Source organism: Schistocerca nitens, chromosome 3, assembly GCF_023898315.1.
Source record: "Schistocerca nitens isolate TAMUIC-IGC-003100 chromosome 3, iqSchNite1.1, whole genome shotgun sequence".
Taxonomy (NCBI): Eukaryota; Metazoa; Arthropoda; class Insecta; order Orthoptera; family Acrididae; genus Schistocerca; species Schistocerca nitens.
This window is the reverse complement of record NC_064616.1, coordinates 576810051-577386766: the sequence shown is the minus strand read 5'-3', so window position 1 is coordinate 577386766 and position 576716 is coordinate 576810051. Positions and strand designations below refer to the sequence as shown.

General features: G+C 41.3%; 2 protein-coding genes, 1 non-coding gene and 1 pseudogene across 3 annotated transcripts; 1 reads left to right on the top strand and 3 right to left on the bottom strand.

The window, feature by feature from the left end:
* The first annotated feature begins 174127 nt into the window (after positions 1-174127).
* On the top strand, positions 174128-189336 carry LOC126249665 (neugrin). Its single transcript, XM_049951346.1, has 4 exons — positions 174128-174494; positions 174977-175169; positions 178301-178475; positions 188854-189336. The coding sequence occupies exons 1-4, from the start codon at positions 174256-174258 to the stop codon at positions 189084-189086; spliced, it is 840 nt and encodes a 279-aa protein (XP_049807303.1). The 5' UTR covers positions 174128-174255; the 3' UTR covers positions 189087-189336.
* A 39446-nt stretch (positions 189337-228782) lies between these two features.
* LOC126248488 (dedicator of cytokinesis protein 7) lies at positions 228783-491710 on the bottom strand. The gene is made up of 39 exons (XM_049949513.1): positions 491670-491710; positions 470809-470896; positions 462808-462986; positions 448220-448436; positions 440302-440484; positions 439897-440018; positions 431534-431813; positions 430682-430850; positions 422767-422960; positions 416438-416618; positions 412346-412471; positions 408649-408787; positions 408395-408536; positions 398302-398490; positions 384454-384554; positions 368586-368754; positions 365088-365272; positions 364877-364974; positions 363140-363269; positions 359125-359293; positions 357301-357459; positions 346215-346471; positions 342736-342917; positions 334796-334929; positions 331526-331702; positions 323896-324022; positions 323273-323466; positions 313130-313264; positions 308646-308798; positions 304714-304872; positions 293139-293315; positions 292009-292269; positions 290632-290726; positions 287526-287697; positions 260407-260587; positions 247222-247367; positions 246537-246663; positions 233646-233772; positions 228783-233493 (listed from the first exon to the last, which is right to left on the bottom strand). The coding sequence occupies exons 1-39, from the start codon at positions 491708-491710 to the stop codon at positions 233337-233339; spliced, it is 6222 nt and encodes a 2073-aa protein (XP_049805470.1). The 3' UTR covers positions 228783-233336.
* LOC126250471 (U6 spliceosomal RNA) lies at positions 363869-363971 on the bottom strand. Its single transcript, XR_007545702.1, has one exon. It is a non-coding gene; the product is annotated as a U6 spliceosomal RNA (small nuclear RNA).
* LOC126250320 (5S ribosomal RNA) lies at positions 375759-375877 on the bottom strand (annotated as a pseudogene).
* Positions 491711-576716: the final 85006 nt, after the last annotated feature.

Here is a 576716-nt window from a genome sequence, read left to right as displayed (position 1 = left end):
GGATGGAGTGAGGAGACTGCGCGACTCAAGGACCCAACACAAACGCCGCCCCACCATACGTTCGAGCAATTTGCACAAAACGTTGGTGAGGGTAATGGGACGATAGCTGTCCACCGCCAGCGGGTCAGCACCGGGCTTCAAGATGGGGACAATAACACCCTCTCGCCATTGCGATGGGAACACGCCTTCGCTCCAAATGCGGTTAAAAATCGCGAGAATGTGTCGCTGGCAGACCCTGGAGAGATGCTTCAGCATCTGCGCGTGGATGGAGTCTTGTCCTGGTGCTGTATCAGGGCAATCGGCGAGGGCAGCGAGGAATTACCTCTCGCTGAAAGGAGCATTGTATTTTTCAGAACGACGCGTGTGGAATGAGAAAGGCGTCCGCTCGGCTCGCTCCTTTAGAGAGCGAAAGGCGGAGGGATAAGATGCAGTCGCAGAGCTCTTAGCAAAGTGCGCGGCAAGCCGTTCAGCAATGGCGGCAGCGTCCGTGCAGACAGCGCCGTCCAAGGAGAGCCCAGGGACACCCAGAGGGGTCTGGTATCCATAAATCCTCCGGATCCGAGACCACACCAGCGAGGGGGAGACATGGGAGCCCAAGGATGAGACATACCTCTCCCAGCACTCCTGCTTACGCTGTGCAATAAGACGATGGGCCAAGGCACGGAGCCTCTTAAAGGCGATGAGGGTCTCTATAGACGGGTGCCGCCTATGACGCTGGAGAGCCCGCCGACGGTCGCGAATAGCCTCAGCAATCTCCAGCGACCACCAGGGTACAGCCTTCCTCCGAGGGAGGCCAGAAGAACGGGGGATGGCAGCCTCAGCCGCTGAAATGATTGACGTGGTTAAGACATGGACCACTTCGTCAATGTCACCCTGTGGGGGAGACTCAATGGATGCAGCGGAAGTAAAAGCCGGCCAGTCAGCCCTGTGGAGAGCCCAGCGGGGCAGGCGCCCAGAAGAATGACACTGGGGCAGTGACAAATAGATGGGAAAATGGTCACTACCACACAGGTCAGGATGCACTCTCCAGTGGAGGGATGGGACAAGCCCAGGGCTGCAAAGAGAGAGATCGATGGCCGAGAACGATCCATGGGCCACACTGAAATGCGTGGGAGCACCGGTGTTCAAGAGGCTAAGGTCGAGCTGAGCCAACACATGCTCCACGGCCCGACCGCGGTCATCGGAGACAGTCCCACCCCAGAGAGGGTTGTGGGCATTGAAATCGCCCAGAAGCAGCAAAGGTGGCGGGAGTTGAGCCAGCAGCGCAGCCAAGACATGGCGGGGGAGCTCCCCATCCGGAGGAATGTAAACAGAGCAAACAGTAATAGCCGGCGAGAGCTCAACCCTGGCAGCGACTGCCTCTAAAGGCGTCAGAAGGGGGACTGGCGAGCTACAGACTGAGTGGTGAACAAAAAGGCAAACCCCACCCGACGCTCGTTGACAGGCAGCGCGATTCTTATAGTATCCCCGATAACCGCGAAGGGCGGGGGCCCGCATTGCCGGAAACCAAGTTTCCTGCAGAGCAATGCAGAGAACAGGGGAAACACCCAGAAGCATCCGGAGCTCAGGCAGGTGGCGGAAATAACCGCCGCAGTTCCACTGGAGAACGGAAGCAGGAAGGGACTGGGAGGGCGTGAATGCGACTAAGAGGCAGACAGCGCCTCAGAGCCAACTGCCGCCACCGGGGGAGAGTCAGCTGAGTCCATAGGAAATGCCCCCAAGGGTTCTGTGAGGGCGAGATCCGCGGCAGAGGCGAGGATCTCCACCTCATCCCCGGAGCCAGGACTATGTACAGCAGGCGGTACGGAAACCGCCGGAACGTCCTTCTTCTTGGACACATTCCGTTCCTTCTTCTCACGACGGCCCTTAGGGTGAGAGGGCTGGAAGAGCTTCTCAGAAGGTGCGTCGGAGGCTGACGACGACGCAGAAGCCCTACGACCAGCAGGTGGCGGAACCTTCAGCCACTGGCTGACATCCGGCGGGGTAGGAGAAGAAACGGAGGAAGGGAGAGCCCCGAGGGACCCCTTCCGCGAGAGAGGAACCGGCAGAGGCAACGCCGGTGGAGAAGGAGGGGGAGTGATCGAGGCCCCCGGTTGTGGAGGAGATGTCACTCCCGAAGTAAGTGTGGGGGGAGCGACAGAAGAGGGTTTACCCCCAACGGCTAAGGGGGCAACAGAGGAAGGCTTGCCCCCAGACATGAGGGGGGCAGACAGAGATGCACGTCCCCGAGGGCCCACTGAAGGCGGCACAGAGGAGGCGACAACCGTCGCTCGCGTGGGCGACGATAACGTGGCTGCAGCATAAGATGTTCATATTTCAGTTTAGCCTCTCGATAAGTAAGCCGGTCCAGGGTCTTAAATTCCATGATCTTCCGCTCCTTATGAAGAACGGGGCAATCCGGCGAGCATGGAGAGTGGTGCTCCCCACAGTTGACACATACAGGCGGAGGCGCACATGGAGAATTGGGATGAGAGGGGCGTCCGCAATCTCGACATGTAGCACTGGACGGGCAACGGGACGACATATGCCCAAACTTCCAGCACTGGAAGCACTGCATTGGGGGAGGGACGTATGGCTTGACGTCGCAACGGTAAACCATCACCTTGACCTTCTCGGGCTAGACATCACCCTCGAAGGCCAAGATAAAGGCACCGGTGGCCACCCTGTTAGTCTTGGGTCCTCGATGGACACGACGGACAAAATGCACTCCACGTCGTTCTAAGTCGGCTCTCAGCTCGTCATCGGATTGTAACAATAGGTCACGATGGTAAATAATCCCCTGGACCATATTTAAGCTACTGTGGGGAGTGACGGTTACAGGGACGTCACCCAGCTTATCACACAAGAGCAACGCTCGTGACTGGGCTGGGGAGGACGTCTTGAGGAGGATGGACCCATTCCTCATTTTAGACAACCCCGCCACTTCCCCAAACTTATCCTCCAGGTGTTCCACAAAAAACAGAGGCTTCGTCATAAGAAAGGAGTCACCATCAGTCCTGCTGCAGACAAGGTATTGCGGTACGTAAGGCTCCCGCTTGGCACTAGATCTACGTCCCTCCCATGGCGCAGCCAACAAGGGGAACGACTGAGGGTCATATTGCGCAGCATCAAAGTCTACTCTACCTCGCTTAGAGACGCTGGTGGCCGTGCGACCACCAGCTTGGTGTGATTTATTGCGCTTCATTGCGCCACATCCGCCCAGATGCCACCAACTCCGAACGAGGGCTCTCCCCAAGGGCGTCACCCAGCCAAAGCAACGGGTACCTGGCCGATATCCCCTTGCCCGGAGTCCCTGTGCCCCAGACAAGATGGGCACATACTCCTTGGCATGCATGGGGAGGAAACAGCTCTGGCATCTGTAGTGCGATCCCTGCGTGGTCAGGGGGCTACCACCAAGAGGGTACATGACGACCCCACCACAACGGACTGGCTACCGTGCTGGATTTTAGGTGTCTAAAGAGTCCACAGGTGTCGTGGGCGCTAAGAAGAAGATTGCGCACAAGACGAGGAGACAACCCAGATGATGTTGGGTGTAGTCCCCCCCACACGACAATAGGTAACATGCAAGATGGTGGTGCATGATGGACCAATAGAAAAACACCACGTAAGGTGTCCTTCCCCAAATGGCACGCACTAACAACGGAAATTTGGAAAAAAGGAGGTCAAACCCAAGAGGGGACCATCACAGAAGGCCGAAACGTTTGAGACTCCTTTTAGTCGCCTCTTACGACAGGCAGGAATACCGCGGGCCTATTCTTACCCCCGAACCCGCAGGGGGTATTCCCTGTGTAATGTCGTCGTTCTGGAAGACGCACGCAGTTGATCAACACAAATCTACATCTATTCTAGAGGACCATATACAACCCTACTTGCAATTTATTTTTCCTCGGCATGATGACATCTACCAGTATCAGAACGTCACGTGTCACACAGCTTACACTTTACATGCGTGGTCTAAAGAGCACCATAACGAGTTTACCGTACTCCCTTGGCCACCAAACTCCCCAGATTTAAACCAAATCGGGGATCTGTGGGACCAACTCAATCGGACTATTGGCGCCATGAAACGTAGTGCAGCTGGCCATGGCATTTGAGACAGCATGGCTCGACATCCCTTTCGGTACCTCCCAGTGAGTTCTCAGTACACCGTTACGCGGCCCTGCGTCGTCGGGTCCGCTCCGCTTATCATACTCTCCCCGAACCCTGTGGAGGGGTGGGGGGCAGGGGGGCGAGCAGGATAATGCTTCACCGTGAAGCTTGCGTTGTTGCACTGACACTACAGCAGATCAGCCTCCAGCGGTCCGCCACCAGACCTATTGGATAGCAACTATCAACACCAACAACATCAATTCACGGATAAAAATTCATTTTAAGTGGTAAATGTTCTGGGCTTCTGATATTGTTCTGTCCTCCTGCAAGACGTTCATGGCCAATCTCTCGGATATAAATGGATATACTGCCCACCCCTCCACAGGTGATCCCATGGGGCATGGAGTGGCCATCTACGTCTGCAAAGGAATTCCTATCACCTATGTTACCTTCCTTCCATCAGCTAGGGGCATGACACTCACAGCATGAGGACACTCTTTATTAATGTCTAGGTCTCATCAGGCACCACCTAAAGACATGAAGGAGCCTGGTTTTATTATGAAGATATCGCCCCGTGTTTTTTTTTCTTTTTTTTCTTTTTTTGGGAAGTACTAACACTGCCTGATGGCAGGTGATTTTAACGGCAGTCTGCACCCAAAGATCAGACTCCCCACTACACTGCATGCCCAGAACTACGTTTAGTGGTGAACTTCCTGCTTCGCGATACCTGAGAAGTCAGACATGGCGACCATTCTGGAAATACGTATCTTACAAGCGTTTCTGCAAATCGTCCAGACAGGATACATGTCTCGCATGATCTTACGTCTGTGGTACAGGATGCTGAACGCTGGTTACTGGTCTTTTCTGACCATTGCACATAGACCCGCTTGGTCCTGATCTGTATGGCATAGTCGTGCGCCTTCGAAACCGAATACTTCTTGTCTACATAACCGAGATTGTCGCCAGCGAGTCACTGCGGCATGGGCAGCTTGCAAGCGACACCTTGCCAGATACTGTTCGACGTTGATGTGATGGATCGACTGCGCCAAACCAGCAATCCGGAGGGTACTGATGAGATAGAGAAAGGACTTGACCGATTGACATTGCCACTCTGTCAACTTTTACTATGCTACCCTCCGAGATCTGGACTACCAGATGCCTACCCCAGACGGCCAGATGGAACGTCACAGAATTAAGGAGAGGATAATTGCGCTAGTACGCCGTTAATTGCAGTGTGCGATGATACGGACGCAACGCCACGACCAGGAGTGACAGGAAATTCCGTCCATGCATCAAATTGTGTCTGACGAACCATGGCATCGTGGCGAACATGACTTGTGGGTGACCAAATGAGACCGACATCATTTACGTGTTCGTCAAGGACTATAGACTCTATTACAGGGAAGATGATGCCAACGCCAATACGGACGACTTCATCTTGCAATAAGCCAGGCGCAGCCTCTACATCTACATCTATATCTACATTTATACTCCGCAAGCCACCCAACGGTGTGTGGCGGAGGGCACTTTACGTGCCACTGTCATTACCTCCCTTTTCTGTTCCAGTCGCGTATGGTTCGCGGGAAGAACGACTGTCTGAAAGCCTCCGTGCGCGCTCGAATCTCTCTAATTTTACATTTGTGATCTCCTCGGGAGGTATAAGTAAGGGGGAACAATATATTCGATACCTCATCCAGAAATGCACCCTCTCGAAACCTGGACAGCAAGCTACACTGCGATGCAGAGCGCCTCTCTTGCAGAGTCTGCCACTTGAGTTTGCTAAACATCTCCGTAACGCTATCACGGTTACCAAATAACCCTGTGACGAAACGCGCCGCTCTTCTTTGGATCTTCTCTATCTCCTTCGTCAACCCGATCTGGTACAGATCCCACACTCATGAGCAATACTCAAGTATAGGTCGAATGAGTGTTTTGTAAGCCACCTCCTTTGTTGATGGACTACATTTTCTAAGGTCTCTCCCAATGAATCTCAACCTCGTACCCGCCTTACCAACAATTAATTTTATATGATCATTCCACTTCAAATCGTTCCGCACGCATACTCCCAGATATTTTACAGAAGTAACTGCTACCAGTGTTTGTTCCGCTATCATATAATCATACAATATAGGATCCTTCTTTCTATGTATTCACAATACATTACATTTGTCTATGTTAAGGGTCAGTTGCCACTCCCTGCACCAAGTGCCTATCCGCTGCAGATCTTCCTGCATTTCGCTACAATTTTCTAATGCTGCAACTTCTCTGTATACTACAGCATCATCCGCGAAAAGCCGCATGGAAGTTCCGACACTATCTACTAGGTCACCCATATACAGGCGGGTACTTTAACAGCGGCAGTCACATGAGGCGAAGTCAACGATGCAGTCGATAAGGGTGCAGTCAACAGATCGAAAGGTATCGATGGCTTACTGACTGAGTTTTACTGAGTCTTCCAGTGGTTCATGGCAACCGGAGGACGACTATGTTCCAGAGACTGATGACATCTGACCTATAAGTCCCGCCTGCCTTCGCTGACGACGTCATCAATCCGACCTACAAACCATTCCACATTTTGACATTCACAAACTATCGACCACCTACCCTTCTCAATGCAGATTACAAGATCTTCGCCCACGTACTGGCACTGTGTCTCTGAATTGCTACTCCCTGGCATCCTTTCCCCAGAGCAGACGACGCCTGGGGGACAGGTTCATACAAACTGCCATAGACGAATGCCGCAACTTAATTGCGATGGCGGCAACCTTCAGACTCCTCATAGCGGCCATTACTATAGATTTCGATGGTGCCTTCGATAAAGTGTGTCACCATTTTCTGTTTTTGGTGGCAGTCCTCATGGGCGTCCCACCTCCCTTCATCAACACCCTCTAGCGCCTTTACGGTAGTGCCAGTTCCCAAATCCAAGTCAACAGACATTTGACAAGACCGGTATCTATTCGCCACTGAATTCGGAAAGGGTGTCCCTTCTCTACCCTTCTGCATGCTGTTGTCCTGGAGGCCCTCATTAGGGACCTGTCGATCGAGCTCTCCGAACTTACCCTTCGCCAACGCACCTTGCTAGGCATACGCTGACGCCCTTCTACTCCTCTTCTGCTATGCTCTGAGAGTCAAGCAGTCCTCGAATTGATTACGCATTATAGGGCTGCCAAAGGCAGTGTCATGAACGTGGCCAAATCGTCGGCAATGTACGTCGCACCAGGCCTCCAGGAAGGTGGAGTGGCACCCATCCACTAGTGTGGACTTTCTGGTACCTGTGCGTTACCTTTATCCTCACGGTAACACTCACAGCCTCGACGAATTTCCGTCTCCTGTCACATGTCATCCGCAACGACGTCTGCCAGACCATCCTGCACCACCAGGACACCCTTCAATGCATCGAGTTCCCTAATTGTTATGTGGCACCGAAATTGGACGACATCGTGCAAGTGCCCCCTCTACCGAAGGCGATTGGCTGCAGCCTTCAGGTGGCCCTTGGCTGTTATCATACGGCTGGTTCCATGTTTAAAGTCATATGAGAGTCTTACTCTGCACCAGAGGATGGTGGCCTCGGACTCGTCAACATTCGGATGTGAGCTGCAGCCTTGTATATGAGCACTATGAGGTAACAATGAACCAAACGAGTCACGTCCCTAACACGCAGCTTGCTTGACGTCCTCTTGCGTGCATCTACCTCATCAAAAATTGTTCAAATGGCTCTGAGCACTATGGGACTTAGCTTCTGAGGTCATCAGTCCCCTAGAACTGAGAACTACTTAAACATAACTAACCTAAGGACATCACACACATCCATGCCCGAGGCAGGATTCGAACCTGCGACCGTAGGGTCCAGACTGTATCGCCTAGAACCGCTCGGCCACTCCGGCCGGCTCTACCTCATCACCGGTGTCTGTCAGCCACATCGCATCTCACCTGCCTCGCATTCCAGTCTTCTTCATCGACAACAGTTACGCACATGTTAGTCTCCCAGACAGGCGTCCACGCAAGGCCAAGGATGTTTATACTCTACTATTGCGCCGTGTTCCCCGTGATGTACTGGAGACCTAATATCCCTCAATCTGGTGGCTCACAGTGCAGAGAACCATCCACCAGCCCTTCCTCTCTACCAACGTCCAGGAGATGTGATATCATATAGTCAACAGGAAATTTGCCACAAAACAGTGACTACACAAAATCAGTTTGTCAGATTCCCTTCTATGTCTCCTTTGCCAGCATCTCAGTACTGATAACCACCGTCCGACTATGCCTTTTCACACGTCTCCATATTCGTGCAGCAAATGACTGCCTGCTACATCCGAGCTCTACCTGATGCGATCGAGCCGCAAATATTTCTATACCCGGAGGTCACACATTTTCCCGCCTCCAAATATCATGCCATCACGTGGATGTAGGAGTGGACAGTCAATTACCTGTTCAGTGAGGGAGCAAAATCCCACCTCTACTTCTGGGACTACTTAAAAAGATCCCATGCAGCTCTCGAACAACACCACTTTACCGACTTTTATTTGACCACTACCTTCGCGGGGTCTTTGTTACACCACCACTTAGTGGGTACGGGATCTGAGAGCACCTACCTCCCTTCCGTCAGTGTCTGAGTTTCAGGCGCATATGATCTATCCTAGACGTCCTCGGATGTGAGAGCGCGCCTTAAGTGCGTCTTTCTTTCCAGTCTTCTGTTTTTATTTTCGTCTACATAGGTGACTTATGATCCTCACAGTTCCATAATAACAGAAAAAAATAGATAAACAAAAAATAGATAAAAAAGCTTTGCTCGTTTTGTATTATTGCGAAATAGGGGAGGGAGTGTGACGGATATGATAAGAGAGTTGGAATGGCAAACATTAAAACAAAGTCAGCAGCTGAGGTTTTCAGTTAGTCATCATTTACTCTAGGGAAAAGCTGCACGGTCATCAACAGTAACGGTTCTTTCGAGAACAAGTTTCTGTCTTCGTGTATACAGTTAAAGGCTACCCAGCCATTGACCTTCGTCTGTGCGAATGCGCATAGGTTGCCCAAACTCTTACGGGAATCGCCAAAGCGTGCGCGAGTAATGAGTGAATGGGCAAATGTCTATAATGTACATTACATTTGTAGAATTGTGGACAGTTGGGAATGTGTATCCCACGGGAAGCGTGCAAGAGATAAGTCCCTGCAGTCGCGCTATTCATCTGTGTAGATGGATAGAGCGTCTGCCATGTAAGCAGGAGATCCGGGGTTCGAGTCCCGGTCGGGGCACACATTTTCAGCTGTCCACATCGAGGTATATCAACAATATCTGTCAGCAGCTGACAAGGGAACCTCCCCATCGCATCCCCCTCAGATTTAGTTATAAGTTGGCACAGTGGACAGGCCTTGAAAAACTGAACACAGATCAATCGAGAAAACAGGAAGAAGTTGTGTGGAACCATGAAAAAAACAAGCAAAATATACAAACTGAGTAGTCAATGCGCTATATAGTCAGCATCTTGGACAACGGGGGCTCAGGAGCGTCGTGGTCACGTGGTTAGCGTGAGCAGCAGCGGATCGGAAGGTCCTAGGTTCAACTCTTCCCTCGGGTGAAAAGTTTAATTTTTTATTTTCAGACAATTCATTTGTTGCAGTTTATGTGACAAACTCTTATGTTTTCATCACTTTTTGGGAGTGATTATCACATCCACAAGAAAACCTAAATCGGGCAAGGTAGAAGAATCTTTTTACCCATTCGCCAAGTGTACAAGTTAGGTGGGTCGACAACATATTCCTGTCATGTGACGCACATGCCGTATAGAATATATCAGACGTGTTTTCCTGTGGAGGAATCGGTTGACCTATGACCTTGCGATCAAATGTTTTCGGTTCCCATTGGAGAGGCACGTCCTTTCGTCTACTAATCGCACGGTTTTGCGGTGCGGTCGCAAAACACAGACACTAAACTTATTACAGTGAACAGAGACGTCAATGAACGAACTGACAGATCATAACTTTGCGAAAATAAAGAAAGTAAACTTTTCACTCGAGGGAAGAATTGAACCAAGGACTTTTAGATCCGCAGCTGCTCACGCTAACCACGGGACCACGGTGCTCCTGAGCCCACATTGTCCTTGATGCTGCCTATATTGGGCATGAACTACTCAGTTTGTATATTTTGATAATTTTATTCATAGTTACAACTTCTTCCTGTTTTTTCGATTGATCTGTGTTCAGTTTTTCAAGGCCTATCCACTGTGGCAACTTATAACTAAATCTGAGGGGGGTGCGATGGGGAGGTTCCCTTGTGAGGTATTCAGTTAGTCACCATTTATTCCAGGGAAAATCTGCACGGTCATCAACAGTAACTGTTCTTTCGAGAACAAGTTTCTGTCTTCGTGTATATAGTCTTTTTCATTGCGGCGAGACATTTTCACGAAATTTCAATCACCAACTGTCTCCTCTCAATGTCAAAATATTTTATTGTTGTCGAACTACATAGGAAGAAACGATCATCATAATAAAATAAGAGAAACCAGAGCCAGTACGAAAAGACTAAAGTGTTCATTATCCCTACTTACTGTTAGAGAGTGGAACTGTACAGAAATAGTTTGCATGTGGTTCGAAGAACCATCCGCCAGGCACTTAAGTTTGAACTGCAGAGGTAATCATTTAGATGAAGATTTAGGTGCACTGGATAGATATGTACACTGTAGAATAGTTCGTAAGGCGAGGCACCGTCCATGGTGCGCAGTCACAGTAAAGAAACTTCTAAAGAGACAGAGACTACTGCCTAATAGATGTAAAGCGAAGCATAGGGCTGTAGAGAGAGAGATGCTAAATAAAGCGCATTTGTCTCTCAAGAGAGCAATGCATGAAGCCTTCAGTGACTACCGTAGCAGCATTTTTTCAAACGACCTGTCACAAAACTTAAAGAAATTATGGTCGTATGTAAAAGCTGTTAGTGGGACCAAAATTAGCGCCCTGTCACTTCCGGATGAGAAAGGAACTGAAATTCAGGATGGCAAAGCAAATGTTCCTTTACAAAGAAAAACCCAGTTTAATCCTTGTATCACTGAAAAGATGAGTGAAATAAGTCTCAGTGTCAGTAGTGTTTAGAACTAACTGAAATCGTTAAAGCTGAACAAAGCTCCACTGCCAGATGTAATCTCTACCAGATCGTACACTGAATCTGCGGCTGAGTTAGCCCCTCCTTTACACATAATCATTCGTAGATCTACTACCTTCCAATATCCCTGACATCGATTTGTTGTAGAATCTTAGAACATATTTTAAACTCAAACATAATGAGACATCTCGAACAGAATGACCTCCTCCATGCCAATCAGCATGGTTTCCGAAAACATAGTTCTCGTGAAGCCCAACCCTCACTTTTCTCACATGACACACTGAAAGCTTTGGATGAAGGCAGTCAGCCAGGTGCAGTATTTCTTGATTTCCGAAAAGCATTTAGCTCAGTATCACATCTACTCTTATTATGGAAAGCACGATCGTATGGGGTATCAAGCAAATTTGTGACAGATTGAGGATTTTTTGAAAGGAGGGCTCAGCAAGTTATCATGGATGGGGAATCATCGACAGATGTAGAAATAATTTCAGGTGTACCAAACGGAAGTGTGTTGTGACCCTTGCTGTTCAAGTTGTATATTAATAACCATCAGGACAATTTTGATAGTAACCTCAGACTCTTTGCAGATGTTGCAGTTACCTGTAATGAAATACAATCCGAAAATTTTTTGGAAATTTGTGGTAAGGTCTTATGAGACCAAACTGCTGAGATCATCGGTCCCTAAGCCTACACACTACTTAATCTAACTTAAACTAACTTACGCTATGGGCGACACACACACCCATGCCCGAGGGAGGACTCGAACCACCGACGGGGCGAGCCGCACGGTCCGTGACAAGGAGCCCGAGACCGCGCGGCTACCCCGTGGGGCTACTGTCTGAAAGAAGCCGCATAAACATTGAGTCAGATCTTGATATAATTGTTGCAAATATTAGCAAATTACTTTAAATGTTCATAAATGTAAAATTATCCACTTCAAAAAACTAAAGAACCTAGTATACTGTGACTATAATATCAGTGAGTCACAATAGGAATCGGTCAACCCATACAAATTTCTGGGTGCAACACTTCGTAGACGTATGAAATGGAATGATCACATAGGCTCAGTTATGGGTAAAGCAAGTGTAGACTATTGGGAAAATGCACTCAGTATAAAAAGAAGATTGTTTTCAAATCACTCTTGCGACCCATCCAAGAATATTGCTCAAGTGTGCGAGACCTGTACACAGTAGGAATAATAGGAGCTATCGAAGGTATACAAGAAGGGCAGCACGAATGTTCACAGGTTTGTCTGACCCGTGCGAGAATGTCACAGGGATGCTGAAGAACCTGAAACTGGCAAATACTAAAATGTAGACGTAAGCGATACCGGGAAAGCCTGCTTACACAGTATCAATAACCGGCTTTAAATGATGACTCTAGGAACATACTACAGCCCCTACGTAGCGCTTCTATAGTGATTGTGAGGACAAGATTAGATTAATTGCAGCCCGCTTGGAGGCATTTAAACAATCATTCTTCCCGCGCCCCATACGTGAATGGAACGGGAAAAACCTAATAATTGTCTCATTGGTACGTACCCTCTGCTATGCACTTCACAGTGGTTTGCAGAGAATAGGTGTAGATGTTGATATTGAGAACCTATATCCGATTGACTGAAGACGTAATTGGCGGCTGATCTCGTTCAGCCACTGGGGCTGTCATATACAGAGTGTTCCACTTCGGACGCAAGCACTACATCCGTAAAATATCCCCGAAGGCAGGAATCTTTTGCGGTATGACGCTCCAGCCCAGCTCGGACAGCGTGGTAGGTGGCGTATTGGTTTCGTCTAGACGAGTCAAGAGCCGACTTGGAAACGAAGTCGGAGAAAATCGTTGTGCCGTTTAACACTTCAACTGAGAATCTACTTGACTGATAAGTAGCGGCTCCGGTCTAGTAAACTGACAGACGGCTGAGAGATCGGTGTGCTGACCACATGCCCCTCCATATCCGCATCCAGTGACGCGTTTGGGCTCAGGATGACACGGCGTCAGGTCGGTACCATTGGGCCTTCATGGCCCGTTCGGGAGAAGGTTTAGTTTTAGTTTTTATTTAACACTTCAAACAGAAACCATAGAAAGTAATAGTATGGCATCGACTGGCCACTTCAGACAATGTTTCTCCACATGGCTATGACAGGACAGTTAGCTATCTGAATTTTCAGCTTTGACCTTGCAGTAGATAAGTGTTGACCACTTGAAACACCTAAAGGTGATGCACAGACCTTCCATTACTTTACACAAGATCATTCAAGTTGCTTTAGTATAAAATCACTACTTCATCTACAATAATAATTAAAAACCCTGAAGACACAATATATATTATGAAATGGACATTGGTTTGAGTTCCTAGGTAATTAATCGAATGTTGTTTTCTTAATTATTATTTTATTTATTTTCTCCGTCTCTGTGGGTAATCTAAGCCAAAGTTACTCTTTCATGGTATGACTAATCACATACACAACTTATAGAACGCTAGTTAAAAGACCACGAAATACAAGAGATTTGACACAGTATATACACATGACTACAATAGCCCAACGAAAAGCTCTAAATTACTTCCAGAATATTCCGTACAGAAGAAAAGAAATGGGCAACAAGGAAGCTTTACAACATAGATCTGAAACTCCTACCTTTATAACTCAGTTCCTTTTGTATCCCTCCTGGAAGCCCATACAAAGGTCAATCTACAGATTTTTTAAGATTTTTCTGTGCCTTTTTGACAGAGGTGTTGTTGTCTTGAGTCCAAAGATTTGACGGATGCAAGCGTCTTCATCTCTGCACCAATACTGCAACCTGCACCACTTGAGCCTGCTTGCGGTAGTAAAGCCTTGGTCTCTCCCAACAACTTTTGCCCTCCGATCTTCCCTTTATTGCCAAACTGCCTATCGGTTGATGCCTCAGGACGTGTCCTATCAATTGATTCCTTCCATTATTCCAGTTGTACCATTAACTGTTTTTATCCCCTATTCGATGTAGTATCTCCTCGTTAGTTATCGACCTACCCATCCAGTGTTCATCATTTTTCTGTCAGTTCTTAGGAACATCACCTATACATTTTTTGAGTCTTATTTCCTAATCTAATTCCCTCATCATTGCATTCCATTATCCTTGTTTCACTTTTGTTGATGTTCATCTATTAGAATCTTTTCAAGTCACTATCCATTCCGTTCAACTGCTCTTCCAAGTCCTTTACCAACTCTGACAGAAATGCAATGTCATTCGCAAACCTTAAAACTTTTCATTCTTTTCTCTGAACCTAAATCCCCTTTCCAGATTTCTCCTTGGACTCTTACACAGCTTGCTCAGTGTTAGAATTAAATAACATCAGGCAAACTCATCTCACTTCCTTCTCAACTGCTGCTGCCTTTTGGTGCCTTTCGACTCCTGTAAGAGCATTCTGGTGTCTGTACAAGTTATAGATAATCTTTCGCTCCCTGTACTTTATCTCTCCCTCCCCCCCCCCCCCCCATGAACCATGGACCTTGCCGTTGGTGGGGAGGCTTGCGGGCCTCAGCGATACAGATAGCCGTACCGTAGGTACGACCACAACGGAGGGGTATCTGTTTAGAGGCCAGACAAACGTGTGGTTCCTGAAGAGGGGCAGCAGCCTTTTCAGTAGTTGCAAGGGCAACAGTCTGGATGATTGACTGATCTGGCCTTGTAACAATAACCAAAACGGCCTTGCTGTGCTGGTACTGCGAACGGCTGAAAGCAAGGGGAAACTACGGCCGTAATTTTTCCCGAGGGCATGCAGCTTTACTGTATGATTAAATGATGATGGCGTCCTCTTGGGTAAAATATTCCGGAGGTAAAATAGTCCCCCATTCGGATCTCCGGGCGGGGACTACTCAAGAGGATGTCGTTATCAGGAGAAAGAAAACTGGCGTTCTACGGATCGGAGCGTGGAATGTCAGGTCCCTTAATCGGGCAGGTAGGGTAGAAAATTTGAAAAAGGAAATGGATAGGTTAAAGTTAGATATAGTGGGAATTAGTGAAGTTCGGTGGCAGGAGGAACAAGACTTCTGGTCAGGTGACTACAGGGTTATAAACACAAAGTCAAATAGGAGTAATGCAGGAGTAGGTTTAATAATGAATAGGAAAATAGGAATGCGGGTAAGCTACTATAAACAGCATAGTGAACGCATTATTGTGGTCAAGATAGATACGAAGCCCACACCTACTACAGTAGTACAAGTTTATATGCCAACTAGCTCTGCAGATGACGAAGAAATTGAAGAAATGTATGAGGAAATAAAAGAAATTATTCAGATAGTGAAGGGAGATGAAAATTTAATAGTCATGGGTGACTGGAATTCGAGTGTAGGACAAAGGAGAGAAGGATACGTAGTAGGTGAATATGGAGTGGGGGGAAGATATGAAAGACGAAGCCGCCTGGTAGAATTTTGCACAGAGCACAACTTAATCATAGCTAACACTTGGTTTAAGAATCATGATAGAAGGTTGTATACGTGGAAGAACCCTGGAGATACTAAAAGGTATCAGATAGATTATATAATGGTAAGACAGAGATTTAGGAACCAGGTTTTAAATTGTAAGACATTTCCAGGGGCAGATGTGGACTCTGACCACAATCTATTGGTTATGACCTGTAGATTAAAACTGAAGAAACTGCAAAAAGGTGGGAATTTAAGGAGATGGGACCTGGATAAACTGAAAGAACCAGAGGTTGTAGAGAGTTTCAGGGAGAGCATAAGGGAACAATTGACAGGAATGGGGGAAAGAAATACAGTAGAAGAAGAATGGGTAGCTTTGAGGGATGAAGTAGTGAAGGCAGCAGAGGATAAAGTAGGTAAAAAGACGAGGGCTAGTAGAAATCCTTGGGTAACAGAAGAAATATTGAATTTAATTGATGAAAGGAGAAAATATAAAACTGCAGTAAATGAAGCAGGCAAAAAGGAATACAAATGTCTCAAAAATGAGATCGACAGGAAGTGCAAAATGGCTAAGCAGGGATGGCTAGAGGACAAATGTAAGGATGTAGAGGCTTATCTCACCATGGGTAAGATAGATACTGCCTACAGGAAAATTAAAGAGACCTTTGGAGATAAGAGAACCACTGTATGAACATCAAGAGTTCAGATGGAAACCCAGTTCTAAGCAAAGAAGGGAAAGCAGAAAGGTGGGAGGAGTATATAGAGGGTCTATACAAGGGCGATGTACTAGAGGACAATATTATGGAAATGGAAGAGGATGTAGATGAAGATGAAATGGGAGATACGATACAGAGTGAAGAGTTTGACAAAGCACTGAAAGACCTGAGTCGAAACAAGGCCCCCGGAGTAGACAACATTCCACTGGAACTACTGACGGCCTTGGGAGAGCCAGTCCTGACAAAACTCTACCATCTGGTGAGCAAGATGTATGAAACAGGCGAAATACCCTCAGACTTCAAGAAGAATATAATAATTCCAATCCCAAAGAAAGCAGGTGTTGACAGATGTGAGAATTACCGAACAATCAGTTTAATAAGCCACAGCTGCAAAACACTAACACGAATTCTTTACAGACGAATGGAAAAACTAGTAGAAGCCGACCTCGGGGAAGATCAGTTTGGATTCCGTAGAAATACTGGAACACGTGAGGCAATACTGACCTTACGACTTATCTTAGAAGAAAGATTAAGGAAATGCAAACCTACGTTTCTAGCATTTGTGGACTTAGAGAAAGCTTATGACAATGTTGACTGGAATACTCTCTTTCAAATTCTAAAGGTGGCAGGGGTAAAATACAGGGAGCGAAAGGCTATTTACAATTTGTACAGAAACCAGATGGCAGTTATAAGAGTCGAGGGACATGAAAGGGAAGCAGTGGTTGGGAAGGGAGTAAGACAGGGTTGTAGCCTCTCCCCGATGTTATTCAATCTGTATATTGACCAAGCAGTAAAGGAAACAAAAGAAAAATTCGGAGTAGGTATTAAAATCCATGGAGAAGAAATAAAAACTTTGAGGTTCGCCGATGACATTGTAATTCTGTCAGAGACAGCAAAGGACTTGGAAGAGCAGTTGAACGGAATGGATGGTGTCTTGAAGGGAGGATATAAGACGAACATCAACAAAAGCAAAACGAGGATAATGGAATGTAGTCGAATTAAGTCGGGTGATGTTGAGGGTATTAGATTAGGAAATGAGACACTTAAAGTAGTAAAGGAGTTTTGCTATTTGGGGAGCAAAATAACTGATGATGGTCGAAGTAGAGAGGATATAAAATGTAGACTGACAATGGCAAGGAAAGCGTTTCTGAAGAAGAGAAATTTGTTAACATCGAGTATAGATTGAAGTGTCAGGAAGTCATTTCTGAAAGTATTTGTATGGAGTGTAGCCATGTATGGAAGTGAAACATGGACGGTAAATAGTTTGGACAAGAAGAGAATAGAAGCTTTCGAAATGTGGTGATACAGAAGAATGCTGAAGATTAGATGGGTAGATCACATAACTAATGAGGAGGTACTGAATAGGATTGGGAAGAAGAGAAGTTTGTGGCACAACTTGACCAGAAGAAGGGATCGGTTGGTAGGACATGTTCTGAGGCATCAATGGATCACCAATTTAGTATTGGAGGGCAGCGTGGAGGGTAAAAATCGTGGAGGGAGACCAAGAGATGAATACACTAAGCAGATTCAGAAGGATGTAGGTTGCAGTAGGTACTGGGAGATGAAGAAGCTTGCACAGGATAGAGTAGCATGGAGAGCTGCATCAAACCAGTTTCAGGACTGAAGACCACAACAACAACAACACTTTATCTCTGCTACCTGCAGAATTTCAAAGGGTGTTTTCCAGTCAACATTGTCAAACCCAGAACAGTCAACAGAAATGTCATCGAAGAGGAAATTTTAAATGATTCCATGATACCTGCTATAAATCCCACGAGTTCGTAACTAAGAATATCTATTGGGTATAATGTTAAAATTCCTAACCTCTGAACATTTTTTTTTACAATAGTTTTGATGAACTTACACAGAGAATCGATCAGATAGCTCCTTTTGTGCGCTGTACGGAATTACTCCAAAATGGCTGTTTCAGATCCAGGCATGGAGTTTTTTCGTCATCAATGTACTTTACATCCCTTTTCACTCTATATTACTATTGTTTGTACACTGATCACACAGAAAATGATGACTACCGACCTCCTATCGATATAAACCCGTCCAAGCGGTAGCAGCGTCATCTGGCGAGGAATGACTGCTAGTCAGACACACAGACAGTGAGCGTGCTGTCCGCGTGTAGATTGGGGAACGTGCACCATCTATCTGAGTTTGACCGAGCAAGATTGTGATGGCTCGGAGGCTTGGCACGGGCATTGCGGGCATTGCACGACTTGTCGGGTGTTGGAGTAGTGCTGTGGTGAGTGTCTTCAACATGTGGCGAAACCAAGGTGAAACCACGTCCAGACGTCGTGGGTTGGGCGGCCACCCCTCATTACAGATGTCGGATGTCGTAGGTTGGGCAGAATGGTAAAACGGGACAGGCGGCAAAGTCTGGTGGAACTAACATCAGACTTTAACGCTGGACAGAGTACAAGAGGACCTGAACACACAGTGCACCGATCACTCCTAACGGTGGGCCTCTGCAGCTGACGACGTATGCATGTGCCATTGTCAGAGCCATGGCATCAGCAGCTACAACTTAAATGGGCACGTGACGATTGGTAGTGGACGTTGGCGCAGTGGCAGTGCTTTGCAAGGTGTGATGAATCCCGATACCTCTTTCATTACGCCAGTGGGAGGTTGCGAACCCGCAGTCTTCCAGGGGAACAGCTCCTTGGCACCTGTATTGTGGGACGGTGACAAGCTGGCAGTGGCTCCATTATGCTCTGGGGAACACTCATGTGAGTATGCGCGGATCCAGTGGAGTTCGCGCAAGGAGCTATGACGACCGAGAAGCGTCATACACTGGTAGCAGACCACGTACACCCTTCCATGACGATCCTGTTTCCCAAAGGCACTGGCATTTTTCAGCAAAATAAAGTACCGTATCACAGGGCCAGGAATGTGATGGAGTGGTTTGAGGAACACTGTGGCGAGTTTCAGTTGGTATTCTGGCCCCCTAACTCGATAGATGTGAACCCGATCGAACACATCTGGGATGTGATGGAACGTGGCGTCTGAGCTCATTGCCATCCTTCCCGAAATTTATGGGAATTACATGACTTGTGTGTGCGGATGTGGTGCCAACTCCCTCCAGTGACTTATCAAGGCCTCATTGCTTCCATGCTAGGACGCGTCGTCGCTGTTATCAGAGCCAAAGGTGGACATAACGGCTATTAGGTTGATCAGTGTAATTTCATACAGTCGTAGTTTAGCATGCTCAGAACACTTTACCGGTGTATGCCAACTTATCTACAGTTATGTGTTATTAGTAACAAACGCAACGAACCTCTGTGAGCTCTACATACGATGAGGCTTTTCTAGCATAATACCTTGTTCGATGATCGAGAGCAGTTACCTCAAGAAACGTATTTCATCCCATGTAATAAACCTCTATACGATCATCAGCTTAAAACTTTTTAACACATTCGAAGACTGCCGATGGCACACGAATAATCTGATTGCGCTACCATTTCCACAACTGAATGATCAAATTGCTAGTTGAGTGAGTCGCTTCTAACCTCTATGCACGCAGACCTGCGATGATGAGGGGTAGCTCTTTTACACAATAGCAAGGATGAAGTCCCAGAAGATGAGACTGGCACGAATTGTTGACATTTAACTCAGAATACTGCACTCAGCTTTGGCTCGTTTATGTACTGGTGGCATTCCGTTTAGTTCACACGTTGCTGTCTAGGTCTCTTGACTCTGATTGTAACAGATTTGCCTAACTCTAGGTACTTAAAAGTCCTCAGAAAAGTAGCCATGAAACTACCATTTTCAGAATGAATTCGAAGGTGCTGCACAGACGATCTGGTCTCCAACATATGTAACATTGCATTTTGCCCATGGTGTGCTCAACTACCACTCAGATTGCGAGTATAAAATCTGACGACAACGCAGGTTCGTGCTCCGCTGAACTATTCCATCCATCGAATTGACAGCAATACATCGTCACGGCAACTACCCTTGACTTACAGGGTGATAATTATTGAACTATATGAAATAAAATCGTCATAACTTCTGAACGGTTTGTGTTAGGACGTTCAAACGGCACGGTTGACCACCGAGCATGATGGAATTAGCTTCCTTGCTTTGGTTTAGCGACGAAGCCTACTTTCATTTGAACTGGTTCGTCAATAAGCAAAATTGGCGCATTCGAGGGGCTGAGAATCCGCATTCAGCGATCGAGAAATCTCTTCATCCTCAACGTTTGACTGTGCGGTGTGCAATGTCCAGTCACGGAATAATCGGTACGATATTTCTTGATGGCACGGTGACTACCGAACTGTATGTGAAGGTTTTGGATGATGATTTCACCCGAATTATCCAAAGTGACCCTGATTTCAACAAGATGTGGTTCATTCCAGACGGAGCTCAACCCCATTGAAGCAGGTGAGTCCTGGAGGGGCACTTTGGGGTCCCCATTCTAGCTCTGGGGTACCCAGAGGCCACTGGCATGGGTCTCGACTGGCCGCGATATTCTCTAGCATGCGACATTTCAGCGGGTCATGCAGAATTTCTCTATTCGTCTGCGCCACATCATTGCCAATGATGGCAGGCATATCGAACATGTCATAACCTAAATCCGAATATCTGTAAGCGACGTTTATATGTTGAATAAGGTGTGGGCACGTCGTAGTTTGTAACTAATTTACGTTTTTTTCACATAGTTCAGTAATTGTCACCCAGTACATGCTCATCGCTGTACTTCGTGAGGGGAGCCAGTTGAACGTATAATTATGTGCGGGGTGGCAGTTCAACGCACTATTTTAACGCTGGCTTACTTCATTTTCCGCTGAATTGATATTAGTGCAGCACAGTGACTGGAATTTACTCTTCACTTAGTTATTCGAGACCGCTGTCTGTTAAACATTTTTTTTTTCCTTCTGTAGAGATATATGATGCTGGAGTGGAAGTGCTGCCGTTCCACACCCCCTGTAATATGGCAAATTTTAGAGTTGTTTGCTTGGCTATTTCTCTATAGTTATCACACTGTAAAAATAGTTAAAAAGTGAATTAAAACTACGTTATTACTTTCGAAACCCCATACAGTATATCGACTGGATCGCGGGCTTTGGGTTTTACCATAGTTAAAATACGCCTAACCTCCTCTGCTCGCCCAGATGCACTCATTAGTTACCTGCTAAATGTTTTATTTATTTAACACCCTTATGTACTGTTCTAGATTCTTCATTTCCCTTTAGTCTTTGAATACTTCTTTCATCGCTCGTATCAACTTATATTCCTTCGAACCTCCAGTGATTTCATACTCACTACAATATTATTTTTATCATTCTGTCTACGGTGCCTAACGGTATAATGCTTTAAAAAGATTGAGTATCTCTTCTTTATAGTCTTGTCATTCCTTAACGCTAACTTGCCACAATTCAGAATCAATAACATAATTAATTTTTCATTGGGATTATCACCCACTCAAACAAAAGACACTCAACAAAGATGCTGCTGAAATTCAACTTAAATGTACGTGATGGTGTGTATGTGTGATAAGATAACTTTTTGTAACAAATCGTTATGTGTTACCTTTATAGTTAAGCAAAATTTTATACACAGAGCTCTTTAGTCATGGTGACAATGATGCTAAGTATTGAAAAACAATGAATGACAATCGTTCACTATCGCTGTTGGGCAAAAAATATTTGAGAAATAAGTTACAGGATTAACTCCTGATAGTAACGAGTACACACACCCACAATAGAAAATAAGAATGGAGTGGTGGGCCACAAATGTTTATAGGTACATTTAGCTCCCTCAGTACAGAGCCCAGGACACACATATACACAGCAATAAAATTAAAATCATATAATGGTGATTCTTAATTCCATTCCAAAAGGGTATAAAATAAATATACAGGTGTCAGTCGTAAAAAGTAAGACATGAGTAAAAGAACTACGTAACAAGATACTGACTTGGGATTTCGGATCGTCACACGAGATTTAATCACTGGACTACACTCCTGACTCATGAGGATAAAATAACAGAAACAAGTAAGGACCACTGGGGCGAATTCCTTCTAACAGTACTTAGAGGATGGCATGAGGGAAATGGTAAGTCTGACAAAATGAGCTGCCGGCTGGGGTGGCCGAGCGGGTCTAGGCGCTACAGTTTGGAACCGCGCGACCGCTACGGTCGCAGGTTGGAACCCTGCCTCGGGCATGGATGTGTGTGATGTCCTTAGGTTAGTTAGGTTTAAGTAGTTCTAAGTTATAGGGGACTGATGATCTCAGACGTTGAGTCCCATAGTGCTCAGAGCCATTTGAACCATTTGACAAAATGAGCTGGACTGTAGTCTCTTGAATTCGTCTTCGCTACCGGCGCAATCAACTCTTTGAGCACTGTCTCTCCTCTGTTAAACACAGACTCTTTAGTTCGTCTGCCCCAGACGTTGATGACTCTCTCAACTTAGCGACAACTTGCAAGGCTGGCTCTAAGCACTATGGGACTTAACATCTGTGGTCATCAGTCCCCTAGAACTTAGAACAACTTAAACCTAACTAACCTAAGGACATCACACACATCCATGCCCGAGGCAGGATTCGAACCTGCGACCGTAGCGGTCACGTGGTTCCAGACTGAAGCGCCTAGAGCCGCACGGCCACACCGGCCGGCCAACTTGCAAGATAACCCTCCACAGTCTCAACCTTCTTTATTTAACCGATAACTGTGATAACTGGATGCGTTACCGCTAGTAGGCTTCATGGCTCTGAAGAATGTAAAAAGTACATGAATGGTTGCTAGCAACCCAATTTGTAGAAAGTGGCCTCTCACGTGCTTGTGCTGAGTATCATTTTTATAATATTTAATAGAGCGATGCAGTTACCACGTTGTTGTACACAGAGCAAAGTTCAGGATAAGATCTTAAAATGGGTCACTGTAGTGTGGATCCTTCCGCAAAATTACGGAATATGGCTACTTTTTACTTGTGATTAAGAGTGATTTGAAAATGACATGGAATACAGATGTTTCAAATGCGCTTGAGAATGACGCTTAGTCGAAATTAGCTGATCGCACGACTAAATGAACATCGCGTTAGAGCCTACTACGGACCATGTTTACGTTTATTAAGCATCTGGAAGCTGTTGATCCCTACAAATACAAAATTTTAACACACAGTTATTTTTTACTTTAATACCCAAATAAGAGTCGCTACACTTGTGGCATTCTCAGTGAGTTTTTCTTTTATTTTTCCTGACATATATACATACATTTTATTTATAGTGAGAAATATGTTACATCGGATTTGGTTGTTATTTAAAACTTTACGCACTTTACCATTTATTTAAATCGTGTGTGTCCTGTGGCAGCAAACATAAATCTGTCAAAGGTCTAAAGCAATACACCATGTCATCAGCCAACGCAATGGATGTTATGGTATTGACTGCACTGAATTTTCGCGAACAACGACATTAAGGCTTAATCGGCATGATTATGTATCAAGTAGTACCGGAAAGTCGTTATGGGTGAATGTGGAGCCTGATTTACCAGCCGTACCGTAGGTGCAACCACTCCCTGAGCATTGTCTTGCAAAATGATGGTCAGGTCCTGCAGAAAGTGTCATCACTTCTGTCTCTATGCTGTTCATTTTTGGAACAGAACCTCCGTTGTGGTTGCACCTACGGTACGGCTATCTGTATCGCTGAGGCATGCAAGCCGCCCCACCAACGGCAAGGTCCATCATTCATCGTGTCTCGTGGGGAATTTATTTCTATTGTTCAAAAATGGTACAGTTGATTACTATGTTTTATGATCTGGAGGTCTGTTTCTATGCCACTGGGGTGTTGATTCTTTTCGATGAAGTGGTCTGTAAATGTGAAGACTGTGCTGTCACTTTTCAGTGGTCTCAAATGTTCTGAGTATTTTATCCTGAAATTTCTAGATGTCTGTCCGACATGTACTCAGTCACAGTCTCTGCAAGTTAGTTGGTATATACCTGGTTTGTCGTATTTATCTATGGTGGTGTTGGATATCTTTAATATTTTCTGCAAAGTATTGTCTGTTCTATGCGACACATTTATACCCTGTTTTCTCACAATGCTTCCTATTTTGTTGTCAGATTTCACTGTGTGCCATGTTTTCCTGTTGACTACAATTTCTTCATCTTGCGTTCTTTGTGTGTTCTCTGTTGGTGGTTGTTACTGGTATGTTGTGCTGTAATACTGTTGTGTGTTTGGTATCAGTTGTGCTCGTATGTTATAGTTAAGTTTGTCAATAACGTTTATTTTGCAACAATTTTTGTGGCAATCTGATTATGTACAGTTCTTTCACATTGATGTCTTTGTCCATTGGTATTCTGTTCAGTCTGTGTATGAAGTTTCTGAGGCCGATCTTTTTGTGGGCTGTCAGGTAGATTGACCTGTTGTGAATAATTATACTGGTTGATGTGGGTTTTCTGCATATTGAAAACCGGTGTTTTTAGTTTTCGCTCTCTATTGTGATTGCTAGGAAATTATTTTTTTTTGTCCGTTTCAGTTGCAAGTTTGAAGTGGACTTTTGTGTGGGCGGTACTGATGTCTCTGTGCAGCTGTAGTATCCGGTCCTGTGGGACAGTGTTGTAGCCTGTCCCCGATGTTAGTCAATTTGTATATCGAACAAGCAGTAAAGGAAACCAAAGACAAATTTGTAGTAGGAATTAAAGTCTATGGAGACGAAATAAAAACTTTCAGGTTTGCCGATGACACTGAAATTCTGTAAGAGACAGCAAAGCACCTGCAAGAGCAGTTGAACGGAACTGGCAGTGTCTTGAAAGGAGGTTGTAAGATGAACATCAACAAAAGCAAAATCGAGGATAATGAAAAGTAGTCGAATTAAATCAGGTAATTCTGAGGGAATTAGATTAACAAATGAGACGCTTTGGAACAGAACCTACGACCAGCTTAGAGACAGAAGTGATGACACCTTCTGCAGGACCTGACCATCATTTTGCAGGACAATGCTCAAGCTCATACAGTGCAAGCTGTTATTGATTTGATTGACTGATGGGACTGCTAAGTGCTATACCACCTACTGCACTCCTCTGACTTAAGCCCTCGTAAGTTCAACTCGATTTCTAAACTGAAGGAAACACTTCACGACATTCGCTTCATAACTGCTACAAATTTGTCGGGCAATAGACCGCGCTGCCCGAACTGTCATCACAACTGGCACTGCTAAGAGTATCCTACGACTTTCACATCTCTGGCAACGGGTTATACACAATGCTGGTGACTACTTTGAAGGTCAGTAAAACTTTGAAACGCGTATCTATTTTGTACGAGCTGTAAATAAATAGTTACCACTAGTAAAGTTCTAACCCTCGTATTTTTCAACACAATACTGTCAAACATCACACACACACACACACACACACACACACACACACACACACACACACACGCAGCCGCACACACACACACACACACACACACACACACACACTTACAGGAGAACCGCACACGGACGGAACAAATTCAGATTTTGCGGCCTTCAATCCAAAATTAAATAGTAAAACAAACGACTGTCAAAGGCGCATCAAAAATCATTAATCGTGCAATCAAATGTGTGTCTAAGCCACAGCAACGTAACAAGACACACAATACATCAATGAACAACAAAAAACTTGAGTAAACGGTGCTACAATACGGAAATAAAACCATATCAAAAACGTTCCCCATACCAAATCCGCAAAAAAATAAATAAAAAAGGATTACCGATATCCACATGCCTTTCTAAACACACAAACAATAACAAAAACACAGTTGGTGGAAAGATAAAAACCAGACACAGCACAGGAAAGCCAAATACATCAATGGTAAGGCTAAAGAGGTGCGTATGTCACAATTGTACCGGAATATGTATTTAAAGTATATGTTTCTAAACTAAAACTCAATGCAGACGATACCACAACATTCCTTATGTTTGCTGGTAACATGGTGTATGAACTAAACCTGTGGAAGATTTCAGTATGTGGGCACAGGACACACACAATGTACGTAAAAGGTAAAGTGCGGAAGTTCTTTAAGTGACTACAAAATCAGATGTAACGTATTTCTTACCCTAAATAAAATATATGTATGTACACTCCCGGAAATTGAAAAAAGAACACATTGACACCGGTGTGTCAGACCCACCATACTTGCTCCGGACACTGCGAGAGGGCTGTACAAGCAATGATCTCACGCACGGCACAGCGGACACACCAGGAACCGCGGTGTTGGCCGTCGAATGGCGCTAGCTGCGCAGCATTTGTGCACCGCCGCCGTCAGTGTCAGCCAGTTTGCCGTGGCATACGGAGCTCCATCGCAGTCTTTAACACTGGTAGCATGCCGCGACAGCGTGGACGTGAACCGTATGTGCAGTTGACGGACTTTGAGCGAGGGCGTATAGTGGGCATGCGGGAGGCCGGGTGGACGTACCGCCGAATTGCTCAACACGTGGGGCGTGAGGTCTCAACAGTATATCGATGTTGTCGCCAGTGGTCGGCGGAAGGTGCACGTGCCCGTCGACCTGGGACCGGACCGCAGCGACGCACGGATGCACGCCAAGACCGTAGGATCCTACGCAGTGCCGTAGGGGACCGCACCGCCACTTCCCAGCAAATTAGGGACACTGTTGCTCCTGGGGTATCGGCGAGGACCATTCGCAACCGTCTCCATGAAGCTGGGCTACGGTCCCGCACACCGTTAGGCCGTCTTCCGCTCACGCCCCAACATCGTGCAGCCCGCCTCCAGTGGTGTCGCGACAGGCGTGAATGGAGGGACGAATGGAGACGTGTCGTCTTCAGCGATGAGAGTCGCTTCTGCCTTGGTGCCAATGATGGTCGTATGCGTGTTTGGCGCCGTGCAGGTGAGCGCCACAATCAGGACTGCATACGACCGAGGCACACAGGGCCAACACCCGGCATCATGGTGTGGGGAGCGATCTCCTACACTGGCCGTACACCACTGGTGATCGTCGAGGGGACACTGAATAGTGCACGGTACATCCAAACCGTCATCGAACCCATCGTTCTACCATTCCTAGACCGGCAAGGGAACTTGCTGTTCCAACAGGACAATGCACGTCCGCATGTATCCCGTGCCACCCAACGTGCTCTAGAAGGTGTAAGTCAACTACCCTGGCCAGCAAGATCTCCGGATCTGTCCCCCATTGAGCATGTTTGGGACTGGATGAAGCGTCGTCTCACGCGGTCTGCACGTCCAGCACGAACGCTGGTCCAACTGAGGCGCCAGGTGGAAATGGCATGGCAAGCCGTTCCACAGGACTACATCCAGCATCTCTACGATCGTCTCCATGGGAGAATAGCAGCCTGCATTGATGCGAAAGGTGGATATACACTGTACTAGTGCCGACATTGTGCATGCTCTGTTGCCTGTGTCTATGTGCCTGTGGTTCTGTCAGTGTGATCATGTGATGTATCTGACCCCAGGAATGTGTCAATAAAGTTTCCCCTTCCTGGGACAATGAATTCACGGTGTTCTTATTTCAATTTCCAGGAGTGTATTTCAAGATAAATAAAAGAAAAACCCCAATGAGGATGCAACAGCTTCGGCAAAATATGCTTGGGTATTAAAGCAAACAGGCGCACCCATCTTTTATTTTTCCGTAAGCAAAGGAACAGAGCTTACAATTCCAGTATGATATAAGAGAAACGTTTCAAAGGAATGCCCATCTCAGTTTATCCGGACCTCAAGGAAAATAAAGGTCGTGTCCCGGTACAAGTCCTTAATAACATCATCACTAAAGACATGTCAAAGAAAATCAATTTTCAAAACAGTGTGCATTCTAGATCATCCGTCATCAGCCGGCCGCGGTGGTCTCGCGGTTCTAGGCGCGCAGTCCGGAACCGTGCGACTGCTACGGTCGCAGGTTCGAATCCTGCCTCGGGCATGGATGTGTGTGATGTCCTTAGGTTGGTTAGGTTTAAGTAGTTCTAAGTTCTAGGGGACTGATGACCACAGCAGTTGAGTCCCATAGTGTTCAGAGCCATTTGACCCATTTCATCCGTCATCCACGCGCCGACATTGTGCGACAATACGCAAACAAGTAGACACAGGTAGCGTGTAGCGATTCTCATTTTGTCGTCCTATGGACAGGAAAAACGGCAGCTTCCAGCCTGTCCCCACCACAGCAGGTAGTAAGGATCCGGTTAAGCAACGCCTGGACGCAAGTATCCTGTGCATTCTCGTGTTGCTGGGCAGGCAGGGGTCGCCCTTGGGATTGCCGCACGGCTGCTACGGACGTCATTCAGTCAACTGATACATGGTTGCCAGAGGCAGGTGTGAGAGGCAACGCTATCAGCTGGTCACTCAAAATAAGATCCACGGCGAGAGTCAGGCGGTCGCTGGGTTGCGTGCCGGAAAGTGAACGCCCATTTCGCGCCAGCTTTTTTACTCCGCTCGTCGCTAATCTGGGTCCCGTGGCATCGCAGGAAGGTCGTCTCAGGTGACAGCCTGTTGTGTAACCAGCTCTCAGGCTCTCTATCTCTCAGCTCCTTAGACTCAACGTCATTACGTGAAACAACTTATTCCTATTTGACACTCTGGCGTGGTTCTTTACAAAAACATGAGAGTGAGATTCAAAATACATCAAATCAGAAATGAAGCTGTAAACCTTATGTATACGCCTAATCGAAAAGTTATTTACTTTACAAAGCTTGGTACAATAACACTGAGTTATAACATCTCTAACAAACATATGCTCTCCACAGATAGGATGAGACTCACAACAGTGTCTGTACATACAGATAAAGCCAAATCTAAGTAGTGTCATGTACTAATCAGTACGTCTCTCCTCAGAAAGAAGGTAAATGGTATGGGAGAGTTAGGAGAGATTTTGGTCCGCTACTGTTTACTCACTTTCGTGCCACTAACTGATCCCCGTGCATCTAGTCACATGCTACCATATGTCCGCTGACACAGGCATGGGCATCCCGATTCAATAGATACATGTCCACAACTGATCTCTGCTAATCAAACAAGGCTACCACAATTACGACAACAATCAATATACATCGTTCTACAGTGGGGCTCCCAGGCTACACTAACCACATCATACCACCTTCCTTTTTCTCGTCTTGACACGATTTTTTCGTCGACGTCTTTGGTGAGACTCCTCAAAACGTCTCCAGGAAACCACCTTAACAGAATCTCGTAATATCACCTGCAAATTACCGCATCATTCAGGGTCTATTCAGTTGTTGTTAATTGGCCTCCTGTAACATAATAACATCCACATTATAGCTGTTGAAAGAAAATTATCATTAGACTGATCCCTAGGAATAACATTCATTAATACATCTCACCATTCTTCCTAACATTCAATAAAACATGTCCTTACCCAACATGATAACACGGGATTGGCTACTCTTGCTACAACCTGACATCTCTCGTCTTTGTCATTCCTTGTGGCAACCTGGGCTTTAGTTTAATGACCATCTTCACTTCTATTGTTAGCCATCTCTAGTCGTGGTTGATACCCTCATCTCATATCGCAACTTTATTACTCACTGTTGACGGGGATTTTCTCCATGACATTTATTCTGCTACTGACAAGAAATCATCAAACATTTCCGAACAGACACAAAGCCTCAGCACAAGACTCAAAAACCGCAAAGATCCTAATACGCACCTATACACTCGTCTCAGGAGGTACGTTCCTCTGCTCAAAAATTAATCTGCTTCTCCACCAGTACATAGCATACCTAGCAACTGGTAACGGAGTTATTGAACGCAGTTTTCCGAAATTCCTTCACCAGGGAAGATGAATGGAATATTCCAGAATTTGAAACACGAACAGCTGCTAGCATGAGTTTCTTAGAAGTAGATACCTTAGGGGTTGCGAAACAACTCAAATCGCTTGATACGGGCAAGTCTTCAGGTCCAGATTGTACACCGCTTAGGTTCCTTTCAGATTACGCTGATACAATAGCTCCCTACTTAGCACTCATATACAACCGCTCGCTCACCGATAGATCTGTACCTACAGACTGGAAAATTGCGCAGGTCGCACCAGTGTTTAATAAGGGTAGTAGGAGTAATCCATCTAGGTGTGTGTGTGTGTGTTTGAGGTTTACGGGCGCTAAACAGCGGGGTCATCAGCGCCCAAACGCATAATCCATCTAACTACAGACCTATATCATTGACGTCGGTTTGCAGTAGGGTTTTGGAGCATATACTGTATTCAAACATTATGAATCACCTCGAAGGGAACGATCTATTGATACGTAATCAGCATGGTTTCAGAAAACATCGTTCTTGTGCAACGCAGCTAGCTCTTTATTCGCACGAAGTAATGGCCGCTATCGACAGGGGATCTCAGGTTGATTCCGTATTTCTAGATTTCCGGAACGCTTTTGACACCGTTCCTCACAAGCGACTTCTAATCAAGTTGCGGGCCTATGGGGTATCGCTTCAGTTGTGCGACTGGATTCGTGATTTCCTGTCAGGAGCGTCGCAGTTCGTAGTAATAGACGGCAAATCATCGAGTAAAACTGAAGTGATATCAGGCTAAAATGGTTCAAATGGCTCTGAGCACTATGGGACTTAACATCTTAGGTCATCAGTCCCCTAGAACTTAGAACTAGTTAAACCTAACTAACCTAAGGACATCACACACATCCATGCCCGAGGCAGGATTCGAACCTGCGACCGTAGCTGATATCACGTGTTCCCCAGGGAAGCGTCCTGGGACCTCTGCTGTTCCTGATCTATATAAATGACCTGGGTGACAATCTGAGCAGTTCTCTTAGGTTGTTCGCAGATGGTGCTGTAATTTACCGTCTAGTAAGGTCATCCGAAGACCAGTATCAGTTGCAAAGCGATTTAGAAAAGATTGCTGTATGGTGTGGCAGGTGGCAGTTGACGCTAAATAACGAAAAGTTTGAGGTGATCCACATGAGTTCCAAAAGAAATCCGTTGGAATTCGATTACTCGATAAATAGTACAATTCTCAAGGCTGTCAATTCAACTAAGTACCTGGGTGTTAAAATTACGAACAACTTCAGGTGGAAAGACCACATTGATAATATTGTGGGGAAGGCGAGCCAAAGGTTGCGTTTCATTGGCAGGACACTTAGAAAATGCAACAAGTAGACTAAAGAGACAGATTACACTACACTCGTTCGTCCTCTGTTAGAATATTGCTGCGCGGTGTGGGATCCTTACCAGGTGGGATTGACGGAGGACATCGAAAGGATGCAAAAAAGGGCAGCTCGTTTTGTATTATCACGTAGTAGGGGAGAGAGTGTGGCAGATATGATACGCGAATTGGGATGGAAGTCATTACAGCAAAGACGTTTTTCGTCGCGGCGAGATCTATTTACGAAATTTCAGTCACCAACTTTCTCTTCCGAATGCGAAAATATTTTGTTGAGCCCAACCTACATAGGTAGGAATTATCATCTAAATAAAATAAGAGAAATCAGAGCTCGAACAGAAAGGTTTAGGTGTTCGTTTTTCCCGCGCGCTGTTCGGGAGTGGAATGGTAGAGAGATAGTATGATTGTGGTTCGATGAACCCTCTGCCAAGTACTTAAATGTGAATTGCAGAGTAGTCATGTAGATGTAGATGTAGATGTAATACCCCACTCTCACAGCTCGTTTCAGTCTCTGTGGCGTCAAAACTTAAATCTGTCTTTACACGGTATTCATACTTCATAATCTCTCTCGCTCTTCTTGTCCTGTAGTTACTCTGATACCATATCCTTTCATGTTTCTGCTAATTCACATCAGTAAAGGAAAAGGATCTTTTTTAAAAACTGGCTTTCTGTAAAAATGGCCAAAATGAGTTTTTTACGGTATTTCCTATTTGAGACATCCGCCTTTCTTATTCACATAACAGTTTTTCAGAACCCAATTACTTTCGTGGTTAGTAGCTGCGAAATGTCCCCCATTATGAAAAATCTCGTGTTCTACCATGGAACTGATACAGCAGAACTCGCTTTCTGCTGCTGGTTTTTGTAGGGAGACTACTATTTTGATTTTAATAATGCCCTTTTCAATGTTCGTGTTGGTCCTTCGTGAACTGCACTGCACAGCGACGAGTCCTTCACTGAGGATGTTGGTCCGCTTGAAATTTTGCCTGTCGATGTAATCTCTGGTGCCATAACGCACATCCCACTCGTAAATGATAATAATTTCACGATATTCTCCAATATTTTCCATGGTTTTTTCCGAAAATTGAATTATTCATTAACTTGTAAAGATATTGTTCTAAGCGGCACGTTGCACGTTGCGAGAGCCCTATTTTCTGTGGTTACATCAATGTATTTTGTCAACTAGCAAAGCTGGTGGAAGGAAATGTTGCGGGTGACACTAACATGTTCCATCCCTAACCTGTGACATTACTGGAGGCTTCTGTAGTGCAGAACACATGCTGCTTATTCTCCAGCTTTGTCAACACCGCGGTGGAAGCATTTAGCAGGACTAGGAACTTTGGACACAGCGACGAGTTGCAATTGGTCCTGTATATGAATGCATCCAATGCATGGAGGTCAGCAGCCCCGCAAGAAAAAAGGATGTCTCTGGAGCTAGTAAGACCAACAATGTATCCACAAAGTACTTTATGAATCACTGTGACGGCAGATGCGTATACTTCTGCGCAAAATCATTTCAAACTATCACAAGAGCATCACGAATAGGCTTTCTCGTACTGCGCGATACTTTCTAATAAATAGAAAAAACTCTGGAGGGAATCGCAGCGGTTCCCGAGTAACAACAGAGAGAATGGAAGCTACACAAGCAGTTATAAATCACGTAAAGAAGTCCGGACACTATCATTACAGTCGCAAGAAGTGCACACGGAGCATACCTGCCGGCAGGTCTTAACTGAAATAACATACACTTTCAGTTCAGCCAAGAGAGAACATTGCAAAGAAAGCATGAATGTTCATTGCCAAAGAGCAAGCAAATTTTCTGTAAAAAATTCAGTTTGGGTTTTGGGAATCCTCACTCTGATATATGCCCCACATGCCAAGAATATTTGCCAAAAATTAAGGACCCCAAAAAACAATGAAATCTGTAGAAAAAGGTAAGAATTGAATACATGCTACACAAATTAAGTGCTATCATTTTTTTTTTAATTTTGAAGGAAACAAATTAGACTAACACTGATAATGATATTTGACATGCAGCAAAACCACCCCCTTCCTAAGGTTTCAGTAGGAGAAGTATTTTATGTGAGGTAGTCATGGTTGTACAATTTGTGTATCAAGACCAATGAAACGCCAGTGGATAAGGCCAAAATAATCTTTTACACATGGGTGAAAGCACAAATAGTACGTGTAGCTAATGAATTTGCCACTGGAGAGAAGGACTACTTTGAACGCCTGGAAAACAATCTTCGAAGGGAAGGGGTGCAAAATAGATTTCTAAGACTTTTCTCTAATTAATGCATTTCACAAAACAAGACCAGTATTTTAATGGTAACTTTATTAAGAGTCCTTGAAACGTCATTACTTCCCAATTCGGGGAACAGTTATTTGGATCCTGAAGGGGTGTTCGGTAATATGGGAAAAATACATTGAGAAAGAATAAATTGTATCACCTAAGCAGTATCACGACATCCTCAGAAACCATGGTGCCGTCAAAGCATTACAAAATAACAGGAATATGTATAATCTCAGACAGAAGTCTAGCAGTATTTTAAAGTCCACATTGCCTTTCAGCATTGCCAAAGCCCGAGTTATTCAGTACAAAAAGCATTGCAACTTCAAGGTTGAGATTTCTGTTAGATACACACATTGTGGGGAGTGAACTGTAGGAGGGATCCTCAAAAAGGAACAAAAATCATTTAGAACCATGGGCGCGGCCCAAAAAATGAAAGCGATGAATCAAGTCTGCAAATAAAAGAGTCTAGATGTAGCAAAGCTTATGAGGTTCACTGAAATACACGATGAGTTCTATGAAAATATATTTAGGTCGAACAGTGCTGTGGATAGTGCAAATAAAAGTGGTGTGATGGAAAAATGTAGATGTTGGGGAAACAATGTTAGACACTGGACTATAAACATATTAATTGGATTGACTTAAATTACTTAAATATTTGTCTCAATGTAATTACTGCATTCTACATCAGTAATGCTTAAAAATATATGTGTAATATACTTGTTTACCGTGTTGCCTTGCCTGATAATGAAAGTTGTACATCAATATGTTGTGTAGAAAGCAAGTTTTGCAATAATTTGGCATGTTCCTGGTTTTAAAATATACGTATGCAGGTTGTTCTTCTGATTTATGGGAGTATCAATTGCTGTCTGTAAATTAATACATAATGTATAAAGTTTGGAAAATTTTCATCCATATACAAACCCTAAACAGTCTTTCGCGTTTCCTGAAAAATAACAGATTTACAGAAAGCGAGTTTTGAAAACACATAACAAGAGTCTTCACCGTGCAATATTCTCAAAGAAAATGAAATCATGGCAAAATCGACTGGAATTGCCGCCTGTACCAGGGAACAATCACACAATTACAGACAGTAGTTCACTACAACACTTCATATAGAAAGTCAAGTCATTATCCGTCTGGACATACACTTAATTTCATTCCCTATGCTTTTTAACGTTGGAAATTGATGCCGATCCTTCTATCTCTTAGATCTAACCATTACGATTTCAACGACGAGACCATGAATTATTTTCTTTACGCAGAACGTTCCGCAGTGACGACATGTACAATTATCTTAACATTTACAACATAATTCCAGACGAAAAGTTTCAGGTTCTTCCTCCTCAGCATCCCTAGCTGGAGTAACATAGTTAACAGATGACCATCTCCACTTCCTCAGCACATAATGTTATCAATGCATGAACAAGCCAAAAGGAAAGTGTTCCTCATGTCAAAATCCTACAACTAACACAATAAAAATTGCTTCACGATCATGTAATCTAGAACTGTTACATACACAGGACAAATGGTTCCCACTTATATAATTTACAATAAACGTGACAAGAAAGGGATTCCCACGAACAGATAAGAACGACGCAGAGTAGGGTCATGATCATGACAAGTAAAGGAAGGCCCCTTAACTGTCATCAAAAACAGCTCCATTATCGAATCATTCCATCTTAAACAGAGAAATGCACAGATAACTGTGAATGAAGCAGGCCATCCTGTTACAAAGGAAGAAACACTATCGTGCAAATATCATTAGAGGCACTCATCATCACACCGCTGGACAGCAAAACACTCACATACTCATAGACTGGCGTTCTGGTTTTCATCGTCTCATACGCACATCAACCACACAACACTCTTCCTCTGAAGGAGGAAATCGCTGAAGACATGTAAGAGAATTGGTTATTCTTCGTGTTTTACTGTCTCCGTTAATTCACATCGATAAAGCAAATGACGCATTGGACTAATTTGGGACTGCTCTATCGGATGGGCATGTAAAATTCAATTTTACAAATAATTTTGTTGGCAACTGGAGACAAACCATCGCTTCCCGTCGACACTGGGCGTCGCATGAAGGACGTCGTGAGCAACATTCGCTAAGGCAAACTACTGCTACGCATTGCAAAAACGAAACTGCAAAATATCTGCCGAAATATCATAGCCAAAACGTTATGACCACTGTCCAGCGCGAAGTTGTATGCTTCCTCGTGGCGCTGACGGCACGTGATGCGGTAAGAGAAGTAATGAGCGTAGGAATGGGGAATCATTCTAACGACGACAAGTGGTGCAAATGCGGAAATCCGCCGTCTCAAGCGACTTTGACAAAAGCCAGATTGCTGTGGCCCGGGGTCTGGGAGCGAGCATCTCGAAAACGACAAAGCTGGAAGACTGTTCGCGTGCTATTGTCGTGAGCGCATATGGAAAGTGGCTGAAGAATGCTGAAATCAAGATTAGGCGACAAGAAGTTGGACGTCTATACCACATCACAGAACGTAGGGATCGGAGACTTGCCCTCTCTCTAAAGCAGGGTAGGCGGCGATCTGTGCCAGATCTGACTACGGAGCACGGTGCTGGCTCAGGCAGAACTGTTTTGGAGCACACCGTTCAGCACACAGTGCTGAACATGGTGTTCCGCAGCATAGCACCTCTAAGTGTTCCCATTTTGATCCAATAACATACTATATTATGATTACAGTGGGGACGGGATAATCGAGATTGGACCGCGGATCAATGAAATCGTGTCGCCTGATCGGATGAATCACGTTTATTGTTAAACTAGGTCGATGGTCGTGTCCAGTCACGCTGCCATCCAGGCGATTGACTGCTCGAAACATTTAGTGCGCCACGGACGCAGGCCGGTGGGGCAGTAGTATGTTATGAGGGACATTCACCTGGGCTCCCATGGGACCTGCAGTCGTAATCAAATGCACCATGGCAGCTGTCGACTATGTGAACATTATTAAGGACCACCTGTAACCTCTAATGCTCGATGTCTTCCTCAACAGCGATGGCATCTTCCAGCAGGATAACTGTCCGAGTCACAATGCCAGAATCGTGCTGCAATGGTTTGAGGAGGATGACAGTGAAATCACGTTGATGTCTTGGCCATAAAATTCGGCTTATCTGAACCCGATGATGTCCAACTGGGACGCTATCGGGCGCCAGCTCCGTATCCTCAAACCAACCTCTCGCAAATTACGGGAAGTGTATGACCTGTGCGTAGGCATCTAGTGCCACAAAACTCTGGAAACCTATCAAGTACTTGTCGAGAGTATGGGGCGCATAATCATTGCCGAATTGCGTTCCTGAAGTGGACCAACACACTTTTAAGTAGCTCGTCACAAAGATTTGACTTATCAATGTATAAGGGGCGTTCAAAAAGAAACGAGCCAGAGCCATAATTACAGAAACCAGTACCTGTTTGTAGAAATATTGACCCTGGCTGTTAAGACACTTGTCCCACTGTGACACAAGGCGGTGAATGGCTGTCTCATAAAATTCCCGGGGCTGCGATGTTAACCAGTCCCACACGTACAGCTGGACGCCGTCCTCAACACGAGTGCAGGAAAGGCTATGCTGACGTTGTTCTTTGACCAAGATGGCTCCCTTCTGATTCACTTCTTGCAGCACGGGAATGCCCAGCGTTACTCGCAAACCTTGACCATCCTTTTCCAAGCGATCAAATCAAAACGACCAGGCAATCTCACCCGTGGCCCCATTCTGCTCCACGACAATGCAAAACCTCATACGGCCAACACAGTCGCGGCACTCCTGCAGAAATTCAAATGGGAGGTTCTCGGCCGCCCTGCCGGCCGCGGTGGTCTAGCGGTTCAGGCGCTCAGGCCGGAACCGCGGGACTGCTACGGTCGCAGGTTCGAATCCTGCCTCGGGCATGGATGTGTGTGATGTCCTTAGGTTAGTTAGGTTTAAGTAGTTCTAAGTTCTAGGGGACTGATGACCACAGATGTTAAGTCCCATAGTGCTCAGAGCCATTTTTTTCGGCCGCCCTCCATACAATCCGAATCTCTCTCCCTGTGATTATGCCATTTTTAGTCCCCTTAAAAAGGCTCTGAGGGGCAAACGATTCCCCGCGGACGACGGGTTCTGGCAACTCGACTGAAGTGTGTGGGAGCTCGATAACAAACCACATACGTCCACGGACTGCAAGTGGCACCTCCTCCAGTAATTCCGTCTGCACTTCCCGGATGAACGTCGTATGCTGTCATCTGTGAGGTGAGAGGGAAGCATGTAGGGGTCAATTAAGTAATCGTGGACCATTCCGGCCCATTTATTGATGGTGAATTTTTCCTCATGACCTCGTTCGCGGATGGCGTGGAAGTTCGCCTCCGCCCACACATGGAAATTGTGGGTGTTGAAAACACCCTAACGGTTTAAGGAGACCTCTTCCGTGAACAACACACACGCTATGTAATGCAGCTACCCGGCGAGACGCTGCACGGACAACTGCTCGAACTCTACACGCGGAGCAAAATCATGGGCCAACAGTGTGTTTGTCTTCTGAAGATGTGATCGATACCTTCTTTCCTCATACAGCTCCCACCAAGCTTAGTGGGCGCTTTTCATTCCGTGTGCCACAGCGTGGGTGCTTGCGGATCGGTCTGCGTCGAACCTGTCTAGTACATCCTCCGCAAATCGTAGCAAGCGTACGCTTCGTGCGTGACCTCAGTCATATCGACGATCTGTGATGCCACCTATTTCACCCAGACGCCGATGGATGGCCACAAACGTAGAATTGTGCAGTTGACGCCTATTGGGATATCGTTGCCCATAGATACGTTACGCTGTGCGCCCATTGCCTCTCGCCTCACTACATGCAAAATACATATCGCACTGCTCGGCGCAGCTGAAAGTCTGAGTGATGCGCCACGTTCTCCCCGTCGGAGGCTCGAGTCCTCCCTCGGGCATGGGTGTATATGTTGTCCGTAGCGTAAGTTAGTTTAAGTTAGATTAAGTAGTGTGTAAGCTTAGGGACCGATGACCTAAACAGTTTGACCCCATAAGAAAAAAATAAAAAATTAAAAAAAATACAAATAAAAAATGATGCGGCACACCAGCACGCGACAAACTATCATTGAGCGCTGTGTTTCTACTACATAGTCTGTTGGTCCCCTCTGCCGTTACCGTACAGTGCTGGTGTGACAGTCGCGGCCACATTCAGCACCACCTAACGTCCAGACTGCTGTCAGGTAGACTGCTAGGCGCTCTGCTCGCGGTGTGTTCGCGTACAGTCACGTCTGCTGTCGAGGGGGAGGCGTAGATTAAGTAGTGTGTAAGCTTAGGGACCGATGACCTAATCAGTTTGACCCCATAAGAAAAAAATAAAAAATTAAAAAAAATACAAATAAAAAATGATGCGGCACACCAGCACGCGACAAACTATCATTGAGCGCTGTGTTTCTACTACATAGTCTGTTGGTCCCCTCTGCCGTTACCGTACAGTGCTGGTGTGACAGTTGCGGCCACATTCAGCACCACCTAACGTCCAGACTGCTGTCAGGTAGACTGCTAGGCGCTCTGCTCGCGGTGTGTTCGCGTACAGTCACGTCTGCTGTCGAGGGGGAGGCGTAGATTAAGTAGTGTGTAAGCTTAGGGACCGATGACCTAATCAGTTTGACCTCATAAGAAAAAAATAAAAAATAAAAAAATACAAATAAAAAATGATGCGGCACACCAGCACACGACAAACTATCATTGCGCGCTGTGTTTCTACTACATAGTCTGTTGGTTCCCTCTGCCGTCACCATACAGTGCTGGTGTGACAGTCGCGGCCACATTCAGCACCACCTAACGTCCAGACTGCTGTCAGGTAGACTGCTAGGCGCTCTGCTCGCGGTGTGTTCGCGTACAGTCACGTCTGCTGTCGAGGGGGAGGCGTAGATTAAGTAGTGTGTAAGCTTAGGGACCGATGACCTAATCAGTTTAACCCCATAAGAAAGAAATAAAAAATAAAAAAATACAAATAAAAAATGATGCGGCACACCAGCACCACCTAACGTCCAGACTGCTGTCAGGTAGACTGCTAGGCGCTCTGCTCGCGGTGTGTTCGCGTACAGTCACGTCTGCTGTCGAGGGGGAGGCGTAGATTAAGTAGTGTGTAAGCTTAGGGACCGATGACCTAATCAGTTTGACCTCATAAGAAAAAAATAAAAAATAAAAAAATACAAATAAAAAATGATGCGGCACACCAGCACACGACAAACTATCATTGCGCGCTGTGTTTCTACTACATAGTCTGTTGGCCCCTCTGCCGTCACCATACAGTGCTGGTGTGACAGTCGCGGCCACATTCAGCACCACCTAACGTCCAGACTGTTGTCAGGTAGACTGCTAGGCGCTCTGCTCGCGGTGTGTTCGCGTACAGTCACGTCTGCTGTCGAGGGGGAGGCGTAGATTAAGTAGTGTGTAAGCTTAGGGACCGATGACCTAATCAGTTTAACCCCATAAGAAAAAAATAAAAAATAAAAAAAATACAAATAAAAAATGATGCGGCACACCAGCACGCGACAAACTATCATTGAGCGCTGTGTTTCTACTACATAGTCTGTTGATCCCCTCTGCCGTTACCGTACAGTGCTGGTGTGACAGTCGCGGCCACATTCAGCACCACCTAACGTCCAGACTGCTGTCAGGTAGACTGCTAGGCGCTCTGCTCGCGGTGTGTTCGCGTACAGTCACGTCTGCTGTCGAGGGGGAGGCGTAGATTAAGTAGTGTGTAAGCTTAGGGACCGATGACCTAATCAGTTTAACCCCATAAGAAAAAAATAAAAAATAAAAAAAATACAAATAAAAAATGATGCGGCACACCAGCACGCGACAAACTATCATTGAGCGCTGTGTTTCTACTACATAGTCTGTTGGTCCCCTCTGCCGTTACCGTACAGTGCTGGTGTGACAGTCGCGGCCACATTCAGCACCACCTAACGTCCAGACTGCTGTCAGGTAGACTGCTAGGCGCTCTGCTCGCGGTGTGTTCGCATACAGTCACGTCTGCTGTCGAGGGGGAGGCGTAGATTAAGTAGTGTGTAAGCTTAGGGACCGGTGTCCTAATCAGTTTAACCCCATAAGAAAAAAATAAAAAATAAAAAAAATACAAATAAAAAATGATGCGGCACACCAGCACGCGACAAACTATCATTGAGCACTGTGTTTCTACTACATAGTCTGTTGGTCCCCTCTGCCGTTACCGTACAGTGCTGGTGTCACAGTCGCGGCCACATTCAGCACCACCTAACGTCCAGACTGCTGTCAGGTAGACTGCTAGGTGCTCTGCTCGCGGTGTGTTCGCGTACAGTCACGTCTGCTGTTGAGGGGGAGGCGTAGACTAAGTAGTGTGTAAGCTTAGGGACCGATGACCTAACCAGTTTAACCCCATAAGAAAAAAATAAAAAATAAAAAAGATACAAATAAAAATGATGCGGCACACCAGCACGCGACAAACTATCATTGAGCGCTGTGTTTCTACTACGTAGTCTGTTGGTCCCCTCTGCCGTTACCGTACAGTGCTGGTGTGACAGTTGTGGCCACATTCAGCACCACCTAACGTCCAGACTGCTGTCAGGTAGACTGCTAGGCGCTCTGCTCGCGGTGTGTTCGCGTATAGTCACGTCTGCTGTCGAGGGGGAGGCGTAGATTAAGTAGTGTGTAAGCTTAGGGACCGATGACCTAATCAGATTGACCCCATAAGAAAAAAATAAAAAATAAAAAAAAATACAAATAAAAAATGATGCGGCACACCAGCACGCGACAAACTATCATTGAGCGCTGTGTTTCTACTACATAGTCTGTTGGTCCCCTCTGCCGTTACCGTACAGTGCTGGTGTGACAGTCGCGGCCACATTCAGCACCACCTAACGTCCAGACTGCTGTCAGGTAGACTGCTAGGCGCTCTGCTCGCGGTGTGTTCGCGTACAGTCACGTCTGCTGTCGAGGGGGAGGCGTAGATTAAGTAGTGTGTAAGCTTAGGGACCGATGACCTAATCAGTTTGACCCCATAAGAAAAAAATAAAAAGTAAAAAAAAATACAAATAATAAATGATGCGGCACACCAGCACGCGACAAACTATCATAGAGCGCTGTGTTTCTACTACATTGTCTGTTGGTCCCCTCTGCCGTTACTGTACAGTGCTGGTGTGACAGTCGCGGCCACATTCAGCACCACCTAACGTCCAGACTGCTGTCAGGTAGACTGCTAGGTGCTCTGCTCGCGGTGTGTTCGCGTACAGTCACGTCTGCTGTCGAGGGGGAGGCGAAGACTAAGTAGTGTGTAAGCTTAGGGACTGATGACCTAATCAGTTTAACCCCATAAGAAAAAAATAAAAAATAAAAAAAATACAAATAAAAATGATGCGGCACACCAGCACGCGACAAACTATCATTGAGCGCTGTGTTTCTACTACATAGTCTGTTGGTCCCCTCTGCCGTTACCGTACAGTGCTGGTGTGACAGTCGCGGCCACATTCAGCACCATCTAACGTCCAGACTGCTGTCAGGTAGACTGCTAGGCGCTCTGCTCGCGGTGTGTTCGCGTACAGTCACGTCTGCTGTCGAGGGGGAGGCGTAGATTAAGTAGTGTGTAAGCTTAGGGACCGGTGACCTAATCAGTTTGACCCCATAAGAAAAAAATAAAAAATAAAAAAAAATACAAATAAAAAATGATGCGGCACACCAGCACGCGACAAACTATCATTGAGCGCTGTGTTTCTACTACATAGTCTGTTGGACCCCTCTGCCGTTACCGTACAGTGCTGGTGTGACAGACGCGGCCACATTCAGCACCACCTAACGTCCAGACTGCTGTCAGGTAGACTGCTAGGCGCTCTGCTTGCGGTGTGTTCGCGTACAGTCACGTCTGCTGTCGAGGGGAAGGCGTAGATAAAGTAGTGTGTAAGCTTAGGGACCGATGACCTAATCAGTTTAACCCCATAAGAAAAAAATAAAAAATAAAAAAAATACAAATAAAAAATGATGCGGCACACCAGCACGCGACAAACTATCATTGAGCGCTGTGTTTCTACTACATAGTCTGTTGATCCCCTCTGCCGTTACCGTACAGTGCTGGTGTGACAGTCGCGGCCACATTCAGCACCACCTAACGTCCAGACTGCTGTCAGGTAGACTGCTAGGCGCTCTGCTCGCGGTGTGTTCGCGTACAGTCACGTCTGCTGTCGAGGGGGAGGCGTAGATTAAGTAGTGTGTAAGCTTAGGGACCGGTGTCCTAATCAGTTTAACCCAATAAGAAAGAAATAAAAAATAAAAAAAATACAAATAAAAAATGATGCGGCACACCAGCACGCGACAAACTATCATTGAGCACTGTGTTTCTACTACATAGTCTGTTGGTCCCTTCTGCCATTACCGTACAGTGCTGGTGTCACAGTCGCGGCCACATTCAGCACCACCTAACGTCCAGACTGCTGTCAGGTAGACTGCTAGGTGCTCTGCTCGCGCTGTGTTCGCGTACAGTCACGTCTGCTGTTGAGGGGGAGGCGTAGACTAAGTAGTGTGTAAGCTTAGGGACCGATGACCTAATAAGTTTAACCCCATAAGAAAAAAATAAAAAATAAAAGAAATACAAATAAAAATGATGCGGCACACCAGCACGCGACAAACTATCATTGAGCGCTGTGTTTCTACTACGTAGTCTGTTGGTCCCCTCCGCCGTTACCGTACCGTGCTGGTGTGACAGTTGCGGCCACATTCAGCACCACCTAACAACCAGACTGCTGTCAGGTAGACTGCTAGGCGCTCTGCTCGCGGTGTGTTCGCGTATAGTCACGTCTGCTGTCGAAGGGGAGGCGTAGATTAAGTAGTGTGTAAGCTTAGGGACCGATGACCTAATCAGTTTAACCCTATAAGAAAAAAATGAAAAATAAAAAAAATACAAATAAAAAATGATGCGGCACACCAGCACGCGACAAACTATCATTGAGCGCTGTGTTTCTACTACATAGTCTGTTGGTCCCCTCTGCCGTTACCGTACAGTGCTGGTGTGACAGTCGCGGCCACATTCAGCACCACCTAACGTCCAGACTGCTGTCAGGTAGACTGCTAGGTGCTCTGCTCGCGGTGTGTTCGCGTACAGTCACGTCTGCTGTCGAGGGGGAGGCGTAGATTAAGTAGTGTGTAAGCTTAGGGACCGGTGACCTAATCAGTTTGACCCCATAAGAAAAAAATAAAAAATAAAAAAAAATACAAATAAAAAATGATGCGGCACACCAGCACGCGACAAACTATCATTGAGCGCTGTGTTTCTACTACATAGTCTGTTGATCCCCTCTGCCGTTACCGTACAGTGCTGGTGTGACAGTCGCGGCCACATTCAGCACCATCTAACGTCCAGACTGCTGTCAGGTAGACTGCTAGGCGCTCTGCTCGCGGTGTGTTCGCGTACAGTCACGTGTGCTGTCGAGGGGGAGGCGTAGATTAAGTAGTGTGTAAGCTTAGGGACCGATGACCTAATCAGTTTGACCTCATAAGAAAAAAATAAAAAAAAAATACAAAAAAAATTAATGGCACACCAGCACGCGACAAACTATCATTGCGCGCTGTGTTTCGACTACATAGTGTGTTGGTCCCCTCTGCCGTCACCATACAGTGCTGGTGTGACAGTCGCGGCCACATTCAGCACCACCTAACGTCCAGACTGCTGTCAGGTAGACTGCTAGGCGCTCTGCTCGCGGTGTGTTCGCGTACAGTCACGTCTGCTGTCGAGGGGGAGGCGTAGATTAAGTAGTGTGTAAGCTTAGGGACCGATGACCTAATCAGTTTAACCCCATAAGAAAAAAATAAAAAATAAAAAAAATACAAATAAAAAATGATGCGGCACGCCAGCACGCGACAAACTATCATTGAGCGCTGTGTTTCTACTACATAGTCTGTTGATCCCCTCTGCCGTTACCGTACAGTGCTGGTGTGACAGTCGCGGCCACATTCAGCACCACCTAACGTCCAGACTGCTGTCAGGTAGACTGCTAGGCGCTCTGCTCGCGGTGTGTTCGCGTACAGTCACGTGTGCTGTCGAGGGGGAGGCGTAGATTAAGTAGTGTGTAAGCTTAGGGACCGATGACCTAATCAGTCTGACCTCATAAGAAAAAAATAGAAAAAAAAAAATACAAATAAAAAATGATGCGGCACATCAGCACGCGACAAACTATCATTGAGCGCTGTGTTTCTACTACATAGTCTGTTGGTCCCCTCTGCCGTTACCGTACAGTGCTGGTGTGACAGTCGCGGCCACATTCAGCACCACCTAACGTCCAGACTGCTGTCAGGTAGACTGCTAGGCGCTCTGCTCGCGGTTTGTTCGCGTACAGTCACGTGTGCTGTCGAGGGGGAGGCGTAGATTAAGTAGTGTGTAAGCTTAGGGACCGATGACCTAATCAGTTTGACCTCATAAGAAAAAAATAAAAAATAAAAAAAAATACAAATAAAAAATGATGCGGCACACCAGCACGCGACAAACTATCATTGCGCGCTGTGTTTCTACTACATAGTCTGTTGGTCCCCTCTGCCGTCACCATACAGTGCTGGTGTGACAGTCGCGGCCACATTCAGCACCACCTAACGTCCAGACTGCTGTCAGGTAGACTGCTAGGCGCTCTGCTCGCGGTGTGTTCGCGTACAGTCACGTCTGCTGTCGAGGGGGAGGCGTAGATTAAGTAGTGTGTAAGCTTAGGGACCGATGACCTAATCAGTTTAACCCCATAAGAAAAAAATAAAAAATAAAAAAAAAATACAAAAAAAATTATGCGGCACACCAGCACGCGACAAACTATCATTGAGCGCTGTGTTTCTACTACATAGTCTGTTGGTCCCCTCTGCCGTTACCGTACAGTGCTGGTGTGACAGTCGCGGCCACATTCAGCACCACCTAACGTCCAGACTGCTGTCAGGTAGACTGCTAGGCGCTCTGCTCGCGGTGTGTTCGCGTACAGTCACGTCTGCTGTCGAGGGGGAGGCGTAGATTAAGTAGTGTGTAAGCTTAGGGACCGATGACCTAATCAGTTTAACCCTATAAGAAAAAAATAAAAAATAAAAAAAATACAAATAAAAAATGATGCGGCACACCAGCACGCGACAAACTATCATTGAGCGCTGTGTTTCTACTACATAGTCTGTTGGTCCCCTCTGCCGTTACCGTACAGTGCTGGTGTGACAGTCGCGGCCACATTCAGCACCACCTAACGTCCAGACTGCTGTCAGGTAGACTGCTAGGCGCTCTGCTCGCGGTGTGTTCGCGTACAGTCACGTCTGCTGTCGAGGGGGAGGCGTAGATTAAGTAGTGTGTAAGCTTAGGGACCGATGTCCTAATCAGTTTAACCCCACAAGAAAAAAATAAAAAATAAAAAAAATACAAATAAAAAATGATGCGGCACACCAGCACGCGACAAACTATCATTGAGCGCTGTGTTTCTACTACATAGTCTGTTGATCCCCTCTGCCGTTACCGTACAGTGCTGGTGTGACAGTCGCGGCCACATTCAGCACCACCTAACGTCCAGACTGCTGTCAGGTAGACTGCTAGGCGCTCTGCTCGCGGTTTGTTCGCGTACAGTCACGTGTGCTGTCGAGGGGGAGGCGTAGATTAAGTAGTGTGTAAGCTTAGGGACCGATGACCTAATCAGTTTGACCTCATAAGAAAAAAATAAAAAATAAAAAAAAATACAAATAAAAAATGATGCGGCACACCAGCACGCGACAAACTATCATTGCGCGCTGTGTTTCTACTACATAGTCTGTTGGTCCCCTCTGCCGTCACCATACAGTGCTGGTGTGACAGTCGCGGCCACATTCAGCACCACCTAACGTCCAGACTGCTGTCAGGTAGACTGCTAGGTGCTCTGCTCGCGGTGTGTTCGCGTACAGTCACGTCTGCTGTCGAGGTGGAGTCGTAGATTAAGTAGTGTGTAAGCTTAGGGACCGATGACCTAATCAGTTTAACCCCATAAGAAAAAAATAAAAAATAAAAAAAAATACAAAAAAAATTATGCGGCACACCAGCACGCGACAAACTATCATTGCGCGCTGTGTTTCTACTACATAGTCTGTTGGTCCCCTCTGCCGTTACCGTACAGTGCTGGTGTGACAGTCGCGGCCACATTCAGCACCACCTAACGTCCAGACTGCTGTCAGGTAGACTGCTAGGCGCTCTGCTCGCGGTGTGTTCGCGTACAGTCACGTCTGCTGTCGAGGGGGAGGCGTAGATTAAGTAGTGTGTAAGCTTAGGGACCGATGACCTAATCAGTTTAACCCTATAAGAAAAAAATAAAAAATAAAAAAAATACAAATAAAAAATGATGCGGCACACCAGCACGCGACAAACTATCATTGAGTGCTGTGTTTCTACTACATAGTCTGTTGGTCCCCTCTGCCGTTACCGTACAGTGCTGGTGTGACAGTCGCGGCCACATTCAGCACCACCTAACGTCCAGACTGCTGTCAGGTAGACTGCTAGGTGCTCTGCTCGCGGTGTGTTCGCGTACAGTCACGTCTGCTGTCGAGGGGGAGGCGTAGACTAAGTAGTGTGTAAGCTTAGGGACCGATGACCTAATCAGTTTAACCCCATAAGAAAAAAATAAAAAATAAAAAAAATACAAATAAAAATGATGCGGCACACCAGCACGCGACAAACTATCATTGAGCGCTGTGTTTCTACTACATAGTCTGTTGCTCCCCTCTGCCGTTACCGTACAGTGCTGGTGTGACAGTCGCGGCCACATTCAGCACCATCTAACGTCCAGACTGCTGTCAGGTAGACTGCTAGGCGCTCTGCTCGCGGTGTGTTCGCGTACAGTCACGTCTGCTGTCGAGGGGGAGGCGTAGATTAAGTAGTGTGTAAGCTTAGGGACCGGTGACCTAATCAGTTTGACCCCATAAGAAAAAAATAAAAAATAAAAAAAATACAAATAAAAAATGATGCGGCACACCAGCACGCGACAAACTATCATTGAGCGCTGTGTTTCTACTACATAGTCTGTTGGTCCCCTCTGCCGTTACCGTACAGTGCTGGTGTGACAGTCGCGGCCACATTCAGCACCACCTAACGTCCAGACTGCTGTCAGGTAGACTGCTAGGCGCTCTGCTCGCGGTGTGTTCGCGTACAGTCACGTCTGCTGTCGAGGGGGAGGCGTAGATAAAGTAGTGTGTAAGCTTAGGGACCGATGACCTAATCAGTTTAACCCCATAAGAAAAAAATAAAAATTAAAAAAATACAAATAAAAAATGATGCGGCACACCAGCACGCGACAAACTATCATTGAGCGCTGTGTTTCTACTACATAGTCTGTTGGTCCCCTCTGCCGTTACCGTACAGTGCTGGTGTGACAGTCGCGGCCACATTCAGCACCACCTAACGTCCAGACTGCTGTCAGGTAGACTGCTAGGCGCTCTGCTCGCGGTGTGTTCACGTACAGTCACGTCTGCTGTCGAGGGGGAGGCGTAGATTAGGTAGTGTGTAAGCTTAGGGACCGATGTCCTAATCAGTTTAACCCCATAAGAAAAAAATAAAAAATAAAAAAAATACAAATAAAAAATGATGCGGCACACCAGCACGCGACAAACTATCATTGAGCGCTGTGTTTCTACTACATAGTCTGTTGATCCCCTCTGCCGTTACCGTACAGTGCTGGTGTGACAGTCGCGGCCACATTCAGCACCATCTAACGTCCAGACTGCTGTCAGGTAGACTGCTAGGCGCTCTGCTCGCGGTGTGTTCGCGTACAGTCACGTGTGCTGTCGAGGGGGAGGCGTAGATTAAGTAGTGTGTAAGCTTAGGGACCGATGACCTAATCAGTTTGACCTCATAAGAAAAAAATAAAAATAAAAAAATACAAAAAAAATTATGCGGCACACCAGCACGCGACAAACTATCATTGCGCGCTGTGTTTCTACTACATAGTCTGTTGGTCCCCTCTGCCGTCACCATACAGTGCTGGTGTGACAGTCGCGGCCACATTCAGCACCACCTAACGTCCAGACTGCTGTCAGGTAGACTGCTAGGCGCTCTGCTCGCGGTGTGTTCGCGTACAGTCACGTCTGCTGTCGAGGGGGAGGCGTAGATTAAGTAGTGTGTAAGCTTAGGGACCGATGACCTAATCAGTTTAACCCCATAAGAAAAAAATAAAAAATAAAAAAAATACAAATAAAAAATGATGCGGCACACCAGCACGCGACAAACTATCATTGAGCGCTGTGTTTCTACTACATAGTCTGTTGGTCCCCTCAGCCGTCACCATACAGTGCTGGTGTGACAGTCGCGGCCACATTCAGCACCACCTAACATCTAGACTGCTGTCAGGTAGACTGCTAGGCGCTCTGCTCGCGGTGTGTTCACGTACAGTCACGTGTGCTGTCGAAGGGGAGGCGTAGATTAAGTAGTGTGTAAGCTTAGGGTCCGATGACCTAATCAGTTTGACCTCATAAAAACAAAATAAAAAGTAAAAAAAAATACAAATAAAGAATGATGCGGCACACCAGCACGCGACAAACTATCATTGCGCGCTGTGTTTCTACTACATAGTCTGTTGGTCCCCTCTGCCGTTACCGTACAGTGCTGGTGTGACAGTCGCGGCCACATTCAGCACCATCTAACGTCCAGACTGCTGTCAGGTAGACTGCTAGGCGCTCTGCTCGCGGTGTGTTCGTGTACAGTCACGTCTGCTGTCGAGGGGGAGGCGTAGATTAAGTAGTGTGTAAGCTTAGGGACCGATGACCTAATCAGTTTGACCTCATAAGAAAAAAATAAAAAATAAAAAAAATACAAATAAAAAATGATGCGGCACACCAGCACGCGACAAACTATCATTGCGCGCTGTGTTTCTACTACATAGTCTGTTGGTCCCCTCTGCCGTTACCGTACAGTGCTGGTGTGACAGTCGCGACCACATTCAGCACCATCTAACGTCCAGACTGCTGTCAGGTAGACTGCTAGGCGCTCTGCTCGCGGTGTGTTCGCGTACAGTCACGTCTGCTGTCGAGGGGGAGGCGTAGATTAAGTAGTGTGTAAGCTTAGGGACCGATGACCTAATCAGTTTGACCTCATAAGAAAAAAATAAAAAATAAAAAAAATACAAATAAAAAATGATGCGGCACACCAGCACGCGACAAACTATCATTGCGCGCTGTGTTTCTACTACATAGTCTGTTGGTCCCCTCTGCCGTTACCGTACAGTGCTGGTGTGACAGTCGCGGCCACATTCAGCATCATCTAACGTCCAGACTGCTGTCAGGTAGACTGCTAGGCGCTCTGCTCGCGGTGTGTTCGCGTACAGTCACGTCTGCTGTCGAGGGGGAGGCGTAGATTAAGTAGTGTGTAAGCTTAGGGACCGATGACCTAATCAGTTTGACCTCATAAGAAAAAAATAAAAAATAAAAAAAAATACAAATAAAAAATGATGCGGCACACCAGCACGCGACAAACTATCATTGCGCGCTGTGTTTCTACTACATAGTCTGTTGGTCCCCTCTGCCGTCACCATACAGTGCTGGTGTGACAGTCGCGGCCACATTCAGCACCACCTAACGTCCAGACTGCTGTCAGGTAGACTGCTAGGCGCTCTGCTCGCGGTGTGTTCGCGTACAGTCACGTCTGCTGTCGAGGGGGAGGCGTAGATTAAGTAGTGTGTAAGCTTAGGGACCGATGACCTAATCAGTTTGACCTCATAAGAAAAAAATAATAAGTAAAAAAAAATACAAATAAAAAATGATGCGGCACACCAGCACGCGACAAACTATCATTGCGCGCTGTGTTTCTACTACATAGTCTGTTGGTCCCCTCTGCCGTTACCGTACAGTGCTGGTGTGACAGTCGCGGCCACATTCAGCACCACCTAACGTCCAGACTGCTGTCAGGTAGACTGCTAGGCGCTCTGCTCGCGGTGTGTTCGCGTACAGTCACGTCTGCTGTCGAGGGGGAGGCGTAGATTAAGTAGTGTGTAAGCTTAGGGACCGATGACCTAATCAGTTTGACCTCATAAGAGAAAAATAAAAAATAAAAAAAAATACAAATAAAAAATGATGCGGCACACCAGCACGCGACAAACTATCATTGCGCGCTGTGTTTCTACTACATAGTCTGTTGGTCCCCTCTGCCGTCACCAGTGCTGGTGTGACAGTCGCGGCCACATTCAGCACCACCTAACGTCCAGACTGCTGTCAGGTAGACTGCTAGGCGCTCTGCTCGCGGTGTGTTCGCGTACAGTCACGTCTGCTGTCGAGGGGGAGGCGTAGATTAAGTAGTGTGTAAGCTTAGGGACCGATGACCTAATCAGTTTGACCTCATAAGAAAAAAATAAAAAATAAAAAAAAATACAAATAAAAAATGATGCGGCACACCAGCACGCGACAAACTATCATTGCGCGCTGTGTTTCTACTACATAGTCTGTTGGTCCCCTCTGCCGTTACCGTACAGTGCTGGTGTGACAGTCGCGGCCACATTCAGCACCATCTAACGTCCAGACTGGTGTCAGGTAGACTGCTAGGCGCTCTGCTCGCGGTGTGTTCGCGTACAGTCACGTGTGCTGTCGAGGGGGAGGCGTAGATTAAGTAGTGTGTAAGCTTAGGGACCGATGACCTAATCAGTTTGACCTCATAAGAAAAAAATAAAAAATAAAAAAAATACAAATAAAAAATGATGCGGCACACCAGCACGCGACAAACTATCATTGCGCGCTGTGTTTCTACTACATAGTCTGTTGGTCCCCTCTGCCGTTACCGTACAGTGCTGGTGTGACAGTCGCGGCCACTTTCAGCACCATCTAACGTCCAGACTGCTGTCAGGTAGACTGCTAGGCGCTCTGCTCGCGGTGTGTTCGCTTACAGTCGCGTCTGCTGTCGAAGGGGAGGCGTAGCGGGAGCCGCCGGCGTCTCTTAACTTCGACGTCCTGTAGCGTCTTTAAAATGGTTCAAATGGCTCTGAGCACTATGGGACTTAACATCTATGGCCACCAGTCCCCCAGAACTTAGAACTACTTAAACCTAACTAAACTAAGGACAGCACACAACACCCAGCCATCACGAGGCAGAGAAAATCCCTGACCCCGCCGGGAATCGAACCCGGGAACCCGGGCGTTGGAAGCGCGAACGCTACCGCACGACCACGAGATGCGGGCTGTAGCGTCTTTAGATACCACTTCCGGACACTGGTTCCTATCCTCATTTTGTTCCCCAAGACATCTTCTAAATCTCTTCGATTTTCGTCGGCTTAATTTTGAAACACCCTGGATATACAGGGTCCTGGAATGCGTCAACTTCGAATCTTAAAATGCGAACTCCCCCATTTTTGTTGCATTTTCGGATTCTCCGCCAAAAAAATACATACGGTTTGCTCAACTCATTGTTTTCCACTCGTGGTAAATAGTGCTGTAATCGACACTTTTTAAGTGCGCCTATTTTTGCAGTTAAGAACCGACGCATTTCATTCCACATTTAATTTACGACGTAAATGTAAACTTTCTTGTTCTACGGTTGATATTAACGTTCGATATTTTCTTTAGTCTAGCAAATTTGACTGCACAGTACAATATGGTTAGTTATTTCAATTCCCAGTCAGAAACTATGCTTAGTGTGATCCAGGAACAACTATGTGGACGTAATAGTTTCCCGTTCCCATCGGGATGTTTAATATTGGTGAGTAACCTTGCATCTCGCGATTGGGTGCTTGCTTTCGCTGAGTATCCATGTCAGATGCGCCTGTCACTATCACTTCATGGGCATTTTGCCTTGTTACAATGGTTGTGGTTTGTAACCTACCAGTAGCCACATAGCGGCCAGCGAGAGAATTACGGCGTTTGGATAGAAACATACAACGAAATTAGTCACCCTGTTGGCGTGGTTCGAGGGCGGCCACCGAAATCAAGTATTCCAGTGGTTTGGGGACTCATCACAATCAACCCCGTGAGGAAAAGATAACTACATTACCATACAGGGAGCTTTCCTACCAGAAAAACCAATGTCTAGAAATATTATTTGTACGCGACTGTCACATTTTTAACACTCAAGTAACGTTTGAACATCAGTATCAACCGTTAGAATACAAAGATTTACATTTACATCGAAAATGAAATGAAAAGCCAGATGTATCGGTTATTAGTTGCAAAAACAGGCACACTTGATATTTTTTGATTACAGCGCTAGCTACCACGAATAGATAACAATGGTTTGAGTAAACTGTACGCATTTTTAGCGTAGAATCCGAAAATGCAATAAAATGGGGCGTTCTCATTTGAAAATATAAAAATGACCCCTCCCTCGCAGGGAGTGCGGGTATCAGGTAGCCAATTGCAGCGCAGATGGATGTCCCATTTACCAGCATTAACCTTTCACTTAGAACACGTTTTTCGTACGATGCCTCGTTTTGGAGACAGTTGTCTCAGGTTAGAGCAAGCTAGATCATTTTGTTTATTAAGGGGAATTTTGAAACTGTCACAGGCCCTTTCCGCAAGTGATACACGAGCCCTGAAATATCTAGTTGCATTTCATGCTGCATAAAACCTCGAGAATCGCTAATAAAATAAAAGTTTCAGAGTATTAGCAGCTCACTAACATTCCCACATCCCAATAAAAGTGAAATGTAGTCAGTCAAAACTGTGTTGAGTTAGTATCTTCATACGAATTTCTGGTAACTCGTAATTAATTAAAGTGTATATGTGTAAATAATTAACACAATTGGTCACAGAAGTATTCTGACCCAACAAATCAACTGAAATATTTTCTTTCACTTCACTTACATTCATCTCAGACATGCCTCCACAAAGGTACACAAAAGCCTAATGATGTGTTTTTTTTTTTACAAAAACAGTATTTGCAGGTTCACTTGGACGTGCAACTAGTTTATTACATCAAAAAGTGATTTATATCACTTCACAGATACTACAGACCAAAAAATAATATTCGGAATTGAACTGACTTCTGTATATAGCTAGAATTATCCAAACACTGAATATAACTTCCAGTGTGAGCGCGCGCGCTCGCGCGCGCCTTTGTGTGTCTGTGTGTGTGTGTGTGTGTGTGTGTGTGTGTGTGCGTGTGTGTGTCGTGAACAAAGACACGAACAGCTGGTCGCTCTAGAAGTATCCGCAACATTCAGGAAATTGCATCACATATCAGAGGTGTTGGTAGCTTCATGTAGATTCTCCAACACTAGCGCTGTAAAACAGTTAACCGCGCTTTTACTTGCTTCACTTCGGTACAATGCGAGTTAGCTACACCCGGCATTAAGGGGTTCAAACATAAAATGAAGCCGTGGACCTGCAACAGTGGACAAGTCAAGGACCACAATATGAATACATCCAGGAGAACTGTGGGTCTGAGATCTGTTGATTGGGGCACACCTTTTATAAATGAAACAATTAATTACAGGTAATTCATTAATTACGAAAAACCGATTCATGCATTACTGGAATAAGGACAAACGCCTAAGTGAATCAGTTTGGTTTTGTGGTAGAAGTACAGAATCAGACAGGGTAGAATTCACAAAAATTGTGTGTTACAGTCGTATTTTTAAATCTTTCCAAGACTTTTGACGCTTTGACCGTCAGATTCTACTAAATGAGGCAGAAGTGTTAGGAATAAGAGGCGTAGCTAATGACAGGTGCCGATCATACCTTGCAGATAGGGTACTAATAGTCAGATAACACATACCTCAAATAGGTCTAGGCTTTAGTAAAACACTTGTCACAACCAAAATACATTAATCTACCTCGAGGTTGCATGTTAGGGCGAACACTGCTCCTGATACACATCAATGACTTTCCCAAAAGTGTTGGTCATTGGGAAAAAAATCTCTTTGGCGATGACAGCAATACTGCAGTCAAGGAGAAAACAAGAGTACCCTTGTAGAGAAAGCAAATGAAACCCTCAAGGAAGTACACAGTTGATCAATATGCGATGAAGTGACTTTCAACGTAAGGAAAACAAATGCCATTAATTTCAGTATGAAGAGGGGAAAATGACACTGTTAAATTAAAAGAAGATAGCACTTCTATAGATTGTGTAACAAACACAATTTTTCTAGGAATGGAACTATCACATAGTCTTAGTCGTGGGTAATGCAGGCAGCAGACTTCGATTTACTGTTAGAATACTAGGGGAATGCAACCATTTCACAAAGGAGATTACTTACAAATCACTCGTGCGACCCATCCTAGAATAGTGCTCAAGTGTGTGGGTTCCGTATCAAATAGGGCTAACAAGGGACTGTCACAGAGATGTTGAAAGAATTGAACTGGTAGGCTCTTGAAGATACACAGAACATAACACCAGAAAGTCTGTTAAAAAGTTTCAAGAACCGGCTTTAAATGATGATTCTAGGAATTACTGCAAACCCCTACATTTACCTCCCATAGGAATCATGAGGACTAGATTAGATTAAGTGCAGCACACACAGAGACATTTAAACATCATCTTTCCCGCGCTCCATATGTGAATGGACAGGGGAAAGTCCTAATAAGTGGTACAATAGGACGTATCCACTGCCATTCGCCGCATAGTGGTTTGCAGAGTGTAGATACAGAGGTAGAGGTACATGTAAAATGAACATAGATTCTCAACTGAAGTGGTGTGAACACAAAGGTACTTGCAGACAGTATGTCATCAGCATGTTATGCCCTTAGAGTCATGTGATCAGTATATAACAAGCAGCATCTTTTAGTTACGTGCTGTTCATATGTACACTCAATTCTTAGCTGCGGAATTCGTTTCTGAGGAACAAATGCACAAAATATGAACACAGTTTTCAAACTACTGAAAAAAAATGGTTCAAATGACTCTGAGCACTATGGGACTCAACTGCTGAGGTCATTAGTCCCCTAGAACTTAGAACTAGTTAAACCTAACTAACCTAAGGACATCACAAACATCCATGCCCGAGGCAGGTTCAAAAATGGCTCTGAGCACTATGGGACTTAACATCTATGGTCATCAGTCCCCTAGAACTTAGAACTACTTAAACCTAACTAACCTAAGTACAGCACACAACACCCAGCCATCACGAGGCAGAGAAAATCCCTGACCCCGCCGGGAATCGAACCCGGGAACCCGAGCGTGGGAAGCGAGAACGCTACCACACGACCACGAGATGCATGCTGAGGCAGGATTCGAACCTGCGACCGTAGCGGACTTGCGGTTCCAGACTGCAGCGCCTTTAACCGCACGGCCACTTCGGCCGGCAAACTACTGAAAAGAACCATAAGGATAATAGCGGAAAATAGTAACAGAGCTCATTGTAAAGATTAGTAAAGATTACTTCAAAACACTGGGGATTTTGACTACGCGATGTGAGCGCGTTTATCAATTAGCTGTACTCAACAAAAATAACTTTGATAATTACTGCATAAACCTCTCCGCCCATGACCATGGACCAAGAGCTAGACTGAAATAATATTTAACAAGAAATAATAAACATAAAACTCAAAACAGCGTTTTCTACCAAATAACAAAACTGTAGAATAAATTGCCCAAGGAGATTAGAGACCACTAAAACAAACTTCATAAAAAAGGCAGTTATAATACCTGTTAAGCAATACACTTTGTGCATTGAAGCATTACTTAGATAACACGGGGTAGGTATTTGGTAAACATTGTAGCAAATAAACGATGATAAAACATATATCATTTCACACAACACTTTCACACTGTGTTTTTTCCTCCTTTTTTTCCTTTTCTGGAAAAACTTGCTCTTAAGCCCAATCGTTTTATAATACTGACACCTTACCTTCTTTCTAACCTCAACAACTCACTCGCTATAGAGGGATCCTGACTCAGTTTTTGAAGTCAGCAGATGGGAAGCTGCGGTACACAGAAAGAAGGCTAGACATCTTCGCTGTGGTCGTGACATCAGCTGACAGTGCAAGTAGTGTCACATAATGAAACAATGTGTGTATAGTGTGTTTAGCGGGTACATTGTCTGGAAGCGAGAAAAAAATGAAGAGTGTAGCACTAGCATTTCTCTGTATAACGGTATTGTACACTAGGTAACCTAATGAGGAAGCAATATTTTAAACAGACTGGCCTTATATTCGGAAGGGTGCAGGCTCCAATTTTCATCCGGCCATCCTGATTCAGGTTTTCTATGATTTCCCTAAATTACTTGAAGCAAATGCCGGGATGGTTTCTACTATAAGGCCAACTACCTGTCCCATCCCTGTCAAACTATACTTGTAAGTATGTAAATGGCTGTCTATATGAATTGCGTTATTTTTGTTGTTCTTAAATTGTAATACCAAGACATGTCTTGCATCCTTGTAAAAGTGGTGTACGGATGAATAAAACTACTACCACTCTTGCTACTACTACGACTAGATCTCACTACCAAAATGTAACGTAAACATTTTACGTTCTTGTTATGATGAAAGGTTGCGTAACAAAACAGCCATCTTTCACACCTTAGGTAGTGAAGTGACGGCAGAAGATTTCGCGGGCAAAGAGACCGAACCTGTTCCATCCATCAAACGTTCGTGAAGACATGTCTCTAGACGACCTGTAACCGAATGTTTGGTGATATATGTTTAAGCGGATGTTCATACACATCCACGTGAAACGATTAACTGCGTAAATTTAAAGAAATGACAGATGCTTGCTTTTGTTCTTATTTCAGTCCTGACCTACAAGATCCCAAGCTGGAGCAAAAAGGACTCGTCTGTTACATGAACATCTTCAACAGCAACCAGAGGTGTGAAGTGGCTATCTCATTTCCCAGTCCGAAACCAACAGAGCGCGACTGAAACGCTCTCAGGAGCGTTGCCGCTCGCAGTCTTTTATCTCCAGTCCATTGCCACTCTGAAGACAGCTTTCTGAGAAGAGTAACTTTCGCTTCCAATGGAGCTCATAGGCACCATCATCGATAGTATCATATATTACTGTAAGTCAAGTAATGCAGAGAGAACTAATCTCTCTTTGAACTGGTGTCACTTTTGAAATAAAAATGTAACTCATTAGTTCCTTGCGTTTCAAGCGTGAATTACGCATAGTCGAGATTCCCTAGTTTTGAATATATGACCTTGGGCCTCTTATAAAACCCACTGGAATACGACCATGTTATACAGATAAGCAATTTTTAATTATAGTTCTATACAATCCTCTTGTCGAAACATTAAGTGTTTATTGTGTTTGTTTTAATTAAATCATGACACTACTGCATTCATTTATGCGATTGCAGCAGTGAAATATTGTAATTGTCAGTTTCATTTTTCATTTCATTTTGTGCTTATGATGTCTATTTCCATGAGTTTTCTTTGGAAAGAATATGTTAAGAGCAAACATGTGGCTGTCATCAGTAAGTTATATTTCTGCTGAATCTGTACCATTTCAGCTGTAATACCCAAAATTTCCTACTGAAGAATCATCATTTTGTTATTCTCTTACTTTTTGATTCAACTATATCGATATCTTCATGTAGAGACATTCGTCATTACTTACCAGTTTCTGTATCTCTTTGCAGAGGTTTTCTACCTCATCATCAGAACTGCTTAAGACAGAGACACCCATTCTAGAGGAGTTTCGCTAAATCAGGTGCCTGAGATTTTCTCATAAAAAAACACGGCTCATTTCTAGCCCCACTTTCGTCCATTCTGAGATAATCACCTAGTCGTCAACAGGCAAATCTTCTTTCCTTGGCCATGCGGGATTAGCCGAGCGGTCGGGGGCGCTGCAGTCATGGACTGTGCGGCTGGTCCCGGCGGAGGTTCGAGTCCTCCCTTGGGCATGGGTGTGTGTGTTTGTCCTTAGGATAATTTAGATTAAGTAGTGTGTAAGCTTAGGGACTGATGACCTTAGTAGTTAAGTCCCATAAGATTTCACACACCTTTCAACATTTTCCTTCCTTGTCCCTTCTAAGTTTCAACACTAATTCTGCATTCTCGTTTTTTTTTTTTATTTATACTGTGTTATATGTTCCACAGTTAGGCCAAGTTTCATCCGCTTCAGTGTATAATTTTAAAGCTGTAATATTCGTGTATGACGATATGGAGGAGAAACTGATCGAAAAATAGTAACAGTGACTCAAGTTTTCCAAAGTCAGAGTCATGGACGAGCTGTTGTCAGCCGATGTGGCGATCAGTGGTTAACAAAGGAAATAAAAGTCAGTTATTCTGTATGAGAGTATGACGTTCATATTTACCAAACATGTCACAGTTGTATCTAGTACGGGAATATTAAATGTCTTACACCTAATAGTTTTCATTTTCATTTTACATTTTGCAGCTCTTATTGTGGAAATACGCTCGCGAGTAATCGGAGAGAAATTAGTTCAAATGGCTCTGAGCACTATGGGACTTAACTTCTGAGGTCATCAGTCCCCTAGACGTAGAACTACTTAAACCTAACTAACCTAAGGACATCACACACATCCATGCCCTAGGCAGGATTCGAACCTGCGACCGTAGCAGCAGCGAGGTTCCGGACTGAAGCGCCTAAACCCGCTCGACCACAACAGTCGGCAATCGGAGAGAGACTGAGTTCCTGTCACCATGATAAATAGAAGAGTTAGCTATGTATTCCGTCACTCACGGATAACGGCATGTTTTCCACCACAGAAGATATCGACGTTATCGCGTCAAAGACGTTGCGGGCGTGGCAGTTCATGGAAGATGGCGCTCCCGGTGAATCACCAGGTTTCGCCACCTAGACGCCAGAATATCTTTACAAGCTGTAACTGGGAGTTCCACAGTCAGTTCGTTCACCGAGTGAAGACTGCAGACGTCATCCTCATAACACGCAATTTGAATCTGGCTACTTGCTATGGATTGAACAACGGATTCGTATAGGGACTATTTATTGCTGTGATGATAACACTTTTGCTAGGTCTTACGGACTTTCTGGTATCATCCTTCCACCATAAAGATTTCTCCTCACGTCAGCCCAGCTCTTTCAGGTTTTTCTGAATTATAAGTTGTACTTCAGTTTTTTAAATTTTATATTAATAAAATCCATAACGTTGATACACAGGAGTCGAACAAGTGTGTACAAAAGTGTGTCTCATGACTGTAATGTCGTCAGGCCTTACACTGATCGCTGGCGAACGCAATAAGGGTAAACTGCGCAATTTCAGTGCGTTTGAGCGCCGACGAGCTGTGGTTACCCAATGCATGGCACACTCCATTTCTGAAGACATTCACGCGTTTGGCTCTTCTCGTGCCATCGTGTCTGTACCATCAGTACAGCAATTTGGAGAAAACCCCCACCGCAGACATACCACACTGAACCACCCTCTCGCCACCGGGTACAGAAGCCAGTCCCCCACAAGAATACCTCTGCTCTCAGCGCGTCACGGCACTTAAACGGCATGGACACAGGAACACTACCGATGGATGCTCAAAGCATAGAAAAACATTTGATGTATTGATTTCGATATCGTTAGTATTCGCTGCTAACAGTAATAAAATATGATTATACAAAAAATCAGTCCAGCTGTGTAATTGGATTGAAGAGTTCTTAGCAAACAGAATTCCGTGGGTAGGTCTTGCGCCTACGTAGCCGGCAACCAACATTACATGTGAGTGCAGCGGTCACAAAGCTCCTAGGTGCCAGCTTTCCCGCAGACAGTCGTAACTCTGCCACGGTCCGCCCGGGCACCAGACTTCATCCCAGGCGTTGACACAAACACATCCTGCGAGACCTCACTTTAGTGAAAACTAACACTTACGCAAAGATGGCAGTAGACCTTTTGTGTTGGCCATCATGCCTGTGTGGGCGTGGAGGGGTTAAAAAAAAAGAAAAAGAAAGGCGTTGACAGACGTCGTGGGCCCCACAGATCCATTTTCTCCCGCGGACCAGGTGACTGAAAGCAATACCTACAGTATCTTGGCGCCTGGGCTGTATATAGGCCAGCGCTCGAGCCACGACGAGAGTGTGTGCAGTGCGTCGAAGATCATCGTCAGTGTGTTCTGTGCAGTGTTTCTCCGTTCCAGTGCAATTGTGTCTCTTCAGTGTCCTCCATCGTTCGACAGTATACTCATTGTGCCTTCGTGTACGTTTGCACTTGCTTATGCAATTCAGTGTCTTCAGTTCGAACGTCTTCGTTTTTATCATTATGTGTGTCACCTGTTGTTTCATATTCATATTTTTTCTATATCTGTCTACATCTTATGTGTTATTTGGTTTTCTGTGGCCGAAGAGCGGCGTAGATAGGCCGCTGCCAGCCTACCTTTTGTACAAGGTACTAAAATAACAATAAAGGAAAAAAAACCGCGACGAGCAGTTCACTCCGAGTGGGCTTCCTGGGCCAGGCGCTGAATGCAGTCACATTCCATCAGTCACGAACTTATTTTGGAGCGCCGCAACTACAACGCCGTGCTTCATGACAGTCATCAGCTAGTGGCCTTGTAAGATTTCTTGTCTTTGTATCTACCCCGGACTTGACTGTTTTATCATACTGGACTGTTCTTCTGCGACTTTAACCCGTACTAAGTTTTAAGAGCACAAAACTTTGACTGTGAACTGTCCCACTAGGACTTGCATTTTAGCTAGTGTAATGCACTGTGTATTTACTAGTTAGTGATAATTGCTAGCGGTATTTTATTTTCTTCCTAAAGGCTTCAGACAATATTAATGTTTATTAGTTCTTCCACAAGCAGTGACAGTTACGTTCAGGTCTTCGGCCTCTATATAAATACATTGACGGAAAAAAATTTGCAGCACTAAAAAGTAATTAATGTAGAATAATTAAATTTCGGGAATTTGTGACCCTGTGACAGTTCTGCCAATGCAATGCCATTTTATATCTGGTGTACGCGATACTACCGCCGCCACCGGCCGAGATGGCTGAGCGGTTCTAGGCGCTTGAGTCTGGAACCGCGCGACCGCTACGGTCGTAGGTTCGAATCCTGCCTCGGGCATGGATGTGTGTGATGTTCTTAGATTAGTTAGGTTTAAGTAGTTCTAAGTTCTAGGGGACTGATGACCTCAGAAGTTAAGTCCCATATAGTGCTCAGAGCCATCTGAACCATTTATGATACTACCGCCATATGTATACGAGCATATCGCTATTCCACGACTTTTGTCACCTCAATATAACATGTCTACATGTTCTGACATGCCTGCCCCCTCGGAGTGAACTCTGCAACTACGCCACCGCACGTATTACGAATCGAAACTTCGACAGATTCTCTGTCTCCTTACATGGGTCATTTTTTGTACGTTTTGTGGTTTTCACGCGGTTGTCTTCTGGAACGTCAGAGGTACTTACGAAGAACGTGTACATAAATGACCTAGTGGATAACTTCGGATGTTTCATGAGGCCTTTCACTGATGATGCTGTTGTATACAGAGAAATCGCAACTATAGAAAATTGTAGCGAAAAGTAGGAAGACATGCAGAGGATCTTCGCCTGGCGCAGGGAATGGTAGTGGGCTGCAACATAAACAAATGTAATGTCTTGCACATAAATTGAAACAAGAGCTCATTATATTACGATCACACGTTTGCAGAACAATCACTGGAAGCTGTCACAGTCATTAAATATCTAGAAGTATGCTTACTGGGCTATTTAAAGAGGACAGACTAGACAAAATTAGGTGCAAGTAACGCAGATGCCAAACAGAGATTCATTGGAAGAATACGCAGAAAATGTAGTTCACCCACAAAGGAAGCAGCTTAAAAACACACGTTCGACTAATAATACAATATTGCTCGTCAGTATGGGATGTGCACTATGCAAGATTCATAGAGGAAATAGAGTAGATCCAAAGAAGAGCAGCGCGTTTCGTTACAAATTTATTTAGTAAGCGCGAAAACGTCACGAAAATGCTCAGACAACCCCAATGGCAGACCCTACAAGAGAGGCGTCGTGCGTCACACTCCTAGAGAGTATGTTTCCAGAAGAGTCTACCAGTATAACGCTTCCTCCTGCGTATATCTCATAAAATAAATATGAAGGTAGAATTAGAGAGTTTTGAACTTATACTTTCTACCCAAGGACAATTCGCCACAGGAAGGGGAATCGGGTAAGTAACAATGGTACACAAATATCGTCCACCACGCACCATGAGTTGGCTGGTTGTGTATATATGTTGATGTAGCAATGAAACCGACATGATACAATGTATCTCGTTTGTCAACAGAGCAGAGTTGAGGCAGGTATTTGAGGTATTCCCGTGTGGGGGAGGAAATAGAGCCACTGATATATCTGCTATCGTCTCTCCCCGGCGAAGTTCCTGGCCGCTCATGTGCATCCATTTGTTTCCCTACTGAACAGTGAAGTCGACCCGCAACTTCAGTAAAATAATCCCCCACCTAGCCAATCCCGAACTGTGTCCGAATGGGTTGAGGAATGCTGCACGGAACTGAAAATATGTATGCTGTCCACGTGGCAAGCTGTCTTCAGTCCTGCTAAAGACATCGGGGACGCCACTGAGCGAGATCTAAGGACTTTGAACCCAGCTGCGACATATTTCCATGATAGGGTGGTAGCGGTTGAATGGTCATGGATCAGGACAGCTCCCCAACACATTCGGTGTTTTATGGAATCAGGACGAAAGGGGTTACTAAATCCTACTAAATCGGTTTCTAATCCAGTTAATCGCAAGAGTAGTTGTTTGATAGATGTACACACCTCAAACCCAGCTGCAAACAATGTCCGTGAGTTGTGCCAGCGGTTGAACGAACATGTATCAGGATAACTCCCCACCATGGTTCAGGATGACTCGCCAACATAATCGATGTTTCATGGAGTTTCATATAGTCACACCGACAGGGAGTACTAAAAGCCACTACATCAGTGTCTAATTCAGTTATTTGCGAGAGTAATTGTTTTGTGAGATTTGGTAGCGTAAGTAAGAAAGAATGCTCTAGGTTAGATGCGCAGATTGAATAACGAAGACGTATCACTGCCAATGGCCTTACCACTTTGGATACACCGCTTCCCCTCCCGTCACCGAAGTTATGTAACTTCGGGCCTAGTTGGTACTTGAATAGGTGACAGTCTGGGGAACACCAAATGCAATTGACTGAGGGCCACGTAAGATACCGAAGTGGCATCCACTTGAGGGACATGCACCAGGCCGTTGAGCCTCGTGGCGTTACTATTAGCTACTGAATCTAACTTAGCAGAAAATAAATTTATTGCACAACATAATTAAAGAGGTGACTGTTTGATAGAATACATACTGAGGCATCGGGGATAGTCAGTTTCACAACTGGAAGAGGGGGGGGGGGGAGAAATATAGGTTAAAAAAATGGTTTAGGGAGGCAAAGTATAGATTACAGTGAACAGGTGCAAATGGATGTGGGTTGCAACCTTGCACAGAGTAGACTAGCATGGAGATGTGCATCAAACTAGGCTTCAGACTGAATATCACAACAACAATAACAAAAGTACATAATTATAAGGTTCAATCAAATACAACCATATTACCGGTAAGAAAAAAACCTGTAGGTAACTCAAGCTGCTCTTGGGATTGACCTGAAACGACAATCAGATCTCCTCCAGCAGCTAGAAATTATAGTCAACCACTTATTGGTAAACTATATATGTATCGTACATCTTCATTTTCTAACTAATCAGGTTAATAAGAGAATAGTTAATCAACAGCAATGACTTTCTGTTGTTAGTACCACAACAATAACAACGAGTAATTTTGAATTATCTCTCTATTGCAGCGATAACTTGTTAACAAATAAACATGCGAAACCGTTTTTAAAATGTGTGTATTGTGAACACGACTGTCAAAAATTTGATGAATAATTTTTGATTAATGGAAACTAGAGTATACAACGTCAGTCCAAAAATTTCATAGACTGATTTTATTTCTGGTGTATAAGCGGCGTCAGCGCAGTAACTGCGGTAGCAACTTGAAACAACAGATGTGCAATCGAGCAGTCAGTTGCGAGCAGGCGATGTTAAATAGTGGACGTGCGATTGTAGAGTGTCAGAATTGTTCTGTCGCAAATAGCAACACCTCTAAATCAAGTGTGCACCCCAGAACGATTTGAAGAAGAGAAAAGTGCGAGCAAAGTTGGACCTACACTCCTTGACTCCAAAACAAAAACGACACGTGGACGCCTGCGCGCTACATAATTGAAATGAAACATGTGGACGGTTCTTTCCTGGAAAAAATTCGTTATGGCTAACGAGACTTAATGTTAGCAGCACCAACATAATACAAAACAGCCGGCCCTAGTTGGCCGTGCGGTTCTAGGCGCTACAGTCTGGAACCGGGCGACCGCTACGGTCGCAGGTTCGAATCCTACCTCGGGCATGGATGTGTGTGATGTCCTTAGGTTAGTTAGGTTTAATTAGTTCTAAGTTCTAGGCGACTGATGACCTCAGAAGTTAAGTCGCATAGTGCTCAGAACCATTTGAACCATAAGACAAAACAAGGTGCAGAAATTCGTATAACGGATCTCTGCTTTGGCGACATTACCGACATTCAAGTGAACGTGAGGCGCGAGTGGAACATCCCAAAGACGGTTTCTCATGGCTGTATGAACGTATGTACTCAAATGGGGGAAGAATACGTAAAACAAGTGAAGCCTTACAACCTCCACTCCAACGTTTCCGTCTTTCTTATTAATCTTGTCTAGAAACTTTATGGGCTGACAGGGTAGACCATAAAAAGTAATGGCCCTTTTATATTTCCCTGGTGCAGACACAAGGTGAGACCTATGTGTGGTTATGACATGCCGTCCCATCGGTGGCACGTGGCAAGAAGTGAGGGAAGTGCGGACAGAGGACAGCGAGACGTCAGCGGCAGGACACACCACGCCAGCGAGGCGGGCGGCCGCGCCACGGCACAGCCGCCCCGGTCGATATTGCAGATTCAGACCGACCCTGCGTTCGAAGCCGGTCTGGCGCTGACAACTGCGGCAGCGCCGATACCGTCTGGATAGCCCGCCGGCACCATCCACTCGCGCAGTGCACACATGCTGAGCACACTCGGAGAGCCGTCTACCGATATATTCTTCCACCTGGCGGTGCAACGCCGTCTTCTTGGGTCAGAAATAAACATACGTGTGTCCACCCTATCTAACTCTTCCGGAATGAGAAGATGCCATCCCGGAAGTGCAGTTCTGGCAGGCTGCAAAGGATCCACTCACGCCTTTTGTAAACTCTTCACTAGACTCACAACGATTTCCAGTTACAACTTTCTTTTTCCATAAATCGAGTGTGCGGGATAAAGTGCCAGTCTACGAGAGGTAGTCATAAAATATTAATTATCACCTTCAGAAAGTAAAGATACGTAATTAATTTTTTTATTGTTCGCAGGTACGTGTCTATCCTCCTGGTACACATTGGATTCCCCACGGCACAGTACTAGAGGAGCCGAAAACAAAATGGAGCAGCCCACCAAAACTTTATCAGCTAGTTCCACAACTTAGGTTTTTCTTCTCTAGTGTCCTGCTACGGTACTGTGGAGTGGGAATTTCAAAATGTATCAGTAGTACCATCACCTACAAATGTACAAAAAATTGATGACTAACTTTATTTCTCAAAGTGATAAATCAAATTTTATGATTATCCTGGTAGTGAGTAGGGTAAATGTTCCAAGAAGTCGTTATTTCAGGTCCCTCAGTTTTCTTTCAAAGAAACCGTCCCTAATGACCTCGTTGTCGACGGGACATTAAACAGTAGTCTTCCTCCTTCCTATCAATAAAACACCATTAGTGATAATTAGCTGTTCGTGTTCATTTCTGTTGCAAACAAGGCATGGTTCAAATGGCTCTGAGCACTATGGGACTTAACAGCTATGGTCATCAGTCCCCTAGAACTTAGAACTACTTAAACCTAACTAACCTAAGGACAGCACACAACACCCAGCCATCACGAGGCAGAGAAAATCCCTGACCCCGCCGGGAATCGAACCCGGGAACCCGGGCGTGGGAAGCGAGAACGCTACCGCACGACCACGAGATGAGGGCAAACAAGGCATCGTCTCGTGCAATTTCATCCAGCGGGACCAGAGGACTTACATAGTATTTGCCACGTATTAGTTCATTCTTTGAAAGACAACCAGTAGGAAGAATCCCCACCGCATCTTAGAAAACAGGGGCCATAATCTTTAAGGCGGATGAAATCTATTTCGCCATTATTTCGAAGCGTCGGCAACGGCCTTGCCGCCGAGGATACACCGGTTCCCGTCAGATCACCAAAGTTAAGCGCTGTCGGGTGTGGCCGGCATTTGGATGGGTGACCATCCGGGCCGCCATGTGCTGTTGCCATTTTTCGGGGTGCACTCAGCCTCGTGATGCCAGTTGAGGAGCTAGTCGACCGAATAATAGCGGCTCCGGTCAAAGAAAGTGGTGTGCTGACCACACGGCCCTCCTATCCGCATCCTCAGCTGAGGATGATATGGCGGTTGGATGGTCCCGATGGGCCACTTGTGGCCTGAAGACGGAGTGCTTTATTATTTCGATGCAATCGACTCCTCCCCGCTGTCGTTGTTGCTGTTTCATTTGTGGTATAAGTGGTGAACTATCGCGTCATCCACAGCAACAGCTTTGCGTACAAAATTAGTTGGATTCTTCAAACATTGCTGATCGATTAATTTATAAATGCGACACACACCTTGCACACTGCTTTCACTTAGGTGACTGGTCGTGTAAAAAATACCTTCTCGTATGCTTATGATGTCAGCGACTTCATACACTTTTAACTGCAGATCATCCAAGCCAATATCGCGCGCTTTCTCGAGGTTTTCATCTACGGTTATAGTATTAGAGAGCTCTTTACGTGTATCATCTTCAAGAGAAGTGCAATCGATTTTAATGCAGCCACTAATTTCATTTAAAAGACAACAGTGGCAGAGAAAAACAAACTATACTACTCTCTGCTTTAGAGCGAAGTACACCTATTGTAAGACTCTGTCCACAAAAATGACATGTCTGGCAGACGGAAGTAGAATTTTGAAATGCAAAATAAGGTTCTCACACTGAAAACTTTAGTATGATACAGAAATTCTTGAACTAAAATAAACGGTCAACTACAGATCTGCAAACGGCCAATGTATAGGGAAATACTTATATCTGTTTAAAGAAACGTGTGAAACTGTTCTTTCGTTAACGCACAGCCGGCCGTTGTGACAGAGCGGTTCTAGGCGCTTCAGTCCGGAACCGCGCTGCTGCTACGGTCACAGGTTCGAATCCTGCCTCGGGCATGGATGTGTGTGATGTCCTTAGGTTAGTTAGGTTTAAGTAGTTCTACGTCTAAGGGACTGATGAACTCAGATGTTAAGTCCCATAGTGCTTAGAGCCATCTGAACCATTTTTACGTTAAAGCACTCTGCCTCATAACGTTTAAAGTGCATATTACTCATTGAAAAAGGAACTAATTAACTAAGTGGACTGTCATAGCACGCTTATTGGACCTACATTTTTTGTTCCGTAAGTTCCAAAACTTGGTTAATTACATCAGCCGTCCGTGGCCAAATTATCAGCCCAAAAAAATTCATTGCTAATCGCTCATGACCAAATGAGTATCCTTAACGTATTGCGCTAATAATACAGCAGTTTACGATTACGTTAGATTAACTACCCTTACTGAACAAAACAGATGTCTCCCGGGGCCTTTAATTTCATCTGGTAGCAACTGCTATATCTAGTTGTGCAAGTTTCAAAAATGGTTCAAATGGCTCTGAGCACTATGGGACTCAACTGCTGAGGTCATTAGTCCCCTAGAACTTAGAACTAGTTAAACCTAACTAACCTAAGGACATCACAAACATCCATGCCCGAGGCAGGATTCGAACCTGCGACCGTAGCGGTCTTGCGGTTCCAGACTGCAGCGCCTTGTGCAAGTTTCTTATGGTATTATGGATTTAATGGGGTCCAACACGAATTTAAAATTTACAGTCATAAAACAGTAGTGCAGCTCTTTTCTTAATAATCGTTTACCCAATGAATAACATGCAAGAATGAAACAAACTTATTACATTAATCTACGTAAATAATGTTACATTTATCATCAAATTTTGTCTTACATGCTCAGTCAAGTCCTGTTTTTATTGTAGTATGCGATTTATGTGTAAATTTTGCCACTTATAGTTGTAACCCGACCTCTGGGACCACAGTAATTCAACGGCCTTAATTAACAAGTGCATATTTCTCACAAGAAAAATTAATTACGTAAAACTGCCTGTACTGCCATGCGCGAAAAATTCAGAGTGTTTCACAGTTCCTATAGGAGATTCTGGAGTTTGTGAAGGGGACTTAGAAGATGCAATGTTAACATAGAACCCTTGTCCGTAAATGTACCGTTTGGCTGTAAAATATGTTTGAAGATCAGATTACTTTCCAATCTCCCGCGTCACGGTACGCCCACAGCAGTGACAATGAGATCTGACTTGTGCGCCCTTTAGGAGACCATGACATTTGCAATGTTTCGGGTACTCGTCGTCGGGTTCTCTTCTGTGTGACGAAGGACGTCCTCTTCAAAGTCGAGAGTGTGTCGCGTCCGTTATGCATCACAGTCGACCGCCATAGTTAACAAACGTACCAGTTTCTCGTAACCGTTCTCGTAGTCGGACGACAATGGCAGGTGATATCATACTTAAAACAGCGAATGACTGTAGCGCTCTCTTCTTAGTTTTGTGCGCACCGTGAGGCACGTAACGCAATCTAAATTCACGTACAGTATTTTTCATACCTTATTATTTATACGAGAAATTGCTCATGCCAACAATACGCTTGTTTCAGGGGAAGCCATGCGACATATCTGAATGAACATACGCAATGCAGTAATTGTTAGTAGTTTTAAAGTGATCATTAATCGTGATATTGTAAGGGACGCATCTAAGGTTTAATAGTTTTCAATCAGTAAAATAAATATAGATATGAACAGGTTCCACTTTGGGTTTTCCTCTCAGCGGGCAAGGTGGCCTTGCGACGCCGAGCCCTTTGCAAAGCAATGGAAAAGACAGGCAGAGGGAGAGTCGATATCTGTCCTCACTATAGTAATGTTGAGAATTCTGAATTACTGCAGCCAGTACTAATATTCAAAAGTGACAGGGGCAGATGTATGGAAAAATTCGTCTCTATTGTTTAAGTTGAAGAATGCAAGAGCTTACGAACTGAAATTGTTGACAACGTTGGGTGCACATAGCAAGAGTATAATGGCGTCAACGGGTACAGTGGCTTGTTACAATTTTACAATAATAGACAACGATACTGAGACGTGAAGACATCAGTTACCTACCACTTCATCTCTAACAGCCGCAACTCGGAATCTACTTATTCAAGGCAAGAAAGTTATTACGTTTATTAACCGTTTTCAGAATTGTCAGAGAGCTCAGTCAACATTTCAAAATATGTACTGCAGTTTTGGAAAATAGAGGAGGTTAAAGTAATTACTTTAAATTGTTATTCACCTTAGAAAGACCTGTTTCCTCTATTTGAGTAAATTTAACTAATAACAAATGTTTTTACGACGTTCAGGATTATGATAAAAACTTGTAGTCATAAACATCGTCAGAACACGATATCGCACGCTCCCTCAGAGCTAAACAATAGTTACTACATTCAAGATCGCTTTTCTTATTTAAATTTGAAAGAATTTTCTAAAGTGACTAGTAATGTGACAATCTTTTTTGGTCACACAGCACGTCAGAATTTGCGTTAATAGCATGTGTACTACAATTACATTAAAGACAGCTTATCCATCTCATGTTTGAGTTTTCAGAAAGATTAATGTAGAATACATAATTATTTCAGTTAAAAGTACAGTTTTATTAAAACAAAGAATTCAGATAAATATAAATTTAAAAATTTAATTACATTCGCGTTTCCATTAGAAAAGTAGAGTGACAGTTGCTCCATAAGACCTGACGACCAATCTCCGCAATTGCCATTCGATTTTCAGGGGAATTCTTAGGGTAAGTTACCATAGCTCTCGTCGAGCTAACTGCTGTTGCAGAAACTGATTGGAACCACAAACGCACAGATCTGTGCGTAAGGTAGACAATGAATTTTTTCGAGTGACTATTAAGGCTTTGTTCTATCTTGGATCAAACCACCCAATCCACTCTGCCCTCTGGTGATAAAGTACGATAGTATAATGTGCCTTTTCAAATTAGGAAAATACATTTGGAATATCGGTCAAGAGTTCAATAAATATTTGATGACCTAGAAGGCGAGAAATATTTTGTTTTGTTAAGTGTAGAAATACGCATAGCCTCAACTGGAAGAAGACAGGTGGAAGCCACAGGGCAGTGACATGGAGAAGGCAGGGCAGGAGGCTATTTCTATGGTCGCGTGGCTGGCCTCAGAGGCATAAAAACGCCGGACGTGCCGGCAACGTTTGCAGTGTCAGACTACAGATCCTGTTAAATCCCTCCAAGGCAGAGAAAAATTCTTCACTTAATACAGTCCTATCAATGAACCATGCTGTAAGTGCACTGGCACGTAAGGCACAGTCGTTTCGTAGTGAGAAAGAGAAATAGTACTACGAAAGGAAAAAGGTGGTTCGCACTCTTTTGAACTTGAGACTGTTAACTCTTCAGGTATGAGTTCACGTACGATTGATAGGTATGTGTGTATTCGACAACATGTGGCATCACAGTTGTAAAGTTGCGATGAACAGTTCGATTTCTCGTGATATTGCATGAAAGGACTTAGTCAAATTTTGAATTAAGTAACCTTCAGTGTCGTAAATTTGGCCTTGTAAACTGGATACCAAAATTTGTAAGTTCACGGCGACAACCTGTAAAACAGTAGATAATGGACCAATTACAACAGTTAAGCAATTAATACTTGACTGTGTGAAAATCTTAGTTAGGCACGAATGAGAGCAGTGCAGAATGGCGTCAGGTAATATTGAACAAGATGAGACTTTAATCATGGATCACAAGATGGTTGACGTTAAAATAGGACAGAATGACACCTTAGGAGACAGTTCCAGTGGGCTTCGACATGCACTGGAAATGGAGAACATGTCTTTAATAGTAAATATACAGTGGCTTAGAGAATCCGTTGAGCGAATCTAACCCAGTTCGAAATGTGGAGCAAGATATGCTTCGGCTATAAACTAAAACTGGATCGAATCTAACAATGGAGGCAGTACAACTGGAAACTGTTGCCGATTTAGTGAGTTACCACTCAGATGGAAACCAAAATGAAACAGTTGGAAACCGATAGCGAAGCAAGGAATCTGAAATTGAGAAAATGGAGTCAAGAATCAGATGAAGACTGAACATACAAAGCTTTCTCGAAAAATTGATGCGAATTTAGCCAATTTGACTACGCAAACACAGAGATAAGTAAATCAATAGGTAACATGGAAACTGAAATAACCAAAATTCAGACAAGGGTTTCCAAACTTGAGGAAAGGTTCGACTCTGAAATTAAGAGGGTAGAGGATACAGTAGAACCTCTAATTGATAGGAAATACTAGGTACCTGTAGTTAAGATAGAACTTTCGTAAGAAACTACTGTCCAATTTGAAGAGCTGTACATCACTGTGATGAGTGTGCAATAAATAGTAGGTTCTTGCGTACAGAAACAAGAAGCAACGAGACTTCGTAAATAGATCAAACTGTTACAAGTCCAGATTCATACACATAATAGCACTTGAGTAAAGAGCATAAATTTCATAATCAGAACAAATAAGGAAATTGGCATCCATTCGACTACATAAAAATGCTAAGCGTTGGGGACTGAACTTGGATATATACACTCCTGGAAATTGAAATAAGAACACCGTGAATTCATTGTCCCAGGAAGGGGAAACTTTATTGACACATTCCTGGGGTCAGATACATCACATGATCACACTGACAGAACCACAGGCACATAGACACAGGCAACAGAGCATGCACAATGTCGGCACTAGTACAGTGTATATCCACCTTTCGCAGCAATGCAGGCTGCTATTCTCCCATGGAGACGATCGTAGAGATGCCGGATGTAGTCCTGTGGAACGGCTTGCCATGCCATTTCCACCTGGCGCCTCAGTTGGACCAGCGTTCGTGCCGGACGTGCAGACCGCGTGAGACGACGCTTCATCCAGTCCCAAACATGCTCAATGGGGGACAGATCCGGAGATCTTGCTGGCCAGGGTAGTTGACTTACACCTTCTAGAGCACGTTGGGTGGCACGGGATACATGCGGACGTGCATTGTCCTGTTGGAACAGCAAGTTCCCTTGCCGGTCTAGGAATGGTAGAACGATGGGTTCGATGACGGTTTGGATGTACCGTGCACTATTCAGTGTCCCCTCGACGATCACCAGTGGTGTACGGCCAGTGTAGGAGATCGCTCCCCACACCATGATGCCGGGTGTTGGCCCTGTGTGCCTCGGTCGTATGCAGTCCTGATTGTGGCGCTCACCTGCACGGCGCCAAACACGCATACGACCATCATTGGCACCAAGGCAGAAGCGACTCTCATCGCTGAAGACGACACGTCTCCATTCGTCCCTCCATTCACGCCTGTCGCGACACCACTGGAGGCGGGCTGCACGATGTTGGGGCGTGAGCGGAAGACGGCCTAACGGTGTGCGGGACCGTAGCCCAGCTTCATGGAGACGGTTGCGAATGGTCCTCGCCGATACCCCAGGAGCAACAGTGTCCCTAATTTGCTGGGAAGTGGCGGTGCGGTCCCCTACGGCACTGCGTAGGATCCTACGGTCTTGGCGTGCATCCGTGCGTCGCTGCGGTCCGGTCCCAGGTCGACGGGCACGTGCACCTTCCGCCGACCACTGGCGACAACATCGATGTACTGTGGAGACCTCACGCCCCACGTGTTGAGCAATTCGGCGGTACGTCCACCCGGCCTCCCGCATGCCCACTATACGCCCTCGCTCAAAGTCCGTCAACTGCACATACGGTTCACGTCCACGCTGTCGCGGCATGCTACCAGTGTTAAAGACTGCGATGGAGCTCCGTATGCCACGGCAAACTGGCTGACACTGACGGCGGCGGTGCACAAATGCTGCGCAGCTAGCGCCATTCGACGGCCAACACCGCGGTTCCTGGTGTGTCCGCTGTGCCGTGCGTGTGATCATTGCTTGTACAGCCCTCTCGCAGTGTCCGGAGCAAGTATGGTGGGTCTGACACACCGGTGTCAATGTGTTCTTTTTTCCATTTCCAGGAGTGTAGAACAAAATTTTCGGATTTAAGAATACATTTCTGGAAGAGTTTTGGTCTATCCAGAAGTAGGGCAGCTTGTGGTGCGAATTTGTCGTTGAAAGAATGCCAGAACATGAACACAGATCCATGAAAGAGTATTGCGACTTGTGCTTCAAGAGGCTGGAGTATTTGAAGAGTAGGAGGTCTGAGTCAGATATCGTATGAGAGCTTTGGAGAAAGCTGCCCGATGATTCTAAATGATACATACAGAGTAATCATCATACTTTTGATGCATTTTTGGAAAAAGTAGAGGATGAGGATAGATCTAAATCTATAGGGATACTCTGCAAATCACATTTGAGTGCCTGGCAGAGGGTTCATTGAACCACCTTCACAGTTCTCTATTATTCCAATCTCGTATAGCACGCGGATTTCCCTTATTTTATCATGGTGATCGTTTCTTCCTATGTACGTCGGCATCAACAAAATATTTTCGCATTCGAAGGAGAAATTTGGTGATTGTAATTTAGCGAGAAAAAAAATTTCAAATGTGTGTGAAATCTTATGGGACTTAACTGCTAAGGTCATCAGTACCTAAGCTTACACACTACTTAACCTAAATTATCCTAAAGACAAACACACACACCCATGCCCGAGGGAGGACTCTAACCTCCGCCGGGACCAGCCGCATAGTCCATGACTGCAGCGCCTTAGACAGCTCGGCTAATCCTGCGCGGCATTTCGCTAGAAGATTCCTCCGCAACGAAGCGGATTTGAAGAAGATGGAGCGAAACCCGCAAGCAAAGAGGGATCAGTAACCAAAACGGACTTGAACGAGGTGAAAGAGGGAGCATAGATTAATATGACAAGATGAAGAGGCCGAGAAGGTTATTCTTATCAGGGTAACAGGCTACAAGAAGAAGCAGAAAACAAAGTGCCAAGCGGGTCAAGGACCTGACACACGCAGGAAAGAAGAAATGGACCAGAAACATAATAGACACTATACCAAGTACTGGGAAAGAGGAAATAGGGGCGATAATATCAAGCGTTGTTTGCATGAAGAGCAGTTTCGAAACCGAATCTATAAAAGCATTAACTTCGAGATGCAGACGGTGGAAAGAGAAGAAGAAACAATCGCTAGTGAAGGGGATGAAATAGAAGTGAACACAGGCTAGATGTAGAGGAGCTGAGAGATTCTAGGTCAGCAAGTGGAATTAGAGGAGGTGCCAGTCATGGTGCATGTGATTATAAATGACGTCAACAGAGAACACAAACAGGGGAAGGAAGCGAGTTATGTTGAGAAGAGTAAAGAATTCGATCAAAAAGTCGAATTGCGACGAGGAGGAATCATAGGGTTAGAGAAAGTTAGTAAAAAGGTGCACGGTGCAGAGATGCATGCATATTCAGAGATATATTCGCACAATATAATCATCATCTCCAGAATCAACTTGCTCAGAAACAGGAGGCTTTCGACACAGAGATAGCGGAACAAACACTGGTAGCAGTTACTTCTGTAAAATATCTGGGAGTATGCGTACGGAACGATTTGAAGTGGAATCTTCATATAAAATTAGTTGTTGATAAGGCGGGTGCCAGGTTGAGATTCATTGGGAGAGTCCTTAGAAAATGTAGTCCATCAACAATGGAGGTGGCTTACAAAACACTCGTTCGACCTATACTTGAGTATTGCTCTTCAGTGTGGGATCCGTACCAGGTCGGGTTGACAGAGGAGATAGAGAAGATCCAAAGAAGAGCGGCACGTTTCGTCACAGGGTTATTTGGTAAGCATGATAGCGTTACGGAGATTTTTAGCAAACTCAAGTGACAGACTCTGCAAGAGAGGCGCTCTGCATCGCGGTATAGCTTGCTGTCCAGGTTTCGAGAGGGTGCGTTTCTGGATGAGGTATCGAATATATTGCTTCCCCCTACTTACACCTCCCGAGGAGATCATGAATGTAAAATTAGATAGATTCGAGCGCGCATGAAGGCTTTCCGGCAGTCGTTCTTCCCGCGAACCATACGACTGGAACAGGAAAGGGAGGTAATGACAGTGGCACGTAAAGTGCCCTCCGCCACACATCGTTGGGTGGCTTGCCGAGTATAAATGTAGATGTAGATGTAGACATTAATTCTAACCTGGCCACGAAGTTAGTAGGACCCATGATGATCTCAATAAATACTAGATGATAGCAGTAGTACACAGTCACGGAAGTGAATCATGTAATAGAATGGAAGACGAAGTATCCGATATTGTAGAAACTTATAAGCTCGACAGTACTTTCTTAGACGTCTTGTTCAAATTATAACATCCACAGGAAGACAAGGAAGAAGAAAGCAGCAGTGAGAATGAGTTAATTTTTCTAGATAAAGAAGTAGACGGGACTGATTTTAATCTACGTGAGTTATTTAAAGAATAGGTGAGGCAAGAACAAGTAGCAGATGAGCAAGCATCATTATCATCAGAGAGAACCACTAAAATAGTAGGAGAGGTAGAAATTTCCGAGACCGTGGCAGAGAGGCATAACCTGACGGATAAAGCAGAGGAGGATGTGACAGTAGTAAATGTAGAATAGTTCTACGAGAAAAAGTCGGTCAAGATGTTAAGATGAAGAGGAGAAAAGACCTCTGGATAAGACGTTCCGTGCAAAGATCAGACAGATATGAAGCCAATACCATGCAGTCGAAAAGGGAATGTTTAGTGTACGAAGAAGAAGTGAATTCGTGTTTAGGATCTAGGCATGAATGGTATCCACTGAGGACTGGAAGAGGAACGAAAAGAGTCAGATCTACGAATAATGGCAGATCGGACAGTTTGTCGAATACCCAAAAAGGGAAATAGCATCAAAGGCAGTGTATGAAAAGATGGTGAGACATATGCGGGAAATAAGCCGTCTATTTACGATCTATTGTCACAGAAACTGTAAGAAATAGGGCATTTACGAAAATTATTGTGAATAAATTATGTATTTATTAACAAAGGAGCGGCCGGCTGTTGTGGCCGAGCGGTTCTAGGCGCTTTAGTCCGGAACCGCGCTGCTGCTACGGTCGCAGGATCGAATCCTGCCTCGGGCATGGATGTGTGTGATGTCTTTAGGTTAGTTAGGTTTAAGTACTTCTAAGTTTAGGAGACTGATAACTTCAGATGTTAAGTCCCATAGTGCTTAGAGCCATTGGAACCGTTTTTTTTTAACAAAGGAGCGCACTGGTTTCATTCCAGGAGAGGTCCTAAACGAAAGACGAACTAAGACATTATTTAAGCAGTTACTTGAGTTTCCTCCGCGGGATGAATTAGACATCAGTGTTAAAAAATCGATGCTCAAAGACAAGATGAAAAAGCAAGCTGAAGCTAAAATTTATCACAACCACGAAACAACTAGGACGCCCAAATGTAAAATAGGTGATCTCGTACACGTATCAAGTTTTAGCAGAAAATATATACTGTGTGTATGTATTCAGTTCGTTTTCTCGGAAGTACCATTCATTTAAACATCGCACCCTAAAAGATTTCTCTAAGTTACAGAAAATGTCAAAACCAAATTTGTGCACGTCAGTGTGAGAAACTGTGCTTCACGATAAGCCCTTTAGACATACCGTGTAAAATACATAGTGCAATGGAAAGAGTAAGCAGAAGAAACGCTAGAAAGCAGTAAAAGTAATATGAAAAGAGAAGGACATGCATAAAGGTGAAAAGACACTCATAAAGTATGTCGCCTTCCCAGAAAGTTCAACGATGAGTTGATGGCATTAGAGTATAAAGTGTTTTTGTATATGTGTGTAAAAATATGTGATTGAATTAAAGAGATTGAATTTCATACAAATATGTCACAGAAGGGGGAAAATTTCTGTTTACAAATTATTATATAAGAACTTTTATACAAGGTACACTTACGTAAATGTATAGAATAAGAAGATATTACTGGTTTTAGTATACAATTGTGGGAAATTTTTTTAGGGTGTGTTATCCTGCTAGAAGACGCCAACTTATAAGTGTTGAGCTTATGATGGAAAGAGGGTAAGTTATGAAGAATACTTCTTGCTGAATCATCCCATAACAAATTTCATCAAGAAATGGCGCGTAAGTGACGTAATCTAAATTTCTGTGAATAAGTTTTCACAACAGTTCGTAATTTGTGTAAGAAATTTCTCATACCAACAATACGGTTGTTTCAGGGGAAAATATGGCACCTAGAAAGTGAAGTCATGCAACATTTCTGAATAAAAATATGCAATGCAATAACTGTTAGTAATTTTAAGTTGATCATTAATTTATGTTTTGTATCTCTGGTTTGATAGTTTTCTATCAGCAAAATAAATGCAGTTACGAAGAGGATCCACTTTGGGTCTTCCTTCCAGCAGACAAAGTGGCTTTGCAACGCCGGTCCATTTGCAAAGCGGTGAAAAATACAGTTGCTGAAAGACAGCCAGAGGCAGCGAACGCGAGTATTGCTCCGTCCATACCGTAATGATTTTGAGAACTTTGAATTAGTACAACCAGTGCTAACATTCAGCAGTGGTCATGGCAGATGGTTCAAATGGTTCAAATGGCTCTGAGCACTATGGGACTCAACTGCTGTGGTCATAAGTCCCCTAGAACTTAGAACTACTTAAACCTAACTAACCTAAGGACATCACACACATCCATGCCCGAGGCAGGATTCGAACCTGCGACCGTAGCGGTCGTGCGGTTCCAGACTGAAGCGCCTTTAACCGCGCGGCCACTCCGGCCGGCCATGGCAGATGATTGGGAAATACGTCTCTATTGTTTAAGTTGCGTAATGAAAGACTTTATCAACTAAAATAGTTGACAATGTTGGGCACAGCTACGAAGGATACAATGGTATCAGCAAGCACAGTGGCTTGTTGCAGTAATAGCACCATAATGAGATGTGAAGACGATCAGTCTCCCGCCACCTCATCTCAATAGTCCCAACTTACAAGGGAAGGTCACGGCCTATTCTTACATAGCGCAGTTAATACAGCAATAAAATATACGTACACCACTGCTATGGAGTAGCAGAACAGGAGGTATCAATCGTCAAAGCCACGATGAAAATACCGTAAGTGTGGATGATTTATTACACAAATGGATTATTTGAGACGAATAGTCAATAATATAACATGGAACACTCTATAACAGTGTTTAATTACGTGACTGTACTATCGGGCGCAAAAACATTTAAGTCAGCTGTAACAGCATCGTCAATCCATAGACAGTTCTCGCAGTGAGCATACTGGATGAAAGCAGGCTGGTCACAGTTCTCATGGAATCACTCTTCCGTTAACCCTTCTTCGAAACCATACTCCAACGGTGTTTGAAATATATCAGGAAAGTCTTTGGTGTAGCCGTGCTGAAAAAATGCAAATTTGATTAAGTTGGGGAATCGTGCCGCCGAGGACTGGAAGTACACAGACGACTGAAGGCGTAATACGTGGTCACAACGCCGTATGTTAATATCATCGTCAGACGATACCATAATTGTATCTGCGATAAATTTTGCAAAATTTTTGTATGGACAAAAGCAGAAAACGTCGGCAAGTTGCACAATGCCTGTGCACTTTGCTGCAATCACCTTCATGAGCTGTAGAGTTATACTGTTTGTATATCTGGCCACATTACTCGTTCTAGGAAGACTTTTACGTCTCTCTTCGTCATATTAGCAGATTTGCTAGCAAACGCCTTAATGTCCGGTAAATTTATATTCATATTTGCAGGACAGTACGAGTAATGTAACTGATGATGATAGAAAGAAGGCCGAAATTCTAAACCTAGCTTTCAAAAACTCGTTTTTCGGTAGAGGACTTCAGCGCCATTCCCCCTTTCAATTATTGAACAAAGGAAAGGATGGCTCACATAGTGTTTAGTGTATCTGGGATTGTAAAACAGTTAAGATCCTTAGACGCCAGGAAGGCATCTGGCCCAGACGGTATTCCCGTAAGATTTTTTGTTGACTATGCTACAAATATGGTTCAAATGGCTCTGAGCACTATGGGACTTAACTGCTGTGGTCATCGGTCCCCTAGAACTTAGAACTACTTAAACCTAACTAACCTAAGGACATCACACACATCCATGCCCGAGGCAGGATTCGAACCTGCAACCGTAGCGGTCGCGCGGTTCCAGACTGAAGCGCCTTTAACCGCTTGGACACACCGACCGGCTATGCTACAAATATAGCACCATTCTTATCCATCATCTATCAGAGATCATTGGAACAGCGGGAAGTTCCACGGGACTGGAAGAAGGCCCAGGTCATAGCAATCTATAAAAGGGGGTAGAAAATCGGATGCACAAAATTACCGGCCAATTTCACTGACATCGATTTGTTGTAGAATCATGGAACATATTTTGTGTTCACACATAATGACCTTTCCAGACTCTGAGAAGCTCATCTGCAGAAACCAGCACGGTTTTAGGAAACAGCGGTCATGCGAGACACAGCTGGCCCTCTTTGTGCATGATACCGGCTCCCAGGTTGATGCCATATTTCTCGACTTTCGAAAGGCGTTCGACTCAGTTCCGCACTGTCGCTTGCTACAGAAAGTGCGCGCTTACGGTCTATCCGATGACATATGCGGTTGGATGGAAAGTTTTCTAACAGACAGGGAGCAGGACGTCGTCCTGAACGGGGTAACTTCAACAGAACCAAGAGTAACTTCAGGTGTGCTCCATAGCAACGTAATAGGTCCGCTGCTTTTTACGATTTACATAAACTATCTGGTTGATGGTATTGACAGCGGCATTAGACTGTTTGCCGATGATGCTGTAGTCTACAGGAAAGTAGTATCACACGAAAGTTGTGGACAAATCAGTGAGGATTTGCAGAAAATAAATGCGTGGTGTAATCACTGGCAGTTATCTCTCAATATTAGTAAGTGTATCCTACTGCGTATAAGAAGGCGAAAATACCCATTCATGTACGAGTACAAAATAAATGCCCAGTCTTTGGAAGCGGTAACGTCCGTCAAGTATCTAGGTGTGACTATTCGAAATGATCTCAAATGGAATGATCAGATTACACAAGTAACGGGTAAGGTGAACTCTAGATTGCGGTTTATTGGTAGAATCCTGAAGCGATGCAGTCCTTCAACAAAGGAAATACCTTACAGCACGTTAGTTCGTCCAGTCTTGGAGAATTGTTCGTCTGTATGAGACCCTTACCAGTTGGGTCTGATTCGAGAGATTGAGAAGGTCCAAAGAAGAGCGGCAAGATGCGAGACTGGTACATTTAGCCACCGCGAGAGCGTTACAAATCTCATAGAAAGTTTGTAGTGGGACACACTTGCAGATAGACGGCGCGCTAAACGGAAGAGGATACTCACTAAATTCCGAAATCCGATCTTCACCGAGGATGTAGAGCATATATTATTACCACCAACTTTCAAATCGCACAATGATCACCATTCAAAGATAAGGGAAATTAGACCTCGTACTGAGGCGTTCAGACAGTCGCTTTTCCCTCGCGCGAGTGGAAGAGAGGGGAGGGAGGGGGGGAAATATGACTTTGGCGCGGATTGTGCCCTCCGCCACACACCGCTTGGTGGCTAGCGGAGTATATACAGGGTGTTTCAAAAATGACCGGTATATTTGAAACGGCAATAAAAACTAAACGAGCAGCGATAGAAATACACCGTTTGTTGCAATATGCTTGGGACAACAGTACATTTTCAGGCGGACAAACTTTCGAAATTACAGTAGTTACAATTTTCAACAACAGATGGCGCTGCAAGTGATGTGAAAGATATAGAAGACAACGCAGTCTGTGGGTGCGCCATTCTGTACGTCGTCTTTCTGCTGTAAGCGTGTGCTGTTCACAACGTGCAAGTGTGCTGTGGACAACATGGTTTATTCCTTAGAACAGAGGATTTTTCTGGTGTTGGAATTCCACCGCCTAGAACAGAGTGTTGTTGCAACAAGACGAAGTTTTCAACGGAGGTTTAATGTAACCAAAGGACCGAAAAGCGATACAATAAAGGATCTGTTTGACAAATTTCAACGGAGTGGGAACGTGACGGATGAACGTGCTGGAAAGGTAGGGCGACCGCGTACGGCAACCACAGAGGGCAACGCGCAGCTAGTGCAGCAGGTGATCCAACAGCGGCCTCGGGTTTCCGTTCGCCGTGTTGCAGCTGCTGTCCAAATGACGCCAACGTCCACGTATCGTCTCATGCGACAGAGTTTACACCTCCATCCATACAAAATTCAAACGCGGCAACCCCTCAGCGCCGCTACCATTGCTGCACGAGAGACATTCGCTAACGATATAGTGCACAGGATTGATGACGGCGATATGCATGTGGGCAGCATTTGGTTTACCGACGAAGCTTATTTTTACCCGGACGGCTTCGTCAATAAACAGAACTGGCGCATATGGGGAACCGAAAAGCCCCATGTTGCAGTCCCATCGTCCCTGCATCCTCAAAAAGTACTGGTCTGGGCCGCCATTTCTTCCAAAGGAATCATTGGCCCATTTTTCAGATCCGAAACGATTACTGCATCTCGCTATCTGGACATTCTTCGTGAATTTGTGGCGGTACAAACTGCCTTAGACGACACTGCGAACACCTCGTGGTTTATGCAAGATGGTGCCCGGCCACATCGCACGGCCGACGTCTTTAATTTCCTGAATGAATATTTCGATGATCGTGTGATTGCTTTGGGCTATCCGAAACATACAGGAGGCGGCGTGGATTGGCCTCCCTATTCGCCAGACATGAACCCCTGTGACTTCTTTCTGTGGGGACACGTGAAAGACCAGGTGTACCGCCAGAATCCAGAAACAATTGAACAGCTGAAGCAGTACATCTCATCTGCATGTGAAGCCATTCCGCCAGACACGTTGTCAAAGGTTTCGGGTAATTTAATTCAGAGACTACGCCATATTATTGCTACGCATGGTGGATATGTTGAAAATATCGTACTATAGAGTTTCCCAGACCGCAGCGCCATCTGTTGTTGACAATTGTAACTACTGTAATTTCGAAAGTTTGTCTGCCTGAAAATGTACTGTTGTCCCAAGCATATTGCAACAAACGGTGTATTTCTATCGCTGCTCGTTTAGTTTGTATTGCCGTTTCAAATATACCGGTCATTTTTGAAACACCCTGTATGTAGATGTAGAAAGTGGCCGGTGGGCTCCGGTACAAGGACATACAATTGTTGCAGTAGCGTACCATCCATCACAGTCCCAGACACTATCTGTAAGAGTGTGTGGTTGCCTCCATGGATCCAATCGCACCAAAGACATTCCCTTCTCTGCGAGAATCCGTCCAAATCGTAGATCTTTATCATATCTTTATTGGTCGGCATTAATTACTTGATCTGGTGACAGACGTTTTTCCTCAGTGAGATGTCTGATATCTCTCACGAAATGATAAGCTTTTTGTTTAATATCGGCATCCCCTTCAACCAACCACTTGATGACTTTGTGGGTTATTTTGCGACAGACAGTCTTATTCTTGCATTAAATTTCTTTACCAATGTGTTTGAAGTTGTGAACTGCAGTGAATTGTGAGGATCAATTCTTTTCTTTATTTTCAGGGCCCCATGTCTTAATGTGCGGTCAAGTATTGTACAAAATGATAACGTGCAGAATTACTGGATTTGACGTATGACGTTGTATTAGCCTATTTTCAAAGATTAGTAACACAATCTCGCTCTTTATTTTCCTTTTCTGTGCCAACACTGCTGTAATATTCAGGTTCGGTGTCATGTCAGCTGCTAACCCAGGACGACACAGGTGGGGAAGATCGACATTTCCATCTTTTTTTCCCTTGGTTGTTTTGACCATATCTTGTACCATAGGCCTTCTGGAAACTTTGTTCGTTTTCTTGGAGGTGATGACTGATAAGACGAACCGCTGCTTCCCTGGAAATCCCCCCCCCCCTCTGTTGACGTCGCCTCATCCCTCAGAGCCATGGCACTATCATTTTCTTCATTTGATGTCTTTTCACCTGATGCCTCTCGATCTCTTAAAAGTATAGTAACCTCTGCTATTACAGCATCCTCTTCTGTCAGCTGATGCTTTATTTGCTCATAAATAACACCCTCTTCTCTTGTAGGTATATTTTCTGTAACACCAAAATACTCCAGCAACAGTTTCACAGTTACTACTCGTCTCATTGTCTAGTGTGAAACACTTAATAACACTAAATACACACGTCCACACCACGGAGATAATATGATCTACGCTAACAGCAAATACAAACCCATCTGGCGTATTGTGACCACTTCTCCGCTTGCAGTGCGATACGTAAATTAGGGGGGGGGGGGCTTTAGTAGAGAGGGGAAACCTATTACCGCCCGACCTATTCCTCCCGATCTTGTCAATACAGTTGCAACGTAGGAGCCAAAAATTTAGAAAGAGTTTTTCTTTCTAGCCAGTAACAAAACAACAGTTTTGTTCTTTTCTTCGAGATGACTACCCTGACCTTCCCTTGTCAGCATCTACGTATAAACTGTTATTTGCCTTAAAAAGTTATGTTACTTCTATTTAAGTAAATTTAAGGAATAATTTTGAGTGTATAAATATTTTTCTGAAGTTTAATATTACCAGAAAAACTTGTCATCATAGACATTGTTAGAACACAATGATGAACTCTCTCTCAGGCCTAAGGAATTGTTAATACATTAAGGGGTCGTTTAGTTAAATTCTCTGAGAGAAAATTTCAGTTAAAGTAAAGATCCTTGACAGAATTTTCTAAAGTGACTATTAACACGATAAATTTCTTTGGTCACGTTGCACATTAAAATTTACTCTAGTAGCAAGTGTGCTACAATTACTTTAGTCAGCTTATCCATCTTTTACTCCTGTTTGAGGGACGTTTAACGTAAAATACGTCATTATTTCAGTTAAGGGGCTCCGGAACGCCCTATACTTGCAATGTTAAAATAACGCTTATAAATTACATCTTTCCTCACAAAGTATTTGAGGTAGGAAGTTGAACTTTTTACAGATTATTTATTGGAATATGGCCTACAACTTAACACAGGGATTTTACAAAATTTTAGTTCAGTTATTAAAGATGATTTTTTTTAATTGTAATAAAAATTCACAACATTTTTTGCAATTTTTTATTTATATATTCAAAAATATACATTTTTTTGGAAAAAGGCTGTGTTAAATTATGCAGAAGGTACTGTGTAACATTTACTGAAAGTTTGAAACAAATATGTTTGGAAGATCCTTAGAAAACATGTAATTAGTATGAGAAAATAAAAGTTTTGGGAATCGAGCGACAAAGATTGGATTAACTTTTTAGTGCATTCCAGGTCCATAGGATGGATTATCTTCATCCTCTGCAAACTCCTCCTCCAGCTTCCTCTTGTTCCTCCTCCTGTTTACTCTTGCTTGTATTTCTAGACTCTTTACAGCCCTGTCTGCAGCCCGAAGGCGTTCCTTGTCTAAAGCAAGCATCGCTCGTACCATGTTAGAACCTATCTTCATTCCCATATTTCTAAATACCTTGCACCTTACAATGTTGCCATCATTGAAAGTCGCAACAGCATCATACACACCAAAGTGAAGTGTTTCTATTCCAACAGATACAGTCTTGGGGATTCTCGACCATATAACACTATTTACACTTTCATTGGGGTTTTGAGTTTTTCCGTGAATACACTTTTTCAACAGTTCAGGTGCTGCTAAGTCTCTGAAAATAGATTTTATCACCTCCATTATTGCATGAGGCAGACTATGCTTATAAGTGTACACTTCACCAGTTAGCAATCCTTTGTTATATTTACACCAACTGTCTTCTTCTTTGGGACACAAGCTATGTTGGGGATTTTCATCGTCTTTATTGTTTACAGTAATAGCACATACCTTTGGCTTTCCAACATTTCTCCTTTTCTTAAAAGCCTTCAGAGGATTTCTAATAACTTTACTTTTACTCATTATTATACTTCAACAAAACAGAGACTCAAGAAACAGAATTAATTACGAATATTTTCGAGATAACGACAGAGTAAATAAACATGAAACAATCGACAATCACACCAGCGACATATATTGAACCATCACAGGTTAGCCACAACACATACTTTATCTCACATCACTAAAATGTACCTGATGAACACGGACGTTAATAATAACACCATTTGACAGCAGTTTAACAGCGCCACAGTGGGTCACGCCCATGTAGAACACATTTCAAAAAAAATTTAAAAATAGTTGTAGTCTTCGGAATTGAATAAATTATATATCTATTAAAAGGTAATAGTCTGCAGATTCAGAAAACGCAAAAAAGTAAAAATTGAACTTTTCATGATTTTGAGCCTTTCCGGAGCCCCTTAAAAGAAGTCATTTGACTTAAACAAAGAATTCAGATAAAGATAAGTTTAAAAATTGAATTACGTTTACGTTTCCTTTAGAAACGTTGAATGAAACTTGCTCCATCAGAACCGGCGACCAGCATTCATAGATTTTGTTCTATTTTCAAGGGAATCCTTACGGCCAAGTTACCACAGCTCTCGTCGAGTCTCGCTGAGGCTAACTGCTGTTGTGGAAGCTGATTGGAACCACAAACTCACTGAAGCTGTGGGTAAGGTAGGCAATGAATTATTTTGTGAAAAGATTAAAGCATTGTTCTACCAGGGGTAGAACTATACAATCAACTCTGCGCTTTGATGATAGAGTTCTGTAATATAAAGTGCCTTATTAAATTAGAAAAATACATTAGGAACATCGGCCAAAAGTTCAATAAATATTTGGTGGCGTAAAAGTCGAGAAAGATTTAGTTTTATGAAGTGTGGAAATACGTTATGCTCAAGTGGGCGAAGACAGGTGGAAGCCATGGGACAGTGACATGGAGAAGGCAGGGCAGGCGGCTATTTTTTGTGACTAATAGTCGCGGAGCTGGCCTCAGCGGCATAAAAACGCCGGACGTACAGTGTGAGGCCACAGATTCTGTTAACTTCCTTCAAGGTGGAGAAAAATTCTTCGTTAGTACAATCCCATCAATGAATGTGGCAATAAGTGCGCACAGGCATGTAAGCTACTGTCTTTTCGTAGTTAGAAAGAAAAGCAGTACTACGAAAGAAAACACCGAGTTGCAGTTCCGTGAAAATAAAAACACTAACCCTTCAGGTACGAGTTCACGTGGGATTTGTAGGCATGTGTGTATCCAGTTACATGTGGCATTATAGTCGTAGAGTAGCAATGAACGTTTCGGTTACAAGCGCGAGCAAAATAAATTTTATATAGAAACTGTACATTTCTTGAGACGTATTCCTTACTAGGAATTAGAAACACCCTGCATAACCGCAAGATCTGAATTTCTAGCTGCCCGATTTCTATGCAACTCACACCCGAAAGTTTCCATATGGGTTTTCGAACCTCTTCATCGTACAATTGTGTAACTGCGCAGAATTAGTACCACAAAACACCACCAGGGAACACTGCATTACATGGCAGTCGATGGATATGTGGATCAATACTACCACAGTCTAATATACACAGTCTAATATATACAGTCGTGATACTCTTGCTATACACAGTCTAATATATACAGTCGTGATACTCTTGCTGATTTTTGTTATACACCGCGACAACAGCGCCCAAGCGGTGAAGAAGCTACGCTGCTGAATACGGTATTCAGTAAATGTAAGCCGGCCGGTGTGGCCGTGCGGTTAAAGGCGCTTCAGTCTGGAACCGCGTGACCGCTACGGTCGCAGGTTCGAATCCTGCTTCGGGCATGGATGTGTGTGATGTCCTTAGGTTAGTTAGGTTTAAGTAGTTCTAAGTTCTAGGGGACTGATGACCACAGAAGTTAAGTCCCATAGTGCTCAGAGCCATTTGAACCAGCAAGTAAATGTAAACAGTATCGTTTATATTCATTTTTAAGATGGTTTATACGAAGGGCAGCGTATGTAGCGCAATCAATTGCAGTGATAATAGGAAGAAGACACCACATTTGTCATTCTTCAGGTTTCCTAAGTACCCTGAGAGGTATGAAACGTCACATTAGAGCGCTCTTTATTTACGATTTTTTTCTAAACTGTATCGAATTACTGAATTTGTTTTTCTTTTTTGGGAGCAAGAAATGGTTTATAATAGTAGAAGACAGGACCTGCTGCAAAAAGATGTCCTTTATTTGCACAATAAGTATTGTGCGTTACATTTCGAGTCAAACCAGGTCATGAGCGCGGAAAAGAAGGCATTTGTATGGAATGCAGTTCCTACGTTATTTGACGTGCCGAATAAGCCACAACTAGTGATAATGAAGGGAAAATTTCCATACAAACGTGAAAGTGTTACCGCAAAAACAATAAAACACCCTTCTGACACAGAAGAAACAGCTACCACAAGTGTTACTACACGAGAGACACACATAAAATCACTAATAACGGAATCTGCAACACAGACATCTTTTGAAGATGAAATGCTTAGATTACGTGAAATTATTCGCGTGTTGGAAAATCGTGTGAAATGTAAAAACGTGCAAATCATTAGACGTCGTACAAAATTACTACGTGACAAGGAAAGTGCCCGTCGTAAGACTAAACTGCAACCACAACGTCACAGGACACAAGTAGAAAAGGACAAGCTCATTTTAAAAAGTATTGGTTCCAAGTACTTCAAAGAAGATGCTCTCGATTTCTTGGTAAGCCAAATCAGTATACCATTGATTGGAAATCATGGTGCGAGATGGAAAGATGAAACTAAGTTATTTTCACTTGTTGTTGTTGTGGTCTTCAGTCCTGAGACTGGTTTGATGCAGCTCTCCATGATACTCTATCCTGTGCAAGCTTCTTCATCTCCCAGTAACTACTGCAACCTACATCCTTCTGAATCTGCTTAGTGTATTCATCTCTTGGTCTCCCTCTACGATTTTCACCCTCCACGCTGCCCTCCAGTACTAAATTGGTGATCCCTTGATGCCTCAGAACATGTCCTACCAACCGATCCCTTCTTCTAGTCAAGTTGTGCCACAAACTTCTCTTCTCCCCAATCCTATTCAATACCTCCTCATTAGTTATGTGATCTACCCAACTAATATTCAGCATTCTTCTGTAGCACCACATTTCAAAAGCTTCTATTCTCTTCTTGTCCAAACTATTTATCGTCCATGTTTCACTTCCATACATGGCTACACTCCATACAAATACTTTCAGAAACGACTTCCTGACACTTAAATCTATACTCGATGTTAACAAATTTCTCTTCTTCAGAAACGCTTTCCTTGTCATTGCCAGTCTACATTTTATATCCTCTCTACCTCGACCATCATCAGTTATTTTACTCCCCAGATAGCAGAACTCCGTTACTACTTTAAGTGTCTCATTTCCTAATCTAATTCCCTCAGCATCACCCGATTTAATTCGACTACATCCCATTATCCTCGTTTTGCTTTTGTTGATGTTCATCTTATATCCTCCTTTCAAGACACTGTCCATTCCGTTCAACTGCTCTTCCAAGTCCTTTGCTGTCTCTGACAGAATTACAATGTCATCGGCAAACATCAAAGTTTTTATTTCTCCTCCATGGATTTTAATACCTACTCCGAATTTTTCTTTTGTTTCCTTCACTGCTTGCTCAATATACAGATTGAGTAACATCGGAGACAGGCTACAACCCTGTCTCACTCCCTTCGCAACCACTGCTTCCCTTTCGTGTCCCTCGACTCTTATAACTGCCATCTGGTTTCTGTACAAACTGTAAATAGCCTTTCACTACCTGTATTTTACCCCTGCCACCTTCAGAATTTGAAAGAGAGTATTCCAGTCAACATTGTCAAAAGCTTTCTCTAAGTCTACAAATGCTAGAAACGTAGGTTTGCCTTTCTTTAATCTAGCTTCTAAGATAAGTCGTAGGGTCAGTATTTCCTCACGTGTTCCAATATTTCTACGGAATCCAAACTGATCTTCCCCGAGGTCGGTTTCTACTAGTTATTCCGTTCGTCTGTAAAGAATTCGCGTTAGTATTTTGCAGCCGTGAGTTATTAAACTGATCGTTCGGTAAGTTTCACATCTGTCAACACTTGCTTTCTTTGGGATTGGAATTATTATATTCTTCTTGAAGTCTGAGGGTATTTCGCCTGTCTCATATATCTTGCTCACCAGATGGTAGAGTTTTGTCTGGACTGGCTCTACCAAGGCTGTCAGTAGTTCTAATGGAATGTTGTCTACTCCCGGGGCCTTGTTTCGACTTAGGTCTTTCAGTGCTCTGGCAAACTCTTTACGCAGTATCATATCTCCCATTTCATCTACATCTACATCCTCTTCCATTTCCATAATATTTTCCTCAAGTACATCGCCCTTGTATAGACCCTCTATATACTCCTCCCACCTTTCTGCTTTCCCTTCTTTGCTTAGAACTAGGTTTCCATCTGAGCTCTTGATATTCATGCAAGTGGTTCTCTTTACTCCAAAGGTCTCTTTAATTTTCCTGTAGGCAGTATCTATCTTACCCATGGTGAGATAAGCCTCTACATCCTTACATTTGTCCTCTTGCCATCCCTGCTTAGCCATTTTGCACTTCCTGTCGATGTCATTTTTGAGACGTTTGTATTCCTTTTTGCCTGCTTCATTTACTGCATTTTTATATTTTATCCTTTCATCAATTAAGATCAATATTTCTTGTGTTACCCAAGGATTTCTAGTAGCCCTCGTCGTTTTACCTACTTTATCCTCTGCTGCCTTCACTACTTCGTCCCTCAAAGTTACCCATTCTTCTTCTACTGTATTTCTTTCCACCATTCCTGTCAATTGTTCCCTTATGCTCTCCCTGAAACTCTGTACAACCTCTGGTTTAGTCAGTTTATCCAGGTACCATCTCCTTAAATTCCCACCTTTTTGCAGTTTCTTCAGTTTTAATCTACAGTTCATAACCAACAGATTGTAGTCAGAGTCCACATCTGCCCCTGGAAATGTGTTACAATTTAAAACCTGGTTCCTAAATCTCTGTCTTACCATATATAATCTATCTGAAACCTGTCAGTATCTCCAGGCTTCTTCCATGTATACAACCTTCTTTTATGATTCTTGAACCAAGTGTTAGCTATGATTAAGTTGTGCTCTGTGCAAAATTCTACCAGGCGGCTTCCTCTTTCATTTCTTCCCCCCAGTCCATATTCACCTACTACGTTTCCTTCTCTCCCTTTTCCTACTACCGAATTCCAGAACCCATGACTATTAAATTTTCGTCTCCCTTCACTATCTGAATATTTTTTTTTTTATTTCATCATACATTGCTTCAATTTCTTCATCATCTGCAGAGCTAGTTGGCATAAAAACTTGTACTACTGTAGTAGGCGTGGGCTTCGTGTCTATCTTGGCCACAATAATGCGTTCACTATGCTGTTTGTAGTAGCTTACCCGCACTCCTATTTTTTATTCATTATTAAACCTACTCCTGCATTACCCCTCTTTGATTTTGTATTTATAACACTGTATTCGCGTGAGCAAAAGACTTGTTCCTCCTGCCACCGAACTTCACTAATTCCCACTATATCTAACTTTAACCTATCTATTTCCCTTTTTAAATTTTCTAACCTACCTGTCCGATTAACGGATCTGACATTCCACGCTCCGATCCGTAGAACGCCTGTTTTCGTTCTCCTGATAACGACGTCCTCTTGAGTAGTCCCCGCCCGGAGATCCGAATGGGGGACTATTTTACCTCCGGAATATTTTACCCACGAGGACGCCATCATCATTTAACCAATACAGTAAAGCTGCATGCCCTCGGGAAAAATTACGGCTGTAGTTTCCCCTTGCTTTCAGCCGTTCACAGTACCAGCACAGCAAGGCCGTTTTGGTTAGTGTTACAAGGCCAGATCAATCATCCAGACTGTTGCCCCTGCAACTACTGAAAAGGCTGCTGCCCCTCTTCAGGAACCACACGTTTGTCTGGCCTCTCAACAGATACCCCTCCGTTGTGGTTGCACCTACGGTAAAGCTATCTGTATCGCTGAGGCACGCAAGCCTCCCCACCAACGGCAAGGTCCATGGTTCATGGTTCATTGTTGTATTATAGTACTCAGGCATACAGTTTTTTATCGCACTTTTTTAGCCTTCCATCAATACGTACCTTACAAAGGTATGTGGAAGATATACAATTAAATTGTGCGATAAATAATAACATATTTCATATTTTAAAACAGAAAGTGCAGCAGTTTCCAGAAACTGATATAATTGTTAATTTGTCTATGGATGAGATTTCACTAATGGAAAATTTGATATATGACAGCTCTGGGGATCGTGTTATTGGATTTGAAGACATGGGTTTCATACGTACGTCTGTGGTTGCCAATACTGCATTAGTTATAATGATTAACGGCATCTTCTCAAATGTTAAACAGCCATTAGTATATTATTTCTCCAAAGGACCAGTAGGAGCCACCCATCTGACGCGCATATTTTTTGAAGTTGTCAAAAAACTCACAGAGATTGGTTTGGTTGTAAAAACATGTGTGACTGGCCAAGGCTCGAATTTTGTGGAGTGGAGGCACAGACTGGGTATCACACCAGTTAATCCATGCTTAGTACACGAAGGGTGTAAGATCTACTTTTTTATGACACCCTACACTTGATAAAAAGCATACATAATAATTTATTCAGGTATAACATTATCCACACAACAGATGAAGGATGGATTGGCACTGCTTCATGGAAGGACATTTGTCAGTTGTACTCAAGTCATTGTGAAAGGAAGTACAAGTTGGTCCCCAAGCTCACTAAAAGAGCTGTCCAACTGCCAGTGTTTTCAAAAATGAAGGTGAGCACTGCAGTTCGTGTGTTGAGTCATACAGTAGCAGCAGGCATTGAGACACTTGTTATTTGTGGCACCATATCATCATCTGCTACTGCTACTGCAGATTTTTGCCAAAAAGTAAACGATATTTTTGACATATTTAATGCATATAGTGTTAAAGGACCTGTATCCTAAAAGAACTTGTAACAACAACAACGCTGTACTATTGTACACATAATTTTTTTTCTTCTGATTTTCCATAAATTAGTGTAATCGATAATCTGATTTCATTTCTTTTTTGTTTCATACCATTATGTTAAAGAAAACTGTAAACAATTTTAGTGTGAATATTAATGTTTATGTCAGATTTCAAACAATATTGTAACAGAATTGAAATGTAAGAAACGTTGAATCTGTTGTAAGATGTTAAAGTTGTAATTGTGCGTCTGGTCCATACGTAGGCAATGTATTGGGATATGTAGAATGCAAAACCTCTGGTGAATACCCTGTCTGTAGGGGAGCGGTATAAGGTGGATGGCAGGCGAGCGCGGGAAAATTCACACGGACGCTGCACGGCATAACGGGCTCAGCAGTAGTAGTCGGAGTTGGGCATTGGTCTGAGCCACACGTTCTGAACCGAGGAGGCTGTCCTGGAAGACGTAGTTTCATTGAGCCTCGGATGTGCCATCCCGACGCCTATACACCATGGCAAAATTCCATAGGCACTAAATGGAAAAGAATTGCGACGCCAAGAAGAAGCAAAGTGCCGATACATCAAGAGCCATTGCTGTGATTGTATGTGTGCCCTGTGCCTCGACATCTCGCTGCCTGCCGACCGCAGCATCGATACGAACAGGTTGAAACTTTTAGTGCTGTATTCGTGTGGACCAGTGTTACTTTTGTTCCATACTGTTCAATAACAACTTAAATTTTACCAGAACTGTCTTATCATTTAATTATCCTCACAACTAACCTAGACAGGGTCCTTTCCACATGTTGTGCAATCCGAGTGTCCCGAGATGAAGATTTAAAGTTTATGTTAATAATAATTACTTGCAGACCTAGCTATGTTAGAATGATGTTTAAAGAACTGTTTTATTAATGAATCTATAGGTAAATAACAAAGGTCTGACAAAGTGGGAAGATAATTTTGAAATTGGTTTAGTAATGAAGTTTAATTATTTTGAGGCAGATATAATGGTAATTAAATGAGCAGGAAATAAGCTAAAAAGAGTAGTAACTCATATAGTGGAAATTTTGAGTGCTTAATGATTTCAGTAAGTTAATTGTTTTAATACAGTGATCGTAACAGTTTCAGGGTCCCCCCCCCCTCTTTCTTATTCATTTGAATTCTGATGTGTTCTAAACTGATTAGACCAGCAAAGTTAAAGCCGATACAAAAACAAAAATTTATCAGTCTTTTACATTTATCAAAATTGACATTGTGTGTGTGTTTCGAAAGTTCTATTTCTAGGGTAACCTATGCCCGATTTTAATCAGATCAATAGACAGTACAAAGTTTCGTAGTACACATTATAGTGTAATGTTGTGTATTTATGGTTTATCCATATTGGTACAGAAAGTGAAATTATCAGTTCAGTAGATTTTCTGGTTCTAAAATTTACCATATTATGCAGTGTTACTACGTGTTGTTATGCTCGAACGTACATCAACTTGTACAGGGAAGAAACTCAGTTAATGCCTAATTAGGCTGACGACCATATTATTAACAAATTGGTAACATCTTCTGTGTTGTTTCTTGTCCGTCCTGACGTGTAGTTGCATTTCGGACTTGCTTGACGTATCATTGTTATTACTGAGTGGGTGTATGTCTGATTTGCCTTCATTCAGGTACACGCAGTTAATGTCTATACAAAAATCCTTTCACTTAAGGTGAATCCCGTCAACTTAGTATAGTACAGGCTTTAAGGAGTATCGTGTGCACTAGCGCAGCGTTACAAGTGGCTCCCGGTGACAGGACATCCAGTTGTTGTCGGTCACAAATTAATGCGAATACCGAACAGTGGATGTTCAGTGGCACGAATTGCAATATTATTCAGTAAAATAAATAGCAGTGAACGTCAAGTACGGTAGTGTGGTGTAATTTGCATTCAGTATGGACAGGAACGTAGACACAGTAGATGTGCCGAGCGTAATGGAAAATGCGGCTGGCAATAGCAGGAGTTTACGCGGCCAGATAACAGATGGCGTTAGCGGAAGACAATTGGCGTACATACAATATCACGAACATGTTAACGAACAGATTGAAATGTCGAGATAGCCTCGAACACAGCAAGGAATGAAACACGAAGTAGAGGATGACTTTGTAGATGATAGTGGGTACGTGAACGAATCCACTGACATGTTTGATTCACCACAGGTAAAGAAAGAACCGAAAGAAAATTTTGGTGTAGGATCGGAACACACCGATTTCGTAGAACAAAACAGCGTGAAAATTTTAAGCATGAACGATTTATTTGAACAATTAACCAAACAAATTGCAGGACAGAGTGAGCAGCTCAAAACACAGAATGATCAGCTTAAAACACACGTTGACGAGCAGCCCAAAACACAAGTTGGTGAGCTTAAAGCACAGGTCGAAGAACAAGGAATTAAAATTAGTAAACAAATAGAACAGGTAGAACAAAAAGTGGGTAATTTAAGTTCTGCGGTAAATACTATGAAATTTGAAATTGACACAATTAATAAACTATGGATACTATGCAGGGGAAAATTGACAACATTAACAGTAGGTTTGATGTTGAAATTCTCAACATCCAAGAGAAAGTAGAGCCTCTAGCTGAAACAAAAGTAGACGAAAAAATTTTCGGTCTTAAAACTGAGATCGTAAACGAATGTCAACACGGAATCTCACAGTTGAAAAAGGCAGTTTCACACACTGAAAGAGAATTAGACGAAAAAGTAACCGGATGTGTACAAAAGTGTGAACAAAATACATCGAAAATTCAAGGCAAAATTTTCGATCTCGAGAATAAAATCAAAGATAGGCCTGGTGTTGTCTGTAATGGCACACCACTTACGAAGCTGTTGGAAGGTGAGGAACGCTTCGATCCCGCCAAGAAACATAAGGGATGGCATCCGTTGGATTTCATCAAAAATTGCGAGAGGATGTTTCCTGAACACTTGTCTGGTCAGGGAAAGATAAACGTAGTAATTAGCGCCTTAGCAGGTGAAGCTAAGCGTCGGGGAATTAATTTGAATACCGAACAAATGACGTTCGAAGAATTTAAACAAAAGTTTACGGAAGAATATTGGTCCGAACAAAAACAGGATCATTTGTGGCGCGAATTTATCAGGCCAAGCTTCATGATAACAGGGGCAGGAATTCTTTGAAAGATTTCTGCGAATATTGGTACCGGAAGTTGACGCATTTAAGAGGAAGAAGATCCGATTCAGAAATCATATGGGAGCTATATAAAAAGCTTCCAGAAGATTCAAAGAGATACGTGGGAAGCAATCATCGCAGCTTCCAAGCATTTCTCGAAAGGGTCGAAGACGACCACTGGCGCGAAAGTTGTGCCAATTATCAAAATTTTAGTAACAGGAATAACCGTAATAATGACGAGAGAAATGACGGCGATGGGTTTCGCGTCAACATGATACTGAGAGGTAGAGGCAGAGGAAGAAGAAGAGGGAGTTATCTAGGTCGCGGTAGAGGGTACACCGCGCAAAATAATAACGACGCGGGAAACTGATTTCCGCGAACGTTGCGGGCCAAACGGAAGCGGACAGTACATACCGGCCCCGATTTAAGAAAAGTTACCGGAGTGACAGCAAAATTATGAGACAGGTTAGAGTCAGGCGTGGAACACCGCAACGTGTCGTTGCGGAACAAGCGTCAGGTGCGCACACAGAGTGCTACATGTTAACAGGCGAGTGGAGCATCAGAGGTCAACGGCCCAGCCTAGCAGAACAGCTGTTCAGAGAGAAGCCGCTAGCAATGCGGCAGCATTAGGTACGAACATTGCCGTAAGAGCTGGTGAATACATTACGAGTGGTAATTCCGTGGCGAAGGAAATAATAGATGAAACTGTGGATACACAGAGAGGTGCGGTTAGCAGTATTAGCAATGAAGTAAATGGCGAGAATGAATTAGCGGAAGTAAGTAATTGGCGTGTGCAGATCGACGATCTGTACAAGGGCCTCAAGCAATGTGAGTGGGGGGATTTTAAGAAGGAGTATGAGGCAAGGAGGTTAATTAGTGGAAAAGGAAATAGTAGGGACGTCGATAAGGTGACGTGGCCCAAATTTGAAGAGGAGAGAGTAAAAGTATGCGTGCTGCCGATAGGACAATGATTAAAGATAGGAAGGAATTGGAGGATGACATCCTAAGCATTGACGAGGAAGAAACTTCTGTTAACGATCCGCCAACAGTACACGATGCTACCGAAAGGCACTGTGGGGAAGGGGCAGGTAATTACCTGAAAGTAATTGAAGTCCACGAGGATTACACTAAATACGAAGTAACAGTACATGTGAGTAAAGCTGATAATGAGGCCGTTTTGTCAAAAGAAGATATTGAGTTAAAATCAATGTCTGACGAAAATGCAGAGGAAGAACTTAGTGCCTGTCTCAGGAAAGCTTTCATGTTAGAACCTGAAAGCGATCCAGAATGGTCGGATTCTGACGATAGTTCAGATGACGAATATTTCGGTACTAGTGAAAATAATGGGGATACAGCTAATTGCGATATTTTACCTAATGATGACGAAGTTTCAAAACAAAATCCAGATGTTGAGACTGAACAAAGAAAGAAAGAGCCACCTGACAACTCAGGGCCTATTTTACAAAGAGTTCAAGTAACTAATGAATTTGAACTCCCGGAACCAAAGAAACCGCCAGATATAGGTGATGTGAATGTTAAAAGCATATCTTGGGACGATGTTATCGTCGATCCGGATTTGCTTAGGGAAGACCACAACAATGAAAAGCATTCGACGGTTAAACAAACTGTAATACCAGTTGAAATTTATAATGGGAAATTGCAAGTACTTCTTGATACTGGATCTCAGATAAGCGCAACCTCCCAGTCGTTTTTCGAACACATTTGTGATAAGCCTGGACTAGTAATTATGTCAGTGACGGGTGTAAAAATTGTTGGTGCTACGGGCAAGACTAGCAAGCCGGTAAAGAATCAGATTTTGGTTGAATTTAGTATAAAAGGACAAAAGTTTGAACACGATTTTTTGGTTGTGCCAGACTTGAGTACTGAAATGATTCTGGGAATAGATTGGTTAGATAAAGAAAAGGTTATTATTGATTGTAGCCAGGAAATGATCAAAATTAATAATGCATCTAGGAATTTGGAATTAAAATTTGAGGAAAATGGGAAGGTGGTCGATTCAGAAATTGATTCTTTATTGTTGGAGATCGACCAAGGGAATGATGGTTTGACAAACATGTATGAGGTGTACCATGTCCAGAGGTTAATAGATGGGAGTGACAAGCAGGGGCATAATTTTAAAGAAATTGTGGAAAATTTGAAGGAGATATCTCCTGATCAGAAAACAGAATTGCTTGATATTTTAGAAAGTAATAGCACCGTATTTTCGGATAAACCTGGCCTAGTTAAGAACTTCGAATACCAGATTGAGACAATAGAGCATAAACCTTTCTTTGTAAGACCGTTTTCGGCACCCATATCAAAGAGGCAGGCTGTGCAAGTGGAAATAGATAAAATGATAGAATGGGGTGTAATCGAACGGAGTAGCAGCGAATATAATAGTCCCCTTATCATCGTGAATAAAAGGGATGGGGGGAGTAAGAGTAGTTATTGACGCTGTTCTGCACGAAAAATGGCATTCCGGTCAACAGACAACCACGCCAACGATGACATCAGGGCACCTATGAAACAAGGTAGTGTTTGCTGGGTAGCCCCACATCCACAATCGCTGTGTGTACGATCACAGACGGTGCAGTGTGGCACGTGGCACACAGGAGATGCTTACCACACTCTCTGTGGTGGAGGTCTGCTTCACGTCTGCTGTACAGCGAGCTACCTTAATTTAAGTATTAACTGCATTTTTCTTACTTGTCACTTCTTATTCCGTGTGTTTTCGCTTTTAGGAAGCTTTAATTGTCGAGTGCTATTAATAGTGTTCCATAGATTTCGTGTTTGTTTTGAATACAGTCAGAGAGAGTCCCTTTAGTCAACCATAGTGCCAGTAGTGCTAGTGTTTGCTTTCAATACAGTCCAGAGACAGGTAGTGCTATTTCCATTGTTTTCTACAAGAAGTGGCTAGCAATCACAGTTTAGTCGATAATCAGCCGCCTTTAGTGAATTAGCAGTCTAGTTAAAAGTTGATTAACTCTCTTCAGTAAATTGATTCCTTGGGATGGATAGGATGTGTGACTGCTGTGTACGGACGCAGGAGGAGCTGGCCACTGTTCGCGAACAGCTGAATGTGTTGATGGCCGCGGTCAGCCGTCTTCAGGCTGCTGCCTCGGAGTGTAGCGGCAGTGGGGAGTCTGGTGCGTCGCAAGGTACACCCCAGGTGTTACATGCTTCACCCACTGTCCCTGCTGTCGAGACATCTTCGCGGGTACCGGGCGCGGTTGGGCCACCCTCTCCCCAAGGGGAGTGGCGGGTTCAGCGGCGTTCGCGGCGCACGAGGCGGAGGGTAAATGTGGAGGCTGGCGGTGTGGCATCGTCCGCTCTGCCTGTGAGTGGACATGTGGCTGCTCCTTCAGCAAGGTCCGAGCAGGCACACGGGGGGAGGAGTTTATTAGTTATTGGGAGCTCCAACGTTAGGCGGGTGATGGAGCCCCTTAGGGAAATAGCGGAAAGGTCGGGGAAGAAGGCCAGTGTTGACTCTGTCTGCTTGCCGGGGGGTCTCATCCGAGATATGGAGGAGGCCCTACCGGCAGCGATAGAGAGCACTGGGTGCACCCGACTGCAAATTGTTGCTCATGTCGGCACCAATAACTCCTGCCGTCTGGGTTCAGAGGTCATCCTCAGTTCGTACAGGCGGTTGGCGGAATTGGTGAAGGCGGAAAGCCTCGCTCGCGGTGTGGAATCAGAGCTAACTATTTGTAGTATCGTTCCCAGAACCGATCGCGGTCCTCTGGTTTGGAGCCGAGTGGAAGGCTTAAACCAGAGGCTCAGACGATTCTGCGGAGATCTGGGGTGCAAGTTTCTCGACCTCCGCTATCGGGTGGAGAAATGTAGGGTCCCCCTGAATAGGTCAGGCGTGCACTACACGCCGGAAGCGGCTACAAGGGTAGCGGAGTACGTGTGGAGTGCACATGGGGGTTTTTTAGGTTAGAGAATTCCCTCCCTAGGCCCGACAAGACGCCTCCTGAGACGTGGCAAGGTAGGAGTAGGCAAAATGCAACAGGGAATAACAATAGTAATGTGCTAATAGTAAACTGCAGGAGCGTCTATAGAAAGGTCCCAGAACTGCTCTCATTAATAAACGGTCACAACGCCCATATAGTACTAGGGACAGAAAGTTGGCTGAAACCAGACGTAAACAGTAATGAAATCCTAAACTCAGATTGGAATGTATACCGCAAAGACAGGCTGGACAGTGAAGGGGGAGGCGTGTTTAAAGCGATAAGAAGTGCACTAGTATCGAAGGAAATTGACGGAGATCCGAAATGTGAAATGATTTGGGTGAAGGTCACGGTTAAAGCAGGCTCAGACATGGTAATTGGATGCCTCTATAGGCCCCCTGGCTCAGCAGCTGTTGTGGCTGAGCACCTGAAGGATAATTTCGAAAATATTTCGAGTAGATTTCCCCACCACGTTATAGTTCTGGGTGGAGATTTTAATTTGCCGGATATAGACTGGGAGACTCAAACGTTCATAACGGGTGGCAGGGACAAAGAATCCAGTGAAATTTTTTTAAGTGCATTATCTGAAAACTACTTTGAGCAGTTAAACAGAGAACCGACTCGTGGCGATAACATATTAGACCTTCTGGTGACAAACAGACCCGAACTATTTGAAACAGTTAACGCAGAACAGGGAATCAGCGATCATAAAGCGGTTACGGCGTCAATGATTTCAGCCGTAAATAGAAATATTAAAAGAGGTAGGAAGATTTTTCTGTTTAGCAAAAGTGACAAAAAGAAGATTACAGAGTACCTGACGGCTCAACACAAAAGTTTTGTCTCAAGTATAGATAGTGTTGAGGATCAGTGGGCAAAGTTCAAAACAATCGTACAATATGCGTTCGATGAGTATGTGCCAAGCAAGATCGTAAGAGATGGAAAAGACCCACCGTGGTACAACAACCGAGTTAGAAAACTGCTGCGGAAGCAAAGGGAACTTCACAGCAAACATAAACATAGCCAAAGCGTTGCAGACAAACAAAAATTACGCGAAGCGAAATGTAGTGTGAGGAGAGCTATGCGAGAGGCGTTCAATGAATTCGAAAGTAAAGTTCTATGTACTGACTTGGCAGAAAACCCTAAGAAATTTTGGTCTTATGTCAAAGCGGTAGGTGGATCAAAACAAAATGTCCAGACACTCTTTGACCAAAATGGTACTGAACAGAGGATGACAGACTAAAGGCCGAAATACTAAATGTCTCTTTCCAAAGCTGTTTCACAGAGGAACACTGCACTGTAGTTCCTTCTCTAGATTGTCTCACATGCCGGCCGCGGTGGTCTAGCGGTTCTAGGCGGTCAGTCCGGAACCGCGGGACTCCTACGGTCGCAGGTTCGAATCCTGCCTCGGGCATGGATGTGTGTGATGTCCTTAGGTTAGTTAGGTTTAAGTAGTTCTAAGTTCAAGGGGACTGATGACCACAGATGTTAAGTCCCATAGTGCTCAGAGCCATTTGAACCATTTGAATTGTCGCACAGATGACAAAATGGTAGATATCGAAATAGACGACAGAGGGATAGAGAAACAATTAAAATCGCTCAAAAGAGGAAAGGCCGCTGCACCTGATGGGATACCAGTTCAATTTTACACAGAGTACGCGAAGGAACTTGCCCCCCTTCTTGCAGCGGTGTACCGTAGGTCTCTAGAAGAGCGTAGCGTTCCAAAGGATTGGAAAAGGACACAGGTCATCCCCGTTTTCAAGAAGGGACGTCGAACAGATGTGCTGAACTATAGACCTATATCTCTAACGTCGATCAGTTGTAGAATTTTGGAACACGTATTATGTTCGAGTATAATGACTTTTCTGGAGACTAGAAATCTACTCTGTAGGAATCAGCACGGGTTTCGAAAAAGACGGTCGTGTGAAACCCAGCTCGCGCTATTCGTCCACGAGACTCAGAGGGCCATAGACACTGGTTCACAGGTAGATGCCGTGTTTCTTGACTTCCGCAAGGCGTTCGATACAGTTCCCACAGTCGTTTAATGAAAAAACTAAGAGCATATGGACTATCAGACCAATTGTGGGATTGGATTGAGGAGTTCCTAGATAACAGAACGCAGCATGTCATTCTCAATGGAGAGAAGTCTTCCGAAGTAAGAGTGACTTCAGTTGTGCCGCAGGGGAGTGTCATAGGACCGTTGCTATTCACAATATACATAAATGACCTTGTGGATGACATCGGAAGTTCACTGAGGCATTTTGCAGATGATGCTGTGGTGTATCGAGAGGTTGTAACAATGGAAAATTGTACTGAAATGCAGGAGGATCTGCAACGAATTGACGCATGGTGCAGGGAATGGCAATTCAATCTCAATGTAGACAAGTGTAATGTGCTGCGAATACATAGAAAGATAGATCCCTTATCATTTAGCTACAAATTAGGTCAGCAACAGGAAGCAGTTAATTCCATAAATTATCTGGGAGTACGCATTAGGAGTGATTTAAAATGGAATCATCACATAAAGTTGATCGTCGGTAAGGCAGATGCCAGACTGAGATTCATTGGAAGAATCCTAAGGAAATGCAATCCGAAAACAAAGGAAGTAGGTTACAGTACGCTTGTTCGCCCACTGCTTGAATACTGCTCACTGGTGTGGGATCCGTACCAAATAGGGTTGATAGAAGAGATAGAGAAGATCCAACGGAGAGCAGCGCGCTTCGTTACCGGATCATTTAGTAATCGCGAAAGCGTTACGGAGATGATAGATAAACTCCAGTGGAAGACTCTGCAGGAGAGACGCTCAGCAGCTCGGTATGGGCTTTTGTTAAAGTTTCTAGAACATGCCTTCACCGAAGAGTCAAGCAGTATATTGCTCCCTCCTACGTATATCTCGCGAAGAGACCATGAGGATAAAATCAGAGAGATTAGAGCCCACACAGAAGCATACCGACAATCCTTCTTTCCACGAACAATACGAGACTGGAATAGAAGGGAGAACCGATAGAGGTACTCAAGGTACCCTCCGCCACACACCGTCAGGTGGCTTGCGGAGTATGGATGTAGATGTAGATATAGATGTAGATGTCTTCTGCAAGTACGCCAACCTGTGACCACTCTCCATTAGTGTACAGGATGAACAATAACAAAACCGACAAACTGCAGCGATGTATTTCTAACTGGAAATGGAGGAAAAAAAGATGCTATGAACATGTATTGAAATAGACGGTGAGAGTGCAATGACAACAGCTGACCGAAGTGGCCGAGTGGTTGTAGGCGCTACAGTCTGGAACCGCGCGACCGCTACGGTCGCAGGTTCGAATCCTGCCTCGGGCATGGATGTGTGTGATGTCCTTAGGTTAGATAGGTTTAAGTAGTTCTAAGCTCTAGGGGACTGATGACCTCAGAAGTTAAGTCCCATAGTGCTCAGAGCCATTTGAACCATTTTGCAATGACAACAAATCGTCCTGGAACACAGAACAGAGCAGCATCGCATCCACGTCACAACGATGTTCAAAATAGCCTCCATGGGATTTCAGGTGATAAGGATAGTAGTGGTTGTTATGCAGAACACACATAACCGTACTTTGTCTTACACCACGATGGCGTGGCACTTGCCTGGAGCTTGTGCTGGGGTTCGTCTCAGTATCATGTAGAACTCGGTCCTCCAAATCTGGTGTACGCACAGTCTGCCGCCTCCCAGCACGTTCGTCTGTCTGAAAGGAGCCATAATCAGACGAACGTCTTGTGTGATGTGGTTGGCGTCTGTGATGGTACTGATTTTGGTATAGCCTCTCGACCGTTTCCATCTGCTTGACCGTACACCAACACCATCTAGGCTTTTTCCCGTCATGAATATTGGACCATTCTGCTCCTTACAGCACGCTGCTTCAATCACACAGCGTGCAGCACAAAGACACACACGGCACTTGGTCAGAGGAGCTGTCATTAATCAGCACCGTCTACCGGGCCAACGGTGCATTTCCGGGCACATGTTAATAGGGTCTTTCCTCCTCCAGTTCCAGTCAGGAAACCGTAGCTGCCGTTTAGGTTTAAGTAGTTCTAAGTTCTAGGGGACTGATGACCACAGCAGTTAAGTCCCATAGTACTCAGAGCCATTTGAAACTTGTACTCTGCTTTCTTATCTAGATTTTTTCCATATTATATGTGTAAGTGTATGTGCAAATTAATAAAGATTTTGTACAAGAAAATTTGTATTCTTATTGCATACCCCGCCAAGACTGGGCTGCTTTCTTTACCATCCAACCATGATACAGATTCCCGTCCCAGCCACAGCATCTACCAAGTCTTTCAAGGAGCAATCCCTCCTCTTCTCTCTCCGGATGCCACCCTAGAAACTGCTACACACACAATGTTAATTCCCAGAGCCACCCTCTTATATACATTAAACACCTGGAATGTGTTGGAGTATGTTACAATGTTAGTTACCTTAAATATAGCTTTATGTTTACTGATTCTTGCAAAATCTTGCTCCATGATCCACCAACGGAAGTGGACCCAGTCTCACTTTCTCGTATCTGATCAACTGCAGCTATGATTGCCTCCTACAAACAATGCTTTCCGCAGGTCTTAAGAAAAACAACCACTGTGTTAAACAAATTGAAACCATTCCCTTAAACCATTTCGATTATAGAAAAAAGACACACACATATATATATATATATATATATATATATATATATATATATATATATATATATATATATATATATATATATATATATAATTACAACAGTAGTTTTATATATATATATATATATATATATATATATATATATATATATATATATATATATATATATGTGTGTGTGTGTGTGTGTGTGTGTGTGTGTGTATATTACTACTGTTGTAATTTAATTGACATATAGCAGTACAAAAATTCTCATGAGTCACATATTGCCGCTACTGGTGTGTAGCAGGTGTCTGTATGATTATCATTGATCCTCCTGTGACATATAGCGATAAAAATTAGTTTATATGATACTTTGAACATGAATGGAGATTTAGGATTAGGCAGCCATCATAGTCCTGCTAAAATCTATATCAGTGTCATTCATACCATATAGTGGCCACCACGCTAGAGCAACCTCTGACGTTAACAATTGGCTAGTGTTACCTTGTCTTTTAGTTCAGCTTTTGTATACTAATGGCTGAGTGAATTGTGGTGTTGGCTTGATAGTGTTCTCTCGCTGAAGCTGATACTTTAATAAACATAAGCCGCTAAATCTCCTCCCTAATCAGGTTTTTTGGGTGTAGAGTAACAAAAGATGCAATTTGTTGCATACCTCATCGATCTTATTAAATGCCTCAATACACATAATCCTGACTAAAGAATATGTTATTAAGCTGCTATTAATAACTCCATGGTGGTGCTAGACACTTTTGTACTAATAAATGGTATTTTTCCTACAGTACACCCCATGCCGCCCGCATCTCGTGGTCGTGCGGTAGCGTTCTCGCTTCCCACGCCCGGGTTCCTGGGTTCGATTCCCGGCGGGGTCAGGGATTTTCTCTGCCTCGTGATGGCTGGGTGTTGTGTGCTGTCCTTAGGTTAGTTAGGTTTAAGTAGTTCTAAGTTCTAGGGGACTGATGACCATAGATGTTAAGTCCCATAGTGCTCAGAGCCATTTGAACCATTTACACCCCATGCCACATGCGTATCTATACATGTTAATAAATATACAATGCGATCAACGTTCCTCCATATTGTCATCAAAATCGATATGAATAACAGATTCTTTTACAATTTCTGATAGTATTCTTAGTAGCGGAAAAGCATCCGGACCAGACGAGATACCCTTAAGATTCTACAGTGATTATGCTAAAGAACTTGCCCCCTTTCTATCAGCAATTTATCGTAGATCTCTGGAAGAACGTAAAGTACCTAGCGACTGGAAGAAAGCACAGGTCGTTCCCATTTTCAAGAAGGGTCATAAATCAGATGCGAATAATTATAGGCCTATTTCACTTACGTCAATCTGTTGTAGAATAATGGAACATGTTTTGTGTTCTCGTATTATGACGTTCTTAGATAATACAAATCTCCTTCATCATAACCAACATGGATTCCGCAAACAGAGATCATGTGAAACCCAGCTCGCCCTATTTGCCCAAGAAATTCACAGTGCCGTAGACACTGGCGAGCAGATTGATGCCGTATTCCTGGACTTCAGGAAGGCATTTGATACGGTTCCGCACTTACGTTTAGTGAAAAAAATACGTGCTTACGGAATATCGGACCAGGTTTGTGATTGGATTCAGGATTTCCTAGAAGAAAGAACACAACATGTCATTCTTAACGGTTCAAAATCTGCAGATGTAGAGGTAATTTCGGGAGTACCGCAAGGAAGCGTGATAGGACCTTTATTGTTTACAATATACATAAATGACTTAGTTGACAACATCGGTAGCTCCGTGAGGCTATTTGCAGATGACACGGTTGTCTACAAGAAAGTAGCAACATCAGAAGACTCGTACGTACTCCAGGAAGACCTGCAGAGGATTAATGAATGGTGCGACAGCTGGCAGCTTTCCCTAAACGTAGATAAATGTAATATAATGCGCATACATAGGGGCAGAAATCCATTCCAGTACGATTATGCCATAGGTGGTAAATCATTGGAAGCGGTAACGACCGTAAAATACTTAGGAGTTACTATCCGGAGCGATCTGAAGTGGAATGATCACATAAAACAAATAGTGGGAAAAGCAGGCGCCAGGTTGAGATTCATAGGAAGAATTCTAAGAAAATGTGACTCATCGACGAAAGAAGTAGCTTACAAAACGCTTGTTCGTCCGATTCTTGAGTATTGCTCATCAGTATGGGACCCTTACCAGGTTGGATTAATAGAAGAGATAGACATGATCCAGCGAAAAGCAGCGCGATTCGTCATGGGGACATTTAGTCAGCGCGAGAGCGTTACGGAGATGCTGAACAAGCTCCAGTGGCGGACACTTCAAGAAAGGCGTTACGCAATACGGAGAGGTTTATTATCGAAATTACGAGAGAGCACATTCCGGGAAGAGATGGGCAACATATTACTACCGCCCACATATATCTCGCGTAATGATCACAACGAAAAGATCCGAGAAATTAGAGCAAATACGGAGACTTACAAGCAGTCGTTCTTCCCACGCACAATTCGTGAATGGAACAGGGAAGGGGGGATCAGATAGTGGTACAATAAGTACCCTCCGCCACACACCGTAAGGTGGCTCGCGGAGTATAGATGTAGATGTAGATGTAGATTCTCAGTCACAGATAAGCAAACGGGACTGGCTCAATGTACTCCATGTTACAGCAATATTGTGGCTGCTCCGCCGGCACTAGAATCTTAGTTTGAAGACCTAAGGGGCATGTAGCGGAATAATATACTCGTTACAAATTACAATCATTGTGTCGCTTACTATCATGGAAAATGCATCGCAGTGTTATATGCATGACGGAAAAATAAGTTAGCATCAGCCTCTTGTTTTAAAAAATGATTTCATTGCTGGTTTTATAAGCAAAGAATCATTGTCAGGATGACAATGCTCTATAATTAATAAAGAGGGAAATGGTTCCAAAACACCGATCTGTAACCCCAAAACTCCACACATCACGCCTGCACCCATAACATTTGAGTAAGTACACCAACAAACATACTTAAGAGTTGTGGGTGGGTCACCGTATAAGGTAGATCAAACTGGGAAGCTGAAAACTCAACTGACTAATCTCTTAAGTGCAGAAGAAGAAAAAGTTTCAGGTGAACCACCACAGAGTTTATCCTCAAGCGTCTTGTCAGCCATTCACATTACCAGCACCACATATTAAGCTGGATGATGTTATCATGACGTTGACAGTTCCCTGGGTGAGATGTAATGTTTGTATGTTTGTCTGGGGGTGATACCTCACTTTAAAAAGATACTGAGGCTAATAATTTAATATATATAACCACTTAAATTTTCACCCTAAGTAGATGTAGAATAGTAGTGTGCATACAAAACAGATGCAGATCGATTGTCACAATACACGAGTATGGTCTCAGGTATCTAACCACATATCGTAGTCATCAAAACATTGCAAGTAGATTGTGGGGTTTGCAGTTATGTATCGCTCTGAGACGTTATTCTGTACAGTACCGTCAAATAGCGATATTAGCATTTGGTTCCCACAAATAATGTTAACCTACAGGTCGCATTAAAAAGAGCCATTGTATCAAATGGACTTACACCATTCCCTATTAAAGAAATTGCAGCATTAAGTGCATTTAAGAGATTATGCATATGCAAAAGGAAAGTGAAAATGGAGGAGAGAATGAAAACTGGAGTATATGGGGAAAACAAATACCATAATGGAAGGATGTAAACTGCCACTGGATAAAGAGCAGGCTAGTTATACTAAGCTCTGTATAATTAAAGGTGCAGCAACAAGGTCTGTTTGATCATAGTTCTGGGCAGCTATTAAGATACCTTCCCCTATATTCTCACAATTAACAAATGTTCCAGTACAACTACAGTCTTTGAGAGTTTAGTTTGTCACACACGTTTTTTTAATAGTATTGAGAGGGCTATTACTGCCTAATCGTGTAGGCAAATATGTGGCGGACTGGACATTGTACATCTTCTTATTCCATAGCTTTTGAAAAAAAAAGCGCTTTAAACTGTTACTGTTCCCGCAGATACTATTACTGTGCACAGATCTTAACATATTGTGCTGACAATGGAGACGAAATCCAGTACTCTTCTATTACACTACTGCTGGAAAGAGAAAGAGTCCAGAGTGACCTGAAATGGAATGGATACTTGAAGTGACATGCCTGGCTGAGAGATTCCTTAAGGAACTGCAGTCCATCAACGAAAGAAGTGGTTTAAAAAACGCTACTCAGTTGTTACAGAGGCTGGCTGTAAAGAAAACTAATATACTGTGCATATTTAGAAGAAGATATGAGCACTCTTCTATTACATATTTGCTGGAAACGGTAACTATCCTAGAATACCTAGGAGTAAGCATCTGGAGAGACCCAACGTGGAATGGCTACATAAAGCCGTAGCAGATGCCTGGCTGATGAATGAAATGTAACTCATTCACGAAAAAAATGTGTCACAAAACACTGTTACAGATCAAATCGTATTAGTTCATTATAAATAATACAGTGGACAATTTTGGTAGCTCCAGCCAACACCATCGTATATTTGGTGTAAATCATGAGAATAAGATAAAAGAGGTTGGTGCACATACCATAGAATATAGATAATCATTTTTTCCTCGATCAGTATGTGTGTGGAACAGGGACAAAAATCGATAGTACTGTTAGAATGTAGCCCTCCCTCCCCCACCCTCCATGCAGTGTACAGTGGCTTGCTGAATATGTGTTTAGTTGTAGGCCATTGGCAGACTATGCTTTTTCTAGGAGGACTGCAATACCAATAAGCTGTAGCGATTTGCAGGAAGACCTGCAGGGAATTTGCGATTGGAGCTGAACATAACAAAAGTAACATAATGCATATAAACAGGCATCCGAACCACCCTAGAGTGTAATGCCCACTTGAGACAAATAGTAGGAAAAACGGGAGCCAAGCTGATTGGAATGTTGTCCACGAAAGAAATGGCTTACAAAACACTTGTTCGATCATTTTTTTTTAAATATTCCACGTCAGTCTGCGACCCTTTCCAGGTCAGATGAATAGAAAATGTAGACAAGATCCAACGAAGGGTTATGTGCTTTGTTAACGGAACGTTTTGTCGACGACCGATTCTGAACAAACTACCGTGGCTGTCGCTTTAAGAAACGAGTGTACTGGAGAAGTTTATTGTTGCACAAATCGGAAAAAATATGTTGTGGGTAATATATTATTCCTCCTCCATATGTCTCACGAAATGACAACAATGCATCGTAAAGTGGTGTGCAGGTGTTGCAGACCTCATTTTCTACATAGACATTAGCATTGTCTGGGAGAAATTTTATGGAGCATGGATTGGAGGAAATCTGTGTTAGCTAGGGGTGGACGGGTAAGTCTCTGCGTCCTTCTCTCTAAGGAACCATTATACCACACAGAAGTACTCCAAAAGAGCACCAAGAAGTGTATCATAGGTGATCTCTTTTAAGTACAGACTTGCTGCTGCATTTTCTGTTTCGTAGTCTTTGATTCCGAATCCATATGACCACTGTACAGGGTAATCACCCCATTTCTTTGTACATACAGATGTTAATTAGGACACGAAACACGTTAAGCAATGCATAATTATTACTAACTTAAAATGAGGGAGGTTACTATACAGTACAGTGTTGACGAGAGGATACATTCTTGACGTAACATAAAATCTATGTTACACAAATTACTTTCGATTCAGCCTTGATATACTGCATATGGGAAAGCTGCATGGAGCTTGCAGTGTTATAATATACACATTTTGTTTAGTTAGGAATTCTCATGCGGTTGTGTGGTATCAACTATACCTATGTTGAAAAACAGCTTCTCTTTGCTGGAAATATCATGGAAGATTAACAGGCCCAGTTATAACATTGGAGTGACTTTAAAACGGATTGCCCACTTACTACTTACAGTGCTCAGGTTGGACGCCACCTTCTGGCTAGTAGCCGGCATGTAGAGACAAATGTTATCTGTTCTCCAGCATTGGAGTGGGGGCTTAATTACTTATGCACAAATGGTCACCACAAACAAGGCTGGTTTATGGTTGTTACAGCGAGGGCGTAGCGCTTTGTAGGTGTCCAGACATTTTGATCATACAGTATATTCAGAATGCAGATCACACTAAAATCTGCTACAAGGGAAACAATTCCATGCAATACACTGCTTGAATACGTTTTGTAGTTAGAAATGGCTTTGTTGTACTTTAGTCTGCAAGTATCGCCCTTAATTTAGGTGCTGCCTTGGATGGAGCTGTCGACTAAAACAATGGACTGTCTGTTCTTGCTATTGCTGGGTTGAGTGAGGCGAGATATTTTATTCATGTACTGTGTGTCTGCCAGGAGTGAGTACTCCCATGTGTGAATTTACACTGGCTGTTATATAGTAGTGCTCGTTGTCGAAAACAAGGGCTGCAGCACAGGACTGTCGCGACATTGCGCATTTAGAATATACACTACTGAGCACGGGAGAAACTCTCCCACATTTTTGTTGTTTACAATAAAGGTACTGTTAATCAAATGAAACTATATAGTTTTAGAAATCTTTTCAACTCTCAGACATCTGTAATGTATACATGCAGACTGAAGCGATGAATGAAAATTGGTACCAAGGTGAGGATTCGAACCCAGATCTCCTGATCAGTAGGCTGACGTCATTACTTTAGTCTGCATATATACATTACAGATGTCTGAGACCTGTAAAGGTCTCCGGTACAATATACACTACTGGCCATTAAAATTGCTACACCTGGAAGATGACGTGCTACAGACGCGAAATTTAACCGACAGGAAGAAGATGCTGTGATATGCAAATGATTAGCTTTTCAGAGCATTCACACAAGCTTGGCGCCGATGGCAACACCTACAACATGCTGACATGAGGAAAGTTTCCAACAGATTGGTCATACACAAACAGCAGCTGACCGGCGTTGCCAAGGTGAAACGTTGTTGTGATGCCTCGTGTAAGAAGGAGAAATGCGTACCATCACGTTTCCGACTTTGATAAAGGTCGGATTGTAGCCTATCGCGATTGCAGTTTATTGTATCGCAACATTGGTGCTCACGTTGGTCGAGATCCAATGACTGTTAGCAGAATATGGAATCGGTGGGTTCAGGAGGGTAATACGGAACGCCGTGTTGGATCCCAATGGCCTCGTATCACTAGCAGTCGAGATGACAGGCATCTTATCCGCATGGCTGTAACGGATAGTGCAGCCACGTCTCGATCCCTGAGTCAACAGATGGGGACGTTTGCAAGACAACAACCATCTGCACGAACAGTTCGAGGACGTTTGCAGCAGCATGGACTACCAGCTCGGAAACCATGGCTGCGGTTACTCTTGACGCTGTATCACAGACAGGAGCGCCGGTCGGGGTGGCCGAGCGGTTCTAGGCGCTACAGTCTGGAACCGCGCGACCGCTACGTCGCAGGTTCGAATCCTGCCTCGGGCATGGATGTGTGTGATGTCCTTAGGTTAGCTAGGTCTAAGTAGTTCTAAGTTCTAGGGGACTGATGACCTCAGAAGTTAAGTCCCATAGTGCTCAGAGCCATTTGAATTTTTGAACAGACAGGAGTGCCTGCGATAGTGTACTCAACGACGAACCTGGGTGCACGAATGGCAAAACGTCATTTTGTCGGATGAATCCAGTTTTGTTTACAGCATCATGATGGTCGCATCCGTGTTTGGCGACATCGCGGTGAACGCACATTGGAAGCGTGTATCCGTCATCGCCATACTGGTAGATCATCCGGCGTGATGGTATGGGGTGCCATTGGTTACACGTCCCGGTCACCTTTTGTTCGCATTGACGGCACTTTGAACAATGGACGTTACATTTCAGATGTGTTACGACCTGTGGCTCTACCTTTCATTCGATCCCTGCGAAACCCTACATTTCAGTAGGATAATGCACGATCGCATGTTGCAGGTCCTGTACGGGCCTTTCTGGATACATAAAATGTTCGACTGCTGCCCTGGGCAGCACATTCTCCAGATCTCTCACCAATTGAAAACGTCTGGTCAATGGTGACCGAGCAACTGGCTCGTCACAATACGCCAGTCACTACTCTTGATGAACTGTGGTATCGTGTTGAAGCTGCATGGGCAGCTGTACCAGTATACGCCATCCAAACTCTGTTTGACTCAATGCCTAGGCGTATCAACGCCGTTATTACTGCCAGAGGTGGTTGTTCTGGGTACTGATTTCTCAGGATCTATGCACCCAAATTGCGTGAAAATGTAATCACATGTCCGTTCTAGTATAATATATTGGTCCAATGAATACCCGTTTATCACCTGAATTTCTTCTTGGTGTAGCAGTTTTAATGGCCAGTAGTGTAATTTCATCTAATTAGAGCACCTATGAGTGGGATTCAGGCAGGGCGTTTCGTTCGATACCAAGGTGATATTCCAATACAGTCGGAGAGACTCTGCAGTGCTGTTCTAGTTTAGAGGGAATGCCAAGTAGGCTGAGGCATGAATCGGAATTTGGATTGAGGAGGGAGGCGTGTTATGGTAGTCCACGCAGTTGTGCAACGTCACTGTGCCAGCGTGACCTAGTGGCTAGCACATCTGTCTAGTGAGCAGAAGATCCGGCCCTGGTACAAATTTGTATTCGTCGCTTCGATGTGCATATATACAAGGGTGTTGTTGTTTTTTGTGTCTTATGCCAGTGGTGGTGGTGATGGTGGTGGTGGCGGCGGCGTCGGTGGCAGCATGAATGTGGCAAATTGTTTAAAAAGATGGAATACTAGTGTAATTTTATTTATCAAGAGCGTATTTGTTAAATAACGCACTGTGGTTATTGTTAAGCATTAAATTTCTCGTATTATGTGTGTATTATGTGTGTCTTAGGATGACGATCTTGATAAGTGGGTGTTTGGAAAACTGGCAGGAAATCGTCTAAATTGCAACAAATTGTCCCCAAAAGGGTAACTAAGTGCCCCAAAACTGTAAATATAGAAATGGAAGGTGGTCATTGGTCGGTTTGCTAGAGAAAATCGGCAAAATTGCAATAAATTACCCGTAAACTTTAACTAATAGCCTTAAAACCGTAAATATGGAAACAGAAAGTGGTCGCACATTGGAGTGCCAATGTCAAAGTGCCTGACGTGATTTTTTTGGGTTATAAATTATAACAATCAATATAAGAGTGATGTAAATACAGAGACAGTCTTATTTTCATGGTGGTCATGAATTATATTAATTATAATAAGTGGCATAACATACAGGGTCGTCATTTATAGTATTTAATATAAGGATGATATTAATTACAGCGATAAGGCAATTGGATAATAAATAATAGGTGGTGTACACACTACGCCTCAGTCTGATGGATAACAACCATTTGAATTATGTGGCATTTTTTCAAGTAATGGAAAAAGAGGGGAAGAGAGGGGAGATGGTAGAGGGTAGGGGAGGGGAGGGTGGGGGGGGGGTAGCAAGTTGAAAGAGGATAAACATCTAGGTCTTCAATCAATAAATGATAAGAGCACAAGCGAGCAGTTAGTTTGCTTTAGGGTCATAAATTATATTTCCATAAGCACTGTAGTACTGTCGCTGTTCCCACAGGAAGAACAATCATGTGTAATTTGTTTGCAGAAGGATCTAAGCCAAGTGACGTCGTGGTTTACATTAGAAGAAGAATGGGCCTTTTGTCGTAGAATGTACTCAGCTCCCTTACTTTCGTGTTGTAGGAGAAAGTGGCATATCCCATACAAAAGACATTCTACATATTAGAAATTAACACTTGTCATTCTGTCATCAGGGTACAGAAAGATATCATCTGCGACACAGGAGCACCTCCAAATAGCAACAACGTTCAAGGATGTCTTCGTGAAACTGAACAAACAGCATGTTTGAGCAAATGAAAAAGTACCAGTCGGCCATGTGCATCAGCACAAAACGTTGAAAGATTCGGTCTGACGTACAAAGCCAGTAGGGAGCTACCAATGTTACAAACAACAGTTTGGCATATTATTAAAATGAGACTGAAAATAAAACGGTACATACTTCAAATTTTACAGGAATAGGAAGAAAAAGATTATGTCAAAACATACAAATTCTGTTGCGGCCATACTGAAAGCCTTGAAGGAAAAGACGTTTGCTGCGCATCTCATTTTTAGCAGTGAGGGAACCTTTCACGTAAGTGGAAAGATTAACTGGTACAACATTCGCATACGGGATATAGAAAAGCCCTCACGTGTAACTGAACATCAGGGAGACTCGTCGAAAGTTACTGTCTTCTGTGCAATATCGACACGAACATATTATGGTCCATTTTTCTTCACTGAGCTAAGTGTTTCAACAAATACTTACCGTGACATGCTGGAGCAATAACTGATGCCACAGCTTGATACGTATTCCATGGATTACCATTCACACAGTCAAAGCTGATATTCGCCAGGGCGGCTGACGGGAGCGTCCATAAATAGCAGAAGCCTTTACGGTCACTCTCATCAATCACCGCTTCGAGTGTGAGCCCAGGTGGCTCGAGTAGTATATCTTTCAGCAAGATGGAGTACTCCCACATTGGAGTATGGAGATTTACACCCTTTTTTTTAAATCAACATCTTCCAAACCGTTTGATTGGTGTTACTGGACACGAAGAGGCCCTTTTCTGCTCTTGGTCACCTAGATCTGCACACCTGACTCCTGTGCATATCGTTTTATTGGGTTACGTGAAAGACTTTGCGTATCTTCCGCCTATAAAGAATACAATATTAGAGCTCAAACTGCGCATTCCTATAGGCACGACTTTGATAATGCCACATATACTTCAGACTGTACTTTATGAAGTGGATTATCGCTTACAAGTTTTCCATGTGCGCAAGGAGAGTCATTTACCATAGAACATACATGAACTATTTGAAAAAAATTTGAACTTTGTTTTACAGTCACTGTAATTTTAATCGTTTGTAATCGATATTTTAACTTTGAATTGCTCGGTGGAGAGTACTACGTACCACTGCTAATCGTTTCCTTTCCTATTCCACTCGCAAACGGAGGAATGGAAAAACGACTGCCTATACGCCTCCGCGCAAGCCCTAGTTTCTCTTATAATGTCTTTTCGGCCGTTACAGGAAATGTCTGTTGGTGGCAATAGAATCGTTCTGTAACCAGCAGCAAATGCCTGTTCTCTAAATTTCCTCAAAGATGTTTCACGAAAAGAATATTGTCTTCCCTTCAGGGAGTCTCATTTGAGGTCAAAAAGCATCTTCGAAACTCTCGCGTGTTGCCCGAACCTTCAGTAACAAATATAAGAGCTCAAGAACGGTTAGGTATTTTTGTAATATTGAACCAATTTTGTGTGCTTACTTTGTAGATGTGCATAGTCTGTTACAATGTAGCATCCTAGCTGGAGGATGGGAAGATTTGCAAAACAATCATTTAAATATGAAAGCAAGCGATGAGGATAACGAAAGTTGCTACCAAAAGGGAACCGAATATATACCACCTGACAAGAAAGTGGACGAAACGAAATGAAATCTCGTGATTTCAGAGGGTATGTAATGGTATTTCAGTGATTATAAAATTCAGTCATATTTACAATGAACTTAGCAGCATGCGTACACTTATCAGTATGATATTGCAACCCTTCTGGCCCTGATGCATGCTCTGATTCAGTTGGAAAGGTTGTCATAAAGCTGTTGTATCATCGCCTAAAGCAACTTGGCCCACAGCTGTTGTAACTGGTCCTTTACGGGATTCTAGCAATGCGCTGGACACTTCCCCGCCATTTGGAAGACGGCCAAGGTCCTGATGCTCAGGAAACCGGGCAAAGACCACTCCCTCCCACAAAATTACCGACCCATCAGTCTGCTGAACGCGCTCAGCAAGATCGTTGAGAAGGTAATATTAAAACGACTCACCAGGCACTGTATCACAAACGACACTCTGAGACCGGAGCAATCCGGTTTCAGGTATCACCACTCGACAACACAACAACTCCTCCGCATCGTTGAATACATAACACACGGATACAACACAAACAAAGCAACTGGGGCGGTGTTCCTGGACATCGAAAAGGTTTTCGATCGTCTATGGCACGACGGACCCATACGCAAACTCAGCGACGCAGGATACCCCGACGGACTCGTACGTCTCATACACTCATATCTCACGGACAGGAGTTTCAACACCGACGTGCAGGGCAAACAATCGACACGACATGGTATCCAGACAGGAGTACCCCAAGGAAGCATCCTAGGGCCCTTACTGTTTAACCTCTATATTAACGACCTCCCAGTTACACACAACACGACGGTGGCAATCTACGCGGATGACACTGCCATCCTTGCGCAAGATTGGAAGCCGCCTAACATTAACTCACGACTACAGACTGCACTCAGAGCGGCAGAGCCTTGGCTGGTGAAATGGCGTGTTAAAGTAAACGTCGACAAGTGCGAAGCCGTTCTGTTCACTAGAAGACAGAAACTACTGCGCAAACATCATCACTGCAACCCAGTAACACTACATGCACGCCCAATACCTTTCCGCGAGAAGGTCAGATACCTCGGTGTCTGGCTGGACCGGAAACTACTCTGGGGGGACCACATTCAACACGTGACCAACAAAGTAAACGCGGGGCTCAAGCAACTCTACTCTATGCTTAACAGGCGTAGCACACTGAATAGGAGGGTGTCTAGGTCCATGTACATGACACTTATTCGACCCCTGATGACGTACGCAGCCCCTATCTGGGGATACGCTGCGCCCACACGCCTGCGCCGTCTGCAGCTCATTCAGAACAAAGTACTCAGAATCATAAGCAACGCTCCGCGCTACACACGCACCGCGGACCTTCACCGAGAATACCGGCTAGATACCATCCTGCAGGTATTCCAAAAACTCTCCACACGCCTGTACAATAACACGAGACACTCGCGCAACCCGTTTATCCTTTCTCTGGGTAACTACGACATAGATAGAAACATAATAGACCAAAGACACTATTGGCAAGGAACTAAACATCTGTGGTCCACAGCACACTAACACGGCAGTACTGGCGAGCCCCTGCAACACAACTACTACTGGTAACCCCAGTTGCTCGACCTGCCGAAAAACAGGCAGTCGCAGGGAAACCGTACTCTACACAGCACGCAAACCAGCCACACACACCCCCTACACTGTGAGCCGATCTATGACCGATCGCCCACTAATGTATGACGACCTTGAACTGTTACAGGGACGCAGCAACTGCAGCAAGCCCAAAACGAGCTTACGCAACGACAAAGCTAACGATGCACGACACCTCGCGCTAACATAACCACATCTTGTATGCACTGTTGCAGCTAGCAAGCCGCTACTGCCCATACTACCCGTCCTACTGTCGCAGAGGTTTTTTTCCCTATACGCTTGCCTTGGCACTTTTTTTCCTCTGCCCTTACAACCGCTACCCTTCTATCTCTTTCGTCCACTTTCTATCTCCTGATGGACCATGTTAATGAGTAATCTTACCCAGACGCATGGATAACATCACAGCCCGCATCTTGTGACTCCTGATTCAAAAACTAACATGTTATGGGGAGGTGACAGTAGAACTTTTGGTTTGGACACCACGTTGGTGTGGGCGTGGAGGGGCCCCATCCTATATAAATGGAGTTGTCGTCCGAGCTGGTCCCACACGTGTTCTATTAGGGAACCTGTGATGAACTTGCTGGACACAGGTGTACCACATCATCATGTAGACAGTGCCTAGAGATAAGTACGGACGAGTATAGTCTTGTTGAAATATGGCACCACAAACTGTGGTATGAGAGGTAACACATGAGGACGCAGAACATCTATCATATTCTGTTGTACCGTCAGATGCCGGCCGGGGTGGCCGAGCGGTTCTAGGCGCTACAGTCTGGAACCACGCGACCGCTACGGTCGCAGGTTCATCCTGCCTCGGGCATGGATGTGTGTGATGTCCTTAGGTTAGTTAGGTTTAAGTAGTTCTAAGTTCTAGGGGACTGATGACCTCAGAAGTTAAGTCCCATAGTGCTCAGAGCCATTTTGTACCGTCAGAGTCGTATCAGACACTACCAGCCGTGACCTGATGTCATACCCGATAGCTCGCCGCATCATGACGTCACGAGCAACACGCCATGCCACTCAAAACATTGGATGAATGGAACCTGTCTCCAGGTCGCCGGTATACTCACTGACGGTTGTCATCCGGGGTAGCGCAGAAACATGATTCGTCACTGAACGCAATGTGACGCCATTCATCAGCAGTCCACGCTTCCTGGTTACGACACAACTCCAGATGCAACCGTTTCTGTAGTTGTGTTAACGATAGCCTATGGATGGGGCGGTAATTCCCCAGTCCGGATGCGGCTAGTCTCCGACCAGTGAAGTGCGACGACACGGAACGTTGCAGGAAGTCTAGATCTGTGTCTACGTCTACACTCTGCAAACCGCCGTGAAGTGGATGACCCAGCGTACTTTCCGTTGTACCAGTTATTGGGTCTTTTTCCGGTTCCATTCCCGTGCGTCGTGCGGGAGGAATGATTCCTTAACTGCCTCTGTGCGCGCTGTAATTAGTCTAATTTTGTCTTCGCGATCCCTAAGGAAATGGCATGTAGGAGGTTGTAATATATTCCCAGAATCATCACTTGAGGTAGGTGCTAGAAACTTTTGAAACAGGTCTCCGTGGGATAGTTTGTATCTCTCTTCAAGCGTCTCCAAATTCAATTATTTCGCGACATTCTTCAACAGGTAAAAAACTTGAGACTATTCGTGGTGTCCTTCTTTGTATCTGCACAATATCTCCTGTTAGCCCTATGTGGTACAGGTCACAGACATACGACCAATGTTCTAGGATGGGTCGTATGAGTACTTTGCATTAAGACTCCTTTGTATACTGATTGCCGGCCGGAGTGGCCGAGCGGTTCTAGGCGCTACAGTCTGGAACCGCGCGACCGCTACGGTCGCAGGTTCGAATCCTGCCTCGGGCATGGATGTGTGTGATGTCCTTAGATTAGTTAGGTTTAAGTAGTTCTAAGTTCCAGGGGACTGATGACCTCAGAAGTTAAGTCCCATAGTGCTCAGAGCCATTTGAACCATTTTTGTAGACTGATTGCAGTACCCTAGTTTTCCACAACCGAGCCACAGTCTGCCATCTCCTTTACCTACGATTGAGACAATGTGGTCGTTCCATTTCATAACCCCAAAAGTCGTTACACCCAATTATAGGGTGACAATTATGGAACTATCCAAAAAAACGTAAATTAGTAACAAACTACGGCGTTCCCTCACTTTATTTAACATGTAAACGTCACTACAAATATTCAGATGTAGGTTATGATATGTTCGATATGCCTGCCGTCATTGGCGATGATGTGACGCAGACGAATAGCGAAATTCTTCATGACCCGGTGAAGTGTTCTGTCGATGACCCCCTGAATGGCTGTTTTCAGCTCAGCAGTGGTTTTGGGGTTATTGCTGTACACCTTGTCTTTAATATAGCCCTACAAAAGGAGTCACATGTGTTCATATCTGTAGGATATGGCGGCCAATCGAGTTCCATGCGTAGCCTTTGGGTGCCCCAGAGCCAGAATGCGGTCCCCAAAGTACTTCTCCATGACATCAAAGACTCTCCTGCTTCTATGGGGTCGAGCTCCGTCATGCATGAGCCGTATTTTATCAAAATCAGGGTCACTTTGGATATTAGGGTTGAAATCGTTTTCCAAAACCACGTACCGTTCGGTAGTCACCGTGTCATCAAGGGATATCGCACCGATTATTCCGTGACTGGACATTGCACACCACACATCACCCGTTGAGGGTGAAAGAGACTTCTCGTTCGCTAAATGCGGATTCTCAGTCCCCCAAATGCGCTAATTTTGTTCGTTGACGAACCCATACAAATAAAAGCGGGCTTCGTCGTGAAAGGCCTCTGTTGCATTCCTTTCATGCCATTTTCCTCGTTTTATTGTTGTTTACGTCATACATTTGCACCTATAAATTTACTGTGGTATTTTTAAATTTATCTGGGAGGAGACTGAGCAGTGGAATATGTTACATTGATATATAAACACGAACAACTTGTCATATAACATTTTCAAACGCAGCTGTATATGTAATTCTTACCATACAGTTTCCTATAAAACCCACATCCGCCTCCTTTACATAGTGGCGCCACCGGCGCACGCAGTGACACTGTCTGCGACAGCAGTACGTAATCGCCGACCAATCATAAGCCGACCAATCAGAAGCCGTCCACGGGCTATAAAAAAGGCTACCACAGCAGCAGTGAAATCTCCTGTACACTGCTGATATGCCCAAACCTCCCCCTCCTGTTCATCTTCTCCAGTTCGCTGATGACACCGCCTTCCTAGCCCTTCAACGGTCCCAACGTACCCTCCAAACCCACCTTGACCAATTCACCGCTTGGTGCAACCAGTGGTTCCTCCGTGTTAATCCCTCCAAGACCCAGGCGATCATCATAGGCCGCAACACCCGCTCCTTCCGCCTCCATGATTTCGACCTCACCATTTATGGCCGTCCTCACTCCTACCCTCAAATACCTTGGCCTCACACTCGACCGCCACCTCACCTGGACTCCCCATCTCCTACCCATCCAAACCAAAGCTCACAACCGCGTCCGCCTCCTGAAACTCCTGTCCGGCCGGACGTGGGGTCTGCATCCTTCCACCATCCTTCACACCTACAAATCCTTGATCCGCCCCATCCTCTGTTATGCCAGCGTCGCTTGGATTTCCGCCCCTCCCCGGTTCAATAAAGCCCTCCAAATCCTCGAACGCCATGCGATCCGCCTCGCCTTCCGCATCCGCCTTCCGTCCCCCATGTGCATCCTCTACGACCTCATCCCCTTCCCCCACCTTCTCCTTTTCCTTGAATACATCCGCACACTATATATTGTCCGCCGCCTTGATCCCCCTCACCCCCTGGTGTCTCCCTTCCTCTCCACCCCCAACCAGTTGTCGCGCCTTTACCGTTCTGGTCGGCCAGAGTGACCGAGCGGTTCTAGGCGCTACAGTCTGGAACCGCGAGACCGCTACGGCCGCAGGTTCGAATCCTGCCTCGGTCATGGATGTTTGTGATGTCCTGAGGTTAGTTAGGTTTAAGTAGTTCTAAGTTCTAGGGGACTGATGACCTCAGAAGTTAAGTCCCATAGTGCTCAGCGCCATTTTTTTTACCGTTGTCTCCCACCCTCTCTCCATCTCCACACCCTCCATCTCCTTTCCCAACACAACTTCCACCATCTACCCCTCCCGGATGATGAGCTTCGCCCTGACATCTACTCTTCCTACCAACTCTAACCCCATCTTCCTGCCTCCTCCTCAGGGCTCCCTCTCCTCCCCCTCCCTCCTTCTGAGCGGCTTCCCCCTCCTACTCCCCCACCATCTCTTGTGCCTCCTTACAGTGTCTCTGCGCTCCCTCCTGCCCTGTCTTCCCTCTTCCCCTCCCGCCCCACATGTCTCCTGCCTCTTCGTGAACACACTGATGCCCCTCCTGTCTTCATCCCGCCGCTTCCCCAGCTGCCCCATGCTCTCCCCTCCTTTTCCATCCTCTCTGACCTTTCCCTCGGCAGGTCCCACCTGGTAGCTTTATTCTTCGTCGTGTGTGCTCCAAGTGGGTTTTAAGTGCGTTGTTCCGAAGTGTTTTTAATACTGTGGCCGACCTTTAACCTGTGCGTGCGCATGCAGTGTCTTCTCTGTGTTTTAAGACTCGCCAACTGTGTTTTTTAACTTTCTAGTGACTTTTTTTAACTATCCCCCATGAACGTCTCCATGTCCGTGTATTTTTACCTCCGTTTTCTCCCCTTACTCTGTTTTATGTTCCCCTTTTTTATCTCCTTATGTATGTATCATTTTATTCTTCCAGAATGAGATTTTCACTCTGCAGTGGAGTGTGCGCTGATATGAAACTTCCTGGCAAATTAAAACTGTGTTTCCGACCGAGACTCGAACTCGGGACCTTTGCCTTTCGCGGGCAAGTGCTCTACCATCTGAGCTACCAAAGGACGACTCACGCCCGGTCCTCACAGCTTTACTTCTGCCAGTATCTCGTCTCCTACCTTCCAAACTTTACAGAAGTTCTCCTGCGAACCTAGCAGAACTAGCACTTCTGAAAGAAAGGATACTGCGGAGACATGGCTTAGCCACAGCCTGGGGGATGTTTCCAGAATAAGTTCGCAGGAGAACTTCTGTAAAGTTTGGAAGGTAGGAGACGAGATACTGGCAGAAGTAAAGCTGTGAGTACCGGGCGTGAGTCGTGCTTCGGTAGCTCAGATGGTAGAGCACTTGCCCGCGAAAGGCAAAGGTCCCGAGTTCGAGTCTCGGTCGGGCACACAGTTTTAATCTGCCAAAAAGTTTCACATTTTATTCTTGTTTTAGTTGTCGTGTCACTCGGCTGAAGAGTGGCGGATTGTGCCGCTGACAGCCCTCCCCTGGCCATATGGGGCAGGGGAATGAAATCATAATAAAGAAAAAAAAAAACAGCAGTGAAGTCAGTCACTTGCTTTTGACGATGACGATGTAGGTAATCGTCGAAAGCTCGAGATTTTATCCAGAACTGACGCAGCAAGAATACCGAGAATGTTTTACATAGAATTAGCATGTGTTATATGTTTTATTGAACATCGATGAATTTTAAAATAAATAGCAAAGATTAAACTTACTTTACTTTCCTTTAATTCAATTTTCCTCATCATCTAATTACTTCAAATAATAAAATTATAAAAAAATTAGCTGATAGTGTGGGTGACTGTTTCATAGATTTAAAAATTCATAACAGTAGTAAAAATTTCTCAGTCACCCACGCATACTTTCCACCCTAGGTTTGGAAGGTTTTAAAAGCACTAGGCACATTATACACAGCGACCCTGCTTTTTGATTCCGCTGGACCTTGGTATTGCTTATATGTTGGATTGCGTAGGATGTACTAATCCAATTTTTTTCAGCGCTCAAACAACTTCTGCATTGTTTCTGAGCAAACTTTAAGAAGACTCACGACGTCGGTGAGCAGCGTTGTTGTGTTGTTGTTGTTGTTTTATTATAATCGCATGTCTTATATGTATGTACTTTGCTTGTAAATTGCACTGACTGGATCGGGGATATATATATATATATATATATATATATATATATATAGTGTGTGTGTGACAATTTACGTACTACGTTATGTTAAAAGTGTACATTTGGTGTGACTTGTAATTTTTGGGGGATATATATTTTGCAGTTAGGGTTTCGCGTAGCGGGTGTTAGTAGAGAAAATGGAGAAGCGTAACCAATCTAAGAGTACACGTCGCAACAACTTAAGTAACATGGAACAGGGGGATAATTTAGTTTCTGACATTGACGCGTCGGAAGGACCTGAAAATGCAATGGGGACTACTTCGTATGTTATACAAGCGAACAAACAATTAATAGACCCAGATTTCAGCTGTGCTGCCACGATTCTAAACTTAGAAAGTGAGCATACGGCTCCTTCAGCAGAGACCGAAAATCAAAACATTACCAACGGGGTCACAGCTAAGCCAGAAATTAGTTTTCCTCCAAGCAACCAAACTGATTTGCCAGAGATCATGAAAGCCTCGATGCGAGAACTAGGCTAGAAACTGACGCAGCAGGCAGAAAAAGTAGGTAAGTCATTGCGAGAAAATAAAGAATCTTCCGACAAATCGATGCGAGAACAAGACGAGAAACTGACGCAGCAGACAGAAAAGTAGAAAAGTCGATGCGGAAACTGTCGGATAATGTCTCACAAGAACTAAAAAATCTGACAGTTGAGATAAAAAAGGATATTATGATAGAAATAGGGAGTAAATTCGACCAAATCGATCGGCGTGTGGACGCTTTAGAAGCGGGTAAGCCGAGCCGCGATGAGGACGTGAAAGAGAGACAGCTGCTCGGGAAATTCCACGCGCTAGAAACTGAATACCGACGTGGCTGGCTCTGAGCACTATGCGACTTAACTTCTGAGGTCATCAGTCGCCTAGAACTTAGAACTAATTAAACCTAACTAATCTAAGGACATCACACACATCCATGCCCGAGGCAGGATTCGAACCTGCGACCGTAGCGGTCACGCGGTTCCAGACTGAAGCGCCTTTAACCGCACGGCCACACCGGCCAATACCGACGTGACCATGCACAGGTATTGTCTGGGATAGAGGATGCTGGGAAGCATTGTCCCGATTCCATTAGCAAGGAGGTGACAGACAATAGACAAGCTATTCTCGTCCTTGATCGGGAGATAGAACAACTGAAACACACCGGGGCGGACGAAAATAAGCAAATACTAGATGAGATCGCTAAATTAGCGGATATCGTAGGGACGAATGTGATCGCAGAATGCGATGCCAAGACAACACCGATAGCGGTTGGTATTACACTCGAGACAGATATACACAATTATTATGTTAGAAATGTACAGGGCTGAGAGCCTTGAGGAACTTTTACGTTTCCATGGATAGAGTTTTTGGCAGATCGTCCTGCACCCGTTTTGCAGGTTATACGTGGCATTCCTGTGCTATGGAAATTGTTTCCAATTTCGGCGTCTCCCATTTGGATTGAACGTCTCATCACCTGCTTTTATAAGAGGATTGAACAGCATTCTGCCTGATGATTTAAAGTAGCGAGTGACAATTTACGTGGACGACATCTTAATTGTGGAAAAGTCGTGGTCGGACCATAATGACGTCCTGAACAGACTGATGGATGTTTTCGAGAAGGTAGGTGTAACTGTTAACCTAGAAAAGTCACAGTTCGGAAGCGAGCACACAAAATTTTTAGGGCATATTGTCTCGGCAAATGGAATACAACCTGACCCTGGGAAATTGCGACGAGGGCGGGGTGTGCAATGCCGACAAGTAAGAAACAGTTGAGAGCATTTTTAGGCCTGTGTAATTTTTATAAGTGGTTTATAAATTGTAGTGTACTTGGTACATCTCGTCTATGTGCATTAACAGGGAAGAACGCCTTGTGGGTCTGGGACCAGGAGGCACAGGACGAATGGTGTAAATTGAAAAAGGCATTGGTAGAGGCACGTAGCCTCTTGCATCCCGACCTGACAAATGAATTCTGTTTAATGACGGACAGTTCCTTGTCTGGACTGGGTGCGGTTCTGTTTCAAACTGATGGAGGTGATGACCCTACCTCTTGGAAGACGATCTCGTTTGGGAGCAGGGTACTCTCCCGATGTGAAAACAATTATTCAGTTACTGAGCTCGAGGCACTCGCGATGGTATGGGCATTCACGAAATTTAGGTATTTCCTATTTGGAAGGACCGCCAAGGTGTACACTGACCACTGTGCACTCCAATTTCTTATGAGCACAAAAATTACGCACGGGAGATTAGGACACTGGGCACTATACCTACAGGAAGGTAATTTTACTGTAGAATACATTCCTGGTCAGAAAAATGTAATTGCAGACGCTCTGTCACGCGTTCCTGTAGGCCTGGTTCACACGGATGAAGGGGAACCCGGCGAAAATAATTTCAGCATCTTATACTTACTGAATGTTGCGTTCGAGAACTTTGTTACCGCCTCTCCAGGTAACATAGCGGACGAACAGGATAAGGACGAAATATTGAAAGATATAAAAGAGAAGTGGCATGATAAGGAGAATGTGGCGATACGCCAGTACTACCTGGTGCTGAACAGAATCCTGTTCAAGAAACGAGCCCCGGTCGACTCCAGATGGCTGTTGACGATTCCGGAGGAAGCCATAAATAAAATCATGTGGTATGTACATTTAAGCTATGGGCACTTTGGAGCACAGAAATGTTTTGAGAAGCTGAAGGAGACCTGCTATTTTAACAACATGCTCCGGCGCATTCGTTGTGTACTTAGAGTGTGCGGACCCTGTCAGCGAACAAAGGCGCCCTCGGTGACGTATGTTGCACCATTGCATCCGATCATACCAAACAAACTTCGTGACCTCGGGGCCGTGGATCTATTTGGGCCATTAGTACGGTCTAGAGCAGGATTTGCATGTGTTTTTGTAGCGGTGGACCTAACCTCCAAGTTAGTATGCTTGACCCCATCGAGACGAGCCACAGGAAAGGCAGTTGCAACTGCCTTCTCAAAACAGTTTCTGCATGAAGTTTGGCCTGTGAAAAGAGTTATCTCAGATAATGGACCACAATTTAGATCGCGATACTGGCAGCGGATGCTTCGTGCTTCGGAGGAGGAGAAGAATTATATCAGCTTCTCTGTATATATATATATATATATATATATATATATATATATATATATATATATATATATGTCATTGTACTGACAAACAAGGAGCCCCCAAGCAAACTCAAGGACGTGGTGCCCTGGGCACCAGAACCGAGACCACGGCGTACCGCTATTGTGGACCTTGCATTACGCAACATCAAGAGTGCTGCAGAAACAAGACGTACAAGAAAAACGTGAGGAAGATAGTGTTTCATGTGGGACAAAAGATTCTAATTAGATCATAAAAGTTGTCTAATAAACGGTCAGGTGTGTGTAAGAAATTTTTTAATGTTTTTAACGGTCCATATCGGGTAAGGAGGATCCCCATGAAAATGCAACTGAAGCTGAAACTCTTCGATCAAAGAAATCGAAAGGGCTGCATCATGTGCCAAATGTGAAGCCATACATTGAGTAAGTAGGACCATGATGAGAAAGAATTGTTTAGGTTTAAATTTTTAATATGTAATTAGAATAATATGTTTGTTCCAGTACAGTGATGAAGATGTTTGTTTGTGACTAGTTGAAGCGCTGTTTATGGGTTTTGTGGATTGAACTGAGTCCCTCCTGAGTGGAGGAAGATCTGAGTGTGATTAACTCACATTATAACACTCAGGGGAATGTCCGATCTGTGCTCAGGGGAATGTCCGATCTGTGGATATTATGGGTCTGGCAAACCCAGGTCCCCAGCTGTTAGTAGCCTTGTTTCCGATTTTCTGTTTTCAGTGCTACTATCTACCTATCACTGTTCTCTGTCTGTTGGTATAAATGAGGATCTCTTACTATAGTATGCGTGCTATATGAACGCTGATATGCTAATATTGACGATAGATAAGAATTGTAGTTTGTGTAATTTACGTGGCCTACAATTATTGTTGTGGTAATCAAACGACGAGCAGTTTTCCAGCAAATGAAGACTGAGCAGAAATATGGGTATTTTTGTAGTCTTGATTGATCTTGAGCCATAGCCTGAAAGATTATTCTGCGTTAACTGCTGTCCAAGAAAGCTGACATTTATGTGTTTTGCTGATGTGAGCATTACAGTTTATTGTTTTCGATGGTGCGAGATGCATTGCAGCCTATATGAATTGAATTTAAGAAATTTCCCTCTTGAAGTTAGAGGAGGATTAAATAATTTTGATTATGGGAATTAAGGAAAGTTTGGTTTAATGTATTAAGGGTGAATCAAAACATTTGTCATTCAAACTACAGGAGGATTCAGATCTTTTGTGTCAGTCGTAAGTTCATTAGGATGATAAGATTAAATCGTTTTACAGAATAGAGGAAACCACAATTCAGCCATTAATGATAAAATAATCCAGCATAATCATCACAGGTGTAATAACTGATTTTGAATCGAATGGTAACTTAAAGAAGTCAAACGAAGTGAAAGAAAAACGGGTCATAAAAGGTAGTATATCCTGTATGACGAAAATATTTCTACCTTTCTCAGTCATCTGTGTGATTAACTGTAATAAGGTAATTTTAGGTGAAATTGTCGTACTGTTTTACCTATAAACATATGAGTATGGTAAATGTATAACTGGGAGTCTCTTATCAGGTGTGTCAACTGGTATCAATGTTTTTACGTGTAAATAACCATTGTTCTTTTTACTATGCATGTTTAAGGAAAGTTCCTCCATATTTACACTACTGGCCATTAAAATTGCTACACCAAGAATAAATGCAGGTGATAAACGGGTATTCATTGTACAAATATATTATACTAGAACTGACATGTGATTACATTTTCACGCAATTTGGGTGCGTAGATCCTGAGAAATCAGTACCCAGAACAACCACCTGTGGCCGTAATAACGGCCTTGATACGCCTGGGCATTGAGTCAAACAGAACTTGGATGGCGTGTACAGGTACAGCTGCCCATGCAGCTTCAACACAATACCACAGTTCATCAAGAGTAGTGACTCGCATATTGTGGCGAGCCAGTTGCTCGGCCACCATTGACCAGGCACTTTCAATTGGTGAGAGATCTGGAGAATGTGCTGGTCAGGACAGCAGTCGAACATTTTGTGTATCCAGAAAGGCCCGTACAGAACCTGCAACATGCGGTCGTGCATTATCCTGCTTAAATGTAGGGTTTCGCAGGGATCGAATGAAGGGTAGAGCCACGGGTCGTAACACATCTGAAATGTAACGTCCACTGTTCAAAGTGCCGTCAATGCGAACAAGAGGTGACCGAGACGTGTAACCAATGGCACCCTTCACCATCACGCCGGGTGATACGCCAGTATGGCGATGACGGATACACGCTTCCAATGAGCGTTCACCACGATGTCTCCAAACACGGATGTGACCATCATGATGCTGTAAACGGAACCTGGATTCATCCGAAAAAATGACGTTTTGCCATTCGTGCACCCAGTTTCGTCGTTGAGTACACCATTGCAGGCGCTCCTGCCTGTGATGCAGCGTCAAGGGTAACCGCAGCCATGGTCTCCGAGCTGATAGTCCATGCTGCTGCAAACGTCGTCGAACTGTTCGTGCAAATGGTTGTTGTCTTGCAAACGTCCCCATCTGTTGACTCAGGGATCGAGACGTACCAGCACAATCCGTTACAGCCATGCGGGTAAGATGCCTGTCTTCTCGACTGCTAGTGATACGAGGCCGTTGGGATCCAGCACAGCGTTCCGTATTACCCTCCTGAACCCGCCGATTCCATATTCTGCTAACAGTCATTGGATCCCGACCAACGTAAGCAGCAATGTCGCGATACGATAAACCGCATTCGCGATAGGCTACAATCCGATCTTTATCAAAGTCGGAAACGTGATGGTACTCATTTCTCCTCCTTACACGAGGCATCACAACAACGTTTCACCAGGCAACGCCGGTCAACTGCTGTTTGTGTATGAGAAATCGGTTGGAAACTTTCCTCATGTCAGCACGTTGTAGGTGTCGCCACCGGCGCCAACCTTGTGTGAATGCTCTGAAAAGCTAATCATTTGCATATCACAGCACCTTCTTCCTGTCGGGTAAATTTCACGTCTGTAGCACGTCATCTTTGTGGTGTAGCACTTTTAATGGCCAGTCGTGTATCATGTGACAAGACATATGCCGCGAGCGTCAAGAAGAGGCCGAATTAAGGACAGTGTTGTAGTGTTGTAAAAAAAATAATAACGTTAAAACGCTGTGTTGAACTAGCGTTGAAGTAGCTTGTTGGTTTAACTAGTAGTGGATTGAAGTAAAATTCTGAGTAATTCATGTTTATGGGTAGTTAGTAGAATAGACAATATGTGTGCATGTGTGTGTGTAAATAAAAAATGGTTCAAATGGCTCTGAGCACTATGGGACTCAACTGCTGTGGTCATAAGTCCCCTAGAACTTAGAACTACTTAAACCTAACTAACCTAAGGACAGCACACAACACCCAGCCATCACGAGGCAGAGAAAATCCCTGACCCCGCCGGGAATCGAACCCGGGAACCCGGGCGTGGTAAGCGAGAACGCTACCGCACGACCACGAGATGCGGGCTGTGTGTAAATAACATGTGAACCCTATGCTGTCCTGATCCATCCTTGCGCAAGTCATAATCCTATTTATTTTAGTGAATAAATAATTAGTGTTTCATTTCTTAAAACGGAACTGGAGTGTTTAATTTTGAGTCGCACCACATTAGTGATGTGTATTTACATAATTTTATATTGTCAATTAATTTAACTTTTATTTGCAGAATTTGTCTCACTATTATTCTTAAAAAGTTGTGACAAACAGTACTAAGCCGTATTATGTTTGATATTTTGTAATCACATAACTATGATGAACAATTTCTGTGAATGCAGTTGAGAAGGAGAAGCGAACCAGTTGACCCTTACGAGACAGGGGTTGCAGCCTGACGAGAGATTAGCCGCAAACATACGGTTTTCCCAGCGAGACACGCTGCCAGCCACACCACATCTGGAGCGAGCTCGACAACAAATGGTTCAAATGGCTCTGAGCACTATGGGACTTAACGTCTGAGGTCATCAGTCCCCTAGAACTCAGAACTACTTAAACGTAACTAACCTAAGGACATCACACACATCCATGCCCGAGGCAGAATTCGAACCTGCGACCGTAGCGGTCACATGGTTCCAGACTGAAGCGCCTAGAACCGCTCGGCCGCTCGACAACAAAAGAAGGGTGCCGGGAACAAATTTCCCTTACACCCGCAGCAAATGATCGGCCTCTGTGGGGCTGATGACTTGAGACGGCGAGCAGCAGGCCGTGCAGAAATCCATATGCCGGCAGCGCACCACGCGGACGCCACCATGACAAGGCGGCCGCAGCAGGTGAGCAAAAGATTGGTACCGTCACAGACCGATAATGAGTGGAAAATCGGCCGGGAAGTGCACGCGCACGACTAGGCTAACCGTCAAAGAGCACTCATAACAGCGATGAAACGACAGAAGACTGCTGATAAAGGGGCGTGCAGCCCTTTGACAGGTATCGTCTCCAGGAACTTACAGACGTCAACGGTGACTGTTAACATTTCTGCCGGATGCCTACTGTCAAGCAGCAGTAAACCCTTCGTCGATGTTCTCTGCTTGCTAAGGGTGGCACACAGAAGAACCTGCAAGTGCCATCCTTGCGCAGGAATATCAAAACCGGCGAATCGAAACACGTGATCTTCGTATACCGAAGCACGTGATCTTCGTCTAAACTCCCAATACCAGTTTGTGGTTATCCAATGGGAACACGACTACGTCAGGAGTGTAATTTATTTGCTTAAATAGAATGGATTGGTGATGGTTATTTCTTTTTTTTGTGTGTACCCTTGAACTATCTTTGTGTGCTAGTTTGAATGCAGTATCCCATCCTGTTTCCTATTCTTCGAAAATCACGTTTTATGCTAATTGAACCCCTTCTGAGTAACACTTTTCTTAATTAATTCGCAACAATAAATAAGGCACCAGCTTTGAGACTGACTTAGCACGTGTTATACGTTTTATTGAACATCGATGAATTTTAAAATAAATATCAAAGTTTAAACTTACTTTACTTTTCTTTAACTTAATTTTCCCTATCACCTAAGTACTTAAAATAATAAAATTATGAAAAAATGAGCTGATAGTGAGGGTGACTATTCCATAGATTTAAAAATTCATAACAGTTGTAAAAATTTGTCAGTCACTCACGCATACTTTCCACTCTAGGTTCGGAAGGTTTTAACGCACTACGCTCATTATAGTCGGTAAACTAAACCAAGCATGCGCATACTAAATCCCAACCGAGCGAGGTGGCGCAATGTTTACCACACAGGACTCGCATTCGAGAGGACGACGGTTAAATCCTGCGTCCGGCCATCCTGATTTAGCTTTTCCGTGATTTCCCTAAATCACTTCAGGCAAATGCAGGGATGGTTCCTTTGACAGGGCACGGTCGACTTCCTTCCCCATTCTTCCATAATCCGATGAGACCGATGACCTCGCTGAATGGTCTCTTCCCCAAATCAACCCAACTAATTCCCATCCATGCCCCGTGGCCAACCGTGCAGTTTGAACGTCCTAACGCAAACCGTTCAGAAGTTACGACGATTTTATTTCATATAGTTCAATAGTTGTCACCCTATACATAGGCGGGGAGGGGGGTTCAACAAGTGGACATTCTAATAAAGTGGGCTTGTAACAGAACACAAAATGGCACGAAATATGTACTGGATGTGTCTCGTAAGAATTGTCGGTTGCATTTTCTCTGGTTTTTCGGCAGAGATTTGCTATTACATTTTTGCAATGTATAGCTGGAGTCAGCCCAAAATAAATACCGTTCATCAAGTCTTTCGTGCGAAGCCCCAGTGTCGACAGAAAGTGGTGGTTTGTTTCCCTTTACGAGCAAAATTATTATTGAAGGTGAATTTTATGTGCGCATTCGCTTGAGCGTTCCCAAATCAGTCTAGTGTGATATTTGTTTTATCGATCCATAGCGACAGTAAAACAAGAAAAAGCCCTTATTCCAGCAGCAGTTACTGAGCAGCACAGATGCGTTGTGGTAACAGTCAGCGCTGGCCAGAGTGGTGCCGTTACTGCTGGAGTACTGGTTATTCTTCGTGTTTTACTGTCGCTGTCAATACAGATCGATGAAACAAATATGGCTCTAGTCTAATTTGGGACCGCTCAATCGAATGCGCACGCAATATTTCGATTAAAAAATCATCTTGCTCTTAATGGGAAACAAACCGACGCTTTGAGTATGTGTATTTACACCTAAAATTTAGCTTATAAATTATAACATTCATCATCAAGCAGAAATCAGACAGCAAAATTCTTCTGACGATGGTATCTACATGGAGATGGGTTTTGTATGGCAGTAAACGTTGCTTGGAGATGGCAGTGAACATCTGTGCATACATATCGGCCATCCTCGTCTTTCCAGTAAGTGATATCGTTCCGAACAACAACGAATTGGTGAGCGGGGGAGACAGCACAATGCCCATCAAGAAGAGAGGAGAAGTACACCGAAAAGATTTTCCATCTTCCACAGTTTCCACTTCACAGGCCCATCGATCATCAGCTATAGCAAAAGTAAGAAATAAGCTTAGTGAAACTTCCTGGCAGATTAAAACTGTGTGCCGGACCGAGACTCGAACTCGGGACCTTTGCCTTTCGCGGGCAAGTGCTCTACCAACTGAGCTACGCAAGCACGACTCACGCCCCGTCCTCACAGCTTTACTTCTGCCAGTATCTCGTCTCCTACCTTCCAAACTTTACAGCAGCTCTCCTGCGAACCCTGCAGAACTAGCACTCCTGAAAGAAAGGATATTGCGGAGACATGGCTTAGCCACAGCCTGGGGTATGTTTCCAGAATGAGATTTTCACTCTGCAGCGGAGAGTGAGCTGATATGAAACTTCCTGGCAGATTAAAACTGTGTGCCGGACCGAGACTCGAACTCGAGTTCGAGTTCGAGATCGAGTCTCGGTCCTGCACACAGTTTTAATCTGCCAGGAAGTTATCAGCTCACACTCCGCTGCAGAGTGAAAATCTCATTCTGAAATAAGCTTAGTGTTTTATGTCTTGATAACAGCTGTGGTCATTATTGTCGGAGCTTAGCTCTGATTTTTTTATTATTCGAGGGAAGGAAAGCGGCCGTTCCCTTTTCAATGAACCATTCCGACATTCGGCTAGAGAGAACTGGGAATCACGGAAGACCTAAACCTGGATTGTTAGCTCTGGGGTTGAATCCGGCTTTCCCAAGGAAAGTCTCCACTCCGCTCATTGTTATGGTAGGGATGACAGACGAAATTATAAAGCTTCGTGGCAGCGCAAAATAGGAACGTTAATATTTAAATGTCGTACTTACTAACAGTAATGAAAGCATGTTGTAACAGTGTTAGGCGGCTAAGGTTTGCAATGGCCGTCTACTGCACGAATCGACAATACAAAGGACCACACTCGAAATTGCGTGTCACAGCTATTAGGCGAAGAAAATTAGACTTTCGCCATCCAAAAATTAGTGTAGTTCTGGAAACAATTGAATCACTCAAGTCGGCCTCTCATATGAGTAATCTGAGTTTTCCCCAAATTTCTAGCCGCGCGGTTAGAAGCGTCTTGTCACGATGCGCGCGGCTCCTCCGATCGGAGGTTCGAGTCCTCCCTCGGGCATGGGTGTGTGTCGTCCTTAGCGTAAGTTAGTTTAAGTTAGATTAAGTAGTGTGTAAGCTTAGGGACCGATGACCTTAGTAGTTTGGTCCCATAAGACCTTACCACCAATTTCAAAATTTTCCCCGATTTCTGAGTGGAACTTCAGCCGTGCTGAAGAGAAAACCACCGAAATTTCGGACTTTTGTGGTTTTCTCAGGTTCTTCCGATATTAAGCGTTTAATCGAAAACGTCAAAGTTGGCAAACAGTATAAAATTTTGCACCAAATCATCTATAGCGAGTTTACACGAACATTTCCTTACATATTGTGCTCTAGATTTACTCTTTGAGACAGTATTTAGTTGCGTGTTCGCTTCGAGTTCCTGTGTAAACCACTGTGATAGTCCTTCAGTAAAAGTAAAGAAAACATTTGTTGGACCAATAAAATTTGGGGTAATTTTGCATTGTTTCATGAAAGATAACATTCTTCAAAGCAAATTGGTACTGGATGCAAGAATAGAAGTATTAGTCACGGAAGAATATGCTCCGAATATTTCAGTCCCAAGGTTGTAAGATGGCTATAATTTCGCACCTTACAAGCACTCATCCACATACTTTGCCGTGATCTACAACCACATTAGGTATTATTTGATAGTTAGTACATCGTATATATGAATATTTAAAGTAGACTGACATTGTCACATACGCCTTGTAAATAATTGTTAACTTATTGCATGAAAGGAGACGGAGTGTCTTTATTATCATACTAGTAGAGGCTGGAAAGACAGTGGAAGTGAAACGGCAGACGGAACTCAAACCCTGGGTGGAAGGCCCACATAGGTGTCTTGGCCTCGCTTAAACATAGGAAATAGCAAGACGGACATCGTAGCACCTAAGCGCTAGAGCACAATAGAGCCGCGACCGGCCGACATTGTAGGCGAACCGGAAGGATTGTACTTCGTAAACTACGAAAATCTTGGACGTAGACGAGAGGAACGAAGAAGCGGCACCTCGGAAACCACGCAGGCTGTGTTATTTCCAAGGATTTTTACTCAGAAGCGTACCATTGTACGAATATAGGATTTTCATCGCAAACTTTCCGTGCTGGACGACAGAAGACTAAAAGTGGTTGGTCGGCGTTCGGAAGAATCTGTAGAGAGGGAGAATATTCCGTGGTTTCGGGAATATGATTCGTTTTCGGAATTACGATGGTGAGGAGCCGAGCCTTGTTGGGAGGCCAGCGATGGAGAGAAGAGGTCCTCCGTTGTGAGCGCCCGTGTATGACAGTCGCCCAGTATCAGCTTTGTTGGTACAGGCCGTCTTGCTGTCTTTGCTCTTAGGAATGTTTATAGTTAGAACGGTTAGGCACTGTACTGTTGCGAATCACTACGATTCTGGACCTCACCTCCGGATTGGCAGTCGTCGTTGAGTACGCAGCTTTCAGTAATTGAGAGCACCTCTTCTGCCTATACTTACGTTGAGACGTTATCTGAACTCCGTCCTTGTGGCTGGGAGTTGGCGTTTCTCATCTGTAGAACACAGAGAGGAGAAGACAGTATTAGAGTATATTAGTCAGAGGACCGCCTTCTGCCGTCCTCGTGTTTGAAAGAGTTTATTTGCTGCTGGAGTTCTTCCATCGTCGCAGACGAGTACGAGAACCATCACTTCGACGCACCGGACGCAGTACATACGGTGATATCGCATATTGCTCAGGCGTATTAGGGCTATAAAAGCTAAACAGCTGTGATCACGTTAGTTTATTTCCACGGAGGTTCCACACCACCGTAGATCATCTTTGAAAGTAGTGTCTTCTAGTGTTTGGTACGTAGATGATGTCAGTCATTCCGCGTTATTGATATTAGATCGCACAGTCATAATAAGGGACAGAGTTGGGCAATTGATTAGCAATTTTACTTAGGAAATGTAAACTTTGTAATATAAAGTTTTTTTTAATCTACAATAAATATATAAGCAGGAACAACGTTTATCATTTAGTAATATTAGTTGCATTAATTACTCATTTATGTTTAGGTTGTAATTTATATGTCAAAGTCCATTAAGAGGTCCTAAGATCTGCTTCAGGGGGTAGACAGACAGGGCCAAATCTTCATTTTAGCGTTTATTATTTTCCGTTGCGCACATTCAGTTTACAAAAAAAATGGCTCTGAGCACTATGGGACTCAACTGCTGTGGTTATCAGTCCCCTAGAACTTAGAACTACTTAAACCTAACTAACCTAAGGACATCACACACATCCATGCCCGAGGCAGGATTCGAACCTGCGACCGTAGCAGTCGAACGGTTCCGGACTGCGCGCCTAGAACCGCGAGACCACCGCGGCCGGCTTCAGTTTACACCCATCTGGAGTAGCATCTTGGATATGACGAACCTGCCAGGATCCTACACTGAGTCTTCTGATAGTAGTCATAAAGTAGTTTGAAATCTTAGAAATTTTCAAATGATTTTTTTTTCCACATTTAATGTTTAGGTGATATTGATAGTGATCACAAGTTTCAGTGTATAGTTTGTAGTGGTAAAGTCACGTGATAACATTAAAAATAATATTTGTGTCTTTTAATATATTTCTTTTCAGAGGAGTCGCGCTTCAGCCTGCAGGCTGCAACTTATTGATCTTGTAACGTTATTAATCACTGTATTTTTCTTGTATTGTAACGACACTGCTCGTTCACGACGTTGCCCTTAGTTTAGCTTCTTTGTTGTAGATATTTATCTTACGTGCCGTTACATAATAAATGTAGGTATTGTAAATTGAGTGTATTTTAAGACAGAATTGCTATCAGGGATCAGTCGATGTTAACTAGGGTGAAAGCGAGCTTAGTAGCACAACACAGCATGAGTTGTAACAATATAGAAATGGCAGATACACGCGGTAGTCAAGAGAGCCTATGGGATGAGGAAGAGTTAGCTATGTTAGCGGCACAAGGCACAGGTAAGGAGAATACCGACCCAAGGGAGTTTTTTGAGGATGATAGACACATTCGAGCCCATGGTGGGCAATCTGATAGCGAAGATGAGGAACAGAGACACACGGAGGCAATCGTAAAGATACGGGACTACAATGTACGGAGTCCAAGTGAACGCAGAACAACTAAGAATTGTGGTAGATTACCGTCAGTGACATCGCCACGAGGCAGCATATGAAGGGCACGCGGTAGTGACTTTTAGAATACCAAGAAATGGAAAGGGAAACGGGCAGAAGATCACCTAAGAGTAGAGAAAGTGAAAGCCACAGTAGGAGAGAAGATTTAGATAACGCAGGTGTGTTGGACATCCTTTCATACCTCAAAGAAATGGGAAATAAAATTCAAGGGGTCAGCTCTGAATTGGGAGAGAAAATAAAAAAGGGGAATGATGAAGTACGCCCTGAATTGGCAGATCAAATAAAAGAGGGAATCAGGAAATACGCTCTGAATTGGAAGTACAATTCAAAACGTTAGTGCTGAAATACGAAGTAAAATTCAAAACGTTAGTGCTGAAATGGGAAGTAAAATTCAAAACGTTTGTGCTGAAATGGGAAGTAAAATTCAGAACGTTGGTGTCGAAATTCGGTCAATAAAACATGAAAGGAGGGAAGTGAAAAATGAGGTAGTGACGCTCCGAACCAAGGTAGAACGAGAGATTGAGGAGGTCAGAAGAACCGGAAACGAGGCACGATTACTAGCGAGGGACGCAAAGCGGATTGCTATTGAAACATTAGAGAAGACAGAAAATACAACAAAGGTAGGTAGATGTGCATTAACGAAGTTGCAGAGGCGCGTGAAACAAGTAGGAATAACGCAGCTGCAAAAGACGGAAATTGCACCAAATAAGGCATTGACCGAGGAGCTCTCCCAATTTAAACACAACATAAAGAGCGAAATTAAGCAGTTATCTCAGGAAGTCAGATCGCAACCAAGGCAAAAATCACCTCTCAGAAAAGAAGTAGTAGGCGATTTGGAAACAACAGAAACCGAAAGAGCCAGTTCAAACTCTACACGATCATGTGCAAGCCCAGACGATATTAGAATGTGCTCGACTGTAAGAGTTACTCGTCAACTACAGACTGAAAGCGTATCTGCAGAGTAAGGAAATATCGCTAGAGATATGGTCCCCGCATCTACACACGCCACGACTGGATCGCTAATTGTGAATACGGAGAACAGCAATGAAATATTTCATATGCATAATTGTTATCCGATAATGCGCACAGCGGTACATTTTTGCAGTGAGGAAAACGTGACGGAATAGAAGAGGGGATGCCCAAGGTAACGATAGACAGGGAATGTTAGCGCCAAGTGCGAATGTGATAGGCCGAGCGGGAAGAAACCCTAATGAAATTTTCGATTTTAAGCATTTTATCTCTGTACGAAAATTTCAGCATTACAGCAAAGACGAGGGTAATGTTTTACACCGGAAAACCTTTATTGGTCAATCAGATTTATCATTACCTCCTCACTGGGTTCTGCTATACAAACTGGACTTCGTATGTTCACATATCGAAGGAACGACGGCCGAATGCATGCGGAACATTGCAAAAACGTGCACGTCATACGAAGAGTTTCGTGACGCATTTTTAGACAATTACTGGTTCAAGGAGACACGGGATAGGATCAAGCAGGAAATAATTATGAGTAGAGATTTGGAGAGTTCAGGGTTCCGTAGTCCGGTGAAGTTTTTCGAAAACTTGACCAAGAAGAATCAGTATTTGGACGACCCTTGCACTCCGGCTGAGATCATAAGATTGTGTTACATGAAGTTGCCAATTTCCTACCATCAAACGCTCGTCGGCCGATGTGGAAGTGATGTAGAAGGTTTCAAGGGTATCCTAAGAGAGTTAGAGTTCACTTTCAACGAGCAGCAGGCGCGAGAAAAACGTAGGCAGAGAGACGTGCAAGGTGAAAGAAGGGAGAACAACAGAGGGAATAATAGAGGCCATAATTGGCAAAACAATGTAAATCGTCCGCCTCACCAAAACATGGACCAGAGAGATCGTATCTTGAATAATGGTCAATGCAGGAACTATGGCAGAGAATATAGGCAATGAAATGACCAGAGATGGGAGCCACAAAATAATGGCTCATCATGGGACGACAATAGAGAAACGTTTCAACGGTGTGATCAAGGATAGGGTGGAATGAATAGTAACAGGAATCGAGAACAATCGATTGAAATTAGACCACCTAACCCTGAGAGAGTACGCCAAAATAACATGGAAAATGAACAATGACCGGGCCAGACGACGGGCACTAGAGAAAATGCGCCTGTAAACCATCTCGGAACTAATAATATAAATATTATAGAACATGAGGACATTAGGGAGATATTACTTGATGAAAAGGGAACGTTACCAAAACAGGAAATCTACCCGGTGGTAAAAGCACAAATTGAAGGAATTATGGGTACTGCTGTAATAGATAGTGGAAGTGACCTCTCTGCTATTTCAGATAGGCTGTTTGCTAAATGCAAAGATTCAGTTACTCCACCGGTACTCACAGTACCAAAAAAAAAAAAAAAAAAAAAAAAAAAAAAAAAAAAAAAAAAAAAAAAAAAAAAAAGTACGAGGTGTGTTAGTTGGAAAGGGTATGGAAATATCGCAGAAAACATATATAGACCTTCCAGAATGAGATTTTCACTCTGCAGCGAAGTGTGCGCTGATATGAAACTTCCTGGCAGATTAAAACTGTGTGCCCGACCGAGACTCGAACTCGGGACCTTTGCCTTTCGCGGGCAAGTGCTCTACCATCTGAGCTACCGAAGTACGACTCAGGCCCGGTACTCACAGCTTTACTTCTGCTATATCCTTTCTTTCAGGAGTGCTAGTTTGCAAGGTTCGCAGGAGAGCTTCTGTAAAGTTTGGAAGGTAGGAGACGAGATACTGGCAGAAGTAAAGCTGTGAGTACCGGGCGTGAGTCGTGCTTCGGTAGCTCAGATGGTAGAGCACTTGCCCGCGAAAGGCAAAGGTCCCGAGTTCGAGTCTCGGTCGGGCACACAGTTTTAATCTGCCAGGAAGTTTCATATCAGCGCACACTTCGCTGCAGAGTGAAAATCTCATTCTGGAAACATCCCCCAGGCTGTGGCTAAGCCATGTCTCCGCTATATCCTTTCTTTCAGGAGTGCTAGTTTGCAAGGTTCGCAGGAGAGCTTCTGTAAAGTTTGGAAGGTAGGAGACGAGATACTGGCAGAAGTAAAGCTGTGAGTACCGGGCGTGAGTCGTGCTTCGGTAGCTCAGATGGTAGAGCACTTGCCCGCGAAAGGCAAAGGTCCCGAGTTCGAGTCGCGGTCGGGCACACAGTTTTAATCTGCCAGGAAGTTTCATATATAGACCTTGATTGCCTAGGACACCATATGACTGCAGATCTGTTCATAATACCGAAACTAACAGCTGATATAATAATCGGTGTAGATTTTCTTTCAGCACAGAAAGCTATCAACGATCTAGGAGTGAATCTAGTGAATGAATCTTAAAATTTTGTATTTCATAAATGTTGTGTTGTATATTGTATAGTATTTGTTGTAAATCGGAAACTAATTGTGGGCAATAGTGAGCATAGGATGCGCAAAAAAAAAACTTTGCGAGACACACTGGAAGGAACAACATGGCGTGCGGACGGAACTGGAGGCTAACGGGACGCCTTCTGTAAACCAAAAGCCAAAGCCCGGTCGCAGACGTGGGCTATTCATCTGCTGCCTGAAGGCCTCGGATGGCGACAACAGAGCAGGTAACAAGCGACCATCGATAGCAGTCCTTTTGATCGGGGCAAGATGGGTGTTTAAACGGTCACTAATGACTTGTCTCCACTGTTGTACTACACGATGGAGGCGAGATAAACCAATTGCACACATAATATAGTCAGTTAAGCCTACAGCGGAACTGCTAAGAGCTGAAAGAACTGTGAACTATATTTGCTTTTCTTCTGCAGTCCTCCGCCAGACAGAGGCATAATCTATAGCAGTAAAGAAGCGACATGAAGAACAGAAGAATAGGAACACAAACATAGAAACATGAAGAACTGAAGACTAGGCACAATTACACTTCTCTTAGCCAACGCAGAAGAATTCTAGGTAACCTATAACGATCTTGCCTGACTGTACCTCCCTCATACTGTGTGCAAATTCGACGATAACTTGGCTGTTTCAAATCATACACCCACTTACCTGGCTGTATAATCCAAGGATCCTTCCACATCATCAATTCTGCGAGAGACTGGTAACCTGACAAGATCAACAATCGGCTGAGGGTCTAAAGACTGACTAGTAAAGGCAACAAATCCCATCTCAAATAATCTTCGCGTCCTAAACTTCACGAAAAAAAATTGTAGCTTCCATCCCCATACACAAATGAAGACGAAAGTGTGTTGTGAAATCCGAATCAGTGTGTGACTCTTGATAAAAAAAAAAAGGTGCATAATGTCGTGAAAACTGAACAGCTACACCCAAAAACTAACGGTTTCCGATATCTATCATCGTGTAAACTTTTTGTACTTATTTTTCTGAGTAGTCTTAAGAAAATATTTATGTATGTATTCATGTAAAAATATTGTCTGATATTATCTTTGATAATGATGCAATGTCCTTACCGTTTTTATATATTTGTGTATTTCCACAATTGTATTTGTGTATGTATTTATGTAAAAATTATTGTTTGTCATTTCTTTGTTAATGATGCTATGGGTTTTTAATGTTTATGTATTACATTTAACACACTGTGAACAAACATATTAGTTAAAATTGGTGGTCGATCCGAACTCTTATTACAAATATTAATTGTCACAGTAAATGTAAATGCAGTAGGTCACAGAACGCTTTAGAACATAAGATTTTGGAAATGTTTAATGAGTATACACGAAACTGTAACACTAGACTTGGCCAATCAGTTTGTGAAATTATGTTTTTTTTTTTTTGTGATGTAGGCCAAGAGCAAAAATATGCGCAAGTAAAAATTACGCAGAATGTATTAAAGAATTTTATATATTTGTATAATGAACAATAGATAACCTCTTGAATAATTGATGTAACTGGGACAGATTATAATAAACATGTAATGAGTAAATTTATGGCAGTAAACCCATGAATGAATGCAGAATGACTGTAGAAGAACATATCATGATTGAAGAGTTCCTCTGTCCTTGTGTGTTTGTTAGTTCACTTATACAGACAATTGACAGTCATATGATTTTGTACTGGATGATATAATAATATAAGAATTACCCCATCCTAGTAGAAAATAGTTCGTGGGGGTATTGTAAGGTGGCTATAATTTCGCACCTTACAAGCACTCATCCACATATTTTGCCGTGATCTACAACCACATTGGGTATTATTTGATAGGTAGTACATCGTATATATGAATATTTAAAGGAGATTGACATTGTCACATACGCCTTGTATTTAATTGTTAACGCTTATTGCATGAAAGATGACGGAGTGTCTTTATTATCATACTAGTAGAGGTTGGAACGGCAGTGGAAATGAAACAGCAGTCGGAACTCAAGCCCTGGGTGGAAGGCCCACACAGGTGTGTTGGTCCTGCTTAAACACAGGAAATAGCAAGACGGACATCGTAGCACCTAAGCGCTAGAGCACAATAGAGTCGCGACCAGCCGAAATTGTAGCCGAACTAGAAGGATTGTACTTCGGAAACTACGAAAATCTTGGAGGTAGGTGAGAGGAACGAAGAAGCGGCACCTCGGAAACCACGCAGGCTGTGTTATTTCCAAGGATTTTTACTCAGAAGCGTACCATTGTACGAGTATAGGTTTTTCCTCACAAACTTTCCGCGCTGGACGACAGAAGACTAAAATATGGTTGCTCGGCGTTCGGAAGAATCTGTAGAGAGGGAGAATATTCCGTGGTTTCTGGAATATGATTCGTTTTCGGAATTACGATGGTGAGGAGGCCAGCGGTGGAGAGAAGAGGTCTTCCGTTGTGAGCGCCCGTGTGTGACGGTCGCTCGAAATCAGCTTTTGTTGGTACAGACGGACTTGCTGTCTTTGCTCTCAGTAGAGTATGTAGTTAAAACAGTTAGGCACTGTACTGTTGCGAACCTATACGATTCTGGACTTCACCTCCAGGTTGGAAGTCGTCGTTGAGAACGCAACGTTTAGTAATTGAGAGCACGTCTTCTGCCTATACTTACGTTGAGACGTTATCTGAACTCTGTCCTTGTGGCTGGGAGTTCGCGTTTCTGGTCTGTAGAACACAGAGAGGAGAAAACAGTATTAGAGTATATTAGTCAGACGACCGCCTTCTGCCGTCCTAGTGTTTGAAAGAGTTTATTTGCGGCTGGAATTCTTCCATCGTCGCAGACGAATACGAGAACCACCACTTCGGCGCACCGGACGCAGTACATACGGTGGAGCCGAACTTCCCCGGACGGGGCCTCCCGGTCAATAATGCCACATAACCATTTCATTTAGCGAGTCGTGGAACGTATTTTGGAAAAACAGATTAGAGGCCATAGGAGGGGGAGCGTTAATTGCAGTTGACGAGCATATTTTCTCTATTGAGGTCGAAGCTGAGTGTGACAGTGAAGTCATCTGGTCGCGTATAACAATTGTAGATTAATTGTCGGACGTTTTTATCGGCCGCCCGATTCTACAGTGACAATTCTAGATTCATTCAAAGAAATTCTACGGTCAGTAGTGCGTAAATATCCACATGATCCAGTACTGGTGGGTAATTACCTTCCGAGTATAGATTGGGATGTCTATGGATTCATTGCGGGGAGGGGGGGTACAGACAAACAGTTATGCGAAATACTTCTGAGCACGTTTTCGGAGAATTGTCTTGAGCAGCTATCTCGGCAACCCACACGCAATAGAAATATCTTAGACCCTGTAGCTACGAATAGGCCGGACCTTATCGATAATGTCGGTATAGAAACGGGATTAGCGGTCATGATGTCATTATAGCAACTGTGATTACGAAAGTTAATAGATCAGTCAGTAAGGCTAGGAGAATGTTTGGTGGTCTAGCGGTTCTAGGCGCTCAATCCGGAGCTGCGCGACTGCTACGGTCGCAGCTTCGAATCCTGCCTCGGGCATGGATGTGTGTGATGTCCTTAGGTTAGTTAGGTTTAAGTAGTTCTAAGTTCTAGGGGACTGATGACCACAGATGTTAAGTCCCATAGTGCTCAGAGCCATTTGAACCATTTGAGAATGTTTCTGCTAGATAGAGCAGATAAGCAGGTATTAGCATCTCACTTAGACAGTGAATTGGCATCACTTAGTTCCAGTAAGATGGGTGTAGAGGAATTATGGGCAAAGTTTAAGTAGGTTGTAAATTGTGGTCTAGAGAGTTATGTGCCTAGTAAGTGGATAAAGGCTGGAAACGACCCACCATGGTTTAGCAACGAAATTCGGCGGATACTGAGGAAGCTCAAGCTGTTGCACTCTCGGTTCAAAAGGGAACCCATAAATGACGGCAGGCGAAGGTTAGTAGAGATTCGAGTATCGGTGAAAAGATCTATGCGCGAAGCATACAACTACCACCGTCACACCTAAGCAAAAGATCTAGCAGACAACTCGAGAAAATTCTGGGCCCATGTAAAATCGCTAAGCGGGTCTAAGGCTTCCACTCAGTCCCTTGTTGAACAGTATGATATGGCAGTTGAAGATAGCAAAATGAAAGCCGAAGTTTTAAATTTTACATTCAAGAAATCGTTCACACTGGAAAACGGTACAAACATTCCGTCATTTGACCATCAGACAACTCCCAAATGGACGACGTAGTAATAACCATACCTGGCGTAGAGAAGCAACTGAAGCATTTGAAAGGAAATAAATCATCAGGTCCGGATGGAATCCCAGTTCGATTTTACAGAGAGTACTCTACGACATTGGACCCTTACCTAGCTTGCATTTTGAAGCTGACTGCCGAATTATTCTACTGCCGGCAACATACATTGCGCGTAATGACCACGAAGAAAAGGTACGAGAAAGTAGGGTTCATACGGAGGCATACAGACAGTCGTTTTTCCCTGGCTCTATTTGCGAGTGGAACAGGAAAGGAAATGACAAGTAGTGGTACAGGGTTCCCTCCGCCATGCATCGTATGGTGGCTGGCGAAGTATCTCTGTAGATGTAGATGTAGAAGGAAGGGGTTACCTGAAGTTTCCAGCACTCCGGACAAACCACGTTCCTTCCAGCCTCAATCCATATATTGGTACTAATATTGTCGCCAACGCGAGCTCATTGCTTTCCTTATTCCTGTTGGGTACTACGCTACACCGCCAATACCCATGGTATGTAAAAATTGGAAATTTGTGGTAAGGTATGGAACCAAACTACTGAGGTCATCGGTTCCTAAGCTTACACACTACTTAATCCAACTTAAACTAACTTACTCTAAGAACGACACACACACCCATGCCCGAGGGAGGACTCGAACCTCCGACGGGAGGAGCCGCACGGACCGTGACAAGACGCCAAAGACCGCGCGGCTCCCCCGCGCTACTCCCATGGTATGGAAACAGAAATTTTAAAATAAAGATTAAATTGCAATCGATCTTAAGATCACTTCTCCCTTTTTTTAGCTTCGCCAATATTTCAGGTGAGTTTGAACCCAGATAACTCCCCCTCTGACTACGGCTATGCCCAGATATTTCTATGAGTTGGCCAACTACAACTGTGACTCATTGATATTATAGGATTCCACATTTTTTCGTTTTGTGCAGTGCACAGTTTTTCGTTTCTGAACATTTAGAGCAAGTTTCCAATCTTTGCACCACTTTGAAATCTTATCAAGATCTGATTGAATATTTGTGCAACTTCTCTTAGTTCTTTATTATAGATAACTGCTTCATCTGCAAAAAGTCTTAGGTCGCTATTAATATTGTATGCAAGGTCATTAATGTGCGATATGAATAGCAAGGGTCCTAACATACTTCCGTGGGACACGCCTGAAATTACTTTTACGTCTGTCGATGACTCTACAATCTACATCCAAGATAAATTGGACCGTCCTTCCTACCAAACGATCCTCAATCCAGTTACAAACTTCACTTGATATCCGGTACGATCGTACTTTTGATAATATGTGTTGTTGTGGTACTGAGTGAAACGCTTTCAGGAAATCGAGAAATGCTGCATCTACCTGACTGTGCCGACCGTTGTGACCGAGCGGTTCTAGGCGCTACAGTCCAGAACCGCGCTGCTGCTACGGTCGCAGGTTCGAATCCTGCCTCGGGCATGGATGTGTGTGATGTCCTTAGGTTAGTTAGGTTTAAATAGTTCTAAGTGTAGGGGGCTGATGACCTCAAATGTTAAGTCCCATAGTGCTTCGAGCCATTTGAACTACCAGTTGCCTTGATCTTCGTGTTTCAGTAAGTCAAGTGAGAAAAGTGCGAGTTGGACTTCTCATAATCAATGTTTTCGGAATCACGCTGATTGACACAGAGAAGGTCATTCTGTTCCAGATACCTCACTACGTCTGAGCTCACAGTGTTTTCTAAAATTCTACAGGAGATGAATGCCAAGTATACTGGACGATATTTTTGTGAATCACTTCTGTTGCCCTTCTTGTAGAAGGGTCTGACCTGTCCTTTGTTCCTTCCACTGTGCACAGTTTTTTGTTCGAGGGATCTTTGGTATGTATGGCCAAAAGAAGAGCTAACTCAGTCGCCAATTTTGTATATAATCTGATATAGCCCCAGAGCTTTGTTAAATATTAACGATTTCAGGTGTTTCTCAACACCATTGGCACTAGTAACCATTTCACTCATCTTTACAGTGGTACGAGAATTAAAACTGAGGCAATAATCCTCGACTTTATTGAAAACATTCGACAATATTCTGTTACAGTAATCATGAGGGCTTCACGCATTGTTCTCGTGACAGCCAAAAGCCTTTTCTTCAGTATCTCTCAATCTGTAGCTCTATGATTTGTTCTACAATTTTTATTAATTAGTCTCTATTTCTTTAGACGTTTCCTTACAATGACTATGTATTGTGGAGAGTCCTCTCCCCATCATGAACTGTTTTGCTGAATCCAAATCTAAGCAGCAAGATTTCAGGTGTTTCTCAACACCATCCAGTACCTGTGTAAGCTCAGATAAACATCAGTCGATGCATCTCATTCCACTAATAAGGAAAGGAAAGGAAGACCTTCGGGGGATAAAGTAAGAGGTATTATGTTACACCTGAACCAATTACATTAGTTATCCTCAAGGTCACCCCCATCACTGCTCCAACAGGAATGCTTAGTCTTGCCCACGCACTTGTATGTGTTACATTCAAAGGCACCCACCTCCTCTCCTCTCTTTCTCACTTGATAAATAAAAATTTAGCTGCCTTTCCCCTTCCTCACCCTTTTATTACTATCACAAATGGTAAGCTGCATCATTCGAGGTTTGTGCAACGTAGTGAGAGTATAATGTTTGTTTGGGATCAGGGTGTGAGTACTTGTTGTAAATACACTACTGGCCATTAAAATTGCTACACAACGAAAATGACGTGCTACAGACGCGAAATTTAACCGACAGGAAGAAGATGCTGTGATATGCAAATGATTAGCTTTTCAGAGCATTCACACCTACAACGTGCTGACATGAGGAAAGTTTCCAACCGATTTCTCATACACAAACAGCAGTTGACCGGCGTTGCCTGGTGAAACGTTGTTGTGATGCCTCGTGTAAGGAGGAGAAATGCGTACCATCACGTTTCCGACTTTGATAAAGGTCGGATTGTAGTCTATCGCGATTGCGGTTTATCGTATCGCGACATTGCTGCTCGCGTTGGTCGAGATCCAATGACTGTTAGCAGAATATGGAATCGGTGGGTTCAGGAGTGTAATACGGAACGCCGTGCTGGATCCCAACGGCCTCGTAAAACTAGCAGTCGAGATGACAGGCATCTTATCCGCATGGCTGTGACGGATCGTGTAGCCACGTCTCGATCCCTGAGTCAACAGATGGGGAGTTTGCAAGACAACAACCATTTGCACGAACAGTTCGACGACGTTTGCAGCAGCATGGACTATCAGCTCGGAGACCATGGCTGCGGTTACCCTTGACGCTGCATCACAAACAGGAGCGCCTGCAATGGTGTACTCAACGACGAACCTGGGTGCACGAATGGCAAAACGTCATTTTTTCGGATGAATCCAGGTTCTGTTTACAGCATCATGATGGTCGCATCCGTGTTTAGCAACATCGCAGTGAACGCACATTGGAAGCGTGTATTCATCATCGCCACACTGGCGTATCACTCGATGTGATGGTATGGGGTGCCATTGGTTACACGTCTCGGTCACCTCTTGTTCGCATGGACGGCACTTTGAACAGTGGACGCTACATTTCAGATGTGTTACGACCCGTGGCTCTACCCTTCATTCAATACCTGCGAAACCCTGTATTTCAGCAGGATAATGCACTATCGCATGTTTTAGGTCCTATACGGGCCTTTCTGGATACAGAAAATGTTCGACTGGTGCCCTGGCCATCACATTCTCCAGATCTCTCACCAATTGAAAAGTCTGGTCAATGGTGGCCGAGCAACTGGCTCGTCACAATATGCCAGTCAATACTCTTGATGAATTGTGGTATCGTGTTGAAGCTGCATGGACAGCTGTACCTGTACACGCTGAAACGTCCCCTTTGGAAAATTTATGAATTACAGTGCTGTTAAACCTCTTACATCATTTGATTTGCCAACAGCTCAGCAGAACTGAACGTATTCAGACATTTCTCTCATTACTTATTCTGATCAACACTAAACTGACACACAATATTTTTAGTGCAACGCAATCTGACTTTCAATAATCTCTACAAAAGAATGGCCCTGACTAACAATAACCTATACCTTTCATGAATCACTTACCTCACAAAAATCTTCGTTACTCGAATTACTGCAATACAGCAAGCGCCAATACTGCCAGCTAAATAAAGGATTCTAACTACTGAAGGCACTAACTAACTACTGATAGGCATAGTTAGCAAACGAAAGATTTTGATAGAGAATAAACAATGTATTTACCTTAATAATATTCAAAAGTCATCATATATATATATATATATATATATATATATATATATATATATATCAGTTCATGATATACAGTATTACAAATTTCGTTTTTCTGACGGACACACGACCAGACCGTCCGCTCTCAAAACTCTGCCGTCTCTCTTCCCACATCCACCATTGATCGCGGCTCACCTCCAACTGCGCAACGCTACACGCTTTTCACATCCATCTGCCCAACACTAGAATAGCAAATATTCACACAGCACAGTCAGTGTTTTTCATATAGAGCAGTAGGTGACGTTACCAACATAAAAAATCTAAACAGCCTACTTACATAGCCCCCATGCTCCCCGCAAAAAATTTTACAAATTGTTTTGGGCAGTGGCCAATAATGATTTGATAAAATTTTTCATAATTACAATAACAAAGATATCGAATGCACACACTTATTGATGCAATATTGGTCAAAAGCAAAAATTGATCTCATAAAGACAGTCCTGATAATTCATCACTATAGTAATTACAGTTTTCTTATTTTTCTCAAAGTCTGAGCAGTAAAGGAAAATGCACACGGAAGTAGTGGATTTCCATGCAGTCTTGAAGAAGTAGTGTTGTCCTTCCAACAGAAAGACAGTGCTGTCTCTTGACATGCAGACAGGTAATGGGCCACAACCGAGCAAACCCACAACAGAGTCAATCGAAGTTTTGAAGAATATTGGTAGGTAGGTTATCACAGAGCAGACCCACTGTAGTCCTGGTAGAGAGTATGGTATCGGTGGGCCATCAAAGGTGCAGACCCACTGCAGTCCTTGTAGAGACGGCCAGCAGCCATCTGTTGCAACTGTGCAGGTGCACAATCACCGTCGAAGAGTCTTGCGGACAATATAGCAAGTCCGTAAACCACCACTTGTGCACCCACAAAGTTTTTGGAATTGTCCTTTAAACCAGCAATGCTGTTAACCAGTCCCTCGCTGAATTATCAACACATGTGCGAGCACTAACAGTCCCTTTTTTTTCACATATCGTGCATATACTATGACCAGCAGAAACGTGTGCAGTGAAATGAAACTTAATTTGAAGAACTGGTGTCTACACAATAATAAATTTACAACATAAGAATACAATTACAAAGGTACAAAATACATCATTAAAGAACATAATAATACAGATAACATTTGTAGTAATACGGGCCTTACAAAAGAATCGAAATAACATATACATCAGTGTTCCAGGAATTATGACATAAGTAAATACATAAAAGATCAGAATAACTTTCGAAACACCAACTTCACACATGGGCGTTAAAACAAAACAGAATAAATAATGTCTAAACATCTTTACAAAGTAAATAACATAATATTAGAAAAAGTCTACAACATAACTCGTATCAGATAAACACATAAAGACAGGAAGAACACAAATAAAGGGTACACAAACACGTAGTGGAATAACACAAAAGGAAAGGACAGGGTTTGTTTTACTGCAGTATTTTGCAAACAAAACTTTCTTTACTTCTTGGAGATCTCCCTTCGTTCATCATTATTCCCAAAAAGTCCTATGTATACCTGCTTTCTGCATTCTATTCATATCCTCTTTCAATATAATTATTCTTCATTGTACAGTACACTTTTTACAAACTTTTTTCGTATAACTTCTCAATGCATTTTTTCCAATTCATCGCAACTCGTTCTCTTATATAGCCTACCCCCTCTTAAGCTAACTTAAATCTACTGAGCTAATATGCATAAACTAAGGGTTGAGTCAATGCAGCAGCACACAACAATTAACACAAACAGCTATGACAAAAAAATGCAAATTGGGAAAGCAAGCAGCAGTATATCTAAATTAGCAAAGCAAATGCAATATTACAACTAATATAAGGCAATATGCTGCAAACAAGAAAAATAAATGAGTAGTGAAACTGACTTAACAGAGTAATACAAAGTGAAATTCAGTAGCACTATGCCTGGCAAACAGCAACAGCAAATGCAGTAACTTATATCCAAACATGACAAACCTACAAGCAGAAAAAATAGTACACTAAAGACAACAATGCATATAAGGGAAATGTCTATTCACATCTTAATGTCTATGTCATTAAAGTGGTTCACCACAACAACTTATTCTACAAAAAAAAAATTACCAAGTACTTGAAAAGAGAATTATGTATGCCATTACTGTTATTAGTCCCTTCTTATTGCCCTTTCCTTTCCAAGTGCTCCTTTTCTGAAGAATGTTGATCATAAAATTATTATTTAATATATCTGTTGACAGAAAGTGTTCACATTAGCAAATGCATTTAATTTTGTTTTATAAAACCAATGCTGCATCGCATTCGGGAGGACGACGGTTCAGTCCCGCATCTGGCCATCCCGATTTAGGTTTTCCATGATTTCCCTAAATCGCTCCAGGCAAATGCCGGGATGGTTCCTTTCAAAGGGCACAGCCGACTTCCTTCCCCGTCCTTCCCTAATCCGATGAGACCCATGACCTCGCTGTCTGGTCTCCTTCCCCAAACAAACCAACCAACCAATGCTGCAACACAGCTGGAAACCAGATATCAAATGAAATAAGCAACTATGTACAAAGCAAAGCATAAAAACATCATTCAATAGCCATGTGGCATTTCATAAGTCAGTAGAAATTCTCTCAACTCTCGTAGAAAGACACTTGTCATAATCAGGTGTGCAGATATAAGAATATTTCCCATCAATTCATAAGCATTTCAGTAAGTAGAGCAAAGTACGAGCTCCAAAGTGTAATCATATGTTTCTAAGTAATGAGCGTGTCGTATTTGCGATACTTTCTACAAAGGAATGTCAATAGCGAGGTTAATGGCCTCTTTTTTTCTCCACCTAATGGCTTTTTCTCCAGGCGACTGGCGCAGCTGGGCACCCACAACACATTACGTCAAGGTCACTTAACTTAATTACCGAAACATTTACGACAGCAGCTCCACTACAGTGACAGTTTGATACCAACAAAATTTCACTGGTCGAAAAATTACAGAAGAAATGTGTAGAAACGAAATCTCATGAATAGCAGTGTTGTGATACATCACGCATGTACACACGTTTCACAATTCTTAAAGTACAATTCTTGGTTTCAAACATCCTTTTTCACAAATCAGAGTCCCTAACCACTACTCATTATTCCTAACCTTATTCCACATATACATATTCGTCAACATTTCTTCAATATTTCATCATAATAAATACATAACATAATCAAATTCCTCATATAGCATCAGCTTATTGATCATAAACATACATCAACAGCATAATACGCATCGTCGTCGTAATAATAACATCATAATAGATCAATCACATCTCAAAATCGTCGCAGCTTCTTTCAATAATTACAAAACCTTCAATAAAGTCATCTACCTCAAACGTACTTCAAAAATCATGATCCCTTACCAAATACGACATTCAAAGCTCTCATAGTATCACAATGGTCCTGAAAAAATATGAACAGTTCACAAAGTACAGACAAAATACAATTTCATAAGTGTGAAGTTATCCAACTGTGAAATTGCGTAAACATCTTTCACTGATGTAGAAAAAAAATGTTTGTTTCTCTGTGAAATAATCAGATAGCTGTGGAATTCTGTGTTAGAGAAATATGGTACCGATGTGTAAAGTTGTATAAGCAAATACCATATTAGCTACGGCTCCTAGCGCTCGCCACACGCTTAGCACACCAAGTAGGCGTGTACCCCCTGACGATTAATGTAATTATACCCTCAGGTGTTACAGCTTACATCAATCGAATGAAATGTATAACCAAAAACTTTCTTTGTATCTTTGTGATTCAAAAATCTTTAAAAATAATTTTTTTAAGTACAAAAATTAATCACTCAAATGCGTGTCCTTTAGCGCTAAATGTGCGTCTTGCTGTAAGATAATTCTGTGGAAGTGTCGTACTTATCATCCTCCGTAAGGTAAGTTCTGCAGAAGTCAATGTACTTACCTCATCATAAATAAAAGTGAAATTCTTTGCGTATAGATATCATAGTTATTACGTATGTTACTGTCATCATGAAAGTACTATACTGTAACGTATTGTTGTGCTACGAAAAAGGCTGTCTCATTGTAGCTATACCACAAAAGTTACTACTAAAACATGTTTTACTTTCCAGAAGAATGCAGAAAAACTGTGCAGATATAAAACAGATACACTGCAAAAGCAACAATGTAAATTGTGTCACACATTAGTAGATTCGTGATTTAATTGTGTAGCTATCAAATAAACTAACCACTGTGTCATCTGGTATCTCTCAGAAAGTACTTTAAATCCACAATGTATTTTCAAGTAAACCAAACTGTTGCATTAAAATCTCATTAGCAGTACCAGTATACATTCTAAGTATGTGAGACTTATAGTCGTTACGTAATTGTGCAACTAACAAGGAAGAATGTACACTCAATAACACTGCGTCGTCTGTTCACTACAAAAATGCATTCGAAATTACTGTCTAAATACGTTCCCTAGGTTCTTGCGTGTATAGTTGACTTCAAAACATTGTTGCATGTTAACAATTTCTAAGTGTGACAAAGCATACCAGTAACGTGAAGTGAAAAAGTTTATAGCAAAGATTAAGTAAAAAAGCAGATGATCTTTCAATAAACGGTTGTACATGTGAAATGTGGTGCAATCCTTTCGCCTTTCTAGTGCGCAGAGTTTCAGCTTCAAAGCAATTATCATGTTGTATACGTCGGTAAGGAATGCTAAAATTTCGTCTATGTTATTTTTCTCTGAGCCAGCCGGCGCACGTGGATGCCTGCAGTGCGAATCATTGCCTGTCTCTTTGTTGGCGAGCGTCGTTATTAGGATTAGGAGACCTAACTTCTACAAATTCACCTTGTCGAGGGGGCCCTGCCCTGTTTGAATCCCGCCAGTTCTGATGACATTCGGGTCTGTCGTTATGATTATATCGTCTGTCGTCATGTCGGTAATTTTTTGTAATTTCTATCTTGTCGGTCACGTGGTGGAGAACTTCTCCCAGAGTCGTAACTGCGCAGTTGACCATTGTGTCTGAAGTTATTCTGTCTCCCTTGATAATAATTGTTTTGGTTCCCATATTGTCTGTTTCTATGGTTGTCTCTGTCACATTCATTACTATGGAAATGCGATCTTTCTCTGAAATTATTTTTACTCTGCCAACAGTTGCCATACGGGTGGCGTCTGTTTCGATCACAATTTGAGTTGTAAGAATAGCCTTGTCGTGTCCAGTTATTATTTCTGTCATCGCGGAATTGTGACGAATGTGACCTGTAATGATTGTTTTCCTGTTTCCACGTCCAGCGATTGTCAGTGTAAATTTCCAATTCTTGTAACAGTCCTAAGAAGCTTCAATGTCGTCTTTGCAACGTCCTGCCAAAATAATATGTCGTAAATGTTCAGGCAATTTGATTAAGCAAATGCGGATGAGTTCTAAGGGGCTATATGGGTTTGACAGGTACTGATTCTTGTGCAACATGTCTACAAAATATTTTACAAGACTGGAAAATTCAGATTGTTCAAAGTGTTTCATCATCATGATGCTATGTTTTACGCTATCTTGAGTAGCTTGAGACCAATATGCTGAGAGGAAGGCATGATAAAATTCTCCTTGACTGTGACAATCCTTAATGACCGATCGCATTCTTACAGCTGGTTCATTCTCTAAGTAGCCACACATAAATTCTAATCTGTACTCCAATGACCAGTTGCGAGGTAAACAATGACAGAATTGATGAAGCCACGCTTGTGGATGAATGTCGTTGCCAGAATTCTTAAATACACTCCTGGAAATTGAAATAAGAACACCGTGAATTCATTGTCCCAGGAAGGGGAAACTTTATTGACACATTCCTGGGGTCAGATACATCACATGATCACACTGACAGAAACACAGGCACATAGACACAGGCAACAGGGCATGCACAATGTCGGCACTAGTACAGTGTATATCCACCTTTCGCAGCAATGCAGGCTGCTATTCTCCCATGGAGACGATCGTAGAGATGCTGGATGTAGTCCTGTGGAACGGCTTGCCATGCCATTTCCACCTGGCGCCTCAGTTGGACCAGCGTTCGTGCTGGACGTGCAGACCGCGTGAGACGACGCTTCATCCAGTCCCAAACATGCTCAATGGGGGACAGATCCGGAGATCTTGCTGGCCAGGGTAGTTGACTTACACCTTCTAGAGCACGTTGGGTGGCACGGGATACATGCGGACGTGCATTGTCCTGTTGGAACAGCAAGTTCCCTTGCCGGTCTAGGAATGGTAGAACGATGGGTTCGATGACGGTTTGGATGTACCGTGCACTATTCAGTGTCCACTCGACGATCACCAGTGGTGTACGGCCAGTGTAGGAGATCGCTCCCCACACCATGATGCCGGGTGTTGGCCCTGTGTGCCTCGGTCGTATGCAGTCCTGATTGTGGCGCTCACCTGCACGGCGCCAAACACGCATACGACCATCATTGGCACCAAGGCAGAAGCGACTCTCATCGCTGAAGACGACACGTCTCCATTCGTCCCTCCATTCACGCCTGTCGCGACACCACTGGAGGCGGGCTGCACGATGTTGGGGCGTGAGCGGAAGACGGCCTAACGGTGTGCGGGACCGTAGCCCAGCTTCATGGAGACGGTTGCGAATGGTCCTCGCCGATACCCCAGGAGCAACAGTGTCCCTAATTTGCTGGGAAGTGGCGGTGCGGTCCCCTACAGCACTGCGTAGGATCCTACGGTCTTGGCGTGCATCCGTGCGTCGCTGCGGTCCGGTCCCAGGTCGACGGGCACGTGCACCTTCCGCCGACCACTGGCGACAACATCGATGTACTGTGGAGACCTCACGCCCCACGTGTTGAGCACTTCGGCGGTACGTCCACCCGGCCTCCCGCATGCCCACTATACGCCCTCGCTCAAAGTCCGTCAACTGCACATACGGTTCACGTCCACGCTGTCGCGGCATGCTACCAGTGTTAAAGACTGCGATGGAGCTCCGTATGCCACGGTAAACTGGCTGACACTGACGGCGGCGGTGCACAAATGCTGCGCAGCTAGCGCCATTCGACGGCCAACACCGCGGTTCCTGGTGTGTCCGCTGTGCCGTGCGTGTGATCATTGCTTGTACAGCCCTCTCGCAGTGTCCGGAGCAAGTATGGTGGGTCTGACACACCGGTGTCAATGTGTTCTTTTTTCCATTTCCAGGAGTGTATTTTGAATTTACGTGTAGTAATGAACAGCTTATAATCAAAGTCATTGTGTAGGCGAGTCGCATATCGGTCGGTCATTGTTACGTCGTGTCGGCGGTTCCATCTCAGAATTCGGTGCACCCTTCCAATTTCTTTCATAATTTCCGAAATGCCCTGTGTTATTATTTTGTGGATATTCCGTATTTCTATGTCCCTCTTCCCGTGTTGGAGCGCGGGTGTCCTCTGAAATATGTAATTCTTGTATTACTTGTGCCAACTGATTTTGTACTTCCCAGATTTCTCTTTTGTGTTGCGTATTAATTTGATTCTGGTTTTGTTTGAATTTCCTAATTTGTTCATACTCTTCTTTGTCATTAAAGACTACCGCTCTTGTGTCATTCAGATTATCATCTACCTTCGTAGATAAATTATTTAGCTGATCCGAAAGTTCGACTACTTTTTCTGATAATGAGCTAATTTTCTCCATGTGTCTTTCTGAACCAATATTCAAAATATCTACTGTGTCCTTTAAGTTTTCCTGAGTTTTTGCAAGTTGCGTAACCGAATCGGTAGATGCAACTGAGTCAATTTTAGCCCGCAAGGTGTGATTTTCATGAACAATGGTTTGCAGTTCTTTTATGGCTGCTTCGTGATTCTGTAATGCATTTTCATGCCGCGAAAACTTAGGTTGAAAATGGTCACAAATTTGTGTTTTTACGTCATTACAGACTTTTTGACGTTGCGATTCGATGTCATGTAACTCAGTAGTTAAATCTTCACGTGTCTGTTGAAGTGTTTCTTTAATTTGTTTCTAATTTTGTTCCATTTGTTGCTGTGACTGTTTTTGATTTTGTTCCTTTGCGTCTAATTGTTGCTGTGTTTTTCTCTGGTGTTGTTCCATTGTGTCTAACTTTTGAAGATTTTGTTCCATTGTGTCTAACTTTTGAAGCTTTTGTCCTATTTGTTGCATTAAATTTAATAACAATGCACTGGTGTCTGAAACATGTTCCTCAATGCTATTCGGCAGTGCATTTGAACCGGCAATATTCGCATTTTGAAAAGCAGAAAATGTATCTTGACTTATTTGAGAAAACTGTGAGGACGCAAAACCTGAATCTACAGTATTTGCAAAATTGTGTCCTGTCATTTCAGAATCCTGAGGCGAGCTGTTGCCGACCGACTATCGATAATGCTTCCCTGTTCACTAATTGTTTCACTGTCTACACCATTATTTGCTGCCCGCTCCATTTCCCTCTGCGCAATTACCAAATTACTACTTTGAATGTCTGTTAATTCATTACACGGTGGTGCTGATAAGCTACGCTTGCCGTCACTATCATTTCTCAAATTACTTTGGAGCCTAGTGTTAGGTTTTTCACACGCCATAATTATCAAGTATTTCACACGATAACAAGAAAAGAACAGTTTGAAGAGGAAAAATAAGAAAACACATTAACATAGCACTGAAAATAATATCTAGTTAATTGCAAGCGCAGCTGCGAAATAATTGGTGCAAATCTACATGCATGCCACAACCGTTATACTGTACAACAATGAAAAACTACAACTACAAAGGGAATTCTCTCTACAATTACGCTCTAGAAATAAACAATAGCTCCACTAATTACACAAACTACAAGAAAAAATCAGAAGATTCCAGTGAGGTATCTTCGGCTAAGGGTCGACATATGAAACGTCCCCTTTGGAAAATTTATTAATTACAGTGCTGATAAACCTCTTACGTCATTTGATTTTCAAACAGCTCAGCAGAACTGAACGTACTCAGACATTTCTCCCTTTACTTATTTTGATCAACACTAAACTGACACACAATATTTTTAGCGCAACGCAATCTGACTTTCAATAATCCCTACAGAAGAATGGCCCTGACTAACAATAACCTTTACCTTTCATGAATAACTTACCTCACAAAAATCTTCGTTACTCGAACTACTGCAATACAGCAAGCGCCAATACTGCCAGCTAAATAAAAGATTCTAACTACTGAAGGCACTAACTACTGATAGGCATAGTTAGCAAATGAAAGATTTTTATAGAGAATAAAGAATGTACACTCCTGGAAATTGAAATAAGAACACCGTGAATTCATTGTCCCAGGAAGGGGAAACTTTATTGACACATTCCTGGGGTCAGATACATCACACGATCACACTGACAGAACCACAGGCACATAGACACAGGCAACAGAGCATGCACAATGTCGGCACTAGTACAGTGTATATCCACCTTTCGCAGCAATGCAGGCTGCTATTCTCCCATGGAGACGATCGTAGAGATGCTGGATGTAGTCCTGTGGAACGGCTTGCCATGCCATTTCCACCTGGCGCCTCAGTTGGACTAGCGTTCGTGCTGGACGTGCAGACCGCGTGAGACGACGCTTCATCCAGTCCCAAACATGCTCAATGGGGGACAGATCCGGAGATCTTGCTGGCCAGGGTAGTTGACTTACACCTTCTAGAGCACGTTGGGTGGCACGGGATACATGCGGACGTGCATTGTCCTGTTGGAACAGCAAGTTCCCTTGCCGGTCTAGGAATGGTAGAACGATGGGTTCGATGACGGTTTGGATGTACCGTGCACTATTCAGTGTCCACTCGACGATCACCAGTGGTGTACGGCCAGTGTAGGAGATCGCTCCCCACACCATGATGCCGGGTGTTGGCCCTGTGTGCCTCGGTCGTATGCAGTCCTGATTGTGGCGCTCACCTGCACGGCGCCAAACACGCATACGACCATCATTGGCACCAAGGCAGAAGCGACTCTCATCGCTGAAGACGACACGTCTCCATTCGTCCCTCCATTCACGCCTGTCGCGACACCACTGGAGGCGGGCTGCACGATGTTGGGGCGTGAGCGGAAGACGGCCTAACGGTGTGCGGGACCGTAGCCCAGCTTCATGGAGACGGTTGCGAATGGTCCTCGCCGATACCCCAGGAGCAACAGTGTCCCTAATTTGCTGGGAAGTGGCGGTGCGGTCCCCTACAGCACTGCGTAGGATCCTACGGTCTTGGCGTGCATCCGTGCGTCGCTGCGGTCCGGTCCCAGGTCGACGGGCACGTGCACCTTCCGCCGACCACTGGCGACAACATCGATGTACTGTGGAGACCTCACGCCCCACGTGTTGAGCACTTCGGCGGTACGTCCACCCGGCCTCCCGCATGCCCACTATACGCCCTCGCTCAAAGTCCGTCAACTGCACATACGGTTCACGTCCACGCTGTCGCGGCATGCTACCAGTGTTAAAGACTGCGATGGAGCTCCGTATGCCACGGTAAACTGGCTGACACTGACGGCGGCGGTGCACAAATGCTGCGCAGCTAGCGCCATTCGACGGCCAACACCGCGGTTCCTGGTGTGTCCGCTGTGCCGTGCGTGTGATCATTGCTTGTACAGCCCTCTCGCAGTGTCCGGAGCAAGTATGGTGGGTCTGACACACCGGTGTCAATGTGTTCTTTTTTCCATTTCCAGGAGTGTATTTTGAATTTACGTGTAGTAATGAACAGCTTATAATCAAAGTCATTGTGTAGGCGAGTCGCATATCGGTCGGTCATTGTTACGTCGTGTCGGCGGTTCCATCTCAGAATTCGGTGCACCCTTCCAATTTCTTTCATAATTTCCGAAATGCCCTGTGTTATTATTTTGTGGATATTCCGTATTTCTATGTCCCTCTTCCCGTGTTGGAGCGCGGGTGTCCTCTGAAATATGTAATTCTTGTATTACTTGTGCCAACTGATTTTGTACTTCCCAGATTTCTCTTTTGTGTTGCGTATTAATTTGATTCTGGTTTTGTTTGAATTTCCTAATTTGTTCATACTCTTCTTTGTCATTAAAGACTACCGCTCTTGTGTCATTCAGATTATCATCTACCTTCGTAGATAAATTATTTAGCTGATCCGAAAGTTCGACTACTTTTTCTGATAATGAGCTAATTTTCTCCATGTGTCTTTCTGAACCAATATTCAAAATATCTACTGTGTCCTTTAAGTTTTCCTGAGTTTTTGCAAGTTGCGTAACCGAATCGGTAGATGCAACTGAGTCAATTTTAGCCCGCAAGGTGTGATTTTCATGAACAATGGTTTGCAGTTCTTTTATGGCTGCTTCGTGATTCTGTAATGCATTTTCATGCCGCGAAAACTTAGGTTGAAAATGGTCACAAATTTGTGTTTTTACGTCATTACAGACTTTTTGACGTTGCGATTCGATGTCATGTAACTCAGTAGTTAAATCTTCACGTGTCTGTTGAAGTGTTTCTTTAATTTGTTTCTAATTTTGTTCCATTTGTTGCTGTGACTGTTTTTGATTTTGTTCCTTTGCGTCTAATTGTTGCTGTGTTTTTCTCTGGTGTTGTTCCATTGTGTCTAACTTTTGAAGATTTTGTTCCATTGTGTCTAACTTTTGAAGCTTTTGTCCTATTTGTTGCATTAAATTTAATAACAATGCACTGGTGTCTGAAACATGTTCCTCAATGCTATTCGGCAGTGCATTTGAACCGGCAATATTCGCATTTTGAAAAGCAGAAAATGTATCTTGACTTATTTGAGAAAACTGTGAGGACGCAAAACCTGAATCTACAGTATTTGCAAAATTGTGTCCTGTCATTTCAGAATCCTGAGGCGAGCTGTTGCCGACCGACTATCGATAATGCTTCCCTGTTCACTAATTGTTTCACTGTCTACACCATTATTTGCTGCCCGCTCCATTTCCCTCTGCGCAATTACCAAATTACTACTTTGAATGTCTGTTAATTCATTACACGGTGGTGCTGATAAGCTACGCTTGCCGTCACTATCATTTCTCAAATTACTTTGGAGCCTAGTGTTAGGTTTTTCACACGCCATAATTATCAAGTATTTCACACGATAACAAGAAAAGAACAGTTTGAAGAGGAAAAATAAGAAAACACATTAACATAGCACTGAAAATAATATCTAGTTAATTGCAAGCGCAGCTGCGAAATAATTGGTGCAAATCTACATGCATGCCACAACCGTTATACTGTACAACAATGAAAAACTACAACTACAAAGGGAATTCTCTCTACAATTACGCTCTAGAAATAAACAATAGCTCCACTAATTACACAAACTACAAGAAAAAATCAGAAGATTCCAGTGAGGTATCTTCGGCTAAGGGTCGACATATGAAACGTCCCCTTTGGAAAATTTATTAATTACAGTGCTGATAAACCTCTTACGTCATTTGATTTTCAAACAGCTCAGCAGAACTGAACGTACTCAGACATTTCTCCCTTTACTTATTTTGATCAACACTAAACTGACACACAATATTTTTAGCGCAACGCAATCTGACTTTCAATAATCCCTACAGAAGAATGGCCCTGACTAACAATAACCTTTACCTTTCATGAATAACTTACCTCACAAAAATCTTCGTTACTCGAACTACTGCAATACAGCAAGCGCCAATACTGCCAGCTAAATAAAAGATTCTAACTACTGAAGGCACTAACTACTGATAGGCATAGTTAGCAAATGAAAGATTTTTATAGAGAATAAAGAATGTACACTCCTGGAAATTGAAATAAGAACACCGTGAATTCATTGTCCCAGGAAGGGGAAACTTTATTGACACATTCCTGGGGTCAGATACATCACACGATCACACTGACAGAACCACAGGCACATAGACACAGGCAACAGAGCATGCACAATGTCGGCACTAGTACAGTGTATATCCACCTTTCGCAGCAATGCAGGCTGCTATTCTCCCATGGAGACGATCGTAGAGATGCTGGATGTAGTCCTGTGGAACGGCTTGCCATGCCATTTCCACCTGGCGCCTCAGTTGGACTAGCGTTCGTGCTGGACGTGCAGACCGCGTGAGACGACGCTTCATCCAGTCCCAAACATGCTCAATGGGGGACAGATCCGGAGATCTTGCTGGCCAGGGTAGTTGACTTACACCTTCTAGAGCACGTTGGGTGGCACGGGATACATGCGGACGTGCATTGTCCTGTTGGAACAGCAAGTTCCCTTGCCGGTCTAGGAATGGTAGAACGATGGGTTCGATGACGGTTTGGATGTACCGTGCACTATTCAGTGTCCACTCGACGATCACCAGTGGTGTACGGCCAGTGTAGGAGATCGCTCCCCACACCATGATGCCGGGTGTTGGCCCTGTGTGCCTCGGTCGTATGCAGTCCTGATTGTGGCGCTCACCTGCACGGCGCCAAACACGCATACGACCATCATTGGCACCAAGGCAGAAGCGACTCTCATCGCTGAAGACGACACGTCTCCATTCGTCCTTCCATTCACGCCTGTCGCGACACCACTGGAGGCGGGCTGTACGATGTTGGGGCGTGAGCGGAAGACGGCCTAACGGTGTGCGGGACCGTAGCCCAGCTTCATGGAGACGGTTGCGAATGGTCCTCGCCGATACCCCAGGAGCAACAGTGTCCCTAATTTGCTGGGAAGTGGCGGTGCGGTCCCCTACAGCACTGCGTAGGATCCTACGGTCTTGGCGTGCATCCGTGCGTCGCTGCGGTCCGGTCCCAGGTCGACGGGCACGTGCACCTTCCGCCGACCACTGGCGACAACATCGATGTACTGTGGAGACCTCACGCCCCACGTGTTGAGCACTTCGGCGGTACGTCCACCCGGCCTCCCGCATGCCCACTATACGCCCTCGCTCAAAGTCCGTCAACTGCACATACGGTTCACGTCCACGCTGTCGCGGCATGCTACCAGTGTTAAAGACTGCGATGGAGCTCCGTATGCCACGGTAAACTGGCTGACACTGACGGCGGCGGTGCACAAATGCTGCGCAGCTAGCGCCATTCGACGGCCAACACCGCGGTTCCTGGTGTGTCCGCTGTGCCGTGCGTGTGATCATTGCTTGTACAGCCCTCTCGCAGTGTCCGGAGCAAGTATGGTGGGTCTGACACACCGGTGTCAATGTGTTCTTTTTTCCATTTCCAGGAGTGTATTTATCTTGATAATTTTCAAAAGTCATCATATATATAAGTTCGTGATATACAGTATTACAAATTTCGTTTTTCTGACGGACACACGTCCAGACCGTCCGCTCTCAAAACTCTGCCATCTCTCTTCCCACATGCACCACTGCTCGCGGCTCACCTCCAACTGCGTAACGCTACGCGCTGTTCACATCCAACTGCCCAACACTACAATAGCAAATATTCCAACAATTCAAACCAGCCACAGACTTCACACAGCAGTCAGTGATTTTTATATAGAGCGCTGCGTGACGTTACCAACATAAAAACCTAAACAGCCTACTTACAACGCCATCCAACCTCTTTTTGACTCAATGCCCAGGCGTATCAAGGCCGTTATTATGGCCAGGGGTGGTAGTTCTGGGTACTGATTTCTCAGAATCTATGCACCCAAATTGCGTGAAAATGTAATCAAAATGGTTCAAATGGCTCTGAGCACTATGGGACTTAACAGCGGAGGTCATCAGTCCCCTAAAACTTAGATCTACTTAAACCTAACTAACCTAAGGACATCACACACATCCATGCCCGACGCAGGATTCGAACCTGCGACCGTAGCTGTCTCGCGGTCCCAGACTGAAGCGCCTAGAACCGCTCGGCCACTCCGTCCGGCTTTAGTTCACAGCCTTTCCCTCTTGGCAGCATCGGGCACATACATTAGAGCTTCTGAACATACCATATAGGAAATCCTTCGATAAAGTCAGCCATCAATACCTAATGGGTGTTAACAGCATTTTCAGATTTCAACAAGCAACAATCAAGTTAACAATCAGTACTCTCGCTCTGAATTTATCGACTTCAGCGTCAAGGATTACAGCCTTGTGCGTCTTTGGAATGCTGAGGGAGAATCGACAATACTGTAAATAGTTGTAGAGTGATGCGATCATTTGCCAGTTTGCTTGCTGATGGTACAGGCTAGAGTGTATTGGTTGTTAAGTAATCCATTGCGGAAATTGTTCAACTGGGGAGCAATAAAAGCTTATAAGATGGTCGTGTGTCCATGGGGTCACTTTCGGTGATGAATCCTTAAATTAGAATACATGATGACACTACTAATAAAATCACATTGTGTGATTCGCTGGTTTGTGATGTTTCCTTTGCATGTTATGTGCTCCCGCCCAATCGCTCTAACGCTACAAACACAAAAGTATACGTGGAAATGTGTTACAGTTCCACCAAGATACACTAATGTCAGTAAGCTGTCGAAAAAATACCTACGATTTCCATAAATATTAAGGACGAGAGAGAAAACAAATGCAAGGCTGCAGACGCTTACATAAGTAGAGGGAAGACAGGTGCTGCCTACAAGAAAATCACAGAGGTGTTTGGAGAAAACTGAAGCAACTGTATGAACATCAAGAGCTCAAATAGCATATCAGTGCTACGCAAGTGATTGAAGGTGGTAGACTGAACAACATTACATCAGTAGTTACTTCATTTGTACACTAATAATTACACTATTGCAAGTCGTATGTTGTTAGGTTGTTTAGTACCTCCAAGAACATAAGGCAGGAACAAGTCATTAATGCTTATTTTCCTGTGAGTAGCAGGTCAGGTGTTGAACTGTGAACGCGTGGACGCAAAAGGGTTAGTGTGTACTGACAGGCATAACCCACTTACAAGGGAACACTCCAAGTGTCAATAAACGATCTTGAAGAAACTAGGTGGGTGTGTAGTGGAGGCAAAATAGTTCAATATGTATTTTTCTGTTTGTGCCCAATGTCACTTGTAAGAGGTAGAACACACCCCGAAAGGTAATTTGTCATTTTAGGCTCAGAGCGAATATCTCCAAAACGATGATACGTAAAAAAATGTTATTTATATGAAAGTTGAGATGTAATTAATGTTCCTGAAATCTGTATAATCAGCCTTTGTAATAATCTGAATTTCCTGTCATGATTAATCTATAATTATTTGTCATTTTCATAACACGTTATGGAAAATAATTCGGATTTTCAGGTGTGTGTTTCGTGGAGTGTTACTTAAAAATATGTAAGATTATGGTAATTGCTCGCTAGCCGAAGACCCTTACCAGAATTTATTGATAGATGTGGGATATTCGTGAAGTCACTTTCACCTGTATATCGGAACCCTTGATACTCTCACGATGAAAACACAACACATTTAGATCAGCAAAGAAAGGATTCGAGGTAAATCTTGACGTCCAGCACTTTAAACCTGATGATTTTGTTATAGCAGAGGAAGAGCGCAAGGAATGACAATAAAAGCATCGTTATGTTTCAAAACGGTCCATCCCTTGTTACAAATTACCTGTCTAATACACAGAACAGTATGTGTTACAGACCACCACGTCACACTACTGGTAATAAGCTACCGTAAATATATGTAAGTTTACCCACCTGGACCGATCTAAAAACTCGACTTATACGTCACAGACATGGCCTGTTTCAGGACAAGATTCCGATTTTCAATCGCGTTTTGTCGATATGTTACGCAAAATATACAGTGGGTTACGAGAGAGTAAGCGCACTCAAAAATGATTGCTTAATAATCTACACCCTCGATGTCGACAGGAAGTTACACCCAATAATCCCTGCAACTGGAATTGTAAGCCTACTACTAGTTACAAAGGTACGTGTGCATTAGGTTTTTTAACGATTTTCTCAAATTCTAACATTACGTAAAACTCACTGCTGGGTGCCAGGCCTACGCTTACTGTGGAATTTTAATAACACTTCATTTCTGGAAAGTATCAAATGGTTCAAATGGCTCGGAGCACTATTGGACTTAACATCTGAGGTCATCAGTCCCCTAGAACTTAGAACTACTTGAACCTAAGTAACCTAAGGACATCACATACACCCATGCAGGAGGCAGGATTCTAACCTGCGACCGTAGTGGTGGAAAGTATCCCCGAGAATTAGGGAGACTTGTAATTTTAAAAAATCAGAGTGTTTAATACAGCTTGTTTTCTACTCTATCGTTGGATGACTCGACTGATGGCATCCTGTGTGCCCTAACAAGCCTCTGTTTTCGATGGTTAGTGTCTGGTCTGCGATCACTGTTAATACCAACACGTGGGCGCTCCTCGCATTCTCCCAGCTACTGCATCGTTTTGACGCTCCCAGAACGAGCTCTGTCTGTTCTGGGCACTGCCTGTTGTGACCAGACTCTCATAGGTGGGAGGGACGTAGCAGAGTGCTTTACAGCGCGGCATTCTGTCTCCAGCTAGGTCGCCCGAGCATTTCCTCTCTGGAGATCACTGCAAAGCGCCATGATACGGTGAGATTTGCGCACACTGCAGCAAAATTCGGGTTGTTGCCGTTTGGTCTTTGAACCTCAGACGTCCGTTGTTACGTTATATGTCGGGCGGAGATTCTTATGTGGGTGGAAGGCACATGTTGCAGTCCCACTACGTCATTGGTAATAAGCTGCTGGAAACGCTAGGAGCAGTTATTTATCACTTGCATGACACGTTTCTAGAGATTATTTCAATTTTCAAGTACGTTTTTTCGGTGTGTTAGGTGCTGTCGACACCATATATCAGAGTCCTTTGTGATTTTGCGGCGACAAGTTCCTTGTAGCAATAGTTTTATCAGTTTCCTATTTACGATGATCTACGTTAACAAGTTTTGGATGGGAGGGGAAGTGGGTAGTTGGTTAACAAATACTAAACAGCAATTCGTATGAACGTCAAAGCGTATCCGACATTCCACCTCCATACTCAACGATAAATGTCTGTAACAAAAGAGATTCACAGCGGGCTGTCTGCTCCACGTGCGTAGGACATGTGAGATGGGAATCAGTGATACAATGTTATAACAATTTAGCATATGTCCCAGAACGTATTTTAGTACAGTTAACTTAGATTCAAAAGAACGCCAGATCTCTCACCCACTGAGAACGTATGAATCATTGTGGGCAGAGCCCTTTACCCATTTCGGGATTTTCACCATGTAATGCGCTAATTGGACAGAATTTCCCAGGATATCCCTCAGGAGGGCATTTAACAATTCCGTCAATCATTGACAAGCCGAACAACTAACTGCTTGGACGAGGGCGAGTGGAACCAATGCCTTATCGACTTGCCCAATTTGTGAAGCTCTTTCTTTTGAATAAATGATCCAATTATTCTGAAATTGTAATCATTTGTTTGTCTGTACATGGACAATACGTCTATCGATTTTCGTCGCATTCGGATAATTCCCTCGCGGCGCATCGGTTCTTTTTTGTCTTACAGTCTGCCACAACTTCAGCTTAATGCTTGTAGTGAGGGCAGTTGTTTTTACAATGTCATTTCAGCATTGTCGTGTCTGGATTTCTTCCTATTTATTTATAAGTCTACTATGGACCACTCTTGCAATGATATCACACAGTAATAATACAGCGATTGTTACTCGTTGCAACAGTTTGCCGCGCGGGATTAGCCGAGCGGTCTGGGCGCTGCAGTCATGGACTGTGCGGCTGGTCCCGGCGGAGGTTCTAGTCCTCCTTCGGGCATGGGTGTGTGTATTTGTCCTTAGTATAACTTAGGTTAAGTAGTGTGTAAGCTTAGTGACTGATGACCTTAGCAGTTAAGTCCTATAGGATTTCACACACATTTGAACATTTTTTGCAACAGTTTATTTGTTGTACAGTGGTAGTTGCTCAGTCTCTCACTTACGGTGGCTATATGGGGAAAAATCTACTTACATTATAGCATATTACAATGGGAGGTGGGTTGCTTACGAATTTGCCCAATACTTCGATGCTAATTGTGCAAATTAAGCTACAAGTCTTGAAGGCATAATTTTGGACTAGTGATTATGCCAATATCGGCTACCAGTTATTAAGTAGGGTAGCGGCCTGTAACACACAGCTCGCCAGAGAGGTGGATTGACTAATATTTTCTGCCATTTTGCGGAATATGCCTTGAAATAAAAAAATAGTAATCCAGCCACACACTGCAATGTCAAAGTATCCTACGTCATAAATTACGTTGACATTAAGCGTCATTTTGCAGAATACACCATGACATTATTAATTTGTAAACACACTATAATGTCAAAGTGTCTTACTTCGTAAAGTACGGTAATATTTGCTTCCATTTTTTAAGTGGGATATCGCTGCCAGCCGCTGGTGGCCGAGCGGTTCTAGGCGCTTCAGCCTGGAGCCGCGCGACCGCTACGGTCGCAGGTTCGAATCCTGCCTCGGGCATGGATGTGTGTGATGTCCTTAGGTTAGTTAGGTTTAAGTAGTTCTAAGTTCTAGGGGACTGATGACCTCAGATGTTAAGTCCCATAGTGCTCAGAGCCATTTTTTTGGGATATCACTACTGATTCTTATGGTCCTCTCACTAAACTGTAAAGTCCTCGAATGAAACAACTTACGTAATTGGAATAATATTAAAATTCTTTTATTATTACACTACTGGCCATTAAAATTGCTACACTAAGAAGAAATGCAGATGATAAACGGGTATTCATTGGACAAATATTTTATACTAGAACTGACATGTGATTACACTTTCGCCGGCCTGCGTGGCCGAGGGGTTCTAGGCGCTTCAGTCCGGGACCGCGCGACCGCTACGGTCGCAGGTTCGAATCCTGCGTCGGGCATGGATGTGTGTGATGTCCTTAGGTTAGTTAGGTTTAAGTAGTTCTAAGATCTAGGGGACCGGTGACCTCCGCTGTTAAGTCCCATAGTGCTCAGAGCCATTTGAACCATTTTGATTAGATTTTTACGCAATTTGGGTGCATAGATTCTGAGAAATCAGAACCAAGAAAAACCACCTCTGGCCGTAATAACGGCCTTGATACGCCTGGGCATTGAGTCAAATAGAGCTTGGATGGCGTTGTAAGTAGGCTGTTTAGGTTTTTATGTTGGTAACATCACGTAGCGCTCTATATGAAAATCACTGACTGTGCTGTGTGAAAGAAGCAAATGATAACCAGACAAGACTTAGTAGAAATGCTTCGATAATGTAAGAGATACTGAATTTAATTGATGAAAAGAGAAAAATACTGTATAAATATGCAGCAAATGAATCGGGTGAAAGGGAATACAGACGTCTAGAAATTAAGATTAACAGAAAGTACATAAATATTAAGGACGAGAGAGGCAACAAATGCAAGGCTGCAGACGCTTACATAAGTAGAGGGAAGACAGGTGCTGCCTACAAGAAAATCACAGAGGTGTTTGAAGAAAAGTGAAGCAACTGTATGAACATCAAGAGCTCAAACAGCATATCAGTGCTACGCAAGTGATTGAAGGTGGTAGACTGAACAACATTACATCAGTAGTTACTTCATTTGCACACTAATAATTACACTATTACAAGTCGTATGTTGTTAGGTTGTTTAGTACCTCCAAGAACATAAGGCAGGAACAAGTCATTAATGCTTATTTTCCTGTGAGTAGCAGGTCAGGTGTTGAACTGTGAACGCGTGGACGCAAAAGGGTTAGTGTGTACTGACAGGCATAACCCACTTACAAGGAAACACTCCAAGTGTCAATAAACGATCTTGAAGAAACTAGGTGGGTGTGTAGTGGAGACAAAATAGTGCAATATGAATTTTTTTGTTTGCGCCCAATGTCACTTTTAAGAGGTAGAACACACCACGAAAGGTAATTTGTCATTTTACGTTTAGAGGGAATATCTCCAAAACGATGATATGTAAAAAAATGTTATTTATATAAAAGTTGAGATGTAATTAATGTTCTTGGAATCTGTATAATCAGCCTTTGTAATAAAATGAAATTTTGCAGGATATCCCTCTACCATTGATTCATTTGGAAAAATGAAAGCATAAATTAAAGAAGCTTTCAAGCCACATACAACCCTATGAAATAAAGCTGGTCCCAAAACATAATTTTTGAAAAACAAACAGTACACAATGTGCTGTCCGGATATTTGCAGCATACCTAATTAAAATACATAAACATTCGATACTGTTCTAATTATTTACTTTACTTTTATTGGTTTTATGTTTTTATTGTTATTTTACGTTTTATATTCATCGTTTTTATTGTTTTTTTGATTTATCACGACACATATGTCTATTTTTTAATTGAAAATCATACATAACCCATTATTACGATAGAAAGTAATTACAAGAATGAAAATCTGCAAGGAAATGCTTAAAATATAAAGTTTCTTTTTTTACACCATACACATAATTTGAACGAAATTTCCTCACGTAATATATACAACAGAGAAAACAGTATAAAATAAAATTCAGCAGCATTTAAAATTGTCCTGGGTAATCCTCTAAATACATTAAATACATTGGTAAGCCTCAGTGAAGAGAATTGATTATGTAGTAGTGACTGCAGGTTGATTGTATTGTTTCTCTAGTGGATACTGACATCATAATCATCCAGCAGAATTAGATTTCAAAATCTTCTCACAAAATTCTTCCAACATCGAAAGCCACGGCTGTACCTGTGTCATTGAAACGCAGATGGCAGGCAATACAGAAAACATGAAGACAGGTTCTGAAATGAGATGCTGTAGAAGAGTGTTGAATATTAGATGGGTAGATCGAATAACAAATGAAGAGTTACTGTATCAAATGGGAAAAACAAGAAGTGGCATATGCTGAGGCATCAAGGAACTGCCAGTTTGCTAATATAAGTGTGTGTGGGGGGGAAGGACGGACGTGGGGATGGAGGGGACGGTAAAATCTGTAGAGCGAGACTGAAGGTTGAATATAGCAAGCAGTTTCAAGGTAGTATCCCATATCAAACTGTTCGTCTCAACTTGCTACCTCAATATGCTACCTCAAATTGGCCTACAAAAACTACGTAAGCTACAGCGCATGCGTGTCGAATGAGGTTTTCAACATTCTCGCACAAACCATTAATTCTAGAGAAAAAAATGAATAGAACCTTTTTTGTAGGAAACTTGATATAGTTTAATTTTGTACTGCGACACGTTTTCGCTGGAGGGTGCGGTTTTCGAGTTATTCAAGAAACACATACAAAAGTGATATTAAATGTGTTCTATCGCGGAAACCATTCAGGATAGGGCGTATGTCCATATTAAGTTTTTTGCTCAGAATCACTGATACTATCACCTCTCAAAGCAAGTACCTTGTATGACTGTTGTGAATAAATTACAAATTGTGTAAGCTTTCACTGCTTGTCATTGAAGTCAAATTTAGCAGCTGTGACGTATTCTATCGACAAGATAGCTATATTAGAGAGTCCACTAGACTATCGGTAGTTTTTATCAACTTTAATTTGCTAAAACTGCTTTGATAAGATGCTGCACTCACTGGAATTATCATAAATATACTCAAAATTATTTCGATGTTCGGATAAGCATATCAAACTCATACGTTACAAAAAAAATCCAAATCGAATAGGAAGCTGCATCAGTGTTCTTCATCGCCACTCTCTAATGGAAATTGAAAACCGCTATTTCGTTAACTACTCAGCTGTATTGATATTTCTGCTATATTAGACACTAAATCGTGCTACATATTTTTCAAAATAAGAAAGAGAGCTCTCATTTTAGACGTTTCTGTCAGTAAAATAAAGTGAGGTGAAATTGTGGGTTGTATGTGAAATATGTTTCACATTTCAGTTATTATTATATCAAATAATTTGATGCATTCTGGCTTAAACAGTTTCACTCCATTCCTCAGTTGGCAGAAATCGACAAAAATCGTAAGTCTTCACTGAAATAGCATATCTGATTCAGTATTCAATCGCCAATCCGAGTTAATGTTTTCCTAGCTCTATGAACCAGGTGCACTGTTGGTACGTGATCCATGTGACTCCTGTTAGGTAGTAGTTTCTTTGTGATACTTCCTGGAAGGAATAGCATTGTGACAACAGCATTCGTTCAGTCTCGGACTGATAGGAAGTCTTCTTCTGACAGGTAGAAGCTAGGAAAATTTGTGCCAGATGAACTGCCTTACCTCTTCCAGTTAATTCCTAAACCGTATTATGAGGTTCTTTTATTTTATTTTATTTTTTTTATTCATCGCCCTCTCCCGTTGTGCCTGCGCCCTTGGCTGCAGCCAACTTCGCCATGGCCTCGGTACAGCTTGGTTTATGATGATGATGATGATGAGATCCCATACTTCGAGGAGTGTAGGGGACGATGCGGGACACCCGCATCGCCGACTAGGCAAGGTCCTAGCGGAGTATGATTTGCCATTGCCTTCCTCCAACCGTAATGGAGATGAATGAATGATGATGATGAAGATGACACAACACCCATTCATCTCGAGACAGGGAAAAATCCCTGACCCTGCTAGGAATCGAACCCAGGACCCAGTGCGCGGGAAGCGAAAACGCTACCGCAAGACCACAAGCTGCGAACTGGTAACAAGGAGTTTAATCTGCTGGATGACACCTGTGAATAACAATTTAGCGTATGCTGCAAACAAAGGTTTGGCAAAATGTCATGTTTCTGGTCCTGTTTTAGCTGATAATGCCAAGCAGATACGTCGAAGATCAATTTTGATGGAGGGGGAGGGGGGGGGGTCGTGTATCAGCTTACATTGTAATCTTGAATATACCACACACAATTGCCCAAGAGGTGTGTGTGGTGACATTGAGATAAGATAGTTCTCTGAGCTAGAACTTGTACTGATATACTACTAATCCGAGTTAATGTTTTCATATTCGGTAGTAAAGGTGACTAAGACAAATAATTTTTTTTTTAGTTTGGGCCTCCGAAGCTGCGGAGGTCGATGTTCGCCGATATTCAATTGAATGTGACTCCTAATTGGCTACTTAATTTGCGTTCATTTTATCACACATAGCGCTAGCTGCACTCTAGTATTGGTGCATACATACACACATTAACACGTAGCAACAAAGAATATTTATCAGTTGAAACTTCGTGGTACATTAAAAATGTGTAGTGGACCAATACTCAAACTCGGGACTTTACCATTTTCAGCCAACTGCTCTATCAACTGAACTACTCAAGCACGACTCAACGACAGCTTTACTTAGGCCAATACCTCCTCTCGAACCTCCCAAACTTTCTGGCGTTTATTAGTTCTTGACCTCCGAACTTAACGCGGAAATTGAGAATGAAGCAATATCGCCGATATTCATTTGAATTTATTGGACTCCTATGTTTTCGTCATTTTTTCACATGTGACAGCAGAAACCTACTAGCATTGATGGACCAAGTGCCAAGTGGCAATGAAGAAAATTTATGTACTTACTAACTCCCGATCTCAGTGCGGAATCTGCAGTGGGAACACTTTCGTCAATATCCAATTGACTGTGTCTCCCAGTCGCCACATAGGTCAGCATTCATTTTTTTTGTTTTTGTTTTGTAAGGGAGCATTTTAGCCGGCATTGAATAGACTAACTCTTCTAGTTGGTTCATCAATTTGCATTATTTCTATCACACATAATACCAGATGTCCACTAGTACTGGTGGACCAAATGGCATGTGGAGACAGGGATATTTATTGAGTTATGGTTCTCCGAACTTAACGCGGTTACTACGAACCACTGCGAACTTTATATGTAATGTGCAGTTTCGCTTGTATGACTCCAGATGTCTTCCCATGAATTTCGTACATGTAATTCGATAGTGATTTTATATAAATGACGACAATCCTCCGTTGTTTATTAACTATAGATCTCACCGTATTTCTCAGCATCAAGAAGCCGCGCTTATTATTATATATGTTTTTCTACCGTTGGCACTAAGCTCATTGCGCTTGCCTATGCCCTGTTATCGTCGGGAAATTGAAGCAAACTCTAAGCCTGTAGAAAGACAATCCTTTTCCATCTGCATCTAATTTCTCTGTTCTTTCAATCAAAATGTAGTCAGTAGTAAATATTTACTTTCAGTTGCGTTGCACGCCGCGTATGATCGCTGAATTTCACAAGGCTCGCTGTAGTTCTGCTCGCTTCGTTACCGGAGTCGGGAATTTCTAGAATGTAGTGTGATGTTGGTCGCCCTGAATAAACAGCAGTGAGTTGAATCATAATATTTTTGTTATGGTTGCGTCAGGCGTGATGTCTCAGTTACATACTACATGTGATTTCGTTAAAGAGTTCCAGACCTGAAACGGTATAAACAAGAGTAAAATAACTCTGATATGGCTCGCTTTTTGCAGTTAAAACTGTGGAAAAATATTTCGACAACTACTGTGCACATGGCAAAGAAAAAACACTTTCGTGAACTCAGAGAGTCGACGCCAAACAATCCTGGAGTGAATTTGAGACTACGGGCAATTTCGCAGGAAGAAAAGGGCCTACCGACGAATTTTGAAGATGATATTGATGATTTCGAGTTAGACGTAATGAATGCTGACAAAGCCTTTGATGACCATGAAAGGTTAGTTTATGTTATGAAACTTTGAACGTCCATCTCAGTTGTAATAGTAACATTTGTAACTAGTAACATACGCCACCCGGTGTAGAGTGGCATACGGAGTCCATAGTGTGCGCAAATGTTGAGTGGAAACTTGGTGCTTAAGAATAGTGTGTTTTCATTTGCATTGTGTCGGTTAGTTGACAAAGTTAATTTACATTTAGGTACATTCTCCACGTCAGTTTTAAGACTATATATACCGCACCGATTTTCCTTGTTAGAAATTAAGCAAAATGTTTTTAGAGTTTACAAAACAGGGTTGCCTTAGAATTGTAAAACGTGTAGTTATTCTTAGCATTCAGTATTATTATGTTGTTGATGCTAACCTGATAAGTGGACAAAGCGTTACTCGTAAAGTTTATTGAATTTTTAATGTAAGAATGTATGTGTACCTATAAATTTTTAATACTCTACATTGTTTATTAATTGTATTTTTCTTATTTCAGAGAGATCAAAAGACAGAAACATGTGCAGGCAATGAAAATTGTTGAAAGGAAGTATTTCAAGAAAGCCAAGGAACCAAATATGGTGTTCTGGGAAGAAAAAGAACAGATGCGATATCTTCATAACAACAACCCAGAAGAGTGGGATGTTGCTAGACTCTCAGAAAGCTTTCCAGTTTCACAGACTGCTGTAAAGGTATGCTTGCAGTAGATTATATGTGGATCTAGTGTATGATAAGAGACAGTGTGAGAATAGTACATGCCAGTTGCCATGAGACAGACTATTTGAGACTTCTATCCTGTGAAATTAAAAATTAATTTTAGGGTTGTCAGTGTGAATGATTGATGTCTTGTTATTGTGTATTGCCTATAAATATTCTTTTAATTAATACCAGATGTAGCCCAACCCCTGAAATAACCATCCAAGCCCTAACAGCACAAAATATTTGTTATTCTCCCCATTGGCGCAGTTACCATTGTGTCAACTTTTATTTTTTATGTACATATGTATTTATATTGTTGCCTTCCATGATGCAGCAGCAGCAAAAAGCTTTTTGGTAGTGTAAAGACTTTATTCTCATTGCTCTCTCAGGACTAAATGGGAAGCTTAGAGTAGTAGATATTGATGTGGCAAAACCATTACATTGTGTGTAAACTATTTTATTCCCACGTAAATTTGGAACATAGGGAATTGAGAGTATGACTATACACAAGACTTTGAGAACTGGAAATCAGCATGAAGCAGAGGTGGAGTATATCTCCATTGTCAACAAAAAGGCAACTTGAATCTGTAATAGTGTAATGCGGGCGGTAGGTTGGGCTGGGCAGGCTACTGTAGGGTTCTGTTACCAGTGTTTTTCCTGATTTGTACAATAATGTGTTGCCACTAACACTGACAAATAAAAGTTTAATAAAAAACCTTCTAGTTAAATATGGCAAAATCATTGTTATGGAAGATGTGAAATTTTATGTAAATCATATGCTAAACATGAAAATCAACAGGGGAAAAAAAATCAAGTTTAAAATTTTAATTCCTTGGTGGAAACCTTTGCTTTGTTCACCAGATTACTTATTTCTGTTAATGCTACTGCAAGAAGGAAGTGTGCTTACTTTCATTCTGGTATATGCTATGATAGAACTACTCAAAATTATGAGTTGATATGATATGAAAAGCATCAATAAACAGAGAACTAGAGTCTTATATCATATATCTCTGAACTAGTTGTATGTTGGTTGTCCATAGTCTACGATTTAAGTTTGCGACTTTGATAACACTGTGCTAACATGGGAGAGCCAAAAACACCACACCATTTTTGGAACTGTTGTCAGTTTTTTCTTTCTATAATTTCTTCTCTTTGCATTCTGTGACAAAAATAATTTCAACTTCTCTTCTAGGGCATTAAATTTCCTTCGGTTTACACTAGCTATACATGTTTTTATATCGCATACTTACCAAGATACAGAGCTTTAAAGAATGAGAAAATTTCTCAAATTATGTAAAGGACTGCAAAAGTGAAGATTTTAGCATCATAACTTTACTTTCGCAACTTTTTTAGAAGCCTAATCATACATACTTCCAATTGTCAGCATTTACCAATCCCTAGAAGCAACCCCTCTCCCCACCACTACCTATCAGTGGGATGTATTTCTGCTTACAAGGAAAACTCTCCATCACTCCTCCCTCAGATTTAGTGGTAAGAGGGCCAAGCAGACAGTTCATCAAAAACTGAACACAAATCAAGCATGAAAACAGGAAGTGTACTGAATTGTGAAAAAAAGCAGAATAGAAACAGTGAACGATTCAAGGACAGGAAGTGCAATATAGAGCAGCCTAAAACAGCGATGGTGTTGTGGTTCAGTGGCCACAGTGTTGGACTGTCAAGCAGGTGAGCTGTGTTCAAACCTCCATCCCTGCTGTTCACTGAATTCATTTTTGTGTCTGTGTTGTGGTGCAACATTCATTCGCAACTGTGAGGTGTAAGGAAGGGACCTATTATGACAGTTGATTCTGCACAAATATTCTATTGACAGCCAAAAGGAAGTGGCCTTCAAATAGGAACTGCAAACATTTGATGACAAGGCAGTAAGTCAACCAAATCCTCCACTGGAAAGCACATCTGGTGTGTTATACATGGCATTAGTGAAAGTACGTGTGTTATATGATATAAGAAAACCTTATAGACTTCACTAATTTGTGCGCCTGGTAAGTGAGTGTGGTGTGCCTCCTTGCCCGATATAGGTGTCCGTATGAATGTGAATATGCTCTCTCTCAAGGAAGTGATAAAAATATAATAGTTTGTCACATAAGTTTCAACAAATAAACGCAACAGTTTCTCTGTACCCTGTCATAATGTATGTTTTTAACGTTTTTGAAATTTTGTGCCATTTTGGAAGTTTTTACCATTGAATTCCTTTGGTATAACATAGTTCACACCCATTTATTTGTTGTTTTCATTTCTGTGAGACATCTGTGTGGTATCTCATGTGCTCTCACTATTCATCACATTTACTTGTGACAGTAATGTATGTTCTATAACCTATCTATAGTATGACAACTGCCAAAATTGCAGAAAGATACAAAAACATTTCAATGACAGGACAGACACTTCAGAACGTTGTGGGAAAAAAAAAAAAAAAAAAAAAAAAAAACCATGAGTTAGTTTCGAAGTTGGCTCGCCCACTTTACACTCTACCACCGTAACCACTTAACCACAATGATCCTCCTCTTTCAGGCTGCTCCGTGTTACATTTCTGTCCTGTTTCTATTCTGCTTTTTCTTCTCCCGCAGTTCAGTACATCGTCTTCCTGTTTTTATGCTTGATCTGTCTTTAGTCTTTGACTGGCTATCCACTGGCCATCTTACCACTAAATCTGTGGGGGGTGCAATGGGTAGTTTCCCTTGTTACCTGAGAGAGTTGGCAGGTGGACTGATGTCTGTGCAATTTTTTTTATTTTTTATTATTGTACTGAGAGCTGTGCGTTATTTTGTGTGTCCTGTTTCAAATATTCTTCTGGCATATGTGAGAGCTGTACATAGTAAATCTCAGTTTTTTTTCATATCTAAACTGTGAGGTTTCTTTTGTTGCACTTTTTTTTTTTTTTAATTTATATTAAGAGTTGTTCACCTAGAATCATTTACTGTAAGTTGAAGTACTCGTGTATATACTGTGATATGACCTAGTACAAAGCAATCAGCTGTAAGAAATTTGAAGAAGAAATGCACTGACTGGTGAGCAAATGCTTCATGTACTCAGTAAGGCCAGATGAAGGTGTTCATATTCTTGACTAGTTTGGCCACTTTATAATTTTGATTTTCTTTTTCAGTAGAAAATTCTAAAGGCAAATTGGAGTCCACAAGATAGAGAGAGAATACTGAAGTACAATGAAAGTGTAAAAAGAAACTGGAAGCTGTTGGGAGACGGGAAACTAGATATAGATGAAAAACTGAAAACCCATTTAATGAAATTTATGTCGAGGGAAAAAGCTCAGCTTCCATCTTCTGGTAAGTTAGTGTGAATTACTGGAAAATATGCTCTTGTTTTATGTCTTTTTTGGTTAGTTCAAGGAGCAACATATTGTTATAAAAACAAATTGGTGGCACACACCAATATTAATAATAATAACTACTGACTTCGACCTTAAGAAAAGTCCTATTGATCAGTGTAACTTCAGTAATTACCTTGACTGAAACTAGTGTTCCATAAGACTGACTCATTAGCTCAGTTAATTGATTGTATGAACAGCAGTATGAACTTCAGACTTGGTGGTGTCTGTTTAGGTTATAGTATTTACCTGTCAAATATCAGTAATGCTTCAGTCGTAGAGCAGTGAGGAGCAGTAGTAGCACTACCTAGTTTGTTTGCATCATGTAGTTTACTTGTTTTCTTACATGCCGCCAAGAAGTGAATTGTAACTGTTTATTTAGCCGTTTCTATAAGTTTTTAATTTTATTGTAAAAGTTAACATATTTTGCAATTGTTAGTGCAGAGTGAGCTAACTTAGTTGTGTAGTTACATGCCACCACAATTGCAAGTGTTCCCTGATATTAATAATTATAATATCAATATCCAGCAACCTTTAATAACATTGAGTACTGCCTCAGGTACTGTGCAGTCACTACTTACTCTTATGACAGCAGCTTGATTTTGATCTTGGTTTAGTCTTCATGTAAGTGCAACCTTGTCTTACACTTAATTCCCCTAATTTTTGTCTTTGAAAGGGCTAAGTACATATGAGGATATGGCTAGGGATTGCGGCCATTGTGAGATCGTAATGCGGGAGTTGGCTTCTGTTCATGAACAGCTGGAAGCTGCATTGGCCGCCTTTCACTAACATCATATGGCTGCTGTATGTTGCACTCGTGATGGAATGACAGGATAGTCTCCCATTGCGGAAATGTCTCGGAACATACCAGTGTAGCCTTTTGGTGATGTGAACCACAGAGAACCCCAGTCTGATGCCAGCTGGTCATCTGATGGTGGCTGGTGGGACGTAACCAGACATGGCAGTGTTTCATGAGGAAGTTGTATGAGGTTAATGCTGAAAGGCTGTGACCTCCCACTACTTATGAGGCAGAGCCAGCAGGCCATACATCTCTGGCTCATGAGACAGTGGTCTCTTCTCTCTCATGGTCAGGTCATCCACAGACAGGAAAGAAAGTAGTGGTAGGGAGTTTCAATGATAGATGCACAGTGACCCCTCTTAGGGGAAAAGGATCATGGAAGGGAAATAGTCAAAATGCCCACTTGATGTGTACTCTTGTAGGAATTGTTGACCAGGTGGAAGGAGCCGAGCAGTAATTGAGCGTGCAGGTTGCAGTCACCTGGAGGTCACCCTTTACATTAGAACGAAAGATGTCCCTCACCTGAGTTTCGAGACCATTCCCAGTTCTTTCTGGAGACTGGTGACATGGTGAAGACAGCTAGCCTCACTCATGAGGTATCTGCACAGCTTTTGTTTTGCAGCATTGTTCTGAGAACTGACTTGGGCCCTCTGGTCTAGAGAAAAGTCATTAGTGTAAACTAGAAGCTTCACTGGTTCTGTGATGAGATTCGCTGTAGATTCTTTGACCTACGATACACAGTGGATACTTCTGAAGTTGTTCTGGATATGTCAGGTGTACACTATACCCCAGAAACATCCACTCTGGTGGCAAGAAGAAGAAGAAAACCAGCACTGTATAAACTTCTTTCAACAGACCGAATATAAAATGCATTGAGTGAAAGTCTTAGAATATAGAGTATATTCTTAGCTCAAACATTATGACAGTCTGGGAGAAAATCTAGCGTCTCTCAATTAGTATGGATTCAAGAGAAACAACTTGTGTGAAACAAAGCTTGCTGTATTCACACACATCTTGCTAACAAGAGATGCAGGCAAAGAGGTAGATTGTGCCATCTTATATTTTTGAAATGTGTTAGGCATTTACAACATCAACTACTAGCCAAGATATGATCATACGGAGTATCTTCACAAATATGTGACTGACTCGAGGACCGTTTGACTAATAAAATCCAGTATGTTGTACTCAGCTGCAAAAGTTCTATAGCAATGAAAGCATAATAGTACCTGTGATGTTGTCAGTATACATAAATGGTTTATCGTATAGGATCAGCAGACTGTTCATTAATGATGCTGTTGCTCACAAGAAAGTCTCATCATAGTACGATCATAAGGGAATGCAGGAAGACTTGGACAGAGTTACAACTGGGTGTAATGATTGGCAACTCTTGAACCGTGGATAAATACAAGATACCGCCTGTAAATGAAGATTAAGAACCTGATAGTATTTGACTACAAGGATAGTGGTGAACATCGTGAGCATGTCACATTGTATAAGTATGTAGTGTTAACTCCAAGGAGAAATTTGAAATGGTACAATCTTGTAAAATCAGTATTAGGGAAGAGAACTGGTGGGGTTGGAAAGGACCTGAGAAAGTGCAGTTCACCTTTAAAGGAAATTACATACAAGACTTTGAATAAACCCAGCCCTGCTCCAGTGCTTGAAGTCCTTATCAAGCAGATGTGATAATAGAAATCAAATAATTTCAGAGGCATGCTGCTACTAATGTAACAGGTTGATGCAGCATATACGAAAATATAACACCAAGTAACTGAAATGGGAATCCGTGGAAGAAAGATGATGCAGTTCTTGCAAAACCCTAGTGGCTAAATATAGAGAACTAGTGTTTCAAGAAGAGTGTGTGACCATTATGCTGTAACAATTGTGTATGTCATTAAGTAAACATTAAAATGAGATAAGAAAGATTAGGGCATGTAAAGATGAATATAGACAGACATTTTTTCACCTCACACACTAAAATAGTGAAATAGGACCTAAAATAGACATCATTGGTATGATGTACCCTCCACCATGCATTGTACAGTGGCTTGTGGAATATACACATACATCAGCCTCACCTAGGGAAAGAATTTGCCATAAAAAGGCTATGTCTTAAAATAGGCAGCTAGTATTGTGGTTTGAATTAAGTGTTAAAATGAGTATTTTTCAGGGTTGTCTTGATGAGTTAGCTCTTAGGTTGGTGGAATACAAGGTGAAAACAAAACTAATAACCACCCTCAGTAGAACGAACCTTCCTTCAGGTTGAGAGTGGGGTGTCACAGTGGTTAATTCACTGGACTCATATTTGGGGCGACAGAAGTTCAAATAACTCCACATCCAGCCATCCAGATTATTTTTTTTATTTTTTTTTATTTTTTTTATTTATTTATTTTTTTTTATTTATTTATTTTTTTTTTTTTTGTTCACCCAAACCACTTAGGTAGGCTAAAGTCAAGATAGTTCCTTTTGAAACGACTTCGCCAATTTCCTGCTCCATCTTTCCTTATTCTGAGCTGCTTCTATGTCGCAAATGACTACTCAACAGGACATTAAATCCTAGTTTTTCCTTCAAGTTGAAGACTACTGTTTTTTGTAATGTGCACAATCACTTTGTGTTGCTTAAGCCTGTTCAACATTGTGGATAATACCCAGCCATTTTATTTAGTCATAATAATTTGTAAATGATGTATATACTTTTATTTTCATCTGGTATTGTCACCCACACACAGTTCATAGTTTAAGTAATGTTTGAATAACTGACTGATTTTGTTGTCAGCAACAGACAGATTTTTTTCCCTGATTCCGCTACTGTACTTCTTTAAAATATTGTGGAAACTATTGTTTATGCACCAACTTTACAAACAGATATTTGAAATCACAAAAACTGTACCAACACTCATGAGCAATACAGTAAACATCTGTTTATCTGAAATAATTGGGATGGTGGCTGGTTCTGATAACAAAAATTTCAGATAAACCAAAGCCCCTCTGTTTTCACACATGAAACACCCTGAATTGCATTAATATCGCCAAATATGTTCATAAAATGTGTGTAGGATATGTAGAATGTTATTGATATGGTTGTGAATAAGCCTGCATGTTTTTGACTGAAAAAATTGTGTTGATGTGTTAAAAAGGTGCCAAAGTATGATTGAAAACTCAGTTTTTAAATGCTGTGTAACAAAGCTTGTTTATTTTGCGTTCTGACACAAAAAATCCATCTTTTTTGGCAGCAGGAAAAAAAGGAGTTTTCATTTTATTACCTACTCTTTTGAATACAAAATAAACTTCTACTCAAAGGAATGAAAAGTTTCTCTAGAGGAACTTTAAAGTAAAAACAACAACAAAAATTTTGCTTATGGACATTGAAGTTCTAGGACACTTCATTGGAATTTATTTTTTGGTAATAAAGCCTGTAATGGTTTTTTTGTTTTTTAGCTTGAGAAACCTTTGTTGCGGCAATATATCTCCAATGTTGGAAACAAACACTTTCGGGATAAGTCTGCTCCTCCTGTTGGCTGATGTACTCCAGGGCGATTTGGATCGCTTCGTAACCAGCTGTGTGAGGAATCTTCTCTGCTTCATCATCAGAGACATATTCTTCTGATGCTTTCTGATTGGTCGGAATTTCAATGATTTCTTCCTCTGTCAAATCAAAAAATGTCATTTTCCATCCACTCCTCAACGTCTTCAAAGTTCGCGTCTTCACAACCCGGTAGCTTCTCCAGCTTCTCTCACAAAAATTGCATCATTTTCATCTGTTTCTGGCATGTCACCTTGAGTTTCGATTTTGCCTTCTTCTTCCCACCACTGATGAGATGCCTTATGACGTAAGAGTTTTTTACAAAACCTAATGAGAGAAATTGCAGGAATTAGATTCCAAGCATCAGCAATCCAATTAATGACTCTTAAAACATCAATTTTTTTAAGAGCTTGCACAAAATCTTCTTCAGCATCAATCACACTGATAAAGTATTCCAGCAGCTTACGTCCATAATGTTTTTTCATCGCCTCAAGAACACCTTGGTCCATCAGTTGCCGCTGTGAATCGGCTCATAAAAAGTCATTGCTTTTTGTCGAAGTAGATGACCTGAAACTGGCACACCTTTGGCTCTTATTTCTTCATGCCACAATAATTGTACTCCTACCAATGTTCAAATCCGCAGTAACTTTTGCGAGTGGCTCACCAGCATCAATTCTCTGCAAAGCTCGAAGCTTTTGTTCCAATGAGATCACATTCTTTTATTTGTTTCGCGCATGTAGTCACATTCAGCATTTTTTTTACTGACACTCGATATATATATATATATATATATATCAATGATTTCCGCTCCCGGGATTGGAATGACTCCTTATCCTCTCCCTTAAAACCCACATCCTTTCGTCTTTCCCTCTCCTTCCCCTCTTTCCTGATGAGGCAACAGTTTGTTGCGAAAGCTTGAATTTTGTGTGTATATTTGTGTTTGTGTGTCTATCGACCTGCCAGCGCTTTTGTTTGGTAAGTCTCATCATCTTTCTTTATATATATATATATATACCCCGCCACTGTTGTCTCTGGACATTTTAAAGCATGTAGCGTAAGCATGAAACATTGAATTGAAAACACACAGACGCACAACTTGACAATACTCGAGATGCAATTTACAAAGCTTTTGACTTTTGAAACCAGGCTGTGGCAGCCATTGAATGAAAACACTCGATACATCTATCTCCTCTCCCCTGTCCTACCCAAGCCCACGTGGTAACACAACAGTGTGTTGTACATTCACTATTAAATTGTTAAACGCTCAGCTTCATCTGATGAATCGACAACAGGCAGAAAGTGTTTGGTGCCCCACTGTCATTGTCGGTTTTGAACAGGGTTGCGCCGCAGTGCATAGAGCAGTACTGTACGTACTGTACTTTCAAGGAGTTCCAATAGATTGCAGTGGCATGAAACCACACAATACGAACAAGAAACACGCTAAAAATTCAACCAACATACACACGAATTGACCACATTCGGACTTTTGACAAGTGCTAGTGCACTGATTAGCAGTAGGCTGCTGAAAAACACCAGTGAATGCATGGCTCCAAGTGCAGACAAGTTGAAACTTGTCAAGTGTCAGTCTAGCTAGCCGAGAGCGTAGCTGTGCTGTGCATCAGACAGCGCCAATGAGAGCTGCGAAAATTGGAAAAATTTGTTCAGGTAAAGCGGATTTTGGATAAGAACAGTTCGGATAAATGGGAGTTCACTGTAGTTCTTTTCGAAAGTAAGGGAAAAAAAAAAAGATCGACACCAAAAGTCTGTTACAAAATTTCAAATAAATTTTATGCACTTGATCTGCAATTTTCTGTTGTAAATACATTTTTTAGAACAAACTTGGAGCCACATGGAGTTTTTGATGTCTAAATTCCAACTCGTGACTTCTTTGCGATTGTTCACTTCATACTGATTTTTTGTCAAAGCCAAGTTACTGGTAATCTGAAGGAGCCATTTTTGAACTGCAAAAGAAACCACACTGATTTCCCAAGCCATACTTCTTACTTTGTTCTGTTATGAAATATGTGTCACTTAAAGATGTACATTATACTACTGAACAATAGCTTAACAGCATCCTTCTTGAGCGGCTTTTTTGCCCTACGTCACAGAAACTCAAAATTCTACCTATGGCTGTTGGTCTGTTTGTGCTAATACATTACTTCATCCTTTCCAAATTTTTGTCCACGATAGTGAACAGGGCCAGTTCGAGATCATTTTTCCACCCTAGTGACTTATCATTTGACACCCCCCTCCTTTCGCTTTACTGTCATGCATTTCTAGCTGTTGTCAGTTTTCACTACTAATGTACACAAATCTTGCACCTAGGTACCCCTTTCAGCTTGGCGCCCCAAGCAGCTGTTAGTTATTGTGGTAAGTCATGTATAGAAATCTTACAGTGTGGTAACTAAGGGGAGTGGCCTGTGAAAGCCTAATATTCAGAGTCAGTATTTCCACTCTCAAAATGTTTTCTCTAGCTCTTTACACTACTTGCATCTATTCAGTGATCACCACTGAACACATTCTGCAGAAACAATAAAGATGTTATGAAAACAGTTTGAGATATTCAGTTATTGTGTACTGTTGAAATGGTATCTAACTGTGTGCCATTACAACATAATGTATAGGGCATACTTTTTTTGTGCAAGTTATTTCACTATAAGTTCATTATGTCAGCAGCAGATGACACCAGGTGCTGGAAACTGGTTAGATGCAATACAATATCATAAGATCTCAGCAGTGGGAAACCCTGCATGAATTAAGAGTTGGGAAGAGTGATTCTCTTTCAAAAATCTCTCTCACAAGGTACTGCTTCAGTTACCTTGCCTGATGGACTTCAGTGAAGTCAAGGAAATCAGTTTGCAAAAGGGTAACCTGCAACAAAACTGAAACCTCACCCTCTGTGTTAGCTGGTATGCTGATATGAACCTGCTTGGAAGTTCAGATGTCAAGATCGTGGACTATTGAGCAGCTTTGCTTATAACTTCAGTCTCAGATTTCTGCCTGTTGTGCACAAGGAATGAGAGCTTCAGGAAAATCACTAATCTTCACTTTACTTTTCAGGAAAAATGGAATGTTCAGCCTCCAAACAAATTATTAACATTGCGGTTCGTAAAAAGTGCCTGATTACATTGATCATGACATCAGTAGGAAGAAAAAGTGTTTTATAGTACATTCATTCTGTCATCTGATAATTGTTTGGAATAAAGCTTAAATGCAGATAATAAGTGGCTTTTTGTAGTGGACAGCAAATTAAAATATTTTTTTTTTTAGGAGGATCATTGATTGCAAAACTCCTTTTATCACCACCTTGCCTTAATGCTTATTCATGATCTGTGTATCTTTTCACTATGTCTGTGATTTCACAGTATTCATTAATTGTTTCCATGTATTGTTGGGTGTCAGTAATTTATTTACCATAGCTCTGAGCCTATTTTATCATAAATTCTCTTTTAATCATCTTCAGAAAAATAGTAGTATACACTTCCATATAATCCATAAAATCCTATTAGAAAGTTTTACAGCACTTATTATCCAGTAAATATGGATGTTTTCACCACATAAAAGCAATGATAATCAGCAGCTTTGGTTTCAGACTACAAGTTGACTATCTTTGGTCTAATTGTACAATAAGTAGGAATGAACTTGATACTGGAAATAAAACCTCTCTGTATTGTGAGTTGAAGAGTTCAACATTACTACAGAATGCCAGTTTGCTGGCCTCAAAATCCTTAATCCAGTTTTAACTGTTACTAATGATTAAAAGGAAAATGCATTTAATTGAAGTGAAAGCTTTTTCATCACAAATAAATTATTTTAAAAGAGCAAACTGCATGGTTTTATGGTTCATACTTATAAAAGGAAATAATTGTAATTTTCAATCGAAGCCAGGCATATTACAGGAAGGGGGGGGGGGGGGGGGGAATAAATAAATGTGAAGCTAACTCAAACTGGTGAGGTATTGGCTTTCTTCTAGGCTTGACCTGAGTGAGTGTGTCAGTGTCACAATAAACATCCAAAAATTTGAGATGCGAGCCCCTTTCAGTGCTCCTTATTGCTTCTTTCTTCTTTGCCAATGATGTGTAAAAGTGGAAAATGCTAAGTTTCGCCATGGGTTCGAGTCTATATGAAACTGTAGGTTCTTCTGTAAGTAGCTAAGTACTCCATTCACATGTTGATTGAGGCCAAGGGTGTGTCACTTCCAAAGAACCATGCATAGTAAAGCACTATAGTGTTCAAACCAGGGATGGCAACTTTTCTTACATGAGAGAAATATCCAAATTCTCAAACCTCGTAAGGCCTCTCAAAGAATGTTGAACTGTGCTGCCCTCTATTGACTGGGTATGCAAATCAATATACTTTAAGAGTAAATACCACTCCCCAGGATTGCAAGTATAGGGTTAAGCCCTGTATAGACTTTACATGTCTCAAACACTAGGTAGCTCAGCCTCAAACATGGCTGTTAAGTGTGGAAAAGAGTCGCATGCGGCAGTTAGGGTTTGGATTTGAAACAGTGGTACACAGCACACTCAACAGTGGCTTGCAGAGTATGGGTGTAGGTGAAAACAGTTCTCTCTTCCACCAGGACAGTCATACTAAGCATACTGCCACAAACAGCTAAATACATTCATTGAAAATTTGAAATACATTGGAGTCTCCTAAAGCAAAAGTGATTATGAAGCCACATCCAGAAGCCTAGGGTAAAATATTGACAATGCAGTCATCAAAATTGATAGAATCTATTTTTGTGTTTTAGGTTTTATGTTCCTGTTTTTTCAAATAAATCATAATGGTAATACTACAATAGTAAATCACCCCAGCACAACATTCATCATCAACTTGCCTTCATGTTAAAATACATTTCTAAATCTTAAGATACATTCAGTTCATGTTAGCCTGAGAAAATGACCATGTTTTTTTTAGTTCCCGAGTGTCTGAATTTTTGGTGTACATCTAAAATTGACAAAGGCATAAAGTTTTATTTCATTTGACATACTACGCATTTTAAATTATTTAGCGTAGTTTGTGTGTAAAGGAAAGACTGCAGCAGCTACTGTCTGCAGCACATGTAGTGTTAACACACTGATGTGTCTTCAAAACCAGCTCCAAATTTGAAAACTCTGTGTCAAAAATACATTTTATACTTAGGTAATTTTGTTTTATCGTAATGTACACTAAGTAAGGAAGTAAATTCAGGCTTATAAATACTATACTTATGGCAACACAAAAGATTTTATTTGTAACAGACATCTTAAAAAAAATTCATCTGCAGAAAATGACAACGTACTGCTATTATTCATACTTGCATTAGTGACCTACAAAGGAAAAGAGTTATGACTGCCTTGAAAGATTTCATTATTCAAATTGTGTATCCTATAAGTTGTATTTCTACTTTCAAAACTAATAGCAGGAACAAATAAGACTGCATTTTCTATGACATCTGGGAAATATTCAGAAGTTCATGATGTCGTCTTTGCTTTCTTCACTACACACTATAGGCATTTGGGGCAATGCTATCCCACTTACCCCAAAGGAATGTCATCAATTTCTATTTTATTTATTTATTTATTTTTCCCCCCTCCAGGATCCACACTTCACAACCACTGTTGGTGATGGGGGCGAAAAAGATGACACTTGTTAAACTACATTTGTTTATCGTGCTGATGCCTTGACTCTGAACATCTTTTTTTCTTAAATTAAGTGTAGAGTTTCTTGCAAGTGTTAGCTGTCCCTTCATTTCACAGCACTACATCTCACCCATGCAGTTAGTTTGAATGTCTCTTCCCTCTCCTTACATTTTGTGATGTGGCCTTGTAACTCAGGTGACTGTTAGAGTATAATTTGATTTTTTGAGACATTTTAGCTGTATTTCTTTATCCTAGCAGTTAAGTGTAATTTTCTCCAGTGCTAATAGTAATTGCATATATCTAGCTCTGTTATGTTCAAGTCAACATTTCACTTTTATTGAAAAGTATGTTTGATCAAAAATACACAAACATTTTGAATTCGTTATTTCAGATTCACTTTCAGCATTGAATCCTGGTACACTTCCACCAAAACAATTATGTCGTGGAGGTGACAAGATTGCAGACACTGGAAGACTGAATGCAACAAAACTGAAGAAGGAGCCACATCAAGACCAACAACACAAAAATAAGAGCGAATTGCCAGGAACATACAAGATAGGTGATTCTCATTACGACAGTGATGATGGGGAGTTTTTGTTCCGTGTACCTGGAATGAATTCTTAGTGCATTAGATGTGTTGATGAACATAACACTGTGGCAGACTGGTACAAAATGAACGTTGAAATGTATAGCTTATTTTTTATAATGCACTGATCCGATTAGAAGCATGATGAACTTTTGAAATACAAATTGCATAGGAACCCTATGGTGGTGATGTTTTTCTTTAATCAGAGAAACAACTTTTTTATTGAAGATATGTGAAGCTCATAAGTATCACCATCAGTCATTGAGTGTATAGAGTAAGTAATAAATTTGTTGTTAAACACTGTATCCAAAGTACATTTGCATATTTTGGTGTAATTTAATCACTTTATGATAACCCCTAAATTACCAAAGGTAATGGCACAGCTTGAAAAGCACTATGATCATTTAATCAAATTCTGTGCCATTTAACAGTAGAAAATCTGGGATGGAATAACAACAATATGAATTAGGATATATTGCTACTCACCACACAGAGGAGACATTGAGTGGCAAATATGCACATTTAAAAGGGGACTAAGCTGTCAGACAGGTTCGTCATTCAGATTTGCAAAATACACACACACTTTTTTTTGGGCCTTGAGGCCCAACAGCAGTGAGTAGCAATTTTGGCTAGGGTTAAGTAGTGGAAGTACAGAAGAAGGATGGGGGAAGATGCTGCAGTGCTGTTCGAAAGGGAAGGGGAAGGGAAGAGACGTGGCAGGGACAAAATGGTGGGCTGCTAGGTGTAGCATTGGGAGGCTATCCTGGAGGGAGAGGGGGAGGGAGGACTTGCAAGTGCACTGAGTTGGCGACAGAAGATGTGTTTTTGTGAGACTGCTGTAGGAGCTGGGAAGGGCATAGAGGCATGTGGAGGCCAGGTGTTACAGGAATGACGTGCTGCAGTGAAAGTTTCCACTTGAATAGTTCAGAAAAGTGGGTTCTGTGGTGGGAAAAATCCAGATGTCATGAACTGTGAAGCAGTTGTTGAAGGCAAGGACACTGCATTGCACAACATGTTTAGCAACTGGCAACTGTGTGGTCTACCTTTCTCTTGGCCACAATTTTACTGTGACCATTCATGCAGACAAACAGCTTGTTAGTGGTCAGTTGTATGCAGAACACCACAGAGTTGCTGCAGCCAAGTTGGTAGACCATATAGCTGTTTTCCCAGATGGTCCTGTCTGTGATAGGGTAGTAGTCCTGCGACATTACTAGAGTTGGTGGTAGTGGAAGGACGTATGGGACTGGAGGAGGACTTTGTCTGATAGCTTAGTCTGTTTTTAAATGTGCCTGTCTCTCACTTAATGCCTCCTCTATGTGGCGAGCAGCAATCTGTTCTGTTTCATTTAAGCTACAATATGTCGTAGACTGTGATAAGACAAATATTGAGTAAAATATATAGTCAGACCCCCAAACTATTTGATTATCAAAAGGAGATGGTTTTGACCAACAAAGCATATTGTAAAGGTTCAACCAGTACTTCTCGGGAAGCACCTCACACTCATCTCGTAGCTGAACGAGGGCTTGGAAGGGAAAGTGTGACAAGATCGAAATATCATGACCGGGTATACACTGGACAGGCCACAGACATTATATCTCCCAGACCTTGGATGGTGATTAGGAATATTCCTCTCTAGATCTCTACACCACAGAAGGAAACCAACGTAGGTCCATAGTAATGGAATATGCTGGTAGACAGAAAAATAATCTAGGGAAAGCAGATACAAGGTACTGTGTCCAAGCAGGGAAGGCCTTCAAAATGAATACGTAAAAGTATCCATGTGCAGTGTAAGGCAGAGTCAGCAGAGAAATTGAAGAGTGCACAAGTAGGCGCAGCACCCAGCAGCATTGAGAGGGTGGTGGCTGCTGCTAATGGGACAAAAAAGACCTTGACTATGAGAAGACTGTGATACTCTGGTGGAAGGAAATTCACCAGTTGGTTAAGTAGAAACCCTACCTTTTCATTGAATAGTACTGAAGAGAGAGAGCCTGTCTCTGTTATTGTGTAGAATTTCATTTGTTAATGGAACAAGTCATAGTTTGGTGCTTATCTCGTGGAAGATAGGACAAGGGTCCATTGATTAATTTGTGAGTTAAACCAATGTGCTAGTGATTCTGAAGTGAACGGAACAACAGCACTTGCTGCTGACAGAGGGCATTAAAACACGGAAACAAGGTTCTAGCTGAGTCTGTAGGCAGTTATATAAAACAGTGTACATAGGTAAGGGGCAAAGGGTTGGACATCTCACATGTCTTTTTTATTAATAGTTCAATAAACTGGCTTAGAGGAGAACTTACGACTTTGGCAGACCAATGATGCCAAATTCCCTCTTGCTTCCATCACCTGGTAAAAATTATTGTGACATGTACCAACACAATGTTAATCTGCCAAGGAGATTCTACACCCTCTCATCTCTGTTATAAAGGTTAATTAAAGTAATCAAATACCCACAGGGTCGTTAATGTCCTGATTGTGCCACAGAGGCCATACCAACCCCATATCAGTGAACTGGACCCGTGCTGGTATGTGACAGTTAATTTTGTGAGTACTCTCTCCCATGCGTTTCTTTATTTTATTTTCATTTTCAGCTGCCCTTAACATATTCCAGAATGATCATAAATTTACAGTAAATCAGTGTTGAATGACTCATACAAAGTTTTATACATTTATCATGTGACTAATTAGTGATTAGTACATAACTAGTACTAGCACTTGGATGGGCGACTGTCCGGGTCTGCTGAGTGCTGTTGGCAAGCAGGGTGCACTCAGCCCTTGTGAGGCAAGTTGAGGAGCTACTTGTTGAGAAGCAGCAGCTCCGGTCTCTTAAACTGACTTCAGCCAAGAATGTGGTGTGCTGACCACATGCCCCTCCATATCAACATCCAGTGATGCCTTAGGGCCAAGGATGATATGGCAGTCAGTTGGTACTGTTGGGCTGTCAAGGCCTGTTCAGGCTGAGTTTAGTATATAATGATACAGGCTGTGAAATGGGTTTAAATGAAGTATATGATACTGCTTTGTCAATTCACAAGCAAACTGTCACCTTTCAATGTAACCAAGAATCAGACTGCACTACAGATCAGTCTGTCACCACTGGAGTCCTGCATGACCTAGTAAGCAAGCACACAATGTGCTATCTGCATCAGTTATTGTGGCAGAGCATGGAAGTTTTGAACATGTCTATCCATGTGCGACTACAGCCAGCACGGGCTGCTGTTTATGTATGTGGTTATGCAGCCTGAGAAAGCAAGTTGCAGTGTAAAATAGGACTGAAACCTATGTGTACTCATTTAAGAAACAGGAGGGTCCAAAAATAGGTGTGTGGAATAAATTTTGGTTGGTTGTAGATGAAAACAGCAAGTCTACTGGGTATGAATAGTGCATTACCTGTTGAACTTTATTATGTTTCTTGTCAGGAATAATTCATGTTAAGAAACACAGTTTGTAAGAAATCTGCACTGACATCTCCTTCAGGAATACAGGTAGCAATACAAGAATTCATTACAGCAAAGTGTGTTGCAATACGTGCTAAAGGTATAAAACTTTAGAATACTGCATATGGTGAATGTTTCAAATAACTATACCAAGTATTAATAGATCTAGGTTCTCACTATGGAGAAGTCAGCTCTACAGATGCAATGCCGCATCCCTCGACTGTAAGTAAACGTGCCAAGAAACAGACTACTGCAATTCGAAACAGCATAATGCCTTCTGTACTACAGGAGTTATAAATAAAGCACAGTTGATACAAGGACTGATTCACAGACTGGTCCAATGTGAATATTGTTTTATTTACCTCTAAATTCTGTGATGTTAAGAAAATCAAAGTGAATATTATGAAAGAAGTAGGACAACAGATGGTGGACTGTAAAATGTTGTCAGACATTTTGCATAATTTTGTTTTGTCATTGGGCTAAGTGTCAATACAACAAAAGCTTTGAAAAATCATGAATGGCTTCCTTGTGCTGCTCATTGAATTACCACTGTACTTAGTCACACTTTTGATGAAAAAACTTATTATTAAATTGTGCCCTGAACATTGCAATAACAATAAATACTGCAAAGTGCATTGTACAGTATGTGAAGAAAATTGGAAGCCATTTAAATCCAAACCACATCAGTGGTCTACTGGTGATCAACATACTTATAAATGTTCTTCTGTTGCAAACAAGTGAATGGCGTGAAATGTTATGACTGTATAATGTTCTTCAAATGTTTTCTTTATGAGAGTAGTCCTATTTGCCTGGTATGGTATTTTTTAAATGTGTACATAGTTTCCTATCACTAACAAGCAGAATTTATCTTCTCTTTGGAAATAATTAATTTTCCCCCCCTGTGATTGTACTGAAACATTTAATTATTTTCCACATAGCCAACAAGAGAGAGAGAGAGAGAGAGAGAGAGAGGCTTGGCCCTCTCTTTAGCAAGAGGTTCCTATCCAGTCAAACATAAAGCAATGAAACTCTCTAGTCACCATAACCTTGATTTTGTTTTCACATTCACTGGCTTCACCGGCTCGCAACCAAACTGTCACCTTCCAGTCCAACTTTGACGTTGGGTTATGCTACAGATCAGTCTGTCACCACAACCTGTATTACAAAAATGAACACAAGAAATGTTGGCAGTATTCTGTTCTTTTTGTATTTGCACACATATGACATCACATGCCACAGCATGATTACGTTATGAGATGAAGTCGATATCTGGTTTTGGTAGGTTCAGTTGATCTGTAAAATGAGCTTATAGCTTTTAGTTGTTGTTGCGCGATCTGCAGTGCAAGTACCACTTTTCCGTATCTCAGCCTAGCAAATTGTTCGTCTTGGGGAAAACTACTGTATTTATAATGTATTTCAGCTCCACTGCATTTGAGAAACACTTGGGCCTTTAATGTGAAAACCATCAAAAAAACTATTTCACCAAAAATTAAAAGTGGTAATACATACCAATTGAAGTTTTTCTATTCAAGTGTCAAAGGTTTTTGAAAACCCTTTTAGTCTACCAGAATCATTCCTTGCCATTTTTACTGTTCTGTTTGTTTCTAGTCACCTAGTATAATCATTACTTCAAACAATTTATCATTTCCTTTATTGTTAACTAGATGTTTTTGTAATTCATCTTTTGAGTTGAACAAACATTGTAAGAAATCTTGAAATGTATTCACAGTTCTTTCTTTTTTATTAGTTATGGCGCCATCAGCCACTAAATGATGAAATGCGGTGTCGATAATTTTTAGTTTGTCCTTTATCATATCTTCTCACATCCTTTTTGAAGACATTTATGAATAGTTTTTTGTACCTATTCAATTTCTAAGCCACTGAAATTAATAGGATATGTCACCCTATTCTTAAGGAAATCGTTATAATCTACATTTCTAATTTCTTGGCTGATGATCCTCATCCTTTCTTTCTTTCTTTCTTTCTACTTTCTACTCTTGGACCTGTTATTACTGTTCATCTTAGGTTTTTACAGTCACTTGACATCCTAAAGTGGATTAAGACTGTCACATCCTTTACAATTACTTGGAAATCAGGACTTTTCCTTTCCATCACATTAAGGGCAGTAGCTTATTTCAGATTCTGTGGTTAGGAAAGTTATCCTTGTTTTGCAGTTCATACAAAGACATCTTGTGAGACCATGATTAGCGTGCCAAACTGAAATAACATGCATTATTTAAATAATTATATTATTAGTAATTATTATTATTACTCTTAGGTATATCCTTTTGTGGGTAACTACTTTCAGTGTGCATTTACAGAAGAAGAGAACAAATGGGATAGATAGCGAGTTATAAGGCAGATCATACATGTTAGACAATTTTTATGAAATTTTTCTGGTACCATTTCTAAGTCATAAGATTAGATATACTTTCCATTCCATAGTGAGGAGATCCTCAGTGATGTGCAGAACATGTAAATATGTTCTGTTTGTTCTAATTTTCTGACAACAACAACAACAAAAAAAGAGAGATACTAAAGTTCCTTCCAAATATCCTAAGTGAATTGATGTTCTTGGATGTGGAATAAATAAAACTCTCAAATATATTGTCATTTTACAAGGAGAGGTCTCCTGGGTTGGTATATACTTTTTGAAACCATCTATACGCTGGTGTAAGTGTAAGTTAGGGCCCCGGGTATCACGACCTGAAGCCATACATCAAAGTGGACTTCATAAGAAAGAATAAAAAAAAAAGCAAGCGAAAAATTTAATATAAACGGACATGACAAAGGATTATAAATAAAATAAACATATTTAAACCAATTAATTAATCAAAATAATGATCAAAGGAATTTAAAAAACATTTAAAAATACAAATTTCAAAGCACCTGAAGGGACTCAAACTCATAACCTTAGCCACATCAGGATTGTACCGTAACCATTACATCATGCCATCACTCGGCATAAACCTATTTATTTCAAGGCTCTAGAGGACCATGTGAAATTCTTATTCATCAATTACTTGCAAACGAGGGGCCCACTTTTTCAGACTCAAGTGGAGACTTGACATACGAAAACACTCACCATGGTTGTCAGGCAGCTTAGATATTCTTCATATGTCTTCAAAAAATGGTAATGTCACCCAGATAGCCAAGACACATTGACAATATAAGGTACTGGAGCAGATTGTCCATCATGTGTGTGGAGGTGCCTGGAATGTTACATAGTCCAAAGTGCATAACTTTGAACTCGTAGAGACCCTCAGGAGTTACGAAGGCAGTCTTGCTGATCAGCCTTTTCAACCTCAATGTGCCAGTAGCCTGTATACATGTCCACAGTAGGGAAATACTTTGGTCCTTTCAGCCAGTCTAGGGTGTTGTCAATCTGCAGCATTGTACAGATGTCTTTTTTCATGATTTGGTTAAGTTGTCAGTAGCTAAGTTGTCAGTAGCCGACGCAGAAACATCATGATCAGCAGTTCCCCAGGGTAGGACCAAGGAGTCTGTGAAGATTCAATGATGTCTTCTTGCAGTATCCTGTCCACTTCCTCTGGTATTATTCATCATTCAGCTGCTGAAACTCTTTATGAGCACTAGCTAATTGGTGAACAGTCCCCAGTGCTGATACAGTATTTTACCATGAGCTACCTAGTCGGTCTTTTCGGCAGTCTTGATTTGAAAGCATCCAAAAATTGTCACAGAATGTGTATTACTTGTGACATTGTTCCTCTGTCAGGTCTTATCCTACAGGCAGTTTGATAGTAGCTTCTTTCCCAGCATTGTCTGTTGTGATGGTGGAGCACAATTTGTTGTCAGTGACACGAACCTGCCCTTCGAGTGGTGGTTTAGCCGTCCTTATGCACATGCCTTTCGAGATGGTGTATGGTTGCTTCTGACGATTAGTGGTCCGAAGTGTTCCTTGGCCATGTGCAGTGCTTGTGATTGTCACTGGCAAGCAGATTTCGTTTGTGAGCCTGAGTAGCTTTTTGCAGTCAACAAAAGCTTCATAGTTTTAGTCATCTTAATTGATGACTGACACTCATGTCAGTGGGATAACCACATCTGGAATGGCAAACAACCACCCAGAGCCATCTTTGTAATATGTGCCTGTTGGAATAACATTGTCAGTATGGAGCTATGATCTTCCACAGTTTGTGACTGCTTGTGATATCTGGAAGATGTCCTGTAACATCATAACTACCTTTGCTCAAAATGATGAATTCAAAGGGCTGTGTTCTGTCATTGATAGTTATTCTTGCAGTACATGTTCCTGTTAGCAGGATGTATTTCCCATTTGTGATATTCAGCACAATCACTTTCATATCACAGATCATAGTCCTCTTGAGCTGGTGACAATAAGCAGTCGACATTACAGAAAAATAAGCCTCTTGAGGGTGATAGCACTGGGACTTCTTGTCTGTTGATGGTGATGACGTCGATGAGATTTCTTGTCATGTTGATAATTATTGTCCGTGGAGGATTCTTGGACTGGCTGGCCATTGATGGTGATGTCGATGAGATTTCTTGTCACATTGATAATTATTGTCCAAGGAGGATTTTCATATTTTCCAGCCTCACTTCCATAGATGGTTGCCTTGCTAAGTTTTCCTGAATTTGGCAATTTTGTGAGTAGTTGATACCTCTGTACAGTGATAGGGAGTGGCTATGGTTTGTTGGGGGGGGGGGGGGGGGGACACCTCGTCCAGGGTATGGTGAAGGCGTCTGCCCACAGGTCGATAAAAAACTCACCTTCTTTCTCTGCAGTAGTGCACAACATCTCCAGGCCATTCATAGTGAAAACAGACTGGCATGTTTCCTCTGTCCTCCAAATGCCTGTTATTATGTGGGGGTGTTTTACTTGGTGGAGGAGTTGATTGTACCTGCGTTTGTCGGACCCTGGATTGCCATTTGACATGGCATGTTCAACAGGTGATGGAGATTGACACAGCTCTTCAACATTATGTATTACCCACTGGGGGAGGGGGGGGGGGTCAACGTTTAAGGCTGATATCTCTTGTGTACTTGCTCTGACAGTTCGGGCTGCCATAAACTACTGTCTGTCTTCCCTTAAAACCTGACTTATGAGAGAAACGATATCATGGCGGTCTTCCACAGCTGCCATAGGGACCGCATTCGAGAGATAATTATAGCTCTTTCATCCAGCTCTTTTCTGTTGCTTTTCCTTGATGCACTGGCACCACTTCATTAATTCTCCTGTTGTTGTGACATCTTCACCAGAAGAGCTTGGTACGTATGTTCTTTGATGCCTTTCATCAAATCTGAGATTTTTTTAGCTTGTGTCATTTTTGGATTCACAATACTGTAGAGGGCCAAAACATTCTTTGTGTGACTTGTTGTTCTGCTAAGTGGACTTGCTGTTGATTGGCACCAAATGTTTTCTTCAGCTCAACCTGTAATTTGTCCCAGCTATTGAACTACTCTTAGTTGTTCTCAAACCATCTCTAGGCTGTACCAACATCTTATGTCATCCCAGTTATGGCATTTGGTGCTTTTATTAAATTCTTTCAGCCATTTCTTTCTGTCCTGAACAGTATATCTGAAAAACACTGAAGGATGCTTGGACGCCTGATGTGCTGATTGGAGCCATAGTGGTGTAGATGTATTGAAGTACTCAGCATATCCACCAAACAATGTCATGTCTAAACCACAATCAAATCTGAGTCTGAAGGCAGGGTCATCAAAGAAATACAACACTTAGCACTGGAAACACGTTTATTATTGACACCTGCATACAGCCAGAACAATTCTGACTTTCTGGTTGTAGAGTGCAGCTATTTATACAAACATTAAATATTATAGAATATACAAACATAACAATCATAAGCTATTTCAAAACCTTCCATATATTATAAGTACAAAATAACAAATAATTGCTGGTGATTGTATTTGAACTGGCAACCCGCTGCACACCAAGCAGAAATGCTAACCACTAAATCACACAGCATTGCAGGCCCCAGTGGCAAATACTGGAACTAGCAGCAGCAACACAATCTGCCAAGAGCCAAGGAGTGGGGAAGTCACATAACCCCATGTGTGCAGGAGCTACAGTCTAATAGCACAGACATTGTTCATGGACACTACAAGCAGTGTAATTTTTTTTTGCTAAGTAGAAAGAATGTACTCACGTGCAGAAGAGAAATGTGAGAGCCTTAGTATTCTATGTAAAGCCTATGCCTATGCGATAAACAGTACAAATTACTATAAGCAGTTGCTGGAATGACATACGTAAAATCTTCCATACTAATGGATTGTTTCATTTCACAATGGTACATATCACACAGTTCAAGAAAAATACACTGTTGTATTGAGAAGAACAGTCTCTTTGACAAAAGACATGGTCAGGCGAGAGCTGTAAGAAATTGTTAAGGCAAATAACTTAAGCCTGGACAGATTAGAGAAGGAAGTGAATTTTTTTGTTCTCTGATTACCTCCCTTCCAACACAGCCTCAATCCAACAAAGTTATTTGGAACATAATTAAATGAAACAGATCAGCAAGAAACATGTAACATTTGTCATTGAAAACTTTGAAACTGTCTAAAAGAAATAACTGTAGGAGACCAAGCAAAAACATCTTTACGCTTTAAAAATATTTTTAAGAGAAACATTGAATTGTGGTGGTTTAATGTAGCAGGGGCTAGAAAAGGTTGTTATACAGGTTGGACTTTGAAATAGTGATGAAGAAAGTGACAGAGACACAGATATTTTCACAGACAGCTGACAACATGTTAAAGACAAGATTTGCTGTGTACAGTATTCACTAAGAAGCATTATTGATAAGTAATACAACTGTTCTGATGGCTTATAAGTATGCAACATGGCCCTAATATTTCCCCGATCTCAATAATCTTTTGAAACAAAGTGTATCTCCAGTTCCTCATCCCTCAGTGGTGGATAACCACAAATCCTAGCACATTTGTTGCGAAGCATGAAAGATATTTCAGATGAGTTACACATTACTCCACGCATTTTTAGTATTTTGATTCATTATGCCCATTCTTTTTGAGTGATTTTATAGTTTATTTATGCTGGTTGTAGTTGCTATTATCAGCTAACCTGTGTGAAAATCTATTATGTGAGAAAATACTCTATGCACAAATATAATATCACCAGCCCGACAATCAGCAAATGGGTTCAAGAGGTTTGAAGCAGCTTTCTTCAGTCCATTATTGTCAAATGAGGGATTTTATAAGATCTGAGGATCCACACTCTTGTCTACTCTGGCTCTTGCAGTGGTACCTCTATTCCACAGAAGTGAAAATACACATATAGTGAGTCATACATTGAATTCCAATATTGTTTGTCAGTTCATGTTAGTTTTCACTAGCCGCACTCATGGAGAAGTGGTGGACAACTGTTCCATCCACACTGGGTAATGTGAACAATATCATACTATATGTTTCAGTGTTATACTTATGTACACTATTTTTAATGTGTGCTATGCTAAATGGTTTTCTAATGTTGCTTGGTTCCATTACAATGATGAATTATTCTGTACCTGTATGCATATCAAAGACAAATTAATGAGTGGGAATTAGTGAAGTTTAGCAGCAGGCAGAACAGAACTTCTAGTCAGATGAGTACAGGGTTGTAAATACAAAATCAGATAGGAGACATACAGTAGTAGGTCTAATAATGAATAACAAAATAGGAATGCGAGTGAAATACTACAAACAGTGTTGATATTCAAGATAGACACAAAGCCAAGACCCAGCACAGTAGTATAAGTGTACAGGTTTTCCAAGAGGAATTTAAATATTCAGGGATATTTGTTTTACAATGTCTGTCTGTTTTCTGAAGGGATAGACATTGTAAAAGAAGTATTTCAAGCCTAGACGGGCAATATGATGATGATAACATTGAACATGTAGTCTCATCTTCTGTACTGGGTGGAATCCAAGTAATGTTGTGAGCATTAGGAGAGTGTGATACATGGAGATTTGGATCAGTCCGGGCAGCATGCACAGATAGCCAAAATGGCTGAGGCAACCACTCGCAATTAGCAGAAAAGCCAGGTTCAAGTCCCAGTTCTGCACAAATTTTCATGTGTTAATAATAGGCAGTATATATTTACCTAATACAGTTGATGTCAAAAAATTCACAATCGGCAAATAAATTTTGTAATATTTAATACAGCTGTGGACTGTCAGCTATATCTGTTCCTTCAAATATGCATGCATATCTGATGGAACAGACATTATAAAACAAGTATTTCTAGTGTAGACGAGCAAAATGATGATAGTAATGTCGGACACGTAGTCTCATTCTCCTTATTGCAGGACTTTAAGTAATGTTGCAAGCATTAGGGAATGTAGACAGTGTTACATATGTAGGTTTGACTTGGTCCGGGCAGCATGCATGAATAGCTGAGTAGTTAAGGCGACTGCTCGTGATAAGCAGGAAATCCGGGTTTGAGTCTCGATCCGGCACAAATTTTCAGGTATCACTAATAGGTAGTATATCTCTACTTAATACAGCTGACATCAAAGAATTCACAATCAGTGAATAAATTCCACAATATTCAGAGATATAACATGAGCGACCACTCAAAGCAAAAAAGTGCATTCATTAAAAGCTATGAGCACCTTTTCAGTAGAAGAAACATGTCTCAAGTTAGCGACGATCAACAAGTACTCATAGCTCTTAAGGTATGTACTTCAGAGACAATATTTACTAGAGTTTTAAATATGCCCGCTTGGTTCAGTGACCGTTTATAAAGTTGAACTAAATAAGCCCTCAGTCACAATTTTTAGTCTTTTCGACCAGGTTTCAACACCTTTAAGAGTGTCTTCATCAGAATTTAAATATTTAAAGTGGCGTGTCACATATAAAATAAATAACAAGCCAGAAGGGCTTTAGTCACAAACATTTTTGAAAAGAAAAGGCGACAGTGTCAAGCTGAGATTTTTTCAGGACTATGTGGCTAGAGACAGTACAGAAATACTCTGATGTTAGGCTAAGGAGGTAAATAGGGTGAAGATAGGGAAATGAGACACTTCTTTGGCTTAAAGGCCTGCTTCTTCACGTGTTGGTAATGAACATGGAGAAGAGCACAGACACTAGTTTATAAATGCAATCAGTGTAAAAGGTAGATTAGGCTTACTGGATTCTCCAAGAAATTACTGGAACAAATAGCCACCCCGGCCTTAGACTTTGTTTATATTTGGATATACACAGTAAAGTATCGTACTAGATACCACACACGATGGACGTGCCAGATCTTGCTCTTAATTGAACCTGTAGGTTCAAGTACTCACCACAGTGAAAGTCACATGTAGACAAATGCACAATGGAGACCAATAACCCCAGTCCAGAGGTACGTACATGCAAGCTTTGCAAGTCCTACTTACTGTACATCTTAACTGAATACAATGGTCACTTATGTAGAATTTGCTATAGGCTAGTGGTCATTGAAGTTTGCTCGATCTGGAAGCCTTCTCAACCTGGAACTCTTGAAGTCTCGAAATCTGCCTTGTTTGGCATTTGAGGTCTTATATATATGGCACTTAGGACTGTTTGGTTATCAATGGGATGTGACTGCATCATTTTTTACCTCATATTTGCAGTGTGAAATCAGTGGTTTCTTAACATGTATGCCCTCTTAATGAACTCATGAGAGCAGCTTGTCCTGTATGTCTCTACCTAAGTCACAAGGCTTACTGCAGATACTCATACTTAAATGATTTTTCTTTTTTCTGGCAGCCTTTAATGATTTGGTCACAACAGCTCCCCTACTGGGAGAAGATTTGTCCTCAAATCTTACACACTAACTTTCCACTTCTGTCTTACAGAAGTTACTCTGGTACATACATAAATTGATGGGTTTCTCTTTTCTTTGTCATATAAACATGAGTAGATTTTTCCACTGCTACAGTTAATACATCCCTGTAACACAATTATGTACAATAAGAAATCACACCATCTCCGTCCATTATCTGCGATCCTGTGATGAAACACTGGGGTTAGGAATAATTTCACTTAGGGGTCGCACTTCTTGTGAGATTTTCCCATGAGCTGGATCACAGTTCACATGCACATGGTCATAACATACACTTCTTTCCACTTCCTGCACTGGCTGCTGCATCTGACATGTCTAAGCTTCTGTTACATTTCTCACTGATATCTTCCTTCTCTGTCCTCTCATTCTGTTTGCTACTGCTGCAAGGGTTAGACGAATAGCGGCAAAGACACTAGAGGGTTGGCCTGTCTCTGAGGACTGATCACAGTGTCTCCCTCACCTGCACATGTTTGCATTACTATACATAAATCTCTCTCGAATCAATTTTAAAGTAGAATTTAGCCTATTCTTTCTCCTTTATATTTCAGAACACATCAACTCCACTTTATCTTAACCTCACTTGCCTAAAGTTAAATAAACTCCTTTAATCTATTCACAAGTACTGTCATGGACATCTTGTTCATTAAATAGAGTACTGTACTACATTTGGTTCACAAGTCCTTACAACACAAAAAGGTCCTCTCCATGGGCTTGTTAATTTCTTTGGCCGCTTTCTTCTCGAAATTGTTTCATGTAATAATACCTTGTGTCCTGCCATGAATTCCTTGGAGTTTGGGGGTGCAATCATAATATTCATTATTGTTCTTCTTACATTCCTGATAAAAACTCCTTGCCATCCAACGCATCTAGTGCATCCCTTCCTTTAGTCTTATTGCACAATCATCATAGTTACATTTTGGATGGATCCCACTGTAGGATGCTGAGTATGTTGCATACTTTCCTGAAAAATAACTCTAATGGAGTGAACCCAGTTGATGGGTGTGGTGTTATAAACAAAAGTGTCAAAATGCATCCATTCAGTCAAGTTTTCCTGCTTCATTCCCACATAATGGTGTAGATATTCTGCTAGCGTTTGATCGATTCTTTCTAGTGCTCCGTTAATTTGCAGATGGTATGCACAACACTGAATCTTCTTGATCTTCATTTAACGATAAATCTTTTTTAGTAGGATGACACTTGTTTACTTTGCTCCTTGGTCACTCAATAATATTGATAGTATTCTGTAAGTGCATATTATTCTCTGTACTAACACTCGCAGTATTGTGTTGGTATCCTATTGTGCTATAGGCTCTGCTACAACAAATTTTGTGAGAATGTAACTGTTACCTTTCTCTGTTATCTGAAGTGGTCCAACTACGTCAGTACTGGTATCATGATCAAATACGTGCTTAAATATTTCTGACAACACTAAGGGCATCTTCAACTTATTCTACATAATCTTGTTCTTCCAGCAACTCTTGCAACTTTGAATGTATTCTTCTGTGTCTTTTCTCATATCTCTTTTATGTTCTGTGCCTTTTAATACAGTCATATGTGTGGTGTCACCGCCAGACACCACACTTGCTAGGTGGTAGCCTTTAAATCGGCCGCGGTCCGTTAGTATACGTCGGACCCGCGTGTCGCCACTGTCAGTGATTGCAGACCGAGCGCCGCCACACGGCAGGTCTAGAGAGACATCCTAGCACTCGCCCCAGTTGTACAGCCGACTTTGCTAGCGATGCTACACTGACAAATACGCTCTCATTTGCCGAGACAATAGTTAGCATAGCCTTCAGCTACGTCATTTGCTACGACCTAGCAAGGCGTCATTACTAGTTTATATTGAGATTGTAATTAATGTATCAACAAGAGCGATGTTCACCAATTATGGATTAAAGTTAAGTATTCCAGAAGCTATGTACTATTTTTGGCTACAATAATTACTTTACCTTGTTCCAGACTTCACGCCAGTCTGCGTGAGCTTAAACGCGTGCCTTTCGGCTTCCTCCAAACCCCGTGAATTGGCTCCTGCCAATTCACAACAATATGTGTGGCCGATTTGTTGGTGTCTACCAATTGGCGAATTGTGAAATTGCTTTAGAACTGCTCATATCTCCTCTTCACTAATTACTGGTTGTTGGTCGTTTTCTTTTTCTTTGTTTAAGTGATCCACTCAAGCCTTTCTTTAATCTGCTAATTTGCGACCTTGTCTCTTTGGTATTCAGTATACTTGTGATGTGTGTGCCTCCTTGCATAGTCACCAAGATTACAGGCAAATACATGCTTATTTACAACTGCTGGTTTCACATTATTCTTTCGGTAAGAGCTGTGTTCTGCACGTTAACCTTGAAATCTTTTCTTCTCTTGGGCCTATGCATATAACTTCACAAGGACACTTTCCCTTCCATCTGCTGCTTATCTTTGTTCCTTGTGTCTCTTTGATGTGGTGTTTTATCACTTCTTATTTCTTCTGCTTCCTCACTCTGGAGGCTTTTCTACTCTCTCGGCTGTAAGTCCAGTCCTACCTTTATTCGTACTGTTAGCTTTGGTGTCACATTTGCCCTTGCAACCTGTTTCTCTTAGCTACCTAATGCCCATTCTATAGGACACTGCTCTTTTTTTCGTGGCTCTATCTCCCACTCCTGCTCTGTCTGTAACCTTACCGATGTGCCCTTAACCCGCTTCATTCCCTATATCTAACTTGTCCTCCGCTATACGAAACTTGTGTTCCACACACACAAACACACCATCTTCTACCCTCAGCATTAACATTGTGGCTCCATGTGTGTCTATTACTTCTTTAGTGTCCTGTTAAGTTTTATTCTTTCGTTGGCGTTACTGACCACCGTATCCTTCACTGCGGATTCCTTTATTATGCAAACTAGAACAGCATTATCTACTATGAAACTTGTGGTTCCTGTGCTTTCCTGGGCATCTTATATTTTCAAAATTGTTTCTGCCTTTGCAGTGTACTGAGCACAACTTTGCCATTCTTTCATTTCCTGGTTTCTGAGTCTTTGTGTTTGCTAGTCAGGCATCAGCATTACACTGTCAGGCTAAGTGTCCTGGTTCTTTACAAATGTAACATATAATGGGTCTCACTTTATCACACGGCCTTTGATGCCCTTGAAGATCACAATGATGACACACCATCAGTTGCATGCCTCCAGTTTCCCCGTGATTACCTCTGCATAGAATTTCCTTTGTCCTTCTCGGCAGTGTTGGAGGATGTGTTGTCTCTTTCTCTGCTCCACCACAATACAGCTGCATGACTTCTATTTCTCTGCCATGTCTCTTCAATTCCTCGCATGATGGCCTCCCGTCTTACATCTGAAACAGTAGTCTCTCGGGTGACTGGATTCACCAAACTTTTCTTTACATGAGATGATAGATGCAAGTTTTGTTAATACTAGATCCACTGGTAGGGCTAGTGTCAGATCCCTTCCCCTTGCTTCCTGATGGTTTTAATCCTCCCATCTTCAATTCCTTGTATGCTGCTTGCACCAGCTTACTATTTACAGCACGGCTTCCCAGAACATCTGATTCCCTCATCACTCCCTGGACAGCCTTTTAAAATTGCGCTGCAATGTGTCAAAGCAACTCGCTCATTCAGCCATACTTTCAGCCCTTTTGTGCCTCCTAGAGAATAATAAACACACATGGTAGGTCAAAGACAGTTTTGACTCATAGTTCTCCAATAAAATTCCCTCTACCTCTGCCCAAGTTTCTGTCCAATTGTGTATGAGTAGTTTACTTCAAGTTGCACCCACAATCCTAGTTTTAACAAATTTTAATAGCACACTGTGACTATGGCTTAGAGTTTGTTCGAATGCTAAAATCACCATCATTTCTATCAAAAACTCTCAGAATTAACTTAAATCCACCAAACACAACTATATGCAAAGTGAGGACCCCACTACCTTCCAGAGTCATATTAGGTGTTTCTGTGCTACATTACGATTCACTCACCATTTTTGTCTGTCAGGCAGCGGTGCAGTATTGGCATTTTGTGCAACTTATTGTTGGAATCAGTGCAGTCAGCACACATGCTGCTGATTCAAGTGTTGGTGGCCCTGACCTTGAGTGTCATAACTGCTGCGAAAGGCATCCTCTCTTGTTTGCTGCTGCAGGTTGCTTATTGCGGTCTCACAATTCTGTGACACAGGATGGTGACTTCCTTTTCTTTTTTGTTTCTCTCCTGCTGTAAACTACAGAAAACTGCTCTGCCTGTTCATTGTACATGATTTACCTCAAAAGCTCAAGCTGATTTGGCCTTAGACAGGCATTGCTAGTTCTAAGAGAAAATTCTGTCTTTCAAACTCTAAGGCACCTTACTAGTATGTAAATATACTCAGTCAGGAATCTAAACCTGTGCTGTATCAGCACTTTTTATCGACAACCACTACATACACAAAAATTAGGTTGACTGATAACCACACACTGAATAATGACAAGGGTTGAGAAACATTAACACAACTATTAGTGGTCTGAGTACAGACTCCCATCACTTGCAACTAAATGCATACTGGTGCAGAGCTGGTCTGACTCAAGAACATTTGCATACAGTGGAGAAGATGCAAGTGGATGAGGCCCCGCTGCAGCAGCCCAACATATTTGTTATTTACCAGCCAGAGGTGCTGGTTGTGAGCAATTGTTGCATACTTGCTTCGCCTGGCCACGCTGGTGCTGGATACAAATGCTGTGGTAGTGGATTGCACAGGCACGCCACCACATCCCTCCCCTCTCCTGCATATGAAAAAGGAAGACATGTCCTCATGGGGATTGGCTGTCTGCTGTCTCTGACCTGGAGGGGTGTATACGCAGAAATAGACAGATGATGGTGCACCGGCCATGGTGATGACCCCGCACATGGAGGCTCTGTGGACCATGCGGCAACAAGAGATGGAGGCAGTGACGACAGGGGAATATCTGCCCAGTGCTCCAATTAGTGTACAGTGTATGGGCAGCCACAGTCAGACACCAGTTAAGGGTCCAGGGCAAGCAGCAGCTCCATCTCGACATCATCAATGCCCACCAGCACATGCAGGAGCCTCCATGATGTCTGACCCCTGGAAGGCAGTAGCGTCTGCAGGGAGGTCCTCTGACAGTGTCTGCTGCAGCTATGGCAGGTTGTTGACCCTCTGAACACGTAACTGATTCAGATGGCAAGATAGTGATGCCCCACCATTTGCTGACTGAAGGTATGCACTCAGATTGGATTGCCCACAGCATATTGTGAAGGGGGTGGCCATGCCACAGGCTGTGGTGGACGATAGAGCAGGTGTGACTGGGATTGTCGGCTGTGTAGAACCACTGCTGGGCTGAAGCTATTCAGTGGGGTGGTCCTGTATGTGCTTAGGAACAGAGGCAACACCATACAGGCAGACAAGTCTGCCAAGCACTTTGCCAATTGCTTCTTAAATGTATGCACCATACATTCTGCCTCACTATTCGATTGGGGGTGAAATGGGGTGGACATGTGATGAGTAATACCATTCCAGATGTAGAAAACACTGTGGGCTATTATCTGTGGCAATCATTCAATTACAAAAATCTGCATTAGTGTCTGCCGAAGTAGAGTGCATGCACATGGTGTAAATAGTGCATTCACCGCTACCAACCACATGGAATGACAAAAAGGACCTGCAAAATCAATGTGGACGTGGTCCCACACCAGATTGTGAGTGGGCTTATGGAGCAAATGTTCATGGACTGCCTCTTGCTTGGCACACTGTCTGCCCCCATGGATAAGCTTCTCAATCACTGAATCAATGCCAGGCCAATAGACAAAATGCCCCACTAGCATTTTCATCCGGATTATGTCCCAGTGGCCACAGTGGAGAAGTGCTAGAATCTGGGACCACAGGACTGGTAATATGACGAAACAGGCTTCATCCAAATCTGTACTAAGGAGGAGTGTTCCAATACCCACTGCCAACTGACTGCAAAGAAGGAAGAAAATCACAGAGTGGGCTAACTCAATAGCAAGCAGCCAATCGGGCCCACCTTGTGACACCTGACAGAGCACTAGATCTTGCTGAGGGTCTTTCTCTATGCAGTTTGCTGTGACTGTGAGCCCAAACAAAACCTGGTGCACATAATCGTCAATTTGGAAACAGACATCTGTTTGTCAAATGCTGGGCCAGGACCAACAGGTAAGCTTAACAGTGCATCTGCATTGGCATGACAAGCAGTGGAACAATAATGAATCTTGTACTGATACGTACTCAAAAATAAAGCCCACTGCTGTAGTCTTTGTGCAGTCCTGTCAGGAAGCCAAGAACGAGGGCGGAACAATGCCATTAGCAGCTTATGGTCAGTGATGAAATGGAAATTGTTTCCATGCCAGAGGTTATTAATATGCATCAACTTCCATGTGAGACAAAACCGTCCAAAGTCTGTGCTGGAATGCATTGTTTCAAGAACCAGCTGTTTACCCATTGTAAAGGTACCAAGACACAGGAAACACATTAGCAATGACTTGATGTGGGCGAATGCCTTGTCACAGTCCATTGACCAAACAAAAGGAACACCTTTCTTCTGCAAGTTGTTAAAGGAATGAATGACATCTGCCACATTGGGAATAAATTTTGAATAATAACTGACCTTTTTTTTTCAAAAATACTTAGAGTTCTTTTAGGTTTTGCAGCTTAGGAAGTTTGGCAGTAGCCAATAGATGATGCTGCATAGGGTGGGCACCATCCTTCAAAAAAAAAAAAAAAAAAAAAAAAAAAAAAAAAAAAAAAAAAAAAAAGAGCCCACGTATTCTAATTCTGCCTGAAAAAACTTTAACTTCTGCAGGTTGCACTTGAGGCCTGCCTCGTACAGTTAAGTGAAGAAGAGTCCAAAGGTTATCAAGATGTTCCTGCCATGAGGACCATGTGACAATAATGTCATCTAGATAGTTTGCACAATAGGGGATGTCACATACTAACTGCTCTAAGAATCTCTGAAAAATAGAAGTGGCACTCACAATGCCAAGAGGCAAGCGTGAGTAACAGTATAACCCAAACAGGGTATTGATAACCATAAACTGTTGAAGTGGAATCCAGAAAAGCTGTAAATACGCCTCTGCCACATCAATTTTTCAGAAAATATTTGTCACCTGCCTGTTTCACAAGGATTTGGTCATCTGCAAAATCAGATAAGAATCCACCAATGACTGAGCATTGATGGTGGATTTAAAATCTCCACCCAAATGAAGTCCCCTGAAGATTTGTGAATGACAGCCATTAACTAAAGGGAACCAGTTAAATGATACCCAGGCTCTGCAACCTGTAAAATTCCTCCTTCATTGCTGATCTCAGGGTGAAGGGAGAGGCTGAACATGTCAAAATTTAAATACAACTGTCAGTTTGAGGGGGATGTATGTTTCAAAATCCTTTTCCACCCCCAGACATGGTGGAAACAATAGACCAAAGTCACAGTATAGGTCATCCAATTCCTGGAACAAAACAGAGTCAGAAACAAGATGGACTGCATCTTGAATTCGAAACCCAAAAGCTGTGACTACATCGAGACCAAAAATGGTTTCCGACGTCGCACTGTCTACTACCAAAAACAGGATTGCCCTCATAACGAGTTGATACTCGGCACCGATCATGAACTCTCTGTGAACAGGTGTGAACTGGTTTCCATAATTGACCAAATGAAGATTTGTGGAGAAGAGTGCAGATAGACCCAGATGTTGATATGTTTCCAGGTTCACAAGGGACACAGGGGACTTTGTGTTGACCACAAAATGGAATGGTTGTTGCTGTTTCAACAGCATAATGTAAATCGTGCTGGGCACGTCAAGCTCACAGCCATGGACTCGTATAATACTATGTACTTCAGTGAACTCCACCTCTGCGTCCAAAACCGGGCTACATGGGGAGCTACAACAGACTACGGCAAGTGGCACACATGGCATGCCTGTGTGGGCAGCAGTTGCGGGAGTGTACATGCAAGCAGTCAGGAAATGATGAGAAACCACAGTGAAAAACAGCAACATCTGACTGTGGCCTGAATAAATTAAAGGAACAAATTGAGGGTGTCTGGGAATGCAGCCAATGTTGTGCCAACAGAAGCACTGATGAAACATCCATGTCAACCTCAAACTGTTTAGACGCATCTTGTGACACTTCAAATGCCTTAGCTGTAGCCAGAACCTCCTCAACTGTTGGATATTCAAAATGTATATCCTCATAACAGACCCCTTGTTTGGAACAGAATGAATGATATCATCATGAATCAGAAAATCAGGGTGAGAGTGTTTGGCAATGAAACCACCATGTGGGTTTGCTTAAGATAATAAGCACTAAGCAAGTCACACATTTAAGAAAATGACAACACTGATGGGTCTATCAATGGGGCAAGTTTCTGAAGCAAATGAAATATTTCGGGCACAATCCATGACAAGAAAAATGCTTTTTGCTATGATGGATCCTCTTCTTGAAATGTTACTGTAGATGCCCCAAGTATGTGTCCCAGTCTTCCTTTGCTTCTGGGAATGGTGGAAAAAGGGGGGCTGTAGCTCCCAGCGTGTTTGTAAATAATGGATGAAAGAAGCCCAACTGCTGCTGTTGTTGCTCAAGCTGTTTCCACTGTTATTGTAGCAATTGAACCAATGCTGGATCCATTTCACTCATGAAAGACATGCCCAGAACAAACTACCTTATTGTGATAACTGCTGTATGCATGCTCTATTGACAACCAATACACACATAAAAATTAAGTCAGCTGATAACTGCAGACCGGATAATGACAAGGTTAGAGAAATATTAACACAACTATTAATGATCCAAGTACAGAGTCCTGTCACTGTCAACTGAATGCACACTGGCATGGAGATGATCTGACTCGAGAACATTTGTGTACGGCGAAGAAGATGCAAATGGACGAGACCTCGCTGGCAGCAGCCCGACATGTTCATATTTGCTAGCCGAGGCACTGGCTACGGGAGACAGCGGCATACTTGCTTCGTGCAGCCACTGCTGGTGCTGGATGGAAATGCTGCAATGGCAGATGGCGTGGGGTTGCTGTCGCCGTGAAGACCCCACCTCTGACAGCAGTTTTATATGTCATAACCTGACATGGATCACAGCATACTTTTATAGATGCTGACACTCAGCGGGATTTGGGGCTGTCCATTTCTTGATACACAAGCAGTTGCAGACAAGAGTCAAATGGCGATGAGGTCAAGCTGAGGTTTTTCAGATCTATGTGGTTGGAGGCAGTACAGAAAGGCTTGGGTGTTAAGCAAAGAAGGTAGATAGGGTGGTGATAGGGAAATGAAACTCAGGGTTTCATGCATTTTACTGTACGGACATTAGTTTGTAACTTAAGTCTGTGTAAAACCTAGATGAGGCTTATTAGATTCTCCAATAAATTACCGGAACAAATGGCCACCCTGGCCGTAGAACATTCCATGGAGGAAAAATATATCTAAAAACAAAGATGATGTGACTTACGAAATGAAAGTGCTGGCAGGTCGACAGACACACAAACAAACACAAACATACACACAAAATTCAAGCTTTCGCAACAAACTGTTGCCTCATCAGGAAAGAGGGGAAGGAGAGGGAAAGACGAAAGGATGTGGGCTTTAAGGGAGAGGGTAAGGAGTCATTCCAATCCCGGGAGCGGAAAGACTTACCTTAGGGGGAAAAAAGGACAGGTATACACTCGCACACACACACATATATTTATTTTATTTTATTTTATTTATTTATTTATTTATTTATTTATTTATTTTTGAGATTTGGGTATACACAGTAACATATGGGACTAGAGAACACAAACCAAGGAGGTATCAGATTCTGTTCTAATTGAACACTTAGGTTCAAGTACTGGTATAATAAAAGTGACATACAAATGTAGGTTCATGTAGAAATATGTACAATGAAAATCAATAACCCTATTCCAGAGGTGCAGGTAAACTTTATAAGGCCTTCTTAGAATACAAGCTTAACTGACGAAAGGCTCACTTACAGGGTGACAATTATTGAACTATATGAAATAAACTTGTCATAACTTCTGAATAGTTTGCATTATGGCGTTCAAACTGCTAGATTGGCCACAGGGCATGATGGGAATTAGCAACAAACCCCACTTTCATTTGGATGGGTTCATCAATAAGCAAAATTGGCCCATTTGGTGGACTGAGAATCTGGATTTTGTAATCAAGAAGTCTCTTTACCCTCAATGGGTGACTGTGTGGTGTGCATTGTCCTGTCATGGAATGATCGGTGTGATATTCCTTGATGGCATGGTGACTACCAAACAGTATGTGAAGGTTTTGGAAGATTATCTCATCTCCATTATCCAAAGTGACTGTGATTTCGACAAGATGTGGTTCATGCAAGACGGAGCTTGACCCCATCAAAGCAGGAGAGTCTTTGATATCCTGGAGGAGCACTTTGGGGACCGCATTCTGGCTCTGGGATACCCAGAGCCCACTGGCATGAGCCTTGATTGGCCGCCATATTCCCTGTATCTAAACACATGTGATTCCTTGTTGTGGGGATATATTAAAGACAATGTGTACAGCAATAACCCCAAAACCATTGCTCAGCTGAAAACAGCCATTCAGTTCATCGACAGCATCAATGTTCCAACACTTCAGCAGATCATGCAGAATTTCTGTATTCGTCTGCTCTACATCATTGCCAATGATGGAAGGCATGTTGAACGTGTCATAACCTATATCCGAATATCTGTAGTGACATTAACATGTTCAATAAAGTGTGTTTACACTGTTGTTTGTAACTAATTTACATTGTTTTTTTTCATGTAGTTCAATAATTTTCACCCTGTGTGTAGGATTTGCCGTAGGCTATTGGTCATCCGAGGCTGCTCAATCTGGAACTCTTGAAATCTGTCTCTGTATATGGCATTTGGGGCTGTTTGCTTACAGATGGGATATGAATTCATTGTTTTTTATCTGCTATTTGTAATCAGCAGTTCATCAGTGCATATGGCCTCTTAATGTATTGATGAATGTAGCTTGCACTGTAGGTTTTCTCCCTAAGTTACAAGGCTTACAGCTAATATTCATACTTTGATGATTTTCTTTTTTTTTTTTTTTTTTCTGGTAACCCTCCAAGATTCAGTCATTACGCTGGTGATGAACACATTTCTCCCAGCGAGAAACCAGTTTGTTGATTCTGTCACTGTAGGATATTTGAGCTTGTTGATGAAGCCACAATCTCACCTCTCCTTGCATCACTTCATCTCCAGCAAAGTAAAGTCCTTGAAGGTATTCTTTAAGTTTTAGAAACAGATAGAAATCACATGTGGCCCAATTGGGACTGTATGAAGGCCGATCGATGATAGCAAATCCAAGGCATCACATTGCTGTAGACGTTGCAGCACTTGTGTCTGGTCTGGCATTGTCCCGCTGAAGAAGAGAGTGCTCCAGGTTGTGGATGAAGTCTTCAAATTTTAAACGCAATTATGGCATGCTGTTTCTCATGCACTGGCATAGTTACATTACACACTGCCATGTTACATGCTACAATTCAGAGCCTGTTAGCAGCAGAGGGCTAGAAATGTGTAGGCATGAAGAATAAATATGTAGAATGTTAATAACATTTGATTTACTCAAAAAGCTTTAACAATTAACATTTTGGGAGGCATTACCTTTCAGTGCATCCCTGTAGCTCCACACATGACATGAGACTGAGATACTGTATGATGAGAGAAAACAAATTAATTAGTTCCTTGATGTAGATAGAAATTTGCTTGTAGAGGAGGATTGGAATTTGGTAATAGGAAAGAGAACAGATGAAAAAATAGTTGTAGACAAAGTATCTTTTTTTCACGAATGCATAGTTTCGCAGAAATATACACAGACAAAATTGCCTTGGGCTTCCAGCCATGTCAAGTGGTCTAAAGTCCATGAGCTTTCAGCCGAGTGCTCCTAGGACGTTGTCAAATGGTGACTGTTGAATGATTGCTGCTGTCATCCTTATGCAGCCGTGCTGCCTTTAGTGACGTCATTGGTGATTACTCCAGTGCCATATATGCTAATGTTTTTGTTGTACACTTGCCCCACCCACTTCAACCTTCGGATTGCTTGTATCCAAGCTGTGCTTAACTGCAGGCCACATTCTTTATTGAGGTGTTATCAGAAATGTTTATCTCAATTGCTTCTTTTATGCTGCTGCCCCAGAAACTATTAGTCCATGAAATAACAGATGTGTTGGCAAATGCAATACAGTGTCCATTTTCTAGAGCATGTTCCACTACCATTGATTTCTCAGGATATGATAAGCAAAAACATCTCTTGTGTTCTACATGGCACTGTTCACTAGTACATACAATCTGTCTGACATAAAGTTGTTTAAACCCACATGGTATTTTATGTACTCCTGGCATTCAGGGGTGTCAATCATCTTTCACGCAGCTCATTAGTTGTTGAATTTTAGGTGGGCCCGTGAAGATCAGATCGATTTTGTGCTTCTTTAGGAGTCAGCTAATCTTTCCTGTTATTGAGCCACAGAACAGCAAAAACACAAGCTTCTTCATGTCCTTCTGCTTAAATTTCTTCAGCAAGATGGCTTGCAAAATCTGGCAGCTGTTGTAGCCATTATTCTTGAATATATTTGCAAGTGGCTCAGTTCCTTCGGAAAAACATTGAGCATCTACGATGGCTTCCACTCGATGTACCAAGGTCCTCAGAACAGAACATTTCTGTGAAGGGTGTTGATAGCTGGTATCATGTGGATATTGATCTGTATGGGTGGGTTTCTGGGAGACACTGTGGCTGAGACCGCATTATCTTTATGGCAGATGAGGACATCAAGAAAGGGCAGGCACCATCTGTTTTTGCCTCCATATCATGAACTTGATGTTGCCATGGATGTTGTTGATGTGATCCAAAGATTCTCCCAGTTCTTCCACATCCATGAGACTAGAAAACAAACATGTCATTGATGTACAGTTAAAAGCAACTAGGCTTTGCAGGAGCCATTTCCATGGCAAGACACATTGACCTAACTTCGCACATCGGAAAGAAGTATCTCATTCGTTGACATCATAAGTGTTGTGGAACAAGCTGTTTGCAAATTTCCCAATGAAACTGCAGAAGAAGTTTGTTGAGAGATGAGCTGCATTGTTTCACAATCCGAGCTGCCACCTTTTAACATGACAAAAACTCTGGGTAATGGTCTTCTCAAGCTGTGAAATGATCCTATCATTGTAGTTCTGCCAGCAAAAAAAAAAAATGGCTCTGAGCACTATGGGACTTAACTTCTGAGGTCATCAGTCCCCTAGAACTTAGAACTACTTAAACCTAACTAACCTAAGGACATCACACACATCCATGCTCAAGGCAGGATTCGAACCTGCGACCGTAGCGTTCTGCCACCAGACAAGGTCAATACAACCATCATTATGAAATGAGCTGACTATGATGTGAAGGTCCAGTTGCTGCTGGAAGAGGAGACACATTGAAAACTATCAAGAGACCTATGCATCCAGAATAATAATAAAGTTGTTGGAACTTTTCAAGCAGTCTTCACTGGAAGAAAATGTTATTAAAAAGCTGCTCCCTCAGACACCTCGACCGCCTACATTGTATGGCCTTCCAAAGGTTCATAAGAACAGCCCACCTCTACATCCCATCATGAGGGCCATTGGATCCTCCAGCTTACTGACTTGCAAAACATCTGGCCAGCCTCCTTACAATAGGTATTGGTCACTGTGTGCACTATGCCAAGAATACAATCGACTTCATTATTCACGTGCATTACTATCAAAAATTCTCTAGATTTTCTTTCCCAGTTATCTTACAACACTGTTGTGTATTTATTTACACACAATTGACATCTTCATATTTTTTCTGTGATGGACAATATTTTAACCAGATGGACGGTGTTGCAATGGTGAGCCCATTAGCTCCAGTTATAGACAACCTGTTTATGGAGTACTTTGAGGACATCGCACTGACCATGGCTCCTGCAAAGCCTAATTTCTTTTATTGTTATGTCAATGACATGTTTACTGTCTGATGTCCTGGACACGAAAAGCTGGGAGAATTATCTTTGAGGAAATTGTAATTCCATCACATCAATAGATCACCTATGGCTCAGAGAATTCTTGGACCACATCAACAGCATCCATGACCTCAAGTTCATGATGGAGGTAGAGACATCTCGTGCCTGACCTTTTCTTGATGTCCTCATCCACCATAAAGGAAATGGGGTTTCAGCCACAATGTTCACCAAAAACCCAGCCACATGGAACGATATCTGCATGCTACCAGCAATCACCACACTCCATAGAAAAGTTCTGTTCTGAGGACCTTGGTACACTGAACGGAAGCCATCTAAAACATTGAAAGCCTTCCAGAGGAACTTTGCCATTAGCAAAAAGTATTCAAGGAAAACGACTACAATAATGGCCAGATTTTGCAAGCCATGTTACCAAAGAAACACAAGCAGAAGGCACCCAAAGAGGACACAAAGAAGATTGGCATTATGTAGGTCAATAACAGGAAAGATAAACTGGCTCCTAAAGAGACATAAAATTGATGCAGTCTTCAGGGCTACAGCTAAAATTTGACAACTAATGAGGCCTGTAAAATACAAAGTACAGCCCAGTATGCCAGGAGTGAATAAAAGACCTTGTGGGTGTGGTAGTTTTGTGTCATATAGATTGTATGTATTACTGAACAGTGCCATATAGAACACTAGAGATGTTTTTGCCTGTGGTATCCTGAGAAATCAGGGGTTGCAGAAAATGCTCTAAAAATAGACACTTCATTACATTTGCAAGACATCCATTATTACATGGTGTAAAAGTTTCTGGGACAGCATCATCGAAGAAATGCTAGAGATAAAAAAATTCTGGCAACACCCTCAAAAAGAAGGTGGCCTGCAGCTAAGCTAACTTGGAACCCAGCCATCAGGAGGTTGAAGTGGGCAAGGCTAGTGTACAATGAAAACATTACCATATATGGCACTGGAGCAAGCACCAGTGACATCACTGAAGGCAGCGCAGTATATAAGGATGGCAGCAGCAATCATTCAACAGTCACCACTTGACAATGGCCTGGGAACACTCGGCTGAAAGCCCATGGATTTTAAACCACTTGACATGGCTGGAAGCTTGAGAGAGTTGTTAAGTACTTTGTTGTTTTTTCAGTAGGGTGCCCACTGAAGTATATTACATATTAGCTATCTCAAATGGGGGTAGTTGCTTTCTGCTTTTACATGTATCAGGACTGTCATTTAGTGAGAGTTTTGGGGCAGGTGTGGGAGCATCTGTGGCCTTTTAATGGGTTTTCAGCAAATAATCACATTCACCTAGTAACAACTGTATGGATGTCAAAACTCGAGGAACAGTATGCACATTGCAATAATTGTAGCGATGCAGAAGAATGCCTAGGAATTATCTGGAGGCAGATAAATATTTTGACAATGACAAATCTGCAGCTGAATGGATTGCTACATCATTATTAGACACAGTGTTTGCTTGGGATATTCAATTCTATACATCATCACTCCATGAGGCAATGTAGTGTTCGTGGTTAAGTGAATATAATATACCAATGTCACGTGTTCCATTTTTATTCCACAAATTATAAATGATAGCCTGTATATGGTTTTAATGAACTAAGATTTATTTCTGCTTTGATATTAATTATCTTTGTAGGGGATGCAGGAAGATGGTGTAGGTTATCTTCAATCAGAAAGATTCCCAACAATTAGTAATAAAATGATATCCATTAAATGTGATGAGATACCGTTACTCAATTTAAATGATGCTTTTTAGACATTGAAACTTGTACGAGTCCTCAAAAATATTTAATTCTGGTCACCGTGCCTCTGAGCAACACCCACGCAGAGTCCAGAGCTGGCCGATGATGCCCACAGAGCCCAAGTCTCGGAGACAACAGCAAACACCGCAGCTTGCAGACTCAGTGGCAGTTGGAGACCACACCCAATGTGGCACACTGAAGAGAACTGTCTGCCGTAGCTCAGTGCTCCAGTATTTAACAAGGAATCGACCAGTTGCTGTCCACACACGTGATGCCCGAGGGCTGGCCAGCAGCAGGGGCTCCTGGCAGACAATGATACAGTTCATAAAGCTGCGACGCTATGAGGGTTTTGAGCATGGCTTATCAAACTGTGATGCAGTACTCTGTTGAGTTGTGAGTAACGTCACCACGGTCTGAATCATCTGACAGGTTCTTTTCTTGGAGCATCACTCTCTGTAGCCTGTTGAACATTTGTGTGACCTCCTCGTGCTGAGTCAATTAAAGAAGAAGAACAGAAATCATAAAACTCTTATCGATAATGCTATGTTTGTTTCGATTGCTGACATTTTTCCCATTGTTCAATAAATTATATTGGATAAGAATTTTAGAAATATAAACAGTACCAAACAATGGGTCAGATGAGTCATTTATCCGAAATTGTCTTTGGTTTCTTCTAGTGAATTTCATTACTGTGTTTATTTTTTCTGACTTCACATTTAATGCTCTATCAGAAACCAGTGGAAACTTTAAGCAGTATTGTCTCACAATGATTGTATATTTATAACCTACAATGCACTCAACAATATACAAAGGCAATTCCCGTAAAAAAGGTATATTTTTTGGAGATGTAAAAACTGATAATATGGTCATTGGTCATACTGTTGTTAGTGGTGCTGCCTATGCTTCCAAATAAGAATGCACATGCTTCGCTCAGGTCCTCAGTCTTGGCTTGACAACCATTCGAAATGGAGCTCTCATTGAATGCTAATGCCAAGTGCAAAGTTCACATAGTTATTTGATTTTTGTATGCAAAAGGTGTTAAACTGGATGAAGTGCATTGCCAGTTCATGAATAGTCATGCATGGTTGTCAAAAATGTTTGCAAGTGTTGTGCAGACATTACAGCCAGTCATTGAAATTCATGACAAAGTTTCAGTTTCCAATGAGGCAGTCGTGAAGATCGAGAAAACCATGTGTAAAGTTTGGAGGATCGTTCTGGATGCTCTCTGTGTTTTGATTCCTGAGGTTTCCTGAAGCATCATCTGCAGGACTGTAATGGGAAAGTTGCAATATGAGACAGCGTGTGCAAGGTGGGTACCATGTTTTCTGACAGAAGACTACAAACAGCTACTGATAGGTAGTGTGAAACACTGAAAAACCTCAGCAGGGCAATTCATAACTGTAGAAAGGTATGTTGGGCAAGGACATAAGCATTCTGTTGTAACCAGATGAAACTATTTTCGTCTGGCCATAACTGTGGGTTCTTTGATTGCTCTGGGAGAAGGCTCATCAAAATAAAACACATGAAATATTAGTTACTTTATTACATTAATGAGTAAAAGATTTCCTTAACTTTGACACAATTCTGTGGCACGGGGGTACTGGATAATTTGCAACTGTCCCTGACTGGCAAAGCATCACTTGTTGCACTTATTAACAAACTGTTCTGTTTAACTGTCACTGTTCTATGCAGTGATGTTCACTGCTGTAGCTGAGGTCTCGGTCTGGGCAGAGTGCTTCTGTGCTCAGCCCTATATTGACCTCTTATGTGAGGGTGCTGCTGTGCTGAGAGAGGAGGTGTGGTTTTCAGGAGTGCCTCCCATACATTGTTGCAGATTGCAGTGAAACCTAGCTAACATCTATAGCATCGATAAGCATAGCCAACTTAGCTGTGGTGTTGCAGTCGCATTCTCCCCCCCCCCTCCCCCCCCCACAAACTCTGCACACTCATAACATATGGCAGATGCACATGACAACGCCAGGGGCAGGACTGAATACAGATGCAGATGAGGAGGGAGGGAAGGTAACTGTGGCAGATGGTGCCCCTCTGCCAGGACCCTAGTATTTACCACAGGGGCGACCAGGAACTCCAGCCAAAAAACCAGTCACTGGGTTCTTGCCCACATCCAGAGACACAGATGCTGAGGTCAGCTGGATGGCAAGGGATCTTCTGGAGGAGTGTGATGACCTTCTGAGGGTGTCTTGTCCCTGGACATTGGTTCGGGCAACTGGTGGAGGCCAGCCCCGGTGGTGTCAGCAGCAGGAGAGCATTCACCTTCGTGGGCACCACAGTGGACGGTGCTGGCAGTGGCTGCCGGACAGCCAGCTGCAATTGCAGGTGTGAACCCCTGCAATATTTTTGGTCTGCTGCAGTACCGACCAGTGACCACAACAACATGTCAGTGTTTAAATGTTGGGCAACAGGCCTGTACAACAACTCATACTGATAATAATACAATCTCACAGTCCAACATTGCAGTTTTTGTGCTGTCTGAGGTGGGACAGACATGGCAGGATTGAACAAGGCTCTCAAAGGCCGATGATATGGCAGCAAATAGAACTCCCAACGCTACAAATACTGGTGGAATATGATAACACCATAGATAATGGCAAGCACTTTTCAAGCCAACTGTAGTTACACTGTGCTTTGTTAAGAGTTTTTTTTAGATCTGTCAGAACAACCAGTCTTACAGGAGAGCATCGCTCCAATCCCAAAAGAAGATGCATCCACAGCTAGTATGATAGGCTTACCTGGGTCAAAGTGAATCGAACCTCTATGATTTAACAAAGCCTCTTTCAATTTCTAAAGTGCATTCTGGCATTTTTTTGACCATGCCAAGAAAACATTCTTCCTGTGCAGCTGGTTAAGCAGAGCAGCAGTTTACACAGCATTAGAATAAATTTTATTCAGTAGGGGTGAGCTTCCCATGACCGACTGGAGCTCCATAATGCTGGATGCCAGCAGACCTCTAATTGCAGCCAACTGTGATGTAGTTGAATGTATACGCTGTGCATTTAGTATGTGACTTGAATAGTTCAGTTCTTCCTGGAAGAAGGAGCACTTTTTCTTGTTGCACCTTAAGCCAGCTGCAGAAAAAACTTGAAATAAACAGTCTAAATTTACTAAATGTTGCACAGATGTACAAATCATGACAACAATATTCTCCAGATAGTACAAGAAAAGGGACCAATGACCGCAGCAGTCTGGTCCCTTTAATCCCACAAACCAACCAACCAAGTACAAGAAAGGACTTACACTGTTAACTGTTCCAGGAACTGTTGAAAAATTGCAGGAGCTGAAGCAGTGTTTGAAACAGAAACAAACATAAGTGACTGTTTATGATAAAGTATTGCTTAGACTCTTCATCCACTTGTAACAATACATATGACTCTTGCAAATCTATTTTTAAAAAACATCTACCATGTCCCAGTCTGTCCATCAATTCCTGTAGAGATGAAAAAGGAAAAGAATCCACTACAGTTTGTTGTTTAACTGTAGCCTTAAGGTCAGCACACATATGTAAACTACCTGAAGGCTTCTTCAGACTGACCAAGGGCAATGCCCATTGCCTTGCAGAAATGGGTTTGATAGCCCCATTATTTTGCCATTTTTGCAATTCCTGAGAAACTCGCTCATGTATTGCATGGGAGGCAGGTTAGGTGAGACAAAATCACAACTGTGTGTCGTCATTCACAGGGCTGTGAGCTTCAACATCTTTTGTCCTTCCTATACATGGTTCAAATATTTCCTTTTACTTACTACACAAGTCAGAAACGTTAGCGTGAGGCACAGAGACTGATTTGCAACACATTGTTCTAAATGCACAAGCTGAAAAAATCAAATAAATCTAATAGAAATATGTTTGCACTGTTTTTGGAATTAAGTACATGATAAGTTACTGGCAAACTAGACATGCCAAGGACTGGAATTTCTTGTCCATTGTAGGCAGGTAAAATAGAAGTAGGCTGTTGTAGCAATGGGCTACTGATTCTCTCATAAATATCTCTGTTTATCAGGGAAACAGAAGGACCAGTAACCAAATGTAACATAACTGCCTTATGTTCCACTTTTAAATGAACAAAAAGTTTGTTCACCTGCCAGCATATTGCAGTGGAAGCTTTTTGTCATGTAGAAGTACTTGCTTCAGCTCGCGCCTGAGTGAGTGGCATCGCCTGCACTGTGAACACTTGTTGACGGCAAAGCTGTGGCCGCCAAGTGCTAGCACGAAGGCAGCTGTTACCCCACCTTGCCTGCTGCATAAACACACAGTGTGAATGTGACCTTCATGTTCATATTGAAAGCCAGGATTACAGCATGGACAATCTTCCCAATGATACCTCAAAAAATTTCGAGGACATGATTTTTTCCCAGAGTTTTGTAACACACATCTACTCTTACTGCTTGAGCTCTATTCTGAACTACGTGAACTATTCTGTACATGAGACTGAGTGTCTGGTGCACTACAAACAACTGAAACACAAGGAGCCTCAAAATCAACCTCTGTTGAGTCCACGATTGTTTGATTCAACAATAAAATTTTTAAAGCAGGGTCTGGCAGTTTGAGAATTGCAGCACGAATGTGTGCATTTGATATATTCTGCATAACAACATCATGCATTATAACTTCACAATAGTTATTGCCACCAAAACACTATCTTGTGATGTGTGGTAAGACCTCAGAGTCCTGCTATCTGCCGTTTGGCTGTCTGAGCCGGCTGCTGCTTCAGATGAAAAAATTTAAACCAAGCAGCTGCTACACAGATTTCACTGTCAGAATAGTCATCTAACAATTGCACAAGGGTATTGTACATAACATTTTGGAAACAGGTGTGACACATAGTTTAACACAGTTTGTAGACTTCAGAACCAATGATTAGCAGAAAGTAAGCATTGAAGCATAGTGCTCTATACTCGTAATTCTGTAGGTGGCAAAGTGCACCTCTAATTGTGCCTTGTAGTCCAACCATTCTTTGTCCTGGCTGTGGTATTGGCAACATTTTGGGGCAGCTACTGGCGACGGTGCTGCTTGTTTGTTCGGTAAGAACATCAGTTGTCTGACAGTGAGGAGCAGGCATTCAGTCTACTGTGTCTGAAACTGTGTGATTTCAATTAAGAGACATTTCCTGTGGTGGCCCAGATATGTTGAAAAATAGTACACAAACAAATACAATTGACGAGAAGCAGAGAAACAAAATTTAGAAGAAAAAGACATGTGCAACAGGCAGGCAGCTAGCATGAATTACAAGCTGGTTAAAGTTTGATCATTGTCACCATTTGTTATGACCAGATGAAACTACTTTCATCCAGCAATAACTGTGGGTTCTTTGCCTGCTCTGGGAGAAGACTCATCAAACTAGAACAAATGAAATATTATTTCACTTTATTCCATCAATGAATAAAATATTTACTTAACTTTGACACACTTTCTTGCTGCAGACATACTGGATAACTTATAAAAGTCACTGACTACTGAAGGATCACATGATGCACATATTAACAAATGGTTCTCTTGCAGTATAAAATGCAACATTTACAAAAGTATTTTTTGTGGTGTCACCGCCAGACACCACACTTGCTAGGTGGTAGCTTAAATCGGCCGCGGTCCATTAGTACATGTCGGACCCGCGTGTCGCCACTGTCAGGATCGCAGATCGAGCGCCACCACACGGCAGGTCTCGAGAGACGGACTAGCACTCGCCCCAGTTGTACGACGACGTTGCTAGCGATTACACTGACGAAGCCTTTCTCTCATTTGCCGAGAGACAGTTAGAATAGCCTTCAGCTAAGTTAATGGCTACGACCTAGCAAGGCGCCATTTGTAACATTGCATGTATCTCAAGATAGTCTCACTTGTATCATCAAGAATGCTGTATACAAATAAGGATTAAAAGTTAAGTATATTCCATAGCTACGTTCTTTTCTTTATTGCATTCATTACGAATCCTGTTCCAGACTTCGCGCCAGTCGGCGTGTGTGTACGTGTGCCCTTTCGGCTACCCGTCACTGTGGACTGGCTGCCCTGTCAGTCCACTACATTTTTCATCAGAAACTTTAACTGTCACTGTCCTACATGATAATGTTCATTGGTGTTAGCTGAGGTCTGGAACTGGACAGAGCACTTCTGTGCTTGGCTCTGTTTTGACCCCCCAGTGCAAGGACGCTGCTGTGCTGAGAGGAGAGGCATGGTCTTCAGGAGCACCTCCCATATGTCACTGCAGACTGCAGCGAGACCTCACTAACATCTGTGGTAGTAATATGTATTGCCCAATTTGGTGTGGCACATGATCTCTGGATGATACACACTTTCTCCACAACACTCTCTCACGTGTCACCCTTTGAACTTTGTCTTCTGCAACAGTTTGGTTGTAATGTCATCATCCTTCCACCACATGGTCTGGACTTGGCACTGAGCGACTATCAACTGTTCCTGAAGTTGAAGGAACATTTGTCTGGATGGCACTTACACTCCAACAACAAGGTGAATGACAAGGTTCAACACTTCCCGAAGGACATGACAGCAAGCTGATATGACGTGGACATTGCAAAACTGCCACGACATCTACAACAATGCATTCACTGAAATGGTGATTACATAGAAAAGTCTAAAAATATAGGCTACCTTACTTTCAGGATTTCCATGGTATTATGTTTTTATCTATTTTTGTGCATTTTGTTGCACTTGCTTATTACTGAATATAAGCCGCTGGTCTTTGTAGAAAGTAGCGTCCATAAAACTGCCTGCATTTCACTTTTTTTTTGTGATACCACGCCTCTGCACAGAACAAAACTGGTGACAAAAATAGTCTCAGAGACACAAGCAGCCTGTAATATATTTATGTACAGTACGGCTAAGCTATGTAACATCATAATGTCTCCAAGTATGCAATGCTCTGTGTTTGATGATGTTTTGTCATTGACTTCTGTCTGCTAGAAAATACTCAAAACAGAAGCATTTCAGGCACAAAGTGTCTTTATAAGAGAACAAAATGGAACTTTCTTGGCTCGGCATATTATTGTTAAAAAAAGCAAAAACTCGTTCTCAGAAATCCATGTTTTACAGGAAACTAAAAAATCTTTCAATTTTTTTTTTTTTTTTTTTTGCACCTTATCTCACATATTAATCAAAATTAATGATTGAAACATCATTTCAAGATTTTTGTCACCAATTATGATGAAAAATACACAAATAGTTTAAAGTTTCCAGAATGAGATTTTCACTCTGCAGCAGAGTGTGCGCTGATATGAAACTTCCTGACAGATTAAAACTGTCTCCTACTTTCCAAACTTCACAGAAGCTCTCCTCTCCTACCTTCCAAACTTTACAGAAGCTATCCTCTTGCAGGAGAGCTTCTGTAAAGGTTGGAAGATAGGAGATGAGATACTGGCAGAAGTAAAGCTGTGAGGGCAGGGCGTAGTCGTGCTTGGGTAGCTCAGATGGTAGAGCACTTGCCCGCGAAAGGCAAAGATCCCGAGTTCGAGTCTCGGTCTGGCACACAGTTTTAATTTCTCAGGAAGTTTCATATCGGCGCACACTTTGCTGCAGAGTGAAAATCTCATTCTAGTCTCACGCATTGTTCTTCAATCAAATCTGTTAAATATTTGTACAAATATGTGTATAAAGCACATGAATGCATGGCTTTAGAACTGCATTCAGATTCTGAAGGTCAACAACAACTCATCATTGATGAAGTGGAGACTTGAGCTGTAGTTGTGAGGCCATCAGAGGCGATGTGGCAATTACACAAACATTGAAATTCCCACTGATCTCATACAATTGAGCAACTGCCTGTCCACTTACAGGAAGAACACATGGTGTACTTTCAGGTCGGATATGACGCTGCTGCTAACCTTCAAAGAGATTCCAAACTCATGTCATTGTTTAAGTTTTGCAATGATAATATTATCATCTGCAAATCATTTTACTATGAAATTCCAGAACATTTTGTGTGATCAAAAGGATAATGGATTATTCACAAGAAAAACAACAAGTGCTTTGAACATATCTATACTGTCAATCCAGCCGACACCATAAGATATTACCTCTGAGTACTACTACTACAAATCAAAGGACAGCAGTCACTTGATGATCTGCACACAGTTGTTGGGATAGTGAGGGACTTTCTCCACACTGAAGAATGACACTGAATGGAAAGAATGCTTAGAGGAGGCTGCCAGACACTAAATGACAATGCAACTGAGATGGCTTTTTGCATCATCCACATATTTTGTTCTCCTGCCAGTACATCCGAGTTGTGGACAACATTTCAAGATATACTTTCAGAAGATTTTCGGAGACAAACATGTTACCTGAAGCCTACAACCTCACACTGCTAGAACTGGAGGATGTTTGTAAATATCATGCCAAATCTTGCCAACAGTTCAACCTGCCGACCCGTGTTGCAATCATCACACAACACACAATAGAAGCTTACAACATAGAAAAAGAATGTATGAAGAGCAAGACAACTTATGAAAAATTTAAATGAGAAACAGAAAGAAGTAGCTGAGGAAGTCTCGCATTCAATAATAAATAAGATTCCCATTTGTTACTTCATCAATGGGGTGGGAGGTTACAGTAAAACATTTGTCCACAATATTTTGTGCCACATTTTATGATGAGAAAACAATATTGTTTTAACAGTTAGATGGAAAGGCATTGCTGCCAACCTCCTACCAGGAGACACACACACACACACACACACACACACACACACACACACACACACACCAGTCAATTTTCAAATGACCTGTACTCATCTTGAACACGTAGGTCTCACCGTTTTGCAGTCTCACCAAGGGTGCACGCTTCCTCCATGCTTCTGATCTCATAATTTAGGACAAGATTTCAGTGGTTCCCAAAGATGCACTAAGTGTTGTTGATTGGCTTTTAGTGGACATAATGAATAATAATCTCCCTTCTGGAGGCAAAATAATTCTGTTTGGTTGAGATTTCCATCAAGTATTACCCATCGTTAGACATACCAATAGAACAGCCATTGTCAAAACTACAGTTAAATGATCACCTTTATGGTCTCTTGTTAAAATTCATAAGCTGACTCAAAATGAGAGGGTGCATGATGATCCCGTTTCTGCTCAATGGTTACTTTAATTGGGTAATAGTGATTTAGAAAATTAAACAGATTACTTCAGTGAAGTGATCAAATCCCCTAAACATTGTTATTGTAATTACCACTTAAATAAGTTTCACCAAACTCCATCTGCTTAGTAATAGGAGGTGAGCAATTGACTACAGACGCTTTTTTTTTGTGCCAGAAAATGTCGTATATGAGGTCATATAATAAAGAAATGGAAATGATGCTGCAAATTTGTGTAGTAGCAAAATATGTTAAATTAGTGATGCTCACCTTGAAAAAAATACCAATTTGAGTCCTCATGTCTGTATTAATTCCTTCTATTGCTCAAAATATTTCTGTAATTTGTTATCATTTAGGCTGTGGAGGAGATCCATTGATCTCGTCTTCTGGCATAGCAGAACAACACATCGGCAGTAAACTGATTGTCCGATTGTCCACTGCCACTGAGTTGAGGAATTTTTGGAGAAACTTAGCACAGCCTAAGAACACAGTTCAAGATTAAAAAAAGAATTTCCCCTACACACCATGACAAATAGTTCCTTAGCAATGTCAGTAGTCTTTTGAGTCAGCTAGTATACTGGAATGAACAGGAATCTTAAAATAAAATTATTTATTTACAGCTAACCACTCAACTGTGTGGTAACAAATAGCTGTAGGCCAATGGTTGGAAAGTTAACACAAGAAGCATGAAAGTGCATCCCACAAACTCCCTACATTTATCCCCACCCTACATTACTGCTTAATGGACTGCAGAAGATACTTTTCAAACAACATTTTTTGAGATCCACATTAAACTATGTCCAACTGTCATTTGAACAGTACCTCCATTAAGTGAAATGCAGGAAGATCTGCAGTGGATAGGCACTTGGTGCAGGAAGTGGCAAATGACCCTTAACATAGACAAATGTAATGTATTGCAAATACATAGAAAGAAGGATCCTTTATTGTATGGTTATATGATAGCAGAACAAACACTGGTATCAGTTACTTCTGTAAAATATCTGGGAGTATGTGTGCGGAACAATTTGAAGTGGAATGATCATATAAAATTAATTGTTGGTAAGGCGGGTGCCAGGTTGAGGTTCAATGGGAGAGTCCTTAGAAAATGTAGTCCATCAACAAAGGAGGTGGCTTACAAAACACTCATTCGACCTATACTTGAATATTGCTCATCAGTGTGGAATCCGTACCAGGTTGGGTTGACAGAGGAGATAGAGAAGATCCAAAGAAGAGTGGCGCGTTTCATCACAGGGTTATTTAGTAAGCATGATAGTGTTGTGGAGATGTTTAGCAAACTCAAGTGGCAGACTCTGCAAGAGAGGTGCTCTGCATCGCAGTGTAGCTTGCTGTCCAGGTTTCGAGAGGGTGCGTTTCTGGAGGAGGTATTGAATATATTGCTTCCCCCTACTTATACCTCCTGCGGAGATCACGAATGTAAAATTAGAGAGATTCGAGTGTGCACAGAGGCTTTCCAGCAGTCATTCTTCCCGCGAACCATACGCGACTGGAACAGGAAAGAGAGGTAATGACAGTGGCACGTAAAGTGCCCTCCCACACACCGTTGGGTGGCTTGCGGAATATAGATGTAGATGTAGAAGTGTCAAACAACCTGAAAGAACATTAAAAAAACGAAAAAAGATAATAATTCTTTATTTGTGTGATTTATGAATTTACAAGAATAATATTTTCAAAAACTTCTGAAATGTCACAATGTTGATGCTGAGTTTTTATTTCCAAATCATATTAAACCATAATTTACAGTTCTAATCAATAAAATTATATTTGTTTTAAAATTGTAACACACATATTATGCTATGCTATGAAATTACTTCACACAATGAATAGATTCTTAAATTATTTAAAAAACCATTATACTGTATTAAAACTGAGCCAGTTCACACTTTTAAAATTGTCAGACAAAATAAGGCACATGAAAAAGAAACCTCTCTGTGTGTACATGTGCGCGTGTGTGCGCCCACATTTGTGCAAATACATCAAGCCCTGATGATGTACGGATAAGACAAGCGAGTTATAAACATTGTAAATACGTGCACATAATTTGCAGTTCACTAAACTAATATGATATGTAAAAAAGCCACAGTCACAAAGTACAGAAATACTATTGAGAAGATATAAGCTTTCACATCTCATTTGCAATTCTATAAGCACAGCCCACGGAAACAAATTTTTATTTTAACTGCTAACAAAATTTAAAATTACATTTAAATGCAAAGAAAAACAGTTTCATTGTGGTCAGCTATCTTACGGTGATGGTTTTGCTGGTTACTAGGTTACTTTTTCATCTGCATATCTGCATACTTATGAAATAATTTTTATGATATAATTTAACCTCAGTTTAGTTTAATTACGTGCACATTCTGCTGAACATATTTGCAGTATCTTGCTGTGATGTAGAGCATCTTTAGAGTTACACATTTTCTGAGATAAATTACTTGATTAGCTACATGATAGGGTTTTACATTAATCTTAATCTACATCTACACAGTCCATTCAGAAATTCATTGACGGAGTGGGAATGATGTAGCAAAGATTTTATTTTTTCCTTGGGTTTCAATATATTTAATTCATAAGGAAATTGTCAAATATTTTTCGTGCCTGGACAATTTGCTCCCTTCATGAAATCAAAAACCACAAATGATTAACAAAATTTTAGATCATAACAATGTCATCAGGATTGCCACACAGAATCCTACAGAAACCACTGTGAAAATTTACTGCATTTTTTTTTATCGGAATATTGGAAGAAATTATCATGAAGGGGAAAAAAATAAACTTTCAGCATCTTTTTGCGGCATGTTACAAATGATAAAACAAAATAAATTACTCTGAAGTCAAAAGAAGCAAGAACAACCATACTGCCACACACTGCTTTCCTTTTTCTAAAAATTTTGATTTATATTCTTGCTTTCAAAATGTTTTCTTAAGATACTTATTGCATGTTACAAGCATTCTGATAAAAAAAGGAAATGCAAGCTCTGATAAAGTGCAACAGAAATCTATTCAGTGTTAACTGTCAACTCATGACTACTTCTGCAGTATCAGCCATTTGTAAATGATATTCCTAGGTTAGACCTATCTTTATCGTTATTTTATTGAACACAGTCATGACAATACTGAAGAAACAACTTTGTTCAAATTCTGCTTACATGTTGACACAAGAAACTTACTGCTAAGTGACAATAGAAAGAGGACATTATAAATAGAGAAAATGAAATTAAAATTGACAGCAAAAGAAATATGTATCTTATAAGAATAAAATTATGATCTATTTCTGAAAAAGATCTTACATCAGAAACAGTTGTATCATGGATTTTGATCTAATTATGTGTTTTTATTAATTTTAACACACACTGTAATTCAAGATAAATGTTGACTTAATGTTTTCAAGTCTTCCCTTTTGAACACTTAATAATTGAGTCATGATAACATGACATTTCTGGATGTAACATGACACGAAGAAAGTTTTGTTTCTTATGACACAAACAAAAAGTGGAAGTGGCGGATTACAGGTATTAGGTATATACAAATCTGTCAGTGTTCTGCAGCTTCCTGGTAGTATTGCCTATATGTTCAATAACTTCTCAGGTGCATACTTTATTTTAAAATTGTTCTGATATAAATTTTAGCTGATAAAATTTACCACAAAACAAAATTAATTACCTCAGACTCACATGGAACAACAGTAAGTGAATGCCACATAACCTAACTAAGGAATAGTTGAAAAGAGATTCACATTTATTGGTGTTGCTGAGCTGCAGGAAATTCATAAACTGCTTGAAAACATAAGAGCACCCCCAAACAATTTTTCTTGACTGACTATAAGAGAGGGTGCGGGGAACATATAAGACAAGTTCTACACCACACACAGATTGCTTTAGTTGGAGGAAATGAGTAAGCTCCATCTCACTAATGAAGTTCTACCAATTAAATATTCCATATAGACAATTATGATCATTTTATAAAGAGGAAGATATGCTTTATGGGTTTTACTGCTTAGAAGATATGCTTTACAGGTTTTACTGCTTATTATAAGCACCTATCTTTACAAAAGATCAGCATTAAAAACGAAAACTGCTCATGTGCTATAACAACGTTAAGCTCCAAAGGTTGGTGATGCAGATATGCTGTTTTGTCAAAGTCATTCAACTTTCCCCAATTGAGAGCTAGGAACCTTGGGTGTTAAGAAAGTGTGTATAGTGTAAGATTGTAATGCTCTACTGGAAATGAGACAGTTCTGACTATGCAATATACTCACTGCACTCAATTTTGGAAAAACATCATGAAGATTAAAAAAATAAATAAATAAATAATTTGGAAATCATACGAAGCACAGCCTGATATATACACCATGTAGATAGACTAGGCCCATAACTACATGAAATTGGAATACATTTATACTATTTTTACCATGGAAACCATAACCATGGGCTGTGGCATTATATGCATCGAAGTCATGAATTGCATAAACAGTAAAAAATGAAGACAATTGATTACTTCAACATTAACAAAGGACTTTAGAAAATGTATCTATCTAATTTCGACTCATGCTGCATATTTTTGTCAGAAAGTGCATCTGAAATTATCCCATTTTCAGTGAGTAGGGACAATAAATACAAACCCATAAAATAAAAATGAAAGATTTAAAAAAATTAATGGACCTGGGATTTTAATTTTTTGCCTCTTCTGTACTGGAAATTAATTAAACCAATATTTAGCATTCACCAGTTGCTTTCTTGGTTGTCACACATCATATACTCACATCTGAAGAATACCAAGTCAACTAATTGGCAGATTCAAGTAAAGCAGAGTAAGGAAAATCTTGTTACAAACCACTGATCTCACCATAAAGATATGTGATATCACCCTAGTCTTTCAGGTTCTGTAACTTTGGTGGAATAATTGTTTCAGAAAATTAAGACTCTGAAGGTAGCTTCAAACATAAAGAACGAAACTTTCTAATGCGTTAAAATTATACACCAGACAAGAACAGTGAATTGTGAGTTATTAGTTGACATACATTACTAAACATTTCAGTCTAATGCAGGAGACCCACAAAAAAAGTGATAAAACTAACGAGCAGAACATCACATATTATCCATCCTTATAGGGGACCAATCATCATATTGAATGCAATTTTGCCTTTTAATACAGTCTAAATTTTTATTTCTATATATTGCACAGTCTGAGCATACAATCTCAGTCAAATCCATTCCTTCAGCTTTCAGAAGCTATGGTCATCCTGGCTAAAATATCTGGTCACAACTTACAGGCAGACTCAAATATTCAGTTTGCAGTACATCTCTCACACTTGATTAACAAAGCATGCCAGAGAATCTCTGTGGAATTTGGAAGGTAAGGGGTTGGTACTGGTGGCAGACCGAGTGATGCCATCTAAAATACCTGGCTAATGCAGTAATAGCACTGTCCATGAAATGCCTGAGCCCAGGTACATGTCCCAGTGTTGTACAACATTTAAGTCTGTTAGGAACTGGCAGTTTCATATATATTGGCATTTCACCAGATCCTTCATGTAGGTAGATAAAGAGCTGTAGGATTTCATACATGGAACTCAAAACATTACTAATTTTGTTCATAACAACAACAAAACTGTCTGTGATATTGATAAAGCATTTTTTAAGGAATGAACAGTCTAATGGCACATCTTAAATCTCCTCTTCATGTAGACATTAAATAAATTAACATTGAGTACCCACATTACAATAATTACTATTATTAAATAATAATATTAAGACAAAACACTCTCTAGCTTACAGCTCAAAACCATCAAGGTGTCAGTCACAAGATTTAATTCTAGCATAATGTTGAGGTCTAATGATACTCCTAACATCACTGTTATTATACGCATGAGCATAAATTAGTTATAAAATAGTAGCTTAATATCACAGATATTCATAGCAACACACTGCTCGTCATAGTATCGAGACGGAGTGAAGCATTTTTAGCTCATTTTATGCTGATTTAATGTCTGTGGTACACTATGAAACCAATCTTTCTGAAAAATAAATTTAAGTTATATAACACAAAAGTCTCACAGATCAGTTCACAGTTTGATTTTTATCACTTACAAAACTGACTGCACTGTACAATGTCCCACAAGAGATAGATAAAAATTTATCAACACAAGTAGAGATGTATAAAAAGTTAAAATTATGGTAACATTCAATTGTCAGTGTTTTTACTTTTTGTTAATCGAGGTTCGATGCGCATTGTTTACAGTAATAAGGGGAAGTAAGCGCTCAGTAAAGCAACTGTAATTTCTTTCAAGTTCACGCTGGTAATCTCTCTGATCTGCACCAATCAAGTTTCTATTCTTCTTCAGAGCATCATTGCACCTGTAGGAAACCAGACATGTTAGTTTATGGAAGCAGTATTTTAGGACTACTATGCTACAAGATCTATGGAACAACAGAAATGAATATGATTCTGTATACAATTAGCTTACATTAGTTATAGTGTTTTCTTTTTACCCATGAAACCGACTTACTTTTTAGAAAAATCCTTGAAACAAAGGCGTAATTTGTTTTGAAGTTTATTTGGAGCTTTCTGTCCACTCAGAAGCTCAGAAAGGAAGACAACAGCTATTTCCATGGGCCCTTGATTTACAGTTGTACCTAAACAAAACAACTTTAATCAGTTACACAATTTATATAAAGGTTCTGGCCTACTACAGTCTGCAAACACACACACACACACACGATGAAGGTTAAATGATAAAATAACATCGTAAAATTATCGATTTGAAGTCTGAAACTTGCAGAAATGCCTTACAGTACACTGAGGAAAATAGTTCTTCAATTTACAGCACCAAAAGTTTTAAATTTTCACAAAAATGGTTTATTTTTGCAATAGATACAATACTGCTTAAGCAAGAGTGCTCAGCCAAATGGTCAGCATTAAGAAATCATCAATGTAAGAAAAGAAGCACAAAGATAAATACTCTATTATCAGTTAGCAGCTTTTCCAAAATTTGTACACAAGGGCCTAGTATAATGATAGATAAAAAATTTCTTACAAGGCAGCACACAGTTCTGGAAGCAAAATAATCATCAGAAAAACATGTCATATATGCATCTGGGAGGTATTACTGCTGTTTACTACATATGACAATAAAGTCTTACACCTTACAAATAATTCTGTCTTTTACTGATCAGTAGTCTCTCACAAGGACCTTTAGGTAATCCGAGATGTGTTACGCTATGAGTACTCGAAAAAAGTTTGACTAACAGAGGAACTGAACTAATAAATGCTATTTAACATCATATCCCCCCCCCCCTCTTTCTCTCTCTCTGTCATAGTCAATGGCTCTCCTCACCATGATGCCAGAAATAACAATGCTGTGTCTCTCGAAAACTTTGGAAGAACAGGGCCTCTCCCAGGTCGCCATTGTACATGGTGATGATGGTCATCTGCAGTAGTGACAACTGTGATTAACTCTTGAACACAACCCAATGCCATTCACCAGCATTCCATACCTCTCAGCCACAGTACCACTCCAAATGCAGCCGTTTCTGTTGTGATGTTAACAGCAGCCTGCTCATGAGACTGTAATTCCATAGTCCAGCTGCTGCTAGTCTAGAACAATGGAGCAAGATGACACAAAATGTTTCATAGAGCCCATTACTTTTAGGCCACTGTCACATCTGAATGCTCCAAAAATCTGGATGTTGCACAATTTGACCAGCTGGCCAAATGAAGATCTCTTTCCAAACTCTGTCAGGTGCTTATAACACTATCCCACATGGGTACATGGCAGACTCTCCATGTCTTTCACAGAGTACACTCAACATCTGAAATTTACTTACTGTACCAGGCCTAGTAACAACACAAAACACAAACAGCACTTATGCAATCTGAAGGGTGTTTCTCTGTCACAGAGAATTGCAACTCAAATACTTTATATACCTGCCAGCAGCGTGAACATGCACAAAGTTACATTGACATCCGACTAGATCTTCTGAGTGCTCCAATTTTTTTGTCACGCAGTGTATTTTAATATTTACTGTATATGTTGATACTGTACTAAATGCGTGCTTGGTGAAGTGCTGGTGGAGCTGTTGTTGTGCCTGTATCACCAAACACCATTTCAGGACAGTATACAAACTCCACAAACATTCTTCCACCATACAGTTTATGTTATGTAGTTTTGTCAACTGTGGGATTTAGTTTTCGGTCTATGGTCACGGGTTATATTTGTCACCATCTGGCTCAGCGTGAAGGGGTATTTAATACAGAGGTTTGAGAAAAATGTGGAAACACCACATGCCTGAACATAAAAGAAGATGCTTGCAAAGTCTGCATAATATATTTGACCATGAACAGCACCTGTGCAACGTCCTCAATATGTTGCATGCATCAGTCGTGGTCAGGACTGTGTTCTATGTAACTGCATTCAGCAAAAGCGGAAAATCATCATTCACTAAGTCACAATATGGACGAACGGGTGTGTTGAGTGAACATGACAAACAGTAACTCAGAAGAATTATGACAAAAAGGAAGAGGATGAAAGCTGCAAAAAGTTACTGCAGAACTGAAACTCGCACTCGTGGACCCTGTCAGCACCAAAACAACACAAAGGGAGCTCTATAAGCAGGAAGCTACAGGAGGCGCTGGAACTTCAAAACTACTCATCAGTAATGCAAATACCCGTAACAGGAAAATGTGATGTCAAAGCCATAAAACCTTGACTATGGAACAATTGAAGAAACTAATTTGTTTGGATGAGCCTTGTTGCACACTTTTTCTAACTTCTGTCAGAGTTTATGTCCCAAGAGTGAAACATGGTGGTGGTTTGGCCATGATTTGGGCAGACATATCGTGGTACTCCATGAACCCCACAGGGATGCTATGTTTCAAGAGAAAAGGGTCGCTGTTCACACAGTTTTCGTCATCCAGGACCACTGGTGTGAGCACAAGAATGAACTGTTGCACCTCTCATGACCACCACAGTCACCAGATCTCAATATCATTGAGACTTTGTAGTCTACTTTGGAGGGAAGGATGCAGGATCCACCGCCATCATTGTTATCTGAACTCGCCACTATTTTGTAGGAAGAATAGTAGCTGTTTTGAATAACAAAAGGTTTCCTATATTGTATTAGGCATGGTAAGGTGTCGGGTTTTTTGGTGTTTCCTTTTTTTGTCCACCCACGGTACCTTTGTTCACAAAGGGGCCACATCATCTCATGCCCAGAGAGTTCGCTAGTTGAGTTAGCTCACATAGCAGTGACATGTTGCCTGAAGGTTACAACAAGAGGCAGATCAGATGCTATCGAAAAGCAATGAATCGTCTGATAGCATTTCCAACAAAAGGGTGTTCTCAGTTTGCTTGCCTAAGTTGAGTGTTCACTGTATCCCCTGCAGTTGTGGCATGTCAAATATTGGTCAAAGCATCAGGACTGTGGAAGACCAATGTATTGGCACTGGTCGTTCTATGGAATATCACAACATACAGATTCTGGCATGCACTTGCAGCTATTGGGATTGGGATGGTGTTATTGGGATAGTGTTATCGAGTACAGATTCAATTAGTAAGTGACCTTACAAATAGAGGTGAAGGTTTTTGCTTATTGGTCACTGTCGGAGATGTCACATGGCCACATTCCCATAAGTTGTTGGAACATTTTATAAGCTGGGAGAAACTCAAGTTACACATTGTTCAGCCTATGTACTTTTAGTGAATCTGCAGTTCCATTTGTAGTGATAAACACCATTTCCAGCACAGGACACAAACTTCACAAACACTCTTCCATCATATTAAATTGTTTAGGTTGTGAAGTGTTGCCAGCTGTGAGATTTAATCTGTGGCCTATAGTCAAAGGTTCTCTCTCTCTCTCTCTCTCTCTCTCTCTCTCTCTCTCTCTCTCTCTCTCTCTCTCTCTCCCTCTCCCCCCCCCCTCCCCCTCTGTCCCCTTCCCATCTCAAGATGACTGGGTGTTTGTGTTGTCCTCATCATTTCATCACCATTCATGCAAGTGGTGAGATTGGACTGAGCAAAGGTTGGGAATTTGTACGAGCGCTGATAACTGCGCAGTGGAGTGCCCCACAATCCAAATCAAACAACATCATCATCATCATCATCATCATCATCATCATCATCATCATCTCCTCTCCCATCTGGTCATTTATCAGTTGATTAGTCTCTAATTTCCAGGAATCAAGCACATACCAATTCAAATGCCACAGCTGCAAAGCACTGTATGTTGGAATGACATGCAGGAATTTTAGCACAAGATATAGAGAACAGATCAGATGTTGGCAGTATGACACTAATTACAACATATTTGTAGAACATTTAAGACAATACAGTGGAAGATTTGAAAATTATAAGAATAAATAATCACAATAAATCTCATCCCAATACAAGAAAACTCTCACACTCACAAAGCCACAGTAGAGAGCAAGCAACTGATAAACGAGCAGCCAGTGTCTTCACCAACAGTTCAGCAAGAGCACATGTAGAATAATATCAACATACACAGTACATAACAAAATATAGTGACCAAAAGGTGCCTAGGTCAGAGCTGTTAGTAACTTACAAATACTTATACAACAGCATAATACAGTACGTAAGCTGAAAGTTCTGTATATGAAATTAAAAGTATTTGTATTTCAGGCCACAGCTGAAGGGCTATTAAACTGAGGCAAAACATACCCGCGAAACCAATATTGCCTTTGTTCAGTTGCAAACAGATGGCCCTAACCTAAAACTCATTAATACAATATTAATAGCAACTGAATACTGATAGATCAACAATATTTAAAAAAATGAAAGATGAAGTTTAGTGACAATGGTTGAAAGACAAGGTTAGTCAGGCTCATCATGCAAAATGATGATAATGTGGGGGAGTAGATTGAGATGTGGTGACAGAACGGAGGAAGGTGAGAATATTGGGAAAACTGTGTATGTCTGTGGGGATTGGGCAGGAACTAATTAATGGAGATTGAGGGCAGAAGGATTGCGAGAACAAAGGAAATGTTAGGATGACAACTCCCATCTATGTAGTTGAGAAACTCTAGTGCTGGGGGAAGCACCCATATAGCACTAGTGGTGTAGCATCCACTAAAATAGAGTATTTTGTGTTCAGCAGCATGTTGTGCCACTGGAGGCCAGCTTTGTTCTTGGGCAAAATTTGGTGGTTACCATTCACTTGGGAGGACAGTTGGCTGGTTGTCACACCTGCATAAACTGGTGTGCAGAAATTGCAGCAAAGCTGCTATATGACATGGCTGCCTTCATAGGTAGCCCTTCCTCTAATGGGATACATTAAGCCTGCGATGGGACTTAAGAGGCTGTGCTGGGTGAGTGAAGTGGAGAGGATTTGCACGTAGGTCTTCTACTGAGACATGGCCCATGTGGCAAGCAGTTGGGAATGGGTGTGCCATAAGAATGGACCAGGATATTGTGTAGGTTGGGTGGGCTGCCGAATACCACTTTAGGATGGGGTGGAAGAAAGTTGGGTAGTATGTCCATCATTTCTAGATAGAAGGATACATAGTTAAAGCCCAGGCGAAGGACGCTGTTCCAGTTGCTCCGGTCTGGGATGGTATATGAGATGTGATCAAAAAATAACAGGAACTTTTTTTTTAATTTCACAGGCTTTATACAGTTAATTTACAAAATTATAATTTATCTTGTTGATGCACAAGTTCCCAATGTATGCTTCCATTTTTAGCTGTTTTTAATATTTTGTTTATTGTTGACAGTTGAAAAGGTTATACGTATTTTCAAGTGCTTGGAAAAAGATGGATCAAAAATTTTGCGTTAAATTTTGCTTTGAAAAATGAAATAAATTGTAACACCACATTCAAAAATCTGCAATGAGTAAGACAAGAGTTTATGAGTTATGTAAACATTTCAAAGAGGGTTGAGGAGACACTGAAGATGATGACCACCCTGAACATCCTAGCACATCAATTACTGATGGGAATGTTGAACAAGTAAAGAAAATTGTTCTGGAAAACTGCTGAATCACCATCAGGGAGGTTGCTGATGATGTCAGCATATCCTCTGGCTCATGCCAAGCAAATGTGTAGCAGCAAAGTTCATTTCAAAATTTTTTAATTTCAACCAAGAATGATGTGCAGAGATCGCTCAGGAATTGCTCAATGAAGTCAACAACAATCCAGAATTTCTAAAGGAGGTTATAACAGGTGACAAAACATGGGTATACAGGTATGACATTGAAATCGAAGACTAATCTTCCCAATAGAAACTGCCTGAAGAAAAATTGGCAAGTTCCATAACATGTGAAGGTTCTTCTTACTGTTTTCTTTGATTACAAGGGGATAGTGCATCATGAATTCCTGTCTTGTGGTATGGTCGTAAAGTCAATAAAGAATATCAGCACACACTCTGCTGCAGAGTGAAAATCTCAATCTGGAAACATACCCCGGGCTGCGGCTAAGCCATGTCTCCGCAATATCCTTTCTTCCAGGAGTGCTAGTTCTGCAAGGTTCGCAGGAGAGCTTCTGTGAAGTTTGAAAGGTAGGAGACAAGATACTGGCAGAAGTAAAGCCGTGAGGATGGGGCATGAGTCATGCTTGGGTAGGTCAGATGGTAGAGCACACAGTTTAAATATCCCAGGAAGTTTCACGAATACTACCTGGAAGCTATGTGCCATTTATGTGAAGTAATCTAAAGAAAACAACCAGAACTGTGACAAAACTACTTTGGAAATTTCATCACAATAATTCTTCCACTCACACCTCAATGCTTTTCTTTTTTTGGCAAAAAACAAAACCGTTAAGTTGCCTCAGCCCCCATATTCACAGGACATCGCCCCCTGTGACTTCTTCCCATTCCTGAGGCTGAAGAGAACCATGAAAGGCCATCATTTTGCCACCATTGATGAAATGAAAACAAAAATGGCTGAAGACCATAATGAAAAGTGAGTTCCAGAAGTGCTTCCAAGAATGGAAAAAATGTTGGCACAAGTGTATTATATCTGAGGGGGAGTACTTTCAAGAGAAGAAAGTTGATGTTGATGAATAAATAAAGATACTTTAAGGAAAAAAAAATTCCTGTTACTTTTTTATCGCACCTCGTATGGTGATGGGGGGATGGCTCCTTTGCAGCGGTTTCTTGGGCAGTGATGAGCGAATTCCAGGAGTGTCAGGATACGACACAGGGAACCTTTTGATGGACCGGGTTTTGGTTATAGTGCCTGTCTGGGAAGGTCTGCACAAGATTTTCACCATACTAGCCCACTCAATGAAGATAAAAAAATGTCAATTATGGGAAAAAGTTGTGTAGTTGGGGGGAGGGGGGAAATGTTTATAGGTCACTTGTTCATATTAGACACTATTTTGATCCAGCAGCCACTATGAATTAAGACACAAAGGAATTGTAGACATTGGCTGTGGGTGGGAATTGATTTAAATCAATGGGGAAAGTTGAAAATTTGTGGTGGACCAGGAGTTGAAGCTGGGTCTCCTGCTTACTAGACACACATCTTCAAATTTCCCCATTGATTTAAATCAATGTCCACTTGCAGCTAATGTCTGCAGTTCCTTTGTGTCTTAACATGCAACAAAATTTCACACTGGAAATCCAAATAATTTGAAATCTTGCTACGTATCTTTTTGAAGAAGACGGGTTTACATTCATTGAAACCACAGAAATGAGCGTACGGCATTGTGTGCCAGGAGTCCCCCATTTGGGGAAGTTCGGCCGCCGAGCGCAAGTTATTGCATTCGATACCACATTGGGCAACTTGCATATCGAAGATGGGGATGAAATGATGATGAGGAAAACACAACATCCAGTCCCTGAGTGGAGAAAATCTCCTGCCCCAGCCGGGAATCGAACCCGGGCCCCTTGGCATGGCATTCCGTCGTGCTGACCACTCAGCTAACAGGGGTGGACTTGAAAACATGGTAAAGGTTGAATAAAACTACCTTTTGTTGCAACTGGTTGGCTATTTGGATTCAGTTACTTACCTCTAACCATTGCTGAAGTGCGGCCATGTTCAAAATATTAAAATTAAACTACATTAAATTTACTACAAAAAAGTTCCTATTCATTTTTTCCCTAGGACTAATAATTTGCACTATATAGGGGATCAAAAAATATCAGATTATTAAAAATATTGTTTTAATGGTATAAAATTAATGTTCATCTTTATTTAAAGTTGTTAAAATACAAATATTAAATGTGTAGACCACATCTAGTGTGTAGAACTGTATTGAGGGACAAATTATGGTCCAGCGGTGTAGCAGGGTGAAGTGAGGGGGGTGGGGGGAGTGGAGTACAAGTGCAAGGGAAGGTAGGTCGCTGGAATGTGTTCATGCATTTCCCTCCATCATAGTCAGTAAACTGAAGATCAAGTGGGTGATTCCCCACTCCATCTACCCCACTACATCACAAGAAGCAACTACAGCATTTCATGTAGTCACACCAACACTCCACAGAGCGCCTTATGAATGACTGGTGACGCAGTGTGCGGACATGCCCAGGGATGTTTATTTTCTACAAAATGTGTAAAAATTACATGGAATGCAGATATGTGTTATTCATAACACTAACACAAGAAATGCATATGGACAGAATATACGTAAATCCCTGCATACTGATCTACACTGCTAGAGGGGAACTCAGTTCTTAGTCACCTTATACAGCAGCTATAGTGTTTTTCCAAGAAAGACAACTTCCTCCACTACATGTCCAGCTCAATATTCAGTTTACAGAAAGACTATACCTTCCCACCATTTCCTGTCCAGTCCTCTTATGTGAATAGACAAAATAACTTCACTGAGCTTGTGTTAATATAGTGGATTTATTTGCAGTTTATTAAGTGAGTACTTATTCACAGTTGTTAAGTGAGCTATTATGCAAAAAAGCTCAACAGCTGGAGCTGTCTACCACAGTGAAGAGACTGTCACAAGTGTACAGTTACCAATTCAATCCCTTTCCAACCAACACTATGAAGGTCACTGACAACACCACACTTACAAATTAAATACATGTCAGCCACAGTTTACAGGAAGGTATTTTACATAAAACCTTATGTAACATCTGCAAAAAGTACTAATTTAATAAACTAAAAATAACTCATCTAAGAGAACTGGACAAGAAATGCTGGGAGGTATAGCCTGTGTGAAACTGAAAAGCGAGCAGTGCTCATAATGGGGGAGTTGCCTTTCCTGGAAGAACACTACAGCTGGTGTACAGGGCGATTAAAAATCAATTTCCCCTCTAGAAGTGTACATCAGTATGCGGAGATTTATGTATATTCTGTCCATATGTGTTTCTTGTGTTAGTGTTAATAGTAAGACATATCTGCTTTCCATGTAGTGTTCACGCACTCAGTGGAAAATAAACAACCCCCAGACAAGTCCACGCCCTGTGTCGCCAGTCATTCATAAAGTGCACTGGGAAGGGTCAGTGTAACTAAGTGAAACATTCTCTAGTTTCTTCTCGTGATATAGTTGTGTAGATGGAGTGGCGAATCACCTGCTAGATCTTCAGTTTGCAGATCTATGATGGAGAGAAATGCATGAACACAATCCACTGATCTACCTTCCCCTGCACTTTTATCCCCACAATTTCCCCTCCCCCTTCTTTCACCCTGATACACCCCTAACACACGATTTATCCCTTAATACAGCTCTACTGTACTTAGACATGGTCCGCACAATTAATATTAATAATGGCTCCATTTAAAGATAAACATGAAATTTTCTACTGTTAAAATAAAATTATTAATAATCAGTGAATTTTACATCCCATGCAAAACAGAAACTTAAGTCATAGACAAAAAAGTGAGTAGGACCTTTTTTGTATGAAATTTAATGTAGTTTAATTTTGTACTGAGAAAAATTATCATTAGAAGCCACTAATTTTGAGTTAATCGAGAAAAACATAAAAAATTGACCCTTAAATGCCCCTTCCCCCTACCCCAACACTCACATTCCACTGGTCATGACTTTTATTTAATGTGTTATTCACGACACTTGCTCCTACCACTGTGCAAAAATCTGCAACTACATGATTTTATTCTCATAATTTCCCTTTCCCATCGATGATTGGACTATACTGGGCAGATACGCATCCATGGGTGCAGACAATATGGGAGCAATTTTCTGGTATGGAAAAGATAAAAGCTGTCAAAATGCAGGTACTTTTGGTGGTCAATGGGCTTGATACAGACAGATGTGTGGATGGAGCCATCAGAGAGGTGAAGCCAATGTCCAAGGAGGTGGCATGTTGAGCTAAGGAAGATCACATGAAGATAATGGGAGAAAAGGTGTTGAGGCTGTGGAGGAATGAGGATAATGTCTCTCCACTTTCGGTTCAGACCATGAAGGTATCACAAATGAACCTGAACCAGATAAGGGTTTTGGGAAGCTATGAAGGTTTCCTTTAGATGGTACACAAACAGATTGGCATAACAGGGTGCCCTGTGGGTGCCCATGGCCAAGCAGTAGAATTGTTTTATGTTTTCCACTTAAAGGAGAAGTCGTCTACTACTACTACTATTACTACTACTGCTACTAGTCCTTGGCACTACTGCTCTTGTAGGGCCTTGGTCTCACGGACAACCTCCGCCCACTCTTCTCTGCTGGCTGCCTTGGCTCTCCATCTTTTCACTCCCATCCTTCTCAAGTCCTCCTCCGGTTGTCTAGCCATCTGGTCCTTGGTCTGCCCCTTATACAACATCCACCAGGTTTTCCTTTGAAAACTTTCTTTACTGTGCTGTTCTCCACCATTCTTTCTACATGTCCCAACCAACATAGTCTATTACTCTTTATTTCAGTCATGATATCTGGTTTGTTGTACAACTCTCTGATCTCCTCATTATTTCTGATTCTCCAAAAACCCCTATCGTTCACTGGCCTGTAGATTTTTCCTAAGTATCTTACTTTCCCATGTCAGCAACAACTCCTCATCATTTTGTGTCATAGTCCAGGTCTCTGAACCATACATCACCACAGTTCTGACTACTGTACGATACACAGTCAGCTTCAGATTCCTAATAAGGCTTCTTGCTTTAAACACTTTAACCAGTGCAAAGTAGCTCCTGTTACCAGCTGCAGTCCTTGCATGTATTTCTTCTCTCATATAATTATTCTCAGTTAACAGTGACCCAAGATATTTAAAGCTTTCACAGCATTCATATTCTTTTCTGTTCAAAGTCATGCTTCTTTCTCCTTCACTATATCTTAAACTAGATGTTAGCATATACTTGGTCTTTGACTGATTAATGGTCAGCCCCATCTCCGCACCATATCTTTCTACTTTTTCAAGCTCTTCTTCTAGGTCCTGTTTCCTCCTGGATAACAAATCAATATCATCTGCATAAGCAAGCTCCTGAGTCATTCTATTAAACAGTGTTCCCCCAGGGTTGTTGCTTTGTGTCTTTCACATTACACTCTCCCAGGCGGCATTAAATAGAATAGCGGAGAGCACATCACCCTGCCGCAGTCCTTTGTTAACATCAAATGCCTTTGATAAAATACCTTCGATCTTTACTTTGCATACTGTTCTTCTCAAAGTCATTTGAAACAATCTTATCAGTTTGTTAGGGACTCTTGTCTCTTGCATTGCCCTCCAAAGTTGATCGCTTTTGATACTATCATAAGCTTGTTTGAAGTCAATGAACAGCTGGGGGACATCAATGTTGTACTCATAACATTTTTCAAGGATCTGTCTGATAGTGAAAATCTGGTCTGTAGTGTATCTATTAGTTCTGAAATCACACTGGTAGTCTCCTAGATACTCTTCTACATATGTTCTTAACCACCCGATAGTGAAAATCTGGTCTGTAGTGTATCTATTAGTTCTGAAATCACACTGGTAGTCTCCTAGATACTCTTCTACATATGTTCTTAACCACCCAGCCATGATTTTTCCTAATAATTCATATACTACACAGAGTAGTGCAATTCCTCTATAATTCCTGGAGTCAGCTTTGTCATGTTTCTTGAGCATAGGGCAGAGTATTGCTGTACCCCACTGTTTCAGCATATTTTCTTTGCGCCATATTTCCACTATAATCTCATGCAACACCCTTACTAGCTTTTCCTCCACCATATTTTATCATTTCTGCTGTGATATTGTCTTCTCCCGGAGCTTTATTGTTTTTAAGAGTCTTGATACTAACTTTAACGCCGGCCAGGGTGGCCGAGCGGTTCTAGGCGCTACAGTCTGGAACCGCGCGGCCGCTGCGGTTGCAGGTTCGAATCCTACCTCGGGCATGGATGTGTGTGATGTCCTTAGGTTAGTTAGGTTTAAGTAGTTCTAAGTTCTATGGGACTGATGACCTCAGAAGTTAAGTCCCATAGTGCTCAGAGCCATTTGAGCCACTAACTTTAACTTCTTCCAGTGTAGGTTCTGCTACTGATCCCTGGTGCTCTTCATCTCTGTTTACTTCCTTCTCTGCCATACCGGCATCAACCCCACCTTCGTTTTCAGATTCTGCATTCAGTAGTTCACTAAAATACTCCACCCATCTGTCTAAAATTTGCTCGTTTCCTCCAGTCAGATTTCCCTCCTTATCTTTACAGAAACTCCTCTGATTTGGAATCCTTTCCTTATATCTTTAACCCTCATATAGAATTTCCTTGTCTCTTCTAACAGATCACTCCACCGTTTTTCAAATTCTCTCTTTTTCCTCCTAGATTCCTTATCTGCTTCCCTTCTCTCCTGGTATTCTTCTACCATAACTCTACTTCTCCTCTGCAGCTTTCTTTTTCTACCTGGTTCTTTCTTTTATCTTCCTCCTACAGGCTTCATCAAACCAGTTCTGCATTCTCGATTGCTTCTTTCTCCTGAGTACAGTTTCAGCTGTCTCATATATTATTCGTTTTACCATTTCCCATCTTTCAATATCCTCTCCTGCCCGCTCTTCATCTTTATTAAGTCTATTTGTCAAGATAGTTTTATACTGCTGAACTGTATTTTCATCATTTTTTAACTTGGTATCATCATACCTTGGAAAAGTCATTATGTGTAATTTGTTAGATGTATAAGCACTGAGGTGGTGGGTTTAGAGTCAGAAGAATGTTGGGTGAGACAGTGTTTGCTAGCATCAAGGCCATGGGCATGGGGGATCTAGATGTATAGGGAGGTGGCAACAACAGTGACACACAGGACTCCAAGTGATAATGGGGGTTGGGATTACTGAGAGTCAGTGAAGGAAGTTGTTCATATCTATAATATGAGAGGCTAAGCTACGAGCAATTGTTTGGAGTTGAAATTCTTTCAGTGGGAGTATAGTAATCAGCTACAATGGGCAATGGGGCAGCCAGGATTGTTAGGTGTGTGTGATATATATATATATATATGACTACCTACCTTTAAAATACTGTTTGAACACCAACACTAAATTTACACTCATATAAATGCATTAATGTTAAAACTATAAAAATAGCTCACCAATACAACCCTGTAGCACCATCTGCAATATCTTTGGATCTGGAGGTTCTTGATGTGTTGACTGTGCAAGTTCCATTGTTTTCTTCTGAATATCTTCAATAGCAACTTCAATAGGAGTTAAAATAATCTAAAAATAAAGAAAATCACATTTATATGGCAGAACATTGACAGTTAAGGTACTTTAAAATATATTCTCCCGCAGTATGCCCATCATTTTCTTTTCTCTTTATTTAAATCTAAGTTTATTGTTACAGCCAAAATATGAATAATATTCACATTTGCAAGTTGCAGATTTGGACCCTGCAGATGTTCACTTTTTAACAATTTAACTGATTCTTCAGGGAGCAAATAGGCTTATTTGTCAAGGCACTATGACTTTCCCTTTTTTTTTTATATCTAGACCAATGTGATATTGACTTCTGCCATACTGACAGGTTTGAGAACATGTATTGCTATCACTGGCAGATTTTTTTTCAACACCACTCCCTCCTATCTCTACAACTATAAAAATTGGTCAGTTATCATAATCAACCCAATATTTTACTATGAGCTGTTATTACACATTTCTGGAAAATTAGTTTTGAGATTAACTATTTGGAATATGCAGGGCACATCACACGAGACTGAATCACCTAAAAGTGTTACTTCTGGTGATTACTAATAGAACACAAATAGTTTGACGTACCTGTTTTCTATCCACTACTTGTATACGAGTTTTAATGTATGGAAAATGGTTTGCGGTAGTTAGTATAGTCTTGCGTTTATACTGCTCATGAAGTTCCCCATGAGCTCTTCCTCGAGGTGTGAATGGAGTTGCGTAGTAAAATCTTTCTAAAATGCAGAAAAAGTACAGGTTATATACGTATTTCCGTATGAATTTTCAGGTAATGTAAAATGTTTCTATGTACAAAAGCCTTTATCAAATGTGTAAAGCATTTACATTTAATTCTGTTCTGAACTCTCAAATATTAACTTCAATTGTGTTGAATAGAGCATAATATATGGTATTTGGAATACCTTAGTGTTGGTATGCCATTCAGGCATTTCATTATCATAACCCCACACATACTTGTATTTGCATATGTCCAGGAAGGGCAGCTTAATGCCGTTGAAGAATCATGCTGTGCTACCACTACAGACAAAGCAGTGGAAGAAGCCACTTTCAAACTGCTGTACTGAATTGGAGTCCTATTTCTTGTTGAAAGACCAAGGGAATTATTATTCTAGTCATAGCTGTGAGATATGGTGAATTCCAGTATAGGGGCAAGTGATGATACCTCACAGGTTTATCTACAAACAAACAAAAGCACGTGCTCACACACACACACACACACACACACACACACACACATGCGCGCGCGCACACACACACACACACACACACACACACACACACACACACTGCAAACCACAAAGAAGTGCATGGCAGAGGGCACTTCCAACTGTACTGGTTATTAGGGCTTTTTCTTGTTCCATAGATATATGGAGTTCAGGGAGAATAATTGTCTAAACACCTCTGTGTGCACTGTAATTAGTCTAATTTTGTTGTCATGATTCTTCTGGATGTGATATGTAAGAGGGTTCTATATATTCCTAGATTCATCTCTTGAAGTTGCTCCTAGTAATTTTCTAAGTAGCTTTTCATGGGATATTTTGCATCTATCTTAATGCACCTCACAGTTCAGTTCTTTCAGCATCCCTATGACACTCTCCCATTAGTCAAAAAAATCTGTGACCAGTTGAACTGCCATACTTCGTATACATTCAATATCTCCTGTTAGTCCAATTTGGTAAAGATCCCACAGACTTTAGCAATATTCTAGGATGGATCACATGAGGGTTTTGTACACAGTCTTCTTTGTAGACTAACTGCATTTCCCTAGTATTCTAACAATGAACCACAGTCAGCTGCCAGCTTTATCTACAGCTGAGCTATGTGATCATTTCATTTAATTTCATTTCATATCCTTACAAATTGTTACACCAAGGTATTTGTACGAGTTGACTCATTCCAGCTGGAGCTCATTGATATTGTACTCATAGGATACTTACTTTCCTTTTGTGAAGTGCAAAATTTTACATTTCTGAACATTTTAAGCAAGTTGCCAATATCTACACCACTTGGAAATCTGCTCAATATTTGACTGAAGATTTGTGCAGATTTTTTCAGACAGTGCTTCACTACAGATAATTGCATCATCTGCAAAAATCTGGCATTACTAATATTATGTGCAAGGGCATTAATATACAACATGAACAGCAAGAGTCCCAATACACTTCCCTGGAGATGTGTCTCCATCCAATGTAACATGCTGTGTCCTCCCCACCCGGAAATCCTCAACCTACACTACTGGCCATTAAAATTGCTGCACCAAGAAGAAATGCAGATGATAAACAGGTATTCATTGGACAAATATATTATACTAGAACTGATATGTGATTACATTTTCATGCAATTTGGGTGCACAGATCCTGAGAAATCAGTACCCACAACAACCACTGCTGGCCGTAATAACGGCCTTGATACGTCTGGGCATTGAGTCAAACAGAGCTTGGATGGCGTGTACAGGTACAGCTGCCCATGCAGCTTCAACACGATACCACAGTTCATCAAGAGTAGTGACTGGCATATTGTGACAAGCCTTGACCAGACGTTTTCAGAGAGATCTAGAGAATGTGCTGGCCAGGGTAGCAGTTGAACATTTTCTGTATCCAGAAAGGCCCGTGCAAGATCTGCAACATGCAGTCATGCATTATCGTGCTGAAATGTAGGGTTTCGCAGGGATCGAATGAAGGGTAGAGCCACAGGTCGTAACACATCTGAAATGTAACGTCCACTGTTCAAAGTATCGTCAATGTGAACAAGAGGTAACCAAGATGTGTAACCAATGGCATCCCATACCATCACACCGTGCGATACGCCAGTATGATGATGACGAATACTCGCTTCCAATGTGCGTTCACCGCGATGTCGCCAAACATGGATGCGAACATCATGATGCTGTAAACAGAACCTGGATTCATCCGAAAAAATGACGTTTTGTCATTCGTGCACCCAGGTTTGTCGTTAAGTACACCATCGCAGGCACTCCTGTCTGTGATGTAGCGTCAAGGGTAACCGCAGCCATGGTCTCTGGGCTGATAATCCATGCTGCTGCAAATGTTGTCGAATTGTTCATGCAGATGGTTGTTGTCTTGCAAACATCCCCATCTGTTGACTCAGGGATCGAGACGTGGCTGCACAATCAGTTACAGCCATGCGGATAAGATGCCTGTCATCTCGACTGCTAGTGATACGAGGCCATTGGGATCCAGCACGGCATTCCATATTAGCCTCCTGAACCCAATGATTCCATTTTCTGCTAACAGTAGTTGGATCTCGACCAACGCGAGCAGCAATGTCGCGATATGATAAACCACAATCGCAATAGGCTACACTCTGACCTGTATCAAAGTCAGAAATGTGATGGTACGCATTTCTCCTCCTTACACGAGGCATCACATCAACGTTTCACCAGGCAACGCCAGTCAACTGCTGTTTGTGTATGAGAAATCGGTTGGCAACTTTCCTCATGTCAGCACGTTGTAGGTGTCGCCACCGGCGCCAACCTTGTGTGAATGCTCTGAAAAGCTGATCATTTGGATATCAGAGCATCTTCTTCCTGTCAGTTAAATTTCGCATCTGTAGCACGTCACCTTCATGGTGTAGCAATTTTAATGGCCGGTAGTGTAGTTACAAATCTAACTTGACATCCCATATGACTGGACTTTTGATAGTAAGGACAGGTGTGGTAATGAGTCAAATGCCTTTCAGAAGTCAATAAATACTGCATCTACCTGACTGCATTGATCCATGGCATTCAGGAAGTCATGTGAGAAAAGTGGGAGTTGCTGTTCAGAGTTTTCCGAATATATGCTGGTTTGCATGGAGGAGGTTGTTCTATTTGCTGCATCTCATTATTAAAAAAAATAATTTTTTAAAATGAAATACAAGATTTATGAGATGATATAAACGTGGATGCATAACTTAACCATTATCAGTATATCCTTCGCATTATTAACATTAAACACGTAATTAATAATAATATAACACAATGATAAAAAGTTCGATTATAGCAGTGAACATTTTTTTTAACAACAGAAATTATTTTTAGTTCTTCTTGCAGAAAATTTTCTTAATGCTATGTAATATTTTGTCTGAACTGCTTTTAGATTTGGATTGGAGAAATTAAACAGCAGAATTCCAACAATAGGTACAGTATTTAAGTTTATTCCTAAAATAAGAAATTCATGTGTATTACAAAAAAATGGACAAGAGATACTTATGTTGATGATATGAATGATTTGTTCAAATTATTTGTAGATGAAAGTGATCTGTTCCAATTTTTTTACTTGAACTGTAGATGGAATTATCAAATTAGACGTTAAGTGCAAAACATATCAGTGCCCTGTGTCACACTTAAAACAATAATATAGCAATAAAGGGGGCGGGAGGTTCTACTTTCTTTGTAATTGATACTGATTTTCCAGTCTTTTTCCATCATGATTATGTTACTGACTAAAGTGCACTCTTAATCTCTCCGAGTTTTTGAGCTCAGTATATGTTCATAGATTGTACAAGAGATGAAAGTCAAGTATAATGAGTGGCAGTTTTGTGGACCACATATGCTGCCCTTCTTGTAGATGAGTATGACCTGTGCTTCCTTCCAACAATGGGCACAGTTTGCTCCCCCCACTCTTCCCCCCCATGGGATCTTTAGTATATTATGGTAAGAAGCGGGGCTAACTCACAAGGGGAGGCCACAACATTTGAAATGCAGATTTACTGTAAACTTTGCGCACTCGTAGTACTCCACGAGGACAACAAAATGTGTAAGCAGTAGCGCGTACTTCTCAAGCGTTACTGAGAAAATCGCAAGATAATTTTGGTCGTCGAATATATATCTGTGCGTGGCCATTTTAACCATGAAGCGGCTGCAGCCAAGTGGTGATGGCACGGTAGCTCATCGTGTTCGGTCAGCGAGTTAGCTTCCCTTTCTAATAAAAAAACTGAGCGAACGGATGTCATCGGACTCCGCCCTGAACAAATTCAGCGATATATATATATATATATATATATATATATATATATATATATATATATATATATAAGATGCTTCGCACACTGCCATGCATAAACACCCACCCACCTCCCCAAGGGTCAGTACCCCTGCAACCCATCGATACATTATAATCAATAAACAATTACATAATAGATGTTAAAGATAAGAATTTTAAGTGAAACGAGAACTAGTCTTTTTTTTAAAAAAAAAAAATCTCACGAGATAGATAAGGATGCTTCGCAACTTTAAACTGATCAATAGAATAAAGACTAAATTTTTAATTATACAAAGAATTATAAACATGAATATATAAACAGAAATAATAAGACAGTGCCCCAGGGAGCATCCCAGAGTGCCCCAGAGAACATTAGACAGTGCCCCAGGGAGCATCCCAGAGTGCCCCAGAGAACATTCCACAGTGACCCACAGACCATCCCAGAGTGCCCCAGTGAGCTAAAACACCAAGAAGAATCGCTTCTCGGCTTTTGGCAAGATCAATGTGTAGTAGTATATAATAGATAAGACCCAGAGACCACAGTGACCCAGAGAGCCATGATAATATACACTAACATCTCCTTGTACTTTAATGTACTTTGTTAGTACACCATCAATCTTAACCCAAATATTAATTCTCTCATTTGCATTAACGCGTCTCCTGTTTCTTGTATACAATGAAACTGGTTTGTCTGTTAATACAACAGCTGTACTGATTGTGCAACATTATTATTTAGATATTGTTGCTTATCGTACCTTTTCTATTGGAGTTAAGGGCGATAGGAATTATGGTACAGCTGTTGTCATAATAGGCCTCCAAACCTTGAAGAGGCTTCTCATTACCTCTAACAATAGCAATTGTCAACCAACTATTACCGGTAACAACTTCCGTAGTTGTACAAGAAAAATTAATCTTGGCTCCAACAAATGTAATTGGGCCCATGAGTAGCTCATCTTGTGCAACATTATTAGGTGGGTGTATAATGAGAAAATGGTTTTTCCGTCGTAACCACACATGTGCATGTGCTCACTGTGGCATGGCTGTGTTGACTTAGCCGCTGCAGCTGTATAAGGCGGGTGACCTTGAATGAGTTTCGCTCGGCCGCCGCTAGGGCTCGCAGGAGCGCGCTATAGTTTTAACTAACGCGCTCCGCTGGAAAAACATGCTTCCGGGCCGCCATTGCGGTTTATTAGCGCTCGACTTCCTGCCGCGCCCAGCTTATCTGTGACGTACATCTGCCATGCAGGCAGCTGCACGCTCATTTCACTAGAGGCAGCTGCACGAAGCACACAGCCATGCCGTACAGGAGGAGGAGATATACAAGAAGATCAAGAATGCCTGTCTACAAGACTGTTGACACTTTTACTATGACACCTAATAATGTTGCACAAGAAGAGCTACTCACGGGCCCAATTACATTTGTTGGAGCCAAGATTAATTTTTCTTGTACAACTACGGAAGTTGTTACCGGTAATAGTTGGTTGACAATTGCTATTGTTAGAGGTAATGAGAAGCCTCTTGAAGGTTTGGAGGCCTATTATGACAGAGATATTGTTGCTTATCGTACCTTTTCTACTGGAGTTAAGGGCGATAGGAATTATGGTACAGCTGTTGTATTAACAGACAAACCATTTTCATTGTATACAAGAAACAGGAGACGTGTTCATGGCTGTGTTGAGTTAGACGCAGCAGCTACATAAGGCGGGTGACCTTGAACGAGGTTCGCCTGGTTGCCACTAGAGCTCGCAGGACTGTGCTATAGTTTTAACTAAGCACGGTCTGCTGGAAAAAGATGTTTCCGGCCGCCATTGCGGTTTATCGGCGCACTACTTCCTGCCGCGCCCAGGCAGCTGCTAGTTATCAGCAGGAAGTGTGACGTATGGTGCTGCTCTTATCAGTACTTGCAGGCAGCTACTGCATGTTACGACGATTTGTAGTAGCTTTATATTACGAGGCTGCTGCATTTAATTTAAGATGAGGCAACTGCATGTTTTACACAGCCATGCAGCGTTCTTATTGATTATTAATGATTATAATTATATGTTTCTCTATTTCTGCAGGAGTTCCGACTCCTGGGGAGGTGGGTGGGTTTTGTTATTTCATATCTACTTCTACACATTGATCTTGCCAAAAGCCGAGAAGCGATTCTTCTTGGTGTTTTAGCTCACTGGGGCACTCTGGGATGCTCTCTGGGGCACTGTCTTATTATTTCTGTTATTTATACTGCCGCGCCCAGTTCTTATCAGTAACAGCATCCGCTACTGAGGCTGCTGCAGGCTCATTCGACTCGAGGCAGCCGCACGATACACACAGCCATGCCGTACAGGAGGAGAATGTATAGAAGAAGGAGCAGAATGCCAGTTTACAAGACAGTAGATACATTTTCAATTACACCGAATGAAACTGGACAACAGGAGCTACTTCAAGGACCTATTACCTTTGTTGGTTGCAAGATTCAATTTTCCTGTACTACGACAGAGGTAGTTAGTGGCAATTCTTGGTTATCTTGGTTATCTTATCTTGGCTGTGTTGACTTAGCTGCTGTAGCTGTCTAAGGCGGGTGACCTTGAACGAGTTTCGCTCGGCCGCCGCTAGGGCTCGCAGGAGCGCGCTATAGTTTTAACTTAGCATGCTCCGCTGAAAAAGATGTTTCCGGCCGCCATTGCGGTTTATCAGGGCGCTACTTCCTGCCACGGCCAGCGAACTTCCTGCTGCGCCCAGCCAGCTTCTAATTATCTGCAGGAAGTGTGACGTATTTTCTTATGTATTATATACTACTACACATTGATCTTGCCCAAAGCCGAGAAGCGATTCTTCTTGGTGTTTTAGCTCTCTGGGGCACACTGGGATGCTCTCTGGGGCACACTGGGGGATATATATATATATATATATATATATATATATATATATATATATATATATATATATATATATAAAACAAAGATGATGTGACTTACCAAACGAAAGCGCTGGCACGTCGATAGACACACAAACATACACACAAAATTCAAGCTTTCGCAACAAACTGTTGCCTCATCAGGAAAGAGGGAAGGAGAGGGAAAGACAAAAACCAATTATCAGTGCCAATTTTTAAGGAAATACTGCGTTATGCATGGTTTCCTTCCGAACTATTGTCTGAAAGAGTGGTTTTTGAAAATGTTAACAAGGTTTGTTTTTCCACAGAAAACGTCAAAAGACCTTGCGTATGCGGTGCCGTTTAACTTTATGTTTTCCATGTTTTTACGAAAAATACCATCCTGCAACTTGTACTCGTAATGTTGAAAGCGACGATTAATTGTACATCTTTCGAAAGCTGTCTGTGCCGGTCAAAACTTGGAGGTAACAAGTCGTCTCGGGCTCCTTCCAGGTATAAGGGATTTCTCAAATCACGGACAAGCATACATTTTCAGTATGACTTTATGCATTTGGTTGTTTACTAGTCGATAGTTATGATTATTACATTATTTGTGATAGTAAAAATTAGTAGACTGCCAAATAACATTGTAACTTTAATAAAATTTCATCCGATTACACGTATTTTCCCCATTATATCAATTGTAATATAAATAATAAAGAAAATGACTGTGTTGAAAATGAAAATAAAAATAAAAACTGATGAACGGAACTCGATCCAGCGCTTGAACGCTAAACACTTAAAAAAAAGTTTTGTTCTATATTGTCCATTGAATTTCTTCAGGGCGGACGTCCGATGACACCCATTCAGTTTGTTCGATTATCTGTTGATCTGTTCGCTCAGTTTTTTTACTATAAAGGGTAACTAACGCTCTGACCGAACATGCTGAGCTACTGTGCCGACACCACCCGGCTGCAGCCGCTTCACGGTTAAATTGGCCATGCACATATATATATTCAACAACCGAAATTATCTTGTGATTTTCTCAATAACACTTGATAAGAATGCGCTACGGCTTACACATTTTGTTGTCCTCATGGAGTACTACGATTGTACGAAGTTTGCAGTAAATCCGCATTCCAAACGTCGTGGCCTCCCCTTGTCAGTAGCAAATCTGGTATAGAATCTGACAGGGACTTCATCGGGCCCAGGAGCTTCATTTAATATTAACAATTCCAGCTGTTTCACAATGCCACTGAATGCAATATCTATTTCACTCATCCTTGCAGTGTTACAAGAATTAAACTGGGCAATAATCCTGATTTTCCTTTGTAAGGTGACATTTTAAAACAGAGTTCAGCATTTCTGCTTCTGGTCTGCCACCCACAATTTCAGTTTCTATCTCATCCATTAATGTATAGACACTAACTTTTGTGCTACTAAAATCCTTTGCATATGGCCAGAATTTCTTCGGATTTTGAGAGAGATCTGTCAATAATATTCTGCTATGGCAGTCACTGAAGGCTTCAAGCACTGCCCTCTTGACAGCCAAATGTTTAATTCAGCATCTCTCTATTTAAAGCTTTATGTTCTTTCTTCACTTAATATTCAGTAGTCTGTCTCTTTAGCATTTTCTTTACAATGACTGTATACCATGGAGGGTACTCTTCATCATGAGCTGTTTTACTGCATACATAACTATACAGTACATGGCCAACTATTCTTTTAAACTTGAGTCATAGTTCCTCGAATGCTGGTGTTCTGAACTAAAAGTTTCAAGTTTCTCACTGAGATACGACACTACAACCTTTTTATCTAGTTAACAGAACATACAAATCTTTCTGCTTGTTTTAGTTGTTCTTTGTCCTTTGTTAGTCATTGTGGCTACAATTACTGAATACCAGTTTCAATGTGAGCATTCTCAAGGATGTCAGGTCTATTTATTGCAATTGGATACAATATATTTTCATCGTGAGTGGGGTTCCCAACTACCTGTGCTACGTAGTTTACAGAGAAGGCATATAATACTGTTATGCAGTATCTCTTTTTATGCTTACCACTAATAGAACTGTAATCATCCCAACTGATCATTGTGTAGCAGCCCAAAGCTCTAGTAGCATGGAAAGCAGCCCAGAACCAAAATCAGTTCACAATCATGGTGTGCCTGCAGGTCGATGCCCCCACAAGCCTGCTTCTGCATTGACCTTTCTCTGGGTGCCAACAAGCTTGGATGTCAGGAAGATTCTGCAGTATGATTCACTGTCACATGACAAATGCCAGACCCTGGTCTTCGGCCTCTGTTCCAGTGATTTCCAGGTGACAAAGAGACACAGCTCTTCTGCAAAGTCAGCGTCAGGCTGCCATATTTAAACTCCCGATTCCAGATTGTCATACTCAGTGCAGCTGGATCCTACTGTGATGTACAGCCCACGCCAACTATTGCCTTACCTACAACACTGCTATGTTTAGCATCTCTAGGTGTGAAGCAGCGACTGCCATCTGACTGACTGGGCCCAGGGCTGAAAGTACCTGCCTGCTACCTCCACAGTCCAGGTCAAGCTGTAAGTTTAGAACAGCCCAGCAACAACTGCTGCCAGTCTCCAGCTTGCAGTTCTTTGTTCATCACCTGGGTGGTCCTGCTATGTTCACCTGCCTAGCCCTGGCTATCAACGAACTCGCCATCGTATGACGTCTAACGCCTACCTACTGCAGACGCACTGATCTATATTCATATACAGTTGTTAGTAAAGAGTTTTAGCAACAGACTGGCTGGCTACATCATCAGCACCTCCATCCACCTGCAGCAGATAACTGATCCCCCACACCTTCCATAACAAGAACCCATTACAGTTGGATGATTAAAGTATGATTGGGGAACTTATATATTAATGAACTGAGGTCTTCTCTAAAGTTTACATCAGGGACTGAGGCTGCTGATCGATAGATGGATCCAATTATAAGTTTGTGCGCACCCCTGATACTGTGCCTCGTCCAAACAATCTTGCACTGCTGTTTCAATTCCTATCTTGCTAGATTTGAGTTTCTTGTCTACTGTGACAAATACACCATCTCCATTTCCCATTAGCCTGGCCTGTTGATATACACTTAAACTTTCCCCAAACATCGCACTGCTGTGAATTTTGAGTTTTAACTTGCTTTCTGCACATAGTATTATGTGAGCTTCACTGTATTTTAGGAGTGTTTCAAAGTATGCACTTTGTTGTGAATTCTTCCAATCTGACTGTAGGGGGAGGGGGGGGGCATATCTTTGGATCTTATATTAATACTTCTGGGTCTCCAACAACTATCATTATGTGGACTGGATGGAGAGTTGTCAAAAAACAACCTTGTGTGCACACCATACACAGTCTGTTACCTGGGTAGCAGCTTCTGATATGTAGTGCACATCTGACCATTTAGGGGGATAGGGGGACCCTACAGTTCTCAACACTACAGCGCAAGTCTAGGAAGTTGCAGCCTAGCTTGCCAAAGAACCCTTGCAGTCTCTGCTTCAAGTTTCCCACTTAACCCAACCACTTAGTATGACCTTGGAGTCCAGATAATCTGCACAGTTTGTCCCAATTTGCACCACAATCGGCAGTTGGTTGCACTCTGGTCCCTCAATGTTTGCTGGAATAGACACTCTAACATGTTGAATTAGGCCTCTAATCACTTGGGCACACTTTTGTATCCATTTCACAGACAGCTTCTGGTTTCATGTCATTTATCTGCCTGAAAACAAAAGATATAATCCTCTTGCCTGTGGAAATAGTAATGACACCCTGTAAAACATTTCTGATGGATTCTTCTGTAATGCTTTTTGAGCATACAATTTGAGCCAAATACTTTGAAAAGATGTGAAGAGAACACACTGAAAAAGCAGGACTTAGCATTACATCTACAAAACTTTCACAGTAACCCTCACAATATTTACTTTATGTTCCGGCCTAATCATTTCTACTCCTTGAAGTCCCTTTCATCAGCAATGTGGCTGATTATTATAATTTGAAGTAATTCACATTTTCCAATATTTGTAAACCACAGCAGAATGAAATGGGAACAACAAGAATGAAAAGGCGTATGAGAATCACATACTTATTGACAAAGTTAGACTCATAGTCAGCAGATGATAAGACGACAAAAATTCTGTATGCCTTGGGTTGATTATTACAATGGATGTTAATCATTCCCTTGTAGCCAGTCTAGAAGACACTGGAAATCTTTCACATAAAGGGGGAAGAAACAGGGAAACATTTGTAGAAGTGACACGACCTGAAAACACTATTTGTCTTAGGACAAGAAGAAATGAAATAATTTACAATTTCTTCCTATAATACAGCTCATTATTCCCAACTGAGTAAACCTTTGTATAACATCTTCAAATAAAATGAAGAAGTCTACATTAGTTACATATAATGACAATCAAAACTAAAAATGAAGCTCAGTAATTTTAAAGATTATGTAAAATTAAACAAAAAATGAGATTCTGAGTGAACAAAAGAACAATAAGTTTTTAAAAGAATCAGAAACTTCACAAAATAACTGATGTGTGACACAAAAATGGGAATATTATCAGGGCACTGAAATATGAGGATAGTCTTACATAGTTAGGATGTCAATATTTAGCACAAACTGTCCTAGATGCACAAAAGACAGATGGAAAATTTAACTGCAACAATGTTGTTAAGATCATGATCTCTAAATTGCACTTACCATATAGCATATGAGACTTATGTTGATAAAACTTGTGATGTATGTCCAAATCTCTTAGAAAATGACTTTTTTCCCTACACATCTGTCTCACTCTTAATATAGACAGCACATTTTAGTAGCAAAATATCAGTTCCTCATTCCAGGCTTGCCAGTTTCTCATCACTGTTGTCATTCCTAAGTACATCAGTTTGTTAAAACAAAGTAGTTAATGAAGATTTCCCTAGTCTTCGCAACATCCTGAGATCTGAGTGACCTGTCCTTTTTCAATCTTCCCAAACCCTTCCATCTCTCCTTCCTAAGGAATAAACTAATGGTTCCAAAAGCTACAGTAATATCATCACCTATATATGCGTCTATCAACAGTACTAAACATTTTGCCTGCTGAAGGATATCAGTTCTGTCTCAGTTTATTAATTTTCCCTACTCTCTGTCACTTGCAAATTAATTTTGCAGAGTTTAAAGAAACAATTCACATTTACTGGAATTTTTCACATTAATGGAACACTATAAATAGCCATGATAACATACATCCTTGCCTCTTATCAGAGGTACTGAAAGTATTGGAGAAGCAGAAATAAGAAACGACAACATTTTTGCCATATGAATGTAATGGGAACAATATCCAATTTATTCTGTAGTCGATTTTGGCATGTTCTGCTATTCTCAAGTGGTTTTATAGTGCTTTGAACATGGCCATAACCTAAAGGTGAACCACAATACACCAAAACATTTGACACCATCAAAGTTCATGACCATGCATTGGCTCATCAAATGGAGCATGTGATATATCTTCACTCACAATGTCGAAAATACTGTTATGAAGGTGAGAAAAACAACATATTGATTAAATTTGTTGTTGTTGTTGGAATGTTTAAGGGGGACTAAACAAATTAAATTTGTAAAAGACTATCACTGAGGACAGAATCACATGCTGTACTTGGTGATCCTAGGTGCAGTTATAAAATATCATGATGTGATGTATTTTGCCACATTGCAGTTTGACTTTGGTTTATGACATGTTCTTGGGCACTTCGAAACCACCTGAGAATGGCATACAAGTCAAAATCATGGTGGAATAAAGTGGCCATCCTGCTTCTTACAACCAGCTGCAAAAATACGATTATTTCATAAAATCAGTGCAAGTATGTTGCCAATCAGAACAAAAACAGAAATGAGCAGATATTGTGCAACTTGTTAGCTACTCACTGATGTTAAAATTTCTGTCGAAGTATGTTACTCGGTATCTCATTTCATAAGACTCAAAATAAGGCTCCACATATGTTATCTGAATGTAAGCTTTTTCTGGGTTCAAACTGCTCAAATCTACAGCTTTTGAGTCTTTTATAATGACAATGTTTTCAGATCCAAATCTTTCAGCATAGAAATTCTGAAACAAAAAGAAATTAAAAACCTATAATAAAATTTATTTCACAAAGGTGCAATAAAAAATCAGAACATGCAGTTTTTGAGATATGGAAATGAGCTGGATTTGGATCAAATCTGCATGCCAGATAAACATGCTTGGCAGACTGAGTGTGGTTTTCGCACAGTTTTTCTGAATCTATTTGGGCAAATACCAAGATGCTCCATCCTACAATTAAAAAAACAACACAAACCATTATAATACATATATTCATAGTACTCATTTGTGGAAACAACAAGGTGGTTCCTACCTATAATCAAAGAAAAAGCAAATTGTTACAATATAAATATGCACAGTACAAAATTATAAAGTTTTACTCCCTTAGAGTAAGTGACAACTGCTCTGTGAGAGGAAGGCCACCTGGCTGCCAACTTTAAATAAATTCCACACACCACCACCATAATTGCCATAACATTGTTGGAATTGTTTTCTACTTTGATAGTACAGTTTTACAGTGAAATTAAAGGGAAGAAATGTGGAAAAGAAGAAATGAACAATTGGAGGATGTAGCTACTAAGAATAAAACATCACTGCATGGATATGTAGACAGGTAGAGCCACATAACAATACTTTACACAGTTATATGATGTTTTGGTATGGTTTACTAGTATTCGTCCATTTCTAATCATACTGAAACTCTAGATATATTTTAGCTTGTGGGGCTCAAAAATTCTTTCCTTTCCATCTAGTGGAATTAATTAGATAAATTCAAAACTTTTTTTTCACCACCACCATTTGCAGTTCAAGGATTAGGCAACATAGCCTGTTGTGAAAAACATTCACAGATAACTGTAATGTAAATTGAGAAAAAACTAAACTAAGTTTACAAGACAAGGCCAGCATAAGTGTGTCAAGTGGGAGCAAGGAATGATTATTTTTGAAAGAAAAATGACACAAGTTGTCAGAGTTTCTTAATGTTATAATTAGCTGTAGATTATGAGACAAGGGTAAACAACAAAAATATAATGCAGGAACTGCATTTTTTATTCAGACAGTTAACTCATGGAGTATACAGGTAATTGGCCACACACTATGTATAATACAGCAAGTTTGGCTGAACTGTTACTAAGTTGAGGACAAGACAGTTTCCATTCCAAAGCAATAAGAGAGAGAAAAAGAGATTAAATTATAAATCAATCTGCATCCAAGTCTGTGTTCTGCAGACCACCATTCAGTACACAATAGAGGATACTCCGCGTAACACAGTCACTCCCCCCCTTCCACAAGCACACCACTTTTTCTTTTCCACTTCTATTTACAGATGGTTCACAGGCAGAAAGATTATCCTAACCTCACACCATATGCCCCAATTCCTTTCATTTTATTCTTTTTTGTCATCACCCGTGTGTGTGTGTGTGTGTGTGTGTGTGTGTGTGTGTGTGTGTGTGTGTGTGAGAGAGAGAGAGAGAGAGAGAGACTTCTTTGTGAATAGTGCCTTCCTTGTAGCATCTTCGATTCATTGGATTTGTTGAATATGTTTGTGATGCTCTTGTGATGACTGAACGAAAATTTAACATATCTCTCAGTTCTTGTTTGCATCCTCTCTCTTTTTCTTAGATTTGACTTTATAAGTGTCTCAAACCAACAACGCATAAGAATTAAGCAAATGAGAATTTTGTAGGTGACACAGTGTGCGAGTAAATTACATGGTCTTCGGATGATTCTGCTAAATTTCAGTCTCATATCTGGATTCCCTACAGCCACATTTATGAAGTCATATCAACTTAATACAGTCTGCATAGAGACTCCTAAGAACCTTGATAATTGGAGTCAATTTCAATGACTGGCCACTAATAATGTAGTGAAACGATATTTATGTGCATTACATATATTTATTTCATGTGTCAATTACCAGCCTTTTCATCAATAATAAGTAGCAAATAATAATAATAATAATAATAATAATAATAATAATAAAAGTATTCACTTTACACAGCTCATCCAGTTCCACAAAAATGTACAAAACTGTTGAAATAAAAATTCTCTAATGAGTAATAAAACTGTTGACATGAATGACTAACACTATGTGCCAAATCCATGTGGCTTAGTGATAAAAAAATAAAAATCTTGGAAGATTTTTGACATCACACAAAATTTTGAAATGTACACGACACTCACCTTGCAAACATTTTTGAAAGAGTACAAGCCTGCTACAGAGTCAAGGGTTGCCTAGTTTTAAAAAACAAAATATAATAAATTAAAATGTTTTATTTGAAAGGTATAACTTCACACAGCTACACACACACACACACACACACACACACACACACACACGCGCGCGCACACGCACACACGCATGCACAAGCGTATGCATGCACCTGTGCCCCTGCTGGCTAGACTCTCAGTGCCAATGTCATTTTATGATAGGCATACTGGTTGTGGTGGGGGTAGTGTCAGGTTGGGTGGGCAGAGGAAGAAGGTAGTGGGAGGCAGGGAGAGGGACGTGGCGACATGAACTGGGAAGGATGACAGGATGGAGGAAAGGGAAACTGTTGGGTGGAGGGTATGGCGACAATGGGTTACCTCAGACTGAGGCCAGGATGATTATGAGAGTGGAGGCTGTGTTGCAAGCATGACTCCCATCTGCACAATTCAGAGAAGCTGGTAAAGGAGGTTCCGATCCAGATGGCTTGAGTTGTGAAGCAGCTACTGAAATTGAGTGTGTTGTATTCAGCTGCATATTGTCCCACGGGGTGTTCCACTTTGTTCTTGCCAACAGATCGGCAGTTGTCATTCATCCCGGTGGACAGCTGCTTGGTGGTCATAACACCACAAAATGCTAAGCAGTGTTTGCAGCAGAGTTGGTATATGACATGGCTGCTTTCACAGCTTGTGATGGATTAGGTGCTGTGGCCACCGACTTAAGACATCATAGAGTCTACTGCATCGGCATCCCACTTTACATCCAACCATCATGGGATGCCTGCATCGCAGGGTGTATACTCACCAGGAAAACCTATGTCGTCTGTGTTGTCAAAATAAATACTTACCGGCGGCCAAAACACAACACAACACCAGGTCACCACCAACAGCCACCAGGGACCACTACCCGTTTGAGGAGCCTGCAGAACAGCTTCACCAGAGGTCGCAGCTAGCCTAGGAACTACTTTGCTATGTCAGGCATGTGGTCGCAAATAGTTCCGGTAGATACATCCGTCAACAGGCTTTATAAGGTGGCGCACTGCCAGCGAAAGGCAGTTCGACGCACCGCTCGGAAGGATACAGAGCTGCAGCCACAGCCAGACGCCTCTTCTAGCTGGCCGATCTCTTGGCATAGTCGACGAACCTCTTGACATTGTAGAATTGTTTGTGGTCACTCCCCATGAAGAGTTGGGTCTTTTCTATTATTATTATTATTATTATTATTATTATTTGTTATTTTGTATTTGTGTTGAGCTGCAGTTGGGATCGAGTCAGCTGACCTTTTGCAGATTGTATTATTGTTTCGTATTGGTGAGTCCAATAAATTGTTTTTGGACTTGTGTTTTCTGCATTTCTATTCTGTTAGTGCAGATACTTAAGTGGCGATGAGTTGGTTTACGAGTTTCCCGCATTTGCTCTGTCGTTGTCCGCTATGGCACAAGGTATTCCAGGTATTGACGAACCCTCAGCACGAGTCATAGCGCTGTTGGAACGTATGCAACAAACGAACGAGCTCATTATTCAGCGTTTACAGGTGATGTCCACGTTCCCTGTTGAGGTGCCTATGCAGGGGTCCCACCCAGCTTCCCCACTTCTGGGCTTCCGTGGCATGCCCCCTGCGTTTCCCAAGTTTGACAAATCCGTTGAGCCTTGAGGCAACTATGTGGCTTGTCTGGAGCAACACTATATTGCTCATGATGTCACTGGAAACTTTCAGCATCGTGCATTTTTCCTCACCTATGTGGGCCTGGAAGCTTATCACCTTTTGCAAGAGGTGCATCCCGATACGGAACCTCATGCTCTATCCTATGAAGTGTTGACTTCTAGCCTATTGGATTATTTTGACTCTCAGGTCCATGTGGCGGCAGGACATCACAAGTTGTTCTGTTGTCAGAAGCTTCCCGCACATTCATACAGAGAATGGATGGCTATGCTGCAAGGTCTGTCCCGTTATTGTCTTTTTTTCTGAGGCAACCCCCATTGTGAGCAGTCTTACGATTCGGCACTCATTCGTGATATGATTCTTCTCCATGCCCCCGATGATACCTTAAGGACTGATCTTCAGAAGCTGAAAGATCCCTCTTTAGACACCTGTTTATCCATTATCCACACTCATGAGCAGTCCTTTCGCTCTGCTTCCATGCTGCAGTTCCTGGCACAGGTCTTCGCATCCCGCGACACCGGTTTCCATCACCGCAGCCGCGTTGGGGGCCCACTCCTGAGGCCGTGCCTGTCCTGCAGAACCAGGGCACCAGTCCCCACCTATGTCAACGGTGGCCGCCACCGCTGCAGCAGCAGCAGCAGCAGCAGCAGAACGGTTGCCCTCCTGTAGTCAATGCTTTGTCACACATCAGAGGCAAGATTGCTGCTTCCGGAGGGTGACCCATTTGGCCTATGGAAAGCAGGGTCACAGAGCCGAGGTCTGTCAGTCATCTTCGGTGATGGCCATGGACCACACTGCTGTCGACGCCTCCAACTCCACGGTGGATTACATGGTGGATTAGATGGACCCGGCGCCACCAATTTCCTTCGCGCAGTCAGTTTTTCTGCACACGACAGCAGCGGTCACTCTGACTGTGCGGTTGAACAGCACTCCTCTCCCTTTTCAGATGGGTACCTGAACCTCAGTGACCATCATCGATGGCGATTCCCACCGTCAGTTGGGTTCACTGCCACTTCATTCGTTGCATGCTTCTCTGAAGAGCTACACCAACAAAGTCATCCGACTACAGGAGTGGTTCTTTGCTTGAGTCCAGTACCTCACTCACAACGTCACAGCCCGGGTTCCAGTCCTCGCTGCCCCCAAGGCCACCAGCTTATTGGGGATGGATCTTTTTCCCTTACTGGGTCTCGAGATACACGACTTGGGCCTGGCCATCCAGTTGTTGTTGGCAGACAATCACTTGCAGCAGCTTCTGGAAGATTTCCCAGACGTATTCTCTGCCACATGTCTGGGGGTCTCCGGGTTCAAAGCCCATATCGAACTCCTCCCGTCAGTGATCCTGAAGTTCCACAAAGCTCGCTGAGTACCATTTGCCCTCTGTGACAAACTACAGGAGAAGTTTTGTCGTTTGGAGGCTGAGGGCATCCTGAGCCTGGTCCACCATAGTCGTTGGGCTGTGCCCATCGTAGTCCTTGAGAAGCCAAACGGACCTCTTCGCATTTGTGGGGATTTTAAGGCCACTGTCAACGCTCAGTCTGTTATTGACTACTCCTATCCCATACCCAAGGTTGATGACACCCTGTCCCGGTTGGCTGTCGGCAAGGTGTTTGCCAAAATTGATCTGCGGAACACCTACCTCCAGTTGCCTTTGGACAAGTCATCGGAAATGATATTGGTAATCAATACTCCTTTTGGGATCTTCCAGTACAACCGCCCTCCGTTTGGGGTCGGCAGTGCTCTGGCCATCTTGCAGCGATATTTGGAAACATTGACAAGAGACATTATGGGGACGGCTAACTACCTTGATGATGGAGTATTGCTGTGTGGTGTGGGATCCGCATCAGATGGGACTGTCGGATGACATCGAAAAAGTACAAAGAAGGGCATCTCGTTTTGTACTATCGTGAAGTAGAGGAGATAGTGCCACAAACATGATAAGTGAATTGGAGTGGCAATCATTAAAACAAAGGCTTTTTTTGTTGCAACAGAATCTTCTCATGAAATTTCAATCACCAGTTTTCTCATCCGATTGCGAAAACATTCTGTTGGCACCCACCTACATAGGGAGTAATGATCATCACAATAAAATAAGAGAAATCAGGGCTTGCACAGAAAAATTTAAGTGCTCGTTTTTCCCACACGCCGTTTGAGAGTGGAACGGTAGAGATACAACTTGAAGGTGGTTCATTGAACCCTCTGCCAAGCACTTTATTGTGAATAGCAGAGTAATCACATAGACATAGAATCACACAGGCATAGACACCTTAGTTACTGGCATCTCCACCCTGGACTTGGCCTGGAACCTCTGGCACCTCTTCCAGGTTCTTCAGGGTGTCGGCTTAAGTTACAACAAGAAGAACTGTCTTATTTTTGTTCCTCATGTGATCTACCTCAGCCATGTTTTGAGCGCTAATGGCATTCGACTGACGCCACACTATGTTGAGGCTATTCCTGGGTCAACTCAATTACTACCATCATTTTATCCCAAATGTTGCGGCTCTGGCGGAACCACTTCACTGCCTCCTCCATAAGAATGTTCCCTGGGACTGGTCGCCAGCTTGTGTAGGGTGTTCCACCATCTGAAATCTTCTCTCCATATGACCCCACCAAGCCTCTCACCTTGGCTGCCAATACATCAGGCTACAGTGTGGGGGGCATATTGTCTCACCTCATCGACGGAGTAGAGTGCCCAGTGGCCTTCGTCTCTAAAACACTATCACTGGCTCAGCATAATTACAGCCAAATTGAGGAGGAGGCCTTGGACATCATCTTTGGGTTTAAGAAATTCCACGATTTCATCTACAGCTGTCACTTCACCTTATACACTGATCACAAGCTTCTGGTCTTGTTCTTTAGCACTACGGCCGCCATTCCCACAAGGGCTGCACACCGTCTCCAGTGCTGGGCATTGTTCCTTGTGGAATATTCCTATGACATCTGTTTTCAGGCCACAGCTCTCCACAACGCCGATCTTCTCTCTCATCTACCAGTGGGCGTTGACCCAGAGTTTGATGCTGACCCAGTTGCTTGTTTCCTCCTGGATGATGCTGCTGCCGAGGCAGTCACTGATTTTCCATTGGATGCCAAGCTAATCGCATGTCACACAGCAGACGACCCGACCCTCCAGGTGCTGATGCACCACGTTCAGCATGGGTCACCGTCAGACTGTCGTCAGCTGTGGCAGCTGGAGGTCCTGGCGTACAGTCACTGCCGCCAGGACCTGTCCGTCAGAGATGGGGTCCTCCTCATATCGGGTGATAATGAGCGTTGGCAGGTGATGCTGCCACCCTCCCTCCATCAGCAGGCTTTGGAGCTCTGCATGTTGGTAGGTTGGTTGGTTTGTTTTGGGGTTTGCTGGGGGCTAAACATAAAGTTCATCAGTCCCCTGTTCCAAACAGACATACTTGTAAAAGGCCAATACAGTAAACACGTAACCTCTGCACCCAGAGGGAGGGAACACCAAGGGTACAGAGCTAAAATGAACACCGCAATAACACAAAATAGAGGACACTTAAAAGGAGCAGAGCAAATAGTTGACTAGAGTAAAACAGGCAACAGAGGTTGATGAATCAGGTAAAAGGTCAACCACTCAACGACAAACGAAGAACCTCCAGCTGGGAAGCGTTGATAGAGGTACCAACAGAACTTGTTACCACAAAAGACACTATTTTGGTATCCACGTCACAATTAAAAGTCGCTGGACTGGGTGTAGCCTGAGAAATCATGTGAGAGCACCCACACTAGAGTGAGTGATAAAACCCAGCTGCACAGATAAAACGTAAAACTAAGTCAGCTATAGAGGCATCATCACCTAGAATTAAAGGAAGTGCAGCTGGTAAATTAAAGGACTGCCGCAAGGGGGCTAAAAGGGGGCAGTCCACCTGAAGCTGGAACACTGTCAGTCCTGCATCACAGCGACACCTGGGCGGTTTCTCATGGCCAAGGAGATAGCTGTGGGTCAACCGCGTATGTCCAATTCGGAGACGGCAGAGAACAACTGAGTCCCTACGCGTGCTCCTCAAAGATTAGTTCCATACGGTCGTAGACGACTTTACCATGCAAAGCTTATTCAGCGTGTTCAAGGCAGGCCATTCAGAGCTCCAGACATCGCGGACCTTGCGATGTAGGGCTGACCAGAGGTCTCTTTCCAAGAGACAAAGCTCCAGGGGTGGCAAAGTGGTGGCCTGCTTGGCCAACCGATCGACACGTTCATTTCCTGGAATGCCGATGTGGCCCAGGGTCCACACAAACGTCGCTGAGCAACCACACTCGGTGAGAGCAAAAACAGCATCTTTAAATCCGTGCACCAAAGGATCCCGAGAAAAACACTGGTCGAGTGCTTGCAATTCACTCAGGGAGTCACTGCATATGACAAATGACTCCCCAGGGCAGGAGGAAAGGTGAGCGAGTGCACGATAAAGAGCAACCAGCTCCACAGTGAAAACACTGCTCCACAAGGCAGGGAATGTTGCTCAAAGTAGTCACCGTGGATGAAAGCAAACCCAGTGTGTCCATCTGCACACTGGTCATTGGGGGATTGTCCTGATGAAATGGCTTGCTCGCCAGTATTTCTATTGGAGGGGGCTGGATGCTGTCATCACCCGAATGGTGGCCTCATGTCCCTCTTGCCAACAGCACCATTCAGCGCCTCTTGCTGCCTGTTCCCGTGGCCGCCTCCACCTCCTCCTCGGTCCTGTTTGCACTTTGATTTCACGGGCCCATTCCTCGGCTCCTCCTGGCTTATGCTTGGAGACACCGGCAATGAGTTTCCTTCTATCTCCTGCATGTCCTCCATGACCTCCGCCCATACCATCCAACCTCTTTCCCACACATTTGCCATTGAGGGCCTTCTGGAGTCATTGGTGACCAACAACAACCCTCAATTTGCATCTGCTCATTTACCTCCTCCTGCATCTGTCAGGGCATCCAGTTGATTCATACTGCTCCCTTTCATCCTACATCTAATGGGTTAGCTGAACAGTTTGTCCAGACATTCGAAGTCCAGATGTCAAAATTGTGTCCCCAACACTCCCTGGACAATGCTCTTACCATCTTTCTTTCCTCCTACCGTTCCACTCTTCAGGATGGATCATCCCCAGCTGAAAAACATCACGGCCGTCCTCATCGGTCCCCCTTATCTCTCCTGTTTCCATCTTCTCCCCATCCAGCTCCTCCGCATTCGAGACGGACCCGTTATTCTTTGCAGGATCCGGTCTGGGCGATGGTGTTTACCTGGCATCGTTCCCAGTGGGTCACCGCCAAGGTCTCGCCGTTCATCAGCCGTGCTATGGCGGCAGTCACCCTCGACAACAGCACAGTGTACCAGAAGCATACCAACCAGCTTCGACTCCGGTGTGGTTCACAGCCGGCTCCTCTGCTGTTTCCAGGGCTGTCAGCCCTCGGGGATGACAGTGCTCCTCTGCCCGACTGCCGCCTCTGCCATTGCCGCCGGTCACACTCCAGGTAGACTCTCCGGCAGAGGGCCCTAAGCCCATGGAGTTGGATCCTGCACATGCCACCGCACCTGGTCTCCTGTTGCCCACAGCTCTGGGGCCCGACAAAATGCTAAGTAGTGTTTGAGCAGAGTAGTTGTATGACATGGCTGATTTCACAGCTTGTGATGGAGTATGTGCTGTGGCCATCCACTTCGAACATCATAGGGCCTACTGCATCGGCATCCCACTTTACGTCCAACCATCATGAGATGCCTGCATCACAGGGTGTATATTCATCAGGAGAACCTTCGTCATCTGTGTTGTCAAAACAAATACTTACCAGCGGCCACAACACAACACAACACAACACCAGGTCGCCACCAATGGCTGCCATGGACCGCTGCCTATTTGTGGAACTTGCAGAACAGCTTCACCTGAGGTTGCAGCTAGCTTAGGAACTACTTCGCTACGCCAGGCATGTGATGGCAAATAGTTCCAGCAGATAAATCTGCCAACGGGCTTTATAATGGGGTGCACTGCTGGCAAAAGGCAGTTCAACGCATGGCTCATAAGGATACAGAGCTGCTGCCCTGGCAGCCATGGCTAGATGCCACTTCTAGCTGGCCGATCTCTTTGGTATAGTTGACGAACCTCTTGGCGTAGTAGAATTGTTTGTGTTTGCTCCCCGTGAAGAGTTGGGTCTTTCCTATTATTATTATTATTATTATTATTATTTCTTTACTTTCTCAGACGTTAAGTCTGGTTGAGAATGGAAAGTGACGCGGACCTTGATCAAGCGTCACTTCCTATTAACTGTACAGTATGTGTTATATTGCATTTAGGAACTTTCGGGTAATTGAACATGTATCAATAATTACGGATTTCTGTAGTTGTATATATGTGTTTGGATGTAGCTGTATTGCATTGATGTACTGGTGGATATTGTGTGGTATGACTCCTGTAGTTGATACTATAATTGGTATGATGTCAACTTTATCCTGATGCCACATGTCTTTGACTTCCTCAGACAGTTGGATGTATTTTTCAATTTTTTCTCCTGTTTTCTTTTGTATATTTGTTGTATTGGGTATGGATATTTCGATTAGTTGTGTTAATTTCTTCTTTTTATTGGTGAGTATGATGTCAGGTTTGTTATGTGGCGTTGTTTTATCTGTTATAATGGTTCTGTTCCAGTATAATTTGTATTCATCATTCTCCAGTACATTTTGTGGTGCATACTTGTATGTAGGAACTTGTTGTTTTAAAAGTTTATGTTGTAAGGCAAGCTGTTGATGTATTATTTTTGCAACATTGTCATGTCTTCTGGGGTATTCTGTATTTGCTAGTATTGTACATCCGCTTGTGATGTGACCTACTGTTTCTATTTGTTGTTTACAAAGTCTGCATTTATCTGTTGTGCTATTGGGATCTTTAATAATATGCTTGCTGTAATACCTGGTGTTTATTGTTTGATCCTGTATTGCAATCATGAATCCTTCTGTCTCACTGTATATATTGCCTTTTCTTAGCCATGTGTTGGATGCGTCTTGATCGATGTGTGGCTGTGTTAGATGATACGGGTGCTTGCCATGAAGTGTTTTCTTTTTCCAATTTACTTTCTTCGTATCTGTTGATGTTATGTGGTCTAAAGGGTTGTAGAGGTGGTTATGAAATTGTAGTGGTGTAGCCGATGTATTTATATGAGTGATTGCTTTGTGTATTTTGCTAGTTTCTGCTCGTTCTATAAAGAATTTTCTTAAATTGTCTACCTGTCCATAATGTAGGTTTTTTATATCGATAAATCCCCTTCCTCCTTCCTTTCTGCTTAATGTGAATCTTTCTGTTGCTGAATGTATGTGATGTATTCTATATTTGTGGCATTGTGATCGTGTAAGTGTATTGAGTGCTTCTAGGTCTGTGTTACTCCATTTCACTACTCCAAATGAGTAGGTCAATATTGGTATGGCATAAGTATTTATAGCTTTGGTCTTGTTTCTTGCTGTCAATTCTGTTTTCAGTATTTTTGTTAGTCTTTGTCTATATTTTTCTTTTAGTTCTTCTTTAATATTTGTATTATCTATTCCTATTTTTTGTCTGTATCCTAGATATTTATAGGCATCCGTTTTTTCCATCGCTTCTATGCAGTCGCTGTGGTTATCCAATATGTAATCTTCTTGTTTAGTGTGTTTTCCCTTGACTATGCTATTTTTCTTACATTTGTCTGTTCCAAAAGCCATACTTATATCATTGCTGAATACTTCTGTTATCTTTAGTAATTGGTTGAGTTGTTGATTTGTTGCTGCCAGTAGTTTTAGATCATCCATGTATAGCAAATGTGTGATTTTGTGTGGGTATGTTCCAGTAATACTGTATCCATAATTTGTATTATTTAGCATGTTGGATAGTGGGTTCAGAGCAAGGCAGAACCAGAAAGGACTTAATGAGTCTCCTTGGTATATTCCACGCTAAATCTGTATTGGCTGTGATGTGATATTATTTGAATTTGTTTGGATATTAAGTGTGGTTTTCCAATTTTTCATTACTATGTTTAGGAACTGTATCAATTTAGGATCTACTTTGTATATTTCCAATATTTGTAGTAACCATGAGTGGGGTACACTATCAAAAGCTTTTTGGTAATCAATGTATGCGTAGTGTAGCGACCTTTGTTTAGTTTTAGCTTGATATGTCATCTCTGCATCTATTATCAGTTGCTCTTTACATCCTCGTGCTCCTTTGCAACAGCCTTTTTGTTCTTCATTTATAATTTTGTTCTGTGTTGTATGTGTCATTAATTTCTGTTTAATGATTGAAGTTAATATTTTGTATATTGTTGGTAGGCATGTTATGGGGCGATATTTAGCTGGGTTCGTTGTGTCTGCTTGATCTTTAGGTTTCAGATAAGTTATTCCATGTGTAAGTGTATCAGGGAATGTGTATGGGTCTGCAATGTAACTGTTAAATAATTTAGTTAGATGTGAATGTGTTGAGGTGAACTTCTTTAACCAGAAATTTGCTATTTTATCATTTCCAGCGGCTTTCCAATTGTAAGTAGAATTAATTGCTTGGGTGACTTCATGTTGCAAAATTATCACTTCAGGCATTTGTGGTATCATCTTGTATGTGTCTGTTTCTGCTTGTATCCACCGTGCATGCCTGTTATGTTGTACCGGGTTAGACCATATGTTGCTCCAGAAGTGTTCCATGTCTGTTATGTTTGGTGGATTGTTTATTTTAATGTGTGTGTTATCTATTGTCTTGTAAAATTTCTTTTGGTTTGTGTTGAATGTTTGGTTTTGTTTCCTTCTATTTTCGCTTTTTTTGTATCTTCTGAGTCGTTTGGCTAATGCTTGTAATTTCTGCTTCTTTTCGTCTAATTGCTCTGTCGCTTCTTGTTGTGAGATTTTACCTAACCTTTTTCGTTTTTTTTCCGAGATTTCATTTCTTATAAATTGTGTTAGCTGTCCGATGTCTTTTCTCAGTTTTTCTATTCTGATCTGTAGCCTGTGTTGCCATGCTGGTTTTGTGGGTTTCTTCTGTGTGTTGGTTGGTTCTAATCTCTGCCTAGTGTGTATATTTAGTGTAGTGAGTGCTCCTATATAAACCAGTAGTTGTAACTCTTCCATAGTTGTGTTTTCATTTATTTTGTTGTGTATGATTGTGTTGATAGTTTTTATTGTTGTTTCGACTTGTGGGTTATTTGGTGATCTATGCAAGAATGGTCTTATGTCTGTATTTGTGTCTTTGTATTCTATGTATGTCAGCTGAAATTTTTCTTCTATATCTAACATGTGTGTCACTTCGTGTTCTATTTGTGCTTGTTCTGGTGGCTGTCTTAAGATTTCGTTTTCCTCTGATTGTTTAATTGGTGCGTGTTGTTCTTTGTTTGTTTGCTCTGGGATGTTTGAGTCCATTACTGTATTTTCTTCTTCTTCTGATTGCACATTATTTTGTTCCAGTATTTGTTGTACTTGTTGTTTGATGTTTTCTAATTCTGACTGGGGTATCCTGTTATTTTTGATTATTACACGGATCTGATCAGCTAGTCGTTGTTCTGTTAAAAATTTTAATTCTGGGTATCTGGTAATAAATGTTGTGTATACTTGTGATCTGTATCCAGTTGTGTTGGTTCCTAGGTTTGTTGCTTCGTAATAACAGAACATGAGGTGTCGATTAACTTCATCTGACCATCTCATCCTCTGTCTTTGTTTTCCTTCTAGGGTGGTTGCAGGAAGCATATCCTGCAAAACACCTCTATTTGGATTTAAATCATTTTCCAGTTGGCTAGCAGTGTCGTTACCATTGTGGGCGGGCATAGGGTTCAAGCGTCGTCCCCGACCATGACGGCGCTTGTCTGAGGCTTCTTTAGTTCTGTCCTGAACCAACTAATCACACTAAAGGGGGGTTAGCCCTATTAGTGGTTTGTTCTTTTCGTCGCCTTTTACGACTGGCAGAACATACCGGAGGCCTATTCTTTTCCCGGGCCTCCACGGGTAGCTTATTATTATTATTATTATTATTATTATTATTATTATTATTATTATTATTATTTCTTTCCTTTCTCAGACGTTATGTCTGGTTGAAAATGGAAAGCGACGCAGACCTTGATCAAGCGTGACTTCCTTTTAAGTGTACGGTATATGTTACATTGCATTTAGGAACTTTCGGGTAACTGAATATGTATCAATAATTACAGATTTCTGTTATTGTAGATATACGTTTGGATGTAGCTGTATTGCGTTGATGTACTGGTGGATATTGTGTGGTATGACTCCTGTAGTCGATAGTATAATTGGTATAATGTCAACTTTATCCTGATGGCACATGTCCTTGACTTCCTCAGACAGTTGGATGTATTTTTCAATTTTTTCCCCCCGTTTTCTTCTGTATATTTGTTGTATTGGGTATGGATATTTTGATTAGTCGTGTTAATTTCTTCCTTTTATTGGTGAGTATGATGTCAGGTTTGTTATGTGGTGTTGTTTTATCTGTTATAACGGTTCTGTTCCAGTATAATTTGTATTCACCATACTCTAGTACATTTTGTGGTGCATACTTGTATGTGGCAACATGTTGTTTTATTAGTTTATGTTGTATGGCAAGTTGTTGATGTATTATTTTTGCTACATTGTCATGTCTTCTGGGGTGTTCTGTACTTGCTAGTATTGTACATCGGCTTGTGATGTGATCTACTGTTTCTATTTGTTGTTTGCAAAGTCTGCATTTATCTGTTGTGGTATTGGAATCTTTAATAATATGCTTGCTCTAATATCTGGTGTTTATTGTTTGATCCTGTATTGCAATCATGAATCCTTCCATCTCACTGATTATATTGCTTTTTCTTAGCCATGTGTTGGATGTGTCTTGATCGGTGTGTGGCTGTGTTAGATGATACGGGTGCTTGCCATGTAGTGTTTTCTTTTTCCAATTTACTATCTTCGTATCTGTTGATGTTATGTGATCTAAAGAGTTGTAGAAGTGGTTACGGAATTGCAATGGTGTAGTCGATGTATTTATATGAGTGATTGCTTTGTGTATTTTGCTAGTTTCTGCTCATTCTAGAAAGAATTTTCTTAAATTGTCTACCTGTCCATAATGTAGGTTTTTTATGTCGATAAATCCCCTTCCTCCTTCCTTTCTGCTTAATGTGCATCTTTCTGTTGCTGAATGTATGTGATTTATTCTATATTTGTGGCATTGTGATCGTGTAAGTCTATTGAGTGCTTCTAGGTCTGTGTTACTCCATTTCACTACTCCAAATGAGTAGGTCAATATTGGTATAGCGTAAGTATTTATAGCTTTTGTCTTATTTCTTGCTGTCAATTTTGTTTTCAGTATTTTTGTTAGTCTTTGTCTGTATTTTTCTTTTAGTTCTTCTTTAATACTTGTATTATCTATTACTATTATTATTATTATTATTTCTTTACTTTCTCAGACGTTAAGTCTGGTTGAGAATGGAAAGTGACGCGGACCTTGATCAAGCGTCACTTCCTATTAACTGTACGGTATGTGTTATATTGCATTTAGGAACTTTCGGGTAATTGAACATGTATCAATAATTACGGATTTCTGTAGTTGTATATATGTGTTTGGATGTAGCTGTATTGCATTGATGTACTGGTGGATATTGTGTGGTATGACTCCTGTAGTTGATACTATAATTGGTATGATGTCAACTTTATCCTGATGCCACATGTCTTTGACTTCCTCAGACAGTTGGATGTATTTTTCAATTTTTTCTCCTGTTTTCTTTTGTATATTTGTTGTATTGGGTATGGATATTTCGATTAGTTGTGTTAATTTCTTCTTTTTATTGGTGAGTATGATGTCAGGTTTGTTATGTGGCGTTGTTTTATCTGTTATAATGGTTCTGTTCCAGTATAATTTGTATTCATCATTCTCCAGTACATTTTGTGGTGCATACTTGTATGTAGGAACTTGTTGTTTTAAAAGTTTATGTTGTAAGGCAAGCTGTTGATGTATTATTTTTGCGACATTGTCATGTCTTCTGGGGTATTCTGTATTTGCTAGTATTGTACATCCGCTTGTGATGTGACCTACTGTTTCTATTTGTTGTTTACAAAGTCTGCATTTATCTGTTGTGCTATTGGGATCTTTAATAATATGCTTGCTGTAATACCTGGTGTTTATTGTTTGATCCTGTATTGCAATCATGAATCCTTCTGTCTCACTGTATATATTGCCTTTTCTTAGCCATGTGTTGGATGCGTCTTGATCGATGTGTGGCTGTGTTAGATGATACGGGTGCTTGCCATGAAGTGTTTTCTTTTTCCAATTTACTTTCTTCGTATCTGTTGATGTTATGTGGTCTAAAGGGTTGTAGAGGTGGTTATGAAATTGTAGTGGTGTAGCCGATGTATTTATATGAGTGATTGCTTTGTGTATTTTGCTAGTTTCTGCTCGTTCTATAAAGAATTTTCTTAAATTGTCTACCCGTCCATAATGTAGGTTTTTTATATCGATAAATCCCCTTCCTCCTTCCTTTCTGCTTAATGTGAATCTTTCTATTGCTGAATGTATGTGATGTATTCTATATTTGTGGCATTGTGATCGTGTAAGTGTATTGAGTGCTTCTAGGTCTGTGTTACTCCATTTCACTACTCCAAATGAGTAGGTCAATATTGGTATGGCATATGTATTTATAGCTTTTGTCTTGTTTCTTGCTGTCAATTCTGTTTTCAGTATTTTTGTTAGTCTTTGTCTATATTTTTCTTTTAGTTCTTCTTTAATATTTGTATTATCTATTCCTATTTTTTGTCTGTATCCTAGATATTTATAGGCATCCGTTTTTTCCATCGCTTCTATGCAGTCGCTGTGGTTATCCAATATGTAATCTTCTTGTTTAGTGTGTTTTCCCTTGACTATGCTATTTTTCTTACATTTGTCTGTTCCAAAAGCCATATTTATATCATTGCTGAATACTTCTGTTATCTTTAGTAATTGGTTGAGTTGTTGATTTGTTGCTGCCAGTAGTTTTAGATCATCCATGTATAGCAAATGTGTGATTTTGTGTGGTTATGTTCCAGTAATATTGTATCCATAATTTGTATTATTTAGCATGTTGGATAGTGGGTTCAGAGCAAGGCAGAACCAGAAAGGACTTAATGAGTCTCCTTGGTATATTCCACGCTAAATCTGTATTGGCTGTGATGTGATATTATTTGAATTTGTTTGGATATTAAGTGTGGTTTTCCAATTTTTCATTACTATGTTTAGGAACTGTATCAATTTAGGATCTACTTTGTATATTTCCAATATTTGTAGTAACCATGAGTGGGGTACACTATCAAAAGCTTTTTGGTAATCAATGTATGCGTAGTGTAGCGACCTTTGTTTAGTTTTAGCTTGATATGTCATCTCTGCATCTATTATCAGTTGCTCTTTACATCCTCGTGCTCCTTTGCAACAGCCTTTTTGTTCTTCATTTATAATTTTGTTCTGTGTTGTATGTGTCATTAATTTCTGTTTAATGATTGAAGTTAATATTTTGTATATTGTTGGTAGGCATGTTATGGGGCGATATTTAGCTGGGTTCGTTGTGTCTGCTTGATCTTTAGGTTTCAGATAAGTTATTCCATGTGTAAGTGTATCAGGGAATGTGTATGGGTCTGCAATGTAACTGTTAAATAATTTAGTTAGATGTGAATGTGTTGAGGTGAACTTCTTTAACCAGAAATTTGCTATTTTATCATTTCCAGCGGCTTTCCAATTGTAAGTAGAATTAATTGCTTGGGTGACTTCATGTTGCAAAATTATCACTTCAGGCATTTGTGGTATCATCTTGTATGTGTCTGTTTCTGCTTGTATCCACCGTGCATGCCTGTTATGTTGTACCGGGTTAGACCATATGTTGCTCCAGAAGTGTTCCATGTCTGTTATGTTTGGTGGATTGTTTATTTTAATGTGTGTGTTATCTATTGTCTTGTAAAATTTCTTTTGGTTTGTGTTGAATGTTTGGTTTTGTTTCCTTCTATTTTCGCTTTTTTTGTATCTTCTGAGTCGTTTGGCTAATGCTTGTAATTTCTGCTTCTTTTCGTCTAATTGCTCTGTCGCTTCTTGTTGTGAGATTTTACCTAACCTTTTTCGTTTTTTTTCCGAGATTTCATTTCTTATAAATTGTGTTAGCTGTCCGATGTCTTTTCTCAGTTTTTCTATTCTGATCTGTAGCCTGTGTTGCCATGCTGGTTTTGTGGGTTTCTTCTGTGTGTTGGTTGGTTCTAATCTCTGCCTAGTGTGTATATTTAGTGTAGTGAGTGCTCCTATATAAACCAGTAGTTGTAACTCTTCCATAGTTGTGTTTTCATTTATTTTGTTGTGTATGATTGTGTTGATAGTTTTTATTGTTGTTTCGACTTGTGGGTTATTTGGTGATCTATGCAAGAATGGTCTTATGTCTGTATTTGTGTCTTTGTATTCTATGTATGTCAGCTGAAATTTTTCTTCTATATCTAACATGTGTGTCACTTCGTGTTCTATTTGTGCTTGTTCTGGTGGCTGTCTTAAGATTTCGTTTTCCTCTGATTGTTTAATTGGTGCGTGTTGTTCTTTGTTTGTTTGCTCTGGGATGTTTGAGTCCATTACTGTATTTTCTTCTTCTTCTGATTGCACATTATTTTGTTCCAGTATTTGTTGTACTTGTTGTTTGATGTTTTCTAATTCTGACTGGGGTATCCTGTTATTTTTGATTATTACACGGATCTGATCAGCTAGTCGTTGTTCTGTTAAAAATTTTAATTCTGGGTATCTGGTAATAAATGTTGTGTATACTTGTGATCTGTATCCAGTTGTGTTGGTTCCTAGGTTTGTTGCTTCGTAATAACAGAACATGAGGTGTCGATTAACTTCATCTGACCATCTCATCCTCTGTCTTTGTTTTCCTTCTAGGGTGGTTGCAGGAAGCATATCCTGCAAAACACCTCTATTTGGATTTAAATCATTTTCCAGTTGGCTAGCAGTGTCGTTACCATTGTGGGCGGGCATAGGGTTCAAGCGTCGTCCCCGACCATGACGGCGCTTGTCTGAGGCTTCTTTAGTTCTGTCCTGAACCAACTAATCACACTAAAGGGGGGTTAGCCCTATTAGTGGTTTGTTCTTTTCGTCGCCTTTTACGACTGGCAGAACATACCGGAGGCCTATTCTTTTCCCGGGCCTCCACGGGTAGCTTATTATTATTATTATTATTATTATTATTATTATTATTATTATTATTATTATTTCTTTCCTTTCTCAGACGTTATGTCTGGTTGAAAATGGAAAGCGACGCAGACCTTGATCAAGCGTGACTTCCTTTTAAGTGTACGGTATATGTTACATTGCATTTAGGAACTTTCGGGTAACTGAATATGTATCAATAATTACAGATTTCTGTTATTGTAGATATACGTTTGGATGTAGCTGTATTGCGTTGATGTACTGGTGGATATTGTGTGGTATGACTCCTGTAGTCGATAGTATAATTGGTATAATGTCAACTTTATCCTGATGGCACATGTCCTTGACTTCCTCAGACAGTTGGATGTATTTTTCAATTTTTTCCCCCCGTTTTCTTCTGTATATTTGTTGTATTGGGTATGGATATTTTGATTAGTCGTGTTAATTTCTTCCTTTTATTGGTGAGTATGATGTCAGGTTTGTTATGTGGTGTTGTTTTATCTGTTATAACGGTTCTGTTCCAGTATAATTTGTATTCACCATACTCTAGTACATTTTGTGGTGCATACTTGTATGTGGCAACATGTTGTTTTATTAGTTTATGTTGTATGGCAAGTTGTTGATGTATTATTTTTGCTACATTGTCATGTCTTCTGGGGTGTTCTGTACTTGCTAGTATTGTACATCGGCTTGTGATGTGATCTACTGTTTCTATTTGTTGTTTGCAAAGTCTGCATTTATCTGTTGTGGTATTGGAATCTTTAATAATATGCTTGCTCTAATATCTGGTGTTTATTGTTTGATCCTGTATTGCAATCATGAATCCTTCCATCTCACTGATTATATTGCTTTTTCTTAGCCATATGTTGGATGTGTCTTGATCGGTGTGTGGCTGTGTTAGATGATACGGGTGCTTGCCATGTAGTGTTTTCTTTTTCCAATTTACTATCTTCGTATCTGTTGATGTTATGTGATCTAAAGAGTTGTAGAAGTGGTTACGGAATTGCAATGGTGTAGTCGATGTATTTATATGAGTGATTGCTTTGTGTATTTTGCTAGTTTCTGCTCATTCTAGAAAGAATTTTCTTAAATTGTCTACCTGTCCATAATGTAGGTTTTTTATGTCGATAAATCCCCTTCCTCCTTCCTTTCTGCTTAATGTGCATCTTTCTGTTGCTGAATGTATGTGATTTATTCTATATTTGTGGCATTGTGATCGTGTAAGTCTATTGAGTGCTTCTAGGTCTGTGTTACTCCATTTCACTACTCCAAATGAGTAGGTCAATATTGGTATAGCGTAAGTATTTATAGCTTTTGTCTTATTTCTTGCTGTCAATTTTGTTTTCAGTATTTTTGTTAGTCTTTGTCTGTATTTTTCTTTTAGTTCTTCTTTAATACTTGTATTATCTATTACTATTATTATTATTATTATTTCTTTACTTTCTCAGACGTTAAGTCTGGTTGAGAATGGAAAGTGACGCGGACCTTGATCAAGCGTCACTTCCTATTAACTGTACGGTATGTGTTATATTGCATTTAGGAACTTTCGGGTAATTGAACATGTATCAATAATTACGGATTTCTGTAGTTGTATATATGTGTTTGGATGTAGCTGTATTGCATTGATGTACTGGTGGATATTGTGTGGTATGACTCCTGTAGTTGATACTATAATTGGTATGATGTCAACTTTATCCTGATGCCACATGTCTTTGACTTCCTCAGACAGTTGGATGTATTTTTCAATTTTTTCTCCTGTTTTCTTTTGTATATTTGTTGTATTGGGTATGGATATTTCGATTAGTTGTGTTAATTTCTTCTTTTTATTGGTGAGTATGATGTCAGGTTTGTTATGTGGCGTTGTTTTATCTGTTATAATGGTTCTGTTCCAGTATAATTTGTATTCATCATTCTCCAGTACATTTTGTGGTGCATACTTGTATGTAGGAACTTGTTGTTTTAAAAGTTTATGTTGTAAGGCAAGCTGTTGATGTATTATTTTTGCGACATTGTCATGTCTTCTGGGGTATTCTGTATTTGCTAGTATTGTACATCCGCTTGTGATGTGACCTACTGTTTCTATTTGTTGTTTACAAAGTCTGCATTTATCTGTTGTGCTATTGGGATCTTTAATAATATGCTTGCTGTAATACCTGGTGTTTATTGTTTGATCCTGTATTGCAATCATGAATCCTTCTGTCTCACTGTATATATTGCCTTTTCTTAGCCATGTATTGGATGCGTCTTGATCGATGTGTGGCTGTGTTAGATGATACGGGTGCTTGCCATGAAGTGTTTTCTTTTTCCAATTTACTTTCTTCGTATCTGTTGATGTTATGTGGTCTAAAGGGTTGTAGAGGTGGTTATGAAATTGTAGTGGTGTAGCCGATGTATTTATATGAGTGATTGCTTTGTGTATTTTGCTAGTTTCTGCTCGTTCTATAAAGAATTTTCTTAAATTGTCTACCCGTCCATAATGTAGGTTTTTTATATCGATAAATCCCCTTCCTCCTTCCTTTCTGCTTAATGTGAATCTTTCTATTGCTGAATGTATGTGATGTATTCTATATTTGTGGCATTGTGATCGTGTAAGTGTATTGAGTGCTTCTAGGTCTGTGTTACTCCATTTCACTACTCCAAATGAGTAGGTCAATATTGGTATGGCATATGTATTTATAGCTTTTGTCTTGTTTCTTGCTGTCAATTCTGTTTTCAGTATTTTTGTTAGTCTTTGTCTATATTTTTCTTTTAGTTCTTCTTTAATATTTGTATTATCTATTCCTATTTTTTGTCTGTATCCTAGATATTTATAGGCATCCGTTTTTTCCATCGCTTCTATGCAGTCGCTGTGGTTATCCAATATGTAATCTTCTTGTTTAGTGTGTTTTCCCTTGACTATGCTATTTTTCTTACATTTGTCTGTTCCAAAAGCCATATTTATATCATTGCTGAATACTTCTGTTATCTTTAGTAATTGGTTGAGTTGTTGATTTGTTGCTGCCAGTAGTTTTAGATCATCCATGTATAGCAAATGTGTGATTTTGTGTGGTTATGTTCCAGTAATATTGTATCCATAATTTGTATTATTTAGCATGTTGGATAGTGGGTTCAGAGCAAGGCAGAACCAGAAAGGACTTAATGAGTCTCCTTGGTATATTCCACGCTAAATCTGTATTGGCTGTGATGTGATATTATTTGAATTTGTTTGGATATTAAGTGTGGTTTTCCAATTTTTCATTACTATGTTTAGGAACTGTATCAATTTAGGATCTACTTTGTATATTTCCAATATTTGTAGTAACCATGAGTGGGGTACACTATCAAAAGCTTTTTGGTAATCAATGTATGCGTAGTGTAGCGACCTTTGTTTAGTTTTAGCTTGATATGTCATCTCTGCATCTATTATCAGTTGCTCTTTACATCCTCGTGCTCCTTTGCAACAGCCTTTTTGTTCTTCATTTATAATTTTGTTCTGTGTTGTATGTGTCATTAATTTCTGTTTAATGATTGAAGTTAATATTTTGTATATTGTTGGTAGGCATGTTATGGGGCGATATTTAGCTGGGTTCGTTGTGTCTGCTTGATCTTTAGGTTTCAGATAAGTTATTCCATGTGTAAGTGTATCAGGGAATGTGTATGGGTCTGCAATGTAACTGTTAAATAATTTAGTTAGATGTGAATGTGTTGAGGTGAACTTCTTTAACCAGAAATTTGCTATTTTATCATTTCCAGGGGCTTTCCAATTGTGAGTAGAATTAATTGCTTGGGTGACTTCATGTTGCAAAATTATCACTTCAGGCATTTGTGGTATCATCTTGTATGTGTCTGTTTCTGTTTGTATCCACCGTGCATGCCTGTTATGTTGTACCGGGTTAGACCATATGTTGCTCCAGAAGTGTTCCATGTCTGTTATGTTTGGTGGACTGTTTATTTTAATGTGTGTGTTATCTATTGTCTGGTAAAATTTCTTTTGGTTTGTGTTGAATGTTTGGTTTTGTTTCCTTCTATTTTCGCTTTTTTTGTATCTTCTGAGTCGTTTGGCTAATGCTTGTAATTTCTGCTTCTTTTCGTCTAATTGCTCTGTCGCTTCTTGTTGTGAGATTTTACCTAACCTTTTTCGTTTTTTTTCCGAGATTTCATTTCTTATAAATTGTGTTAGCTGTCCGATGTCTTTTCTCAGTTTTTCTATTCTGATCTGTAGCCTGTGTTGCCATGCTGGTTTTGTGGGTTTCTTCTGTGTGTTGGTTGGTTCTGATCTCTGTCTAGTGTGTATATTTAGTGTAGTGAGTGCTCCTATATAAACCAGTAGTTGTAACTCTTCCATAGTTGTGTTTTCATTTATTTTGTTGTGTATGATTGTGTTGATAGTTTTTATTGTTGTTTCGACTTGTGGGTTATTTGGTGGTCTATGCAAGAATGGTCTAATGTCTGTATTTGTGTCTTTGTATTCTATATATGTTAGCTGAAATTTTTCTTCTATATCTAGCATCTGTGTCACTTCGTGTTCTATTTGTGCTTGTTCTGGTGGCTGTCTTAAGATTTCGTTTTCCTCTGATTGTTTAATTGGTGCGTGTTGTTCTTTGTTTGTTTGCTCTGGGATGTTTGAGTCCATTACTGTATTTTCTTCTTCTTCTGATTGCACATTATTTTGTTCCAGTATTTGTTGTACTTGTTGTTTGATGTTTTCTAATTCTGACTGGGGTATCCTGTTATTTTTGATTATTACACGGATCTGATCAGCTAGTCGTTGTTCTGTTAAAAATTTTAATTCTGGGTATCTGGTAATAAATGTTGTGTATACTTGTGATCTGTATCCAGTTGTGTTGGTTCCTAGGTTTGTTGCTTCGTAATAACAGAACATGAGGTGTCGATTAACTTCATCTGACCATCTCATCCTCTGTCTTTGTTTTCCTTCTAGGGTGGTTGCAGGAAGCATATCCTGCAAAACACCTCTATTTGGATTTAAATCATTTTCCAGTTGGCTAGCAGTGTCGTTACCATTGTGGGCGGGCATAGGGTTCAAGCGTCGTCCCCGACCATGACGGCGCTTGTCTGAGGCTTCTTTAGTTCTGTCCTGAACCAACTAATCACACTAAAAGGGGGGTTAGCCCTATTAGTGGTTTGTTCTTTTCGTCGCCTTTTACGACTGGCAGAACATACCGGAGGCCTATTCTTTTCCCGGGCCTCCACGGGGATTATTATTATTATTATTATTATTATTATTATTATTATTATTATTTGTTATTTTGTATTTGTGTCAATCCACAGTTGAGACCGAGTTGGTCGTTTTTCGGAGATTGTATTATTGTTTCATTTTGGGGAGTCCAATAAATTGTTTTCGGACTTGCGTTTTCCGCATTTCTATTCTGCTAGCGCAGATACTTCAGTAGGATGTCCCTCATTTCAGGGCAGGATGAGAGATAATCGAAGTCCTGGCAAAGGATATGGTTCAGTTGTTCCAGTCAAAGGTGATACTGGGAAATGAGGGAGACACACCTTTGTAGGGGGGTTCTTTGTGGGTGGTGGGAGGATTGGGGGTGTGTGAGGATACGTCATGGGAAATCTGTTTGTGGACTAGGTTTGGGTGGTAATGCCTGGTGGGAAGGCCTTTGTGAGGCCTTCAGCATACTGGGCTTGTCACTGCAAGTATGTTGTACCCAGTGGCCAGGCTGTATTTTTTGGTGTGGAAGGGATGGCAGCTGTCAATATGTAGGTGCTGTTGGTGGTTAGTGGGTTTAATGTGGACAGAGGCGTGGATGGAGCGATCAGAGGTGTGGATGTGAATGTCCAGGGAGGTGACACACTGGGTGGAGTAGGACCATGTTACGTGGATGAGGAAAGGCGTTGAGGTTGTGGAGGAATGTGGATGTGCCATCTTCGCTTCGAGTCCAGATCATGAAGATGCCATTAATGGACCTAAACCAGGCTAGGGGTTGGGAGTTTTGGGACGCTAAAAAGGTTTCTTCTAGATGGCCCATAAACAGGTTGGCATAGGACGGTGCCCTGCGGGTGTCTGTTGGTGCACTGCAGATTTGTTTGTAAGCCTTCCATTAAAAGGAAATGTGGTTGTGGGTCAGAATACAGATGGCAAGATGTATAACAATGAGGAATTGGGTTTGGAGTCTGAAGGATGTTGGAACAGATAGTATTCGACAGCGACAAGGCCATGGGCATGAGGGATGTCGGTGTATAGGGATGATTGGGTTGGGTTGTTTTGGGGGAGGAGACCAGACAGCAAGGTCATCGGTCTCATCGGACTAGGGAAGGAAATCGGCTGTGCCCTTTGAAAGGAACAACAATGCCATTTACCTGGAGTGATTTAGGGAAATCACGGTATAGAGATGAAGCATCAACAGTGACAAGTAGTGATCTAGGATGTAAAGGGGTGGGGATGATGGAAAGTCCGTGAAGGAAGTGGTTAGTGTCCTTAATATAGGGCCTATGTTTCACACAATTGTTAGAGGTGTTGATCATCAAGAGTGGAAATTCTTTCAGTGAGTGCACAATATCCAGTGGGGCTTACAGGATTTTTGGGTTTGTGGATTTGTGGATTTTCGGGTGCATAAAGAAGGTAGATGTGTGGGGCGTTATTGGGGAGAAGAGGGAGAGGGGCTCAGGTGTGAAGTTCTGGGCTGTGCCTATGGATTTCAGTAGGGACTGTAGGTTACACTGGCCTTCCACAATGGGATCACTGTGGCAGAGCTTTTAGGCAGAGGACTCAGACAATTGGTGGGGGCCTTCCATGAGGTAGTCACTGCAACTCATCACGACAATGGTGGAGCCTTTGTCTGTGAGGAGGAAGATTAGGTCTGGATCTGTTTTCACGTTGTGTGTGGCTGTCTTTTCTCCTGCTGAAAGGTTTGTGCTCTTAGGAAGGGAACTGGGAGGTAAGGAATGCCTGAAAGCTGACTAGGGAGTGCTTAGGGGTGTGTGTGTGTGTGTGGGGGGGGGGGGGGGGGTAGGATCACAGTACAAACTGGGAGAGGCAAGGTTTAATGTTCAGATTCAGTTGGCTTTGATTGGAGGGATTGGTCGCAAAGAAGTGTTTCCACTATAGGGATTGTGAGAAAGAGAGCGGGCCTTTGACAAGTCCAACATGGTTAAACTTGGTGGGGGGAGGGGGGGGGGGTTGGGCTGAAGGTTAGACCTCTGAAAAGGAGTAAAACTTCCGTGCGACTGATGTCTGTGGTGAAGAGGTTAACAAGAATGTTTTGGGTTTGCCTGGTTGCTGGGTTTTGTGAGGTGCTGGGAGGGAGTTTTGGAGGATGTCATAAATTGAAGTGGTCAACTAGGTAGGGTACGGGCTATGAGGGGTTGATGAGGGGGTTCACTGAGAGAAGGATGGGTTTTAATGGATAGTGGTGCCCATGGTGAGAGTAAGATCCCCTCAGGTTGGACAATTTATGGATGTGCTGTCTGCAGTACTCCTGCAGGTGTTCAAGTGCAAGGGTTTCTATTTTGGAGATGATGTGTATGTAGTGATGACTGAACAGTAACATTATCTTGCAGAGGGAATAGAGGTGGTTCTGGGGTGGCTGTGCTGTGAAAAGGGGTTTTTGCAGCACCAGGTTCATGAGGGATAGGGACTGGCAGAATCTGAAAAGGTTGAGATCGTCTTCCACAGTTGCCATTCTGGCTTTTCAAGATGGATAAGTTTATGACTAGAAATGCATCTAACAGGAAAAGTCAGCATTACAGCATTTACCAATGTCTTAAGTATGCACGCATTTTAGAGATATGGACATGTACTAATATCAGAACGACAAAAAAGCATTTATATCGAGAGTAAAACAAATGACCAAGCTGAAGATCAAGGAAATGCTGTTGAAATCTATAGCCAGAAAATGTGATATACAATTTATGTGACAACATGGGCAATGAATTTGTATTGTCGAGAAGAAAAAAAGAGGGGACAGGGCATGTTTGTGTACACTTATAAAATAAAAATGGGAAATGACAATGCACATTGTTACATTGATTAAATACATACCTCAAGCCGACTAAAAATTTCAGGCAATTTTGTTAATGTTGGTTCTTTATAGATAAACTCTTCTCCATTCAGATCTCCAAATTTTGTTCCATAGAAACCAACACGGAAGTATGTTCCAAAGACACGCTTTCCCTGCAGCTGGTCAACTCTAGTAAATGCATCATGTAATTTCCTGAAAGATTGAGATTATCAGTGGACATGTTCACTTCAAGTGATGTATATCAGGGCAGTTTAACATTTCTATTTTGAATTCTGTTTAACTTTTGTATCTTAGAACTCTGATTTGGGAATAGAGAAACTGTAAAAAGTCACATGTAATTTTATACAATGGATGAATGAATGAATATCAGTAACAGGTCTTATAACAGTGCTTAAATGTGTCTACAAAAAATGCAGTACTGAGAGTATGGTGCAGTTGATGGCTAAGAATACACATAAGGAACAACCCTGGCATTTGAATGATTTATGAAAAACAGGAAACATGAATTATAATGATCAGATCATCCTCTTTGTGTAGGTTGAAGCGACAAAACTGTTACATCTTCTACACGTGAAATCTTTTGCTGAGGTGCCAATTAGTTCACACAACCCAACTGCAACATTTCCTGTGATACCAGATACTTTGGTTATTTCTGTATGTGGCTACAAAACATAGTCATCCCCATGTACATGCACATCTACACTGATCGGCCAGAACATTACGAACACCTACGTATTAAACTTCATGGCAGATTAAAACTGTGTGCCGGACCGAGATATGTACTCGGGACCTTTGCCTTTCGCGGGCAAGTGCTCTACCGACTGAGCTACCCAAGCATGACTCACACCCCATCCTCACAGCTCTAATTCCGCCAGTACCTCGTCTCCTACCATTCGGTAGAGCACTTGCCCGCGAAAGGCAAGGGTCCCGAGTTCGTGTCTCGGCCCGGCACACAATTTTAATCTGCCAGGACGTTTCACATCAGCGCACACTCCGCCTTTAGAGTGAAAATTTCATTCTACCTACATATTAGCCTGTGTGTCCACCTTTGGCACAGATCACAACAGTGACACATTGTGGCATTGAAGCAATGAGGCCTTGGTAGGTTGTTGGGCAGAGTTGGCATTATATCTGTGCACACAATTCACCAAATTGCTGTAAATTCTGGAGAGGGGGGCAATGAGCTCAGATGCCATATTCAATCACATCCCAGATGTGTTCGATCAGATTCAGATCTGGTGAGTTGGAGGGTCAGCACATCAACTTAAACTAGCCACTGTGTTCCTCAAATCATTTCTGGTAAGTGACATGGTGCATTATCTTGTTGAAAAAATTCCACTGCAGTCAGGAAACATGATCGTCATGAAGGGGTGTACATGGTCTGCAACCAGTGTGCGATTCTCTTTGGCCATCCTGGTGACTTGCACAAGCTTCACCCCAGAGCATAATGGAGCCGCTGCCAGCTTTACTCTCTCCCACAGTAGAGATGTAAAGGAGCTATTCCCCTGGACAGTGATGGATTTGAACCCTCCCAATGGCATGATGAAGAAGGTATTGGTGTTCATCACAGCATGCAAAACAGTGCCACTGCACCAACATCCACTACTGGTAGTCACATGCCCATTTCAGCCGTAGTTGCCAATGATATGGTGTGGACATTAGCACGTGCATGGGTCGTCAGCTGCAGAGATCTATCATTAGGAATGATCGGTGCACTGTGTGTTCAGACACTCTTGTACTCTGGCCAGCATTAAAGTCTAATGTTAATTCTGCCACAGTTTGCCACCCGTTCTGTTTTACCACTCTGCCCAGCCTATGACGTACAATATTTGTAATGAGGGGTGGCTGCCCAACCCAACGACGTCTGGACATGGTTTCACCATGTGTTGAAGACAATCACCACAGCACTCCTCAAACACCCAAAAATTTGTGCAGTGTCTGAAATGGTTATGCCAAGCCTCTGGCCCATCACAATCTGCCCTCAGTCAAATTCAGACAGATCACACACCTTCCCCATTCTGTACACGGACAGCATGGTCACTGATACTACACGCACTGGGCGTGTGACTGACTAGCAGTCATTCCTTGCCAAGTGATGCTGCTATCACCTGGATGAGTTTATATCAATAGTAGGAGGTCAGTGGTCATAATGTTCTGTCTGATCAGTGTATATTTACATTTCTACCCCGCAAGCCGTGATACAATGTATAACAATATCATTCTAAACTCTTCTTATTTAGTATTCAGATGGTGCATGTGTAGAAAGACTACCAATATGCTTTCATATAAGCCCAATTTTTTATTTTTTGTACATGGGGGAGAAACAACATATTTCTTGACTCACTTAAAAAATATCAGGATCTTAATAGGCAGCCTTTATGTGATACGTATAATCTTTTTCCCAACTTCCAGTGTTATCGGCCTATATATTTGCCACTTTTCAGCCTCTGACTATTGAAATAGATAATTACAGCAGAATCCTCTTCGGTGAAACAACTTTGTATGTCAATTTATCACTTTACCATTCACCATTTTGGAGCTACTTGATCAATGAGCAGCTGTGAGAGTTTGCTTTCAAATTTATTTAACACTTCTTGCTCAGATGTTTTTACTGTCATGTTTGTTATATTCAGCTCTTCTTTGTCAGCAAGGTGATGGCTTCATTTGAATATGTGATGAAAGTGCTCCATTTTCATAGAGACTTGTTAACTTTTATATCGACTCATAGAGGGTCTTTTCTATTGCACAAGATTTTGGGAGTTTCTTGCTACTCTCTCTCTCTCTCTCTCTCTCTCTCTCCACCCCCCCCCCCCCCCCCCCCCAACCCCCACTTCTCACCACTACTCAGTGACACGTTTTCATGGATCAGGAATTTGATCACTATCAGAAATAAAGTTATGCTGAATGCGTGACAGAGAAATGTAGTACAATCACTGATGGTTGAAAGATGTATAAATGACTGATTGTAGGAGATTCGGTGGAATGAGACAAAAGAAATAATTTACAAGAAACTTACATTAATTAACAATGTATGTTAAAAAGTGTTTGCTAAGTTAGCTAATTGAAGTTTTAATTCTGTTGGCTTATAGATTTCTCTCATACATACAGTCAAAAGTCTATACTAACCCATGAATATTTGACAGTTTTTTGTAATCTCTATTTGCTTCTGCAATAGGCAACAGAATTTTGTACACATCATTCATCGCTTCATACATGCCAGCCTGAAAGACAAAACATACATTTGTTACAAATTCTTCTTTTATGTAACTTGACAATAAAAATGCAAATACCTTTTTAATGAAACACACACCTGAAACAACAGTCAAGATTTTCTGTAAGTGTGTTTATTACTTATGTTCCATTTCCTAAATACTTTTTTAATGCTTCCCTTGCATATGCATGAAGACTACAGATTCCAATTATATACTCACACAACTAATAATAATATAGCTGAGTATGAAGTCCTTCAGAATGATGGAACACGACAACCTGTTCCTCAACAGATTGCTATGCTCCACCATTTCAGGTTTTATTAAAGCAAATCTAGATTTCGGCTAGTGCCTAGCTATTATCAATGCACTACTTCATAGTTCCAATACATGACTTAGTACATCAGTGCCCTGTTGTTCGGGCCCAAACAACAGGAGACTGACATTGTAGGACATGTACTGGAACTACAAAATAGTGCATTGATAATGACTAGGCACTAGCTGAAACCTAGATTTGCTTTAATAAAACCTGAAGGGAAAGGATGACTGATTACTGTGCTCCATCATTTTGAAAGTAATATCACAGTCGTTGAGGGCATCTACATTCCTAATGGGAGGTAACTTGATGAGTAAGAAGACGTCTGTGACAGGTTAGGCAGAAAGGTGCCTACATTTGATTACTCATCTAAACAGTTTGTTTTCTTATCTGATTATTAAGAAATTGGTACTATCTAGAAAAGTTATGGTGGCCACCATGCCACAATTGCCACACTGTCCTCATATCTGGGCTGAGGAAATCTACAGCTAATCTTCTAATCACTAAGATGCAAAAATTGCAATCTGCTTTATTTGTTAAGAAACAATAGACAATGAATGACAGATAAATCATGCAGATATAAGAAATAATTTGCTATACATACAGTGCTAAAGCACCCACTAAAATTATTGTTCAGAAGACAATACAAAACTAAAGTCATTTTTGGCCTGTTAATAATAAGCAGTTTTGTTTTGTTCATTTTGTTCCAACAAGTATTATGTTCCAGTGTAACAGTAACTATCCACAAAAAAAATTGCAATGCAGATTCTATTTTCATTATGATGATAATGTATGAAACTAATATTTAATTAACTTACAGGTAAATGAATAACAGTATTTCATGAGATTAGATTGCAAACTGCAAGAATAATACTTATGAATCTCTCAATCAACGTGTAAATAATATTTTTTCCTCTACATTTGAAACAAATAAGTTGAATACATATTACATACATCATATACACACATATACTGTACCGTATGAAATGAGTTTGCAGCATGTTCTAACAACCCAACTAGTCCACTTTCAGTAAAATCTTTCCCAAGACATACACCTTCTTCCTCTGGACTCAATACATCATCTGAGACAGCACTCTCTTCCAGTACATTGGGTGTTATTCCTTCTAATCCTACAGCACCCGGTGGCAAGTGTGGCAGATCCTCAAGCATATGAAGATATTCTGATACCAGTGCAGCACTGTGCACAAGGCACATTGCTGCCTCTGTGTGGTTATTGCGCTGAACAGAACAGTACATTTGCATTAGATCAAAATAATGTTATCATAAAAATTTTACAAATCAAATATATACTACACTAAGTTCAGATAAACTGACAAGGGAATTATGATACACTGATTGAGGAAAATGTAAGAGTTTTTAACAAAGAAATTGGAGCTTAACAACTGCTACATACTATACAATTCGTATATTATCTCTTATCTCCCATAAGAACATAACGTGGCTTTGAGATGTGATCTGTGGTTGCCTAGACAGGATCTATGCTGCAATAGCATATATTGAATTCCTGATTTTATCATTCTGCTATGGCTATTACTACTGGGAAAATGATTCCAAGTACCATAAACATAAAAAGCCTGGGAAGTTGATCAGAGAAGGAAAATGGATGAGGCTGACAAGGGGAAAATGGGTTGACTCAATTTTATCATAAGCACTTATGTGAAGTAATCTGACCTAGAAATAATTATTACAACACTGGTGTATTAATAGAAATTCTAGGATAGAAACAATAAATTAAAAACAGTGCTTATTGCAATGATTCATATACTGTGTGTGTTATTAAAACAATAATACCTAATAAAAATTTGTGAATAGACTACAATTTACTCTCAAGTTAAAGTACACAATGACAGAGAGGCACACAAAAAGGAGCAATGACTACTTCCTCAGATTTTTTAAAATCTTGTTCTGCTTTCAACTCTTAACAAAACAGAGCTCAAGTGCCAAAGCAAACGATTTTTTTTCCTAATATTTATGTGCTCATGTGTCATTTTGTATTCCACCTTAAAAGGTGAGAGGTAAACAGATTCTCTCAGCTGTCGATAACTTACAAATAAGGTATGTATATAATCCTATAGTCCAGAACTCACCTCCATGTGTTTTTGAGCCATGTTTGCAAGCCAAGTAAGCCGCAAATCTGGTGAATTTTGGTATCCTTTTGCTATACGGTACATCAAATCCAACAACATCTCTGGATCTTCTTGAAATTCTTTCATTTTTACAGTATCAGAGAGAATCATGTGTAGATTGAAAATAAGATCCTTAACCTGAAAACAAATTGTAGTATCAGTTCTAGACTTCAGAACTTATAACATATCCGGACAGAAAGCTGAAACAAGTGCATTCTGCTACTTAGTGAAAGTAAAATGATCACAATTCTGATATGTTAATCAAGGTGCAAAACTTCACTGGAACTGAAGTTTCACAACCCACTATGCTACACAGAAGACACTCATGTTGAAGAGTGTAAACTACGGCTCATAGAAGTAAAGAACACTTATAACTCCTTCAGTATCCATCATAATTACACCTGCTTGATACTTAACATGAAGGAAGCATTTGCCAAAATGAGTTGTAAAACATGCATGTACCATCTGATTATTAGACTGTTATATTCAAAATTAATGTGGCAGTTGTAGATGGTAGCTGTTTTGAAGTGTGGTTGCATCAAACACCATTAAAGATCGGGCCTCAATTACTCATTCACAAGCCTACTAACCTCAGCAAGCAACTGCATGGTTGCCGTTAATGAATGCTTTGTCCTGTGCCTTGCTCATTGTTTTCCTGTCTTATTTTCAAAAGATTGAAGAGACGAATTATTGTCCATCATTCAGTTCAATTATGATTTCAGAAGGGATTGGCGATCCCTATGATCATGGGTCAGTTCTGCTTTTGCAGAAACACAGAAGGCAGGTATAGATTGGCTGCCCTGCAAAAGAGATGTGGAGCTTGTTTTCCTGCACTGTTCCTCTCCCCTCTGGCAGCCTTAATTCTTGTTTGCTTGCAGCCGACTGCCAGTTTATAGTGTTCGCACTCTGCAGTCTTCGCTATAGCAACTGGAAAACGAAACCTGTCAAAGTATTTCAACCATGCCAAAACTATTTCCCCTCTCTTGTGAATAGAGTTGTTTTCAATTGTTGTTCTACACTAAGTACCGGGTGATCAAAAAGTCAGTATAAATTTGAAAACTGAATAAATCACGGAATAATGTAGATAGAGGGGTACAAATTGACGCACATGCTTGGAATGACATAGGACTTTATTAGAACCAAAAAAATACAAAAGTTCAAAAATTGTCCAACAGATGGCACTTCATCTGATCAGAATAGCAATAATTAGCATAACAAAGAAAGACAAAGCAAAGATGATGTTCTTTACTGGAAATGCTCAATATGTCCACCATCACTCCTCAACAATAGCTGTAGTCGAGGAATAATGTTGTGAACAGCACTGTAAAGCATGTCCGGAGTTATGGTGAGGCATTGGAGTCGGATGTTGTCTTTCAGCATCCCTAGAGCTGTCGGTCGATCACGATACACTTGCGACTTCAGGTAACCCCAAAGCCAATAACCGCACAGACTGAGGTCTGGGGACCTGGGAGGCCAAACATGACGAAAGTGGCGGCTGAGCACATGATCGTCACCAAACGACGCACGCAAGAGATCTTTCACGCATCTAGCAATATGGGGTGGAGCGCCATCCTGCATAAACATCTTACGTTCCAGCAGGTGTTTATCAGCCATGCTGGGGATGATGCGATTCTGTAACATATCGGCGTACCTCTCACCCATCACGGTAGCAGTTACAAAACCAGAATCATGCATTTCCTCGAAGAAAAAAGGCCCGATAACAGTAGATGTGATAAATCCAACACATACCGTGACTTTCTCGTCATGCAATGGAGTTTCCACGACAGTTCTAGGATTTTCAGTAGCCCAAATTCTGCAGTTGAGGGCATTGACAGACCCTCGGAGCGTCAAATGAGCTTCATCGGTCCACAACACGTTACTCAACCAATCGTCATCTTCCACCATCTTTTGAAACGGCCACACTGCAAATGCCCTCCGCTTCACTAAATCGCCAGGTAACAGTTCATGATGCCGATGGATTTTGTACGGATAGCATTGGAGGGTATGCCTAAGTGCCAACCAAACAGTAGTGTATGGAATGTCAGTACGACATGCGACTGCATGAGCGCCAACTTCCCCATGCATAGACGAACCCGCTACAGTCTCCATTTCTTCCTGAACTGTCTCAGCAGCATTACGCCTTGTGCTCGGTCGACCACTATGGGGTATACCGTCTAACAACCCGTGGCTTTGAACTTCGAAATCATTCTCGCCACAGCTGCATTTGTCAACGGACCTTTACCCGTTCGAATCCCCTTCCTATGGTGATAGGATCATAACGCTGAACTAGCACATTCCCCATTCTGACAATACAGCTTCACCAAAAGCGCTTTTTCAGGTAACGTCAACATACTGTGACTACTGGCACATCTGATTCTCTCTCTCTCTCTCTCTCTCTCTCTCTCTCTCTCTCTCTCTCTCATTACAGCTCCTTTTTTACACGATTGTCATGCACAGTCACCGACGTTTTGCTGTCCAGCACCATCTGTCGGACATTTTGTGAACTTTTTTTTTTTGTTCTAATAAAGCCCCATGTCATTCCAAGAACATGTGTCAATTTTTACCTCTCTATCTACATTATTCCGTGGTTTATTAAGTTTTCAAATTTATACTGAATTTTGGTCACCCGGTACATTGGTGCTTCTGCCTATAGTATTCTCAAGTATGAGCCAGACCACTATGAATGCTCACGAAAGGTCGAAATCAATGTTCTGGCTATTTTGTAATTACTGACTTAGGTGGGAAAATAAAATGATGTTGGAAAACACCTTACATCAAAGAAGCACTCTGCTCACCACTGGGAAAATGCTGCTGTTCTCAGCAGAGACAATCATTTGCTAGAAGCTTAAATATAGTCAAAAGAAGAAAACTAGCAAAGATCATTTTGGAAAGAAACTGTTGAAGTTTTTGCAAAAGTAAACATTCCAGTCAAAAAGCTCCTCAATCACCACTTTTTTTTTCAGGAAATTTCAAAGTAGTAAGGCTTTGTGTTCAGGCACATAGCATGACAGACAGCCTTTTAAATTTGTATGTCTAATCATTTTAAAAAATCAATGGTGTAAATTTTGTCAAAAACAGATGCTAAATTTTCAAGTTTCCAGTCATGTGATTGATTTTTAACTAGACTTGCTGAAGTTACACTGTACCCCTAACCTAGGAAAACCAGTAGCACTGCATTTCAAAAATAGAATGTGTTTACTAGTTCATTACTGTGGCCCAATGGTGCAGCACTCCAAAACACAGTCCCACATGCCTACTGCATTCTTCAATTTGTCAATACCATTCTGTACACCACTACAGTGTGTTCAGGAGTGGTACTCACCACTCCAGAACCACAGTCCACTTTGGGTGAAGTGATCCTCCAAACACTTTTAATGAAGTAGACTTCCTCTGTGATAATGGGTGAGGAAGACAGCACACTGACATGTTCTACATCTCTTGCCCAGGTACACATACTTCCACATTAACTTTTGCATCATATTATGTATTACCTTAATACAGATTTTTAGAGTTTACAAGGAGATATTACTTCAGTTTGTGTTTGAAGATAATTTTATTATCCATTAAATTCTTTGCATCACTGGGTAGACAGTCAAAGATTTTTATGACTCAATATCTTACTACTTTCCATGCCAGACTACGGGTAAGTGATGGATAAGGTAAATCATTTCCCCTTCTCGTGTTATATTTATCAATGTTACTGATGTTTTCAGACTGTGACTGATTGTTGACAATTAACTTCATAAGGGATCAAATGTAAAGTAGTTTTCAGTATGCACAACAGTTTAAAGAGCTTTCTACAAGAGATTCTTGAGTGGATGCAACATATTATCTTTATTACACACTTATGTGCAACAAACACTTTCTTCCTCAATGACAAGTTATCCCTAAATACGATGCCACTATACATTAGTGAATGAAACTGGAAAAGCCACCCTATTTTTGAAATTTTCATCTCCAAAATTTGATGTTATTCATAATGAAGTAGTTGCAGAGCTTAGACACTGAAGATGATCTGTAACATGTGACTTAAAGTTCAGGTTCTTATCACTATAAACACCTAAGAATTTAGAATCCTCTATTTCATTCACTGATTCGACCTTGAGCATTATTCTAAAGGCATTGTCACGATTGTGCAGCACTGAATCGCATGTATTGAGTTTCAACAAAATTCAATGACAATACATTTGCAGATAACCAGTTATTAATCTTCACAAAAAAATCATTTTATTTTTGTGTATTGTAGTTATTCCATTAGGTTTGATTACAATACCTGAATTATCAGCAAAGATAACTTGGATATATGATGGAAGATTATTTATACATAACAAGAACAAGAGTAGACGCAATATTAATTCCTGTTTTACACCTGTGGTGTTTATTCCCCTTTCTGAAGATACTGTTTCATTGTGTGGACCCCAAGTTTCTTAATGCATTATTCGGCATCCATTTAGTTACACAGGATGAAAATCAGTTGCCAACATCACCTCTGATACCACTATATATGAGATTCTGAAGAAAATACTGTGAACTACACAATCAAATTTTTTGACAAGTCACAGAAAATAACAGTAAGCAATATTTTGTCACTCGGAATTTCTACTATCTTATTTTTGAATTGAAAACTGGCAATTTTTACACAGAGACCCTTTTGAAATCCAAACTGTGACTGTCTAAATGGGTCATTTTGAGAGAGTTGTATTATGGCTTTTGCATACATAAGTTTTTTCAATACCATCAGGAATAGTGAAATTGGTCAGTAATTTTTAATATCTGCCTTCTCTCTCTCTTGTAAAAGGGTTTGACTATAGCACATTGCATCCTGTGATAGTGATGTGTTGCATATGAGACTGCATACATTGCATATATGTCAACAACAGGATTTTAGTACTTTACTTGAGATACTATCAACTCTGTGGGAGTTTCAGGTTTTGATGGGATTAATTACATTCTTAAATTCTATGACAGAGCTTGGAATAATTGTAAAGCTTCCATTCACTCCCTTATTGACCAGTCTAGTGTGGCAGTTGAAGACAGCAAAATGAAAGCTAAAGTTTTAAATTACATGTTCAAGAAATCGTCCACACTGGAGAACTGTGCAAACATACCATTATCTGACCATCGGACAAACTACAGTATGGACAACACAGTAATAAGCATGCATGGCCTAGAGAAACAACTGAAAGATTTGAAAGCAAATAAATCACAAGGTCCAGATGGAATCCCAATTCAGTTTTACAATGAGTACTCTATGGCACTGGCCCCATAGTGTATTGTTGTTGCTGTGGTCTTCAGTCCTGAGACTGGTTTGATGCAGCTCTCCATGTTACTCTATCCTGTGCAAGCTTCTTCATCTCCCAGTACCCACTGCAGCCTACATCCTTCTGAATCTGCTTAGTGTATTCATCTCTTGGTCTCCCTCTATGATTTTTACCCTCCACGCTGCCCTCCAGTACTAAATTTGTGATCCCTTGAAGCCTCAGAACATGTCCTACTAACCGATCCCTTCTTCTAGTCAAGTTGTGCCACAAACTCCTCTTCTCCCCAATTCTATTCAATACCTCCTCATTAGTTATGTGATCTACCCATCTAATCTTCAGCATTCTTCTGTAGCACCACATTTCAAAAGCTTCTATTCACTTCTTGTCTAAACTATTTATCATCCATGTTTCACTTCCATACATGGCTACACTCCATACAAATACTTTCAGAAACGACTTTCTGACACTTAAATCAATACCCTATGTTAACAAATTTCTTTTCTTCAGAAACACTTTCCTTGCCATTGCCAGTCTACATTTTATATCCTCTCTACTTCGACCATCATCAGTTATTTTGCTCCCCAAGTAGCAAAACTCCTTTACTACTTTAAGTGTCTCATTTCCTAATCTAATTCCCTCAGCATCACTCCACTTAATTCGACTACATTCCATTATCCTCGTTTTGCTTTTGTTGATGTTCATCTTATACCCTCCTTTCAAGACACTGTCCATTCCATTCAACTGCTCTTCCAAGTCCTTTGCTGTCTCTGACAGAATTACAATGTCATTGGCGAACCTCAAAGTTTTTATTTCTTCTCCATGGATTTTAATACCTACTCCAAACTTTTCATAGTGTATAAGAATGGTAAAAGAACAAACCCACAAATTACAGACCAATATCCCTAACTTCAGTTTGCTGCAGAATCCTTGAACATATTCTCAGTTTGAATATATTAAACTTTCTTGAGACTGAGAAGCTTATGTTCACGAATCAGAGTGGTTCTAGAAAGCATTGCTCGTGCAAAACTCAGCTTGCCCTTTTAACATATGATATACTGAAAACTGTGGATGAAGGGCAACAGGCAGATTTCACATTTCTAGATTTCTGGAAAGCAGTTGACATGGTGCTCCATTGCTGGCTGCTAATAAAGGTACAAACATATGGAATAAGTTCACAGATTTGTGAGTGGCTCAAAAACTACTTCAGTAATAGAACCAGTATGTTGTCCTCAACAGCGAGTGTTCATCAGAGACAAGGGTATTGTCAGGAGTGCCCCAGGGAAGAGTGATAGGATCACTGTTGTTCTCTATATACATAAATGCTATTGCAGAGAGGGTGGGCAGCAATCTGCGGTTGTTTGCTGATGATGCTGTTGTGTATGGTAAGATGTCAAAGTTGAGTGACTGTAGGAAGATACAAGACAACTTAGAAAAAATTTCTAGTTTGTGTGATGAATGGCAGCTAGCTCCAAAGGTGGAAAAATGTAAATTAATGGACATGTATGAAGAGGGAAGCTGTAATGTTTAGATACAGTATTACTAGTGTCCTGCTTGACATAGTGAAGTCATTTAAATATCTGCGCATAGCACTGAAAAAGATATGAAATGAAAAGAGCATGTGAATTGTGGTAGGGAAGGCAAATGGTCGACTTCAGTTTATTGCGAGAATTTCAGGAAAGAGTGGTTCACCTGTAAAAGAGACCGTATATAGGACACTGGTGTGACCTATTCTTGAGTACTGCTTGAGTATTTGGGATCTGTACCAGGTGAGATTGAAGGAGGACATCGAAGCAATTCACAGGCAGGCTGCTAGATTTGTTACCAGTAGGTTCAAACAACACACAAGTGTTACAGAGATACTTCGGGTACCCAAATGGGAATCTCTGGAGGGAAGGTGATGTTCTTTTTGAGAAACACTACTCAGAAATATATCTGATATAATTACATCTTCTTCAAGATATTTGAGTCTCACCTTTATCTACAATAATGATGGAAGCTGAAGAAATGCATTAAAATTTCTGCCATGGCTGGGACTTGAACCCTGGTCTCCTTGCTTAGTAAGCAAGGAGACCCAGGTTCAAGTCCAGGCCATTACACAAATTTTAATTAATTTCTTCAGCTTCCATCACTATTGAGAAAATTTAGAGAACCGTCATTTGAAGCTGACTGCCACACAATTCTACTGTTGCCAACATAAATTGCGCATAAGGATCATGAAGAACAGATATGAGAAATTAGGGCTCACATGGAGGCATATAGTCAGTTGTTTTCCCCCAGTCTATTTCCAAGTGGAACAGGAAAGGAAATGACTAGTAAGTGGTACAGGGTACTCGCTGCCATGCACTGTATGGTGTGACTTGCGGAATATCTATGTAGATGTCATTAGCTAATATGTATGGGGCATTGTTTCTTGCATATATTCTACCACTTCATTTCTTGAACTGTTCAGCTCAGGCTTCTGAACTACTTTAAGTAAGTGATTGTTAAATATATTGGCTACCTGACTTTTTTATTACTTGTCTGTTTTCTTTAATAACAAAGTCCTTACAATCCCTTATCTGATTTCCCAAATTCTCTTTTAACTACTGTCTATACACATTTAATTTTGTTATATGAATTGTTGACTTCAGAAATGTAGTAGCACCACCTTACATCACTATGAAAACCGGATAGCAGCCACAACATTACAGTCAATCCCTGTTGCATCATTACCCAAAGGCACTTGAAACGAGGAGCCTCCTCTGATGAGACCATGCCAAAATCCTGCAAATAAGTATGCTCAGGGCCAGTCCGAGTCAGTTATGATGTGACCTAGTAAGTGTGCAATAAGTGTGCTGTCAGTTTGGCTAAGGCATTTATATTGTGGGCTATAACTTGATGCAGTGTAATAAGGTGAAAGTGTAGGTCTTCAACCATGGGATACAACTACACTACTTTCAGGTGCAGTACGAGTCCTCTGAGGTTTACTCTGAATGCTGATTTCCCCTGTACGATGTTCCTTGGGGTCTTCCAGATAGTGAGTAGATTGGGCTACACCAACTTTTGTTGCTATTTTCTTACTTGAATAGCCCTCCTGATGCAGAGCTACAATTTCAATTCCAACTCATTACTTGTGCACACTAAGGTGACGATTCCCGTAAGAGTGGATGGGCAAATATCGATTAGGTACATTATATACGTAGATTGTGGACAGTTGGGAATTTAGGTCTCACAGGAAGCGTGCAAGGGATAAGTCCCTTCAGTCGCGCTACTCATGTGTCCTTGGTGGCTCAGATGGTTAGAGCATCTGCCATGTAAAACAGAAGATCTCGGGTTTGAGTGGGCACACATTTTCAGGTGCCCCATTGAGGTATATCAACAACACCTGTCATCAGCTGAGGGTTTCAATTAATTATCATTCATAACAGAAGTGTTTATTTTTATCTCCTCTAGCAACTCTAGGGAACTGTATAAATAATTTTTTTTACGCACATTGTTTTGTAAGCTATCTGTCACAGGTGGAATTTTGATATGGAGTGGACTCGACTTCGCTGTGGAAGACAGGCTTAAGACAGCTTGTATTGTTTCCTGTGTATCTCTCCACTATATTACATTCTCCTCATGAATAAACTGGGGAAAGCCCGTGTGTGTGTGTGTGTGTGTGTGTGTGTGTGTGTGTGTGTGCGCGTAGAGCTTTTGATTTGTTTGATCACTTTCCTTAAGACAGCACAATATTTAATAATTTTCTTATACTGTTAGTCTCAGAGTGTAGTTTTCCTGTGGTATTTCATTCCAAATTCATCGTCGTCATCATCATCATCATCATCAAACTATGGCACATAAAATAGAATGAATACTTTCCACATAATCAATAATTCCTTTTTCCATGACCTTGCAGAAGCAGGAACTCTGTATCAGAGCCATTGTACACAATCTTGCTAATGACAAGTTGATGGTACTAAGTTTTTCCATTACTGTACATTTTATCATGCTTTCTACCACAAGTGAGCCTCTTTGAAGCAGTGCAGCACATGTTATATGATTGTTACAGATGGTATTGAAGTGCACATTCTTCATCTCATTTTGATAGTTTTGATCCTCAAATTTTAACCACTCTACATCTTTTCAAACAAATTCTCATACAGCAAGGTGGCTGATTTTTACCTGTTACACATAGAATGAGAATTTCATAATGTATTTAGATTTCAAACTTGATTTAAGGGCTTCTAGGAAATCACCTTTCTTTTTTTTTCCAAACGGGAGAGTATTCTTATATGCCGGATGGTTATAATTAAACTTTCCCTATTTAACACATTATATCACGGAAACTAATTACCGAATGAGTACTAGAATTGGTAGCATTGATGTCCACAGTATGGGGTGCATGGTTTCCATGTGTCACATTGCCCACCGTCCAGTTCCAACTATGGCCACCACGTGTCATGATCAATCATCGTGATTCATAGTATCACACACATGACGAGTCGCAGTGCACTTGCTGAGTGTCAACATGAGCTTGGACAAAAGGAGCAGGACATTATTGGTGAAGCTCTATTATCAAACCAACAGTAATGCTACAGCTGCACTTTGAGAATATTGCCAGCTAAAAGGATTACAGTACGGTCCTCTTTCTCCACCAGCTGTGCGGAGCATGATGAAGAAGTTTGAATCAACAGAACTGAGCATCGCTCCAGGAAGAGGCTGATGACCAGTTGCACCACAGGTGGTTGATGAAATGCTGATGCTATGGCAGACAACACTGCACGCAATTCCCGACTGTCAGGCAGTGTGTGTGTGCTGTGTCATTCCCGTGGTCCACTGTATGGAAGGTGCTTCAAACCATTCATTCTCAAATGATACCTATACATGATCCATATCATACATCAGTTTGCACCACAAGATGCACAACGACATATTGACGTCACACTCCACTTACTCACAAGGATTGAAGTTGACTAGAGCTGGCCCTGAACTATCCTATGGACAAACTGAGCTCATTATTCCCTGACTGGTGAGGTGAACACACAGAATTGCTGAGTGAGGGAATCTTCACCTCCAGTCACTGTGCACAAGTTCCTCTGTATGGTGAACGTGTCACCATATAGTGTGGTTTCACGGCTATGTTCGTCATTGGTCCATTCTTTTTTGAACAGGATGGCATTCAAGACCAAAGACATGCAGTGTGACTGACAAGTGTTACTGTGATATGCTTCGGCAGCATGTCATACCCACCCTACAGAAGAGAGACACATCAAACTGAACAGTTTTCATGCAAGATGGGGAGCCACTGCACATCACTTGTGAAATTCACATGCTTCTCTGAAACACATTTCGAAATGATCTAATTACCAGCTGATCATTTCCAAATGCGTGGGCAGCATGATGACCTGATCTCACTCCCTGTGATATCTGGTTGTGGGGCTACCTGAAGGGCATGGGTTAAAATGGCTCTGAGCACTATGGGACTCAACTGCTGAGGTCATTAGTCCCCTAGAACATCCATGCCTGAGGCAGGATTCGAACCTGCGACCGTAGCGGTCTTGCGGTTCCAGACTGCAGCGCCTTTAACCGCACGGCCACTTCGGCCGGCTGGACATGGGTTACCAGGGGAACATTCACACATGTGCTGATCTGAAGCGTAGCATATTGAGAGAGGTAGCCAGCATACCTACAGACATGCTTCATCCTGCTGTGCAGAATGCAACCCTGTGCTTTCAGACTCTTCTGGACAGTGACGGGTGCCCTATTGAGCCCCTTTTGTAACTGTAATGGTACCTGTATGTAATGGTATGATGTACTGTAGCAGCACATTAAAAGTATTTCAACTGAATTGATTCTACATTATTTCTCTTCCCCATGTCCTTGACATTAATGCTACCAAGTTTGGTATTCATATGGTAATTAGTTCCTGTGTTAAATAGGGAAAGTTTAATTATAACCAGCTGGTATAAAGCTATCATTTCACTTCCTTTTTAATGTCATAGTTATAAAATTCTTCCTTTTTTGTAAAAATAATTCTGTACTTGAAATTTTTTGACATAATTTTAGCCATTGCAATAAAATACTCTATGATATACTAAAATCACATTAATAAACATTTAGAACAACACATCTAAATTAATGTCATACTTCCCATTAAACTGTGTGAAAATGTAAATTGAAACGCATGACAGCCGCTGTTATCAAACTACTTACTAGTTATATCACATAATACAAAAATATACTATAGTTGTCCTAAATTTTATCATAAAAGCAAGGAACTTAATACCTTCAATAGCTGCTGTGTCATGACTAACCTGCTCTGGAAAAGTTGTTTCCTGCAATTCAGTGTCTTCTTCTGCATAAACGAGAATTGTCTTCAAAGAGCGCCGCAATGACTCTTCACTAAATGAAGAGCTGGTTCCAACAAGCGAACTGAGAGACATTGTCACCTGCATTTTTACTCTAGCAAAATTCTGGAAAATGAATTTTTTTTTCTATTTTAGTTTAATAAGTCAGTCAGAGATGTGAGAGATTAACTCATAATTCATTGCACATAGATTTATTCCTGAATCTCCAGCAGCACAAAAATGGTGACAGATTCTCATTATTACAATATTTTAGATTCAATAGTCATTTACAGTGATCAAAACAATTACAGCAGTGTGTGTGTGTGGGGGGGGGGGGGGGGGAGGGGGGGGCACATGTTTGCTTTATGAAGTTGTTCAGTAACTAAACTTAAAAAAACTTTGTAGGACCATGGTAAAGCATATTTTTAAAATAAAATTATGCTAGTAATCAAATTAACTGTTTGTAGTTTATCTTACAGCACTGTTTAGTTTCACTTTCTTACTTCATTATTTTTTAATTTATTAGACATACAATAAGAGGTGGCCAACACAATATGAATTTAACACTTTTCGAACAGCAATCACAGATTATATAATATGGAGACAAAATTTTAATTTGAGCTGAAACCACACATACATAGGTGTACAATCAGATACTGTAAAGTACACTGAATATAATTGACAAAGGTGCAATGTAATTCTTATCGGTATAGCTTTACACAAGTTTTACACAAATTGCGTAGTTCAGAAATAAATGAAGTAACTACTTTTACCATGCAGTATGGGCTCAGCATGAGTAGACAAAACTGATTTTCACATGTTTGACCTGGATGCAGTGCGGCTATGGAAAACTTACAAAGGGATATTTTACCATTTCATATCAATAGCAGCCTCCAGTTTTCAAATAGGTGTTGGAGGACAGGCTTAGCTGCATTATTTCTATCATACAAATCCCTTGACACATTTGATAAGCTCTGAATCTGGCAATGGTATTTGTGTTATGTACTCTCTCACATTGACCTTGATTTTGTAGTACATTGGGCACCAACTGAGTTCCATGAAGCCAAGCATTATAAAATAAATAAATAAATAATAAATGATAACACATGGCACATTAGAATCAAAGGTCAGAGTATCTCACCCCTAATCTCTTGAGCCAACAAGGAATCATACTGAACAATTTAGAAGTTTTGATCACAACTGTGTATTAATTTTTCATTACTTCTCATTCCAGAAATAAATGCACATACAGTCAAACTTGAAACTGGATTATTGCTGTTTACATAACTCATTGTAATTCTGATGGGCTCTGAGTTAAAGGTAATATTTCTTTTTTGCTATAGTTGGCCCTAATGTTCTCTGAGTACATCCAATTGTTTGATAGATTCCATGTTAGTTAAATTACACTGTGGGACACAGTTATGGCAATTGCTACCTCACACTGTGACTTCTTAGCTATTATCCTACTAATGGCTCCTAGGTTTCAGTGAATTAAACTACTAAACTATTGCACCATTTTCATTCAAAGCAAAGTGGCTCCCAAAAATGAACACCAATGACTCCTGTATCACATGTACTTGAGGAATGTCACTTGATTACAATATTTGTGTGAATATAGGCTGCACCTAAACTCTTGACACAAGGTTATAGTAAAAAGTAAATTTCAAATACAGGACGCACTACTAAATTTACCTCCAACTACTAAGTACTGCTACTATGTACCTGATGCAGACACTAAATTATGTTGGGAACCCTAATAACAATTGAGCTACTTCTAGTTATCAGCTACACATTAGGCAAAGGAACATGGACTTCATAAGATGGGGGGGAACCCAACTCTGTTGGTGGTGTGCAAGTGAACAGAAAGTTTTAAATAGTTTGAAAGGTCAGTGTTCATTCTGAGGACTAAAGTGTAAACATTAAGATGTGGAAAAAGACTTGCTTGATTTTGTAGTTCAAAACAGAAAATGTGGAAATGCCACTACAATTGAAATGATTCAAATTGAAGGCTGCAAAATAGCACATAAAAGAAACATTTTGCCAATTGAATTTAAAGTTTGTAATTGGCAGGTTCAATCATTTATGCAGCAAGGTAATTTATCTCTTTACTTCAGAACTACAATTGTGCAAAAATTGTCTCAAGTTTATGAATCATTATCGCATTGCATGGTCTAGCTTTGATGCAAAAATTTTTATTTACAGTCCCATGCAGGTCTCGATATGCTGAACAGCAAAAAATGGTTCAAATGGCTCTGAGCACTATGGGACTCAACATCTTAGGTCATAAGTCCCCTAGAACTTAGAACTACTTAAACCTAACTAACCTAAGGACATCACACACACCCATGCCCGAGGCAGGATTCGAACCTGCGACCGTAGCAGTCCCGCGGTTCCGGACTGCAGCGCCAGAACCGCTAGACCACCGCGGCCGGCACTGAACAGCACTACATCAAATAATGTAGGGGAACATAGTGTGCAATTACATACGTGGGGCACTGAAAAGCAACAGTGCAGTAATTCCTTTTTTCAAGAAAGCTTTCATGGTTTATCAAAGTAACTTGTAATGGTATTCATTACAAGATACATGCACATGTCATTTTGAAATTGATGACTTATGATCTAAGGGGAAAAAATCTCTATTATAGGTCACACCATGACTTTTCATTGCCAAAATTTAGGGAAAAAGCATGACTTATATTCATGCATATTAATGCAAATATGGTATCTAGTTGGTATACCTAAGCATATTTAACAGCTTTCTCCTCCTCCTATGACCAAATTCAGTGGCTGTATTTCAACCTACTACCGGCACAATATTCGGCCCATATCGTATCAGGATATCCTCAAATTGTTCTGCCCAGTTTACACTGCAGTAACACACCAATTTACAAACACAATTACATGAAATACTTACATTTACTACTAACATTCCATACAGAATGAGGTCATTAGGGATGGAGCACAAGCTCTGATGGGGGAGCGGTGGGAAAGAAAATCAACCATGTTCAATCCTAGCATTTGCCCTAAGCAATTTAATGAAATCATGTAAAACCTAAATCTAGATAGCGAAACAGGGATTTAAACCATAGTCCTCTCAATCACAAGTCCAGTGTCCTACCACTGTGCCACCTTTCTCACTTTGAGTGCACAGGTGATGGAGTGCAGACTACACCCTTGTTATTACAGAAACCAAATGTATCCAGTATGCATGCTCAGTCGACAAGCAGTTTAGTTGTCAGCATTTTCTTACTAATACAAGTAACAGTGTTTGTTGAAATAAAACCACTATTACAATAAACATGTCAACAACAAGTGCAGCAGAATTTCAACACTGAGTATTTAGAACTTAATCACATATTCACACAATATGAAATAGGAGTGTTCTAATTTTCATCCATAGATTCCTTAATTTCATTGGTAACATTAATTCAGTGGCTTTCATGCTTCCTTAAATGTGAGATATGGTTCAATGTAACATTCTCAGAGTTAATGCTTAATTCATGGGTAAATTAATAATTCCCTCAATGGCTTGTCTTAGCCTCATGGGGATTGCAGCAGACTTCTATTACTAGTGCACTACTTTCAGATCAGCTGGTGCATTTTAACAGTCAAGTGAAGCATCTACAATTATTTTCATTTAATCAAGCTTGGTTGTTCCTGTCTTCCTCTGTAGAACGACCTCTTGAGCTATGAATGACCAGAAGTTCTTTCTTTAAAGAAATTGCAGTTATGTATAGGACCACAATACAATTAATGCTAGTTATCTTTTTATTGTATATTTTTAGAGTTTTTTCAACTAAATTGTAAACAAACACACACACACACACACACACAAAACTGACAAGGAAAATTATTTATTTAAAAAACAATGGAAAGAAATATTTAATCACAATACTCACATTTCCTATTTCAAAGTTTTGTCTCATTAAAAGGTAGAGTGATGCAGATGCGTGGGATCGAACACTGCCCATATTTGAACTGCAATGTTTCAGAAGTTGTAAACAGAGATCAGCACACTGCTCTGTTTCTTCATCAAATAACAGATTTGGGAACTGAAATAAAAAGTTATTATTACAGGATATTGGTAAGTATCTGCTCATTGCAACTAAGTACACACTGTAGGACTTTCTTTCTGAGAAAAAAACATAAGTATATTTGGTGCCCTATCAATATTAGAAAAATTATTTACAGAAAATGCAGAAAATAGATTTATTGAAAATTCTCACTGTTGAACACCGATTGTAAGTAATATGTTTTGAAGATTACAAAGTCTATGTATTTTATTGACACAGTGCAGATTACATTTATATTAGTTATAAACAACACAATTGTATGTGTGGCTGCTAATATAGTGTGATTTCACCTACTCACTTTAATTTCTATTTACATGATTTAGTTAAAAACTGCTCCCAACAAAAGAGTGATGTGACAATAGGAGGAACGATAATTAAACACATGATTTTCTGATGACGTGGTATTACAGTGTGAAAATGAGAAGGCAATCAAGAGAATTGAGCACCAGCTATGAGGAATATCAAAAGGTGATAAATGTAAAGATTTGTGATGAGTTATTGAGACAAGTTAACTTCAGGTACCTACAATGCAAAATAGCCAGTAACATGACATGTAATAAAGAGATAGAAACAACGATAGTTATAGCTAAAGAAATCAAACAATGGAAAATCCAGGATGGAATGTAATAATATTATGATGGCTAAAGAAATGTTTTACATAATGAGTAGTATTTTCTGTGGTCCATTAAATAAATAAATAAGGAAAAGATTAGTGAAGTGTTTTGTACTGAAAGTTGCACTTCAGGGTGTCAAAACACGAACACTGTCAGAGAGAGAACGAAGTGCTTAGAGGCTTTTGAGATATCGATTTGGAGAAGTATCAAAGGTGTGAAATGCACAGGTAAAATACGAAATAAAGTTTGGTTATACAATGTGAATGAGAAAAACAAATACAGATAACAAATAAGAGAAGAAAAAGAAACTGGCTATGACACCGGATGATAAGACATAACATAATAAAAGTTGCACCAGAAGGAATGGTGACTGGGAAGAGGATGAGGAGAAGGAGAAGGAGAAGAAGGAGAAGGAGAAGAAACCAGGCAATTGACAACATCTAAATAAATGTATTATATGCCACTATAATAAGGATGCTGGAAAACTGCCAGGACTGATCAACCTGTCTTCTGAGTAGAACACATCAGCATTAAAGCAGCAGAAGCTGTAACTTGAAAAGTTACAACCATTTAAACTTTAATTTAGCTACCTTAATGCCCTTAACATTGCGAGAACAAATTAGTTCTGTCGCGAGGGAGGAGAGTGGGATAGTTTGGGGAAGGTTAAAAAAGAAGGGCAGGTCACTCAGCCAAAAGAACAAGAGGAAGCCACCTGTCGTGAGGATGTGGGTGGACAAAGATGAAGGGGGAGGTGCCAGTGAGAGGAGGTGGTCATGGTCTGTGTGAGCAGTCAGCTTGAGTGTAGGTGTTCTAGCTGTGCACTTGGTATTGAAGTCACAGAGAAGCAAGGAGAGACAGCAAACACATTTAGATGGCATTACATGTCGCAGTATCATTGGTAGATTAAGAGGTTCATCACAGGAAGCAAAATGGAGGCCAGGAATTCATTATTGCCCGTAATGACACTTCATGGCCGGTGAGGAGACCTGAGATGGAACCAACATTTAATACAAGTAAAGGCAAGGTTTACCTTGCCCTACAAACCAGCGCCACCATTATTACCTTGTCTAAAGTGCTTTATGGAATCCAAACAGCACACCCCTTCCCTGACTAGAGACTTCAGAGCACCTCCATCAAACTGCATAGGCTTCACAATATTATTCTGCATGTTCATCAAGTTTCCAGATGCATTGCTATCACAAAAAGGTACAGCCATGCTTTTGATAAATGACTCAGGGAGAAAGGATGAGTTGTAGTTTAGATTGGAGAGTGATTCTCTTCATCTGATGCATAATGTAAAAAAAATAAAAAAAATGAAGAGCAGTAACAGATGTTGGAGTGACAAACATTGCTATGAGAAAAGTAACTACAATGCAACCTTTGGTAACAGAAGGAATACTTCAACTGGTCAGCAAAAGAAGGAATTACAAAAATGTTCAAGGAAAGATAGAAATAAAGCAAAATCAGTCACTTGGGAATGAAATAAATAGAAAGTGCGAGCCAGCCAAGGTGAAATGGCTCCCAGAAAAATGTGAAGAAATCAAAAAGGAAATGCTCACTGAAAGGACTGACTCAGCATATAAAAAAGTCAAACAACCTTCAGTGAAATTAAAAGCAAGGGTGGGAACATTAAGAGCGCAATGGGAATTCCACTGTTAAACATATAGGAGAGAGTGGATAAGTGGAAAAGGTACACTGAAGGCCTGCAGTGTTACAGACAGAATTTAAAAGATCTCTGTAAGATTTGAGATCAAATATGGCAAAAGGGATAAATAACATTCCACCAGAATTTCTAAAATTGTTGGGCTACAAAATGAATACTCAAGCTGGTGTGTAGACTCTATGAGACTGGCAACATACAATCAGACTTTTGGAAAAATATTGTCCACACAGTTTTCAAGATAGCAAGGGCGGGTACATGTGAGAACTATTGCACAGTCAACTTAATAGCTCATGCATCGAAGCTGCTGACAAGAATAATATACAGAAGAATGGAAAAAAATACTGAGGATCTGTTAAATGATCATCAGTTTGGCTTCAGGAACAGTAAATGCACCAGAGAGATAGATATAATGTTGTATTTGATGATTGAAGCAAGATTGGAGAAAAATCAAGACACACTCACAGGATCTGTTCACCTAGAAATAGCATTAGACAACGAAAAATGGTGCAAGGTGTTCAAAATTGTTAGAAAAATAGGAGTAATCTATAGGGAAAGATGGGTAATCCACACTATGTACAAGAACCAAGAGGGAACAATAAGATTGGAAGATGCAGGCTTTTGCCCCTGCTGTTCAATCCATACATCAAAGAAGCAATGATGGAAAAAAAAAAAAAAGTTCAAGATTGGAATTAAAATTTTGGGTGAAAGGATATCAAAGATAAGGTTTCCTGATGAGACTGCTGTACTTAGTGAAAGTGAAGGAGAATCTATTGAATGGAACAAATAGTTTATCGAGTATAGAATATGGATTGAAAGTAAACCAGAAAAAGACAAAAATAATTAGAAGTTGCAGAAATGACAATAAAGAGAAACTTAACATTAAAACTGGCAATCACAAAGTAGATGAAGTTAAGTAATTCTGCTATCTAGGAAGTAAAATAACCCATGACGGATGAAGCAAGGAGGACATAACAAGCTGACAAAGAGGGCATTCCTGGCCAAGAGAAGCCTACTGGTATCAAATAGCGTTGTATGGTAGCAAATCACGGATAGTGGAAAAACTGAAACAGAAGAGAATCAGAGCATTTGAGGTGTACTGCTACAGAAGAATGTTGAAAATTAAGTGGACTGATAAGATAAGGAATGAGGTGGTCTGCTGCAGAATTTATGAAGAAAGGAACATACAGAAAACACTGACAAGAAGGGACAGGAAGGTAGGACATGTGTAAAGATATCAGGGAATAATCTCAATGGTACTAGAGGGAATTCTAGAGAGTAAAAAATGTAGGGGAAGTCAGAGATTGGAATACATCCAACCCTCGAATGAAGACGCTGGCACAGGAGAGGAATTCATGGATGCATCAAATCAGTTAGAAGAATGATGATTTTTCAAAGAAACAAAAATGTGGTTAAGGAAAATTTGTGCCACTGCATATGTTTCCTAGGGAGACATCCAACACTAGTGAGTACACCTTTTTCATGGTGTGTATGGACATGGGTCAAATCCAACGGACACTTGTCTAAACAATAGCAGTAACAAAAGCGCACATGTTGGCAATGGGAGACACTGACACATCATATACTATGAAACTTCCAGGCAGATTAAAACTGTGTGCCGGACCGAGACTCGAACTCGGGACCTCTGCCTTTCAAATACTAAATGGCCTGGAGCACAGTACTGTGAGCAGTTGTGCTGCCTATTTTGCCATTCAAAGATATCACGCCCTGTACTGACATTCTGTTTTATACCAGTAAAGGGAACAATGTTGTCTTCCTCCGATGTCATGCTGTTCTGTGGAGCTAAAACATCCCTTAAAGACACAATGGTGTGTTTCAGCATTCTTTAGCATTTTATCTGTTGCAAAGGCATAAGTACTACTGAAACAAAACATCAAAGGCAGTCTCTACACGTCAGTTGTATTTTTATGATGTAACAGGAAATTATTGTTGAGGAGTAAAGTACAAAATTCAAACATAGTTATAATTTTATAATGATGCAAAGACAAGTTGTTGTAATTAAATGATTAACTAACCTTAAATACAAGGGACCTCTGTGTTGCAAACATGTTCTGAAGAACTATAGTGCTTTGATTTCTTGAGAGAGCATGTAACAAAACTTTCAATACCACTCCAAGTAGTCCCTGCAAGTTATCTGTCTGTGATGCAACCTGAAAAGAAATTGAGTTGTGACTGTTGATGTATTATGAACACTGATGGGTAAAATACACCCCCCCCCCCCCCCCGGTCACTATGGAAATACTACTGCATTAGTTTAACTGGCTCTAAGCCACTGATACAGAAAATGATACATATTTCATAACAAAATGCAGTACAGCACACTTTCCTACAAGAAAAACAGACACGGGTTCTCAGTAATGGTTTAAACAAATATTTTTCTTATCTGAGGAAATGTAATTAACAAGAAAAATAATAGGGTTTAAAATCTCATCAATGATGAGTAACTAGTGATGGACACTTCTGTAAGCTTTTCTGAGTGGCATGACCCACATTATAGCATAGAATACATGTGTTCAATGATGATCAGTTAGAATTTCCAATAGAGAAACAGCATGTCTAAAAAACCCAGACTGTCAGTTAACTGTCTCTAAAGGAGAAATCACATGAGAAATTGGTGGGAGGGGGGGGGGGGGCAACTATCCCCAAGTTTCAGAACAGTAAATGGTTTTAACAGGGAGGAAAGAGAAATATGTTGGGAAGACTGAGATTAGATTAGTTTCAATTCAGTTTTCGTCCCACAGACCCAAAAAATGAGATTATTTTCGTGGGTGCGGAACATGCCACAAAGATAACATAAAAACATAAAACATTTGAATATAATACTTACTACCCTGATCATTTGTCAGGAGATTGTTGAAATAGGTGAATACAATGCGGTAAACTGTAACAGCTAATATTTACAGAATTAACACGCTGTTAGAATGAAACATTGTTATGCAGTATTAATAAATTTATCATACACAAAATATCTAATCCTGGCTGTTGTGACCATGTGCTCTCAAAACTGAAATCTAACAGACTTGTTACTTAAGCTGGCTTAACAGTCTCTGTTAAGATATTCATCTTTAGAGTAGAAGGAGTTGCCTACCAGAAAGTCTTTCAAACTCTATTTAAACCATGCTTTATCTGAAACCAAGTTTTTAATGCTTGCTGTTAATTTATTGTAAATGTGTGTTCCTGAATATTGGACCCTTTTTGGATCAAGGTAAGTGATTTTAGGTCTTCATGAAGATTGTTCTTATTCCTAGTATTGATACTATGTATTGAGCTATTTGTTGGAAATAGATATCTAATATTTCCAACAAATTTTATTATGGAATAAATATACTGAGAAGCAGTGGTTGGAATACAAAGTTCCTCGAGCAGGTTTCTACACAATATTCTAGAATTTACATCACAAATGATTCTTATTGCAAGCTTTTGTGCCCTAAAAATTTTCGCTCTGCTTGATTAGTTACCTGAGAATATGATCCCATATGACATAATAGAATGATTGGTTCAAATGGCTCTAAGCACTATGGGACTTAACATCTGAGGTCATCAGTTCCCTAAACTTAGAACTACTTAAACCTAACCAACCTAAGGACATCACACACATCCATGCCCGAAGCAGGATTCAAACCTGCAACCGTAGCAGCAGCGCGGTTCCAGACTGAAGTGCATATCTTCATATGTTATACACATGCTGGAAGGAAATCTCTTACAGGTTCTGAACTGTGTATAGTGGGTTTTTTCAAAGTTTAATGACAGTGAATTAGCTTTAAACGATTTATTAATGTTAGTGAATATTTGATTAGCAGCCATTTCTAAATCTGTACTTGACTTGCTACTTATTGCAATGTTTGTATCATCTGCAAACGAAACAGACTTAGCATCACGCAATGTAACAGACAAGAGGTCATTGATGTACACAAGAAAAAGCAATGGAGCCAAGATGGAATCTTGAGGAACACCACATGTAATTATTTCCCAATCAGATGAAGACCGACTGCTTACTGCACAGGTATTTTGCAACGACACCCTTTGTTTCCTGTTACACAGATAAGACTCACACCATTTCGCAGCAATGCCGGTGAACTTTTAAGAGGTTTGCAACACTGCATGAATTTGTTACCAAAGTCTCATTTATTTTTAGAGCTACATGTTTCTCTTCCTTTTTGGCCCCACCTGTCTCTGTCTCCACTATAACCCCTACACTTTTTATTTTGTTGCCTGATGAAATTATCGTTTTCTCATAACAAAGCTGTTTCGATTTCTGGATTACTTGCCTCAATATTTTGCAGTATTCTTTGTAATGCATTACAATTCTAACATCAGAGCTGTTCCCAGATAGTAGATACAGTCTCCTTTTTGTCCCACATGATATCTTTTTTCCTTGTGTACTCCACGGTTTACCTTTTTACTTCTGTGACATTTGAGTTACCTTTAAGGGAAAACAATTTTCAAAAGAGAAGGCAACTTTATTAATGGATGCTTTGTATTTTCCATTTGAGTTAGAAGTATTGTAAATATCTATCCACTTGAGCAATTTCCGGAATTTCTCAATTTTTTTACTTATTTACTACCATCCTGTCCTCAAACTCAATAGATTTTTTTATCCTGAGGAGTTTCAACATTTAACACAAGATGCTGCATGTCATGATCAGATAGCCCATTTACTATTGGTTTTGTGATATGACTTCTTTCCCTAGACTTGTCTACAAAGGTCTTATCAATAGCAGTCTCAGAGCATTTGCATAGCCTAGTTGCAAAGTTCACAGTAGGAATTAAACTGAATGACAGTGTTACTGGTTGCAATAATTGTTCAATGACAGAGCTTTTCAATAAATCCACATTAAAATCACCAGCAATCATTCCCTCCACCCCCCCCCCCCCCACCCCATGAGATGGGACAACAGAGCTTCCAGATTTTTTATGAAGAGATTAAAATTTCCTGAACGTGATCTATATATCCCTGCTATTATAAAGGACTTACTATGAAATACTACTTCCGTTGCACAAGCTTCCAAGTGCTGCTCTGAGAAAAATTTATTAATATCAATATTCTTTAAATCAAAAGAGTTTCTGACATATGTTGCAATTCCTCCTTTCTCCATATTTTCTCTGCAGAAGCAAGAAGCTATCTTGAATCCTGTAACATTTGACACATCTATACCAGTGGTCACATGATGCTCAGAGAGGCAGATTATTTCAACTAGTTTGCTCAACTCTAATTCTTAAATACAAATAAGCAACTCATTAAGCTTACCCTCCTGTCAATTTTTGAGTATCTGTAGTTTCAATTAAGGCTGTCTGCATGAACTGAGTACATTCAAATTTGCTTTCTTGCTGCCTGTTTTATCAATCTGAATGTCATTTTCAGCCTGTCTCCGAACATCTTTTGTTTCTGCGCTCCCTACCCTAAAAAAACTGCTGTTCTGTCACTTGTAACCACTGGTACTTTACCAACTGTGACAGTGTGCCCCCCCTCCCCCCCCCCCCCTTAAGTTATTTGCTATTATCCCAAACAGTTTTCCCTTCCCTTTCCTGTTGAGGTGAAGGCCATGCCTAGTATAGTCCCACCTGCTGATAGAGTCAACAGGAACCACACCAATGTGAGACCCCATACCTGATCCAAGCAGCCGTTCCACCTCTAAATTAACTCTCCTAACAAAAGAGTTTAAATGAGGCCAGTCATGGTGCATCAGAACAGACACAAGCCCAACACCAGTATGTGGAGATGGAGGAGAAAGTCATTCAGACCCAGGTTGAGAGATATCAACTGGTTGTGAATATTAGGGAGACAAGGTGAATGAGGAAATCCCATAAAGAATATGAGGTCAAAGATAGTTCTCTGTAGTTGCTTAATACACAGTAAAGGTTGCTGAAAAATATATGAGGCTGCAAGGAGATAAGACAAGATTATTAAATGGAGAAAAACAGCAGCCAAATAAGGGAAATGGCAAACAGGCAAGAAGGAATGGTAGAGAGAGAGAGAGAGAGAGAGAGAGAGAGAGAGAGAGCGCATTCAAGAATGAAAATAAATTGCTAAACAATGAAAACATATCATTAGATCTGAAAAAGATTGGTAACCAAAGAGAAAAGGCAGAGCTCCTTGAGAAACTAGACATGTCATTTACTAATTTGCATGGATTCACAGTTTTTCATTTAAGAACGATCACCACTAAACAAAATTAATATAGGAATGCACACAGAAATGCTGTTTTCTTGGGGGCACCCAGTACGCAGTTACTGAGAATGCTCTACAGCATGCCTTAAAAGACATGAGTGTTTGGTACACCACATGAGCCATTTGGTTCCTTGCACCCAACTTTAGTTTCATTGAAGTCTGGAGATATGTACTTCTGTTCCATTATTTTTTTTTCTTTCACATCAAACTACCCTCCTCAGCTCAACTTCCATTAATAAACTCTTTCTCCTTTTTTTTTTTTTTACATTAGTTGTGTCAGGTTATTTATTCAACATTATGCTCTATTTCTTTTTTCTTCATTTTTTCCTTTCTCTTATCTTTTTTCTTCATGTCTCCTGTATCTTTTTTGTCTCCCCCCACCCCATCTATTCTGCTTCCCCATTAGTTATTAACTGTACTACTCATACCATCACTAATCTCTTTTTCTCAGTCCATATTTACTTCTCACTCTGTCGTGTCTACTCTGGACCAATGCTGACATAGTACTTACTTGTGTAAAATCTTTGACTTCTTATTCTTTGACATCTCCCCAGCCACCTCTGTCTCCTTAATCTTCTCAACGAGAGGATTCCTCTCAACTTGGAGTCTGGGTGACTTTCTTCTCTTGCCCAACCTTCCAGCATCTATTCCTATTTCCTCCTTAAAGGAAATAATAGTTCTTGAAGGTAGGGATAGCTTTTTTCTACTATGAATGTGTTTATTGGCAGTACTGGAATTTTGCATCCAGAAGTTAAATACTGACCAACCATTCTCCCTGCTTGTAATTTAAAAAAATAAACACGTAGTCTTGTGGTAAGTTGAGCTCTAAACACTGTGAAAACCTATATATTTCCAAGATAAGATAACATAATTGTGACTGAGGAAAATGTGCACTTTTAAAGCCCCTGGAAATGGGATCTGTATACTCCAGCAAGTAACTTCTCATCACTGTTGTACTACATTGGCTAAGTATTATTTGTAAGGACTTCCATGAATGCTCTCTATGCTGTAATATTTTATGAACAATGCCTCTTATTTGACAAGTATTACTCCTCTATCAAAGAGTCTTTTGACTGGTGAAATATGTCTAGCTTTTGTGCACACTGACAAGAAGTCAATGATCATGTTTAGCACTTAAAGAATTTTATCTATACTCCCAACTATTTTTATCAGATCTCTACGCAAGACGAACACATATAAGTATCAAATCAAATTAAAATAGTCCAATGTACTAGGCTGGTTAGCACTTGACACCTTACTACCTTACTCCTACTGCTCTTGTGCAGAGATCTAATGATAGCAGCTGCAGAAGTGAGCCATGAGGAAAATTAAATGATAAGCTTACCAGTCTTGTATACTATACTATTTTAGCTTGATATGCTTCTTACACTTGTTCCTCTTGTGTACCGATCTGATGCTGAATGCAGTTATTAATATGAGTCATAAGACAAACTGAATAATGAAATAACTGGTGGTCTAGACAAAATTGATTGTTTAAGGGCTGAACATGATTGTTGACTTCTTTACAGATTTTCTGTTTCACATTGTGGTTTAATATACGTTAGGAGTTTACATGTATGAACTATGTATAGTCTGTCAGATAACAATATACATTACACAGGTGACAAACATTATGCACACAAAGATGAGTCTCCTTACCAATTCACCCCAAAAATCTTTTACATGTTGAAGGTCTCTTTATTCTGCCTTCATGCAAATGAGAAGTAGAAAAATATTGCATTAAAGGACATACCCCATATTACCATAGCATTATATATTACAAATTATAAATACCCGTGTAACTGTCTGCGTAAGTCAATTCAAAGGTCAGAAGGAGGCAATGGCACACTACCTCCAACAGGACCATGCATGAGAAAACATTGTGGTGTTCACAACAGCATTCAGGTTCAGATGAGGCTTATTAAAATTAGATATCAGCTTTTTTGTATGGAAGTGTTGTGATTCCCAGGGTTAACAAAAAGCTTTTTAAAATATGAGTTACATGATGGGTCATTCTCTGCACTCTCAGAAATTAGTCCAAATGATTGTGGAGAAAGTGCTTTGATCTGATTTATTTAGTTTGGTGTAAATATGTGCAAATGATGAGCAGTTACATATACCATGAAACACCTATACACAAAATTATCATAATTATTTTTAATAGAAAAATCTAGGTGCAACTGAGCAAGCTATCACCTTTAGCATACATACTGATAATACAGTCATACCATGGTAGCACTTTGTTAACATGTCTCCAGCAGTGCGCGCAGGTGTGTGTGTGTGTGTGTGTGTGTGTGTGTGTGTGTGTGAGAGAGAGAGAGAGAGAGAGAGAGAGAGAGAGAGAGAGAGAGATCATATATCAAACAACTATATGCAGAACAAATGTACTACCCAAAGTTTGGGCAGCTGCCTGTCACTTCATGGCTGGGAGGTATCAGATGCTATGCTCAAAGACAAATAAATTATGTCTCCCATGTAGACACAAAAGGAACTTAAAAGAGTTGAAGGTGTCAAAAGGGCAATACTTAAAGCATATAATCTTGTGAGAACTTTGGAACTTCGTTGCAACTGTATCAGACATATGAAACTGACAATGTTGTTCCATCTATGATGGTAAATAATATTTATTAGTCCACTGTTAGCTAGCAGATAAAGGAAAGTTATCAGAGCCAAGTCTCCAAAATATACACTTAAAAGTTTTCAAACTGATAACCACAAACATGTAAGCTAAAAAGGGCAAAAACGCCAACCATCAACACTAAAAACACCAATTTAAAAATCACAATCAGCAAATGATGACTACCTTATTTACTCGAATCTCAGGTGCACTTTTTTCCGATTTTTGTAATCCAAAAAACCGCCTGCAGCTTAGAATCGAGTGCAAAGTAATTGTAAGTTCTGAAAAATGTTTGTAGGTGTCGCCACAACTAACTTCTGTCGTCGAACATATGTAGCGCTACAAAGGCATGCTTTGCAAGCGCAAAGAGAAATACTGGCGCCAAAACCTCTGTGTCAGTAAATAAATTAAAAGAAAAGGTAGAATAATGTAAACATTATGCCATTCGTGTTTGCTGCTATCTCATTTAAATCCTGTCTGCCTAATAAACTACGAAACTAGAGTGAGACAACAGCAAACGCAGAAGAATATACATATCATGTCATGTTTATATTTGAGTTAGGCTGAATAGTGACACAGTCAGAAATGAAGCACGGCAACTGACTAGATTTTTAAATCTAAGATGTCTCTAATTTCTGTGCAGAATGTAATGCTCTAAAGAGGCGTCTGCAAAGATTTTCAAACAGAGAAAATTTTTCGCTAAACTCTCATTCAGAACATCTTCTATCATACGTAGTCTATTATTTGGTTCTTGTTGATCATTATCAAAGAAAGCAGCATTGTAAGTAACAGAAAATAGCAGTCTCTTGCCATTGTTTTGCTTATGAGACAATTCTTCTTTTTTTTAAATTGTAAGCCGCAGTAGTGAGCACAAAAGCAAGCCATGCCGCGAGCTGTGACAGGTCGTAAACACTCATTATCAGAATGTGACAAGCAGTGCATGACACAGTACAATAATGCATTTTCAGCTTAGCGTGACGTAAACACCTATAACAAAGAGAACGGCACTTATCAGATCAAAGCAAATAAGCAATCGATTCAAACCAGATGAAGCACATGAAAAAGTAAGGGTACCCGTATAAATACGGACAGAGCGCCTGACACATAGCTATGGCTACTTGGTAAAGCTTAACTGTTAAGCTTACGACTCAAACCATACTACTGTAGCTGTATCTTCATCCATTCAACATAAATTGTGTCTCATGTTACAATGGACCAACCTTGTTTCGATTTGGAGGTGCAGTCTAAAACTTTTCTCGACCCTTGAATTTTGAGTCTCAAATTTCAGGTGCGGCTTAGATTCGGGAAAATTTTTTTTTCCTTGATTTCGAGTCTCATTTTTCATGTGCAGCTTATATTCAAGTGTGGCTTAGATTCGAGTAAATATGGTATAGCATGGTAGAAACATATACAGACGAAACCTAGTACTTTCATAAAAAAAGTCCCTCTTTGCTTCCATGCTGGAAAAGAAAGATATGAAACATTTGTATTGAGAAGGCAACACTATTCAGAATTCTGGTTTAAGAATGAATTTCTACATATTTACTAGTCTTGCTATCACTCAATCTTAGGGAACTTATCCTTCCATTCAATAGCATCCAATGACTTTGTCTGTTCTCTTTTTGTATCCAATTTAGAGATTAAAAGTAGTTTTTCAAAAGATTCAAGTGTGACGTACACTTTCACATGTTCCTTAAAAAAAAAAAAATAAAAAAAATAATAAAAAATATAAAAAAATAAAAAAAAAATAAAAAAAGTGATGAAAAATTTTGATAAATATTGCTAATATTATCTCAAAAGGAGAAGTCCACAAGAGTGGAACTGACTTTTTGAAACCATGTATGTGGTGGTGTAGCTTAGGGTTCCAGGTATCACACCCTGCAGCCATTCGTCAAAGTATGCCCCCATTTGTGAGAAATCGATGAAAAAAATTCAGAATTTCACATGATGCTCTAGAGCCTTAAAATGTTAGTATTGCGTAGAGCTGTGGTGTAATGTAGTGGTTAAGATATATTCCTGATGTGCAGAAGGTGCTGGGTTCAATACCCATCAGGCACTTTGAAACTTTTTTATTTTTAAATCTTTATTGAAATAACTCTGATCATTATTTTTGTTCAATGAACTGGTTTAAATAATTTTTCTTTTTTTTCTCTTCTCATTTCTAATCCTTTGTTACATCATTTTAAACACAGCATTTACTTTTTCATTTGCTCTCATTTTTTTCTTCCGTCATTTTCTTTTGTTTGGAATCTTTATCCAAATGTTTTTCATTACTTCCATGTATTAGCTTCGATTTAATTTCTTCCGTTTTATCATCCTACATTTTTTCCATGTTATTGAATCCATTATTTCTATTCTTGATTTTGGCTCAATTTTGTTTACTTTATAATCTCTTTTTTTCGTTTGAATCATTATCTGAATTATTTTATTCATAGTGCAATAAAAATTTACATTTTAAATGTTTTTGTGATGTTTACAATCCAAAAAATATACATCTTTTAACAAAAACAGTTCTGACAATTACACAACCAACATAAATTATTTCATTGTTTGTTTTTTAACTGTTATATGCCAGAAATTTCAAATCTTTAAATATTATGACAGCTAAATGAAAATAAATAGGGAGATTCCATATCAAAAAAGAATATAGGAAAAAACTAAGAGCAAATAAAGTCAATAAAATAATGAACATGCTGCAGCAAAGGATCAGAAATTAAAAAAATTACATTTCAGCCAATGAACAGAATAAAAATAATGATAAAAGTCATTTTGGTAAAGATTTAAAAATAAAAAATTTCAAAGCACCTAGCAGGATTTGGACCTACAACCTTCTGCACATCAGGGCATACCTTATCCACTATGTTACACCACTACTGTGCATAGTAAAATTATTTTTAAACCCTAGAGCATCATGTTAAATTTCAAAAAAAAAAACATTTCTTTACTGGTTACTCACAAATGAGGGTTCACTCTGACTGATGGATCCAAGGTGTGATACCTGGGACTCTAAAATACAACACCAAAATACAACCCCATATATATGGTTTCCAAAAGTTAATCCAATCCCTGGGAACCTTTCCTTGCCAGTGAGAAAAATCAGCACAAAGAAAGATGGAGTTCACATCAAATCACATAATTGTAGTGAATGCTAAAAAAAAAAAAAAAAAAAAAAAAAAAAAAAAAAAAATAATAATAATAATAATAATAATAATAATAATAATAATAATAATAATAATAAAAAGTATAAAAAAACAGTAAAAAGAACTTTCAGTGAAAACATGTTCCAGCAACATAAACAACTTCCAACTATTTCAGGCTGACTTTTTAACAAATAAAAGGGATACAATTATTGAGCTAATATTTAGTACACACCTGAACAATTTGCTCCAATGTATCTAGAATAACAAAGCTGACTTCTGTGGCCAGATTTCCTTCTATATGAGCATCTGTCTCAACTTCAGCCCTTGGTCGTTCTGGCTGTTCTGCAGTGGGACGGTATGCCATTTGTTCTTTGCGCCATCGTAATCGATCACCTGGCCAACCAGGAGAAGCTGGAGGATTCTTCTCTGCATGGACAAGGAGAATAATTACATTAATATATGATTCTACAGGGTGTTCCGTTTAGACCGTACAAATCAGGGTGTGTTGCCACCCACCCACCCACCCACCCACCAGAGCATGCAGGCCTGTCGAATGGGAGGCACTGCATCTGATTTGCTGGGCAACTGTACAAATCAGGGTGTGTTGCCACCCACCCACCCACCCACCAGAGCATGCAGGCCTGTCGAATGGGAGGCACTGCATCTGATTTGCTGGGCAACGGAGCGCCCACCGCCCACTATCTAGAGTGCCACTTCTGCAGTCATCAGATAAATAGAATACTCTGTGTACAAAGACATCCTCTATGACACTTTTTCTGGAAGTATAAACAAAACACCTGCATATGGGAGAACAAAATTCCATAGTTTTCTATTATTATCAACATAAATGCATACCTTTACGTCGCATTATCATTTCACTTCGTGCTGACCCCTGTCCTAGAATTACATCTTCCAAGCGAGATTTGATGTCAGTTGTTTTGCGAAAACTTTGTTGTGAGAATCTTTTAATAGCTTTTTTGCCCTGAAACATAGAATGGGGTAAAACAGTGCAAACAGATAGGGACTTGTACTTATAAAGTCAAAACATCAGTGGAAATCTAACAACGGAAAATCCAGGATGGAATGTAACAATATAGCAGCGATAGCACACAATTATAGCTTTTTGTTGTGCCTATCGTGACTCAGCATCTCCGCCATATGGCGAGTAGCAACTTTCCTTCTCTAATACTGTTACAAAACATCAGTGGTATTGTTTCTATTTACTAAGATGCAACTGACTTTATTCTGCAAACTCTTGCACATTATGCTATATGTACAGAAAAGAGTAAATAACAGAAATGTATAAATGAGTAAAGTAAGGTAATAGGCTATACTCTAGAGGAAGTTAAACTGTGATTGAGCTGGCATTGCCAACACTCAAAACTTGTCAGTTAAATCGTAGAACTAAATGTTTTGTTTTGAGATCTAATGGAAAAAACGAGACTGTGAAAGATGGTGGAAGTTTCTTAAAATCAGGAGTATAGACATCCATAACAGAAAAAGATAATTATCTAAATAAGTACTAGGCATTAAGCAACACAGTGTGGGCAAAATAAAACTATGCTATAATTTTTTTAGAAATCTGACAGAAAATAAAACCCCCAAGTTAATGAATTGCACAACTGCTCTTTACAGGAAATGACCACTGTTGATGGTATTGCAGCACTCTGTATGATTTACAAAACTGTAACATACACACAATGGCTCAGTCTAAGGTATGACAGCAATAGAATTTTCAGTGTTCTGTTGTAGCTCTTTGAGAAAGTGGCTGTTATCTAAGTACGCCTAATCCTTCAATTTTCCACCCAGATAAAAATCACAAGGAAAAAAATCAGGTGCTCTTGAAGGTGATTCAGGTGATTTAGACGACAGGAGAGTTTACTGCCTTTGCTGACTGCCCTCTCCTCTCCTCATCAAACACCTCATGAACTCATGTGAAGGCTGCATGTGCAGTTGTTCCATCTTGCTGAAAACACAGATGCACTTGTTCTTGGACGATCTCTTTGTTGTTGAAACTGCATTGTCATGAAATTCCAGAAATAATTTTTGGTCAGTTTTATTTTGATCACCTTGTATCACAAAGACATCTTCAATTACTTATATGCCCATCTGAAAAGCTCCTTTAAATCAAAGAAACTGGTTGTGACCTCTCCGGTCAAATCAGGATGTCAGTTTTACTGGAATATTACTCAGACATTCTGTACTCTCTGCTAAAATTACTTAGTCTCTTTTGCAGTATATATTTACAGGAATTAATTAGATCTGTTTAGGTCCTAATAAACCAATATTTTTAAGGCAGTAGAGAGAGTTTTTAACTAATGAAATACATATCTTCTACTGTGTCTGTTTGCTAAATGAAAATAATATGGATTTTTGAAGATATTTACATTACTTTTTTTATATATTTAAGTTAGGGCGTTGTCCTGGCTTGTGTAAGAGATTTGTCAAACAACTTTGACAGTGTAATATGGGCCTTAGAGATGGAGAACATGCTCAGATTAGGGAAGAATGCGAAATGAAATCGGCCATGTCTATTTCAAAGGAACTATTCCTTCATCACGTTTCACCTTACCTAACTAACAGAATGCAAGGAATTACACTGAGAAGTTGTGTTACAGAGCTCAAAACTGGTTCCACTTTTCCTCTTGTTGTATGTAAGTGATCTTGCATCACTTATTCATGAAATTAATGATGACAGCTTTATAGTCCTGTCTGCATTTGGAAAGGTAAATTAATTATTCTTCAAAGTTATTAAATAGTTCTTTGCAAATGGTTGTCACTATACTCTGACAAAACACATTAACCTAAAGGATGTACAACACTGGACATTATGTACCCATTATCAATATTGCATGATGGAGATATCTGTAAATAAAATGAAGTTTATAAATTTTTTTGGTGAGTACACTGAGAGGAATGTGAACTGCAATTCAACGAGTATGTACCTTCTTAAATTTCTAAGCTAAGTGACTTTTGCTCTACTGTAAATAACAAAACTTGGGAGACAGAAGTGTCAAAGTTTAAACTGTGTTCCTTTTTTAATTCAGCGACATCTTAAAGCATATCTTCAACCAGCCTTTCTTTGAAGAAGAAATTGTATAGTGTTCAAAAATAGTAAATTTATTCAAATATAAACTTTGTTGTGGCCCATCATTCATGGCTCATAAACAACTGTTCATAATTTAATAGACAAATAAACCTTTTATTAAGGGCACTTATCATATCTGAATCCTCATGAATAACTGTCTAGAGCCTTAGCTATTCCACCTCCTCACTCAGCAGCATAAGGTTATTCTATCTGTTTTCATTAAGGCATATTTGCTAGGCTATGGTTACTATGGACTTATTCACATAATATGATGATTATAAAAAGCTATTACAATTAAACTGGCAACTGTAATTACTGCCAACTCTTACGTGTGTTGTAAAATTTGGTTTTTCCAGGTGAAATGTGTTAGTCTGTACGACCTTCACTGTAGATTTACTAAAAATCATAAATTTAGTAATGGAAGAAAGTGTTGGGGGATAAAAATTGTAGAGGGTGAACGCAAACAGATACAGGGTGCAGTAGTTACTGTATACAGATGTGAATAGAGTTGCACGGGATAGATTAGTGGAGAGGAGGGTCTCAACCAAAGGCTTTGTCAATCCTGTGACAGTCTTGGCTTCAGATTTCTGGACCTGCGTTATCAGGTGGAGAATTATAGGTCTCCCATTGAAAGGTGAGGTGTGCACTACATAAAGGAAGCAGCTACTTGGGTAGCAGAGTACTTGTGGAGCGTGCATTATTTTTTTTTTTTTTTTTTTTTTTTACGCTAGGCAGTAGTTTGAGGTACTATGATGAATACTCATCAGATGACATGTACCAAACTCTACTGTATATTTTTTTCAGAATAAGGTAAAGAGCTCTCATTTATGGTGTTCCCAGCAGTAAATTAAAGTGAGATAAAATGACTTGTCATATGTGAGATCTGTTACCCATTTCAGTTACTATTGTATCTCATACTTTGAAGCTCTCTAGCATACACAGTTTCATTTCACCTTTCAGTTGGCAGAAATTGGCAAAAATCAGAATCCTTCAGTCAAATAGCATATTTTCTTCAGCACCCACTTGCCAACTTTTGGTACCCTACAATACCGTTGCAAGAAAAGTACAGCAAAAACTCCATTGTTGAACATAAGTTAGCTGTGTAGGCAGAAGCTGTGTGAACCATGCACACTGAAGACACACAATCCGAGTGGTGCCTATCTAGCAGTAGTCACTACTTCATTATGATACTTAGACGCAATGACACTGTCACAACAACACACATTTACAGCCTCAGTTTGAGAGGAAGGCTTCTTCTCACAGGTAGGAGACAGGAACATGAGGAGTACAAGAACTCGTGTATCTCTCCCGGTTAATTATTAAATCATTTTCCTGTTTGTTTATTCCTTTTTGGTTAGTGTTTGCCCCCCCCACCCCCACCCCACCTGTGCCATTGGTGGGGGCCATCCTCGCCATGGTCTCAGTATGGTCCTGGGTATACACTACAGAAAGTCCTAAACTTAACTGAAGACTGTATGATGGCTACAAACATTGTGTACTCCACAAGGGAAATCTTACAGTCAATAGAGACAACAACTGAAGTCGGGCAGGGACATATTTTGTCACCAACACATTTTCTACTTGTCCCTGACTCAGCTACAAGAAGATTAACAGCAGGCACGGGAAGAGGAATACAATGGGGAATCCATGAGTGTCTGTAGGATTTGGACTTCACAGACTGTTCACTCAATGGCTGACAATATGAAACATGATTTAAATTCTCTAAAAAAAAAAAGAAGCAGAGCTTACTGGCCTCATGATAAATATACATAAAACACAGGAAATGAGAGAAAATTCTGGGAACATGGAAGAGCTTCTGTTTACAGGGGAGCAGGAGGTGGAGACTGTGAACTCATTCCTGTACCCAGATAGTGTAGTGACTTAAGGTGGTCTAGCTGGAGAAGATGTGAAGAAACACAAAAAGAAATTCTGTCTTCATACAATTATATACAATAAGGTGAAACAGAATCATAACATAAATACAAAAATTTATATCTTTAATAGAAATGTGAAGGCTGACCTCCCGTATGCCAGTGAAATTTGGGCCATACTCAGAATATACCATCATCACAGTTACAGAGTTTCATACATAGGTGTCTCTGGCACATTGTGAATACCTGGTGACTAGAAAAAGCAAGTAACAAGGAGTTCTGGAGGAAAACTAACCATATACAAATAGAACAGTGGTTTCCAAACTTTTTGGGCCCATGGCTCCCTTGACCTGAACATAAGCATTTTTGGCTCCTCTTGAACATGACATCTGACTCAAAGTGTGGGGTAGTAAAAAAAAATAGTAATATGAATAGTAATTTCTTTATTAACTGTTGGCATGTCATATTTTAATCAACTTTTAATATTATTACATCTTATTCTTGTAACAAAATCGATGGAAAGGCTGAACTTACATCTTCATCATCAGTTTTTCAAAACTCGGTAAAAGACTGGAAACTGCGACTCACATCCCTTTCTCTACATTCATTCGCAAACTGTATTTTATGTTCATAACTATCAATGCCAAAAAACCTACCTCATGTAAGTAGGGAGATATCAAAACCCTTGGGATCTTTTTACCTACTTGCACATACTCCTGCGTCACCAAGTACCAAAACACAAGCAGTGATGAGGAACGAACTTTGGTTTCAAAGTGTAGTCTGAAGAAATAGCAATCAACTGCTCTTGTTGTTCAATGCTGATGGATGTTCTATACTGTAAGGGTCTTCGATCTAGTTATGTTGGTCAACTTCTTCTGGAAAGTACTTCAGAATGTAATAACGGACTTCAGTTAAATGATCCCCAAACACAGACTTCAGATCTTTCTTCAACTCAAAGTCATTGTCTTCTAAATCCATGCAAAGATCAAGCAAAACATAATGTATATGTGTATCATCAAACTTTTTCTTCCACAATAGCTGTTTATCTGACTGTTGCAAAATGTTAGTCTCCTTAGCCTTTGGAGGAATTGTAGCTTCTTTAGTGAAAGCTTTTTTTCCCTCAGTGATTTCTTTTAACTTGTGGGGAAAGTATTCTCTTGGCTTGCTTACAGAAGTACCATGATTTGACTCAAAATGTCATCTCATTTTATTAGGAAGAATGGTTTCAGTAGCCAGTACTTCGAAACAAATGATACGAGGGGCGTTTGAAGTCCATGCAAAATCCGAGCGATGGCACCACCGGCACGTATCGAGGTCATGTTTAGTTAGTAGGATCTCTGGAAAGAACGCACACCAAGTTTCAGCCATATTGGTCTATTTCTTTGTGTTTGGCATTCGTATGAATCAAGGAAGTCGAGTGATTGTAAAAAAAATGGACGAAAAAGAATTTCGTGTGGTGATAAACATTACTTTATGAAAGGCAAAACGTCTCAGGAGACTAAAGAGAAGCTTGATAAACATTACGGTGACTCTGCACCTTCAATTAGAACAGCTTATAAGTGGTTTCAAAATTTTTGGAGTGGCCATATGGGCACAAGTGATGCTGAATGTTCTGGACACCCTGTGGAGGTTATGACTCCAGTAACCATTGATAAAATCCACGATATGGTGATGGATGACAGAAGACTTAAGATGTGTGAGATTGTTAGGGCTGTGGACATCTCGAATGCATGGGTACATAATATTTTGCATAAACATTTGGACATGAGAAAGCTATCAGCAAGATGGGTTCCGCGATTGCTCACACTTGACCAAAATTGGAATCATGTGAAGTGTTGCAAGGATGGTTTCAGCTGTTCAGGAAGAATCCACTGGACTTCAAGCGTCGTTTCAACACTGTGGATGAAACATGGATACGTTACTATACTCCTAAGACCAAACAACAATCTAAACAATGTGTTACCACGGGAGAATTTGCACCAAAAGAGGTGAAGACCATTTCTTCGGCCGGAAAGGTTATGGCGACTGTCTTCTGGGATTCACAAGGGATAATCCTCATCGGCTATCTGGAAAAGGGTAAAACTATTACAGGTGCATATTATTCATCGTTATTGGATCGTTTGAAAACCGAGCTGCAAGAAAAGCACCGGCGATTGGACCACAAAAAAAGCCAATTTCCATCACGACAATGCACCAGCACACACCTCAGCAGTTGTTGTTGCAAAATTATTCGAAATAGGATTCAAACTCATTTTACATCCCCTCTATTCTCCAGACTTGGCTCCCTCGGACTACTAACCAAATTGAAGAAATGGCTCGCGGGACAAAGGTTTTATTGAAAGGAGGAGGTGATTGCAACAACTAATAGCTATTTTGCAGACTTGGACAATTCCTATTATTTGGAAGAGATCAACAAATTAGATCAGGGTTGGATGAAGTGTATAAGTCTAAAAGGACACTATGTCGTTAAATAAAAAAGGCTTACCCCAAACATGTAAGTAGTTTTTATTTTTGCATGGACTTTTCAAATGCCCTTTGTACACAGCAGTCTTTCTTTTATTTTCAACAATAGTACATGTAAAACTGAAATTCAAGTAACTGCTGCCATACTTCCTGCATGTTTGTCTATTCACCTCTTTAAAACTGCACGATACATTTGAATTAATGCATTTTGTATTTACACATAAAAATTAGTTCATGTTGACCAAGAAACAAAAATCATTGAATACAAACAACAATAAAAAAAATGCTCTGCATTCAACAAAGCTAATCTTCAAACTTATTATGGCTGAATAAAAACAAATGAGCCACACAGTGCAATTCGACTGCCATCTGTAGAACACTGCCATGGTAAGAACACCTACTTGCCACCTGGCTAGATATCACTAGTAGCATACACATTGTTTCTTTATACAGAAAGCAAATAAACAAAATAATTATGTTTATGAAGCTTTTGCAATGTCACTATTATGAGGCCACAAGGCCACTGGGAGCCACAACACACAGTTTAAAAACCCCTGGGACAGAAGACCGGATATGTGAGAGAAAGTGGAGACGGATGGGGAACAAACTGATGAAGTCAGGTGGCAAAATTGAAAAGAAGACACTGGAATGGAATCCCCGGGTAACAAGGAAGAGAGGTAGGCCTAGAGATACATGGAAGAGGATGATGGGAGGGGAAGCAAGGAGAGTTGGCAAGAGTTGGTTGGAACTGACTGAAATGACCAAAGACAGATGGATGGAGAGTTCTCCTAGATGCTCTATACCCCTAAAGAGGCCAAAGAAATTAAATCAAGTAACCTTTGTTCACTTTATTGATTGTCTGCCTGCTTTTGTTTTTAAATGTCACACAAATATGCATTTATTTGTGATTATTGAACAGCTTCAAATCTTTAATGCCACAAAAATAAAATATAATAGTTGCCCTGCTTGCACATGATGATCATTTTACAACAATTTATTGTGTTTCCTTAGTTTCTGGACTACATACATCTGAAACATTTTGTGAATAAATCTTCCGCCTTACCTTATATTCAAAGCAAGAAATACAAATATTGAGCACTTCTAAGAGCTGATGCAGTCTCTGTGAAGGCAGCTCTGTCCACCAATGCTTCAAAACAGTTTTATCAACATTTTTGATTACCCACAGAAAGCAAATAAGCAGATTACGTGTTGTATCAGAACTCAAGCCACATTTCCAATTCTGAAAAAGAATGAGGATTAAACTGTAGACACTATGACATGGGAAAGAGCTCAATGAACATCAATTGTATCATTTTCTTCACAGAACTAACAGAATTGGACATGAAACTACTCAATAATGGTTTGAATCATACCAAAAATTTGGTAAGTGAGAGTACAAGGTGCATACAACATTCAAAACAGGATCAATTTTAAAACACTGCTGGTAAACAAAAAATACTATGACACAATGGGACACAGCGTTTACAGAGAGTTAGGAACACTCAATTTTATATCCATGCCACTGTCACCATGTGAATTACTGTGAGGGACTGATGCATAATTTTATGAGCAAAGTATGTATAATGTCTCACCTCCAGGCCTTTTCTGTGGAGCTAAACCATTTTGGAAGCATCTCTTGCTTAAATGGTTACTATGAGCAAAAAAGTGCCTTAATTTTACTTGCGGTTCAGTGCTAGATTTATTAAGGTCTCACCTGACAATCTCTGCCACACGAACACTGCTGCATCAATAACCACAACAGTTTGTATATATGATTTTAGTTTTTTGATGAGCTAGTCAACATACCATACTAGCACAGTTTCCCAAATTATGGGTGTACAATTTCATTATGTGTACATTCCTGCTAGTACTTTGCCTCAGGAAGGAGTGCCATAAAACTGGATATCGTGAATTTCAATCCCTGTGCAGATGCTTCATACGAAGACGTGACAGCAACTCATGTCACGTCTTCGTATGAAGCATCTGCACAGGGATTGAAATTCACGATATCCAGTTTTATGGTGCTATACGATAAGTTCGTTGATTTGAAAAAAAAAAAAAAAAAAAAAAAAAAGAGCATATAGGGCCTGAAGATGGCAAAATGAATTGCCGAAACTGGTTGCTTTCAGAATAAAATAAAATATCTTAAAGTGTACGACTGTTGGTGAAGTTTATTGACATTGAAAAGTACATACCAGCCAATGTCCCCTGGTTGTAATGGAGCAACAGAGATTAAAAAGTTTGATAATTAAATCAAGACCCTATGCTGTTGACAGGCGTTGATACACATCAATGGGGACAATTGAAAATGTGTGCCCTGACCGGGTCTCGAACCAGGGATCTCCTGCTTACATGGCAGACGCTCTATCCATCTGAGCCACTGAGGGCACAGAGGATAGTGCGACTGCAGGGATTTATCCCTTGCTTGCTCCCTGTGAGACCCACATTCCCATCTTAATGTTCACACACTACATTCATAGTGCCCCTGCCCACTACACTCATTATTCGTTACAGACAATCTGACCGAGTCTCGTAAGAGTTTGGGCAATGCATGTGCATCCGCACAGAAGGAGGAGGTCATGGCCGGTTAGCCTGAACTATATATGGAGATGGTATTTGTTCTTTTGGACATGTCCGAAAGAACAGATACCATCTCCATATATTAAAAAGTTAACTTGTGCACATCCAGTGTGCACTCAGTATCCCCTTGGCTGTCTTCAATACACTTATACTACACAGTAATTCTATGCTTTTTAATTTCTTGATAAACTCTATGATGCAGTAGTGCTAGTTATGAAGCTGAGTTGCTCCACTTCTCTGGCCACCTCTTATCGATACTGAATTTATTTAGATGTAATATCCCTGCTGTTAAGACAGGTAGCCACTGGTGATTTAAATGTTAATTTTCTGCATAGATACATTCGAAACTCTAGGAAGCTGCAGAACACAGATTTTTTAAAATAATACTTAGGAGTAACTTTTTCTATGAACCCTGGACCAGATTAAATATGGTTTACAAATGTGATACATCTCAGAGAAGAAGGCTTAATGGATCTTGTAACTGTTTTCATTAAATAATTTGATATTAATCTTGACCCCCCCCCCCACCCCTTTAGGTGCTAATTTAAGAAAAATCATGAATAAATCTACATACATACTCTGCAAACCACCGAACAGTGCATGGCAGGGTCACTGTTTGGTTATTTATGTAGTTTCCTACAAACCTTCTATGAATAATGTCGGTGTTCTTTTGGAAGTTTGATGATGGAGATGCCATTATGTTATGCAGTCTCCTTTAGTTAATTTACACACAGCTAACTTCTTGCATGTTCCGACTTTTGCTTGTTATGGTCTCCATTAGTCAAGTGAAAAACTGAGATCTGATAATGGGACATTACAGACATTCTTCATACTTGTGATATCGGCAGTGTAATACTGAACTTCTGTCACTATTTACACTTATCCCTTAAAAATTTCCCACTCAGCTCTGAAGTAAATGCGTTCACCTCTGACAACTCCTTGTCCCTGGATTCTGTTGTTAACACATTTTCAAGTACTGCTTTCCAATTGCTATAATTTTCTCTTCCACTATTTTTTGTTTTTCTTCACATGTTGTTCATTTTTTTAAAATATATATATATATATATATATATATATATATATATATATATATATATATATATATATATATATATATATATATATATAAAGCATGACTTAGATGACAAATTTACAGCGCCACAAAGTAAGATATGAAACAATATGGCAATTAAGAAGCAAACGCAAAAGAAAAATGACAAATAGGAATATATCAATGTGATGTACAAGTGTCAGCAGCAAAACTAATGAGAACTTACGAATGATTCGTGAGAGTATAATTACAAAGAATCTTCTGCTGTGGGCAGCCAATCAGAGCTTCAAAATCTGAGGGTGTTAATTTGGAATTTCTCACGTTATACATCTATGTTTTTGTACAGAGTAGTAGGCTCTGTTACCATTTTGCAGTCTAATTTTCACTTTTACTTGCCTCTGATTTTGTTCATCTATCAATACAACTAGAAATTTGAACTGTTCAGTGTGCTCAAATTTATGTTTGCACAGTGTTAGATGTAACTGGTGGTCTTATTCATCTCTATATCTCTGAATTATCATTTATTTGGTTTCTGATCATTTACTTTTAGATCAAGTTTGGATGCTGCTTCTTTGAGTTCCATAAATAGCCGTCTAATCTCTACTTCACTCTTTCGAATGAGCACTAAACATCTGTAGATGCTAATGTCTCCAACCAAATGAGGAAAACTTAGCATAGGATAGACTATGTACAGTACTTTACCTGTTGGCCTTGAGTATTATCAGGTCCAACTGACTTTGGAAACACTGTTGTACCAGCAATTGCCATTGCAATAGAATGATCAATGCCATTTTGAGGTTCCATATTATCTGAGCCTGGTACCAGCAACATACGACCTGTAAATGTTATTCATACTTTATAAATTATTTATTCTCAAGAGAAACATAGAAAAAATTATATAAGTATACAAAATAATAATTTTAATTTAAGAAAAAGTACAGTACTAAAACAATGCCACAGCTGATATCTTTACAGTTACTCAATAAGCTCTCTACTACCCGAAGCCCTGCAGAGAAGTAAGTTAAAAAAGATCAGCATAGGCTATCTTAGGTGCCATGACTTCATTAATATTCTGGAAATGTACATCATCCAACTAACATCAATATTTTAGTGAAACTAAAATTCTCATTCTTATTATTTGATTTTTATGGCAAATGGTAGGCAATTACACAGTTACATTTATTGTTCTACATTTCTACTGGTTTCTGGCAGTATGCTAAATATGTAGAAAGCAAATTTAGCACAACAGTTGTACTCATCATGTAATACAAATATGAATTATACTGCTTCGTTACAAAGAATAAAAATTTCATTAGAATAACTGTTTCCATTCAATTTATGGAAATATTCTGACATCAGCTCTTCATGTTTTTGGTACAAATTTAAATCCTTCAAAATCTACATTTGTATCCACAACACATTTCTCATGAATTATTTGTGATCATATTTTGGGATCAAGGCTTAAAGCATATCATTGATGCAGCTGGTAAAATATTCCTCTCAAATTCACTCATGATTTACCAAACTTCTGTGGTTTTGTTATTATTCATTTTGCTTTATATCAAGACGTTATTTCTTTCAAACTAGGAGAAAATAATATACAAGGTCCTCACTGAAGCCTTGTGTAATATCATTCACAGACAGCAACACATGAAAAGAAAATAATTTATTTTAGACTGATTCCTCTGTATGTTGTTATAAGCATCTGAACATCAATAAAATGTAAGAAACAAAAATAAATTTTTCCTTCATGACATACTCATTCATTAACCTTCACATAATTGTTTGTTGCTTCAGTGGCACACCACCCCACAAAATGTATCTTACTAGCTCGGTCCGAGTTGCCCCCCTTGGCACAAGCAGTGCTTAGAAATTTAAATGAAGGTCTGATCCCAGAATAGTGGAGTGCTATGAGGCACAAATCTCTCATTTGCATGGGTCTTTATCTATATGAAGCTGTGCAAAAAGTGACAGCCATATTATTTGGTATGTGATAAGTTATTTGTATGGTCACAAAATGCATTACTCGGGCTTGGAACTATTAAAAAACTAGCACAAAGAAATGACAGAGGTGTGTTTTATTTCCACTGTCACGAGAACAAATTAATCTGACAGTTAAAGAACAAAAATCCACACACTTGTTTTGCAGAAATTACAGATTCTGTAGTTCCACAAATGGTTTTAGTATATCTCTAATGAGGCCCATGTACATGAATTAACAACTAAATTTTAGACACACATCCAGAAGCTATTCTGATCAAACATCACTAACAACTACACAGAGCTAGCAGATACTGATTTATCACCTCACTCAATGGTTTTTCACATATGCTCAACATAATAGAAGTCGTGTAACCCAGGGACCTACACAAGCACTCTACGTTAACAGTGTTCCTCAAATTATTCTTACATGATTCAGAAGCAACAGTGTGGAACATTATTATCCTGGTGACTGTACAAGTTGCATGCTAGGTGCTGTTGGCAAACAAATGTATGCAACTGGTTCCCGTACTGCTTGTCAGTTGGTGACGAGGGCAGAAAAATGTTCAAGTTTTTATCCCATGTAAATATTCTTCTTCCCCCCCCCCACCCCCCCTCCCCCCCGCACACACACAAAATAACCTTCTTCCATTGTCTGAATAGTGCCCTGTTGGCAAGCAGCTTGCACTTTCACTGGGGTGGATTGCAACTCATCAGTTCGGACAACATTACTCTATGCTTCAAGTGTTCAAAGTTCTTGCACTCATACCGATCTCTGTGGCCTGTGATGTGCTTTGAGGGAAAGGTACATATGTGGGATGGTGGCTTCTACATCCCACAGGAAGGAAGTAGTCCTGCATATTACAGACAGTGATTAGGTGCACTGTGGCCCACCTGTCTCCTGCTACAATGCACCACAACAGTCAATGGTGACGCCAGTAAGCAACTTGTTAGTACCCAAAGCAGTTTACTTTCTTCACAAGGTACACTCTTAACATAGTTGCATGTGAAAAGCTCTGTGCCTTCATAGTAACATGCTCAGAGTAGTTATAATCCAGCTCTCTCTGTTTACAGTTACACAAACAAAGAAGTAACTTTTAATTGAAACCGTGTCAGAGCAGGCACACTAAATGTAAGTCAAAACCACAAACAGTAGTTGTAAAATGACTGAGAAAGAGTGAAACAAAGCAAATGCTACTTTAGGAAATAGGTAAAAACTTTTAATATCAGGTAAATGCTGTCTACAGGAACAGACAAAAAATTGGTTTGATTTTAACACACAATTAAATTCCTTTTGATACAAATTTTAGCCATTACATTAGCGAGCATTCAGTTTTGTTCTCAGTCTCTTATCTTGTTCCAAAGTTTGCATATACAACATTCTTGTTCATTCCTCATCTACCTACAGCATCCAGTCACATTAATATGACTATCACAAGCCTGAATAACCACCTTTTGCAGCGTGGACTGCTGCGAGACGTGCAGGAAGAGAGTCAGTCAGGTTCTGGAAAGTACTGACAGGGATGTGAAGCCACACTAATTCCTGACCTGTGGCCAGCTGCACTAGGTTTCACAAGGATCATGGAGCGAACATCTGATCAAGGTGGTCCCACAAGTTCTCAACTGGGTTTAGATCCGGAGAGTTTGGTGGCCAGGGGAGTACAGTAAACTCATCCTGGTGCTCTTTGAACCATGCACTTAGGCTGCGAGCTGTGTGAGATGTTGCACGGTCTTGCTGGTAGATACCATCGTGCCGAGGAAAAACATACTGCACGTAGGGGTGGACATGGTCTCCAAAAGATACATGCGTTGTAGCTTCCAGAGTAACAACACCACCCAGGAAACGCCACGATAACTAATTCCCAGACCATAATGTTCCCTCCTACAGCCTGGACCCTTCTGACAATTATTGTAGGCTGTTTGCTTTCAGTCCAATAGAGCAAGAACGTTAGTCATCCGAAAAGGCCACCTGCTGCCACTCTGTGCACATCCAGCTGTGGTACTGGCATGCATTTTCCAGCCTTTGTCACTGATAACAGCAGCTAGCATGGGTGCATGAACCTGACACCTGTTGTGGAGGCAAATACATTGCAGCTGTAGCTGAACTGTCGTTAAGGAGACACTGTTGGTAGCCACTTGGTTATTTGGCCAGTCTGTTGCTCAACAGCTGCGTGTCTGTTCGCCTGTATACATGTCTCCGCAGCCATTGTTCACCCATCATCTATGGCCCAATTGTCTCAGTGACAATTTTGGATAGTACCACACTGCCATGTGTGGTATCCTCACATTTGGCCTGAAAGTCAATGATCATGCTCTTTTGGATGTCAGATCAATCACTCCATTTCCACATTACAACAACTGCTCTGTTTTCTGCATCCTCCCAACACACTTTATATACCCTCATCTGCTAGTGCTGCCACCTGCTGTCTGTGACTGTTTATTGCATCTTGACATCAAATGCAGGCAACAGTCACATTAAGATGACTGGACCATGTATAATACAACTGCTGCTTCTCCTCCCCCTCCTCCCCGTCCCCCCATCACACACACACACACACACACACACACACACACACAAATTACTTTCTCCAACTGCCTGAATAGTGTTCTGTTGGCAAGCAGCTTGCATTGCCACATGTGGCTTTCCACATAATCTTTCACAGTGGGATGCAACTCATCAGTTTGGACAACATTGCAATGCAGCAAAAATGTGAGTCATCTGTAAAGGCCACCTGTTGCCATATCGTGGACATCAGGTAGTGGTGCTGACGTGCATCTCACAGCCAGAATGGGTGACGAACAACAGACCTCACAGTGGTTGTCTTTTTACAAAACCAGTTTCAAAACAGTACCTTTTTTTACTTGTATAAAGGGAAATCAAAAGTAGTGAAAGTATTAGAGAAAAGTAATATATTGACCTAGGCACTTCATGCATTATCCAGTTAGATACCATATACTGGATGGTCTTTACTATTGGCATGCTTTGTGGCCATTTCCCTGTCATGTAAACATACCGCTGCGGCAGCAGCACATGAAGAGTAGGCCAGTATCTACAACAGCTTCATTCAGTTTGTGTTCAGCACTGAAGTAACATGCCATGTAGGGGCAAACAAAACTTTGATAGAGTCAGGATCGTGGCTTTACTTTCAGCACACCACATACACTGCAAGATATTGCCAAACGGTTACATGTCAAAGTGGTTTGTCTAAGGTGTGGAGAAAGAACAGAGAGATGGGAAACATGGACAATAGACCTCACAGTGGTCGTCTTCCCATGACAACACCAATGCAGGATTGTTTCCTCCAACTGTTTGCTCGCAGGTGCCCAGCATCAACTGGAAAAAGTATTGGAAATGACTCCTCCTGAGCAAAAGAGATGTGTATCTCAGACCAAACATTGTGTAGAAGATTGCATTAGAGTGGTCGTCATTCCAGAAGACCATTGATAAGTTTTGCACTGAACCAATGGAACTGACACAATTGAAGGACCTGGGCTCTTGCACATCAAAACTGGGCCATCGAAGCTTGGAGTAATGTCATACTTGCTGACAAGACCAAAATTGGTTTGCAGCCGGACACTAGACATGTTATGGTTTGGAGATGTACTGGACGACACTAGGAATACAGATACGTTCAAGGAAGTTCAACCATCTGCAGGTGGAGGTTTAATGTTCTGGGCAGTAATAACAATGTGATGGTGGACCCCTCCAATTCCCATCTATGGCAATAGGACTGGTCCCTAATACCTCCAAAAGGTGCTACAACAGACTGTAAGGCCCTACAGACATGAAGTTTGCGACAACTTCATCCTAGTCGATGACAATGTACTGTACTCTAGCAGTGTGTTGGTATCTTCAAAAATGCAACATCAACCAAATTCATTAGCCAGTACAGTCCCAGACATGAATGCAATTGAGCATGCATGGGGCCTGTTGAAGGCAGGCGTTGCACAGCGTTCGAATCCATCTGACAGTCTTCAGGACGTCACTGAAGCTGCCATTGAGGAGTGGGAACTTGTACCCCAAGACAAACTTTAGGTTCTGATCAAGAGCATATCTCAAAGAGTGGAGGAACTCATCTGTTTGTGGGGAGGACATACTGTTAAAGACTGATGTTCATCATCATCATCATCATCATCATCATCATCATCATGAGATAAAGATTTTAACGGTTTTTTCAATAAGTACATTTAGGAGAGAGCCTGCTTTGTTTTGTAATGATTTTTTTGTAACTAACCAAAATCATGTTTCTTTTGTTAATAACGTACTGTAAAAACCTAAATGGGTGTACTTTAAGAAGTCATTGTAGGAAGCACTATGATATTCCAAACTTTTGTTGAGGTGTGTATGATGCAGACTAACAAACCAGAAGATTTTACCTTCAACTTCAAATTTTTTCTCAAAATTACCTTAAAATACAGTAACAATGCCATTTTCAAGCTCCCTGATCTTTCATTTCTAGTTCTGTACTTACACACACATAAAGAATTGCTTAGGTAAGCATTTCTTCTCTGTCTCCTTTTCTCTCTCCCCCATCTCTACCCCCCCCCCCCATTTTTTTTAACAGACAGGCATGAGAAGGATGGTACAGCAGAACTCCAATTATCTGGATGATTTGGGATTGGATCCAATCCAGATAATTCAATAAAGCACAAAAACATATAACTTCTTATTTTTAAAAAGCTAAGTCTGTGTATACATACCACTAATATTAACATAATCAGTACAAAACAATGTTGTTTGGATTTTGTGGAGTACTGTACTTACTTACAGTGTCAGTTCTCGAACATATCAGTCAGTCAGAGTCAGTTGTTTTGCCGTCTTCAGTCATTCTTGTGCAGTGAAGTCTCACATCTGCTTCATGGTAAGCTGCTGTATATGGTCACACTCAGGCTTCCGCTTCACACATGTTAGCACAATGTCAAAATATGCAAACGTCTCACCAGCTGATGATCCTGCACCTGGTTCGGTGACAATGCTGCTTCTCTTTCTTCCTCTTCCTTTTCATGCTGCTTCTTTTCATCTTTACTTTTCTGAACCTCATCTGTGATCAAAATGCCTTTCAATTTATTCCAAGTTCTTTTTAATGTGACTGACTGCAGCAAATTCCATGCTTCCGCCATTATTTAAGAGCAGTCTTTTATATTCAGTTTTTGAGATGAGCCACAATGCCTTCTCCAATTCCATCATCTATCAAAAGCTTCCTCAACAACTGTCTTCCATAATGTCATTTCATAGTTTTGATAATAGACTTTTCAATTGGCTGCAGAAAAATCGTAATGTTTGGTGGTGTGAAGAGTGTTTTGAAACACCCATCTCTATCAAGAAGCTTTCTGTGGGGTGGGTGGGTGCACTGTCCAGAATTACCACCACCTTCTTTCCCTATAGCCTTTTGATATTCTTTTACTTCGGGTATGAAAACTTAATTGTACCGTTTGCAAAACAAAGCAGTAGTCATCCAGGTCTGTGGTTGATTCTTGTAAAAGGAAGTCTCTTAGTAGTTTTGAAAGCCCAGGTTTCTTTCGATTTTCCTATCAACAGAAAGGGTATTTTGTGGTTTCCTGTACAGTTAGCACAGTTCAGCATGGTAACACAATCTTTACTAATCTTATAGCCATGAGCACTAGTTTCCTTTTTAGAAGTTGACTGTTTCAGGCTAAGCATTCCAAATAAGGCCAGTCTCACCTCCATTGTATAAAAATTCAGGGTCATAAGATTCTGCTTCAATTTTGAATTTTTCAATAAAATTTTCTGCTGCTTTTGGGTCTGCTGATAGTTTCACTTAAATCCAATTCATGAATACTGAGCCTTGCCTTTAAATTCTGTAACCAGGCATTGCTCACTTTGAATTAAGAGAATCTGTCTATTTTCTCGGTGAAAAGTTTTTTCTTTTACGCAAACATTTGGACTTGAAAGGGGGTTTCCTGATGCTTGGTGCTCTAAGAACCACTTTAATATGGTCTCTTCAGGTGCCTTGTTTTCTGCCGTTTTCATTGCTTTTTGCAACAAACTCCCATCTTCAGTCTCAAGAACAGGCACAAAGTTTAAAATCGAAGACTTGTTTCTGTTTGTGTCTCATTAAACATCTCAGCTAACTGTCTATCACTCATGCCTTTGTCCAATTGCTCAAGGGCTTTTATTTTGTTTGTCAATGACAAGACAACATGTTTCCTTATAGAAGACGTATGCCACACAGTAAATTAAAACATACACAAAACAAAACAAAACAAAAAAGATGTAATTTATAGTAACAAATCAGTGCAAACGTTAAAGTAACTATACAGACTGATGTAAGCTGCGCTGAATGACAGGCACTACAAACACAAGCATGCACATATAAATGTGCATACAACAATGTGCGTACTGTATTCACTATTCACTGGAAGATTTTGTCTTTTAATACATTCACTGCGGATTGCTTTTACAATGATAAGAAATGTACAGTGTACCGTGTACTGTAATAACTATCAAACAAAACCAACAATTTTAGTCATACTGTACAAATGTCTTTCCTCAAAGTGATCCCCTGATAGTTGCAATTCGGAAAATTGGAATTCTACTGTAGTAGCATTCGTTACCCATGATTATTAGTCATTACACAGTCAGTCTACAGAGTATTTTCAAAATAGTTAATGAATTTATGTGTAAACAATCTGTATCATACCTCTAGCTCCTGGGAAAAAGCCATGAAGTTGTGGTAAGGCATCCATGACAATACCCAGAAATGGCAAGTACAGGGCAGCCACTCGGGCTCTACATTCAGGTTCTGCAAATCGTGGGTCACTGTCATGATATGTCAGCAAATTACGCACAAGGTTGACCACTTTAAAATGAAGGTTAGGATTCCTAAAAGGTCAAATAAATAAACAACAATTAATTCACATGTGGGGGGAAAAGTGTTACACAAATTTTCTCTGTAATTATTAAAACTGCTTTGTCCATTCCATCTGATTCTGTTATGTATGTAGTACCTAGACATTCATTAAAAAACTTAAATGGTACCAATCATCACACTGCAATCAGAAAATAATTTTTGAAGAAAAACTATCACTGGAATATCTGGTAATATCCTTTCAAACCTGCTAAAAACACATGAGAAATTACAAACAGCAAAAACAAACAAGAAGAGGCCACTGTTCAAGATGTAGAGATACACCAAATAGTAGATAGGCACATAAACAGTTGATTTGAAACTTTAGATAAGTTTTCAACCTCACCTTCTTCATCAGAGGATAACATCTGCTCCGTAGCCCCACTCCCTCTTCCTACACACATACCCATCTACATACCACACATTTATGTATGATGGAGGAAGTGTGATTTAGAGTATAATGTCCTGTTGATGATAAGGTCATTAGAGATGGAACCAAAGTTCAGATGGATGAGGGAGAAAATCACCTTTTGCAGAAGGAATCATCATTACCTTAAGGAATAAGAAAAAATACAGGAAACCTAAATTTGAGCAACATGACAGATATTTGAACCTTCAGCCTCCCGAATGCTAGTCCTGTGTCTGAACCATTGTGTCACTTTGCTGGGTTACTTACATAGGAGAAGTGTGTGTCTGTACATGTGTGCACACTCTGATGAATAATGTAAGTACAAGTGCTGAGGTACTCTTTGTTCACAAGTCTATCTACTAATCCAGGGGCGGGCAGACATTGCACACGGCTCATGAGCACACAGCATTGCACGTGTGCTGCTCATGTGCAATCGTCGACCGGTGCTGTGGCGACAGCCGGCAGGTTGCGGCAGTGTAGTACCAGGCTAACCTGCAGATGTTGATGCAAAGCGACCACTACATAGTGAACGATGTATTTCAAGAACCGGAAAATGCAGAGTGAATCAAGGAAACGGAGATGTGTAGATTTGCTATCTCTTAAACAGGTATGGGAGAATCATTTTTGATTTGTGCAAAAACATGAAAATTCGAAATGCTGAAGATGTGGTAGCATTCTCGCTGGTCAGCGGAAGTTTAGTATTGAACGTCATTATAATAAATTTCACAAGGACGAGTACAACTTATTGTCGGATTCGGAGCCCATGGGGAAATTGACTGAGCTTAAGAAGAGTGATCTGACGATACTAGATGAATCTGACGTAAGTTGCTGTTGTCACGAGAGATCTGCGACTTTCTTTCATCATGTCTCTCATCTAACTGATTTAACATTTTATGGAGCACTGTTTTTAATTTTTCAGGATGACAACAATGATAGCCCAGCGGTATGTGCAAGTTATAAGATTGCATTTAATATAGTGAGAGCTGGAAAATTGTTTGCTGAAGGTGAGTTTATAAAGGAGTGCATCAATGACACTGCTGATTTACTTTCCCCACTGAATGCAAATCAGTTTCAAGCTATCACTCTTTCTTGGCAGACTGTAAGTCGTCGTATAAGTGCCATGGCAGGTGACGTTTACCTTCAATTAAGGAGTGCAGTGCAGGAGTTAATTGCACTTTCCATCGCACTTGAGTCCACAGATATTTCAAACACCATGCAATTAATGATTTATGTCTGCGGCATGGACACTGCTCTGCACATAACAGGGGATTTTTTTAGATATGATATCTTTAAAAAGCACGACCACCGGCGCGGACATCCTAAAAGCCATTGAAGAAGCTATCTATTCAGCTGGCTTAAACTGGGAACGTTTGGTGTCTGTGACAACAAACGGAGCACCTGCAATGAAAGGGGAACATATGGGATTTGTTGGATTACTAAGAAAAAAGCTACAGCATACAGAAGAATCATTGTACAGCATCCACTGCATTTTGCACCAAGAAGTATTCTGTGCAAAAGCAGCAAAACTGGGGGACACCATGCAAGTGGTTATTCAGGCAGTTAATTATCTGAGATCCCACGGGCTTACACATAGGCAGTTTCACACATATTTAGCTGAAATTGGGGAAAAGTACGGTGACATACCATACCACAGTGAAGTCTGCTAGCTTAGCCATGGTAATGTACTCAAAAGAGTTTTTGAGCTGAGAATACCAATAAATCAGTTTTTAAAGGACAAAGGAAGGTACGACCCCAAGTTAGAAAATCCAGAGTGGGTTGCCAACCTTGAATTTTTAGTGGACATTACCAGACACATGAATGCATTGAACACAAGTTTGCAAGGAGAAAATCATTTAATTTGTGAAATGGCTGAAAAGGTGCAAGTTTTCACTAGCAAGCTTGAGCTGTGGGAATGACAGCTCTCGTCAGGGAACGCAGTGCATTTCCCTACTCTGTCTACAAAGTGAGAACAGAATTGCAAAGAATGTGTTTCCGTACTTAGTGCAATGAAAGAGGAATTTCTCAAGCGATTTGGGGATATATCATATTTATCCCAAGCTTTTGAATGGTTCTCAAGACCATTTGCTGTTTCTGTAGATGATATTCATCGCAATCTGCAAATGAAATTAATAGATCTAAAGGGTAATTCTCATCTGAGAGACAAATTCCTTTTGGCAAGATGTGTAATAGACTTTTATCACGATTTTCCACAGCAAGAGTTTCCTCGTCTCCATCGTGAAGCCGTGAAGATAATGTTAATGTTTGGCTCGACATACGTTTGTGAGAGAGTTTTTTACGTTATGAAAATTAATAAGTCTCGGTTAAGAGCAAACATCTGTGATGAAAATTTACGGAACTGTTTGTGTTTGTCTGTATGTAGAAATTTTGTTTCAGACATTAAACGTATTGTAAACTCCACCTGTGATAATTAAATGAAATGTATCATAGGTAATAGGTACTCTTTCAAACCATGATTTTTTTCAAGCTCTTCTACTAACCTTATTTCTTCATTCAATAAAGCAAGCTAGGAAACAAAACGCACTACAGAGGAAAGAGTGGAGAGACGGAATGGTGGGGAGGGTAGAGAAGCAGGTAGCCAGCTTGCCCCTATGTGCACGCAGAACACCTGTTAACTGCACACGTGCAAGTGCACCGCACACTTGCAGGATTCCTGCCTGCTCCTGTACTAATCAGTGCTTCCTTTACACAGTAAGAGGTTGTTTTTCCATCATAACTTTATTTGGATCTTAAGTAACAGTTTCCTTCTTTTAAAAAAACAGGAGTAAATATTTTTTCCAAGATACAACACACACGTAGAACAAAAAGTTGAAGGAAAACAGTACAGTTGGAAATATGAACTTACTGTAATTCCAGGACTGTAGCCAGGTCTGTGAGAACAAGTCCAATCAGGAAATGTTGTTGTCGAAATGCAGGTGACAGATCTGCAAAACTCATTAAATCACCTCCAACAAGTGTTGACACAAATGATGACTGGCTTGTAGATGATGAAATAGATGGGTTTGGTGATGAAGGAGCAGAGCTTGGAGTAAAAGGTGTCCCAAAAGGTAGATTCAATGCTACAAAATGTTCATGGCTGCAAACAATCCTTAGAAAGTCCAACTGAAAAAAGAAAGAAGACAGTGTTAGTGGCACAAAGAATTCATTACAGAAGTCACTAGAAGAACAGGGAAATTTATGCAATGTTCTAGCATTTTAGTGAAACCAGCTTTTAAACTGTAATTCCTGTTTAATAATGAACTGAATGATCTGACATAATAAGGTAATCTATGTAGTAGCTGCTTTACAACAAAAGAGGAATCATATATCCGCATTCCTCTCTCCTGTGAAATACTAAAGGAATACAAGCATGTAATAATGGTAAGGGGTATGAGGAAAGTAAAGTCATACTTCATATGAACTGGCAGAGTTCATACCTCAACACAAGAGCATAATACGAGGGCATGCTGAAAAGATATGTTTCTGAATTTATGTGAAAACTCTTACAGTTTTTTAAATACAACAAATCTTATTAACATTCTACACCTTCATTCCTCAACATAGACACCCTAGTGATGAACACATTTCTCCCACAAAGAGACCACTTTGTTGATACCACCACTGTAGAATGTTTCACTCTGTTGACACAGCCACAGCCACAACCTCACCTCTGCTTGCACAGCTTCACCCCTATCAAAGTGAAGTCATTGAAGGTGTTCTTTAAGTTTTGGGAACAGATGAAAATGGGATGCGGCCATTGTGGGACTGTATAGAAAACGATCAATGATGGTGAACCCAAGGCACTGGATAGTTGGAGATGTCGCTGCGCTCGTGTGTGGTCTGGCAATGTCATGCTGAAGGAGAGGGTGCTCCATGTCTGAACGAACTCTTCCAATTTGAAACTTTATTACAGTACGCTGTTTCTCACATACCGACATAGACATGTTACACACCGCCATGTGACACACTACAATTCGGAGCCCTCTAGTGGCTGAAGGCTGCAAAAATGAACTATGGAATGGGAAGACAGTACTCCACAACTGTGTCCTGGTAGGCATAAGTTGTCATTTTAACCTAGGCACATGAGAATAAGAGATTTTTTAAGTATTTTTTCACTACCAACGCTTTTGTTTCAACTTCTGCATTAAGGTAAAGGTTACATGTAGATATCTCACTGCTGTATCAGACATCTGTTGTTAATATTTGTCAAGGAAGAGGAATCACATGGAAATGAGGGAGGACTAAATGTTTTAAGCATGTCGGCTTCCCTCTCCTTTATACTTTCTCACAAGAATTTCTAGTGACTTACATCTGAAAATGGGCACATTAATACCAAACATTAAGGTAAAAATCTGTAAGTTCTATGACACAACAAATAGCTAAAAGACATAGGTCTAAGTGTATTCCATGACAAAAATTTAACAAAAGTTCTGATTACATCCACCACATCAAATTAAAGTTAAAACTGAAGCATTCTATGTTCACAGCCACTAACTTCATCACATGACAAAATCAAACTGCCAATCAATAGACATCTGCATATTAGCAAAGACCCTTACTATCATTGTTAGACTTTTGACACTAGCCCATTGAAATAGTTTCCAAAATGTTTTTCAATAATGCTAAAAAATGACAGACAGGACCTGACCCTCTCAGTTTTATAAGATTGCACATGCTGTCTTATTGTAACTATTGTATAATTGACTAAAAAAATTATAACATCAATCAGTTCACAGAACATCATGAGATGGATGTTATTCAAGTTGTAAGATTTGCATTCTGTTTCCAATGGCTACATGAAAAATTTAGTATGCTACAGCCTGAGTGTGACTGATAGTAGATAATTACTAATGTTTAATCATCATTTCTGAGAGTTGATGAGATCTATCATTTTGTAGTTTGTAGCCTACAATATGATTATTTCAATATTTTTTATGATTTTTTTCAGTGAAAATCACAACACTGTCATTGTAAGGAAAGATTACTGCAAGGCGCTCGATACAGTTCCCAGCAGTCATTTAATGAACAAAGTAAGAGCATACGGACTATCAGACCAATTGTGTGTTTGGTCTGAAGAGTTCCTAGATAACAGAATGCAGCATGTCATTCTCAATGGAGAGAAGTCTTCCAAAGTAAGAGAGATTCCAGGTGTGCTGCAGGGGAGTGTCATAGGACCATTGCTATTCACAATATACATAAATGACCTTGTGGATAACATCGGAAGTTCACTGAGGCTTTTTGCGGATGATGCTGTAGTATATCGAGAGGAAAATTGTATTGAAATGCAGGAGGATCTGGAACGAATTGACACATGGTGCAGGGAATGCCAATTGAATCTCAATGTAGACAAGTGTAATGTGCTGCGAATACATAGAAAGAAAGATCCTTTATCATTTAGCAACAATATAGCAGGCCAGCAACTGGAAGCAGTTAATTCCATAAATTATCTGGGAGTAGGCATTAGGAGTGATTTAAAATGGAATGACCATATAAAATTAATCGTCGGTAACGCAGATGCTAGACTGATATTCATTTAAAGATTCCTAAGGAAATGCAGTACGAAAACAAAGGAAGTAGGTTCCAGTACACTTGTTCGCCCACTGCATGAATACTGCTCACCAGTGTGGGATCCGCACCAGATACGGTTGCTAGACGAGATTGAGAAGATCCAACAGAGAGCAGCACGCTTCGTTATGGAATCATTTAGTATTCGCGAAAGCATTACGGAGATGATAGATAAACTCCAGTGGAAGACTCTGCAGGAGAGACGCTCAGTAGCTCGGTACGGGCTGTTGAAGTTTTGTCAAGCAGTATATTGCTCCCTCTTACATATATCTCGCGAAGAGACCATAAGGATAAAATCAGAGAGATTAGAGCCCACGCAGAAGCATACCGACAATCTTTCTTTCCACGAACAATACGAGACTGGAATAGAAGGGAGAACCGATAGAGGTACTCAAAGTACCCTCCGCCACAAACTGTCAGGTGGCTTGCGGAGGATGTAGATGTAGATGTAGATTTTGATAATGAAGTGATAAACTCCTTACATTGAAAAACATTCCAATTTACAAACCTCAATGGCCGCACTGATAAAAAGAGAGAGAGAGAGAGAGAGAGAGAGAGAGAGAGAGAGAGAGAGAGAGGCACTTAAAGTAAATAAAGACTCTGGAATCTATTACTGGACACGTAAAATAAATTTAAACTCTGATTAAACTTACTTTGCGGTTGACAGACGTCAATATCAGGGGGCAGTGTTGCCAATGTGCAGCCTGCTATGCTTCACAAGATACCGCACATACTTACAAAACAGTCGTCACAGTGAGCATGTCGCACTTGAGAAAGAACGACAACTGGATGGCACTGGCCCCTACCATTCGACTGGCCAAAATGTCAGTGCCAAATAATAATAAGAATGTGATAAAATATGTTGCTTTAAATAAAACCATAAGGGAATATCTCTGGGAGAATGTGCGAACAACCAAAAATAATAAGTGTATAAAGAACACAAAACATAAGCTTACATTTGGTGGACACCACACTTCATCAGTTAAATGGGAAATGGTACAATAACCAACAACAAAGAGAAAATGTATGTGCAATCCAAAGCTTCTTGAAATGTTTGTATATTTCAAAAGACAAACCAAAAACACAGGTAGTCAATAACGAATATAACAACATCCCAAAAAATGCCAAATGAAGTACACAAAGCCATTCCGGATATGAAGAAATGGTGGATGCCAGGAGACAATGTTATTTCAATAGAAATGATTAAATCTGGCAGAGAAGTACTACAAAAAGAACTTACAAAATTATTTAGAAAATGAATGCAAAGTAAGACAATTTCCAAGAATGCTGTACATTTTCTGCTTTACAAGAGGTAACAGACAAGACAAAAAAAAAACTATAAATTAATTAGCTTCCTACCTGTGATGAATGAGATCTCCATTAATTCCATTATCTGTCTCTCAGAAGAGGGAACATCAGATTTTTAAGAAGCAAAAGAACAAGTTGGCTTTATAAGTCAGCAAACCAAAATGAGCAATTTGAAACCCAAGAGACAATCACAGAATGAAGCAGTGCGTACCTATTACCACTTTGCCAAATTTTGGAAAGGTTTTTGAGACATTTTAAACAAAATTTTCCAGAACAACTGTTATGAAACAAGGTAATGAACCAACCTATATTAGTATGCTGAAGAAATATATACATTACAATACAGCTGTGTAGACCAGTAATGGCTTGAACTCAAAGAGATAGTATCAACAGCAATTGAGATATTTATATCAAATAAATTATCAAACGATGGAACTGATCCCCCTTGGTACACAAAACACGTCCAAACACTGTTGCAGAAATAACGAAATAGAGCCTGCCAAACTTAAATGAAAGCAAAATCTCTACGATTGGCAATCTTTTACAGAAGCTTGAAATTTCGCATGGATTTCAATGCGAGATGCTTATACAGGGTGTATACGTTGTCAAGGAAAAGAAATTCCCGGATTTTTCCCAGATTTCCCAGTTAAAAATACACTTTCTCCTGGATGAAAACACTTTTTCTGTGTTATTAAGTGACAGTATATTTTCCCTCAGAACTGTAAAACTTATCAATCCTTTGAATGGTTATGGTTTTATACACGGGCGTAGAATTTCCCGGCACTTTAGAAAACTAAACTCAGGGAAAAAAAAACTCCTTTTGGAAAGATTTTTGATGTGCAGCAACATGCACGCTGCATATTTTCGTATTACAGAAGCGTAAATTCGAATTCCACTAAACACAGCAGGTTACTTTCCAAACCATTGTACTCGAGATTGCGATGCGCTTTTGTAATACAGTCATAGCTCATGTCACGTGATATTTCCAGCCAATGACAGCAGATGTTCAGACCACAGGACACGTGATGTAGTCAGCTAATAGCAACATCACTGTTAAGTAGCGTGGATACACAAAGAGGAAAAGTTAATGTTTTAAATTAATATACATAGTGTTGCTACAAGAAAAGCAAAGCTTTCACATATAACATTGGTCTCTAAGGTCAATAAGTTGCAACAGAAGCTAAGCTTTCACATATATCACACAAATGTGCCAGAAAAATTTTTAGCCGTGTCCAGTGACTTGCCCTCAAAGTTTTCCACAAATAAATTAGCTACAGCAGAGGAGAGAGAGCTTCCCGTAGCACTACATCAATTTGCTCATAATAACAACATGAATGATCTTCTGGGCTCGAAATACTTCTAAATGGCTCGTCATCAAACACACTGTGATTTAAGAAATTCATTGTACATTCTCGCACATAGTTCAACTTGCGTAAAAGAAAATTTACTTTGAAAGTAATGCTTTTCAAACCACAAATCGCAATATTTTCCTGCGACCTGTTAGAAATAGGCTCGTTTCAGTAGTCTTCAGCGAGCGCCAGATAACAGGCGCCACTGCACTTCGGCAGCTGCTATGATGCAGGAAACCCGTATGTTCGTACGTGTAAAACATCATAAGATCTTACATTATGTCATAAAAGAAAAAAAAACGTCAGAGGATACTCCAAGAGTATCGGAATTTCGTGAAGCATACTAAAATGGCACATTTAAAGTGCATACTTAAAGAGCACATTCATATGCCCAGATTCCCAATCAAGTAGGCGTCGACCTGATATTAAGCTTTGCAGTTGGGCTTCAAGATGTAAATGTTCTTGGAGAACCAGTACTGTATTAACTCATTTTTGAATCTTTATTACATCACAATGCTAGAAGATGAAAACGTGCACTTAAAATGCAGTGAGCAGTTGAAATTAGCCAATAGTGCGGAGCTAAACACTTTGTTTCAAACACATTGACTGCCTCAGCGTAAAAGATTAATAAAAACCAAATTTCTTTAGCAAACCAACAAAAATAACTTCATTGTTCTACAAGGCGATTAATGCAAGGCTGTCAGAGAAGTGGAAATAAAATAAAATCTGAAACTAACAATGTTTATTAGTCTTCCGTAAATATGTGAATGTATTTTAATTCACTTGATAGCTCCCGGCCACAGAAATCCATTTTGTTTTCATTTGACGTGCGAGCAGTAAACTAAGAGGAAACAGCAAAATCAGTAAATGTAAACACGGGTCACGTGGAGACTACACACTTCCCCACAATAACTCAGACTGCTCTGCGCATCAGCCTCGGATCTATGATATTTCCCAACCAGGGCAATACTAAGATAGCGCGCCCCCCTCCCCAAGCTCCCCTCCATCAAGCGTTTGAGATACGGCGTGAAAAATTTGAAAAAATTCTAATTTTCAAAAATATGTTAATTTTGTACCGCACATCTTTCTAAAGAGTCAGATACACAAAACATATATGTTCGACAAAATGTAAGACATGTTATTTGGTCTTAAGTGTGCCAGAGTGCAGTGCCACCCCGCTTCACACAGCGTTCTCGTATCGCACATCACTCACTGTATTTCGCTCTGTGGAACTGAAACGTGTATATTTTGTACTGGATGCCATCAAACTATATTCAGGACAGTGGAAATTAAAATGTCCTGTGGTGCCTCTCCTGCTCCCAGCTGCCCGGTCTGACATCCTGCCCCTCTTTAAAAAAAACACTCGCAATTAACACTGGATGGTATTATTTGCAATAGGGAGAACAAGAACTCTTCAGAAAATCTGCGCTTTTTATTGCCTGTTAGCTAGCTAATAACTTTGTTTTGGGCGACAAAATTAAATATAGGATACATAAAATGAGTAAAGACAAGAGACAAGAAATACAGTACACATTTCTTCAATCCTTAGCTTCTAGCATTGTTTTCTCTCTAATCTTGCTACAGCTTTAAATGTCATGCTTTCCTTTCTGAGAAAGAATCTATTACCTCATCTAAGTTCGTCAAACATTTTGCTACATGAAAAATCGGAGTATCGCTGTCTAACACTGCATAAGCTTTTAATATGAATAGTACCCAAGACTGGTGAGGTTTCTCGGTCTGATTACGTCTATTTTGTCACTGTCTGCTAGATGAAACAAAATAGGCCTTTCTAACACTGCAGAAATTGTAACACACATCAAATAAATAAGAATGTTTTGGCACTAATGGTCATTTTTATAATATGACAGAATATAATTCACGAAGGCCAACATAAAATGCCTATTACGCCTACTACAAGCAAAAAGCTTTATGTTAGAAAATAGTTTCACATTTCATTCATACGCTCAAGTTTCTCGAGCATGAGATTGAGAAGTAGTAGTTCGAGATTTTTATATAAATTTGGAATCGTCATCTTCTTCCCTAACTTGTGCGCTGTCCCCGTTTCTCCTCCTTCCTCTCTCTAACAAACAATTTTCTCATCACTAATTCTGGAACTATTCCTGCCTTTGTCAAAACTTATTCGCCGGTTAACTTCACTAACACTGCCAGAATCACTGGTTTAGTTATCCCTGATTATTCTCCGGTTAGGCGTTATGTTTGTACAAACCATTTTCTGTGCTACTTCCAGAATAGAAATTAAGCGGCTGCTAGACGGGGACTGTACAACTAGCCCTTACTACTGTAGTGATCTAGCCAAAAATTTTCTAACAAAATTTCATTTTTCGGGATACACTGAGAAGATAACACGTAATTTTTCTTACCTGTTACTCCTGTTAATCGTTTATTTCCACTCTGGTAGTCTGAAACTATGGATTTCCCTAGTAATTATAGCAATGCTGATCATTCGCAAATCCAAACAGCATAACCAGAACGCCATTGGTGTTCACTCTTTCGGCTTTACTCTGCTCAGTTTGTATAGCCCAGTCCCCTTTTGCTTGCAGGAAAGTTTACTTCTAGATGTGACGAGGATTCCCCTGACAGATATCACGTACACTATGCATGCATTCAAAAATCAATTTATCATTTGTTTTTACTATGAGACCAAACTGCTGATGTCATCAGTCCCTAGGCTCACACACTACTTCATCTAACTTTAACTTAGCTAAGGACACACATACACCCATGCCCGAGGGAGGATACAAACCTCCGATGGGGGGAGCCGTGTGAACCGTGGCAAGTCGCCTCAGACCACATGGCTACCCTGCGCAGCTTATGATTCATTCAGAAAACAACTTACAGAGTGTGTTCAAAAAGATACAGGGATGTGCATCAAAATCATATGAGTAATCAATAGACCAACGTGTGCTGGACGCTAGGCGCTTTGTGAAACATGTTTTTTTTTTCCCCTCCTCAAGAACATGAATTTGCCCCCCACCCCCACCCCCCACCCCCCATAGATCCGGGCCCGCTGCGCATGCGTGAATATGGCAGCTTGGGTGCAGCAGTCAAATTTTTCCCAGTAGCATCTAGCTGTTTGCTGCGACTGCTTACACAGCCAACAGCCACATTTCTGTAGCCAGAAATGGGAGAAGGTACTACTCATATGCATCTCAACTGCGCATGCGCATGAGCCCACTCACTACTGCTAAAATGAATCTAATGTAAGCAGTTATGACATCACGCTCATAGGAGGCAATTTGTCGTTCTGAAGCATTGCACAGTCTTTCTAAGGCCTTTGACACATTTTGCTGTTGGCAAACCCTTGTATGAGCACTGTGTTTAGTAGCTGTATATGGCACATTTCCTTTGCAATTTATGGTTTATTTTCATTTTGTTTTCTCGTTCACATTTTATTGTTGCAGTATTACTCTGCAGTAGCAGGATACAGTGATATCCTCTGTTAGATTATTGATTCTTACCAATCAAAATTAAAAAAATTTGACTGAAAACTAAAACAATGAAAAATTCCCGGGATTTTCCCGGTTTTCTCCCAGATGAAAAAATTCCCAGGTTTTTCTCGGATCTCCCAGGTCGTATACACCCTGTTATAATAGTTTTCACAGTGAAACATTGTCTTGAAACCTGGCAGAAAATCCAAGAGGATTCTGGTCATATCTAAAATATACTAGTGGCAAGACACAGTCAATGCCTTCTCTGCGCAATAGCAATGGAAATACTATCGGTGACAGCGCTGCCAAAGCAGAGTTATGAACACAACTTTCCTAAATCCTTTCACCAATGAAACTGAAGTAAATATATCATCAGAATTCGAATCAAGAACAGCTGCCAACATGAGTAACTTCGAAGTAGATATCCTCAAAGTAGTGAAGCAACTTAAATCACTTAATAAAACCAAGTCTTCTGTTCCAGACCATATACCAACAGGGTTCCTTTCAGAGTATGCGGGTGTAACAGCTACATACTTAACACTCGTATAAAACCACTCACTCAATGAGAGATCAATACCCAAAAACTGAAAAGGTGCACAGGTCACAACAATATTCAAGAAAGGCATTAGGAGTAATCCACTAAATTACAGACCCATATCATTAATGTCGATATGCAGCAGGATTTTGGAACATATATTGTGTTTGAGCATTATGAATGACCTCGAAGAGAATGGTCTATTGATACACAGCCATCACGGATTAAGATAACATTGTTCTTGAAAAAACAAAAACAACTAGCTCTTTACTCACATGAAGTGTTAGTGCTATTGACAAGGGATTTCAAATTGATTCCATATTTCTAGGTTTCCAGAAAGCTTTTGACACTATACCTAACAAGTGGCTTGTAGCCAAATTGCGTGCTTATGGAATATTGTCTGAATTATGTGACTGGATTCGTGATTTCCTATCAGAGAGGTCACAGTTTGTAGTAACTGATGGGAAGTCAATGAGTAAAACAGAGGTGATTTCTGGTGTTCCCCACCATAGAGTTATAGGCCCTCTGCTGTTCATTATCTACATAAATGATTTAGGAGACAACCTGAGCAGCTGTCTTAGGTTGTTTGAAGATGATGCTGTCATTTGCTGTCTAGAAAGTCATCAGAAAATCAAAACAAATTGCAAAATGATTTAGAAAAGATATCTGTATGGTGCAGAAATTGGCAGTTGACCCCATGAGTGCTACAATGAATCCATTGAACTTCAGTTACACAATAACTCAGACAAATCTAAAAGTCTTTAATCCAACTAAATGCCTAGAAATTACAATCATGAACAACTTAAATTGTAAAGAACACATAGAAAATGTTGTGAGGATGGCGAATCAAAGACTGCATTTTATTGGCAGAACACTTAGAAAATGCAACAGATCTACTGAAGATACTGCCCACACTACGCTTGTCCATCCTCTTTTGGAGTACTGCTGCACAGTCTGGGACCATTATCAAATAGGATTAATGGAGTACATTGAAAAGTTCAAAGCAGCACATTTTGTATTATCAAGAAATAGGGGAGACAATATCCCTGACATGATACAGTATTTGGGCTGGACATTATTAAAACAAAGGCATTTCTCATTGCACCAGGATCTTCTCACGCTATTTCAATCACCAACTTTCTACTCCAAATGTAGAAATATTTTGCTGACTCCAACCTACATTGGGAGAAACGAGCATCATAATAAAATAACGGAAATCAGAGCTCACACAGAAAGATATAGGTGTTCGTTTTTTCCATGCACTGCTCAACATTGGAATAACAGAGAAATTTTGTAAAGGTGGTTCAATGAACCATCTGCCAGGCACTTAACTGTGATTTGCTGAGTATCCATGTGGATGTAGATTTATTATTTATGGGGCACAGATTTTTTTTATTTATTTATTTTATCATTTCTGAAACCTTCTGGTAGCGACCAATCAGAACGATGGTAACTAATGGTTATTGTCTCACAGTGGACATCTATAAAGGCAACAGAATTTTATATTTTTACCAGAACAAATATCATACCTTGAAGAATCACAGGTTTCATCTGCATGTAATGCTTTACTATACTCCATAACAGCTAAACAAGCATAGGAAACTTGATATGCAACCTGCCAATGTGGCATAAAATCAGTAGGCTTTCACCAGGCTGTGAATTACATGACATTTATGTATTTATAACTAAACACATATGATATGAAATAAAATAAAATAAGGAAACTGCATACATGTAAGAATATACCTTCAAATTAATCAAGCAAGCTGCATCAGACAGAGATGAAATTTTTGAAGACATCTGCTTGCAATAGTTCTTTATAAGAGTAAACACGAAACCTCGATCCATTATAGAAAGTAAATCAAAGAGGAAAAATGCTAAGCTTGCATTCAGGTTCTGCGACACCTGTAAAAAGAGAGACAAAAATGTTATCAGCAGAGGTATAAAATATCCTACACCAATAGGTAGACTCCATAATTTCTTAAGTTAGGCTAATAATTAACTGGGCGTCAATAGAGGATCATAATTTACTGATAGATATCCAGTTATTCAGTAACAATCAATTTAGTAGAATTTATGGAATATTTCTCCAGTTCTTGGAGGAACGTACTGTGTCATATGGACAAACTGGTGAATGTTATGAACACACTGAACAGGGGTGGAGGGGGATAAATCTATGGAATGTGTATGTAGAACAGCTATAACAAGCTCATTATCTAATGGTGAGAGAAATAATAACTGGCTGCTGCTACTTTAATAAGAGTGAGTAGTAGAACTGTGTTTGGTCATTAAGACTTCTGGATCATTAATACGTGTATTCAAGTTATTAATTTGGTATGACTGAAGATAATCACATATATTGATTAACAATTACTCAATACAATCTAAAAGCAAAATATTCCATATGAATACCCAATCTCTCACCATTAATGCTTCTACAACACAATTTGGCAGTCAAAGACAAAGGACAAGCTCAACAATACACAATGTCATAAATAGCCCAAAGGCTAATTAGGAAAAAGTACTTACTACAACTGTGAAAACTATGATGAGGGCAATTCTGCCCACTTCATGTAAGTGCTACTATGGAATTTCAGCAGAAGAAAGAGCCAATAATGCCTTTAAGAAACAAATCTTAATAATTCTTTCTCACAAAACACTAATTTCAGAAGGGGAAGTATTGTGCAGAGCGCATAACAAAGGGACTGGAAAAAAGGAATGTGGTATCTGCATAAAGAATTAAAGTCATAATAGGAAACATTCAGATTCCACAAAATGGGCAACTGTATTATGATTGTGAACAGAAATAAACTCACCCAGTTGCACTCAATGGTAGCTGAAGTATCAGACAACACACAAAATTACTGTATATTCTACGATTTTACAGCAAGTAAGAGCCCAGAACTAGTTTTGACAGTTATAGTTGGAGGCACCCACAAAATACAGACTGCACTGGACATGTAAGTAATGTTTAAATGAACAAGAGAGAAGGTTACATCTACCGCTAAACAACATCAAGTAAATCTAAGAATGTGCACTCTAATCTGATGATTGCTAAAACCACATTACCAGTTGTTTTGTGACTTATTTTGTAAATAATCAATGAATTTTCAGGAGTGCTGGTTTTGTAAATACACTGAGTGTTGTACAATTGTAATGATTGGTATCTGAGTAAGCCCGCTTAGAATGCAGCAGAGTCATATAACAGCAATCTGTTCATATGTGGCAGTCATGGAAACCAACTTTATGTGCATCTGAATGACCATAGGTGCAAACAGAACTAATGAAAATAGTTATATCAGGGCTAGAAATCTCTCAGTCACTTTTAGCAATACAATAAGTGGAAGTGTGTCACAACAGCACAGACCATTCTAGTTTTTATGTAACAAGAAATAATGCATCAATTGTTCAAGTTATAAACTTATTTTTAACAGCAATTCAACTGGATTAAAATACAAAATTCAGAACTCTTCTAGTTATCAGCTGGAAAATGAAGAGGTATGTACACCAAACTGAATACTGAGAGGATCAAAGAAAGCTGATAAAAACAATCTGTCAAGTAGTGCTTACCTTTCCATCTCTGTTGCTGTGGGAAATTATATCAGAAGTGATAGTGGATACTAAGGTGGATATATCATCTGTGAACTGTTCTGAAAATCTGATTTTTCGTGGAGTATTTAAGCTTCGAGATGTTGCCAAGTATTCTGCCATGCTCCTTGCTATCAATTCAGAGAAAAACCTACAAATATACACAAAATTAAAAATTATTAATGGTTGGAAAAATAGAAAGTTTATTAATATTAATGTGAAACCTTATAGAGAAAATACACTTACTACCTTCACTGAAGTGGACTCAATGTATATACATGCTCAACACACTATGAATTGTGTGGAAAAGAAATCCTTTTACAGACTTCCAGAGATGATATAAGTGCATCAAAGCCAACTAATTTGTACAAGAAAGCATGAGACATGAATGCTAGTGATTTTTATAGGGGTCTTAGAGCTTGGAATTTGGTGGCACCTTTTCACCAGAGTTGATACCAGTGTGTTAACTTTCCACTGAGTCATGTGGAAAATGTTATTTATTCCAATTAGTTTTTCCACAGCCTGTGCGTGATTTTACAGATATTGGGGTATTGAGTCCCTTGAATCTCAAATAATTCTTACACAAATAAGACCATACAAGAAAAATACAACTGATTCTCTTAGCTAAAACATGTAACCACATCTTGATACCTTAAGTAGTAACTGTTGAAACAAAAACCCACCACATGCTGTGGTCTACACAATTCCTGAGAGCCTCACTCTCACTTATCAAATCTACAAGGCAAAATGAGCACAAAAAGAATATTTTAACAAAGCAAAATAAATGAACTACTCCAGTGGAGAAACATCTTCAACTATTGTTAAAGGACAGTAGACTGTAAGCAATGACACAAACCAATTCTTCAATAGTCTCCTTCACACTACACTTCCCAGGTCTTCCAAAGTGGCATTCCACAATCCATCAAGCCTATGTAATAACCTTAGTTGTTCCTTTGCTTATCCTGTTTCCAGTCCCAGTCCCTTTGGCCATATGCCTGTGGAACAGCCACGCACAGGCTCTGTTCTATAAACCACGCCTTCACCTATTCCAGTCCTCGTTGGTGACAAATGTTAAGCCATCAAAGCCAGGGTTATCTGTGAAAGCAGCCCCATTATCTATTAGTTTCAGAAAAATTATTGACACAACCCTATTAGCCACCATGATAAGCTGCCACATGCAAATTGCAACCAAGGGTCAACTGGGCAAAACATTTGTGGAACAAACTTCTTATCCTAATGCATTTGGTTTTAACAGATACCTTGCAACTCATTCCCTTAGGACTTCCATGTTTAGTATCCCTGCCAGTGGAAATCGTGATGGAAGCAGACAAGCTGGCCTGGGTAGTGCCACAGAATAGTGCGGGAACGTGCCATGGAAGGTACACATGGCGCACAGTATGGGCACACCCACTGCCAGAGGTCTTTACCTGTGGGTAGCAGTAGGCCAAGAGTTCAACTACTGCAGACCTCACCTTGTGCATCATGCCAACTGTTATTGCCAAGTGTGCACTTGACAGCCGCCCACAGAGCAGCATACTGAGTTACCCTGAATGATATGTCTCTGAGGGTTTGGAATTTTTGCTTCCTGTAGAGTGACTCGCTTGGCACGTATTTGTCTCCTCTGACGGGTTTCTGTTCCCCGGTCATTATCTAGTGACCATCAGACTGTGAAGTACCTGCACCAACAGTGCAGTGTAGTTGTGTTGCCACGTTATGACATACCTGGTCATATATCAGCTTGTATTCCTTGGTGGCATCAATCATGGTGAAAAATTGGCTGTAAATATGGGTGCTTACAGCACTATCTACCGCCAATAATGCTGTCAACAAAGACACACATTTGACTTCATAAGTTTTACTTCCATGAATGTCAGACCCCCCCCCCCCCCCCCCCTCTGAATTTCTTATGGCCTGTCCATGTCTTAATTATGTAATTCAGTCTCATTTACTGGGTATGCACATACTGAACCTTCTAATTGTGTGACAACTGTCACCATACAATATAACCTAAGTAACCAAAGACAGTCTTGCTCGAATGAACAATATGTTGGCACTTTCATATTAAAGTTAATTAGCAATAATTGTTAATTGTCCGACTCCACTATCCGTCTTCTTATTCACAACACATCACTGCACCATTACATTATTACAGTTCAGATTGACATGGGTTCCACACTTGGAATTTTGGAACAGACTGACTTAAAATGGCTCCAAGACCAGTACTTATATGGCTTTGCAAAAATGGCTACTAAAGTTTCACACTATTAAATATGTAATTTTGATAATTCACAATTATAATTTTACTTATCAAATTAATTGAATAGAGCAGAAAAATTGGTTTTGGTCTGAACTTTATATTACAATAATAATTTTGACTGAAATAAGCCTTCTTGATGACTAAACTGCAAAAACAGCTAAATAAACAATACCATATATAAAAGTGTTAATTACCCAGAAAACAATTCAGTGCTGATGTTCCTACCATGTTTTGGAAATAAGATACATGAATACATTATGGATTTCTAGGGGGTTATCTTCCTAACTTTATCAGTAATATAGTAATTACATCTGTTTACATGTTGACAATATGACTGGAATAGGAAATAATTACCGTTAGTTAACTGAACTAAGCTCTAGCGAAACTAGTTACATGAAATGGTTCAAATTAATTAGGAAATCATTCTGACTAATGTAATTTAGCGAATTTGGACCTGGTCTTATACTCAGAATTACAGCTGTATCTTATGGCACATCTCTCACTAACACTAATGATTTTTTTAAAAAAAGAAAATATTCATTTAAGGAAGCAAATAACAAAACAAAATGAGAATGGGTCCATAGTTTCTTTGCTACAGTGTCAGTGCAGATAATAAACCATGTAAACCAGATTTTCTGAAATGAGCAAGTTGGAACTGTCCCTTTAGCATATCCCTTGTTTTTGCAACCCACTGACAATAATCTCTGCTATTCCCAAACCTCCACCTGCCTCTAAGCCCACATTGTTTCCCATCCGCTCTGCCCTCTAGTCTCTAAGTAAGCTTTGCACTACCCATGGTACATATTCCAGCCTTGTTCATCCATATTTTCCTTTTTTATTTTCTCTGAATCCTACACCTTCTCCTTATACTGGTTTCTCATCAATTCTGTACCCTGACTCGAATTTTCCTCTATAGGTGCCCACAGTTTCCTTGAGGACATTTCAATGTTTTGGAAAACCATTGACAGTTCTTCACTCTTCCTCTCTCCCCCCACCCCACACATTTTTCATGCCCGCACCACTAATATCAGCTGATAAATTAAGACTGCTAATTATTCTAATCAGCTACATGGCTGGGAATGTCTGTCTGTTTGTCTATGAGCCTGTCTGCTGCTCAGTATTTCTTCTATTTGATACATATCAAACTTTGTTCTCATGTGGATACGAATAAGTATGTAAATATCAAGCAAAGCTTTGAAGCAGACAGTTACTTCCTACTGAGAAAATTATATTAACACAGCTTGAATTCTACAAATAATCAGTACAAACATTGTTACATTCATGAGTATTATTAAAAAGTGATTAGTGATAGCAGCTCAAACTTCATGACACGAAGATAATTACGTTAACGCTCCAAAACAGTTTTCTCATTTGTGCTAGAAACTAGCCCTATGTATTAAGTTTCTAAGAAACTTATTAGCCAAATCTGAAATGACACAGGCAAATTAGTTTCTTGAGTGACTTGCAGTTGTCTGTAACATTTACTTGGCAGTGCACAGTTTTACAAACACACATACCACGTCATATGTCTGAACATACTGAAATTATAGTATACCACTTACAGTAATAAATAATACAAACTGATAATAACAAAAACTGGAAAATTTAAAAAAAAGTTCAAACAAAGAATTTCTTGACTAAATAAATTTGTAAAGAGCTAAAACTTCAACCGAACAGTATACAACTATCACATATTGTCTCCTGTTGCAATGGAGAAAAAACAAATATACTGCTACATACCATGAATTTGTCATTGCAAGTTCTCTAGCTATCCCACTAGACATCACCCACTGCAGTGCCAGTTCTTCGTGAAGCAATTTACGTGGCTGATGAACATTGGAAATATATGCAAAATTCTCTTGACCTGGGCCTAGAAAAAGCATAAATGTGCGGCAAAATACAAACAATCATAAGATTTATGTATAGGAATTACAAACGGTAGGTTTAGATTCAAAATAAACAATTATCGCACTGCCATAGATCACCATTACCAGTGCAGTATGTGTGCACATTCAAAATACTATAATACTTCTTACTGCTGACATCACAGAGAAAATTCTTATAACTGCCAGTTTTCTGCACTATATTTGTACCAATATTGGCTTTAGTGTCATTATTCAGTAGATAATATTGTCTCTAATACAACAGTATGTGTTTTGTTGACACTGCGACAACCATCATTTATTTAGGCAAGAAACTGTTCAGTAAACATGCACGGACACAGCAGTATCTGTAAATGAAATATCAATGCAGATAGCTGGCACACCACAGAAGAAATATACTTTTCATATTCTTTAGGTCATATTGGGTTTCCTGCAGGCTTCCTTCTCTATTATATCTGGCCAGACATTTCCCTCAAATTTATACATACAATGGTACTCAACAGAATGACACACACTTCAGTGTCCGTTGCAGTACAAAGAGGGAATCGCCCATTTTCTCTGCTGGTTGATTTTAGGGCACAGTGAGAAACACACAGAAAGCTTCAGGATTTCACACATTATCCTCATGCAAGGGCCAAGCTAATCATCTCTGTACAATTACCACTTTATTAAATGTACTACCAAAGCATTAGGTGTTGTGCCCCTACCAACAAAGCTCCTCTGCTAAATGTCATGCCATTAGCATCAATAATAAGTCGGCTATCCAGAAAGTAAGATCCAATCAGTCATGAAATGCAAGCAGTGAAAATCCAAAGAAGCTTTGCACAGATATGTTGGGCTGTGTCTCTATTATGCCTTTCAAACACGTCACAACACTCTTTTCAGTTCTCAGCACACAGTGAGTACTTATAGATGCTTAGAAGAATAGTGTCCCCTGCCAAGAATGGGTGCCCACTGGAAGGTTTCATCTGATTTCATGCAAGTGCACACAATGTACCTTTACTAATGGTCCTTTTGGAAGTGGTATACCTTGCCTTTTCTGACTTTCATAATGACTCACCCAGCAAGTTACAGTGGGTCAAACAGTATCAGTCTCCAAACCATGGTGCAGCTCAGCATTTTTCATACACACAAATGACTGACATATGTGAAGTGGCAACAAGTGGCTGAGAAAATTCTAGAACCTCCTGGGGACTGAACACTGGACCTTTGGATCTGTAGTTTCACACCTACTCACTGAGATACCAAGCCAAGGTGATAGACGACTCAGCAACTCAAACTATCTGGTGAGCTGTTACACCTACAGGTTGACCTGCATCTGTGGCAGCCAGGACAGTGTAGCCACACAGGTGTATGCGTGCTCTATAGATCTGAAGGAGGATTCGTCTGAAAGCTACCACAGCACTGAGTCCTGTTTATGAGCATATCGACAACTCAGCACCAGAAATATTCAGTGAGCTGTTACCTTTGCTTCTCATATTAATGTGCTTATTTGTTATTACAATGGACTTAATTCTATAAATGTGGAAATGATTGTTTCACATAGCATAAGCCGTCTCACATTTCATAAAACCTTAATTTAGTAAATACATACCACTCCTCATACTTGATGTACGATCAAGTCCTCTGGCTAATGAATTTACCTCATCATCACCAGTAAGAGATGCATACATATCAGGATTGCTACTGCTCCTACAGGAAAAAAAACCATTTACAATGAAATACATATAAATTTTACCATAAAAGACCACAAACTTATTGAAAGTAATAATTAATACCACACATCCAATGTTAATTAAATATACCTTAAATGTCTGCTTCTGAGTGGAGGGACTGTAAACTGGTGGGATGTGTTCTCAGGACTCTGAGGAGGGCAAACATTGTTCTCCGCATACATATCTGCACAGAGTGGCAACATACACTGGTAACTGATATATGTGGTAAGTAAACTATGTCGCCCACCAGGTCCACAATGGCCCTCCTGCAGAACCTAAAGAAGCAAAGCTCAATTTCAAAAACAAACTGAAGAATTACAGTCAGAGCAACATTCATTCAGTGTGCTCCAGGCTTAACAACATTGTTTTAGAGCATATGCACAAGCACAAAATTTTTACATAAAATAGATACAAACAATGAAAGTTGATTTTAATTATGTATTACACTTTTTTTAACTGTATGTATCATTGTGCGAGAATGAACGCACAAAACAAGTGCAGATTTGAGAGTGATAAGGTGGTGATGTGCAACTAGGAGACAGGCAGGAGTATACTGAATTTGTTGAGAACAAGTAGCTGGTGCGACAAAAGAATGCACCACACAACATGTTTCCACTTTCAGGGGTGCAAACTGCAACACTGGGAAAGAGAAAACACATGAGAAAGATAGTGTGACAAGTGCTTATATCCCTAATGTAATGATCAACTCCACATTCAACAATGATATCCCAGGAACTGTCACTCATAATATTCTGCCTAAAGTATTATTTTTTATAATAAATTTAGTGGTGACATCTCTTATTATACTGCTATGCAGTGTCTACACATCACCTAGTAAATCAAATTCATGCAATGTTAGTTCCTGCCACCTACATATTGCACAGTGACCCTGATGGTAATTAGAGAAATTCGATCTTACACAGACACACAACAACAAATTCACCATCCATATAAGGAAAATGGTGATGGATGATGTGTGAGGGGTTTGAGACTGAATACGGCGTACGGGGTTTGGGGTTAAATATAGGGAGAGAGGTGGGGGCAGCTGAGATTCTGGGAAGGGGGAGCTGCAGGTGGGTTAGATATTGGGAGATCTCAGATGAAGCATTTAGAGAACAACATAGGATACATGATGTGTGAAGATGTCCAAAAGTTTAGAGTTTAGGATTATCTTGAAGTAATTTTTAGTGAAGATAGACCACAAACTTGAGTTGGGCAATGATGGAGGGGGGAAAAAAATCAAGCAACAATGTCTTTGGATGAACCATTTCAGCATTAGCATGAAGATTCAATGGAGGGAATCAGAGAAAGATGTGGAGTGGAAACAAAATGGAAAGATCTGCATTTAAAGTCTTATTGACAATAAGAAAATTAACCCTAGATCATGTGAGCTATTTATGAAGTGTGCTAACCACAACCAACATTGTCTTGTACCATTCCATTATTCCTTTACAACTGCAAGCCCATACGTATCCCTTCACTATTGCTTCAGCTAACACGGTGCTCAGTTGTGAAGTCATACGTCCAAGTAAGAAGCAGCAACATAAAATACACTGCAAGCAAAGTGAGGAAAAAATGTACAATCCGTGCAAGAAAATTAGCCAGATTAAAAGCTAGTGGCACAATCCCACAATGAGGCAGTTGCCTATGGGACAGTTTGCAATCGAATATGTAGTTGGCTGTGATCTAATGCAACTGAGCTGTTTAACATTTTGAGTGTGTCATCACTGGGGGTAACACTTGTATGTGGCATCAGAGTGATACAATGAAAGTTTATTTTATTATTGATTAATGAAACAGTGATTTAGCTCATAAAATGTAAGTTTATTTTATTTTTGCTTAATTAAACTAAGAATAAATTGTGATTTTTCTCAAACATATTTACCTTGGTAACATACAGACAGTTATTCTTTATATATGCACAAAGTATGCAATGAGCCGACTTGTGGGTTAAAGACAGAATGCAAACTTGGATAGGATAAAGATTAAGGTGGAAATTTTTTGCCCCTTCTCAAAGAAACCATACCAGTTTTCACTTATATGTTTTAGAGAAACCAGAGGAAACCTACATCTGGATAGCCATATGTGAATGAGAGTCTAGGTCACTCAATGTGCCACATTTTCCAAGACCAAATCTCCATCAAGGATTAAACACCGTAAGCGGCATTTTACCACCTGCCTGACCTAAAAAATATCTTTGTCCATCCTAATGCCATTCCTGCTCCACCCAATTACCAGGGAAGTCTCACTCACATGAAAGACCCACGTGAAGGCGTTTCCTGATTAGCCACATAGAACATACCATTTATTTCCTGATAGTGTTACGTTCTAGGCCACAAGAGGCAGGGCCACCTCCACAAGCAGCTATGCGATCAACTTCACACTAATCACTGCTTGGTTTTTTTACGTACGCACTACTAATCCACAGTTCACAAACACATGAATGACCTCTGTCAAATTGGGAACAAGCACACTTTATCACTAAGTTGCAATACGAACTGCTCAGTAGAATGTCAAACTCAATGGTGGCTTCATAGTCTGTTCCAACTAGACACCCCCCCCCCCCCCCCCCCACACGCACACACACATAAAAAGTAGAAATAAAATTAAAATTATCTGAATTTAACACAGGGACTCATAGATATCCTGCACTGTCACAGTCATCTCAGTCTCTGGTAGTTACTGTCCTTCTCAATTCCCTACTTCTCTATTTTCTATTCTGACATGGTGTTCTTCGTAATTTGAGTTACATTATCATAAAAACAGGGTTCCATTCAACATATGCTCATTTATGCATGAAGGGGACTAATACTAAAAAAATTTTCTTTAACAATTTTAATATATCTTCTGTAGGATGTCTTTCTTCACTTCCAAGGAACTAGTTTGGGAGGTGAGAATATATCACATGAAATTATTCTGGAACACAAGTCTGACTGTCTCCAGGAAATCATACCTAATGTTGCACAGTAACATTAAACATGACACAGAATAAATACAGTCTCTGTGAAAAACACCAGTTTTTTAGTTTTGGTTCTCTCTCTTGAAGGGAATGTTGTGGAAGTAATCTAATGATTTGTAGGTCTCATGAAAGTCTACAAAAAGTGATTTACGAATGTAAACAATAATTGTTAAAATCGATTTTTCCACAGTTCAGTAAAATCATTCTTACCACGTTAAAAATACAAAGAATATTCCATTTTAAAGCTAGAGACCTATATTTTTCATGAGACTAAATCTCATTTCAAGTACTTTAAGAATACATAATAAAAAAATGTAAAAATAGAAATTGAATGGGCACAATTTTGAAACCAGTAAAGACACAATGTACATAATAAAACAGATATTCACTTTGAGGTCAAATGAAAAACATTAAACACAATTTGTGAGACATTATAACTTAAGAATGTTTTACTGTGTACTTTTGTACATTTTTTTCTATTTGTTTTGTTAACTTTTAAAAAACTTAACACTTTTACAATATTATTTTTCAGTTTCTCAGAAACATCCACAGACTTCAGCGTAGGTTCTGCACATAGTTTCATTCAACATCTTAAATACATAATTAAAAGAAAAAGATGAAATACATACCGAGATATTTCTTACAAGCATTGCCATTGCTTCAAATGAAGTATGACCAACATTTAGAATCTGCCCAGCTACTGTTGGAGGTCTCACCATTAGCAATAAAAGTTTGTTGATTACAACTGGCAGGAATTTGACCAATGGTTCAGACTTTGAATGGGTAAGTTCCAATATGCTAAAACAAATTAAGCAGATCTTAGTGAAAACTGCACAATAAAATGTAAAACTACAAAACACATGTAGCCATAGAATTAAGGTAGTGCATAAAGTTTACCAGGCTATTTAGTGGCTCTCTCAAATACATCACTTACAGCTGTAAAATAACAGATTTCACAATTGGTACACACTATCAATCACTGCAGCAACAATCTTTGTTCTGTAACACGTAAACTTTGTGAAAAATTGTGAAATTATCACAAAACTGGACTGAAAATCACGTCAGCTATCTAAGAAATTACACTTGTCACCAAGCCACCTTGTTCTGTTCCTGCAGCAGAACAAGCAAATACAGCATTCTTTTGTTGATTATTTTTACGAGTTCCAAACAATAATGACTTATTTTCAATTACCTGTGCAGTTACTAATTTAATTCCTAAATTTCTTGCATTACTAATTTAATTCCTAAATTTCTTGCAGAATTAGGCATTCACTAGGTACAGTCTCACATTTTAATAACTTTGCAATGTAGAGTTCTACCGTTTTTAGTGTGGATAGGGACTGTGATTGCTGTGTTTGGATGCAGGCCGTGTTGGTGACCCTCCGCTCACAGCTCCAGGTGTTACTGGCTTCAGTCACACAGCTTGAGGCTGTTGCCAAAGGGCACCACAGTGAGGGGGGATATGTAAGGATCTAAGGGATGTCTAGCACACCTTACATGTCCTGTGACAGGACCACTACAGTTGATAACCTGGCTACTGCCCACACTGAGATTGATCCCTCACTCTTTGTTGACTGTGAGGCTGTCCTAAGGTGTATCAAACAGCAAAACACTTTCCAGGCGGCCAATTGAAAGGCTTCCCAAATTGTTCTGACAAACAGGTTGTAACATATGTAGTTGCTTGTCCTGTTTTAGAGGAACCCTCTCAGCCTGCAAAATCCAGGCAGTCGCAGAGGCTGTGTGGAATGGTCTGGGTTTGTCTTGTGTTAGAATGTCTTGGGAAAAACAAAAAGGGTGTTCTTGTAAGTTAGTATGGGCAGAGGTCATTCTTGGCAACCAGAATAAAATAACAATTGGATCCTTTTACCGACCTCTAAACTCAGATGATACAATTGCTGAATGGTTCAAAGAAAACTTGAATTTAATTTCAAAAGTGTACCTGACTCATACAATTATAGTTGGTGGTGACTTTTAGTTTACCCTTGATATGTTGGCGGAAACACATATTTAGACCCAGAGGTACAGACAAGAAATCATCCAACATTGTGCTAAATGCATTCTTTGAAAATTATTTCGAGCATTTAGTTCATGAGCCAATACAAATAGTAAATGGTTGTGGAAACACACTTGATCTCTTAGCAACAAATAATCCTGAGCTAATAATGAGCATCAAAACGGACAGAGGGATTAATGAACACAGGGTTGTAATTGCGAGACTGAATATTGTAATCCCCAAATCTTCCAAAAATAATTGAAAAGTACACATATTCAAAACAGTAGATAGAAATTTACTTGATGCCTTCCCGAGAGACAATCTGCACTCCTTCCAAATTAACAATTTAAGTAGAGACCATGCATGGCTTGAATTCAAGGAGATAGTATTGACAGCAATTGAGAGATTTATACCAAATAAATTATCAAATGACAGAGCTGATCCCCTCGGTATACAAAACGGGTAAGAACGTCGTTGCAGAAATAACGAAAAAAGCATGCCAAATTTAAAAGAACACAAAATTATCAAGATTGGCAATATTTTACAGAAGCTCAAACTTTAGCAAGACATCAATGCCTGATGCTTATAATAGTTTCCACAATGAAACGTTACCTCAGAACATGGCAGAAAATCCGAAGAGATTCTTGTCGTATGTAAAGTATGTTATTGGCAAGACACAGTCAATACCTTCTCTGCGAGATAGCAATGGAAGTACTATCGACGACAGCGCAGCAAAAGCAGATTTACTGAACACAGCCTTCAGAAATTCCTTCACCAAAGAAGATGAAGTAAATATTCCAGAATTCGAACAAAGAACAGCATCCAACATGAGTAACTTAGAAGTAGATATCCTCAGAGTAGTGAAGCAACTTAAATCACTTAATAAAACCAAGTCTTCTGCTCCAGACCATATACCAACAGGGTTACTTCCAGAGTATGCAGATGTAATAGCTCCATACTTAACAATTGTATAAAACCACTCACTCAATGAGAGATCCGTACCCTAATACTGGAAAGCTGCACAGGTCACACCAACATTCAAGAAAGGCATTAGGAGTAATCCCCTAAATTACAGGCCCATTTCATTAATGTTGATATGCATCAGGATTTTGGAATATACAGGGTTGTTCTAAATGATGGACCCCACTTTCAAAACTTCATATTTATTCAAGCACAAATCCAAAATGAGCAAGTTTCATACCAATGAAAAGAGGAAGTTTCAAAGTTATTTTTTCCATTGATGTTTGATATCAATTTAATAAATTGTAATAATTTGTAATCAATTAGGTTTTAATAATTATTTAATAATGAGAAATGTGATAAATGTTATAAATGTTCAATGTGGCCACTATTGGCAGTACGGCAAACATCGATGCAATAGCCAAACTCATCCCACACATGTGAAAGCATATCTGCTGTTACTGAGTGCACAACAATAGTTATCCGGTTCCGCAAATCATTCAGAGTAGTTGGCAGAGACAGGACATAAACAGCTTCCTTCACATAACCCCATAAGAAATAGTCGCAGGGTGTGAGATCAGGAGATCTTGGTGGCCAAAAGTGTAGAGCCAGGTCCTCAAGTCCCCTGCGACCGATCCAGTGCTGAGGAAAGGAGTCATTCAGAAAGCCTCGTACATCATGGTGCCAATGGGGCAGAGCTCCATCTCATTGGAAAATGAAGTCCTGGGAATCTTCCATAACTTGAGGGTACAGCCATTGTTCCAACCTGTCCCGGTACTTGATTCCTGTTGCAGTTCTTTCTGCAAAGAAAAATGGTCCACAAATCTTTGTACAGGATACGACACAGAACACGTTGATCTTCGGTGAGTCTCTTTCATGTTGGAATGGTGAATGTGGATTTTCCAAACCCCATATGTGAACACTGTGTCTGTTGACTTTTTCACTAAGGTGGAACATCGCTTCATCGCTAAAAATTACACGCTGTAGAAATGCGTCATCCTTCATCTTTGCAAGCACTTAAACCACAAAATGCGAGAAGCTTCTCTTTGTCATTGGGGTTAAGAGCCTGCACAAATTGTAATCCATATGGATTGTACATCAAACGCCATCTCAGAACTTTCCATACAGTCGATTGGGGTATTTCAAGTTCTCAACTGGCTCTATTGGTAGACTTACTGGGACTGCGCACAAAACTTTCTTGAATTCGTCGAACATCATCCTCCAACACATGCGGTCCGCGTGTGTTTCTTCCTTTGGACACACTCCCAGTCTGTTTCAACTGCTTAAACCAATGGCTACCGCTTTTGCGAGTTGGCGGTTGAATATCGAATTTGGTACAAAATGCCTGCTGCACTGCAATTTGCAACTCACTGTTCACGAACTCAAGAACACAGAAAACCTTGTGCTCCACAGCTGCCATCTCACTCACAACTGACAGTGAAACGGAATGATGGCCCTATTACAGCGCGAACTCTACTGGTCGCTTCTGAAACCGTCACCACCTGCCCGCCATCGCCCGCCAAAAACTTTGAAACGGCCAATTTTCTTTGGTATAAAGCTTGTTCATTTTGGATTTAACGTGAATACAGGAGAATTTTTGAAAATGGATCCCTCATTTAGAATAACCCTGTATACTGTGTTCAAACATTATGAATTACCTCGAGGAGAACGGTCTATTGACACATAGTCAACCTGGATTTAGAAAACATCATTCTTCTGAAACACAACTAACTCTTTACTCACAGGAAGTGTTGGGTGGTACTGACAAGGGATTTAAAATTTAATCCATACTTCTAGATTTTCAAAAGGGTCTTTGATACTGTACCACACAAGTGGCTTGTAGTGAAATTGCATGCTTATGGAATATTGTCTCAGTTATGTGACTGGATTTGTGGTTTCCCGTCTGAGAGGTCAAAGTTCGTAGTAATTGATGGAAAGTCATCGAGTAAAACAGAAGCAATTTCTGGCACTCCCATAGGTAGTGTTGTAGACTCTCTGCTGTTCCTTATCTATATAAATGTTTTTGAAGACAATCTGAGCAGTCGTCTTAGGTTGTTTGCAGATGATGCTGGTGTTTATTGCCCAGTAAACTCATCAGAAGATCAAAACAAGTAAACAAGTTGAAAAACGATCTAGAAAAGATATCTGAATTGTGTGAAAATTGGCAATTGACCCTAAATAATGAAAAGTGGGAGGTCACCCACTGGAGTGCTAGAAGGAATCCATCAAACTTCACTTACACGATGTATCAGTCAAATATAAAGGCTGTAAATTCAACTAAATACCTGGTAACTACAATTACGAACAATTTAAATAGGAAATAACACATATAAAATGTTGTGCGGAAGGCAAATCAAAGACCGCATTTTATTGGCAGAACACTTATAAAATGTAAAAAATCTACTAAAGAGACTGCCTACACTACTCTTGTCTGTCCTCTTTTGGAGTACTGCTGCACGGTCTGGGATCCTTACCAGATAGGATTAATGGATTACATCGTGACAGTTCAAGGAAGGGCAGCACATTTTGTATTATCGCAAAATTGGGGAGAGAGTGTCACAGACATGATACATGATTTTGGATGGACACAATTAAAAAAAAGGCATTTCTCGTTGCGGTGGAATCTTCTCATGAAATTTCAATCACCAACTTTCTCTTCTGAAAGGGAAAATATTTTGTTAAAGTCTGCCTACATAGGGAGAAATTATGATCACAATAAAATAACGGAAATCAGAGCTCACACGGAAAGATATCGGTGTTCATTTTTTTCTGCGCACTATTCAAGAGTGGAATAATAGAGAATTATTGTGAAGGTGGTTCAATTAATCCTCTGTCAGGCACTTAAGTGTGATTTGTAGAGTATCCAGGTAGATGTAGATGCAGCTCTCAAAGGATGCAGTTCAAACACAGGACAATGTTGATCTAGGAACCATAGGTATTATAGTAGTAAATTTTGATAGCGTTTTAAAAAAACAGAGCTCAGGCACTAACAGAAAGCATTGAAGCACCAGTTATTATATGTACTGAAAGCTGACTAAATCTGGAGATAAGGTCAGCCAAAATTTTTACAAAGGACCTAACAGTGTTCAGAAAGGATGCATTAAATACAGTTGGCAGTGGCATGTCTGTTGCTGTTAGAAGTAGTCTATTGTGTAGTGAAACTGAAGTAGATTGTTCCTCTGAGTTTAGAGGTTGTATCTGACAACCGTCATAAACGATACACGATTCCTTTCATTGACTTACCAACTCAGGTGATACAGTTGCTAAGAAGTTCAGTGGATACTTGTCCCATTTCAAAATTTCAAAAAGGTACCCCACTCATACAATTATAGATGGTGGTGACTCCAGTCTACCCTCAATGTGCTGGTGAAAATGTGTGTTCAAAGTCAGTGTTAGGCATAGATCATCATCTGAAATTGTATTAAATGCTTTATCTGAAAATTATTTTGAATAATCAGTTCAGGAGACCATCCAAAGTGTAAACGGCAACAAATAATCCTGAGCAAATAGGGAGCATTTGAAGGATACAGGTATCAGTAACCACAAGGTCATTGTAGCAAGACTGAAAACTGTGACACTGAAACCCATGAAAAATGTATGCAAAATATATCTATTTAAAAAAGCAGATAAAAATTTGTTTGACGTCTTTCTAAGAGACAGCCTCCATTCCTTCTGAACTAACTATGAATATGTAGAGCAGATCTGGATTAAATTCAATGAAGGGTATCAAGAGCAATGGAGAGATTCATACCAAATAAATTAATAAGATATGGAACTGACCATCCATGGTACACAAAACAGGTTAGAACACTGTTACCGAAGCAACAAAAAAGGCATCCCAAATTTAAAAGAATGCAAAATCCCAATATTGGCTAAGTTTTACAGAAGTTTGAAATTTTTTACAAGCTTCAATGAGAGACATTTTAATAGTTTCCACAATAAAACTCTTTCCTGACATCTTGTAGATAATACAAAAAGATTCTGGTTGTATGTGAAGTACATCAGCAGCAAAACACAGTGTGGTGGTGATGATAATGTTATCGATGACTATGGCACTAAAGCAGAGTTACTAAATACTGTTTTCCAAAATTCCTTCCCCCAGGAAGACAAAGTAAATATTCTAGAATTCAAATTAAGAACTGCTGCCAACATGAGTAAATTAGAAGTAGATATCCTTGGTACAACAAAGCAGTTTAAATCAGTTAATAAAGGCAAGTGCTCTGGCCCAGATTGTATGCTAATTAGATTCCTTTCAGAGTATGCTGATATAATAGTTTCATACTTAACAATCATATACAACTGCTCACTCAATGAAAGATCCATGCCTAAGGACTGGAAAGTTACAAATGTCACACCAATACTCAAGAAAGGAAGTAGGAGTAATCTGAAGAATAAAAGTGAAGTCACATGGCATGAATGGCTGGGAAACCCCGATCGACAGGTTCAGCTGCCTAATTGGAAAGGTTTTCCCTATCCTTCATGCCTGCAGGTACCTTTCCTTAGCCAAGTATGAGAGCTGTGTGCGTAAGTGTATCTGGTAAGCGTAAGTGACTGCAATGGGAGTATGTGTAGTCTATCATCATGTTTGTGTTGGAGAAGAACAGAAGGGAGAGGGTGAAACCTAGTGTCAGCACATAGCTTACTCCTCTCAAAGAGCACCAAGGAGGCAGCTGAGCTTACACCCCCATCTGAAGGATGGATGATCACCAAGAGTGTCACATGCCCTCACTTCATGAGGCACTGTGGGAGGTTTGGAGTTGAATCCAGGACATCTGGCACAGAAACTGGTCATCAGAGATTCCACACCACTACCCCTGCTGTTCACTCTACTACAAAGGAAAGGGCAAAATGTCAACAGCACACAGCTTACCTGGACAGTCACCCATCCAAGTACTGACAACGCCCAACAGTGCTTGTCTTTGGTGATCTGATGGGAACCAGTGTGTCCACCTCAGCATGGCCGTTGATGTCCAATGAATTAGAAACCCATATCATTGACATTAATCTGCAGTAGGATTTTGGAACATATACTGTGTTTGAACATTACGAATTATCTCAAGGAAAACAATCTGTTGACATACAGTCAGCATGAATTTAGAAAGTATCATCTAGTGCAACACAACTAGCTCTTTATTACCAGAAAGTAAGGAGTGCTATTGAATGGGATCTCAAACTGATTCCACATTTCTAGATTTCCAAAGGACTTGTGATACTATTTTTCACATGTGTCTTTAAGCAAATTTTGTTCCTATGGAGTATCCTCTTAGTCATGCAATGGGACTCATTATTTTCTGTCAGAAAGTCAGAAAGGTCAAAGTTTGTAGTAAATGGCAGAATGTCACGAACTGAAACAAACATGACATCTGGCACTCCCGAAGGAAGTGTTTTAAGTCTTCTGCTGTTCCTAATCTATTAAAACCATTTAGAAGACAATCAGAGCAGCCCTCTCAGATTGTTTGGAGATGATGCTGTCATTTATTGTTTAATAAAATCATCAGATGATCAAAACCAATTGCAAAATGGTTTAGATGATATATCTGTAGGATGTGAAAAGTGGCAATTGACCATAAATAATGAAAAGTCTGAGTTCATCCACGAGTCCTAAATGAATCCATTCAATTTCATTTACACGGTAAATTACACTTTTCTCAAGGCTGTCCATTCAACTAAATACCTAGGAATTACAATTACGAACAACTTAAATAGGAATGGTTACATAGATAATGTTGTAAAGGAACGTGAACCAAAGACTGTGCTTTATTGGCAAAAGATGCACTAGGTCTACTACAGAGAATGTCTACACCATGTTTGTCCATCCTCTGCTGAGTACTGCTAGGGGATCAAAAAATTTAAAAGAAGGCCAACTCATTTTGTATTATCACAAAATAGAGGAGAGAGTGTCATGGATGAGATGGGGGGGGGGGGGGTGCCAATCATTAAAACAAAGCTGTTTTTCATTGTGGTAAGACATTTTCATGAAATTTCAATCTCCAATGTTCTCCTCTGAATGGAAAAATGTTTTGTTGACACCACCCACACAGAAACAATCACTGTAATAAAATAAGAGAAATCAGAGCTCACTCAGAAAGATTTAAGTGTTCATTCTTTCTGCATGCTGTTAGAGCCTGAAAGAGTAGAGAAAGTGTGTGAAAGAGCTCTGATAAACCCTCTGCAGGCATTTAAGCATAAACAGCAGAGTAGTCATGTAGATGAAGATGCAGAAGCACAGACAAAACAGCAAAAATGTGGGACACTGAACATACATTTGAAAGTTACAGAGAAAAATTAATTTTAGGTTGAAACTTTGAGATGGGCTGTGACATGTACAGACAAAATAGAACGGGTGGTGAACTGCCCATAAAAAGTAATGATCTGAGTGTCACTGCAGTCTGAAGCATGGTTTTAGCTTGTTACAAATGTTGAGAAACATATCATCTGTCATGCAGCTATGAGTATTAAGACAGCTAAAATGATTATGAATAAGTTTTTTAAAGGTGATACGAAACTAAGAGCATATAAAAGATAAAAGGTATGAGGTGAGACAAAGAAAAAACCCAACAGAATGAAAAACCTCCCACCAGCCCCAAGAACCAGCTTGCTAAGCAGCACTGCCCCCCCCCCCCCCCCAAAAAATCACCAAATATCATCCTGGACTGGAGCAGGACTTTGACTAGATATTATTGTGCCAGCTAATGAGGAACCTACTACTCAACTTCCTTCCCAACCTTCCTAAACTGATATTTCACTGCCCATTCAACCTATACAATATCCTAGTCCATCTCCATGTCACTCCTGCTCCCATCCCTTTACCACATAGGTTTTATCCCTGTGGAAGACCCAGGTGCAAGATCTGCCCAATTCTCCCACTCAGCACTTCCTAGTCCAGTATTGTCACAGGCTTTTCCTATCCCATCAGAGGCAGTGCCACCTGTAAAAGTCATACACCAGCTCTGCTATCATTTCTGCATAGTATTTTATGCGGGCATGAATATGAACCTACTGTTGACTCAAATGAATGGCCACTGCCAAATAATGCACAAGAGCAGGGTAGGCCACCCATTGGCAGAACATGCTCTATTTCAATGGGTGTTCCACACCTTAATCTACACTACCCAACCCCGCATCCTCTACCCTACAATCTTCCTTTCCTCTGTTCTGTCACATCATCCCAATTCCCTCCCACATGTCACCATCAACTTTTCAAGGGACTTAAAAAAAATTGAGTAAAATGTGGGAAATAATGTTTTATGCTGTAAAAGTTACATATAGGATACCCTCTTGCATTTTTGACCTTACGTATGATATATGTAGATAACAGGCATCAAACAACTTGTCAGGGGCTTGTTTATTGTCTAATAAAGGTTTAATATCTAATAAAAACCACTGATGTAACTGGAACTGATAACTGTCTGGAAAGTAGGAATGTTTGACCCAGTTTCATACATCATAATCTATGTTTTTGAAAGCTTGTAGTTGCCATTCATTATTTAAATAATGAAATACTGCACTAGTTATGTATTTTTTTTCATGCGTAACACGACGCGTTTTGAGAATTTTTTCTCATTGTCAAGTGCAACTATGTACATAAGTATTTTCTGTGGTGTTTGAATATGTGTTATTCTGCATCTCTTGCATTGTAGTCATGTTTTTTCAGTTTATTAGGTTCTGTGCCTCCTCAGTTATGTGGAAAACCACACACACACAAATTATCACTCACATTGTTCGTTTATGTAACATACAAAAAAACATATGTAAATACTGCACTTGACAGCGAGAATAAATTCTCGAAACACATTTTGCTCAGCATGAGAAAAGTACATAACCAGCACTGTGTTTAAACTAAAACAAACTGAGAAACACAAAGTGAATGACGATGTCAACTAGTGCTCCAAGTGGCCAAACGCAAAAATATGCTAAATATGGTTCGACAAAGGTGTCATGATAATCACAACAATCATAAAACTGCATTTGCACTGTACAGACAGTTTGAAAATGGTTGTGAGTGGTCATGATATCTTTGTTTGAACAAACCTAGTTATTCTTATAAGCCACCTTGCCAAGAATAGATTGGCAACGGCGGGAGATACGGCATGAATTGTTCCAACTTTTACACGTTTACTGGTTCACATCCACTGAGTAGAGTGCCATGATTTCAAGAAACTTAACCACATAATATTTGTAAACACTACTGGATGGCCAGCATCATTTTTTTCTCCACATACATTTTTTCATAATGTGTAAATCATGGGAAAATTATAAATATGTTGACGCAAAATCAGGTGCAATTTAATATTGTGGACATAGGAAATTTGCGGCAAATGATAAAAAAATGTCGTAAATGGTGGGAAAACATTAATTCCAGGAATGTAAAAGTGGGGTTATACTGTATTTATATTCTATCAGAATCTTCCATTATATATTTCAGGGAAAAAAATATTACTATTAAGGCAATTCTGAAGCTAGACCTACAAAAATTGGTATTTGGTTTCTCGGTCAGAGATAAAGAAATACATGTTTCAGTAGTTTCGGGAACTCAACCAATAAGGGGGTAAAATAGCAGACGAAAGTTGTTTGAAAATAAATAATTACTAAAGATCTACTAAAGTATTTTTAAGGCTACACCTACAAGTGGAATTTGGCTTCTCGGTTAGGAAAAAAATAAAAAAATAAAATAAATAAATAAATAAATAAATTATATGTATGTTTCAGTGTTTCTGGAAATTGAACCCCTAAGGGAGTGCAACAGGAGATGAAAATTTTTAAGCAAATTTTTGTTATATTAAAAAAATTTTAAAGCTAAATTTATGGAAATTGGTATTCACTTCCTGGTACAATATAAAGAAATATTTTTTAGGGGATGAAAGTTGCTATGGAAATATCTCCACGCGAACACAAAAAGAATGATTAACCAAAACTCTGGTGCCCAGCTACCAGAATCACTGTTTGGTCAGAAGTACATTTGGAAAAGACCATGTTTATATGGCCTTAATTAATGTGAAAAGCTTAGAAGTTGTTGCAATTTGTGAACAACATAAAAATTCGATTAAATAAAAACAAAAAAAAAATCTGCAGGCCATACAGTCTATACAAGTGAATCAGCAGGCACTAAGCTAGTTTAATAATAATAATAATAATAATAATAATAATAGAGCAATAAGTGCAAATCAATTGTTTCACAAGCCATATACATTTTTTTAATTAGTACATATATGTGATATGAATGGAACAGGAAGAAACCCCAATAACTGGTACAATGTGATATGCCCTCTGCCATGCACCTCACGGTGGTTTACAGAGTACAGATGTAGATGTAGATGTATGTAGATGCCAGCACAACTCATACACAGTAAGTTTTGACAGAGGGTGTTTAATTCGACAAAGGTTGATCATGCAACCAAGAGCTATGCACATACCAATCTTGGTATTAACACAGTGAACTGCAATAGCAATCTTCAGCTGTAAATGTCACTTGAAGATGGCTGCTTGGTTGTCAGCCACTCTACTGAGGTAAAACATCAGTATCGTCTGGCTCCAATCCCAAAATCTCTTGGCACATCTAACTTATCTTTGAAGTTTCCCAACAAGTTATGAAAAGTGATCTTACTTTCTTTTCCACACAGTCTTTGTCAGTATGTAGCATCAACTCTCTGCACAGTATCTTGGTTTTTATTCCTATTCTTGTACTATTTGCTTCATATATTCCACAAACAGTCTTCAGTCTGGTATAACGATAAAAATTTGACAGTCTGTTTCCTTGTCCACTCCATAGCCCCTATCTCTTTTTTTCTGGAAAAACTTAATACAGCAAGTGAAAACATAACACCTAACAGTTCTACACAGCAGATGGCACAACACAGTACATACATCATACAATGTAAGCTTTCACGGCCGGTATTGTCTTCACTTAAAACTTCCGGGCTGATAGGCCGTGGTCGAAGTATAAAACTCTCTCCTGACGTTTCGTCTCCGTCTGCGGGAGACGTCCTCGGAGGTAAAGCGGCGAACTTTATACTTCGACCACGGCCTATCAGCCCGGAAGTTTTAAGTGAAGACAGTACATACATGTATGCTACTGCCGTGTGGCGGTGACAAGTGGTAGCTGCTGGCTTGTAACATTGTTTCTTTTGATCTGTATTGCCACTGCTATGGATAACTGTTCCCGTATTTTGAAACATGTTTTCAAAAAGTAGCTGTAAACGTGTTTTGAAAACACGTTTCAAGTTCAGTGTGTAAACGGCTGTAGAAGTGATGTGTTTCCACAACACAGGGAGGTAACGTTGCTCACGTCCGTAGGTTTAACCTTAAAATACCCCACACGTGCCTCCTGGGTGGTGCTAATTGAGCAACAGTTATTACAGGCAGCCAGACTATCCATAGGATCTCCTGGCAATGACATATCAACTAAATAGCAGAAACAGTTCTTTTCAGAGCTCATTAACAAGAAACATTGGACCAACTATCAGACTCCTTCAACTGAATATCAAGAGCATTAGCAGGGCAAAGAGTGACTACCTGTCAAAATTTTTGCTGGACAACAATATCGATGTCGTCGCCAATCAGGAAACTCGTGTTTCCAGCGAAGAAATATTCCGAAGCCGAGGTCGAATTCCTGGATATTTTGCAATTGGTGTAACTTACCATGAGGTGTATGGAATTGCTACGTATGTCCGTAACAACATAAACGAAGCTTCACTAATTTCTGTAAGTGTGGAGGCAGATATACATACAGTTGTCATACAATTGTGTGGCATTACTATTACAAATGTTTACAAACTACCCAAAACAACATGGCCCGATTTTGTCCTACACACAGCAGAACATCCTGCAATTTACATAGGAGACTTCAATGGTCACCACGATCTTTGGAAGTACTCTGAAAATGATGAAAATGGGAGCATGCTTGCAGAATGGGTCGAAGAGAATAATCTTCACCTAGTGTTTGATGGCAAAGATCAAGGCACTTTCAGGTCAGCTGCTTGGGACAAGGATTCAAATCCTGACTTATTCTTTGTTAGCTGCAACGAAACTGGTTTTCCCATCAACACCACAAGGAAAGTGATAGATGCCTTTCCTCACAGCCAACACAGACCTGTAATAATACAACTTGGTTGCACGGTTCCTGTCATACGATCAACTCCGCATGCTCAATGGAATTTCCAGAAAGCTGACTGGATGAAGTTTTCAAATGAACTGGATAAGACCATTCGATGGTTACCTCCATCACATAATAACTATCAATGCTTCATTGGTGCAGTAACAGCAACAGCTAAAAAGTGTGTGCCAAGAGGATACCGAAAATAATATGTTCCAGGATGGAATGATGAAAGTGAAACACTGTACCAACACTTCCAGCAAAGTGGTGACCCAGAGAGAGCTACGGAACTATTGTCCAGTTTGGACATGTCTCGGAGGCAGAAATGGGCAGAAACAGTCGAAAATATGGACTTTGCCCACTCGAGCAGGAAAGCATGGGTCTCCTGAGAAAACTGGGAGGAAGTGCACCAGCATGCAGAAAAAATTCCGAAGTAACACCAGACCAAATTGCTTCCCACATCATTACTACCTCAAGAGTACCTCCTGACAAGACATATCAGACGACAGTTTCGTGACCTGAAAAAGAAGGCATCTCCCTCATCTGAGTATACCTATCCGTTCACAGTTTCAGACATTGACTCTGGACTGAAGGACCTCAAACCTCTTAAGGCGCCTGGATTCGATGGTATCCATCCAGAATTCCTGATCCATATGGGAGGAAAAGCTAAGAAATGGCTGGCAGAATTCTTCACTGACATCCTGCTGACTGGTCAACTTCCATTGGAGTTTAAAAAAGTGAAGATAATATCTGTTCTGAAACCTGGCAAACCCAGCAACAAGGTAGAAAGCTATCGCCCCATTGCCCTACTTAGCTGCTGCTACAAGCTTTTTGAAAGGCTAATACATAACAGAATAAGTAGCGCTATCCTAGAGAACGTTAAGAGTTGATCAGGCAGGCTTCAAACCAGGGCGTAGCTGCTGCGACCAAGTATTGTCTCTCACATCCTTCATAGAGTCAGGATACCAAATGAAGCAGAAAACATCTGTGGCATTTGTTGATCTAACTGCCGCCTTCGACACTGTGTGGCGGGAAGGCTTTATCTACAAATTTCTCCGCATCATAACCTGCAGAACAATGGCTCGATTGATTAACAGCATGCTAAGTTATCGGAAGTTCCAGGTAATCACTGGAAGCAACATAAGTAAGGAGAGGAAGCTGAACAATTGATTGCCTCAAGGATCAGTTCTCTCACCCTTACTGTTCAACCTGTATCTATCTGATCTACCTGACACTTCGTCCAGAAAATACTGCTATGCCGATGACCTGGCTCTAGCCGTAAAACACCAAGAAATGAAGACAACAGAAGAGATTCTAGCCAATGACCTGTCTGCATTAGATAATTGCTTCAAAATCTGGAGACTCCAACCCAGTGTGAGTAAAACAGAAGTGTGTTGCTTCCATCTAAATAACCGGTTGGCGAACATAAAACTGGAAGTAAGTTTCAGAGGCAGAATTCTTCGTCATAACTGGAACCCAAAATATCTTGGTGTCATCCTGGATTGTCCACTATGCTTCAAACAACACCTTCTGAACTTAGCTCAAAAGCTGAGGACGCGAAACAACATCCTCCATAAGCTATGCGGAACTACCTGGTGATCTTCAGCAACTACCCTGCGATCTTCAGCTCTGAGCTTGGTGTACTCAAGTGCTGAGTATTGTGCACCTGTTTGGACGAACAGTCATCATACAAGGCTTGTTGATACCCATCTGAATACGACAATGCGCATAATATCTGGCACAATCAGATCTACTCCAGTTTATTGGCTTCCACTGTTAACCGGTATAATGCCTCCTGATCTACGCAGATGTACTGCCCTTATGAGAGAATTCCACAAGATCTCCAGGATTCTAACCTACCCATGCACAGCGACCTGCCACTTTTAAATCGTAAGAGACTGAAATCACGACATCCAACTCTGTGCAATGCTGCTGACATGGTTGCTAAGGATTTAAAACCTCTTGAAGAATGGAAAGGTCGGTGGGAAGCAGTGACAAATGTGCACCTGCATAACATCTTCTCAGGTGCTAAACTTCCAAGTGGATTCGACCTACAGAGATGCTCTCTATAAGTGGAAGAAGCTGCCTGATCCAGCCTGTGACTGCGGGGCTCCATTCCATACCAGACTGTTCACCACATTGTCAGTGAATGCAGGATTCAAACCTATCACGGCGCCAAAGAGGACTTCCTCCTAGCAACTCCAGATGCAGTGCGCTGGATTGAAGGACTGGATATTCAGTTGTAAAGACAAACTTAAGTTTCTTGTGTGTTAATATGTACATATGTATATGTAATTTAATTTCACGATATGTCTGTATTAGCCATACGCTAAATAAAATCCACCACACAGTCATACTTTCAACAAATATTTGCATTTTGAAGTATAGTTACTGAATACAAACAAAACAAATTAAGACAAACAATTAAATAACTCTCCTTTCTAACAATTACCTTGATTTTAGTTCACTCTCTAAATTTTCACCATATCGCACAGGAATATTTCTTTCTTCTATAGCACTACATAGATTCAAGAACCTGTCCAGGTATTTATCCTGTAACAAAACCAATACACTTCTTAAATAAAAACTGTTAACTTCATTAAATTCATTGTCATCTTACATTTTAAAGAAGGCAATATTCAGATATACATAATCAGTAATGTAGTCACTAGCTGTAGAATGTCAGGCATTCTCCTCCTAAAATAGTACTAATATTATTTCGATGTTTTCGCTAAAACATTTTCTCTGTGTATTATTATTCTATATTATACAAAAGAAACATTTTAGTTATTATACACTTTCTTCTAACGAGTTCTGCACTACATTCAGAAATAAACACACTTATAATGTACTTAAAATGTTGCAGTAACTCCAGGAAATTGTTTTAACGGCTTGTTTCACAGGTATGCATTTCTTCCACCACAGAGAAATAATTTCTACTTCTTTCAAAAACAGAGCTATTCACATGCCAAATACTTAGTGCAGGTTTCTGATATATAGTTACATATTTTGGAACAAATAATTACACAGTGGAAAAAACATCAATGATTTAGGTGTGTATAATGCAATGTAATAGCTTAATGAAGAGTGATTATCATTTATTTTCATAAAATACAGGTAACTTTGTTACATAAATGAAAACTGACTAACTGCACTTTATTAATAAATAATTTATTACGTTTTGTTGGGAAAATAATGTAGGTAGTTGAACAAAAAGCACGATAGTATATTAAAGAAACAAATTTTCAATACTTTTTAAATTGAAGAAATTATGAATGAACTACAAAATAAAAGCTCACTTGGTTGTTGGTTGGTTAGTTGGTGGGATTAAGGGACTAAGCAGCGAAGTCACCAATCTCTTGTTCACAGGTAGCCCATCTGGAATTATCAGCTAGAAATGTGATCGAATTGTGATAGTATGTAAGACTGATAAAATCAAGATACTAAAAGCAATATTCATGCCAGAGATATGAAACAATTGCAGGAAATATAAATGTGGGTTGGGCTGATCTGCAGACCAGAAAGCAGACAAGCATTCCCTAGGACTCAAATGTGGCTAGAGGCACCTACTCCACACCCAATCCCTTCTGCAAGCCGATGATGCAGTTAGAGAGTAACAGAATAAGTAATTCTCTCTACCTGGGTGGAGAGGAGACCCATGATTGTAAAAGTGAAAGGGCTAAAAACATAACAAACACCAGTAGTGCCAACAACAGTAAAATAAGGTGAGGGAAAAAATCAAGTCGTTACGTGGGTAGATGCAACCTAATGTTCCCCAGGGCTCAGCATGCAGTGGGAGGTGTCTCTCCCACAACTGTTCGACCATCAATCCAATACAGTCATCGATGGGAATAGAACCTACTTTCTCTGAGAAAGCGTAAGGACTTGTTTAACTGTTCTTTCAACACTGACTAGTATCACAGATAACAAAACCTTAAGGTCTTGCCTTCATTTAAATGTTATATGCTGGGGCAGTCCTAAAAAAAGTGAAAGAGAATGCAGTAGAAAAAAAAGGGGCTTACCACATTTAAGAACAATTAAAAACACAGTAAAAAGAGGTATGACCAGGGCAACTGACAAAGGAGGCAAGGTTGAGGGCAACCTGGACCTAGTGTGCAATGTGAGGCATCCCAACCATGTCGGCCCAGCCTTGAATGCTGTTTAAAACATTAGAGCTGAGAATAATACCACTTCCTTGGAGGACACAAAAAAACCAATCTAACTGCCCAAATGTCATCCACCAACATTACAGGCAAAAAATCAGGAGTACTATGCTTGGTGTGGAGTGTCAGGAGGAGTGCGTATTCCCCCAGGATGAAAGAGACCGCCTGTTAAAGGCCCTCTACACTCAACATTTATTGTGCAATAATACTGTGTCAATATACTGTACAAAAGTGCAAGGCCAAGAATGGCACAATATTACTGCCCAGTATTTATGTCTGAGACATGACAGTTAGAACTCTGTCTTCATAGCGAATACGTTGGCACTCGAAGACATGGAACTCTTAGGTATTGCGATTTAATTGCTTGCTTTGCAAAACGAAAGCAGAAATTATGTAGAATGGACGAAATAAGTCAGAAAAGCTTCCAGTAAACATTTCAATAGACTGAGGGATCACTCACTGCAGAATAGATTCGTAAACTACAATAACTAATTACAGATTAAACAAGTGAAATGTATAATTTATTGTGTATATGTGCTGTTTTCTATGTACAGAATTTCTCTACTGTAACAACTGTTGCAAATTAAATGCAACAATTATTTACTAAATACTGACTGAAGGCTTAGATAATCTTAGTCCTTGATGTGACAATCTTGGGGGGGGGGGGGGGGGGGGGAATGTATGTTCAAACAAAATGTATGCTCACTGCACTACAGACCTGATCTTATTTGTCAATTATGAAAACTGCTACAAGTAAAATAAACTCGGCCAAAAAAACACTTTGTGCTCCCAGCAACCAATGTTGGTCATGACTGGCATGGTAAAAGTACATACCGTTCTATCCTTGGTTTTCGAGCCGTCAGAGTAAATGATGGTAGACCACTGATACTCATGAACAACTGAAAGCTGAAAGGAAGAGATGCCTCAGAATAGATCACTGACATCCGTCTGAACCTATGTACAGATCCCTCCAGATACTCTCTCGGGGCTGGTACTCTTCTAACAGACATGGTAACCTCGAAGAGTTGGAGAATGGTCATCAGTGTAATGCATTTCTTAGAGAGCCACACAGATCACAGAATAAGACATTAGTTGTTGCATTTCTGGCATGTGACAGAATACCCAATGCAGTTGCACTGAATTATCATGAATCACGTTTTGGATATCTTTTTCTATGCAACTAATTTAGAGGATCAGGTTATCTGCTGTGTGGTTGGAACTGAAGAGGAGCGGGTAGTCCTTGGACTCTTAGAGTGTGGCTCCTTCAGTCACTGACTGGTGATGGGTAGCTGGTCTGTAGATTTCCAGGCAGAGTGTTTCCTAAAAGGAGCACTGTCACATGCAGATACCAGAGGAGAATACTGCTGCTCTGGACAGATGTGGGGAATTGAAGACCCCGAAGAGGGTGCTGCAGGAACCACAACAGAGCAGGGCCTATCTCCCATAAGGATTAATTTACTTGAGTGACTGCCAGTGATCGACGCTGAGGAAATGGAGGGAGTAATTAATCTAGGTACTGCCAATGATCTGGCCACAGTAGTGACAAAATTCAAATACCATTGGCACAGGATATAAACAATTGTACTTTTTCCTGGCTTCATACTATGAGAGATGATCAGAGCTTAAGTTCCTGGATGTTACATTCCTCAACTAAAGTAGCACACTTTGGAGAATGGTGAGGTGTTCATCTCTGCAACTGATACAGAATGGTGGTCGCTCACATGGCGGGTTTTCGTGAAGCAGCCTACCACAGTCTATACAGACTGGGTTGTTCATAAAACAGGAAGATGTGTCCAAAGCATTGGCATTTCAAGCACCCTATCAGGGGTGGGGAATATAGCTGCACATGTTGATGATTATGATGGTGGTGGTGGTGGTATCAGTGTTGCTTCAGGAGATACATCATTAACTGTCTTCTGAAGCTAGATATGTTATTCAGTTCTCCAATATAAGAATTGGGTTCCTGCCACTTAAAAGGGCCTCGAGAAAGTGGCTGCACAATTGAGTGGGACAGAAAGGATTTTGCTCTGACAGGAATGGGGGTTTCTGCAATGTTGTTCAGACAAGAGCACTAAGGTTGAGCAGAGATATGAGGGACAGTGTACACTGACAAGACATAGGAGAAGACACAGGCTATGGAAATCTCTGCACTTGTTTACACACAGGCCAGGATAGCCGTGCATATGATGGTGAAATATGATCAAAGAGTCATACATCACAGATATATTGAATACAGGCATTCATAAGCAGTTCCAGGCACCATGATCTTTCCTGAGAAAGACCCTGCAGGATAACATTGTTGTAATCAATAATTGGAAGTGTTTATACAAGTTTCTTATTCAGATCAAGAGTGCAGGGCTTCTTATATTTTTGTAGGGCATGGAAAGATGTTGAAGTCTTCTTGCACCCTGCAGTTATGTGCTCAGTCCAATTTAGATAGTCATCTATTATTACTCCTGGACTCTTTGCTGAGGGAGAGAACCTGATATATGTTCCATTTAGAGTTAAAGATAGTTGGGATACCTGATTTTCAGGCTAATGGACCTAGAATTATCAGCCGGTATTGCTTTGTTTTGGATGGTTGAGTTTTAACCTTATGTTCTGTACCAATTTTGATAGTGCACACAGGCCAGTACTGAGATTTTTGATAGCTATCTTCAGATTTATTGGTATTGCACTTGGATACAACTGCAGGTCATAGCATACATACGGTATTTAAAGTAGGACGAAACTTATGACACATCACTGACATGCAATGGAAAGAGGATAGGAACTAATACCAAACCCTAGGGGATGCCTGATACTACATGCCACCATTGTTACTTCATGGTGTCAGATATGACGCATTGCTGATGAGATGTGAGGTTTATGCAAAACCATTATTGCAAGTAACACACTTTAGATAGAAATTTTCATGGCTACAGTCATTTACTCCCATTTAGTAATCAGTCTCTATTTCATTTGCAGTTCAGACGTGGTTATAGGTAATCTGAAGCACCGGTTCAGATCTTCAGCTGTGTCCCAGCTTGGGGGATCTCATTTAATGTAGATGATATTATTTAATTTAATACTCATGAGATTCCCTCAAATAATAAGTCAGGTCTTATACTAAATATTTAAAATATCCATAACGCAGGGTAATTTTACGGACTTCGAAGTGTGGAAAGCAATTGATGGAATCATATTTAACCAATAGAATGCACAAAGTTGAGCTAAAAGTAAGTGAAGTATATGGTTATGAGTGGATATGTAAGGCTCAATTGTGTAAGTGTTTGAGTGCACATATAGGTGAAACTTTAAAGTATGATAAACACAGTACGCAGATTTTTGAACAAGGTTCAATATCTTTAGCACTTCATTCTACAGTAAGTCTTGGAAGTGAACAATGTCTTATGCTATAAGATCCAGGCACAACCCAACATTCAGAAATAAAAATCTTCAGTCTAGTAAACTGAACAATATTAATAATGACATGCTCATTTATCATCATTTTTTAAATGTGTGTTTAAAGAGGTCAGTTTTTTAAAGCAGCTTCACAATACATCTTATCTGATATAAAATTTTATTATAAATGATTTGCCATTATCCAAAAGCAATAATAATACTTACTATACAATAACGGATGGAAAATAACCTTCATTACTCTTCCCAATAGTTTACTTTGATAAGTCAAAGTTTTTAAATTTACTGCATAATGGTGTAAAATGTCTGACAAACAAAATAACTTCAAACACAGAACGAAAATGTTTCTTCTTGACAATTACCCACCCTCCATAGAATATTGATTAAATTTTTAGATTATATATGCACTGCCTGACAAAAAAAAGTGAAGCATTCAAAAGGAACAGTCAGATGTCTATGTTACTTTGTACACGTTAACACCATTGAAGGGTATGTAAATGATTAAGTACTGCAATTCTGTGTGACATGTAAAACAGCCATCAGAGTGCATTTGTGATGTTTATGTTTAGTGTTATTAGCAGTCAAGTTGCGTGAACAATGTCACTCATGTGAGACAGTGTTATCAGCACCTGACATAGTTTCACGGGAAACTCATTGTGGGTCTCTATTTGACCAGCTGGTTGAACTGTGCAATATACAGAGTTGTGGGACATTCATATGAAAGCGTCCCATGTTGGACTGTATGGCAATGTGGAGACAGACATATTTGTCACCAAGGTTCCAGCTGACAGTGTCTGGACACTACAGGGGAGGATCGCCATCTGAAAAAAAAGTAATGGGCTCCATGCAGCACCCCGCATCATCCTGCAACATCAGTCGGAGACTAGCAGCAGCTAGACTATTGAATTAGTTCCATGTACAGGCTGCTGTCAACTTGGAATGTGTTAATGTTTCGTAGAAGCACAGCAGTGTTATTCCTGGAATTAGGGTGTGGGAAGGCACTGGTTATGACTAGGTCAAAGATGATAGTGACTGGGTGAACTCAGATGGCACAATGGTATGTCACGGAGATCCTGTGTCCTCATGCGTTACCTCTCACGTGACACTGCAATGGTGCCATTTTTCAACAGGACAATGATCGTCCACACACGGCAAGTGTGTCTAAGAATTGTCTGTGGGATGTTGAGGTACTCCCATGACCAGCAAGAGTCTCAGATCTGTCCCCAGAATGTGTGAGGAACCAGCTCAAACGTCAACTCCATCTCAGTTCCTGTATCCAGGATATCAAGGACCAGTTCACTTACAGAAGATGAGGGCCAGAAGAGGATACAATGTCTGTGTGACATTTTCCACAGCTGGTGCATTCATCGAGGCCTAGGGCGTGCAACATCATAAGTAGGCTCATACTGCCAAGTTCTTTGTAAATTTGACTCAAGTTTGTTATCACTGAAACAGCTTCATGTACCCTCTCAACCCGTGAGGTTTCCTTCCATTTCCTCCTCCACCTCTGGGTGATTTGCCCCCTTTTTTTTTTTTTTTTTGACAGACAGAAAATTACACACACACACACACACACACACACACTACTGCAGTAGAATCATTCCACTTCACTTCATTGTTCTACGTAATGCAAGTGATGTACACAACACCACCTAACTAACATATTTAGCACGATCTTTCGTAAACATTTAACTTGGTCGTTCTTCGCTTTTCTTACATGAATCATCATGACTAAGAATGTTATTTACACAATCTTTCAAAAATTTGCTCAATAATCTATAACATATACCAAAAAACTGATCTGAATATTACAGTTTTGTAGGTTTACGGAAGTTATTGGGAACCATTTGCGTATATGAACAGGACACAACCCAAAGTTAGTGAAATATAAGTAAAATAAATCTTGTAATAGTTATTTAGTAAGATCAAAATGCCAACAGAAATTTACATCAGTGAAGATTACAAAATTATCTCTGCCTCACTTCCATGAATAAATATGTGAAGAGCCCTCTCTGCCAGGTCAGTCATTCCGCTTGAACATAGTATGTGTAGATCAATAGGACCAGCGAATGGAAAAAATAAAATAAATAAATAAAAAAAATTTAAAGAGGGAAACATTCCACGTGGGAAAAATATATCTAAAAACAAAGATGATGTGACTTACCAAATGAAAGCGCTGGCAGGTCGATAGAAACACAAACATACACACAAAATTCAAGCTTTCGCAACAAACTGTTGCCTCATCAGGAGAGAGGGAAGGAGAGGGAAAGACGAAAGGATGTGGGTTTTAAGGGAGAGGGTAAGGAGTCATTCCAATCCCGGGAGAGGAAAGACTTACCTTAGGGGGAAAAAAGGACGGGTATACACTCGCGCGCGCGCGCACACACACACACGCACGCACGCACGCACGCACGCACGCACACACACACACACACACACACACACATATCCGTCCATATCCGTCCACACATATATAGACACTAGAAGACATATTTAAAGACAAAGAGTTTGGGCAGAGATGTCAGTCGAGGCAGAAGTGCAGAGGCAAAGATGTTGTTGAATGACAGGTGAGGTATGAGTGGCGGCAACTTGAAATCAGAGGAGATTGAGGCCTGGTGGGTAACGGGAAGAGAGGATATATTGAAGAGCAAGTTCCCATCTCCAGAGTTCGGATAGGTTGGTGTTGGTGGGAAGTATCCAGATAACCCTGATGGTGTAACACTGTGCCAAGATGTGCTGGCCGTGCACCAAGGCATGTTTAGCCACAGGGTGATCTTCATTACCAACAGACACTGTCTGCCTGTGTCCATTCATGCGAATGGACAGTTTGTTGCTGGTCATTCCCACATAGAATGCATCACAGTGTAGGCAGGTCAGTTGGTAAATCACGTGGGTGCTTTCACACGTGGCTCTTCCTTTGATCGTGTACACCTTCCGGGTTACAGGACTGGAGTAGGTGGTGGTGGGAGGGTGCAAGGGACAGGTTTTACACCGGGGGCGGTTACAAGGATAGGAGCCAGAGGGTATGGAAGGTGGTTTGGGGATTTCATAGGGATGAACTAACAGGTTACGAAGGTTAGGTGGACGGCGGAAATACACTCTTGGTGGAGTGGGGAGGATTTCATGAAGGATGGATCTCATTTCAGGGCAGGATTTGAGGAAGTCGTATCCCTGCTGGAGAGCCACATTCAGAGTCTGGTCCAGTCCCGGAAAGTATCCTGTCACAAGTGGGGCACTTTTGTGGTGGTTCTGGGTTTGAGGGGATGAGGAAGTGGCTCTGGTTATTTGCTTCTGTACCAGGGGAGGGTAGTTGCGGGATGTGAAAGCTGTTGTCAGGTTGTTGGTGTAATGGTTCAGGGATTCCGGACTGGAGCAGATTCGTTTGCCACGAAGACCTAGGCTGTAGGGAAGGGACCGTTTGATGTGGAATGGGTGGCAGCTGTCATATGCCAACCTATTCATGGGTCACTTAGAGGAAGCCTTCTTGGTTACCCAGGCCTGCCAACCCAAAGTTTGGTACAGATTTATTGATGACATCTTCATGATCTGGACTCACAGTGTAGTAACACGGTTCACGTTTCCGTCGCACTTCAGAGTAGACCGAGAACTGTCTCATAGGCATGCCCGATGTGAACTGACTGGGCACGGCCCGTGCTGCCTGAGTTATTGTTGTTGTTGTTGTTTCGCTGGCAGAGGTCGCGGCCGAATTCTCGCGTGCCCCCTGGTGGATGTGACTCTACTTGCGGCAACTACCGTCCGTGACGTGCCGTGCCGATGTGCGCCTCCCGCGATCTTTCTGGTGGCTACTGCACTCCTCCTCCTTCGGGGGGGGGGGGGGGGGGGTGAAGCCACTGTGATCCACTGCATCGGAAGGTGGAGCGTTGTGCAGGATTGACGACCTCCACGTCCATCAGAAGGCTGGAGTCGAGGCGACCCGCCAACCCTCGAGCCGGAACCTTCAAATACGGCTGGAAGTGACCCACAGTAAGAGGCCACCGTCGTCCCACTACCGGAACCCGGGACAGAACAGGAGACAGGCCGTTGCACTCTGGATCCTGGTCTACCCTGGGAGGGTCAAGACCCAGTGACGGGGACAATGGGGAAGGGACGACCACAGGTGAACCAGCCTGCTGAGAAACCGGGCCTGCGAGGGGGGCCGGCTCTTGCTGGGGCATCGGTAATGATGGCGATGCCGGTGCTGGAGCGACTGGAGGCTGCCAAGGCTGAGAGCCATCGCAGTGCGGCGGAATCACAGGGGGGGGAGGGGTGGTAGCGTCCCCTGAGAAACCAACACAGGTGCCGGCAATGGGGAAGCCGGTGCCCAAGGGGTCGGAGGGTGGGGGCCCAAACGTGGACGAAGTTGATTTTGTTGACGACGTACCTCCCGGTCCCCCGTCTGCAAGGTATAGAGCCGGCGGCCATTTCGGCGCAGGACCACCGCCGGTATCCAACATGGATTGCGACCAAACCCACGAGCCCAGACCGACATACCCGGTGGAAAGCCGGGTACTCCGTTTTGCGAAGACTGGCGAGGACCGGGCCGCGGAAGGTCAACGATACCTTGGACCAAACTTCCTAGCGGCTGGACGCCGTGCTGAGAGATTGTGTAGCCCACATACTCAATGGACGGTTGGAAGAAGTTTGACTTACGCAGGTTGCAACGCAAGCCCACGGACCTGAATTTGAGAAAGAGGGTGCAAAGGTTGTGCAAGTCTTCCTTCGTGCTGCGGCCCGTGACAATTATGTCGTCCGGGTAATTAATACGATGAGGGATTGTCACGTGACGTGCTCAAGATAACGCTGGGGCACTGGATATTCCGAAGGCCAACCGCTGGTATTGGTAAAGGCCAAACGGGGTGTTGACAACCGCCAGCCGTTTGGAGTCCTCATCAAGAGGTATTTGATGATAAGCCTCCGAAAGATCGATTTTCGAAAAATATTGGCCTCCCGCTACAGCGGAGAACAATTCATCAGCCCGAGGCAAAGGATAGGTGTCCACCACCAATTGGGAATTAATGGTGGCCTCACTAGAAGAAATGGGAAGAACGACCCCTAGGGCCGTCAGCCGGTCTAGCTCTTCTTTTACCTGAGGGCGGAGAGCCAAGGGGATCTGCCTCGCACGTAGAAAATGTGGGCGAGCCGACACCTTCAACGTTAAGTGAGCTTCAAAGTCTGAAACACGCCCCAGGCCCTCCTCAAAGATATCCGGAAAGTCAGAGATCAAAGATTCTAATGATTGATAGGGAATGTCTTCGGAGACCAACTGTATGGTGTCAGTGATAGAAAACCCGAAAGCTTGAAAGGCATCCAAGCCAAAAAGGTTAGCGGAGCTTGCATCACTGACAACAATAGAATTAATAGGCCGAGTGACTGATTTGTAAGTCACGTCGGTAGTGAATTGACCCAGTAGGGGAATGAACTGTTTACCATAACCGCGTAGACGCCGGTAAACTGGCGCCAACGGGGACGACCCACGATCGGAGTAAGTCTGCGCATTCAACAAAGAAACCGCCGCGCCCTTATCTACTTGCAGTTGTAATCGGTGCGACCGGTCCGACACCTCGATAAAGAGTTTGTGGGCCGATGCGTCGGGAGCCTGGCCCGATGAAACTTCCTAAATGTCAGCGTCCATGTCCTCTGTAACTGCTTCCTTCGAGTCTTTCGAGGCTGAGCGACAAACTTTAGCAATGTGTCCTTTTTTATTACATTTGCGACAAACTGCCCAACGCTGGGGGCACTCCGACCGATCGTGATGTATATAGCACGACGCACAGGACGGTAACAGGGGCCGGCGGCCGGAACTCTGTTTACGCGCAGTGCGAGAGCGGCCGTAACGGCCGGATTGTACCGCTCGCACGTCGTCCACCATGGTCGCAGTGGACGCGGCCGCGCCGCCCTGAACCGCCGCGACGTTGCACCACGCTTCCAGCTGTTGACCAGCGGCGTGAGAGACTTCATACGATTGAGCAATTGACAGGACTTCCTCAAGGGAAGGGTCTTCTAACTGCAGGGCCCGTTGCCGGACCTCCCTATCAGGGGCCGACCGAACAATGACGTCGCGCAACATAACGTGGGAATACGACTCTCGCGACTGCTCCGTGACAAAATGACACTTGCGACTAAGACCGTGCTGGGTAGCGGCCCACGCCCGGTAAGACTGATGGGGCTGTTTCTTGCATTGATAGAACTCGACCCTAGCCGCCACAACATGCGTGCGGCGGCGATAATATGAAGACAGTAAGGAACACAATGCGTCAAAGGACAAGGACGAGAGTTCCTGCAACGGCGCTAGCTGCCGCAAAACTTGATACAGCGAGGGAGATATCCAAGACAAGAAAAGAGCACGACATACCTCCACATCGGCAACATGAAACGCCTGGAAATGCTGCTGAAGGCGATGTTCATACGCGTCCCAATCCTCCGCCGTCTCGTCACACGGGGGAAAGGGAGGAGGAAACGGCGCCGGAGGAGACGGCGTGGAGAGCAATGCCGGAAGCACTTGTTTCATGGTGGCCATGAGCTCCGTCTGCTGCTCAACCAAAACCCGCACTAAATCCTCCATGCCGCGGATAATCCGCGAAACCGGAACAACGACGCAACACGCGAAAGAACGACCCTACTTGTCGCCAATTATGTAGTAACACGGTTCACGTTTCCGTCGCACTTCAGAGTAGACCGAGAACTGTCTCATAGGCATGCCCGATGTGAACTGACTGGGCACGGCCCGTGCTTCCCAAGTTGTTGTTGTTGTTGTTGTTGTTGTTGTTGTTGTTGTTTCGCTGGCAGAGGTAGCGGCCGAATTCTCGCGTGCCCTCTGGTGGATGTGACTCTACTTGCGGCAACTACCGTCAGTGACGCGCCGTGCCGATGTGCGCCTCCCGCGATCTTTCTGGTGGCTACCGCACACAGTGAAGAAGAACTCCAGAATTTCCTCTCCAACCTCAACTCCTTTGGTTCCATCAGATTCACCTGGTCCTACTCCAAATCCCACGCCACTTTCCTTGACGTTGACCTCCATCTGTCCAATGGCCAGCTTCACACGTCCGTCCACATCAAACCCACCAACAAGCAACAGTACCTCCATTATGACAGCTGCCACCCATTCCACATCAAACGGTCCCTTCCCTACAGCCTAGGTCTTCGTGGAAAACGAATCTGCTCCAGTCTGGAATCCCTGAACCATTACACCAACAAACTGACAACAGCTTTCGCATCCCGCAACTACCCTCCCGACCTGGTACAGAAGCAAATAACCAGAGCCACTTCCTCATCCCTTCAAATACAGAACCACCACAAAAGTGCCCCACTTGTGACAGGATAGTTCCCGGGACTGGACCAGACTCTGAATGTGGCTCTCCAGCAGGGATACGACTTCCTCAAATCCTGCCCTGAAATGAGATCCATCCTTCATGAAATCCTCCCCACTCCACCAAGAGTGTCTTTCCACCGTCCACCTAACCTTCGTAACCTGTTAGTTCATTCCTATGAAATCCCCAAACCACCTTCCCTACCCTCTGGCTCCTATCCTTGTAACCTCCCCCGGTGTAAAACCTGTCCCATGCACCCTCCCACCACCTACTCCAGTCCTGTAACCCGGAAGGTGTACACGATCAAAGGAAGAGCCACGTGTGAAAGCACCCACGTGATTTACCAACTGACCTGCCTACACTGTGATGCATTCTATGTGGGAATGACCAGCAACAAACTGTCCATTCGCATGAATGGACACAGGCAGACAGTGTTTGTTGGTAATGAGGATCACCCTGTGGCTAAACATGCCTTGGTGCACGGCCAGCACATTTTGGCACAGTGTTACACCATCAGGGTTATCTGGATACTTCCCACCAACACCAACCTATCCGAACTCCGGAGATGGGAACTTGCTCTTCAATATATCCTCTCTTCCTGTTACCCACCAGGCCTCAATCTCCGCTGATTTCAAGTTGCCGCCACTCATACTTCACCTGTCATTCAACAACATCTTTGTCTCTGCACTTCCGCCTCGACTGACATCTCTGCCCAAACTCTTTGTCTTTAAATATGTCTGCTAGTGTCTATATATGTGTGGACGGATATGTGTGTGTGCGCACGAGTGTATACCCGTCCTTTTTTCCCCCTAAGGTACGTCTTTCCGCTCCCGGGATTGGAATGACTCCTTACCCTCTCCCTTAAAACCCACATCCTTTCGTCTTTTCCTCTCCTTCCCTCTTTCCTGATGAGGCAACAGTTTGTTGCGAAAGCTTGAATTTTGTGTGTATGTTTGTGTTTCTATCGACCTGCCAGCGCTTTCATTTGGTAAGTCACATCATCTTTGTTTTTTTATATATATATATTTAAAAAAATCGCTGAATTATGTATTTTAGGCTGTGTGCACTACCATTGGTGTGGAAAGCAATTAAATAAATTCTGTGATATTTACTCACTAAATAAATTACTAGACCAAACTACAATGAGAACTATGCATGCAAGGGAACAAATGCTCTCACAAATTCATTGCCACATGAGTATTTGCTCATTATGTATCTCGTGTTCATCTCATTATTTGCTTACATGTACAACAAACTGCATGATCTCTTAACTATCGGACACATACTATGAAGTATAGCTTTGGATGTACTCATTTACTTAATATGTAGCTACCTAAAAGTTAATTAATTTGTTTGTAATGAAAATTCACATCAAAGATAATGCAATCTATCATTAATATCAAATGCAATATGATAACTGTGTGTTACCTGAGTATGAACCGAAGAAACAGCTTCTAAAACAACACTAAAGATGCCCTTATGGTTATCAACCCATTTAGTACCAGGTAGAAGCACGTCAGGTGGAATGTAGGAATATCTAGGTGGTGGATGTTCCACCATTACTGGAAGACAAAAATCCCCAACTTGGAGCCGGCCATCTGGGGACAATGGAAGCCACTAGAAGGGAACAAAACAGGGAAATAATTAGTGTTCTCCATCAACACACCTAAAAGAAAATCACATGGCATTTAAAATATTTAACGTCACATCTACATAGATTAAATACTGAAGTATTTTGGCTCAAATATAAACTGAAATGAATAAATATACTCACTGACCATAGAGTTCACACACTGAGCGGTACATAACATGCATAAATGGATTAAAGAAATTCCTGCTGTCCACATCTACTACTAGTGAAACTACTACCAAGGAAACGGGTATCCATCAATTCAACACTGCTACTATAAAATGAATGTTTATCTTTAACCATTCCATTGTTAACAAGAGTTGTTTAGTTTGCTTCTCCTACAATGGGATGGACTGATATAAATGGCAATAAATGAAAGTTATGAGACATTAGTATGATACTGATATGGTAATACTAAATACGCCTGTGCCAGACTGCAATCCAACTGGTGTCAGTGCTTTTGTTGAGTGGAGTGGACAAGGGGAGATAAAAGGAGGGCAGTGGATGGAAGGGCTGAGTAAGGGTGGCTGATGACTGAGAAGAAGAGGCAGCAGGCACAGTGGATAGGAATGTGGCACTAATAAGTTTTTTCTGGTCACAGGCATGAGAGTTGTGAATAGCACACTGCGGAAGGGAGAGGATTAAGAGGATTAGGAGAGAGAGATAGAGAGAGACTGTATGGACGAGGGTGTGAGTGAAGGATGAGTGAAGTTACAGTCATGTGGCAAGGATGGAGGTGGATGTCGGGCACAGGCTAGCTGAGATAAAGGCCAGGAATAGTACGGGTTTGAAGGACGTTATGCAAGGACAACTCTCATCTATGTAACCTACACAAGCTGGTGCTGAGTGAAGGACCTAGTGGCATGGGCTGTGGAGCATCCATCGAAGTCGAGCATGTTGTGCTCAGCCTGCCACTGGATGCTCAACTCTGCTCTTGACCACAGTTTGTCAGTGGCCACTCATTTGGGTGGACAGATGGTTGGTGATTACGCCCATGTAGAACACTGCAGAAATTACAGCGGAACTGGTATAAGATATGATGGTTTCACTGGTGGTTCTCCCTCTGATATGATATGCCTATGACAGGACTGGAGTAGGATACACTGGACAAGTCTTGCACCTGGGTCTTCCGTAGGGATATGACCATTGTGGCATAAGGTGTAGACTGGGTAGGCAGTGGAATACCACTTTGGGAGGAATGGGCATGATTATTGGTAGAACGTCCTTCATTACCAGGCACAACAATAAGTAGTGGAATACGTGGTCAAGCATATGATTAACTTGGTCCAGTTTGAGATGATAATGGATGATGAGGAACAGGGGGGTGGGGGTGGAGAGGGGAGGGGGGGGGGCAGAACACTCTTTGTAACTGATTCCTGGGGATGGTCAGTGCATTAGGGGGCACACGTGGATCTGGCACAGGAAATCTATTTACTAACTGAGTTTGGGAGTAATGCTTGTCTGTGAAGGGCTTAGTGCAACCTTCTGAGTACTGAGCAAGGTGGTATTTGTCACTGCAGATTTGCCATCAACGAGAAGCCAGTCTATACAGAAGAAACTTTTTAGTGTGAGAGGGATAGCAGCTATCAAAGTGCAGATACTGTTGATGGACATAGGTATGGATGAAGGCACCTGAGAGGTGGAGATCAATATCTATGAAGGTGGCACACTGAACTGTGGATGACCAGCTGAGATGGGTGGGTGAGAAGATGTTGAGGCTGTGGAGAAATGAGGTCCAGATCATAAAGATATCAATAAATCTGAACCAGACATGGGCTTTGGGATTTTGGGTGGCTGGAAGAAGGAGGGGTTCCCTAATGGCTGACAAACAGGTGGGCATAGAAGGGTGCCATACAGGTTCCCATGTGGACTTGTTTGTCTTTCTTCCACTGAAATAGGAAGAATTATGTGTATGGATGTGATTAGAGGTGTAAGGAATGAGGTGCTGGAACTGAAGTTGGGGTGACATTGGGAGAGATAAAGTTCAATAGTGGCAAGATCACGGGCATGGGGGTGGTTGGTGTGAACACAGGTGGCATTAGTAGTGATGAGTAAGGGGTAAGGGGTGTGGATGGTTGATAATTGATGAAGGAAGTGGTTCATGTCTTTGATAAGGGAAGACAGTCTGCAGGCAATTGGCTGAAGATGCTGGTTACACGTTTTGTTAAACCTACTGCAAGTCTGGGCAATGTGGTAGAGGATGTTGGCTCACTTTGCAAAGACTTTACAAAGGAAGACACTGTGGTAATAGTGGTTGGGGTGGGCAACAACACAGACTTGGATCCTAATTATTCAATTGCAGGTGACCTGGTAAAGATCGCTTCAGCAATGAGACATACTGGTGTTGGGCTTGTATCAGTTCTGAGGTGCCATGACCAGCCTCATTTCAACTCTTCCGTTAGGAAAATTAATTTAGAGGTGGAATGGCTTCTTGGATCATGGGGTCTCATACCGCTGTGGTTCCTACTGAGCCTACCAACAAAATAGAACTATATGAGATATAGTGAAGACAGAGACAGGCGGGGCCAAAAACGAAGAGGGGCAGATAGCTCTAAAAATAAATGAGACATTGCTAACAAGTACATGTAGTGTTGCAAACCTCTTAAACAAGTACTTCATTTTTGTTAGTGGCAGCTTGGGGTTATCAGTAAACACTGCAATGGTGTATCTGAGACCAGTATTCACAAATAACTTCAGTAAAACGTAAATGACACTCACGTCTCCCAAAGAAGTAGCATCCATTATAAAATCCTTAAAAATCTAAGTATTCTAGTGGTTATGATAATATATCAACTACGTTAATCAAAGAGTGCTCATGCGAGTTGAGTTATATCTTAAGTTATTTGTGTAATCAATCTCTTATCAGCAGAACACTTTCAGACTGGCTAAAATAGGCTGAAGTTAAGCCTGTTTAGAAGGAGGGGGATAAAGAGATACCACCAAACTATCAACGAGTTTCACTTTCGCTGGCTTTTTCAGAAATACTTGTAAAGGTTGTGTTCAAGCCTCTCCCTAAGCATCTGACTGCATATAATATATCGTCCAAGTCACAGTTTGGGTTTCTTAAGGGTTCTGATATAGAGAAAGCTATTTACATATACAGTGAAAATGTACTTAATTCATTAGGTAACAAATTAGAGGCTACTGGCATTTTCTGTAACATGTAAAAAGCCTTTGACTGTGTGAATCACAGCATTCTCTTAAGAAAATTAGAATATTATGATGTCACCTGCACTGCTACAAAATGGTTTGAGTCTTATCTAACTAACAGGAAACAAAGGGTGTCATTGCGAAATACCTGTGCAGTAAACAGTCAGTCTTCATTTGATTGGGAATTAATTACATGTGGTGTTCCTCATGGTTCCATCTTGGGTCTGTTGCTTTTTCTTGTGCGCATTAATGACCTCTTGTCATTGCCAGATGCTAAGTTTGTTTTGTTTGCAGATTATACAAACATTGCAATAAGTAACAAGTCAAATACAGATTTAGAAATGGCTGCTAATCAAACTTTCACTGACACTAATAAATGGTTTAATGCTAAATCACTGTCATTAAACTTTGAAAAGACCCAGTGTATGCAGATCAGAACCTAAGAGGTTTCCTTCCAGAATGTGTATAACGTATGAAGACATGAAGATGAAAATGGTTGACAGTGTTAAATTTCTGGCAATACAACTTGATACTAAATTCAATTGGGAAGGGCATACCACAGAGCTTGTTAAAGTGTGTAATAAGATTCATTTGAGTTGTAAATTCAAGAACATCAAGTCGAAACCTGTTCAAGGAACTCTGTATTCTAACCACTGCTTCTCAGCATATTTATACATTAATGAAATTTGTACAAGTGACATATCTCTATTTCCAAGCAATAGCTCAATACATAGTATCAATACTAGGAATAAGAGCAATCTACATAAAAACCTAAAATCACTTAGCTTGGTCCGGGAACACACATTTTCAATAAACTGCCAGAAACCATAAAAAAACTTGGTTGCAGATAAAGCTCAGTTTAATCAGCGTTTGAAAGACTTTTTGATAGGCAACTCCTCCTACTCTATAGATGAATATCTTAACAGGGAACATTAGACCAGCTTAAGTAAAAATGTCTGTTAGATTTCAATTGTGACAGCACTTGGTCACAACAGACAAGATTAGGTATTTTGTGTGTGGTGAATTTATTAAAATTGCATAATTATTTTTCGTTTTGATACAGTATTAATTCTGTGAATATTAGTAGTTCCAGTTTACTGTAATTTATTCACCTATTTTGACAGTCTCCTGACAAATGATCAGGTTAGTATCATATTCAGATGGTTTATGTTTTTTGTTATACTTTCTGACCTGCTTCACACCCAGAAGAATCATCTCATTTTTGGGTCTATGGAAAGAAAACTGAATCTAATCTAATGTAAATAGGGAGAGAGAGTGCTCAATTGCAATGAGGTCATGGGCATGGGTGTGGCTGGTATAAAGGCAGGTGGTATCAACAGCAATGAATAAGGGGTGTGGATGGCTGAGAACCAGTGAAGGAAGTGGGTCATGTCTTTGAGATGAGAAGGTAGTCTGCAGGCCACTGGTTGGAGGTGCTGCTCAATAAGAGCCTAGATTTTTTCCATGGTAACACAGTAAACAGCTTCAATGTGGCACCCAGGATTGTTTGGTTCATGGATTTTGGTAAGCATGTAGAAGGTGTGTGTGTGTGTGGGGGGGGGGGGGAGGGGGGAATAGATGGGGTGAGGAGGGAGGTTAATTCAGTGGAGAGATTCTGGGATGGGACTAATGATGTGAGAATAGGTCGAAGGTTACAATGGACTTTTGCAATGTGACAGTGATCTCATCCCAGAAGTCCAACATAACCTTCCATCCTGTGTGCATGCTGTCTCCGCCAACAGCCATCAACCATCCTTTCTCCCACTGTCCTCCCCCTTCCTCCATTCACCAACACAACCCCTTGACCCCAGTCAAGTCACAATACTGATACAATGTAGTCATCCTAGACAATGTAGTCTTGAAGGTGCATGTGTGTGTATTTGTACTCTATAGCACTGCAGATGGATTCACCAAGAAGCTAGTGATTTCTCAGCCTTCTTTGTGTGCCTATTGGCGACTCAGAATCTAAACTTTTATGACATTTGTCACCTTTACCCCTTAAATATTAGTATGACACAGGGAAGTCCTAGGTGGAAGACAATTAATGGAAGGAGTAAACGTAATGTCTCTGTATAGGTCAGGTGCTGAGCAGATGACAGGCACATAAACAAGATTGAAAATGTTGCTGAGATTTCTGACACTGTCTTTCTTCAGAGCTTTATAAGATGATGTGACTTACCAAATGAAAGTGCTGGCAGGTCGACAGACACACAAACGAACACAAACATACACACAAAATTCAAGCTTTCGCAACAAACTGTTGCCTCATCAGGAAAGAGGGAAGGAGAGGGAAAGACGAAAGGATGTGGGTTTTAAGGGAGAGGGTAAGGAGTCATTCCAATCCCGGGAGTGGAAAGACTTACCTTAGGGGGAAAAAAGGACGGGTATACACTCGCGCACACATACACACATATCCATCCACACTGTGCGAGTGTATACCCGTCCTTCCTCCCCCCAAGGCAAGTCCCTCCACTCCCGGGACTGGAACGACTCCCCACCCTCTCCCCCAAAACCCACATCCCCTCGTCCTTCCCTCTCCCTCCCTCCCCCCCGACGAGGCAACAGTTTGCTGCGAAAGCTTGAATCCCGTGTGTATGCTTGTGTTCGTTTGTGTGTCTATCGACGTGCCAGCGCCCTCGTCCGGCAAGTCACATCATCTTTGCCCCTACATACATCCCTCCCACGTGGAATGTTTCCCTCTATTTTTTATATATGATATGGTTATAATAGAGGGAAACATTCCACGTAGGAAAAATATATCCAAAAACAAAGATGATGTGACCCACCAAACGAAAGCGCTGGCAGGCCGACAGACACACAAACGAACACAAACACACACACAAAATTCAAGCTTTCGCAACAAACCGTTGCCCCACCAGGAAAGAGGGAAGGAGAGGGAAAGACTAAAGGATATGGGTTTTAAGGGAGAAAGCAAGGAGTCACTCCAATCCCGGGAGCGGAAAGACTCACCTTAGGGGGAAAAAAGGACGGGTATACACTCGCACACACACACATATCCATCCACACATATACAGACACAAGCAGACATCTCACAAGCAGACATATTTAAAGACAAAGAGTTTGGGCAGAGATGTCAGTCGAGGCAGAAGTGCAGAGGCAAAGATATTGTTGAATGACAGGTGAGGTATGAGTGGCGGCAACTTGAAATTAACGGAGATTGAGGCCTGGTGGATAACGAGAAGAGAGGATATATTGAAGAGCAAGTTCCCATCTCCGGAGCTCGGATAGGTTGGTGTTAGTGGGAAGTATCCAAATAACCCGGACAGTGTAACACTGTGCCAAGATGTGCTGGCCGTGCACCAAGGCATGTTTAGCCACAGGGTGATCCTCATTACCAACAAACACTGTCTGCCTGTGTCCATTCATGCGAATGGACAGTTTGTTGCTGGTCATTCCCACATAGAATGCATCACAGTGTAGGCAGGTCAGTTGGTAGATCACGTGGGTGCTTTCACACGTGGCTCTGCCTTTGATCGTGTACACCCTCCGGGTTACAGGACTGGAGTAGGTGGTGGTGGGAGGGTGCATGGGACAGGTTTTACATCGGGGGCGGTTACAAGGGTAGGAGCCAGAGGGTAGGGAAGGTGGTTTGGGGATTTCATAGGGATGAACTAAGAGGTTACGAAGGTTAGGTGGACGGCGGAAAGACACTCTTGGTGGAGTGGGGAGGATTTCATGAAATGAGATCCATCCTTCATGAAATCCTCCCCACTCCACCAAGAGTGTCTTTCCGCCATCCACCTAACCTTCGTAACCTCTTAGTTCATCTCTATGAAATCCCCAAACTACCTTCCCTACCCTCTGGCTCCTACCCTTGTAACCGCCCCCGATGTAAAACCTGTCCCATGCACACTCCCACCACCACCTACTCCAGTCCTGTAACCCGGAGGGTGTACATGATCAAAGGCAGAGCCACGTGTGAAAGCACCCACGTGATCTACCAACTGACCTGCCTACACTGTGATGTATTCTATGTGGGAATGACCAGCAACAAACTGTCCATTCACATGAATGGACACAGGCAGACAGTGTTTGTTGGTAATGAGGATCACCCTGTGGCTAAACATGCCTTGGTGCACGGCCAGCACATCTTGGCGCAGTGTTACACTGTCCGGGTTATTTGGATACTTCCCACTAACACCAACCTATCCGAGCTCCGGAGATGGGAACTTGCTCTTCAATATATCCTCTCTTCTCGTTATCCACCAGGCCTCAATCTCCGCTAATTTCAAGTTGCCGCCACTCATACCTCACCTGTCATTCAACAATATCTTTGCCTCTGCACTTCTGCCTCGACTGACATCTCTGCCCAAACTCTTTGTCTTTAAATATGTCTGCTTGTGAGATGTCTGCTTGTGTCTGTATATGTGTGGATGGATATGTGTGTGTGTGCGAGTGTATACCCGTCCTTTTTCCCCCCTAAGGTGAGTCTTTCCGCTCCCGGGATTGGAGTGACTCCTTGCCTTCTCCCTTAAAACCCATATCCTTTCGTCTTTCCCTCTCCTTCCCTCTTTCCTGGTGGGGCAACGGTTTGTTGCGAAAGCTTGAATTTTGTGTGTGTTTGTGTTCGTTTGTGTGTCTGTCGGCCTGCCAGCGCTTTCGTTTGGTGGGTCACATCATTGTTTTTGGATATATTTTTCCTACGTGGAATGTTTCCCTCTATTATAACCATATCATATATAAAAAATAGAGGGAAACATTCCACGTGGGAGGGATGTATGTAGGGGCAAAGATGATGTGACTTGCCGGACGAGGGCGCTGGCACGTCGATAGACACACAAACGAACACAAGCATACACACGGGATTCAAGCTTTCGCAGCAAACTGTTGCCTCGTCGGGGGGGAGGGAGGGAGAGGGAAGGACGAGGGGATGTGGGTTTTGGGGGAGAGGGTGGGGAGTCGTTCCAGTCCCGGGAGTGGAGGGACTTGCCTTGGGGGGAGGAAGGACGGGTATACACTCGCACAGTGTGGATGGATATGTGTGTATGTGTGCGTGAGTGTATACCCGTCCTTTTTTCCCCATAAGGTAAGTCTTTCCACTCCCGGGATTGGAATGACTCCTTACCCTCTCCCTTAAAACCCACATCCTTTCGTCTTTCCCTCTCCTTCCCTCTTTCCTGATGAGGCAACAGTTTGTTGCGAAAGCTTGAATTTTGTGTGTATGTTTGTGTTCGTTTGTGTGTCTGTCGAACTGCCAGCACTTTCATTTGGTAAGTCACATCATCTTTGTTTTTAGATATATTTTTCCTACGTGGAATGTTTCCCTCTATTGGGCTGCAACAATGAGACAATGCTGTGTGTGTGATATATATATATATATATATATATATATATATATATATATATATATATATATATATATATATATATATATATATATATATGCATTGTCTCATTGTTGCAGCCCAACTAGGACAACGAGGTTGAAATGGGTGGGGTGGATGAGAGAAGGAAGGCAGGAGGAAAATGGGGCAGAGGAAAGGGAGGCTGATGGCTTAAATGGGGATGCAGCAAGGGAACAGGCTAGGAGTGTGCCACTGGTGAACCAGCCCTGGCTCAGGCCCAGGAAATTTCACTGAAGTGGTGGGGGATAGATCAGAGGGAGGAGGAGACTGTGGAGATAACAGTGTGAATGCAAATTAATAGAGTGAAATGGGACACTCGAGGACAGGGATAAAGGTGGATGTGGGATGGAAGCCAGCAGAGGTTTAAGCCATGAGGACTGCATAATGGAAAGGTGTGTTTCAAGAATCATATCCATCTATGTAGTTCAGAGAAACTGATATTGGGGAAAGGGGAGGGGAGGAGGGAGAGGGGGAAGTGTCTAGATCCAAGAGTTATGAAGCAGTCACAGTTGTTGAAGTCCCACATGTTGTGCTCAGCAGCATGTTCTGTCACCAGGTGATCAACTGCCCTCCTGGCCACAGTTCGGTGGTGGCAATTCATTTGGATTGACAATTGGTTGTTAGCCATTCCTGTGGCTGACAACTGCTTAACAACTCAATTATGAACTGAAAGTTTAATTTTTTTCTGATTCCAACATTAAGTGATGTTAGGTAACGCATTTAACAAATGTATAAGGATACTAGGAACAACACGATGTTTGATACCTGACTATGTGATCGCTCTTGAAAACATAAAATAGAACAACACAGTTTGCAAAAAATAAACAAACAAATAAATGTTTAAATAACTAATCATGTGCAACATGATTACTTGCAGTTCAAACTTACTATACAACAGGTCTCAGAGGCTTATACATTAACTGGTTAAATGTGTGTGTTTAAAAAAAAAAAAAAAAGGCTCTGAGCACTATGGGACTTAACTTCTGAGGTCATCAGTCCCCTAGAACTTAGAACTACTTAAACCTAACTAACCTAAGGACATCAAACACATCCATGCCCGAGGCAGGATTCCAACCTGCAACCATAGTGGTCGCGCGGTTCCAGACTGTAGCGCCTAGAACCGCTTGGCCACCCCGGCCGGCTTTTACAGACAAATTCATATGTAAGGTTTTAAAAGGCACTGTAATCTTGATTCTTCCTTAGTTACAATCAGTAATGTAACAATTGTTGAATGTGCATAAATTATCCAGATTGCTTTAGGTGTGACTAAAAACTGTATTTTTGCAAAATTAATTCACAACTCACACTACAATCTTGCTGACTGCAGCTTTTATGTCTAATAAATTACACAAATTTCATAAAAAAATAAACTTACTGTGTAGCCTATGGGAGTTTCAACAACCGGTTGTTCAATTTTTCGTTGACAGCTGATATGATAAAATGTAAAAAGTAAATGATGCTGTGATCCAAGATTAGCTGGAAGTTTCATTTTTATTTCATCATAAAAGTCAGGACACCTGAGAAATTCAAAGAACACATTAGACATTTCCTCATTACAGGGTGGCTAGACAATGGCATATTGATGAAATGAGAAAATTTAGGAGATAATTCTCAAAAGCTTCAACATACTTGTTATGATAACTGACGACCGTGTATGCAGCTGACATGAATTCAGGGCATGATGATTTACCAAATATTACAGGTAATGCATGTCGTTCTTCCTCTCCACACATTAACTGAACTTTGACAGCAATATTTCTTGCTGATCCTATCAAAAACAGAGGACACATTAGGTTACACAACTACAAAATTATAGGTTAACAGATCCTCCACTAATTCCTCATACTATAAAGTCCTTAGATGCCTCTGATTTATGCTTCTTATCCTGTTCTTTTTCATATTAAAATGTGACTCCTCTGATGGTAATACCCTTGGTAATAGCAGCTCTGTGTTTCATAAATCCTTCAGTTATTATGCATATTAATTATTTATGAGTACACAGTAGAGAAGACAAAAATTCTGAATATTTGCAGACAATAAAATACAGGTGTTTCCAGACATCTGTAACATATCGTAGGGTGTTTCCTAGAATCAGAACAACACAAAATGTTCCTATGAATATGTGACACACACACACACACACACACACACACACACACACACACACACACACAGAGAGAGAGAGAGAGAGAGAGAGAGAGAGAGAGAGAGTGTTGTTACTGAGTTAAATACAACAGTGTCACAGGTCATGAAGAGGCCACATCCCAGAAGATGCTCTAAGTGTTGAGCATGAGCAGCAGTGCATGTATGGCAAAGCAACTGGATGATACCTGAATCTGGTCAAATACATGCCTAGGCATTAAGCAAGTCAAAAAGATGTTTTCATGATCCGTTACCCTACTTCCAGACTGATGTTCTTGCTGATGAGTAAGTTCTTTCTCAAATTAAGTGAATTTTGGCCTGTTGTATCTGCTCACAATTTCTTTCTGTCTCTTCTACCATCCTTCATGATCCTACTTCCCAAATACATAAATTCTTCTATTACTTTTAGAGCATCTCTTCCAAATTTTATTCATGAAAGCTGATACTCTTCTTCAGTACCGCATACCATCACTTTACTCTTTTGCTCATTCATTCTCATACCATACTGATTACAGAAAATCCTTTCCACTGTGATGAGGACCTTCTCCAGATCATCTTGTGCCTCCAGGACCACAGCAGTACCGTTGCTGTAACACAGCATGTCTACAGAGTGTCCAGAAAAGGACTCCCTGACTTCAAAATTAAATATCTCGAAAACAAAGATCGATAGAGGAATACAGTAAATGGTATGTTTATTGTGAAAGCTGTAAGAAGTTTATACAGCAGTTTGAAATAATAGTTACAAAAGCTGCTAACAGATCATCATACATAAGTGAAATAATCGTATGAAAACAATCTTTGCAAACAATCACATCACAATGTTTTCAAAATGTTCACCATTGGCACTACAGAGGTGGCGCAAACGAAGAATAAAATTTGCCATCACATTTCGTAGTGTCTCAACCGAAATGGATTCACATGCCACAGAGATCGCCGATTCAAGCTCGTCCAGCGTGGCGGGATGCTTCGGGTAGACCATGTCCTTCACTGTGCCCCACAAAAAAAAGTCACAGGGAGTCAAATCCGGCGAATATGGAGGCCAATCCATGTCTGCACCAGTAAATTCGGGATATTCCAAAGCAATGACTCGATTCCCGATGTATTCCTCAAGAAAGCGAAACACTTGTTCGGTCCGATGTGGTCGGGCTCCATCTTGCATAAACCATTCAGTACCGGGTCGATCCTCTAACGCTTGCTGTGTGGCGACAAATTGTTCCAAAATTGCAACGTAACGTGCACCAGTGACCATTTCTCGAATGAAAAAAGGGTCAATAATGCCTCTGCTGCATACTGCAGCCCACACAGTAACTTGAGGAGAATACAGGGGTTTCGCTTCACACCAATGTGGCTTTTCGGAACCCCAAAATCGCCAGTTCTGCTTATTCACGTACCCATTCAGGTGGAAGTGTGCTTCATCTGTAAGCCAAATGCAGCCAACATCAAATCCTTCACTATCAATCATTGTGAGCATCTGATTAGCAAAGGCAACCCTTTGTTGCACAGCTTGTACGGGTATGGCCTGTTGCGTTAGAATTTTGAATGGAAACATGTGTAGGCTCTTTCTCAGTATTTTCTGCATGCTGGAACGCTTCAAACCAGTCTCAGATGCAATTGTATGGACAGATGACATTGGATTTCGCTGAATAATTCCAGAAACTGTGGCGATATTTTCAGGCATAACTGCGGTTTGCTTGCGGCCAACATGCCCCACTAGATCATCAGTTACGCTGACTGTTCGTTGAAATTTTGTGAAGAGCGTACGAATGGTTTTCGCATCGTGTCCTTTTGGAACATTAAATCGTGCTTTAAAACTTCGCCTTGTTGCCGTAGGACTCTCTTCTAACCTGTGGTACTCTAGCACCAGAAAAACGCGTTGTTCAATGGAGCACATGGTTTTAATCTCTTCCTTCGGTACGCTAACCTCCTTTCACGTTTCAATAGTGGAACTGATCGCTCTGGGCTTCGGATCACTATTTATACTAGGCATTACGTATGGCGATTACAGCGCCATCTGTTAGCAGATTTTGTAACTATTATTTCAAACTGCTGTATAAACTTCTTACAGCTTTCACAATAAACATACCGTTTACTGCATTCCTCTATCGATATTTGTTTTCGAGATATTTAATTTTGAAATCAGGGAGTCCTTTTCTGGACACCTTGTATAATCTGCATGTTAAATTTGATTCCCACCTCAGTAGTTTCACAAACTTGGTCAAAAGGCACATGGAGGTTAGTGCTGAATATAAAAGGAAAGAGAACACATCCTCTCATACCTTTCCTAATTTTTGCTTCACGTTGAAAATTTCTAATAATGGCCATTCTTTCTTATAGAAGCCTAGTATCACCTCCATGTCTTTGCGTTTTAGACTTGCTTTCTTCAGCACTCTGGACATCTCTTGCCAGATAGCATTATCCCCACGCATTACTGCATCATCACCTTCTGTGTACTGCATGTCATTAATGTTAATGGCTACAGGTGCCACTTATATATTGTGTACCAAGATGTATTAGTTTTGTACTCCATGTTGGGTGGTACAGCTGTCTTCCCAACAACAAATGCATCATCACAGTACAATTAAGTAGGGCTACATGTTACAATACTTCATGCAACACATTTATCTCAGTATCGAAGTATTGCAGGACTCAAGTTTATAGAAACAGATTTAAGTTATGTCCACTCCTACTGCTTGCTCTCTCATTTTGTGTTTGACAATTTGTAACTGCTACCACACTAATCTATATAGATCACAATATTCTTGATTTATTCACACCAAAATAGACTGTTTTGTACATACTGCTGAACTTGAAATGGCACTTAGTTTGTATACCACCTGGACCAAATTTACACTGAAAACCAATTTAAAGCTGAGATTTTCGCAGCACATGAATGTAACTAAAGAGCCACATGCTCAAAAAGTGCAATGCTGCCAAAAATGTGTGGTGAATACAGAAACAGAGATTCAAAAATCTTTTGCTGCAGCAGAAGCCAATAGGACAACATAATGTACAGAAGTCACCTCATCAGATAGGAGGAAAATTTCCCCTCAAGATGGAATATGCCCACAGACCAAGATATTATAGATTAATAATAATAATAATAATAATAATAATAATATGATGACTTTGAAATATTTTTTCTTACTGATATTATTCAGTACAGTTATTTAAACAATAATCTTACCTGCTCTGCTCGCAAAATTCAAGTCTTTAGGATATACGTACAGAAGATTTCTGTATGTATAATGAGGAACAAACACTTCTCTAGTAGGAAATTCCAATATTTCTTTTGTTGGCCGACTCATTTCATCTGAAACAGCACAGAAAACAGAAGTTACTAAATACAGAAAATGAACAACACACTTAAGTGATGCAAACTAAAACAATGAAACTACAATTACAAGTACACACTATGAGAAAACAATAATTGTATCAAACTGTGCTGCGGAATTTGGATTGGAGGGACAAGAAACTTTTCATATTTAACAGTTACTTTTCAGTAAACAGACTATAATATTTAAAACACTCTGCATCAACACCTTACTGTTCTCAGTAGTCTATGTTACATCATCTTTCACAAATGGCTCAACAGGTCCAATGGCGTACGGTTTTTATGACTTCATATGATGATTCAGCTCACAAAACTAGTACCCCAAGAACTATTCCTGAATATTGCATCATAGAGATGCCTTCTTGTACAGCACATTCAGATTCCTCACACATTTTCTGTTGGATAGAGATTAGTTGATGCTGCAGAGCACTGAATGGTATTCATGGCCTGCCAACAGTTTGGCATGACAGCTGTGCAAGACTGAGCAAGGCATCAGACAAGGTACCTCCACGCAAATTTTGCTGGACATTTGTGCTTAAACAGGGACGGGACTCATCAATGATCACAATGTGTTGCCAGTTTACATGTGTTCTTGACACCATTATGTAATACAGAATATTTGCAGATGTTTGTGTGTTTTCGAGGTTGCAGGAGGGGAATTAATATATAGGTCAAAGAGAGGATAATGGTGAGTCTTCTATCAACAGCACAGTTCTGGGGTGATGAATGGTGGTTTTCTCTAAATGTAGAAAAATGCAAGTACACGCAGATGAGTAGGAAAAATAAACCCATAATGTTCAAATACAGTATTAGTGACATGCCGCTTGACACAAACATCATTCAGATATTTAGGCATAACATCGCAAAGCAATGTGAGATGGAATGAGCACGTACGGTCAGTAGTAGGAAAGGTGACTGGTCGACATCAATTTATTGAGAGAATTCTAGGAAAATGTAATTCATCTGTAAAGGAGACCACATACAGAACACTAGGGCAACCCACTCAAGTAACGCTCATATGTTCGGGATCCTTACCAGGTTGAATTAAAGGAAAGTGTTGAAGCAATTCAGAAACACACTGCTAGATTCCTTAGTGATAGGTTCAATCAACACGCAAGTATTACAGAGAAGCTTCATGAATTAAAATGAGAATCTCTGGAGGGAAGACAACATTCGTTTCATGAAACACTATTGAGAAAATTTAGAGAACCAGAATTTGCAGCTGACAGTAGAAAGATTCTCCTGCAGCTAACACACATTTCATTTAAGGACTTCAAAGACAAAATAAGAGACATTAGCAATCATACTGATGCATACAGATAGTAGTTTTTCCCATTCTCCATCTGAGAGTCAAACAGGAAAGGGAATGTTTAATAGTGGTACATGGTACCCTCTACCATGCACCATATGGTAGCTTGCAAAGAATATATGCGGATGTGGCTGTAGATGTGGATACAAATGTAAATGGTTCAGTTTGGGACCAACTGATCTCTCAATGTCAAAGTAATACTTAAGGCATTTTTGAGGATAGTGTATTTGCATGTTCCAGAGGCTTCTGCTCAAACAGTGTGTTCCTTATCTCATCCACAGCTTCCAACATCCTAAAATGGTTACATATATTCAAGTATCAGATTATTTTATCAATTCCTCAAACTACAACTGATTTCTGTGTAAGAATGTGTCTTGTAGATCACAATGACAGACTCAATGATAAATAGAAAATTCTAATTTTGTGAAGCAGACAATGGTGGAAGTAATGAGATAATGTAAGGAACCAAGCAACTGGTAAACTATATAAAGTGGTGAAAAGTATTGCTAAAAACTCTATTTGTTATAATAATTATGTGGCAAAGTTTTCACACAGTATGAGCTTTGTAGCACTTTTAGTCACTAGAATTCCATAGATGTTAAAGTGGCTGTGTTATAATTCATTGTCAACTGATTGTTCATAGTAATGAGTTCTGAGACCACCGATTTGCTGTTAAATGTATGTTATTCTTATATCCATCAAGGATTGAAGAAGACAACTCACTGAAAAGCAGAAATATTGAGTTGTCAATAGGCACACACAAAAGCTGGCACCATGCAGGGGCCCAGTCATGTGTATGCACACACTTGTGTGCGTGAGAGCGTGCATACGTGTGTTTTACTCAATCTCATCAAAGGATAAATCCAAAAGTTAGTAAGTTTACTTTCTTTTGCATGTGCTTATTGACAACTCAATGCTTGTGCTTTTTGGTGAGTGGTCTTCTTTAATCCTAAGGTATTTACATTCAACAAGAACTTTTCACGACCTTTATTATTATATCCACAATTTTCATATGTTTGTGAAATTTCTTTTGGTATGACTGAATGCTCTGACGGTGATGATGTTAATGTAAGCACTTACATTTCACCATTTTTGTATCTTCTGAATAAATAATGTCCTAGTAACTCACACATCATTTTACCTGTGTTCATGACATTCAGTTGTTACTTGACAATGACCAAAGAAGCCTAAAGCTGGTCTTTGAGCTAATAAATATAATTTTGCAGAGCATTAGGACATGATTCTTATTTAATATTTTTATCACATTCTGCAAAGCACCAACTGAAAATTCACTTAATGTTATTATCTTACTTTCATTAACATTCCCATATTCTACAGAGAAAAGCCTCTGCTGACCAAATCTCAGTTGATACTTTTTGTTCATTGTTGGTCTCTTCAAACTGTTTTGAACTGAAGAAGGCAAGTTTTCTCATACTGACCACATTAAATGTATTTCTTATTCTTGAATGCTTTATTATATGCAAACCAATCATTAGGAATATGCAGGTTTGAAACACATTTTTGTCCTTATTCTCCTTACTGCACAACTGCAAAATCTAAATCATGAGTACTGAAAACTATTTTGTGGGTGAATTTGAGAACAGCAATAATTGAATTTGATACAACAAAATAGCATACTGAAATTTTCTACAAAACTGATGTTCAGAAACATCAGCTGAACAACACTGTAACTGATGGATTAATGAACTGGAAACAGTTTAAATTTCTACCCAATTCCTGCATATATGTGTCACTGAATAGTGTGTTGTGCTAGTGTTGGATACACAGAAAGAGAAACGTTCATTTTCAGCATACTGAAAACTGTAATCTCTCTCTCTCTCTCTCTCTCTCTCTCTCTCTCTCTCTCTCTCACACACACACACACACACACACACACATTTAACTCCTTAGTGTACATGACTCTATGGGACCTGTTGTGTAGTAAGTTTTAACTGCAAGTAATCATGTTGCACATGATCAGTAGTTGTGATGGTGTAGCAGAATGTGGATTACAAGTACTGTATCGGTTCAGTGTCACCCTCCCATCAGCACTGACTCATCCCCAGTAAATCGTTAAATTACAACTTCTAGTGACAAGCAGTGTTTCTTCTAACCAAAAACTGAATACAAAAATATGAAGTGCTGATAACGTGAGTTCGCATCTAACATGCTGACCAACGGACTGCAGCGAGGAGCACATGTGCACATTACAATGATACTGTGTGATGGTATTTTGATGTATGGGACCCGTGTTGAAATTAGATGTGGGTAGGCCCACAAGATAGAGGTAATGACTGTCTCCCATTGTGTTTAATGAGAATACATTAGTTTTCAAGTGCACACTCACAGTGACCTTAATTATTGCAAAAACCTATATTCCATGAGTATAACAGCAGCCCGGAACCTGTTGCAGTATTCCCTATACCCATACCAATCAGCTTAAACCATCGGGTCATGGTCACATAAATCAACAGGGATGTTTCGGTCCCATACAATGAAATGTAATGATTCTCAATAAATACTAGAGATAACTTTTCTCCATACACCATCAGAACAAAAGTGATTATACAGGAAACAAAATAAGTATTTTTCTACAGTGAACTTAATACAAAAAGAAGAACTACAGTAAAAAATACCTGGAAATGGTTTAAGTTTTGCTAATTCTGGAGTCAGACAGTTTTTTAATTCTTCTGGGCATGGCGAAATATCAAGTTTCAATGTCCCAGGTATTGATTTTAACTTTTTAATAACAGAACATGGTCGTTTCAAATCTTGAAGAAACTTGTAGAGGTCTTCATCTCTCAAGCGATCACTTTCCTTTAACCAAAATTACAATAAATATAGATGACAAAATACATCACAATATAAAAGTAGCTGCTATGCTGGTAGATGCACGACAGGAAGGCACAACAAATTGCAAGAGAGATCAATTAACATCAAAATTGCTCAAATTACAGCAATTTACATGCTGGCCAAATAAAATGACAACTATAGGTATAGTATCTCTGCATGACAATTTTTATTGGGTGTGGTGTATGCCCTTATGGTACGGTATTCGCCTTCATTCACATTATGTAAGGTGAAAAAACAAAGGACAGCTGCAATATTCAATATGCCATCATCAAATGAATGGTGAGTATGCAATTGCATTAAGCTATCTGAAGGTGGGTGAATATCTAAAATACTGGGTGATTATAATTACAGTTAAACTTTCAAAACGCTATAGAAGTAACACCACTGGTCAGAATGACATCAAATTGTAATGGAATATTATCGGAAAAGGGGGAAAATGTATGGCAGAAGAAAAAAAAAACATAGTGTGAAAATTGATCAATAGATGACATTGTATGTGTCAGAATATGTAAATGAAAATAACTGTCATGCACACGACCCACTGAAGTTCGTACACGGCTTTTCCTCCTTTCGCGTTTGCGATGTTTGCCATGACTGTCTCAATGCAGGATTGCGCTCTGCTTGTAAAGCTGTATTACAAGACTGATGACTGTGCACATGTCGCTCTGCAGAAGTTCCAGACACTGAAGGGTTTGAAAAAAAAGTGTTGGTCCCATGACTGCCATGGGTCTGGAGAAAGTGATTCGGAAATTCGAAAAAGACAGGTTCTTTTGGTGTGCAATCTGGTAGAGGGAGGAAACAAATTTATTCAACATCAGTGGAAGCAGTGGTTACAGCAATGCAGGAGGAGACGAGTGGTGGCGTGCGAATGTGTAGGGCTAGGAGAATTGCCCAAACACTGGATATACCCTTTAGCACGGTCTGTAAAATCCTACGAAACATCCTTCTTTGCTATCCATTCAAAACTACCCATGTGCATGAGTTGCTTCCTGTTGACCTGCCAGCAAGAGAGACCTTTGATTTAGAATTTCTTGCTCACATGGAAGTGGACAATGATTGGCCATGAAAGATTTTGTGGACAGACAAAGCCCACTTCCATCAGACAGGATATGTCAATACACAGAACTGTTGAATATATGCAACGGAAGTTCCACACGCAAATCAACCAGTACCATTTCACCCTGAAAAGGTCATTCACTGTGAGGTGCAGGTTTATGGCATCATATATTGTAGGGCCATATTTATTCGAAGAGACAGGTGCTTCCGGTCCTGTTACCTGTACCGTCACTGGTACGCGCTATGAGTGTCTTTTGCGCAACCACATCATTTCAGCTCTCCAACAGCACGGATACGTGGATGGGATCATTTTTATGAAAGATGGCACACCTCCGTACATTGCAAATCCAGTTAAGCGGCTGCTGAAGCGCCATTTCAGAAATGCTAGAATTATCAGCCGCCATTTCCCTACAGCCTGGCTGTCCTGGTCACCTGATCTTGATCTGTCCAACTTCTGGTTGTGGGACTATCTGAAAGATGATGTGTTCAGTGCTCTGATTGCAGACTTAGCTACATTGAAGGCATGCATTGTGCGACACATTCTGAACATGACCCTGGAAACAGTTTGATAAGTTGTGGAACATGCTATTTCTTGATTTCAACTTGTTGCAGAAAACGGTGGACAGCATTTTGAACATGTTTTTCACCAGTCACAGGGAAATTAATAGCCCGAATTGATTTTGATTGATGTTTTTATGCAGTTTTTGGCCTCACGGCAATTAAAAACCAATGTGATTGATACTTTTTATGCCGTTTTTTGCCTCAGGACAACTAAAAACAGATTTTTCCCATCCGATGTGATACGACCCTGCTGTGGTGGATGGGCTTATGTAACTAACAGTATCACATCTGTACACCCATGCACACTGGGGAGTACAATTTGTTTAACATCAAATGTACACGTTAGGCATTGTTGGATGATTCATTTGTCATTTGCAGTCTACCACTATTAAATTATGATGCTTACAGCGCCATCTACTGTTATATTTTGTAACTATTTATTTTTCTTCTGCCATACATTTTCCCCCTTCTCTGATAATATTACATTGCAATTCGATGACGTTCTGACCATGGTGTTTTTTCTACAGTGGTTTGAAAGTTTAACTTTAATTATAATCACTCTGTATATCATGGCAGAAAGAGTGGCTAGGTACTGTAGTTCATCAAATAATTTAATCCACAGCTGTAGTTCTCAGTCACCATTAGCATGGATAAAATAATAAGCATTAGAATTGAAGAATTGATCCTCGAGCTCAGAAATGAATGACATAAGTAAACTTTCATTCCTCATCTAAAGACTCACCCAACAAGGTTACCCATATTAAACAGTTGCCAATATTAACAAATAATAACACACTTAACAAGATAAGAAAATCAGAATTTTTAACTGTTTTCTGTGTTGTTTAACTTTGATGACAAAAAATTACATTTAAATAATGAATGAGAATGACGTATTCTCAAACCACTTGAGGAGGTTATAAGAACTATGAAGTGTTCCACTTTTGGCCTACAATGAACAAAGGAGATGTGGCTGACAATAGCACATTAGCCCACATACATATGTAAAGAAAATTCAAAGTATGAAGCATTACAAACGTAACTCAGAAAAACAATTTTGTCATCATAAAGACGCACATGTGCGCACATACATGCACAGATATATGTATTTGGTCAGTGCACAATTTGGTAATAGATGAGACATACGTTGAACACTAAGGTGGAGGTTGCCTGTACAAGGTATTTGATGTCACTTGAAAATGGCTGTGTGTGAGGCGAACACTGGTTATATACGAGGGGCTTGTGTCTGTATGTGTGGATGGATATGTGTGTGTGTGCGAGTGTATACCTGTCCTTTTTTCCCCCTAAGGTAAGTCTTTCCGCTCCCGGGATTGGAATGACTCCTTACCCTCTCCCTTAAAACCCACATCCTTTCATCTTTCCCTCTCCTTCCCTCTTTCCTGACGAAGCAACCGTTGGTTGCGAAAGCTAGAATTTTGTGTGTATATTTGTGTTTGTTTGTGTGTCTATCGACCTGCCAGCGCTTTTGTTTGGTAAGTCTCATCATCTTTCTTTTTAGATATATTTTTTCCACGTGGAATGTTTCCCTCTGTTATATATATATATATATATGCCACCCCTTTTGCGTCACACACAAAGTATTATATTTATGAATGTTACAGCTTTTTCAAAATGTGACTTCTGAAAATGAACTTTGTAAGGGAGTAAAGGTACTGTAAAGCTGTTGTAGGAACATCCATTGTTTAAAGAACTTTCTACATGAGGTTTTGGTGTAGGCAACGTGTATTATCCTTATTACATGCATCTGTGCAACAAACACTTGCATTTTCAGCTTCATATTACACCAGAATATGAACCAAAAGACACTAATGAATGAAAATAGGAACTGTAAGTCAACTTTTTGACATGACAAATCCCTCAGATATAGTTGGGAAAAACAACTGGAAAGTCAAAGCAGCATCCTCTTGCTTCAAATTGTCAGCATATACCATATTAAAATTGTGACATGTAAAAAAACAGGAAGATGAAATATGGCCTTAAAAGTTAAATCTGGAGTTAGTCAAACATGAAATAGTTCTGTACCTCTTAAGAAACCAAGATGGAGATCTACTCCAAATTTAGTGTACAATTTTGAAACGAACCAAATCAGTTAATAAAAGGCAGTCCTTTACATGGATTCCAAAAGCCCATGTTGGTCACGGTCAATTACAGAAATAACAGTCCGCCAGTGGGCAGCAATGGTATGGTGTGCAAATATCTACCATGTGGCTATTGTCCGATAGGTTTGCCAACCACAAAGCGTTGCCACCACATGCTAAGTGGCAACTCATTGACCTTGGTGCAGAAGTGTGGACTAACCCTGATCCTAAAGCCTTCGATAGCCCGCCTAATTCCTACAAGGTGCACCACGTAAAATATTTTTAAATAGGTGGGTCCTGCAGTCCCACACATCATGGTGGAGTTTCAACATGGGGAGACTGCTGATACTGCAGATATTATGGCTCCACTAAAAAGCCAGTTCCTACATATCATAGTGACTTGGTGGTCTGAGATGCCAATGCAACAACTATGTCATAGGGAGAGAGGTGTTATCATTCTGGTGACCACACACAACTAAGTAACAAAGTGTAAGCCAGATGCAAGAGTAACTATTCAGTATACTGATGCTACAAAATACACCAGCCAGAGCACCTGAAAGGTAAAGTTGGGACATCACCGAGCATTCAGGAAAGCTTGCCAGACAGGAAAAGCAGGCCAAGTGATGTCACTTGCCCCATGGTAGCATAATGCACAGGGGCCTGTCTTGCATAAATACTACACATTTCCATAGGAAGTATCACAGTTTGCAGCCGACCAGCCTGGAGGAGGGACCTATGTCAGTCTTCCAATTGCTCATCTAGCTGTCTGTAAGATCCTATGGAACAGCAAGTCCCATCGTGGGAGTCTCGGATGCTGTAAGATGCAGTGCCACCACAGATGCCGAGTCTGATCATTGGGCCACTTGAGGGTCCTACTACAGGCACCTTCAATCCTGATGGTCTCCAGTTCCTGTGTGGGCATGAGCAGCCACTCTTCCATCATTGTGGGGGAGTGCAGTCTCAGCTGCCCACCTCCTGCTCCTGAGAGCAGACTCTGCTGTCACTGTCTGCATTTCCTGTGTGCCGTCTACAGTGTGTGCACACATACTCCATCACCTACATCTGAAGCTGTCAGCCACCTCGGACAGTGCTATCGTCGTGGTGCGATAACTTTGTGAGGCCAGTGTCCTTATGATGAGAATGGTGCTGACGCCACTGACTCAGGCACCATCACAGTGGCTGGTCAGCACATACCTCGGTGGACACCTGTTGCTGGCGCACCTGCCAGCACTAGCTGCCTGGAATGTGAATACATCACCGATTGTATTTTATGGACAATAAATGTTTGATGCCTTAGCATTGTTCTACTAGTGCCCTGTGCTCAGCACCTAATAGGCATCAATCCACTCCACACTGCAACCAACGAGAGTAGAGAGCCCACACCCAGCCTCGACAGCCCACTTCATTGAGTACTGTAATGCTCCAAAATGGTATGCCCATCCTTTTGGGAAGGCTTTCAGATGAAGAATTGGAAACCAATTCATTCCCACTAAAATAACTGAAGCAGCTGGTGCCCCAGATGTTTTCCACTAATGACCATTTTGCTCATCGCCAAGAATCCCTTTTGCACATAATTAAACTCAATAAAGACTTGTACATTGTCACGGTTGAAGTGATCCAGCTAAATACACCTCTCTTCCTGACACACATTTCACCACTGTGTTGTATAGTGGTCACTGAACATGCACAGAACTTGTGATAATAGAGAACAGTCATTTTTCCCTTGATCCATTAGTGAGTGGGACAGGAAAGCAAATGACTAACAGTGGTACAAGATACCACCACCGTGCACTGTATAGTGGATTGTGGAGTATATACGTGGATGTAGATGATAGAGGACCGGTGGTGATGAACAGTGTACAGCTCGAGAACCTGTATTTTTCAAATCCAAATACAGTTATCATTTCGACTGTTAAAAATTACTTTTTGATATACTATTTTTGAAAATAATCAATCACTCATTAATTTCCAGCATACTTTGCAAACATTTCATTACCATCCTTATTTCTTTAGAGAGAGAAACTGCAGGGGTGAAGGGGCAGGGGGAGGTAGAAAAGGTGGAGGAGGGGATTATAAATACAGCACAAACCTTTCTCCCGCATTCCTGCACACACTCATTCACTCTCTCTCTCTCTCTCTCTCTCTCTCTCTCTCTCTCTCTCTCTCTCTCACACACACACACACACACACACACACACTTACATTGACTTTTATTACAAAAGGCTGGTGACATCAGTTCTACATACAGGATAAACAAAATCTTTATTGAACACAAAATCTGCACATTTGTTACTAGATATAGCACAACTACATTAAGCAAAATGAAACTTTTTTTCAATACACTGAACACTAGTAACAGTACTTCCTCAGTTCTGACCTAAAAAGTATTTGGTACTGACCTGCTTAAAAAAATTTGACACAGTAATGGTGACTGGACGAAAAGTATCAAGATTGGAACCAAAGTCATCAGGAGACCAACTACGACGCTTTTCCAAGTTGCTACGCCTTTCTAATGATCCTCTTCTTGTTAGAGACCCCATATCACTTGCACGTTTTCTGAACTGGTCAAAGCTGTTGCTGCTAGATTTTCGGTCTGTAGAAAAAAATCATAACTCTTTTTCATGCTGTATTAAGTAAGCCAAAAGACTTAACAGAATAGAGAAGTGTAGCTCTCAGTTAACACAACAAGAACTTTCCCCCTCCTTGGAAAGCGATCACATCGTGCAGTGTCATTAGCACGTCATTTCACACGATTTTGATCTGCTTTTAGTGTCTCTCAGAGAACAGCTTGATCAATAATTTATAATGATGAGAGGCATTAATTGATTTATTTTCATTTATTTTGTCTTTTTCTCTTCAACTACTAAAAATGTCCATTCTTTTTGTACCACACAAGAGAGAAAATGTATCCTAGCAAAATCTAACAAGCATGTGATGCTTTTGGATTGGCACTCACATCATCAGTTCCCAAGTTCATCCTTTTATCAAAGTTATCAGACATTGACTATTTGTCACAGCTGGAAATAAACAATACAAATGTGGAGTTGAAATAATGAATCTAAACCAAATAGTTTGCACTACACATGAGCTGAAACAATGTTCCAAAATTTTATGATATGAATAGTCTCTTTTCTTGGCAGCTTCATCTTCAGAACTTCAGTTAACCACTGAAGGACAGCCTTTGCTGTGTCAATATGAAAATACTCCTATATATAAAGTTATAGTAAATTTTATTAAAAAACACGTAAAATTATGGAAAAAATACATGAAGCATTTTAAGTATGTTTCATTTAATTGATAATGTTGCTCCTCCTCCTTTGCCAGTTAAATCACAACAAAGCTTCTTAAACTAATTTACTGATAGGCATACTGAAATGTTGCAAGTGATCAATTCTCATCATTCCCCATTGCCATTGCAAAATGTGTGTATTACTTAATGGGCTGTGGCTTCAGCTGTATTATATACTGAGGTGACAAAACTCATGGGATAGCGATATGCACATATACAGGTGCCGGTAGTATTGTGTACACCAGTTATAACAGGGCAATGCATTGGCGGAGCTGTCATTTGTACTCAGATGATTCACATGAAAAGGTTTTCAACATGATTACAGCCACATGATGGGGATTAACAGACTTTGAACAGAGAATGGTTGTCTGAACCAGATGCATGGGACATTCAATTTCAGAATTCATTACAGAATTCAATATTCCAAGATCCACAGTGTCAACATTGTGCCAAGAGTACCAAATTTCAGGCATTACCTCTCACTAAGGATAATGCAATGGCCAATGGCCTTCACTTAACAACTGAGAGCAAAGGCATTTGCTTAAAGTCTTCAGTGCTAATAGACAAGCAACACTGTGTGAAATACCCACAGGAATCAATGTGGGACATACAACGTATGTATCTATTAGGACAGTGCTGTATGGTAACAACACAACATTGCTTGCAGCGCCTCTCCTGGGCTTGTGGCCATATCGGTTGGGCTCTACACGACTGGAAAACCTTGGCCTGGTCAGATGAATCCTGATTTCACTTGGTAAGAGCTGATCATAGGGGCCGAGTGTGGCACAGACCACATGAAGCCATAGAGTTAAACTGTCAACAAGGCACTGTGCAGGCTGGTGGCGGCTCCAGAATGGTGTGGGCTGTGTTTGCATGGAATGGACTGGGTCGTGGGGTCCAACTGAACTGATCATTGATTGGAAAAGGTTATGTTTGGCTACTTGGAGACCATTTACAGCCATTCATGGATTTCATGTTCCCAAACAATAATGGAATTTTTATGGATGACAATGCCCCATGTCAGAACATTGGGTTGGACAATTTGAGCGAATGATTTCGCCATCGAGATCGCCCGAGATGAATACCACTGAACATTTGAAGAATTTATTTAATTTCTTTAGGATTCTGGTGCATTTATTTTTAATCTATTCATTGAAGTAGTCTAAAAATGTGACATGAGAAACTTGTGTTTTTAAATGGTTTCAAAATTGTCTAGTTTGATATCTTTGAGATAAATATGTTATACCTTTCAGTCTGTTTCTATGTAGTCAGTTTTGTGGCATTTTTCTGCTAGATAGTCTGTGATTGCTAACTTCTTATGTTTTAGATGGAATGCAGCAAAGTGTTCTTTGAATCTAGCATGAAAAAATCATCCAAGCCTGAACTGCACATAAGCAGTCACAGTTCTGGCAGTTGACTCTATATAGTCCAGACTGCTTGAACTTATTATAGTGATTTGGTTTACTGAATAACTGTTAGGTCAGTTTCTTTATTGATACCTGTATTGGTATGATACTCCTTTATAATAACTGTTTTAATATTTCAGTTTCTTTGACAAAATTTTCGTGAGACAATGAAAGACAAAATAGTATCACGTATAACCATTTGGAAATTTGTTTAGGGGTTAACTTTGTCTTGTGTAAAATGTAAGTTGTGTTGTCATCTTTGACAATCGCAAAGTTCATTTACATTACAATTCTCTTTTCACTTGTAGTGTAACCTTTAAGAATAGTGTGTGTGTGAAGCAGCAGGTCATCAGCATAAACCACCAACAGTGCTTCCTCATCAACAGATACAAAGAAGGACACTAATTCAACAAGGATGGTCACATTGGACAGCACACTTGTTGAGAGTTTGCTATCTGGATATATGTCATTAATGTTAGAAGTAACAATAATCGTACTACGATTTGTTATACACTGCGCAAGACCTCTCTTGTAACTACATTCAATGTCTTGGGACTGAACTGTAACTTCCATTGGGTCATTTGCTTGGGTTTATTCCAACTGCATCTTACCTACTGTCTTCAAATTTCTCAGTATTGTGCATTACCTTGTCACAGCACACAGAAAATCTTGTTTTCAGTGATTAGTTCTTTCATATTCACTATCTTCATTCAGTTTTTGTAATTCTATGCAATGCCTATATTGTTCTTTACTTCTGTATAAGGATAAAATATTGTTGTCCATTCTAAAACTGTCTAGGTTTATTTTGATGAAGTTAGAACAAAACTGGCGATGAGAAACTGGGAACCTAGCAGTGTTGTTGTTTGTCCTCTTGCAGAGGTTTGTGCAGATTTCACCTTCAATATGGTACAGATTATTCTGAAATTCAGAGCAGAATGAGTATCAATTGTCCTTGTCGCTTCTTTAGCTCTATTTACTTTCATAGCTTTCATGGTATTTGACTGTGAGCAGGAATAGTGGAAGAACTACTCCATATAGAGATGTCACTACATAGTGGTAGCTCAAGTAACAGATGCCAATCAGTAACACTATCATTTCCATGAAATTTCACGAAAACTTAGCTCAGTACTAGAGAGTGCACATAATGTCTAAGCATGTTCTATTCTCCAACTGTATGAAAAAATCAGGCAAATCTCGTTAACAACGGACTACGAAGTTGCAAAATATAAGTCAACTTTGATGTCCCGTCTGCTCCAGACCCAGTGCAATCACTTATATGCAGACATCATCATAAGAGATCACCTCAAACAATATGTGCTGGATTCATTTAACACTTTTCAGTTTATTGCACTCAATTCAATATGGATGTGATCCGATGTTATATAATTTAACAAAATAAACATAAGCACAAACTTCCCTTCCCTGTTGCAATAGGACCTCAAAGGCACAAAAAAATTTTGAGTGTTCATACCTCCTTTCTTGTTAATGCCATCCCATCTTTATCTAGGGTACATCCTGTAACAAATACTGTTCACAACATGGTTTGCAAGACATTAAATTAATTGGTAAAAGAGAAACTATGTGAAATTCTGTCCATTATGTGAGCTGTCAGAATCGTAGTAGTTGTTAAATCAGACTGTTCTGTGCAAATTTATGGCAATCTCAAGGCAACTGTCCAAGTGCAGTCCATCATAGATGCTTACATTTTGTCATGCCCAGAGGAGTTTTTTCCTGTACGACAGGCAGTTGCTACTTCTCAGAAATTAATTCAGTTGAAGTAAAATTTTCAGTTATCTCTAGATCAAGAATCATAGAATTTGATAACCATTTACATTTCGTTTTGGCTTCTGCTAATATTGTAAGCTGCCCTTCACTATTGCAAGTGCACTGCACACTTCCCAGTATTTTCCAGAAATGATTTTACGAGAGTAAGTCAATTATTATTGGCAATTTAGTTATATTTTTGTTTATTTTGGTAGAACTGTCGTTTTACGTTGATGATGCATACTTTGTTTATTTGTTGTTATATCTTTGCAATTTTCAAGCTGCTAGATTAGTTTTGCTATTTCTGCCGTGCTGTTAATCATGGCTGCTCCACTGTCTATTTGCACCAAAGAAGAACAACTTTCGGTACAGTAAAGAAACAGCGTTTTGCTACAACAAAGTGTCTACAAATGGATTGAAAAATTCCGAAATGGTTGCACAAGTGTCACACACAATGAAGGAGCCGGACAACCATTTACTGCCACAGATAAAGAAACCATTGAGCATTAACATGAAATGATTCTCTTAGACAGACAATTAACTATTGATGAAGTGGCCCATCATCTGCAAATTAGTCATGGTTCTACCTATGAAATCATCCGCAACAGACTTGGGTTTCATAAAGTTTGTACAGGATGGGTCCCAAAACAACTCACACAGTTGCATAGACAAACGTGCTTGGACATCTGCAAAAAACATTTGGATTGCTATGGTAATAAAAGGGGACAACTTCTTAGACAGGATATTACTGGTGACAAAACATGGATCCATCATCATGAGCCGGAGAGTAAACAGCGGAGTATGGAATGGAAACAGCCAAATTCACCATAAAAGAAAACATTCAAGACCCAACCACTCACAGGAAAACTGATGCTTATAGTTTTTTGGGACGCACAAGGTCCAGTACTGGAACATTATGGGGAAATGGGCACAACAATAAACAGTGTAAATTACGGTGAGATGCTTACTGCCAGGCTAAAGCCTTCAATTTGAAGCAAACTCCCGAGGATTGCCGTTGAAAGGTGTTGTGTTGTTGCACGACAATACCCGTCTGCATACTGCTGCCCACACTGCTGAAATGCTCCAGAAACTCAAATTTGAAGTACTGGATCATCGGATCATCCTCCATGTAGTCCTGATCTTGCCCCTTCTGACTATCACTTGTTTGGTCCACTCAAATAGGCATTAAGGGGCCATCGATTTGCCTCAGATGAAGCACTGAAAGAAGTGGTGCATTCCTAGTTCGCAGCTCAACCGAGAACCTTCTTTTATGAGGCCACCACGAAGCTTGTGCAACGATGGACCAAGTGCATTGAAACACAAGGAGACTATGTCATAAAATGATGTTCTTGTAAGTTTCCTATTTGATTACAATAAAATTTTATACCTACTTTACGTATAACAATTGACTTACCCTCGTATGTAATGTACATCAATGTATAAAATACCTCAATAACATCTTAGTTCACTAGCACAATCCTTGCAATATTTTCTTCTCATATAACTGCTGCAGACAAGTCTGTGTTGCAACATAGATAAGTGACAGCTTACCAAGCCAGCAGCCAAGCACTTTGACTTTATTGTCAAAACAGGATAGGATGTGGTCAATGAATTTCCATTTAATGACCATCCAATAACTGATTGTAACCCTCACACTCACATCATTATCAAACTACCTAGAAATTTCATTTCAGGTGGCACAGATGTTAATAAGATCACCATTCAAAGAACCCTTTGGGGCAAAATCCTCTTGACAGATATTAAATACTTTTCCATGAGATTTTGGGATCACATCCAGACGAAGTTGATATCTTGCCATAAAATTTCAGCTGACAGCCATTCAGCCATCTTCAGGAGAGTGTTTGACAGTGTCACTCATCTGAATATGACTGAATTGTTGTCAGCCAAAATACTGTGGCAAGATGTTGACATCATTGTGCTACAATCCCAAAACTTAATGCATTACTCATTACAGCAGGAAAACTTCACTTCTATTGCTTTAATTCATCATGTCATTATTAAGCAGAAATCTTTTAGAGTACACTGATGACAATACTGCCTTAATGACTTAAATGAACTATTCACAGGTAGGAAAAATGAGCATTAGTGTAAAATTCCATAATTATATTTTTAGGGAGGAAAATTGAGAGTTTAATGTACCATCAACAATGAGGACATCAGAGATGGAGAACATCAAGGAAAACACAAATCTGGGTGGCTGGCCGGAGATTTGAAATATCTTTCTCCCAAATGCAAGTCCAAAGTGCTAAACACTGAGCCACCTCACTCGGCGATTATGTTTACAGGGCACTTGTCACACTGATTACAGATCACAAGCTCCTCATGCATATTTTTGGGTATGACTGACATGTTACGGAGACCACAATATTACAGCTACAACTTGAGGCATTAGTATTAAGTAACTACAACTACAGAAATATTCTGCATCCAACATCTGTCACACCAATATTAATACTTTGCCCCACATACTGGTGGTGCTCTAATGCCAATTGTCAGTGAGATGATCAACCACGTACAGTGAATGCATTAAATGACCAATGCATCATTTACACAAAAGTAGTGGACCACACTCTGCAGTGCATTTATAACTACAACAAGCTCCTGACTGAGAGCAAATTATCTGTCCATAGTTAGGTGATTTTTTGAACAACTAAAAAAACTGACCCTGAAGTATTCTGTAAGAGTCATAATATTATTTTTTATTTATAATACACTATTATACAGGTGCCTTCTGCTTTCCCACTGGACATCCCAGAAATATTTTTAAGTTGTTTCCCATTTGTCCTCCGATATCTGCAAGGACTCCACCCCCGTAACCTATCTGCATCCAGGTTCTTGTCTACATGTTTGCCAATCCATTTTCTGGAAGCTAAAATCTGATACTGTCCAATACACTGTTTCTGGCCAGTAACACCAAGTAATGCAGTGGCTTTCAGATGTGACAGGTAGCACGTTTTGTAAAAACACAAAACAGCAGTTCCTGGGGGGAAAAAAACATGTATTTTGCATTATTGTGTTTTTTTCAGTTATTCATGCTGTCTCTGATAAACATTAATCCGGACAACTGGGAGCTTACTGTATGTGCAAGATGGCCAGTCTCTCAGCATTCTCCCAATGTCCCTAGAACCCCAGAGCTTATTTCCATCTTCTAATAACCGTTCAGTGCATTCTCCTAGTTTCTTCCTGCAAATGAGATCAGGTGGTCATCTGCATCAGGTCCTAATCATTATCTGTAAGGTACACTGGGGAATGTATTCCATACATCTTGCAAGTAGATGCATATACTGACCAGTAATGAACACACTCTTTCCAGTCATCTCACTGATACAGCCCATCCCTTCACAAACATTTGAAAGCAACATACCTAATCCATTACAACTACTGCATAGCTTTTTATGTGGATCTGCATAGGAACCATCTGTAGACCTGTATGCATGGCTACTACTGAACTGTGGACAAGGGAAAGATTGACCACCCTTGGGTAGCACATGCTGCTGTGCACAACATAGTTAACATCTATGGCTGCTTCACAGTTAAGGAAGGGAGAGAGAGATAGAGCCAGAGAAATTCCTTTCAACTGTCCTTATGAGAATTCTCTCATTCAACCCATCATACAGTCAAACAATGTAAATGTTTGAAATGAATTATTTTTGTTGCAGATGAATTCATCATCATCATCATCATCATCATCATCATGATTTTTTTTTCTTGAAGAAGTCAATCAACATCTAGCTTGTGATTGGGAATCTTATTACATTAAAGATAAAATGGCAGATAATGAGATATTTGTTTGGCAGAATGATATATTTTACATTCAAAAGTGGAAAAAATTACCTAAGCTATATGATCCTGTGTTTTCTCTGTCACTTCCGCTTTCTCTTTCTAGACTGTTGACACCATCAATGACATTCATTACATATATCGCAGTCCATGCAAATGGCATCCTGTACTTCCCTAGACGTTCACAAGCAGTAACAGCATTGGTCTTCAGTTTCTCACGACTCTGTAAAGGAGGAAGACAGCAGGATAACAATAATTCACAAATAGCCTGTACTTCATGCTTAGAGAAAAGTTTTGTTCCACTGGCTAATGTAAGATTAGGGCATCTTAGAAGACTTTTTGTTTCCAGTAACCATATCTGCTCTGTTTGATAATGTTTTTTAGAGTGAATAACACTATCAATGACAGCACTCAATCAAAATGCCAAAATTTTCATAATAGTATGAATCCAGAAATGTAATTACTGTGTTACCTCAGTTAGTACAGGTAAAGGAGACTATCTTGCTTCAAACAAAAAGGGCAGCATAAATGGTATCCATGTACAATGAATATTAAATTCTTAGCAAACAAAGCATGGCAATGTTTACAAATGCCTTGCCTATTTTTCAGAACTTTTAAACAGCTCATCAAAAGTAGTGTCTAGAGGGTAATATTGCTTTAAGCGATTTAGTAAAAGAATGAAAGATCGGCACTGATCATATTTTGAAGCACAGCACAGCAGATGTTATCTCCTAGAGGCTCCCCCTTTTCCCATTCTACAGAGACTCACAAAGAGCTTAAATAAAATCAAATGCACAATAAAATTAACAAATCACTTACATTCTATGCAGTGGGAACAAGCTAATGTAGTCGTCAATTTATTCAAATACAAGATATTTTTGAAATGTTGCCACATGTTTCACTCACCTTGTCATCTTTTATATAGGGTTCAGCACAGTCATTTATGTCACCCTGTAACACCTTCTCTAATTTGATTACAAAAAACAGATCAGAAGAAGGATATGTGATATCAAAAACACACGCCCTGCTAAGAGTGCTTGTGTCACTGTAGGGAATATGAGAAGACAGCATGTGCTTCAGACCTTCTGAATTCATATCAAAATAAAAGTTTTCTGATACTTTCTTCTTTTCTTTGGCATCATACAAGGCAATTGAAGCAAATATTGGTTCAACTTCCAGTTCTAGCCTGAAAACAAATCATGACAGTACCACTATTTACTCAAAAAGGCAAAGCAATGATATATATTAAGATAACTGTGTCCTACAAAAACAAAAGCAAAAGAGCTGTGGTATATTGTGGTTACTATAAATATAATCAATTATATTTCTTAACAACTTACAAAATAATTGTTTTTGTTCCACATTTATCAGCCTTTCACACATACAAAGAGTCTTTCTGAGCATGACATTAAAAGTAAATAGTGGTTTCATTTACTTGCAAACAGCAATTATCAATTTACAGTTGAATGTTACATTTTCACATCTCACAGGATCATGTGCAGGGGAAGATATTTCCTGCATGTGTTCATGAGAACAAGAAGTCATTTATTACATTATTACGGAGCAGTCTCAGATGTCCACTACTGAATTTTAAAAGGACATCAAATATTGCAAATCTTTGCACATTTCCATTCTTTAATGTAATAGGAATAATATTGAGTGGTAACTTGCAATATCAAAAGTCTAGAGTACATACATACACCTGTTGCAGACAATTTGGCAAACTAAATGCCAGGCTCACTATATATTTGGTCACATAAGAATCATCAATAACTATTTGTCACCATTTAATATTGTGGTAGTAGTAACAAGAAGTATAGAACTTTTAACCACTCTAAGCTCCAAAATTAATGAATTGCCCCAATTATTGCAAAGAGCAAGTTACCAAACAAATACAAAGTTCGAGGAGGTATGTTCTGTCTATGGAACTAACTGAAGGCAGTTTGTTTATTCCCACACACGTTTTGCTTCCTTCTTTTATTTGTAAAGCATCTTCAGTGGTGATTACCAGCTGTGTTAGCTCATTTGCGTAGTTTTGAAGATGTGTTCATTAGTCTCCATGCTCCAGTTGGCCAATTTCCAGCATTCTTTCACCCACATTTGATGTGTGCAATGTGTTGAAGCAAATGTGGTTGAAAGAACGCCGGAAATCAGCCAACTGGAGTATGAAGACTAATGAACACATCTTCAGGACCACACACATGGGCTAACAGCACTGAAAATTGCCACTGAATATGCTTCACAAATAAAATAAGCAAAACATGTATGGTAATAAACAAACTTCCTTCAATTAGTTGCATAGACAGAGCATACCTCCAAAAACTTTGAAGCAACTAAGGAACCATGGAAAACAGAAAAAAAATGACGAAAATACAAGGTTCTTATATAAAGCAAAAATAATTTAAGTTCAAACTGAATTGCTTTTTATCTTTGGCATTTTACATAGACAAATATTTGAACAGATAAGGAAGGGATGTAATGTATGTTGGTATAAGTTTAAGTGCAAGAGTAGGTGTGCTTGTGCCCCTGCAACAAGGTTTTCCAAAAACAAGGCAAGCTGAATGAAGCCTCTGCTTCTAATATCACACCATTCCAGCGACATGGAGGAAGACTCAAGAGAGTGGCAATAATATCAGTGTAGCAGATAGTTCTGCTTTTGGCAACTGCAACTCCAGTGGTCATGGTACGCAAGTCACATGAGAATATTTGTTAGCCTGCTATATTAAACCAATACCCAGCTTGGCAGCTGCACCTGTAGGTTTACTGTAGTCACAGCAACTGGGCATTAACTCCAGTGTGGTGGAATATGCCAAGATCACATATGCATCATAGATAAGTCACCTGCAAGAGGGGGGGGGGGGGGGGGGACGGTAATCAGTTTACAGGGACTCTGTGCCAGTTGATCATTTGGACCAGATTTTTTTCTTGCTCTAGCTCTGCTGTTCAATACCTAGCCATGTGAGGCTACACTGAGTGGACCTTGTCTCTAAACTGTAGTCAGATCCCATATCCTCAAGGGTTTGGTTAGACTAACATTAAAGCTGTTCAGCTGGCATTTGTTTTTCACACTTCCAAATGTCTGAATTTCTCAGACGAGTTTCCTAATTCCAGAACTATCTAATTATCTACCCTCACATAACTTCTTTGATGGACCTCCCTACTTACTGTCATAAAATATCCAGACTGATTGCTTGAGGCAAGAATAAACAATATTTTATGGTGTCAGGTGTAGGCTGGTTGCTGTTGATGGTTCAATTAAGCAGCAACTACCTGCTACAAATTATTGGAATAGGTCACAAATCTCTTAAAAATATCAGATCAGCCCGACAATAGGTAAAAAGACACCATGGCCCTTTCATTCCAATCACAATGTATGCTGGCTTGCTGAGGGAGCAGAGCAAATGGGAAAGAAAGAAGAGAGAAGAAAAAGCCAGAACAATTGCTATAGTTCAATGAAGACTGTAGGCCAAGGCAGTTATCCTAGTAGCTGCATATCTTCACACTACGAGTGAAACAACCTAGGAGGAGTGTCACAGGACAATGATAGTAATGCATAGAACAGTACATACAGGTAAGAGGCAGCCAGTAGGCAATATATTAGTTTGTGGGAAGGACTTAAGTTAATGTTGCATTTGACAGCAATAAAAATGTTCCGAATGAGTTTATCACCAACTGAGCTTGTAAATCCAGAGTAACATGATTTATTTATTTATTTATTTATTTTTAAAGCAGGATAGCCGGTTCAACAGGTAAAAAACTGCTAGGTATAATTTTAAGTGCCACTTGGTAAGATGTGCATGCTAGTCTTGTGGAGAACTATTTGAGTAATGGTGCTCACAACTCTACACATGTACCACCGCTTTAGAGAAGCCCTTCAAAGGCACACCGCAAGAGCTGGAGATCGTAGGTAGCACTGCGCTATTCTGGAACCCAAATAAAGCCGTATTCATTCATGGTATTTATAGCGACAGAATCATAACATTAGTGTATACTCATTAAGAAAACTGAAATTAGCAGGAGAAACAACACCAATTTTGACGGAGGCAAGTGCAACAGCTTCAGAAAGGGAAAAAATAAGTATGGGTCGGGTTGTTTCTGGGGGAGGAGACCAGACAGCGAGGTCATTGGTCTGAAGAGGAAGGAAGCCGGCCGTGCCCTTTCAAAGGAACCATCCCGGCATTTGCCTGGAGCGATTTAGGAAAATCATGGAAAACCTAAATCAGGATGGCCGGACACGGGATTGAACCATCGTCCTCCCGAATGCGAGTCCAGGGTGCTAGCCACTGGAAAAAATAAGTATGCAATGTGGCAGTGCGGCATTGCAAAATGAAAATAAAGCGATGAAAAGCTTCAAGCAAGGAAGACAGAGCCAGCAGTAATGAGGAATAGGGTGGATAATACATGAGTTATCCTACCATTTTCTACAGGAACTGTAGAAAAATGGAAGGACCACAACATAGTAAGGTGCTCCCACTGGTACTTGCCAGGGCACATAAGCCTGTGTATGCGATTGAAGCCTGTAACATGCTTCAAATGTAAACAAACTGGTCACTATGGAAGAGCTTACAGAGTGTGCATGGCAGGCACAGAGAAAGAACAAAATGCAGAGAAATTACGTAAGTGGGTTATATCTTGTCTGGGAAAATACTGACAGCTGACTATGGCAACAATAATCCCCTTGCAGAGCTAGAATGTCAGGAAGGCATAAAGTCCCAGATGAAATTTGTTATCAACAGAAGAGTGTAGATGAAGTTTGGTGCAAAAGAGTGTGCTCTTTTAAAATAGGATTGTATGTGAAACAAATGGCTCATAGAAATCCAAAATTAGCTGCCAACCTTCAATAAAGGCAGGTAAAAAGAGTCTGCAGCAGAGAAAATAAAAAGAAGTGATGAGAAACATGTACGAGTAAAAAGGAAGCTGATAATAGGTCCTCAAGAGAAACGAGTGTGTAGAATGAGAGAGGTGAAAGGGGCAACTATCCCTCCAAAAAAAGGGGCGACCATCACTCCAAAACAGGAAACGAGTAACGAGTGCATTGAAAACTATAGCTGAGAATGGTTCAGTAAAATTCCCACTGCCAGCCATGGAACCAATACCAAAAAAGGGACTGTTCTGCTGCTGTTGACAATGATGATGACTTTTGGTTCATGGGGGCTCAATGGCATTGCCCATACAAATGCACATCCCAGTCTTGCCATTTTCCTGAATGATGATGAAATGATGAAGACAACATAAACACCTAGGCCCCAGGTGGAGAAAGTCCATGATCCAACCAGGAATTGAACCGAAATCCTGTGATCCAGGGGCAGCAATGCTAACCACTAAATCATGAGCTGTGGACAGATGCGAACAGACTGTTTCGAGTATGCCATGTCAGTATGACCAAGCCACAACTAAAAGTTCATGTAAGAAAGCTGAAATAGTATATTCATGTCAGTTAATTAAAAGTGTATGAAAACATGGCCATTACTGAGCTATGCACAATGTTCAGCTATGTGTTCCACTTGACAGGAGATACATTACCACACACATCGGCCATCAAGGTTGGACTCAAACTGCTACCCAAAGTGGAAAGCAAATTATCTGTTTGCATTTCTAGAGAAGACCTCAAGTGCAAAAAGAAGTGCTGCAGCAGGAATTTGAGAAAATGTTGGAACATGATATAATAGTATCCAGCAAAAGTGAATGGAAAATTCCGTTGACAAGGATTCTGACAAGATGAACAAAAGTGAAACTAATGTACAGTCGCCTAAACGAACTTTCCATAAATTTAGTCTATCCATTGGTGAGTGTAGATGACATCTTCGACAGTTTTAGTACAGGCAAATACTTTTTGACTCTTAATGTAGCAACAAAAAAAAAGGTCTGTAATCAGCTCCTACTGAAGAAAATCAAGAAAAAGATGGTTTCCAGTACACTATATGGAGAACAACAAATGTAAATGTATGCCCATGAGCCCAAAATCAGCTCAACAAACTTTTCAGAAATTAATAGATTGTTTTCACATGGCTACAAGGCAACAGACTGTTCACTGACATAAATGACATGGTGGTATTTAACTCTACCTTAGGAACACAATATGTAGCTAAAGGAAATTTCTGAATGGCTTATATTCCACAATTATACTTCAAAATTACCCATTGATAAATGTGAATTCTTGCAAAAATAAATGTCATTTTTAAGCCATGCCCTATTGGCAAATGGCTTCTAGACAGACTGACAGAACATCAAAGATGTTAGCCATAAGTTGGGGAGTAAAATATTTCAGATTTTACATTAATGGCAGAACATTTCTGACATGCACAGATTTAAATCTTTAACTCGGGTAGATAACTTAACAAACCCATTGTCAAGACTAATGAAAATTAGGCTAAAGTTAGAGCAGTATCTACATCTACATACATACTCCACAAGCCACTGTAAGGTGTGTGCCTGAGGCGCTGTACCACTACTAGTCATTTCCTTTCCTGTTCCACTCATGAACACAGCGAGGAAAAAACAACTGTCTATATGCCTCCATATGAGCCCTAATTTCTCATATCTTATCTTCATGGTCCTTACACGTATGTTGTTAGCAGTATAATTGTTTTGCAGTCGGCTTCAAATACCACTTCTCTCATTTTTCTCAAAGTGTTCCTCAAAAAGAACATTGCCTTCCCTCCAGTGTTTCTCATCTGAGTTCCTGAAGCACCTCCATGATTCTTGTGTGTTGCTCGAAACTATTAGCAACAAATCTAGCAATCCACCTCTGAATTCCTTAGATGTCTTTCTTTAATCTAATCTGATGCAAATCCCAAACACTCGAGCAGCACTCAACAATATATTGCACTAGCATCCTACATGTGGTCTCCTTCATAGATGAACCACACTTTCCTAAAAGTCTCCCAATAAACCAAACTCCATTTGCCTTCGCTAATCCGATCCTCACATGCTCATTCCATTTCATATCACTTCGCAACATTAAGCCCAGATATTTCAACGATGTGACTGTGTCACACAGGACACTACTAATGCTGTTTCTGAACATTAAAGGTTTGTGTTTATTACTCATCTGCATTAACTTACATTTTTCTACATTTACAACTCGCTGCTATTTTGCATAATTCATCTTGTACCCTCTACGGTCATTCCACAATGATAGCATCATCATCATCATCATCATCAGACAACCACAGATTGCTGCCCATGCTGTCTGCCAGATCATTTAGAAAATAATAGTGGTCTGATTACATTTCGTTGGGGCATTCCTGATGATACCTTGTCTCTGATGGATACTCACCATTGAGGCCAATATATTGGTTTCTATTACTCAAGAAGTCTTCAAGCTATTCACATGTCAGTGAGACAGTATCAGATAATGTACAAAAGTAGCAAAAATCTGGTGGACAATGCCCCCCCCCCCCCCCTCAACTGGAAGAGGAGGCACTGGTGTGTGACAGCTACGTGTGTTGGGGACTCTCGGGCCAGCAGAGATAATGAATCAGTTGATGTTCTTATTAACAGGGTACATACTGCAGCTGGTGGGGAAAAAAATGAGTAGGAACCAGGGAAAAAACTAAACGAGTGCAAAAAGACAGCAATAATAAAACTGTATCACAACCCTAGTGTGAGGACATCAAGACTTGGCAGTGTGTGTGAACGCAAAGAAAAGTACCAAGTGTGAACAAGTATCTTTGAGCCAGACTGACCAAGTAAATGGATGTATTTTTACATTTCAGGATGCTTTGAATAAGTCCATATTAAAAGATGCTGACATCATAGCCCAAGTGTTGGTTGAGAAAATTGTACTTGGATATGGAATTCTGTCACTATGTAGGACGTATTTTCATACAGGATACCATGAAGAGAGTAAGTAAACTGTCGTGAATTGAAAAAGTACATTCAGCTAGCTATCATCCTCAAACAAATGGTGCATTGAAGAAGTAGCATCATACATAGACTGAGATACTGAGACATTATGTAAATAGAACACAAACAGACTGGAACATTTGGGTCCCATATGCAGTTTTGTGTATAATGTGAAACCACACAGAGCAACTGGATATGGTCAGCATTAAGAGGCATAGTTAAAGAACCATATGAAGGAGATGCACGAAAGTGCGGAAGAAGAGAACGCTCAGAGCAAATTAAAGAACACAGAATATTATAATAAGTCACTAAATCCTAAAGAGTTCCACTTTGGTGATAAGATTCTGTTGTTTGACAACAGCTTACAAGGTAGAGGCAGCCAATAGTGAGGCCCAAACACAGTAATAAATGAAAGGACATATATAATAATCTGTCTACAGAAAATTAAGTACCTTATAGTTAATGCCAACAGACTGAAGGTGTTTTTCTAGTTCCAGATGTTTGTTTCAGACATTAATCTCCTACTTGTGGGAACTGAGTACACTGGAGAACACTTATGAATGCTGCTAATGAAGCTGCAATCACCACTTGGACTGTATTACAACATAAGGAAAATAACAATTTATAGTGCAAGATGCACAAATTAAGATGTACGATCTTATGGTAAAAAGTAACAGAACAAGAAAAGTATCACAAAAAGAAACTGTGTGTGCCTTGAGGCAGTGTAACTGACAGCATGCACATACCCAAACTATATTCATCCAGTATTTGTGAATGAGAGCACTTAGCGACCTCCAACAAATTTTAAGCTTAATTTCAAACTTTTCTTATTGTGAGGCAATCAGACCTGTAAAGTTGTTTTATACACGGGAGTGTACTGGTATGAATTTCACTCAATATATTACCTACAAGACATGCCTACAGAGTGACTCTTAAACTACAAATTAATTATCTGTTTCAACCAGTAAAATGTATAAGTGACGTTTGTAAACTGCATGGACTAAAACTGTTAATGGGTGGCAATTTACTGTCCCAGGTACAACTGCTGATAATTCAGCTATGCAATGATAGCTGGTTGTGTAAGCTACACAGCATTAAAATCTGTGCGACACATTCTCTAATAATGACAATAATGTATAAAGTTAACAACAGTAATATAACTAGCATATATTTCAACTATAGAAGAATTTGTCAGATATTAATGATGATGAAGCTAATAACTGAAACACAAAATTTGAAAATGAGTGACTACAATTTTTGAAGTAAACCTTCCATATCCTGTGAACTAAGTTTCACAACTTAGAACATGACTTTATAAAATATGCAAAATGACTAGCACTGGCAACGAGCACCGTTAAAAACCTGACAAGCTCATCCTCACCCACAAGTTTCATCTCATGAAGTTCTAGAAGATTAAGTACCTGAGCTGCAAACACCTGACTAAAATCCTGTGTCCCATGTGCTCGTTTGGTATTTCAGCAGGGATTCGCTTCTCAATCATCTCTTCTTCATCTTGAACAGGATAAAGGGTGAACAGTCCATCCTGCAAAATAGTTAATACTCTCTTTTCCCATCAGACTTCAGACACATCATTTTATTTTCCAATTTTTTGAAGCTAGATTTTCAAATTTTTAATGTCACAATCATATAACCTAAAACTTTACTGCAGGTAATTTTGATAAAGGCACATGTACCAGTGCCCAACATAATGTATGTCAAGTAGAAAAAAAGAATTGATCTAGCAGTTCATGTTTTGCAACAATATTTCAAACACATTGCAAATGATGTTGAGATCAAATTGATACTAAAAAGGATAAACTTGTTACCTGTCTGTTGTCTTGTCTTTTTGCCTCATTCAGTTGATCAATTGTTTCTGGAGGCACTCTCTCCAACAATGAAGGTATAAGCATGTCACTAACAGAGCTTCGGAGATCAAAGCTCGCCCAGCTTGCACGTGGTGTATCAACAGAGTGGACTGACTGCTGAGATGATGACAGTCCAGACTCAACCTATGAACAGGAAAGTTTACAGTCCAGATTTACTGCAAACTAGATTCAAGTGGAAACTGGAGTTGCACAGTGTGGTACACTTTCTGAATGTTAATCAAAGACTGACAAACTCAATAAATTCAAAAGCATACAAAATACTCTCTCCTGTGAATCAAACAAATCTGTAACAATTTATGTTGCCCTTCTTTGTATATATTGAACATCTCCTGCTAGGCCTGTTTCATGTAAGTCCCACACACTTGAGCAATATTCTAAGATGGGACACACAAGCATATAGTACGCAGTCTCCTTTGTAGACTAACTGAATCTTCCCAATATTCTATCAATGAACCCAAGTCTGCTATCTGCTTTACCTACAACTGAGAAATTACCTACAACTGAGACTAAGTGATAATTCCATTTCAAATCTCGGCAAATTGTTACACTCAAGTATATATAAATTAATTGATTCAAATTGGGACTCACTGATATTAGGGTCATTGCATTTGCATTTTGTGAGGTGCACCATTTTTATTTATGAACATTCAAAGCAAATTGCCAATCTGATGATGATTTATGGGTGAGGGCGCTAAACAGCAAGATCATCAGTGTCCTTCCATCAATGATATACAGATGAGTGTGGTGAAAATCTACTAAAAATAGCAATAAACTGGAAAACCAAGTTGCATTCTTCCACAAGAGCTGAAAGGTGACTGAGAAGGTGAGCAGCAGAAAAGCCCTTATTAAAATTCCAATGAAACACAGCTGAATAACTAGCTAAAGCCAAGGATAAAATAGCAGTACAGACACAGTTAAAAACAGGACATATGACTGTGACTGGATGACTACTTAGAAATAATGAAGGACTGAGCCATTCTGTGACACATCAAAATCTCACGCCTAATACATTGGGGCAAATTCCAGACATCATAAAAAACTTAAAACACACAATACAGATGGCAGGTTCTGTGGGAGACCCAGATCAAGTATCAGATTGTCACATAAAAGACACTCAATTAGAATATGTTGTACTAATAGCTCTACCCCACATCTGCGACAATTGGGCCTCCTTGTGATCTAAGAGAAAGTCACGTGTCATTGGGCAATGTCTCACTCTAAGCTACTTCTTCTACTCATCGTGATTGGAAGTACGTTAAGTCATTGTTTCACTGAAGATTTTATAGAATACAGATTATTATTCCTCACTTCTAGCAACTGGGCCTCCTACAAACACAAGGTCTTCCTGGTCACAAATGAGATGACAGTCTGCAGGGAGAATGAACAGCGAGCAGGACGTGGAAGGGAGGAAGTGTACCTTGGCAGCCACATCAGTGAGTGTGTTTTCCCGAATTCCTGTGTGCCCTGGGATCCAGCAGAAAATTATTTCCTTGTCGTACCTTAGCAAGAGAAGGAAAGCATCCTGCACTTCTTGTGCCATCCGATCTGCTGGGTACATCTGACCAATAGTGAGATGGGCACTTTGGGAATCTGAGCAGATGAGGAATTTCTTGTCATGACGCTGTCTCATCTGCTCCACTACCCTCACAGGATAGTAAACAATTCTGCACAATAAACTGATAAAAAAATTCTGCACAATAAATTGATAACTGCTCTGGGAGCCTTATCCCGAGGAAAATGTCAGAACATGACAAAGCAACTAATATCATCTTCCTACTTAGACCCATTCATGTAAACAGCAACAAAATATGGGTGGTGATGCAAAATATTGATAAATGAAATTGGAAAAATATATTCTTGGGTACAATTCTTCCTGTGAGCAATCAGTTCTAAAGGTAGCAGCCATTGGGATGTCCAACCCCATCCCTGGCTTTGAATCCCAATGCCCCCATATGTAGGAGCTCGACACTCTCCCACGGACAAAGCCTTATACCCTATTGCCAATCTCTGCACCACTTTGAAACCTCATTGTGATCTGAGTGTGTATTTGCACAGCTTCTCCAGATAGTACTTCATTATACACAACTGCATAATCTGAAAAAGTCTGACATTACTATTATTGTTGACTGTCAGGGCAATGATGTTCCGTTATTTAAAACCATGGTCAGCACTAACAAAACTATTTGTATATTTATTTTACTCCACTATTATTCTTTCAGTTTATATCTTCTTCAGGAGCCATCTCCTAACAATCTTATATGTTTGTTTACTAATCATGGTGATACTCAAAACATTCCCATTGGATAATTTCACCTTGTTACCACAAAGAAATGACACTTCATTGTTTGTGTATTTGCACAATTTTGATTCCCAATATATACCATATAATGAGACATGACCTGCAACCTACCACCTACCTCTTCCTCCTCCCTTTCTTTTTTCCCCCTGCAACTACATGGGAGAGAATTTATAGATCTACAAGTAAAAAACAGTAATACTAAACGCAAGTTCCAAATATGTTTGCCATCGTGCCAAGGAAAGCCAGTATTGTCAGTTGCCAGCACAGCCACCACACAGCACAAGTTAAAGCTTGTATTCCACCAACAGAACTTTGACAGCAAACTCCTGTGGAAGATCACCTCCACCACCACAGGCCATCATTGCAGAGACAAGCCAGGCCAGCAAGCAACACTAGCGGTGCCCATTGGGGTCACCGATCATTCAAAACTATTTCCTTCCACCAGATCATGTGCCGCAAATAGTTCACTATGTATCCTGCCACACAGAGATTATTTAGGCCGACACAACTCACAGTGAGCCGGTTCTGTCAAGGTGAGTGAAACTGGCTATGAGCCAAGTACATTAGTACTCCTTCAATAAGAGGCTTGCTTTCAATCTGCCATCACCTGTACTAGAGGATCATCACACCACTCACTCCAGAACTTTGACTTTGCTAGGCAACATGAGTCATATGACAATGTTCTTCTTTTACTCACTGTTTTCTCAGCAGACTAAGAGGTGATTTGTGATTCAATGACTTTAGTAAAGTGCACCGTGGCAGTGTTGTAATTTCCGAAAATTGTTTATTTCTAAACTGTGTGTTGCTCCAGATATGAGGCACCACGAGTAAAGTTTTGTTATATTGTTTCCGTTATTAAGGTTGGGAGTTCTGTTTAGTTGGTACTTCACACAAAGACATGAGGAGCACAAACTTTTGTTAATATAGCTATTTGTTCTGGATCTTTGCGAACTTTGAATAAATTTTCAAGTTTTGTTAAACACTACCTGGGCTTCTTTTGTGAGAGTATCCTCAGTTGGCAGATTTTTTATGGATGATGAGGACTCTGTAACCAGCTTTTCAATGCGCGGGTCTTATCCCACATTGTCAGAGTTGCAGTTAGATAGGCTGCAAGCATGGCTGAACAATCTGATACAGCGAACATAAAACATCTGGTTTTAGTTTTGTTTTAGAGGATGCAGCACACAAACGGACTTATTTTTGAGTGGTTGGCGCCCATCACGGCATCAGAACTGGAATTCATGGGTCTCTGTTCCATGTTGACTCATCAGTGTAAAACATCCAAATTTACTCAACCATTTGACACAAATTTTTCAGTTACCAGAAACTCGGTGCTGAATCATATCATGAGTGGATGGCTCAGCTTAAGGACTTTCACACGAGAGTATTATTTTCAGTGCATGAACAGACAGTGAAAGTAATTCCATGCATCATCCTTGGTATGTGACATGATTCCACAAAACAATTAGTGTGTTCTTCAGACCACTTCCAAGCTCCTGCCCGACCCCACCACAACCATCCCCCCCCCCCCCCCCCCCGACATCCTGGAGCTATCCTTCATGGGCGCTTTAGTGGCTAGCATTGCTGCCTCTGGATCACGGGGTCCAAGGTTCGATTCCTGGCCGGGTTGTGGATTTTCTCTGCCCGGGGACTGTGTGTTTTGTCCTCATCATTTCACCACCACCACCAACACCATTCAATCATTCATGACAGTGGCTAGATTGGTCTGAGTAAAAATTGGACTATGTAAAAATTGGGACTTTGTACGGGTGCTGGTTCTCAATATTTTCTCGATTTGCTGATGTCATCGTATGTTGCTTATATAGTTCCCAGGTGGAATGAGAGGTAATGTAAAAAATTAATAATATTTCCTTGAATTAAGTACTGAATTATTTTGAGGTGTTTATTCAACTGTAGAGACCTGCTGACTTGAAACCTGCAGGCACTCACATGTGAGGATGAGTGCCAATGTCATCCCAGAGAAGCTGATATCCAGAACCCATTGCTTGAGCAATGAACCTCATACCATATGATGTTTGGCACAGAAAGCATGCTTGCATGCTAAAGACCTTGACACATGCATCTTGGTCAGTTTTTAGCTTGGTTGTAATTTCAAGGTCTTTTCTGTATATTTTCAACAAATTCCTTCATCTGTGACAGGTGAATCCTAGCACCACCAGGATCTATGCCCATGCTTTACTGAGCTGATTTCCTAGATTTCTGTACAATTTGCTCACTATGCATTTCAACTTTCTATTTAACCCTGTGGTACATAGCATCCACTACAGGGGATAACTATAATGTTCCCTGTTTCGATCTGTCCTGCAGCGGGCACTCCCTACTGGTGTTGTGGCCTGCATGCATTTGCAGCCTCGAGACTGACTGAAGACGCAGAGAGGTGACCATTAAAGGCTGTCCACTGCAAAGAAAAAAATGCAGCACGGAGTTAATTATGAAGTCACACCAGGTAAAGGGTGCCAAGAGTAGCTTAACTTTTTCATACTTCATATTGTGTCCCACATGTATACACTGACCTACAACATCAGATTTTTCTGGTTGCTCTAGTCTTGTGCCACAGTGATGTTCATCACAGCTGTCTTTGACCATGTAAAATGTTTGACAAATGTAATGTATGGTTTCCCATGCTGATAAGGAATCTCTCATCTACTGATGTACTTAGGTCAAGATGTCATCTACAAAACTAGCAGCAGAGAACACATTTGATTTGGGGCTTTCTGGAAAATCCTGCCACATTTTAAGAACAGAAGCCAACAAAGGCAAGAAACTATCCCAGCTGAATTCTGTACCTTCTGGCTGCTCTCGTTGTTTAATGTGTGTTGGTCAACACACATGATGAATCTGCTTCTCAGAATACCCATTGTGAATAAAAGCAAGGTGGCTAAGCTCTGCTGACAAGCTTTCAGAATCTGATATATTTTGTGCTATATGAATAAGTGTCCACAGTGTACCATCACATTCAGTTGGGTCATGACAGCAGGTAGATCTGAAATACAAGGCAGTATGTGTTGGCTTCCAAGACATACTGCGACCTGAACCACTGCCTTTATTGTAATAAACTATCACGTACAGAAAAAGATAAACTATCACATACAGAAAAAGAACATTCTCCATTTTTCTTGTCTGTAGTGAACAAATGTTAGAATTGAGAGAGTTTTCAAATTCTATGAACAAAAATAGTGTTGCAGCTACATGTGCGTAAACCGCAAAAGGTATCATCTACGTATCTACAAAAATGCGATTTTCAGGACTACTGACTGCAGAACAATCTTTGACACCTTACACACACACATATATATATATAGCAGACGAAAGGTTAGCCAAAGCTACACCACAAATTTATTCAAAATTTTGAAGAAATGTACGAGAATGTTTTCCAGCTTAGCCAGTTTTAGCCAAGTTTTAACGAATCAAATAAAAGTGCTCTGAAGAAGGACTACATGGAAACTAACTAAAATCTCTGCATAACATACAAGTTCTTGAGTCAATGTATGAAGTTTTCTGAACTGTCAATGTTGTCTTCACGTTTGCTAACCCAAGGACTCAATAGAAAAGCCAGATGTTTCACCAGGTATTATGTTGGACCACAATATTAATAACAATGGCACAAACTGCAGCCCCTTCTTTATGTATCTTTGATCAACCATAAAGACTTGGTGGAACTAGTGCTTGTATTCTCAGGATCTTTAAGACATGGTCAAGGAACTGGTTGATCTTAAGGAGGGAGAATGTCTTTCATGGTATTATTGGAATATTATCATTCAGGAGAGGATAATATGCGGATATCAACAATAAATGCATCATTTTGACAACATAAGTTATCTTTGAAATAACAACAGTGGTGTCCCTCTTGCCAATAAACATAATTACTAAGTCTGTGTCATCTTTTAAAGTTGTAACTGCTGTCCCCTATTCTACAATGAGGTTTAGATGTCTCACTGGCAAGTTTCAGGACACCCTGCTCAATGAAATATATACAGCAAACAAATTAAAATGAATACCAAATGTAATATCAGTAAAGTGTGCAAAAATCAGTAAGTTGAGGGAACCAGTACTGGAGGCACCACCAAGGCTGGACTGAAAGAATTCTGCAATATAAAATACCAATAGTGGCTTGAAACCAGAACAGCTTGGGTTGGCACTGACAACTGCAACTGTCCAGGTGCATGCGCCAGCACTTTCATCTTCACTTCACAAATATGGGCATGGGGAAGGGGTGGGGGGAGGTCTGTATGTTATTTTCCCCTACGATGACATTGCTGCCCTTCCTCTCCTTCAAGCAGCAGCATATTTGAAGCTAGTTATGGTATACATTGCACTTCTTAATAGGTAAATCAGCTGCTGAAGATGACAGATCACTGCCTTGTGGAAAGATTGTGCAGTTTCTACATTATCATATAACATCACAACCAAGAATTTTGTTACATCAAACAGCCTGAAACAACTCATTATATGCTGTTAGATACTTCTGTCTCTCACAAAACAGTGAGAGTATGTGCCAAATTAAATGTACTTCAATAACACGAGAAATTTTGAATGTAAAAATGACGGATAACATCCAATCATACACAATAGATCTGTAAGCTGTTGGCTGAAATCTTGGGGGAGCACTACATGAATAGCCCCTTAGGCCAACCATTTCAGTTTAGGTTTCTAGGGTAAAAACAGACAGTTAACTTTCCCTTTATATCTTGCTCTTTAAGCAGAGCAACATAATCCAAAGGTTACCGGAAATCTCCACCCACCAACTGCAGACTGAATGGTCAAATAAGTAATAGAGCACACATTTTATGAACTATTTTAACCTGGCAGCTTGGAGCTATATTTTATGGGCCATCCTAGATCAGTTCAACTCTAAGAACAGAAGAAATGAAAATTAAAGATACTTGTAAATAACAAATTTGTAGAACAACCTGAAATAATGTCTGAAATGACCTAAGCACATTATTAGGGATTTACAAATGTGGAAAGAACTTTTATGCTAAACCAAACACCATAGTGCTACCATCCTATTTGATATTAAATTGTTTACAAACTGCAGCTTCATCCTAGACTTAAGGTATCACTGGATAGCAGTGTGAGCACTACTGTTGCTGCTAGATTTTTGAAAAAGTAGTAACTACCTGTCCTCCAAGCAACTCCTGTTAGCCTTATACAGGAAGTGAACCAATTCTAGTCATCCTAACAACAAATGATTCTTAGGGATCAAATCAGAATCCTCTGTCCTACAATCAGACAAGCTGAGCACACAGTCACAATAAGGGAATTTTAAATGTAATGCAAAACAAAACAAAAAAAGAATCATTGTTGTGTAATGTTTTATACGTCAAAAGATGGCTCAGTTTTTATAAATGTTCTACATACTTTCTGCAGAAATTTAAAAAAAGACCATTTTTACTGCAAAAAGAAGCAACTATAACTGACAATGAAAAATACACACATCATTAGTAAAACTGGATAGGTACACAAGCTTTGGGTTAAACTGAAAAATTAATTATTCAAAAGGACTTAACCAACTCAAGATGTCAGCTCATACTTTACCCTGAATACTTCCTCATCAGGAGTACTAGAAGTAGTTGGTTCTTCATAGTCAATTTCAAATTCTTGATGTGGAATTCCTTGAACAACACTCAAACGTTCACCACAACGATCTCGTATGGAACAACTGCTTGAATACTGCCTATAGTTATGTTTCACAAAAATGTAATCAGATGTGTAGCAACGAACGCAGTCACGAACATGTGGTGACAGCTCATCCCTGAAAAATGGTACATCAATGATTTGCTTTGTTTACTACAAATTGTAACAATGGTGCAATTAAAAATGAAATAAATTACTCATAAAACAGTAACACATAGCATGCAATGTTAAATCAAAGAGCTAAATTGCATCATTTAAAAAATGAAAGGAACTACAACAAATAATTTCCTACAAACTCACATTATGGACACAGTTTCTATTTCTGTATGGTGTAAGTATGATTTCTCAAGTTAAACTATGAATTAAATACAAAGGAAACAATCACTCAGACAGACAGTGAAGTCTTGCTCTGCACTAGGTGTAAACTATGGCATTATGCAGATGATCAGTATAGTTTTATACTTGCAAGTGGTATGTTGTATCACAGGTGTTCAAGAAGCACTTGCTATTATGTTTATTTCAAATTCTGCCCACCCCACTGCATTTGAACACCTTGTTTTGGCTGTGGCCTAAATATGTATGCATGTATGGTGAGTTATACACTGGTGTGCAAAACTTAAGGACAAAAGTAACTTTTTCATGATGTGTCACTGCCAAGTAACATAGCTAGCTTGATGAAACTTGAACCATGCATAGAAAGAACTGTTACAGTATAGTACAGTAGGTAAGTAAAAGAAATATGCTATGTGAGAAATAGAAATGATACTTCTATTCAAACACAATAAATAAACTCAAAGCACTATCATTCATGATGGTAGGACATAACAAAAGGTGGGACACAATTCTTAACGTGGTGTGTGATCACGTGGGTGGCAATGCATGCTCTGCAGTGCGTTCCCCTGCTGGCCACAAGGTTGATAAGGAGTTCTTGTGTAGGAAGTTCCATTCCACCACCAAAGTGGTTGACAACTGTTGAATGGTCATTGGCACACATGGACATGCTGCAATACGTCTCCCCACATGCGCTCAATGGGATGCGATTTGGGGAACAAGCAAGCCAGTCCATATGCAAATATCCTCTCATTTCAAGGGCTCCTCCATCAGTGTAGTCTGATGCGGTCATGCATTGTCGTCCATAAAAATTAATTCAGGACGAATGCACACTTGAAAAGGTGCACATGGGGAAGGAGCAGTGTGTCACAGTAATGTTGATCAGTAAGTGTACCACGTTCAAAGATTTGGAGGTCAGTATTCGCATGCAACAATATGCCTCCTCACACCGTAACACCTTGATTAATAAAACAATCATATTCAACAATCTTCCTGGGTGCATTGTGAGTTCCCACCTCTCGCCATATGAGGGTATGCCCTAATAAGAGAATTCCTTGCCAACCCTGTAGCACATTGCAGAGCATGCACTGCTGTCCATGGTGACCACATATTCTAATAAGAAACTTGTCCCGCTTTTTGTAATGTCCAGAGGACCATCATACATCTCAGTGACTGCAGTGTAATTACTGTCTTTGAATAAAAGTGTCATTTCTGTTATCCTCATTATGTATTTCTTTCAGTTACCTTCCATACCATACTATAGCAGTTCTTTCTATATATGGTCCAAGTTTCATCGAGCTGCGCTACTTGGCGGTGACACGTTACGCGAAAGTTACTTTTGTTCTTAAGTTTTGCACACCAGTGTACTACACACTTTAAAAATGGCTACACAGCTGAAACTGTACAGTAATGGAGAAGAAAAAAAAAGGGATATTTTAATTCGGCAGAAAAATTATCTCCTGAAAACTAGTAAAAAAACTCTCCAGATTTATTACAAAATAGAGGAATTTTTTCAAAAGCATTCTCATTTATGACAAAATCTGGACACATTGTTGGATGGGGAAATAAGAAATAATGATCCACAACAGTTCAGACCAATCTTGTTACCTGCATAGTTTCTTTGAACTATTTATTACCATCAACACCTGGAAAATGTTATTTGTTAAACAAAACATACTGTTCTATTAATGGATAATCAGTTTCTTAAGGACGAAGATAATGGAATGTAGTCGAATTAAGTCGGGTGATGCTGAGGGTATTAGATTAGGAAATGAGACACTTAAAGTGGTAAAGGAGTTTTGCTATTTGGGGAGCAAAATAACTGATGATGGTCGATGTAGAGAGGATATAAAATGTAGACTGGCAATGGCAAGGAAAGCGTTTCTGAAGAAGAGAAATTTGTTACCATCGAGTATAGATTTAAATGTCAGAAAGTCATTTCTGAAAGTATTTGTATGGAGTGTAGCCATGTATGGAAGTGAAACATGGACGGTAAATAGTTTGGACAAGAAGAGAATAGAAGCTTTCGAAATGTGGTGCTACAGAAGAATGCTGAAGATTAGATGGGTAGATCACATAACTAATGAGGAGGTACTGAATAGGATTGGGGAGAAGAGGAGTTTGTGGTACAACTTGACCAGAAGAAGGGATCGGTTGGTAGGACATGTTCTGAGGCATCAAGGGACCACCAATTTAGTATTGGAGGGCAGCGTGGAGGGTAAAAATCGTAGGGGGAGACCAAGAGATGAATACACTAAGCAGATTCAGAAGGATGTAGGTTGCAGTAGGTACTGGGAGATGAAGAAGCTTGCACAGGATAGAGTAGCATGGAGAGCTGCATCAAACCAGTCTCAGGACTGAAGACCACAACAACAACAACAACAACAACAACAACAACAACAACAACGACCACAACACAACTTGCATTCTCACACAGTTTTTCCTCTTGCCAATTTAGCATACCAGTAATTGTGAGATCATTATAAACACCTTCAGTGGACATGTAACGGATGAAGGAGTGAATATGGGATTGCTGAAAGAATAAAACAACTGTTACACGGCAGAAATATATTATGGGCAAACGTAAAATTTTCTCAAAGATCTCTCCAGACAGGACAATCCAGGCCAATGTCCCATGTAACAATCAGATCGACAAACAGACAGAAAGCTGACTGTGAATAGTGGAGCAAACACAGAAGATACTGTTTCACCTCGCACGAGCAAGAGGTCTGACTCGTAAACACAGCAACATGAACTCAGCGAGGAGATGACGTAATATCATTCTAACAGCACAGGTTGATTTCATGTGAGAGAGTAAAAGTTTCACAAGAATATCTATAGCCCTGATGATGGCATACAGGTAATAAGCTGAAGCTATGAAAGCCAATCTTTTGATACAGAGGGGTGGTGATGACCGCTGAAGAGCCCTGAAAAGTAGGCCATGTCAGTCATCGCTGGCTGGGCATAACTTCACTGCTTCAGCAGAGAAATAATAAATACTCAAGCTTCCGCATCTTCCCTTCAATTACGTTGCAGTACACCAGCGATGATGCCGAACCTTCAATGTGCTGCTACCATTCACCAAAATGTCTTCTGCTTTCAGAACTGCCACCTGTGTGATCTGATGTACTAGGTCGCTGTGAGCTGCTGACCTCTCAATCACTGATGAGAAGACTTGGGAGACGTCTGCCTCCAGCATGCTGAGCAGAATTAATGGTGTTTGGCACAATGCCCCCCGTCACAGAATCTGGGAGGAGTGCTAACCACTGCTGCCCCTGACTAGTAACTGTAAGCACACATCGACATCCCCAGCCTTCCTAGGTGGAAGAGCTATGCTGTTGTCCTCCTCCACACTGTGCAGAGCTGCTGAGACCCATGCACACCACTTCAATGTCCATTAGAGTGCTCTGGAAATACGCAGTCACTGTCCGGGGCTGTGATGCCTCCTGCATGGACTACTCCAGCCATTAGTGAGACAAGCCACCCGCCTGACACCATGTTTATGTGAATGTACACTGTTGGGGCAACACCTTCAGAAGATTGCTGAGACAGTGTCAGCACGTTCGGAGATCGTGTACTGCACTGTCGCTGGCCTGGGCACCACCACACGGAAGAATCAGGATTGTAAACTTTAAAGTAATAAATTCGTGTTCCACCAATGTTGTATCATTATCGAAAAGTCTGCCAACAAGCCTGCTCCACCACACACTGCACTTCGTCATCCCAACAACAGTACCTGCCATTCCAACAACAGTAGTGGTCTCAATCCATGCACTTAAAATTGGTGTCAGGAGAGTTTATGTAGTCTGCCACCATCATAGCAGCACCAAGTCTACAGCACCATTGTCATCACCATCTGGACATCCATCCTGATGCAATGCAGCGCAGTGAGTGAGCATTTTCCTGACGGCCTTTCCAATTGTGTTATTGTTTGTGGCCATGTCAAATCGTACTGATTAATTCCATTCTCAGAGTGTCATTTGTTAAACTGTAGGAACCTGCAGAGTTGTCATTGTTTATATGAAATACCAGAGAAATGTATTTAACATCAGTGAGATGCAAATTTTGTAATTTATAAGGCCCTGAATTGCCTTGGATTACAACGGTACCAGCTACGTATGACACTTGTTGCAGCTACGTGTGACACTTGTTGGGTTTGGGCGCTAGGTGCAGCACTGTTCAGTCGCAATGGATCATGATCAGGTGTAAAAACCAATTTGTTTCATTGTTGTGTGCACCAATTTGAACTGTTGCCCACAGGACTGTCTTCTGGAGCAACCAAGGATCATCACTCATTGTATTTAAGTATGGGGTAGTGATATTCATGAGTAGCCATGGTGGTGGAACGTTAAGTTGTAAGAAGTCTTTGACTGTAGTGTATCTGTGTGTCTGCATTGTTATTTTGGGCTGTTCTCTTTTGTTGGGTTTTGTATAATTGTTAGTAGGTCAACAATGTCGTCGTCGATTCCACAGATGACAACCCTGCAGGAAACACTGATAATTTTATCAGCTGCAGTAATTCATTTAAGGAGAACACAGCAACTCACAAGTACTAGCGTATGCTTCACATAGTGAATGCATGTAATGCAGCTTTAGAGGGAAAAAACAATGATAAAGAAAGAGGAAGTAGATAAGTAAGAGGAAAAAGTGGAATGGTTGGTCAGATTAAAATGATTAGTCCAGTGTCAAAACAAGCTGTCATTGAGAAGAGACATGAATTACAGTTGAAAAGTAATTGTCTGAGACTACACTATGCGAACAGGTGCCAGGAATCAAAAGTTGTTGATGCAACGTAACGTAAATTAATATAAAAGTATCAGCTTGAATATCTTATGACACTGTGGAGTGTGAAGTATCCACAGTGCCAGATGAAGTAAGTGTGTGCTGTATGGAAGCAAATGAGTATAAGCGTAGCAACATGGGTTATATTGATTTAGGTGCAGTAGTATCTATGCCATTTGGTGATAATGGTCGTTATTTGGAGGCTGTGGGGTCTGCACACAGTGTACAAGGAAGTACATGTGCCACTAACTTTTGCATCATGCAGACAATGATTTCAAGGTACATACTATGGGGAATGACAATATTAGTTCTGTTGTGAATGTTATGGACAGTGAACTAGTACAGACACATTTATTTCTGAAGGATGCAGATTTGTCACCACTTAGATTGGCACCACTTTCTCCAAAGGAAGGGAGGAGGAAGAAGCAGAGAAGGAAAAATGCTTGCAATGTTACATATTGAGTCGACAAGACCAAATCCATTCAGGAACACGTGCCTGACGATCACAGTACATTTGATGATACTTGCAACATTATAGGAAATGAAGGTAAGAAAAGATAATGTGTAACTGTTCTTAAAGGCATAGTCAAATTCAGAGAGACAGTGTTTCAGCCGAAGGAGACAGTTGTAAGTGTTACATTATCACAAAAGTATAGTCATGAAAGCAGAACCACCCAAACTGCGCCTGGAATCACTAAGAGTCAATGCACACAAAGTGCTGAAGAGCACAAGGAAGTTGGTTGTAAAAAGACAAGGTACAGAAAAGCATCACATTGCAAGGCATATCCAATCTATAAGCAACTGTAGAATACAAGAGGCAACCAGCTATGTTGACCAGTATGTTGTATGTGATAGTACTACGAGTAGCAGTTGTGTAAGCATAGTCTCAGGATGTGTGTGTTGAGAAAACTTAAGGGAAACTTTTGGGTCAAAGACGAAGTTCCACATGATGTAGCGAAAAGTGGTTTAAAAACCACCGTACAGACACCTTCCCTTGCAAAACATGAGAAATAAATAGCAGTAATAAGGAATACAAAAGTGGATTGTAAACTTTTATTGGAGAATAAGGGCTAAACAGAGACAATATAGGATTAAGAACAGAACAAAAAACCTTGTAAATAAACTCTTCAAATTTTTCAATATGAGAACATTGTACAGTTGTAATCATCTATGCAACATACATGTTTCAGAGGCAAACTAAGAAAATTTTGGGGCAAATTTTTAAAGGTGGGGGAAATGTTACACAGCAGAAGAATATTATGGGAAAATGTAAAATTTTCAAAGTCCTATCAAGCCAGTGCAAGTCAGGCCAATGCCCCCTGTCATAGTGACAAACAGGCAGAAAGCCAACATTGCAAACAGCAGGGCAAATCTAGAACACATTGCCTCACCTCCCATGGCCAAGAGGCCTCAATTGTATACTCAGCAACATGACTTCAGCAAGGAGAAGACATAATGTCATTCTAACAGCACAGCTATTTCATAAGAGAGAGTAAAAGTTTCACAAGAACACCTATCAGTCTGTTGATATGGTGGAAAAGCAACAAGCTGCAGCCCTGAATGCCATTCTGGTAAAACAGAGGGATGGTAAAAACTGTTGATGTGCCAGGGAAAGTAGGCCAAATTTAGTCATCATCAGCCAGCCATAAAATCAATGTCTCAGCGGAGCAGCAATACATACACAGGCTTCTGGGTTTTCCCTTAAGTTACATTGCATTACACCAGCTATGAGGCTGAACCTGTGATGTGCTGCTACCATTCGCCAAGGCGACTTCCTGCTTCGAAACAGCTACCTGTCTGGTCTGATGTACTCGGTTGCTGCGAGCTGCTGGCCTCGCAACCACTGATGAGAAGACTTGGAGCTTCTACCTCCAGTTTGCTGTGCCTAACTCATGGTGTTTGGTACACTGTCCGCCTGTCACATAATTCTGGGGGGTGCTCTAACTGCTGCTGCCCCTGACAAGTACCTGTAACCAGGCTTCAATATCCCTGGCATTCCTTGGTGGAAGGGCAATGCTGTTGCTTACCTCCACACCGTGCATAGCTATTGAGAGATTACCCAAGCACACCCCTTTGATGTCCACGAGTGTGCTTTGGTAATACACAGTCATTGTCCCAGGCAGCAATACTCGCTGTATGGGCTACGCCAGCTGCCACCGAGACCAGCCACCCAGCCAATAATGGATTTACGTGTATAGATGCTGCCGGGGAAGTAATCTATGAAGACCGCTGAGACAGCGTCACTACATTCCGAGGCCACGTGCCGCACTGCCACTGGCTTGGGCAGTGCCACAGAGAAGGATACATGATATTAAACTTTAAATTAATAAATTATTGTTCAACTAATGTTGTATCATTAGTGCCTAGTGCACCAACTGGCTCGCTCCACCACACTCAACACACTGTTATCTCAAAAACAGATGAGGTATCAACTCAGGCCCCTACATAACCAATAACATACTGTGTTCAATGGAAATCATGTAATACCTCAATCATAGTGGCTTGACCCCGATTTTAACATCATTCACATAGCTGCCATGAAATTTGATAAATTCCAGAACCCTCACTAGACATAGCACTAACCTCTGTACAGAACACATTCCTCTGTCATACATCACGTTTGATATCTCAATAGCTTTGAAATTGTAAGGGCTATGTACACCAGTGCTTCAGGTACATCAGGAGCAATCTTTCATTAGAAACCAATACAACTGAATTACTATCGGTGATACCTTTGTAAGGTTTAACACAAATGAATAAAAAAGAAGAGTTGGATTTAGTATTAAAATGATTAAGAAGCAGACTGCTGAACTTTGGTATTGCTACGCATATTCTGAAGGTAACAAATGCTCCGTGTCTTCATAAATCTTTTCCCTAGACTGGTGTTGCATCTTTTCAACACTAACCAAATATTCATCCTACTGAACATCACTCAATAACTGTTTAAATAAGAGTCAGTTTCTCCAATACTCTGTAACAGTAGATGAAAAAATTTATTCATCATTGCCTGCAACAGAATGGTGTTCAGACTACTTCACAAGTGTAGAACGATCAACAGGTAGTATTAATTATATTTGGCCGTAATGGCTATGTTTGTGAACTGTGACTCTGAGGGATAATTATGTCAGATTAAACTAAAACAAATAAAAGTGACTGGTAGCAGAAATTACAAATAAATAGGTAGTATTAAACTTTACTACCAGACACATTGAAGGATGTTGCTCAGCCTGAAACACATATATCTGAGAAAGAAGGAGGTTCACTTCCATCATGACGAGCTCCGACACACATCCCAACCATTACTGCAGATTCACATAAGCATAGTAACTAATATACCATTAGTTTCTTATTATTGCTGTTGAAACTGTCGAATGCAATGCTAGGTCAGATGTATAATATCCTTTGAATATACACTCCTGGAAATTGAAATAAGAACACCGTGAATTCATTGTCCCAGGAAGGGGAAACTTTATTGACACATTCCTGGGGTCAGATACATCACATGATCACACTGACAGAACCACAGGCACATAGACACAGGCAACAGAGCATGCACAATGTCGGCACTAGTACAGTGTATATCCACCTTTCGCAGCAATGCAGGCTGCTATTCTCCCATGGAGACGATCGTAGAGATGCTGGATGTAGTCCTGTGGAACGGCTTGCCATGCCATTTCCACCTGGCGCCTCAGTTGGACCAGCGTTCGTGCTGGACGTGCAGACCGCGTGAGACGACGATTCATCCAGTCCCAAACATGCTCAATGGGGGACAGATCCGGAGATCTTGCTGGCCAGGGTAGTTGACTTACACCTTCTAGAGCACGTTGGGTGGCACGGGATACATGCGGACGTGCATTGTCCTGTTGGAACAGCAAGTTCCCTTGCCGGTCTAGGAATGGTAGAACGATGGGTTCGATGACGGTTTGGATGTACCGTGCACTATTCAGTGTCCCCTCGACGATCACCAGTGGTGTACGGCCAGTGTAGGAGATCGCTCCCCACACCATGATGCCGGGTGTTGGCCCTGTGTGCCTCGGTCGTATGCAGTCCTGATTGTGGCGCTCACCTGCACGGCGCCAAACACGCATACGACCATCATTGGCACCAAGGCAGAAGCGACTCTCATCGCTGAAGACGACACGTCTCCATTCGTCCCTCCATTCACGCCTGTCGCGACACCACTGGAGGCGGGCTGCACGATGTTGGGGCGTGAGCGGAAGACGGCCTAACGGTGTGCGGGACCGTAGCCCAGCTTCATGGAGACGGTTGCGAATGGTCCTCGCCGATACCCCAGGAGCAACAGTGTCCCTAATTTGCTGGGAAGTGGCGGTGCGGTCCCCTACGGCACTGCGTAGGATCCTACGGTCTTGGCGTGCATCCGTGCGTCGCTGCGGTCTGGTGCCAGGTTGACGGGCACGTGCACCTTCCGCCGACCACTGGCGACAACATCGATGTACCATGGAGACCTCACGCCCCACGTGTTGAGCAATTCGGCGGTACGTCCACCCGGCCTCCCGCATGCCCACTATACGCCCTCGCTCAAAGTCCGTCAACTGCACATACGGTTCACGTCCACGCTGTCGCGGCATGCTACCAGTGTTAAAGACTGCGATGGAGCTCCGTATGCCACGGCAAACTGGCTGACACTGACGGCGGCGGTGCACAAATGCTGCGCAGCTAGCGCCATTCGACGGCCAACACCGCGGGTCCTGGTGTGTCCGCTGTGCCATGCGTGTGATCATTGCTTGTACAGCCCTCTCGCAGTGTCCGGAGCAAGTATGGTGGGTCTGACACACCGGTGTCAATGTGTTCTTTTTTCCATTTCCAGGAGTGTAATTAACAAAATTTATAGACCAATTTTAGGATAAACCATAGTTTTACACTGGGTTAAATGTTTTATAATGCCATATAAATCATGTTCATATGGGTATTTTCATTATTTTCAGAGCCAGCTGTGTATAACAAAAGATATTGTTACAATTTTAGCCCCATTTAAAAAAAGAAAAAAATTTTAGGCTGGTATGACAGACACACAGATTTCGCACAAATCTTAACTTAATCATAGTACAAAAAATTCAGGATTGAATATGACAATATTATGAAAAGAATACAGCATACAGACGAGATGTTGGGTTGCAGACCGGCACACCAAAAATACTGCTAAACATGTGATCTTTAGACCAAAATGCCTTTTTGAAAACAGACAAGACACACATACATTAATGCAAGCACAACTCACACACACATGATCACTGTCTCATGCTACTGAGGTCAGTGTGTGAGCAACAGTGCGTGATGGGGGAAGCAGTCTGGGTGGTGGCGATAGGCCGGGGCGGGGAGGGATAGCAGGGTAGGGGTGGAGGACGGTAAAGTGCTGCTTGTGGGACCAAGCAGGGACATGGTGGTGACAGAGTAGCCCAGTTAAGAGGTTAGATAGGGGGTGGGGGGACAGAGCTGAAAAGGAGAAAAGTAGAGGCAAAAGGGGGAGGGGAGGGGGGGGGGGAGAGACTGTGGGTGTGTTGGTGGAACAGAAGGCTGTGTAATACTGCCAGGGAGCAGGGAAGGGGGTAGATGGGTAAAGGACAGAGACTGACAAAGGTTGAGATCAGACGGGTTACAGAAATGTTGGATATATTGCAGAGAAAGTTAGCACCTGCGCATTTCAGAAAAGCTGGCATTGGCAGGAAGGATTCAGAGGGCACAGGCTGTGAAGCAGTCACTGAAGTGAAGAATGTTGTTTTAGGCAGCACACTCAGTGACTGGGTGGTCCAGCTGTCTTTTGGCCACAGTTTGTCAGTGGTCACTCATGGGGACAGGCAGCTTGTTGGTTGTCAGGCCCACATAGAATGCAGCACAGTGGTCGCTTAGCTTATACTACTAGTTTCACAGGTATCCTTGCCTTTGATGGGATAGGTGACACCTGTGACTGGACTGAAATGGATCGAGGCTGTGGGAGGAGGTATGGTATAGGTCTTTCATCTAAGTCTATTACAGGCATATGGTCAGTGAGGCAAGGGGGTGGGAACAGGGATGGGCAAGGATCTTTCTTAGGTTTGGTGGGCAGCGGAATACCGCTGTGGGAGGGATGGGAAGGATAGTAGGTAGGATATTCCTCATTTCAGGGCACAATGAGAGGAAGTCGATGGTACTGAGTCACAAGAGTAGTGCTCCTTTGTGACTGGACAGCAGGTCTCTAGGAGGTGGTGGGTGACTGGAGAGAGAGGGCATGGAAGATCTGTTTCTGTATAAGTCTGGGAGGGTAATTCTAGTATGTGAAGACCTCAGTGAGACCTTTGGTATATTTGGAAAAGGACTGCTCATCACTACAGATGCAACAGCTGCGAGTGGCTAGGCTGCATGGAAAGTACTTATAGGCGTGGAATGGGTGGCATCTGTTGAAGTGGGGGTATTACTGGTGGTTAGTAGGTTTGATATCGACAGAGGTTACTGGTGCAGCCATCTTTAAGGTGGAGGTCTACATTGGGGAAGGTGGCTTGTTGGGTTGAGGAGGACCAGGTGAAGTGAATGGGTGAGAAAGTGTTGAGGTTCTTGAGGAATATGCATAAGGTGTACTCACTCATGACCCACACCATAAAGATGTCATCAACAAATCTGAACCACATGAGGGGTTTGGGAATCTGATTGGTTAGGAAGGATTCCTCTAGATGGCTCATGAATAGGTTGGTATAGGATGGTGCCATGTGGGTGTCCATTACCATACCACAGATTTCTTTATAGGTGATGCCTTCACAGATGAAGTAATTGTGGATGACTATATAATTGATCGTGGAGACTGGGAAAGAGGTTGTAGGTTCGGATTCAGTCGGGAACTGGGAAAGGGGGTGTTCCATAGCAGCACGGGCATGGGCATTATGGATGTTAATGTAAAGGAAGATGGCCTCAATAGTGATGAGGAGGGCGCCATATGGTAAAGTAACAGGAATGGTTGGTGTCTTTTATGAAGGAGGATGGGTTATGGGTAATAGGCTGAAGGTGGTGGCCTATGAGAGCATAGATTATATCAGTGGGGGCATAGTAAATAGCCACAAAGGGACATTCTGGGTGGTTGGGTTTATGGACTTTAGGAAGCATGTGGAAAGCAAGAGTGGATGGAGTGGGTGGGGTGAGGAGAGAGAGAGAGAGAGAGAGAGAGAGAGAGAGAGAGAGAGAGAGAGAGAGAGGGGGGGGGGGGGGGGGGGGAGGGGAATGGTTCTGGGATGAGCCTAAGGATTTGAGGAGGCCACCAACTCTCCATAGTTCTTGTTCCTTTACCACATGGCACCCTGCCCATCATCATTAACACCACCTCCCTTCACACTAACATCCCTAATGCCTATGGCCTTGCTGCTATTGAACACAACCCTTTCCAATGCCTGCCTGGTTCCAAACCTACAACCTCTTTCCTGTTCACCATCACCAACTACATCTTCACCCACAATTACTTCATCTTTTAAATGTAACACCTACAAACAAATCTGTAGTACAGCAATGGGCTCCCACATGGCACCATTCTATAGTAACTATTCATGGACAATCTAGAGGAATCCTTCCTAAGCGCTCACAATCCCAAACCCTTCACACGGTTTAGAATCACTGGTGATATCTTCATGATCTGGATCACAGGTGAGGACACCCCATCGACATTCTCCCAGACCATCAACACCTACTCCCCCATTCATTTCACTTGGTCCTCCTCAAACCAACAAGCCACTTTCCTTGATGTTGCCCTCCACATGAAAGATAGCTACATCAGTACCTCCATCCATATCAGACCTATCAACCACCAGCAAATACTACCATTTCAACAGCTGCTGCCCATTCCATACCAAGAAATCCCTTCTGCACAGCAAAGCCACTCATGGTCGACATGTCTGCAATGACGAGCAGTCCCTCTCCAAATATACCAAGTCTTGCTGAGGCCTTCACAGACCGAAATTACCCTCCCAACCTTGTACACAAACAGATTTGCCGTGCCTTATCTTTCCCGTCACTCACTATCTCCCAGAGTCGCACCATCTGGCCACAAAAGAGTACTCCCCTTGTGTCTTAGTACCACCCAGAACTGGATCAACTGGATCACATTCTTCACCAGAGATTCAACTACCTCTTCTTGTGCCCCGAAATGGGCAGCACACTTAGTGACTGGGTGGTCCACCCCTCCTACAGTGGTATTCCATTGCCCACCAAACCTACACAACATCCTCGTTCATCCCTACTCCACCCCTGCTTGCAACCCCTTGTCTCACTGATCATACCCCTGTCATAGACCTTGATTTGATGCAAGACCTGTCCCACCGCCGCCGCCGCTGCCGCCGCCGCCGCCGCCGCCGCCGCCACCGCCACCACCTACTCCAGTTCAGTCACCAGCATCACTCATCCCATCAAAGGCAGGGCTACATGTAAAACTAGTCATGTGATCAATACGCTAAGCTGCAACCACTGGGCTGCGTTCTACATCGTTACAACTGATAAGCTGCCTGTTGGCATGAATGGCTACCGACATACTGAGGACAAAAGATGGCTGGAACACCCAGTCATTAAGTGTGCTGCCCAAAACAACATTCTTCACTTCAACGACTGTTTCACAGCCTGTGCCATCTGAATCCTTCAACCAATGCCAGCTTTTCTGCATTATGCAGGTGGGAACTTGATCTGCAATATATCCTACATTCCTGTAACCTGTCTGGCCTCACCCTTTGTCATTCCCTGTCCTTCACCCACCTACCCCCTTCCCTGCTCCCTGTCCAGCACTACACAGCATTCTGTTCCACCAACACACCCACAGTCTCTCTCTCTCTCTCTCTCTCTCTCTCTCTCTCTCTCTCTCCCCCCCTCCCTCCCCCCCCCCTCTTCTACTTCTCTCCTTCTCGGCCCCCCACCCCATGTCTAACCTCACAACTGACCAACTGTACCTAACTGTCTACCCTGTCACAACCACGTCCCTGCATACTCCCACAAGAAGCACTTTACTGTCCCCCATCCCTATATTCCTATCTTTCCCCCTTACCATCTCGACCAACTCTCCCCCTCCAGATTTCTTCCCCCATCATGCACAGTTAGTCACAGTCTGAACTCAGTGGCCAGAGACAGAGGTCATGTGTGTGAACTGTGCTTGCATAAGAGTGTGTGTGTGTGTGTGTGTGTGTGTGTGTGTGTGTGTGTGTGGGCGCGCGCATGCTTTTTTGATTTACTTTCAAAAAAGGCATTTTGGCCGAAAGCTCACATATTTAGCAGTCTTTTTGGTGTGCCTGTCTGCGACTCCACATCTCCTCTATATGGTGGGAAGCAATCTATCCTTTTCATAATACTTTCATCACACATAGAAATACATTTTACAGTTACTCTTGAAAGATCTGATAGTATGTTGTGTAGCTTACGAAGGTTCCTCAGGTACTACAGGATCCACTGTCCTAATTTTTCGAGGTATTACTACCACCTCAATATCATTTTCTGGAAAATCCAGGACATGGTGCAACGGATCCCGTTCCAGAAGCATTTGATTTAACTGAACAAATTCTTCATAATCCATTGGCTCCACAACGTCATACAATGATGCCTGTAAATAAATATTGAATATTTAAAAAATATGCACTCAGTTAATATCCATAATTGTCTCATGGTCTTACAGGATTAATAAATGTGCAGGTGCATGTGCGCTCTCTCTCTCTCTCTCTCTCTCTCTATCTCTCTATCTCTCTCTCTCTCTCTCTCTCTCTCTCTCACACACACACACACACACGTGAATCCTAAAGAAGATAATGTAGAAGAATCTATTCCCAACAAACAAGGCTACTAGGTTCTCTGATTATTCCTTATTAACTACATTTATAATCACAGATTCTTCTGATGTACATGTGTTAGGAAATGGCATACAGAGGGCACTGTAACGTATCTTATAACAGGTGTTTCATTATTACATCAGTTTGCTGATTTTTCTGTATTCACATGCCATCCTTCCTAGACTGTTATGGAGGAAAGGCTAGGTTTCAGTGTTGTCAACTACTTCTCCAACACAGTACTTCTGATGAACAACTTTAAGAACAGTTATCAAATGTTGCACATATAAAAATCAAACATAACCTTATAAACAAAGAGAAAAAAAACTGATAAATAGACTTTGGGGAACAATAAATGGTAGTTTTACTGCAGGAAAATGCCTAGCCAACACAGTGACAAGCTAAATTAGCAGAGACATAAAAGGAGGGACAGGGAAACTGTCCAGATCTGGGTCAAATCTGAATGCTGGATTAATTACTGCTGGATGATAAACTCGGCAGCCATGGTAAGGTTGCCAGATCAATTCCCAAACATGTTTAGAAAAATGTCATGCTGATTTCCTACCTCCACGTCACAAACATACAAACAGTGTAAATACGAAAATACACAGAGTGAGTTCACATGATCCACAGGCACATAGTGTGAAAGACGTTCCTGTCTTTAGGACTGTAATGTGAAAATACTATTTATTCAACACAAACTATAGTTTACTACAAAGTGTAATCATTAACTGCAAAGAAACTCTATATCTCATTCATTTGTTAGAAGTTCAGGGACAAAATGTATCAGACAACTTACTAAGTCAGCTCCCCCTCATCCCCAAGTTTCAACGATATTTGGGGTTGAAGCACAGGCAGCACCCAAAGTGAGTTGAGATTGGAGGTTTAGTCGAAGATACAGGTTGTGAAGGCACAAGACAAGGTACATCCGGTGCCCTCGTGGTATTGGATATAGGTAGCATGTCGATGTTACCTGGTGGCCCTGAATTGGTGAGACTCTCAGTTGGGTTAAAGGCCCGCTTAAGTCTGCTGACAGGTAATGTGATGGAAGTGCCATTGATATCAACATCGAATGTTCTATAGTGGTGCCAATACCATATGTGGACCATCATACAGCGGTTTGACATCTTCTCAAATGGCATTATGTCATACGAAAATCTGTTTGCAGGACTGTAGGTCATAGAAAACAGTTGGTTGCTGGTTAGAACATTCTTTTCAAACAGCCAGACAGAGATTGTGAATCTGTAAGCATATAGCAAAATCTGAGGTTTCAATAATATTATTTGAATCTGCATGAGACTGATGACCTCAGAAGTTAAGTCCCATAGTGCTCAGAGCCATTTTTTTTTAATCTGCAGGAAAATCCAAAGAGATTCTGGTCATATGTAAACTACACCAGCAGCAAAGCATAATCAATATCTTCACTGCACAATAACAATGGTAATGTTACAAATCCAAGAGTCAATGAAGTGGGGTTACCAAAAACAGTTTTCCAAAGTTCCTTTGCCAAAGAAGACAAAGTAAATATTCCAGAATTCAAATCAAGAACAGCTATCAGCCCGAGAAACTTAGAAATTGATTTTCTTGGCACAGTGAAGCAACTTGAATCACTTAATAACGCAAATCTCCCAGCACAAACTGTATACCAATTAGTTTACTTTCAGAGTATGCTGATATAACAGTGCCATACTTAACAGTCAGTTGCTAGCTGAAAAATCTGTACCCAAAGACTGGAAAGTTGCACAGGTCACACCAGTACTCAAGAAGGGTAATAGGAGTAATCCGACGAATTACAGGCCCACATCACTGACACTGATATGCAGTACAATTTTATAAACTGTGTTCAAACATTATGAATTACCTCGAAGAATACAGTCTATCTACACATAGTCAGCATGGAGTCAAGAAATATTGTTCTTGTGAAACACAACTAGTTCTTTATTCGCACAAACTAATAAGTGCTATCAACAGGGGATCTCAAACTGATTACTTATTTCTAGACTTCCACAAGGATTTTGACACCATTCCTCACACAAAACATCTAATCAAACTGTATGCCTATGGAGTGTTGTCCCAGCTGTGTGACTGAATTCACAATTTCCTGTCAGAAAGGTTACCATGTGTAGTAATCGAGGGAAAGTCATCAGGTAAAATAGAAGTGATATCTGGTGTTCCCCAAAGAAGTGTTATAGGTCCTCTGTTGTTCCTAAGCTACATAAATGATTTAGGAGACAATCTGAGCAGCCATCTTCGATTGTTGGCAGGTGATGGTGTCTTTTACTGTCTGGTAATGTCATCAGAGGATCAGAATAAATTGAAAAATGATTTAGACAAGATATCTTTATGGTGGGAAAAGTGGCACCTGATTCCATATAAAGAAAAGTGTATGGTCAGTCACATAAGTACTAATAGAAATCCATTAAATTTTGGTTACACAATAAATTCCACAAATTCAACTCAATACTAGGGATTACAATTATGAACAGTTTAAATTGGAAGGATCACACAGAAAATGTTATGCGAGAATGTGAACCAAAGACTGTGTTTTATTAGCAGAAAAGTCAGAAGATGCAACAGGTCTACTGAAGAGACTGCCTACACAATGAATGGCTATCCTCTTCTGAAGTACTGCTGCAAAGTATGTGATCCTTATCAGACAGGATTGATGGAGGACACAGAAAAAGTTCAAAGAAGGGCAGTTTGTTTTGTATTATTGCAAAATACAGGAGAGAGTGTCACGGCTATGATATGCAAGCTGGAGTAGCAATCGTTAAAATGAGGGCATTTTTCATTGCGATGACATCTTTTCATGAAATTTCAATCACCAACATTCTCTTCTGAATGCGTCCACCTACATAGGAAGAAATGAGAATCATAATAAAATAAGAGAAATCAGTTCTCGCATGGAAAAACTTGTGTGTTTGTTTTTTTCATGCGCAGTTCGAGAGTGGACCAGCAGAGAAATAATCTGAAGGTAGTTCGATGAACCCTCTGCAGAGAAGTGATGTAGATGTGTTGGTGAAGAATTCTCCAGGCAATTAAACTGTTTGTCCAATAATAATTCAGCAATTGTCACATTAAACATCATCTTTGAAAGCCATTTGGAGGCCTAGTACAAAACAGGGATGCCATCAATCCATGTGGTGTTGCATCTAAGTGAGGCCTGTAATTGTTGATGCGGCAATTCCGCAAGACCATTTGTATCTGAGTGGTAGGCACAGGTGTGAATTTCGTTGATGCCATGCAATGCTGAAAGTGCTTTAAAAAGATATGATTTGAACTTGTTTCCCTGATTGGTAGTGATGCAGAGGGATACACCGAAGCATAAAATCCACTTACAAAAGGAGGTAATTGCTGCTGTTGCATATTTAATTCGATAGGCTTCATACCAAAGAAAGAAACAGTCAATCACAGTCAGGCAGTATTGATATCCTCCTTATGGTGGTAAACGTCAAACAGTGACAATGTGGACATGTTCAAATTGTTGACTTGTTGGGTTGAAAGTATCAAGCGGAGCTGTAATGTGTCGAGTTATTTTTTTGTGGTGAAAGGTATTGCACTGGTGGACAAATTCCTTGTAATCCTTCTTGACATTTGGCCAAACAACTGCCTTTTTCACTATACATAGAGTAGCCCTTACTACTGGATGAGAGAGGTTGTGGAGAGAGGAAATTTCCTGCTGGCACAAATCTGCTGTAATGAAGGGTCATGCTTATGAGATTGATGCATCACAGTATAGTGCTATTTTAAAATATGGTTTCTGATTATATCAAGAGCTGTAGCCTGACAATGTTTTGAGGAATGTTTTTAGTTTGTTTTCTTCTTCCTGGGTATTGGCAAGTGCTACAAAGTCAAGTTCCCATGCAATGGCATCAGTCTGAGAATGTGCATCTGCTGGTCCATTCTGCTTGCCACCAACAGGTCAAATATCCACAGTAAATTGTGCAGTTAAGTCAAAATGGCATGGTGATGCCTCACCTGGCTTCTGATAGAAGGCAAACACAAGTGGCTTATGGTCTCTGATTGTGGCATGCTGCACAGAGCTCACAGTCAAATACTGGCAAATCTGCTTGTGAAGGTTTTTTTTTTTTTTACTGAATAAAGCCATGGGTTGCCAGTTATGTTGTAATACAGCTCCAATGGCAATTGTTGATGCATCCGCCATAATTGTGAGAGGTGCTTCAGGGAGAGAATGACCTAATAATGCAGCCTCTACAATGTCAGCTGTCACTCTTTCAAAGGATGCTTCCTTTTCTTCAGTCCAGTGCACCATGTCTCCAAGTTTAAGTGAACCTTCTAGGAATTCATTGAGAAGTGCTGCCAACAATGAAGAACTGCACACAAAACAGCACTAAAAATCTGCAAGCCCAAGAGACAGTGTAATTCGCATATTGGAGTGAACTGTGGAAACAAAGAAATAGCATCCACTCTGTCCTGCAGCATCAGCATTACTTGTGTGTTGATAAGGTACTATAAAAACTTTACTTCTGTGACTCCAAAGACACATTTTGATGTGTTAATTACTAAGCCATATTCTCGTAGTCTATTGAACATTTGCTGTAAGTGTGGTAGATGCTCTGCTTTTATGGACAACACATTACAAGCACATCATCAACTTAGACATATCAGAACTCTAAGTCTCTAGTTATTTCACCTACGAAGTACCAGAACGTCTGAATGGCATGGCACTGCACAGTCTGAATGGTGTGCAAACAGTAGTTTTGGGGATACCTTCTGGGGCAATGGATGTATGATAAAAGGCACAGATGAGATCAATTATGGAGAAAACTTTCTTGCCAAGAATGAGCACAGCAAAGTCTTCTGTATGTGACACAAGGTAGCAATCAGGTATCATTCTGATATTAATTTAACAACAGTCACCCCAAGGGTGTTACCTATTGGGGACAATATGGAGTGGCAAGGCCCAACTACTGTCTAAAGGGCAATAGATCCCTTGCACTAACATGAAATAGCACTCTTGCTTTGCAATTTTGACTTTGGAGGCAGATGAGGTGGCCATGAATGGGCTGGTGGTTCCCGTATGGTGACAATGTTACATACCGTTGAATTTTTACCAGTGCTGGAGCAGGCAATGGATGGGTAAATCCAGGGAATTAACAAAGCAAGTCATTCTATGTGAATCACGAGCAGTCACTTTCATACCAACAGGGTTCCAGAATGAGATTTTCACTCTGCAGCAGAGTGTGCACTGAAATGAAACTTCCTGGCAGATTAAAACGGTGTGCCAGACCGAGACTCGATCTCGGGACCTTTGCCTTTCGCGGGCAATGTCCCGAGTTCGAGTCTCGGTCCGGCATGCAGTTTTAAACTGCCAGGAAGTTTCATATCGGCACACACTCCGCTGCAGAGTGAAAATCTCATTCTGGAAACATCCCCCAGGCTGTGGCTAAGCCGTGTCTCCACAATATTCTTTCTTTCAGGAGTGCTAGTTCTGCAAGGTTCGCAGGACAGCTTCTGTAAAGTGGAAGGTAGGAGACGAGGTACTGGCAGAAGTAAGGCTGTGAGGACGGGGCGTGAGTCATGCTTCAGTAGCTCAGATGGTAGAGCACTTGCCCGCGAAAGGCAAAGGTCCCGAGTTTGTGTCTTGGTCCGGCACACAGTTTTAATCTTCCAGGAAGTTTCACCAACAGGGTTGTTGGCATGGAACAAGGTATCAATGACTTGACAATTGTGTGACACAGTCAAGCAGGCATTGATGGTGAAGATGTGGGGGGATGCTGTAAACTAATAAGAAATCTGCTCAAACAACTGGGTACAGCAGGTCTGTGACAATGTATCTCCGTATGAATTCATATTGAAGATTGAAGTTTAGATGTAAAATGGCAAGGGCATAGGTCTTGGTGGAATGTCCACTGGCAGTATGCAGATGATTGCCTTTGATATTTCACTCTGCAAGATGAGAAGAAGAGTAAACCGAAGCTCCTACACCTGTATCAATGAGGAATTGTAGCTTAGTAAAGTGCTCTGTTACGAACAGATGACAGCTGCCCAGACTGAAATCGGCCACTGCTGCTACTCATTTCCAGAGACATTTTCCCTGTCACAGGGTGGTCAACACGGCCAACCTGCAGCTACAAATCTTCTGTGATACTGACAGCCTGGTGGGTGAAATGCTTGTTTTTGCTGAAAGAGTGTCACCATCACGATGCTCGTGTGGAGTGCCATATTTGTAGAGCAGCACCTTGCTTAACTAGTTCAGTTACTTGTGCTTACAATGCTTCCAAAGGACTGTCTGTCCTGACAGAGATGGTTGATGCACTGGGAGAGACATACATCTGACTATTAGGCCAGGTGTTTGAGCGAGAGCATTGAGGTTACCAGTGCAAACTGTACTGCCAGTGCATCTACAGGCAAGATAACAGCCACATATTCCATTGAATACTGTTGTTAACTGCAGTGCCTGCCAGTGTGCAAAAAGGACAAAGTAGCTGAGATGGTGTGCAGTTATTGAGTTCTTCAGTGCAAAGCAATTTACCAAGCCGTTTGGCTTCTGACTGCAACAAGCACATTATAAGCACATGTTTGATAGAGGTAAATTTTTCAGTGCTTGGCAATGAAGCTAGGATACCTTGTACTTCCATAGCCATTTGTTTGCTAAGTGCAGGCACCACATAAATGGATTTAGTTTTGTACGAGGTGACGTGGCCCAAGAAAAATTGGCTCTGAAGTTTGGGCGAACCACAATATAGGATTACCTGACCGGAAGAGCATGGCTTTTACTGCAATCGGACTATGGAACAAGTTTTATCACTGATAAGGCAGTGCTTGCAGGACTATATGTTTATTGTGGTAGGTACAGACTGTGCGATACAGTAAGTTGTTCACAAGTAGTCCTGCGCAACACAGTTGATGCAAAATTTTACATTAGACATATTTTATCATTTCTGCGTTAGACATGTTGTATCATTCCTGCGTGAGATTCAATTTTTCTGTATGCTATGCAATCTTTATGGCACATGATTCAGAAACTTAGGGTCATCAAATGTCGTGTGGAATCAAAATTTATTCAACACAATATGTAATACTTAATTGCATTGCATAATCATAAACTTCAAAAAACATCTGTACATCATTCATTTGTTTGAAGTTCAATTCAATTCAATTTTTATTATCACATAACATGCCTTATACAATCAAATATTGTGACATAGGTCAAAACAAATAAATCAGAGTGTCTACATGACAACATGTATCAGACAATTTACTGCCCACAGACTAAAGCATTATTTTGATTCCAGACAGGCCAGTCAGTCTCAGAGATAAATGACAGATCAAAAGCAAGCAGAGAGTCATTAACTATAGATGTTGAAACTGCAGGATAATGCTGACAAAGTTCAAAAATAATAATTCTAAGTGATAAAATAAAATAAGACTGATACGAAAATAAAAACAGTGAGAAACATGGCCTCTTATCTCTCTCTCTCTCTCTCTCTCTCTCTCTCTCTCTCTCTCTCTCTCTCTCTCCCACACACACACACACACACACACACACACACACACACACACACGGGAGCACTCTGAAGCCAAAGTATAGCACACCATCAATCGTAGCTAAAACACTAATATTAAAGATATACTCACTGAAGAGAGTGATAAGAGATTCTGATTCTTAGAATCCTGACTGTAAGATGATGATGCAATTTGTCTTCTAACTTCTGCAGCATGTTGCCTGTAATTAAATGGATTTCTGGTGAGTTTCATCAACTTAGACTAGGGGATAGTGAAAAATTAACACCACAGAGTAAGGTTCCAACATTAATTATGTTATAATCACATGTTATACAGTGGACATCTATACATACTATAAATTAGTCTCCTGCAGTGTTTTTCTGTCTGTGTGTGGAGCCTCATGTCGGGAATTACCGTAGGAATTTTGATATAGGGGCAGGTCACTAGTTGTTTGTAATCATAAACACATGGCTTGCACAATCAGGCATACAGACTATCACAGAGGTATCAGATGTCATGTGGAGAGATGGTGTTTCACATTGCTTTCACATTTGTTGCAATTGTTTAAGGGCTGTCACAGGCAATGTAGAATTGGCCAGATGTCATCTCACACATACTCACTATTAGAGAGATCTGATGATTTTGAAGGCCTGATGAGTTGTTGAACAAATTGGAGCACATGTTGGGTAACATTAAAAGGGTGAAAGCTGGTCCTGCAACCTCAACTAATAATTATATGCTATGGCTGTCTAGAGTTAGTCCTGTGCATTGCTACGACACTTGGGTAATTATCACTAAGCATGATTGATCCCAATGTGTGTCAGAGTCACCATTTGATAGGTGAATAGCTACTCATGTGCTGCCCATGTGATGTGTGTATCCATATGTAGCCACTGTCAAGAAACAGCACGACAAGAATGTGCACTGTCTTTGTATCACAGACACCAATACTGATGCTTCATTTCCACTATGTTTGGCAATTCTCCTGAACAATTATACATCCTCCTACCGTCCCACAATACAACATGGTTGTATCCAGTCAATTGCATGAACTGTGCTTGTTATCATCCTCACATGTCTCTAATGTTCACCAACCCGTACGATGGTCCCAACAACAGACCACTCTTTTAGCAACACCATAACAGTAGAAATGGACAAAGAAGTTTCATGCTGAACATGTGGTTTTTACTCCATCTACATTGAAGTGCTTTGAATTGTTCAGATGGACTGCAAGATTGGACTGTAAAAGCATTAGGATGAAAATTGTCTGTGTCCTTAGAAGGAACGAGCCTGGAATTTGGGTTTAGTGAAGACACAGAAAACACAAATTTGAATTATCGATTGGGGATTTTAACACTGCTCTTCACAAAAGCCAATCCAGTCCCTTAACCACAGTATATCCTTGCTTTGTAAGGAAAAGACCAGAGCTTAATCTCTCATTAACAGTGACATCAATACACAGAGCACTGGTTCAGTTTGTTAAGGATGGAGAAGGCTATGCTAAACGAGTCACCCAGCAGTCATCTAGAGCTATTTACAGAAACCACAGGAGACTTCAATCAGGGTGGGTAGGCCCATGATTAAAGATTGCTTCTTTACCACTGAACCATTATGAATAGTGAGGAAAAGTTGACCCAATTTGAATAATGACGTTAGAGCAAATGTGTACTCCTGAAATTTCTGGTTCCCAGTTGTAAGATGGATCTTGTGTAACTGAAGTATAAGCAGAGTCCATCCAAATTATATTTTTCCTGCCACTACTGCCATACTTTGTCATAAAATATGGAACAGAACATGTCAGTACTTTTAAGGAATACAGATTATGTTTGTATGAATTGATTTCTTTAAAATGACCAACACTGTCATTTCTTTGAATTACAGGCTGAACACCGAGCATTCAGCAAAGTACAGAAACAAATTCTAAACAATGATTTCATGGATGATGAAGGACAAAGGAGAAGGATCTAGCTCCTCTATGTTCCCTGGAACTAAAATACTGGTGGTGGTTGTGAATTTTTATTGTTCTTAGTTTCAAACATTTGAAGTAAGACAGTTATGTCAATCTCAAAACTAAGGCCCAGAAACCCCACCAAGCACCTACACTTGAAAACAGTGCTTCTCGATTTGGGTTTACTAAAACAACATTGCAGTTAATTCAAGTGTACCATCCAAACCAAGTGCTATCATTACAATAAACTTGATCAGTGTGCAGATTACTAGATTTTTGAGTTCTGACAACAATGCATGCTGCAGTAGTTTGTAGAGTGAGTTCTCTATTAACCAAATAGGGTGGTGGATTCCTTCTGGTTGGACTGGATGGATGAGTCCCATGCAGTAATGGTCTCCTTTATAACGCAGAATTTATTAGTGGAGGTGGTAGTCCACCTGTCTCTGAAGAGACATCTTATTTGCAACTGCAAATCTGTAACTGGAATCATAAAAGCAGATGTAGGGTGAGTAATTGCTTCTTTGGCCAAATGGTCAGCCAGTTCATTGCATGGGATACTCACAAGACCTGGGATTCAGAGAAAGACAACTGAGCTGGTTGCACAACTAAGGGCAGAGGGAAGAGTTTCAATAGCAGATATTGTGGGGAGACTGGGGTAATATCAATCAATTGGACTGGAGATGACTATTGAGTCACTATAAATTAAATCTTAAGCGATTGAACACTGCTTAATACATTGTAGGGCTCTATTAATTGCTATAAGGCTCTGCTATAAAAACACTACACATTCCCAGCAACAAATGTTGTTCCTGACTGGTGGGAAATGTAGAAGCATATTCTATCGTCTCCATTGTTTTAGAGCTATCAGTGTAAATGACAGCAGCATCCTGACAGTTCTGAAAAACAGACAAACAGAAGCCACAAGGTCATGAAGGTGACAAACTTACGGAGCATGAAACAGACTGGTCCTAATTAGTGGTCTGGGTAATAACCCTGGCCAGGGAGGAAGGGGGTCACAGGGAGCACATTCTAAAGTGGTTGGTTGGAGATCTTGGCAGATGGCCATGAAACACAGTCCACCTTTAATCCAACCCAAGGGCGGGTGTCAGGGGTTGATGTATGCAAAAAGAATGTGATACGGTGGATGATTAGGATATTGTCAGATGCTGATGGCAAAAGTGAGCAAGAACTGGTACCACAGATCCTGAAGAGGGAAGACCCTACTTTGGCTAAGAGACTATCTAAAAGAATAGTATGGAAGGTGCCAGTGCCAATGATGGAATGTGTCCAGTGATTTCCAAGCTGAAGGGACCACTGAGGCATAAACCTGGCAACAATAGTCCAATAAGCATGTAACCAGGGCTCAGTAAATATAGAAGAGAGTAGCACAATCTGCACTCTGAGAGGAGTGGGCAGAGTGTGTTAAGCTATCATACGCAACTACTCTTTAGTTGATGAATATGGAGCAGCTATGTCAGGTTTCTTTCTTTTTTTTATCAAAGAGGAGTCCCAAAACTTGGCACTGAGCAACAACATCTAAGTGTTGGGTACCCAAGTAGAATTATACGTCAAGACATACCATGGTACAATGACAGAATTGTACAACTCACATTTTTGTGGAAGAGAATTGGAAGTCATTAGAAAGGATCCAAGTGGAGGCCCTTGGATGGTGTGTTGGAGCTGGCATTTAGCCAAGGCTACAGATTTTGGCCTATACCAAACGTAAAACTTGTCAACATACAGTGCAGGGGTGACCAATGGTCCTAGGGAGGTCACCCCTGCACTCTGTAAATCTGTAACTGGGATCATAAAAGCAGATGTAGGGCGAGTAATTGCTTCTGTGGCCAAATGGTCAGTCAGTTCATTGCATGGGATACCCACAAGACCTGGGATTCAGAGAAAGGACCCTCTGGCAGGGGGTGAAGGATAGGAAGATGTCTTCAACTTGACGCTTATTTGACGGAAAGGTAGACAGGTAAGAAGAGGACACCAATGCCGTTGCTATTCACAATATACATAAATGACCTTGTGGATGACATCGGAAGTTCACTGAGGCTTTTTTCAGATGATGCTGTAGTATATGGAGAGGAAAATTGTATTGAAATGCAGGAGGATCTGCAACAAATTGATGCATGGTGCAGGGAATGGCAATTGAATCTCAATGTATACAAGTGTAATGTGCTGCGAATACATAGAAAGAAAGATCCCTTATCATTTAGATACAATATAGTAGGTCAGCAACTGGAAGCAGTTAATTCCATAAATTATCTGGGAGTACGCATTAGGAGTGATTTAAAATGGAATGATCATATAAAGTTGATCGTCGGTAAAGCATATGCCAGACAGATTCATTGGAAGAATCCTAAGGAAATGCAATCCAAAAACAAAGGAAGTAGGTTACAGTACACTTGTTCGCCCACTGCTTGAATACTGCTCAGCAGTGTGGGATCCGTACCAGATTGGGTTGATAGAAGAGATAGAGAAGATCCAACGGAGAGCAGCGCGCTTTGTTACAGGATCATTTAGTAATCGCGAAAGCGTTACGAAGATGATAGATAAACTCCAGTGGAAGACTCTGCAGGAGAGACGCTCAGTAGCTCGGTACGGGCTTTTGTTGAAGTTTCGAGAACATACCTTCACCTAGGATTCCAGCAGTATATTGCTCCCTCCTACAAATATCTCGCGAAGAGACCATGAGGATAAAATCAGAGAGATTAGAGTCCACACAGAGGCATACCGACAATCCTTCTTTCCATGAACAATATGAGACTGGAATAGAAGGGAGAATCGATAGAGGTACTCAAGGTACCCTCTGCCACACACCATCCGGTGGCTTGCAGAGTATGGATGTAGATGTAGACTAGTCCACTGATGGCAATGAGGAAGAGTGTAACAGCTGTGACTTGCAGAGCACATTGGTGAGGCTAAACAGTCAGCTGCTGTTGATGGATGTTGGGATTTTGTCTGGATTAAGGACTGAGGCAATGATACTATCTTATCATTGCAAAGGGAAACCACCACCTAGCCAAATACTGTTTAAGCCACTGAGTAGATGGAACATTTTAGTAACATTCATTCAAATGTTGGAGCATTTGGTTATAAGTTGAATTGTGACCTTGGGTCATATCATGTAACAAGTCAAGAGCCTGAAGCAGTTCCAGGCCAGTGAAAGGTTCATTATATAATTCAGCCTGGCCAGGGGTGAAGGATAGGAAGATGTCTTCAACTTGACGCTTATGCGATGGAAAGGTAGACGGGTAAGAAGAGGACGCCAATGCTGTTGCTAAGTGAAATGAAGGGTGTTCAGCAAGAACTGACACTTCAGTGAGGAAGGTGGTCAGTGGAGGAAGCCACCTTGGATGTTGCAGGACCCTTTGAGGATAATGACTAACTGTTGTAATGTCTTTGGTCCACCATGACGTCAGCCAGTGGCAGAAGGCACCTGCAGAAAGGGGAACAGCAGCTCCAGCAGTGCAGGTAATGGCATCAAAGACATATCCCACAACCTTGTGGATACAGCACAGGTGTACAATTGCCACTTGGCTCTTTGAATAGCACAATATGGTTACTGGTCCATTGGGCAGTGACAAGGAAGGTATAGGCTCACCAAAATGTGGTCACTTCTGCAAAAATTGTTGTGTACCTACAATACAAGATTGGGGGAGGGGATTGTCATGTCAATACCTGAAAAGTGACATGGGTGGCACTGAAGTGGGTGGGAGTACTGTTACTGAGGAGACACAGATCAAAATTGGAAAGTAGCTGGTCAATCAGAAGGCCCCTACCAGTCAAATTGGTACTACTTCACAGGGGGTGGTACACACTGAAATCCCAAACCAGGAAAAAAGGTGAGGGAGACAGCTGTTGGATTCAGGTGAATCCACTCACTGATGAAATCTGTGCAAACCAATGTGCAGACTCCACCTGCCTCATGGTTAGTACAGCTCCAACACAAGGCACAGTAATCTCAAAGAGTGTGGGAATGGTCAATAGTGAAGTGTGTTTCTTAGAAATTGCAGAACAGGAGAAAATTAGAAGTTGTAGTTACAGCAGGTGAAAATAATACCCATTGGTGTACCACTGGACCATAAAGCTGAGGGTGTCCTGGATAGGCATGAAGGGGCCAGGAGGACAGATCACACACCAGGATCACTGTCTCTCACCAGTGGATGTGGAACATCAACAAACATTGGTTCAGAGCTTGACAGTGTGAGGAGAGTTGGTGCCTCTGCGGTCCCAGAGTAGCCAAGATTCCTTCTTCTCCTCCTCCTCCACTTTTCATGGTCAAGTTTGTTGTGAGGGCTTGTCTACTGTGACTGTAGAAACAGAAAAAAAGCTGTGTGACCCTGGGACCCACTGTCCACGGCTCTTTCAGGCAGTGGCTGGTGTCAGGTCTATGATCTGTGATTTCTGGGGAGAGGGTTCTCAAGAGTCATCCTTGTCACCAGTAGATGCTGGAGGAGGAAGTTGCTTCTCCAGCTGACAGCAGGGAGTGGTACCCGAAGATGGTGCTCCATGAATCATGGGAAGGGCAGGCCTATCAGCATCATAGTCAAGTTTATTTGCACTATTACCAGATGTCAATATCAAGAGAGTAAATATACCAGATACAACTGATGACCTGGCCACAGTAGCAGCAAAGTTTGATATCACTGGGATCAGATACAAATGATCATATTTTTTGAGTTTCAAAATATCAAAGATTATTTGTGACATCCAGTCCCTGTATTTTGCATTCCTTTAGTAGGTTAGCACAGTTTATGGCTTGGGGAAGGTGGTCATTCCCATAACTGATCAGAAAGGTGGTACAGAAGATGGTTAATTTTCATAAAGTGGTTAGCCACAGTCTCCACAAATGAGGTTGTAAGTACACCAGGAAGTTGTATGTCCGAAGTGCTAGCATTTAAAACATTGCATCAGGTGTGGGAAACATGGCTTCACATCACAGCAGTAACACACGATTTTGATCTTTTCTGGGTGTGAATCCCCTTCAAATGTGAGGATTGGTTTGGGGGGATTAAAGGGACCAGACTGCGACAGTCATCGGTCCCTTTTTCCAAAAAATTAAAACCACCCAAAGAGAATAAAAACGAACAGCAGGAAAAATGTCAGACGACACAGGACAAGAAATACTCCTACAGAGATCAGACAAGACAAATTAAAATCACACAGAGTGTGACGGTGGTTGGCCGACCATAGAGATAAAAAGGAAAAGCCAACCACCAAGAACACATTAAAAACTCAGCGTAAAATCGTAGGCCAATGGCCAGAGTCAACACAAACGAACAGAACAAACACTCAGAGTAAACGATAAAAACCCCCTGCCCGAATAAAACGTAAAACTAAGCCAGCCATAACAGGGTCATCAGATAAAAGGGCAGGGAGCGTATCAGGCAGCGCAAATGTCTGCCTGACCACAGCTAAAAGGGGGCAGGCCAACAAAATGTGGGCCACTGTCAAAGCCGCCCCGCAGCGACATACAGGAGGGTCCTCCCGGCGCAGTAAATAACTGTGTGCCAGCCGGGAGTGGCCAATGCGGAGCCGACAAAGGACGACTGAGTCCCTGCGGTTGGCTCGCATGGATGACTGCCACACAGCCGTCGTCTCCTTAATGGCACGGAGTTTATTGGGCGTGATCCGATCGCGCCACTCAGCGTCCCAAATCGCAAAAACTTTTCGGCGGAGGACTGCCCGCAAATCAGTCTCTGGGAGGCCAACATCCAGAGACGGTTGTCTCGTGGCCTCCTTCGCCAGGCGGTCAGCATGTTCATTGCCCGGGATACCGACATGGCCGGGGGTCCACACAAAGACCACAGAGCGGCCGCAACGCGCAAGAGTATGCAGGGACTCATGGATAGCCATCACCAGACGAGAACGAGGAAAACACTGGTCAAGAGCTTGTAAACCGCTCAGGGAATCGCTACAGATAACGAAGGACTCACCTGAGCAGGAGCGGATATACTCTAGGGCTCGAAAGATGGCGACTAGCTCAGCAGTGTAAACACTGCAGCCAGCCGCCAAGGACCGTTGTTCGGAATGGTCCCCTGGAGTTAGCGCATACCCGACACGACCAGCAACCATCGAACCGTCGGTGTAAACAATTCCAGAGCCCTGATATGTGGCCAGGATGGAATAAAAGCGGCGGCGGAAGGCCTCTGGAGGGACCGAGTCCTTCGAGCCCTGTGCCAAGTCGAGCCAAAGGCAAGGGCGAGGAACACACCACGGGGGTGTACGCAGAGGCGCCCGGAAAGGAGGTGGAACAGAGAAAAACCCAAGCCCGCAGAGAAGCTCCTTGATGCGTACGGCGATCGGACAACCTGACCGGGGCCGACGGCCTGGCAGATGGACGACTGACTGCGGGAACAGGACACGGTAATTTGGATGCCCGGGCAAGCTAAAAACATGGGCAGCATAAGCAGCCAGTAATTGTTGGCGTCGTAACCGCAGTGGAGGGACACCTGCCTCAACAAGGATGCTGTCCACAGGGCTGGTGTGGAAGGCACCAGTGGCAAGGCGTATCCCGCTGTGGAGGATTGGGTCCAACACCCGTAACGCAGATGGGGATGCTGAGCCATAAGCCAGGCTCCCATAATCCAGACGGGACTGGATTAAAGCCTGGTAGAGCCGTAACAGGGTAGATCGGTCGGTGCCCCAGCTGGTGTGGCTCAAGCATCGCAGAGCATTTAGATGCCTCCAACACGCCTGTTTAAGCTGCCGGATATGAGGCAGCCAAGTCAACCGAGCATCAAAAACGACCCCCAAAAACCTGTGGGTCTCAACCACTGCAAGGAGTTCATCGGCAAGATAAAGCTGCAGCTCAGGATGGACTGTTCGGCGCCGGCAGAAATGCATAACACGGGTCTTGGCAGCCGAAAACTGAAAGCCATGCGCTACAGCCCAAGACTGCGCCTTGCGGATAGCGCCCTGTAGCTGACGTTCAACAGCTGCAATGCCAGTAGAGCTGTAGTAAAGGCAGAAGTCGTCAGCATACAGGGAAGTGGAGACAGAACTTCCCATGGACGCAGCGAGCCCGTTAATGGCTATTAAAAACAGGCAGACACTTAAGACAGAACCCTGCGGCACGCCGTTCTCCTGGACGTGGGAGGAACTATATGAGGCTGCGACTTGCACGCGGAAGGTACGAAGCGACAGGAAATTGCGGATAAAAATCGGCAGAGGGCCCCGAAGACCCCATCCATGAAGCATAGAAAGGATGTGATGACGCCATGTCGTATCGTACGCCTTCCGCATGTCGAAAAAGACAGTGACCAGGTGCTGACGGCGGGCAAAGGCAGTACGGATGGCCGACTCCAGGCTCACCAGATTGTCAGTGGCGGAGCGGCCTTTACGGAACCCACCCTGAGACGGAGCCAGAAGGCCCCGAGACTCCAGTACCCAATTCAAGTGCCGGCTCACCATCCGTTCGTGAAGCTTGCAAAGAACGTTGGTGAGGCTAATGGGGCGGTAGCTGTCCACCTCCAAAGGGCCCTTGCCCGGTTTCAAAACGGGGATGACAATGCCCTCCCGCCATTGCGACGGAAACTCACCCTCGACCCAGAGACAGTTGTAAAGGTCGAGGAGGCGTCGCTTGCAGTCCACTGAAAGGTGTTTCGGCATCTGACAGTGGGTGCGATCGGGCCCGGGTGCGGTATCAGGGCAAGCAGAAAGGGCACTGTGAAATTCCCACTCACTGAATGGAGCATTGTAGGATTCAGAAGTGTTTGTGCAAAAAGAAAGGCTCCGACGTTCCATCCGCTCTTTAATGGAGCGGAAGTCCTGGGGGTAATTCGCAGAAGCGGAACTCATAGCAAAATGCTCTGCCAAGCGGTTTGCAATGACGTCGGAGTCAGTACAAACTGCGCCATTCAGTGAGAGCGCAGGGACGCTGACAGGGGTCCGATAGCCGTAGACGCGTCGAATCTTGGCCCAGACCTGCGATGGAGTGACATGGAGGCCAATGGTGGACACATACCGCTCCCAGCACTCCTGCTTGCTTTGGCGGATAAGGCGGCGGGCCCGCGCACGCAGCCGTTTGAAGGTGATCAGATGTTCAATGCAGGGATGTCGCTTGTGATGCTGTAGCGCCCGCCGGCGATCTGTAATCGCTGCAGCGATCTCAGGCGACCACCAAGGCACAGTCCGCTGCCGAGGGGACCCAGAGGAGCGGGGAATGGCAGATTCAGCGGCAGTAACGATGCCGGTGGTGACCGATAGAACCACCGCATCAATGTCATCATTAGAGAGAGGCTCAAGAGCGGCAGTGGAGGAGAACAAGTCCCAGTCAGCCTTATTCATAGCCCATCTGCTAGGGCGCCCAGAAGAGTGACGCTGTGGTAGTGACAGAAAGATCGGAAAGTGGTCACTACCACACAGGTCGTCATGCACACTCCATTGGACAGACAGTAAGAGGCTAGGGCTACAGATTGAAAGGTCAATGGCGGAGTAGGTGCCATGCGCCACACTGAAGTGTGTGTAGGCACCATCATTTAACAGCGAGAGATCGAGCTGCGACAATAAATGCTCAACGATGGCGCCTCGACCTGTTGCCACTGACCCACCCCACAGAGGGTTATGGGTGTTGAAGTCGCCCAATAGTAAGAAAGGAGGTGGCAATTGGGCTACCAGTGCAGCCAGGACATGCTGCGAGACATCACCATCCGGTGGAAGGTAAAGACTGCAGACGGTAACAGCCTGTGGCGTCCACACCCGTACAGCGACAGCCTCTAAAGGTGTCTGGAGAGGGACAGACTCGCTGTGCAGAGTGTGAAGGACATATATGCAGACGCCACCAGACACCCTTTCATAAGCTGCTCGGTTCTTATAATAACCCCGATAGCCACGGAGGGCAGGGGTTCGCATTGCTGGAAACCAAGTTTCCTGGAAAGCAATGCAGAAGAAAGGGTGAAGGCTGATAAGTTGGTGGAGCTCAGCTAGATGGTGGAAGAAACCACTGCAGTTCCACTGGAGGATGGTATTGTCCATTGCGGAGAAAGGCGTGACGGGACTGGGAAGGCAGATTACGCCGCTGGGTCACCTGCCGCATCCGATGGAGCACCCGTGCAAGTGCTATCCATTGCGTCTGAGGGAGCGGCGAGATCGAGGTCCTCAGCGGACGTAAGGATCTCCATCTCATCCTCAGATGCAGAGCTTTTAGGGAGCGGTGGAGTAGGTGCCACCGCAGGTGTCTTGGACTTACGGGTCTTCAAAGTCGTTTTCTCTCGCTGTTCCTTTGGTTGCCGTTGGTGAGAGGGCTTATTGGAGTCAGTCTCTGGGACCGAAGAGGATCGCGAAGCCCGTCGACCAGCGACCTGTGGCTTCTTCAGCCACTGGCTGGTGTCTGCTGTGCCGCTGGTAGGAACCTGGGAAGGGAGTGACCCAAGGGATCCCTTCCGAGCAAGAGAAGCCGAAGAAGACTTACGCTTCTCCAGCTTAGAAGTGGGGACTGGTGTCCCCGATGGTTTAGTGGGTGCTGCTCCCGAGGTAGATGGTGTGGGAGCAACAGCGAGAGAAGGGGCCCCCATTGTCAAGGGGGCAGGGGAGGTCCTCTGACTCTGAGAGCTGACTGTATATCTTGCAGCTGAAGGAGCTGGAGCAGGAGTGACAGTGGAGGCATAAGATGACATCATGCGCACGGGATGTAGCCGTTGAAATTTCCACTTAGCCTCAGTGTAAGTCAGTCGGTCCAGGGTCTTATATTCCATGATTTTGCGTTCTTTCTGTAAGACACTGCAGTCCGGCGAGCAAGGGGAATGAGGCTCCCCACAGTTGACACACACGGGAGGCGGAGCACATGGAGTATCGGGATGAGATGGGCGTCCACAATCTCGACATGTGAGGCTAGAAGTACAGCGAGAGGACATGTGACCAAACTTCCAGCACTTAAAGCACCGCATCGGGGGAGGGATATAGGGTTTGACGTCACACCGGTAGACCATCACCTTGACCTTCTCTGGTAAGATATCACCTTCGAAGGCCAAGATGAAGGCACCGGTAGCTACCTGAATGTCCCTCGGACCCCGATGAACATGCCGGACGAAATGTACACCTCGTCGCTCTAAGTTGGCGCGCAGCTCGTCATCGGACTGTAAAAGGAGATCGCGGTGAAAAATAATTCCATGGACCATATTTAAGCTTTTATGGGGGGTGATAGTAACAGAAACATCCCCCAACTTTGTACAAGCGAGCAAGGCTCGTGACTGGGCACAGGATGCCGTTTTTATTAAGACTGACCCTGACCGCATCTTGGACAAGCCCTCCACCTCCCCGAACTTGTCCTCTAAATGTTCGACAAAGAACTGAGGCTTCACAGACACAAACGATTCCCCGTCAGCTCTGGTACAGACGAGATACCGGGGCGAATACCTGTCGCTCTCATTCATAGCCTTTCGTTCCTCCCATGGTGTGGCGAGGGAGGGGAACGATTTGGGGTCATAAACGTTACCTTTAAAATGGGCCCTTGAACGCTTAGAGACTGCTGGTGGCTGGCCACCAGCAAGAGAAGATGTGCCACGCTTCATTGCGTGTCATCCACCCTGATGCCACCTACTCCGACCAAGGGCCCTCCCCACGGGCGCCACCCAGCCACAGCAAAGGCCACCTGGCAGGATGGCCATTGCCGGGAGTCCCGATGCCCCAGGGAGATGGGCATCTACTCCTTGGCATACGTGGGGAGTTAACAGCGCAGGCATCAGCAGAGCGATCCCTGTGTTGTCAGGGGGCTACAACCAAGAGGGTACATGGCGGCCCCACCACAACGGACTGGCTACCGTGCTGGATGTTAGGTGACATGTGGTCCATGGTCGCCGTCAGTGCAGAAAGTGGCCCTGCACATCGCTTGGCAGAAAGTGCACGCAGGAGCGTATCCATGCCCATGAGATGTAGAGCGGGCAGGACTGCAACGCAACGACGAAAAAGCTGGCGAAAGTTCTCAATGCAAGATGGACACAATGCACCAAGTAAGGCGCCCTTCCCCAATCGGCTCGCTCTTCGGAAAAATTTTGAGATATGGAGGTCAAACCCGACAGGGGACCATCACATAAGGCCGAAACGTTGGAGACTCCTTTTAGTCGCCTCTTACGACAGGCAGGAATACCGCGGGCCGATTCTTACCCCCGAACCCGCAGGGGGCTCGAATGTGAGGAGAAATGCACTGGTGTCTACCTTGTCAATCTAGTGGGCCACAACGTACACAACATTCAAAGTGCATCCCTTGTCTCTTTTAGTGTTTGCACAGTTCTTTGTTTGTCTGCAGCATAAGGTCCCAGTGAAAGATGAATCCCTGTACCATATTAAGGTTCTTATGGGGTGTGATGGTAACAGGTACATCACCAAATTGTTTATACACAGTAAAGTCCAGGACTGTGTACAATTTGCTGTCTTAATTAAGATGGAACTACTTTGCAAAAACCTAAGAGAAGAGAGTTCACCAACTATGTTTTCAATTTTCTCCACAAAACACATTGGTTTAGTAGAGGGGCAGGACCAACCATTTGTTTGGGTGCAAATCAGTAACTGTTCACAAGTAGTTTGGTTTCGTTTTCCTCCCATAGCACAGTCAAGGAGGTAAAGTTCTAGGATCATAAGAATCAGCACTAAATTGTGGTCTGTCTGAAGACACTGCTGGGACGTCATGGCCACTGGCTGATACCTTTGCTCGTTTCATGACGCCAAATCTCTGCCATGATGCTGCCTACTCCAAATGAGAGTTCTCGCTACAGATGTCATCCAGCCAGAGCAAAGGCTACCTAGCATGATGGCCAATGCTTGAAGTCCCATGCCTGCAAATGAACAGGCACCACTGCTCGGCACACGTGGTGTGGTGTCAGCTTCGGCATCAACAATGCGATCCCTGTGTGGTCAATGGGCTACCACTGTACGGGTACGTAACGACCCCACCCACATGGATTCGCTACCATGCTTGGTAACTGCAACCTTCCTCACATAGCCTACACAATCTGTAAAAATACTGAAAAAGGTGGAGGTAAACCCAGAAGTGGGAACTGAACAAAAATTAAAAGAAATAACTGGCACAAAATTAAGGAACAATGTGGGTCAAATCTGAATTGACATCCTGAGTGAGATACGCTGTCAGCAGGGAATTTGTCCTAGAGAATTAGTCAGAGAGGAGGTATAGTCAGAGTGTAAAACTGCAGCACAGGAAAGGAAGAAGTCCTCCAATGGCTTGGGACTACACACTTGCCACACACATACAAGAGTTGTGAGCCCCCTGTGGAGTATGACAAATAATGTTAAGCTCAGCACGAGCCATGAGGTACATCATTCTGAATAAAATTCCTCGACAGAGCTGAATATATGCGTACATTAAAAAGACTCCAGTCTTTTAAAAACTCATGAATGACATGAGGCAGGCAGCCTCAGAAGCCTTATCTGTGCATTGTGTGGATGATACTCATATTCCAGCACGGTCTTAGGCCTTTCCCACATCAAAACATACAGCTACAATGTGGCACTGTTGCAGAAAGTTTTACAGAGCAATGCCTATGAAAACAACATATGATATTTGTTAGCAATTTTTGAGACTCAAGTCACCTTACCAGCAACCCACTGATCATTTGTATCGTCACTTTGCAGACACTACTGGAGAGGGAAATGGAATAGTAGCTGCAAGAAAGGTATCTGTCCTTACCAGGCTTAGAAACAGGGGTTATGGTGGCTTCACACTAATGTATAGGAAATGTGCTGTGCTTACAAATATGATTGTATGTATGGATGAGAAACTGTTTGCAATAAGGAGATAGGTGTTACAACACCTGAATGTGAATTATATCTGGTCATGAGTCTTAGGGTTGTGTTAATGAAGGAGCACGCACCAGCTTCCTTCCAGTAAAAATTGTGTTACAGCATTCACAATTATGAGAACTGAATGAGATCTCCTGAGCCACTACTCTCTGAGGTATGAAGGCAGGAAGGTAAAATGTGGAGTTTAAGATCCCAGTACCAACCAAAGATGTCCGTGATATTGACAGAATCCACAATGATATCCTTAGAAATGGTCAGATCGGGTATAGCAGAAACAATTTTTTTTTTGTCAAAAACACAACAAAATTTCCCACACAGAAGTGGGAGTAAAATGGTTAAAAGAATTAACAAGAGTGATCCAAGTGGTTGTTTTGCTGTTTCTGATAATTCAATGGCTCTCTGTACACATTTGTTGATAATGGATTCAGTTCCGCACTGTGTGGTGTCATTAAAAGAAACACAGATTTTGTCTCTGCATGTGAACCATGACTCAGCATTCCTTAGTCCACTAGAGAAGCAAGGTTTGTTGTAAGAAGGGAAGTGTTAAGGGTGTGAAACTTTCATCAGCAATAAAGATAACATTCGTAAAGTACTCTACCTGGTAATCACTGCTGTGGAATTGTTGTTTCTCAAATGATGCCAATGAGAAACAGAGCCAACTTTAGAAATCTGCCGTCATCTTATGTATGGAATGTAAGTGAATTACACACAGGGAATGGCATCTTGAGTGTGCATCTGAGACAACAGAATACTCTAGACAGAGGACAACCTCTGTGCTGCAAGAGGAGATATCCACGTGTGACACTGAATGAGTAGAAGCTGAAATAGATGTTGGATGTGGTTTCGCAAGTGTTGAAAAGGAGAATATTAAGCTGGCCCACAATATAAGCGAGGAGCATGGCTCACATAGGCCTACAGGCTCTGGGAGAGCCCCAAATGGTATGATGGGCACCGCAGTCACCGCACAGCAAGAAAGGTGTTAGGAGCTGAGTGATAAGCCATAGTACATCTACGCTGTTGAGAAGTGACATGGGTGTCTAGATGTCACACAAGAACATGTAATACTGGAAACAAAATGTTCACAGCAACAGCTTGTAACTGGGTGTTCAATTGAATGATTTAACCATGGATAGTGTTTAAGATGAGCATCATTACACCACTGCAAGTTGAAGTTCCCTCCAAGATACAAAAAGTTCCAGGGTGAAGCATAAAAGATCAGTGCGGTCTCAAGAGTGTATTTTCGTAGGCATAAAGCAGCTGAGGATTGTGAATGTAATAGCAGCTGCAGTTCTGCTCTATGCAATGTGCAGCCACATACACTCCACTGAAGGACAGCCATATTTCAGGATGAGAGATGCACAATGTGGTAGTTGTAATCACTGTGGTAGCTTTGAGGTGCCTCAATTTGTATGCATTCAACTACAGGATTGAGGAGGAGGAGGATCATCCTGCTCCACTATTTCTTCAGAGTGTGGGGTTTTCCTCCCCAGGTTTATTAGCTGTATCTAAGGTAGAGGATCAGTTGGTAATTCACACCAATGAAGTGGGCGTTGGCTGCACAATCTCTTTGCGTGGTGCTGCCTTTGAGGAGTATCTCTGAGATGGTCATGGGGAAGAACATTTCTCTCTGCCTTTTCATTTCCTTCCGCGCTTGTTGAACAAGGGTCTGCACCTTTGCTGGGCTGAAGTAAGCAAAAAATTCGTCTCAAGACTGTTCCATCTTAAATTTACAGTCCTCTGTATGAATCATAAGAAACTTCCTGTGCGTGGCTGAAGGTTGTACAGAATATTGTGCAGGTACAACAATGGCAATTGAGAGTGCTACTTTTGCACTTATTTTACAATTGTGATACTACACTGGAGGCTGCAGATGTGTATGTCAATACCTATGGTGAGTGACTTAACAATGAAAAGTATAAGGTCCTTCACATGAGTACTAAAAAACACATTAAATTTTGGTTTCACGATAAATCACACAGACTTAAAGGCTGTTGATTCAACTGAATACCTAAGGATGATGATAATGGGTAACTTAAACTGGAAACATCACTCAGAAAATGATGGAGTGGCAAACAAAAGACTTTTTCATCTGTAGAACACTTACAAGACACAAGAAATCTAGTAAAGAGACTGCTTACACTACACTTATCTGTCCTCTTCTGGAGTACTGCTGCACGGCAAGAGATCCTTACCAGAGAGATTCGATGGAGGGCATGACAAAAGTTCAAATATGGGCAACATTTTTTGTATTATTGTGGAATAGTGGGGGAGGGAGGGAGGGAGGGAGGGAGGGAGGGGATAGAGAGGGATAGAGAGAGAGAGAGAGAGAGAGAGAGCATGAGGTGGGGTGGCAGTAATTAAAACAAAGGCATTTTTAATTGTGACAAAACATTTTCATGAAATTTCAATCACCATCTTTCTCCTTTGAAAGTGAAAATATACACAGAAAGAAATGACCATCCTAATAAAATAATAGAAATCAAAGTTCACATGGAAACAATTAGGTGTTCATTTTTTCCACATTGTTCAAGAGTGTAAAAGCAGAGAAATAAGGAAAATTGTTCTATGAACCCTCTGCTGAGCACTTACATGTGAATCGCAGAGAAGTAAGATGTAGGCCCTGTTTTTGGTAACAGCGTAGTAAGAATAGTGCTGTGAATGCCAGACAGTGGTATGGAAGGCTTTCGGTTGACAAATACTTCCCAAGCAACAGTGAGACCTTTTACCTTTATGTAGCCCTATCACTGAGGTAAAAAGTAAAGCAGTCATCAATCTAAAGATTGTTTTGAACATGCCAGTGCTTTACTCAGCATCGTCCTATTGGAGGTGGTATGTCACTGCCTCCTTCTGATCTTCAAACTTACATACCCAGCCAGCTACAGGGAGATCTACAGTTTAACACGGATTCTGAACCTGAGTGTGGAACTTAGCATTTTTCACATCAACAAACATTGCCACAGGCAAAAGAAGGGGTTAAGTGGCAGATAAAAATCCTAGGATTAATTGGCGACACATAGTATACACAGGACAAAGTTACATGGTCTCCTGTACAGTTAATGTACTGGGGGAAGGGAGTGGGCAATCTCCCTAACATGCATCTCTCCCACAAGTTAGTTGCATTTTTAAAGGACATGTGAGTATGGCTGAAACATTACACTGATAGCAATATATTGGGTTTGGTATATAGGATCTTAAACCCCATAGACTGCCTTAAACTTTGATAAGGGTTCCATCGTGCAAGAGTAAGGAACAGGGTGAAGGTAGGCACTAATTTATTATCTACCGTCTTCATAACCCATTGTACCGCTTTTATGCCCTGATTGAAAAGGTAACCTTGGATTTCCTCCTTGGTCAGACTGTCAAGCCACTGGGTAGTAATAAACACACATGAGTAATCTAGTGTCCGATCGACCTCTACACGAACAGGGCATCCACAGAGGAGAGTAGCTTGCAATAGTGTTTGAGCCTACATGGCACTGTCTTTGTCAATTAACATGGTTCTATTATACAGGTGGGAATAGATTAGATTAGATTTCAGTGAGCCTGAAATTGTGTCCACTCCCTGCTGAATGACAAACAAGACTGACTTTAACAAAACTCAAACCTCCTTCCACATGTGACGCTATGTACTAACTGGATGGATTAATTACAGTTCTGTTTGTTGGATGGAGACTGACTAGATTGGTTTGATGTATTCATCGCATTTTGAACCCCCACAATTGCTAACATCTCTGGGGGTGTATTCCTTCATTCTGCGATTCCTCACATAGGGGTACTAAACCTTCTTAGAAGAGTGTTCATACCAATTGAACTTCAGACAGAGGGATCAACTGGGAACTGGAAAGACACCAGCTCAGACAACCACCCTTCCCCTATTACCATGGAATATGTGTGAGCCTTATGTGCCAACCCAAGAGGTGGGAATTGTGTGTTACCCAGTGACCCTTTAGGTCAAATACATCAACCACCCGTCAGAAACACACAGGGAGGAAGATAGGCAAAAAGGAAACTAAATGGCAAAGTGGAGTAAGAATGTAAGAAGTCAGTGAACAAGAAAAGAAAGACAGCCTGTGCATAAAGAGAGTACAATGTGGTGTCACAAGTGAGCACAGAGGACCTTGCAACAAAGAAGGAAGCAGAAAAGTAGGTCTGACATGGGAAAGGGAAAGCAGTTTATTAGCCCCTTGGGGAGGATTTAGGGAAATTACAGAAAATCTATATCTGGATGAAATTTCTTATATGCACCAAAATGAATATATCAATAGAGATGAAGTCAATGAAAATGCAATGACATGAACACACACAAATGCAAACTGTTTAGGTATGCTGAACCTGCTATGTAACGACTATGTAGTGACAACTGAAAATTGGTGTCAGGTCAGGACTTTAACCCTGATTTCTCACTTTTTGTGAACAGTCATCACAACCATTAGGCCACCGTGGTATGTCTAAGCATGACTCACCATCCAGCCTAAGACCTTTTCTATACAGCAATGCAATTTAATACGATACTTAAGTGTTCTGTAGTCAAAGTCAAAGACCTCTTCTCATAAGAAACAAATACATGATCATCTGTGATAAAGACAGACTGAAATCAAATAGCTCCAAGTTTTGTTTATTTCACTCCCACAAATGACTGATAGGGAAGTCCATTAGGCTCATCTTTGTATCTACTGAAAAGTTACATTGCAGAGTGACATGGACTTCAGACATGTTGCTCTGTAACAATTTTTTCTTTCTTTCTTTTATGAATCTTAAGTTGCGTATAATAAAAAAAAGTTGTGGATTGTGATTGGTTATGCTTGGTACACTAGAAAAAAAGCACTCTCACATTGACTGAACTGTGTGACAATATAAATTATGTTACTGATTTATACAGATTCAGTCCAAGCCAAAAATATCCACATCAATATATTGATTCTATGGGTGAAATGGAACATTTAATGCACTCTCAGCAACTGAAAGCCATTATCTATTCATATTTTTTTGTGGGCTTCAGCATTTACATTTTAGAATCCTGTGAAATATTCAGGCAAAGACTGAATTTAGAGTTCCAGGATTATTTACATGTATCTGATAGTAGGCTACAACTCATCATTCACCTATGGGAAAGGATATCTTTTAATGTGACCAAGATGTCTAGGAACTAACACATTTGAAGTGAAATCGTTTACAATAATGGAGTCCAGCCAGTCACAGATGCTACTACACAGATCAAATATAGTTAACTGTCGTAGAACAAATTTTGGGTAAGAGAAGAAAATCAGTTGGTCTTTTCAGAGGAACCATTCTGGCATTCGTCAGACTCATTTGAGGGAGTCGCCAGAGAAATAAGAGAAGAATAGCATGTAGCACTGTCTTTGAAAACTGCTGTTTGATACTTTGGCCTCAAACATTCAGAAAGCTTGTCTTACAAAGACTGCAGCTAGCCACTAAGTACATATCTGATTGCTCAAATGTGTCTCGTGAAAACATTTGCACATGTATCTTAGATTTACTTGGAGTTTCAGGTAGTACAAATGAGACTCAATTCATTTTATGGTCTACAGATCCAACAGTCCCAGCTTCAAGCCTTGGACAGTCCATGGCTTTACTCCTCTGTCACTTAGTGCTTCTTTCACACCTGAAAATGAACTGTGTGTATAAAAATGCCTCATGAAACCTTGGCTTGGTGTCCACGTCAATCAGTAAGTCTCCAAAAAACCGGCACAGTAAATCAGTTCTAAGGTTGAAGGATGACATGGGCATACAACTTCCAACATGACCACGTACACACTACAGCTTGAGGGCCCAAGCAAAAATTAAGCACACTCTCACTGAACTGGAAATATCTATGAAAGAATTAAGAGGTTGACTTTCAATTGACAGAATCTGAAAGAATGTCTAATGTAAATGTTACACTACTTCTAAATTATGCCTAAGTAAGAGGGATAATGTAATACGCGACACAACTTTTAGATTATGAACCGAGATTACTTAACACTGCAACATACTCGTCCTATATGTTATGTGAAGTTTATTATGGTACATCGTGTACTACATTTTAACACCAGCTTCAGTCCAGTGAAATAGGACGTTTAATTAACACCGTGGTTTTAGAAGAAAATTTAGGGTGTATAGTTAAACATCCACATAATAGTTATGAGCATTCGTGAAAGTTAATGAGATCACTGACTGAGTGAAATTACTTACGATATAGACTCAAGTGTAATACAATAAAAGGCGAAATGTAGAACTACGGACTTTATTGACAAATTTGTTTGCAGTCATTCTAGAGTAAACTTACTTTGACAATTTCTGTGCGAATGCCCGCTGAACACATGCCATGTTGTACTACATGCAAAAGAAACAATGAACATCCCACTCTCAATTCGTGAGCGGCATATTAAATAAACGATGACGTTATTTCCCGTATGAGTTTATATGATTTACACTAAACTAAAGCACGACTAAAGTGAGCAGTTGCTAATACGAAAAACTCTTTACGCGACATTCCTAATTTTAAAAAACTGTGGCTGCACAACCATTCAGTAAACCAGCGTCCCCAGTACCTCGCCCCTCTGTTTATATCACGCCCACAAACCAAACAACAGAACAGATGTATCTTTGTATATGATCTTTGATATAAACGCTGTTTTGACAGCATAGATTTTATTTGTAACATTCGTCCAGAGATCACTGCGTTCGTATGATCGAGGTGTAGTAAATATCTTAATGCCTGATCCAGTCAACCAATGGTCTGATCTCAGACCGGCAGTTTTAAACACTAGCTTCCGAACTTCCTTATAACCATCAAAGGCCTATATCTGATCACTAGGCTCAAAAACACTCATATTAAGTTAGGACAGTCACGATAACATCAACAACAGCGAAAAGGCCGATTCACACTTGACGGAACGCTACATCAGAACGTTCGACAATGAATTTCAAATGTCGTTCGTAGCGCGACAGCCGACCCGAAAGGATGTCTATGCGTCAGTGGGTCATTAGCAGCGCGGCAGCCGAAGTGAGCGGACGGCCGTCAGCTACTAGCTGCGAGCAGCAGCAGCAGCAGATCGAAGCAGCGGTAGCGGCAGCAAGGACGAAACAACGGCGAACGTAGCGGTGCCGTCCGAAGCAGTAAAACTGTCGTAAAATCCACTGAAGCACTTTTGAGCTCAGCTGAAAAGAGAATTTGACTCAAAGCTCCCGCAACCTTGGTTGCACATTCCACAGTGGGACTCTCTGATCTGTGGTAGGGCACGTCAATGCCAGAGCCCTGATCACATAACCCTGCATAGTTCAGGCCTTTTTCTTCTTCCTACGCCTTCTTGCACCGCGCATTGTACCTCGTTCAGATAAGCTGAAGGGACTCCCCACTTCTGTAGGATACACATTACACCTTTTCACCTCAAGGAGAAAAGGAAGAGTATTGTGTATCCCTAATAAAAATCCTTACACCAGGGAGATGGCAATTCCCCCAGCAGATCCCATCCTACCACCTGCAGTATGATGCATGCAACACAAATGATAGAGGTACCTGCTGTTCCTGTCAGCATCTCTGTCCCACTTGCCGCTACTCAAGAGGTCATGGCCCTGGAATGGGAGTGCATTGTCCAATTGATGGCTGGCGTCGACAAAGCTCAAACTGTAACACAAAAATCACACACACTAACTGCTCCAACACTAATGAATATGCCCACTATCTCACCGATGAGGACGCCAGAGCCTGAAGAAGAAGAAGATGATGATGATGATGGTTTATGGGGCGCTCAACTGCGCGGTTATCAGCGCCCGTACAAATTCCCAACCGTTGCTCAGTCCAGTCCTGCCACTTTCATGAATGAGGTTCACGCAGCTTCCCCCATCAGAGGTTCGAGTCCTCCCTCAGGCATGAGTGTGTATGTTGTCCTTAGCGTAAGTTAGTTTAAGTTAGATTAAGTAGTGCGTAAGCCTAGGGACCGATGACCTCAGCAGTTTGGTCCCATAGTCCTTACTACAAATTTCCAAAGTTTCCGTGAATGAGGATGAAATGGTGAGGACAACACAAACACCCAGTCATCTCGAGGCAGGTGAAAATCCCTGACCCCAACGGGACCCCGTACTCGGGAAGCGAGAACGCGACCGCGAGACCACAGAGTCTGAAGAGGTGGCACCGGAGTTCTCAGAGCAAACAGAAAAACACATACTTGAGACACCACCTGTATCAATTCTAAAACACCCACTCTCACTGATTAGGTCCTGGGAACTGAAATTGCTGGCACTGGAGACCTCACAGGAAGAACAGACACATGAAGATGAAGCATTGTAGGTCGCAGGTTCAGACCACAAAAAGAAGAAAAACGCACAAACAAGTGAGCCCACAAACTTACAAGGCATCTGCCAAGTGCTCTTGCCAATACCCACAGTTTCAGTCGCTAGCACAATACACATAAAGGGTAACAACATGAACCACACTGTGTAAGTGCAAAATAACCACCAATCCGCCACTGCTGGTAACAAAACACAGATTGGTTTTCCTTCAGTCGTCATTCACGACTATGGGGACCAAAGTACCTTCAACAAAGCATCCGCGAGAAGGCAAGCTAACACAAAATTCTACGCCAAACTTTCAGAGAACAAAGTCTCATGGTATGTGGCAACAAAAGCTGGATACAAAGATCTACTTGACTTCCTTAAAGAACGAAATGAGAACACTACATGTTCAGAACTGGCGACGAAAGAACACAGCAGTTTGTGATATGGAGAGAGGACATATGTATCCCAAATGTGACAGTACAAGAGGAGCTCATTGCCCTTGGGAATGCTTAAGCATGAGCCTCATGATGGGCTTCTGGACACGCAAAACCATACACAACTGGCAGACATGGCCCACTCCTGCGACCTGCAGAAGGTATTCCATTCCACATGGCCATGACAGTAGAAGTATATGTACTGCCACAGCTAACCTAACAATGCCACGGCTGCCAGTCCAGTGATTTAGTCATGTAGCTAAATATTGCAGTCTGATACTCCATTGCCATAAATGTGTGCACAACCACACAATACAACAGTGCACACAAAGCCAAACAGACCAATGCAAATGTGCTAACTGTGGCAGGCAACATGTGACCAACTACAGAGTCAGAGGGTGTGAAGTCTACAAAGAGGCGCTGAAGCGCAAAAATGTCAAAAACATCCAAGCAATCGTCAGACCAGCTACAACACCCCCCCCCCTCCCATGCCCAGTGAGAAGAGGCGTCTTCTTAACTGGTACAGTTGCTGGTACCAGTGGTGAGGGGAGGGCAGTGAACCCTCAGTGCCCACCACAAACACAACCAACACCCCCAGCAACAAACAAACTGTCTGTTCAGACAACACAGTTCACTACATCTGCACACAACCCCACTCCCTGTAGTCACAGACTGTGACACACATGCAACCACACACAGCAGATGCACCCAAAATCCAGAGAAGGAGAGGGGACACCAACAACAAAGAGGTAACACAAGAACATCACAACCAATACATCAACAACAGGCCAACAACACACAAGCAGACATTCAAGCAGACAGCAAATCTCTGACCCAGACTCCTCCCGTGCCACAAGCAGACACATGCACCACGAACATTCAAGCTGGCCCATCCACCACACCAACACCAGAACCATCTGCCAACAACATGCCTACTGCCTTACTGGCCAATAAGAACAACATCCTAACAACAATTGGTGGAGTAGGGGAACCACTATTTTCCAGCCAAGCATTGCTTAAAATCCTCATCGGGGTCTTAAACCTTGTCGCCACACTGTGCACCACACTGTGCATGGCTGTCATACAAACTTCTCTCACAGCACTTATCACACTCTTGCATGGATGATACACCACACCCACCCCATTACACAAACAACAGAACTCTGACAAAGATCCTGTTTTGGGACGCTAAAGGGATCTACAACAAAAGGACTAATCTAGTTGCATTCATGGAGCAAAAAGGCATCCAGATCGCTCTTTTGAATGAGACACTACTCAAATTGCACAGAAGCCTATGCATTTCAGGTTATTGTGTCCATCGTACCGACCGACTGGGTGGCAGGATGGGAGGCGGCACAGCAATCATCATACACAAAGACATAGAGCACATGATCATAGAGCTCTTTGAACTCGAAAGGACAGAGGCTATAGCTGCCTGGGTTAAGTTCACTGAAGCATGCATCACTCTGATATCACTATAGAATTCGCCACAGAACACTGTAATATGCGATATCAGCACATTACTAGATATAGCACTGCTACTGCAGATCTTAACGCAACAGATCGAGACTGGAACTCACAAATACGCAACACAAAGGGCAAAAAAGTGTTCGAGCATTCAATAGGCCGTAACTCCATCATACTAGTAGTGCTAGATGTACCCATGCTCATGCTCACACAGAGGCAACAGAGGCCAGACGTGAAAGACATAGCTCTCATCAAGGGCATCACAAGCAACGTGGAGGAAGTTGAGAACAATCTGGACTCTGATCACCTACCACTAATACTGCACATGGAAGAGACACTGCAGAATATTGAACCACGATGGAAGCTAAACTACAAGCATGCAAATTGGACCCAGTTCAAGGAAATGGTTGATAGTCATATCCCAGAAACACATGAAGCTATGCACGTCTATTGAAGAACTCAATGCTTCTGTCCTGGACGAAACGACTCACGCCGATCCAGTTCTTACACCACCACAACACTCAATATCCCCGCCCCAGGAAATCCTGGGCCTCATCTCAATGAGAAACCATCTCAGGAGATACTGGCAGAGTAACAGGCGCCCATTGTTCAAACTGCACATTAACAGGCTCGAGGGAATCATATGGGAGAAATTACAAACATTTAAAACTATATAATGGGACCAGAAACTCGCTGGGCTGGATACCACTCGATCAGGCGTGTGGAATCTCGCACTACGCCTCACAAAGGAGAAACACTACTTGCCTACTCCACAAGGACCGAACAGCCCGGCATACTCCGTGGAGGAGAAGGTAGAGCTCATGGCTAGAACACTTGCTCCGTCATTTATACCAAATGTGGGCCCCTCCGACCCAGAATTCGCATTTGAAATGGACCAGGAGGTTACTCGACTTGTAGCCCAGCCTGCACTAGACGATATGAGACATACTAGCACACACAACATTACGTGGGCTATTAAGCACACCAAGGCTAGAAAAGCTCTTGGTCCTGATGGTATTCAAAACTACATCGTCCGGGAATTCACAGACAAAGCCATAGAATGTCTTACACACATCACGAATGTCATCCTACAACACTAACACTTTCCTGCCCGCTGAAAGGCGGCCAAGGTCCCAATGTTCAAGAAGCCAGGGAAAAACCACCCCTTCCCACAAAATTACCGATCCATCAGCTTGCTAAGCTCGCCCAGCAAGATTGTTGAGAAGGTAATATTGAAATGTCTTACTAGGCAGTGTATCCACAACGATACCTCGAGACCAGAGCAATTCAGTTTCAGGAATCATCACTTTAGAACACAACAACTCATCTGCGTAACAGAACGTATAAAAAACGGCTACAACACCAACAAAACAACATAAGCAGTGTTCCTAGACATCTAAAAAGCCTTCGATCAACTCTGGCACACTGGCCTCATACGCAAAACTTGGCGATGCTGGTTTCTCCGATGGACTGGTACATCTCATATACTCATACAGTATTTCTCCAACAGATGCTTAAACAGTGACGTTCAGGGCAAACAGTCAACACGACGTGGTATACAAGCTGGAGTACCCCAAGGGAACGTTGGCCTGGATGGCCGAGCGGTTCTAGGTGCTACAGTCTGGAGCCGCGCGACCGCTACGGTCACAGGTTCGAATCCTGCCTCGGGCATGGATGTGTGTGATGTCCTTAGGTTAGTTAGGTTTAAGTAGTTCTAAGTTCTAGGGGACTGATGACCTCAGAAGTTAAGTCCCATACTGCTCAGAGCCATTTGAACCCAAGGGAACATCCTGGGATCCCTCTTGTTTAACCTCTACATAAACGATCTACCATTTACATAAAATACGATGGTTGTCATCTATGCAGATGACACCGCCATCCTAGTGCGAGACTGGAAACCACAACTCACGACTACAGACTGCACTCAGAGCAGCCGAGACTTGATTGGAATCAGGGCATGTTAAACATCGACAAGTGTGAGACAGTGCTGTTAATTCGCAGACCGAAACAACTGCACAAATACAAGCATTGCAGACAAATCACACTACACACACGCCCAATACCAATACGTTTTCGTGAGAGAGTCAGGTACCTAGGCATCTGGGTGGACCGAAACATAACAGGGGGGGGGGGGGGGGGGAGACCATTATGTCGCCAACCGAGCACAGGCGAGGCTCAAACAACTTTACCCAATGCTCAACAGACAAAGTGACAAAGTACACTGACTATGAGGGTGTTGAGATCCATATACATTAGACTGCTTGGATCCTTTACGATGTATGCAGCCCCAGTCTGGGGACGGGCAGCTCCAACATGCCTGCGTCGCCTGCAGGTCGTACAGAACAAGGTGCTACCTATTACAAGATATGATCCATGATACACAAGCATGAATACCACTTCGAGACTCTCTTAGAGGTATTCAAGAAACATCGTGCACGACTATAGACAACCCCTTCATCTGAATCGGAAACTAAGACCAAACCCATAGGTGGAAGCACAATCGTCCAAAGACACTCTTTAGTAGGGACACTTAACCTCCTATGACAAAGTAAGCCAGCCGGCCGCGGTGGTCTAGCGGTTCTGGCGCTGCAGTCCGGAGCCGCGGGACTGCTACGGTCGCAGGTTCGAATCCTGCCTCGGGCGTGGGTGTGTGTGATGTCCTTAGGTTAGTTAGGTTTAAGTAGTTCTAAGTTCTAGGGGACTTATGACCTAAGATGTTCAGTCCCATAGTGCTCAGAGCCATTTGAACCACAAAGTAAGCCACACAAACAAAGCAAATAATGGAGAACCCTTGCATCACAGCAAAGCTGACTGGCACAGTCAGATGAATCACAAAGTCGCTCAACTGGTCACAGCAGGGAAGCCAAATCTTGCACACTAAACACAAACAGAACCCACACTACCTCCTACAGTGTGCGATCGATTCTGTGACCAATTGACCACTAATATGACGGCTACGGCTTTTTCAGGTATGCAGACAGTGCAGCTGGCCCAGGAGACATCGTCAGTGCCCAGTGCAGGAGTACCTCACCTCGATTCTGGTTGATACTCTATTACGAACCAAAGCTATGACACTGGTACCGAGTGTAGCACGACACCCAATCACTAACTGATCTTACCCACACGTGATATGTTGCAGATAGCAAGGAAACCCTCTACTGCTCTTAACACCAATCCAGACTGTTGCAGAGATTTTTTTCGCTTGGCACTTGTCTTGGCACTTCTTTTCCTCTGCCCTTAAACGTCTATTAATCACAGCTTTTCATCCACTTCTATCACCTCCATGGGCCCATGTTAGCATGTAATCGTACCTAGATGTGTGGATGACATCACGGCCCCACATCCAGTGAACTCATCGATTTGCAGCTGACAATATGGATGTACAGTAGATCTACAGTCACCACGTTGGTGTGGAGGGGGGGGGGGGGGGGGGAGCTCCACCCATAAAAAACCTAATTGCGCCACACTCACTACTATTACAGTAGTATGACTTAGCCAAACATCTCGCTTCTTTGGTGAAACCGTTGGTGCGCAAATGCTCACATCACATTTGTAACTTAGCTGACTTTATCAATAGACTGGGGGCTCTCAATCTAAGCAGTTATGACCGTTTTGTTAGCTTTGATGTGGTATCACTTTTTGCTAAGGTCCCTCTCACAGACTCTTTGGCAGTAGTTGACAAAAAATTTCAGGTGGACATCACTACTTTATCCTCAATCTAAACTCATGCTCATAAATTAAGGATAATGCTCATACATGGTGAAACAACTCTCTGGTGGGCGGTTTGCGGGTTTAAATCACCTTAGGGTACGACCATGCAGTGCATTTGACCTGTGGTCATCGCACGGTGGCGCTGGCAGCAGTCCTCATATGCAGAGTTGTGTTGGTGCATGTCAGAGTACGGTGCAGTGAGTAAGTGTGCAGACGTTTTCAGACGCGCTAATGGTGACTGTGTGTTGAAAATGTCTCAAAGAACACATACTGATGACGTTATGAGATAGAATACTAGAGCGACTGGAGGCTGGTCAAACACAGCAGGTCGTAGCATGGGCCCTCCGTGTGCCACAAAGTGTGATCTCAAGATTATGGCAACGATTCCAGCAGATAGGAAACGTGGCCAGGCGCTACAGTATGGGACGTCCACAGTGTACAACACCATAAGAAGACCGATATCTCATCATCAGTGCCTGCAGACGATCACGAAGTACTGCAGGTAGCCTTGCTCAGGACCTTACCGCACCCACTGGAACAGTTTTCTCCAGACACACAGTCTACAGACGACTGAACAGAAATGGTTTATTCCGCCTGGACCTGCAAGGTGCATTCCACTGACCCTGGTCACAGGAGAGCCCGTAAAGCCTGGTGCCAAGAACACAGTACATGGTCATTGGAACAGTGGTCTCAGGTTATGTTCACGAACGAGTCCAGGTATAGTCTGAACAGTGATTCTCGCCGGGTTTTCATCTGGCGTGAACCAGGAACCAGATACCAACCCCTTAATGTCCTTGAAAGGGACCTGTATGGAGGTAGTGGTTTGATGATGTGGGGTGGGATTATGATTGGTGCACGTACACCCCTGCACGTCTTTGACAGAGGAACTGTAACAGGTCAGGTGTATCAGGACGTTATTTTGCACCAGTAAGTCCGCATTTTCAGAGGAGCAGTGGGTCCCACCTTCCTACTGATGGATGAAAACGCATGGCTCCACCGAGCTGCCATCGTGGAGGAGTACCTTGAAACAGAAGATATTAGGCGAATGGAGTGGCCTGCCTGTTCTCCAGACCTAAACCCCATCGAGCACGTCTGTAATGAGCTCGGTCGACGTATCGTTGCAGGTCTTCAAACACCTAGGACACTTCAGGATCTCCGACAGGCACTGGTGCAAGAATGGGAGGCTATACCCCAGCAGCTGCTCGACCACCTGATTCAGAGTATGCCAACCCGTTGTGGGGTCTGTGTAAGTGTGTATGGTGATCATATCCCATACTGATGTCGGGGTACATGCGCAGGAAACAGTGGCGTTTTGTAGCAAATATGTTTCGGGACGGTTTTCTCAACTTATTACCAATACTGTGGACTTACAGATTTGTGTCTTGTGTGTTCACTATGTGCCTATGCTATTAGCCCCAGTTTTGTGTAGTGCCACGCTGTGTGGCACCACATTCTGCAATTGTCCTTAATTTATGAGCATGAGTGTATTTTATGTTCAACCAAGAATGTTTTGAACAGACTGACAGCGTCGCAATTGGCAGCCCTCTGACGCCCTTTATGGAGGATTTCGAGAAGAGAGCGGTTGAATCAGCTGCTCTTAAAATACTGTATTTTAGAGATATGTGGACGATACTTTCATAGTGTGGCCTCCTGGAGAAGATAAATTGATGGAGTTTCTTCACCACCTTAACTCCATTCATAACAACAGTCTGTTCACTATGGAAATAGATAAAAATGGTTGTCTACCTTTCTTGGATGTCTTCGTTGGATGAAAGAATGATGGCTATCTGGGGCATCCAGTTTATTGTAAGGCTACTCAAACTGATTTGTACTTGCAAGCGTCAAGTTGTCATGACCCTTGGTAAACTATGAGCATGCTTAAGACACTCATACACAGACATCACACTGCCTCAGATCTAGGTAGTTCCCTAAAGAGCTCACCCACCTAAAGACAATGTTCAGAAAGAAATGGACATTCCGCTAGTAGATTAGGATAACAGGGTCCCGTCAGTTAAAACCAAGAATCAGGAAGTGGATAAAGAGGTGAACACACAGGCAAAATCTTTAGTTTTTCTTTTTTTGTGGGCAACATTTCGCTTAAAATAGCAAGAATCGTCTGTCTGTTTCAGGTGAAAGTGATTTTCTATCCACTATCTTTTTGCGATTAGTGAATGACGTCTTTTTATAGTGGAAGGCCGGAATTTACTTTATGTCTTCTCAGTGCGGTATGGCTTACACAGGACAGACCACATACACTGCGACACAATGCTGCACTGAACATCAACGTTGCGCTCACCTTTTGCAACCAGTGCTCTTGCTTAACATCGTATTTCCACTGGACATTCAATAGAGTTTGATATAACTGTGATTATGACCGCAATAATTTGTCACCATCATTTTTGGACACCATTATTAAAAAATCCATGGAAATACGCCTGGGAGAAAATTTGATGACCCATGATAGTAGCTATCAGCTGTGCAGTGCATCGAACGCCATCATCTCCACGATTTGTTCTAATCGAGGGCGGCAGAGTGCGCCAACGGCCGCAGCGAGAAGTAATGCAGAGGACAGCTGAGCTATGCGGTTCCACTAGAGAGGGCGCTGCCGCTGGGAAATGTGGTCCAGAGTACTCACAGCGCGATATACTGTATACTGCGGAATGGAGCAAGTCTTTGCCAGTCTTGGATGGCTCATCTGAAGCTGACTGGCAGGCGTTAAGTTGAAACATCGTGTACTGAATTAAACGACGATTAGCTGTAACCTGAAATTCGTTTGAACAATATTGATTCTGATTGGCTAGCCATTCCAGCCAATCCAGATCACTGCTTGTTTTTGGAATGCAGCTACTGATGAGTCATGTTTGTGACATGCTTGTCTAACTCGAATGTAACGTCAAAATGATGTGTCACTCAATGCGACCACGGCAGTCAACGAATTTGGAGTGCCATATTGATTTGGTTCTTTTTGTATTATAATGTGCACGTAATGGCAGTATGCGATTGCAAGGCAATGATGCATAGAAGAATTATCACAAACAAGTCATACTTAGTACGACTTCTTACAATTAAATGTAATTTAATGATACATCAGTGGTAATAGCCTTCAGGAGATCGTAATATGAATGATAATATCATTGTGTGTTGCATGTGTCCTCTATGCTCCTGTGATGAGAGATGTCGAGCTAGAGAGCTGAAGAAAGTAGGTTTGTGTTCAGCTATATAATTTTGGTCTTTCATGTTCACATTTGTAACAGATTCTTAGGCTTTCTTATTAATGTAATACAAGTATGTTCTGCAATGTTCGATGTTAGTTACATTTACGATGCACTCTGTCAGGAATGAATTTCCTTGATTTTGTGATTTCTGTCCAATTAAAAAACGAAGGATGATTTGGGTTGTGTGTTAGTGAAGCCAGTGGATAAGGGTACAATATCTTAATTGTGGTGGCATACTGATCTGTAGCATACCCAATGCCTAGGATAGACTGAAAAGTGACAGTTTGGATGTGAGTTGTCGAAACAGTATCAAAGGCTTCAGTTAATTGCGTTTATATATCTAATGATGGTAAATAATAAATATGTTCAAAAATGAAGGTACAATAAATAATTAAATATTAGTATCATGGAGTTAATTTTTGTAGTTGTATGACCATGCATTGACCATATTTGAGTCACTCATCAGTTTCTAAAGTGTATGCACCTAAACAACTACATCAAGACCACGATTCTGCAATTTCGGGCCGGCCGAAGTGGCCGTGTGGTTAAAGGCGCTGCAGTCTGGAACCGCAAGACCGCTACGGTCGCAGGTTCGAATCCTGCCTTGGGCATGGATGTTTGTGATGTCCTTAGGTTAGTTAGGTTTAACTAGTTCTAAGTTCTAGGGGACTAATGACCTCAGCAGTTGAGTCCCATAGTGCTCAGAGCCATTTTTTTGCAATTTCGGAAAACAAAGACGTTCACTTACACTTGAGTAGATATGAAACGCTGATTTGTCGTTAAAAACCACCTGAGTAGACAATGTATCATCTTCTTCAATCCGACATAATATTTCTACACAAAATGCGTCAGACTGTGGTCACAGAAGCACCGATATTGGTGGGTTCTGCCAATGGCCGACATCCGTCAAAGACGGACGAAGTTTTCACATCAGTACGTCACTAAATGCCTGGTCACAATGCAGTCAGTCTCATCCCCAGAACATACAGACTTGGGACGAAAATCGATGAAATTGAAATACATTTGTTTCCTTCAGTCAAACTGACTGACGTTCTCCTACACGAAATATGAGCTGTGAGAAGCTGGTAACTTTAGTCCAAGGAAAGAGTGTATGTCACCCTGAGGATGAAAAGTTTCATAATCAGGATATAGTTCGGAATCTATGGACTCAAACTACAACTTTATTTGGAAAACGCATGTAGGCAAAATCTTTGTTGTAAATTTTAGGCGTAAGTCATAACTAAAAATGATTTGTTCGAATGAGAAGGTTGGCATATCCCCTTATGCTTAAAGTCACTGTAGTGGATCTTTTTCGGTTGTGGTAGTTAGGTGTTAGCTGTCTACGAATTATTATTACTGTTTAATGGCGCTTTTATGCCCGTAGGGTGGTGATTATGTTACGAGGTGGTTTGCATTTGTGGTGTACGTTTTTCCACTTTTCGGTGCTTTGTGTTCATTCCACCTTATTCTATCTGTATGTTTGACTTTCACACATAGACTGAATGAGTACCATTGAATGTTATCTCACATATCTCTTTTTCTGAATTTATTTGAAGTTGTGCAGAAAGTTTGAATTCTTGCTTTCCAATGTCAGCACGTTTCATCTCGTGTATGTAATACAGTGTTTCTCACTTCATCAAATATATTTGTAAAACTTGCCTAATTAGTCCAGTAACTAAGGAAAGAATGTGCACTACTTGCTACTTTTTTTTTGGAGACACATATAGCTCATTCACATGCATTCAGCCACTTTTTAATAGCAAATTGCCACAGTGCAGTACTCACCTCCAACACAAAGGTGTCGTCACATCCATCAATTCGAGGAGGTTAAAATATATTCTAACCCCCTTAATAGAATATAAGTTATATTCTCCTCGATCCCGCCAAAAACTGACGGAGGTGATTGGACATACTGTGACCAAGCTGTTGGCAGAAGTTACTGGGCGACCTCTGGCATGTTAGCCATTCCTTGTCGGTGCTACTGTGAATGCAGCTTTGAAGGAGGAGGAGAGTAGTGTCGCATGCCCCGTCGAAAATGAGGTCATTAGAGACGGAGCACAAGGTCGGATTAGGGAAGGATAGAGAAGGAAAGCCGCCATGCCCTTTCAAAGGAACCATCCTGGCATTGGCCAGAAGCGATTTAGGGAAATAACGCAAAACTAAATCAGAATGGCCGGGCAAGGGTTTCAATCGTCGTCGTTGTCCTCCCAACTGCTAATCACTGCGCTACCCCACACGGTGAATGCTGCCTTATCTGTGACTGTATGGTTCAGGTGCAATCTTTTATGTAACACTCTTAAGACAGTCGACTGAGGACCTCGAAGCTCTTGTGACGCATGACCCACTGATTTCCTGCTTCTGCTACAACCAGTTCGAACGAAATTCTGATTCCAGGAGTAAACTGCAGGCATAACAGAAGGTTTCTTATGATGCTCAGCACGAAAATAACATTCAAACCTTGTTGCTGATTTTATTTCTTCCACCCAAAACACGCAACAAGCACATTTATGGCCTCTGAAGTCTACTATTTTTATTTTCAATATTCAGTCGTTCCTAGTGACAGAATTTGGTACTACAACAGTAAATGAAAGAAACATGAAATATTTTGCTACAAGATGGTACCTTAACCTAATGTCTAAGTCGTCTCAATAAAATTCTATATGTAAGTAAAGTTCTAAAGTACTCTTCGAATCAACCTATATTGTTCTGATACATGGGCCTCCCCGCTATCAATACCATACGAGCAATATAGTCATGCCAATTCTAGATCAAAAGGCATTTGAGTAAAAATTCCAGGTTGCAATCCAAGAATCCAATTTCACAGTTTTCCCCAACCAAATTATACACAAATAAAACAAAAACAAAAGACCAATAAAGTTGAACTATTTAAAAACTTAGAGAATTATAGTAAAGGAAATTTTAATTTAACTAGAAGCAAAATACAAAAATTTTAAAACTTTATTCAGAATTAGTAACATAAATAGGTCGATCTTTATTTGTTTTTTACCATGATAAATAAATTGCAAACCTACAATTTTATCAAATTTATGATCACCATTTGTATAGATTTTAGAATATCGATCTGCAAGAGTAATTTTATATTTGCCATCTAGAAATAATAAAATTTTATCCCTAAATTTAGTAGGTAAAATTAAAGCTTTTGAAATGATGTAAGATTTATATTTTTAAGTTCTGATAATTTAGTGAACACTTCTGAACAACCATTACTATAATTGTTAAATCCAGTTAATAGATTTTCAATACTAGTATTCATATTCATTTTTATTTGAGTTTATTTATGTAGAAAAAATTTAATGACTGAAAAAATTAAAATGTTTTACAGACACTTGAAAAACTTTTTAATTTTAGTTTGTAGAACGTTTTAATTTTTGAAGACCTACAGCTTTCAGTTTTTATCATCTCTAGTTTTCTGAAAACATTTCGAAGGAAAAGAAAAACAAGAAGTTAAAAGTTTTTAATTTTTCAAATTTTTGATTCATTTATTTGCTGAGGAATTTTCAGTAACAATTCAATGTTGTGAATCATAAGTTAAATTGTTTTTAGCATACATAATAACATATGCAATTGAATCATTCGAAATATTTTCATTAAGGAATGCACATAATATAATTTTTGTTTTTTGAGTAGTTAAAACATTCATTCTTCTAGACATATTAATTACATAAATGGGATAATTTTGAATAAAATTGAATGAACTTACATTTACATCATTATTTAACTGAGTTATTCTTTTGAAATCTCTAGCAGGATCATATGATTTTAAAAAGTTATTTGGTGGGTCAAGATTCCATAATTCTAGTGGAAAGACTTCATTTTTTCGATTTTTAACATAAATATTTTATAATTTAACATGATCAAATAAAGAATAATCAAGTAATTGATTATTTTTCCTATTAGTTTGAAAAACAATGAAAATAAAGTAAGGCATTTCAAATTATATAGAATTAAATTAATTAACAATATCTAGTTCAAAATTTCTTTTTACCTGTAAGTCAGTGAATTCAATTGTTTGTAGTTCAAAGAAAGAAATTGGAATTTTTGGATTTTCATGTCTTTCTTGTTCTAATTCAAGTGAATATCCTGGTTCATATTTAACAACAGGAACACTAATTTCCATAAATTTTACAACAATTTTACCTTCTCTTAGAAGTGCTGAGTTATAATTTTCTGTAATTCATTAAAGAGTTGATATTCTTTATCTTCCCTCAAAGTCCAAGTAAAAATAACAGTTAAATCACCTTCAAATATTATTTCCTTATAATCTTTAAAAAAAACACCAAATAATTCTAAAGGATAAAGAACTTCATTTTGCTTAGTTTCAATTTTTCCATTGTTAAGAACATTTCTTCCAAAGTTAATTCGAATAAAAGTTGAAGAAAGTAAAAGGATGTTTAATTCTAGATGAAATATTATTTCCTTTTTTAATTGTAATAATGTCAATCAATTTTAAAACACAAATATCAATTCCTTTAATATTTAATTTACCATCATATGCAGAAAAATTATTGCCATCTGTGTGAATAATATCAAAAGTCAACAACAAAAGTTGAGAAAAATTAGGATGAATCTAAGCATCACCGATATTAAGATTAAATTCTATTTCCTTTTTAGGAAGCTTTAAAATATTTCTTGTTTTATTATTTACAGGAATTGGGTAAAGCTGATTACATTCGATTTGGATCATTAATTAAGGAAAAATCTGTTATTTCATTTCTAAAACAATTGTTACATAAGAACCTTTATAGTCAATTAAATGATCATTTCCATCAGTTATAGTTCTTTCTACGTTTTGAATAGTAACAAAAATTTGAATTGTTTAGTATGATATGGTTCATAAATTATTGGACCACCAAATTTAGAATTAGGTTTAAGTGAAGAAAAATATTACTTAGGAACCATTGCTGTCTGTTTTCATTGCGGGTAAACAATATGATTACAAAAATTTTTAAAACTGATCTCATCGAAAAAAGAAACTGCACCAAAATATATTCCACTGTATATCACCACGTATCCTCATCTATATTTGTCGAAATGATGCATTACGCATGATTTGCTGCCAACCTGTGCTATGAGAGAGAACCTTTTATGAATGTAAATTATGTTTGTTTTTCTATAGAATCTAAAACAATCATGTAATTATGGAAACGCATCGTTTATAATGTTGAAAAATGCCAAGAAAATTATTGCTTCCTTGTTTTTACGATGTATATCATCAAATGTAAAATAACAACAACATCTAATTTTATGTACAAAGTTGTCATGTACGCCTTACAATCCCTCACTGGAAATTTTTTTGCAATCCCAAAATATCATTTATCTTTCCTTTTCGTGCCTTTTAGTCAAAATATTATAAATACAATATACTGAGCATTATTCCGATTAATTTGCAGTGTAAGTAACGCAAAAATTGAAAACAAATGAATGTTCCCGTATAGGGGCTCAACTCCACTATCCTCGTATCACCATTCAGAATATTTTCCACTGTGCCAACGTCTAGCTGGGAACTACGCTAACATAACCTGTAAGAGAAAAAAAAGTAAAAACCGATGCACCATGAAGGACTTATCTGATTGGGACAGAAATCTGTATCGGTAGATGTGATGTACATATACAGACAGACAAATGATTACAATTTCAGAAAAACTGATACTCACAAACTGAACAAGTCAATAACGCGTTGGTCCACCTCTCCCCTTGGGTAAGCAGTTATTCCGCCTGGCACTGATTGATAGAGTTGTTGGATGTTCTCGTGAGGTGATTGGAGGGCCCTGCCCATAATTCTCCAAAATTTTTCAGTTGGGGAGAGATTCGGCGACCTAGGTGAGCAAGTTAGGGTTTGACAAGCCGAAGACAACCAGCAGAAACGCTCGTCGTATGTGGGCGGTCATTATCTTGTTGGAAGGTAAGTCCAAGATGGCTTGCTATGAAGGCAACAAAACGGTGTGTAGAATATCGTCGACGTACCACTGTGTTGTAATGGTGTTGCAGATGACAATCAAAGGCGTTCTACTGTGAAATGAGACAATGAGATTCTAGGCCAAAGACGTGTCAGCAGACGCCCCAGACAGCAGTAGAATACCAACCATTATGGACCGACATCCAGGAGTTATCGTCTGTCCTGCCACTTCATTTCACATCTTTGGTTGTTATCCACAGCAACCTTAAGCACAGCGATACGTCGACGATATTCTACGTCCCGTTTTGCTGCCCTTCATGACAAGCCATCCCAGGCTTACATTTCAGCAGCATAATGCCGCCCACAAACGGCGATAGTCTCTAATTCTTGTTCTCGTGCTTGTCAATCCAAATCAAGATCGCCAGATCTCTAAAACGTTTGGAACATTATGGGCATGGCCCTTCAACTATCTTGAGAGTCTGACGATCTAGCATGCCAACTGGACATAATTTTGCACGATATCCCTCAGAGGAACATCCAACAACTCTGTCAACCAATGTCAGGCAGAATAAAAACTCGCATAAGGGCAAGAGGTGGGCCAATGCGTTCCTGACTTACACAATTTGTAAAGCTCGTTCTTTTGAATAAATCATCCATTTTTTTCTGAAATTGTAATAATTTGATGATCAGTATATGTACATCACATCCACGTTAGGCCGTTTGGAGCCTCCATTTCTGTCAGTTTAGTTTCATTTGTGGCCAATTCATGCATATACCACCAACCTGAACAAAAGTTGTGATGATGAGTAGGAGCAGTCCCTTGCCAGTTGTCTTCCTTCCTGATATTTTCGTTGCAGTTTTCATTTCTTAATCTGAATGCAAAAAGCAATAGCAGCAACATTAAAGAATTTCGGCTCCTTCGTAGCCACGGTCCTTTACTGAAAGTACGTCACACTTTATGGGCACAGACCACTGCACGAACTGGCGATGCAGAGCCTTGTCATTTTCATATACGTTGAAGAGCCAAAGAAACTGATACAAGTACCTAATATCGTGTAGGGCCCCTGCAATCACACAGAAGTGCTGCAACACGACGTGGCATGGACTCGACTAATGTCTGAATTAATGCTGGAGGGAACTGACACCATGAATCTTGCAGGGCTCCCCATAAATTCGTAAGAGTGCGAGGGATTGGAGACTCTTCTGAACAGCACGTTGCAAAGCATACCAGATATGCTCAATAATCTTTATTTCTGGGGAGTTTGGTAGCCAGCAGAAGTGTTTAAACTCTGAAGACTGCTCCTGGAGCCACTCTGTAGCAATCCTGGACAATGCGGTGTCACATTGTCCTGTTGGAATTGCCCAAGTCCGTCGGAATGCACAATGGGCATGAATGGATGCAGGTGATCAGACAGAACGCTAACGTACGTGTCACCTGTCAGAGTAGTACCTAGATGTATCTGGAGTCACATATCACTCCAACTGCACACGCCTCAGATCATTACAGAGCCTCCACCAGATTGAACAGTCCTCTGCTGACATGCAGGGTCCATGGATTCATGAGGTTGTCTCCATACCCATACACGTCCATCTGCTAGATACAATTTGAAACGGGACTCGTCCCATCGGGCAACATGTTTCCAGTCATCAACAGCCTGATGTTGGTGTTGACGTGCCCAAGCGAGGTGTAAAGCTTCATGTCATGCAGTCATCAAGGGTACACGAGTGGACCTTTGGCTCCGAAAGTCCATATCGATGATGCTTCGTTGAATGGTTCGCACGCTGACACTTGTTCATGGCCCAGCATTGAAATCTGCAGCAGTTTGCGGAAGGATTGCATTTCTGTCACGTTGAACGATTCTCTTCAGTCGTTGTTGGTCCCATTCTTGCAGGGTCTTTTTTCCGGCCACAGTGATGTTGGAGATCTGATGTTTTACCGGATTCCTGATATTCATTGCACAGTCATGAAATGGTCATATGGGGAAATCCCCACTTCATCGCTACCTCGGAGATGCTGTGTCCCATCGCTTATGCGTCGACTGTAACACCACGTTCAGACTCACTTAAATCTTGATAGCCAGCCATAGTTGCAGCAGCGCCGTATTCTGCCTGTTTACATATCTCTGTACTTGAATATGCGTGCCTATACCAGTTTCTTTGGCGCTTCTGTGTAATGAAAGTATGCTGATGACACCACAATGCTATTTTGTGGTGAAAAAAGAGGAGGAGATGAAACACATGGGACATTAAAACAATAAAAAATTGTAGTAATCAGGACCTAAAAGTCAATACCACAAAATCACAGTTACTGTAGTTCAAAGCAGGTAATTGATGCCATAGATGTATAGGAAATATTTTTGGAATTTTGTATACAGACAATGAAGGCTGCAAATCCCTTGGTCTTCACTTGCACAGCTATCTTAAATGGGAAAAGTGTGTTAACTCTGTAAGCAGGAAAATAAGAAGTGCATTCTACTTGCTGAGTCAGATGTCCAAAACCCATACATATTACAAAAATGGATGTATGTATGTTCCACATCTACTCCTAAACCACTAGATCGATTTCAACCAAAGTCGGTACACATATCACTTATCTTCTGGGAACAATCGCTGATGTGGTAAGAACCATCTACCTATCAAATTCGCGGGAGTGGCGGCGAAAGAGCAGTGTAGCCCACTATGCGCGAATACCCCGACTTTATTCATCATGTATTTCAGAATGGGAGCACTTAGTGACTTGTAACAAACTTTGCACATAATTTCAAACGTTTACTAAACTTTTCCTCTATAACAACCCCCACAAAATGATGAATAACGATGTTATGTTATTGGAAATGTCTCCAACAAAGTACTTAATTTTGTCAAATTTTATCAAGAGCCTATGTGTATTTACATGTGCAGCTACAAAGTACTGAAGTGGCCTCAAATAGTAACTCAAACTCCGCTGGTGATGGTCACTACAACTCATAAGCTATGCAGTGTCAGGCCTGTGATGTATGTCATGGGACCCATGTATCTCACTGGCCTCAGTTCAGGAGATATGGCTTCATAAACACTTAGCTGTTTCCTCTATTTGCAACACATGCCACAGACGGTATAAGCGTATTCCTCTGAATGTATATAAATAATAGGGTAATGGTATGACTAGTGCGGTTCCAGGCTATCGTGGTTTCAGATCGTCGTCACATTTTGCAACTTTCGTAACCTGGAACGTAAACATGGTACGCAATTAACGAATGTTGTCCTCTCATGTAGAAATTAAAATTTATTTCTATAAATGATATATTCTTTATTTCTCTTCCTCATGTCCTTATAAATGTTTCCACAAAGTTTCACTGTCTTACATGCATTGTTTTTCATGGGGACCCTCTCCGGTATCGAAAATTTAATTATAACCACAGTGCATATACTGACTGATAAAAAAAGTGATCTATCTGGAAAGAGAAGAGGAAGGGAAATTAAATGTCACAGTTTGAGGGGATATGTGATGTTGTTTAGGTGATTACAAAGTGGAGTCAAATTTACAAAGAACCTTGCAGTATGATCCCACTTATCAGTGACACGTTGCACCCACTAAGGCCTGGATCCATACACTGAGTCGGTTGGGAAGGGTGTCAAAAAGCCGTTATATCCTCTCTTGCGGCAAGCTGAACTACAACTGTTGTAACTGTATGTCAGTCCTTTTCACTGGATGTCTTGGAGACCATGGCCGCCTACGGCCCTCCTTACGATCTTATTTATTGTGTAGCTACCATTTCGTCGCTTCAGTGCTCCGTCTTCAGGCCTTAGTCGACGCATGAATGACCAACATAACTAGTTTACGCAGACTACGTGTAACTGTGACGTCAGCTCTCCAACCATCAACTGCCAACAGTTGGCAATTGATGATTGGAGTGTCGACATCGCAGTTACAGATAGTGTCCGTAAATCAGTTACGTTGGCCACTGATGGAGCGTTTCATTTTCATACAACTGTTGTAACTGGTCCTTGATATCCTGAATAGCACTGGGACGAGGTTGACATGCGATCTGGTCCCACACAAGTTCTGTCGGAAGAGATCTGGCGATTTTTATGAACATGGAAGTACTTCAACACGACGCACACATCTCGTAGAGACACTTGTCATGTGTGGATGAGCATAGTACTGTTGAAAAATGGCACTTACTGTCACTTGGGAGACAACACATGAGGATGCAGCCGCCGCGCGGGATTAGCCGAGCGGTCTGGGGAGCTGCAGTCATGGACTGTGCGGCTGGTCCCCGCGGAGGTTCGAGATGAACTTTTTTTTTTTTTTATGTAGCCTGTCCTTTCCTTTGTGCAATCAGAGTTTCACCAGGGACTACCAGTCGTGACCAGAAGCCATACCCGATAGCACTCCACATCATGACGCCAGGAGTAACGCCGCTATGCCTCTTCAGAACATTGGAAGAATGGAATCTCTCCCCAGGTTGTCCCATACTCGCTGAAAAGGGTCCTCCAGGATAGTGCAGGTCCACAGTTCATCGTTGAACACAATGCAACGCCATTCATTGACAATACTTGCTTCTGGGTCATGGCACCATTCCAAATGAGGGCCTTTGTGTTGTGATCTCAATGGCAGCCTACGCATGGGACGTTAATTTCCTAGTCCAGCTACTTCTATTCTCCGACCAGTGGTGGCTGATGACACAGAATGTTGCAGGGAATACATTACTTGCTCTTGGATGGCGGGTACAGATGTGAGTAAGTAATATAGCGATTCTTCCACATGGTGGTCGGACGACGGTTATGCCCGCCCTTGCGTTCTCATGCAATCCAACATCGGGCCACTGTCACAGTCGAACGCCCCACAAATCTGAATACTGCATGATTCGACCAGCTGGTGAAATACAGACTCACTGTGCGGCCGCTTTCAAACTTTGTCAGATGCTGATAACACTGTCTCATACACGTACGCGGCATGTCCGTGTCCTTCACAGCGTTCACTCCACATCTGCCGAGCCGAGCGGGCGATATGAGGAGTTCTACAACCAATTCGCCAAAGGTCCTAAACTACAGGGTTCCATTTTTTATAGCCGGCCGCTGTGGCCGAGCGGTTCTAGGTGCTTCAGTCCGGAACCGCGCTGCTGCTACGGCTGCAGGCTCGAATCCTGCCTCGGGCATGGATGTGTGTGATGTCCTTCGGTTAGTTGGGTTTAAGCAGTTCTAAGTCTAGGGGACTGATGACCTCACAAGGGAACCTCCCCATCGCACCCCCCTCAGATTTAATTATAAATTGCCACAGTGGATAGGCCTTGAAAAACTGAACGCAGATCAATCGAAAAAACAGGAAGAAGTTGTGTGGAACTATGAAAAAAATAAGCAAAATATACAAATTGAGTAGTCCATGTGCAACATATGCAACATCAAGGATAGTATGAGCACAGGAGTGCTGTGGTACCGTGGTTAGCGTGAGCAGATGCGGGACAGAAGGTCCTAGGTTCCCCTCTTCCCTAGAGTAAAAAATTTACGTTTTTATTTTCGCAAAGTTATGATCTGTCCGTTCTTCATTGACGTCTCTGTTCACTGTAATAAGTTTAGTGTCTGTGTTTTGCGACTGCACCGCAAAACCGTGCGGTTAGTAGAGGAAAGGACGTGCCTCTCCTATGGGAACGGAAAACATTTGATCACAAGGTCATAGGTCAACCGATTCCTCCACAGGAAAACACGTCTGATATATTCTATACGACACTGGTGACGGCATATGCGTCACATGACAGGAATATGTTGTCGACCCACCTAACTTGTACACTTGGCGAATGGGTAAAAAGATTATTCTACCTTGCCCGATTTAGGTTTTCTTGTGGATGTGATAATCACTCCCAAAAAAGTGATGAAAACATAAGAGTTTGTCACATAAACTGCAACAAATTAATGCAACAGTTTCACAGTCGCACAGTTTTCCCTGTGCTCTGTCAAAACATATATTTTTAACGTTTTCAAATTTTTCCGTGTGTAGACCGTCAGATCCTGCATATGTCCAAGCAAATCTGAACATTTCCTGGAATTTTGGAGAGCGAAGTTGATTATATGTGAGTGCCCGAACTTTGATAATTGTCTGAAAATAAAAAAATTAAATTTTTCACTCGAGGGAAGACTTGAACCAAGGATCTCTCGTACCGCAGCTGCTCACGCTAACCACAGGACCACAGCACTCCTGTGCTTACACTATCCTTGATGTTGCATATGTTGCACATGGACTACTCAGTTTGTATATTTTGCTTTTTTTTTTTCATAGTTCCACACAACTTCTTCCTGTTTTCTCGATTGATCTGTGTTCCGTTTTTCAAGGCCTATCCACTGTGCCAACTTATAAGTAAATCTGAGGGGGCTGCGATGGGAAGGTTCCCTTGTCAGATGTTAAGTCCCATAGTGCTCAGAGCCATTTGAACAGTTTTTTATTTCTAAGTCTGGGGTATTTGAATGAGGAAGTTATAACGTCTGAGAATTGTTGTAACTGAAATCAGGAGGGTGCTAAGAAGTCGAATTTAGCGAGGATTAAAAGCGATTTGACAGTTCAGGATCATCCTGGAGAATTTGAGTGTGGGATAGGGTGGCATTTGACTTATTGAGCTAATGAGATGAAAGGGCGAGGACTGTGTTTTTTCGTAGAAGTTTTGGGGTTGTTATGAATAATAGTGTGTATTTTCGGAATTTGGATGTCTGTGTAAAAGACAGAGTTCGGTAGAAAACGGGGAGTATCAATATCTTCTAATTGGTTGCTGTTAGAGACCAGATTTCGGAGCCATAAGTGATCGTGGGAAGGAGACAGACCATGTAAATCTGACGTTTCGTCTTGATAGTGAGAAACTGACTTTTGAAAAATGGACACATCTGGTAATGAAGGAGAATGGCTTCGGAGTCGATAACGAGGTCTGGATCTTTAACGATTGATTTCCATGGCGGGGCAGTACCTGTATGGGTAACTTCAACATCTTGAGATATTCTTTTGTTGATGAAGATGATGGATTAAGATTTGGAACATTGATTGTTGTGGTCAGAGGAACTTTCATCCATCGGCGCCAGCCACCGTGACAACGTTGCATTTCAGGACACATTTTCATAGGACTTTTTTCCTCCATTTCCAGTCAGGAATCCGTCCCTGCAGTTTGTGGGTTCTGTTAATGTTCACCCTGTATATGAATACCACGCTGTGCTTTAGTACTGTACCCACATCACACACATGGTTTGCCTATTTGCAAGTTCAGGAGAACGGAGAGATGCTTTATCAGCAGAATCTACCATGTGAGTAAATTTCATCTGTCTCTTTATCAGCCCCCCCCCTCTTTCTCTCTCTCATTCACACACACACACACACACACACACACACACACACACACACACACACACACACACACACACGCACGCACACACACACACACACACACAGACACTGAAGTGAGGGATATGATACTGCAAGAAGACTATGACACACACACACACACACACACACACACACACACACACACACACACACACACACACGCACACACACAACACAACACATGTGTGAAAAGAATTAGGTGACACAATATCATTTCTCCATATAAAATGTCTGTACTCTCTATCAAACATTCGTAAATACATTAACAATACGACAAGGCCTAATCCTTGGATAACACCGGAGATACTGAATTTAACTGATGAAAGGAGAAAATAGAAAAATTCAGTAAATGAAGTGGGTGGAAGGAAACAAATGTCTGAAAGGTGAGACTGACAGGAAGTGCAAAATGGCTAAGCAGGAATAGCTAGAATAGGTAGAGGACAAATGTAAGGACATAAAAACATACATCACCAGGAGAAAGATAGATATCGCCTACAGGAAAATTAGAGGCCTTTGGAGAAGAGAGAAACAGCTGTGTGAATATCAAGAGGTCAAATAGAAAACCAGTACTAAGCAAAGAAGGGAAAGCTGAAACGTGGAAGGAGTTATACAGGATCTATACAAGGGAGATGTACTTGAAGGCAATATTATTACATATATTAAACATAATATATATTAAACAACGCTCTGGGAGTGGACGACATTCTGTCGGAACTACTGATAGCTTAGGGAGAGCCAGCCATAATAGAACTCTTCTATCTGGTTTGCAAGATGTACTCATACAGGCGAAGAACCCACAGACTTGTAGAAAGCAGGTGCTGTCAGGTGTGAATGTTACCGAACTATCAGTTTAATGAGTCATGATTGCAAAATGATAACACAAATTCTTTATAGAAGGTTGGGAGAACTGGTAGAAGCCGACCTCGGAGAAGAACAGTTTGGATTCCGGAGAAATTTAGAACACACGAGGCAGAACTGACCCTACAACTTCTCTTAGAAGATAGGTTGAGGAAAGGCAGACCTACGTTTATAGCATTTTTAGACTTAGAGAAAGTTTTTAACAATGTTTACTAGAACACTCTCTTTGAAATTCTGAAGGCAGCATGGGTAAAATACTGGGAGTGGAGGGCTATTTACAACTTGCACTGAAACCATACAGCAGTTATAAGAGTCGAGGGGCATGAACGAGAAGTACTGTTTGAGAAGGGAGTGAGACAGGGTCGTAGCCTGTCCCTGATGTTATTTAATCTGTACGTTGAGCAAGCCAAATAAAGATTTGGAGTAGGAATTAAAGTGCAGGGCGAAGAAATAAAAAACTCGAGGTTTGGTGACGATGCTGTAATTCTGTCAGAGACAGCAGAGTACTTAGAAGAGCAGTTAACGGAATGGACAGTGTCACACAATTTTCAGTCACGACTTTACAGATGTAAAATAAGCTGAAATAATTTTTCTCAATCTCTTCATTTACATTCTCTATCAATCAGACAGGCGAGTGTTACAACCCATCTGCCATGGTGTTTTTTTCCTCAAAAAATGTTCAACTGTGTGTGACTACCTAATGGACCAAACTGCTGAGGTCATCGGTCACATTACTTAAACTAACATATACTAAGAACAAAATTCACACACACACACACACACACACACACACACACACACACACACACACACACACACACACACACGCCCGAGGGTGGACTCGAACCTCCGGCGGGAGGGGCCGAGCAATTTTTGACATGGCGCCTCAAACCGCGAGGCCACTCCGCGCGGCAGTTTTCCTGGTGCACATGTGATAGTAAAGTTAAACTCCTGGAGGTAAAGTTCCCATCTCGCTAATCTCTCATCCATCAGTTTTGTTGTTAATACCAATTCCAGTGCTTTACAGTCTGTGAAAATCCTACTCTTTCTAGAAAAAAAGTCTAAACTTCTGAAACCCCTAAATGACAGAAACAGCCTCCAACTCGGTGACTGAATAGTTCTTCTCGCACACTGTTAAGACTCCGCTATCAAAAGCAACCGTTTTATGTGACACATCCATTTTCTTCATACTCTTGAAAGATCATAACGCCCAATCCGGCATAGGTACTGTCACTGGCCATACAGAAGTCCTGCAATAAATCATGGTGTGACAGACAGTATCAATGCTCTTATTAATGCTGATTTCAGAGATTAGAACTCATGTTCTGAAACAGCATCCCAAGCCTATGGAGGTTTCTTACCTGTAAGTTAGCAGAGTCGAGGAGTTGCCAGTGTTAATTATTCCAAGGAATCCTCTTAATTGTTTCTATGTGGTCAGCATCACAAATCCTGCTATGTCCTCCATCTTATCTGGGTCAGAGATATCTTATTTGCTGCAGGCTTGAGCTCTACCCAAGTGGGAGAGCCTTGTCCCCTGAAAACTGATTAAATGAATAATATGCATCAATATATTATTGACATTGATTTGAATTTCGTGTCAAGAAATCCTTTCTCTCCAGCACAGAGTGAGTCTTTTTCCCACCAATTTTTTCTGGGATAGGTGGTGAGGGAAGGGGCGTGGGATGGGGGAATGTGATATCCTCTGGTGTTGGCAATGTGCACTAGCTCAGTCAATCCCCACATGTGAAGGTGAGCACACACACGAAAATTTCCCAACAAGACGACGCCTCCAATCAACAGCAGTGTAATTACTCGATTAGGACATTTAGTTGCTGAGTGTGAGCTTTTCCGCCAAATAAAGAGATTCAACTCCTGAAAATAATATTATATAAGTAAGTAGCATATCCTTTGCTATGTAATTGACATTCGTGTCGTGCGATCCTTCCTCTTCAGCACAGACTGAGTCCTTTTCCCTCCAGCTTCCAGATGGTGGATGGGAGGAGGGGTGAGGGGGCGATGTTAGGGTGGAAGGTCTGGAAGGATTTTCCAGGAGTAGGAGGGTGTAATTAATTTATTGATTTGATTAATTAGTAAATTAATTTGATATCAAAGTGTTTGTGTCGGTGATGCGAGTTCCCAGAGGGGTGAGAGAGGAAGAGGGGGATGGGTGGAAGGTTTGTCAGAAGGATGGATCATCCCCAGGGGGCTATAAATCAAATCTCAGGACGTCATAAACCACTTAGCTGAGCAATAGGTTAAGGTCATAAATCAATCAAGTTTGCCCCTGCATGTATGATTGCCCCTGAATGTTTGCAACCCGCACTAACGAAAAGTGATCATAGCCCTGTTACCCCAATATTTACCACATCTTTCTTCGAACCGAATGCAAACAGAGATTACGCACTGACTGACATCAAATGGCGATTTTCTGAAACCTTAGGCCACTCCACTCAAACAACACATATTTCCTTGTAGCATGTCCCACGTTTTGTAATTATTACTGTCCAAAATTGGGTGATTCTTTTTGAAGTATCCTGTACTGTATAATGCGTGTATAAACGCAGACGACGATACATTCAATCCAAAGGTATGCACTTAAACTGGTAACACCCACCAAACGCTAGGAATGCTATGTACTTTTTGAGCTCCAGATGCAGTTCTGTCTGCCAGTAACTGGGTTGTAAATCAATAGATGAGAAGACGGTGACTCCGTGAAAATTTTGAAAAAGTTCTTCAATTTTCTCGGGTCTATCTGTTTCCAGGTGTATTATTGTGTGTATCTTCCATGAGTCTAATACACGGCAAAGGGAACCATCCTTCTTCTCAGTTACCCTGAGGGGCCTGTTATATGTCGTCCTGGCAGGCTCGATTACACCATCGTCTAACATCCCACGATTCTTGAGGAACACCTTGTACCTGTATGCAACCGGAATGGCTTATGGTGGTACGAAGATTTTCGTGTGCTCTTACACTCTGAATTAGTATTGCACATTCCCTATGGTGCTGAGTTTTAGAAAAAAATGAGTCTGCAGCTCTCAACAAAAGTCTTGTGTAAAACCTCTCTCTTTATACTAGATGTAGAAGTATGAAACCGGAATTGGGTTGTAGTAATTACACGTATATTGTTTGAAACTGATAAATAATATTTTATTCAAAATAATCTCCATTGCTTTTAATATACGTATTTCTCCCAACTCTCTGGCAGGCTGTGGATGACACAACAAATAAAGCAGTTCTTCTTTTGAAGCGAGCCATTTTCGTACATTTTCATACGAATTGAAGCGTTGTTCAGCAGGAGCGTGTGCCAGTGCAGGTGATAATCGGACGGAGCCAAATCCGTAGAATAAGCCGCATGCCCTAGGGCCTAGTATTTCCCAACTGAACGCCTCGATCGTTTCCCTGACCCGTTTTGCTGTGTGTGATGGGGCGTTATCGTGGAGCAATATGACAGAGTTGCCTTTTCCATATTCCGGTTGTTTTCCACATAATGCTCGGTTTAAATTGATCATTTGCTGTTGATAGCGTTCAGTGTTAGCGGTTTCACCAGGTTTTAGCAGCTCGTAATATATGACACCTTTCTGGCCCCACCAAACATAGAGCATTGTTTTCTTTCCAAAGCGATTTCGTCTTGCTGTGGATGGCGATGGTTTGCCAGGGTTCACCCATGATTCACGACGCTTAGGATTCTCAAAGTACATCCATTTTTCATCATCTGCCACTATTAGATGCAGAAACGACTCACTTTTGTATCTGGCGAACAGACAAGTAGTCTTTCGACTTGCTTGCTGTCTTTCATTCAGTTCATGCAGGACCCATTTTCCATTTTTTGCACCTTTCCCATACCTTTCAACCGATGAGAAACGGCTTTCTGCGTCACATTAAATTGTTCCTCGAGTTCCTGTTGAGTTTGAGTATGACCTTCATCCCATAAAACCTGCAATTCGTCGTCTTCGAACTTTTTCGATGGTTTCCCGCGCTCGTCGTTTGTTACGTCAAAATCACTACTTTTGAATTTTCTGAACCACTCGAAACACTGTGTTTTCCCAAGAGCATGTTCGCAGAAAGCTTCTACAAGCATTCGATGCGATTCTGCAGCAGTTTTCTTCAAATGATAACAGAAAACCAATACTGTCCGCAAATCGTAGGTCGTAGGTACAAAACTCGACATGTTTAAAGGTTTGAAACAGATACCGATGTATGGAACTTGGGTTTCTGTGTGTTGACATTCGTCGTCAGCCGTTACAGGAAGCAGATGGCGTTGCAGACGCGGTCTCACGGGCCCTACACTGACGGCTATCTCCATCTATAGGTAAATTCCGGTTTCATACTTTTACACCTGGTAGGTCTAATGTCCTGCAGGATATATATCTTCCCTTCAGTTGCATCATTTACTTCTTTCCTCATTTCCTCCTCCTCTTGCACGCAGTCTTCTTGGTTGTACTTTCTGGAACTGCGTTTGTCATCATCTTCACTGTTAGCGTAACTCAGCTTTAAACGGTGGGATGGAATCTCATTTGGATATTGGAAATTTGTGGTAAGGTCTTAAGGGACCAAACTGCTGAGGTCACCGGTCCATAAGCCTACACATTACTTAATCTAACTTAAGCTAACTTACACTATGGACAACACACACACTCATGCTCGAGGGAGGACTCGAACCTCCGACGGGGGGGGGGGGGGGGGGGGGGGGAGCCGCATGGACCGTGACAAGGCGCTCTAGATTGCGCGGCTACTCCGCGCTGCCCTCATTTGTATTGTGTGATCTTTTCAGTCTATACATATGGCTGAACCCTCCTCTAGTATTACTTCCCTGTTGCAGCATCTAATATTGCTTGGTGTTTTTTCAGAAAATTCATGCCAATGATGAGATCAGTTGCTAAGTTTGGCACGACCAGAAAGTTTCCCTCTACTAGTATCCCCGACACATATTCCGAACGAGTCTGGGGGTTTACTTCTGTATGTTTGCCTACTAATACCCCTTTGATTCTTGTCTTCTTGAGCGGCAGTGTCAGCCAACAACGATTTTCTGCACATCTTTGTTATGCCGTCTCTGATATGATGGTGATATGGCTGCCACTGTCAAAAACCCCCTTCAAATTAACTTCTCCTACTGTGATTTGTATCATGGAATGTAGCTCCTATCGTATAGCTTCATATCTTTCTTCTAGTACCAACTGTGCTATATCTTCATAGTCCAATGTGATGATTCGACTCATTCCGATTACTTCGCATTTTCTTAGCTACCGACCTTTCCATGTGTCTGCAAATAAACTCAAATTTATATCTGAGTTGCTAGGATGGTGCTATTGATCTATCAATATCAGCGATCCAAGCCTTTGGATGCGGTGTATTCACACTATCCTGATAATTTTTGAAGTTCTGAGCCAACATAAAGCGTTTTAGTCGAATGTCGAATGTCTTATTCCCATTCCAGGTACTCTTACCTCCTCGAGATGGGACGTAACGCCGTGACTCGGGTTGCTACAGTTGTGGCCTGCATTATTTTCATAAATGACATGCGCGTCACATCATCTGAGTGGTACAAAATTGTACAGTTGTTCAGCCTCCGTTTCATGTCTCGTGGTTTGAGGGCGATACACACGCATGGATCGACCTACTGGAGACTCTACCACATACACCGGGTCTTTTAGGTTAGATCGTGATACTCCCTTTCTTATACCCTGCTCCACACATTTTAGATGGTCATTTTGTCTTTGTATTTTTTTCCACTTGAGTTTTCACCGTCTCTACTGGACCTCTCGTTTCTTTGTCATCGTCCTGTATTTCTGCTTGTTGTGCATCTATCTTCTCTGTTCTTCTTGAGTACTTCGATATTTCTTCATGAGTTGTCTCGAATATTTTCAGACCCTATTCTTGTAGTGTGGGTATAGCTTTCTTAGTTTGACTCACGGCATTGCGGGCTAGCTTTGCAGATTTTCTGCCTGCTACCGCCACTTTCTTGGCTGTGCTCACCTCTATCCTGGCTACTCGCGCATCTTTCTTACATTCGATTGTTACTTATTTCGCTTTAGCTAACATCTTCTTAATTATCGTCAGCTCTCCTCTGATTCTGTTGATATCTTCTATCAATCTTTCTACGAATTTCTTAAATTCCCTATGCCTATTTCTTTATACGGCTTCCATGTTTTCTGTCTCCCTTTTCCAAGTTCTTAGTTTCTCTCTGTTTCCTCTTCTTTGAGGCATTAGCTTCTTTCTGCCCCCTCCCACCTACCTGCTTTAATAATTCTAGGATGGTGTACACATGAGTATTTTTCCTCGTAGTAGGCTCTGTTGTCGAGACCCATGAGCAGCACTTTGGTGCTGTGACCAGCCTACTGTAATCCCCTACTGGAACGTTTCGTATTATAACCGCAACATCAATGTGTCGAAACTCGATTGCATATTCATCTTCATTTACACTGTTCGCTTCATGCATTTCCTGCAATCTGTCTCTGATTTCTCCATATCGTCTACACTTGTGCCTGACTGTTTCGTGGGAAAGTTAACCAACTCCTTTCTGAACTCGCCTTCGTCTCTGTTCTGACTAAGCTCCATCTCATTAAAACATTTGCACTTATCCTCCACTGATACTAAACTTGCTTTTTTCCTAGTTCTCATTCATGTGGCTATTTAACATATAAGCACTTAAATGAAATCAATTGCCAAACTGTACCTGACATACGAACACTATCGTGACACAACACATACGTGGATAATCAGTCTTTCCAAAAATTATGCCCTGCTGATGTCGACGCTATTATATCAAATAGACATGGAACCAGAGAAAGAATAGTGAAATAAACGTGCATATTAGTTATGAGACGCCAGCACGCCAGCAATCATACTACAACTTCTGTGGATCTAAAAAGAAATCTTTAATATTTTAAAGATGAATTATTAAACCAATGGAAAAAATGGAAACTATGACAAAAGTTTTATCTGACTGTGAATCAGAAGTTTCTGATTTGTGAAAGATCCTGACACAGGGTCCATCAATCCCTACACAATGCCTGATAGTATGGTAATGTGGGAATTACCTGTGGTTAATTTCTGCCCTACATTGACCCTCGACACTGAACCATCCTTAAGAAACGCTACTGTAATCTGTGCACAACGGACTCTATAAACGGGAATTAATAAAGTGTGTACCAATAGCACTGAATCTGAAGTTGGTAAACTTGTAATAAAACAATAAATATCATCTAATATTCTACAGAAAAAGACCAAACATTTGTAAGTGATCAATGTATACTGATTTATAAGAAATGAAAGGTTATTCGTCATGACTAGAGACCGGATTATATGCATTTGCATGTTGTGTATGCATTAGCATATTTGGCTCCTTTTCACTGTTTATTGCGTATTTTAACTAAAAACTAGTGACGATGCATATTTTCGCTCTATGTTTACAATATTTTAAAAATTTACAAGGGCGGTCTCTAGCTCGATCTAGTTTTGATGTCTCACAGGTTGACCGCGACCTAGAACTGCGTGCAATCGCTAACCAAGAGGGCACTGCCTAACGAATCATTACAAAAAAGGAACAGGAACATGCACACAGAGTCAATGCTCCTGCGCCCGCGCCTCCGGTTAATCCCCTCCACCGTCATACCGTACGCGTCGCCAACAATTAAAATAAACTACGCAAGCCTTTAGTCGCACGTCCATTGCTTCAGTTTAGCATTCTATTTAATTGTACACAGTTAAACGTGTTTACGACATGTAGTGTGTAACGTGTCGTGCGTCATGCCCTCCGAATGAAAAAAAAAACGTCGTTTCGTGGATAGCTGACCATCCTGGAACATTTACATATGACGGAATTGTTTTATATTGTCGAGTTTGCGAGAAAAACGTTTCGTGCAAAAAAAAGTTTGAAATAGACCAGCAGGTCAAGGCAAGTCTTCATATTGCAGGAATGCAGAAGAAAGGACCGCGACAACAACTTATGACAAAATTGGTTCAAATGGCTCTGAGCACTATGGGACTTAAAACCTGAGGTCATCAGTCCCCTAGAACTTAGAACTACTTAAACCTAACCAACCTAATGACATCACACACATCCATGCCCCAGGCGGTATTCGAACCTGCGACCATAGCGGTCGCACGGTTTCAGACTGAAGCGCCTAGAACCGCTCAGCCACACCGCAACTTCTGACAACAGCAAGTTGCAGTAGCAGGGATTTGTCCGAAGGTGGATCTATGTGAAGCATTCATCGCAAGCAATATTCCTCTTCACAAACTTACAAACTCTATCCTCAAAGGCTTCCTGCGCAAATACTGCTTAAATCAAAATATATAAGATGAAACTAACATTGCGTAAAAATTACATACCGATAATATACGTAAACGTTCTGGAAGAAATACGCAATGAACTCAAGGACAGCAGTATCTGGGTTTCAGTTGACGAAACGACAGACACTTGTGGCCGTTACATTGCAAATTTAACTGTTGGTACTTTAAAAGAAGAGCCTTCTTCTTCCTATTTAGCGGCCTGCAAAGAACTTGAAAAAGTAAATCATTCTACGATCGCCAAATTTGTGAATGAGGGTATTAGAAAAATATTTTCAGAATCTATTACAGATGAAAGGGTGTCTGCGTTTACTTCAGATGCTGCTCCCTACATGATAAAAGCAGGAAAAGCCCTCCGAGTATTTTATCCCAATTTGATTCATGTAACGTGCTTTGTTCATGGAGTACATCGCCTTGCTGAAGAAGTACGTTCCATGTTTGTGAATGTAAATAAACTGATTTCATCCAAAAGAAAGTGTTTCTATGGCTCCTGCTCACATCAAGACTACAAAGAAAAACTACCAAATTTGGCTTTACCACCCGAACCAGTGGCAACTCGTTGGGGTACCTCGGTCGAAGCTGTGTTGTTTTACAGTGAACATTTCGAGGCCATTAGAGGGCTAGTAAACGACTTCGATGGTGCAGAGGCTTTGGCAGTCTGCCAGTGCAAGGAAGCTTTTAATGATCCCGGTACTCAAAACGACACTGCTATGATTAGCGATCATTTTTCCCATATACCTGCAACCATTAAAAAGCTTGAAACTCATGGTTTGGCGTTGAATGAATCTATTCAGTTAATGAGTAAAATTATTCTAGTGAACTCGTCATTACCAGAGGCATTCCAAAGAAAACTTAAAGAAAAGTTTGAAAACATTTTAAACAATAGCCCAGGCTTTGAACTCTTGTGCCAAATTGATAGTTTTATTAATGTGACGGGTGAACTTTTACCAGAAACGATAAGTGCCAACATAACTCCCAAATTCAGATACTGCCCAGTTACCTCAGTTGATGTAGATCGGTCCTTTTCTGTTTATAAAAATGTTTTGAGTGATCGAAGACACAATCTTACTACCGAACATTTGAAATAGTACTTGGTCGCTTATGTTTACAATAGTAGAAAAATGTAAAATAAATTGTAAATGATGCTTTGGTCCAATAGAATTAATTACAAGTTAATGCTGTTCAAAAAATTCATGACTGTATGTTGTTTTTTAAATAAAATATTACGGAGTTTTTGAGTGTGCCCCCCTGCGTGCGATATATCTCGAAGGTGGTCCTGTACATATAGACGGTTTCGCTGCGAGTCAGTCGCATCGCATCCGCTTGTTACCGACAACAGCAAAGAAGAAACAATTCTTGAAACTCGGAATCCATTCCCATTTTGCACATTTTTAGAAAATAATCCCAGGAAGACCCCGATCCTAACCTCAACCAGAAAGTATTCAGAAAATGATATCAGTGTTCTAAATGTACCGATTTTTCGCGTGGCCGGCGCTCTTCCTCGTAATTGATATGCACAGGTTCGACTTCGAAATATAATGCACTTATTAACTACCATGTTTTTTTATTATTTGATATTGCATATTTCGACACTTTTCATGCATTTTTAAGCATTTTTCAAACATATTTGCATGCATACCTTAAGGTTTTTATGATGCATATTATCCGGTCTCTAGTCATGACAATGGATTTATTGAATAAACTGTGGATGCTACTACATTCTGTGCAAGCCTCTTCATCTCTGAGTAACTACTACAAAGAACATCATCCTTATGAACCTGCTTACTGCATTCATCACTTATTCTATTTTTCCCCTAGTGATATATGCTTCTAAAACCTTACATTTGTCCTCTAACCATTCCTGCTTAGCCACTTTGCACTTCCTGCCAGTCACATTTTTTAGACATTTGTACCTTTCACCTGTTTCACTTTCTGCATTTTTATATTTTCTCCTTTCATCAGTTAAATTCAATACGTCCAGTGTTATCCAAGGATTTCTATTAGGCTGTGACGTATTGTCAACACCTTTTCGAATTTTTGATCGATAATAGACATATTTTAGATAGAAAACTGTAGGCAGTATAGTTCTAAGAAAGTAGGATAATATCAGGTTTGAAATTTGTGGGCTGTGAACTCAGATACTATTTTTGTGTGTGTGGGGGGGGGGGGGGGGGGAGTAGCTTGAGCCCATTAGCTCCCTCTCTGAAGCCGTTACTAGGAGCCAATAATAACCCATAACATCCTTGCCCGGCTCCACACAACCACCATCCCAGAATTGAAACCTGAATCCACGCCATGATTTTTGCTCTGGCAGATTCTGTTCTAACACGTTAACTTCAGAGATTTTACTTACTTTTATACAGCTCGAGTTTAGGTCACAACAGGATCTTGGGGATGAAACACACTTCACCACAGCGTCTGGACATGCAAGTAACGTAAGCTTTTTATAAAAAAATTCTCTGTATGTGAGAAAAGTGAATATACTGATTTCAAAAACTTTCTCCTCATGTAACCTGCACTTTAGCTATCGTACTCAACTGCTGAGCAAAACTGACTGTTGGTTGGCTCTTTGTTGAGCATATGAATAGTTTCGTGAAATAAAACTTTAAACATCACGAAATGCAAAATCTGAAGTAAAGAAAATGAATCTAATTAAATGCCAAAATAAACTAACTGTGTGTTCCAGAAAAACTATATAACTAAAACTCAGTGCTGAAGTGCATTTTTAACGTTCCATGATAGGAAGTGCAATGTTTGATCTGAAATATCCAAAAAAAAATTAATTACTGCTCTGCCTGGAAGAAAATTACTGATGGGGTATTATCAACACCGTTCACTGAAAATTGATCTACTTACCACCACTTCAACTGACAAATCCCAGCTACAACTGTTTGCTCAAGAATGCAAGGTGAGATCTATCCTGAAATAAAAGTGACTTACCTCTTCCTTGGCATGCTGTTTTTGTGTCTGGAGTATTGACGTTCTCGAAAGAAAATACACGGCGGCAGGTACAGCAGCTAAGGGAAAATAAACTACTCACTACTAATTTCTTTCTTTTTGCATGTCAGATAAAATCTGTGATTTCGTCGTGCAAAACATTAATAACTTTGCTATGAGTCATGGAGATGGGTTCTACTTTAAAGAAAATCGTTCTTGAAAAATTAACGTCTGATAATTGACGAAAAGGACTGTACAACATAAGAAGACTCTAACAATTGCGAAATTCCCTCAATACAAAAATTACAGGCCACTCAATCAGTGTGTAATTTGTGACGTAATGAAAACGAAGAGTTGAAATTAGCACTAACCATAAAAGTTATTAGTTACCTAAGGGTCAAAAAATTTATTCAATTAGTAATTCCGACAAACAAACTTTTCATTCTTGTGCATGCCTTCGTTACCTTTAAAATTCCTCCAAAGTATTCTCCGTTAATATAAAGAACCGGAAAATATTATTAAGGAGTTTACACCTCTATAATAAAGTATTCCAAATGGTTTCTCCCAGATTCTCAAATAACAGATCTCTTTCTCAGAAAAACTATGCCTCAAAAGTGAATGCCACAGCACTGCAGAAATAATTGAATAGGACGGCAACTCCAGATCAAACTAAACACAAAGACAAAGATGTTATTCACTACCCATGCAGTGCACTCATTCAACTTTGACCCAGTACAGTAAAGGCGACGATGATGATGATGATGTTTGGTTTGTAGGGCGCTTAGCTGCGTGGTTTTCAGCACCCGTGCAAATTCCGTATCTTTCCACAGTCCAATCTCGCCACTTTCACGAATGATGATGAAATGATGAGGACAACACAAACACCCAGTCCCCAGGCGGAGAAAATCCCCAACCCAGCCGGGAATCGGACCCGCGACCCCGTGATCCAGAGGCAGCAACGCTATCCACTAGACCACGAGCTGTGGACACAGTAAAGGTGAATCATTTCGTGTAGCCGAAAACGCATGTCTACCTTACGGTAAGTCTAGCTTGATTTCGAAGTACGTCATTGATGAGTTTGTACGGAGACAAGACCTGTAGCTGCGCCTCTCATCCTTTAGCTGAAACTGTTTGTAATAGGACTGCATCTCTTAATAAATAAAAAGAGAAGTCCAGTAGTTCTTTTAAAATGTTCGCACGAAACCACTTCGCATATTTATTTATGGCGTTTGATTTCTATTGCTAAAGACCAGGCCTAATTACAGATCAAAAATATTTATGCAGGTTTCCTTGTACTCACATTTGATAGATAACTTTAAATTATATTCCGCCAAAAGGATGAGAGTCATGAATTAGTTGGCACATAAAGTAATTTTTCCTATAGCAGATCAACAAAATGTCTACAAGGCGCACGGAATAATGATAATGGTTCGTTAAGGTGCAGCGCCATGTTTACAAATGTTACTTATTAAGTGTATCACTGATTCTAATAGTCACTGATATCCTGGAATAATCCCGAGGCTCGTTCAAAAAACAACACTAGAGCAGTGTAGAGAATACTGAAATCCCGTAGCAAGTTACTGACCGAGACTCAACTCCAAGAAGAACTAGAAGCGTAATGACGGAATTGCGTGCGTTTCGTCCTTATATAGACAGACGCTAGAATATTGTATGATTTTGGTTATTTGATTATTATTAGAAATTTCCTTAGGGCAAATTATTTTTTTTTTTTGAGATACATGGAATAATTACTCTCTGACTTTGTTTATCAAATTACCTACATGAACAGTAGCTATTAAAATATAAAGAACCAAGTTATGCATACACTACCGGAATTTCTGACTTTTAGGTATGCCATCTATATTGATTATTAAAATTTGGATATTAAGAATAACGCAATTCTTAATTATGGCAGTTACATATTTGTTATTGGTGTCGTTAGGTTCAGAAAATTTAGCCCCTCAATAGTATGTTAACATGTTCTAAAAATTTATAGTAGTTTGGTCATAATATGAGCTGAAAGTTTGGGCTGGTTGAAATATTTAATTAATTATATCTCCTGAATTAATTAGGTTTGAGCTGGAATTAACACGTCCTTGAAATGAGCAAACATTGGTTTACAGTTTAGAGATAACCTACTTTTCTGAATCTATTTATTAGCTCGTTAGATTTTTATGGATGTCTTCTAGAGCGAAAATTTTGAAATAGAGTAACTTCTGAAGTACTTCATTTCCAGCAAAACTAATTAATACAAAACGTTTAGAACAGTGAATTACATAATCTGGAAGAATAACAGCAAGAAACGAAAAAATCTAGTGTAGATCCTAGCTGTTGTATATAGGAGTATAAAATACAAAGTACGATGGTGGAGGCTAAAGCCGCTTTGTCACAAGCTGGAGTTAGAAACTACAGAATATTGAGACCTACGTTTCAACGCCTGCGAAACGATTTCCACCATATAAAGCTGTCGTAGAGTTCAGTTGAATGGGGAGCCGGATTATTTCTACAATGTCTGCGATGATTGCATCTGAAAAGTTTACACTCACTGGCCTCACACCCACTTGCACCTCACGATACAAGCATTTTGTGTCACAAGCGGAAACTTAATAGCGTAGTGCTCTTCGGAAATTTCAGAAAATAGTTTTTTTGTGGCTTAAAATGTTCTCTGGGATACTTACTTTATTGTACTGTCCATCACAGAATCGCCAGAAACTCTGTAATCGAGTTACAAGGCGAACTGTGAAAAAGTGTCTCCGAAAACCATTCACAGCGGGAAAAAATTGTCAACATCACGGCCAGTGTGGCAGGACGTAATTTCAACGACAGTTTAACAGGGGTTATGGAAATTATGAACGCCCTCGAATTTGAGATCGGACCAGCCTGTTACAACTTCTGCACAAAACTGGACGAAAAGCGTATCGACCAAGCAGAACATCGGATGACAGAAGCTGCCAAAGAGGCCCGCAGGACCACCGTGGCCACGAAGAAGATGGAGGAAGACTTGGTTTTTCATCTGGTAATATTGCTGTATGGTCCAGGGACCGCTGACTGGAGATATGTTTAGCTTAACTACAAAAAAATTTAGATTGGTTTTTCTGGAAACCGTATTTTTCAAATTGGTAGTAAACGTAACTTGAGAACGGTACATAAGACTTTGATCAGAATTTGATGCCGACATTCGAAATTGAATTTCAATCACCGTACACAACCACTTTGCGATATCTTAAAAAGTCTCTTTTCGATGCACGCTTTGTCTTGATTTTGTAGGCGAAGAAAACGACATTTGTTTCAACAGCTCACCATTTCATTAGAAGTTAATATTTTTCTATTATTCTATGTATGCTGATAGAAAATGTACTGAAAATGACATATACTAAATTATTTTGTTACAGATCCAACAGGAGAGCTTCGCCGAAGACCAGTGTTCCAGCTGCAATGGATCTTTCCACCTGCGTCCAGTGTGAACACGGAAATGATTTCTTAAAGATTAAAGAAGAAGGAATAAAACTGTATCATCAGATTTAGCATTACTTTTTATTTTAATAGAAAAATCACGAACATCACCTATTTTTCATGCGTTCAAAGAGGACTATCCCTAAAGTTAACTGATAGAGCCGTAGCCGCAGTATGAACTTGACATGACTCCAATCTAGGGATGACCTTTGAATCGAATCGTGTCAGGGAAATACAATCTGTCATAATGGGAACACTGCCCTTCGGAGGATAGATCTTCTCTCAACAGGCACTGCTGCAGCCAGACTTCAACATACCACCAAAGAGTTCACGGACCTATATTATTCAACGTATTACCGAAGCCAACGGCCACGATTTGTACCGACAACAGTCTTTTCTTTGCCTGGATAGAAGGCGCTGACCCAGTAAGTCTTCAGGCTAGAAACACCGATCCCTTACACGTTACAGAATCTACGACAGACTACTGCGAATGATGGGGTAGGTACCTCGCTTCAAACGCTCTCTGCTGAAAGGAGAACCTCCGGAGAAATGACAGCTCTGGACAATCACAAAGAGAGGTTCTTTTTTTTCTAATTTAGGTTGTCCAACAACAACATTGGGAGTTGGGAGTTTGGTCTGCATTCACCCCTTCACTCCGTTATGATTCACCTTTGCTATAAGAGTCCATGACATACTTCTTCGTCTCGATGTATGTCAACTGCTCATTGAGTTACCCCTACAACCTATTCGCTTGATGGTCAGCATCACTTCACTCGTTTACACTTCCAATAGACTCATATTCGCCTTCAACTTCTTATAATACCACTGAATTTTTCTGAATTGAGGATGGAATTCTAGATTCCAGGGGTTTGCTAGACAGTCAAATATGTCCTAAAGCGCGGTCAGTTTTGTAACATTATGAAGGCTTGTTTTGGTCGTGACAAAGAGTCTCTTGTACCAGCTGAACGATTCTCTCAATTGATACTGTTCGGAGTCACTGGCAAAAATTTTTCTCGTCTAAGACGGATAGTATGCGAAGAAACTGCATATTTATATAACGGGCGCTAATAATTAAAGTGCAGCTACTCACAGAGGTCCTGCGTGAGCTTGTAACCACCGTACGCCAGTAAAACTTGTTAGATATTCTAATGCGTTAATGCAGAACCGATATACTCCGGAAAAATAGTTCCAATTTTGGCCACCAGATGCAAAACTGGCGCTCTGAAAGCAAGAAAGACGTATAGAAAGGTTTCCATATGAAATGGATTAGGAATGGGACGTGGGCAGAAAAAGGCAAACAAGTGGGAAAAGAATAATGTTGATTTTATCAGTAACCGCCGCTTATACAGTTTGCTCAATATGAGCAGCGTAGTCATCGATGAGATGCTGCATCCGAAATACGACGTGATAAACAGTTGCTGGCAGCAGTTCCGGTGGAATCTGAGCAATGTTTAGATCAGTCAGAGATCGAACGTGCTTCTGGTAAACGTGTTCTTCTAGATATCCTCAGAGCTAAGAAATGGCTCTGAGCACTATGGGACTTAACATCTGTGGTCATCAGTCCCCTAGAACTTAGAACTACTTAAACCTAACTAACCTAAGGACATCACACAACACCCAGCCATCACGAGGCAGAGAAAATCCCTGACCCCGCCGGGAATCGAACCCGGGAACCCGGGCGTGGGAAGCGAGAACGCTACCGCACGACCACGAGATGCGGGCAGAGCTAAGAGTCACATGGATTCAGAATAGGTGATCTTGCAGACCATGCATCTGAAAAACCTCTGGAGATAACATGTTCGTAGAAGGTTGCATTGAGCAGATCTTCCACTCGGCGAGCGACATGAGGTGTTGCCCCGTCTTACATGAAGACAGTGGTTTCCTTACCGTTGCGGACTTCCAGAGCTGGAATCACATGCTGTACAAGGAGGCATCGATAACTTGCACACCTGACAGGCTCTCTGGGTGTATTCTACCGAAAAATCAAAGGACCGATAGTGAAGGCGCCTGTGAATCCACACAGTCATGTACAGCGAGTGCAGTGGCTCTTCGTGTACAACATGCCGTTTAACAGTGCCCCAAATTCGGAAGTTCTGTGTATTCACTGCCTTCTATAGGGTAAAATGTGCCACGTTACTCCATAGAATATTGCCAGGCCACACGTCATCAACTTAGATTCATGCCAAAAACCGAAGTGCATATTCAGAACGTTGCTGCGGATCGTGAAGTCTCAGTTGCTGCACCGTCTGGATCTTGTAAGGGTACCAGTGTAAAATAGACCGCAAAAATTTCTTTTCTGTTGACAATGAGACGGAAAATTCTCGCGACACCGCACGATCACTAGCACTACCTGGGGCACATGCTGCATGGTTAAAGCAAAAACTGGAAATTTGTGGTAAGGACTATGGGACCAGACTGCTGAGGTCATCGGTTCCTAGGCTTACGCAATAAGTGATCTAACTTAAACTAAGTAACGCTAAGGACAACACACACACCCATGCCCGAGGGAGGACTCGAACCTCCGACGGGGGGAGCCGCGCGAACCGTGGCAAGACGCCTTCAGATCGCATGGCTACCCCGCGCGGCGTGTTAAAGCAACAGCAACCACGGCGGTAACTTCCACTGGGATAGGAAGCCTTCCCCTTCCATGTGCCACACCAAGGTCGCCCGTGTTTTCGAATTTCATTATCATCATCTTTGTACTATTTAATGACATCAGACCTCTCCTCAGATCTTCCTGCAACACTGTAAATGCTGCCGTTCACATAAAACAGTTACACTAACAGCACATGGTATCTCTTCTCGATAGACATATTGTTCACTGGTGTTATGGCTTTTAAAATGAAAAGAATGTCATACCGTCGTACAAACAGTGTACAGCGCCAGATTTACACTTGGTGGCCATAACTTAAAATAATATTTTTCCAGCGTAAATCGGGTCTGCATTAACGTATTAGCATATCTATCAAGTTTTGCTTCTATACGATAATTACAGCTCACACTGAACTTTCGTGAGTAGCAGCACTTTAATTATAACCACCCAGTACATCTGTACTCTGAAAACCTTTGTGAAGAGCATGACAGAGGGTACGTCTTATTATGCCAACTTTTAGGCCTTCTACCCACTCCAGTCACGTATGGAGCGTGGAAAGAAATTAACTGTTTACATGGACAAAAATGTAGGTGCTATATCTGGAATTCTATTCAGATTCCTTCAAGCCCTGCAGAGGTCTGTAGAAAGACAGAGTGCCCAGCACAGTTTACGTTTACGAGGCCAGTACGTTTTACTCCCCGCACGCAGAACTGATGGAGTTCTAGCTGACGTCCATTTCAAGCAACTCACTTCAGTATAACGCTCAGCAAGCTACCACGTGGAAATTCACAGCTACATTCACCGTTTGATGGCATGGGTGATGGGGAGCGAATCAGAGGATACATCGAGCACTGCTTGTGGGGACTTCAAGATGACAGCAGCTGGATGAAGAGACCGCAGCACAAGCTCGGTCAACCTAGAAGTCACACACAATTTCAGAGGAATTACACAATGGGAAGACAAGCCTGAGCCACTGACACTTGCGTATTTACTTGTACGTGATCAACTGACAACGTAGCAGATGTATCCAAAGCCATAAGTTACGAGGGACTACTTCAAGAAATTCCGAGAAGAGTAGAAAGCCACCAAAAGGCCTCTGGAGCTAATGGAATAAAGAGTACATAATTTTGTTCGAAAACTTCCTGGAAGCTTAAGAACCAGAGGAGATTACGAATTGTTGTTTTCCTACTTCTGTACGATGTTGCGTGCTCGTGATGCAGGGTGCTTCCGTGATTATGGTACAAACTTTCAGGGATGATGGAGAAGGGAAAATGTATCAATTTGAGATGTCGAAATTTATATGTGAAAATCGATCTTATACTTCTGACAGACAATATCAGTGTTCTTGTTGCTAAGATTGTAGGATAGGCAACTTTCAGAGGTGGTGTTATGGACCAAAACAAGGAAAAATGTCTGGCAGACATGGGCTCTAAAATGCGTACCTTAAGCACTAGTTCATCGTCGCTACTGCGACACCCATCTCTTCTATTGAATAAATGCCCATAACTCTTAAGTTATGCATTTTAGAGGCCATTATCACTCGAGATTTTTTCTTGTTTTGATCCGTAATATCTCTTCCAAAAATATGGAAACCAAAGAGTTTGCTATAGAAGAGATGTGTTGCACAATATCGAAGACGAGCAAGTGCTCATAGCTCTTAAGGTATGCATTTTAGAGCTAATGTACTAGACATTTTTTATGTTCTTTTGGTTCATAGTACCACTTTTGATAGTTTGCTACACTAAAGTCTAAGCAAAAATAGTTTCGGTACGTGTATTCCACTGTCAGCGGTATCAGAACAATTTCCGCTTATAACTTTCGACTCGGTTGTTTCCGGACCACTGCCCCTTATCACTCTTGATACATTCAACTGTCTGCATCATCCCTGAAACTTTGTAACTTAATCTCGGAATCACCCTGTATATGTGGAGGTCGGTGCGGATAGAAGAGCTTCGTGAGAAAAGAAATGGGGAGACACGAACAGTGATTATGCAAACTTCACAGGATCCCACGATTTATCGTTCAATGCAGCTAATCAACGCTAATGAGTGGACTAGGATAGGGAGAGTGTTTTGTCACGATGCATTCTTGTTGAAATTCTCTGACGATGTATGCTCATTAGTTTATGTGATACACGTTTTCTGGCGTAAATAAAGTCCCTTTACTGTTGGAAATACTGTCATTTCTGTCAGTTGCTTGATTTCTCTGTCTGCATTTGCAAGACTGACGGCCCAACATGTTAAAATCTGCCGTGTTTTCTGATAGTATGGAGAGGGCGACAGTCTACTGAAAATTCGTAATTCAACGCATATTTGCAGACACAGGCTTTCGTGCTACATTCAGAAGAACCAACCTGTATTGAAGAATCAAATTTCATAACCGTATTTTTGGACGCAGAGCTTATGAGGAAATAAATAATGGGACCATGGTAAAGTTCTCTAATTTATGGCTGTAGTATTCGCTTTGTGGCCTGTATTGACAAGTTCTTTTTTCTCTTCACTAAATATTGGATAATCTAGACTATAAGTGGGAAAAATAGCACATCGGTTTGTACACACGTTTGACAAAGAGACAATGTCCGTACGTCTTGTACGATTTTGCCTCAGTTAGTGCTATTCGGCTAACTCTTGCATGAATGGTAACGTTTCCATACCACTGATGTTTGAGTCGCCTTATTAGACTGCTGTACTGAAAACGTAAAACTTCATTCTAAGGCGAAAGAATCCTCTCCATGTGTACTCAGGCAACGATGTGTAACTAAACATCAGTGCAAACTTGATTTTTTTTTTAGTTCACCACTTACCCTCCATACCATACTTTGCACTTGCATTATACCCTCTCATTCTCATTCTTCTTTCAGGCTTTGAACGCCTGTATTCACTAGCTCTTCAAAGGACAGAACGCCCTTACTTAAAATCGGGATATTGTGGAATTCCATCAAAATCGGCTAACTTCTAAGTAATATAGTGTCGAGTCATTCTACACCTTCAAGGTGAGTAGATGTTACTTAGTGCCCAATTTCTGAATAGGTTTACTGACTTCGTTGTTTTCGCTATGAAATTTGCAGGAAACGTTGTATAAATTACAGCATCAAAGTATACAATCTATCTTGCCTGTTGTCAAACTATGAATGGTACAAAAAAATGTGACACTGCCGCTGGAACATAACGAGCCCCTCTTGCAAAAATGCTTTCAAAGTGATTACTACAGTTTAAACTATACTTTAGTCGTATATATCAAATAATTATGTTGTTAGGACTGACAGAAATATAGTGCTATTGTGTTTCAGTAAGCAGAGGCATACTATGTGATCAAAAGTATCCGGACACCTGGCTGAAAATGACTTACAAGTTCGTGGCGCCCTCCTTCGGTAATGCTGGAATTCAATATGGTGTTGGCCCACCCTTAGCCTTGATGTCAGCTTCCACTCTCGCATGCATACGTTCAGTCAGGTGCTGGAAGATTTCTTGGGGAATGGAAGCCTATTCTTCACGGATTGCTGCACTGAGGGGAGGTATCGATGTCGACCAGTGACGCCTGGCACGAAGTCGGAGTTCCAAAACATCCCAAAGGTGTTCTATAGGATTTAGGTCAGGACTCTGTGCAGGCCAGTCCATAACAGTGATGTAATCGTCGTGTAACTACTCCGACACAAGCTATGCATTATGAACAGGTGCTCGATCGTATTGAAAGACGCAATCGCCATCCCCGAATTGCTCTTCAACAGTGCGAAGCAGGAAGGTGCTTAAAACATCAATATAGGCCTGTGCTGTGATAGTGCCACGCAAAACAACAAGGAGTGCAATCCCACTCCATGAAAAACATGATCACACCATAAGACCACCGCCTCCGAATTTTACTGTTGGCACTACACACGCTGGCAGATGACGTTCACCGGGCATTCGCCATACCTACAACCTAACATCGAATCGCCACATTGTGTACCGTGATTCGTCACTCCACGCAAGGTTTTTCCACTGTTCTATCGGCCAATGTTTACGCTCCTTACAGCAAGAGAGGCGTCGTTTGGCATTTACCAACGTGATTTGTGGCTTATTAGCAGCCGCTCAACCATGAAATCCAAGTTTTCTCACCTCCCGCCTTTCACAGTACTTGCAGTGGTTCTTGATGCAGTTTGGAATTCCTTTGTGATGATCTGAATAGATATCTTCCTGTTACACATTGCCGGCGCGGTGGTCTCGCGATTCTAGGCGCGCAGTCCGGAACCGTGCGACTGCTACGGTCGCAGGTTCGAATCCTGCCTCGGGCATGGGTGTGTGTGATGTCCTTAGATTAGTTAGGTTTAAGTAGTTCTAAGTTCTAGGGGACTAATGACCACAGCAGTTGAGTCCCATAGTGCTCAGAGCCATTTGAACCATTTTTGTTACACATTTCGACCCTCTTCAACTGTCGGCGGTCTCTGTCAGTCAACAGACGAGGTCGGCTTCTTCGCTTTTGAGCTGTACGTGTCCCTTCACGTTTCAACTTCATTATCAGATTGGAAACAGTGAACCTAGGGATGTTTAGGAGTGTGGAAACCTCGCGTACAGACGTATGACACAAGTGACACCCAATCACCTGTTCACGGTTGAAGTCCGTGAGTTCCGCGGAGCGCCCCATTCTGCTCTCTCTACATCTACATCTACATCCATATTCCGCAAGCCATCTGACGGTGTGTGGCGGAGGGTACTTTGAGTACCTCTATCGGTTCTCCCTTCTATTCCAGTCTCGTATCGTTCGTGGAAAGCAAGATTGTCGGTGTGCCTCTGTGTGGGCTCTAATCTCTCTGGTTTTATCCTCATGGTCACTTCGCGAGATATATGTAGGAGGGAGCAATATACTGCTTGACTCATCGGTGAAGGTATGTTCTGGAAACATCAACAAAAGCCCGTACCGTGCTACTGAGTGCCTCTCCTGCAGTGTCTTCCACTGGAGTTTACCTATCATCTCTGTAAGGCTTTCACAATTATTAAATGGTCCTGTGACGAAGCGTGCTGCTCTCCGTTGAATCTTTTCTATCTCTTCTATCAACCCAATCTGGTACGGATCCCACACTGGTGAGCAATATTCAAGCAGTGGGCGAACAAGTGTACTGTAACCTACTTCCTTTGTTTTCGGATTGCATTTCCTTAGGATTCCTCCAATGAAACTCAGTCTGGCATCTGCTTTACCGACGATCAACCTTATATGATCATCCCATTTTAAATCACTCCTAATGCCTACTCCCAGATAATTTATGGAATTAACTGCTTCCAGTTTCTGCCCTGCTATATTGTAGCTAAATGATAAAGGATCTTTATTTCTATGTCTTCACAGCACATTACACTTGTCTACATTGAGATTCAATTGTCATTCCCTGCACTATGCGTCAATTCGTTGCAGATCCTCCTACATTTCAGTGCAATTTTCCATTGTTACAACCTCTCGATATACTACAGCACCATCCGCAAAAATCCTCAGTGAACTTCCGATGTTATCCACAAGGTCATTTATGTATATTGTGAATAGCAACGGTCCTACGACACTCCCCTGCGGCGCCCCTGAAATCACTCTTACTTCGGAAGACTACTCTCCATTGAGAATGACACCCTGCGCTCTCTTATCTAGGAACTTTTCAATCCAATCACACAGTTGGTCTGATAGTCCATGTGCTCTTACTTTGTTCATTAAACGACTGTGGGGAACTGTACCGAACGCCTTGAGGAAGTCAAGAAACACGGCATCTACCTGGGAACCCGTGTCTATGGCCCTCTGAGTCTCGTGGATGAATAGCGCGAGCTGGGTTTCACACGATCGTCTTTTTCGAAACCCATGCTGATTCCTACAGAGTAGATTTCTAGTCACCAGAAAAGTCATTGTACTCTAACATAATACGTGTTCCAAAATTCTACAACTGATCGACGTTAGAGATATAGGTCTATAGTTCTGGACATCTGTTCGACGTCCCTTCTTGAAAACGGGGATGACCTGTACCCTTTTCCAATCCTTTGGAACGCTACGCTCTTCTAGAGACCTACGGTACACTACTGCAAGAAGGGGGGCAAGTTCCTTCAGATACTCTGTACTTAATCGATATATGATCGTACTGTCCTGGGAAATTTTTAACAATTCAGGAAAGAAAATTATGCTTCTAAATAGAATGAATTCTTCTCTCTTAACTTTCTTTAGCTCTCATGATACACTTGTACTTTCATTCATCACAAATTTATTTCTCTTAGCACCAAGTAAAGTTAAGGATCATGTGTCCCCTAAAGATGTGCTACCTGTGTAGACACATAGTTTGGCTTACAAAGTTAATTTGGAGGAAAGCCATATAACAGAAACATTGAAAAAAGTTTGCCTACCTGTATTACCATATCAGAGGAAATCTTACACTGTACTCGATGCGCAATTCTGCATAATTATCCCCCCCTCCCCACCACCACAGAGTGCACTCTACACTCTGCATGCTTACCGAGCGAGGTGGCGCAGTGGTTAGCACACTGGACTCGCATTCGGGAGGACGACGGTTCAATCCCGTCTCCAGCCATCCTGATTTAGGTTTTCCGTGATTTCCCTAAATCGTTTCAGGCGAATGCCGGGATGGTTCCTTTGAAAGGGCACGGCCGATTTCCTTCCCCATCCTTCCCTAACCCGAGCTTGCGCTCCGTCTCTAATGACCTCGTTGTCGACGGGACGTTAAACAACACTAACCTAACACTCTGCAGTTGAATAAAATTTTCTTTGGAAAAAAAAGATGAGATAGTATGTAATATTTAATTAGGTAGGGCAGGCTGTATAACCTCAATTCTTTGTAACATTTTAAATAAAGCCAGACGCTTATTCCCTTTAAACAAAACAGTTATTATACTGAATACATTAAAATTTTAATTCATTACTCACGATGTCTAATGACTACTAAGGTCACTGATATGGAGTACCTGGCAGTAGGTGGCAGCACAATGCACCTAATATGAAAAATGTTTATTTTTGGGGGTGTCCGGATACTTTTGATCACATAGTGTAGGTTCTGGAAATCTTGAATTTTGTGCTAATATTTCTTAATGACGCGTTATCAGACAGAGATAATCCATAACTGCCCAAAAAAGTTTTGCACCATCTGTGTATCTGTGAAAGTGTGTGGGCTCAGGTTCAAGACGAGATAGGAATGAAACAATAAGTCTTATGATCTAAAAAGAAATAACTCTACTAAGAAATAAAAAGAAAAAAATAACCAAAATAAAGGCAGTTTCTTTCAAAGTGCACATCTTTACACATCTTTGAAATAAAAATCGGTTGTTGGGTAGTATCCAGTTCCGTGTTGTTATGCGTTGGAACATGCTTTGATCCTCCTTGTCATGTGATTTCAATCTTGAAGAAAGTTAGCAAATCTGAGCCTGCAAATAATTTCACTAATCCTAGTACTAGCCAAAGACTTTGAATATATCATGTATCAGCAAAAATACGTGTATCTAGAACAGTACAACGTGTTAAGTACCTCACAGTTTGGTCACAGCAAGAAAGAAATCAGCTATGTATGCCGTATCGCTCTTAGTGATGGACATTTTATTAGTGTTTAGGACCATGCTCACACAAAGGTAACCTTCTCCGATCTGAGTAAGCCCTTCGACTGTACTGTCCACTCCGTTTTCCTCTCTAAACGTGATTAGTATGGATTTGTGGCATAAGTTTAAAACTTGTAACGCCGGAAATGCATATCCTCCTATTTCCATCTATTGTATTATAAGTTTTTTCCTTATTTTGTTACCTGAATATATAACATTTCTGTGCCCTTATATATTGTAATTGTTTTACTATATATATATATATATATATATATATATATATATATATATATATATATATATATGCATCTATGTCGATGTATAATTGGTTTGTTTTGTAAATATTATTTGTATTTTACGCTGAGTCTTGCCTAGGGTAAACTATGCTATCGAACGATTACATCGATAGGTCGTGTGGAGAACCAAAGTGTTTAAGATCTTTGGTAGTGTTAACTCTGCCGCATGGAGCGCGGGCAGAGAGAGTCTGGCTGGGGTAGGGCGGTGGAGAGGTGTGTTGTGTGACGCTCCCGCGAGTTGCCGTGCTTTCAGGGTTTGGCAGCATGTAATTGCGCTCGACTTGCTATGTTAGCCTCTGACATGGTGTCGCGGACGGGAGCGTTAGCTGGCACACATCAAGAGCCCGTTTCGGCTGGAGACCGTGCTGAGAAGAAGGCGCGCCAACATCCAGCTTCTGCAACAGCGACGGCCGACAATGAGTGACTGTCGCCACCTCCTCGATCGACGACTTCAAACCTTCAATCAACCAACAAGGAAGACTGGTAGCACGTAAAGTTTTAGAACTGTATGGCAGACCTCAGCTTTTCAAACTGATCAATTTGTGTCACCAAATTACAGCAACGTAGCATGAATATTTGTTGCTCATTGTCCCAATTGCATTACCAAGCAAGGTCCCTTCCTTTTCCGGAATGAACCCGAGTGTCGTTGAAATTCAAACGCCAGCATTAAAGTAATATCATTCCATTTCACTTCTTTAATTTCAAAGTTCAGTTAAAGTATTCATAGCTGGCTACAATATTTAGATTGCACAAGCACAAATTAAGAGTGCGAGTTTTGTTACCATATTTTAGCTTACTTGTTACTGCAGCTCAGCTTGGTACGTACTAAATTTTACTATTGTTAATTGTTCAGAATCATTTAATTCAAGTTCAAAGTTAAATCTCTTATTTCTAAATTGCGTAGATTCAAGTAGCTTTTGAAATGATTGTTGAGGTAGCCCAAGACTAACCTTATTTTACTGAATTTCGTAGTGCTTCAGAAACAAAGCTCACTATTAATTTCAGTCACTAAATTAGCTTTCAATTTTCCAGTTTTATTAATTCTTTTGCTAAATTAAGTCTGAGTGTAGCGAAATTTATTGCTTCTGACAAACATTCAGTTTTCACACAACACACGTCAACCTTCAGTTGCCACGCTTTTAGTGCTAATTGTATGTGCAATAACCTTTCTTTTTCAGTTACTATAGTATTGTCCATAGGACTGGTGACCGTTATTTTCCCAAAATATCAAATATCTAATTACCGCTAGTTAATTGTTAACGTAACGACCGCACATTTACTTTCTTTATTAACTTTACCCCTTTTCAACATTAATTTCCACCAGTTTCATTTGCATTTTTCCTTTCATTTAGATATAACCCTTTCCTCCCTCTTTACCGACAGATAAACTTCGGTGACGATTGCTTTTCCCAAATTTCCATTAGGTACACGCAGTTTAATTTTTCACTGTCATTATGGTCGATAAGTGAGGGGGAGGTTACACGTGGCGACCTGGTGACAGGACAATCTTCAGATCTGAGGTTGTTCTGGACACGAATTTTGTATGGTGCAAATCTCGTAACAAAGTATTGGTTACGAACAGGTCGTTACGTCAGCAAGATTAAGTAGTGGGAGGAATCCTAATTAGATTTGAGATTTGTCAATTATATTGAAAATTATTAAAATGAGTGAAGGCAACAATTACCAAAACATGACTGACTCTCCTTTATATAATGAACTCATGTAACGGCATGCCTGAGACATGCATTACTACGCGACTGCTTCCAGACTCTTCTACGGCGATCGTATGGCGTCAGAAAAACCTTGCGCTCGTCAGAATAGGGAGTCTGACGCTATTAATCAAGATACAGCCTGTATTCTTCGCACCCCTACATGTTATCTTTTTCTTTTTTTTTACTGTTACTTGTAATAAACGCCAAGAGCCGAAATTCACCACGTTAAAACGGTTCCGCGGAATCTGATGGACAAAACCCTCCCACTTGCCTTCAAACAGGCAGTGTTAAGTTCTGTTACATTTTCCTAGGCGTATCTGCGAGCTATAATTTCTGGATAGTGGTCATCATGTGTGGTTCTTGACCGTTAGCGACTGTTACAAGACAGATTTTCTATATTTTGTCTCTCATGACAACGACTGAATTTTCGAGTGACATCGCTATGGTGTAGGCTACTTCGCGGGATAGTTTACCGTGCTGACACAACGATGTAAATGTTAAATTATGCTTTGAGACATGTTGACAGACTGAACAGTGTACTGAAGCCACACTGTACCATCCATTATCGGAGACACAGTGTACTCTGCTGAACTGCGTTGAAAATACAAGTTTATTACACAGGTAGATTTTCTGAAGACAAAAAAGAACTGAGAAAAGAGGTTTGTAATAAAAGAAAGACAATAATGAGAGTCGTGAGGGTGGTATGAACTCTTTTGAGCACTTTACATCAAGTAAGGACACCAATGAGCCAAAACATGTGAATAGCGTGTAGTTCCACTTTTCAAACACAGCACAACAGAGATTCTGCTTGGTATGGATTAAAAGTCCTTGACAGGGTTCCAGAAGTACATGGCACCAGCTGTCTATGCACGGGTCAAGCAATTCCCACAAATTACAGTATGGTGGTTCATGGGCACACAGCTCGTGCATGATGTGTGTTCCAATGGGTTCAGATCAGGCACATTTGCTGGCCAAGACATCAGTGTGAGTTTCCTGTAATGTCTCTCAAACCACTGTAGCGTAATACTGACCGTGCAACAGGGGAAGTTATCCTGCTCGAAGATGTTATCGCCATAGGGGAAGACTTCAAGCATGAAGAAATGGAGGTGGTCCACAATAATGTTCATGTACTTCACTGCTGTCACGATGCCTTCGATTACCACCACAGAGGGCGTGGAAGCCCGACTCGCTGTACCTCATAGCATAATTCTGCTCTCTCCGGCTTGCATCTGTGGCGTGTAAGGACCCAGTCATTGACCTGCTGAAACAACAAACGCGATTCATTCGACAGGTGATACGTTTCTATGGATCCATTGTGAAAACTCAGTGATGCTGTGCCCACTGCAATCATAATTGACGATGTCGTTGGGTCAACACAGGAACTTATAGGGGTTGTGTGATGTGGAGCTCAATGTTCAACAGTGTGTGTTGAACGGTGTGCTCCGAAACATTTGTGCCTGCACCAACATTGTACTCTGTTATCAGATCTGCCACAGATCACTGCCTATCCTAAGGTACACTGGAGGGGTGGGTAGGTGGGGGGGGGGGGAGGAGGTCCTCCGCCCTCTGCATTTTGCGATGAAACGTAATTGTCCAATACCATACTGCCTACTCGTTATTTCACCATTCTTCAGCCACTTTCCGTAGGTTCTTACGACAGTAGTACGCCACCAGGTAACCAGTTTTACCGTTTCAAAGATTCTCGTTTCTAGCTGCAGCGGCACAACAATGTGCTCTTTCTCAAAACCGCTTATGTCAGTGGATTTCCGCATCTGTAGCCTGTTTCTTCGCTATAATGACTGACCGTTCGTCTCTCTTCCGTTTACGTTCTTTCCTTACAACGTCACGTGCCCGCAACACCACCAGAACACATTCAGCCTCGTGGCGGCAGTAGTCATAATGTTTTGGTTCATCAGTGCATATGCACCAAAAGGTACAATACGCTCAGAACTTTCCTTTGTAGTTTAGTTCTCAAAGCCTATCATAGAACTGGTCTTCAGCAAAATGTTTTTACATGTTTCTGGGAATCGGAAAACCACTTTGACTACAAACAATACCACGTGTAAGATACACATGACTTCTTATATCATAAATTTCTCTTTCAGAGATTGATGCATTATGCTTCACTCTGCAACCATTTGGAAATAAGAAAAAAAAAATGAGAACATTAAATGAGTATTCAGTTGAAAGCTTTGTGGAAATGGTGTTTTGAGCCCACAAAAACTTTTATCTAACTATTTCTGAAAACTGGAACTAAATCGTAGGTCTACTGTCTTCTCCCCTGAAGTAGGTCACTGGTTTATTCCTTTGTTGATATTTAAATTCTTTATACGGTATTGCTAGTTTTGAAAAGACTTAACAGGCTGCTATATATTTAACAAATATTGCTTCTTTTTGTGACAGACTGATAGTAAGATGACTATAAATCAACTGAGATGAACACCTAGTTGCTAAAGGCTTAGCGATTACAAAATTTCAGTTGAAGAAGGAAGTTGCATATATATTGCTGACATTTGAAGAACTCTGAGAAATTATGTTATTCCAGATATTTTAATAACACCAAATAATGTATACACTTAACATTCACATGCAAATAATATATTATATAATCATTATATGTTTGTGTCAGAATAAGCAATAGAAAATACAAAATAAGACGATTGATTTTCTCACACATTTTACATCAATATTCACAGTAAAGTATATCACAGAGACATTGTGTACATTCAAGGTAGCATCTTTAGTACTATTGACACCAAGTATCTTCCTATTATTAAAGTGAAATGTTAAATACCATACCATTTCACAGAGAATACAATTGATGTTCACAAAAGACAATACATCTAAATACAACAACAATATATGGATATATAGAAATAAGAGGGAGTCTGTCTCTCAGGATAATATGACATCAAATTTTTCACAACATATTTCATACATGCATGTGATTATGACACAGCAATCATGCAATTATTCTATAAATATCTTTTCCTAGTTTTCCTGCTATTCAGCACAAAAAGTTGCCATGCTTATAATACAATAGTAATGATGATATCAACAGCAACAATAATCCATAAAAACTCTGCAAGAGAAACTGAGAACAGCTTCACATGTTGACATGCACTCTGAATTCAGTTACATATTAAGGAACAGTGAGGAATAGGTCACATCAGTGATTATATATGAAAATTACAGATGCAAGATATGCATGAGATCAGTTATGTACTTAGACTTTATTTTACATGTTGGCATTAAATAGTTGGCAACAAATAAGTCATTTTGATTTTCTAAGAGAGTGTAAACAGAATATTAAAATTTGTTATGAGTACATCAACTGGACTAACAGCAGTTAGTCAGAAATAAGGATTAAGACAGATAGAAATTAACCTGCTAATAAAAACTGCATAGTAACACATAATTACACTATAATCATACTTGCAACGAAAGTCTATAAAGAAGAAATAATGTAATAAAGATATTTTGGCAGACAATGCATATAAAGAAATACTAAATTTTTCTCAAAGTCCAATAGTATTAAAAATAATTTCCAGAAAATGGCAATGGCTAGTTAGAAATGCTACCCTACTACTTAAATGAAGAATACTGACTTTGTTTTAGTTGATTGTCTTTATGTGGACTAAAAATCCATCAAGTAAAAGAATGAGGAACAAACACTGAATTTTTTACCCTGAGTATAGGCATAGTAATGTTGAGGCCAATATCAGGAACATTATAATTCATCCATACCATTTAAACTAACTTGAGCTAAAATGCTGCACATGATAGGGCACAGAATTAAAATTGATAATTCATCTGCATTATTGCTGTACAAAATAAAGTAGCAATTAATCTGAAAGTAATAAATATTTTATAAAATGATTACCTGGGTTTAGATGTGACTCAGCGTTTTAACATGGCGACAGCTTAAATGAATCTGGCTAAGCAGAAAGATAATTTCATAAGAAGCTGTTCCAAGGCCAGAATGTGAATAACAAAAGTTACTTTCACACCATTCACACCATAGCATCAGTAAATACAAAATTTCATCTTTGTTGTAGAATGACTCTTGATCATAAATGAGTAGAAATTTTTTCAGACATAACAGTGACATTTCTTGCATTTGTTGACCAATATCAACTTTGTTTTTCACACATGGTGAGCAGATATGACAGTACAAATGCCTGTTATCTTTCAAATATTAATTTGAACACTTACTAAACAAACATTTAGAAACTAAACTGCAAAACGATGATTTCTTACATAAGAACAGCAAAATCTGCCTTGTGTTAGTGAATTTATTTGTATTCATAGCTAATTTAAAGCTCAATTATATAGAATTCTAACTAAGACTGTCAAGTATACTTGAAAACATAATTATTCCACTCTCACATAGAGTTTTTACATATTTTCATAGTAACTTGTCTGAATCAATGTAAGCATAAGTAGTCTGTATAATGATTTGATGTCTATTAAAAACTACAAAAAAGAATAGGTTTTACATTCAGTACATGGAAAGCAATAATTTTGTATTACATTTCAGTTTACTAGAAATGTGACAACCATGATATTCAATGACGAATGTCTTCATAGTTATAAAAGATTAGTGCAGTGATCAGTTGTTAAGTTAATTAAATGTGGAAAAAGAGACAAACAAAAGACATAAGCCATCAGATAAACAATCTGTAAATTTAAAATGGGTTTCAGTTATTACTGTATTATCTTTCAGTTCACAAAACACAAACTGTTGCACTGTAACACAGTTTAAAATTTTAAACTTTGAATCAAGGTATCAGTATACAGATAAAGGATACAGTGACAATGAATATTATTGAGAAAAATGTGGCTAAAGCACTGCACTGCCTCAGTGGACAAATCGTTAACGAAAGAGTTTTTCTAGAACTCTAAGTGTAGTTTGCAGTTATGAATGACTTTATAACATTCAGTACATTGAGCAATTTTCTTGTTCAAATTCCTCAAACAAATTTCCACAATTGTGAAAGCATCTTATTTATTTCTGGCATCATGTTCAAATCAGCTCTTTGATGAAATGAGAAGATAACTCTTACTAACGAATTTAGGTAGTGATGGAAAATGGTTGGGATTTGCCACTGTCTTTGACTGACCTCTGTGTGAATATGTCAGACACATAAGAGTAATATTTAACTGACTCTGATAAATTCTTGCATAAAGTAGTATTCTGCTCGTGTTTTCATAGATAAGTATAAAATAGAAAGTACATAACACATAGTACTGGCAAATGGCTTGCTATAGATAAAAGCACTGAGAAACTGCGTTGCATAACAGCCCCATGCAATAACCCAATAAGATAATCTAATGAGGCATGAAATGTAATCAAGGATATTGGCGCCAGAACTGATAATTATAGGTGTTATACTCCCACATCTGCTCTCTTCACTAGCCCAATTTTTCTGATGAAAATTGCATCCATCACTAGTATTCTAAACTGCTAATGATGCTGCCAATACCATCCATTAATGTACGTTTTGACTCTTGATATATAAAAAGATTACAGTATTGTAGTTCTGGACTGCCATATCAAGTATAGGCCTTAGTGAGCAACATATTAAATGTTCTAAATACAAACTCATTGTCTGCTGTTGCAGAAAAGCCTTCAGTCTCTGTTGTACTTCTAGGCCATACGTTCTTGGCATACTAACATTCAGTATATTTTTATGACTTTATTACTTGACATCCAAAAGCTGAATATTTATATATTGTTTCCTGAAGCTCCATTTAATTTAGTACGAGTGATACTACAAAATATGTGTCATTGTTTATTTATTTAATTTTTGTTTCTCATTCTTGTCTGTGTGTTTTGTTATTAAATTTTACTTCACGTCAGTGTGTCTCATTTGTGGCTGTTCTAGATTACCGTTATTCATCCTTATTTTCAGTATTATGTTTGATTGTTTTACACTTTCACTCAATGTAATTTGGTTGCCTGCCATGTATCTCATTCAGTCAACATGGTGCACCTGCTTCTGTGTTGTATTTTCATTGTCATGATCGAATATTTCTTCAGTTAGCCCGGATACTTTTCCTGCTTGCAATTATACGCTATCCATAGCTATTCTTATTTATTCACTTCCTCCTCATCACTGTGCTTCATCTACCATATGTTTTTCTGGTTACAATGTCTAAAAATATGGAATTCACACTTTCCTCTGCATTCTGTTAATGTTCTATCTCCTCATGCAGTATAACTTATTTAAAATTTCAGCTTCCATTTCAACATTAGTAGCTTATGGTCTGGGTTAATATGTCTCTACAAAGATGTACTCCATACTTCAGTATCTCTTTCTAGGTGCAATGGAGTATATACAGTAATTACACATTTGACCTGATATATTGAATGTAGTGTTGATTATCTCCAGCAGTTTATTCATGGTATATTCTGAATGACAGAGCCAAAATAAAGATTAGTACCACATTTGTTAAAAGTGCATGCAATCAGAGACACATAATAGCACATGCTATTAGAGACACACGAAAACAGAAAAAACTGAGGAACCTGTTATAATACTGATGAGTATGAAGGATTCAAGAAGATTCACTGAGAAATAGTTCAAAAGAAGAAGAAAGAATAATTTACTGTTGGTTGTCAAGCAACAGTACTGTGCCTTTATTATAAATCAAAGAAGATCAGCTGGAAGATAAAGTGTGGATCTCTAGAATAGGAAACAAAGAAAAGAAAGGTAACAAAGATGCTGATGTCAGGCAACAAGTAAACTGAATCTGAAAGTGATATTGTATAGATGTAAATAAGACAAAAGAAAGTGTCTCTATAACTAGAAAGAAATGTGTCTGCTGATCTATTGAACTGGCACTTGTAATATATTACTGGATGAGTATTTTAAAAAATTAGCCTAATAAATGATAATCAGTTATTACTGTACAAAATATATCCATTACTTGAGTTTAGTGGATACGTAAACAATTTCATACAATTGGTAAATCTCAGTGCTATAGAAATGAGTCATTATAAATAACATAACTTTATTTGTGTGCATTTTTTTAACCTAAGAGTGAAGCTAATTACAAAGCAATAGATCTGATACAGCCAGATATAGTTCCAGTCTCAATTCTGTCTTTGTTGCTATGGCAAACAAATAAACAGAAATCTTCACTTTTGTTTTAGTGAAATGATGACTGTCTGCATCATGCAGAGTTTATGTCAGTTGTATAATTCCTCTAATTAGAACTATATACAATCAGCACATGTGCAAGCAGTTAGCATAATATTATTTGACCATATAAAAATATGTCTACACTTACAAATATTAACTGAATAAAAAGCAATTACATGTAACGTACAGCTGCTTACAATAGACTTAGGGCTTCTACCTATTGTACATATATCCACATAATGAGACAAAAAGAAAAAGTGCATAGAAAAAATAGTTGACTAATATATGTGATATTTTATTAGCCGTTCAAAGAGTTAAATGTATTTCAGCTAGCAATATTCCAACCCATTTGTGTCTTAGTTACGCTTCACAATTTAGTTTTCTGACAGATTCTCACACAGTAATATTGAAGCTGCCCTCTGTATTGTGAAATGTGTGAGCATATACAAGAATCGTTGTGAGGAGTGTAGGCAAAATAAAAAATATATAGATCATCAATAAGCCCTGTTCCAACCTAAGACTAATGTTTAACATCAGTGCACCTATTGATCATGAGCAAAACCTGTATCCGTGAAGCACAAATTAACTGTTCAGGTCCCTATAGTCAATTTCTGTTGCTGTTTTTATCAGCTGCTAGCTTAAAATGTAAATTATGTCGTCTTTTTTTAGAGTAGTTGTCTGTAAGTTTATGAACGGTTTTCCACTTAACAAAATGTATCGAAAATACTGAAAATTTATAGTACCTTAGTAGTTAATGTAATTAGGTACTGTAAGCACCTGAAACACTTTTTCTCCAATGTCATCAGCGCTCATACCTGAAAATAAGTCCTAGATGTGAAATATACTGTTTGAAGCTCATGCACATTTCTATCTATACATAAATGTCTATACAAAGAGGTCAGTTATGCAATTTCTGCATTCACTTCAGCAAAGATTATCACTTAGTTCATTCACAGCAGCTTGTGTATGTGTCAAGAAACAATTGTCACAAATATGAGTCTGGTCTTAGCAGAAACACTCATTTTATAGTATTGTTTCAATACACACACAACGCTGTAGCAGCCTTTGCAGCTGCATAATGCCCATAGATTTCATCTGACTGCACACCACCTGCAAAAAAGGCAGTTAATTAGATAAGTGAGATGTCTTATGAGAACACAAAAACGTGGACACACAATGGTGCAGCACTCTAGCACTACATACATTTACAGGATTAGTAAGGTAAGGTATTTTCTGGGTAACTCACAAAATAATAAATGAAAGGAATATTTACTTGGAACATTCTTGCTGCAGAGTTATGTAAATAGTTTATTTAGTTGTTTTCTAGAGAGTTGCAGTAACGAGTTATAATTTTTTAAATAGAACATAATTTTTTCCTGTCATTTAACTGATGTATTTAAACCAACTGTGTACAAATTAATTTAGTTCAATTTTTTATCAATTTTAGATAATGAGCTGGAGGCCTTCAAAGTTTTAGGTGTGGATTCAAAATGCTGTATAAAACTGCCTGTGTTCATATGGATGTCCTGGTGGCAGAACAGTAATCTAAGTGAAGTGTTTAAACTAGTGCCAATTTTCCTGAATGCACAACCATATGCGCAGTCTAAACGACCTGTGGACGAGACATGGAGTTAATTGCGTCACGGAGCGACAATCTTCCTCACTACGCTGTTTGAAGTCACGTTAGGTTAGAATTTTATTGTTACACTTTCGTATAGAAGGCAGATCTAATACCACCAACAATTCGGTCTACAGTGGATACTAACGTGAGATAAACGTTGAATACATATCCAACGAGTATACTGACATGTTGTTGATGCTCAGTGAATGGCGACATGATGCCGATGAAGCAGCACATAGCAAATGTGAAATAGGATGGTCGAAAAGCATCACCAACCACTGCTTCTTTTGAAAAAGCTTGGTGGCAATAGACGAAGACCAGAAAGAGGCGAAAATATGGAAGAGTTTGATACCAGTGACTGCTTTTCGTAAGCTGACATATGGATCACCTAAAACAGCCTCACAGCTGTGTAGCGAATAATACATGGTCACAAGTTTCACATGTGTAAGCTGTCACTGTCGCAGGAGCTGGATGGAGTTATTTTCTCCAAATCAGTTGTGAAATGCATTGAAAAGTGTTATATTCTATGATGACTCCATGTTCACAAATTATGGTGCAGCAAACCGCCATATTATGCATCAGTGAGACAAAGTAAATCATGTCAATGGGTATATCATGTCAATCACCAAAGGAGGTCTGATATTTATGTGTGGTGTTCAGTTCTTGGAAATGAAATCATCGAGCCACACTCCAATATGTGACATGTATATAGCTCCTGTTTTCGACCGTTAAGGTGTTGTCTGTGAAACTGCCAGTCTAGACATTAATGGCTGTATGTGGATGCACTACAATCATCATCTTCTGGCAAAGATGATGACTGTGACACTCATCGCAATGTCTCAAAATTTCAACGCAGCCATCTGGATGGAAGCATTGAAGAAATATCAGATAGACCTGCTAGATTTGTTTTAAATATAAAGAAAAGCATTCCTTGGAAATCATTCCTGCCATTCATGGTAATATTCTGTGGAAGAGGTACAAGACTCCTACATAAAACTGCATATACATAGATTAAATCACATACCACTGCGAGATGGAGAATTGATGCAAAATTAGATCAAAAACTATGGAGTAAGAAACCGCTGATTACGAAGTAGAAATGTCAGAGGTCATACACGAATAGAATTTGCTGAGAAGGACAGCACATTTATTCTTAATACCAGTAGAAAGTAGACTTGACAAGGATTGAATAGCACCTAAAACAAAATTAAATGTATTTTATTAAACACTAAAGAAATTGTACTGATTGTGTCCCACACTACGTCAGACTTTCAAGTAATCATATACTAATAATCGATCAGTAGAAATAAATACAAAGCTAAAAGAGACGAACACATCAGCCAGGAAACCAAATTTGTTCGTTATATTTAAGAATAAGGAGTTATACCAGAGAAAATTATGAGACTAGTTGAACATCATAAAAATGAAAATTAACTCAACAGAGACAAAAAGGGCAACTGTGTAACAAAGGTACTAGTGCAAACAGCAAAAGATACGGCAGATTGATAGAAGACAAATGAAAAGAAAAGTCAAATAGAATGAGGCAACAATTAAAAAAGGAATAAGATTTTCAAGCAGGAAGATCGTAGAACATGTCGTGTAAATAAAACGTTTTGGAAATATCTTGACTACGATGTGAAATATACGCGTAACGAAAATGTGGTTTGAGAAAGAACTGAAAACAATAAGGTAGAAGTAACACAAATCAGAAAGTTATGTTAAATAAGTATCACATTTCACAAGTTAAGTTAGGGGAGGACACAGAAACCAACAATGGAGGAAAATTGTACAAGCATTCAAAGATTTCTTTAAACGTTAATAAAGCCCAAAAGATGACTCAGAAAAACATATAATTTGTAAAGTTATTTACAATATATATGCTATTTAATACAATTCCCTAACCTGAAAAATGTTGCAATTGTCCACTGTACGAGAAAGGAAACAGGTAGGATGTAAAAATTGCTGTACCTGTCAACCTTTTTTCAGTAATGTACACAATATTCGCCAAACTTATTACTGATTACACAGAATAAACAATGGATTTTCATTGAGCAAAGAACCAGAATGGCTTTAGAAGTTGATGTAGGTACATTCGTCCTCGAGCGATCAAACGCCTTTGGCACTGGTAATGTGGAAGTTCTTTGGGACGGCACAACGCGGCTTCAGTGCGAGCTGGACAATGGGATTGACTAAATACCCTGTACTCTTGCTTGGTTTAAGGGGAGTTGGAACGCGCTATCCCGATAATGTTAAATTTAGTGACTTGGCTTCCATGTATTTCAGGAACCACTGTAGCCACTGACATGAAACTTTTACAGGACATTAAACTGTATGTTCTGAGTCTACTGAACTACAATAATTGCATTTCAGCCACTGCTTTCGGAAATAAAATTTTTTAATTACACGATTAAAATTTTGTGTCCTTTTTGTACGTTATCCTAAATAATTTTAATTATGCATAACATCACCTTTGCCCTCCTGGACCTGATTCATGGTGCAATTACCGCAATGCCCAGTACTCAAACAGTTCATACAGCCATAAACATTCCATCCCAGCAGCAGTCATGGATATCATAAAACCTATGTACAGAGACCTGGCAAATCCTGAATTACTGAAGAAGTGTATACATGGTTAGACTCAAAATCCCAGTGAGTCGTTCACTAATCTTGTATGTACTCGCTTACTAAAAAATGTTTTTGTTGGAATGAGGACACTAAAGTGGGAGGTCAGTGACGCTGTTATTGCTTTTAATGATGGCAACACAACATTGGTAGGGTGAAAGTGCTACAGAATAAGGGAATTAATCCTGGAGCAAACTGCATCAGAGAACTTGAAAGGATGGACAAGGTTCTCATTGATAAAGCAGAGTACACAGCACAGTTGGCCACTAAGGAGTCTAGAAAGAAGAAGAAGAAAAACTTTGGTTAAACATCCAGTTGGCAGTGTGTGGAAGAAGGTAGCCCATGCTGCCTGCTTAATTTTCAACAAATCCTCAGTATTATTTCTAATGGCCATCCCACAATACTGCTGTAGTTCATCAAACATTTTGTTTGTCAGCCTGCCTCTTATGGTTTTACCACCAGAAAGTTTCTTGTTTCTCAAACTTTGTTTCAACTTCCTCAACATGGTGCCTATCGTCACGTAAGAAACATGTAATTTAACCTTTATAACATAGTAATCTACAACCTTCCATATAAAAAATTTTATTAGATCTTGAAGTAATGCGCGTAAAAATTTTAAGATTTTCAACGAGTGTAGATTATATTTAAAAAATAAAATAAAATACTTCTCATATGAGTTTATAAGTAATGTATATATCATTTTATTCGGAAAATTGCAACTTTTATAATGAGATAAAAATCCGAAAGTGTCAAAAAAATTTCCGTTCTAACTCCCCTTAATATAGTATTCTGGTTATCTGAGTGTGTCGTCTCTAACGGTGACTTTCTACTATTGTAGTATTCCATTTCCTGCAGACAATTTGCCAGACACTGACAGAATTGTAGGATTGGATTATGAGTATTAATTACCAATCTGAGAGACATTTTGACAAATCTTTCAACAAAATCTATGTTCACCGTGCCTGGGAAACAGCATATTGGTTTGATCTATTTTAGAATACTGAATCAATGCTACAGATCGTGTTTCATTTCTTCAGGATATTGGGAAATTCAAAAATAAAGGAAGAGCCGGAAAGGACATCCAGTATCCCCGGGTGCTACTGAATTTGGTAAAATGGAAATGGAACACGTCTTAATGGAGTACACTGATAAGCCAAAACATTATGACGACCTGCTTAATAGTTTGTCTGTCTGTGTTTGGAACTAAAGATATAAGTGATTCTGTCTATTAGTGATCCGATAGTTTATTGGTAGGTTCGTGAAGGTACGTGGCATTAGGTGTCTATGCACAGATCATGTAATTCGCGCAAATAACGAGCCGCTGATTTGTGAACGCAGTGATGGCGCCCGATAGCGACACAGATGGGTTCCATAGGATTTACATCAGGAGAATTTTGTCGCCGAGACATTAACGTGAGTTCACTATAATGCTCCTCAATCCACTGTAGCACGGTTCTGGCTACGATACACAGACAATTACACCCCTGGAAGATGACATCGCCGTCGGAGAAGACATCAAGCATGAGGGGATCCAGGTGATTCACAGCTGTCAGCGTGTTTTCGATTACTACAACAGATCCCATGCAAGCGCAGGAGAATGTCTCCCACAGCAAGATACTGTTCCCACCAGCTCGCGTCCGTGGCGAGCTGCACGTTTCGAGCCGCCGTTCATCTCGATGACGGCGCTTGTGGAGACGACCATCGATGTGGTGCAGGAAAAATGTGATTCACCCGAAGAGCCGATACGTTTCCTTGATCAACGGTCGAATCCCGATGGTCCCGTGCCCACTGCAATGGTAATTGACGATATCTCGGGTCAACATCTGAAGACATAGGGGTGGTCTGCTGCAGAGTTCCATGTTCAACAATACACGATGACCGGTGGTGTGCTCCAAAACACTTGTGCGTGCACCAGCGTTGTGCTCTTTCCGCAGAGATGCCACAGATTACCATCTATCCTGTTTTACAGAGCAGACAGGCTTCCGAACCTCCCATTCTGTAAAGAGTCTTGGACGTCCAACCATTGAACGCCTAGTAGTAGTTTCATGGCCCTTCTACCTCTTCCTGTGTTTTCGAGATACTCGTACACAGGGTCTGCATAATAAGAATCTGACTTTTGTCGAAGTCGCTTACCTCAATGATTTTCCCTATTTGCAACCCATATGTAGGCTAGGCTGATCCTCGGTCCGCGTCTCCTCCCCTTACATACTTTTGTTACCGCGTCACTTCCCCGCAGCGCCAACAGGCAGCATCCAACGCCGCGGTAGGCAGTGGTCAAAGTGTTTTGACTGATCAGTGTGTATCAGAGCCACCTTAGTTTTGCTGATGACATTGCCATGTTTGTTTGTAGTGTAGATAACCTTCAACAACTACAATGACACGAAGGAAAGGCATAACCAATAAATTGTAAAGAAATGAAGTCATAGAGGCAGTTAATGCGTTTTTGTATTGGGGGAGCTGATGTCAAGTTCCGGAGAAAAGGAAAAGACATAAGTAGGAGAATATAAATCATCTGGAGTGCTTTTGATAAACTACAAAGAATTCTCAAAAATAATCTTCTAATGTGTCTGTAAAGGGAAACTTTAAATCAGTTTGTGTTTACTGTTTTGACTTTCACAGTGAGACAGAGACCTTAAATGTGAAAAACTTTCATAAGTCGATGGTTATACAGCGAACAGTGGATAGATGTATGATGGGAATAACTCCGAAGAATACATAATGAGACAAATCGATCATGGAACAGACTGGATTCGAACACATATTTATGACAGTAATGAAAAGTAAGTGGAGGTAGATAGGACACGTAGCAAGAGAAATTGATAGTAGGCTGAACAAGGAAGTTCCTTACTGGTTTCAAGATAAAGAAAAAGAGTAAGGCGACAGTGGAAGGTCAGTGGGCGATATCATGCAGGAGCAAAAAGGATTTGTATATCTGAAGACCATAATGTATGGAGAAATATGGAGGTGGTTTTTATTCAGTAGTGGATGTCAAATAGCTGATTATAATCTATTAGCATCAGCTATTCTTTCTGTTTCTGGGTTCATACTATCATTAATTCAACTATTATTGTGTACTAACCGGATGTACACTTATTGCGTAAGTGTTGATTACAGCCGCGAAACATTTGTGGGCTAGAAACCTTAATTATAGGCAGTACCAGTTGTTTGTGCTCCTACATTTCAAAATCTCTTTTTACGTAAGGAGTGGTCAAGGATCTATACATTTCATGGATTTTCAAAGGTCTATAAGCTCCCAGTTCCTTATCTCACATTTGCAAGGATTGTACCTGAAGGCATTTAAACAATATGAAGCTCAAAATAACAACTAATATTTATTGTAAACATATCAACACAACGAGAACAATCGGAAGTGGAAGGCAAACTTAATTGTGTATATTAAACAAGAAACATACAAATACCGGTTCTATGTTTAATTTTTTATGTGTGTAAACACTAGTGATTTTTAAACGCTTATTTGCGTCTGTATCAGTCTCTGCAGCGAGCAAGTATTGCAAGACAGATAATTTAACTGCTTCCATGTTATATTTTATGCTATGAGGTCAAGACGCTGCTCTGTTCGATTATATTGTTTATCACAATACGCCTATTTCGGCGTGATAGACATCTTCAGGTTATATCAGGTGGCCTTGATATGCATATGACATCGATGCCTTAATTGCTGTCGCATTACTCTGACATCATACACCTACTAGAGCTCCGCCAACATCAAAGGAGCAAACTTATACAGCAATGTGACAGCAAAACTTATACAGCAGTGTGACAGCAACTGAGACATCGATGTCATATGGATAACAAGACCCCCTGATATAACCTGAAGATGGCAATCACACCGAAATAGGACTGTTGCAATAAACAATATAATACGAGATTCCACATTAGTAACGTACTCTATATGTTCTTTCAGACCTATCACTATGTGGGGCAGAGAACTGTATTGATATGAATAGTACTGAGAGTGAGCTGGTAAATACAGCCGTGCGTACGCGATATTACCGCCGTCTGTATAGGTGCACATCGGTATCCTACGACTTACGTCACCTCAGTATAAGGCAATACTCACAATGTGCCTTTTTGTTACATAATTATGGAACATGTTTGTGGTCACGTGCGAAAACTTTTAGAAAGATCGAACAACTCCTAAATAAGACTGATTACAGATTTTGCGATAGCAAATTGTGTAAAACGCAGAGTGAAGTGGTACGGTGGAAATACAGTACACTGGATTTGTTTGCAGGAGAAGAGTGGTTGAAACATTTAGGTTTCCCATGCTTTCCCTAAATCGCTCAAAGAAAATGTCGGAACTGTTTGAAAAGGAAAAGGTCAATATGGATCTGCATCCATCTCCAATCTGAGCCTGTAATCAGGCACTAATGGCTTCTCGTTGGCAACGAGAAGTTAAACCTTAATTTTCTTCCCGTCTTTTGTATGAAACACAGTTGTCCATTATTGTATCTCAGAAGTCTACAGACAACATATTGTGGGTAGATATCGTATTATTTGACTCCTAGAAATTCTACGATACACTCCTGTATTCTGTCCTACTAAACCAAGCAAGTAACAGGAGTATTGGAGCACTTAGACGATTGTTGAGGAAGCCTGAAGTGCTATTCGGAGATCATTAAAAGCGTACCTCAAGCGCTATTTCTTGCATACTGGCCGGCCGAAGTGGCCGTGCGGTTCTAGGCGCTACAGTCCGGAGCCGGGCGACCGCTACGGTCGCAGGTTCGAATCCTGCCTCGGGCATGGATGTGTGTGACGTCCTTAGGTTAGTTAGGTTTAATTAGTTCTAAGTTCTAGGCGACCGATGACCTCAGAAGTTAAGTCGCATAGTGCTCAGAGCCATTGTACCATTTCTTGCATACTGGCAATGAAGAAGCGCTGTCGGAAATGTTCGACCTGCCAACAATTTTAGTACAAATGAACGTCAAAGAGTGGCAGTTTGGCAACACTGAAATGGCAAGTACGGCACGTAGAGTAATAAGTAAAAAATATATTAAGCAATCTAGATGCCATTGTTGACAAACAATCATGTAAATACGACTATGTGAAACACAATTCACGCTGTTTATGCAGGATCCGTCAGTGCTGGAGGTGTGAATCTGACACACGTAGTCTTCGTATTGTTACGAGTCACGTTTGTAGCAGTCGTTTAGATAGGCAATGTCTTGTGAAAATCATTTAATACTTAATATAGGACTAACTGATTTGTGCTTGTGCTGAATATATACAGCTGGGAAAAAATGGTACACCCGTTTAGAGGTTTCGAATGCACTCAAGATTTATTGTTGCAACAGTGCATATGGAGTATATGAAACAGTTATGTTTACAGATCAATAGCACAAGCGGTTCTAAGGTATCAAATATCGCCACATGCTGAAACACCCATGGTAGTAAATGGTGTAGCCTCCATGGGCGCAACCCAGGCGCTGACTCTGGCATCGTGCCGATCTTACAGATGGCAAGTACTGCCCAGGGATAAGTCATGCCACGCCTGCTCGAAATGTTCACGGAGTTCTGTAAGAGTTGTTAGTTGACGAATCACACGAGTAGTTTCTTGCCCCATCATATACCCACACATGCTCAATGGAGACAAGTCTGGAGATCATGCTGGCCAGGGAAGTTGCTGCACGTCTTTCAGATCACGTTGAGACTCAGGAGCAGCAGGTGGGTGGGTATTATCTTGTTGGAACAACACATCACCCTCCTGTTGCAAGAATGGCTAAAGAAAGGGGTGTAACAACATTCTGCACGTAGTGATCGCTGGTCAGCGTCCCCTCCAGAAACACCAAAGATGTACGAGAGTTGTAGCTCATCGCAACCCGGACCATAAGCCTGGGTAGGGGCACCTGTGTCTTGGACGAATGTAACCTACGAGACAGCGCTCGCCAGGTCTTCATTGTACGCACCAACGACCATCACTAGTGTGCAAGCAGAATTTTCTTTCACGACTGAAGACCACGGCGCGCCATTCCAACTTCCAAGTGATCCCCTGACGGCGCCAGTCGAGCTCTGCACATCGATGCTCTGGTGCTAGTGGAAGACGGGCTAGAGGCGTCTGTGCTGCGTGGACGTCCAGAACCTCGTTGAAGGGTGTGAGAACGTTTACGTGACCACTGATACCCGCATCGCTGCACAAGTGACTCAGCACGTCGAACTCCTGTGGCAATTCTCCGTAAAGACCACCCGTCACTCAGAAGGTCACAACTGGACCCCTTTCAAAGTCGCTCAGTTGGTTGTAGGAAACACGAGTGCGTCTCCATGGCGTGGTTGCCCGCTTGCTTCACACTTTTGCATTACACTGAGCCTTCTGGTTGTGAGCATTCTCAATGAAAGGGTAGCCATAGATGGCCACTGTGATATCTGTTGGCGGACGACGCTGAAACGATTGTCAGTACATCCACTATCCACCAGGTGGCATATGGCGTTATCGGACGTCGTCTTTCCAGGTGTACTAATTTTTTTTCCCGGCAGTGTATAATGTGTCAGCAGTGTAGTGTGTCAAGAAATGAATACAGCAAAATAGCGGCCAGGGTTATTTCTCTAAAGGTTATGTACCAAGTCGAAAATATCAAACCTCACGTTTTTATCTAAGTGCTCGCATTTAGAATCAAACCAGGCAGAATAAAATTTGATGGAAAATAACTAAATAAATCAAATCTTACATTGTAGGTAAGATGAGGGAGAGTACAATAATCTAGTATCTAATTTAAACTGTTAATACTGAGCGAAATAAAATCTACAGATACTAGTTAGTAGAAGGTGTAAATTTTCTTACATACTACTGAGAATTATCCTTCAGTAAAAGACGCTGCAGCTAATCACAAAATCAGGCATACAGATACATTTATGCTTGTAATAACAGGGTCAAAGGAAAATTAGAAGTTACTCTGCAGCAAGCCTGACGAAGAACAGCCTCTATGGTAATCTTATAACGTCATGTAACACATTTTTTCATTTAGGAAACAATTGAAACTAATTCAGTATGCATAATTAGTAAATACTACTGTAGAATTTAAAGTTAAATAAAAGGAATACTTGTAATGCTAATATAATGGAGGGTCTGGTGGTTTATACTTCGGTTGGTCTTACACAGACTTATGACAAAGCTACAAGAATACTAATGTAGTCTCCATTTGCAGCTGTAGAAATTACTAATAACAGCTATACACTAGCAGAAGCGCTAACCACATTGCGTTTTGAGCTATTATCAGGCATCAAATATCAATCGACATCTAATAGGATATCACAGACGGAAATATAGAAAAGAAAGAATAGAAGTCATAATGTGAAAATGTGACTGACATGCTTCGATATTTCATAAATGTCTCACGTGTGAGCTTTATATCTCAGGTCACAAGCATCTGAAAGCGGAGATAGTCGGTTTCTTGTGAGTACAAGTTTACATTATGAGAACTGTATATTCTGGAGAGTATAGAATTTGATCGTTTGGTAAAGGTTTATGAGAGATGTTTCGTGTAAAGATCTACTTTTTTTCTAAAATTCTATGTTGGTTTGCTGCATAGATAACTGAGCCTGTTAGATTCACATGCGAAAGATGCAACGCTACTGAAGTTCATTTCTCAGTCTGCAATTCATTCAAAATTTTTAACACCGCTGACACGTTTTTAACAGTACTAGAAAGGATATTTAAAAGATGCATAAAACATGTACGGGGTGTCCCAGGAAGAATGGTCAATATTAAGGAATATGACAGGAACGATTATTCGAAGTAAAGAAGTCTACTAAACATCGCTTCAAAAATGCATACCTTATGAGCTATCAGCACTTCTTGATCCTCTATAGTGTGAAACAAATTTCATCTACTGCAAGCTCTTTGTGTTCCATATTTGGGGTGGAGGTAGTGTGAACCATAACAAGAAAAAATTGCGTAGTACGCATGGAATCTAAAATGCATGTCTTAAGGGTTATAAGAACGTGTTCAGTGGAAGAGACGTTCAAAAATGGTTCAAATGGCTCTGAGCTCTATGGGACTTAACTTCTGAGGTCATCAGTCCCCTAGAACTTAGAACTACTTAAACCTAACTAACCTAAGGACATCACACACATCCATGCCCGAGGCAGGATTCGAACCTGCGACCGTTGCGGTCGCGCGGTTCCAAACTGAAGCGCCTAGAACCGCTCGGCCACTCCGGCCGGCGGAAGAGGAGTGTTTTGCAGTAGCGAGGGTGAAAACGTGCTCATAGCTCTTAAGGTATGCATTTTCGAGCCCGTGTTTACTACACGTTTATGCTTCGAATGATCGTTCCTGTCATATCCCACAATATTGATCATTCCTTCTAGGACACCCTGTATAGAAGACTAAGATGAAATAATCTTATGGTAGGGCGTTGATGACCTCGCTATTTAGCGCGCTGACGCACAAATCATCAACATCGAATTTTATGCCATGTATGACTGTTACTTTAGCGTGTCAAAAAATGCGTGACTGTATATGTAGGTGAAAGGAGATTAATTACACGTTGAGTGATATACAGACAGCCGAAAGGACCGTATGTAACTAGCGGTTGTCAAATGACAGCGAACCGAGTGCCATGGAAAGGGAAGCGTCAAAATGGCTGCGACTAGCCTGCGCACACTTATCTCATGTTTGTCTTTATTTATTGCACTGAAAATGAGGTTAGTGTATTCAACCAGTACCAGAATCTGGAAGAAATTAGGCAGAATAAGAAGGTGTGGTGGAAGTTATTGACTGTTAAGGATACTGAAGGACAATAAATTTGGCATCACCTGTCTCTCACGGAGAAATACTACATGTCGTATTCATATTTAGTGGAGTTCTATTAAAGGTTTCGAAAACCTACCAATGAATGCTTGTTCGTACCCTGCAGTGTTTCATTACACCTCTGTGGTCGGTATCACTGGGAGTGAGGACCTGGGCGGCACCTGTAACCCGTTACCTCGTATGAAAATTTTTCCATATTGCAAGTGGTTAGTATTCCGACTCGTAGGAACATGCAAGGAGCCCTCTACGAAGTGCACGTGACTATAGTATTCGGCTGTCCCTTAACGACGATGGTTACACTGGTTAATCCAGCATGACAAGATGAGAAAAAAACGAAAGCTACATTTCAAAGCCGACTGTAACGCTCATTTTCACAAACATCGAAATCATATGTGCCCTCGGTCCTCGTAGTCTTTCGCGGCTTCACGTCTGAATAAAATCTTCTCGGTTTTCAAGTCGCGTCAATTCGAATAAAATTCTCGTGCTCTCGGCGACTATCTCCGCCATCGCCGTCGGGAGTAAAGCCACTGACTGCCGGGGCAGGAACGATTTTCCTCTTATACACCCACGATCGCCCCCAGGCAAAAAGGAATACAAACGTCTCAAAAATGAGATCGACAGGAAGTGCAAAATGGCTAAGCAGGGATGGCTAGAGGACAAATGTATGGATGTAGAGGCATATCTCACTAGCGGTAAGATACATACTGTCTACAGGGAAATTAAAGAGACCTTGGAGCAAAGAGAACCACTTGTATGAGTATCAAGAGCTCAGATGGAAACCCAGTTCTAAGCAAAGAAGGGAAAGCAGAAAGGTGGAAGGAGTATATAGAGGGTCTATACAAGGGCGATGTACTTGAGGACAATATAATGGAAATGGAAGCGGATGTAGATGAAGATGGAATAGGAGATATGATGCTGCGTGAAGAGTTTGACAGAGCACTGAAAGACCTGAGTCGAAACAAGTCCCCGTGAGTAGACAACATTCCATTAGAACTAGTGACAGCCTTGGGAGAGCCGCCCTGACAAAACTCTACCATCTGGTGAGCAAGATGTATGAGACAGGCGAAATGCCCTCAGACTTCAAGAAGAATATAATAATTCCAATCCAAAAGAAAGCAGGTGTTGACAGATGTGAAAATTACCGAACTGTCAGTTTAACAAGTCACGGCTGCAAAATGCCAACTAGAATTCTTTACAGAGGAATGGAGCAACTGGTAGAAGCCGACCTCGGGGAAGATCAGTTTGGATTCCGTAGAAATACTGGAACACGTGAGGCAATACTGACTCTACGACTTATCTCAGAAGATAGATTAAGGAAAGGCAAACCTACGTTTCTAGCATTTGTAGACTTAGAGAAAACTTTTGACAATGTTGACTGGAATACTCTCTTTCAAATTCTGAAGGTGGCAGGGGTAAAATACAGGGAGCGAAAGACTATTTACAAATTGTACAGAAACCAGCTGGCAGTTATAAGAGTCGAGGGGCATGAAAGGGAAGCAGTGGTTGGGAAGGAGTGAGACAGGGTTGCAGCCTATCCCCGATGTTATTCAATCTGTATACTGAGCAAGCAGTAAAGGAAACAAAAGAAAAATTCGGAGTAGGAATTAAAATCCATGGAGAAGAAATAAAAACATTGAGGTTCGCCGATGACATTGTAGTTCTGTCAGAGACAGCAAAGGACCTGAAAGAGCAGTTGAACGTAATGGGCAGTGTCTTGAAAGGAGGATATAAGATGAACATCAATAATAGCAAAATGAGGATAATGGAATCTAGTCGAATAAAATCGGGTGATGCTGAGGAAATTAGATTAAGAAACGAGTCACTCAAAGAAGTAAATGAGTTTTGCTATTTGGGGAGTAAAATAACTGATGATGGTCGAAGTAGAGAGGATATAAAATGTAGACTGGCAATGGCAAGGAAAGCGTTTGTGAAGGAGAGAAATTTTTTAACATCGAGTATAGATTTAAGTGTCAGGAAGTCTTCTCTCAAAGTATTTGTATGGAGTGTAGCCATTTATGGAAGTGAAACATGGACGATAAATAGTTTGGACAAGAAGAGAATAGAAGCTTTCGAAATGTGGTGCTACAGAAGAATGCTGAAGATTAGATGGGTAGATCACATAACTAATGAGGAGGTATTGAATAGAATTGGGGAGAAGAGAAATTTGTGGCACAACTTGACTAGAAGAAGGGATCGGTTGGTAGGACATGTTCTGTCGCATCAAGGGATCACCAATTTAGTATTGGGGGGCAGTGTGTAGGGTAAAAATCGTAGAGGGAGACCAAGAGGTGAATGCACTAAGCAAATTCAGAAGGATGTAGGTTGCAGTAGGTACTGGGAGGGAAGAGGCTTGCACAGGATACAGTAGCATGGAGAGCTGCATCAAACCAGTCTCTGGACTGAAGACCACAACAACAAAACACCAACAACACCCACGATTACGGCCGCTAGCACCGAACAGAGAGGTCCGAAACGACGCGTGCGAGGAAGGTGAGTTGGGCAGCTCATAGGAGCTCCGGACCGCCGCGGAAGCGAGTGACTGCCGCTCCCGCCTCCCCACAAGCGTTAAGCATCCGTAGTTGCTTCCTTCCGACATCTTAAGCCCGTCCCCGCGCCCTGCTCAGAGTTTACCACTGGCCTCTGTTAAAATTGTTGCTGTTCATTCTGATCTCAGCCGCCTCTTTTATAACGGAATACCAGCACGTTGGCGCATGAGCCAAGACTCTAGTGTTCTCAAATGGTACTTTGTGTCCGTTTTCCAGGCAATGGTCAGCTATGGCCGACTTGTCGAGCTCCTTCTGTTTAATGTCTCTTGCGCTCGGTACAACGTTCTACAACTGTGCGAATTGTCTGGCCTATGTAGATGCTGCCGCACTCGCAAGGGACACCACACCCACGGGGCACACGACGTGCTATGTCGTCTTCAACAGGGCGCAACATATCTCGTATCTTGGGGGCGGGCCGGACCACAGGTATTAACTTGCTGCTCGTTGCCCCAAAGTATGGCAGGAAAGCAGCGGCTGAGATTAGAATGAACAGCAACAATTTTAACAGAGACTAGTGGTACACACTGAGCAGGGCGTTGGGGCAGGCTTTGGATGTTGAAAGGAAGCAACGACGAAAGCTTAACGCTTGTAGGGAGGCGGGAGCGGCAGTTTAAAACGCGGCGCTGGCCCCTCGCGCCACCTGACGTCACTCAGGGTTCCGCGGCGGGCCGGAGCTGCTATGAGTTGGCCAATTCACCTTCCTCGCACGCGTCGTTTCGCTCCTCTCTGATTGGTGCCATCGGCAGTAATCGTGGCCAAATAAGCGAAAAATCGTGCCAACCCGGCAGTCAGTAGTTTAACTCCTGACGACAAAAGTGGAGACAGCCATCGAAAGCTCGAGAATTTTATTTGAATTGACACGGCTGGACCACCGAGAAGATCTTATTCATCCAAAGCATATCAGCTACGAAAGAAGAACTGCTGCATGATCTGTGCGAAATCAAAAAATGAGATGTACCGTGCATGCAGGGAACACGTAATCAAATGGTTCAAATGGCTCTGAGCACTATGGGACTTAACATCTGAGGTCATCAGTCCCCTAGAACTTAGAACTACTTAAACCTAACTAACCTAAGGGCATCACACACATCCATGCCCGAGGCAGGATTCGAACCTGCAACCGTAGCAGTCGCGCGGTTCCGGACTGAAGCGCCTAGAACCGCTCGGCCACCACGGCCGGCGAACACGTAATCAACAACGAGAACAAAAGTGACACGTGTTAAGCTAATCAAAGGAAGGCCACATTATCAGACTGGAAGTGATATTTTTGCGGTGCCAACTCTTCATATGAATAAGATCTGCCGTATAGATGAGAATGACGTTGAGACCGTCTCATAAGGGGCCGCGGCTACTGTTAATCACCGATTTCGTCCAAATTTATGATATATTCAGGACTTGGCCAGAAATGAAAGAGACACAAGTGGGTGCTCCATATGGTCAAGCGTTTAGCGAAAAATAGCATTCCTGATGCGGGTCGGACGAGGCACGAGTTATTCACGTAAGCATAATTGCTAAACAGCAGTTGGCGCAGCAGTAAGATAATTAGAACTTCATGGGTTCTAAATGCTTTTTTATTTTCAATTTTTACGTTTGTCTTTATTAATATTTGCACAAGGGGCATGGAAAGAAAAGCCACAGGCAAATCTGAGATTGAAAATAAACTTTCAAGATATGATTAAAAGGATTGTACGTACAGCGTCCACGAGGACTTACAAGTAACTTTCCGAGAAGGGCCTGTAATTAAAGCGTTCGTTTCATTTTGACCTCCGAGCAGCTCTCGGTACTGCACGCGAACAACAGGTTCCCGGTGCAGGTAAGATCGACCCGTCGGGAGAGAAAAAGAAATAATACTCCATCAGCTATCATCGCCAATATTTGGCGAAATGATGCGTAACGCGTAGTTTGCTATTAAACTGTGCGATGAGAGAGTACCTTTTATGGATGAGAACCATGTTTGTTTTTATAAAGTAATCTTTATACAACCATATAATTGTAAAAATGTGGGATTTATAACGTGTGAAATATGCCAAGACAGTTACTGCTTCGCCTGTTTTTTACGATGAATATCACATCAAGTGTAAGTCAACTGTAAAATACCAAAATATTCTAATGTTATATACCAAGTTCTCGCGTACGCATTACAATCCCTTCCTGGATGTTTATTTACAATCCCATATTTTCATGTGCCTTTCTTTTTCAAACCTTTAATGCAAATATTGATAAATACAATATATTGAGCATTATTTCGCTTTATTTGCAGTGCAAGTAACCTAAAAATAGAACACAAAAATGTTTTCGGCTGATCGTCTCGACACCACAACTTTCGGATTACGGTTCTATTCTCTTTTTGCTGTGCCAACTGTTGCCCGGTAGTTACGCTAACATAAATGGTCGATGCATCGCCCGACCCGTGCAAAAAATGCTTTTTTTTTAACTGTTGGCCACCTGTTGCTCCCATTTCTGTCACCTTCTGTAATGGCCAAGCGCCGGTCGTTGTGGACGAGCGGTTCTAGGCGCTTCAGTACAGAACCGCGCTGCTGCTATGCTCGCACGTTCGAATCCTGCCTCGGGCATGGATGTGTGTGATGTCCTTAGGTTGGTTAGGTTTAAGTAGTTCTAAGTCTAGGGGACTGATGACCTCAGATGTTAAGTCCCATAGCGTTTAGAGCTATTTTCTCTCATCGCACAGTTTGCAGAAAAGCACACGTATCGTTGCTCGAAGTTCAAAATGATACTAATGGAATACGATGTCCTGTACGCTTTAATTACAATCCCGTCTTGGAAAGTTATTTAAAGGGTCCCCGTGGACGCTGTAAGCACATTTTTATTTATTTATTTGCTATCTCAAATCTTCCTTTGCCTTTACTTTTTATGCCTTTTATGAAAATATAAAAAAATACAGTATATTGAGAATTTCGGTTTATTTGCAGTGTAAGTAACGTAAATATCAAAATAAAAAAAATTGTTGGTATAAGGACTCGAACCCGGATCCTCAGAAAAAGTCCTGTACTTTTTCCCCTGCGTCAACCTCTGCCTAGAAACTATTGACATAAACGGCTCATCCCTCCAGAACGAAGTCTTCACTCTGCAACGGAGTGTTCGCTGATATGAAACTTCCTGGCAGATTAAAAATTGTGCCGGACCGAGATGTCGAACTCGGCACCTTTGCCTTTTGCGGGCAAGTGATCTACCATCTGAACTACCCAAGCACGATTCACGACCCATCCTCACAGCTTTGGTTCCGCCAATACCTCGTCTCCTATCTTCCAAACTTCACAGAAGCTCTCCTTCGAACCTTGCAGAACTAGTTCTCCTGGAAGAAAGGATATTGTCTCCTTTCTTCCAGGAGAGCTAGTTCTGCAAGTTTCGCAGGAGAGCTTCTGTGAGGTTTGGAAGGTAGGAGACGAGGTACTGGCAGAGCCAAAGCTGCGAAGACGGGTCATGAATCGTGCTTGGGTAGCTCAGATGGTAGAGCACTTGCCCACGGAAGGCAAAGGTCCCGAGTTCGAGTTTCGGTCCGGTACTCAGTTTTAATCTGCCAGGAAGTTTTGGCTCACGGCTTGTCCGGCTCGCGCCAAAACTGATATAACTTTATAAACTCTTGTCCATCTGGAGCTCCCACGTGTGTCACTTTCATCTGTGGTGAAGCCCTGCATATATTATTAATTTGGACGAAATCAGGACGAGTGACCACGACCCCTTATTAGCCAACGTCATCTTGGACTCCATATTTATACCGTGTGCAATATCCTGCATTTAGTCCGCTCCTTGACGAGCAGTTGACATAATTGAACGTTTATTTTGAAATAGAGGCGTTGCGGAAATATTCAGTCGAATTCACAACACATCTCCTACATGAACGAAGAAAAAAGCCCTGGCCCTCTCGTTCGCCCTCTCGCTCGTTCATGCAGAATGTGTGTCGAACTGACGTGGCGTTAACAGAGCAACAAAAGTTTACTTGTCCACAAAAGTCTACTCGTCTTGCTAGCTGATAGTTAATCATCCATCACGTGTCTGTCAGCGTGTTTTGCGGCGATGTGACCCAAAATGTAAAATACCCAAGTGTTATAACCGCTTAGTAATGCATCGAAAACAACATGTAGAATATTGTTAATTGCTTCACTCCGAGACGCCTGGACACTTCCCTTGTTGAGAGCCCTTCCTGGCACAAAGTAACAATGCGGACGCGATCGAACCACAGTATTGACCGTCTAGGCTTGGTTGAACTACAGACAACACGAGCCGTGTACCTCCTTCCTGGTCGAATGACTAACTGATCGGCTGTCGGACCCCCTCCGTCGAATAGGCGCTGCTCATGCACGTTTGTTTACATCTTTGGGCGGTTCTTGTGACATCTCTGAACAGTCAAAGGGACTGTGTCTGTGATACAATATCCACAGTCAACGTCTGTCTTCAGGAGTTCTGGGAACCGGGGTGTTGCAAAAGTTCTTTTGATGTGTGTATGAAAAGACGAGAGCGTCATGACTTGCCACATTAGAATAATAAATATGGGAAATCTGCGGTATATAAAATATCATGCCGTGACTGTGATAGAAGCTATACCCGCCAGAGGGGCAGGTCCTTTGACTTGAGATTTAAAGAACACACCTACGCCAGTCATAAAACAGCATTGGGCCTACATACGTAAAAGGAGGGACGTAATATTGGTAGCACTGATGAACAGCTACAAACTTTACGTGATGCTGAAAAAGGTAAACTGATAGACATTTTAGAAGCACTGGCTATTTACGTCACGAAACGCAAGGAACCAGATAAGCTCCTCATGAGCAGAATGATTCTGCAACTTCTGCATATTTTAATATTTACGACGGTTTACTTAGCTCTGATAGTGCCTACGTCCTACATAATATTCCAGGTGCTGATGGGGTCTCTCTGCGAATGAGTGTCACACTGTGCCGTCTGGTCCGAGTCTGCACTTTCTAACATCTGCCCAGCTAACTTAAACACCTTGCAGCCGGAAGGAGAGTGACAGCAAGCTTCAACAGGGAACTGCCCTGGTCGTCCATTCCGTGTCGTCTTTCCTAATGTTGTGTGCAATGACGTAAACATCCAGCAAACCGAAGTGCTGCGCCAATAGGCACCGGAAAAATGTACCATGAGGACTGCTACTCTTTTGTTGTAAAACGTCACTGTGTTTGAAACAGGTTTTACTGTCTGAACGACCTGTATTCTACATTCACATTTTATGAATAACTGATTGTAAATTTATTATAGTATTTGCCATGTTTTATAGCTTTTTACGACTGAATATTGTCTTGTAGAGGACGCGCACATGTAGCACAAAGAATAGAGAAGGAAAATTACACTTAATTTTATGTATATAATTCCCTGCTACCCGATTTATGTTTTATTGTATTGTATTGTATGGAACTGGGGACCTAGAAACGACGGAGAGGCTTCGTCCCCGCCGTAGCCCGCAGGGGTACACAACCCCCCAACAGGCCACAGCAGTCCACTCACACCACCGCTGCCCCATAGCGAACCCGGGGCTATTGTGCGGTTCGGCTCCCAGTGGACCCCTCCCGGGAACGTCTCACACCAGACGAGTGTAACCCCAATGTCTGCGTGTCAGCCGGCCGCGGTGGCCGAGCGGTTCTATGCGCATCAGTCCGGAACCGCGCTACTGCTACGGTAGCAGGTTCGAATCCTGCATCGGGCATTGCTCTGTGTGATGTCCTTAGGTTAGTTAGGTTTAAGTAGTTCTATGTTCTAGGGGACTGATGTCCTCAGATGTTAAGTCTCATAGTGCTCAGAGCCATTTTTTTGCGTGATAGAGTAATTATGGTGTACGCGTACGTGGAAAAAGTTTTTGCCCAGCAATCGCCGACATAGTGTAACTGAGGCGGAATAAGGGGAACCAGCCCACATTCGCCGAGGCACATGAAAAACCACCTTAAAAACCATCCACAGATTGGCCGACACACCGGACCTTGACACTAATGCACCGGGTGGATTCTTGCCGGGGATCGGCACGCCTTCCCACCCGGAAAGCAGTGCTTTAGACCGCACGGCTAACCGGGCCGGCTGATTTATGTTTAGTTAACAACGCATGAACACTTTTTCACCAAACGTGCGTATGGTTCACCATAGTGTGAAGCATACGCATGTTAATAGCACCTTACTAAGCTCACAAGTAGATGTAGTGAAAATATTTGTACTTGTTTCAGGTCTTAATATTAGGTTTTATGTTCTCTATCGTAGCATTTGATGGTGACTACTGTAGGCCGAAGCTTATATAAAGGCGGGCATCTTTGTGGGGGAATTTCATTGATGTTCCCTTGTTTTCGGTGAATCGATCTTTGCCGGCCGGAGTGGCCGTGCGGTTCTGGGCGCTACAGTCTGGAACCGAGCGACCGCTACGGTCGCAGGTTCGAATCCTGCCTCGGGCATGGATGTGTGTGCTGTCCTTAGGTTAATTAGGTTTAATTAGTTCTAAGTTCTAGGTGACTGATGACCTCAGAAGTTAAGTCGCATAGTGCTCAGAGCCATTTTCGAATCGATCTTTCATCACCTGTCACAATGTTGTTAAGAAACCTATAACCCACACTCTCCAAACGCAAAAGCGATTGTTAACAGATGTCTAATCTCCTCTGTTCCATGTCAAGAGTGAGCATTGGGGCACCCACTGCACACACAGTTTTCTGTGCCGTCGTTCTGCAAAGATGGCTTGTATGTGCTCTCGCGATATGCCACACTTGCCTGAGATCTGTGTCTGCGTTTTCTCTGATGAGTTTATCAACTCAGTTCTGACAAGTCTCGTCGGTTGTTGTACGAGGTCGTCTACTCGGAGCTTTGTCACATATGTTGAGGTTAAAACCACCGTTTCCTTCATTAGGAACACAAACAACCCACATTACTGACGTCGATACAATAATCACCGTACACAGTTTTAATTCTTGTGTGAACTTCAGCTGGAGACATGTTTTCTGTGGTTAGAAGCTCGATTAAAGCACACTGTTTCTGACGCACCGACATAGTTACGTTACACACTGACTTGCTATATGTTACAGTTCTGAGCCCTTCAGCTGCAGAGGGCTCCAACTTGCGTCAACGAAATTGGAAAGTCGATCGAGTAATATGTGGGACATGTGGGACATATGATATTGAGAACAGTATAAGAAAATTAGAGGCATTCATTTTCAGCAGGCCCTCGTATGAGTCAGGATTCACAACAGATAGCATAGTTCAAATCAAACGGCTCTAAGCACTATGGGCCTTAACATCTGAGGTCATCAGTCCCCTAGAACTACTTAAACCTAACTAACCTAAGGACATCACACACATCCATGCCCGAGGCAGGATTCGAACCTGCGACCGTAGCAGCACCGAGATAGTATAGTAAAAAAAATGGCTCTGAGCACTATGGGACTCAACTGCTGAGGTCATTGGTCCCCTAGAACTTAGAACTAGTTAAACCTAACTAACCTAAGGACATCACAAACATCCATGCCCGAGGCAGGATTCGAACCTGCGACCGTAGCGGTCTTGCGCTTCCAGACTGCAGCGCCTTTAACCGCACGGCCACTTCGGCCGGCATAGTATAGTAAATTACCATAATACGCACGTGTGGACAAAAGCAAGTTCTATAACAGTAATGGAGGTGAAGCATCAGGATCGTTACAGTTTCAGTGTCGGTGACAGACACTTCAGCAAACAGATAAACAAATGATCTGTATTACCGATTTCTGCACAGTGAATTACCAGCATTCTTGGAAAATGTTATCCTTGCAAAAAGATAACAACTGTGGTTTATTCATAACGGAGCACCACACCATTTTCGACGGATCGTGTGACAGTACCTTACCGCGTTTCATGGACGCTGGACTGGTCGAGGAGCTCCAGTAGCATGGTCTCCCCATTCAACGGACCTGAATCCGTTGTATTTGTGGCTGCGGTGACATTTAGTAGCACTGGCGTATGCCGAACCCATAGACATTGTGCAGACGTTGGAGAAGATTGCGACCTATAGGTGTGACGCAATCAGAATGGAATCCGAGTATAACTGAGGCGCGTGTGCTTCGCTGCGAAGAAGAAAAAAATGGTTCAGATGGCTCTGAGCACTATGGGACTTAACATCTAAGGTCATCAGTCCCCTATAACTTAGAACTACTTAAACCTAACCAACCTAAGGACATCACACACATCCATGCCCGAGGCAGGATTCGAACCTGCGACCTCAGCAGTCGCGCGGTTCCGGACTGAAGCGCCTAGAGCTGTGAAGAAGAGCTGAAGGATGTGTCAGGATGTGTGGTGACCACGCGCAGCACGTCTAGTGTCTACTTCTGCGTAACAGACAGATGGGAATGAAAGGACATCTTGGCCCATTTCTCAACAGTAGAATTGACCTCTACCAAAACTACAGTTCGGTAATTTTGGAACAGTACATAAATGACGTAGGAAATGTAGGATTGAAACTTCTTGACAGATTAAAACTATGCTTGGGTAGCTCAGATGGTGGAGAACTTGCCCGCGAAAGGCAAAGGTCCCGAGTTCGAGCGTCGGTCCGGCTCACAGTTTTAATCTGCTAGGAAGTTACAAATCAGCGCACACTCCGCTGCAGAGTGAAAATTTCACTCTGGAAACATCTCCCAGACTGCAGCCAAGCTATGTCTCCTCAATATCCTTTCTTCCGGTAGTGCTAGTCCTGCAAGTTTCGCAGGAGAACTTCTGTGAAGTCTGGAAGGTAGGAGACTAGGTACTGGCGGAAGTAAAATTGTGAGGACGCGTCGTGAGCCGTGCTTGGGTAGCTCAGATGGAGCCGGCACGGTAGCTCAGCATGTTCGGTCAGAGAGCTAACTGCCCTCTGTAACAAGAAACTGAGTGAACGGTTCAACGATGAACTTGAACAGATGTCATGGGACGTCCACCCCGGACAAATGCAACGAACGTTAACGAACAAAATGAGATCAGAAAAAGAGATAGGTCCCGAGTTCGAGTCTCGGCCCAACACACAGTTTTAATCTGCCAGGAAGTTTCAAATCAACGTACACTCCGCTGCAGAGTGAAAATTTCATTCTGGAAATGTAGGGTTACTGGTAGTATTGGTAGCATTGCTAATGAAAGAAACAGCTGAATATGTGAGAGAGAAACTGGGAGTCGACAATTTTGCTTTGTTTTTCGTTTGTTTTGCACATAATTAGAACCCACAAATCGTTCAGTGTTAACGCACTGTGTATTTTATATCCTTACAAAATATAAATTGCATTTTAAAAGTAATAAAAATTAGTTGATCTTGTAACTTCTGCGCTTTTGTATAACCAAAGCAATTACTTTTGACGGAAGTACAGTTTACAGGCACAAATAGAACAGATCTGCACAATTATTTCCAGAATGAAAATTTTCCACTCTGCAGCGGAGTATGCGCTGATATGAAACTTCCTACCAGATTAAAACTGTGTGCCCGACCGACGGTAGAGCACTTGCCCGCGAAAGGCAAAGGTCCCGAGTTCGAGTCTCGGTCCGGCACACAGTTTTAATCTGCCAGGAGGTTGCATAATTATTGTTGTCATTTTAGACTCAATAGAATCATGATCAAAGGCAATAGTTTCCTGTTATTCTTGAAAAGTGCGTAAATTGTTTATGAATAAGAGGAACACATTTTATATAAGCTCGACGAGATACTGAGGTGATGTTTGATATGTTTTTTTGCGTTTTTTTTAACTTTTAACTTTCTTTTAGGTAACTGTGCTTTCTAGCGCTATATGATAAATCTGTATTGCTTTCTTTTAGTTTTACCACAACATCCCTCTATTTAACATTACAAATCGATAATTTTCGAATAAAACCAGAATTAAACATTGAAAATTTCAATTTTGCTGTTATGCTGTTTATTTTTAAGTAACAGACAGAAGGATGACTATGTAGAACATTAACGTTCCTCGGGTTACGCAGCCCTTTATATATCCTCACTCAGTTTCTAGACGGTTTACCCCTTCCGTCTTCTAGCGGAATCTGGTAAGACACTGGTCGCATATGCATATAGCGCTATCGAAATGAGGTACTGCCCGACAGGTATGCAACAGTCCTAATGAACAGGTAAGGCGGTTACGATCTTAACTGACGAAGGCTACTAGGGAAACTATCGTAGTCTATACTTACTTATGACAATCTACGGTATTTTTACAATTCTGCTCAACAGGGATTGGTTTCTGGACCTATCATTATAAGAACTAGTTTTGGCCAACACTACCTCCTGAACTAATATGTGATACTTTTTGTTAAACATCTTGTGAATATTTGTGATATTGAATGTTCATTTGAAAATAAAAACGTTGCAGTCCTATGGGTAAGTTAAAATAAATCTGATCTTTCTATTTTCATTCATGTAGAAGATATAGTCTTGTGAAATCGATTGAACGTTTTGTGAAAGATCCTGTAGTTTTTCATGAAATCTATTCACAATTGAGAATATGGACAATCATCAGCTGTATAATGGAATGACAACGAAAACTTGTGCTGGACCTGCATTCGAATCCAGATTTCCCGCTTACTGCGAGCTGTCGCCTTACCATCCTCTTTTTGGTGAATTTGTTCGTTGTATTTGATAGTAGCGGACGTCACATGACA

Excerpts from the sequence above, each read along its gene's own strand:
- LOC126249665 (XM_049951346.1), top strand. The coding sequence starts at position 174,256 with ATGGCTCGCTTTTTGCAGTTAAAACTGTGGAAAAATATTTCGACAACT. Across the intron at positions 174,495-174,976 it reads GCCTTTGATGACCATGAAAG|AGAGATCAAAAGACAGAAAC; the intron begins GTTAGTTTATGT and ends TTCTTATTTCAG. Across the intron at positions 175,170-178,300 it reads TTTCACAGACTGCTGTAAAG|AAAATTCTAAAGGCAAATTG; the intron begins GTATGCTTGCAG and ends CTTTTTCAGTAG.
- LOC126248488 (XM_049949513.1), bottom strand. The coding sequence starts at position 491,710 with ATGGCATGTGTTCAGCGGGCATTCGCACAGAAATTGTCAAA. Across the intron at positions 334,930-342,735 it reads CTTTTTCCCAGGAGCTAGAG|GTCGTATGTTGCTGGTACCA; the intron begins GTATGATACAGA and ends TAACATTTACAG. Across the intron at positions 260,588-287,525 it reads AAATTTTTAGTCGGCTTGAG|AATTTCTATGCTGAAAGATT; the intron begins GTATGTATTTAA and ends TTTTTGTTTCAG.